Consider the following 550,501-nt stretch of genomic DNA (forward strand, 5'->3'; position numbering starts at 1 on the left):
CCTCTCCCTATAACTAAGGGCACTCATCCTGGCAACACCCTCATAAATCTTCTTTGCATTCTCTCCAGTTTATCAATGTCTTTCCTATAATAGGGTGACCAAAATTTTGCGTAATACTCCCAAGCGCCGCCTCACTAATGACTTATACAACTGTAACATAATGCCCCAACTCCTATAGTCAGTACCCTGATTGACAAAGACTAGTGTGCTAAACACCTTCTTCACCACCTTGTCTTCCTGTGACGATGTTTTCAACAAATTACGTACTTGCAGCTCTAGGTCTTTCTGTTTCTTAAAACTCCCCAGGGCCCTATCATTCACTGTATAAGTCTTACCCTGGTTTGACTTTCCAAAATGCAATACCTCATACTTATCTGTATTGAAATCTAATTGCCAATCCTTGGCCCACCTCCCTAAATGATTAAGATCCCCCTGTAATTTTTGATAACCTTCTTTGCTGTCAGTGATACCTCCTAATTTAGTATCATCTGCAAACTTACTAACCATGTCTTGTACATTCACATCCAAATCATTTATATAAATAACAAGGGTCCCAGCACTAAGCCCGGAGGCACACCACTAGCCTCAGGCTTCCAGTCCAAGAAACAACCTTCGACCATCACCCTCTGCTTCCTACAATCAAGCCAATATTGAATCCAATTAACTAGCTCCCCTGGACCCCATGTGACCTACCTCCCAGACTAGCCTGCCAAGCAGGACCTTGTCAAAGGCCTTGCTATAACCCAAATGGACAACATCTATTGCCCTACCCTCATCCATTCTTTTGGTTACCTCATTGAAAAACTCTAATAGATGGTGCATGGCAGGTCATGTCTGACCAAAGCTGTGCTGACCATCCCTAATAAGACCTTGACTATCCAAATGTTGATAGATCCTGCTCTTCAGATTCCTGTCCAGTAACTTACCCACTGCTGATATTAGGCTCATCAGCCTGTAATTCCTTGGCTTGTCTTTTCTATCCTTCTTAAATAATGTAACATTTCCCTTCACCTTAACAGAAATATACTGTTCCTTTGATAAGGTCCCCCATGCAAAACTTCTTGAGAAGGTGAGAGGGCATGGGATCCAAGGGGCTTTGGCCTTGTGGATCCAGAACTGGCTTGCCTGCAGAAGGCAGAGAGTGGTTGTGGATGGGTCTTTTTCTGCATGGAGGTCGGTCACCAGTGGAGTGCCCCAGGGATCTGTTCTAGGACCCTTGCTGTTTGTCATTTTCATAAATGACCTGGATGAGGAAGTGGAGGGATGGGTAAGTAAGTTCGCTGATGACACGAAGGTTGGTGGTGTTATGGATAGTCTGGAGGGATGTCAGAAGTTGCAGCGTGATATAGATAGGATGCAAGACTGGGCAGAGAAGTGGCAGATGGACTTCAATGTGGATAAATGTGTAGTGCATTTTGCTAGGTCCAACAGGATGAAGGAGTACAATATCAAAGGTAGGAGTCTTAGCAGTGTTGAGGAGCAGAAGGACCTTGGGGTCCAGGTCCATAAGACTCTTAAATCGGTCTTGCAGGTGGAGAATGTGGTCAAGAAGGCGTATGGTGTGCTAGCCTTCGTTAATCGAGGAATTGAGTTTAGGAGTCGGGAGGTAATGCTGCAACTTTATAAGACCCTTGTCAGACCCCACTTGGAGTACTGTGCGCAGTCCTGGTCACCTCACTACAGGAAGGTTGTGGAAGCTATTGAGAGGGTGCAGAGGAGATTTACAAGGATGTTGCCTGGATTGGGTGGCATGCCTTATGAAGATAGGTTGAGGGAGCTAGGTCTCCTCCCTGGAGAGACAAAGGTTGAGAGGCAACCTGATAGATGTTTATAAAATGTTGAGAGGTATAGATAGGGTGGATTCTCAGAGGCTATTTCCCAGGGCTGAAATGGTCGCTATGAGAGGACACAGGTTTAAGGTGCTGGGGAGTAGGTACAGAGGAGATGTCAGGGGTAAGTGTTTCACTCAGAGGGTGGTGAGTGAGTGGAATCGGCTGCCGTCGGTGGTGGTGGAGGCAAACTCGCTGGGGTCTTTTAAGAGACTTCTGGATGAGTACGTGGGATTTAATGGGATTGGGAGTTATAGATAGGCCTGGTAGGTATGAATATGATTGGCGCAACTTGTGGGCCGAAGGGCCTGTTTGTGCTGTAGTGTTCTATGTTCTATGATTCTTGATATCAAACTTTTAAAAGCCTTCCATTTGCTAGTCGTTCCTTTCCCTTCAAACAGACTCATCTAAGCAGCCTCTGCTAGATCTTGCCTAATGCCCCCAAAATTGGCTCCAGTTTAGCACCTTAACCTGTGGACCTGTCCTATCTTCCACTATTTTTTAGTTTTGCTTTGTTATCTAACCCAGTGCTGTATCTGTCTTGAGAGTGTTTGATGGGGACAGTGTAGAGGGAGCTTTACTCTGTATCTAGCCCCATGCTGTACCTGTCGTGGGAGTGTTTGATGGGGGATAGTGTAGAGAGAGCTTTACTCTGTATCTAGCCCCATGCTGTACCTGTCCTGGGAGTGTTTGATGGGGGAGTGTAGAGAGAGCTTTACTCTGTATCTAACCCTGTGCATGATGTGGAGATGCTGGCTTTGGGCTGGGGTAAAACAGCATGGTAGCACAGTGGTTAGCACTGCTGCTTCACAGCTCCAGGGTCTTGGGTTCGATTCCCGGCTCGGGTCACTGTCTGTGTTGAGTTTGCATGTTCTCCTCGTGTCTGTGTGGGTTTCCTCTGGGTACTCTGGTTTCCTCCCACAGTCCAAAGATGTGCAGGTTAGGTTGATTGGCCATGCTAAGACATTGCCCCTTAGTGTCCAGGGATGCATAGGTAAGAGGGATTAGTGGGTATAGGATATGGGGGTAGGGCCTGGGTGGGATTGTGTTCGGTGCAGACTTGATGGGCTGAAGGGCTTCTTTCTGCACTATGATTCTAAGAAGGAAACCCCACAACACCAGTTTAAAGTCCAAACAGGTTTATTTATAGGAAAAGCCGCAAGCTTTCGGGACAGCCTGTCCCATTGTCAGGTGGCTGGGAGTTCTGATCGTAAAAAGGACACAAAGACACAAACTCAATTTACATGCATAATTCTTGGAATGTGAGTCTTTACAGCTAATCAATTCTTAAAGATACAGACAATGTGAGTGGAGAGAGCTTTAAGCACAGGTTAAAGAGATGTGTATTGTCTCCAGACAGGAGAGTTAGTGAGATTTTGCAAATCCAGGCAAGGCATGGGGGTTACAGATAGTGTGACATGAACCCAAGATCCCGCTTGAGGCCGTTCTCATGTGTGCAGAACTTGGCTGTCAGTTTCTGCTCAACGACTCTGCGCTGTCATGTGTCCTGAAGGCCGCCTTGGAGAACGGTTACCCGAAGATCAGAGGTGGAATGCCCGTGACCACTGAAGTGTTCCCCAACAGGAAGAGAACAGATTGTCGAGCGGTGTTCATTCATTCGTTGTCATAACATCTGCATGGTCTCCCTAGTGTACCATGCTTCGGGACATTCTTTCCTGCAGAGTATCAGGTAGACAACATTGTATGAGTTGCAAGAGTATATACCATGTACCTGGTGGATGGTATTCTCACATGAGATGATGGCATCCTTATCGATGATCTGGTACGTCTTACAGAAGTTGCTGTGGCAGGGTTGTGTGGTTCGTAGTCATTGTTCTCCTGAAGACTTGGTAGTTTGCTGCGAACAATGGTCTGTTTGAGATTGCATGACTGTTCGAAGGCAAGAAGTGGGGGTGTGGGGATGGCCTTGGCAAGATGTTCGTCTTCATCAATGAGATGTTGATGGGGGACAGTGTAGAGGGAGCTTTACTCTGTATCTAACCCATTGCTGTACCTGTCCTGGGAGTGTTTGATGGGGGACAGTGTAGAGAGAGCTTTACTCTGTATCTAACCCCGTGCTGTACCTGTTCTGGGAGTATTTGATGGGCACTCGTGTGTTAGTCATTCTGTGTTGGCCGTGGGATTGTTTAACACTTGCAATAGATTTTTGAATTATTCCGTTTCCAGGAATTACATCATCCAAGATGAGTAACTAAAAAAGAAAACAAAAACCTGCCCGAAAAGTTCTTGTGGTCAGGCGTGGGAATTATTCCTCAGTGGAAAGCAGACAAAGTTCAAATTGATATAATTTAGTTCTTTCGGCCGATTACACAAATTTTAGTGAAACAGAATGTGAACTTGTTCAATTAACGAAACCAAGCCTCTGTAAATGTCTTCAGATCACAATATTTGTTCACCCAGAGTTGAATCATGCTGACTGAATTTCAGTGGCGTGTTAAATGTGGCACAGTGCTTAGCACCACTGCCCCGCAGTGCCAGGGATGGTGCCCCATTATTTACACTGCTATTTTCATCTGCAAATACTTAAATTTATCAAATACAATTGTTCTTTTGCAAAACCATGTTGACTTTAATCATGCTATGATTTTCAAAGCACACTGAGGGAAGACTTCTTTAATCATAGATTCCAACACTTTCCCAACAACTGATGTCAGATTAACTAGTTCCCTTTTTTCTCACTCTTGAATAACAGTATTACATCTGCAAACTTCGAACCTGCTGTGTTCTTTATATGGTCCCCGGAAGGGTAGGGGGTTTAAGTTAAATCGGGCAGCATGGTCGGTGCAGGCTTGGAGAGCCGAAGGGCCTGTTCCTGTGCTGTAATTTTCTTTGTTCAGTGACTCACAGATTCTAGAATCCCTACAGTGCAGAAGGAGACCATTTGGCTTCAACAGAGCATCCCACCCATGCCCTTTCCTGCAACCCCATGTATTTACCCTGCTAATCCCTTGACTAATCCTTTGCCTCCTTATCTGAGGAAGAATTTTCTTGCTATGGAGGGAGTGAAGAGAAGGTTTACTAGACTGATTCCAGGGATGGCGGGACTGATGTATGATGAAAGACTGAGTCAGTTAGGATGATATCCTCTGGAGCTCAGAAGGATGAGGTGGGGGGATGGTTTACATAGAAATCTATAAAATTCAAGGAGGACTTGACAGGGTAGATGCATGAAGGATGTTCCTGATGGTGGGGGTGTCCAAGAAGCAGTTAGATGTTGCAAGATGAGTTTGCTGAGCACTTCTTTGATAGCTTTATGTTGTGGAAGTAAGCAGGGATAAATCTATTTTTGACCTAGTATTGTATGATGAGGCAGAGTTAAATTATAAAGCCATAGAATCATAGTGCGATTACAGCACAGTAGGAGGCCATTCTATCCATTGTACATGTACTGGCCCTTTTCAGGAGCAATACAATTCTTCACCTTTTCCCCACAGCCCTGCAAGTTTTTTCTTTTCATTTATTGATCCAATTCCCTTTGAAAGCTATGATTGACCCTACCTCTACCACATAGTTGTAGAGTGCATAGTAGACCCTAACCACTCGTATGGAAAATTCCTCATGCTGCTATTGTTTCTTTTGTTACTTACTTTAAATCTTGCCTTTGACACTCAATCTTTCCACCAATTGCATTACTTTTCCCCCCAAATCAACTTTGAATGATTGATATTGATATCGGTGGTGTGGTAGATTGTGAGGAAGGGTGTCATAGTTTGCAGGGTGACTTAGACAGGTTGCAGAGCTGGGCCGCGAGGTGGCGGATGGAGTTTAATGTGGAGAAGTGTAAGGTAATTCATTTCGGTAGGAGTAACAGATGTGTTCAGTATAGGGCTAACGGGAGGACTTTGAATAGTGTGGAGGAGCAGAGGGATCTAGGTGTATGTGTACATAGATCCCTGAAGGTTGGGAATCAAGTAGATAAGGTAGTTAAGAAGGCATACGGTGTCTTGGCGTTTATTGGTAGGGGGATTGAATTTAGGAGTCGCAGCGTCATGTTACAACTGTACACAATTCTGGTGCGGCCGCACTTGGAGTACTGTGTGCAGTTCTGGTCCCCACATCACAGGAAGGACGTTGAGGCTTTGGAGAGGGTGCAGAGGAGGTTTACCAGGATGTTGCCTGGTATGGAGGGGAGGTCATATGAGGAGAGACTGAGGGATTTGTGGTTGTTTTCGCTGGAAAGAAGGAGGCTAAGAGGGGATCTTATTGAAACATATAAGATGTTATATAATATATAATATATAACATATAAAATGTGTTGTCGTCCATTTTGGCAGAACCAACGGGATGAACGAGTACACTATTAAGGGCAGAAGTCTGAGTAGTGTTGAGGAGCAGAAGGATTTTGGGGTCCGGGTCCACAGGACTCTTAAATCGGCCTCGCAGGTGGAGGAGGTGGTCAAGAAGGCGTATGGTGTACTGGCCTTCATTAATCGAGGGATTGAGTTTAGGAGTCGGGAGGTAATGCTGGAACTTTATAAGACCCTTGTCAGGCCTCATTTGGAGTATTGTGCGCAGTTCTGGTCGCCTCACTATAGGAAAGATGTAGAAGCTATTGAAAGGGTGCAGAGGAGATTTACAAGGATGTTGCCTGGACTGGGAGGCATGCCTTATGAAGTTAGGTTGAGGGAGCTGGGACTCTTTTCCCTGGAGAGACGAAGGTTGAGAGGCGACCTGATAGAAGTTTACAAAATGTTGAGAGGAATAGATAGGGTGGACTCTCAGAGGCTATTTCCCCGGTTTGAAATGGTCGCTACGAGAGGACACAGATTTAAGGTGCGGGGAGGGAGGTTCAGAAGTGATGTTAGGGGTAAGTTTTTCACTCAGAGGGTGGTGAGTGAATGGAATCGGCTGCCGTCAGTGGTGGTGGAGGCGAACTCGCTGGGGTCTTTTAAAAGACTTCTGGATGAGTATATGGGGTTTAATGAGATTGAGGGTTATAGATAGGTCTGTAGGTTGGTAGGTGATGTGGTCGGCGCAACTTGTGGGCCGAAGGGCCTGTTTGTGCTGTAGTGTTCTATGTTCTATGTTCTATGATTAGAGGTTTAGATAGGGTGGATAGTGATAGCCTTTTTCCTCGGATGGAGAATGCTAGCACGAGGGGGCATGGCTTTAAATTAAGGGGTGGTAGTTATAGGACGGATGTCAGGGGTAGGTTCTTTACCCAGAGGGTGGTGAGGGATTGGAATGCCCTGCCTGCTGCGGTTGTAAATGCGCCTAGTTTGGGGGCGTTTAAGAGATCTATGGATAGGTTTATGGACGAAAAGGGATTGGTTTAGATTAGTGGGTCAGTGTTTTTTTTTTAAAAAAAACTGGTTGGCGCAACATCGTGGGCCGAAGGGCCTGTTCTGCGCTGTAATGTTCTATGTTCTATATGCAGACTGAAATCCCTCACAAATATTACATTGGAGCACTCCAGAGATCTTTATTTATTCTCTGCCCTACTGCCTTGAAACTTCACACCAATCACTGACTTGTTCTTTCAGCTTAGTATAGTCTTCATCTCTTACCCCTGCAACCTTTAATACATTTTTCAGCCTCTGAGGAGATGAGTGCTCAAATTGCCAATGCAACCTCAAACACAATGAGCTTTTTATCAACTAAAATCCCATTTCCGGACGCTGATAACACTTCCTTAACCTCTTTACCCAAAAAATTACTTTTCTTAACGGAATGCAATAGTGTCCTGACTATCTAACTTGTAAGTCTACCATTTTTCCAAAAACTGTTGCCTTATCATTTTCCATATGCGGTTTCATGTGTGGTTTCTTCATCGGTGGTCGACTCAGAAGCAAAGGTATCTCACTTGACACAACATCTGTGCTAATGATTCACTCCAGCAATATTGCAAGGGATCACCACTCTTTTCAATAACAACAGGGTATCATCAACCCAAATCTGAAACTTGTGGAACTTTCAAATTCTTTAACCTTATTCCGATTTTCAGCATTTAAAGATTCCGGCTAACATTTTAACCAGTCAGTTCCACACACGATAGACATGCAGTCATTGTCCAATACAACACAATTAAAGGACTCTGCAACCAAAACTTTCATCACAGGAGTAAAGCTTTGCGTTAGTAAGACAATGCCTTCTTTTTGGTCACTTTCCTCTTCCAAAGAACAAACAAAGAACATTACAACACAGGAACAGGCCCCTCGGCCCTCCAAACCTGAGTGACCATGCTGCCCGACTGGACTAAAACCCCCTACCCTTCTGGGGACAATATCCTCCTAGTCCCATCCTATTCATGTATTTGTTAAGACGTCCCTTAAAACTCATTATTGTATCCGCTTCCACTAACTCCCTTGGCTGTGGGTTCCAGGCACTCACCACACTCTGTGTAAAAAACTTGCCTCATACATTTCCTTTAAACATTGCCCCTCGCACCTTAAACCTATGCCCCCTAGTAATTGACTCTTACACCCTGGGAAAAAGCTTCTGACTGTCCATTCTGTCCATGCCCCTCATAATCTTTTAGATTTCTATCAGGACGCCCCTCAGCCTCCATTGTTCCAGTGAGAACAAACCAAGTTTCTCCAACCTCTCCTCATAGCTAATGCCCTCCATACCAGGCAACATCCTGGTAAATCTTTTCTGTACCCTCTCCAAAGCCTCCACATCCTTCTGGTAGTGTTGCAACCAAAAGTGAACACTATATTCCAAGTGCAATCTAACTAAGATTCTATAAAGATAACATAAGAACATAAGAAATAGGAGCAGGAGTAGGCCATCTAGCCCTTCGAGCCTGCCCCGCCATTCAATAAGATCATGGCTGATCTGTCGTGGCTCAGTTCCACTTTCCCGCCCTCTCCCCATAACCCTTAATCCCCTCGCTTATCAAAAACCCATCAACCCGTGTCTTAAAAATATTTAGCGAGGCAGCCTCCACCACTTCAACAGGCAGAGAATTCCAGAGATTCACCACCCTTTGAGTGAAGAAGTTCCTCCTCAACTCTGTTCTAAACCGCCCCCCCTTTATCTTGAGGCTGTGCCCCCTAGTCCTACTGCCCTTTCTGAGCGGGAAGAGTCTCTCCACCTCTATCCTATCCATCCCATTCATCATCTTGTATGTCTCAATGAGATCTCCCCTCATTCTTCTAAACTCTAACGAGTACAAGCCTAGTTTATTCAGCCTCTCCTCATAGCTCAACCCCCTCAACTCTGGTATCAGCCTAGTAAACCTCCTCTGCACTCCCTCCAAGGCCAAAATATCCTTGCGTAAGTGCGGCGTCCAAAACTGCACACAGTACTCCAGCTGCGGCCTCACCAATGCCCTATACAGCTGCAGCAAGACCTCCCTACTTTTATATTCAATCCCCCTCGCTATGAAGGCCAGCATCCCATTCGCCTTCCTGACCACCTGCTGCACCTGCAGGCTGGGTTTTTGCAACTCGTGCACAAGGCCCCCGAGATCCCTCTGCACCGTCGCCTGCTGCAGTTTTTTGCCACGTAAGTAATAGTCCTTCCTACCATTATTCCTACCAAAGTGGACCACTTGCACTTGCCAACATTAAATTCCATTTGCCATTTCCTGGCCCATTCGTCCAGCCTGTCTAGATCCTTCTGCAGACTCTCCACACCCTCCGCGCAATTTGCCGTTCCACCAATCTTGGTGTCATCAGCAAATTTCGACACCATACACTTGGTTCCCTCCTCCAGATCATCTATATAAATGGTAAATAGCTGAGGTCCCAGCACCGACCCCTGGGGCACTCCACTAGTCACCAACCGCCAATCCGAATAGCACCCATTAACCCCCACTCTCTGCCTCCTATTTGACAACCAATCCTCTATCCACGCTAACACCCTACCCCCAACTCCATGCCCCCTTACCTTCTGCAGTAACATCTTGTGAGGTACCTTGTCAAACGCCTTCTGAAAATCAAGAAAGACCACATTCACCGGCTCTCCTCTATCCACCGCCCTAGACGCATCCTCATAGAACTCCAATAAATTTGTCAGACACGACTTCCCCTTAACGAAACCATGCTGCGTCTGCTCTATCAAGCAATTCCCCTCAAGATGCCTCGCTATTTCCTCCTTGATGACGGATTCTAACATTTTACCTACAACAGACGTTAAACTAACCGGCCTATAATTCCCTGCCTTTTGCCTGCCACCCTTCTTAAACAACGGCATAACATTAGCCGTTTTCCAATCTTCCGGCACTTCCCCGGAATCCAGCGACGTTTGGAAAATAACCACCAAACAACCACTATCACCTCCACCATTTCTTTCAGAACCCTCGGATGCATTCCACCCGGTCCTGGGGACTTGTCCACAATCAGTCCCTCCAGTCTGTCGAGCACCGCGTCTCTAGTAACAATAATGTCATTGGGTCCCTCCAGTCCTACCACCTTTCCATCGCTAACACCCGGCAAATTATTCACGTCCTCCTTCGTGAAGACCGAAACAAAAAAGTTATTCAAGACCTCAGCCATTTCCCCATCCCCTACCACTAAGTCCCCCCTCTCATCCTCTAAGGGTCCAACGTTCACCCTAGCCAGCCTCTTCCTTTTTATATATTTATAAAAACTCTTGCTATCCTTTTTTATATTAAGCGCTAGCCCAGCTTCATAGTTTCTCCTACCCTTCTTTATCAACTTCTTTGTCAATCTTTGTTGACATTTAAACCTCTCCCAATCCTCTTCTCGCCCACTACTCTTAGCTACTCTAAACGCCTCCGCTTTTAATTTAACACTTTCCTTCACCTCCTTCGTTATCCACGGCTTATTACCTCTCCTCCTACGGTCCTGTAACATGACTTGCCAATTTTTAAACTTGATGCCCCAGCTGACGAAGGCAAGCATGACTTATACATTCTTGACTACCTTCTCCACCTGCATTGCCACTTTCAGTGACCTGTGTACCTGATCCCTCCCAGATCCTCTGCCTGTCAATACTATTAAGGGTTCTGCCATTTACTGTATATTTCCTATCTATATTAGACCTTCCAAAATGCGTTACTTCACATTTGTCGGGGTTAAACTTCATCTGTCATCTCTCCACCCAAGTCTCCAACTGATCTACATCCTCTGACGGTTCTCATCGCTGTCCACAAATCCACCAATCTTTGTGTCATCCCAAACTTACTAATCAAACCAGTTACATTTTTCTCCAAATCATTTATCTATATTATGGACAGCAAAGGTCCCAGCCCTGATCCCTGAGGAACGCCACTTGTCACAGCCCTCCATTCAGAAACACACACTTCCACTGCTACCCTCTGCCTCCTATGACCGAGCCAGTTCTGTATCCACCTTGCCAGTTCACCTCTGATCCTGTGCGACTTCACCTTCTGCACCAGTCTGCTATGAGGGACCTTGTCGAAGGCCTTACATGTAGACAACATCCACTGCCCTACCTTCATCAATCACCTTCGTCACTTCCTCGAAAAACTTGATTACGTAAGTGAGACATGACCTCCCCTTCACAAAGCCATGTTGCCTCTCACTAATACATCCGCTTATTTCCAAGTGGGAGTAAATCATGTCTCGAAGAATCTTCTCCAATAATTTCCCTACCACTGATGTAAGGCTCACCGATCTGTAATTACCTGGATTATTCTTGCTACCCTTCTTAAACAAAGGAACAACATTGGGTATTCTCCAGTCCTCTGAGACCTCCCCTGTAGCCAGTGAGGATACAAAGATTTCTCTCAAGGCCCCAGCAATTTCCTTTCTTGTCTGTCTCAGTATTCTGGGGTATATCCCATCAGGCCCTGGGGATCTGTCTACCTTAATGTTTCTCAAGAATCCCAATAACTCCTCGTTTTTGATCTCAACATGACTCAAACTATCTACACACTCTTCCCCAGATTCATCATCCACCAAGTCCTTCTCTTTGGTGAATACTGACACAAAGTACTCATTTAATACCTTGCCCATTTCTTCCGGCTCCACGCATAGATTCCCTCCCTTGCCCTTGAGTGAGCCCACCCTCTCCCTGGCTACCCTCTTGCTCTTTATATATGTATAAAAAGCCTTGGGATTTTCTTTAATCCTGCTGGCCAATGACTTTTCGTGACCCCTTTTAGCCCTCCTTACTCCTTGCTGAAGTTTCTTTCTGCTTTCCTTGTATTCCACACTTGCTTCGTGTGTTCTTAGCCTCTTTATTGTGACAAATGCTTTCTTTTTCTCTTTGACTCAGTACAGAATAACTCTCTTTATCCAAGGTTCCCAAAACTTGCCACACTTCTCCTTTATCCTTACAGGAATGTGCCGGTCCTGAATCCCTATCAACTTATGCTTGAAAGCCTCCCACGTGCCAGATGTTGATTTGCCCTCAAACATCTGCCTCCAATTCTTCAGTTCCTGTCTAATATTGTTGTAATTAGCCTTCCCTCAGTTTAGCACCTTAACTTGAGGACTACACTTTTCTTTATCGGTCAGTACCTTAAAGCTTACTGAATTGTAGTCACTGTTCCCAAACTGCTCCCTTACTGAAACATCGACCACCTGGCCAGGCTCATTCTCCAATACCAGGTCCTGTATGGCCCCTTCCCTAGTTGGACTATCTACATACTGTTTCAAGAAGTCCTCCTGGATGCTCCTTTCAAAGTCTGCCCCATCCACAACCCTTCAACTATGTGAATCTGAGTCAATAGAGGGGAAGTTAAGATCTCCCACCACAACAACCCTGTTCCTTTTTCACCTTGCCAAAATCTGCCTACATATCTGTTCCTCCACCTCCTGATGGCTGTTAGGCAGCCTGTAGTAAACCTGTAACATTGTGACTACGCCCTTCCTATTTCTGAGCTGTACCCAGATTGCCTCTCTGTATGAACCCTCCGAGGTGTCCTCCCACAGTACAACTGTGATATTCTCCTTAACCAATAGTGCAACTCCGCCACCCCTTTTACATCCCCCACTATCCCATCTGAACCATCTGTATCCTGGAATGTTAAGCTGCCAATCCTGTCTTTCCCTTAATCAAATCTTTGTAATGGCAACAACATCGTAGTTCCAAGTACTAATCCAAGCTCTTGAGTTCATCTGCCTTATAAAGAACAAAGAACAGAAAACAGCCTGGGAAACAGGCCCTTCGGCCCACTGAGCCCACGCCACCATTTTAACATTACCAGTCCCCCCTCCACCCACGACCCTTATCTATTGTTATGGCATTCCACATTGAGGGAAACTAATTTAGGGACAATTTATTACCTCCAGTCAGCCTAATAGCACATCTCTGGGGTATGGGAGGAAACCGGAGCACCCGGAGAAAACCCACGCAACCACAGGGAGAATGAGCAAACTCCCACAAACACTGGCCCAAATCCATGTGTCTGCACAGCAAACAGTGATAGTCACTGAGCTGTCGTGTTGCCCAGCATCTGGTCCCGTTTAAGCGTACACTAACGACATGAAGCACTAGGCTATTCCCAAACATCCAAGAGTAGCCCTAGTATGACCCATTGCGTGTATGCCCCTTGTTGGACAACAAGGCGGACCGACTTAAAACCTGTGACTTAAAAGAGAAAAACATTAGTATCATACCACATCCTTTACATTACCAGGGACATCCCAATGCTAATGAATCTTATTTAAAACAATCTCCTATATCCTCCCATCTCCAACCCACTTGTGCCTGTCTAAGTAACTCTTCGATAAGGTTCACCATGGTAGGCTTCTGCAGAAAATGCAGATGTATGGGATTGTGGGTAATCTAGGAAGTTGGATCAGGAATTGGCTATCAGATAGGAGACAGAGGGTGGTGGTGGATGGTAAATATTCATCATGGAGTGCAGTTACGAGTGGTGTGCCTCAGGGATCTGTTTTGGGGCCACTGTTGTTTGTAATTTTTATTAATGATCTGGATGAGGGTATAGTTGGGTGGATTAGTAAATTTGCTGATGACACCAAAGTTGGAGGTGTGGTAGATTGTGAGGAAGGGTGTCATAGTCTGCAGGGAGACTTAGATAGGTTGCAGAGCTGGGCCGAGAGGTGGCGGATGGAATTTAATGCGGAGAAGTGTGAGGTAATTCACTTTGGTAGGAGCAACAGATGTGTCGAGTATAGGGCTAACGGGAGGACTTTGAATAGTGTGGATGAACAGAGGGATCTAGGTGTGTGTGTACATAGATCCCTGAAAGTTGGGAATCAAGTAGATAAGGTTGTCAAGAAGGCGTACGGTGTCTTGGCGTTTATTGGTAGGGGGATTGAATTTAGGAGTCGCAGTGTAATGTTGCAACTGTACACTACTCTAGTGCGGCCGCACTTGGAGTACTGTGTGCAGTTCTGGTCCCCGCATTACAAGAAGGATGTGGAGGCGTTGGAGAGGGTGCAGAGGAGGTTTACTAGGATGTTGCCTGGTATGGTGGGGAGGTCCTATGAGGAGAGACTGAGGGATCTAGGGTTGTTTTCGTTGGGAAGAAGGCGGCTAAGAGGGGATCTTATTGAAACATATAAGATGATTAGGGGTTTAGATAGGGTGGATAGTGATAGCCTTTTTCCTCGGATGGAGAAAGCTAGCACGAGGGGGCATGACTTTAAATTAAGGGGGGGTAGCTACAGGACGGATGTCAGGGGTAGGTTCTTTACCCAGCGGGTGGTGAGGGATTGGAATGCCCTGCCTGCTGCAGTTGTAGATGCGTCTAGTTTGGGGGCGTTTAAGAGATCTCTGGATAGGTTTATGGACGAAAAGGGATTGGTATAGGCTAGTGGGTCATTGTTTTTGTAACTGGTCGGCGCAACATCGTGGGCCGAAGGGCCTGTTCTGCGCTGTAATGTTCTATGTTCTATGTTCTATGTTTAAACAACTCCAGCGTGTTTGCCTCCACCACCTTACTTGGCAGAGCATTCCATACCCCCACTACCTTCTGTGTGGAAAATCCTCCCTCTAATATCTGTGTTATACCTCTCCCCCCTCACCCTAAGCCCGTGGCCCCTCGTTATCAGCTACATTTGTCGCATTGAAACGAATGCACTTCAGTTCACCAAATCTCTTTGATTAGCAACAACACCCTGCCTGCTGTGAGTTTTACTGGCCCTACTATCTGGTTCCCCTTCAGTTAATTCACCTTTGCTTTGGCTCCCACCCACTGCCCACTAATTTAAATCCTCCCACGTGACACTAAATTCTTCCGTGTCATGTTATCCTCAAACACTCTATTAGATCATTCCTGACAGTTGAAAGCATAATGAAATTTAGAGTTACACTGAAAACACTGATTTATTCTATAATACCTCAGGCATTATTGAGGTTCATTTTTCTGTTACCATTCTACATATACTTCCGCCTGTTATAGACATTTAAGGGGTTTCTGTCCTTGTAATTTCTGGGTCTCAATCTTCTGCCATACTCCTGTGGCTGCCTTGTGTCTGTACGATCTCACCATACTGTTCACATTGTATCTGCCACAGTCTGTTTTATCACTGACTGACCTATTTTTGTTATAAAAGCAATGGGGATAGAATGTTCCCTAAGTTTTTTTAAGGTCTCTAACATTTGATCATATAAGATATCTTTGTCTGTAAATTTAACTCCTGTTAAAACCAGGAGCTTATCCATCTTTATTACTTCAGCTGAGCTTTATATAGAGTTAAATTCCATCACATACTCTTCATAGAACTATCCTCTGATTTCTGAAAACTATCAAAATTGTACCAAGCTTCATAACACACTTAATAAGTCATCCTTTTGATAAATCTTATCCATAACAGTTAATAAATTATCCAGATCTTCCTCTAAGTCCAAATATTCCAACTCCAATTCAGAAAATACTTTGACTAATTTTACTTCTATGTGGGCACAGTAAGAAATCTCACAACACCAGGCTAAAGTCCAACAGGTTTATTTGGAATCATGAGCCTTTGGAGCACTGCTCCTTCATCACTCACCTGAGTCCAGCATCTCCACATTGTAGCTAAAATTATGTGGTAAAGAAAGAGCCAAGGCCATTCTTTGTTTTCTTTTCCCCAAAGTGATTACCTTAGTCCGCATGATGACTTCACTTCTCCATAGGTCATAAGGTTCAGTGTGAGAATAATGGTGGGTGGTTGTAACCTGACACTTTTACTTTACATTTAGCCATTTTATTGTCTCCTACTCCTTTATTGATTAGAATTTGAGTGAGGTCTTTTTTGCCCCCCCACCTCTTTACTTGGAACCAACAAACCAGTCTCTGCTGCCATTGTTTGAGCCTCTTGGTTGAATATAGACATTGGCTGAAGTGAAACCAATAACTGGGATGTTTCATCATCCGTCTTGAGAAGTACACGTGAACACTTCTCTATATATGGCGCACACATATACAAAGATGACTAACCAGTCAAAGCATTGGGTTTGTTCACATATTCCCATCCATGTGGGAGGAGGAATACATTTATAGCCAACAGCCCTGACATGGTCAAAGTTGATAATGGCAGATCAAGTATCTCAGGAGACTGGATATCCTGGACACCACATACCAGGATTTGACAACATGGAGATGTGGAGAAAGGTCCATAGCAGTAGGGACTGTGCAAGGAAGATTGTTTATATTAGATGGTACACATCTTTCTAGGAGGAGTTGCGAATGGTGCTGAACAAAGAAAATTACAGCACAGGAACAGGCCCTTTCGCCAACCATGCTGCCAGGAACTGAAACTCCTTACCCTTCCAAGGAAGAGTAGGAAATTCCTACCCTTCCTGTATTCCCATCCTATTCACATATTTGTCAAGATGCCCCTTAAAAGTCACCATTGTATCTGCTCCCACTACCTCCCCCAGCAGTGGGTTCTAGGCAGTCACCACCCTCTGTGTAAAACACTTGCCTCATACATCTCCTTTAAACCTGTGCCCCTCGTAATTGACTCTTCCACCCTGGGAAAAAACTTCTGACTATCCACTCTGTCCATGCCCCTCAGAATCTTGTAGACTTCTATCAGGTCACCCCTCAAACTCCATCGTTCCAGTAAGAACAAGCCAAGTTTCTCCAACCTCTCCTCATAGATAATGCTCTTCGTACCAGGCAACATCCTGGTAAATCTTTTCTGTACCCTCCCCAAAGTCTCCACGTTCTCTGGTAGTGTGGCGACCAGAATTGAACACTATATTCCAACCAAGGTTCAATTAAACTGCAACATGACTTGGCAATTTTTAAACTTAATGCCCAGCCAATGAAGGCAAGCATGCCGTATGCCTTCTTGACTGCCTTATCCACCTGCATTGCCACTTTCAGTGACCTGTGTTCCTGTACACCCAGATCCCTCTGCCTGTCACCGGACTACCAAGGTGCATAGACGCCTTGGATTGCACTGCCTGGGCAGTAAAGGTTAGCGAGCCAGTAATCATGTCAGGGAATATAATCCTTCACACCAAACACACCTTGGAACACCAAACACGGGAAAGCTAAAGTCCGTCTTGAACATGAAAAGGTTAAGTGGGAAGCTGTCTTCCTACCTCCAAACAAATCCAAAATAATAATAAGGGACACAGGGAATAACCCAGTAGAAGGGATTTTAGAGATAGGAGAGCTACACAGTTGTGGGGACATAGATATGGACGAAGGAGAGGATAGGATAAAGGATATACCCTTAATAACAGCTGAGGAGACCGTTTTTGTAGATGGTTCACGCAAATATGTGGAAGATCACCCCGGACAGGATGGGCAGTAGTGAATGACAAATCAGAGACAGTAAGTACAGAAAGGATTGAAGGAGGTCTACCCGCGCAAGTGGCAGAACTAGTGGCATTCAGGAACTAGAGTTATCTGAAGGTAAAACAGTAAACATATATGCAGATAATCACTATGCATTCGGAGTCATACATGACTACATGACAGCATGGGGAAGAAGGGGGTTCATTACCACGGGAGGAACCCCCATTAACCACCAACAAAGAATTGAGGCATTGTTGAAAGCTAGCGAGAAACCTCGAGAAGCTGCAGTAATCAAAATTAAAGCGCACCAGAAAGAACCGGGAAGAGATAACCTGGACTGGTTAAATTTCAAAGGGAACCAAACCAGAGACAGGGCAGCACAGTTATCCTTAGGACAGGAGACAATTGGCAAGCTGCCAATAGCAGCAACAGGACAGGAGACGAAATAGATATTCGGGACTTACATGAGGACACCTTGAAAGAGAAAGGAGAGATGGGAGACACAGGGAGCAGTCAAAGGGACTGATAACATTCGGAGACGGGAAGATAACATAATAGCACCAGAGAGCATACAAAACACCCTATTGGAACTACACCATGGACTCTCACATGCAGGAAGAGAGGCCATGATAACTAGTATAGGAAAGGAATGGTGGTGGAAAGGGATGGGAAGAGGTATAGTCCGACACTGTCACTGATGTGTGATGTGAGCGCAATACAACCCTGGTAGACCCATAAAAATTAAAATAGGGCACCAGCTGAGACCAAAGGGACTCTAGGAACATCGGCAAATAGATTTCACAGGGCCACTACCACAATCTCACGGCAAAACTTATTGTCTGGTTATTATAGACAAGTTCACCAGGTGGGTAGAAGCGTTCCCTACTACAAATTGTACTGCTACCACGGTGGCCAGGATATTGGCAGAAGAGGTAGTCCCTAGATGGGGAATACGCCTACAAATCAATTCGGACCGAGGGACGCACTTCACTGGAAAGGTGGTAAAAAGTATGCCAATTAATGGGAATAAAACAAAAATTCCACATCCCTTACCACCCACAGAATTCTGGAATAGTGGAATGTATGAATAGAACACTTAAGAATGCACTAGCTAAAGTCATACAAACATCGGGAATGAGGCTAAGAGCTACCACAAACCGGACAACTGGACTAACCCCTTATGAACTGACGACAGGATGGGCGATACAATTACCAGAAAGGATCAATAACAGGTGGGGCTGATGTTGGTCCTCTAAAAGATAAAATCAGGAGATATATTTTGGAACTAAGCACCCAACTCAAATTGGTAAAAGACAGTCGGGACCAAAGAGACACAGAGAGAGCTTGAAATGCTCATTAACATCCCAACAGCAGGAAATCGCGTCCTAGTGAAAACATTACCTGACAAACCAGGGTTTGCTTCAAAATGGAATGGGCCATATGAAGTTATAATTAGTGGAGACCCCTGTGCCTGTATAGACATAAGAGGGAAAGGTATATGGAATCATTGGAGTCAGCTGAAGTTACACAAAGAAATGCATGAATGAATTAAAGTGACTAAATTGCTTTCCCCAAAACAGGTGAAGACTGCAAGCAAGAGTAACTGGTGCGTTCGGGTTGACAGGATAACTTTTGAAAATTGTATAACAAAGTATTAGGATGATACTTGCTTGTTGCAGACATGTATATAATCGCGTATGTAACTGCACTACTTTGCGTTGTCGCGACTGTAAACGTGACTGGGCTGGAGAATAACCTATTTTATAAGGCTCATGTACATTTACACAGGAATCGAACTGCATGTTACCCATTAGCACAGTCCTATTTGTGGCCACCCCTGGGTGGGCCCCTCATGACTTGTATGGTAGATACATCAGACGCACCCTGTAAGGGACAAATTGGCAAATATAAAAGAGGTATACAGGGGAGATGTCTGGAACTTGTAAATCCCACCGATCCTGGGAGCAGGGAGTTCCAGCAGGTGGGAGGAAGAGCTTACTTGAATAATGCCAACTAACCGCTTTGTTTTACAGGGCAGGGATGGGGATGTGCATACACCTTGGTCGATGAAGGCAAGAACACCATCCACCAGGTACACAGTACTTGCAACTCAGCCAACGTTGCCTACCTGATACACTGCAGGAAAGGATGTTCCGAGGCATGGTACATTGGGGAGACCATGCAGATGCTATGACAACGGATGAATGAACAATGGTGATTGAATCAACAATCATCAGGCAAGAGTGTTCTCCTCCTGTTGGGGAACACTTCAGTGGTCACAGGCATTCAGCCTCTGATCTTCGGGTAAGAGTTCTCCAAGGTGGCCTTGGTGACACACAATAGCGCAGAGTTGCTGAACAGAGACTGACAGCCAAGTTCCCCACACATAAGGATGGCTTCAATCAGGATCTTGGGTTTATTTAGCACTATCTGTAACCCCCCATGAGTTGCCTGGACTTGCAAAATCTCACTAACTGTCCTGAGTGGAGACAATTCGCAGCTCTTTAACCTGTGCTTAATCCTCTCTCCATTCACATTGTCTGTACTTTGAAGGCTTGATTACTTGTAAAGATTCACATTCCAACCATTAATTTGTAAATTGAGTTTGTGTCTTGTTTGTGAACAGAATTCCTACTCGCCTGATGAAGGGGCAGCATGTTGAAAGCTAGTGACTTGTGCTACCAATAAACCTGTTGGACTTTAACCTGGTATTGTGAGACTTCTTACGGAGTAATAGAAAACAGAAGAATGATCAATGGATATTTTTCAGGCTGGAGGAAGGTTTGTAATGGTGTTCCCCAGGGGTTGGTATTGGGACCTGTGCTCTTCCTGGTGTGTTAATGATCTAGATCTTGTACAGGGAACAATTTCAGAGTTTGTGGATGATCTGTAACTTGGAAGTATTGTAAACAATGAGAAGAATGTAGAACTTCAAAAAGCTATAGACAAGTTGGTGGACTGGACAGATAGGTGATAGATGAAGTTCAGTGTGGGAAAGTGTGAGGTGATGCATTTTGATAGGAAGAACAGAAAACAAAGAACAGTACAGCACAGGAACAGGCCCTTTGACCATTCCAAGCTGCACTGATCATGATGCCTGCCTGAACTAAAACTTTATGCACTTATGGAGTTCCCATATCCTTCCATTCCCATCCTATTCATGTACTTGTCTAGTTGCCCCTTAAATGCTGCTATCATATCTGCTCCCACCACCTCCCCGGGCGGAGCGTTCCAGACATTCGCCACCCTCTGTGTAAAAAAAAACCTGCCTCGCACATCTCCCCGAAACTTTTCCCCACACACCTTAAACCTATGTCCCCTAGTATTTGACTTTTCTACCCTAGGAAAGAATATTTGATTATCCATTCATAATCTTCTATCAGGTCACCCCTCAACTCTGTCATTCCAGTGAGAACAAACTGAGTTTATCCAATATGGAGAAACAACATAAAATTAGGAGTAAAATTCCTAAAGGGGTGCAAGAGCAGAGGGAGCTGGGTATATCTGTGCACAGATCAATGAAGGTGGCAGGACAGGTGGAGACAGCAGTTAATAAAGCATATTCTGGGCTTTATTAATAAGGACATGGAGTACAGGAGCAAGGAGATTATGCTGAACTTATACAAGATCTAGTTAAACCTCAGCTGGAGTATTGTGTAGGGTTCTGGGCCACACTATAGGGAGAATGTGAACACCTTGGAGAGAGTATAGAGGAGGTTGACAAGAATGGTTTTAGGAATGAGAAATTTCGGTTATGAAGATAGATTGGAGAGGTTGTGACTGTTCTCTTTGGAGAAAATGATTATGAAAGAAGGAAATGTGAGAAGCTTTTTCCACACAGCGAGTAGTTGGAGTCTGGAATGCGCTGCCTGGAAGTGTGATGGAGGCAAGTTCAACTGAGGCATTGAAGAAGGCATTAGATGATTATTTAAATAGAAACAATGTGCAGGAGTATGGGGAAATGGCAGGGGAATGGTACTAAATCATGATGCTCATTTGAAGAGCTGGCACAGACAAGATGGGCTGAATGGCCTCTTTCTGCACTGTAACAATTGTGATTCTGTGATAGAGCTGAGCCGTTCATAGTTGAAATTGTAAAGCTGTCCAGTTCCATTTTCCCTCATATTAAGATGAAGCCTTGGTGCAGAAACACTGAATGATGCAATAACCCAAATAAAACATGAAACATAAAACGTGCAAAGTCTTAGCATTAGCACAGCTTCTGAATTGAACAGTTTTGATGCATCACCTAAAGATCCCATTGGTTAACTTTTGAATCTGTTTGCAGCCTCCATTTGAAGTTTTAAATCTGAAACCTCAGTTTGAAGAATGACTTCATTCAGTTGAAGATGGCAGTGCCTCACCACCTTGTCAAGTGCAATAAATGCCAGTGATGCCCACATCCCATGAAAACATTAAATCGTCCTCAGCCCCAATCCATTAGATTACCTTTATTTCCCATTGCATGCAAGGCCAATAAATTGCTATCAATGATTATATGATTTTTAGTATGCAGTGAAAGGTATTGTTTCTTGCATGCTATACGAAGCATACTGTACTTGGGGACAGGAGAGGGTGCAGAATATACTGTTATAATCATAGCTAGGGTATAGAGAACGATCAATTTATTATATGGTAGGCCCATTCAAGTCAGGTGGCAGTAGGGAAGTAGCTGTTCTTGAGTCACTTTGAGTACATGACCTCAGGCTTTTGTATTTTTTTCCCCGATGGAAGAAGTTGGAAGAGAGAATGTCAGGGAGTGTGGGGTCCTTGATTATGCTGGCTACTTTTTTTGAGGCAGTGGGAAATGTTGACATAGTAAGTATATGGGAGGCTGGTTTGCGTGATGGACTAGGCTTCGTTCACGCCCCTTCGTAGTTTCTTGTCGTCTTGGACAGAAGCAGATCCATTCCAAACCGTGATACAACCAGAAAGAATGCTTTCTTTGGCGCATCTGTAAAAGTTGGTGAGATTCGTCATATGAACGTCTGGAGTCCTATTCTTCTCTATATATTTTAGACAAGAGCGCCCCAATGTCTTTACTTCGATCAGTTTTCAGTCATGATGAGCTCAAGGTATCTAAGCACAGAATGGTTGCAGCACAGGAGGTCATTTGGCCCATCATGTCTGCGTTGTCTCTCCGAATGAGCAATTCACTTAGTGCCTGCTTTCTCCCCATAATCCAGAAAATTCTTTTCAGGTTTTAAAAGTCATGATTGAACCTACTTCCACTTCACTCTCAGGCACAACATTCGAGACCGTAAACACTCACTATGTAAAAAAAAATGTTTTACGTCCCTGAAGCCGAGTAATCAACTTTGATTGTAATCAACTCATTGTAGCTTTTTCTTTGTCTGTGAAAACTTTGTTTCCTTAATTGATTGTCATCTGCAAATTTAGATATAAAATTTTTATTCCATTGCCAGAGTTATTGAAAAAATATAAAATGCAGAGGCCCCCGTAAGATCCTTAGAGAACAACACTTCACTATCACCAATTACAATAACATTCCCATTATTCACTCTTCATTCTCTGACACTCAACCCCAATTAGCAATCTAGATAAGGTTATCTTCAGTTGGTGTCACTGTTAGTTTTTTCCCAATAAAGTGGAGAGTTGAAGCCCAAGATCAGCTATGATCTTATACGGCGCGAGAGGCCGTATAATCTATTCTTGCTTTTATTTCTTGCATTTTTGTGGATTCAATGAGAATGAGCACAAAGCACTGAAGTACAGATACAGGAATTTTATTTAACATTTTTTGTGTACAAACAAAGGTTACAAATGCCTTAGGATTTCTTCAATTACGCATCCCTTTCATGCCTAACTAATCTTAGAAAGTGACAAAGACCTAAGTCAAGTTATCCAAAACAGAAACTAAAAGCTGTATCCTTTTCCCTCTCTCCTACATAGGTGGAGCCTCTCATGTAGAACATTCTTGTAAAATAAGTAAGTACACAAAACGATGAGTAGATAATCGTAGTAAGCAGTGCTACAGCAGGGCACCAGCTCCAGTGGAACACATTCACAAACTTATAATTATGTCAATTCAACTGACAATCCGAAAATGCAAGGAACAAAAGGCTTCTACACAAGATTTGAATAAGTACTATTTATATAATTTAATCCTGATTATTTTAATAAATAACTAACCCACATCCCTGGACTGTGCAGGTGGCTGAACAATTACAACAATACATGAAGAGCAGATTACAAGGGTTTACAGTCATTTGGTGAAGGGAATTATCACGTTCTGCTTAACTACAGCATTATATTACAATATTTTAACCTACCCTTAATTTTCCCATCCAATTACTTCCTTTAAATTATCATTGGCAACTCTTCCATATGGTGCCTGACAAAATTCCCATTGTTGATTCCTCAGTGTGACTTCACATTAGATCATACTACATCAGTTAAAAAATAACAAAATGAATTTCCAGGTAAGTATTAATACTAAAGCACTGACATTTAGAGACTGAAACTTGCTAATGAGTGCAGTCACTTCAAAGGCATCTGTGTTGACAAGAAATGTTGAGGTTTGAACTGTTAAAAGAAAATCTACTTTCTGCTGCTTTAATTCCAACATTGCTTTCTACCAGTTTTTTTAACACCAGTAACAGTTTAAATGTTGCATCTGCCTTTTTTTTTTAAATACTGTTTAGTGAATTTCTGCACTTGACATGAAAAGATACATCAATATGGGGGGGGAAATATTTTCCATTTTCTTCATATTCATGGGTATGGTCAGAGCAGTGGAGTATGGTGTTGAAATAGAGGATCAGCCATGATTATGTTGACTGGAAGAGCAGAATGAAGGGGCCGAATGGCCTACTCCTGCTACTCTGTTTCTATGCTTTGAAATTTCTACGATTGAAACCAGTTGTATGAAAAATTTATACCAAGCCATGTTTCGTAAGATTCATGTTGTGAAACTTTGTTCTGGAGTTTAGAATAGTGCATGTTACTTTACAGAAGATAATTATGAGTAGCAGTGAGGGATAATTTTTATTATCATTATCTAGAGTGGGGTAAAATGCCAGAGAGGGCATTTAGATGGCCAGCAAATTCTGCTTGTTTTTTTTCGTAATACATTGAATAGTGTTGTGAGTTCCATTTTAAGGGAGACGTGTTAAAGTTGCATAATGGACTAGTTTATATTATATCTTCCTGACCTTAGAATATGGGAGATGCTGAGTTCAACATTTCACCAGATGTGTAGTGAGAGAAAACAGGAAGATTTAATAGTGAGGTTTTGATGAAGGGTTTGCACTCAAAACACTACCATTTTCCTATTTCAGATGCTGGCTGACCTGTTCTCCATTTCTAGCGCTTGAAGAGTTTTTGATAATCTTTAGTGCTATCTAATACTTCCATAGGCTTCTGAAATCCTTTTTTATCCAGCATTTATTTATTTTCCATAATTCTTCCCCTGGAATTTCAGTAACTGGTTCCATCTGAATTGTGTTTTGTGATGACCGAAATGACTTTTGTGTATGGCAACATTCCTCTCTCTCTATTCAGTGAACAGCGTAAAACAGCACAACTCAATGAATAAAGTTGAGAAGAAGAGGCATCATTCCTTGGGTGTTGCTACATATGTCAAACACACTATGTCAAATGTTTATTAGCACCTGCCATTGAAACAAGCACACTATGTCTGTCCTGATGCAAAGGTGTTCAGATTGCTTTAGTTTTTATTAATTAAATACTTAAACTGAATTTAAATAAAACAAAATCACAGCGGTTGGTAAACGTTAGTCTCTTGCAAGAACCACAAGTTTCATCGTATAACTGATGCTGAAAAGGAAATCTGTTCAACATCAATTCGTAAAACATTAGTGTTGAGTAATTGGTTAATACTAAGATATGAGAGACTTCATGAAGCTCAGGAACCTGAAATTCCAGTCAGACAAGGTGCAATTCACTACATTACTGTTCATATCAACAGGATCCCAGTCTGAAGGACTGAGCCACAGAGACCAAACTTCAGCTGATCTTAGCTGAGAGAATTAAACACAATGCTTTCTTGGTCTAAATTGGGTAAAAAAAATCAGCCAGGGTCTCACATCCTGATCATTACTCAATGATTCTTGCTAAAATATAGGAAAATATACTGTGATACTCCAAATTTGAGTCCCTATCAGTATTCAATATCTAGCTTCACATATTGAGAACTGTCACACGGACAAGGAATAAGAAGCTGTGGCACTGTAACCCAGTGACAGTGTTTGTGAGATTGAATTGTAGCAAGAGCTGCTGCTATCAGAGCTGAAGCAGAAAAATGATTCATTAGTGTATTTGTGGTGATGTTCTTGGCACTCAGGAACTGAAGCATTAGTTTCAGGGCCTGACCTTTCTCGGGTTACCTCAAGCTGCAGCGGAAGTTGATTCTCTAACACTGATTAATACCCACTGGTACCCGTGGAAAAGGGAGATTAGTGTTTAAGTGATACAACACTCTCAATAACAGGATTGGTATATAAAAGGTTGGAGGATCACTAGCTTATGTTGATTATGGGTGCTTGAGTACTTTTCTGCTTGGCAGTTGGTGACTAGTGGAGTGCTGCAGCAATCGGTGCTGGGGCCTCAACTGTCCACCATATACATAGACAATCTCGAGGAGGGGACCAAGTGTAGGGTAACAAAGTTTGCGGATGACACAAAGATTAGTGGGAATGCAAATTGCCTGGAGGACACAAAGTCTGTAGAGAGATTTGGATAGGCTAAGTGAGTAGGCAAGGATCTGGCAGATGGAGTATAACGTTGGTAAGTGTGAGGTTATCCACTTTGGAAGAAATAATAGTAAAATGGATTATTATTTAAATGGCAAAAGATTACAACATGTTACTGTGTAGAAGGACCTGGGGGTCCTTGTGCATGAATCGCAAAAACTCAGTCTGCAGGTGCAGCAGGTGATCAAGATGGCAAATGGAATGATGGCCTTTATCATGAGGATGGAATATAAAAGCAGGGAGGTCTTGCTGCAATTGTACACGGTACTGGTGAGGCCGCACCTGGAGTACTGTGTACAATTTTGGTCCCCTTATTAGCTTTGGCGGGGGTGCAGAGAAGGTTCACCAGGTTGATACCAGAGATGAGAGGGTTAACTTATGAGGAGAGATTGAGTAGACTGGGCCTGTACTCATTGGAGTTTAGAAGGTTGAGGGGAGATCTTATAGAGACATACAAGATAATGAATGAGCTAGACGGGGTAGAAGCAGCGAGGTATTTCCATTTAGAATGGAAACAAGAACTAGGGGGCACAGCCTCAAAATACGGGGGAGTCAATTGAGGAGTAACTTCTTCTCCCAGAGGGTAGTGAATCTTTGGAATTCTCTGCCCATTGAAGCAGTGGAGGCTACCTCATTAAATGTGTTTAAGTCACGGGTAGATTTCTGATCAATAAGGGAATTAAAGGTTATGGGGAGCAGGCAGGGAAGTGGAACTGAACCCACTATCAGATCAGCCATGATCTTATTGAATGGTGGAGCAGGCTCGAGGCGCTAGATGGCCTACTCCTGCTCCTATTTCTTATGTTCTTATTGTGTATGGACTTTAGCACCTAAAATAGCCACTGCTGAAAGATGACATTTCTGGAATTTTTGAAATGCTCTTAGGTCAGGGGCTCAGATTAAATAATAATATTTAAAAGGGTTAAGACTCATCTCACTGATTTTCACCTTTACAAGTTAGTCATTTGTTAAGGAAGTATCAAAGCTAGCAGTTCAAACTCAGTAAACTTCATTCATCAGAAACTTTGACAACAAGGACTTTTTAATCTCAGCCCAAAATAACCAGCTCCTGGGAAAAACAAAACAGAAATTAATATAGGGAATTTTATTACATAAACTTTAATTCAACATGCCTGCATGTTAAATTCCATTACTGAAAGGGTTGGAATGTATTAATATGGCAAAACAAACTGTTGGAAAGTGACCCGCTGGGAAGTTGCATTCTAATGATTATCTCCTGCACAAATAGAAGCATGGTCACGTATTACTCATGCAGTTAAACCTGTTGTCTTCTACAGATAAGGAAACTTGTGAAACACACTGAGCTGCAAAAATGGCTGTCAAGTGCATTCCTGTCAAAAAAAAATCAAAAATCTATTACTCAGATCAAGCTTTCTGTATATATATATATAAAAAAAACTCGAGTTGATCAATGTTAGTAACGAATGCACTGGTACAATTATGCAGAACATGTTCTCAGAAGCTTTTCCATTGTCATAGGTCTACTTCGAGTCTGGTAAATGTGTAATTTCCATATTCATTCCCATTCACAATTGCTCTTACAGATAGCAAGTTCCAATAGGAAGCAATAATTGTTTCTATTTGTTGTGGGATTGGTATAATGAATGAAAAAAACTCAGAATTATCCATCTCATTCATACTGGAGTACATCATTAAGATATTTTAATATCTAGCTGTAACATGGTTAGATTATCACTGTTATGCACTGCCCTCTGGTGTATATGAATAGGAGAGCTCAATATAGGTCCATACATAAATTGAACTGTACTCTATTCAAGTTTGCTCTAAAATACACAGTAAGCTTGGTCAGAGACTGTGGATTAAACCAGTGACATATCATGCCCCATAATTAATGAAGCTCTGGCAGAGGTGGGCACTTTATTGTAATGTTGATGGTTGTTTGCTGCTGCATTTTGTACTTGGATGACTACTTCCTATACCTCTGTTGAGAAAAGGATGCTCTGGCGCTTGCTGTCTGGGGTTGGAATAGTCTCCAACTGCAGGAAATAGAGCAGAACTTGCACCTGGAAAGAATAACATGAAACTCTAATGAAATCATCTTAGAGTAAACAACTTGTTAGATGTACATTGTAAACGGTCAAAAACTTTACATGGTGGGTCAGCAAGCCCAAATATTCCAATCATTCTGGTTAGACTCAACCATAATTTTCAAATATGATACATACTTAACTTTATCACAGCTAGAATCAAAGGATAGGAAAGTTTACATAGAGAAAGTTGTCAGGATTCCTGCTCATGTTGGCTAACCGTGTGTGTGAACTTTGTTGAGGCCAGGACTAGGTTATGTCTACCATTTCCTTCAAACTTTCTAATGTTCATCATTCACTCACAAGAATAAAGAATGATCAGTCATAGAATCTCTACAGTGCCATTCGCCCATCACATCTACACCAACAACAATCCCACCAAGGCCCTATTCCCGTCATCCCACATATTTACCCCACTAATCCCTCTAACCTATGCATCCTGGGACACTAAGGGGCAATTTTGGCATGGCCAATGATCCTAAGCTGCACATCTTTGAACAGTGGGAGAAACTGGAGCACCTGGAGGAAACCCACGCAGACACAGGGGAAACTTGCAAACTCCACACAGACAGTGACCCAAGCTGGGAATCGAACCCAGATCCCTGGGGCTGTGAGGCAGCAGTGCTGACCACCGTGCCAACATGCTGTTCATGATCTTACTGAATGACACTTGAGGGGTTGAACAGTTTACTCCTGTGCAATTGAGCTACGATCCTATGAAAAAACTACCTAGAAGGATGTAGAGCCGTAATTCAGCATCAGCTGTTCCTGGATTGAATGAAAGGAGGGAGATATAGATTTAAAAGTCCTTAACTAAAGAATGGTGAGAAATCATGTTGCTGGGTGGAAGCAGGAATGTTTATTCATTGAGCTTCTAGTGCTGTTCATACTGTGAGAGGGAGGGATTGAGTAGAAGTTTAGAGCATATAACAAGCCAGATTCCTGATGGATCCAGTATTTCCCCCCCCCCACTGTTTTTCTCTTTGGAACTTAGCTACACAGCAGCTGACAGACCTTCAAGACATCATTGTTCATGTCTCATATTCAATAACAATCTGTGACTTTCCAATGCTCTACAAGTTTAATGCAACATAAATTCTGTGTGATGTTCATCCAAGTATCAGTGTAATCTGGGCAGAATTCAATGAAATTGCAGAATTTTAAACTGAAATGAGTGTCTTCTGGAACCATTTTACAGGAGAGTAGCCTTAATCTTTTTACTGGTTCAAAAGTCCATTCATCTGAAGCATTAAAATAGCCATACCCCCAGGTCAATATTGCAAATTCCTGCTGATTGTACAGAGATTCTGAGGTGCTCAGGCATGTATAGCTATATGAATCCAGCATTACTCACCTGCAATGACCAGTGGTCAATTGAAGCCAGATCTGCTTTTCCTGCTGTTGCTGCAATAGCTTTCAATTCATCTAGTTCAGCCAATTACAGTACAGTGGAAATATGTGGTGTCAATTGACTAGTGGTGACAGATCCTGAATATCAAGAGCGGCTCAAAGCAGTCAATTAAAGCCAAATAAAACAGAAGACCAGGAACATTAAATCAGTCAGCTGAAGAATGATTCATTCCTGGCAATGAAGAAGAATGCTATGTTCCAGTCATAATTAGATTGCAATCATTATGCTGCTTGATTGTGCTGATTCATGGGAGATTTTATCTTCAGGATTATGCTGATAGTTTCACATGGTAACCAGAGGGAAATTTCCTCTTAGCAAAACTAATGCAGTGTCCAGTGCATTCTGGGCACATTTAGTCAATTGTGCCCATGGTGGTAACTTCCCACCCAGTGGTTCCCTTTTCGGAATTTCTATTCTACTTTCATAACAGAACTCAGAGTGAAGAATTGTATTGGTTACTTTTTTAAATTCAAACGCCGGAATTTTCTGGCTGTTCACGCTGGCAGGGTTCTCTAGTCCCGCTTGGAGCGATGGCAGGGTATGAATGGCCAGAAATTTCTGGCCAAAATATTGGTGGCATTAAATTCATATTGAGAAAGCAGCTTTGCATTTGAACAGCAATTTTTCAGCAATGAAGTAGGGAAAAGGTAAATGCATTTTGTACCTGAAGGGAAAGGGTTAATGAATTTTGTACCTAGAGTATATCACACACATAGCCCTTCATCATAGCTGATCTTCCCAGGCTTATACTGCTCTTAGCATTAATGTAAATTATTTGTTCATGTTTTACATGCTTTAACTCTTGTTTTTGTAACAGCTGATAGTTAAATGTGACTGTTATTTTGTAGACTTTGTAAATCTTACCCGTTTATATTAGTTGGACATTGTTACACAGATGGTAGTTTACGATACCGGCTTTGAACAGGAAGAGTCCTGCTGGGACAGCCACGATCGCACAAGTAACTTCAAAGACAGGGATGCCGGTACTGCTGCAGAAGAGATTTCCTGTGTCCTGACTGTAGGACTGTAATTCTGGGGCTGCATCACTACCCAGGAAGGAAGACCCGAAGGTCTGGCCGGAATTGGAACTTTGAATTGTGGTTACTGCTAGAGCTCATAGTGTATAAGTATCCACTTGTGTTTGTGTTCTATGAGATGTCTGTAGTCCTACTTCTCCCAAAATTCTGGAATACACCCCAGAGTTTTGAAATATAAACCACTGTATTTTGACTCACTAACAGCCTGAGGTATTATTTTACCTACAACAGCAATAAGAACAACCAAGAATGAACATGAAATTACCTGTGACATCACTTCTAGAGACCAGCTATCTGCCATCGTGATGGCCTGTGTAGGGTTTGTAGGTATTTTACTGTCCTTTTCAGAAGGCCTCAGCAAAGTGGGTCCAAAGACAGTGGCCAGGTTATGCAATGACATCTTGTTGATCTGCTCTTTCTCTGCCACCCTGTTGAGTTGAAAATTGCCATGAGGGTTAAATTTATCAATGGAGCAGATGGACAGAAAGAAACATTTATTCTGTTTTATTTTTTATTCTTTAAAGCAGATTCTTTCAGACAATCATCTTCAGTATGCTCTTTTGAAAAAAGTTATTTCCCATGAGCAGAAATTACATGATGTGGGTATGCCAGCATTGGACTGGTGGAAACACAGTAAAAAGTCTGACAACACCAGGTTTTAGTCCAACCAATTTATTTGATAATACTCACAAGCTTTCGAGGGGACTGCCTCTTCGTCAGGTGAATGGAGAGTTCTGGCCTCAGACAGAGCATATAAAGCACAGACAGTTTAGAGATTACTGATTAGAATGCGAATCCTTACACCTAACCTGCTGTTCAAGACCTGAAGTGGCTGATAATGTGAGTGGAAGGAGCACTGATCACAGGTTACAGAGATGTGTATTGTCTCCAGACAGTACAGTAAGTGAGGTTTTGCAAACCCAGGCAAGTCACGGGGGTTACAGATAGTGCGACATGAACCCAAGATCCCTGTTGAGACCGTCCTCATGTGTGCGGAACTTGGCTATCAGTCTCTGTTCAGCAACTCTGCGCTGTCGTGTGTCGTGAAGGCCGCCTTGGAGAATGCTTACCCGCAGGTCAGAGGCTGAATGCCCGTGACCACTGAAGTGTTCGCCAACAGGAAGGGTTTGGAGAATGCTTACCCGAAGGTCAGAGGCTGAATGCCCGTGACCAGGCAGCCTTCACGACACACGACAGCGCAGAGTTGCTGAACAGAGACTGATAGCCAAGTTCCACACACATGAGGACGGTCTCAACAGGGATCTTGGGTTCATGTCGCACTATCTGTAACCCCCGTGACTTGCCTGGGTTTGCAAAACCTCACTTACTGTACTGTCTAGAGACAATACACATCTCTGTAACCTGTGATCAGTGCTCCTTCCACTCACATTGTCAGCCACTTCAGGTCTTGAACAGCAGGTTAGGTGTAAGGATTCGCATTTTAATCAGTAATCTCTAAACTGTCTGTGCTTTATATGCTCTGTCTGAGGCCAGAACTCTCCATTCACCTGACGAAGAGGCAGTCCCCTCGAAAGCTTGTGAGTATTATCAAATAAATCGGTTGGACTAAAACCTGGTGTTGTCAGACTTTTTACAGAAATTACATCACAGGCACAAGATGGAATGGGTCATTTTTTAACTCTGGGACAGACAGGAATTGAAAAGTGAAGTTGAAATGACTGAAGCACTCTCTGCGTGTGCCTTCTGAAGTTAATTCACTGACACCACTGGCTTCACTGAGATCTCTCATCAAGTGCTCATTTACATAAAAATGATATAGCAGTTCAAAAGAATACTTGGGAAACAATTTTTCAATGTATGAGTCACACTTTCCCTTTTATTATCAGTTTGGTTCTGTGGTAGCACTCTTACCTCTGAATCAAAAGGCTGTGAGTTCAAGTCCAACTCCAGGACTTAAGCCCCTAATTTAAACTGATATTTCAGTGCAAAAAGGAGGGACAGCAGCACTGTCTGAGGTAAATGTTTTAGATGAGACTTTAAATCAAGAGCCATCTGCCTGTCAGATGAACATAAAAGATGCCATGGCACTAATAAAAGAGCAGGAAATACTTCTGGTGCCCTTGTTTGGAAACAATTACATTCAGGCAGTGTTGTAGCTGATAAGGAGGCCACAAAACTGTCTCTGTTAGCACCAGCCTTGAAAGACACTTGCCATAAATCTGGAAAATTAGGGAACAGGTGCCAGACTTGGGAAGTTCTTATTAATGCTAAGACTAGCTAATTGGAAGAAGTAACCATTTCAAATATGCATATTTGGATGTCACCGAAGTGAAAAAGAGATATAAAGCAAGGAATATTACAGCAGATACTTCAAAACTGGACAGGACCCAGCTATCCAAGGATAGAAACCTGTGACACAATAAATTCCCTTGTGTTGCAAGTTTGACCCCGAGTATATGCATAACTATTAGTAACAATGATTATTATTGTATAACGGTTATTCACAAGGGCTCGCCTTTGCAACCTCGCCCCTTGCTTGAGGCATGGTGATCAGGTTAAAGCATCCCCAATCAGCTCTCCCCCTCAAAGGGGCAGCATCCTTTAACCATCTGGGTCTATGGCGACATTACCTTTCCATACTTGCATCAAGTCCCTAAGACATGAAAGAGATCATCATCTGTTTAATCAAACATTACCTTCCTGGTTCTTTGAAAAGTGGACCTTCCTGAACCAAAAGATGGCTACTACGTGTCACATGATTGACAAGCTGGCTACAGTTGCAGAATAAAAAGTTCATCCTTGTGGAATCTCACAGGTTTTGTTGTGAAGACACATTAATGTCCAAAGATGTGTAGGTTAGGTTGATTAGCCATTTTAAATGTATGGCGTTAGGGGATAGCGTGAAAGGGAGGGACAGGGTGGGATGCTGTTTTGGAGAGTTGGCTGAATGACCTCATTCATGCTAAAGAACAAAGAAAATTACAGCATAGGAACAGGCCCTTTGGCCCTCCAAGCCTGCACCGACCATGCTACCTTTCCGGGGACCATATCCTTCTATTCCCATCCTGTTCATGTACTTGTCAAGACGCCCCTTAAAAGTCACCATCTTATCCGCTTCCACTACCTCTCCCGGCAATGGATTCCAGGCACCCAGTATTCTCTGTATAAAAGATTTGCCTCGTTCATCTCCTTTAAAACTTACCCTCACACCTTAAACCTATGCCCCCTTGCAATTGACTCTTACACCCTGGAAAAAAGCTTCTGACTATCCACTCTGTCCCTGCCTCTCATAATTTTGTAGACTTCTATCAGGTCTCCTCTCAACCTCTGTCGCTCCAGTGAGAACAAACCAAGTTTCTCCAATCTCTCCTCATAGCTAATGCTCTCCATACCAGGCAACATCCTGGTAAATCTTTTCTGTACCCTCTCCAAAGCCTCCACATCCTTCTGGTAGTGTGGCGACCAGAATTGAACACCATATTCCAAGTGTGGCCTAACTAAAGTTCTACAAAGCTACAACATGACTTGCCAATTTTTAAACTCAATGCCCCGGCTGATGAAGCATGCCGTATGCTTTCTTGACTACCTTCTCCATCTGCATTGCCACTTTCAGTGACTTGTGTACCTGTACAACCAGATCCCTTTGCCTATCAATACTCTTAAGTGTTCTGCCATTTACTGTATATTTCTTATCTGTATTAGACCCCTTGCAAAATGCATTACCTCACATTTGTCCGGATTAAACTCCATCTGCCACCTCTCTGTCCAAGTCTCCAACTGATCTATATCGTGCTGTATTCTCTGATAGTCCTCATCGCTATCTGCAAATCCACCAACCTTTGTGTTGTCCGCAAACTTAATAATCAATCCGGTTACATTTTCTTCCAAATCATTTATACATAAATCAACAAAATGAGGAACGAGCAGACAAACTGTCTCCCCAGCCTGGGCTATAACAAAGGGAGAGCCATCAGCAGATGTGCTAAATGCCACCATTTATCTCCAAAGGTAAACAATGGATTTTGACCAGAGGCACAGAAACTGCTTGCTCGCTTGAACTGACTCATTAATGGACCACATCACATGACCTAAGCTCACAATTCTGTTTGCTGTCTAAACTCCAGTCTGCAAATATCAAAACAGTACTCCAGGCTGACCAATAGTCTACATCAAGTTGAAGCCTCCTCGAACTCTGTTTCTGTGGAAGATCCCTGCTGTTGCATGCTGAGCAGACCAAGTCTCTTGATACTAATCTCATCTCGTTGTATCACCATCAACTCTAAAGGAATTATGCAGAACCCTCTTTAAGTAGCTGAATTGTAGCTCTTTCATGAATGAACCATCGTTGGACCTGATGTTTTGGATTCTGGCAATCGCACAAACTGATATCCGTAGCTGTGGTGCTTTCTCTTTGAGTTATTCATAGTTGTAAAAACTCTTTTTCCTATCTCATTACTGTGTGCCTGTGTGAAGTTGTAATAACTCCCTGGTTTGAATATGTGAATTAACTATACTTCTAATTGTGATGATTTCAGCCAGGCTAATGAAGTTGGCTTGCTAGAGTGTGAACTACCTGAAGAGTCCCACTACCTTAAAAGAGATACTTGATGAGTCCTGGTGCAGTTGACATCTTCTGTGCCCACTGGGCACTTGCAGGGGCTGCGGTGCATTATAGACCCCAATAATCACCTTTTAAGTTGATGTTTTAAGTTTCTTTTGTGCTTTGTTTTTTGGTTCGGGCTGTTCCCTCTTTTCTTGGGGAGCTCTCCCTTTTAATTTGTCCCTCGGTTAATTTGATTTTGTCTAATTTGTTGGTATACAGAAAGAGCTACCTGATGAATCCTAATTGATGGTTAAATCAGGGAGCCTCATGTTCCCTATTTAAAGCAGGTGTGTCAGTCTCCCAGCCTGCATTTAGCAGGCAGCAACTGGAGAGCTGGCTGTGTACAGATGTATGGTGTAAATAAAGTAACTTGGTGATGGGACTTTTACTTCCATGGAATTTTACACTAATTTAACTCTGAATAGAGTTTGCTGTGAGTCACCTTAAAATACCTCACAGAGGGTTTGGAGAAACACACCACCACCTATTTCAGAAATGAACCACCTTTTTGGACACATGGTGAGAAAATGAAGGATTTCAATTGTGCCTCCCTCCCCTGTTTGTGGGCGGCACGGTGGTTAGCACTGTTGCTTACAGCACCAGGGACCAGGATTTGATTCCTGGCTTGGGTCACTGTCTGCACGGTTTCCACACATTTCCTCCAGGTGCTCTGAATTCCTCCCACAGTCTGAAAGATGTGCTGGTTAGGTGGATTGGCCACGCTAAGTTCTCCCTCAGTGTAACTGAACAGGCACCAGATTGTGGTGACTAGGGGATTTTCACAATGATTTCTTTGCAGTGTTTAATGCAAGTCTACTTGTGACACTAATAAATAAAGTTTAAGTTTCTTTCTTACGAAAGCTAATAAACATTGTTGAACCTGATTTTCCTGTGGAATATGTCTAAATGCATTCTTTAAATACGCTGTCTATTATTCCTCTCACAACCAAATACAGTCATTGCTTCAGTTGCTGTTTATAGGACATTTGGTGGCTGCACAGGATTCCGACAGTGCAGAATGAGGAGATTCAGCTCTTCAGGTCTGCACCGACTCACCGATAGAGCTTCTTACCCACCAGGTACAGCACTGGGTAACTATCTGTGTGGAGTTTGCACGTTCTCCCATTATCTGTGTGGGTTTCCTCTGGGTGCTCTGGTTTCCTCCCACAGTCCAAAGATATAAAGGTTAAGTTGATTAGCCACTGCAAACGCGTGGGGTTACATAATAGGATGGAGGGAAAGTCTGAGTTAAAGTTATCGGTAAAAGGGGAGTTGATTAAATTTTTCACCCAGAGGTTCTATGAATGGTAGGATCCTGGAAAGCACTGAAGACCAGAGGCATATCCACAGATCTCTGAAGGTGGTAGGGCAGGAAGATTAGGTGGTTAAAAAGGCTATAATGTGGTTAAGGATACTTGCCTTTATTATTTGAGGTACAGAACAGAAGGAAGATCATGTTGGAACTGGTTGGTTAGGCTACAACTGAAGTAGTGCCTGCAGTTCTGATCACCACATTATAGGAAAGATGTGTTTGCACTAGAGAGGGTGAACAGGAGGTTTACCAGATTGCTGCCAAGGCTGAAGGGTCTAAGCAATGAGGAAAGATTGGATAGGCTGGAACTGTTTTTCTTGGAGCAAAGAAGGTCTGAGAGAAGACCTGATAAAAGTGTGTAAAATTACGAGAGGCAAAGAAAAGGTGGTTAAGAAGGACCATTTTCTGTTAGTAGATGGGTGAATAATCACAGGGCATAGATTTAAGGTGAGAGGTAGAAGACTAAGAAGGGAGTTGAGGGGAAACTCTTTCACTCAAAGGTTGATGGGAGTCTGGAACTCACTGCCTGAAAGGGTGGTTGAGTCAGAAATTTTTGTAACATTTGAGAAGTATTTAGATATTCACTCGCACTGCCATAACCTCCAGGCTTTGGGCCAAGTGCTTAAAAATGGGATTAGTGTAGTCAGATTTTTATTGACTGGCGTGGACACGATGGGCCGAATAGCATCCTTTTGTGTTGCAAATGTCTATGAATCTGGAACTCACTCCCTTAAAGGATGGAAGAGCAGAAACCTTCAGCACCTTTTAAAAAAAAGTTGGATGTGCACTTGAGGTGCCGTAACCTACAAGGCTATGGACTAAGAGCTAGCTCACAAGGACACAACAGTGTCTTCTTCAATGGTCTTCTTCTAGACAATGGTCTTCTTCTAGTCATATTTTTATATTTCTGAAACCTCTGGTTCAGAAATTGCAATGGGAACCCTGACTATTTCCACCCTACCTCCAGGGCGAACAAGGTACCTCACCTATTAATCAGGATGAAGCCAGACAGTATTTTTTTTTCTCTCTGTATGATTAGCCAATGTGTTATACATCTTTACTGGATCATTCTTTTTTCACAAGGGATCAGACAACATCTGTGCATGTATCTAAATATTTGGAATCTTTTAAAATAACTGGAAAAATATTTTTTTTTAGATTTTCTGCCATCTTTGAAGATATTTAGGGCAATTTCCACCAACGTTTCAGGTCATAAACTTCTTCATGGAAAATATGATACAGTCTAAATCACATTGTGAGATCACGATTGGTGATATAAACTTCAATAATAGTTTGGTGACATGTTCTAGGTAAGTCCAGCCAAGTTCAGTCCCATAAGACCATAGGAAATAGGAACAGGAGGAGGCCCTTCAAGCCTATTCCATCATTTAGTAAGATCATGGCTGAACTAACACTCATTAGGTCTACTTTACTGCCTTATCTCCATAACAATTAATTCCTCTGCTGATCAAAAATTATTGATCTCAGCCTTGAAAGCGTTCACAGACTCAGCTTTCACAGCTTCCTGGGGTAAAGAATTCTAAGGAGTCATCACTAAGAAAAGAAATTATTCCTCAAGGCCATATTGAAGGAGCACTGCCTTATTCTGCGACTATGCCCTGGTCCAGCACTCACTCATAAGTGGAAACATCCTCCCAACATTTACCTTGTCTAATCCCCTAAGAATCTTATATTTCACTCATATCACCTCTCATTCTTCTCAATACCAAGGAGTAGACCCAACCAATAATTTAATCTTTCATCATACAGCAGTCCCTCCATGTCTGGGATCTTCCTAGCTAGTAACTCAGTAAATGACAATGTTAAATATCTCGAGTCCAAATTACTGAGATGGTGATCACCTAAAGTGTGTAGCAAAAATATAATTTTCATTAAATTTAACTTCACGTGTAGCATTTTTCTCCATCTACTTTATGATTCAGATCCATTGCTCAATAGAGAAAATCATGCCACAGCACCCGTTGAGTGGTTTTGTGATGGGAGTCATGTCAACTCCTCGTCTGATTATGTGGGAAACACAGAACATTTTTTTTTCAGGCTTCAACCCTTTTTCCAGTAAATTGATGAGGTATTGGTATCCTTCCCTACTCTTGCCCTGACCTGGAGAATTTCATCATTATCCTCCTCCTCTCACTATGACATAAATCCGAATTTTCCTTTCCTTCACTTCTCTGTCTCCACTTCTGGGAATAGGTTATCAACCAATATTCACTATAAGCTCACTGATTCCCATAGTTACCCTGAGTATACTTCTTCATGCCTGGCTTTCCCTAAGGACTCTATTTCATTTCCCCAGTTTCTCTATTTCTGTCAAGTCTATTTGGACAACGCAACCTTACACAGCAGCAATTCCAATGCATCTTCCTTTTCCTTCAACTAAGGATTCCTTCTATATTGTGATTGACAGGGCCCTCTGAATATACCAATTCTATTGCACACAATTCTTTCTCACACTTTCCCCTCTTTTCTAGAGCCATATTAGGGTTCCCCCTGTCATCATCACCAGTCCCATATTCAACAAATCATTGCCATTTCTGCCGCCTCCAGCAAACACATCTTCTTCCCATCCCTTTCGGCATTCCGAGGGACCATTCCCTTTGACACTCTCGGGTCCATTTCTCAGCCACTCCTAATACTCTTTTCCTTCCCTACAACACCCTTCCAAGCAAGTGTAAATGGTGCAATATATGCTCTTTTATCTCTTTCCTTCATGCCCTTCAAGGTTTCTCAGAGTTCCTCAGGGTAGTGTCCTAAACCTAAACTTCTTCAGCTGCTTCTTCAGTGATCTTTCTGAAGTGGAGATGTTTTCTGATGATTGCACAATGATCACAATCATTCGCGACTCCTCGGTTACTGAAACAGTCCATCTCCAAATGCAGCAAGACCTGGACAATGTCCAGGCTTGGGCTGACAAGTGGCAAGTAATATTCATGCCAAACAAGTGCCAGGCAATAGCCATCCCCAGCGAGAGAGAATCTAATCATCACCCCTTTACATTCAATGGCCTTACAACTGCAGAATCCCCCATTATCATCCTCCTTGGGGTAATTAGAAACTGAACTGGACCCAGCCATATAAACATCAATGGATACAAGAAACTCACCTCCTGACTCCCAAAAGCCTCTCCACCATTTATAAGGCACAAGTTGGGAGTGTGATGGGATATTCTTCCTTGCCTGGATGAGTGCATTTCCAAGAAACCTGACACCATCCAGGCTAAAGAGCCTGCTTGTTTGCTACCTCTTCCACATTCATTCCCTCCACCACCAATGCACAGTGGCAGCTGTGTGTACCATCTATAAGATGCACTGCAGGGATTCATCAAGACTCCTTACACAGCACCTTCCAAACCTGCAACCACTACCATCTAGAAGCACAAGGGCAGTAGGTACATGGGAACATCCCCACTAGAGGTTCCCCGCAAAGCCACTCACCATCCTGACCTGGAAATATATCACCATTTTTTCACTGTCACTAGGTCAAAACCTTCAAACTCCATCTCGAACAGTACTGTGGGTGTAACTAACCAATATGCAGTGCAGTAGTTGAAGATCACAGTTCACCATCACCTTCTCAAGGCAACTGGGGATTGGCAATAAATGCTGACTTAGCCTGTGATACCTATGAATGAATTAAAAAAGGTCCCAAAATACTCCTTCCAAATCAAACAGCAATTTATCCATACTTCTTTCTGTTCAATAGACAACATTCATTGCTCATAATGTAGCCTCGCCTATACAGAGGAGACCTGATACAGTTTGGGGGCTTGCTTTGTGAAACATCTCCCTTCAATCTGCAAGTGTGACCCTAAGCTCACAGTTATCTGTCATTTTAATTTTTCACCTTGCTCTCATTCTAACCTGTTTTCATCATTAGGTTGCTATAATATTCCAATGAAGCTCAAGGAACAACACTTTACCTTTTGAAGAGGCATTTTATACCCCTTCTTGACTCAACATTCAGTTCAACAATTTTAAATCATAGCCGTTAACCCATTTTGTTCTGTACTTCTTTGCTGGTTTGTTTTTATACCCCATTTCTCTCGTTTCCTTCACTTTGTTTTATGTCAGAGCTATCCTGCAATTCACATCTCCTCCAGAGACATTTTTTGTTTCTTTACTTCTTCCATTACCATTCTATTTGGCCCTGTAACCTGATCTGTCCTGTCCTCCACTTCATCATTTTGATCTGCTTTCCACCCTCCTCGCTCAAAATCTATTATATTTCTAAAATACAAACAAAGTGCTAAAATATTCAGTGGGTCTGGCAGCATTTATGGAGAAAAGAACATTATTAATATTTCAGGTTTGTAACCTTTTATCGAACTATTAGATTTCTAACATCTCCCTATTTAATGTGAGATCACAGACCTGAATCATCAATTCTGTTTCTCTCTCCACAGATGCTGTCTGACCTGCTAAGTATTTTCAGTCTTTATTTCTTGATTAATCCACACCTCTCTTAAATGAAAAATTATACTGTCCAATACTTTGTCCATTACCGAGGTTAGGCTGACTAGCCTGTAATTACTGGAGTTATCCCTTTCTCCAATTTTAAACAACAGTACAAGATTAGCAGCCCTTTGGCCAAATACCACATCACTCCAGAAAGGATTGGTAAATGATGGTCAGAGTCTCTGCTGTTTCTTTTCTTGCTTCCCTTAGCAGTCTGGGTTGTGTTTTACCCAAGCGTTTTATCCACTTTCAGGAATGCTAAATAATATTGCAAACTCCTTCTCAACAACAATGCCTACTTCATCCCTCTCGCTTTTAAAAAGCGAACTCAAAATATTCATTAAGAGCTAAGCTCATGTTTTCTGTCTCCAAAGACACATTTTGGGCTCTAATTGGTCCTAATCTTTCCATATTATCAGGTTAACCATGAAGGTCTGTGTAGTGAAATAATATGCCAATACTGACTGCCCCAGGTTTACATCTGAATAATGAATATTTGGTGAAAGTACTATAGAGCAGCAAGAGCCCAGAGAACTGTAGGGACATAGTAGGCCAGTAGTTGGTTTGTTCTCATTGGAATGGTGGAGGTTGAGGGGAGACCTGATAGAAGTCTACAAGACTATGAGGGTCATAGACAAAATGGATAGTCAGAAGCTTTTTCCCAGGATGGAAGAGTCAATTACTAGGGGGCACAGGTTTAAGGTGCAAGGGACAAGATTCAAAAAAGACGTAGGAGGCATTTTTTTTTTACACAGAGAGTAGTGGGTGCCTGGAACCCGCTGCTGGGGAGGTAATGGAAGCAGATACGATAGTGAGTTTTAAGGGGTATCTAGACAAATATATGAATAGGATGGGAATGGAAGGATATGATCCCCAGGAGGGTGGGGGCTTTTAGTTCAGTTGGGCAGCATAGTTGGTGCAGGCTTGGAGAGCTGTAATTTTCTTTGTTTTTTGTTCTAGGCCATTCAGGACTCACCCCTGCAGCCTGATCTGCCGTTCAATAAGATTGTGATTGAATTGTATCTTAACATCATTCCCCTGCTCTATATCTTTTTATGCTCTTTTCTAGCACAGCCATTAACTGAGCTGGCATCTACTGTTTTCTGTGGGATACAGTCTACCCTTTGCATGAAGAAGTGTTTTCTACTCTCACGAAAAACTCAATTTTAAGCTTATGTTCTATTGTCCTAGAACTCTCCAGCAGCAGTAAAGATTTCTCTCTATCTGCCCTAGCGATTCATTTCAAAATCCAAAAACATAAATCAAATCACCTCTCAACTTTCTATAGTTTCAGGGAATACAAACCCAGTTTATATAATCTCTCTTTATTATTTAACTCTTGCTGCCTCATTCCAGTGAATGTACGCTCCACTCCACCGAAAACCAATATATCTTTTTTATGATGCAACATCCAGAACTGTGCAGTGCACTCCAGATGTGATCTAATCGGAGCTTTTCAAAGTTATTGTAAAATTTCCTCCCTTTTAAATTCCACCCTATAATTATAGTACAAATACACCTCATTAACTTTCTTACTGTTGTACCTGATCACTGTATTTTAATGATCTGTATGCAAGGAGCTTATAAATAATTAGTACCTTCATTGCTTTTGGGTTTTCACCATTTACATAATACTCATTCCAATTCCGTTTTCTTCAAAAATGGAAAATCATACAATTAAATGCAATGAATTCCATCAGATACAGTTTCATCCATTCACTAATCAACATTATCTCTATAATTTTATACTCCTGACTGCAGTCCTTACCATACTACTAATCTTTGTCTTCTTGACAAACTTGAATGTACAGCTCTCTATTGTCTTATATCTAAAGTCATTGACAAATATGAATACTTGAGGAACCAGCAGAGATTCTTGTCCTTCCAGTTTGAGTGCACAACTGTTAGCCTCATTCTCCATCTACTGCCCAACATAGGGAGCATGAATCTGTATCTTCAGGAGAGAATTAGGGTAGAAATTAACCTACAATTTAGGATAGAAAATGATTAGAGAAACACAGGAAATATTTCCTTCAACATACCTCTTCAAGTGATCCAGCAGGAACAGGAAGGTAACGAGATTAGGATCTGGCAGTGAAAGCAGCAGATTCAGCATACAGCTCTCCTTAGCAACAGGATCGGACAGTGCTGAAAAATGAATAGTAATATAAGTTTCATAATTTCAGATCTCCACTCCAATACTCTACACTAAACCAATTTCACTGATCTTCAATTCATTCCTTGCCTGACAGAAAACAGAGGTTTCAGCAGCTCAAAGTGTTGGTGGGAAGGATGCAATTCCATTGAGGTTTGGAATACTGGTGCTCGACGTTACGGACTGGGAAAACATAGGTCTGAACACAAATCACAGAGAAATTAAGAGCTGGTGTTTCTCTAGGAATAATGTTGCCCCTGGTTTCTGAGCATGAACCTGCCATCAAAGGCACAGGATCAGGCTGAACCAGTTTTGACTGGGAGGAAGCACAGGGTACACTAAAAAAAAAACCTGTTGGTATTCAATATACTGAAATATTGCAGTGCAGTGTAAGAAATTTCTAATCAACTTCTAGAAAATCCAAGTTCCAAAAGTCATTTACAGAAATGACATGGTTGATGTGCACGTAATAAGTAGAGTAAATTGCAGTAAGGAAACTACATCAACATTCACTGAGAAAAAGACATTAAGGAAGAGGATGATCTTGTGCTGTGGCACCGAACCTTTCAGACCAGAAAGTAGTAAGTCTGATCTCATCCAGATTTAAATAGCTAATTTTGGTCAGAACAGCCAGTTTGGGAGGTGGTGGCGACAATGATGGAATTATAACTGGCATTAGAACTTGTTTGGTCCAGATCACTGTCCAAGGATATCAGCTGGATAGTGAGATGAGATGATGTGGACATGCCGGTGTTGGACTGGGGTAAACACAGTAAAAAGTCTGACAACACCAGGTTTTAGTCCGACCGATTTATTTGATAGTACACTCACTAGCTTTCGGGGTTAGTCCCTTCATCAGGTGAATGGAGAGTTCTAGCCTCAGACAGAGCATATAAAGCACAGACAGTTTAGAGATTACTGATTAGAATGCGAATCTTTACACCTAACCTGCTGTTCAAGTCTTAAAGTGGCCGACAATGTGAGTGGAAGGAGCACTGATCACAGGTTAAAGAGATGTGTATTGTCTCCAGACAGTACAGTAAGTGAGGTTTTGCAAATCCAGGCAAGTCACGGGGGTTACAGATAGTGCGACATGAACCCAAGATCCCTGTTGAGACCGTCCTCATGTGTGTGGAACTTGGCTATCAGTCTCTGCTCAGCGACTCTGCGCTGTTGTGTGTCGTGAAGGCCGCCTTGGAGAATGCTTACCCAAAGGTCACAGACCGAATGCTCGTGACCACTGAAGTGTTCGCCAAAAGGAAGGGAACAGTCTTGCCTGGTGATTGTCGAGCGATGTTCATTCATCCGTTGTCGTAGCGTCTGCATGGTCTTCCCAATGTACCATGCTTCGGGACATCCTTTCTTGCAACGTATCAGGTAGACAACGTTGGCTGAGTTGCAAGAGTATTTACCGTGTACCTGATGGATGGTATTCTCACGTGTGATGATGTCATCTGTGTTGATGATCCTGCATGTCTTGCAGAGGTTGCTGTGGTATTGTGGTCACTGTTCTCCTGAAGGCTGAGTAGTTTGCTGTGAACAATGGTCTGTTTGAGGTTGCGTGGTTGTCTGAAAGCAAGAAGTGGGGGTGTGGGGATGGCCTTGGCAAGATGTTCGTCTTCATCAATGATATGTTGAAGACTCCGGAGAAGATGTCGTAGCTTCTCCGCTCCAGGGAAGTACTGGACGACGAAGGGTACTCTGTCCACCATGTCCCGTGTTTGTCTTAGAACATTGAACATTACAGCGCAGAACAGGCCCTTCGGCCCACGATGTTGTGCCGACCAATTAAAAAAGCAATGACCCTCTAACCTAAACCAATCCCTTTCCATCCATAAACCTATCCACGGATCTCTTAAACGCCCCCAAACTAGGCGCATCTACAACTGCAGCAGGCAGGGCATTCCAATCCCTCACCACCCTCTGGGTAAAGAACCTACCTCTGACATCAGTCCTATATCTACCACCCCTTAACTTAAAGCTATGCCCCCTTGTGCTAGCTTTCTCCATCCAAGGAAAAAGGCTATCACTGTCCACCCTATCTCAACCTCTAATCATCTTATATGTTTCAATAAGGTCCTCTCTTAGCCGCTTTCTTTCTAACGAAAACAACCCCAAATCCCTCAGTCTCTCCTCATAGGACCTTCCCTCCATACCAGGCAACATCCTGGTAAACCTCCTCTGCACCCTCTCCAATGCCTCCACATCCTTCCTATAATGTGGGGACCAGAACTGCACACAATACTCCAAGTGCGGACGCACCAGAGTTTTGTACAGTTGCAACATGACGTTGCGGCTCCTAAATTCAATCCCCCTACCAATAAACGTCAAGACACCGTATACCTTCCTAACTACTTGATTCCCAACTTTCAGGGATCTATGTACACATACACCTAGATCCCTCTGTTCATCCACACTATTCAGAGTCCTACTGTTAGCCCTGTACTCTACACATCTGTTATTCCTGCCAAAGTGAATTACCTCACACTTTTCCGAGGTCTTCTGAGGAGATCGGTGCGGTTTTTTGCTGTGGCGCATCGGAACTGTCGATCTATGAGTCGAGCGCCATATCCTGTTCTTATGACGGCAACTTTCAGCGTCTGGAGGTGTCTGTCATGATCTTCCTCATCTGAGCAAATCCTGTGTATACAGAAGGCTTGTCCATAGGGGATGGCTTCTTTAACATGTTTAGGGTGGAAGCTGGAGAAGTGGAGCATTGTGAGATTGTCCGTGGGCTTGCATCCATGAGATGAGCACTGGCCTTGTGTGTGATATCCTCACAGGCTGGGCTAATTTATGAGGAGCTACCTGGGCTGCATATCCCCCTGGACAGAAACTTTGTTCAATAAAGTGAAAAGGCTGGATATCAAAGGCTAATATTAAACCTGGTAAATAGAGTAATAGAGGTTTACAGCATGGAAACAGGCCCTTTGGCCCAATCTGTCCATGCCACCCAGTTTTTTTACCACTCAGCCCGATTTATGACCAGTATATTGTTAAGTTGCCGAACATTAAACTGAAATAGTACACTTTCTGTTTCTGCACCTGCCTTTATTTGTCCAGTAAACATTAATTTTAACAAAAAAAAATCAAAGGATATTGGACTAATTCCTGATTCAGCAGGGACTGTGCATTGCAATGAGAAATTGAGAAATGGCCAGGCCTAAAAAAAAGAACCTGGATGGGGGAGGAGAGATTTCAAAGTCAGAGTGTCTTATTTATACATTTACATTATGAATTCTCAAGTCCACATGTATAAGAGAAACGTAAGCCTGTCATGCTGCAGTTACAGACTTCACTGGTAGCTGGAGTTTCATTTACACGTCAATATTAATATGACCATTAGGAAACATATATTTTTCTTTATTTCTTCATGGGATGTGGGTGTGACTGGTGAAGCCAGCATTTGTTCACTTTTTACCCTTTTAGAGTGCAGTTAATGGAGTCTATCACATGCTATGGGTCTGGAGTCACATGTAGGCCAGACCAGGCAAGGATGATAGATTTCCTTCCTTTCCTTCAAGGAAGTGAACTAGCATTAATCAGATGTGGTTTTTTTTATAAATAATTGACGATTAGAGTCTATTATAAAGAATGTAATAACAAAACATTTTGAAAATATAGAATTTCTACAGTGCAGAAGGGGGTCCATTGAGTCTGCACCAAATCTCTAACATAGTATCTTATCCAGACCCACCATCCCCATAACCCCCAAACATTTGCCATGGCAAATGTGACACAGTGTTTAGCACTTCTGCCTCACAGTGCCAGAGACCCAAGTTCGATTCCAGTCTTGGGTAACTATCTGTGTGGAGTGTGCATGTTCTCCTTCCCTATAGACACACAGTCTGTATCTATGTGCATTTCCTCTGGATGCTCCAGTTTCCTCCCACCAGCCAAAGACGTGCAGGTTAGGTCTATTGGCAATGCTAAATTAGTGTTCTAAAATGTGTAGTTAAGAGGATTTGATAGGTAGGATGCTCATTGGAGAGTTGGTGCAGACTCGATAGGCCAAATGGCTTTCTTCTGCATTAGAGGGATTCTATGACCACCACAAAATAGAAATGTATAAGCAGAGTTAGCATGGCTTCACGAAGGGGAGCTCATGCCTGACAAATTTATTAGAATATTTTCAGGTGGTCATGAGCAGAATAGATAAAGGGAAACCATGTAATATACTTGGATTTCCAAAAGGCATTCGCTAAGGTACCTGTTTAAAGGCTACTTAATAGAACAAGTGTCCATGGAGAAAGACTGCAGAAAGCTACTGCACTAAGGGATTTGGGGGTCCTCATGCATAAATCACAAAAAACTAGCATGTAAATTTAGCAGGTAATAGGAAGGCAAATGGAATGTTGGCCTTTATTTCAAAAGAACTGGAGTATAAAAAGATAACTACTATTAAAACTATACAAGGCACTAGTTAGACCACACCTAACAATCTGTGAACAGTTTTGGTCCCCTCATCTAAGGAAACATATACTGGTATTGGAGATGGTCCAGAGAAGCTTCACTAGGTTGATCCCGGGTACAGAGGAATTTTCTTATGAGGAGAGATTGAGTATAATGGGATTGTACTTATTGGAATTCAGTGGAATGCGAGATGATCTTATTGAGATAAATTGGATTCTCGGGGGCTTGGAAGTGTAGATGTTGAGAGGTTGTTTCTCCTTGTTGGAGAGTCAACAAGGGGCATAATCTAAGAGTTAGTGGTTTCCCAATTAAGATAGTGATGAAGAGGAATTTCTTCTCTCAAGAGGATACTGCATGTGCGGATTTCCTTACTGCAGAACGTTGTAGATACTGAGTTGTTAAGTATGTTCAAGGCTGAAATTGACAGAGTTTTAATCAGTAAGGGAATCGAGGGTTATGGGGATAAGACGGGAAAGTGGAGTTGAGGATTAACGCATCAGATCAATCGTGATCTCATTCAATGGCGGGGCAGACCGAATGGATCAAATGGCCTACTTCTGCTCCTACATCTCATGGTCTAACCCTTCAACTTAGTATTTCTAGAACTTTCTGTTTTAATTTCAGGTTTATAGAATCTGCAATATTTTGCTTTGTTATTCGATATTACTCCCTTATCTCATGGAGCTGCAATATATTAGCATCACAGATGAGCAGTGTGGGCCTTAAAGGGAATCCCTCAGATCATTGGAGTATCTTAGAACAGAGAACATAGAACATTACAGCGCAGAACAGGCCCTTCGGCCCACGATGTTGCGCCGACCAGTTAAAAAAAAACAATGACCCACTAATCTAAACCAATCCCTTTTCGTCCATAAACCTATCCACAGATCTCTTAAACGCCCCCAAACTAGGCGCATTTACAACCTCAGCAGGCAGGGCATTCCATTCCCTCACCACCCTCTGGGTAAAGAACCTACCCCTGACATCCGTCCTATAACTACCCCCCCTTAATTTAAAGCCATGCCCCCTCGTGCTAGCTTTCTCCATCCGAGGAAAAAGGCTATCACTATCCACCCTATCTAAACCTCTAATCATCTTATATGTTTCAATAAGATCCCCTCTCAGCCGCCTTCTTTCCAGCAAAAACAACCCCAAATCCCTCAGTCTCTCCTCATAGGACCTCCCCTCCATACCAGGCAACATTCTGGTAAACCTCCTCTGCACCCTCTCCAAAGCCTCCACATCCTTCCTGTAATGTGGGGACCAGAACTGCACACAGTACTCCAAGTGCGGCCGCACCAGAGTTGTATACAGTTGCAACATGATGCTGCGACTCCTAAATTCAATCCCCCTACCAATAAACGCCAAGACACCGTATGCCTTCTTAACAACCTTATCTACTTGATTCCCAACTTTCAGGGATCTATGTACACATACACCTAGATCCCTCTGTTCATCCACACTATTCCCGTTAGCCCTATACTCAACACATCTGTTATTCCTACCAAAGTGAATCACCTCACACTTCTCCGCATTAAACTCCATCCGCCAACTCTCGGCCCAGCTCTGCAACCTGTCTAAGTCTCCCTGCAAACTATGACACCCTTCCTCACAATCTACCACACCTCCGACTTTGGTGTCATCAGCAAATTTACTAATCCACCCAGCTATACCCTCATCCAGATCATTAATAAAAATTACAAACAGCAGTGGCCCCAAAACAGATCCCTGAGGCACACCACTCGTAACCGAACTCCATGACGAATATTTACCATCAACCACCACCCTCTGTCTCCTATCTGCTAGCCAATTCCTGATCCAATTTCCTAGACTACCCTCAATCCCATACATCTGCATTTTCTGCAGAAGCCTACCATGGACGAAAAGGGATTGGTTTAGGTTAGTGGGTCATTGTTTTGTAACTGGTCGGCGCATCATCGTGGGCCGAAGGGCCTGTTCTGCGCTGTAATGTTCTATGTTCTATGGTGAACCTTGTCAAACACCTTACTAAAATCCATATATACCACGTCAACTGCCTTACCCCCATCCACCTCTTTGGTCACTTTCTCAAAAAAGTCAATAAGGTTAGTAAGGCACAACCTACCCTCCACAAAACCATGCTGACTATCTCCAGTCAATTCATTACTCTCCAAATAACTATAAATCCTATCCCTAATAATTTTTTCTAAAACCTTGCCCACAACAGAAGTAAGACTCACCGGTCTATAATTCCCGGCAAAGTCTCTGTTCCCCTTCTTAAACAATGGGACAACATTCGCTATCCTCCAATCCTCCGGTACTATACCAGAGACCAACGACGACCTGAAGATCAGAGCCAGAGGCTCTGCAATCACCTCTCTTGCCTCCCAGAGAATCCTAGGGTAAATCCCATCCGGACCAGGGGACTTATCTATTTTCAAACCCTCTAGAATATCCAGCACATCCCCCTTATCAACTGCAATACTGTCTATTTTACACCCCTGCAACCCAGTGTCCTCCTCAGCTATATTCATGTCCCCCTGCGTGAACACCGAAGAGAAATATTGGTTCAATGCCTCACCAATCTCTTCCGGTTCCACACACAATTTCCCTCTACTGTCTGTAACTGGCCCTAATCTTGCCCTAACCAACCTTCTGTTCTTGACATACCTATAGAACGCCTTAGCATTCTCCTTAATCCTATCTGCCAAAGTCTTCTCATGTCCTCTTTTAGCCCTTCTTAACTCACTCTTCAACTCCCTCCTAGCCAATCTAAAGCTATCTAATGCACTACCTGAGCCCTCAAGCCTCATCCCAACATAAGCCTCCTTTTTCTTTTTAACCAACGAAACAACTTTTTTGGTGCACCACGGTTCCCTAGCCCTACCAAATCCTCCTTGCCTGACAGGGACATACCTATCACGGACTCGCAGTAGCTGCTCCTTGAAAAAACTCCACATTTCGGACGTTCCCAGTCCCTGTAATCTCCTAGTCCAACCTATGCTTCCTAATTCTCTCCTAATAGCCTCATAATTACCCTTCCCCCAGCTAAAACTACTGACCCGAGGTTCATGCCTATCCCTTTCCATCACTAAGGTGAACGTAACCGAATTGTGGTCACTATCACCAAAATGCACACCAACTTCCAAGTCTAGCACCTGGTCTGGCTCATTTCCCAGCACCAAATCCAATATAGCCTCACCTCTAGTTGGCCTATCTACATACTGAGTCAGAAAACCTTCCTGCACGCTTTGTACAAAAACTGACCCCTCTAACGAGCTAGAGCTATAGCAATTCCAATCAATATTAGTAAAGTTAAAGTCCCCCATAACAATTACCCTATTACTTTCACTCCTAACCAGGATCGTCTCCACAATCCTTTCCTCAACCTCTCTAGAACTTTTAGGAGGTCTATAAAAGACTCCCAACAGGGTGACCTCTTCTCTCCTATTTCTAATCTCCGCCCATACTACCTCAACAAACAAGTCCTCATCAAACTTCCTCTCTGACACTGTGATACAGTCCTTGACCAATAATGCTACCCCTCCCCCCCTTTTACCTCCTTCTCTACTCCGACTAAAGCATTTGAACCCCGGGACCTGCAACATCCATTCCTGCCCCTGCTCTATCCATGTCTCTGAAATGGCCACAACATCAAAGTCCCAGGTACTGATCCACGCTGCAAGTTCATCCACTTTATTGCGAATACTCCTCGCATTAAAGTATACGCATTTCAAACCCTGCTCCGCCCCACCCCCACGATGCCATGCATTGCAGTCCCCATCTATGCCCCCCTCACTTTCACCCCCTCTACTCAGGATCCCACCCCCCCTCCGAATCAGTTTAAACCTCCCTGCATAGCCTTTGCAAATTTACCCCCCAGGATATCTTGCTAGGACTGATGGAGAGTGGAGTGTTGCGAGGCAAGTTTGTGAGTCAAGATGGGATGGGATGGGATAGTGGAAGTGAGCTCTATTAGCAGCTGATGTACAGCTTGTGGTGGTCAGCTCTCAAGTGGCCTGAGCTGTAGTCAGGAATCAGGTTGTTTGACTGCCTTCAGAGACAGGAGGAGATGTTCAGGCTATAGTCATAGGAGGTTTACAGTATGGAAACAGGGCCTTTGGCCAAACTTGTCCATGCCACTCTTATTTAAACCCCTAAACTAATCCCAATTGGCCACGTTTGGCCCATATCCCTCTATACCCATTTTACCATGTAACTGCCTAAACGCTTTTTAAAAGACAAAATTGTACCCACCTCTACTACTACCTCTGGCAGCTTGTTCCAGACACTCACCACCCTCTGTGTGAAAAAAATGTCCCTCTGGATCTTTTGTATCTCTCCTCTCTCACCTTAAACCTACTCCCTTTAGTTTTGGACTCCCCTACCTTTGAGAAAAAATGTTAACTATCTAGCTGATCTATGGCCATCATTATTTTATAGAGCTCTATAAGATCACCCCTCAACCTTCTCTGCTCCAGAGAAAAAAGTCGCAGTCCATTCAGCCTCCCCATACAACTCAAACCATTAAGTCCCAGTAGCATCCTAGTAAATCTCTTCTGCACTTGTTCTAGTTTAATCATATCCTTTCTGTAATAAAGTGACCAGAACTATACACCGTATTCCAAGTGTGGCTTTACCAAGGTCTTACACAACTTTAACAAGATGTCCCAACACCTGTATTCAATGCCTTCTTCACCACCAATGTCCACTTGTGGCTCCACTTTCAAGGAGCTATGAACCTGAACCCCCAGATCTTTTTGTTCTGGGAGTACAGATTCATGGCTTCTTGAAAATGGAGTCACAGGTGGAAAGGGACAAAAGATAACAAACTAGTTTCTAGTGCTAGTGTAAAAAAATCAGTTCTTCCATTCTGATTATGACTTACCAATGCCTTCAGCAAAATTAGGGTACAACTCATCTGTGAAAAGAGGTTCAGGCAACTCTCGGAAATAAAGTTTTAAGGTTCCCGCAATGGCATTCACATCCATTTCGCTCATCATCACGGAGACATCTTTATTATCTGTAATAAGAATTACATTTTCAGATACGTACAAGTCAGTGCTTCCCAGTCACTCTGAGGCTTGAAAATTGATATGGCCCTAGAGTGTGAGCCAGGTGGAAGGACAGAGTTGTGAGAACGGGTATACAGGTGATGGGAGGAGTTGTTTGAATTGTAGGATTTTTAAATAAAAGGCACTGAAAGGGTTAATAATCACACAAGTTTAAAAATCACATAAACTACAAGCTAAACTTCAGTCACACAAGGAAAGCTATGTACAGATGATTGGTTTTGATTAAAGTAAGCCCAGATAAAGATCAAGGACTATCTAACTGAATGATGTGCAACTGCAGTTCATATCTGCCCCTTTGAACAAGGAATAACGAAAAGAGAGGTTGTGATACCATTGGTCAGAGATATAAACATAATTTCTTGATGATATAACATGCACAAGTTTTAATTGGACTTTATACCCTTCTGTATGCATGATGTAACCACAACTATGATTGGATAGTGATGACTCCTACACATCTACTGGTAAATGCTAATGACTTGCAATCGAAGCTGAGCCTTTAATTGCCTTTGTATTTCTGAATTTTTCACTCTGAATCTTAGAATGGAGTGAATGGTCCTATAGGTAAAATTAATTTTGAAACCACTGTGTAACTTTGGCTACTTGAGGAGAATGATAGTTTTTAAATGCAACAAGAAAACCATCATAACAGTCTCTAACAGCCGACTTCCTTTTTAGAGCAGGAATCAGACCTCAAAGATTGGTCAGTTAGGCCATGCTCACCATTAGGGCCACGCTGACCGGGGCGACATGGTGGCAAACTGCTGCCGACAGCACCAGGGACCTGGGTTTGAATCCCAGCTTGGGACACTGAGTGCAGAGTCTGCGTGTTCTCCCTGCATCTGCATGGATTTCCCCCGGGTACTCCGGTTTCCTCCCATAGTCCGAAAGGCGTGCTGGTTAGGTACGTTGGCCGTGTTAAATTCTCAGTGTATCCGAATAGGCACCAGAGTGTGGAGAGTAGGGAATTTTCACAATAATTTAATTATTGTGTTAATGTAAGCCTACCTGTGACACTAATAAACTTTAAAACTTTAAATAAAATGAAAAAATGCACAAGGATTTAAAGGAGCATCACAACTACCAACACTTAGTTGGAGCTCCATGGCAGCCATTGGATCAGAGGTTGTGACCCCAAATATTCAACTCACAATCCCCTCTGTAAGAAAACTGAAAACAGATTAATAATTTGAACATGGATAAATAATCTGAAGCATAGATAAATGAACTGAACACTGGATAAATAACCTAATTAAATGTTCATGGATATATGCATATACGTAGTTGCGGGAGATTCCATTGATAGGAGTCAGAGACATTTTTGTAACTGTCATCGTGAGTCCACATGCCTTCTTGCTACCATCATGGAGAGGGGAGAGGATACAGAACATTCTGGAGCACAGAAAAGGCCCTTTGGCCCTATCGAGTGTGCACTGCAATTATCTACCACTAAACATGCACTAATCCCATTTTGCTGCACTTGTCCCATATCCTTGGATGTTATGATATTTCAAGTGCTTATCCAAATTTTTTTATATGTTGTAAGGTTTCTGGCCTCTACTACCTTTCCAAGCAGTGCATTCCAGATTCTCACTACCCTCTGAGTGAAAAGATTTTTTTCTCAAATCTCCTGCCCCTTACTCTAAAATTCTGCCCCCTCAACCAAAGGCTACAGCATCTCCCTACTCACCATGTCCATACCTCTCAATCTCATACAATGTCTTCTCTGCTCTAAAGAAAACAATCCAAGTGTATCTAGTTTCTTCTTAGGTTCAAATTCTCAATTTGGAGAAACATCCTAGTGAACCTCTTCTGTAGGGCGTTACAGTGACTCAATGGTTAGCACTGCTGCCTCACAGCTCCAGGAACCTGGGTTCAATTCTGGCCTTGGGTGTGGAGGTTGCACATTCTCTCTGTGACTGCATGGGTTTCCTCCGGATGCTCTGGTTTCCTCCCACAGTCCAAAGACGTACAGATTAGCTGGATTGGCCAAGCAAAATTGTCCCTCTATGTTCCAAGAGGTGAAGGTTAGATGGATTAGCCATGGGAAATGTGTGGGGTTAAAGGGATAGGGCAGAGGGGAACAGCTGCGTAAGACATTCTGTCAAAGAGTTGGTGCAAACTTGATGGGCTGAATGGTCTCTCCTGCACCGTAGGGATGCTATGATTCTATGTACTCCCTCCCTCTGGTGTTGTCACATCTTTCCTATAGTGAGGTGACCAAAGCTGCAGACAGTACTCATACAGAAAGGGAATGAGCCAGGAATTGTAGCACACATCGGTACCAGTGGCATAGAAGGGGCAGGAGTTGAGTTCCTATGGTCAGGTTTTCAGCAGCTAGGTAGGAAGTTCCAAAGATAATAACATGGTAATCTCTGAATTACATCTAGTTCCACACAGTAGTGAGGATAGAAATAGGAAGACAGGGAGGATCAATTCAGGGCTTCAGCACAGGAAAGAGAGTTTCATGTTCTTGGGGTATTGGGATCATCTCTGGGGTAGGAGTCACACATTTTAAAAGGGATGATTTGCACTCAACAGGACTAGATCGACGCGGGGAAGTTCATTAGCGTGGCTGGAAGAGTTTGAATTAGCAGGAGGATGTGCATCAGTATATCGGAGAAAAGAGGAACAAGATGCATAAAGTGAGAGTTTCAGATTTAACACAGGGATAAATAGTACCATATTAGATTGGAGGAGACTGAGAAAGAGTAAAAGGCATACAAAGACTGGTTTAGGATGCATGCATGTGAACATACCAAGTATGGTCAAGAAGGTTGGGGAACTACAAACACCAATAGCTATGTGAGAATATGATTTGAGGCAATGGCAGGAATGTGATTTAGAATTGTGGGGTCTGGGTGCTTATTATTCAAGGGTCCAAACTGTTCAGAAAAAGTAGGGAAAGACAAGAGAGAGGTGGTATGGCAAGACTACCATAAAAGGCAGAGGGGAAAGAGAAGCTATCCTCAATGAAGCAAGGACAGAAGCCATATGATTAGGGTAAAGAAAATAAAAAGGTGGTAAAAAGGGATGAAATCTGGTGAGCAGGGAAAGGGAGCAAGGAAATAAATTAAAATGCAGGACCTCAAAGATAGCAATGTCAGGATTACTCCCAGTGCCATGTGCCAGTGAGGTCAGGAATAGGAGCATGGACCAGATGAATACGTGATTGGAGAGATGGTGTGGGAGGGAGGAAATGGGATTCTTAAGGTAGTGAGACTGATTCTGGGGAAAATGGAACCTGTACAAACTGAATAGCTTGTACCCCAACAGGATCAGGACCAATATCCTGACAGGAGCACTCATTAGCATGTGGGATGAATTTAAACTTGAGTGGGCAAGGGGATGGGAACTTGAGTAGGCAGGCACAGGAACAGGAAACTCAGACAGAAATTAAATATAGAAAATTAAAAAGCAGCAGTGGAAGGCAGAAACTATCAGCAAATAGGGTCAAAAGTCACCAAAATGTGTAAAAATGTTAAGAGACAAGACAAACGGCATTGCAATTGAATGCACAGAGCATTTGCAATAAAGCAGTCAAATTAACAGCACAAATAGATATAAACTGGGATGATATGTTTGTGATTGTGGAGACATGGTGGAGGATGGCATTGAACAGGAAATTGGGGATGCATGCTAAGATGATGCTACAGTAACCATGGGTGACTTTAATCTACACAGAGACTGGGCAAACCAAATTAACAATAATACTGTAGTGGATGAATTCCTAATGTGTGAGACATGGCTTATAATATGTTGAGGAACCAACTAGAGAACGTGCTATTCTGAATTTGGTATTGTGCAGTCAGAAGGGGTTAATTGATAATCTCCTTTAGAGAAGAGTGAAGATGACATATTGAATTCATCAGTAAGATGGAAAGTGAAGTTCTCCAATCCAAAACTAAATTCCTAAGATGAAACAAAGGAAACAATGAAGGTATAAGGGGTAAGTTGGCTACAATATATAGGGCAACTTCATTAGAAGGCATGACAGCAGTATCAGAGTGCTATCAGTTAACACTATCTCAGGGGATGCCAGAGGAACTGAAACTCCCGGTTAAATACAAGTCAAAGACACTCTGATTGCCCCATCAATTGGATCTTTAATCAGGGAGTTCATACTCCAATACGCCAACCTCAATGGCCTGATTGAAGTCATTACCACCCCCATCCTCCTTCCCCCCCACACAAAGTCCGAAGAATCCCCGGGGTCCAAGCATCTCACTGGTCTTTTCCTCTGTTTCAGCACTGGGTCTGGATCCTCCAATTCGGCATCCGACATAGGAGGGGTGTATCTAATAGGCGCCTGTCTCTTCCATAGGGAGTGCTAGAGGGCCAGTTCGCCTTCTTCCTCCAGCAGTAGGAGAACAGCCATGGCTTCGTCCACTGTGTTCTCAGTAGGGGTGCCGGAGAGACAGGGCTGGCCCGTCAGGGAAGACTCTCCTCGGTCCTTGGCCCGCTAGGCTGAGTTGGCTCTGGGACGGGTGATAAATTTGAGGTCTGCACCAGGTCTAGGTGCTTTTTTAAGACAGTAGGGTACAGGTCCCATCCTGGACTTGACCATTCCCGCTAGCCACGTGGGACCTTTTTATGAAGTTCCTCACCCAGACTTTTCGCCAGCATCAAAATGTCCTGGTGTCTGTTGTCATGGCCTCTGCAATGGGTCTCCTGGTGCTTTTCCACCATCCTCCCAGGCTCAGCATGGTGTGGATGAGCAGTTCAACTGGTGCTATTCCCGTGGTGGCTGTGTGGGACTGTCCTCTAATCAAACATCCAGTGGAGCACTGACACTACTTATTGACACTACTGGCTGTTTCTTTAACCCAGCTTAAAGCCTGACAGCTGTTTCTGCACGCTCATTTGATGCTGGATGATACGGTGCTGTCCTGATGTGTCAAATCCCATTTAACTTCATGAACCTGGTGTTCTTGGCTGGTGAAAGTCGACCTGTTGTCCAAGATTAACACCTCGGGAATTCCATCTGTTGAAAACGAGGCATGCAGCTTCTCGACTTTTGGTCGTTTGCCAAATTCACCCTGCAGACGTCCAACCGTTTTGAATGGGCATATACTATTATCAAGAACGAGGAACCCATAAATGGGCCTGCAAAACTGACCAGTCCATGGTCTATGTATTGGGGCGTCCCTGGTAAGGCAAATGGATATAGTACGACAATAATGTTTTTTTTCTCTTTTCATTCACAGGTTTTAAGTCGGTCCGCCTTGTGTCCAACGAGGGGCATACACGCGATGGTCGTACTTGGGCTGCTCTTGGTTGTTCGAGATTGGCCTAATGCTTCATGTCGTTAGTGTGTGCCTAAACTGGACCAGATGCTGGGCAACATGACAGCTCAGTGACTATCACTCTTTGCTGTGCAGACACATGGATTTGGGCCGGTGTCTGGAGTTTGCGCATTCTCCCTGTGCTTGCGTGGGTTTTCTCCGGGTGCTCCGGTTTCCTTCCACACCCCAAAGATGTGCTGTTAGGCTGATTGGCAGTAATAAATTGTCCCTAAATTAGTTTCCCTCAATGTGGATGGCCATGAAACATTAGACAGGGGTTGTGGGTGGAGACGGGGACTGGTGGTGTTAAGATGGTGGCGCGGGCTCGTTGGGCTGAAGGGCCTGTTTCCCAGGCTGTTTTTGTTCTTTGTACCTGGCCATTCCCATGATGCAGCAGGGCTGCCAGTGGCACCTTCTACTCTTGTTGGCATTCCTGGCACCAACCCACCAATATGCTATATCTGTGTCTAAGCCTGGCCACCAGACATAACTCCTGGCCAGCATCTTCACCTTGGGCACTCCTGGGTGCCCATAATGTAATTCGGCCAGAATGGTCCGACAGCCCTGACTTGGGACTATGACTTGTGCCTCCCCACTGCAGTATCCCATCTATGGTGATCTATTCTCTTCTGCTCCAATAGGGATAAAATTGTGGTTGGACTGGTCTTTCCATCTCCCCTGTTAGTACCAGGTGTTTTACTTTTGTCCAGAGGTGTATGTTGTGTGTGGCCACCAGGAGGGAATCCAGAAAGTTTAGGGTCATCACCTTTTCTTCTACTCCAGGTACGTGGAGTAGATGGTGGGTGTCTGGTAATGGTAGTAGTCTGCTTAGGGCGTCGGCATTTGCCACCTGAGTTCCCGGCCAGTGGTCCAGCTGATATTAGTGTGCTGCCAGTAATAATGCCCAGTGCTGGATCTGGGCTGATGCTATCGGTGGCACCACTTCTGAGCAAACTCAGCAACAATTTGTGATCAGTGAAGATCACGAACTTCCACCCAGATATCTACTGGTGGAATTTCTTTACTGCAAAAATTGCAGCCAGTCCTTCTTTTTTGATCTAGGCGTACTTCTGTTCAATTATTGCTAGGGTCCTGGAGGCATATGCATTTTGCCATCTATATGCCAGAACTACACCAACGCAGTATGGAGACACGTCACAGTGTGTACAACTCTTTCCTGGGGTCATAATGCACTGACATTTTCTGAGGAGAGCTGTTGTTTGATTTTGTTAAAGATTTTCTTGGTGGGCAGACTATTCCCAAGCTTGCCCCCTTTTTGAGTAGCTGATGTATGGGATCCAAGATGGAGCCCCTACTTTGTATGAATTTCCCATTACACATCACTGGTTCTAAACACGACTGTAACAACCCATGGGGGCTAGGTCACCTTTGTTTGCCCGCACCCGATCCTTCAGAGGATGTAGGCCTGACTTTACAACCCAGAAAGGTTGTGGTACTAAAAACAAACATATTTCTCCCTCTTTAAGCTGAAAACTTCTTAAGGGCTTTCTCCAGGTTCTGCAGGTGTTCTGCCCTTGTTTTCCTGGTGATGAAGACATCGTCCAGGAAAATGGTGACCTGTGGTAACCCTTATAATATGTTCTCCATTATTCTCCGAAATACCCCAAAGGATAATCTTGTATACTGAAAAAAAGCCCTTCAGTGTGTTGATTGTGGAAAATAATTTGTGAACCTTTGTCCAGCTGCAGATATGCGTGACTCGTATCTAGTTTAGAGAATAAGAGTCTTCCTGCCAGCTTTGCATACAGATCCTCAATCTGGGGAATCGGGTATTTATTGAATTGTAAGTAGTGATTTGTTGTTGGTTTAAAATTGCCACAAAGCCAAACCAAGCCGTCCGGCTGAGGATAGGCACCACGAGTGCCACCCATTCTGCAAACTGGGCCGGTTTTATTATGCCTTCACACTCCAGTCTTTTGATTTCCATGTCCATTTCCCTTAATGCGAATGGTACCAGCTGAGTCTTGCAGAATTTTGGGACTGCCTCTGGATCGACATGTAATGTCGTTTTTGCTCCTTTGATTGTTCCTAGCCCTTCTCAAAAAATCTCCGGGAATTTGAGCAAGACTTCGCTCAAGCGACCATTTTCAAACTGAAAAATGTTTATCCAGTCTAGTTGGATCTCCTGCATCCAATTTCATCCCAATAGGCTCAATCCTGAACCTTTCATTACCGTCACTGGCAGCCTAACCAGTTGCTTTCCATAAGCAAAAGGCTCGTGGGTTGTGCCCAATGCTCTGTGGTTACCCTGTATAAGTCCTCAGTCTTGCCAAAGTCTCAGTTAGGGATGAGGGTTGGAGTCCAGTGCGAATTTTGTAGAATACTCTTTCCCCTGCCCAGGGTACAGTTGTGCCTGTGTCGACCTCCATTAATACTGGATGTCCGTCGGATAATTTAATAAGTTTCAATTTGGTCATTGCTACACAAAATAGTTGCTCCTTTTCAATGGTAGGAGGAGCTTCCAGGGTGTGCATTCTCCTGTTCTCCAGCCTACGTGTTGTTTTCCAAAATGTCGGTTTTGGAATTTTGTTTTTCTTCTGACTCCAGACACTGGAAACAGTTGCAATACCTTGTCCGTTGGGATTCTGCAGGGGCTGCTGTGTCTAGTCCTAATTCGTCTTTGTTTAGGAGTGTCTCTGTGGGCAGATCTGGGTTCCCTTGTATCCAAATCCTTCTTGAGGGCGGCTATATAATTGCCTGTCCCACAGTGGTGATCCCTTAACTCAGTTGCACTGGTGTGGGTATCTTTCTCGGGATATTGAGGCCCTGTTAAGAAGATAACATAACATGCATAGGCAGCTGGGATCAAGTGAATCCCTTGAAGAGTATAGGGGGTGTAGGAGTAGAGTTAAGGGAGAAATCAGGAGGGCAAAAAGGGGACACAAAATTGTTTTGGTAGATAAGGCAAAGGAGAATCCAAAGAGCTTCTAGAATCATAGAAGAATCATAGAAACCCTACAGTGCAGAAAGAGGCCATTTGGCCCATCAAGTCTACACCAACCACAATCCCACCCAGGCCCTACCCTTATATCCCTACATATTTACCTGCTAATCCCTCTAACCTACACTCTCAGGACTCTAAGAGGCAATTTAGCATGGCCAATCAACTTAACCCACACATCTTTGGACTGTGGGAGGAAACCCGAGCACCTGGAGGAAACCGATGCAGACACAAAATGTGCAAACTCCACACAGGCAGTGACCCAAGCCAGGAATTGGACCCAGGTCCCTGGTGCTGTGAAGCAGCAGTGCTAATCACTGTGCTACCAGGCCACCCCCCGTATCTACCATATCTACAAATACATAAAGGCCAAAAGAGTAACTAGGGAGAGAGTAGGGCCTCTTAAGGATCAACAAGGTCATCTATGTGCAAATCCACAAAAGATGGGTGAGATCCTAAATGAATATTTCTCATCATTACTTACTGTTGAGGAAAGCATGGATGTTGGAGAACTTGGGGAAATAAATAGTGATGTCTTGCAGAGTGTACATATTACAGAGGAGGTGGTGCTGGAAGTCTTAATGCGCATCAAGATAGATAAATCCCTGGGATCTGCTGAAGTGTATCCCAAGACATTGTGAGAGGCTAGAGATGAAATTACGGGTCTCCTGGCAGAGATATTTGAATTATCGACAGCCACAGGTGAGGTGCCTGAGTGTGCCTTTGCTTAAAAAGGGCTGCATGGAAAAGCCTGGGAATATAGGCCAGTGAGCTTCACACGTGGTGGGTAAATTGTCAGAAGGTACTTTGAGAGACAGAATCTACAGGCATTTAGAGACAAAAGGATTGATTAGGGACAGTCAACGTGGCTTTGAGAGTGGAAAATCATGTCTCACAAATTTGATGGGGTAACCAAGAAGGTAGGTGATGGCAGAGCAGTTGATGCTGTCTACATGGACTTTAATAAGGCCTTTGACAAGGTACCGCATGGTAGGTTGTTGCATCATGGGATTCAGGGTGAGGTAGCCGATTGGATACAAAATTGGCTTGATGACTGAAGACAAAGCATGGTTGTAGAGAGTTGTTTTTCAAACTGAAGGCCTGTGACCAGCAGTATGCCTCAGGGATCAGTGTTAGGTCTACTGTTATTTGTCATTTGCCATGATGTGGATGAGAATTTAGGGGTTAGTAAGTTTGCAGATGACACCAAAATTGGTGTCATAGTGGACAGTGAAGAAGGTTATCGCGGATTGCAAAGGGATCTTGATCAATTGGGCCAGTGGGCTGATGAATGGCAGATGGAGTTTAATTTAGATAAATGCGAGGTGATGCGTTTTGGTATACTGAACCAGAACAGGACTTACTCAGTTAATGGTAGGGCACTGGGGAGAGTTACAGAGCAAAGAGATCTAGGGATACAAGTTCATAACTCATTGAAAGTGAAGTCACAGGTGGACAGGGTGGTGAAGAAGACATTCGGCATGCTTAATTTCATTGGTCAGAACACTGAATACAGGATTGGGACGTCTTGTTGAAGTTGTACAAGACATTGGTAACGCCACACTTGGAATATTGTGTGCAATTCTGGTCACCCTATTATAGAAAGGATATTATTAAACTAGAAAGAGTGTAGAAAAGATTTACTAGGTTGCTGCCGAGACCTGATGGATTTAGTTATAATGAGAGGCTGAATACACTGGGACCATTTTCTCTGGAGCGTAGGAGGCTGAGGGGTGATCTTATAGAGGTCTATAAAATAATGAGGAGCATAGATCAGCTAGATAGTCAACATCTTTTCCAAAAAGTAGGGGAGTCTAAAACTGGATAGCGTAAGTTTAAGGTGAGAGGGGAGAGCTACAAAAGTGTCCAGAAGGGCAATTTTTTCACACACAGGGTGGTGAGTGTCTGGAACAAGCTGCCAGAGGTAATAGTAGAGGCAGGTACAATTTTGTCTTTTAAAAATCATTTAGACAGTTACATGGGTTTGATGTATAGAGGGGTATGGACCAAATGCAGGCAATTGGAACTTGCTTAGGATTTAAAGAAAAGGGCAGCTTGGGCAAGTTGGGCCAAAGGGCCTGTTCTTATGACCTCCATCAGAATACCCTGTAACTCATGTGCTCCGCTTGCCACTTTTTCCAAGGACAAAGCCAGCTGTAATGCTTGTTTGCAGTCCATCTGGACCTCCACCAACAGATGTTTTTGTGTGGTCATATTATTGATTCCACACACTTGGAATATCAATCTGAATTTGCCAGTCTCTGCTAATAACTTTAAGTTTGTCAGGAAACAGTGACTGACTCTCCCATTTCTCGGACTGCTGAGTTAAACAGGTACCTACGCTCGATCAGAGGTGGCTTAGGGTCATAATAGTCTTTTACTAAGTTGGTCAATTCCTGGAAGGTTTTTGTGTCAGGTGTTTCCTAAAAGGTTAAAGTGCAAATAACAGCAAAAGCTGATGGTCCACAAGCAGTCAGCAAAATAACCCATTGCTTTTCATCTGAGAGTATGCCATTGGCTCTGAAGAAATAACTCATCCATTCTACATATTGGGCCCAGTCTTCCACGACAGGGTCAAAAGAATCCAATTTCCTGAATAGGGGCATGTTCGCCCTGCAATGACTTACCTGCAAAGTATAGCGGCTGAGAGCAAACAAGTTCCTTCTGATAGTTCCTTTTTCCTCGCCGCCACTGCAATAAGTCCTCGGAGGCAGAAGTCTCTTCACCAAAATCCCCTTATCTACAAACTCTAACAGCAGTCCACAGAGTCCTAGTTGTTAGCACTCTATTTCTGGGAGTGTCAGAGGAACTGACACTTCCGGTTATGTACCGGGCAAAGACTCCCCGACTGGCCCATCAATTGTATCCTTAATCAGGGACACCTTTTTGCAGGATCCTTAATCAGGGAGGTCATGCTCCAACAGGCCAACCTCAATGGCCTGATTCAAGAAATTAATGGACTGAAAGCTGATAAACCCCCAGAACCTGAAGGTCTACATCCTAAAGGAGGTGGCCATGGAAATAGTGGATGCACTGGTTGTCATCTTCTAAAATTATGTAAATTCTGGAAAGTTCCGGCAGATTAGAGGATGGGAAACGTAAGGAGAGAGGGAGAAAGCAGGGAATTCTAGATTGGTTAGCCTAACATCAGTAGTAGGGAATCTTGATGAAAGCATACATAAATGACAGAATCTGTAATTGTCTCCAATTGTCTCTTTTAGCTTAAACTTTGGCCGATTGAGGAAAGCCGCACTTGAGGGGCCAGGATCTCCAGCTTGAGACTAAGGTATACTGGGCAGCAGGGAGCCCTCCTTTATGTTTTGGAGACTAGGATGACCTACAGCAGGCATCTCAAAAAGCGTCACCAGTGAAGACTTTGCAAGATCCTTCAAATCCCAAACCACAAGCCCACCATGGTGATCCTAGTGATTCATAACTAGCTCCTCGATGGACAAGCATGTCGTTCATATGACTGATACCGACTTCGAAGCAACTGCCCTACTTGGAACTTAGTTATGCTAGGACACTCCAAGGAGGACATCAGAAATGTTTCAAGGATGTCTCAAAGCATCTCCAAGAGGACAAACATCTCCACTGACTCATGTGAATTACTGGCTTGTGACTGACCAACATGGAGAAGTTTTATTCGGGAAAGCACATTGAAAGACTTTGTCAAGAACACGCAGAGGCAAAGTCATGAGTGTTGGAGAGACAAATCTCCCAGCAACTTATCTACCAGACCCTCCAAGCAGCACTTCCTCTGCATGTGGCAGAGTTTGCAGATGTACTTATCAGCCATTTCAGAACTCATCAAATCGGACGGAAAGAAAGTTACCCTTGATCTTGAGGACTACCTAAAAAGATCAGGAGTTGAGGTAGATGATCAGTCATGAGCAGGCTCAAAGGACTGTAACGTTTACTCTGATATTTCCTTTGTTTTCATTATAAGTTGTTGGTGGCAACAAAATCAGATGACCAAAACTTCAGAAGCAATTACAGAATATTCATTCCCAAATGCTGAATCTCCCATTCATTGTAATATTTAGAGCTTTTTAATAGGTCAAAAGTAATCTTCTAAAGTAAAAACACATCAAGACGTACATTGTGTAGCACAATATTAAAAAACTTTAACTTCAAGAGGTCGGGATTGTATGTAGCATCAATATGCAGGCACTGTTCTACAGAGCAGGATGAAATCATTTGTTTTTTCTTACATGCAAGAAGGAATTTCTGATATAATTCCAAAGCCACCTTCAACTGACTGTAAGTGCCATGCGTTATGTACATCACCAAAATGTGAATACTTACTGATATCAAAAGCTGCTTTCAGGGCTTGAATATCTGTTGCAACTCCTGACACTCGATAGATTCCAATCTCCTCCATTCCGCGCCTTTCAATCTCCTCCACACATTGCCGCACTATGTAAGGCACCTTAGATCTTTCCCGCCTGGAAAAGGAAAAAAAATGTCTTAAGCTGAAAAGTGTTCACAGATTTTAGTTCTGAACAAAGAACAAAGAACAAAGAACAACACAGCACGGGAAACAGGCCCTTCGGCCCAACGAGCCCACGCCGCCATCTTAACAATGTGTTTTTCCTCCTCCACGCTTGACCCATGTCTATGCTTATGGTACCCCCCTTGGAAATCATATGTACTACATAGTTGAAAGCTTTTATCCACTGCAAGTTGCATTTATGTAATATTGGAAAAAAAAACCCAAGAAATACATATTTTTCTAAAATTCTTCCCTCCCTATCTTCATCAGACACACTGTTCTCTGAAGTTTCTGCACAGCTAAGGGAATATACCAACTGACTAGCCAATATTTATTCCTCAATTCACACACCTAAAACAGATAGAACATAGAACATTACAGCGCAGAACAGGCCCTTCGGCCCACGATGTTGCGCCGACCAGATTTTTTTAAAAAAAACACTGACCCACTAATCTAAACCAATCCCTTTTCGTCCATAAACCTATCCACAGATCTCTTAAACACCCCCAAACTAGGCGCATTTACAACCGCAGCAGGCAGGGCATTCCAATCCCTCACCACCCTCTGGGTAAAGAACCTACCCCTGACATCCGTCCTATAACTACCCCCCCTTAATTTAAAGCCATGCCCCCTCGTGCTAGCTTTCTCCATCCGAGGAAAAAGGCTATCACTATCCACCCTATCTAAACCTCTAATCATCTTATATGTTTCAATAAGATCCCCTCTTAGCCTCCTTCTTTCCAGCGAAAACAACCCCAAATCCCTCAGTCTCTCCTCATAGGACCTCCCCTCCATACCAGGCAACATCCTGGTAAACCTCCTCTGCACCCTCTCCAAAGCCTCCACATCCTTCCTGTAATGTGGGGACCAGAACTGCACACAGTACTCCAAGTGCGGCCGCACCAGAGTTGTGTACAGTTGTAACATGACGCTGCGACTCCTAAATTCAATCCCCCTACCAATAAACGCCAAGACACCGTATGCCTTCTTAACAACCTTATCTACTTGATTCCCAACTTTCAGGGATCTATGTACACATACACCTAGATCCCTCTGCTCCTCCACACTATTCAAAGTCCTCCCGTTAGCCCTATACTCAACACATCTGTTACTCCTACCGAAATGAATTACCTCACACTTCTCTGCATTAAACTCCATCCGCCACCTCGCGGCCCAGCTCTGCAACCTGTCTAGGTCACCCTGCAAACTATGACACCCTTCCTCACAATCTACCACACCTCCGACTTTGGTGTCATCAGCAAACTTACTAATCCACCCAACTATACCCTCATCCAGATCATTAATAAAAATTACAAACAGCAGTGGCCCCAAAACAGATCCCTGAGGCACACCACTCGTAACCGAACTCCATGACGAATATTCACCATCAACCACCACCCTCTGTCTCCTATCTGCTAGCCAATTCCTGATCCAAGTACCTAGATTACCCCCAATCCCATACATCGAATCATCGATGTTTGTTTGACATTGTTGCACGATAATGTTCCGACATTATTACTATACTTCCAAAGTCCTGAGGACATGCAAGATGCTATATAAATACAAGTTACTTATTTATAGAATGCATTCTGTCAAATAGTTTACTTCATTAGTGGTGGGGTTTTAATTCAAGGCAAGGTTCTTGTGGAAATACACACCCAGGTTTAGAATGAATGAAAATAAACCTGGTGATAATATTTCACAATTTTAGACCCATACAACAGACTTCATTTGACAATGGTCAGTATGGATTAGTGGTCAATACTGGTTTGTGTAGTGGACAACTAACAGTGTGGTTTGAAAGAATATGACCCCATTCTGTCAGATAATTAGAGAATGGATCTTTAATGGTGACAGCATATATAATGCAAGGTCTATCCTGCATGGTTAAGGGAAAATGAAGCATTTAAAACCAAACATCGAGGGAAACATTTCCAAGGACTAAAGGGTCAGGTGGTGATTGGTATCACTATTTAGTGGAATACAGTCATAGAGGTTTCCAGCATGGAAACAGGCCCTTTAGCCCAACTTGTCCATACCGCCCATTTTTTAAAACCTCTAAGCTAGTTCCAAATGTTTGCATTTGGCCCATACTGCCTCCAATAGCCATCGTAACTGTTGAAATGCTTTTTAAAAGACAAAATTGTATCTGCCTCTACTACTATCTCTGACAGCTTGTTCCAGACACTCACCAATTGTTCCTCTGGACCTTCTGCATCTCGCCCCTCTCACCTTAAATCTATGCTGTCTAGTTTTAGGCTCCCCTATCTTTGGGAAAAAATATTGACTGTCTAGCTGATTTGTGCCCTTTGTTATTTTATAGTGATGTGGGGATGCTGGCGTTAGACATCAGCATAGGCCCATAACATTCTGTTTCTTGGCCTTCACAAGAGGGTGAGAAAGATCAGATTTTTCTATAACACCAAAGGCATGATATGGGGATATGCTATACAAATGAAGGATTAGCAGAAAACAGTTTTCATCGAATGAGAAAGGGCAAAAAGCCAGGATTTAATAGGCAAATGTAAGCAAATGAAGGATTAGAAAAATTGATTGATTATGATTGCTGTGATTGACTATAATTTCCAAGTTGTTTGCTTGTAACTTCAGAAACACTTGCAGACGTCTGCAAACTGGTTTCTCTTTGTGTACAAGTCATTAAAGGCCTCGCACTGCATTATGCACAGTGACTAGCTTTGTTTGTGCTCAAGTTGACTAAGGGTGCTTAAGGTTGCTGGTACCCAGAATCTCTGACAATTATGTTTTTGGTTTTTTAATGTTTGATCACTTTTGTTACTTTCTTTACCCTTCCTGACCAATTCTGTTTTTTTACGTAAAACTACTCTACTCTCGAGCCTTGACATTTTCCTTGCTGATTTTGAATTCGTCATTGCCTGAACCTTCTCACCTCTTTCCACCTTTATTAGGTTAAGATTGTAGAAAGACCCAGTTTGTCAGTACATTGGGGCACTGTATCCAAACTCGATCCCTCTTTCTCCAGCACTGACAGCAATGACTGAAGAAAGAAAACTCGACACCATTCTTTCAGCCACACACATAGCCTCCTAATCTGGGTGGAGCTGAGAAACAGGAAAGGTATGACCACATTAATGGTGTTGCATTATAGTCAGTGAGAACTGGACAAGCAAATCTGCAGAGAGATAGCAGACAACTACATAAGAACATAAGAAATAGGAGCAGGAGTAGGCCATCTAGCCCCTCGAGCCTGCCCCGCCATTCAATAAGATCATGGCTGATCTGTCGTGGCTCAGTTCCACTTTCCCGCTTTCTCCCCATAACCCTTAATCCCCTCTCTTATCAAAAACCCATCAACCCGCGTATTAAAAATATTTAGCGAGGCAGCCTCCACCACTTCAACGGGCAGAGAATTCCAGAGATTCACCACCCTTTGAGTGAAGAAATTCCTCCTCAACTCCGTTCTAAACCGCACCCCCTTTATCCTGAGGCTGTGCCCCCTAGTCCTACTGTCCTTTCTGAGCAGGAAGAGCCTCTCCACCTCTATCCTATCCATCCCATTCAACATCTTATACGTCTCAACGAGATCTCCCCTCATTCTTCTAAACTCTAATGAGTACAAGCCTAGTTTATTCAGCCTCTCCTCATAGTTCATACTGCAGGAAACCAAGTTGTGATAGTTGGGGATTTTAACTTTTCACATATTGTTTGGGACTCCCATACTGTTAAAGGTCTAGACGAGTTAGAGTTTGTAAAACGTGTTCAGGAAAATTTTCTAAATCAATATATAGAGGTACCAACTTGAGAGCAGCAATATTAGATCTCCTATTAGGAAATGAGTAAGGACAAGTGATGGACGTGTATGTAGGGGAACACTTTTGTTCCAGTGATCATAACGCCATTAGTTTCAATTTGATCATGGATAAAGATAGATCTGGTCCTTGGGTTGAGGTTCTGAACTGGAAAAAGGCCAAGCTTGAAGAAATGAGAAAAGATCTAAAAAGCATGGATTGGGACAGGCTGTTCTCTGGCAAGGATGTGATCGGTAAGTGGGAGGCCTTCAAAGGAGAAATTTTGAGGGCAGAGTTTGTATGTTCCTGTCAGGATTAAAGGCAAAGTGAGTAAGAGTAAGGAACCTTGGTTCTCGAGGGATATTGGAACTCTGATAAAGAAGAAGAGAGTGATGTAAGACATGTATAGGCAACAGGGAGCAAATAAGATGGCTAAGGAGTATAAAAAGTGCAAGAAACTACTTAAGAAAGAAATCAGGAGGGCTAAAAGAAGACATGAGGTTGTTTTGGCAGTCAAGGTGAAGGATAATCCTAAGAGCTTCTACAGGTATATTAACAGCAAAAGGGTAGTAAGGGATAAAATTGGTCCTCTTGAAGATCACAGTGGCCGGTTATGTATGGTACCAAAAAAAAAGGGGAGATATTAAATGGGTTTTTTGCAGCTGCATTTACTAAGGAAACTGGCATGGAGTCTGTGGAAATAAGGCAAACAAGTAGGGAGGTCATGGAACCTATACAGATTAAAGGGGAGGAGGTGCTTGCTGTCTTGAGGCAAATCAGAGTAGATAAATCCCCAGGACCAGACAGGGTATTCACTCGGACCTTGAAGGAGACTAGTGTTGAAATTGCAGGGACCCTGGCAGATATATTTAAAATGCTGGTATCCACGGGTGAGGTGCCGGATGATTGGAGGATAGCTCATGTTGTTCCGTCGTTTAAAAAAGGATCAAAAAGTAATCTGGGAAATTATAGGCCAGTAGGTTTGACATCAGCAGTAGGTAAATTATTGGAAGGAGTACTAAGAGATAGGATCTACAAATATTTGGATAGACAGGGACTTATTAGGGAGAGTCAACATGGCTTTGTGCGTGGTAGGTCATGTTTAACCAATCTATGAGAGTTTTTTGGGGAGGTTACCAGGAAAGTGGATGAAGGGAAGGCAGTGGATGTTGTCTACATGGACTTCAGTAAGGTCTCTGACAAGGTCTCACAAGGTTCAGTCGCTAAGTATACATGGAGAGGTAGTAAATTGGATTAGACATTGGCTGAATAGAAGAAGAATAATCAGTAATCTCTAAACTGTCTGTGCTTTATATGCTCTGTCTGAGGCCAGAACTCTCCATTCACCTGACGAAGAGGGTAACCCCTCGAAAGCTTGTGAGAATATTATCAAATAAATAGGTTGGACTAAAACCTGGTGTTGTCAGACTTTTTACTGTGTTTACGCCAGTCCAACGCCGGCATACCCACATCATGAATAGAAGAAGCCAGAGAGTGGTAGTGGAAGATTGCTTCTCTGAGTGGAGGCCTGCAACTAGTGGTGTGCCACAGGGATCAGTGCTGGGTCCATTGTTATTTGTCATCTATATCAAAGATCTGGATGATAATGTGGTAAATTGGATCAGCAAATTTGCTGATGATACAAAGATTGGAGGTGCAGTGGACAGTGAGGAAGGTTTTCAAAGTTTGCAGAGGGATTTGGACCAGCTAGAAAAATGGGCTGAAAAATGGCAGATGAAGTTGAATGCAGACAAACTTTGGAAGGACAACCCCAAGGTAGAACATACAAGGTAAATGGTAGGACACTGAAGAGTGCAAGAGAACAGAGGGATCTGGGAATACAGATACATAGTTCCCTAAAAGTGGTGTCACAGGTAGATAGGATCGTAAAGAGTGCTTTTGGTACATTGGCCTTTATAAATCGGAGTATGGAGTATAAGAGTTGGAATGTTATGGTAAGGTTGTAAAAGACTTTGGTGAGGTCGAATTTAGAGTATTGTGTGCAGTTTTGGTCACCTAATTACAGGAAGGATATTAATAAGGTTGAAAGAGTGCAGAGAAGGTTTACAAAGATGTTGCCGGGACTTGAGAAACTGAGTTACAGAGAAAGGTTGAATAGGTTATGACTATTCCCTGGAGTGTAGAGGAATGAGGGAAGATTTGATAGAGTATAAAATTATGGTGGGTACAACAGAGTGAACTCAAGTAGGCTTTTTCCACTGAGGCTAGGAGAGAAAAAAACCAGAGGACACGGGTTAAGCGTGAAGGGGGAGAAGTTCAAAGGGAATATTAGGGGGAGCTTCTTCACACAGAGTGGTGGGAGTGTGGAATGAGCTGCCAGATGAAGTGGTAAATGCAGGCTCACTTTTAACATTTAAGGAAAGCTTGGACAAGTACTTGGATTAGAGGGGTGTGGAGGGATATGGTCCAGGTGCAGGTCAGTGGGACTTGGCAGAAGAATGGTTCGGCACAGCCAAGAAGGGCCAAAAGGCTTGTTTCTGTACTGTAATGTTCTTTGGTTCTAATTTGTTTATCCCCAAGTCAATTGCTGCATGCCTCTGAAATTACAAGTTGTATTTTTAAGTTGGACCATATCTGCTCAAGGGTTCCCAGGATATCATTCCGAGTTGGTTCCTATGTGGACCACTGCAACTAGATGAGCTCTCTGCACTCCTACTTCTTCCCAGCTGTATTAGGATATGAGGTTGGGGTCTCTTAGAGTCAGTCAGAAGCGTGCAGCTTTGAGCTGAAAGTGATAGCTCCGGGTCTAGGGCCGGAGTTATATGATTCTTATTTCATGTTGCAATTAATATAAAACTGCAGAATAGTTATATAAAATCTAATATTAGTCAATTTACTGAAGCATATTGTTACAATTACTATTTACACAGAAATCATGAGCAGAGCTATTGTCACTAGACTAACAACCCTTTGTTTCAATGGCAACCAAGGAGGAAATCAGCTAACAGATGATTTCAGGTGACATAGCTTTAAATTGAGGGGTGGTAATTATAGGACGGATGTCAGAGGTAGGTTCTTTACTCAGAGGGTAGTAAGGGCGTGGAATGCCCTGCCTGCAGCAGTTGTGGACTCGCCAACTTTAAGGGCGTTCAAATGGTCCGCGGATAGGCATGTGGATAACATTGGAATAGTTTAGGTTAGAGGGTCATTAGATTGGTTCCACTGGTCGGCGCAACATCGAGAGCCAAAGGGCCTGTACTATGCTGTAATGCTCTATGATCTAATATTCTGATCACAGCCCCAATAAATTGACATACTAGTACGAGTCTTTGCATGGACTGAAATGTTTGAGCGCATAAACCTGAGATGGTCGTAGAGTCATAGAGGTTTACAGCATGGAAAAACAGGCCCTTCGACCCAACTTGTCCATGCCGCCCTTTTTATTTTGAAACCCCTTAAGCTAATCCCTATTGCCTGCATTTGGCCCATATCCCTCTATACCCATTGTACCCATGTAGCTATCTAAATGCTTTGTAAAAGATAAAATTGTACCCGCCTCTACTACCATCTCTGGCAGCTTGTTCCAGACACTCACCACCCTCTGCATGAAAAAATTACTTCCCTGGACACTTTTGTATCTCTTCCCCTCACCCTAAAATCATCAGTGAGATTGTTTTTTAAACATAGAAAAAACTACAGCACAATAACCGGCCCTTCAGCCCATAAAATTGTGCCGAACATGTCCCTAAGTTAGAGATTACTAGGCTTACCTATAACCCTCTATCTTACTCAGTTCCATGTACTTATCTAAAAGTCTCTTAAAAGACCCTATTGAATCCACTTCCACCACCGCTGCTGGCAGCCCATTTCACACACTCACCACTCTGTGAAAAAACTTACCCCTGACATCTCCTCTGTACCTACTCCCCAGCACCTTAAACCTGTGTCCTCTTGTGGCAACCATTTCAGCCCTGGGAAAAAGCCTCCGACTACCCACTCGATCAATACCTCTCAACATCTTATACACCTTTATCAGGTCACCCTTCATCCTTCATCTCTCCAAGGAGAAAAGGCCAAGCACCCTCAACCTATCCTTATAAGGCATGCTCCCCAATCCAGGCAACATCCTTGTAAATCTCCTCTGCACCCTTTCTGCGGCTTCTACATCCTTCCTGTAATGAGGCAACCAGAACTGAGCACAGTACTCCAAGTGGGGTCAGACCAGGACGCTATACAGCTGCAACATTATCTTGTGATTCCTAAGCTCAATTCCTCGATTGATGAAGGCCAGTACACCATACGCTTTCTTAACCACAGCTTCAGCCTGCGCAGCTGCTTTGAGCGTCCTATGAACCCGGACCCCAAGATCCTTCTGATCTTCCACACTACCAAGAGTCCTACTATTCATATTATATTCTGCCATCCTATTTGACCTGCCAAAATGAACCACTTCACACTTATCTGGGTTGAACTCCATCTGCCACTTCTCTGCCCAGTATTGCATCCTGTCAATGTCTCGCTCTAACTTCTGACATCCTTCCACACGATCCACAACACCTCCAACCTTTGTGTCATCAGCAAACTTACCAATCCAGTCCTCCACTTCTCATCCAGGTCATTTATAAAAATCACAAAGAGTAAGGGTCCCAGAACAGATCCCTGGGGCACTCCACTGGTGACTGACCTCCATGCAGAATATAACCCATCTCTAACCACTCTTTGCCTTCTGTGGGCAAGCCAATTCTGGACTACAAAGCAATGTCCCCTTGGATCCCATGCCCCCTCACTTTCTCAATAAGCCTTGCATGGGGGCCCTTATCAAATGCCTTGTTGAAGTCCATATAAACTACATCTACTGCTCTTCCTTCACGAATGTGATTAGTTACATCCTCAAAAAATTCAATCAGGCTCGTAAGGCATGATGTGCCTTTGACAAATCCATGCTGACTATTCTTAATCATATTATATGGTATTTCAAGATTCTCCCCTTCTGAGCTGCTGCTGGATAAAATGCTTATTCCCTCCTCACGTTCCTCCCTTTCTCTTCTGAACTCTGCCAAGAGGTCATTCTCTGTAGGTGAATTCAAACATTAGATTGTCCAATTACAGATGGCATTGCAGTCTTTCTCTGTTCAATTCTCACCTGACATCCAAACATAAATATACTCTGGCATAGGTCATTAAATGGTAATTAGGAGTAGGAAATTTGGTTGAATTTTCTTCTCCCTAAATTGGGGCACCAAGGTCAATTGTAGCACCCCTGCTCAGAAAGCAGCTAACAGCACAGAGCAAGAATTTAACATACAGCTGTGAGATCTGTAAAGCTTACAATGCATTTATTCATTAAATCATCAGGTATCAGCAGTTTTGTAATTTTGTACAGTAGAGAAATATCAACAGGAGGCAGCTTACTCACTTGGTGACTATTGCAATCTTTACACCAAAGACTCCAGTCTGTTTCCGAGATGGCATTCGTTTCAAGCTGAACTCACGACTGGTGAACTTCATTGATAACTTCACCTCAATCTGGGAAAGAAAAACCATCACTGACATTTGGACAAATTAAGGAAAGTAGCCCTGATTGTAAAGGATGATATGAGGACATTAGTGAGAAAGGATCTTGGCTCAGAAGATGAGGCAGATCGATATAGGTGGAGATCAGGAATAGGAAGACCAGAAAACACTGAGAACAGTTTATAGAGTCCCGAACAGTAGTTATCCCATTGGATAGGGCACTAAAAAAAAATCTTTGAAGCATATAATGGAGGCAACGTAATACTCATAGAGGACTTTATTCTAGATATAGAGCGGACCAAGTATATTGACAAAGATGAGTTCATACAATGTTTTTTGCGACAGTTTCCTAGAATTATAGGGAGTGGGATAGCTTGATCTTGGGATTGGACATAGCTCGGCACAACATTGAGGGCCAAAGGGCCTGTACTGTGCTGTAATGTTCTATGTTTGACCAATTTATTAGAGTTCTTTGAAGGAGTAGCATGTCTGAATCAGTGGGAGTCAGGAAAATGTATTGCTTGGCAAGCCTGCCATGTAAGAAAGTATCTGTGAAGGCACGATCTTCATTGCTGAGGGGTGAGTGGGTGCTGCAGTCACGCCAGCCAATCCAGGAAAGAGGTGCAAGGCAGTCACAGGGACAGAGGTGATTTGTTTAAAAAGCTCACCTTGGTACTCTAGGGCTTTCTTCCAGTTAAAATACAAACACAAAGGCAAACCTACCACCCCCATGCTGCCCACACACACTCTCAATGCCGCAACTATGCCAAGCATACATGATAATGCCTGGCGGTGAACCCAGACACCAATTCCTTTTGTTGAAACAAAACATTGCTTGGGCTCACTGCTGTCAATTTCGCATTATTTATTTATACAAGATTATGAGACTTCAAGGGCTGCAGTGTTTGTTTTTGAGACTTTAAATGGTCTGGATGTTTGACACTTGTATTGCCTTGTAGTAAAATGCCTTTTGTCAACACTGTGGGAAGCTACAAATAATTTACATTGTTTAAAAGATTTAAAGCTTATTTAATACATTCTACTGCCAATATGAGGTTCCCTGGCAGATGCAATCTCTCCTCATATGTCAGTCCTGCCATCCCAGGAATCATCTGGTAAATCTGGTGCAGAAGGTGAAGTTGCATGGGATCAGAGCTGGCAAGGTGGATACAAAACTGATTCGGACAAAAAAGACAAGAGGGTAGCAATGGAAGGACCTTTGCTGTTTGTAATATATATAAATGATTTGGAGGAAAATGTAACTGATTTGATTAGTAAGTTTGTGGACGATACAAATGTTGGTGGATTTGCGGATAATAATGAGGACCATCAGCATCAGATTGCATCGGATAGGATAATATTCACTGGAGTTAAGAAGAATGAGGGGAATCTCACAGAAACCTATAAAATTCTAACAGGACTAGACAGGATAAATGCAAGAAGGATGTTCCAATGGTGAGGGTGTCCAGAACCAAAGAACAGTACATAGAACATAGAACACTACAGCGCAGAACAGGTCCTTCGGCCCACAATGCTGCGCCGACCAGTTACAAAAACAATGACCCACTAGCCTATACCAATCCCTTTTCGTCCATAAACCTATCCATAGATCTCTTAAACGCCCCCAAACTAGGCGCATTTACAACTGCAGCAGGCACGGCATTCCAATCCCTCACCACCCGCTGGGTAAAGAACCTACCCCTGACATCCGTCCTGTAGCTACCCCCCCTTAATTTAAGCCATGCCCCCTCGTGCTAGCTTTCTCCATCCGAGGAAAAAGGCTATCACTATCCACCCTATCTAAACCTCTAATCATCTTATATGTTTCAATAAGATCCCCTCTTAGCCGCCTTCTTTCCAACGAAAACAACCCCAAATCCCTCAGTCTCTCCTCATAGGACCTCCCCACCATACCAGGCAACATCCTAGTAAACCTCCTCTGCACCCTCTCCAAAGCCTCCACATCCTTCTTGTAATGTGGGGACCAGAACTGCACACAGTACTCCAAGTGCGGCCGCACCAGAGTAGTGTACAGTTGCAACATGACGCTGCGACTCCTAAATTCAATCCCCCTACCAATAAACGCCAAGACACCGTACGCCTTCTTAACAACCTTATCTACTTGATTCCCAACTTTCAGGGATCTATGTACACATACACCTAGATCCCTCTGTTCATCCACACTATTCAAAGTCCTCCCGTTAGCCCTATACTCAACACATCTGTTGCTCCTACTAAAGTGAATTACCTCACACTTCTCCGCATTAAATTCCATCCGCCACCTCTCGGCCCAGCTCTGCAACCTATCTAAGTCTCCCTGCAGACTATGACACCCTTTCTCACAATCTACCACACCTCCGACTTTGGTGTCATCAGCAAATTTACTAATCCACCCAACTATACCCTCATCCAGATCATTAATAAAGATTACAAACAACAGTGGCCCCAAAACAGATCCCTGAGGCACACCACTCGTAACCGAACTCCATGATGAATATTTACCATCAACCACCACCCTCTGTCTCCTATCTGATAGCCAATTCCTAATCCAACTTCCTAGATTACCCACAATCCCATACATCTGCATTTTCTGTAGAAGCCTACCATGGTGAACCTTATCGAACGCCTTACTAAAATCCATATATACCACGTCAACTGCCTTGCCCCCATCCACCTCTTTGGTCACCTTCTCAAAAAACTCAATAAGGTTAGTAAGGCACGACCTACCTGCTACAAAACCATGCTGACTATTTCTAATCAATTCATTACACTCCAAATAACTATAAATCCTATCCCTAATAATTTTTTCTAAAACCTTGCCCACAACAGAAGTAAGACTCACCGGTCTATAATTCCCGGCAAAGTCTCTGTTCCCCTTCTTAAACAATGGGACAACATTCGCTATCCTCCAATCCTCCGGGACTACACCAGAGACCAATGACGACCTGAAGATCAGAGCCAGAGGCTCTGCAATCACCTCTCTTGCCTCCCAGAGAATCCTAGGGTAGATCCCATCCGGACCAGGGGACTTATCTATTTTCAGCCCCTCAAGAATATCCAGCACATCCCCCTTATCAACTGCAATACTGTCTATTTTACACCCCTGCAACCCAGTGTCCTCCTCAGCTATATTCATGTCCCCCTGCGTGAACACCGAAGAGAAATATTGGTTCAATGCTTCTCCAATCTCCTCCGGTTCAACACACAACTTCCCTCTGCTGTCTGTAACTGGCCCTAATCTTGCCCTGACCAACCTTCTGTTCCTGACATACCTATAGAACGCTTTAGGATTCTCCTTAATCCTATCAGCCAAAGTCTTCTCATGTCCTCTTTTAGCCCTTCTTAACTCACTCTTCAACTCTAATCTAAAGCTTTCTAGTGCACTACCTGAGCCCTCAAATCTCATCCGAACATAAGCCTCCTTTTTCTTTTTAACCATTGACTCAACTCTTTTAGTGCACCACGGTTCCCTAGATCTACCAATTCCTCCATGCCTGACAGGGACATACCTATCAAGGACTCGCAGTAGCTGCTCCTTGAAAAAACTCCACATTTCAGACGTTCCCAGTCCCTGTAATCTCCTAGTCCAATCTATGCTTCCTAATTCTCTCCTAATAGCCTCATAATTACCCTTACCCCAGCTAAAACTACTGACCCGAGGTTCATGCCTATCCCTTCCCATCACTAAGGTGAACGTAACCGAATTGTGGTCACTATCACCAAAATGCACACCAACTTCCAAGTCTAGCACCTGGTCTGGCTCATTTCCCAGCACCAAATCCAATATAGCCTCACCTCTAGTTGGCCTATCTACATACTGAGTCAAAAAACCTTCCTGCACGCTTTGTAAAAACACTGACCCCTCTAACGAGCTAGAACTATAGCAATTCCAATCAATATTCGTAAAGTTAAAGTCCCCCATAACACTTACCCTATTACTTTCACTCCTAACCAGGATTGTCTCCGCAATCCTTTCCTCAACCTCTCTAGAACTTTTAGGAGGTCTATAAAAGACTCCCAACAGGGTGACCTCTCCTCTCCTATTTCTAATCTCCGCCCATACTACCTCAACTGACAAGTCCTCATCAAACTTCCTCTCCGACACTGTGATACAGTCCTTGACTAGCAATGCTACCCCACCCCCCCTTCTACCTTCTTCTCTACTCCGACTAAAGCATTTGTACCCCGGATAGTACAGCACCGTATAGGCCGTTCGGCCGTCGATGTGCCGAGCTTTGTCCGAAACCAAATTTAAAAAGAGTTGTAGAGATGAGCCAGGTAATTACAGACCATGTCAAATGCTACAGAAACCATTGGAGAAAATTCTGAAGGACAGCATTTATCTCCACTTGAAGAGGCAAGCTTGATTAGGGATAGTCAGCATGGCTTTGTCCAAGGGAGGGCATGCCTAACAAATTGGATTAAATTTTTTGAGGAGTTGACCAGGTGTATAGATGAGGGTAGTGCAGTTGTTTATATGGATTTCAGCAAAACCTTTGACAAGGTCCCATATGGAAGACCTGTAAAGAACGTAAAAAGATAAATGCACATGGAAAGCAAGGTACTTTAAAGTGGATTCAAAATTGGCTCAGTTGTGGAGACAGAGGGTGATGACAGAAGCCAGTATTGAGTGGCGCACTACAGGGATCTGTGCTGGGTCTCCTATTATTCACCATTTATATAAAAGACATAGATGACTATGTGGGGGCTAGGATTAGTAAGTTTGTAGATGTAACAAAGATTGGCTGGCTGGTTAACAGTGAAGTTGAGTATCTTGGATTACAAGATGATAATAGACAGGGTGTCAAACAGAGAGATGTGAGGTGAGACACTTTGGAATGAGTAATTCGACAAGAAAATATACAACGAATGGCATGACACCAGGAAGTTCTCTGGAACAAAGGGGCCTTAGCATGGTAAGCACTGACATTGACTTAACATGTTTATCCATAGATCTCTGAAAACGGAACAGCATATTAATAGGATAGTATAAAAGACATATGGGACACTTCTGTTTATCAATCGAGACATAGATTACAGAAGCAGATAAGTTATGTTGGAGTTGTGTCGAACTTTGCTGAGGCCATAGAAAGAATCGTGTGTGCAGTTCTGGTCACCATGTTATAGGAAGAGTAGGAACATAAAAACATAGGAATTAGGAGTGAGTAGGCAATTCATCCCTTTGAACCTACTCCGGTACTCTATATGATCATGGCTGATCTCCTTCTCATCCTAACTCCCCTTCCTTGCCTTTCCCCCACAGCCCGTTATCCCACTTTTGATCAAATATTTATCAACCCTTTTCCTGAATCCATTGACTGATTCTGCATCCACTGCACTCTGGGGTGGTGAGTTCCATAGATTCACAACCCTCTGTGAGAAGTAGCTTCTCCTCATCTCTCTCTTGGAACTTCCCCCTCCCATACTCTACAACTATGACCTCTTGTCCTAGGTTGTTCTAGAAGGGGGAGCATTTGGTTAACATTTGTAATTTTGTTTGTAATTTTGTTTGTAATTTTTATTAATGATCTGGATGAGGGTATAGTTGGGTGGATTAGTAAATTTGCTGATGACACCAAAGTTGGAGGTGTGGTAGATTGTGAGGAAGGGTGTCATAGTCTGCAGGGAGACTTAGATAGGTTGCAGAGCTGGGCCGAGAGGTGGCGGATGGAATTTAATGCGGAGAAGTGTGAGGTAATTCACTTTGGTAGGAGCAACAGATGTGTCGAGTATAGGGCTAATGGGAGGACTTTGAATAGTGTGGATGAACAGAGGGATCTAGGTGTGTGTGTACATAGATCCCTGAAAGTTGGGAATCAAGTAGATAAGGTTGTCAAGAAGGCGTACGGTGTCTTGGCGTTTATTGGTAGGGGGATTGAATTTAGGAGTCGCAGTGTAATGTTGCAACTGTACACTACTCTAGTGCGGCCGCACTTGGAGTACTGTGTGCAGTTCTGGTCCCCGCATTACAAGAAGGATGTGGAGGCGTTGGAGAGGGTGCAGAGGAGGTTTACTAGGATGTTGCCTGGTATGGTGGGGAGGTCCTATGAGGAGAGACTGAGGGATCTAGGGTTGTTTTCGTTGGAAAGAAGGCGGCTAAGAGGGGATCTTATTGAAACATATAAGATAATTAGAGGTTTAGATAGGGTGGATAGTGATAGCCTTTTTCCTCAGATGGAGAAAGCTAGCACGAGGGGGCATGGCTTTAAATTAAGGGGGGGTAGCTACAGGACGGATGTCAGGGGTAGGTTCTTTACCCAGCGGGTGGTGAGGGATTGGAATGCCCTGCCTGCTGCAGTTGTAAATGCGTCTAGTTTGGGGGCGTTTAAGAGATCTCTGGATAGGTTTATGGACGAAAAGGGATTGGTATAGGCTAGTGGGTCATTGTTTTTGTAACTGGTCGGCGCAACATCGTGGGCCGAAGGGCCTGTTCTGCGCTGTAATGTTCTATGTTCTATTTACTTTATTAATCCTATTGAGTATTTTATATACCTCAATCAGATCTCCCCCATTCTTCTGTACTCCAGCAAATACAAGCCCAAGTTACTCAACAGCTTCTCATATGACAGCTCCTTCAAACTCGGAATCAATCGAGTCAACCTCTTCTGAACCACCTCCAGCGTCAACAAATCCTTCCCCAAAGGTGACCAAAACTGAGCACAATAGTCCAAGGGTGGTCTCACCAACGCCTTATACACTTCTCTATTTTTATACTCTCGACTCTTTGCAACAAATGCCAAGATTCCATTTGTCTTCCGTATAATATTCTTAATCTGTATACCCACTTTCTGAGACTCATGCACAAGAATATCTAGATCCCTCTGCAGAGACGCCTTTTGAATCTGTTTCCCATGTAAATAGTAATTTGCTTTTTAATTTTTCTGGCCAAAATGGATAACCTTGCATTTATCCACATTAAACATCATCAGCCAGATTCTGGCCCATTTTTCTAGCTGTTAATATCCACTTGTAAATTTTTATTTCCTCATCACAGCCTGCTTTCCCACCTATTTTCATGTTATCAGCAAATTTTGCTATGTTACACTCTGCCCTGCTTGTAGATCATTGACGCAGATTCTAGTTAGTTGTGGTCCAAGAACCGATCCCTGTGGGACCCCACTAGTTACAGATCGCCAACTGGGGAAGGATCCATTTATCCCAACCCTCTGCTTTCTACCAGTTAGCCAATCCTCAATCTGAGCCACTACTCTGTCCCCAACCCCTTGGGATCAAATCTTCTGGATCAGTTTCTTGTGTGACACCTTATCAAATGCCTTCTGAAAGTCCAGATGGATCACATCTACCTGGTTGTTACATCTTCAAAGAATTTTAGTAGGTTTGTCAACCAAGACTTGCCCGTCACAAAACCTGCTGACATTGGTGAATTGAGCTCTGCTTTTCCAGATGCTCAGTCACCTCCTCCTTAATGATTAACTCCAGCAATTTTCCCACCACAGAGGTTAAGCTGACTGGTCTATAATTTCTCGCTTTTCACCTCTCCTTTCTTGAATTAGAGTGTGACATTAGCAATTTTCCAGTCCACCGATACCCTCGATTCCAGAAAGGTATTTTGGGATATCATAACTAATGCATCCACTATCTCTGCTGTCACCTCCTTTAACACCCTAGGGTGTAGGCCACTAGGTCCAGGGGACTTGCCTACTTTAAAACCCTTCAGTTTCCCTTGGTTATGGTAATTTCACCAAGTTTCACTGTATGCGATTGGACTGCAGGGGACACAGAGGAGATTCACCAGGATGCTGCCTGGGATGGAACATTTGATTTATGAAGAGAGGTTGAATAGGTTTGGGTTCTTTTTATTGGAGCAGCAACGACTGAGGGGCGACCTGATCGAGGTGTACAAGATTATGAGAGACATGGACAGAATGGATAAGGAGCAGGGTTCCCTTTAGTTACATGAGGGCACATGAGTTCAAGGTGAGGGGGTTTTGGCGGGGGGGGGGATGGTGAGTGGTGAGGGGGTTTGGGGTTGGCGGGGGGTGAGGGGGTAGTGAGGGGAGTTAAAAAAGAGGACCTCTAGGGTTGTAATCTCAGGATTATTTCCTGTGCTATGTTGCCAATGAGGCTAGGAATAGGAAGATAGTGCAACTAAACATGTGGCTAAAGAGTTGGTATAGGAGAGAGGAGTTCAGATATCTTAATCATTGGGGTCTCTTTTGGGACAGATGGGACCTGTACAAGAAGGACGGGATACACCTAAACTAGAGTGGCACCGATATCCTGGCAGGTAGATTTGCTAGAGTTGCTTGGGAGGGTTTAAACTAGTATGAAACTAGAGTGAAAACTCAGTAGGAAACACCAGTAGGTCAGCAGGAGAAATAACTCAGAGCTACAGACTAAGGCCAGTAAGATTAAGAGGAAGTGCGGGCAGGGAGTAGTTGTTGAACATCGTGGGGCTGGTGGTCTGAAGTGCATTTGTTTCAACAGGCAAGACAGATGAACTTAGAGCTTGGATTAGTACTTGGAACAAGTACTCACTATAGGAAAGATGTAGAAGCTATTGAAAGGGTGCAGAGGAGATTTACAAGGATGTTGCCTGGACTGGGAGGCATGCCTTATGAAGTTAGGTTGAGGGAGCTGGGACTCTTTTCCCTGGAGAGACGAAGGTTGAGAGGCGACCTGATAGAAGTTTACAAAATGTTGAGAGGAATAGATAGGGTGGACTCTCAGAGGCTATTTCCCCGGTTTGAAATGGTCGCTACGAGAGGACACAGATTTAAGGTGCGGGGAGGGAGGTTCAGAAGTGATGTTAGGGGTAAGTTTTTCACTCAGAGGGTGGTGAGTGAATGGAATCGGCTGCCGTCAGTGGTGGTGGAGGCGAACTCGCTGGGGTCTTTTAAAAGACTTCTGGATGAGTATATGGGGTTTAATGAGATTGAGGGTTATAGATAGGTCTGTAGGTTGGTAGGTGATGTGGTCGGCGCAACTTGTGGGCCGAAGGGCCTGTTTGTGCTGTAGTGTTCTATGTTCTAAATGGTGTTGTTGCTATTAGAGACTTGTTGGAAGAGGGACAGGATTGGCAGCTCAGCTTCACACCATAATTACCCCTGCCCCAATTATAAACCTTGCCCTGCTGCATGACTTTATCCCTCTCCATTGCAATAATGGAGGACACCGAATTGTGGTCATTATCTCCAAAGTGCTCTCCCACAAACAAATCTAACACTTGGCCTGGTTCATTACCCAGTACCAAGTCCAATGTGGCCCCACCTCTTGTCGGCTTATCCACATATTGTGTCAGGAAACTCTCCTGCGCACACTGTACAAAAAGTGTCCTGTCCGAACTATTTGACCTATAAAGGTTCAATCAATATTTGGAAAGTTAAAGTCACCCATGATAATTACCTTGTGACCTCCACACCTATCCATAATCTACTTTGCCATTTCCTCCTCCATATCTCTTTTACTATTTGGGGGCCTATAGAAAACTCCTAACGTGACCGATCCTTTCCTATTTCTAACTTCAGCCCATATTACCTCAGTAGGCAGATCCCCCCCGAAATGCCTTTCAGCAGCCGTTAAACTATCCTCGATTAACAATGCTACTCCTCCACCTCTTTTACCGCCTTCCCTACTCTTACTGAAACATCTATACCCTGGTACTGCCAGCAACCATTCCTGTGTGTTCTAACCATGTCTCCGTAATGGCCACAATATCATAGTCCCAAGTACCAATTCACGCTCCAAGTTCACACCTTATTTCGGATGCTCCTTGCATAGACACACTTCAACCCACCATCCTGTCTGCCTGTACACTCCTGTGACCTTGATACCCTCCTCAGTACCTCACAACCCTCAACAATGGCTTTCGGATGACAGCTCATTTTCCCATCCCCCTTATCCTCAGATTGGATAAACACGATGTGTTTTCACTGGAACCATGGAGGTTGAGGTGTGACCTGATAGAGGTTTACAAGGTTATGAGTGGCATGGACAGAGTGGATAGTGAGATGCTCTTTCCTAGGGTAGAAAAGTCAAGTACTAGGGGACATAGGTTTAACATGCGTAGGGAAAACTTAGGTAAATGAGGAGATGTGCAAGGCAAGCTTTTTACACAGAGGGTGGTAATGCGCTGCCTGGGGAGGTGGTGGGAGCAGGTACGATAGTGGTATTTGAGGGGCAACTAGATGAATACATGAATAGGATGGGAATGGAAGGATGCGAATTTCGTAACTGCATATGATTTTAGTTTAGTTAGGGCATCATGATTGGCACAGGCTTCGAGGGCCGAAGGGCATGTTCCTGTGCTGTACTTTTCTTTGTTCTTTGTGTACCATTTGCCTTTTTTCAACTGCCTGCTGCACCTGCATGCTTCCCTTCATCGACTGGTGCACAAGGGCACCCAGGTCTTGTTGCACATTCCCCTCTCCTAATTTATAGCCATTCACATAGTAATTCGTCTTCCAGTTTTTGCTACCAAAGTGGATAACCTCACATTTATCCACATTTTACTGCATCTACCATTCACTTGCCCATTCATTCAACTTGTCCAAATCACATTGACAGATCTCTGCATACTTCTCGCAGCTCTCCGGAGATGGCAGGATTGTCATATGAGGAGAAATTGGCTAAACTGGGCCTGTATTCAGAGTTTCGAAGAATGACACATGTTTTCATTGAAACCTACAAAATACTAGAAGGGATACACAGGGAAGATACAAGTGGTATGTTTCCCCAGGCAGTGGACTTGAGAACAAGGGGCACAATTTCAAAATAAGGGAGAAGCCACTTAGGACTGATATGAGAATGGTTTTGATAGACTCAGTGGAGTTTTATGAAAAAGGCCCTTCAGTCAATTATGTCGACCATCAGACATATCTATTCTAATGCCATTTTCCAACAATTTGGTCCATAGCCTTGCGTCCTATGGTATTTCAAGTGATCATCACCCGCCTCTACCACTCTTTCAGGCTGTGAGTTTCAGCTTTTCACCATCCTCTGGGTGAAAAGATTTTCCTCAAGTCCCCTCAAAATTTCCAGACCCTTTACCTTAAAGCTATGACCCCTAGTTATTGACCCCATCACTAAAGGGGCAAAGTTCCTTCCTCTCTACCCTGTCTATATCCCTCATAATTTTGTACTCCTTGATGAGGCCTTCTCTGTTCTAAGGAGAACAAGCCCAGCCTATGAGTCTCTCTTCACAGCTGAAACGCTGGAGCTGGGTAACATCCTGGTGAAACTCCTCTGCAACCTTTCTAGTGCAATCACATTGTTTCTATAGTGTGGTGATGAGAAATGCGCACAGTACTCGAGCTGTGGTCTGACGAGCGCTTCATACAGCTCCATCATTACCCCACCATTCTGATAGTCTATGTCTCGACTAATAAAGGCCATATATGCCTTCTTAACCACCTTATCTACCTGTCCTTCAGGGATCTTTGGACTTGCACCTTATGATCCCTCTGGTCCTCTGTACTTTCTAGCGTACTACCATTCATTGTGTATTTGCTAGTTCTCCCAAAATGCAACACCTCATACTTTTCAGGGTTAAATTCCATTTTGCCCATCTGACCACCTATCTACATTGTCCTGTAATCTAAGGCTTTCCTCCTTGCTTTACTCATCAAAAGGATGGTGAATCTTTGGAATTCTCTAACCCAGAGGGCCGTGAAAACTCATTCGTTGAGTATGCTTAACCTAGAGATTGATTTCTAAATGCCAATGACGCAAAGGGATAGTGTGGGAAAAAAGCATTGAAATGAATGATCATCCATAATCATACTGAACACTAGATCAGGCTCAATGGGCTTAATGGCCTCCTCCTGTTCCTATGGCATGAAAATTGTGCAGGAATAGGCCATGCCTGGTTCCACAATGTAGTCAGTCAGTTCAACAGTGTCAGGTGCAAGTTCTGACAGGATTCAACCTGTTAGGGCCAAGATTAGGGCCAGTTACAGACAGCAGGGGGAAGTTGTGTGTGGAACCGGAGGGGATTGGAGAAGTATTGAACCAATATTTCTCTTCGGTGTTCACGCAGGGGGACATGAATATAGCTGAGGAGGACATTGGGTTGCAGGGGTGTAAAATAGACAGTATTACGGTTGATAAAGGGGATGTGCTGGAAATTCTTGAGGGGCTGAAAATAGATAAGTCCCCTGGTCCGGATGGGATCTACCCTAGGATTCTCTGGGAGGCTAGAGAGGTGATTGCAGAGCCTCTGGCTCTGATCTTCAGGTCGTCATTGGTCTCTGGTGTAGTCCCGGAGGATTGGAGGATAGCGAATGTTGTCCCATTGTTTAAGAAGGGGAACAGAGACTTTGCCGGGAATTATAGACCGGTGAGTCTTACTTCTGTTGTGGGCAAGGTTTTAGAAAAAATTATTAGGGATAGGATTTATAGTTATTTGGAGTGTAATGAATTGATTAGAAATAGTCAGCATGGTTTTGTAGCGGGTAGGTCGTGCCTTACTAACCTTATTGAGTTTTTTGAGAAGGTGACCAAGGAGGTGGATGGGGGCAAGGCAGTTGACGTGGTATACATGGATTTTAGTAAGGCGTTCGATAAGGTTCACCATGGTAGGCTTCTGCAGAAAATGCAGATGTATGGGATTGTGGGTAATCTAGGAAGTTGGATCAGGAATTGGCTATCAGATAGGAGACAGAGGGTGGTGGTGGATGGTAAATATTCATCATGGAGTACAGTTACGAGTGGTGTGCCTCAGGGATCTGTTTTGGGGCCACTGTTGTTTGTAATTTTTATTAATGATCTGGATGAGGGTATAGTTGGGTGGATTAGTAAATTTGCTGATGACACCAAAATTGGAGGTGTGGTAGATTGTGAGGAAGGGTGTCATAGTCTGCAGGGAGACTTAGACAGGTTGCAGAGCTGGGCCGAGAGGTGGCGGATGGAATTTAATGCGGAGAAGTGTGAGGTAATTCACTTTGGTAGGAGCAACAGATGTGTCGAGTATAGGGCTAACGGGAGGACTTTGAATAGTGTGGATGAACAGAGGGATCTAGGTGTGTGTGTACATAGATCCCTGAAAGTTGGGAATCAAGTAGATAAGGTTGTTAAGAAGGCGTACGGTGTCTTGGCGTTTATTGGTAGGGGGATTGAATTTAGGAGTCGCAGTGTAATGTTGCAACTGTACACTACTCTAGTGCGGCCGCACTTGGAGTACTGTGTGCAGTTCTGGTCCCCGCATTACAAGAAGGATGTGGAGGCGTTGGAGAGGGTGCAGAGGAGGTTTACTAGGATGTTGCCTGGTATGGTGGGGAGGTCCTATGAGGAGAGACTGAGGGATTTAGGGTTGTTTTCGTTGGAAAGAAGGCGGCTAAGAGGGGATCTTATTGAAACATATAAGATGATTAGAGGTTTAGATAGGGTGGATAGTGATAGCCTTTTTCCTCGGATGGAGAAAGCTAGCACGAGGGGGCATGGCTTTAAATTAAGGGGGGGTAGCTACAGGACGGATGTCAGGGGTAGGTTCTTTACCCAGCGGGTGGTGAGGGATTGGAATGCCCTGCCTGCTGCGGTTGTAAATGCGTCTAGTTTGGGGGCGTTTAAGAGATCTCTGGATAGGTTTATGGACGAAAAGGGATTGGTATAGGCTAGTGGGTCATTGTTTTTGTAACTGGTCGGCGCAACATCGTGGGCCGAAGGGCCTGTTCTGCGCTGTAATGTTCTATGTTCTATGTTCTACCTTTTATAGCGCTCCTGAAGATCAGGCAGCCTGAGAATTGAGTCATGCCATTTTTAAAGTCATCCCAACTCAGTGAAAATTCAGCCAAATGACATTGTTCTAGAGTTTGCAGGGATGGTGGTGGGGGGGTGGATGGGTCGTCGATATGCATTACTGTTTCAGGGTAGAAAGATATAGAGAAATTAATCGAGCATTCTGCCTCTGATCTTCAGATAAGCATTCTCCAAGGCAGACTTCACGACATATGACAGTGCAGAGTCGCTGATCAGAGACTGATAGCCAAGTTCCGCACACGAGGGCAGCCTCAACCAGGATCTTGGGTTCATGTCACACTATCTGTAACCCCCATGACTTGCCTGGACTTGCAAAATCTCACTAACTGTCCTAGCTGGATACAATACACACTTGTTTAACCTGTGCTTAACCCTCTCTCCACTCATATTATCTGTACCTTTAAGACGTGATTACCTGTAAAGGCTCTCATTCCGACCATTATCTTATAAATTGAGTTTGTGTCTTTATATGTCCTGTTTGTGAACACAACTCCCACTCACCTGACAAAGGAGCAGCGCTCCGAAAGCTAGTGGCTTTTGGTACCAAATAAACCTGTTGGACTTTAACCTGGTGTTGTGATGCTTCTTACTGAGAAATTAATTAACATAGTATATGGATTCTTGGGCTTCTTTAGAAAAGCTGTTATCATTAGCTGATGATTCAAGAACTAGATAATCACAGAATCCTACAGTGCAGAAGGAAGCCATATGGCCCATTGAGTTTGCATCAACCATAGTCCCACCCAGATCCTATCCCCATAACGCCATGCATACACCCTGCTAATCTCCCTGAAACTGAGGAGCAATTTAGCATAGCCAATCCGCCTGACATCTTTGGAGTGTGGGAGGAAACTGGAGCACCTAGAGGAAACCCACGCAGACATGGGGAGAATGTGCAAACTTCACACAGTCAGTGACCCAAACCAGGAAGCGAACCTGGACCTGGGTCCCTGGTGCTATGAGGCAGCAGTACTAACCACTGTGCAAGCAGCATGATGACACAGTTAGCATAGCTGCCTCACAGTGTCAGGAACCCAGGTTTGATTCTGGCCTTGGGGACAGTCTATGTGGAGTTTTCACATTCTGTCCATGTGTATGTGAGAATTTCCTCCAGGTGCTCCAATTTCCTCCCACAGCCCAAAAATGTGCAGGTTAGGTGATTGACAAATTCCCCCTTAGTGTCCAAAGATGGTGCAACAACAATAATCTCGCCTTCAATGTCAACAAAATAAAGGAGATTGTCGTTGACTTCAGAAACCGTAGTGGAGGACATGCCCCTGTCTACATCAATGGGGATGAAGTAGAAAATGGTTGAGAGCTTCAAGTTGTTAGGTATCCAGATCACCAACAACCTGTCCTGGTCCCCCCATGCTACCCAAAAAGCTCACCAACTCCTCTATGTTAAGTTGATCTTTCTGCCTTGCATTAAGTTTTTTTTGTACTTTGCATTAAGCTGATCTTTCTCTACACCCTAGCCGTCATTGTAATATTACATTCTGCACTTTCATTTCCTTCTCCATGAATGGTATGCTTTGTCTGTACAGCGTGCAAAAAAACAATATGGCTCCTGCTCTGCCTAAGACTGTAAGAAACTATAAAAGGTTGTGAATGTAGCCCAGTCCATCACATAAACCAGCCTTCCATCCATTGATTTGAGTCATAGAGGTTTACAACATGGAAACAGGCCTTTCGGCCCAATTTGTGCATGTTGCCCTTCTTTTTTAAACCCCTAATCTGGTCCCAATTGACTGCATTAGGCCTATAACCATCTTACCCATGTAAATACTTTTTAAAAGACAAAATTGTACTCACCTCTACTACTACCTCTAGCAACATTCACTTTTGTATCTCTCCCACTCAACTTAAACCTATGCCCTTTAGTTTTATACGCCCCTACCTTTGGGAAAAGATATTGACTATCTAGCTGATCCATGCCCCTCATTATGTTATAGACTTCTATAAGATCACCCCTCAGCCAATGTCACCAAGGCTCTTTCATAAATACCTTCCAAACCCATGACCCATCTATTGACATCTAGAACAAAGGTGCATGGGAACATAACCACCTGCAAGGTCTCCAATAAGCCATACAGCATTCTTACTTGGAAATACACTAGGCCATTATAGTTCACTCTATATGAACTATAATGGCTCAATTCCTTCAATGGGCCATTCCTTCATTGTCCCTGGGTCAAAATCATGGAACTCCATCCCTAATAGTACTGTGGGTGTACCTACACCACACAGACTCCAGCGGTCAAGAAGTTGGCTCAACATCATCTTCTTAAGGTTAATTAGAAATGGGCAATAAATACTGGCAATAAACAGAATAGCATTCCATTTGTCAAGTGAGATTACTTTTTGAACATTTTCTTTTAATTTATCAGTCTGTTTCTTAACACAACCTCACCACACATGTAAATTTAGATATTAATAGAAAAAAAACATGCATTATCTCAGTGCTAGTACTTACAGCTTAACACAGCAACATACCACATTCATTGCTATGACAGTTCTCTGCCAGTCCTTGTCCTTGTCCTTGTCCTGTAATGCTTGTGGCTCCAGCTGAAAACAAAATGTTTTACTGATTACAAACTAACAGAACAAGTTACAAATATGCATTCAGACTTAAGTTGGCTTTCCAGCTCTGAGTTATTAGCTGCAGAGTTTAGAACATAGAACACTACAGCACAAACAGGCCCTTCGGCCCACAAGTTGCGCCAATCGCATCCATACCTACCAGGCCATAGAACTATCTGTAACTCCCAATCCCATTAGATCCCACGTACTCATCCAGAAGTCTTTTAAAAGACCCAGCAAGTTCGCCTCTACCACCACCGACGGCAGTTGATTCCACTCACTCACCACCCTCTGAGTGAAAAATTTACCCCTGACATCTCCTCTGTACCTACTCCCCAGCACCTTAAACCTGTGTCCTCTCGTAGTAACCATTTCAGCCCTGGGAAATAGCCTCCGAGAATCCACCCTATCTATTCCTCCCAACATTTTATAAACCTCTATCAGGTCACCTCTCAACCTTCGTCTCTCCAGGGAGAAGAGACCTAGGCTCACTCAGCCTATCTTCATAAGGCACGCCTCCCAATCCAGGCAACATCCTTCTAAATCTCCTCTGCACCCTCTCAATAGCTTCCACATCCTTCCTGTAGTGAGGTGACCAGAATTGCGCACAGTACTCCAAGTGGGGTCTGACAAGGGTCTTATAAAGTTGCAGCATTACCTCCCGTCTCCTAAACTCAATCCCTCAATTAATGGAGGCCAGTCCACCATATGCGTTCTTGACCACATCCTCCACCTGCGAGGCCAATTTAAGAGTCCTGTGGACCTGGACCCCAAGATCCTTCTGCTCTCATGATGCAACTGTACACAACTCTGGTGCGGCCGCACTTGGAGTATTGTGTGCAGTTCTGGTCCCCACATTACAGGAAGGATGTAGAGGCTTTGGAGAGGGTGCAGAGGAGGTTTACCAGGATGTTGCCTGGTATGGAGGGGAGATCCTATGAGGAGAGACTGAGAGATTTGGGGTTGTTTTCGCTGGAAAGAAGGCGGCTAAGAGGGGACCTTATTGAAACATATAAGATGATTAGAGGTTTAGACAGGGTAGATAGTGATAGCCTTTTTCCTAGGATGGAGAAAGCTAGCACGAGGGGGCACGACTTTAAATTAAGGGGGGGTAGTTATAGGACTGATGTCAGGGGTAGGTTCTTTACCCAGAGGGTGGTGAGGGACTGGAATGCCCTGCCAGCTGCAGTTGTAAATGCGCCTAGTTTGGGGGCGTTTAAGAGATCTGTGGATAGGTTTATGGACGAAATGGGATTGGTTTAGATTAGTGGGTTAGTGTTTTTTTTAAAAGCTGGTCGGCGCAACGTCGTGGGCCGAAGGGCCTGTTCTGCGCTGTAATGTTCTATGTTCTCCAACACTGCTAAGACTCCTACTCTTGATATTGTATTCCTTCATCCCATTGGTCCTGCCAAAGTGGACCACTACACATTTATCTGCATTGAAGTCCATCTGCCACTTCTCCACCCAGTCTTGCATCCTATCAATGCCACGCTGCAACTTCTAACATCCCTCCAGACTATCCACAACACCACCAACCTTCATATCGTCGGCGAACTTACTAACCCATCCCATAATGACCACTTCCTCATCCAGGTCATTTATGAAAATGACAAATAGCAAGGGTCCAAGAACAGATCCCTGGGGCACTCCACTGGTGACCGACCTCCATGCAGGAAAAGACCCACCCACAACCACTCTCTGCCTTCTCTAGGCAAGCCAGTTCTGGATCCACAAGGCCAAAGGCCCTTGGATCCCACACCCTCTCACCTTCTCAAGAAGTCTTGCATGGGGGACCTTATCAAACGCCTTGCTGAAGTCCATGTAAACCACATCCACTGCTCTTCCTTTGTCAATGTGTTCAGTCACATTTTCAAAAAACTCAACTAGGCTCATAAGGCACGACCTGCCCTTGACAAAGCCGTGCTAACTATTTCTGATCATTCTAAACTTCTCTAAATGCTCATAAATCTTGTCCCTCAGAATCCTCTCCATCAACTTACCAACCATTGAGGTTAGACTCACTGGTCGGTAATTTCCCAGGCTATCCCTGTTCCCTTTCTTGAAAATAGGAACCACATCCGCAATCCTCCGGAACCTCTCCTGTCTCCATCGACGATGCAAAGATCATCGCCAGGGGCTCTGCAATCACTTCCCTCACCTCCCACAGAAACCTGGGGTACATCCCATCTGATCCCGGCGACTTAAATTCTATCAAGATAGATAAAAGTTCCAACACAACCTCTTTCTTAACGTCCACATACTCAATCTTTTCAGTTCGTCGCAAACCTGTCGTACAACCTCCCAGATCACTTTCCACCGTGAATACCGATGCAAAGTACTCATTAAGCACCTCTGCCATTTCTTCCAGTTCCACACAGACTTTTCCCTCTTCACCTTTTATAGGTCCTATCCCTTCTCTTCTCAGCCTTTTAATCTTCATATATTTGTAGAACGCCTTGGGATTCTCCTTAATCTTACCCGCAATGATGTGGAAGAAAATGTGGGGAGCCTGATTACTAAGTTTGCAGATGACACGAAGATTCGTGGAGTTGCTGATAGTGTCAGAGATTACAACAGGATATAGATAGATTGGAGACTTAGGTACAGAAATGGCAGATGGAGTTTAATCCAAACAAATGCAAGATGATGCATTCTGGAGGATAAAATGTAGGTGTGAATTAGACTGTAAATGGCAGAACCATGAGGAATATTTACAGAGGGATTTGAGCATGCAGGTCCACAGTTCCCTAAAAGTGGCAACACATGTACCAAGGTGATTAAGAAAGCATATTGCATGTTTGCCTTCATCATCGGGCATTGCTTACAAGAGCTGGAAATCATGTCGCAGCTACATAAAACCTTGCTAAGGCCGCATTTGGAGGATTGCGTGCAGTTCTGGTCACTACCAGAAGGATGTGGAAGCTTTGGAGAGAGTACAAAAGGTGGTTCACTAGGATGTTGCTTGGTCTCAAAAGGTGTTGGCTATGAAGAGAGATTGAATAAACTAGGATTGTTTTCATTGGGAAGACGGAGACTGCAGGGAAACGTGATAGAGGTCCACAAAATTATGAGAGGCATAGACACCCTTTTTTGAAGGGTGGAAGTGTCAATTACAAGGGGATATAGGTTTAAGGGAGATGTGTAGGGAAGTTTTTGTCGCAGTGAATGGTGGGTGCCTTAAATGCGCTGCCAGAGGTGGTGATGGATGCATGCACATTAGCAACATTTAAGAGGTATCTGAACGGGTACATGACTAGGGAGGAAATAGAAGGATATGGATCGAGTAAGGGAGAAGGTTTTTTGTTTAAGTTTAGTTAGGGCATCATGATTGGCACAGGCTAGGAAGGTCAAAGGACCTGTCCTGTACTCTTCTTTGTTCTTGTGGTTCTTCACCTGTCAAATGGCCTTTTCTATCTTGTGCCAGGTTGGGACTGTGCTGAGAAAGTGGTAGGTGGCATGCTATGGGATGGATTAAAGGCATTTGCGTTGAAGGCAGAATCTCTGTTAAGGAGGTTTTTGAAGTGTTCCTTCCAGTGGGCACTGACTGGGCTCTTTGTTTTTGGGCAGCAGTAGGCTGGGGCCTTGAGTGTTTCGGCCATAGATGGTTTTAATGGTGCTAAAGAAACCTCATGAGCCATGGTTTTTGGCTCACTGCTGCATTTCCTGTGCTTTCTCCACCCACCACTGGTTCTTTAGGTTGCATGTCTTTTGCTGGACCTCAGCCTTCAGCAGTCTGTAGGACTATTTTCTTGCTCTGGAGTTGGGTTGTCATTTCAGGCTCAAGAAAGCCTTGCGCTTGCAATTTATCAGCTCCTGGATCTCCTGGTCATTTTCATCGAATGAGGCTTAGGGTTTCCTGGTTGAGGACCAAGTGCTTTTCTCAAGTGCTGATTATGGAGGGTAGACTCTCTGCATCTCTGGGTATCCCAGAGTTGTGAGGTTGGCAATGAGGCATTGACTGAATAGAGTTACCTTATCAGGATCTTTGAGTGCCTCAGCTTTGATTTTCCTGTGACATTGTTTGTTGCGACTGCTGCTTTGGTACTGTATCAATGTTGAATACAGAGTGGGTTAGACAGTGATTCATTCAGATGGCTCCCAACACTGCGCAGGTGATATGTACACATCCTTATGGTACCTCATTCAGATGATGAGGTACTCAAGCAGGTTCTGGTAATTGAAGCGAAGGTATTGTCATGAGGCTTTGAAAGCAAAGCCTTTAATAACATATTTAAACTGTCAATCAAACTGTAAATTCAGAGCCCTCAGTGGATCATTTAACTTTTGGAAGCCAAGCATTCTTAAAAACCACAAGGGGAAATGCCAACAAAGAGCAAATGAAGCTTTCGAACAGATGGTATTTTTAAATTCTCATGGACACTTTTGAAACTTTTTTTTCATTTTTAAGGTCTGGGGATTTTAATAACATCAAGTCATGACATTTTTATGGACCTATGCACCCTTCAAGATCGTTTATGTCTACTTGATAAATCTGTCTTTCTCATACTGCACACTAACGCATAAAGAACAGTACAGCACAGGAACAGGCCCTTTGGGTCTCCAAGCCTGCGCCGATCATGATTTCTGCAAAGATGCAATGACCTGGGCAAAAGCCATCTAACTAAGGATATTTGGTGATGCACGAGTACTTTGCAATGTCTGGGAGCTGGAATGCATCAATGGTGTGCAAGCATTCTCAAATGAGGTATCTTAATCAAATAGTGATGCTAAGTGCATTTACATATAGAAATAAGCAAAGTGCCATGTACCTCCTCTTGAGTTCATCCTTCTGAACAATAACTAAATGATATATGCCAACTCAAAAAAACTTATCTCATTTCTAAATTGTGACCATTCTGTATGTATATTGTTGCAATGTTTGCTTACACATCAACAGTCAATGCACTTCAATCAAAATCATTATAGGTATAATTCAAGTTTCTGCCAGTTGATGAGGTACTAAGTAAGTGAAGTCCTTCTTTTTCATTTAAGTATGCTTGGAATTTTTGAGGGGTATGAAGCTCACTACATTAAATTTAGCCATGTTCATTACTTACAGAAAGTAATCTCAAAATCCCAGACAACAATTGGGGTGAGGACAGGATCAGGCTTGGCTATGATGCCTCCCATGGTTGGCTAGCCTGCCAGCACTGTTTAGTGTCAGAGGACTGCTGAAGTCCATTGAACCGTATCCCGGTAAGACTCAGCACCTTCAGGAAAGGAAGGGAGAAAATTGGAAAATAATTTTAAAATCTATTCCAAGTGTACTGCAACTGCTGCTAAGATTGAGAGATATTGCCCTGCGCTTAAACCATGGCATATTTTCTACACTTTTAAATCAACAAATGACTATTCATTTGTATATTGAATATTTTTATTCAGTACCAACTTCATAAGAAATTAATACAGAAACTTTTTTACTTAAAAAAGGGATGGTGTAAAAAATTTAGTTTGATTGGTCACAAAATGCTTTGTTTTGTGTGCTTTTTAAAAAGCAAGTTTTTATCGCAATTATCTGGCTATTAGCACCTCTCTGATACCTTGTCCAGGGGCCTAGTCAGTTAGTATCAGTAGGTTCTTGCAAACACAGAGTGTATTATAGTCACCTAATCCTGTCCTTACCCAGCTTACAACATGTGTTGGGGAGTGTTCACTGGTCAGTGCAGTAGTGATGATAATTGCTGGCTTACTTTTACTCAGTTTAGGCTAGGTGGTGTATTCAATTTTACAACCTCAACTGCCACCCTACTGAGACGAACCAATACGGCCTGCAACTCAGAATGAGAACTGCAACTTGTGTGATCTATATAACTCAGTCATACATTGATTCCATCCAGTGAGCCATTAACAGAATTTCAAGTTGTTTCCTAAGTTCAATCTTTCCAAGGGACAAACCAAACTGTGGCTGGTGAAACAAAGAATCAACACTGGGACTTTTCACTTGACAGTTGTACTTCTGAAGTTATATGACAACTGCCTGCAGTAATTTCCTCCAATGTTAATTCACATTCTGCTTCTGCATTTAATTTTTAAAACACCTCAAAGTAAATCTTACACAACTTCTTTTCAAATCAGAAATGTGTTGATTTAAAAGGGTATTTCATCTTATTTAAGAGGTTTCCTATTGTACAATTCTGAACTATAACATAAATTACTGATGCTCCTTCATATGGATGTATCTTTTCAATTAGGTTTTTACAGGGCAAACGAGAAAGGGAGAGAGGGAAGATAAGAAAAAGGGAGGAAAAGAGTAAGAACAATACTTTACCAAGATGCTTATTCACAATGTATATGCAAACTCCACAGCATTTTTAAACATATGAAGATCCCACAAATGATGATGAAATGAAGGAAGAGTTAATATATTTTGACTGGTGTTCTTTGAAGATGGAATATTGGTAAACACTTAGAGATTCCATACTCAATAAAATACTGCCAACGAGCCTACATTCTCAAATCTTTATAAATTGAAACTTCCACCTATGTTGCTTACAATGCCACATATCTATCGTTGAAAAATGTGGACATATGGGGTGGAATTTTTATTCCAGACACTGACTGCAGTGGCAGATGGGAGAGTCAGTGTGATTAATTTGTGCAATTTTTCCTCATTAACTAGGCATCAATGAGGAGCTCATCAAATCTCGGAATGGGCAGGAATTCATCCATCCGGTCCTTACCTCAGGGCACCGGACATCCTGGTACCATATTTAAATAGCACCCACACAGACATTCACTCCCGGCAGACAAGGTGTGTTAGGGTTTTGCTTCTCAATGATGCCCAAAAGGACAAAGCCCTCCACTCTACAGTTCAACGAGGCCTGTCTGGGGTTTCTCCTCCAGGTCAGCCAGGAAAGAGGCCAAGTCTTCTTTCCTCTGAATGTGAGCAGGAGATCCACTCATTTGACCACCTATGCACTCAATGGTTATAAAGCAAGGAATGGTCTTTGTGAGATAGACAATATTGAGGACTGTAATGCTACGAAAGCAATGCTTTGGCACATCTCCTGAGTGCTCAGCAGGACCTATTAAAGGAAGCAGAACATAGGATAAAAGAGCACGAGGAGAGTGCAGACCCAGGATAAAAGAGCGCGAGGAGAGCGGAGACCCAGGATAGAAGAGCGCGAGGAGAGCGGAGACCCAGGATAGAAGAGCGCGAGGAGAGCGGAGACCCAGGATAAAAGAGCGCGAGGAGAGCAGAGACCCAGGATAGAAGAGCGCGAGGAGAGCAGAGACCCAGGATAAAAGGAGCGCGAGGACAGCGGAGACCCAGGATAGAAGAGCGCGAGGAGAGCAGAGACCCAGGATAAAAGGAGCGCGAGGAGAGCGGAGACCCAGGATAGAAAAGCGCGAGGAGAGCAGAGATCCAGGATAGAAGAGCGCGAGGAGAGCAGAGACCCAGGATAGAAGGAGCGCGAGGAGAGCGGAGACCCAGGATAGAAGAGCGCGAGGAGAGCAGAGACCCAGGATAAAAGGAGCGCGAGGAGAGCGGAGACCCAGGATAGAAGAGCGCGAGGAGAGCAGAGATCCAGGATAAAAGGAGCACAAGGAGAGCAGAGATCCAGGATAAAAGAGCAAATATTTCACAGATTAAAAAGCTAAAATCCAGTTAAAAAAACAAACTAAAACATAGAATCATAAAATCACGACAGTACAGGAAGCGGCCATTCGGCCCATCGAGTCTGTGCTGACCACCCAGGCCCTATTTCCATAACACCACACATTTACCTTGCTAATCCCCCTGACACTTCAGTCAATTTGGCACGAACAATCCACCTAGCCCACCCATCTCTGGAGTATGGGGGCGGGAAACCAGAGCACCTGGGGGAAACTAACACTGACATGGGGAGAACATGCAAATTCCACACAGACAATGACCTGAGGCTGAAAATGAACCTGGGTCCCTCGTGCTGTGATGCAGCAGCACTAACCACTGTGCTGCCCCAAAAACAAATTAAAGGGGGATGAAGGACCATGTGATGTGTCATACCTTTTGAATGGACTTACCTTGCATTAAGTTGATCTTTCTCTACACTCTAGCTATAACTGTAACACTACATTCTGCACTCTCTCATTTTCTTCTCTATGAACAGTATGTTTTGTTTGTATAGCATGCAAGAAACAATATTCTTCACTGTAATGTTAATACATGTGACAATAATAAATCAAATCAAAGCCTGCATGATGTGAGAGATGATGGACCACATTGTGGTTCCTAGTGAACACATCCATAGTAAACGCTAGTTGCTTTTTGAGGAACTGCAGCTCACACTTGATGAGCTGGAGTCTGAAATTAGATGTTGCGCCATATCTGAGTTGGGGGGGGGGGGGGGGGGGGGGGGGGGGGTGATGGTTTGCTGGTGGTGGTGGGTGGGTGGCGGGAGGAGGAGGTGAACCATTCCCAAGTCCTAAATTGGAGTCACTGCGATATATAAAGAGGTTACAAGTGGCACTGGGTGTTGGAAATTTTTATTTTCTGGTTCAACACCACATACAGGGAGTTTATAAAGAAGCAGGATTTGTGTTTCCTTTGCTGGACTGCAACTGAGAGGCTCAAACAATCTGGATGCTGTATTTCAGGAAGCAGTTACATCCTTTCGATTAACCGGTATCTTCCATTGAATTGGTATCTGAGGTAACCACTGGAGACGTCAGATCGGACTCCTTGAAAGTTAACTCATAGATAATGAATGGTTTGGATGGGGTACCCAGAGGAGCAGTCAGATCCTGCACGAACATTCTGACAGGGATATCTGCAGACATCTTTAATGTCTTCCTGCCTGTTTCATGACATTCCTGCCTGTTTCAAGAAAATGGCCATCATCCCTGTACCAAAAGAAAAGTCAGGCAGCGTGCCGTAATGACTACTGCCCAATGGCATTATCATCCATCATTATGAAGTGCTTCAAAAGATTAGTTACGGCACACGTTAACTCTGGTCTCCCAGATTGCCTGGATTCACTACATTTGCCTATTGACACAAGAGGGTCACAGCAGATGTCTTCTGCGTGGCCCTACTCTCAATCCTGGAACACCTGGATAACAAGGACTCTTATGTCAGACTACCAGTCAGACTACAGCTCAGCCTGCAACACCATTATCCAACAAAATTCATCTCGGCTCTTTCCTCTGCAACTGGATCCTAGACTTCCGAACCCACAGACTGCAATGAGCAAGCATAGGCAACACCACCACCTACACAATCATTTTCAACACCGCTGCTCCACAAGACTGTCTTCAGCCACCTATTACGCTCCTTATACATTTATGACGGTATAGCCAAATTCCCCTCCAACTTGATTTTCAAGTTTGCTGATGAGATCACTGTAGTGGATCAGATCTCAAACAATGAGTACAGAGAAGAGATAGGGAATCTGGTGAACTGGTGCAACTCTCTCTCAATGTCAACAAAACGAAAGAGATAGTCATTGACTTCAGGAACATGGTGGAGGCATGTTCCTGTCCACATCAATGGTGATGAAGAGGAAATGGTTGAGAGTTTCAGGTTTCTAGGTGTCCACATCACCAGCAACCTGTCCTGGTCCCCCCACACAGACACCAGAGTTAAGAATTATAAGAAAGATGTGGAGGCATTGGAAAGGGTTGCAGAGAGGTTTACCAGGATGTTGCCTGGTATGGTGGGAAGGTCTTATGAGGAAAGGCTGAGGGACTTGAGGTTATTTTCATTAGAGAGGAAGGTTACGAGGTGACCGAATTGAGGCATACAAGATGATCAGAGGATTGGATAGGGTGGACAGTGAGAGCCTTTTTCCTCGGATGGTGATAGCTAACACAAGGGGACATAGCTTTAAATTAAGGGGTGGTAGTCATAGGACGGATGTCAGAGGTAGGTTCTTTACTCAGAAGGTAGTAAAGGAGTAGAATGCCCTGCCTGCAGCAGTTGTGGACTCGCCAACTTTAAGGGCGTTCAAATGGTCAGTGGATAGGCATATGGATACCATTGGAACAGTTTAGGTTAGAGGGTCATTAGGTTGGTTCCACTGGTTGGCGCAACATCGAGGGCCGAAGGGCCTGTACTGCGCTGTAATGTTCTATGTTCTAAGAAAGACCACCAACGCCTCTACTTTCTCAGGCTAAGGAAATTCAGTATGTCCACTAGATTTTCACCTATTTTCACAAATGCACCACAGAAAACATCCTTTCCAGATGTATCATAACTTGGTATGGCTCCTGCTCTCACCAAGACCACAAGATACTACAAAGGGTAGTCCAGTCCATCATGCAAACCAGCCTTTCATCCACTGACTGCGGCTACACTTCTTGTTGCCTTGGAAAAGCAGCCAGCATAATCAAGGACTCCATGCACCCAGGACATTCTCTCTTTCACCTTCTTCTGTTGGAAAATATTACAAAAGTTTGAGAACAAGTACCAACCAACTCAACAGCTTCTTCCCTGTTGCCATCAGATTTTTGAATGGACGTATCAAAAATTCAGTTGATCTTTCATTATACCCTATCTGTAACTGCAACACTATATTCTGATCCTCTTCTTTCCTTTTCCTAATGTACAATATATTTTGTCTGAATAGGGTGCAAGGAACAATAATTTGCACTGTCTATCAATAGAGTGACATGCAGTTTTCAAATCTAAAGGACACTGTAGTGTTTTTTTGTTTGATCTAGAACTCTTCGACATGTCCATCCTAATGCTCCAATTGCTTTCACTGTAACCTCAAGATACAAAGAGGCTAGTGTACCTTACAGAACTCATGTACTACAAGTTGAGTATCCTTTATCTGGGCACCAAACACCCAATAACTATGCTTCTTTTGAAGTTTATTAACCTTTAGTGTAGGAAGTCCAGTTAATTCGTCTGCATGGTTTACCTTGCAACTTTGTGGTGAACATGTCATTTATGCTTCATTGATACATCTTATTTTTCTAGCCACTTTACTTTCTTCAGACTATAGCAACCTAGGTTTAGGCTATTGCAACGTAAATTTATATGCAATGTTTAACAATTAAAATTATCTGAAATCCTAAATGGTTTCAGACAAAGCATACATGACCTGGATATCTACTCAGTTTCTTCCCACTGCAAAGATGGCAATTCCCAACCCTGCATTCCCAAACATTCATGGCATTAGCCTTATCCACGTGCTTAACACTATATGGATTGATATTTTATTCCACCTGACAGTCCATTCCCAATCACATTCAGATCAGATTGTAATCAAAAGCTATTTGAAGGTTTTCATGGTCAGAATGCAATTGAAGAAAACAATGTTACAGTTGTACCATGTAAAATCTGCTTTAAAAAAAAAGCACTTGTTTTTAGAAGACAGATAGACTAACATACTGGACAGTGTATTCTGCCCATTATCCGTAGGAATGACTGAATCATTACGATGTTGTAGGAAACTATGAATCAATAAAACTATGATCTTCTATTCAAGTGCCTAAACGCAACATCATTCCAGTAGTGACATTTCTGTTTCAAACTCACGAATGTTGCTGGTACAGGATCTCCATTGTTGCCAATTGTTGCTAACATCTTCATGGAAGAGTTTGAACAGCACTATGTCAATCAGTTCAACTTTCCCTGGCTTTGACACACTGACAACACTTTCGTCATATAACATGATGAGAGAACTTAATAACTTTCTACACCATCTTAAAAATCAACATTCGAATATTAATTTTACAATGGAGACAGAACAACTCTGCAAGCCATTTCTTGATGTTCTTATCACCAAATCGTACAGCAGCATACCAATGCATTTAGGCTACAGAAAGGCTATTTGTTGTGGCAGCTATCTGAATTACTGATCTTACTATTATCCCCCACTCTCCAATCAGTTTCCTACAGCCAAGACGTGCAGGTTAGGTTGATTGGCTATGCTAAATTGACCCTTAGCATCAGGGGGACTAGCAAGGTAAATATGTGGGGTTAAAGGGATAAGTCATGGGTGGCACTGTTGTCGGTTTAGGCATGATGGGTCGAATGGCCTCCTTCTGCACTGTAGGGATTCAAAAAAAAGCAGAAAGATTTGCATTTATATAGCGCTTTTCATCATTAGCCAACAACTCAAAGCCCTTCACAGCCAACAAAATACATTTTAAATCAAGTGTTGTAACGAAGGGAACGCAACAACTAATTTGTGCTTAGCAACTTGCACAAACAGCAATTTGATAATGAGCAGAAAATCTGTTTCTTTGTGTGACGTTGACTGAGTGATAAATATTGGAAAGGACGCTAGGGATTTCTCTCCTGTTCTTTGAAATAATGACAGGGGATCTGTTACAGCCACCTGGCTAGCTCTCATTCAGAGTAGTGGTTAACAACATTCCAACCAGATATTCCACAAACTCAAGACTGTAACGTTAGTGTTAATGAATTGGGACATATTTTTCTAAAGAGATGGACAAAGAAGGAGGCAGGTTTGGAGAGTGGAAGGTGTTGTAAGTGCTGAATGATTGGAAGTGATTAGAAATCGTCTTATTTGTAAAACTACACAAATGGAACTGGTTAAAGTTACAAAACTAAAAGGAGAAAATTGCAGAAATTTCTGCCTGATAAATTAAAGAAACTTTTATTGATGACTTGCTCAATTTTCTCATTTTCCCCCATCATACTTGCTGACATGGAAACATTTCTTTAGCTTCCCACTAACTCAAGTCCTGGCTGAGAACACTGGCAGATAACCTACAATTTTCATTGTCAGGGAGCCTTGCAGAAAGTGGCACCTCTATTAATAGGTTGCCAGTGTCAATCAAGTGAAGCTATTTCAGATCTCTGCTCTGAACAAAACATGGTAGGAATGTCCAAAATAAAAACAGAAACTATGGGAAATATTCAGCTGCTCTGGTAGCATCTGAGCCGAGAGCAGCAGAATTAATGTTTCAGCTTCCCCTTGCAAGCCAGGGTTTATTTGTGCTCCCCACTGTCCACCGCCCATCACTCAGATCATGCCAATGGCTGAGGGAAGATGGTAGAGTTCCCTCCAGTCTGATTAAATGCACCCCAACTACTAAACTTGTCACGGGGTGAGGGCACAAGATTCCATCCATTGTTACAGTCTGCACATGGTATTATCCTTAAAAGCATAGACTAAGTTGAGGATGTCGATTCTTGAGCGCTGATAGTTTCCTGTAAATTTTCCAAATGGCCAATGTGTGAATCCAGATAGCAAGTGTTGGTAGGCTTTCGATCAGAGAAAGATTCACAGCAAATGTGGCAGACACATACATGCAGCTTCCATCAGGATTGCAGTTCTCGAGTGGTAACCTCGGTAATTACTTTTCTGCTACTCTGACGTTTTTCTAATAGTATAAAGGAAATATATTTAATTCTGAAAATATGAACATCTAGCTAATTCCTCCAATACAATAACATGAATTTTCTGCCATGTAAAACTTGTACCAATAAATCTCAAGCTGATGGTGACTCAATCTCAAGGTCTTTCTTCATGTAATTTGAACTTGCAGCCTCAGAGTTTCAGTGAAAACCCTATTGGTACATCATAAAAGGCTGTCACCATCAGAGACAGATAATTGACATTTAGAAAATAATATTTTATTTCTGTATGACAGTATAAAATGGACTTTCCTTCTCACGTAAGTAAAGCAATATCTTTACTTAAATAATAATATGAATTGTCACAATGCAGTAAAACATAGTTCTAAGGTTCGAGAAAGCTCAAGTATGAAAAATGACATCTCATATGCCCTTACTAATTCTAACTTTCAAAACCATGCTGATTTCTTGGTCACAGGATTCAATGCTGTTAACCACAAGTGACTCACATTTCACCAGAACTCAAAGCAGCCATTACATTTCCACATCAAAAACCAAAAACATAAATATGCAAATTAAAGCTAACATGTTTTCTTTAAAAACATGCTGGTTGCAAAAATACAGTTGGAAATAATTTATAATGATAAAAATTAGAAACTGTGTGGACATTTAAGCTCCCTGTCATTGGCAGTCTCAAATTGAGTTAAAACAAAACACGTTTAAAGTAACAGTGTGAATCTGGGGCATGGATTTTATGCTCCCGCATCAATAGTTTTAAACGATCAGGGACATGTAAAATTCTGCCTACCCAACCTGTGTGAAACTTTATGGGGGGAAGAGAGGTGTCAGGCAGCAAGCTGTCCTTGAGCTTACTGACACCCGTAAGTGGTCAACTGCAAGTAGCTGGTGGGATGCTGGGGAGAGGCAAATGCCATGTGAGAAGGAAACCCAGCAGCAGTTTTGTAGGCTCCCTGGGCCCATTGCAGGCAACTCCCAAAGACCATTGCCACCATTTAACTCTCTCTCCTAGCCTCTTGTGCCTGGTACCCACCACTCCCCTCTCAAAAACCTTGACCCTTACCTTACAGTGGCTCTTTAGTGTGGTGTCAGCGCTCCTGCTCCTGCTGCTACAGAGACTGGCCAACCTGACTGGTTGATAGCTCTCTAAGGTGAAACTTCCTCCTTATCTCAGGTTAGGCTCCTGGTGCCTCATAAAATTAAGCCCTGCATTTCCAATTGACCTAATGGTTTTTTCAAAGAATCACATATTTATGATAGCCTTTAGGACTGAATGCTGGACTTACCTGAATCTGTCCTTTCCCCATGATTTTATCAGTAATTTCAGGATCTTCTTTGGTGAGTTTTGTTTTATTGTAACATTTTTCATAACATAAAATTCTTAGAGTCTGAGATCCTTCCAGTTCTATCTCAAATTCCTGCAAAAAGAAAATGATAATGGTTTAAGCAGAAGTAAAGTTTGGAAGGCGAAGGTGTGTAAATAGCTCCCAACAGTTCTCCGTTCGAAATAACACAATACGCTCACCACAAATTTTATTTTGTATTTATGTGACAATATCAATTTTAACGTCATTTGGGTTGCCTTGTTGCTAGACCATTGATGACATTATTAACAGAGATGAGTCTTGGTTAAAAAATTGAAGTGCTAGTTTCAGCTCCAAGTGACAACAATATAACCAAAGAAATAAACTTCCTTCCTTTGAAACCTTCATTCTTTGTGAACAATTGGAAATCTATTACTCTTCTACACAAAATGTAGAAGGCCGCATAATAATCCAAAGGGTTGATTCAGTGACCAACTGAGTTGTGAAGAACAAGAATATCCCAAGGTTGTTACTTTGTTTCTGCACAATTGGGGTAATGGCAGGTAAGCCACAATTTGCCTTTATGGGGCTTCTGGATCAATGTTTATACTATCCACTTTTCATCTGTGTGTTGAATAGTGAGTAATATGATTAGGCTCAACTCCTGTGATCAAACAGCTATGGCATTCCATGTCAAGACTAACAAATGAATAATAGCCACTTGGCCAAGGTATGGAAAGGTGACTGTCAACTCTACCCCAGTAACAGCTCAACACCTTTTGTTTAGTTTAATGGGACGTCACCGTACTATTTATTGCCCAAATTAATTGGCCTTCTTGAGCCACTGCTCAAGTGGCATAGGTACACTCAGTGCTGTTAGGAAGAGAGTTCCAGAATTTTGACCCAACATAGTTCCAAGTTGGAATGCTGTATGGCTTGGAGGGGAACTTGCAGGTAGTGGTGCTCCCATGTTTCCACTGCTCTTGTCGTTAGGGTGGTAGAGGTTGTGGGTTTGGAAGGTGTTGAAAGGAAGCTTGACGAGTTCCTGCAGTACATCTTGCAAATGGTACACAATGCTGCCACTGTGCATTAGTGGTGAAAGGACTGACTGTTGGTGGTGGATGGGGTGCAAATGGGATGATTTGTCCAGGATAATGTTGAGCATCTTGAATGTTACAGGTCTGCACTCAAGCAAGCAAACAGAGAATATTCCATCACGCCTTGTAGATTGTGGACAGGCTTTGGGGAGTCAGGGGTTGAGTTACTCACTGCAGGATTCCCAGCCTCTGGTCTGCTCTTGAAGCCACAATATTAAAAGTATATTATTTTCTGTAACTGATTTCTCATGACTGTGTGTGTGTGTGTGTGTGTGTGTGTGTGTGTGTGTGTGTGCACCAGTTTATTTGTGTGCATGTGTTTGTGTGAGTGTTGAATGACATTGTGTTTAGACTTACAAGATGAATGCATAAATAAATCCTTATTTAATCCCACGAAAGCCTGCTGCTGCTTTCTAAATTAACCAAACACTTTGGGAGCTAAGAAACACATAAGTCTTCCTTTCCAAAACCAGACTGATTAGGAACAATAAAGAGTTCAAGGGTTTCAGTTGTTACCCAATCCCTCTCTGTAACATGATTATTTAAGGTAATTAAACTAGAATATAAAACAATTAAAAGGAGAATCTCAACCACAATATTAGTAAATATTCAAAATACAACACAAACTCATTAGTGCCAAAAGAAAAAAAGTTTTATGTCAAAACCCTTCACTCTGCACCCAAAATGTCTTTTCTGTTTTATGCGCTGACTGGTCTATAACGTATTGACCAACCTGTGGTGCTTTTTGTCCTCTTTTACTTTTGGCTAATTTTTTTTTGTCCTGTATTTTCCTTTTCTTACTTCTTGAGCTTCCCTACTGCTGTCCTGGTTTATAATGCTGACTGCCACATCACATGGTGCAAACTGGCCATGAGCCAGTACGTGTTCTCCCCTCTTTTTCTCCCTTACTTCCTCTACAGATGGCACGGACACCTTTTTGAGATATGGTTGCAAGTGTGCTGGTTGTTATTTGCTCAAGCACCATTTTTTATATGGGAGCTTAAATTGTCAGTTGGGAAGATACTTGATGAGGGATGTATCACATCTGATTCAGTTTTGTTCACATCCATGTCTTTCAAGCAGGAGGTGTAGACAAACTCACTGAATCTTAGCAGTCAGTTTCTAATGGTCATCTTTTAACCATTGATTATTAATGCTTACTGTTACGAAAGGTATGCAGATTTGGTGTATTGGTCATCTAAGTAGTCCCTTAACGTCCAGGGGTGTGTAGGTTAGGTGATTAGCTATGGTAAATGTGCAGGGGTAATGTATGGGGGGTGGGGGATTGGGTAAGATGCTCTTTCGGAGAGTCAGTGCAGACTCAATGGGCCGAAAGGCCTCCTTCTGCATTGTAGCATTTCATGGGAAGTAAGACTCGGTTCTATTTTAAATTGTCTCTCTTTTTTGAGATAAAGTAGAATGTTCTGAAATAGGGGATAAGCAAAATCATGTTGAACGCTGAAGCAGGCCGATGTGATATAGATGTCTTGCGGGAAAGACGCCCAGGCCATGACGTATAGAAAATCAGTTTTCACACCTGGTCGTCCCGGTGCAAATTCTCAGATTCAGAGACCCAGAGAGGGAGTTTAAAAGCAGACACTGTTGTGTCAAGCAGAGGAGAAAGACTGTTAGCCACCAAGCAGCATGCTAGTGGGAATGGATTCTCTGTTTGAACAGTTGAGGCTTGTGGTGATTTCAGGACCAAGGAGTTACCAGACAGTAGCTTGCTCCTTGAAGTCAGTTTGAGAATAATCAGAAAATTGAGTAAAGGGACTTTTCAGTGTTATACATTCAAATAGTTGATTGATTACTTTAAGAGCTGTGATCACATGATTTAATGGTAATGTCTTTAGGGTGTTTGAGGTGCCAGATTTTAGCTTTAGTTTGTACTCTATGCAGAGAGCATTTCTTTCAATAAACCTTTGTTAGTTTGATTCTGTGTGAGCAAACTACAGCCTTTTCTTTTTGTTTAAAGCCCTCAATCCCTAACATAGTTAGGACATTACAAAAAGAAAACGGGCAATGAATCAGGATGTTTCAATGAACAAATTGAAGAATGACCCTAAGTAGAAGAAAAAAATTGAGGGCCCCCACATTTCAAATATTAGAAAGCTGGGGAAAAACTACAGCACGATTAAAGATTAAAGTGCCAACGAAGGAAGACCAAATAAAAACACTCTGTGTGGTTTTAAAAGAGGATTTTTATTTCCTGATCAGAGAAGGGCGTGATTCCAGACAGTAGCATATTTGAAAATAAATAATGCGTTGCTATATGGCTGGGGCCATAATATAGTTAGGACATTACACAGAGGAAACTGCAAGGCTTGCCCTGATGTAGCAGGAAGAAGGGATCCTGATGAAAGGTGTGATAATACTGTGCCTTTAAGGAATGTGCAAGTTTTCACACATTGACATTAAAATGGAACAACTGGTCTTCTGGACACAAACTCTCAGATTCAGAGACCCTGGAGAGAGAGAGCTTAAAACAGACACTGTTGTGCCAAGCAAAGGAAAAAGACTGTTAGCCACCAAGGAGCATGCTGGTGGGAATGGCTTCTCTATTTGAAGAGTTGAGATTTGTGGTGATTTAAGGCCCAATGAGTTACCAGAGGCTGTTTCCTGCAGTCTGTGGCATTTTATCAGAACTGTTTGTCTACAACCAGTATCCCCTATTGCTACTGAAGCAGCATAATTGATACAATATTTGTTTCAACCTGAACTAGTACAGTATTCTGTTGTTTTAGTGTTCCCCTGAGACTGCAGAGTAGAGCTTGATTGGGATGACTGATAGGTTAGGTCATATGGCTGGGGACAGTTAGGCTTTCACAGAGAATTCTAGCTTAGTTGCTGTTTCAGATGCTGCTTGGAGTTGAGAGAGAGCAGTGTCTCTTTTTACCCCTCTTTGAAATTGGAGATTCCACTGTCTGAGTGTTGCTATTTTGGAAGCTGCAGAGGGAGAGGTATCTTTTTCTAACTCTGAAAACTAGAAGCTGCTGGAGACAAGGTTAACTTCTTAGTTTTGCTGTCTTGGGAATATATCCTTCTCTGAAAACTGCTGTTTGGATTTCTGTCAATAGGTGTTAAAAAACTGGAAATCTAGTATCACTTGAGCATACTTGTTTGTAGTGCTAACTAATTCTGAAGAAAGGTGTATGTCTATGGGATATTACTTTAAATTGAATCAACAGGTAGCTGTTAAGAATTATGCCGTGTCACGTTTACGTCTTGTAATTGGTCAAACTTATGCTAATCTTTTTTATGTTCTACCTGTATTCTTCAATAAACTTTGTTTGATAAAGAGCTTCTACAAATACATAAAGGGCAAAAGAGTAACAAGGGAGAGAGTAGGGCCTCTTAAGGATCAACAAGGTCATCTATGTGTGGATCTACAAGAAAGAGGTGAGATTCTAAATTAATATTTCTCATCAGTAGTTACTGTTGAGAAGAGCATGGATGTTAGGGAACTTGGGGAAATAAATAGTGATGTCTTGAGAAGTGTACATATTACAGGGGAACAGCTGCTGGAAGTCTTAAAGTGCATCAAGGTAGATAAATCTCCAGGATCTGATGAAATGTATCCCAGGACATTGTGGGAGGCTAGGGAGGAAATTGCGGGTTCCCTAGCGGAGATATTTGAATCATCGACAGTCACGGGTAAGGTGCCTGAAGATTAGAGGGTGGCAAATGTTGTGCCTTTGTTTAAAAAGGGCTGCAAGGAAAAGCCTGGGAACTACAGGCCAGTGAGCCTCACATCTGTGATGGGTAAGTTGTTGGAAGTTATTTTGAGAGACAGGTTCTACAGGCATTTAGAGATGAAAGGACAGATTAGGGACAGTCAGCATGGCTTTGTGAGTGGAAAATCATGTCTCACAAATTTGATTGAGTTTTTTGAAGAGGTAACCAAGAAGGTAGATGAGGGCAGTGCAGTTGATGTCATCTACATGGACTTTAGCAAGGTCTTTGACAAGGTACAGTGTAGCCCTGTTGTAACGCGATGGTTGGGGTCCATAAAATATTATCGCGAAAAAAGTGGAGTCGCGCTAAATCAGGATTCAAGAAAATCAGCATTCAAACAGACTGAGATTTAGCAGGGAAGCTTGTAGAGAATAGTGAGAGAATGGCACCAATACTCTTCAGTATTTTCATCAAACAGTAGAGATAAGTGCTAGATTATTCTTGCAGGTTATTTATTATTGGACGGGAAATGGTCCAACAGACATTTCTCAAACTTAAAGGATGATCATTTCATAACCTAGAATCCTGAAGAAAGAAAGGTACTTGGGGAAAAGTAATATTCCTGAAACCTGCGCTGATGCGCTGCAAATCAATTTCTCAATTTGCTGGACAAGACGGATTGTCACATGAGCTAAGTATCTGGCAAGTGTGAATTCAAACCACAACCATTTTCTTTTTTATGGCACTTTTAAGGTGTGGAAACATCCCAGTGTGTTTTATAGAGGCATGATTAGTTAAAGAAAATTGACACCAAGCTGAAGCAGATGATATTATGAAGCTTGTTTGAATCAACAGATTGGTTGACCATTACTAATCCAATGAAAGTCATACCCACACATGTACAGTTTGCAACTGTCATCACGGCCAGTGATTTGAAACTGATACCTCTGATGAATTGTTTCCAACAGCTTGCCTCAATTTTGATTACAATCACAGAATAGATGCGGCATCTCTTGGTCCAGGTAGTCCCAAGTCATTCGTTTTGTCACTTGCCAAGCTGGTAGTTAAAAGCCTTTTTCAAGTGAACATTTGTCACTTAAAACCTTTTTCCGATACATTCCCAGATGTTTTCTCAAGCTCCTTTTATGTCTTCCAGTTTAAGACTTGCCCAGTTTTGCATCAATTGCAACAGTTGCAGGCACTACCTCTAGTCAGCTACCAGGGAGGTTTTGAGACTAGCATGAAATTGACTCATTTCCAGCTCTTTTTTACTCACAGGATCGTGGACATCACTCAGTACATTCCTCCGCAGCACAACTGAGATTGAAAACTTGGCGTCAACCCCACTTCAATCTACTGGTGCTTCAATGTTGATGCTCACACTCACATCCCCAGCGCAGGTTCTTAACTTACATCAGCGTGGTACATCCTGAATCAGTTAACAATTTCTCTTCCCCTGTGTGTCAAACATGTCATTTTATGTTTGACACAAATAATTACTGTGTTCCAATGCATTGAATTTGCTCCACTAGGCATTTTTGTGCTCTGCAGAGCATATTAAACGCGTGACAGATTGGCCGCAGTATTACTTGGTCTGGATGCGTGAGGCAGCAAATGGTAGATATGAGCAAATAAAAGGGTCCAATGATTCGCATTATATCTGAATTCGTGCTAAATTGGGGTTTCACCGTATCGCATGATAGCTTGTTACATAAAGTTAAATCTCATGGGATCCAGGGTGCGGTAGCTAAATGGATACAAAATTGGCTGGACGACAGAAGACAGAGGATAGTTGTAGAGGGTTGTTTTTCAAACTGGAGGCCTGTGACCAGGAGTGTGCCTCAGGTATCAGTGCTGGGTCCACTGTGATTTGTCATTTATATTAATGATTTGGATGAGAATATAGGAGGCACAGTTAGTACGTTTGCACATGACACCAAGATTGGTGGCATAACGGACAGTGAAGAAAGTTATCTCAGATTGCAATAGGATCTTGATCAGTTGGGCCACTAGGCTGACAAATGGCAGATGGAGTTTAATTTAGACAAGTGCGAGGTGATGCATTTTGGTAGATTGAGCCAGGGCAGGACTTACTCAGTTAATGGTAGGGCGTTGGAGAGAGTTACAGAACAAACAGCTCTATGTTCATAGCTCCTTAAAAGTGGAGTCATAGGTGGACAGAGTGGTGAAGAAGGCATTTGGCATGCTTGGTTTCATCAGTCAGAATGTTGAACACAGGAGTTGGGACGTATTGTTGAAGTTGAACAAGACATTGATACGGTCACACTTGGAATACTGTGTACAGTTCTGGTCACCTCACTATAGAAAGGATATTATTAAACTAGAGAGAGTGCAGAAAAGATTTACCAGGATGCTACCAGGACTTGATGGTTTGAGTTATAAGGAGAGGCTGGATAGACTGGGACTTCTTCCGTTGGAGTGTAGAAGGCTGAGGGATGATCTTACAGAGGTCTATAAAATAACGAGGGGCACAGATCAGCTCGATAGATAGGGGAGTCTAAAACTAGCAAGCATAGGTTTAAGGTGAGAGGGGAGAGATACAAAAGTGTCCAGAGGGGCAATTTTTTTCACACAGAGGGTGATGAGTGCCTGGAACAAGCTGCCAGAGGTGGTAGTAGAGGCAGATACAATTTCGTCTTTTAAAAAGCGTTTAGACAGTTACACGGGGTTCAATGGGTATAGAGGGATACGAGCCAAATGCAGGCAATTGGGATTAGCTTAGGGGTTTTAAAAAACAGGCGGCATGGACAAGTTGGGCCAAGGGCCTGTTTCTATGCTGTAAACCTCTGAGTCTATTGGAAAGACAGTCACAACGTAACAGTATTGGGGAACAGTTTACCAGTCTATCTCTGGCCTGCAGAACAGAATAAAACTGTATACATTCCACTGCAGTTAGATGGAATAGTCAGTTAATATGAACATGGGTCCAAGAAGCGCAGCATGAACATGGGGCGGCACGGTGATTAGCACTGCTGCTTCACAGCACCAGAGAACTGGGTTTGACTCCTGATTTGGGTCACTGTCTGTGCGGAGTCTGCACGTTGTCCCCATGTCTGCATGGATTTCCTCCAGGTGCTCAGGTTTCCTCTGACAGTCTGAAAGATGTGCTGGTTAGGTGCATTGGCCATGCTAAATTCTCTGTCAGTGTACCCAAACAGGTGCCGGAGTGTGGCAGCTAAGGGATTTTCACAGTAACTTCATTGCAGTGTTAATGTGAGCCTCCTTGTGACACTAATAAACTTTAAAACTTTAGAAATGAAAACCCACCTCGTTCCAGTTTGGTTCCATTGTATCCCTGTAGACTCTCGTTTTTGCCTTGTTAACAAAGTAGCCAAATGAATCTACTTCTAATGTACAGTACAAATCTGTTTAAAAACAGGAGAAACAAATGTATAGATAATAATTAAGTGAGACAGCTGGAAAAGAAGTGTTGTATGTTAAAATTTTAAAATAGATAGTGTAATAAGCTGCAGAAACAATTTGAAAACAAACATTTGAAAAGAGAGCAAAGCAAGTCATGCCCAACAAATCTCATACATCATCCTCTCTTGTCGTCAATCAGTTAGCGGGGCAGCACGGTAGCACAGTGGTCAGCACTGTTGCTTCACAGCTCCAGAGACCTGGGTTCGATTCCCAGCTCAGAGGGTAGTAAGGGCATGGAATGTCCTGCCTACAGCAGTTGTGGACTCGCCAACTTTAAGGGCGTTCAAACGGTCAGTGGATAGACATATGGATAATATTGGAACAGTTTAGGTTGAGGGTCATTAGATTGGGTCCACTAGTCGGCGCAACATCGAGGGCCGAAGCCTGTACTGCGCTGTAATGTTCTATGCTCTAGGCTCGGGTCACTGTCTGTGTGGAGTTTGCGCGTTCTCCTCATGTCTGCGTGGGTTTCCTGCTGGTGCTCCAGTTTCCTCCCACAGTCCAAAGATGTGTGGGTTAGACTGATTGGCCATGCTAAAATTGCCCCTTAGTGTCCTGAGATGCGTAGGTTAGAGGGATTAGCAGATAAATATGTAGGCATGTGGAGGTAGGGCCTGGATGGAATTGTCGTTGGGTGCAGACTCGATGGGCCGAAGGCCCTCTTTCTGCACTGTAGGGTTCTATGATTCTATAACTCCTTGGGGAAAATAAAAGCTTGTCACCAATTTCAGGAGAAGTTCAGGAATTTCCTTTCAATTCCCTGCAGCAAGTGTACAAACTCCAGAGATAATGGCTGTCCATAACATTATTAGTAGCTACTAATTCAATTTCTCTCTCCACCATGTGTTCAGTGTTCTAAGACCATTGCAAGAGACGACTATACATGACTATTTATATTCACTGAACGTGAAAGTGAAAGTTTAAAAGTGAAAGTTTTGCTTCATATTTTATCTCCATCATTCTTCCAACCCTGGCTGAGAGACCAAACTGCAATTAGTTTGTTGAACAACTGCACACAAAGGAGTTATTTCTTGACTAATAGAATTTTGTCTTAGATCTATTTTGTCAATAACTCAGTGTTTATTTACACATGACAGAGAAGTGTCAAATGTTTGTAGTTTCTGTGATTGATACTTTAAAGCTCTGCTTGATGACACTTACCCGTTGTGGTAACAGCAGTATTTTAAAAAGGCTACGAATGGCTGTTTTGCTACATGAGCCACAGTTGATATAGAGTTCTAAATAAGTATATACTGGATGAATAGTCATTGAAGTGCTAGGTACTGGCATGCAGGGTAAGAGGGGTGATTGGGATGAGTGGGACAGGAATGGATTGGCATGGGCAAGACCTTTTAAATTTATCCTGCAAAGGATTCCCGCAGCAAGATTATGGTTCACAATTCCCCTAGGTACTGTAAATCATGAATCAAGAAGAAACTGGCTCTATTCCACAAAAAATCATGAGGGCAAGTTTATGTCTTGTCCCAAATGAAGCTGGCCAGGTTGAGAATAAAGGTTCCAGGCTCGTAACAATTAGGAAGGCAAGGTACAGCAAACATTAAGAAAACAAATGGCACATTAGCCTTTATTTCCAGGGGTTTGGAGTACAAGAATAAAGAAGTCTTTCTGTAATTGTTCAATGCTTTGGTGAGGCCATACCTGGAAAGCTGTGTCCAGTTTTGGTCGTCATATTTAATGAGGAACAAACTTGCTTTGGAGGTGGTATATCAAAAGTTCATTAGATTGATCCCCTACAGGTAGAGGCTGAATAAATTGGACCGATATTCTCAGGAATGTAGAAGAATGTAAAATGATCTCATTGAAATATTCAAGATTCTAAAGCGGATTGTCATGATAGATACTGAGATCTTGTTCCCCTTGGATAGGGAACTTAGAATAAGGGGGTAAAATCTCGGAATAAAGGAGTATTATTTAGGACTTATATGAGGAGAAATTTCTTCACTCAAAAGGCTGAAGAGCCTCTTTGCTGCTTTCCTTGCCTACAGATGCAACAAATCTCCTGTCATGGTTACTGCACTAGATCAGATGCAGGATTTATTAAAATATCCTCTGACAAGCCTACATGTGTGCTGTGAATGTAGTTTATATGGATTTTAGTAAGGCATTTGATAAGATCCCATATGGCAGATTGGTACAATAACTAAAATCACATGGGATTCCAGGTGCACTAGCTAGATGGATGCAGAACTGGCTTTTGGTGAGAGAAGATAGAGAGTAGTGATGGAAGGGTGTTTTTCAGAATGGAGGTCTGAGGTTAGTGGTGTTAAATGGGATCAGTGCTGTGACCCTCATTGTTTGTAGTATGTATAAATGATCTGGAGGAAAATATAGGGGATCTGATTAGTAAGTTTGCGGATGACACAAAGATTGGTGGAGTTGCTGACAGTGCCAGTGCCGATACAACAGGACATAGATAGATTGGGCACAAAAATAGCAGATGAAGTTTAATCCACACAAATGTAAGGTGATGCATTTTGGAGGATCAAATTTAGGTGCGAATTATATTGTAAATGGCAGAACCCTTAGAAACATTATCATACAGAGCAATCTGGGCATGCATGTCCACAATTCTCTAAAAGTGGCAACACAAGTGGTCGAGGTGATCAAGAAAGCATACGGAATCCAGGGCACTGAGTACAAGAATTGGGAAATCGTGTTGCAGCTATATAAAGCCTTGGTTAGGCCGCATTTGGAGTACTGTGTGCAATTCTGGTCACCACAATACCAGAATGAATTAGGAACACAGGAATTTGGAGCTAGAGTCGGCAATTCAGCCCTTCAGGCCTGCTCTGCCATTCTACGAGATCATGGCTCATCTCTATCTCATCCTAACTCCCCTTTCCTGCTCTTTATCCCACTTTTGATCAAATATTTATCTATCTCTTTCTTGAATCCATTGATTGATTCTGCATCCACTGCACTCTGGGGTAGTGAGTTCCCTAGTTTCACAACACTCAGTGAGAAGTAGCTTCTCCTTATCTCTGTCCCCCTCTTACTTTCCCTCTTACAACCATCACTTCTCGTCCTAGATTGTTCTAGAAGGGGGAACATTTGATTATGTTGAGTATTTTATATACCTCAATCAAATCCTCTCTCATTCTTCTGTACTCCAGCTAGTGCAAGTCTAATCACTCAAGTACTCAATCACTCCTCATACAAACCTGAATCAATCTAGTGAACCTCTTCTGAATCATCTCCAGTGCCACCACATTCTTCCTCAATGAAGGTGACCAAAACTAAGCACAATACTCCAAGTGTGGTCTCACCAATGCCTTATACAATTGTAACACTTCTCTATTTTTATACTCCAGACCCTTTGCAATAAATGCCCAGATTCCATTTGCCTTCCTTATAACATTCTGCACCTGTATACCCACTTTCTGAGACTCATGCACAAGGACATCCAGATCCCTCTGCACAGACACCTTTTGAATCTATTTCCAATTTAAAAAATAATTTGCTCTTTTATTTCTCCAGCCAAAATGGATAACCTCGCATTTATCCAATCTGCCAGATTGTGCTCCATTCCCCGAGCCTGTCAATATCCATTTGTAAACTCTTTATCTCTCATCACAGCCTGCCTTCCTACCCATTTTCGTGTTATCAGCAAATTTTGCTATGTTACACTCTGCCCTGCTTGTAGGTCATTGACGTACATTCTAAATAGTTCTGGTCCATGAACCGATCCCTGTGGGACTCCACCAGTTACAGACTGCCAACAGGGGGAGGATCCATTTATCCCAACCCTCTGCTTTCTACCAGTTAAAAGTCTGACAACACCAGGTTTTAGTCCAACCTATTTATTTGGAGAGGAGTGGAGAGGTTCTACCAGTTAGCCAATCCTCAATCTGAGCCACTACTCTGTCCCCAATCCTTGATTAATCCAATCTTCTGGATTAGTTTCTAGTGTGACACCTTATCAAATGGCTTCTGGAAGTCCAGATAGATCACATCCATAGGATCCCTGTTATCTATCATGCTGGTTACATCCTCAAACAACTTGAGTAGGTTTGTCAACCAAGGCTTGCCCGTCACAAAACCTACTGACATTGGTGAATTGAGCTTTGCTTTTCCAAATGCTCAGTCACCTCCTCCTTAATGATTAACTCCAGCAATTTTCCCATCACAGAGGTTAAGCTGACTGGTCTATAGTCTCTCGCTTTTTGCCTCCTTTCTTGAATAAAGGCGTCACATTATTATGCTTCCAGTCCACTGATACCTTTCAGGAATCTAGGGATTTTTGGAATATCATAACTAACGCATCCACAATCTCTGCTGTCACCTCCTTTAACACCCTAGGGGTAGGCCATTAGGTCCTGAGGACTTATCTACTTTTAAACCCTTCAGTTTACTGAGCATCTTCTCCCTGGTTATAGTAATTTTATCAAGTTCCACTGTATTAACTGCAGTTTTTGGGACAGAATTATTATCTTCTACTGTGAAGACAAAGTATTGGTTTGGAAGGTTTGGACAGCGTGCAAAGAAGGTTCACCAGGATGTTGCCTGGTCTTGAGGGTGTTGGCTATGAAGAGAGGTCAAATAAACTAGGATTATTTTTACTAAAAAGATGGAGGCTGAGGGGAGACCTGATAAGAGGTCTGCAAAATTATGAGAGGCACAGACATGGTGGATGGTCACAGGATGGAAGTGTCAATTACAAGGGGGCACAGGCTCAAGATGAGAGGGGGAAGTTTAATGGAGATGTGCGGGTGAAGTTTTTCATGCAGAGAGTAGTGGGTGCCTGGAATACGCTGCCAGAGGTGGTGGTGGAAGCAGTTTAGATTAGAACATAGAACATTACAGCACAGTACAGGCCCTTTGGCCCTCAATGTTGCGCCGACCAGTGGAACCAATCTAATGACCCTCTAACCTAAACTATTCCAATGTTATCCATATGCCTATCCACAGACCATTTGAACGCCCTTAAAGTTGGCGAGTCCACAACTGCTGCAGGCAGGGCATTCCATGCCCTTACTACCCTCTGAATAAAGAACCTACCTCTGACATCCATCCTATAATTGCCACCCCTTAATTTAAAGCTATGTCCCCTCGTGTTAGCCATCACCATCCGAGGTAAAAGGCTCTCACTGTCCACCCTATCCAATTCTTTGATCATCTTGTATGCCTCAATCAGGTCACCTCTTAACCTTCTTCTCTCCAATGAGAATAACCTCAAGTCCCTCAGCCTTTCCTCATAAGACCTTCCCACCATACCAGGCAACATCCTGGTAAACCTCCTCTGCACCCTTTCCAATGCCTCCACATCTTTCTTATAATGCAGCAACCAGAACTGTACGCAATACTCCAAGTGCAGCCGCACCAGAGTTTTGTACAGTTGTAACATGACCTCACGGCTCCAAAATTCAATCCCTCTACCAATAAAAGCTAACACACCATACGCCTTCTTATCAACCTGGGTGCCAACTTTCAGGGAGTTATGCACATGTACCCCGAGATCTCTCTGCTCATCAACACTACTAAGAGTCCTTCCATTAGCCCGATATTCTGTACTCCTGTTATTCTTACCAAAGTGAATCACCTCACACTTTTCCGTATTAAACTCCATTTGCCACCTCTCAGCCCAGCTCTGCAGCTTATCTATGTCCCTCTGCAAACTGTAACATCCATCCTCGCTGTCTACAACTCCTCCAACTTTGGTGTCGTCAGCAAATTTACTAATCCATCCTTCTACACCCTCATCTAGGTCATTTATGAAAATGACAAACAGCAGTGGCCCCAAAACAGATCCCTGAGGTACACCAGTTGTAACTGAACTCCAGGTTGAATATTTCCCATCAACTACCACCCTCTGTCTTCTATCAGCTAGCCAATTCCTGATCCAAACTGCTAAATCACCCTCAATCCCATGTGTCTGCATTTTCTGCAATAGCACCAAGGGGAACCTTATCAAACGCTTTGCTAAAATCCATATACACCACGTCAACTGCCTTACCCTTATCCACCTCTTTGGTCACCTTTTCAAAAAAGGCATCATGGTCAGCACAGGCTTGGAGAATAGGATGACCTGTTCCTGTGCCATACTTTTCTTTGTTCTTTGTATATAAAGTGTCTAGGCAATTTGTTTGCCAAATGAAAACCATCCTTCTGCTGAGACTGTGATGTTGTACTGAACTGAGTCCAAGCTATCCACGTTAAACATGAACGATTAAATTCCCACACAAGGCTGCCATTGCTTGTTTCCCACTTTTTTTTAAGTTCTCTGTACTTAAAATATATTCTCCTTTCAGATCATTTTTGTCTCATGAGACCATGTCCAATCCCAATTAGCTTCTGAAGCCTTACCCCATTACCAGATCATAGCCCAATCTCCAATCGGTGTGACATATCTCAATTTGGTGTATTCCAGCAGCTTAACTGTACCTTTCATTGTTCTAAATTGTTCAACAACAATCTCCCCTAGTCTAATTTTAACATCTTTAGTGCTGAGTGTATGGGATCTGACAGCATATACGTTTATATCACATGGTTTCCCCAAATTCACAAGTGAATTCCTGTACATGCGAGAATGAGAGAAGTATGAAATCTAGGCAACTGCGAAAACTAAAGGCTAATCTTCCATAAAAGCACTGAATATTTCTCTGTATAATTAAATGTAAAGACAGTCACTAAAATGAACACAGAAAGAATGAAAGAAAAGTATAAAAATATGAGCAGGAATAGGCTATTCGGTCCATCAAGTTTGTTCTGTCATTTAATATGTTTGTGGGTGAGCTTCGATATAATCTTTACCCTCCTGCACAAAGTAAAGAAAGAATTAGAGCAAGGATAACTGAAATAATTACGGAAGGGGCATTAACTATTAAAATTGTGGTACACACGTACACATGAAGGTTATATTAAACTAGTACAGAACATTGGTTCAGATTTAACTGAATTGTTGCATCCAGTTCAAGGCACCATACTTTAGAAGAAATGTGAAGGCATTAGAAAGGGTGCAGAAAAAATTCATGGGATTGGGTCCAGGGTTGAGGAACTTGGCTTACATAGACAGACTAGAGAAATTGGATGTGTTGTCCCTGGAGATGAAAAGCTTGAGAGGACATATGCTAGCGTTGTTAAAAATCAAGGGGCATCTGGTCAAGTAGACTAGTCAGGAAAAACTGCTCCCACTGTTGTAATGAGGGGGCACAGATTTAAAATAACTGGAGAATCGGGAGATAATGCTGCAGCTGTATAAGACTCTGGTCAGACCCCACTTGGAGTACTGCACTCAGTTCTGGTCACCTCATTTCAGGAAGGATGTGGAAGCCACTGAAAGGGTGCAGAGGAGATTTACAAGAATGTTGCCTGGACTGGGGAGCATGCCTTACGAGGATAGGTTGAGAGAGCTCGGTCTTTTCTCCTTGGAGAGACGGAGGATGAGAGGTGACCGGATAGAGGTGTATAAGATGTTGAGGGGTATAGATCGAGTGGATTCTCAGAGGCTATTTCCCAGGGCTGAAATGGCTGCCACATGAGGACACAGGTTTAAGATGCTGGGGAGTAGGTACAGAGGAGATGTCAGGGGTAAGTTTTTCACTCAGAGGGTGGTGGGCGAGTGGAATCGGCTGCTGTCGGTGGTGGAGGCAGATTCGATAGGGTCTTTTAACAGACTTCTGGGTAAGTACATGGAACTTAGTAGGATTGAGGGTTATAGGTAAGCCTAGTAGGCAGAGATATGATCGGTGCAACTTGTGGGCCGAAGGGCCTGTTTGTGCTGTAGTTTTTCTATGTTCCATGTTCTAACTGACAAGAGAAGCAATGGAGACAGAGGAGAAATGTTTTCACACAAGTGGTTAAGATACATTGTCTGAGATTGTGGTGGAGGCAGGGTCCTTCATTAGGCAGCATTTGGAATATTGCGTGCAGTTCTGGTCACCACACTACCAGAAGGACGTGGAAACTTTGGAGAGAGAGCAAGGAAGGTTCACCAGGATGTTGCCTGGTCTTGAGGGTGTTGACTATGAGGAGAGGTTGAATAAACTAGGATTGTTTTCACTGGAAGGATGGAAACTGAGGGGAGACCCGATAGAGGTCCACAAAACTATGGCAAGCATAGACAGTGTGGATAGTAACAGGCTTTTTCCTAGGGTGGAAATGTCAATTACAAAGGGGCACAGGTTCAAAGTGAGAGGGAGGGGAAAGTTTGAGAGAGGAATGCAGGGAAAGTTTTTCATGCAGAGTGGTGGGTGTCTGGAACGCGTTGCCAGAGGAGGTGGTGAAAGCAGGCACATTAGCAACATTTAAGAGGCATCTGGATGGGTACATGAATAGGAAGCAAATAGAGAGATACAGACCACGTAAGGGCAGAAAGCTTTTTTTTTAAGCTTAGTTAGGGCATCATGATTGGCACAGGCTTGGAGGGCTGGTGGGCCTGTTCTTGTATTGTACTTTTCTTTGTTCTTCATTCAAATGTGGCACTGGCATCAATTGACTCTGTCTACAGTTCCCACTAACTTGGAAAAATAGCCAGCATAATTAAGGATCCCGCACACTCCAGACATACTCTCTTCCACATTTGTATCTTTATCGCAATGGAACAAAGTTTGAGGTAACGTACCAACCAACTCAAAAACAGCTTCTTCCCTGCTGCCATCAGACTTTTGAATGGACCTACCTTATATTAAGTTGATCTTTCTCTACACACTAGCTATGACTGCAACACTACACTCTGCATCCCCTCCTTTCCATCTCTATATATGTATGGTATGCCTTGTCTGTATAGCGCGCAAGAAACAATATTTTCGCTGCATACTAATAAATGTGACAATAATAAATCAAAATCAAGTGAAGAGAGATGATCATCAACAGAAAATGAAGAATGTGCAAGGGAGAAGTTTGGGATGGCACTAGCTACATTGCTCATTAGGACAGCCAGTGCACAAATGATGGGCCAAATACCTCCTCCTGTGTTGTAACAATTGTGTGACTCTGAATAATGGTAAACAATGATTATTAGTGAGATAAAAATTGAATATTAGCTTTTCTGACAGTTCAATGAGAAAAGGCACCATCTGGTCTATCATTAAGACATAGGTTTGATTCCTGGTCTCTGCTTTCAGCCAAGGTCACAACTGCAAATGCAACAATTGCACCCCCTCTCTCCCACTCTTATAGCCAGGCCATGAAGGGGTTAGCCATGATGTGAAGTTGCCGGCGTTGGATTGGGTTAGGCACAGCAAGTAGTCTCATAACACCAGGTTAAAATCCAACAGGTTTGTTTGGCAGCACGAGCTTTGGGTGCAGTGCTCCTCCATCAGGCACTCAGATGACGAAGGAGCAACACTCTGAACACTCGTGCTAAAAAACAAACCTGTTGGACTTTAACTTGGTGTTGAGAGACTACATAAAGGGGATAGATATTAAGAGTTTCTACTCCTAAATGTTATCTTGCAGATCTATTGACAAATGGATAGGAGGAGGATATTATCAAACCAGAATTGGTTGTGATCCCCTCTGTAATCAAACTATCTACTTATACTTAAAATTTACACATCAAAAATTATTAAGATATTAGGGCACTGCTGCTAATTGTGTAATTGTACACAAATGAGAATCAACATTTGCAGGCTTGAGTAGAGGGAATGGTGCAAAAGACCTTATAATGTCATGATGCTGCGTTCATCATTGCCGACCTTAAACACCAAAAATTAGATACATGACCATTGAAATTAACTGATGTGATAACTGATACTCAACCACTCTCTCATAGCAACATACTTCATAATTCGTAAAATCTATGTGAGCCCTTCAATAAAATTACCATTTCATAATCTTTTCCAAACACCCATTATTTTCTATTTACTGGCTTTTATAATTTCCAATTGATTCATTTACCAGATGTTCTAAGCAGAATCATGAGTACCCTAAAACTAACAAAGGAAACTCAGAATTCAGAAACTAAAAAGGATTGAACAAGAGCAACAGTAAATGTTTATTGACTTACTCGATATCTGTTTGAATCCAGAAGCTGAGTGGACGATTACGTTCAGGAATCCATATAAACCAGGAGATTCATCATCTGTGAGCAGCAAAGTGACAGCATGGTGAATTATACGGTCAGCAGCAGATAGATGTACCGCTGTCATTTGCTCTCATTATTCATCGTTATTATTACTTGAATATATAAATCAACTTTGTGTGAATGAGCTAGCTGTCTGATCCAATTGATCGTCAAAAGTAATTAGTTCTTTTGACAGTGTGTAATTAAATATAGAGTACGTCAGGATTAAAAAGCCTCCACAGACAGGTATACAACAATCAATCAGAAATGTTAATAAATCTTACATTAAGATCTATTTCAGGCTGTGCGCACTATGCATATGGATAGTAATAATGCATTCTTAAACAAAAGTTCACTTCTGTAAGTTGCAGATTTCACATATTACACCTTAACCATTGCAGAGCCACAGGTCCTACTCATCATGTTGAAAAACACCCACATAGTATGGATAAAGCAAAAGCACTATTTTTGAGGATTCAGTGCTAAAATGTTGGTCTTTCCACAAAATGTTTGTCAATGGAAAACATGCAATAACCTTCAATGTAGTTAGAGAATATTTCAGGGCCTCTCTTTTCTTTTCAGTTGGACAAAATCAAGGGAATTAGGTAGAATCAACATGGTTTTCTGAAAGGGCAATCGAAAGCAATGGAAAGGGATAGGTATATACAGCAGGGCAAGAGTTATAGCTGGGGGAAAGGAAATTATGATGTGATTAGGTGAGATTTAGGATGTGGAAGGAACCTGCAGGGGATAGGCACAATTGAAATGTGGAGCTTGTCCAAATATGTACCTGCCAGACAGGGAGGAAGTGGTTGAGCGAGGGGACCATGGTTTACTAAAGAAGTTGAATCTCTTGTGAAGAGGAAGAAGGAGACTTATGTCAAGATGAGACGTGAAGGCTCAGTTAGAACACTTGAAAGTTATAAGTTGGCCAGGAAGAACCTAAAGAGAGAGCTAAGAAGAGCCAGGAGGGGACATCAGAAGTCTTTGGCAGGTAGGATCAAGGAAAACCTGAAGTTTTCTATAGGTATGTCAGGAATAAAAGAATGGCTAGGGTAAGATTAGGGCCAATAAAGGACAGTAGTGGGAAGTTGTGTGTGGGGTCCGAAGAGATAGGAGAGAGGGCCAATAAAGGACAGTAGTGGGAAGTTGTGTGTGGGGTCCGAAGAGATAGGAGAGACGCTAAATGAATATTTTTTGTCAGTATTCACAGAGGAAAAAGACAATGTTGTCGAGGAGAACACGGGCTATTCGACTAGACGGGATTGAGGTTCATAAGGAGGAGATGTTAGCAATTCTGGAAAGTATGAAAATAGATAAGTCCCCTGAGCCGGATGGGATTTATCCTAGGATTCTCTGGGAGGCTAGGGAGGAGATTGCAGAGCTTTAGCTTTGATCTTTATGTCGTCATTGTCTACAGGAATAGTGCCAGAAGCCTGGAGGATAGCAAATGTTGTCCCCTTGTTCAAGAAGGGGAGTAGAGACAGCCCTGATAATTGTAGACCAGTGAGCCTTACTTCTGTTGTGGGCAGAGTTTTGGAAAGGATTATAAAAATAGGACTTATAATCATCTAGAAAGGAATAATTTGATTAGGGATAATCAACACCGTTTTATGAAGGGTAGGTCGTGCCTCACAAACCTTATTGAGTTTTTTGAGAAGGTGACCAAAGAGGTGGGTGAAGGTAAAGCAGTTGATGTGGTGTATATGGATTTCAATAAAGCATTTGATAAGGTTCCCCTGGGTAAGCTATTGCAGAAGATACGGAGGCATGGGATTGAGGGTGATTTAGCGGTTTGGATCAGAAATTGGCTCGCAGTAAGATGACAGAGGGTGGTGGTTGATGGGAAATGTTCAACTTGGAGTTCAGTTACTAGTTGTGTGTCAAAAGGATCTGTTTTGGGGCCACTGCTGTTTGTCATTTTTATAAATGATCTGGATGAGGGCGTAGAAAGATGGGTTAGTAAATTTGCAAATGACACTAAAGTCCGTGGAGTTGTGGACAGTGTGGAAGGATGTTGCAGATTACAGAGGGACATTGATAAGCTGCAGAGGTGGCAAATGGAGTTTAATGTGGAAAAGTGTGAAGTGATTCACTTTGGGAGGAGTAACAGGAATACAGAGTGCTGGGCTAATGGTAAGATACTTGATAGTGTGGATGAGCAGACAGATCTCGGTGTCGACGTACATAGATCGCTGCAAGTTGGCACCCAGGTTGATATTGGTAGAGGGATTGAGTTTCAGAGCCACGAGGTCATGTTGCAGCTGTACAAAATTTTGGTGCGGCCACACTTGGAGTATTGCGTACAGTTCTGGTTGCCACATTTTAGGAAGGATGTGGAAGCATTGGAGAGGGTGCAGAGGAGATTTACCAGGATATTGCCTGGTATGGTGGGAAGGTCTTATGAGGAAAGGCTGAGGGACTTGAGTCTGTTTTCGTTAGAGAGAAGGTTAAGAGGTGACTTAATAGGGGCATATGAGATGATCAGAGGATTAGATAAGGTGGACAGTGAGTGCCTTTTTCCTTGGATGGAGATGGCTAGCACAAGGAGACATAGCTTTAAATTAGGGATGACAGATATAGGACGGATGTCAGAGGTAGGTTCTTTACTCAGAGGGTAGTAAGGGCGTGGAATGTCCTGCCTGCAACAGTAGTGGACTCGCCAACTTTAAGGGCATTTAAATGATCATTGGATAAACTTATGGATAATATTGGAATAATGTAGGTTAGATGGGCTTTAGATTGGTTTCACAAGTCAGCGCAACATCAAGGGCTGAAGGGACTGTACTGCACTGTAATGTTCTATGCTCTATGTTTAAACAATTTACTGGAAATATGTGAAGGAGTAATAGGTTCTGTAGGTAATGGGGGACCAGTGGATGTGCTTAGATGGGTAGCATAGTGGTTAGCACTGCTGCCTCTCAGCACCAGTGACCTAGGTTCAATTCTGGCCTTGGGTAGAGTTTTCACGTTCTCCCCTTGTCTGTATGGGTTTCCTCCGGGTGCTCCAGTTTGCTCCCACAGTCCAAAGGTGTGCAGGTTAGGTTGACTGGACATGATGAGTTGCTTATTGGTGTCCAGGTTGGGTGTGTTGGCAGATGGATGTGTGGGGTTACAGGAATTGAGCCAGGGAAGTATTGGTGTGGACCTGATAGCCCTAGTCTCCTTCTGCACTGTAGGATTCTATTATTAGGTGTGCAGAAAGACTTTGACAAGCTGCCATATCAAAGGTTATTGTGGAAAATAAAAGCTCATGGTGTAGGATTAACACAGTGGTATGATGAGAAGATTGGCTATCTAACAGGAAACAGGGTGGGCATAAATGGCTCACTTTTTGGTTGGCAAGTATTACGAGTGGTGTGCCTCAACTTTTTACAACTTATATAAATTACTTGGCTGAAGTAATTGCCAAATTGCATCATTTGCTGATGATTTAAAGATAGGTAGAAAATAAGTTGTGAAGAGGACATAAAGAGACTGGCTACACCAGGACATAGATAGGATAAGTGAATGGGCAAAGATCGGACAAATAGAATATGATGTGGAAAAATATGAAACTGTCCATTTTGGCTGGAAGAATAAAATGGTACACTACCTAAACGATAAGATTGCAGAGCTCCGAGACATAGAGGAATCTGGGTGTCCGAGTTCATTAATCACAAAGGCTAGTATACAGGTACAGCAAGTAATTAGGAAAGCTAATAGAATGTTAATGTTGACTGTGAGGGGAATTGAATACAAAAGTAGGGAGGTTATGCTTCACTTATACAAGGCATTGGTGAGAGCACATCCAGGAACAACTTCACTGAAACATAATATCCTGAAGGACCTCAATGGCGTGGATGTAGAGAGGATGTTTCCTCGTGGGACAATAGAATATAGAACACTACAGCACAAACAGGCCCTTCGGCCCACTAGTTGCGCCGATCACTTCTATACCTACTAAGCCATAGACCTATCTATAACCCCCAATCCCATTAGATCCCATATACTCATCCAGAAGTCTTTTAAAAGACCCCAGCGAGTTCGCCTCTACCACCACTGACAGCAGCCGATTCCATTCACTCACCACCCTCTCAGTGAAAAACTTACCCCTAACATCTCCTCTATACTTTCCCTGCACCTTAAATCTGTGTCCTCTCGTAGCAACCATTTCAACCCTGGGAAATAGCCTCTGAGAATCCACCCTATCTATTCCTCTCAACATCTTATAAACCTCTATCAGGTCGCCTCTCCACCTTCATCTCTCCAGAGAGAAGAGTCCCAGCTCCCTCAACCTATCTTTATAAGGCATGCCTCCCAATCCAGGCAACATCCTTGTAAATCTCCTCTGCACCCTCTCAATAGCTTCCACGTCCTTCCTATAGTGAGGCGACCAGAACTGTGCACAGTACTCCAAGTGGGGTCTGACAATCTAGAACTACAGGTCACCGTTCGAAAATGAGGGGGTGCCCACTGTGACGATGTTGTTTTCAAGAAATGTAATTGTGTCATGTTTCTTGTGCAGAAGTTTTTTTAGTAAACTATTCTGTTCACCCAGTGTCGCTTTGCCTTTGGCAAACTTTGGAGGGAAATCTGCCAAAAAAACATCAGAAATAAAGAAAAGAGAACATCATAATCATGAAAACCACAGATGGAAGTCCACAGGGTAGTGTCCTAGGCCTAACATCTTCAGCAAATCTGATCAATGACCTTCCCTTCATCACAATGTCATAAGTGGGAATGTTTGTTGATTGCACAGTGTTTGAGACTCCTCAGATACTGAAACAGTCTTTGCCCACGTGCAGCAAAACCTGGATAGTTTCTGGCTTGGGCTGATTAGTGGCAAGTAGCACAAGTACCAGGGAATGACTAACTCCAACAAGAGAGCATCTAACTATCTCGCCTTGACATTCAGTTTGAAGTTTATTTATTAGTGTCACAAGTAGGCTTACATTAACACTGTAATGAAGTTACTGTGAAAATCCCCTAGTCGCCACATTCCGCTGCCTGTTTGGGTACACTGAGGGAGAATTTAACATGGCCAATGCATCTAACCAGCACATCTTTCGAACTGTGGGAGGAAACCGGAAATTCCAGAGGAAACCCATGCAGACATGGGGAGAATGTGCAGACTTCACTCAGAGCCCCAAGCCAGGATTTGAACCAGGTCCCTGGCACTGTGAGACAACAGTGCTAACCACTCTACCACCATACTGCCCACAATAGAAAATCATATTATTAACATTGTAAAATCCTCTGGATGTTCTTCCTGCCACCTCCCCATCCATCCGAGTTGTGTGAAATTTTATGGGAGGGATGGAGGAAGTGCCTGGCCATTCTTGGGCCTATTGAGGTCCATAGGGCTTTGTCCTGCTACCACCAGTATTTTACCTGTGAAAGATTGAAGTCTACCTTTATCTTTAGAAGCATGATCTTGTGTTGAGCAAAGGTGTGACCTGATTTCTGGGCTGCCTTGGCTGCATGCTCCCAAAGCTCTTTCTTCCCCCACCTTTATTCTTTCCCTGTTCTTTTGAACCTTGTCCCATGAACCCAATCCAAGACTCCCGACTTTTAACTTGTCTCAGCTCCTGTCATACCAGATGTTGGTGGGACGACAGACCTGCTGGCCTATCCAACTGGCCAATAGCTCTCAAGGTGAGACTTCCTCTTGAGATAATATTGGGAGTGTCATCTTAAAACAATTTTACACCACCACAAGTAGCCTTGAGATGAAACATCCCGAGGCCTTGTTCATCACGGACGGGGACTTCAATCAGGCCACGTTCAAGAGCATCCTATTAAGATACCACCAACATGTCTTCATTTCACCAGAGGCCCAAACATTGTGTAGACCACTGCTACACAAATATAAAACATGCCTTCCCACACTTTGGGTAAATCAGGCCAGAAGGTTGTGCTCCTGCTCCCAGCTTACAAGGAAAAATTGAAGCGGGAGAAATCATCAAGAAAGTCGTGCAATGTTGGTCTGAGGAATCGGATGATCCTCTACGGGACTGCTTGGAGTCAGTGACTGGTCAATATTTAAAAACTCAGCGACCAACCTGAATGAGTACGCCACTGCAGTAACTGACTTCATTGGTATGTGTGTAGAAGACAGTGCGCCGAAGAAAATCCATGTGTTTCCCAACTGGAAACCAGTGATGAACATGGATATCCACTGCTTGCTGAAGTCCAGGTCTGAGGTATTCAAGCCAGGCAAACCTGACCTATACAAGAAATCAAGATACGATCTGCGGAGATCCAGCAGAGATGCCAAAACACAGTACCAGACCAAGCTAAAGTCCCAGGCTAGCCACACGGACTCCCGCTGACTATGGCAAGGTCTGCAAGACATAACAGGCTACAAGACAAAGCGTGTAAAATCACTGACACTAAGGGGCAATTTAGCATAGCCAATCAGCCTATCCCACACATCTTTTGTTACTTCATTTATTTTCTTCCCCCACCACCCTTTATTCTGTCTGTGGACTGCTATTAGCAGTCTTTTCCCCTGGTTTCTATGGCAATGACTCAATTTTCATTCCCTCACCCTGCAGTATAAATATCTCCCAATTTCTGTGCCTTTTAGCTTTTGACAAAGGGTCATTTGGACTCGAAACGTCAGATCTTTTCTCTCCTTACAGATGCTGCCAGACCTGCTGAGACTTTCTTGTGTTTTCTTTTCTTCTTTTATGTCCCATTTCCTCATTACAAACGCTGATCTCCACTATAACATTTCTTCCATTTTAGCATCATTGGGTCCTGTCCAGTTGGTACCACTGTACTGTAATGTGGTCTTGTATTGAAGCAACATCACTCTTTTACTTTTAAAAAAGAGATCCAAATCCAGAGTTGTAGCTGAGACTTTTAAATCACTTTTAAAGTGTTTTTTTCAAACAAAAAGTTGGGTGATTTAAATTGTTGAATTTTATTGCAGGTGGGATTTTAAATCTCTTTTAAACATAAAAGGTATGAAGACTTACAGAATTACCGGGGCCACGGGAGGAAGGCAAGGGGGTAACTGTTAGGAAGGGGAAAACTCAGGTGATGGACAGCACCCCGGTGGATGTCCCCCTTCATAATAAGTACTCCTGTCTGAGTACTGCTGTGGGTGGGTGGAGGAATAGCTCGCCTGGGGAAGGCAGCAGTGGCCGGGTCTCTGGAGCTGAGCCTGGCCCAGTTGTTCACAAAAGTAAGGAAAAGAGGAGGAAGGCAGTCTTAATAGCGTACTCCATACTGAGGGGGTCAGACAGGCGTTTTTGCGGATGCAGATGCGAGTCACGGATGGTGGTCTGCCTCCCTGGTGCCGGGGTCCGGGATGTCTCTGGACATGTCCCAGACATCCTGAAAGGGGAGGGTGAGGAGCCGGAGGTCGTGGTACATATAGGTACCGCTGACATAGGCAGGAAGTGGGAAGGGGTCATGAAAAGAGAATGTAGGGAATTAGGTAGACAGCTGAGAAACAGGAACGTGAAGGTAGTAAGCTTGGGATTACTGCCTGCGCTGCAGGAGAGTGAGAGCAGGAATGGAATGAGGTGGAGGATGAATGTGTGGCTGAGAGACTGGAGCAGAGGGCAGGGATTCAGGTTCCTGGATCATTGGGACCTCTTTAGGGGCAAGTGTGACCTGTACAATAAAGACGGGTGGCACTTGAATCCCAGGGGGATCAATATCTTGGCGGGAATGTTGGCTAGGGCTACTAGGGGGGGGCTTTAAACTATGAAGGTTGGAGGGAGGGAATCGAGATGAGGTGACGGAGCGAGGAGGTTAGCTCCCAAGTAGAGAAGGACTGTAGACAGTGTGAGGGGGAAGTTAGACGGGTGATGGAGAAGGGAAGTGCCCAGACCGAAGGTCTGAGGTGTGTCTATTTTAACACCAGGAGCGTAGTGAATAAAGTGGATGAGCTTAGGGCATGTGATGTGGTGGCCATTATGGAGACTTGGATGTCTCAGGGACAGGACTGGGTACTTCAGGTGCCGGGATTCAGATGTTTCAGGAAGGACAGGGAGGGAGGTAAAAGAGGGGGCGGAGTGGCACTGTTGATCAGGGACAGTATCATGGCTGCAAGGAAGATGGATGCTGTGGAGGGACTGTCTACGGAGTCTCTGTGGGTGGAAGTTAGGAACAGCAAGGGGTTGATAACTTTGCTGGGTGTTTTCTATAGGCCACCCAATAGTGACAGGGAAGTTGAGGTGCAGATAGGGAAACAGATCCTAGAAAGATGTAATAATAACAGTTGTCGTGATGGGAGACTAATTTCCCAAACATCGACTGGAATATCCCTAGGGTAAGGGGTTTGGATGGGGAGGAGTTTGTTAGGTGTGTTCAGGAAGGTTTCCTGACACAGTACATGGATAAGCCTACGAGAGGAGAGGCTGTACTTGACCTGGTACTGGCTAATGAACCAAGACAGGTGTCGGTCGGATCTCTCGGTGGGAGAGCATCTCAGGGATAGAATTCTATAATTCTATCTCCTTCACAATAGCATTGGAAAGAGATAGGATCAGGCAGGCTAGGAAGGTGTTCATCTGGGGTAAGAGGAAATATGAAGACGTCAGGCAGAAAATTGGACAAGTAAACTGGAAGGAGGTGTTCTTGGGGAAAAGTACTGAAGGAAGGTGGCGGATTTTCAAGGAATGTTTGTCTGGAGCTCTGCACGACAACGTTCTGATGAGACGGGGAGGTTTCGGTAGGTCGCGGGAACCGTGGTGCTCGAAGGTTGTGATGAACCTAGTCAGGAAGAAAAGGAAAGCGTACAGAAAGTTCAGAGAGCTAGGTGATGTTAAGGATCTAGAGGAGTATACGGGTTGTAGGAAGGAGCTTAAAAAGGAAATTAGGAGAGCCAGAAGGGGTCATGAGAAGGCCTTGGCAGGTAAGATTAAGGAGAGTCCCAAGGCATTCTACAAATATGTAGACAGTAAAAGGATCAGAAGTGACGGGATAGGACCTATAAAAGATGAAGGGGAAAAAGTCTGTGTGGAACCGGAAGAGATGGCAGAGGTGCTTAATGAGTACTTTGCCTCGGTATTCACGGTGGAAAATGATCTGGGAGGTTGTACTGCAGGTTTGTGGCAGACTGAAAAGATTGAGTATGTGGATGTTAAGAAAAAGGATGTGTTGGAATTTTTAAACTCTATCAAGATAGATAAGTCCCTGGCGATGATCTTTGCATCGTTGATGGAGACAGGAAAGGTTCTGGAGGATTGCGGATGTGGTTCCTATTTCCAAGAAAGGGAACAGAGATAGCCTGGGAAATTATCGACTGGTGAGTCTGACCACAGTGGTTGGTAAGTTGATGGACAGGATACTGAGGGATAGGATTTATGAACATTTAGAGAAGTTTAGTATGATCAGAAATAGTTAGCACGGCTTTATCAAGGGCAGGTCGTGCCTTATGAACCTAGTTGAGTTCTTTGAAAATGTGACTGTACACATTGACAAAGGAAGTGCGGTGGGTGTGGGTTACATGGACTTTAGCAAGGCGTTTGATAAGGTCCCCTATGCAAGACTTCTTGAGAAGGTGAAAGGGCTTGGGATCCAAGGGGCTGTTTCCTTGTGGATCCAGAACTGCTTGCCTGCAGAAGGCAGAGAGTGGTTGTGGATGGGTCTTTTTCTGCATGGGGGTCGGTCACCAGTGGAATGCCCCAGGGATCTGTTCTAGGATCCCTACTGTTTGTCATTTTCATAAATGACCTGGATGAAGAAGTGGAGGGATGGGTTAGTAAGTTTGCTGATGGCACAAAGGTTGGTGGTGTTCTGGGTAGTCTGGAGGGATGTCAGAAGTTGCAGCTTGACATAGATAGGATGCAAGACTGGGCGGAGTAGTGGCAGGTGGACTTCAACGCGGAGAAATATGTAGTGGTCCATTTTGGCAGGTCCAGTGGGATGAAGGAGTACAATATCAAGGGTAGGACTCTTAGCAGTGTTGAGGAGCAGAAGGATCTTGAGGTCCAGGTCCATAGGACGCTCAAATCGGCCTCGCAGGTGGGGGATGTGGTCAAGAAGGCACATGGTGTGCTAGCCTTCATTAATCGAGGGATTGAGTTTGGGAGTCAGGAGGTAATGCTGCAACTTTATAAGACCCTTGTCAGACCCCACTTGGAGTACTGTGCGCACTTCTGGTCACCTCACTACAGGAAGGATGTGGAAGCTATTGGGAGGGTGCAGAGGAGATTTACAAGGATGTTGCCTGGATTGGGTGGCATGCCTTATGAAGATAGGCTGAGGAGCTAGGTCTCTTCTCCCTAGACAGACGAAGGTTGAGAGGCGACCTGATAGAGGTTTATAAAATGTTGAGAGATATAGATAGGGTGGATTCTCGGAGGCTATTTCCCAGGGCTGAAATGGTCGCTATGAGAGGACACAGGTTTAAGGTGCTGGGGAGCAGGGACAGAGGAGATGTCAGGGGTAAGTTTTTCACTCAGAGGGTGGTGAGTGAGTGGAATCGGCTGCCGTCGGTCGTGATAGAGGCGAAATTGCTGGGGTCTTTTAAGAGACTTCTGGATGGGATTTAATGGGATTGAGAGTTATAGATAGGCCTGGTAGGTATGGATGTGGTCGGCGCAACTTGTGGGCCGAAGGGCCTGTTTGTGCTGTAGTGTTCTATTTCTATGAATTAGAAGGGAGGGTATTTTCAGTCTGAAAACTTCAATTCTAGTCATGGATGCTTTCAACATTTCAACAGGCATTCCTATCTGCACAAACTGTCTGGCAAGGCAGCTAATGTTGATATCAAAGTGGCTAATGAATTCCCTGCCCATTTGGATAGAGTCATGGAAGAAGATGACTTCTCATCAAAACGTGTCTTTAATGTTGATGAGATGGGACTGTTTTGGAAACATATGCCATGACAACATACATTTTAAAAGAGGAGAAGATGGTGCCAGGATTTAAAGTTGCCAAAGATCACTGATTGTTCTACTTGGTGGAAACGCTGCAGGAGATTTTAAGTTTAAGCCCCTTAGTGACGTACCAGCCGGAAATACCATGGGCATTGAAAGGAGCATCTGTGCATCACTTGATATTTAAATAAGAAAGCCCAGATAACAGGGACAATCTTTCTTGGATGGTTCTCACTTTAAGCAGTATCTGCCTAGGGGGAATAAAGAGAGAAAATCTCACCTTATTGTCAGCCATGATGTCAGTCTCGAAACATAAAGGTGATTTTTCTGCCATTTTACAACCCATGGGTCAGGGAGCAATTGCAACATTCAAGCTTACTACCTACGCTCTACTTGCTTCCAGCACATCAAGGCAACAGATGGTGAGAATGCACCACTAGTCAGGGAGTCTTGGTGTGGCTACAACTGGTCAAGCCCATTGACAATATTGCTGATTCATGGGATGAAATCACATTGTGGCATCTGAACTATGTGGGGCAGAAATTGTGGCCCAAGTGTGTCATTGGCCATCAGCGTAGAAATTATTATCTTGGTGAGGGAGGTTGGCATTGATGAAGTGATGAGGCTGATGTGGTGGAACTGCTTGCATTCTAGACAGGAATTATCCAATGCCGATTTAATGCAGTTGGAGTCAGCTGAAGAGGAAAACTGTACTGAAACACTACATCTTTGAATTTTGTTAACAAAAGAATTATCTAGAACTTTCCAACTCAAGAGGCAAATTATCACAGAAATGATCCAAGCACAGAGCACCATGCCAAAGTGAACAGGAGGATCAATGGTTCAATTAAATACCACAGAAATCTACCGGGAGAAGCAAAAGAAAACCATCCAACAGTCCTTGGATGAATTTAAGTTGGTGACGATTCTGGTCCTTCATCCCGTTAACTGGACCTGGTTGTTGCATGCTGTTTTTGAGTGAAACCAAATCACTCCAACTTCAGTCATTTTGCTCTTTATCAGAAAAAGAAGAGGAGAATCTCAAATCTGAACGTCACTGCATCATCCAGGCAACTCAAAGCAGCACCAGCTGTGTCTTTGGAAGATCCTCCAAATCCAGTGATAAGATAGATAGATGGTGTAACATCCATATCTTCCCCCAAGCCTACATGCCCAGCATCAAGGCTTTAAATCATTCAAAGCCACTTCCACTGAAATGCTTCAGGGATGTCTTAAAGCATTCCCAAAACATTTCCCTAACCTATCGAGTTGGAATGGAAGCAAGTCATCCCCGAACTCAAAGGGCTGCCTTAGAAGAAAGAGAGGCTGGTGAATGTTATCTAATTTAAGTTTTTACAAGATTCCCATCATACTCAGTGATTCATTTAATTTGCAAGTTATTTCAGCGAGGAATACATAATATTGCACATGTATGGTACAGTACATCAACTTGTATATTTTAATTTCTCCGGGTGAGAGATGTTCTGTGGAACCTAACTCTAGCATTAACATTGATTTCATAAGAAGCCATGATTCATATAATGTTGATTCACTTAAAATGGCAATTTTAAGGAATACAATCACCACTTCAAGTGAGGCTGTACCTCACTGGACTTGAAATGTTAACTCTGTCACTCTATTTCCACAAAGTCTGGTTGAGATTTTCCAGAACATTCTGTCTTACAATGTCATTTACAAAATATGGAAATCTTTGATTTAAAACATTTTGTTATTTTGATTGCAGATCTAACCTTTAAATTTTAATTAAAGAGGAAAACGGGCTTCTGTAAATTGTATTCAATGTAAACAGGTGGTGGGCATTAACGGGGGATTCATTTCTGTCCCTATAAATAGGAACTCACAAATTGCGGTTGTTGGTTTAGGAGATGCATATTTGTACCGTATATCTCCATAAATAAATGCTTGAAAAAATCTGTGAAGATTGGTTTTATATAGCCTTCCTGAAAGTAGCATCATGAAATATTTTATATCAACCCTACAGAGCAGGCAGCACCTTGGCTTAAGGTTTCATACAAAAGATGGTAGTCCCTGACAAAGCAGCACCTCCTCAGTACTACACTAAAATGTCAGCCTCAGACTTCTGTGTTTAAATATCTGCAGTGGGACCTCTAGAATATAGGGAGGAGTCTTGTGTAGAGCTTAAGCATTGTATGATCTGGTAGGCTGAATAACCTTTTTCTGTGTTTTAACTTAGTTTGTAAGAGAAAACATGACAGAATGCATTAGGAAACATCTGATTCAAAGCCAGGTTCAGGATATTGCAAAGGCATTTGGTGCTGCTTACCTTCTTTATTGATAGTTAATGGAATGTTGTGGACGGTTTGCAGCTTCACACATGAATTTGTGAGCATCTGTAGTTCAACAGAAGTGAGGGAAAAACTCTTAAAACCTACAACAAAAGAAATATATTTCAGCTGTTGTACTGAAAAGGCATCATTAGCAGTAGGAATTGAAAATAGAAAAACAAGCCTTTATTTTTTGGCAGTGTCCTAATAAATGTTATCAGGGCCGCAAACTTTGGACGTGGAAAGGCCACTTAAGAGAACAATATAATGGGGTCCAAAAGACTATTACATTTTTGGATTGAAAAGAGATGAAGGAGCATTTGGAGAAATAAAATATTTAGTATTGGATCATTTCACCGTATTGAGCATTAAAACAACTGCTGATCCTAACAATTCTTTTGAGAATCAGTTAACAATTTATTTTTAATTTCCCATTTCCTGCTGGAGATGTCAACTGGTGCTGGGGTGTGCTTTTATGCACAACAATATCAATGATAGAGACAGGGATGGAGAGACGAGAGAGAGGAAGAGGGAACAAGGGGAAAGAGAGGGAAAACAGAGAGAAAGAGGCAGAAGAAGAACAAGAGAGGGAGAAGGGGAGAGAAAGAGAGGGAGTGAAGAGAGGGGGAAGGGGCAAGGGAAGAGTGAGAAAGGGTGAAAGAGAGAGATGAGGGAGAAAAACAGGCGAGGGGGAAAAGGAGTGAGATAGGAAGGATGGACAGTAATGGAAAACTGCAGCAGGGCAAAGGAGAGGCAAGAAGGCAAATGGGGAGGGGGGGGTGAGAGAGCAAGGGGGAGTGGGGGCAATGGGGTCGGGGGCGACAGGGCAAGGGGGGCCCCGACAGGACAAATGGGGCAGGGGGAACAGGGCAAGGTTGGGGGGTGGGGGGGGGGGGGGGGGGGGGGGGGGGGGGGGGGAGAACAGCCTGTCTTTCATGATGATTACACTTTCTGGTATCATCCTTGTGGATCTTTCTTCCCCAGAATCTTTATATACTTTTTATAATAGACTAAAACTGACTTTAACCTTCACTTGACATGGTTGAAGAATATGCCTCAGCCTGTATGAACCTGCTTTAGTGTAAATTGACTAGGATGACAAAGTGGTGCGCGAATGCTTCAAACTGGAAATAAAAATGGAATATGATGGAAATATTCAGGTCAGCCAGCAGCTGTGCGGGGGGGAAACAAAGTTACAACAAAATAAAACAACCCCCGGGATTAGCAGGTGTGTGCCTGAAATCAAACATAATAATCTGCTGTTGTATGAGTAATAAACAAGTCAGTTCACATTCCAAGGCAGACATATTCTAAAGCAGTGGTGAAAAAAAATTCTATAACCTTGAGCGTTAACTCTTTATAAACAAATCTAGCATTTAAATTATATTATAAATTTTGAATATTTAACTCTGACAACAGTCTGACAAAAGTGCTTTATTTACAAGCCAATGTGGAATTTACAGTGTTCTATTGTAGACTCTTTCCAACATCTTCTTAGAAAGGAAATGAAATCCCTTACATTTCTTTTGCTGTTCCCGGATGATTTCTCTCCATTCAGCCCTCTCATAATCTGATGATATCAGGAACACATAGCTCTACAAAAAAGGAACAGTCTTTCTGTGTAAAAGTTTCATTAAGGCAGCAAAACTAAAGGTATAATTTATCAACATTATAGAATACAGGCTTAATAGCATTGTTCTGAATTCTTCTCCGTATCGTTTCCTGGTCTATATCAACTTGACTTTGAACATAGAACACTACAGCACGAACAGGCCCTTCGGCCCACAAGTTGCGCCAATCGCATCCATACCTACCAGGCCATAGAACTATCTGTAACTCCCAATCCCATTAAATCCCATATACTCATCCAGAAGTCTTTTAAAAGACACCAGTGAGTTCGCCTCTACCACCACCAATGGCAGCCGATTCCACTCACTCACCACCCTCTGAGTGAAAAACTTACCCCTAACATCTCCTCTGTACCTACTCCCCAGCACCTTAAACCTGTGTCCTCACGTAGTGACCATTTCAGCCCTGGGAAATAGCCTCCGAGAATCCACCCTATCTATTCCTCTCAACATTCTATAAACCTCTATCAGGTTGCCTCTCAACCTTTGTCTCTCCAGGGAGAAGAGACCTAGCTTCATAAGGCATGCCTCCCAAACCAGGCAACATCCTTGTAAATCTCCTCTGCACTCTCTCAATAGCTTCCACATCCTTCCTGTAGTGAGGAGACCAGAACTGCGCACAGTACTCCAAGTGGGGTCTGACAAGGGTCTTATAAAGTTGCAGCATTACCTCCCGACTCCTAAACTCAATCCCTCGATTCATGAAAGCCAGTACACCATACGCCTTCTTGACCACATCCTCCACCTGCGAGGCCGATTTAAGAGTCCTGTGGACCCGGACCCCAAGATCCTTCTGCTCTTCAACACTGCTAAGACTCCTACCCTTGATATTGTACTCCTTCATCCCACTGGACCTGCCAAAATGGACCACTACACATTTATCCGCGTTGAAGTCCACCTGCCACTTCTCCGCCCAGTCTTGCATCATATCTATGTCACGCTGCAACTTCTGACATTCCTCCAGACTATCCACAACACCACCAACCTTTGTATCTTCGGCGAACTTACTAACCCATCCCTCCACTTCCTCATTCAGGTCATTTATGAAAATGACAAACAGTAAGGGTCCTAGAACAGATCCCTGGGGCACTCCACTGGTGACCGACCTCCATGCAGAAAAAGACCCATCCACAACCACTCTCTGCCTTCTGTGGGCAAGTCAGTTCTGTATCCACAAGGCCCCTTGGATCCCATGCCCTCTCACCTTCTCAAGAAGTCTTGCATGGGGGACCTTATCAAATGCCTTGCTGAAGTCCATATAAACCACATCCACCGCTCTTCCTTTGTCAATGTGTTCAGTCACATTTTCAAAGAATTCAACTAGGCTCGTAAGGCACGACCTGCCCTTGACAAAGCCGTGCTGACTACTTGTGATCATTCTAAACTTCTCTAAATGCTCGTAAATCTTGTCCTTCAGAAGCCTCTCCATCAACTTACCAACCACTGAAGTCAGACTCACCAGTCAGTAATTTCCTGGGCTTTCCCTGTTCCCTTTCTTGAAAATAGGAACCACATCTGCAATCCTCCAATCCTCCAGAACCTCTCCCCTCTCCATCGACGATGCAAAGATCATCGCCAGGGGCTCTGCAATCACTTCCCTCACCTCCTGGGATACATCCCATCCAGTCCCGGTAACTTATCTATCTTGATAGAATTTAAAAGTTCCAACACATCCTCTTTCTTAACATCCACATGCTCAATCTTTTCAGTCTGCTGCAAACCTGTAGAACAACCTCCCAGGTCACTTTCCACCGTGAATACCGAGACAAAGTACTCATTAAGCACCTCTGCCATTTCTTCCGGTTTCACACAGACTTTTCCCCCTTCACCTTTTATAGGTCCTATCCCTTCACTTCTCATCCTTTTACTCTTCACATATTTGTAGAACGCCTTCGGGCTCTCCTTAATCTTACCCACCAAGGCCTTCTCATGACCCCTCTGGCTCTCCTAATTTCTTTTTTAAGCTCCTTTCTACAAGCCTTATACTCCTCTAGATCATTAACATCTCCGAGCTCTCTGAACCTTTTGTACGCCTTCCTTTTCTTCCTGACTAGGTTCATCACAACCTTCGTGTACCACGGTTCCTGCGACCTACCAAAACCTCCTTGTCTCAGGACAATTCATGTCCTTTCAATTTCATGTCCTTTGAATTCAATTTAGTTCAAATGTTTTGCAGCGGACACAACATTCAGGAGATTCTAAGACCAGCCTGTCAATCACTTTGAAATGTGATATTTTGAGAAATCAGACTGCAGTGGCTTGATCCACAGAGAAATGGGGTTTATATTGCATCTACAATCTGCTGTGTTTCTGACTCCAATCTGAATCTGCGATTTGAATCTTGGTTGCAGAGACATAGAGATGTCCGATCAGTAACTGGTTTACTGGATGAATGTCACTATTTACAGATATACCAGACTACAAATATTATACAGTCTATGCAATCAGCTTTTGTCTTTGCAATTCCTATTCACGTGACTCTCTCTTACAGCATTATTTGGCGTTTGCTTCTCTAGTCCCACACATTAACTCCTTTAGCCCTGAATACCCGAATACAGCACCATGGTGAAGACTGCTGCTTCTGCCCCCAAAGATGGGCATTAAGCCATCTGTATTCCAGGACCATTTTGCAGATAGTTTGATGGAAAGATAGTGAAATAGGTTAACTACTTAACAACCAGGCTGTGTGTGGAATGTACCATCTTAATTCCCACTGAAAATCATTCAACATTTTTAGGATGCCTTAGCCAATGTGATAACAGGTTAGAAACATCCAAACTTGGTGATCCTCACCTTGCCGTGTCTGTTATGTACTCTGAAAGCCATGTTTGGAGACATCAGCAATAACAGGGATTCTTGTTCCGATAGCTTCTTTTTCAGCCTTTCAATCACTTTACTGCCTTTATTGGCCCTCTGAACAAAAAGCACAAAATTCAGATCAGTACTTTCAGAGCTTCAACATTATAACATGAGGAACATTCCTTTCCAGATTATCAAACAATACAGATGATGAAAAATTCACTGCAACTGAAGCCTACAGATCTCACTTGACTTTAAGAACTTCTAGCCCTTCATTGAGTTTATCATTTAATATCTAATATATTAAAATCATTGAGCTGATGCCTTTATCCCGTGAAATTAGTGGGTAAACATTGCAGCAGTAACTAATGATAATGGTTACTTTTCAACGTACTCTATAGAATGGTGCTGCTAAAGTAATAATGACTCAGGTCGTGTGCTCCAAGTAGTGAGCACTGAAGAGTTTGCTGCTATTGAGGGAACAAAACCACACCTTCCTTGGAGTTAACTACATTCAAATCTGGAAGCTGCAATTTACCAATGGCTCGGGGTGGAGGGGATGACCAATGGCCAGAGAGGCTTCTGAGGGACAAGATTTACGAACATTTGGAGAGGTTTGACATGATCAGGAATAGTCAGCATGGATTTGTCAAGGGCAGGTCGTGCCTTACAAGCCTAGTTGAGTTCTTCGATAATGTGACTGAACACATTGACGAAGGATGTGCCGTGGACGTAGTGTACATGGACTTCAGCAAGGCGTTTGATAAGGTCCCCCATGCAAGACTTCTTGAGAAGGTGAGAGGGCATGGGATCCAAGGGCCTTTGGCCTTGTGGATCCAGAATTGGCTTGCCTGCAGAAGGCAGAGAGTGGTTGTGGATGGGGCTTTTTCTGAATGGAGGTCAGTCACCAGCGGAGTGCCTCAAGGATCTGTTCTGGGACCCTTGTTGTTTGTCATTTTCATAAATGACCTGGATGAGGAAGTGGAGGGATGGGTAAGTAAGTTCGCTGATGACACTAAGGTCGGTGGTGTTGTGGATGGTCTGGAAGGATGGCAAAAGTTGCAGCAGGACATAGATAGGATGCAGGACTGGGCGGAGAAGTGGCAGATGGACTTCAACGCGGATAAATGTGTAGTCATCCATTTTGGCAGAACCAACAAGATGAGCGAGTACACTATCAAGGGCAGAAGTCTTAGTAGTGTTGAAGAGCAGAAGGATCTAGGGGTCCGGGTCCACAGGACTCTTAAATCGGCCTCGCAGGTGGAGGAGGTGGTCAAGAAGGCGTATGGTGTACTGGCCTTCATTAATCGAGGGATTGAGTTTAGGAGTCGGGAGGTAATGCTGCAACTTTATAAGACCCTTGTCAGGCCTCATTTAGAGTATTGTGCGCAGTTCTGGTCGCCTCACTATAGGAAAGACGTAGAAGCTATTGAGAGGGTACAGAGGAGATTTACAAGGATGTTGCCTGGACTGGGAGGCATGCCTTATGAAGTTAGGTTGAGGGAGCTGGGACTCTTTTCCCTGGAGAGACGAAGGTTGAGAGGCGACCTGATAGAAGTTTACAAAATGTTGAGAGGAATAGATAGGGTGGACTCTCGGAGGCTATTTCCCCGGGTTGAAATGGTTGCTACGAGAGGACACAGATTTAAGGTGCAGGGAGGGAAGTTCAGAAGTGATGTTAGGGGTAAGTTTTTCACTCAGAGGGTGGTGAGTGAATGGAATCGGCTGCCGTCAGTGGTGGTGGAGGCGAACTCGCTGGGGTCTTTTAAAAGACTTCTGGATGAGTATATGGGGTTTAATGAGATTGAGGGTTATAGATGGGTCTGTAGGTTGGTAGGTGTTGATGTGATCGGCGCAACTCGTGGGCCGAAGGGCCTGTTTGTGCTGTAGTGTTCTATCTAGATCTGTCAGCATGCAAATTTGAGCTGGCTGTCCCATAGTTAAACTGTCATTTGTGAGGATGTATTCAGGGCTGGTCCTAGCACCCCTGGGATCCCCACCCTGCCAATAAACACCGCCCCGCCCTTCCCAACATCACCTCTGAAACATGGACCAGAAACTGTATCTCTCTCTCTCTCTCTCCACAGATGCTAACAGACCTGTTTTTCCAGCATTTAGTTTTATTTCAGATTTCAAGCTTCCATAGTATTTTGCTTTTATTTAATACAAAGGTACACCATTTCTTCTGAGTAATCATTAATAATGTTACAGGAGATTCAATACTATCATAAAACAATCATGCCATATATTTCACAACACAAATGTGAGGTCTATTTTTACTATCTGCCACTTTTTATGAATCCCCAATTATACCTTAAGTAGGTGAAGAAATAACTTCTTTATCCACATGCTCTACTCAACAGGAATTGCATAGACTCGGAATGGATTGAATCTCCTACTTCCCAAAGGTTTCTGCAGAAATGTGCCTTGATTTTCACCTTTAAGTCCCCCTCTGATACCCTTCCCCTTCCTGAGATGGGGAATAGGAGTCAGCCATTCAGTCCTTCCAGCATAAGCAGGCTGTGTGCCAAAAAAGCAAATCCGTATGTTCCCCAACTGGAAACCATGGATGAACAGAGATATCCACTGCTTGCTGAAGTCCAGGTCTGAGGCATTCAAGACATTGACACTGACCTATACAAGAAAGCCAGATATGCTCTAACGAAATCAAAGATGCCAAAAGACAGTATCGGACAAAGCTAGAGCCCCAGGCTAGCCACAAAGACTCCCACAGACTATGGCAAGGTGTGCAGGACATTACAAGCTACAAGATGAAGGCATGTAAAATCGGTGACTCCAACGCACCCCTCCCTGATGAGCTCAATGCATTCCATGCCTGTTTTGAGCAAAAGGTCAGCAAGAGCATGCTTTCCACGCTTGAATCCCTGGATGAACTTGTATCTGGGGTCACCATAGCAGATGTCAGAGCAGCTTTCTCGAAGGTCAACCCACAGAAAGCGACTGGCCCGGATGGGGTACCCAGAAGGGCACTCAGATCCTGCGTGGATCAGCTGGTGGGAGTATTTGCAGACATCTTCAACTTCCTGATTCACAGACCACAATCATCCTCAACCGGTGCCCCACAAGTCTGTGTTCTCAGCCCCTTATTATACTCCTTATACACCTATGACTGTATGGCCAAATTCCCCTCCAATTTGATTTTCAGGTTTGCTGACAACACCACCGCAGTGGGTCGGACCTCAAACAATGTCGATACAGAGTACAAGAATGAGATAGACAATCTGGTGAACTGGTGTGGCAAGAATGATCTCTCCCTCAATTTCAACAAAATGAAGGAGATTGTCATCAACTTCAGGACGCGTGAAGGAGAACATGCCTCTGTCTACATCAACAGGGACGAAGTAGAAAGGGTCGGGAGCTTCAAGTTCTTAGGTATCTAGATCACCAACGACCTGTCCTGGTTCCCCCATGCCAACACTATAGTTAAGAAAGCCCACTACTTTCTCAGAAGACTAAGGAAATTTGGCTTGTCAGCTACGACTCTCACCAACTTTTACAGATGCACCACAGAAAGTATTCTTTCTGGTTGTATCACAGCTTGGTATGGCTCCTGCTCAGCCCAAGACCATAAGGTTGTGAATGTAGCCCAATCCATCATGCAAACTAGCTTCCCATCCATTGACTTTGTCTACATTTCCTGCTGCCTCAGCAAAGCAGCCAGCATTATTAAGGACCCCACGCACCCCAGACATTCTCTCTTCCACCTTTTTCCGTTAGGAAAAATATACAAAGTCTGAGGTCACGTACCAACCGACTCAAGAATGGCTTCTTCCCTTCTGCTGTCAGACTTTTGAATGGACTTACTTTGCATTAAGTTGATTTTTCTCTACACCCAGCTATGACTGTAATACTACATTCTGCATTCTCTCCTTTCCTTCTCTATAAACCGTATTCTTTAACTGTATTGCACGCAAGAAACAATACTTTTCACTATATGTTAACACATGTGACAATAATAAATCAAATTAAATTGAAAGGAGTAAAAATTAGACATGCTGTAAGAACTTCTGCAAAACAGTTTTGACTGCACATAAACTCGCTGCAGAGAGCACCTGACCTGCAAGAGACACGCTTTACCAGGACAGCAATACAGTGCGGGGTTCAAGGCCTTCACACACCTTCGGGAGCAGAGAGCACTGAACTTGACAGCGGCAGCCACTATTCAGGTAGTATGCTGTGTTTGAAGATAATCCAAGGGTGACATCGCAGGGAAATGGTAAGCTGATTGGTTGGTGAATAACTGATAGTAGGGGACTGTGTTTAAATAGCTGAAGCTAAAAGAAACATTTTATTTATAAGGATAAAGCAGTATATTTATTATCTGTATTTAGATTAGTTATAGTCAAAGGCATTAATTTTAGACATATCAGGAAAGGACAGCCTAGCAGAATGTGTGGCTTGTCACATGTGGGGAGTCCTAGATGACCACATATGTAGGAAGTGCTCCCAGCTGCAGAAGCTGGAGCTCCGGATTTCGGAGCTTGAGCAACGGCTGGAGACACTGTGGTGCATCTGTGAGGCTGAGAGTTACATGGAAATGACATTTAGAGAGGTGATCATATTGCAGCTCAAGGAACCACAGGAAAGAAGGAAATGGGTGATCACCAGGAGGTTCAGAAAGAACAGGCAGATAGTGCCTGAGTGCTCTGAGGTTGGGCTCATTCATCATTCAATTTTGGAAGCTGATGAGGGTGCTGGTACCTCAGAGGAGTGCAATCAGAGACAAGCTTCTGGCACCACAACTGGCTTGTCTGTACCAGGGCAATGAAAAGAAGAACAACAGTAGGATAGGGGATTAGTTAGGAGAGCAGACAGGCGTTTCTGCTGCAGAAGACGCAACTTCAGGATGGTGTGCTGCCTCCCTGGTTCCAGGGTCAAGGGTGTCACTGAATGGCTGCAGGGCATCCTAAAAGAAGAGGGTGATGAGTTAGAGGTCATACTACACATTCGTATCAATGATATTAGTAGAATGAAAGATGAAATTATGTAGATAGGCCAACAAGAGGTGAAGCTACATTGGATTTGGTACTGGGTAATGAACTAGACCAGGTGTTAGACTTGGAGGTAGGTGAGCACTTTGGTGATAGTGACCACAATTCGGTTACATTTACCTTAGGGATGGAAATGGATAGGTATATACCAAAGGGCAGAAGTTATAGCTGGGGGAAAGGTAATTATGAGGCTATTAGGCGACATTTAGGATACATAAGTTGGAGGGAAACTGCAGGGGCTGGGAACAACTGAAATGTGGAGCTTGTTCAAGGAGCAGCTACTGCGAGTCCTTGATAAATATGTTCCTGTCAGGCAGGGAGGAAGTGGTCGAGCGAGGGAACCGTGGTGTACTAAGGAAGTTGAATCTCTGGTGAAGCGGAAGAAGGGGGCTTATGTAAAGATGAGACATGAAGGCTCAGTTAGGGCACTGGATAGTTATAAATTAGCCAGGAAAGAGCTAAAGACAGAGTTAAGAAGAGGACATGAAAAGACTTTGGTGGGTAGGATCAAGGAGAACCCTAAAGCTTTCTATAGGTATGTCAAGAATAAAAGACTGGTTAGGGCAAGGTTAGGGCCAGTCAGAGACAGTAGTGGGAAGTTGTGCGTGGAGCCAGAAAAGATTGGAGTGGCACTAAATGGATAGTTTTCGTCAGTATTCACGCAGGAAAAGGTCAATGTAATCAAGGAGAATACTGAGATACAGGCTTTTAGACTAGACGGGATTGAAGTACATAAGGAGGAGGTGTTAGCAATTCTTGAAACAAAATCCTGGATGGGATTTACCCTAGGATTCTCTGGGAGGCTAGCCTTTTGGGTTGAGAACTGGCTTGGTAAGAGAGAGAGAGTAGTAGTGGAAGGGTCCTTTTCTAGCTGGAGGTCTGTCACTAGTGTTGTGCCGCAGGGCTCAGTACTGGGACCTCTTCTTTTTGTAATATATGTAAATGACTTGGAAGAGGGAGTAAGTGGTGTGATCAGCAAATTTGCAGATGACACTAAGATGGCTGGATTGGCGGGCAGTGAGGAGCAGTGTCTGGCAATACAATGGGATATAGATAGGCTGGTATATTGGGCAGATATATGGCAAATGGAGTTTAATCCTGATAAATGTGAGGTGATGCATTTTGGCTGGAATAATGTAGGGGCGAGTTATATGATAAAGGGTAGACCTATAAAGAGTATAGAAACGCAGCGGGACCTGGGGGTGCAACTGCACAAGTCTTTGAAGGTGACAGTACAAGTGGAGAAGGTTGTGAAGAAAGCTTATGGTATGTTAGCCTTTATAGGAAGGAGTATAGAGTACAAGAGCTAGAGTCTAATGTTGCAGTTGTATAGAATGTTGGTTAGGCCGCATTTGGAGTACTGCGTCCAGTTCTGGTCGCCTTACTACCGGAAAGACATGGAGACCCTGGAGAGAGTGCAGAGGAGGTTTACCAGGATGTTGCCTGGTATGGAAGGACTGGGTTATGAGGAAAGATTGAGCAAATTGGGCCTGTTTTCCCTTGAAAGACGGTGACTGAGGGAGTATCTGATAGAGGTATATAAGATTATGAAGGGTATAAATAGAGTAAATGGTGGTAAGCTTTTTCCTATGTTAGAAACGCACAGTATGAGGGGCCACAGGCTTAGGGTGAGGGGGTGAGGTATAACACTGATGTTAGAGGGAGGTTTTTCACACAGAGGGTAGTGGGGGTATGGAATGCTCTGCCAAGCAAGGTGGTGGAGGCAGGTACGCTGGAGTTGTTTAAGAGTTACTTAGACAGGCACGAGCGGGTTGGAGATGGAGGGATATAGCAGATTGTTCTAAATAAGGTTCAGGAGCCTTGGGACGTCCCTGGTAATGTATAAGGACGTGGAATGATACTAATGTTTTTCTCTTTTAATTCACAGGTTTTAAGTCGATCCGCCTTGTTGTCTAACAAGGGGCACACACGCAGTGGGTCGTACAAGGGCTGCTCTTGGATGTTCGAGAATAGCCTAGTATTTCATGTCATTAGTGTGCGCTTAAACTGGACCAGATGTTGGGCAACACAACAGCTCAGTGACTATCACTGTTCGCTGTGCAGACACGTGGATTTGGGCCAGTGTCTGTGGGAGTTGGCACATTCTCCCCATGCTTGCGTGGGTTTTCTCCGGGAGCTCCAGTTTCCTCCCACACCCCAAAGATGTGCTATTAGGCTGAATGGTAGTAATAAATTGTCGCTAAATTAGTTTTCCCTCAACGTGGAATGCCATAATCATGGGTGGAGGGGGGACTCGTAATGTTAAAATGGTAGCGCGGTCTCGTTGGGCCAAAGGGCCTGACACTAAGATGACACTAAGATGGCTGGATTGGCGGGCAGTGAGGAGCAGTGTCTGGCAATACAATGGGATAATTCAGGTTTTATGTTAGTCCATAGAAATGTATTCCCCGGGCTGTTTTTGTTCTTTATTCTTTGAGTCTGGAAAGGGAAAGAGAGGGGAAGCATTTAGACCATGAGATTGGAGCTGAGTCAGGATGATGGGAGGAAGTATAGGTGCTGAGACTAAAATGAATTAACAACTGATAATGGTGCGTTCAAGCTTTAGTGTATAGCGGAATAATTTCTATGGACTAACATAAAACCTGAATTAGTTTGGACATTATAAGATGGTTTATAAGATGTTGAGAGGAATAGATAGGGTGGATTCTCAGAGGCTATTTCCCAGGGCTGAAATGGTCACTACGAGAGGACACAGATTTAAGGTGCAGGGAAGCAAGTACAGAGGTGATGTTACGGGTAAGTTTTTCACTCAGAGGGTGGTGAGTGAATGGAATCGGCTGCCGTTGGTGGTGGTGGAGGCGAACTCGCTGGGGTCTTTTAAAAGACTTCTGGATGAGTATACGGGATCTAATGGGATTGGGGGTTATAGATAGGTCTATGGCTTAGGAGGTATAGAAGTGATCGGCGCAACTTGTGGGCCGAAGGGCCTGTTTGTGCTGTAGTGTTCTATGTTCTATTATTGAAGTAATAAAGTTCCTTGTATTTTTCAGTGCAAGTTGCTGAGCGTGCAATGACAGCTTTCAGCACAGGGAGATAGCTTTGAGCGTATGTGGTATCGAAGTTGATTCATTTAATTAAGAGTATTGATCTCAAATTGTAATTGAGAACATTGAGTATACATGAAAGCAAAAATGACATCCAAGCTTTTGGGTAAGGTATACCTTATCACCATACTTGCCTTCCTGTTACTTTCAGGAATCTGTGGAAGTACATTCCTCAGTTTTCTACTATTCATTATGTGCTCACTTACCTTCTCAGCCTTCTCCAAATACGTTACCTCACAATTGTCCAAATTGAATTTCAGTTGGCACTTTTCTGCTCACCTCACTAATCCATTGATTTCTTTCTGCTGTTTACAGTTTTTACTTCATTAACAATCCAAACTATTTTTGTATCATCTGCAAATTTCTTAATCATGCCCCCGACACTTAATCACTGATTTATGCCATAAAAGGAAAGGATCCAAAACTGATGTTTGCAAATCCTCACAACCTTCCAGTCACAAAATTACCCTTTTGAGCTTTTAATCTTCTGACTACTTGGTCATGTGGGACCTTGTCAAAGGCCTTCTAAACTCTACACAGATTCCAAACACATCCTGGCTGGAATATTCCAGCTGTTTACACCCGAGGGACCTGCTGGACTCACCAAAAGCGTACCCCACCATGGGTTTCCTGCCAGTGAGGGGTGCATTCAATGGAATCCATGCTGACAAACCTTATGCCTTACTGGATGGTGATTTCTACTGAATTTCATTCCTTTTCCAATAATTTGCTCACCACTGAGGTTAAGGCCTTTAATTCCCTTTCCCTTCCTCCCTTTTTAAATATTGTTTCAATAGGAGCAGTTCCCAGTTGTCTTTCTCCACGCCTTGAGCCGAGAGGATTGAAAAGCAATGGTTCGCGCGTTCATTATTTTGCTTGCGTCTATTAGCAGCCTGAGATATATTTCTCCTGGGATTGGTGATTTATCCACTTTCAAGAATGCTAACCCCCTTAATATTTCCTCCTTCAATTTTTCTTATTCCATCCAATATTTCAAACTCCTTGTCCTTAACTACAATTTCTATATCATTTATCTGAAGATAGACTGCCACAGATTTGAGGTTTATAAGGATGTTTGCTTTAAACTGTTCATTCGCTTACAAGGTAAAGACAGCTGGGTCTCAAGGACGGCGATTCAGATTTCTATGTAGCCCATGTGATTCACATTGGCTTGGAGATGGAAGGGTATCTAAGATACCCTTGAAACTCAAGTTATTCTGCCAGCATCTGGTTCATTGTGAAGAAATGTGGGTGAGAGTTCAAGCTTGGATTTAAAATTTGAATTTTGGACTAGTCTGTTTCTGGTCACAAGGGACAGTGGATGGGGCTTAACTCATCTGCAGCTCAAATCGGAGCCACAAACTGTGCATGCACAAAAAAAAAGTGAAAAATAAACCAGCTCCCTGGCAGAATACTCCTGGTAAGAAGTCTTACAACACCAGGTTAAAGTTCAACAGGTTTATTTGGTAGCAAATGCCACTAGCTTTTGGAGCACTTGCTGCTCCTTCATCAGGTGAGTGGGAGATCTTTTCGCAAACAGATCTTAACTAAAACCCCCTACCCTTCAGGAACCATATCCCTCTATTCCCATCCTATTCATGTATTTGCCAAGACGCCCCTTAGAAGTCACTACCATATCCACTTCCAGCAATGAGTCCCAGACACCCACTACTCTGTGTAAAACATCTGTCTCGTACATTTCCTTTAAATCTTGTCCCTCGCGCCTTTAAACCTATGCCCCATAGTAATTGACTCTTTCACCCTGGGAGAAAGCTTCTGACTAACCACTCTGTCCATGCTCCTCATAATCTTGTAGACTTCTGTCAGGTTGCCCCCTCAATCTCCATCGTTCCAATGAGACCATACCCAATTTCTCCAACCTTTTCTCATAGCTAATGCCCTCCATACCAGGCAAATCTTTTCTGTACCCTCTTCAAAGCCTCCACATCTTTCTGGTAGTGTGGTGACCAGAAGTGAATGCTATATTCCAAGTGTGGTCTAACTAAAGTTCTATAAAGCTGCAACATGTCTTGCCAATTTTTAAACTCAATGCTCTGGCCAATGAAGGCAAGCATGCCATATGCCTTCTTACTACCTTCTCCACTGGTATTGCCGCTTTCAGTGACCTGTGTATGTGTACACCCAGATCTTTCTGCCTGTCAATACTCTTAAGGGTTCTGCCATTTACTGTATATTTCCTATCTGTATTAGACCTTCCAAAATGCATTACCTCACATTTGTACTGTCCTGTTCTTTGTTGTCGGCTGTAGGTCTTCATCTACTGTTTTCAGAATGTCCAGCTATATACTTATTCAGTAAAAATACGTTTTGATTGTGCAAGATATAGAGAGTCTTTGCAATCTGTCACCCCTTGTGGTGAAGGACGGTGGTTATCTGATCATTTATTTGACGATCCATACCATCACTGTAAATGAACGCTTGACGTCTACTGCTTTAGTCATTCCAAATGATCAGCCAATACTAGCTTGGGTCAAGTTTGAATAAAGCCTTTAACTTCCAAATGACTGACGAACGTCTTGTTCATGACTCTTTATTTCTCATAGGAAAACTGAAACTTCATTTCTTTCCTTGTTCCTGGTTTCTTGAATTGTCTGCATTTCATACACTTTCTGTTGCTTTCTTCCTTTAAGGAACTTGTTAAATTCCCAGAACTGCTTGAAGTGACCTGTTTGACATCATTGAAAACATTTCTTGACCGCTGCCATGCTGCTTTTTAGTGTCACAGAGTGGGCACCTCAAGATGGCTGCTTTAGGGTTTCCTGTTCTTTTGCCCATTTTGGCTGGCATTTGAGTGGTTTTGGCTAACATCCTTGGGCTTAACCATATAACCAACTTTCCAAAGCTTTGGTATTACCACCTGATTTTGCTCCCTAGGTTCAGCCTACCTAACATACTAGATTGCTTGGTTGAGTGTTAGGTCTGTAAAAAATCTGACAGCTTTTCTAAGGGTAACAATGCGGCTGCAAGTAAGTTCATCTTTCAAAGCACTTGGCTAGATTATATAGATTTGTAAGAAGCAATTCGACAGATTCCCAGGCTTTTGGGGTGCGCTCAATCAATTGAGATTGTGTGTGGAATAGAATGTGTTTAAAGCAGTTTTGAATCTCAGAGCTCTCTTCTACTGTAGCTCAGGAAGACATTGTCAGGGACTGCCAAAAGGAATGAACTAACCTTGTGCTTTTGCTCTTTGGCATACAAACTTAATTTTTTTCCACAATTCCCAGTGCTGGTCTCTTTGTTGACGTTCGAGGTTTCTGACTGGCCATGGAAGGGGCAGCGATTGCTTGACTGGTGCTGACATTACTATCAATTCTCAATCACCAAGATAAGTCTTCTGATTCCAAAAGAAAAAGAGAAAAAAATGATGTAAAATCTGAACAGGTTTGGCAGCATCTGTAAGGAGAGAAAAGAGCTGACATTTCGAGTCCAGATGATGCTTTGTCAAAGCTAAGTCTTCTGATTGTTCCTTTGAAGAAATCTTCCTCCAATTTTTCCCAGTGAATGTTCTGGCGATGGCATCAAACCATTGTTCGATTGCCACTGTTGCTACCATGTTTTCCTGCTTTATCTTGTGGCCTAATCAACCTGGGAAGGGTTGCCGCCATACAAGTGGCAGGTTGGTTTCTTCAAAACTACTAAATTTCCTCTACACACATGGCAAACTATTAAGTAACCATAGAAAGGCTACAGTGCAGAAACAGGCAATTCAGCCCATTGTATCTGCTCTGGTGAAAAATGCCAGTTTTCCCTGTTTGTCGTCCAGTGCTTTCCCAGAATGGAGAAGCTACAACATCCTCTCCGGAGCCTTCAATATATCACCAGTGAAGACGAACTTGTCTTCAAACAACTGCACAACCTCAAACAGACCATTGTACACAGCAAACTACCCAGCCTTCAGGAGAACAGTGACCACAACACCACACAACCCTGCCACAGCAACCTTTGCAAGGCATACCAGATCATAGACATACCAGATCACCGACATAGATGCCATCATCTCATGTGAGAACACCATCCACCACGTGAGTGGTACATACTCTTGCGATTTGGCCAACATTGTCTACCTGATACGCTGCAGGAAAGGCTGTCCCAAGGCATGGTACATTGATGAGACCATACAGATGCTACGACAACAGATGAATGGACACCGCTCAACAATCACCAGGCAGGAGTCTGCCCTTCCTGTTGGGGAACACTTCAGCAGTCAAGGACATTCAGTCTCTGATCTTCGGGTAAGTGTTCTCCAAGGCGGCCTTCAAGACACACGACAACACAGAATCACCGAGCAGAAACTGATAGCCAAGTTCCGCACTTGAGGACAGCCTTAACCAGGATCTTGTCGGGGCTTGCAAATTCTCACTAACTGTCCTGGTTTGGGACAATTCACACTTCTTTAACCTGTACTTAACCCTCTTTCCACTTGCATTATCTGTATCAGTAAAGACTTGATCACCTGTTAAGACTTGCATTCCAACCATTATCTTGTAATTGAGCTTGTGTCTATATATGGCCTGTTTGTGAACCCAACTCCCACTCACTTTATGAAGGAGCAGCGCTCTGAAAGCTTGTGCTACCAAATAAATCTGTTGGACTTTAATCTGGTGTAGTGAGACTTCTTACTGTGCGAAAACAAAAATAAACTATTCACTTATTTTGATTCTATTTTCTAGCACCAGGTCAACAGAAGAGAGTACACCTCCCTTGTGTATATACTATTCTCTCTTGTAACCAAGTTTGTAAGAACATAAGAAATAGGAGCAGGAGTAGGCCATCTAGCCCTTCGAGGCTGCCCTGCCATTCAATAAGATCATGGCTGATCTGTCGTGGCTCAGTTCCACACGTAGCATGACAAATGATACCACTAGTAGATTACTATCTTGTTGCCACAACTATTAACCTATAATGTTCCAAAATAGCAATACCTGGAAAGTGAGAGATTCCAAACAAAGAGAAGGACATTTTCCAACCTGTTCCAATTTCAGGTTCATCTGATAAGCAACTTCTTGGACAGCTGACCATGAGAGGCTTCACAGTTGAATGAGAAACCTGTTTTTCAAGACCTTCACTTCAACTAAAGCATCAACTCATCTAAGAAACTATAGGCCTGCAATGAAAGAGGCTAAGACAATCATTGATAGTAATTGTATTTTTAACCTCCGTATCGGAATCTACTCTTTGTGTGAGTGATAATGTGGGTGACTTGAATAGGTGACGTCGTTAACCTTCCTTATTTTTAAATTCACAAAAACTGGCTGTTAGAATTAATTAAATTGGAACAATCACTCTAAAGGTAAGAATACACATATCCCTTACATACAAAACATATTGGTCGCAGGCAGTAAGAAAACATAACAAATGTGTGAGACTATTACTTTCTTAATCATTCTCCTTCCTTCACACTGCATAGCTGAATCATCTGCAGTGCTGTAGCTTTGCATCTTGCTGTACTTGCCAAAGGAACCATTAATGAATACTGACTGGAGAGCAAGATGCACTCAGGGGTTCTCCTGCATTATCTGCCCGATTTTCCTCATCATCTGGTGCGAGTGCGTGTGACAGAAAGTTCCTATCACAAGGAAGAGGGTGAAGTTGATCAAAGCCTGATTTCCCCTGAACCCGCTCTACCATTCAATTCAACAAGACCATGACTGATTTTATTATAACCTCAACATCACATTCGTGCTTATCCAATAATCTTTCACCTCCTTGTTAATGAAGAATTTATGTAGCTCTGCCTTAAATGATTCAAAAATTCTGCTTCCACTGCCTTTTGAGTAAGAGAATTCCAGAGAGTCATGACCCAGAGACAAAAAAAATTCTCAGCTCTTGTCTTATATAAGCAACCCCTTATTTTAAAACTGTGGCAGATTCGGTGGCTGTCTGAGTATCATAGAACCCTACAGTGCAGAAAGAGGCCCTTTGGCCCATGGAGTCTGCACCGACCACAACCCCACCCAGGCCCTACCCCACATCCCTGCACATTAACCTACTAATCCCTCTAACCAAAACATCCCAGGACACTAAGGGACAATTTTAGCATGGCCAATCAACCTAACCCGCACATCTTTGGACTGTGGGAGGAAACCGGAGCACCTGGAGGAAACCCACGCAGACACGAGGAGAATGCGTAAACTCCACACAGACAGTGACCCGAGCCAGGAATCGAACCCAGGTCCCTGGAGCTGTGAAGCAGCAGTGCTAACCAGTGTGCTACCGTGCTGCCCTTACACTAGACAAGTAACTTGCTCTAGTGAGAAAGCACAGTGATTATAACGTATAAATGAGGTTCTATTTCCCAGATTTTGTCAGCCATTAAAATTTAATGGTTATGGGCCAGGAATTCCAGGGCTCCAGAAACCTGGCAGCTGAGGTGGTGAAACCTGCCAGGTCTAGCAAGTTAAGTGTTTTTCCAGCACTGGCTGTAAACCAGAAGAAACAGAAGTGCCTGGCTTGTCAAGCAAACCTCCTGCTGTCACTGCTCCCTCCCCAAGATCAACAAGTACTCATCTCCCTCTCCCTCCCCCCACCAGCCTAACATTCCTCACTGCCATATTTTCCACATTCCCCCCCCCCCACAAAACACCCCCTTCCACCAAGGCCCCTCCACCCTAGTTTTTGACCTGGCAGTTGGCTAGCCTCCAGCTGAGGGGAAAATACAATAAATAAAATACTAATGAGGTCCCGCTGTTAAATGCAACGGAATTTTAGTTTTCCTGGTATTTCCGAATTTCTCATTGTCACAGTAAAGTGCTTCTGCTTCCACACTGCAAATATTGGGGTCAGAAAATGAGAAAGAAAGTTGGAGAGAGAGAAGACAAATACGCTTGAAACTTTCTTTTTGTTTTCACATTACCTTTTCTCTCTGAATTTCATTCTTGATCTGAGAGATCTTTATCTTCATGGCGTCCAATTCTTCATCTGGTACCAGTGGAATGGTTGGTGTGGTGTCTGACTCATCCAAATTTTGGAAACTCAGATCAGCTAGAGGAATGTACCACTTACAGTCGTACTGCTGGTTCTTGCTAAGAGAGAAAAATAGCATTAGTGTAACTCCAAGATCACTAATGAGGGAAACACTGAAGATAGCATAAGAATTCACAGATCGGTTACCTGGCTACCTCTCATATCTGGATGGATAACTGCCTACTGTTACTGTGAAATTGCCGGCACTCATTTGCTGACTTAACAGTGCAGAGGTACTCAGTATTATCTTCAGATCAAGAAACAAATGTTCAAAATTCTTCACTGTAACTCTTGGAAGTATTCATGCACTTTTTCAATCCTTGTCTTGCCTACCTTTTACACTTGTTTTGCTGGAATCAGATCTTGAAGTTTGTTCTACAAACTTATTCTCATAATTTCATGCATTGATCAAGTGTCATGCATTGGCAGTACTTGAGATGCTAGATTTCCTTCCCAGGACCTCAAGCTCTCAGACGAAGCTATTGGGAAGATGCTTATCCTAGTACCACAGAGGAGAAATAGGAGGATATATCAGATGAATATGTGGTTGAAGAGATGATGCATGGGGGAGGGTTTCAGATTCCTGGCACATTTGAACCATTTCTGGGAAAGGTGGAGCCAGTACAAACAGAACGGATTATACCTGGATGGGACCGGGACTGATGGCCCCGGTGGGGGCGGGGGGGGGGGTGTTGGTTGGTTGGTATCTGCTAGAATAGTTGGGGAAGTTTTAAATTAAAATGGTAGGGGATGGCACTATGGAGTTATTCAATCTCTCTCTTCAAAATGTCCTGCAGCTGCTCTGAGACATCCTTGACCCGAGCACCAGAACAAAGAATAAAGAACAATACAGCACAGGAACAGGCCTGTTGGCCCTCCAAGCCTGTGCCAATCATGGTGTCCTATCCAGACGAACCGCTTGTATCTCTCTATTCCCTGTCTGTTCATATGTCTACCTAGATAAGTCTTAAATGTCGCTAACGTATTTGCCTCAACCATCTCACTTGGCAGTGCATTCCAGGCCTCCAGCATCCTCTGTGTAAAAAAACTTCCCCTGCACATCTCCACTGAACCTTTCCCCCCTTACCTTGAACTTGTGCCCTGTTGTAAATATCATGTCTGCCCTGGGAAAAAGCTTCCAACTGTTCACTCTATATCCCTCATAATGTTATAAGCTTCTTCAGGTCACCCCTCAGCTTCCATTTTTCCATGGGGAACAATCCCAGTTTATTCAATCTCTCCTCCTATTTCTTATGTTCTTATGGAGTTGCTGGCATTGGACTGGGGTAGGCACAGTAAGTAGTTTCACTGATAGCCAAGTTCAGCACACATGAGGACGGCCTCAATCGAGATCTTGGGTTCATGTCACACTAACTGTAACCCCCACGACTTGCCTGGGCTTGCAAAATCTCACTAACTGTCCTGTCTGGAGACAATACACATCTCTTTAACCTGTGCTTAACCCCCCCTCCACTCACATTGTCTGCACCTGTAAAGATTTGATTACCTGTTAAGACTCACATTCCAACCATTATCTTGTAATTGAGTTTGTGTCTATATATGCCCTGTTTGTGAAACAAATCCTGCACTCACCTGAGAAAGGAATAGCGTTCTGAAAGCTTGTGCTATCAAATAAACCTGCTGGACTTTAATCTGGCGTGGTGAGATTACTTACTTTGATATTCTAGGCGGTAGAGGCTGTGAATTTGGTAGGTGTTTTCCAGTAAGGTTTTGTGCCTTATGTGGGATACACACTACTGCCACTGTGTGATGGTAGTGGATGAGGTAACAATCAAGTGGACTGCTTTGTATTGAATGTTACTGAGCTTCTTGAGCTGTGTTGGATTCCAGAGAATCCTGGTACAGTGAAGCAGATTTTAAAACAACTCCTTCTTAGCTAATTCTCCACCTTACTATTCAGCTATACTAATTAAAAGTGTGATATTATATTTAAATCAGAGGTGTTGGTTCTCAGCTGCAGCTGCACAGCACATGCATGGCCATGCTACAGCTGATGCTGCTACTGTCCTATTGCAGATTCTATGGTTAATCTTATGGCCAGGTTTACGTTTCTGTATTGCAACTTGAGGGATGAATCTGAAAGCCCTTCAAAAGGGTTTACAACTACACTGCTCAATAAATGAATCAACGCTTGTGGCTCGCATTAACCTCAGTAAGAGGATTGTCAAAGCTGCTTCCTTCTCTTATGGTTGCAGTGTGGTTTATAATTCATTTAAACTTGACACTTGTGGTTTGCCTGCACCTCCAGTTGTGTTATACCACATTTCCTCTATTTCAAATACAATGGCAGATGATAGATAGCATTCAGAGTCCTTATACTGCACTGCACAAATTGCTTCTGCTCATATTCTGGTAGGTAGTGTGCTCTGATTTGATTGAGCATTTCCTTTTCTTCCCCTCTGCAGGCATTGTTTTCTGCCAACCAGTTCATCTCAAATCGAACTTTGTGTGACTGGATTACATCAAACAAATCACAAAATATTTAAAGTTTGGACTGTTTGGTCTAAAGATGTAAAAGCACCATGGAACAATGTTGCACAATAGTACAAAAGCATATTATGTTAATATATTTGAATATTAAAGTTAGATAATTCAAAACCGTGGCCCAAATAAATAAATACTCCCCAAAATAAATAAAGAGCCCTCAGTACCAGAATATTGCCTATTGCACAATGTCAATCTGTTTTGTCTATAATGGAAGAGATAGAAAGCAACAGTAAAATGACCCTGCTTGTGGCAAGGGCCCACACCACAGCACGAACATGAATACTGACAGTCCAACCAATCTAATCACCAGACATATGTACTTTAGTTATATACAGAATGAAAAAAAATTGCAATTCTTTTGAGTAATCTCATCTTCCTGCAGGAGAAATTTCCCACTAAAACTAATTAATAGTTCTTCTATGTGCACATTCTCCTCGTGTCCACGTGAGTTTTCCTCTGGATGCTATGGTTTCCTCCCACAGCCCAAGATGTACAGGTTAGGTAAACTGGCCATGCTAAATTGCGCTTTAGTGTCTGAAGATCTGTGGGTTAGGGGGATTAGTCATGGTAAATAAACAGGGTTACAGGGATAGGGCAAAGGGGAGAGCCTGAGCGGGATGGTCTTTCAGCGAGTCAATGCAGACTTGATGGGCTGAATGGCCTCTTTCTGCACTATAGGGATGCTATGAAAATTAGTGATATTAACAACAGAGTCAGACAATGGTTACGCACAGAAGGTGGCAATTTAGTCTGCTGTCTGTTCTGCCTCTCTGCAACTCAATCAGTTTGATTCTTTGGTCTTTTTCCAGTAACTCAGTAAATTGTTTCTCTTAACATAATTATCCAGTTCTCTATTGAAAGCCCTAATAACTATGCTTCCACCACACACTCAGGCAAAGCATTCCAGATCCTAATCACTCACTGAAAAAATGTTTCCTCTTGTCATTTTTGTTTCTTTTGCCATGGTCTGTGTTTTCTGGCTCTCAACCCTTCTGTCTATGGGAACAGTTTTCCATCTACTCCGTCCAGACCATCCATGATCTTGAATACCTATATCAAATTTCCCCTCAACCTCAACAAAGTGTTAGCAGGCTTGAGGGTCAGAATGGTTTATTTCTGCTCCTGTTTCTTATGATCTTCCCAAGCACGATGCCCAGAACAGGACCCAACAGTCAGGATTTTACCACAAACATTGGGACCCTGAAATCAGGCTGAAATAAGATTCCTCAGCCAGCACTTGCCAGCAGCGCAACCGGCTCAACAATTTTACCAGAGCAGCCTCTAAAGTGTCTGCCTCTGGGCATGTTGCTCAATTAAGGCCAGAGGGCAGGTTCCCAATGCTGCCGTTCCAATCATAGCACTGGCAGCCCTGTAGCTTGGGAGTCAAGAAGGCACAAAAATAAGTAGAAACAAAAAGTCTGCAGGCTCAAAGCAGGCAGGTCCCTCAGAACGGCCTACTGGAGCTGGCCTTTCCTGCCCCAGAGGTTTTACTGGATCATGGAGCCACAAGTTCCAAAGGCCTAGGATGGCTACAAGGAAGCTGCCGGAATGAAGAGATTCTCTACCATCAAAACATCAACTTTAATAGGTGGTAAATTTAAATTGACTGTTTGCTCCCATTCAACGGGTAGCCACTCTGCTGCTGGGAAATTTAACCGGTGGTGGATGACGTCCCGTCCCAGGCCACGGAATATCCTACCCTATACTTTATAAGATACTTGTTCGCCCTCAACTAAAGGTTCACCATAACTACCTTGCTTTTATTCTCTATAGGTCTATTTATAAAGCCCAGGATCCTGCTTGCCTTACTGTATTTTTAACCTATTCTTCCATCTTTAATGATTTATGCACATATACACTCAGGTTCCTCTGCTCCTTCACACCCATTTATAATTATACCCTTTATGAGAAGACCATAAGATGTAGGAATAGAATTAGGCCACTCAGCCCATCGAGTCTGCTCTGCCATTCAATCATAGCGGTACAGCACGGTAGCACAGTGGTTAGCACTGCTGCTTCACAGTTCCAGGGACCTGGGTTCGATTCCCAGCTTGGGTCACTGTCTGTGTGGAGTTTGCACATTCTCCTTGTGTCTGCATGGGTTTCCTCTGGGTGCTCCAGTTTTCCCTACAACGCAAAGACGTGCAGGTTAGGTTGATTGGCCATGCTAAAATTGCCCTTAGTGTCCAGAGATGCATATGTTAGAGGGATTAGTGGGTAAATATGTAGGGATATGGGGATAGGGCCCGGGTGGGATTGTGGTCAGTGAAGACTCAATGGACCAAATGGCCTCTTTCTGTACTGTACGGATTCTAAGTTATAGCTGATATTTTTCTCATCCCCATACTACTGCCTTTCCCCCATAACCACTGGTCCCCCTTATTAATCAAGAACCTGTTTATCTCTGTCTTATAGACACTCAATGACTGAGACTCCACAGCCTTCTGCTGCAGAGAGTTCCACAGATTCAGCACTCTCTGGCTGAAGAAATTCCTCCTCATCTCTGTTCTAAAGTATTGACCCTTTAGCCTGAGATTGGGCCCTCTGGTTCTAGTTTTCCTACTATTGGAAGTATCTTCTCCACATCCACTCTATCCAAGCCTCGCAGTACCCTGCAAGTTTCAATAAGATCCCCCCTCATCCTTCTAAACGCCAACGAGCATAAACCAGAGTCCTCAGCCGTTCCTCATACGACAAGCTCTTTATTCCAGGGATCATTCTTGTGAACCTCCTCTGGACTGTTTCCATTCCTTTCTTAGATATGGGGCCCAAAACTCCTCACAGTACTCCAAATGAGGTCTGACCAGAGTCTTATACAGCCTCAGAAGTGCATCCCTACTCTTGTACTCTAGCCTTCTCGACGTGGATGCTAACATTGCATTTGCTTTCCTAGCTGCCAACTGAACCTGCATGTTAACCTTAAGAGAATCTTGAGCAATAATTCCCAAGTCCCTTTCCTAAACATTTTTCCATTCAGAAAATAGTCTATGCCTCTATTCCTCCTTCTAAAGTGGGTATCCCTACATATCCCCATATCCCTACATATTTACCCACTAATTCCTCACATTTTTCCACATTGTATTCCATCTGCACTTCTTTGCCCACTCTCCTAACCTGTCCAAGTCCTTCTGCAGCCTCCTGCTTCCTCAATACTACCTGTCCGTCTCCACATCTTTGCATCATTTGCAAGCCTAGCCTTCAGTTCCTTCCTCCAAATGGTTAACGTTAAGTGTGAAAAGTTGTGGTTCCAGCACAGACCCGAGGCACACCACTAGTCATTGGCTGCCATCCTGAGAAAGACTCCTCTATCCCCACTCTCTGCCTTTTGCCAGTCAGCCAATCCTTTATCCATGCCAGGATCTTACCGACCATAGGCACTTAAGTATTTAAGAGTCTCCTATGTGGCACCTTGTCAAAGGCCTTCTGGAAATGTTATAATGCTGCCCCTAATTCTTCCGACCAAAATGTAATATTTCAGTTCATTGAACTCCATCTGCCATGGGTTTGATCATTCCGCCAGTCTGGTTATGTCCTTTTGAGATCTATTCTAACCTCCTCACAGTGTACAAGCACTTCCAAGTTTTGTGTCATCTGTAAATTCTGAAATTGTGCTCTGTGCACACAGGTGCAGGACATAGGTCAAGAGCAGCAGTTCCAAATATTGATTGCTGTGGAAACCTAGGGAAGATGATGAGGTAATGGCAATGACACTCGATTAAAAATTTAGAGGGCCAGGGTAACACTATAGGGACACAGGTTCAAACCCCATCATAGTAACTGGTGGAACTTAAATTCAATATATTCCAGAATTGAAAGTTAGTCTCAAGTCATGGTAGCCATGATGTGGAGATGCTGGCGTTGGGGTGGGCATAGTAAGAAGTCTCACATCACCAGGTTAAAGTCCAACAAGTTTATTTGGAATCACGAGCTTTTGGGCCCACTCACCTGATGAAGGAGGAGCGCTCCAAAAGCTCATGATTCCAAACAAATCTGTTGGATTTTAACCTTATGTTGTGAAACTTATTAAAGTCATGATGATAGTCATAAAAGCCCTTTCATTGAGGGGTTCACTAATTAGATTCACTAATATCGTTTAGGGAAGGAAATCTGCTGTCTTCACCACACCCATGCCAATGTGATACACTTTTACTTAGAAACACAGAAATTAGAAAGAGTAGGCCATTCAAGCCCATTCCGCCATTCATTTTGATCATGGCTGATCATCAAATTCAATTTCCTGATTCCCTTATCCCTATATCCCTTTAGCCTCAAAAGCTATATCTAAATTCTTCTTGAAGTCAGGGAACATTTCAGCCTCAATTACTTTCTGTGGTGCTTGTACCAATCTACTGCAGAAAAGTCAAAAAAGAATAAACTGAACAGACCACCTGGCATCGACATTAGCACAGGATATGGCAATGACAAACCTAGCCCTGTCAACCCTGAAAAAGGTCTCTTTATTTACATCTGGGTACTTGTGCCAAAATTGAGAGAGCTGCCCACAGACTGGTCAGGCAACAGCCTGATAGTGATACTCACCAAAGAATATCTTACAGCCAATGTCGCAGACACAATCAAGTATGTCCTTTGCCATCAGCAGGACAAAGCCATCAAAGATGGTGGCACTGCGGTATTCCGTCTGGAAGAACTTGCCTGGGATCTTTGCCATTGACTCCAGACCCCATGAAGGCTCATGGCATCAGGTCAAATGTGGGCAAAGGAATCTCCTATTGATTACCCCCTATACTGATGAATCAGTACTCTTCCATGATGAGCACCACTTGGAGGACGCACTGAGAGGGGATAAGGCCACAGAAAGTACTCTCAGTGGTGGATTTCAATGTTCATCACCAAGCATGTCTCAGCAGCATCACTACTGACCAAGTTTGCAGTGTCCTGAAGTTCATTACTGTCAGACTGCACTTAGTGCAGGTTATGTGTGGTTGAAAAAGAGGGAAAAACCTAATTAACCTCACCCTCACCAATCTAATTGTCACAGATGCATCTACCCAAGAGTGTATTAGTAGTAGTGACCACAGAAAAGTCCTTGTAGAGGCAAAATCCCATCTTCATACTGAGCGTACCCTTATATGTTTTGTGTGGCACTACCATCGTGCCAAATGGAATAGATTCAGAATAGATCTAACCGTTCAAAATTGGGCATTCTTGAGATACTATAGGCCGACAGCAACAGTACAATCTTTAAATTTAAAGCCTAGTTTATCACTATCTCTACTACTGCCGTCAAGATGGGGTGGTACGGTGGTGCACTGCTGCCTCACAGCTCCAGAGACTTGGGTTTGATTCTCCACTTGGGTCACTGTCTCGTGGAGTCTGCATGTTCTCCCCATGTGCAGTTTAGGTGCATTGGCCATGTTAAATTGCCCCTTTGTGTCCTGGAATGCATAGGTTAGAGGGATTAGCCGGATAAATATGTGGGGTTATGGGGATAGGGCTCAGGTGGGATTGTTGTCAGTGCAGGCTCGATGAGCCAAATGGCCTCCTTCTGCCCTGCAGGGTCAACAGTGGTTCAATGAAAATGCAGGAACGCATGTCAGGAGCAGCGCCAGGCATATTCAAAACTGAGGTGCCAATCTGGTGAGGCTACAACACAGGACTACTTGTATTCCAAACATCAGAAGCAGTACACGATGGACAGAGTTAAGTGATCCACAACCAATGGAGTAGATCAAACACAAAGAAACAACTCAAGTCACTCTACCACATGGACCCTAACAACATTATATTAGTAGAACTGAAGCTTTCTGCTCCCAGTCAAGCTATTCCTGCAGAAGCACCAAAAATCGGTTCTGCAAAAGGCAGAACAAATCTAACTTAGCCAAGTACTAATGGCCTACTCTTGATCATCAGCAAAGCGATGGAAGGTGACAAAGTGCTATCAAGTGACTCTGACGCGGCAATAATCTGCTCACTGATGCTCAGTTTGGGTTCTAGCAGACACCTTGGCTCCTGACCTTATTACATCCTTAGTCCAAGCAAAGGCAGAAGAGCTGAGTCAAGGGGTGAGGTGAGACTGCCCTTAACATCAAGCCAGCATTTGGCTGAGTGTGTGATCAAGGAGCCTTTGAAAATCTTGTCAATGGAAATTGGCGGAAAACTCTCCACTGGAGCTTGGTTGTGGTTGCAGGTATTTCTCAGAGTACTGGCCCAACCTTGGGCTCTTCATTAATGACCTTCCCAACATCAGAAGGTCAGAAGCGGATATGTTTGAAGATGTAACTAGTAAAGTTGACAAGGGGGAACAAATAGATGTAGTATATTTGGACTTTCAGAAAGCGTTTGAAAGTCCCACACAAGAGATTATGGTCCAAGATTGGGATTGGGGGAAGTGTATTGAGATGGATAGAAAACTGGTTGGTAGAGAGGAAACAAAGAGTAGGAATTAATGAGTGCTTTTCAAATTGGCTGGCAGTAACTAGTGGGGTGCCACAGGGACTGGTGCTGGGACCCCAGCTATAAGAACATAAGAAATAAGAAGCAGGAGCAGGCCATCTAGCCCTTTGAGCCTGCCCCACCATTCAATAAGATCATGGCTGATCTGAAGTGGATCAGTTCCACTTACCCGCTTGCTCCCCGTAACCCTTAATTCACTTATCGATCAGAAATCTATCTACCCATGACTTAAACATATTCAACGAGGTAGCCTCCACTACTTCAATGGACAGAGAATTCCAGAGATTCACCACTCAGAGAAGAAGTTCCTCCTCAACTCTGATCTAAACTGTCCCCTCCACCCTCATTTTGAGGCTGTGCCCTCTAGTTCTGGTTCCTTTCTAAGTGGAAAGGATCTCTTTACCTCTACCCTATCTAGCCCCTCCATTATCTTGTAAGTCTCTATAAGATGCCCAATATCTCTATATATTAATGATATAGATGATGGAACAAAATGTAACATCTCAAAGTTTGCAGATGATACCAAGTTGAGTAGGAGGGTGAACTGTGACGAGGATGCAGAGATTCTTCCGAATGATCTGGACAGGTTGGGTGATTGGGCAGATGCAGTACAATTTGGATAAGTGTGAGGTTATTCACTTTGGAAGCAAACACAAGAAGGCAAATTACTACCAGAATGGCTGTAAATTGGGAAAAGTGACCTGGGTGTCCTTGTGCACCAGTCACTGAGGGTAAGCATGCAGGTGCAGCAGGGGATAAACAAGCAAATGGTATGTTGGTCTTCATTGCGAGAGGTCGAATACAGGAGCAGGGATGCGTTGTTGCAATTGTACAGAGCCTTGGTGAGGCCACACCTAGAGTATTATGTACAGTTTTGGTCTTCTTTTCTGAGGAAGAATGTTCTTGCTCTCAAGGGAGTGTAGCGAAGGTTTACCAGGCTGATTCCGGGGATGGCGGGACTGATGTATGAGGAGAGATTGACTATGTTAAGATTGTTTTCGCTGGAGTTCAGAATGAGGGGGATCTCGTGGAGACTCATGAAATTCTAACAGATCTAGACAGAATAGATGCAGGGAGGATGTTCCTGATGATGGGGGAGTCCAGAACCAGGGGTCACAGCCTGAGGATTCAGGGTAGACCATTTAGAACGGAGGTGAGGAGACATTTTTTCACTCAAAGAGTGGTGAGCTGTGGAATTCATTGCCACTGGAAGTAGTTGATGCCAAATCATTGAATGCATTCAACAGGCAGCTAGATATAGCACTTGGGGCAAATGGGATCAAAGGTTATGGAGAGAAAGCGGGATTAGGCTATTGAGTTGGATGATCAGCCATGGTCATAATGAATGGCGGAGCAGGCTCGAAGGGCCAAATGGCCTCCTCGTGCTCCTATCTTCTATGTTTCTATGTTTACTCATGTTATTGCATGATCAGATATTGCAGCAGATCATGTCCATATGCAGCAAGACCTGGACAACATTCAGATTTGGATTTAGGCAAGTAATATATGCATCACACAGGTGCTAGGCAATGACCAACTGCAAGACAGAATCTAACCACCTGCCCATGATATTCAATGGTATTACCATTGTTAAAACTCCCATAATCAACATCTTGGAAGTTACCATTGATCAGAAACTGAATTTGATCAGCCATATAAATACTGTGGCTAAAGTGCAGGTCAGAGGCTGGAAATTTTAGCAGCAATTCCCCAAAGCCTGTCCACATCCAAAAGACACAAGTCAGAAGTGTGATAAAACAGTCTCCACTTGCCTGGATGAGTGCAGCTCCCACAATGCTGAAGACATTTGATGCCATCCATGCCTAAGCAGCCTATTTGATTCCCATCCACTATCTTCATTCACTTTCTCCAACACCGATGCACAATGGCAAAAGTGTAAATCATTTACAAGATGCACTGCAGCAACATACCAAGTCTCCTTCAAAAATACATTTCAAACCCAAGATCTTTACCATCTAGAAGAATAATCTAGCAGACCTTGGGAACACCACTATCTGAAGTTTCATTCCAAGTCACACACTGTCCTGGCTTGGAACTCTATCACATTCGTTCCCTGCCACTGGGTCAAATTCCTGGAACTCCCTCCCTTACAGCACCGTACCTACATCACATGGACTACAGCGATTAAAAAAGACGGCTCACCACTACCTTCTCACGTAGTGATGGCCAACAAATGCTGGCCTTGCCAGCAACATCAATATGTGAAAGGTAAAAGGATGAGAAGAGAAGGGATAGGACCTATAAAAGGTGAAGGGGGTAAGGTCTGTGTGGAACCAGAAGAAATGGCAGAGGTGCTTAATGAGTACTTTGCCTCAGTATTCACGGTGGAAGCTGATCTGGGAGATTTTGCTACGGATTTGCAGCAGATGGAAAAGATTGAGTTTGTGGATATTAAGGTGGAGGATGTGTTAGAACTTTTGAATTCTATCAAGATTGATAAGTCGCCGGGACCAGATGGGATATACCCCAGGATACTGTGGGAGGCGAGGGAAGTGATTGCAGAGCCCCTGGCGATGATCTTTGCGTCGTCAATGGAGATGGGAGAGGTTCCGGAAGATTGGAGGATTGCGGATGTAGTCCCTATTTTCAAGAAAGGGAACAGAGATAGCCCGGGAAATTACCGACCGGTGAGTCTGACCTCAGTGGTTGGTAAGCTGATGGAGAGGCTTCTGAGGGACAAGATTTACGACCATTTGGAGAGGTTTGACATGATCAGGAATAGTCAGCATGGATTTGTCAAGGGCAGGTCGTGCCTTACAAGCCTAGTTGAGTTCTTCGATAATGTGACTGAACACATTGACGAAGGAAGTGCCGTGGACGTGGTGTACATGGACTTCAGCAAGGTGTTTGATAAGGTCCCCCATGCAAGACTTCTTGAGAAGGTGAGAGGGCATGGGATCCAAGGGCCTTTGGCCTTGTGGATCAAGAACTGGCTTGCCTGCAGAAGGCACAGAGTGGTTGTGGATGGGTCTTTTTCTGAATGGAGGTCAGTCACCAGTGGAGTGCCCCAGGGATCTGTTCTAGGACCCTTGCTGTTTGTCATTTTCATAAATGACCTGGATGAGGAAGTGGAAGGATGGGTAAGTAAGTTCGCTGATGACACGAAGGTCGGTGGTGTTGTGGATGGTCTGGAAGGATGGCAAAAGTTGCAGCAGGGCATAAATAGGATGCAGGACTGGGCGGAGAAGTGGCAGATGGACTTCAACGCGGATAAATGCGTCCATTTTGGCAGAACCAACGGGATGAATGAGTACACTATCAAGGGCAGGAGTCTTGGTAGTGTTGAGGAGCAGAAGGATCTTGGGGTCCGGGTCCACAGGACTCTTAAATCGGCCTCGCAGGTGGAAGAGGTGGTCAAGAAGGCGTATGGTGTACTGGCCTTCATTAATCGAGGGATTGAGTTTAGGAGTCGGGAGGTAATGCTGCAACTTTATAAGACCCTTGTCAGGCCTCATTTGGAGTACTGTGCGCAGTTCTGGTCGCCTCACTATAGGAAAGACGTAGAAGCTATTGAAAGGGTACAGAGGAGATTTACAAGGATATTGCCTGGACTGGGAGGCATGCCTTATGAAGTTAGGTTGAGGGAACTGGGTCTCTTTTCCCTGGAGAGACGTAGGTAGAGAGGCGACCTGACAGAGGTTTATAAAATGTTGAGAGGAATAGATAGGGTGGATTCTCAGAGGCTATTTCCCCGGGTTGAAATGGTCGCTACGAGAGGACACAGGTTTAAGGTGCGGGGAGGAAAGTACAGAAGTGATGTTAGGGGTAAGTTTTTCACTCAGAGGGTGGTGAGTGAATGGAATCGGCTGCTGTCAGTGGTGGTGGAGGCGAACTCGCTGGGGTCTTTTAAAAGACTTCTGGATGAGTATATGGGGTTTTATGGGATTGGGGGTTACAGATAGGTGTTGATGTGATCGGCGCAACTCGTGGGCTGAAGGGCCTGTTTGTGCTGTAGTGTTCTATGTTCTATCAACTTCCCATGAAAAACTAATAAAAAATTCCTTCCAGCTGAAAAACAACCATTCACCACGGCACTCTGTTTCTGTCACTCAGCCAACTTTCTATCCATGGTGTCACAGTCCTCTTTATTTCATGGGTTTCAACTTTGCTTTATTAAATGGCAGTTTATCAAATGTCTTTTGGATGTCCATGTATACAACAATTGCACTAGCCTCAAAAGCCCTCTCCATTGCCTCCATCAAAACAGTTAATCAATTTTGTTAAAAATGATTTGTCCTTAACAGATCCCATGCTGGCTTTTCAGAATTAATCCATATTTGAGCAGCTTGAAGACATTTGATGCCATCCATGCGTAAGCAGCCTAACGGTTTCCCGCTGCTTTCTCAATGGCAACGCCTCTACTGATCAGAGTTCATTTGCCAACCAATCAGCAGTCTTTTCTCATGCAGTATAAACTGTTGTTTCCTTTTGGATTGGTGATTTTGCATCCTATCTTGATGAGTACAAGATGAAAATGTTTTTCTACCACTGAGGTGAAACTGACTGGACCGCTGGTTTAACCTTACACCCCTTTTTTGAACAAAGCTATAACATTTTCAATTCTCCAGTCCTCCGGCATCACCTCCATATCGAAGGAAGAATGGCAGGTAATGGCCAGTGCTTCCATGATTTCTACCCTTATTTCCCTGATGCATCTGATCAGGTCCATGTGATATAATACCTCCACTTTATCAATTTTTGTCAATTTTTCAGTGCCTCAACTATTTTCTCTTTCATTCTAACTTTGGCAGCATCTTCTTCCTTGGTAAGACAAAGTATAGTACGCATGCCCACTGTGTAAATCCATTTTGGTCCCAAATTGGCCCTACTCCTCCTTTTACAATTTAAATGCTCTATTTTATGCTCTATCATTCTCGCAGAAACAAAACATTTTTCAAGATAGTAATATTTTAGCTGAATTGATGAATTACACATCAACAATATAGTTTCATTAATCATCAAAAATTATCCCTGTACTTACCCTGCTATTTGTTTCTTCATCTTTGCACAAAGAAAGAGGTCAGTGAAAAGGAACACATGTCGAAGTTTCCGAGCACCTTCTACAAGTTCGACCAGAAAGCTGTCCTTCACAAGCTGCCGATGCTGCAAAAATTAGAAAGATTATTTTCATTATTTTCCTTTACAATTTTAGAATGAATGCAATGTATGACATTCCCTCTGTGATATTCCAAGATAGACGAGTATTGCAAATATTCTGGTAAAATAATTGTTTTTCCATGAATTTTGAAGAAACTCAGCAGGAGCTGTACTTAAAATTAATGAATCTGTGGGCATAGTTTCTAGGTGAGAAACTAGTCAATTATAATGCAGCCTGTTATAGAGACATAGGCTGAAACTTTAACCGCTTCTCCCACTCACAGAATGGCATTCTCTGTTGGTCTTATGAGCCTCAGGTGGATGAGGTGGTAAAAGACTGGCAATAAAGTCATCACAGCACAGGAAGCCACAATTCAAGCCACTGCGTCTATGCCAGCTCATTGTACAGCATTCAAATTGGTCTAATTTCCCTGCTCTGTCCTTGCAGCCCTTAGGGGTCAGTTAGCTCAGTTGGCTGGATGGACGGTTTGTGATGCACAGCGATGCCAGCAGCTCAAGTTTAATTCCCATACTGGCTAAGATTATTCATGAAGGCCCTGCCTTCTCAACCTTGTCCCTGCCTTAGGCATGGTGATCCTCAGGTTAAATCACTACTAGTTAGCTCTACCACCTTCCCCCCGCAGAGGAAAGAGCAGCCTATGGTCATCTGGGGCTATAGTGACTTTTTCTTGCAGCCCCCAAGGGATGAGAGTGTCTGAAGACAAAAGATCTGAAACATTTTGTGACAAAGGATTTATGTACACATAATAACATAGCACAGCAAATGCAATGCAGAATGAAGGGCTGGAAAATTATGATTGGTCATGAAATGCTCCTAGGCCACTTTATACAGCTTAGTTTCTATTGGTGGGATAAACAAGTAATCATCACATCCCTAAGCATGTCAGAAAGATAAGATAATGCGTGTATGTTTAAGTATAGGCCAGGGATTTAAATCTTGACAATGTAAATATTATAAATAGTATATTGTAAATTGTAACAAAAACTTGCAAACAAATTATCAAAATGGAAAAATAACAGCCCCAATTAGATCATCTAATACATCTTGTGATGATACTGTGCTATTTTGATATATTTTATGTTTAAGATGGGGCTGCTTTAAGAGGCAGTATTTCATTGCAAGAATGGATTTGTCTGGGAAAACATGCAGCTCAAATGCTGAGAATGCAGGATAATAACTGATTTATTTAGGAATGAGTTACTTTCTAGAGATAATGGACCTTATGCTTATTTAGGTTCTCTTGGGATTTTAGATTAGGTATACAGAATCATGGGAGGTTTTGATTAGGTTGATTCATGGGGACAGAGTCATGTGGTTATTGGGAGGAACTAAGCTTGCAGATAAAAAACCGTTTCACTGTAATTTTTAAAACAAAGAGCAGTTGTTGCCTGGGACTGGTGTAAGAAAGAACAAGCTCCAAGACTGATAACCTAAGTCACAAGCAAATGTGCCAGTTTCTCTAATTTGTTTTAAAGAGGGGTTTAAATCTATCAATGAATTATTGCTTGATTGGAACTAACAGTGATAGGTTTGCAGATAAAAATTATACCTCATTATGTTTAAATATTGTTCAGTTGTTAAAAGTTAAGCTAATTCATCTGTTATAGTTAAACTATGTTGTTAAGTAAAATTTGTTTTGATAAAAGCTCCCTTGTTCGCCAGTAGAATTGTGGCTGGAGTGAAGCATGTTATGTTCACATTAATGCCAAAATAGATATTTTGTTGCAGTCTAGTCTGACTTCATAACATACCTCGGGGTTTCTGATCTGGTACCCTAACAGTCTAATCACATAGAAATTAGTGTGCAGATACAGCAAGTGATTAGGAAGGCAAATAGAATGTTGGAATTTATTGCAATGGGTATTGGAATATAATAGTAGGGACGTTTTACTGCAGCTGAGCAGGGTCGTGGTGAGACCACATCTGCAGTACTGTGTGCAGTTTTGCCCCCTTAGGAAAAATGATATAATTGCATTGGGAGCAGTTCACAGAAGGTTCATACAACACATCCCTGGGATGAGGTGCTCATTTTATGAGAAAAGATTAAACCAATTGAGGCTATATTTATTGATTTAGAAGAATTTAGAGAGGTGGTCTGAAACATAAGATCCTGAAGGAATTTGACAGGATAGATACTGAGAGGAAGTTTCCACCTGTGGGAAAGACTGCAACAAGTGTAAGAATAAGAGATATACCCATTTAGGATAGAGATGAGGAGAAATTACTTCTCTCAAAGAGTTGTTGGTATGTGGAATTCTCTTCCTCAGGAAGTAGTGGAAGCTGGATCATTGAACTTATTCAAGGCTGAGTTAGTTTGATTTTTGATAGGCATGGGAGTCAAGGGTTACTGGGACAGTCAGCAAAGTGCAGCTGAGACCACAACCAGATCCGCTGCAATCTGAGTGACTAGTGAAGCAGGCTCAAAGAGCCTAAAGGACCATTCCTGCTCCTATCTTATTTGCATTTTGAGTTATTTTTATTATAAGAGAGCATTTTTGTATATTTGTTGAAACTTAAAGGCAATTTCTAATCAAATTGCCCTAAAGTGTTTTCTCAATGTATGGTTGCTGAACAAAAAGTAAAGTAAAATTTATTTGAGTCACAAGTAAGGCTTACATTAACACTGCAATGAAGTTACCATGAAATTCACCTAGTTGCCACAGTGCGGCGCCTGTTTGGGTCAATGCAACTAACCAGCACATCTTACAGAATGTGGAAGGAAACCCACACAGGTATGGGGAGAATGTGCAAACTCCACACAGACAGTGAGTGACCCAAGCCAGGAATTGAACCCGGGTCCCTAGCGCTGTGAGTTAGCAGTGCTAGCCACTGTGCTGCCCCAAAAGTATCAAAAGTATCTTCAGAATAACATCATGTCAAAAGGGAAATCAGCAAAACTGTGGGAAATATTTGTGTCTGACCACATTCCACACAAGATTAACTGGATGTTGTAATTTTTAATGTTTAATCATATAGTATCAATATAATGATATCAAGCACCTAATATTTTAATATAAGGGTTTAGAATAAAATAGGCATTTAAATCATAAATACAAAGCTAATAAGTTGTCAGTATTTGAATATAAAACTCAAGACTAATTGTGTCAACGAATTGACTAAAACATGAAAGCCCAATGACAGTGTAACTCGAATAGAGTATAGTTACAAAGCCATGCATTGTTTAGAGGAACAGATTATATAATTTTGTATTCAAGAACAGGGAGTTCCAGCTGGGAATTCTGCCAGATGACTGGACCCTCAACCCTGGTGCACTAAAAAAGTTGATTCGTTGGTTAGGAAGTAAAAGGAGGCTTATGTTCGGATGAGGCTTGAGGGCTCAGGTAGTGCATTAGAAAGTTTTAGATTGGCTAGGAGGGAGTTGAAGAGGGAGTTAAGAAGGGCTAAAAGAGGACATGAGATGACTTTGGCTGATAGGATTAAGGAGAACCCTAAGGCGTTTTACAGGTATGTCAAGAACAGAAGGTTGGTTAGGGCAAGATTAGGGCCAGTTACAGACAGTAGAGGGAAGTTGTGTGTGGAACCGGAGGAGATTGGAGAGGCGTTGAACCAATATTTCTCTTCGGTGTTCACACAAGGGGACATGAATGTAGCTGAGGAGGACACTGGGGTGCAGGGGTGTAAAATAGATAGTATTGCCATTGATACGGGGGATGTGCTGGATATTCTAGAGGGTTTGAAAATAGATAAGTCCCCTGGTCCGGATGGGATTTACCCTAGGATTCTCTGGGAGGCAAGAGAGGTGATTGCGGAGCCTCTGGCTCTGATCTTCAGGTCGTCGTTGGTCTCTGGTATAGTACCGGAAGATTGGAGGACAGCAAATGTTGTCCCATTGTTTAAGAAGGGGAGCAGAGACTTCCCTGGGAATTATAGACCAGTGAGTCTTACTTCTGTGGTAGGTAAGGTTTTGGAAAGGATTATTAGAGACAGGATTTATAGTTATTTGGAGAGTAATGAATTGATTAGAGACAGTCAGCATGGTTTTGTAGCGGGTAGGTCGTGCCTTACTAACCTTATCGAGTTCTTTGAGAAAGTGACCAAAGAGGTGGATAGGGGTAAGGCAGTTGACGTGGTGTATATGGATTTTAGTAAGGCGTTTGATAAGGTTCACCATGGTAGGCTTCTGCAGAAAATGCAGATGTATGGGATTGGGGGTGATCTAGGTAATTGGATCAGGAATTGGCTAGCAGATAGGAGACAGAGGGTGGTGGTTGATGGTAAATATTCATCATGGAGTTCAGTTACAAGTGGTGTGCCTCAGGGATCTGTTTTGGGGCCACTGCTGTTTGTAATTTTTATTAATGATCTGGATGAGGGTATAGTTGGGTGGATTAGTAAGTTTGCTGATGACACCAAAGTCGGAGGTGTGGTAGATTGTGAGGAAGGGTGTCATAGTTTGCAGGGTGACTTAGAAAGGTTGCAGAGCTGGGCCGAGAGGTGGCGGATGGAGTTTAATGTGGAGAAGTGTGAGGTAATTCATTTCGGTAGGAATAACAGATGTGTTGAGTATAGGGCTAACGGGAGGACTTTGAATAGTGTGGAGGAGCAGAGGGATCTAGGTGTATGTGTACATAGATCCCTGAAAGTTGGGAATCAAGTAGATAAGGTTGTTAAGAAGGCATACAGTGTCTTGGCGTTTATTGGTAGGGGGATTGAATTTAGGAGTCGCAGCGTCATGATGCAACTGTACACAACTCTGGTGCGGCCGCACTTGGAGTATTGTGTGCAGTTCTGGTCCCCACATTACAGGAAGGATGTAGAGGCTTTGGAGAGGGTGCAGAGGAGGTTTACCAGGATGTTGCCTGGTATGGAGGGGAGATCCCATGAGGAGAGACTGAGAGATTTGGGGTTGTTTTCGCTGGAAAGAAGGCGGCTAAGAGGGGACCTTATTGAAACATATAAGATGATTAGAGGTTTAGACAGGGTGGATAGTGATAGCCTTTTTCCTAGGATGGAGAAAGCTAGCACGAGGGGGCACGACTTTAAATTAAGGGGGGGTAGTTATAGGACTGATGTCAGGGGTAGGTTCTTTACCCAGAGGGTGGTGAGGGACTGGAATGCCCTGCCAGCTGCAGTTGTAAATGCGCCTAGTTTGGGGGCGTTTAAGAGATCTGTGGATAGGTTTATGGACGAAATGGGATTGGTTTAGATTAGTGGGTTAGTGTTGTTTTTTTTAAAAAAGCTGGTCGGCGCAACATCGTGGGCCGAAGGGCCTGTTCTGCGCTGTAATGTTCTATGTTCAACCAGTTTTGACTACCCCACAAAACACTGAATAAGTTAAAATTATAGTTTGGCATTACTAAGCAATCAGGGAGCCATTTTCATTGAGTTTGCTTCAGATAGTTGAATGAACAAATGGCAATCCAATTATTTAAGGTGTCAGATGCAATTAACTTAACACAATCTCAATTAATATTCAACTTGTCAATCTATTCATGACAACATTCTTAAATTGAATTACAATCTGACACCTTAAATAATCCTTTAAATAATTGTATATAAAATGACTGGATTGTATAATTGCGCAAGTTTTTGGCACGGAAGTAAAGATTGCGGAGAAAGCTCAGTAGTGCTATTGAGCCTACCTTGGATATTGCTCCTTCATTGGATAGCTAATGGAGTTAGAATCGTAGAATCATACAGTACAGTTGTGGCCCTTCAGCCCATCATGTTTGTGCAGACACACAATAAACACCCTACCTCACACTTAATCCCACTTGCACTGGAGAGAGCACAGACGGGAATTACCAGGATGCTGCCTGGGATTGAACATTTAAGTTACGAACAGAGGTTGGATAGGCTTGGGTTGTTCTTGTTGCAGCAGAGAAGACTAGGGCGATCTAATCGAGGTGTACAAGATTATGAGAGACATGGACAGAGTGGATAAGGAGCAGCTGTTCCTCTTAGTTGAAGGGTCAGTTACAAGGGGACGTAGGTTCAAGGTGAGGGGCAGGTGGTTAGGGGGATTGTGAGGAAAAACCTTTTTACCCAGAAGGTGGTGATGGTCTGGAATGCGCTGCCTGGGGATTAATGGAGGCAGGTGGCCTCACATCCTTTAAAAATTACCTGAATGAGCACTTGGCACATCATATAATGACATTCAGGGCTTTGGACCAAGTGCTGGCAGATGGGATTAGGTGAGAATTCAGGTGTTTCTAATGTGTCAGTTTGGGTTCAACGGGCTGAAGAGCTTCATGATTCCATGATTAATCCCATTTATCCGCATTTGGCTCATACCCTTAACTAAAAATTTGAGTCAGAGCTCCTGCAATCTTCTCCCTTGCCTCCCATAGCAGCCTGGGACACAATTCATCTGGACCCAAAGATTTTAAACCTGCATTTCCAGTACCTTATTGTTTCTTATGTCAATTTGTTCAGGAATCTCACAGGCTCTCTTGCCTTCATCCTCTTTCTCTTGGATGAAATCGGATGTAAAATATTCATTCAGCACTTTACCAATGTCCTATGACTCCACCCACTGACTATCCCCATGGCCCCTAATTGCTCTCTGGTTATCCTCCTACTTAACATCTTGGGATGTTCCTTTCTTTAACCAGGCAGAGCTTTCTCACATCCCCTTTTTACATAAGAACATAAGAAATAGGAGCAGGAGTAGGCCATCTAGCCCTTCGAGCCTGCCCCGCCATTCAATAAGATCATGGCTGATCTGTCGCTGCTCAGTTCCACTTTCCCGCTTTCTCCCCATAACCCTTAATCCCCTCTCTTATCAAAAACCCATCAACCCGCGTCTTAAAAATATTTAGCGAGGCAGCCTCCACCACTTCAACGGGCAGAGAATTCCAGAGATTCACCACCCTTTGAGTGAAGAAGTTCCTCCTCAACTCCGTTCTAAACCGCCCCCCTTTTATCTTGAGGCTGTGCCCCCTAGTCCTACTGTCTTTTTTGAGCAGGAAGAGTCTCTCCACCTCTATCCTATCCATCCCATTCATCATCTTATAAGTCTCAATGAGATCTCCCCTCATTCTTCTAAACTCTAACGAGTACAAGCCCAGTTTATTCAGCTTCTCCTCATAGCTCAACCCCCTCAACTCTGGTATCAGCCTAGTAAACCTCCTCTGCACTCCCTCCAAGGCCAAAATATCTTTGCGCAGGTGCGGTGCCCAAAACTGCACACAGTACTCCAGCTGCGGCCTCACCAATGCCCTATACAGCTGCAGCAAGACCTCCCTACTTTTATATTCAATCCCCCTCGCTATGAAGGCCAGCATCCCATTCGCCTTCCTGACCACCTGCTGCACCTGCAAGCTGGGTTTTTGTGACTCATGCACAAGGACCCCCAGGTCCCTCTGCACCGTCGCCTGCTGCAGTTTTTCGCCCCCTAAGTAATAGTCCTTCCTACCATTCTTCCTACCAAAGTGGACCACCTCACACTTGCCAACATTAAATTCCATTTGCCATTTCCTGGCCCATTCGCCCAGCCTATCTAGATCCTTCTGCAGACTCTCCACACCCTCCGCACAATTTGCCGTTCCCCCTATCTTGGTGTCATCAGCAAATTTCGACACCCTACACTCGGTTCCCTCCTCCAGATCATCTATATAAATGGTAAAAAGCTGAGGCCCCAGCACCGGCTCCTCCTTACACTTCTGTACTTCACTAATTCTTCTGCTGAGTTGCTCATTTGGCTTCTCATTGTATCCTGAAACCCTCTGGTGGTCATCCATGGTTTTCTGAGCTAGTTACTCCTCATCACCCTAGAGATGTCCAGCTTGTAGCCTCACCATTTCAGTTTTGAACACTGCCCCACCACCCTGCCGCTGTCACCACCACCCACCCCCGCCATTGCTCTTCTGTAGACTTCCCCACTAGTAGCTATTCGCAGTCTACCTTAACCAGATCCTGCCGTATTTTACTAAAATCTGCTCTCCCCCAATCCAAAGCTCCTTTTTTTGCAACTTGTCTTTTTTTCGTCCATAACAAGCTTAAGTTGTATGATGTTGTGGTCGCTATCATTAAAATGCTCCTCCATCTCTACCTCCACCTCAACCACCTCTGCAGTTTCATTCTCCAGAATTAGGTCCAGCACAGCTCCTTCCCTTCTTGGGCATTCTACATATGGGTCTTAAAAGTATCGGGAAAATAAAACTTAATAAGTAATGGGAACAATGCACAGAAATTGATCGGAGACAAAATGTGAGATGAATTTTCATTAGTGCATTAAAGGGATAATCCATTTGTAAAATTATGTTAATTATCAAACACAACGTAAACATTGTGACTCAAATGGGTCAAAGGTAAAGTGTGTGAATTATACACCTTAAAATCTTGTTGCTCTATCAGTATAATTACATTTCATTCAAAGGGTCCAAGTATCTAATCCAAGGGAGCAGTCTTCATGTGCAAGTATCAGCATTCTAGTGGCCAGTAAAGGGGTTTGATGGGTAAGGGTAGGTACATACAATCTAGCCTGGCCCTGATAACTCATTTAACTCTTTACAGATTAGTAACTACATTGATTTGCATAGCCTAGGGGCAATATTGACAGGTGCTTTACCCATGTACTGCACTGTAGGGTTCTATGGTCTATGATTTGGAGGACATACTTTTCAAGAGCTTTGAATAAATTGATTTATAAACTTCCTTTAGAAATCCACAGCATAGAACCAGTCTGAATAACAGCAAAAGGGGTAATATCTGGGAAAATAAAAATTTTTAAGACTTTAATCATACACAGAACATAGTCAACATTTCCGTTCACTCGAGACCCACATCTTAATCTGTTTTTATAATGGTGGAGTTAACAGTTCTGGGTGTGCTGGTCACAACAGCAAAATTTGGGTAGCATGTAATGAAGAGATCTAATTAAAGTCACTTCATAAATTTTACATCCACTTGTCAAGAGATGTCCAAGAGCTAGTATAAAGAATGTGTATTTTCTATTCTATTACATTCTGAAATCTACCTAATATCACGATTACGTTTTAACATTTGTCACTGATGCAATGGTACACAAAAAGTGCAAATTTTTGTTCCAACTAAGTGCACGCAGGTGGCTTTGTTAATGGAGGAACAGCTTTTTTAAACAGGTTTAATCTGTTCAGCATATTCCTATTGTTTACATTTCTAATTCTTGTTAATATTTAGCCATCTCTTTTTGTGCAATTCAATGTAGGCAGCTAAAGAAACACCAGGCCCTGAGAAGGCAGCATCATACATTATTTCAAAGGCATTGTATAAATGCATTAAAATCACATCACAGAAGACCTGGGGTAGAATTTGTGTAAAGACAAAATTGGATGGATGGGATTCCTCCTGGGAACCTTCCCACCCAAACCCAGGTGTAATTTCATGCCTGGGGCAGACAGGACCACCCTTTCACCCATTAAGGTCAACAAGTGGCTACTCAGGGACCTTATCCTGCACAGCTTCAATGTTTAGGCTGGTGGTAGTGCATGAGGGTAGGGTGAAAAAGAGACAATAAAACTTTTCCCCATCTTGGGTGGGAAAGCTGTTGGGGGACTCACTTTAAAGATCCCCTCATAGTTGTTCCCCCCCAATTCCCCCCAGGACGTTGGAGCTCCAGCGCTCCCCCCCACCAAAGAATACCTTAGAATCCTTACAATGCAAAAGGAGACCATTTGGCTCCTTGAGTCTGCACTTACCACAAGGCCACACAGGCTATATTCCCGTAACATCACATATTTATCCCACTAATACCCCTGACACTAGGGTCAATTTAGCACAGCCATTCAACCTACCCCGCACATCTTTGAACTGTGGGAGGAAACCAGAATACTTGGAGGAAACCCACGAAGACACAGGGAGAATGCGCAAACTCCACACACTCAGTGACCTGAAGCTGGAATTGAACCTGGGTCCCTGGTGCTGTGAGGCAGCAGTGCAAACCACTGTGCCAAATTCTGCCCTTGTGATGCTATGACCCCTCCAGGGCATTGCCCAACATCCAACCCCCAGGACTTAGCTTTGCAACAGTCCGCCGCCCACTTATTCCCAGGCAGAGCAGTGCAGTACCATTTGTGGGCACTGCAATGCTTGCCTGGCTGGGTTGGCCAACAGCTCTCATAGGTGGGACTTCCTTCTGAGGGTGGATAACACTCAAATTAATGTTAAATGGCAGTCAGAGTTCAAAAATTGGCAGTTGAGGATTACACACCAATTCTCAGGATGGCGAGCGCTGATTGCTCACCATCCTCAAAATCCTACCCCAAGAAGTAGGTGTGTCAGGAATCACAATCCCATTATGAGTTAACACCTCCCTACTGCACTGTTTATAAATACAGTCAGTATTTCAAATTCTGGTTTCAACAATTCGCTTCACTCAGTCTACTTATAAACTGACAATCCTTAAGTTTAAATCACAGTAATAGAAGAGGGGGCCTTTGCAGGGAGTAACATACCCTTAGGAATTTTTCTTCAATAGAAGGTGGGCCATTTGAGAATACAGAATGTTTGTTGGATCATCTCAAGGATGTTGCCAGTACATTGATATTCTCCATGCTTTGACAACACCAGAGAGAAAACATTGGAAGACCCATTAAACACATTTTTTATTTATTTCCACAGATGTGGGCATCACTGAAACAAGTATTTATTGCCCATCCCCAAGTGCATTTGAAAAGATGGTGGTGAGCCACCTACTGAAATGCTGCAGTTCATGTGGTGTACAGTACAGTCAGGATTTTGACCCAGCAACAATGAAGATACATAGACAACAATTGCTCATCTTTTCAGGTCATCAACCAATTCTACGACTTGCAACACCAAAAATGAAGGAAACAGTAAAAAAGGTGAATCTGTACATGCTGTGATTTTGTAAACTGGGATAATTTAAAGCATGTGCTATATGAATAATGTTCTTAAATCTTCCCAAAGATTAACAGTAGTGATTAGATAAATGGAACTGGTGATTTTGCTTTCACATGTGTATTATTTCCATCTGAAAATTTCCCATTTTACAGTACCATACTTGAGAGATGTGAATATACAGAATATTATCAACTTGTGAAATAAACTGTAAATTAACTAGATATTTTATATATGCTAGTTTTTGTAAACTGAAGAACACAGAAACACTTTCTAGTTCTCAACACCAGAGTTCTTATAAGAAACAAAATAGCTTGCATTTCATTTTTGTAGAAAAAAAATGACATTATTCGTTTCAAGCACAAGAGGACAGAGAAAACTCTGAAGAGATGGTAAGAATTAACTGTGATTCGAACAGTTTTAGCTACTGAAATTTTGACGCTGTATTGGAGACTACTTCTGAGGTCTATTAATTTCATTTCATTCTGCCTTTGACAGATTCCATTGTGCCAAGTTCTATCCTCAGCCTGCCTGCTCTTAGATTGCATCCAGTGCAATAACTACCCATAAAGTTGAAAGATGACCTGGGTGGTTTCAATTTAGCTTCAATTCACAGCTTGAATGGCAATCTACTTACTGTGTTTGGAATGTCAATAGGCAGCACCATTCCTACAAACTCAGATTAGCAGGTCTTGGAAAGTGGTTTCAAAGGATATGAAATGACTGAAATGCTAAAAGCATTCCATTTCTTCCTACGACCATAGTAGGATGTGAGTTAAATGGTTAACATGGTTTGGTAAGGAAATGAGTTACCCGATTAGTAGTAAAACGTTTATTGTGCAGTAGAAACTCCATTCATGCAAGCAAAGAACACAAGTTGTTCATTACAGTAAAAACTGCATGGAGACAGGACAATCAAACTTTAGCTAGGAGTGCAGCAATTGTTCCAAACAGGAAACTCTAAAAGGCAAATTACACTAATTCAAATCAAGTGGAAATCAATCACTTTTCCCTTTCTGATCTCTGCAAAAAATCAGGGGAAATCACTATAATGTTATGTTCAGTTATGCTGGCTGATCACTGAGTTATACCAGAGAATAACCAACAGGGCAGGGAACTGGGTAAGACTCGTGTATCTGGCCTAAGTCTTCAACATTGAGCTTATAGCTAAAGATATTTGTGGAGGACTCTAGGCAGCACAATCAGCCCAGAAGTTTGAATTTCTTGACAATTAAAGTGCATGGTGTGTGTCAGGGCTTCAACAACATCCCAACGTACAGCTCATATTTTGCTGCTCTGAATCTTGGAAGATTTGGGAAACTGAATTCTTATAAGAAGAAAATCTCTTTCAAGAAGAGATCAGTTTTTCCATTAGACAGAAGCTCTTGGAGATAATGTGTAAGCTGGCTAAAACCTGGAAAACTGTTTGATAAGCTTGGAAAATGCTAAACAATCACTTGTTTTTTTACAAGTTGCCAAACCGTGAATGGTGTGTTATTGATAGGTCAGTAAAAAGGGAACTCTGGAAAGCTGCACTATCAGAACTGTCATGATCCAAGGAAGAGAGGGTTGTCGAAGTGTGCTTTGCTAATGATGATCGTTCCCACAAAACCTGAAGGTGAAAGTTGTCAGAGACGACTCCTGATCTACCCTGCATGAATGAGGAATAATACATAAAACTGAATAGCCAAGTAGTGCCACACATCTGTGAGGAGTGAATATGGTTGTGGTTGCATAAGACGCATCTTTGTTATGTTGACTATTTAAAGTGAAATTATCATTTGAAGTATCGGGTAATTCATGTTTAATTTGCATTGGTCCTGATTTGTACAAAGATAAAAGCTATGTTGGGAAAAGCATATCTTCACTAAGTAGATTTTTCTTTTAAAATTTGGAAGGACTTTGCATTATTTGGATACTTGGGCTAGGATACTGAAGGCGGAGAAAAGCCATAAAGATGGGTACCTGGCATAAAAATAGCTGTCCAGCACATTTGGGGTTAAAAGGCATTAAACCTGCACTGACTTCCAGCACAGACACTGACTTTCAAACACAGACAGACAATCACTTAAAATTTAAACCACAGGACAGACGGTTAATTCAATTAAAACAGGGAACAAACACTTCAGGAAGCCAGGCACCTTAAAAGAGATAAAGATAGTCCTTGGATAATGGGGGTCTGATAGGGAGATTAAGAGGATCACAAAGGAACCATGTACTACAAGAATAGAATAAATTAAGTAATTTATAAGAGGAAATGTACCCATTCATGGAACAATGTGATATTGAAACGATAATGGCTGTACCTGTCCATAATAATGAGCTAAGAAATGTTGTACCCATTTGACTATAATGATGTGATAATCGTGTCCGGTCCACCTATTGTGTAAAGGGTGGAAAGGTGGACTGCTTCTTTTGTTTCATCGAGAGAAGGCAGCTGTCCAGTAGTGCAAGGTGCTGGTTGGTGTCTTCTCTCCATGAAGCTTCGTTAAATAAAACTATATTGCTGCTCTTCTAGTCTGACTCCGAAGTGGTAATATTTTCCCACAGCATTTTTGTTTTACAAAAAGTCATAATTTCAACTTTGGACTGGGAACAACAATTTGAATATTGAGTGCTAGATGTCTGTCAGTTGAATAGTAACAAAGGTTTGGACTTTACATTGGAGTTCATAGAATCCCTACAATATAGGAGACAGCCTTTGGTTTATACCAAAATCCCATCCAGGACCTATTCCTGTAACCCTCATTTACTCTGCTAGATTTCAGAATGGTCCCGGGGATTAGCAATCATTGAAACATCCCTTTGTGTCACAGCAAAATATCTTATTTCTTTCATAAATGCTTAACAAAATTACTTATCTCAGGAACTTTTTAAGGCAGCAGATATCTAATCAATGAGAACCAGGCATGTCCACATGAGACAACTTAGGAAAATTTAACAATTTAAATGCTTGTACTGATCCAGGAATCCACAAATTAAATTCTTGTCATAGAACATAGAACATAGAACACTACAGCGCAGAACAGGCCCTTCGGCCCACGATGTTGCGCCGACCAGTTAAAACAAAACAACAATGACCCACTAACCTAAACCAATCCCTTTTCGTCCATAAACCTATCCACAGATCTCTTAAACGCCCCCAAACTAGGCGCATTTACAACTGCAGCAGGCAGGGCATTCCAATCCCTCACCACCCTCTGGGTAAAGAACCTACCCCTGACATCTGTCCTATAACTACCCCCCCTTAGTTTAAAGCCATGCCCCCTCGTGCTAGATTTTTCCATCAGAGGAAAAAGGCTATCACTATCCACCCTATCTAAACCTCTAATCATCTTATATGTTTCAATAAGATCCCCTCTTAGCCTCCTTCTTTCCAGCGAAAACAACCCCAAATCCCTCAGCCTCTCCTCATAGGACCTCCCCTCCATACCAGGCAACATCCTGGTAAACCTCCTCTGCACCCTCTCCAAAGCCTCCACATCCTTCTTGTAATGTGGGGACCAGAACTGCACACAATACTCCAAGTGCGGCCGCACCAGAGTTGTGTACAGTTGCAACATAACGCTACGACTCCTAAATTCAATCCCCCTACCAATAAACGCCAAGACACTGTATACCTTCTTAACAACCTTATCTACTTGATTCCCAACTTTCAGGGATCTATGTACACATACACCTAGATCCCTCTGCTCCTCCACACTATTCAAAGTCTTCCCGTTAGCCCTATACTCAACACATCTGTTATTCCTACCAAAGTGAATTACCTCACATTTCTCCGCATTAAACTCCATCTGCCACCTCTCGGCCCAGCTCTGCAACCTGTCTAAGTCTTCCTGCAAACTATGACACCCTTCCTCACTATCTACCACACCTCCGACTTTGGTGTCATCAGCAAATTTACTGATCCACCCAACTATACCCTCATCCAGATCATTAATAAAAATCACAAACAGCAGTGGCCCCAACACAGATCCCTGAGGCACACCACTTGTAACTGAACTCCACGATGAATATTTACCGTCAACCACTACCCTCTGTCTCCTATCCGCTAGCCAATTCCTAATCCAGTTCCTTAGATCACCCCCAATCCCATACATCTGCATTTTGTGCAGAAGCCTACCATGGTGAACCTTATCAAACGCCTTACTAAAATCCATATACACCACGTCCACTGCCTTACCCCCATCCACCTCTTTGGTCACTTTCTCAAAAAACTCAATAAGGTTAGTAAGGCACGACCTACCCGCCACAAAACCATGCTGACTATCTCCAATCAACTCATTACTCTCCATTACTCATTACTCCATTACTCCAATCAACTCATTACTCATTACTCCATTACTCCAATCAACTCTCCATTACTCCAATCAACTCATTACTCTCATTGTCAGACTTCTATCTATGATATGTGTTGAAGGCAAGACTAGAGGACAGTGGTGAGTGCCTGGTGGGAAGGGGCTTGAGGAGGTTGGAGGAAGGAGGAAGAGAATCCAGGTTAGAGGGTGGGCCATATATTGGCCTAAGGCATGAGTCGGTGTTGGGAGGGAGCCCTGAGTTTGTGGTGGGACTGGCACACAGTCAGGTGTAAGTACATTATCAACAGTCCTAAGGTGGAGGGGATCGTTGGACTGGGCTGGGCTATCAGAGCTTGGTGCTTGACGTTGATGGCTTATGGTAGAGGATGTGCGATCTGAGAAGAACAGTTGGGATGTTGTTATACTGCAAAATTGTAACTTTATCTATGCATTGCGTGATGCACTGTTTACATGACCTATCAGATAGGATCCCACTCTGGACTACAGGGATTCCTCCCAGCAGTCTGTTGAGCTCCTCGTCTTTGCTCATGGTGAGCTGAAGCTGGTTGAGGCTGATAGCATTGTTCTTGTTGTTCTGGGCCACACTGTCCACCCAGCTCCTGGATCTCAGCAATCCAATACTCGCAAATAGCAATCAAGTTGACAGGGACTGTTGGAAGGGAGTTCCAGAACATTGACTGAGTAACCATGAAGGAATAGTGACTTAAAATTTTGTGTGGCCTAAAGAGGAACTAGTAGGTGGTGATGTCTACGTGCGTCTAGGCTCTTGTTCTTCTACATCATAGAGGTGTGGGTTTGGAAGGTACTAACGCAGAGCCTTCAGTTGCTAGCTTTCTTAGTTCCTTACATACCTCTAAATTTAATCCCACTGAGCTACTTACATTGTTGACTATTTCTTCACTGTGCCAACTCCCCAAACTTGGCACAATGCCCATCCCTAGGGGTGGTAAAGGCATTATTTCCTTGAATTCTCAAGTGCTTCCACTTACTAATGGTCATTTTTGAACAATGGTGATATTTTCACAACATTGACAAGAAACGATGGCTTTAGAGTATTTTTGAATGCTTTTAATGATACTCATTCAAGGTATTTTTTTTCCCCAAGTGTAAAGGAACCTTTTTTCACTTGAATGAATACTTGTTCCAAATTACACCATTTGAAGTCAAGGGCAAGATTCTCTGACCTCCTGTGTTTTCTTGGTGGCTCATCATTCACCGGTGGCAGGATTCTCTGGTTCTGTTGCTGAGACTGGGAATTCGCATTGAAGCCAACCCACACTGCAGGAAAACCTACGGCAGGGGGTGCACCACTAGAGTGAACAGCCGGAGAATTATGGTCCAGATCAGCAATAAATGCATATGAACTTTGATGAACGACACCCAGACTCTGCTCCCACTGCCATTTGAAGAAGAGAGTTCCAAAGACTCAAGCCATTCAGAGAAAAAGATTCTCCTTATCTCTGTCTTAAATGGGTGACCCCTTATCTTTAAGCAGTGACCTCTAGTTCTACATTCCTCCACAACAGGAAACATCCCCTCCACATCTACCTTGTCAAGACCATTCAGGGTCTTGTGTTTCAATCAAGCCACCTCTTACTCTTCTAAACTCCAGTGGATACAACCATAACTTCTGCTACCTTTCTTCATAAGACAGCCCACCCATTTTAGGTATTAGTCCAGTAAACCTCTGAATTGCTTTCAATGCATTTACATCCTTCCTTAAAAAAAGAAGTCCAATACTGTACAGTGTACTTTAAACGTAGTCTCACCAATGCCCTGTACAACTGAAGCGCTGTAACCTACAAGGCTACAGACCAAAAGCTGGACAGTAGAATTAATTGGATGGTTTCTCATCAGCTGGTATAGAAAAGAAAGGCCAAATAGTCTCCCGTGCAGTAAATTTCAATGACCCTATGTTAATTACCATATCTCATAAATCCCTCCAGCCTGGCGTCTCCTGACTTAATTATTGCACCAAGTATAAAGTATAAAGGAAAACATTTAACATTGAGAGCCTTAAAAATAGTCATTAAATTTATATTTAGCACTTTGAAACTGTTTCACTTTATTAAGCAAATACAGCTTTTCATTCTTTTGTCATTTAGCACTCTTATTGCCATCATGTTACTTATTCAGAATAACTCCACTGGATGGCAGTGTGTTTCTTATTTCAGCTAGAGCATAGTATATTTTGTACAGTAACTATATCAAACAAACTGGTTGCATTATACTTCTACTCTCACACATCCCAATTCATCTATTATTCCACTGGTCCATTCTTGTTTTTATCTTTCTGGTTCTATTCCACCTCTGATCTGAATTTATCACTCCTTTAACGTCCTATCATACTTTTCATTATACTTATGTTCCATTCTACGATCATTGACTGCGTACTCTGTACTCTCGCACCCTGTCCTACCTCTCATCACACAGCTCACACCTGGACTGTTTGCTCCTTTTTCTCAACAGCAGAGCTCTTTTCTTACCATTCTTTCTCAGAATGTGCACATCGCTGGCTAGGCCAGCATTTTAAAATTACCCTTGTGAAGGTGGCGGTGAACCTTGAACCACTGCAGTCCATGTGGTGTAGGTACATGCACAATGCTGTCATGGAGGGAGTTCCAGGATTTTGACCCAGTGGTAGTGAAGGAATGGCAATGTATTTCCAAATCAGGATAGTGAGTGACTTGAGAGTGGAACCTCCAGATGGTGGTGTTCCCATGTATCTGCTTCCCTTGTCCTAGGTGGTAGAGGTCGTGGGTTTGGAATGTACTGTCTTGGTGACTTCCTGTCACCAACATATGCATCTGTGAGAGGTAATTGAGTGAGCACTCAAGTAGATTTATCCCTCTTAGTTGGTTTCCTCATCACCAGTCTAGCAGTTATGTCCTTTAGGTCTCAGCCAGCTCTGTTAATAGTGGTACTAGCAAACCACTCTTTGTAATGGATAATGAAGTCCCACATCCAAAGTACATTCTGTACTCTTGCTACTCTCATCTACCTTGTCAAGACCCCTCGGATCTTATGTTTCAATCAAATGCTTCCTCCAAGTGGCATTCAACACGGAGGAGTACTGATGAGTAGGTGGTGATCAATCATAAGAACATAAGAACATAAGAAATAGGAGCAGGAGTAGGCCATCTAGCCCTTCGAGCCTGCCCCGCCATTCAATAAGATCATGGCTGATCTGTCGTGGCTCAGTTCCACTTTCCCGCCCTCTCCCCATAACCCTTAATCCCTTCTCTTATCAAAAACCCATCAACCCGCTTCTTAAAAATATTTAGCGAGGCAGCCTCCACCACTTCAACGGGCAGAGAATTCCAGAGATTCACCACCCTTTGAGTGAAGAAGTTCCTCCTCAACTCCGTTCTAAACCGCCTCCCCTTTATCTTGAGGCTGTGCCCCCTAGTCCTACTGTCTTTTTTGAGCGGGAAGAGTCTCTCCACCTCTATCCTATCCATCCCATTCATCATCTTATACGTCTCAATGAGATCTCCCCTCATTCTTCTAAACTCTAACGAGTACAAGCCTAGTTTATTCAGCCTCTCCTCATAGCTCAATCCCCTCAACTCCGGTATCAGCCTAGTAAACCTCCTCTGCACTCCCAGAAGGTTTCCTTATTAATGTTTGACCTGATACCATGAGACATTGTGAGGTGCACCACTGACATTGATAACACCTAGGGCAACTACCTGCAAGCCACCTATCATCACTGCTGTATCTATCCTGTCAGTGGGATAGCATGGTGGCACAGAGGTTCACACAGCTGTCTTACAGTCTTAGGGACCTGGGTCCCATTCCAGACTTGTGACTGACTGCAGAGTTTACACGTTCTCCCCATGTCTGTAAGTTTGCTCTGGTGGAGACCTCTGTGGGATTCCCCAGTCCTCAGTCCACAAGTGTGTCCACAGATGCACTGTTCACCTGGGCAAGCCAATATACCCATTTTGACGTGGACCAGGCCCAGCAGGAAGCTTTCCTGACACTGCCAGCATGCTGAACGTGCATAGGGCAATCACGCTGTGATCCCCAAAACATCAGGCACTGTGGTTCAGGAACAGGACGTGGTTCTGGTGCTTGGACTACTCTGGCAGAACCCTCCAGTACAGTCCCCTGAGAGTCTCCGCATTGCAGTGGCGTGCTGTGCACTCCACTACCTGGCACAGTAGCAGGGAGACTTCCTGGAAGAGGGGAAGAAGGCTGAGCTGGCGGACAGCTCTGGAGGAGGGAGCCCAGGAGGATGTGGAGGAGGAAGAGGAGTGCAAGGATGACAGGCAGCAAGGCTCTGGCAGGGCAGGGCATGGTGACAGGCTTGGGTTGGCCTTGTTAGCTGGACCAGGCAGAGGGTGATGGCAATTCACTATGGGGCACACTGATGCTGCCGTGGTGCAAAACAAATCTGGCTCTGACTTTTTCTCTGACTGCACACTGGTGCCTGGATGGGGGTTGGGGGCACCACTCTCTGCTGCAATGCCCCGGGAAGGGGGGAAAGGAAGGTTTGCAGCCCTCCGGGTCTGCAGGGTGCTGGGGATGCCATGCCAGGTTTGTGAGACATAGTGGGCCTGCAGGGCACCCACTGCTGGTACGATTTGGTATGAATGCTTGGAATCCAACTCCAGTCAGTGGTCTGGAACAGTTGCTGGGATATGGGGATCATGTATTTGGTGGGATCAAGCGATTCAGAGCCCCTCTGGGTCTAGTCAGGGTACAGTCCTCCCTGTGGGAGGCCAATCACAGACGCACAAGTCACAGCATTAGGGTGCAATAACATTTTTTGGTGAAACAACAGTGTAATAACATTAAGTGGTGATAGTTAACTGTGCAATATAACAGTTGTATGCTATTCTAAAGAGTGCCTATTTCCTTAAATCTAACTAATGCAGCCCTTCATCTGTGCCCTCTTGGTGACCTTACAATTTTTTGATCTTTCGTGGCCTACCACTACATCAAGGAGTCGCCTCAGTATGTACTTTGGAAAGAGAGGCGGTCAGCTGTGTTCCGTTCCCCATGGCCTGTGCATGTCCCCTGAAGAGCCGGGAACTGGAGGGCCCTGGCTGACTTTTTGGTGGCACGTACACCTGATCGTCGTGTTGCCCTTGAAATGCACTGGTGTCAGAAAGGCCGAGCAATGGCCACACTCTCCTGAGTAGGCGGCTTGGGAATGGTCTCCAGCCCTTACTCCTCCCCAGGGTGCCAATGGGCTACTGGGTCACTCCATGGGACGGTGAAGCAACTGGACTGAGCTCCAAAAGCCCCAACATCATCTGGTGCTCCCAGTCTGACAACTGCATTCACCCCATGGTGTGCGAGCCCTTGGCAATAGCCCAAGCTCTCGATGCCCATTGCAAGAGCCCTCTAGGACTGGACCAAGCTCTGCAGCCCCCACTATGCTTGGGCCATGCTCTCAAAGCCTGGAGCCATGACCTGTTGTGTCTCCAGAACGCTCCCGAGGCCCTCAACTGTGGCCAGCCAGGACTCAGCCACAGCTTTGTGCGACTCGGTCATGGCTTTCTGGGACTTGGCTGTGCCTTGGACCCTGCCACCCATGTTGACCATTTCCTGACCCAGGCTTTCCATTGTGAACACCCCTTGTACTATTGGCAATGGTATCTCACAATGCCAGCACCATCTCCTGCACCTAAAGGCTGTGGAATTCCTCCCAACAACTTTACAGTTGCTGCAGTGTGGCTGACAATTCCTCTTGCATTCTCCTGCACATCAGATTGACTCAGAAGTCTCACCGCTAACATGTCCCACCGAGGTGATAGTATCTGCACTGGCGGATTGTGTGATTGAAACCTGTGTCAACTGACTGGTGCTGCAGAGTTTGTGATTGGCTGGGGCAGGTGGGGCGGCAAGAGATCTCCCATACAGTGGGAGATCGGGACACTTGTGCAACAGCCCAGCAGCTGCCTTCCTGCCCCATAAGAATTGCATCTAGGCTCTTTTTTTTGTACTAAGCGCCATACTTTTGAGGCCCTTGCAGCTGGCCAAGAAAACCAATGTGATTCTCTCTTGTTTTCTCTCTCGTTCAGCACTTCGAATTTTTTTGTAAGATAGGAATTGTTTTATGACTGGTACAAGTTAAGAGGTTTAATATCTCTGAGTCTAGCTCTTTGTGATGAAGGAAGTGCAGAAAATTGTATTTCATATCTTTCAATATAATCCTGTGGTTCCCCAGTTCATCCTCTTAACTCTACTGCAACATTTTGTTTTTGTTCTATCTTTCCTTATGGTTTTCTGTTCACTCCATTTCACCTTGGCTCAGATGACTTAACTATGCTTCCCACATTTCTCAGCTCTATCCTTGTGTCTGAGTTTGAAACAATTCCCCAGCTTTGCACCTACACATGTGGTATCTAATTTCGCCCCTGCTTTAATGTTTATTTTCAATCAATCCCAAAGTAAAGATTATCTTTCAGTATGGAAATAAAGAAGTTGCAGCTACATTTTAAAGTTGGATCTCAGTCAAGTAATTCCACCCTTCTTGAAACTTTTATCTTCCTGCTGGTTTACCCACTCTTTTACCAGTGAAAGTATTTACTGAAACATGTAACTGCAGATAATTATAGATCCATAAACAGACCAACAAGTAAACAAGAAAATGCCAGCCTGGGCGTGGCAACTTGAATATGTCTAGGAAGGCAAGGAATTTGTTATGAGCCACAGGCACATTGCCAAAAGCACAGAAAGAATAAAGAAAGTATTACATTTATATAGCACTTTTTATGACCACAGGATATCCTAAAGCCTATGAGGTAATATTGAAGTATAGTACTGCTGTTATGTAGGAAATTCAACATCCAGAAACAGTAATGTGATAATGTCTGTTGTGAAAACAAGGAAAAGAGGTCAACATCATTGGATGATACTATTAAAAGTTAGCAGATTAATCTTCAGCCTTTTGAATTTAGTGACTATTGGCAAAATTGCTTCAAAGTAAATCACTTGAATAAGACAGAGGAACGCAGGAGCAAGCTAGTAAAAAGTAAAGAACAATTAATACATGAATGGATAGGGTACTTCCTTCATTCTGAACCAGATAATAATCTTTTACTTAATACTAAGCTTATTTATAGAATAAATGGTCGCTACGAGAGGACACAGATTTAAGGTGCGGGGAGGGAGGTTCAGAAGTGATGTTAGGGGTAAGTTTTTCACTCAGAGGGTGGTGAGTGAATGGAATCGGCTGCCGTCAGTGGTGGTGGAGGCGAACTCGCTGGGGTCTTTTAAAAGACTCCTGGATGAGTATATGGGGTTTAATGAGATTGAGGGTTATAGATAGGTCTGTAGGTTGGTAGGTGATGATGTGATCGGCGCAACTTGTGGGCCGAAGGGCCTGTTTGTGCTGTAGTGTTCTATGTTCTATGTTCTAACGCACATTTTTTGCCTCTGCTCTAACAAACATACAGTGTCCCAGAAATTGCTCTTTACATGCTATCTTTATATATTTAATAATACAATTAATTTACCATGCATTTTGGTCACAGAAGTGGGAAGGCAATTTATCACCTAACTGGGAAGAGACTTCAAGGTGCTCCAGTGGCGAGGGATCTGAGTATCCTTGTTCATGAGTCACAGAAAACCTGCATGCAGGTACAGCAGATAATAGAAAAGTGAATGCAATTTTGCATTCGTAGCTAAAGGAATAGAATATAAAGGTAAGGAAGTATTGTTGCACCTATACAAGGCAGTATCTGGAATATTGTGCACAGTTCTGGTCCCTGTATTGAGGAAAGATGGAGGCTGTTAGAGGAAATTCACTAGATTGATTCCAGAGATGAGGGGTTTGCCATATGAAGAGAGATTGCAGAGTTTAGGACTATACGCTCTGGAATTTAGAAGAGAGAGGGGAGATCAAATTGAGGTATATAAGATAATAAAAGATATGGATAAAGTAGATAAAGCGGATGCTTCCTGCTTGATAGAGCAGACGCAGCACGGTTTCGTTAAAGGGAAGTCGTGTCTGACAAATTTACTGGAGTTCTATGGGGATGTGTCCAGGGCGGTGGATAGAGAAGAGCCGGTGGATGTGGTCTTTCTGGATTTTCAGAAGGCGTTTGACAAGGTACCTCACAAGAGGTTATTGCAGAAGGTAAGGGGGCATGGAGTTGGGGGTAGGGTGTTAGCGTGGATAGAGGACTGGTTGTCAAATAGGAGGCAGAGAGTGGGGGTCAACGGGTGCTATTCGGATTGGCGGATGGTGACTAGTGGAGTGCCCCAGGGGTCGGTGCTGGGGCCTCAGCTATTTACCATTTATATAGATGATCTGGAGGAGGGAACCGAATGTAGGGTGTCGAAATTTGCTGATGACACCAAAATTGGTGGAAAGGCAAATTGTGCGGAGGGTGGGGAGAGTCTACAGAAGGATCTAGATAGGCTGGGCGAATGGGCCAGGAAATGGCAGATGGAATTTAATGTTGGCAAGTGCGAGGTGATCCACTTTGGTAGGAATAATGGTAGGAAGGATTATTACTTACGTGGAGAAAAACTGCAGCAGGCGACGGTGCAGAGGGACCTTGGGGTCCTTGTGCATGAGTCGCAAAAACCCAGCTGGCAGGTGGTCAGGAAGGCGAATGGGATGCTGGCCTTCATAGCGAGGGGGATTGAATATAAAAGTAGGGAGGTCTTGCTGCGGCTGTATAGGGCATTGGTGAGACCGCAGCTGGAGTAGTGTGTGCAGTTTTGGGCGCCGTACTTACGCAAGGATATTTTGGCCTTGGAGGGAGTGCAGAGGAGGTTTACTAGGCTGATGCCGGAGTTGAGGGGGTTGAGCTATGAGGAGAGGCTGAATAAATTAGGCTTGTACTCGTTAGAGTTTAGAAGAATGAGGGGAGATCTCATTGAGACGTATATGATGATGAATGGGATGGATAGGATAGAGGTGGAGAGACTCTTCCTGCTCAGAAAGGATAGTAGGACTAGGGGGCACAGCCTCAAGATAAAGGGGGGGCGGTTTAGAACGGAGTTGAGGAGGAACTTCTTCACTCAAAGGGTGGTGAATCTCTGGAATTCTCTGCCCGTTGAAGTGGTGGAGGCTACCTCGCTAAATATTTTTAAGACGCGGGTTGATGGGTTCTTGATAAGAGAGGGGATTAAGGGTTATGGGGAGAGGGCGGGAATGTGGAACTGAGCCAAGACAGATCAGCCATGATCTTATTGAATGGCGGGGCAGGCTCGAAGGGCTAGTTGGCCTACTCCTGCTCCTATTTCTTATGTTCTTATGTTCTTCTAGGATGAATGACATTCTAGGATGAGAGGTCACAGCCTTAGGATAAGGGGTAGCAAATTTAAAACAGAGTTGAGGAAAAACTACTTCTCCCAAAGGGTTGTAAATCTGTGAAATTCACTACCCCAAAGTGCAGTGGATGCTGGAATAGAGAGTAAATTTAAGGAAGGGTTAGACATATTTTTAATTGGTAATGGGTTGAAAGGCTATGGGGAGAAGACAGGAAAATGGGGTTGAGGAGCATTATCAGCCATGATCGAAAAGCAGAGTGGACTCAATGGATTGACTGGCATCATTCTGCTCCTATATCTTAGGAACCATTCACATAGTGGTGGTGTAACTCCTGGAATAATTGGATACCATAATGGGGAGACTGTAAGGTACTGCTGGACTGGTGAACTAAGTTAGGCTGAAATGGCCGAAAGCATCATTATTCTCTTTTGATCTTGCTTAGCTGATGACATTAACATTTAACCATTCTTATTGCTAACCAATTTTAATTCTATTGCTGAGATTTCTCCTCATATAGTATCTGTCAAAGTGAGAAACAAGAGCTCAAATACATGTACCATCAAATTAGAAACATTCCATGCATCCCCTAGCTACAATTAATTCTAAGAAATCCATAAGCATTACAAAACTTATAATGAAGATTACCATGCAAATAAATGGGGAAATTAGAAGAAATTCTAGCCTGGCTGTTGTAGTCAGTGATGAGTGAATGACATTAGCATTTTTATATTTGCCTACAGCCTTTCCATAGACTTGCACTTAAATTTGCGGTAATTATGAAGCTATGGTGGACCAGTACCCTCTAAAAGGGAACTGAGAATTTTGTGAATGGGACAACAAGATGCTTATCTCCTTAACGCATCAGGTTGAAGAATCCTTCCCGAGGCATTCAGTGACTGAATCAGGTAATATAAGTCAGATTAGCTAATTCAATGTCAAATCAAGTACTGAAATAGAGGAAAAGAAAGATAAATGAGACAGAAAGAAAAAGATATTAGAATTACTTAATTTTTAAAAACTTCTAACAATAATTAAATCTGATGGAATAAAACACTCCAATTGAAAAACTGGTGTTAAAACTTTACATACAATGGAATGAACACATATTAAAACTTTGTCAAAATTAGTGGGTCTCTAATCAGAGTACAGCAACTTCACACAATGGGCAGGAGTTTCCAGCTGCACTCGCCCCGAAAACAGAAAATCCCACCCAAGGTCAATGGACCTTTCCATGGTCCGCTCCTTGCTCGTTACAATTTCCATGGCGACCAAAATGGGAAAATTTGACTCCATGTGTTTCAATGTTAAGTCCCTGGGCAATATGGCAAACTTTCTGGAGGAACCAGCATCTCAAACATGAACTTTCACATTTCCACCTTTAAATGCACATGCTTGGGCACTGCAGGTTGCACTTTAATAAATAAAAACATAAGAAATAGGAGCAGTAGGAGGCCATCTAGCCCCTCGAGCCTGCCCCGCCATTCAATAAGATCATGGCTGATCTTGTAGTGGTTCAGTTTCACTTACCCATCTGCTCCCCATACCCCTTAATTCCCTTATTGATCAGAAATCTATCTACCTGTGACTTAAACATATTCAACAAGGTAGCCTCCACTGTTTCAATGGGCAGAGAATTCCAGAGATTCACTACCCTCTGAGAGAAGAAGTTCCTCCTCAACTCTGCTCTAAACTGACACCCCCTTATTTTGAGGCTGCGTCCTCTTGTTCTTGTTTCCTTTGTGCACAGGCAACCTCTGTTTCCTTCATTGCAAAATCCAGGTCATGATTGACATAGGTTAATAGAACCTGTAGATTAGTCCCTTCAAGAAGAATCAGAGAATGTTTAATGGATGAATTTAAAAGTATAGAGGAGATTAGAGTGAACATTTGTAGCTGAGGAATTAGCACTGGTAGAGTTGTGCTGGAATAAAAGGCCTCACTGTGTGCAATAATTTCTATGACTCAAGGTCTCAGTGCTGCTTTAGTTGAAGTTGTATTGGCTTATAGAACACAGAACATAGAACACTACAGCACAAACAGGCCCTTCGGCCCACAAGTTGCACCGATCACATCTATACCGACCAAGCCATAGAACTATCTGTAATTTCCTATGCCATTAGATCCCATACACTCATCCAGAAGGCTTTTAAAAGACCCCAGCGAGTTCGCCTCTACCACCACCGATGGCAGCCGATTCCACTCACTCACCACCCTCTGAGTGAAAAACATACCCCTAACATCTCCTCTGTACTTGCTTCCCAGCACCTGAAACCTGTGTCCTCTCGTAGCGACCATTTCAGCCCTGGGAAATCCACCCTATCCCTCTCAACATTTTATAAACCTTTATCAGGTCGCCTCTCAACCTTCGTCTCTCCAAGGAGAAGAGACCTAGCTTCCTCAACCTATCTTCATAAGGCATGCCTCCCAATCCAGGCAACATCCTTGTAAATCTCCTCTGCACCCTCTCAATAGCTTCCACATCCTTCCTGTAGTGAGGCAACCAGAACTGCGCACAGTACTCCAAGTGGGGTCTGACAAGGGTCTTATAAAGTTGTAGCATTACCTCCCAACTCCTAAACTCAATCCGATTAATGAAGGCCAGTACACCATACGCCTTCTTGACCAGATCCTCCACCTGCGAGGCCGATTTAAGAGTCCTATGGACCCAGACCCCAAGATCCTTCTGCTCTTCAACCCAGCTAAGACTCCTACCCTTGATATTATACTTCTGAAATATTTTTCAATTTGTTCTTTTTGCTCACATGAAGAAATTAAAATTGTTCTTCAGTTCTAGGGAATACGCTGCTGTTATTATTGCAGCAATTACTGAGCATGAAAATCACTAATCCAAAATACTTCATGGATCCTGCAATTTTAGTTGTATTGAACAGCTCCTTCTCACTATAATCCATCCCAACTTGGTCACCATGATATCATGACCATTCATTTTCAAATGACATAATTTTAACAGCATACAATTAGAGTGATGCTGGCTTATCTTAATCAGAAAATAATTTGAATTTTAAGCAGTCCTATGATGGTAAGACTTATTCTTTATCATTAATTAAGGTTGTTATTCGTGCAAAATAGCAAGGGACATTAGTGACACTTTTTCAGGATCAACAAGATCAAGAACAACATCTATTGACTTTTACAAGTGGAACATTACTGAACAATGGTTCAGCTAACTGTTTTCTGATCCCACTATGGATGAATTATGGACGAAAAGGGATTGGTTTAGGTTAGTGGGTCATTGTTTTGTAACTGGTCGGCGCAACATCGTGGGCCGAAGGGCTTGTTCTGCGCTGTAATGTTCTATGAATTACAAATAATAGAATGTAACTACAATCAAAATAGTTCATCCCAGTGTAGATTCTGTTTCATCAACATATAACGTCAGCAAATGTGAGGTTATCCACTTTGGTAGAAATAATAGTAGGACAGATTATTATTTAAAAGGCCAAAAGCTGCAGCACGCTACAGTGCAGAGGGACCTGGGGGTCCTTGTGCACGAATCGCAAAAACTCAGTCTGCAGGTGCAGCAGGTGATCAAGAAGGTGAATGGAATGTTGGTCTTTATAGCGAGGGAGATAGAATATAAAAGCAGGGAGGTCTTGCTGCAACTGTACTGGTGAGGCCGCAACTGGAGTACTGTGTGCAGTTTTGGTCACCACTTTTGCGAAAGGATATATTGGCCTTGGAGGGAGTACAGAGAAGGTTCACCAGGCTGATACCAGAGATGAGGGGGTTAGCTTATGAAGAGAGATTGAATAGACTAGGCCTGTACTCGTTAGAGTTTAGAAGGCTGAGGGGGGATTTTATAGAGACATAAGATAATGAAGAGGGTACAGGTAGAGAGATTCTTCCCGCTTAGAAAGGAAAACAGAGCTAGAGGGCACAGTCTCAAAATAAGGGGAGAGCAGTTTAGAACAGAGTTGAGGAGGAACTTCTTCACTCAAAGGGTGGTGAATCTCTGGAATTCTCTACCCATTGAAGTGGTGGAGGCTACCTCGTTGAATATATTTAAGTCACGGGTAGACAAATTTCTGATAGACAAGGGAATTAAGGGTTATGGGGAGAAAGCAGGAAAGTGGAACTGATCCACTTCAGATCAGCCATGATCTTACTGAATGGCAGGGCAGGCTCGAGGGGCTAGATGGCCTACTCCTACTCCTATTTCTTATGTTCTTACGTTCCTAGTGACACAAACATAGAACCCAGCCATTGGTACAGACAAGCCAGCATGTGTTGGTGTTCATCCCAAATCTAGATAAACTGGAAGGGTCTAGGCAGGAAGGGCATTGGCTGTAAAGCACCTGCCAAAACAAATAATGGTTTATATGAATGGAAATAAGGGTCCCAAAAGATCTTAAGAAATGGGAGCAGGAGTTGACCAGAACTCTGAGGGAAGAACAAAGGTTACCATCCAGTGGATGAAGATGGCTAAAGAAGAGGTTAAGATGACCAAACTAAGTTCAGTAGTCATACAGGAAAGAAACTTTAAAGTAATTGACCTGATGGTGAGAAAATAATTACAAATCATCCGTCTACAGAAAATAAAGTGGAAGGGCATAAAGCAAGCAAAATATGTAACAGATATAAACTTTACTACCATGGATAGGATGGGGAGAAGGAATAATGATTGAGTTAGTACCAAGTGAACAAATAAAGGACAAAGTGCTAGCAAGTAGACAGAATCAGTAACAGAATTAACATCCATTGACCAGAAACTGAACTGGACTAGCCATATAAATACTGTGGCTACAAAAGCAGGTTAGAGGCTGGGAATCCTGTGGTGAGTAACTCATTTCCTGACTCCCCAAAGCTTGTCCACCATCTACAAAGCACAAGTCAGGAGTGTGATGGAATGCTCGCCATTTGCTTCATGAATGCAGCTCCAACAACACAAGAAGTTCAAATCCATCCAGGACAAAGTCGCCTGTTTGATTAGCATCCATTCCACTACCATGAAGGAGAAAGGAAGCTACTGTAAACAAACTCGTGGCCTTAGCCACATAGAAAGACAAGGGCAGCAGTCTAATGAGGTCACCTCTAATTGCAAGTTCATCTTCAAGCCATACAGCAGCTTATCCTGGAACTATATCATAGTTTCATTCCTGTCGCTGGGTTAAAAATTTTGCTGATCTCACCAGCATTGCCTGCACCCCACAAAATAACTAATTTAAAAAATCAAGCACCAACAGACTAGTGGTGACAGGTGGTCAAAGTGGGCATCTGTGCATACAGCAGAATATAAGGTTATCCAGGTGGAGAGGATTTTGGAGGAGCAACTGAAGAGGAGCCAAGAAGATTCTGGAGTTTGCTGTGTCATACCAATCGGCAATACTAAGCACCTGTTTCCAAAAATGCAGAAAACTGGGAGTGAATGTTAAGGGACCAGTTACAAGCAGCTCCCTCTTGTTAGCAGTGAACAGCTGAGCCCTAAGGTGGGCGAATCAGATACCTGAGGACTCTGCCTTGGCATGATTCACACGGGGGAATTATTGATTGCACTAAATTGATTGCAGTTTTGGGCGCCGCACCTGCGCAAAGATATTTTGGCCTTGGAGGGAGTGCAGAGGAGGTTTACTAGGCTGATACCGGAGTTGAGGGGGTTGAGCTATGAGGAGAGGCTGAATAAACTGGGCTTGTACTCGTTAGAGTTTAGAAGAATGAGGGGAGATCTCATTGAGACGTATAAGATGATGAATGGGATGGATAGGATAGAGGTGGAGAGACTCTTCCCGCTCAAAAAAGACAGTAGGACTAGGGGGCACAGCCTCAAGATAAAAGGGGGGCGGTTTAGAACGGAGTTGAGGAGGAACTTCTTCATTCAAAGGGTGGTGAATCTCTGGAATTCTCTGCCTGTTGAAGTGGTGGAGGCTGCCTCGCTAAATATTTTTAAGATGCGGGTTGATGGGTTTTTGATAAGAGAGGGGATTGAAGGTTATGGGGAGAAAGCGGGAAAGTGGAACTGAGCAGCGACAGATCAGCCATGATCTTATTGAATGGCGGGGCAGGCTCGAAGGGCTAGATGGCCTACTTCTGCTCCTATTTCTTATGTTCTTAAATGTAAGAGAATTGCATCAGAATCTCCCCAAGTTTCAAAAGATGACTAAGTGTGGGTGAATTGTGATCTGGATCGTGCCAACTCATCCGGCAAAATTCTCACCACTTTTCCCATTGGAGATGGCATTTAGTCATTTTTTGGGAGAATTTCACCCATAACTTACAACTGACTTGATTAGGAAAATTGATGAAAATGTGAAAAATTATCAGGGAGGAGAAAAGCTGGAAAAGAAACTTGGCATGTACATGCGACCAAAGATGCAGATAACCCAAATAAGGCAAGAGACAGGTGGCCAATACTTTAACTAGCACATTAACGAAGAAAACCCAAGAACAAAGACAGAAGAGGTAGCTGCAAATCAAGTCATGACACCTACAATGAATATGGAAGAAATAAGCGCCGACAGGAATGAAAAACACAAAGTAGTGGTACTGATGAGACATCAGCCTTCCCAGGTGAATACAGAGTGCAGGTCCTGAACAACTGTGCTAAGAGGAAGTTCCTTCTGGAACTGTGCATGGAGGCACATTAAAAGGAAGATTGCAAAAAAAACCTTCAAGTTATGGGAGAGGTCATGGATCAGAGACTGAGAAAAGTAGTGGAAATTCATGAAGGCCAGACTGAGACAAGTGATGGAAAAATATCAGGAAAGCTAGTGCAACATAAATATTGTATTAATTGATATGGGCAGCAGGATGGCACACAAGTTAGCACTGCTGTCTCAGTGCCAGGGACTCGGGTTGAATTCTGGCCTTGGATGGCTGTCTGGATTGGATGAAGGATCGGCACTGAGCCCCTATCTCTTCCTGATGGTTGTGGATGTTCCTACCGAGTAAGCGAGACAGCAAGCGTCATGTGAATTGATATCTGCAGATGACATTGAGCTATGTAGTGATGATGAAAACATGATTGAATATAGAAACATAGAAGATGGGAGCAGGAGGAGGCCATTTGGCCCTTCAAGCCTGCTCCGCCATTCATTATGATCATGGCTGATCATTCAATTCAATAACCTAATCCTGCTTTCTCCCCATAACCTTTGATCCTATTTTTGGTGATAGTGACCACAATTCGGTTACGTTCACCTTAGTGATGGATAGGGATAGGCATGAACCTCGGGTCAGTAGTTTTAGCTGGGGGGAAGGGTAATTATGAGGCTATTAGGAGAGAATTAGGAAGCATAGGTTGGACTAGGAGATTACAGGGACTGGGAACGTCCGAAATGTGGAATTTTTTCAAGGAACAGCTACTGCGGGTCTGCAATAGGTATGTCCCTGTCAGGCAAGGAGGATTTGGTAGGGCTAGGGAACCATGGTGTACTAAAAAAGTTGATTCGTTGGTGAGGAAGAAAAAGGAGGCTTATGTTCGGATGAGGCTTGAGGGCTCAGGTAGTGCATTAGAAAGCTTTAGATTGGCTAGGAGGGAGTTGAAGAGGGAGTTAAGAAGGGCTAAAAGAGGACATGAGATGACTTTGGCTGACAGGATTAAGGAGAATCCTAAGGCGTTCTATAGGTATGTCAAGAACAGAAGGTTGGTTAGGGCAAGATTAGGGCCAGTTATAGACAGTAGAGGGAAGTTGTGTGTGGAACCGGAAGAGATTGGAGAGGCATTGAACCAATATTTCTCTTCGGTGTTCACGCAGGGGGACATGAATGTAGCTGTGGAGGACACTGGGGTGCAGGGGTGTAAAATAGAAAGTATTGCAGTTGATACCGGGGATGTGCTGGATATTCTAGAGGGTTTGAAAATAGATAAGTCCCCTGGTCCGGATGGGATTTACCCTAGGATTCTCTGGGAGGCTAGAGAGGTGATTGCAGAGCCTCTGGCTCTGATCTTCAGGTCATCATTGGTCTCTGGTATAGTACCGGAAGATTGGAGGACAGCGAATGTTGTCCCATTGTTTAAGAAGGGGAACAGAGACTTCCCCGGGAATTATAGACTGGTGAGTCTTACTTCTGTTGTGGGCAAGGTTTTAGAAAGAATTATTAGGGATAGGGTTTATAGTTATTTGGAGAGTAATGAATTGATTAGAGACAGTCAGCATGGTTTTGTAGCAGGTAGGTCGTGCCTTACTAACCTTATCGAGTTCTTTGAGAAAGTGACCAAAGAGGTGGATAGGGGTAAGGCAGTTGACATGGTATATATGGATTTTAGTAAGGCGTTTGATAAGGTTCACCATGGTGGGCTTCTGCAGAAAATGCAGATGTATGGGATTGGGGGTAATCTAGGTACTTGGATCAGGAATTGGCTGGCAGATAGGAGACAGAGGGTGGTGGTTGATGGTGAATATTCGTCATGGAGTTCGGTTACGAGCGGTGTGCCTCAGGGATCTGTTTTGGGGCCACTGCTGTTTGTAATTTTTATTAATGATCTGGATGAGGGTATAGTTGGGTGGATTAGTAAGTTTGCTGATGACACCAAAGTCGGCGGTGTGGTAGATTGTGAGGAAGGGTGTCATAGTTTGCAGGGTGACTTAGACAGGTTGCAGAGCTGGGCCGCGAGGTGGCGGATGGAGTTTAATGTGGAGAAGTGTGAGGTAATTCATTTCGGTAGGAGTAACAGATGTGTTCAGTATAGGGCTAACGGGAGGACTTTGAATAGTGTGGAGGAGCAGAGGGATCTAGGTGTATGTGTACATAGATCCCTGAAGGTTGGGAATCAAGTAGATAAGGTAGTTAAGAAGGCATACGGTGTCTTGGCGTTTATTGGTAGGGGGATTGAATTTAGGAGTCGCAGCGTCATGTTGCAACTGTACACAACTCTGGTGCGGCCGTACTTGGAGTACTGTGTGCAGTTCTGGTCCCCACATTACAGGAAGGACGTTGAGGCTTTGGAGAGGGTGCAGAGGAGGTTTACCAGGATGTTGCCTGGTATGGAGGGGTGGTCATATGAGGAGAGACTGAGGGATTTGGGGTTGTTTTCGCTGGAAAGAAGGAGGCTAAGAGGGGATCTTATTGAAACATACAAGATGATTAGAGGTTTGGAAAGGGTGGATAGTGATAGCCTTTTTCCTCGGATGGAGAAAGCTAGCACGAGGGGGCATGGCTTTAAATTAAGGGGTGGTAGTTATAGGACGGATGTCAGGGGTAGGTTCTTTACCCAGAGGGTGGTGAGGGATTGGAATGCCCTGCCTGCTGCGGTTGTAAATGCGCCTAGTTTGGGGGCGTTTAAGAGATCTATGGATAGGTTTATGGACGAAAAGGGATTGGTTTAGATTAGTGGGTCAGTGTTTTTTTTTAAAAAAACTGGTCGGCGCAACATTGTGGGCCGAAGGGCCTGTTCTGCGCTGTAATGTTCTATGTTCTATTTGCCCCAAGTACTATATCCAGTCACCTTTTGAATATATTCAACGTTTTGGCATCAACTATTTTCTGTGGTAATGAATTCCACACACTCACCACTCTTTGGGTGAAGAAATGACTCATCTCTGTTCCTAAATAGTCTACCCTGAATCCTCAGACTGTGACCCCTGGTTCTGGACTCCCCCACCATCAGGAATATCCTCCCTGCATCTACCCTGTCTAGTCCTGTTAGAATTTTATAAGTCTCTATGAGATTCCCCCCTCATTCATCTGACCTCCAGTAAAAACAATCCTAACCTAGTCAATCTCTCCTCATACATCAGTTCCGCCATCCCCCAGAATCAGCCTGGTAAACCTTCACTGCACTCCCTCGGGAGCAAGAACATCCTTCCTCAGAAAAGGAGACCAAAACTGCACACAATATTCTGGATATGGCTTACCAAGGTGCTGTATAATTGCAACGTGTCCCCAATCCTGTACTTGAAATCTCTTGCAATGAAGGCCAACGTGCCATTTGCTTGTTTACCGCCTGCTGCACCTGCATGCTTACCTTCAGTGACTGGTACACAAGGACTCCCAGATCCAGCTGCACATTCCCATCTCCCAATTTACAGCCATTCAGGTGTAATCTGCTTCTTGTTTTTGCTTCCAAAGTGAATAACCTCACATTTATCCAAATTATACTGCATCCATTGATTTGCACACTCACCCAACCTGTTCAGATCATTCTGAAGGATCTCTGCATCCTCGTTACAGTTCACCCTATCATCTGATCATCTGCAAACTTTGAGATATTACATTTTGTTCCCTCATCCAAATCACAAACATATATTGTGAATAGTTGGGGTCCCAGCATCGATCCCTGTGGCACCCACTAGTCATTGCCTGCCAAGTGGAAAAGCACCCATTAATTCCTACTCTTTGTTTCGTCTCTGCCAACCAGTTTTCTATCCATCTCAATAGTTTCCCCAATCCCATACGCTTTAATTTTGCATGATAATCTCTTGTGCAGGAGTTTGTCAAACGCTTTCTGAAAGTCCAAATATACCACATCTACTGGATCATCCTTATCAACTCTATTAGCTACATCTTCAAAGAATTCCAACAGATTTGTCAAGCACAATTTCCTCTTCATAAATTCATGTTGACTCTGTCTGATCCTGCACTGCGTGTTAAATGCTCTGCTATAAAGTCCTTGATAATGGATTTGAGAATTCTCCCCACCACCAATGTTAAGCCTACTGGTCTATAATTCCCTTATTGAATATTGGAGTGACATTAGCTACCTCCAACCTGCAAAGACTGTTTCAGAGCCTACAGAATCTTGGAATATGCATTCACTACTTCCTTAAGTACTCTGGGATATAGATTATCAGGCCCTGGGGATTTATCCGTCTTCAATCCTATCAATTTTCCCAGCACAACTGTACCTTTAGGACTTGATTACCTGTAAAGACTTGCATTCCAACCATTATTTTGTAAATTGAGTTTGTGTCTTTATATGCCCTGTTTGTGAATAGAACTCTCACTCACCTGATGAAGGAGCAGCAAGCGCCCCAAAAGCTAATGCCCTTTGCTGCTGTTGGACTCTAACCTGGTGTTGAGATTTCTTACTCAGATTAAAATCACCCATGATCACTGACATTCCCTTATCCCATGCATCTCTAATTTCGTGTTTAATGCGATTCCCAACATCACCACTGCAGTTTAGGGTCTAATGACACCTACTAATGGTTTTTACCCCTTAGTATTTCTCAATCCTACCCATACAGACTCCATGTTGTCAGAACTAATATCTTTTCTCACTATTTTGTTAATTTCCTCTTTAACCAACAGTGCCACTTCACCAACTTTTCCATTATGCCTGTCCTTCCTAAATACTGAATATCGTGGGATATTCAATTCCCACCCCTGGTCACTCTGCAGCCATGTGTCCATAATCCAATTACATGGTACCCGTTTACAACTATCTGCACAATTAGTTCATCCACTTTATTGCAAATGCTCCATGCATTAAGGCACAGAGCCTTTAAACTTTTCTTTACAACACTGTTTGCCTTGCTCCCAAATTTGTTATTGAATTTAAATTCCGCGCCGTCTGCCACGGTGGGATCTGAATTCGGGTTCCCAGGCATTATCCTGGGTCTCTGGGATTACTACTCCAGGGACAAAACCATTATGCCATTGCTTCCCCATTTCCTGATTGTACAATAAATTAAACTTTTGTGTCTTTTGATATGAATTTTAATATCCAAGGGAAATGGATATAATAACCATTTGTGTTAGAAACAGAATATTGATGTTTACAGAACAGGGTAATGCCTGGGAACTGAATTCAAATCCTACTGTGGCAGATGGTGGAATTTAAATTCAATTACAAATTTGGAATTAGAAATCGACTAACGACCATGAAATTATTGTAAAAACCAATCTGATTCACTAATGTCCTTCAGTGAAAGAACTCTGCCGTCCTTGTCTGTTCTGGTCTACATGTGACGCCAGGTCCACAGCAACAGGGTTGCCTCTTACAGGACCAATGGCTGCATGTACTGGTAAGAAGTCTGACAACACCAGGTTCAGACGAAGAGGCAAACCTCGAAAGCTTGAGTTTACTTTCAAATAAATCGGTTGGACTTAAACCTGGTGTTGTCAGACTTCTTACTGTGTTTACCCCAGTCCAATGCCGGCATCTCCACATCATGCATGTACTGGTTACATAAATAAACAAAATTGTAAAGGAATACCCAAAGTCAACTACCAAAATGTAAACAGAATATCACACATGCAAACTAACAGTCAGTTCAGAAACCTGTAAGCATCGAACACATGGTAGAAATTTCTTGCTGAAAGGTACACATCAGTTCAGGTTCAACACAGTCTTAGTGGATTCCACTTATATCTGATATATTTGTTTCATGTTTTTGGCTGAGATCTGCTATGCCTTAAGAATCAAAGTAATGTTACATGCACTTAAACTTTATGAAAGCGATTTAATAAATACAGACTAGATAGCAGTTCTAAAGGATGTGCAGGGGCAGAAAGAACTGAGGGTGCACGTGCATAGAACTTTGAAGGTGGCAGGACATATTAAGAGAGTTGTTAGCAAAGCATATTGGAACTTGGGCTTCATAAATAGAGGCACGGAGTACAAAACTAGTGAAGTTCTGCTAAAACTTTATAATACTCTGGTTAGGTGACAACTAGAGAATTATATAGAACATAGAACAGTACAGGCCCTTCAGCCCTCAATGTTGTGCTGAACTATGTCCGAACCCAAGATCAAGCTATCTCACTCCCTATCATTCTGGTGTGCTCCATGTGCCTATCCAATAACCGCTTGCAAGTCCCTGATGTGTCCAACTCCACTATCACAGCAGACAGTGCATTCCACACCTCAACCACTCTCTGAGTGAAGAATCTACCTAGGACATCCCTCCTATATCTCCCACCATGAACCTTAAAGTTATGCCCCCTAGCAACAGCTACATCCACCCGAGAAAATAGTCTCTGAACATCCACTCCATCTATCTCCCTCAATATCTTATGAACTTCTTAATTCGCCTCTCATCCTCCTCCGCTCTAAAGAGAAAAGCCCCAGCTCCCTTAACCTTTCCTCATAAGACCTAACCTCCAAACCAGGCAGCATCCTGGCAAATCTCCTCTGCACTCTCTCCAATGCTTCCACATCCTTCTTACAGTAAGGTGACCAGAACTGCACACAACGTTCCAAATGTGGTCTCACCAAGGTCCTGTGTAGTTGCAGTGTAACCCCATGGCTCTTAAACTCAAACTCCCCCCGTTAATAAACGCTAACACACTATAAGCCTTTTTCACGGCTCTACCCACTTGAGTGGCAACCTTCAGAGATCTGTGGATATGAATCCCAAGATCTCTCCGTTCCTCCACATTCCTCAGAACCCTGCCGTTGACCCTGTAATCCGCATTCAAATTTGTCCTACCAAAATGAACCATCTCGCACTCCATCTGCCAATTTTCTGCCCAGCTCTGCATCCTATCAATGTCTCTTTGCAGCCTACAACAGCCCTCCACCTCATCCACTACTCCACCAATCTTGGTGTCATCAACAAATTTACTAACCCACCCTTCAGCCCCCTCTTCCAAGTCATCGATAAAAATCACAAATAGCAGAGGACACAGCACTGATCCCTGTGGTACACCGCTGGTAACAGGCCTCCAGTCTGAAAATTTTCCTTCCACCACCACCCTCTGTCTTCTACAAGACAGTAAGAAGTCTCACAACACCAGCTTTAAGTCCAACCAGTTTACCACAAGCTCTCAAACGGTGTTCCTTCATCAGGTGTGTGGAAGGTTCTGATCAGAGAAGGGCATATAAAGACACACACAGTTTACAGAATACTGATTAGAATGCGAGCCTTTACAGCTAACCTGCTATTCAAATCTTAAAGATGCAGACAGTGTGAGTGGAGATAGCATTAGCAACAGTTATGATGATGTGTATTGTCTCCAGACAGGACAGCAAGTTAGATTTTACAAGCCCAGGTGAATAGCAGGTCAGCTGTAAAGACTTGCATTCTAATCAGTATTCTGTAAACTGTGTGCGTTTTTATATGCCCTTCTCTGATCAGAACCTTTCACATACCTGACGAAGGAACACCATTTCCTAAAGTTTGTGGGATTGCTATCAAATAAACTGGCTGGGCTTAAACCTGGCGTTGTGAGACTTCTTACTGTGTTTACCCCAGTCCAACGCCGGCATCTCTACATCGCGTTCTACGAGACAGCCAGTTACTTATCCAATCGGCCAAATTTCCTTCTATCCCACACCTCCTTACTTTCTTCATGAGCCTACCTTGGAGAACCTTATCAAACGTCTTACTAAAATCCATATATACAACATCAACTGCTCTACCTTTGTCCATGTACATGGTTACCTCCTCAAAGAATTCAATCAAATTTGAGAGACAGGACTTACCCCTCATGAAACTGTGCTGACTATTCCGGATTAAGCTGCATCTTTCCAAATGGTCATAAATCCTATCTGTCAGGACCCTTTCCATTAACATACCGACCAAAGGAAAACTAACTGGCCTAAAATTACCAGGGTCATTCCTATTTTCTTTCTTGAAGAGAGGAACAACATTCGCCACTCTCCAGTCCTCTGACACAATCCCTGTGGACAGCGAGGACCCAAAAATCAAAGCTAAAAGGCTCTGCAATCTCATCCCTTGCCTCCCAAAGTATCCTAGGATGTATCCCACCTGGCCCAGGAGACTTATCGAGCCTCAGGTTTTTCAAAATTGCTAATACATCTACCTCCTCCATCCTATCAGCCTGTATTACACTCTCATCCTCACAAACATGGCCCCTCTCCTTAGTGAACACTGAAGGAAAGTATTCATTCAACACCTCACCTATCTCTTCTGACTCCATGCACAAGTTGCCACTACTATCCTTTACTGGGCTAACCTCAAGCTAGTCATTCTTTTATTTCTCACATAAGAGTAAAACTTGAGTCCTTGATCCAACCCGTCAAGGACTTCTTACGCCCCCTCCTAGCTCTCCAAACCCCTTTTTTTAAGCTCATTCCTAGCTACCTTGTAATCCTCAAGTGACCCAACTGAATCTTGTTTTTTCATCCTTACGTACACTTCCATTCTCCTCTTGAGAAGGCATTCAGTCTCCTTTGTGAACCACGGTTCTCTCACTTGGCCATTTTCTCCCTGCCTGATACGGACATACCTATCAAGGTATTTGTTCCTTAAACAAGCTCTACTTTTCGTTTGTGCCCATACCTGACAGTTTCTGTTCCCACCTTATGCTTCCTAATTCTTGCCTAATCACATCACAATTACCCCTGCCCCAATTATAAACTTTGCCCTGCTGTGTGACCCTATCCCTCTCCATTGAGATAATGGATGACACCGAACTGTGGTCACTAACTCCAAAGTGCTCTCCCACAAACAAATCTAACACTTGGCCCAGTTCATTACCCAGTACCAAGTCCAACATGGCCCCACCTCTTGTCAGCTTATCCACATAGTGTGTCAGGAAACCCTCCTGCACATACTGTACAAAAAGTGTCTCATCCGAACTATTCCATAAGTTAGCAGTATGAGCTACAGATTTATTTATGCTTATAGTTTGACAAAGCAACTCACCTCTCCCTTCTTTACAGTCATTGACTGTCTCCTGGGAGTGATTTCTTCATTAATACTGGACAGGAAATTCTGCGAAATACGAAGAGCATCTTGCAGCAAAGGATGATCTGGGTGACTTGCTGGTGTGTGTTTTAACAAATCCTACAGAAACATGAAATAGTAATTTATATTGCAGTTAGGAACAGGATGAAAAAGACAGCAGTTCTGCTCACACATAAGCCAATCCATTGAGATCCAAGGTAGACCTCACTAAAATTACCATCAGAATATTTCCAAACACCCTGAGGGTACCCGAACAGGCGCCGGAATGTGGCAACTAGGGGATTTTCACAGTAACTTCATTGCAGTGCTAATGTAAACCTACCTGTGACACTAATAAAAAACTTAAACTCATTCATATTCACTATTAGCGCTAGATCATTGCCACAGAACAGGGTCTAAAAAGCTGAAGACACGAGTGCCAAAGGTTGAACGAAGATGAGAATTGCCCAAGAAGCCAGAGTAAAAGAATTAGAAAATTCGAAGGAAGGGCTGCAGGGCATGACACAAATTAGGAGGCCATAAAGTGATTTAAATACAAGGATGAAGGTTTTAAGTATGAGGTAGTGGGATAACCAGAATCCAATTAAGTCAACAAGAACAGTGATGTGTGAGTGGGACTTAATGCGCGATAGGATTATCTCAAGTTTAATGAGGGTAGAAAATGGGAAGCTGGCCAAGAGATCAAAGGGGTAACAAAGGCAGAGATGAGTGTTTCAACACCAAATGGACCAAGATAGAGACAGAATGATAGAGATAAAGTAAGGTTCCTGATGACGGAGAGAATATAAGATTGGAAGCTCAGCTCAACTTGGGATCAAAAATGATGCCAAGATTGTAAAGGTCTGGTTCATTCTGAAACAGTGGGGAGAGGACAAAAAATTGTGACAGGAGCTAAAGGTGCAGTCGTGGTCTTCCCAATGCTTAACTCCAGGAAACTGCATGTCATCTGTTATGAATCCTGCTGACGTTATCTGTGAGAATGTCTCAAAACGCAAAGATAACTTGAAACACTGGTTCTTAGTGGTGTATATTGGTTTGAAATAAAGTGAGGAACAATGTACAATCCAATGAGGAACCAGTCCACTCATTTTGTAAACAATAGTAAAGAGTATTTATTAAGGTAAAAGAGAAAAAAAACACAAGAAAGACTAATAACTAAACACACTTTTATCTGAAATAATCTCATATTCAAGTTACACCCACTTTCCCTGAACTCTCAGAGGCACTCCTTTTCCCAAACAACATCCACTTTAGTAACGGCAAAAGTCAAATCCAACTAATAGTTACCACAATACACTTAAGATGATCATGCCTTTTGCTGGCTCAGCAAAGTTACGAACTGCGGCCAAAATTTTATTAAAAAATGGTAGCGTTGTTTGTAGCGAGAAAACTGGTATGCAGATCTTACAACAGTCTGCCAAACAAAATCAATGCAGTGCGTTGCACACCGTCATACGGGGTGGGGGGGCCCGGCCTGAACACACCAGCACAAACCTGCTGCTCAGAGATAGGGACACCATCTTTAAAGTGACTGCACACCAGCGCTTGGTGAATATCCGGGGGGCGGGGGCGGGGGGTGAAATCCTGGGTAAGTGCTCGCTCATGACATGCTAATGTGTTCAAATGAGCTTTCTGTGGTCCTGCGGCATGTTTCACACCACCGGCGCAAATCATGCTCTCCAGATTTTGAGCACATACCACCATTCCTGCAAAATCGCCCCTAGAATCTTTTAGAGGAGAATATCTGCAAATAACCAGGGCTCTAAATGTTGAATAGAACAAGCTTCCATGGGTTTTATTATAGATGGAATTGGTCTCTCTGAAGATTTTGGCCTGTCTGGTGTTGGGTGGAAAACAAACTTTTTTCCCCAACATGCTAGCAGTTATACTATTCATCTGCCTGTAGATTCGGCTGGCTATCTCTCAAATTCCTTGCCTTTCGAAGTTATTTAATCCAGATAAATGCGAGGTGATGCATTTTGGAAGAACTAACGTAGGAGGGATCTATACAATAAATGGCAGGGCCATCAAGAGTGTAGAAACACATAGGGACCTAGGTGTGCAAGTCCACAAATCCCTGAAGGTGGCAGCACAGGTGGAGAAGGTGGTGAAGAAGGCATATGGTATGCTTGCCTTTATAGAACTTTATAGAGTATACAACCTGGAGTCTGATGTTGCAGCTGTATAGAACGCTGGATAGGCCACATTTGGATTACAGCATCCAATTCTGGTCGCCGCACTACCGGAAGGACATGGAGGCTTTGGAGAGAGTGCAGAGGAGGTTTACCAGGATGTTGCCTGGTATGGAGGGTCTTAGCTATGAGGAGAGATTGAATAAACTGGGGTTGTTCTCCCTGGAAAGTCAGAGAATGAGGGGAGACCTAATAGAGGTGTATAAAATTATGAAGGGTATAGATAGGGTGAATAGTGGGAAGCTTTTTCCCAGGTCGGAGGTGATGATCATGAGGAGTCACAGGCTTAAGGTGAGAGGGGCGAGGTATAACTCTGACACCAGAGGAACTTTTTTATGCAGAGGATGGAGGGGGCCTGGAATGCGCTGCCCAAGTAGGGTGGTGGAGGCAGACATGGTGGCATTATTTAAGAATTACCTGGAAAGTCACATGAGCAGCCTGGGAATGGAGGGATACAAACGAATGGTTTAGCTGGACCAATGCGCGACACAGGCTTGGAGGGCCGAAGGGCCTGTTTCCTGTGCTGTACTGTTCTTTGTTCTTACCAATTTTGTATAGCCCCACTGAGCTCTGGTAAACAAAGTTTCTATTATGGCAATTCATTCTTCAATTTCTCTACAGAAGCCTGCTAATCTTGTTACCAGGCAAATTGTATCTGAGTATTCCTCCAGATGCCTGTTAATTTTATTAATGCTTTGTTTTTTTTTCATTTCATTTCAAACTCACTGTTAACCTCATTAACTCCTAATACTCCAAGACTGAATGTTGTACAAACAGTTTGATAACAAAAAGATACTAGAAGGGTAAAGAGAAATGGAAGCTGATCGACTTGTAGATTATGTCAACAGGTTACAGCACATGGATGAAAAAGGAGGCCACAGATAGATCCTTACAGGCATGGCATATAATTGTGTAGAGACAGGAAGAGCAATAATTCTACGGATGCTCTGGCTGAAACAGATTTTGATTTCTGTGGTTCTAGTCAGAATTAGTGGGCAATGCAAGCAGGGATAGTCAGTAAATCGTAGGAAAAATAATGACTGAAAGACAGGAACATGTCAGTAACACGGGGGTAGAGATTTTCAGTCATATGTCTGTTCTCGGTATTTTAGGAAATATATCTGCTAGATTCACAGTGGCATAAGTCAATGCAGCCAGTTTCTGTTAGTGATAATTTTGAACCATGACATAAGCGGAAGCAATACGTGGCTTCTAACATCCCAATGTCTCCTCAAGGGTCTCTACAATTTGGCATGGGCTAGTTAAATGCTACATACATTGTACACTTTTTGACAACATTTGAAATAGTTTCCTTTTGTATAGGAGAGCCTGTAAAGCTTTGTTAGTAAAAGATTATATGGTACAGAACATCAGGCCATTAGACCGTAAGACATAGGAGCAGAAGTAGGCTATTTGGTCCATCAAGTTTGCTCAGCCATTCATAAGAACATAAGAAATAGGAGCAGGAGTAGGCCATCTTGCCCTTCGAGCCTGCCCCGCCATTCAATAAGATCATGGCTGATCTGTCGTGGCTCAGTTCCACTTTCCCGCCCTCTCCCCATAACCCTTAATCCCCTCTCTTATCAAGGACCCATCAACCCGCTTCTTAAAAATATTGAGTGAGGCAGCCTCCACCACTTCAACGGGCAGAGAATTCCAGAGATTCACCACCCTTTGAGTGAAGAAGTTCCTCCTCAACTCCGTTCTAAACTGCCTCCCCTTTATCTTGAGGCTGTGCCCCCTAGTCCTACTGTCTTTTTTGAGCAGGAAGAGTCTCTCCACCTCTATCCTATCCATCCCATTCATCATCTTATACGTCTCAATGAGATCTCCCCTCATTCTTCTAAACTCTAACAAGTACAAGCCCAGTTTATTCAGCCTCTCCTCATAGCTCAATCCCCTCAACTCCGGTATCAGCCTAGTAAACCTCCTCTGCACTCCCTCCAGGGCTAAAATATCCTTGCGCAGGTGCGGCGCCCAAAACTGCACACAGTACTCCAGCTGCGGCCTCACCAATGCCCTATACAGCTGCAGCAAGACCTCCCTACTTTTATATTCAATCCCCCTCGCTATGAAGGCCAGCATCCCATTCGCCTTCCTGACCACCTGCTGCACCTGCAAGCTGGGTTTTTGCGACTCATGCACAAGGACCCCGAGGTCCCTCTGCACCGTCGCCTGCTGCAGTTTTTCGCCACGTAAGTAATAGTCCTTCCTACCATTCTTCCTACCAAAGTGGACCACCTCACACTTGCCAACATTAAATTCCATTTGCCATTTCCTGGCCCATTCGCCCAGCCTATCTAGATCCTTCTGCAGACTCTCCACACCCTCCGCACAATTTGCCTTTCCCCCAATCTTGGTGTCATCAGCAAATTTCGACACCCTGCACTCGGTTCCCTCCTCCAGATCATCTATATAAATGGTAAATAGCTGAGGCCCCAGCACCGACCCCTGGGGCACCCCACTAGTCACCAACCGCCAATCCGAATAGCACCCATTGACCCCCACTCTCTGCCTCCTATTTGACAACCAATCCTCTATCCACGCTAACACCCTACCCCCAACTCCATGTCCCCTTACCTTCTGCAATAACCTCTTGTGAGGTACCTTGTCAAACGCCTTCTGAAAATCCAGAAAGACCACATCCACCGGCTCTCCTCTATCCACTGCCCTAGACACATCCTCATAGAACTCCAGTAAATTTGTCAGACACGACTTCCCTTTAATGAAACCGTGTTGCGTCCGCCCTATCAAGCAATTCCCTTCAAGATGCCTCGCAATTTCCTCCTTAATGACGGATTCTAACATTTTACCTACCACAGACGTTAAACTAACCGGCCTATAATTCCCCGCCTTTTGCCTGGCACCCTTCTTAAACAACGGCGTAACATTAGCCGTTTTCCAATCTTCCGGCACTTCCCCGGAATCCAGCGACGTCTGGAAAATAACCACCAAGGCATCCACTATAACCTCCGCCATTTCTTTCAGAACCCTCGGATGCATTCCATCCGGTCCTGGGGACTTGTCCTCAATGAGATCATGATTTCAATTTCAATTTTCAACTCCAATTTCCTGCCTTATTCCCCATAACCAGAGTCCCTTACTGATTAAAGATCTGTCTATCTCAGCTTTGAACATACTCAACAACCCGGCTGCCACAGCCCTCTGTGGCAAAGAATTCCACAGATTCACTGCCTTCTGAGAAGAAATTCCTCCTCATCTCTATCTTAAATGGGTGAGATTATGCTGTCTGGTCATAGCTTCTCCTACAAGTGGGAACAACCTCTCAGCATCTACCCTGTCAAGTCCCAAGAATCTTACACGTCTCAATAAGGTCACAGGAACATAGGAACAGAAGTAGTCGATTCAACCCCTCGAACACGCTCCACCACTCAATAAAATTATGCTGATCTGTGGTCTAACTCCATGTACCTGCCCGAGGCTATCCTTTGATACCCCTGCTCAATAAAAATTTGTTCATCTCAGACTTAAACCTAACAATTGAACCAACATCCACAACAGTTTCCTGTTCTGCCCAAGACCATAAGAGACTACAAAAGGTCATGAATATAGCCCAATCCATCACACAAATAAGCTTCTCATTCATTGACTCTGTCTACTCTTCCCTCTGCCTCGGAAAAGCAGCCACCATAATTAAGAACCCCATGCACCCCGGACATTCTCTCTATCTTCTTCCATCGGGAAAATGTTACAAAAGTCTGAGGTCACGTATGAATCAACTCAGCAACAGCTTCTTCTCTGCTGCCATCAGACTTTTCAATGGATCTACCTTGTATTAAGTTGATCTTTCTCTACAACCTATGACTGTAACAGTACATTTTGCACTCTCTTGTTTCTTTCCCTATGAACAGTATATCTTGTCTGTGTAGTGCACAAGAAACAAAACTTTTGTCACATGTATACTAATACATGTGACAATAATAAATCAAATCAGTTTAAGGAAGAGTGTTCCAAACCTCCATTACTCTCTGCATGTGTATGTATGTCGAAGTGTTTTCTACTATCTCTCTTGAACAGTTTAGCCCTAATTTTTACATTATAGACCCCTGGTTCCAGAGCTTTCAATTAGTGGGCACAGGAAGAAGTCTCACAACACCAGGTTAAAGTCCAACAGGTTTAATTGGTATTACGAGCTTTTGGAGTGCTGCTCCTTCATCAGGACTTAACTGATGAAGGAGCGGCGCTCTGAAAATGTTTGTGATACCAAATAAACCCGTTGGACTTTAACCTGGTGTTGTGAGACTTCTTAATGTGTCCATTCCAGTCCAATGCCAACATCTCCACATCATTTCAATTAATGGAAACAGTTTATCCTTACCCACCCTGTACTACCCTGTAAATATTTTGTAGACATCTATCAGTTCACCTCTCAACCTCTAGATAGGCCAACTAGAGGTGAGGCTATATTGGATTTGGTGCTGGGAAATGAGCCAGACCAGGTGCTAGACTTGGAAGTTGGGGTGCATTTTGGTGATAGTGACCACAATTCGGTTACGTTCACCTTAGTGATGGATAGGGATAGGCATGAACCTCGGGTCAGTAGTTTTAGCTGGGGGGAAGGGTAATTATGAGGCTATTAGGAGAGAATTAGGAAGCATAGGTTGGACTAGGAGATTACAGGGACTGGGAACGTCCGAAATGTGGAGTTTTTTCAAGGAGCAGCTACTGCGAGTCCGTGATAGGTATGTCCCTGTCAGGCAAGGAGGATTTGGTAGGGCTAGGGGACCGTGGTACACTAAAAAAGTTGATTCGTTGGTTCAAAAGAAAAAGGAGGCTTATGTTCGGATGAGGCTCGAGGGCTCAGGTAGTGCATTAGAAAGCTTTAGATTGGCTAGGAGGGAGTTGAAGAGTGAGTTAAGAAGGGCTAAAAGAGGACATAAGAAGACTTTGGCTAATAGGATTAAGGAGAATCCTAAGGCGTTCTATAGGTATGTCAAGAACAGAAGGTTGGTTAGGGCAAGATTAGGGCCAGTTACAGACAGTAGACGGAAATTGTGTGTGGAACCGGAAGAGATTGGTGAGACATTGAACCAATATTTCTCTTCGGTGTTCATGCAGGGGGACATGAATATAGCTGAGGAGGACACTGGGTTGCAGGGGTGTAAAATAGACAGTATTGCAGTTGAAACCGGGGATGTGCTGGATATTCTAGAGGGTTTGAAAATAGATAAGTCCCCTGGTCCGGATGGGATTTACCCTAGGATTCTCTGGGAGGCAAGAGAGGTGATTGCAGAGCCTCTGGCTCTGATCTTCAGGTCGTCGTTGGTCTCTGGTATAGTACCGGAAGATTGGAGGATAGCGAATGTTGTCCCATTGTTTAAGAAGGGGAGCAGAGACTTCCCCGGGAATTATAGACCGGTGAGTCTTACTTCTGTTGTGGGCAAGGTTTTAGAAAAAATTATTAGGGATAGGATTTATAGTTATTTGGAGAGTAATGAATTGATTGGAGATAGTCAGCATGGTTTTGAAGCGGGTAGGTCGTGCCTTACTAACCTTATTGAGTTTTTTGAGAAAGTGACCAAAGAGGTGGATGGGGGTAAGGCAGTTGACGTGGTATATATGGATTTTAGTAAGGCGTTTGATAAGGTTCACCATGGTAGGCTTCTGCAGAAAATGCAGATGTATGGGATTGAGGGTAGTCTAGGAAATTGGATCAGGAATTGGCTAGCAGATAGGAGACAGAGGGTGGTGGTTGATGGTAAATATTCGTCATGGAGTTCGGTTACGAGTGGTGTGCCTCAGGGATCTGTTGGCCACTGCTGTTTGTAATTTTTATTAATGATCTGGATGAGGGTGTAGCTGGGTGGATTAGTAAATTTGCTGATGACACCAAAGTCGGAGGTGTGGTAGATTGTGAGGAAGGGTGTCATAGTTTGCAGGGAGACTTAGACAGGTTGCAGAACTGGGCCGAGAGGTGGCGGATGGAGTTTAATGCGGAGAAGTGTGAGGTGAATCACTTTGGTAGGAATAACAGATGTGTTGAGTATAGGGCTAACGGGAGGACTTTGAATAGTGTGGATGAACAGAGGGATCTAGGTGTATGTGTACATAGATCCCTGAAAGTTGGGAATCAAGTAGATAAGGTTGTTAAGAAGGCATACGGTTTCTTGGCGTTTATTGGTAGGGGGATTGAATTTAGGAGTCGCAGCGTCATGTTGCAACTGTACACAACTCTGGTGCGGCCGCACTTGGAGTACTGTGTGCAGTTCTGGACCCCACATTGCAGGAAGGATGTGGAGGCTTTGGAGAGGGTGCAGGGGGTTTACCAGGATGTTGCCTGGTATGGAGGGGAGGTCCTATGAGGAGAGACTGAGGGATTTGGGGTTGTTTTCGCTAGAAAGAAGGCGGCTAAGAGGGGATCTTATTGAAACATATAAGATGATTAGAGGTTTAGATAGGGTGGATAGTGATAGCCTTTTTCCTCGGATGGAGAAAGCTAGCACGAGGGGGCATGGCTTTAAATTAAGGAGGGGGGGGTAGTTATAGGACGGATGTCAGGGGTAGGTTCTTTACCCAGAGGGTGGTGAGGGATTGGAATGCCCTGCCTGCTGTGGTTGTAAATGCGCTTAGTTTGGGGGCGTTTAAGAGATCCGTGGATAGGTTTATGGACGAAAAGGGATTGGTTTAGATTAGTGGGTCATTGTTTTTTTGTAACTGGTCAGCGCAACATCGTGGGCCGAAGGGCCTGTTCTGCGCTGTAATGTTCTATGTTCTATAACCTTCTGAATTCAAGTGAATAAAAGTGTAATTTGTCTAATCTCTCCCTGTAACAACCGCTGAAGCCCAGGTATCATTCTTGTAAACCTACAGTGAACTCCTTGCAGGGCCAAAACACCCTTGCTAAGATGTGGTGTCCATATTTGCTCACAGCATGCTGAGCGGGGTCTAACTAGGATTTCGCACAACTGCAGCAGAAAATCTGCATCCCTATACTCTAGCCCTTTAGATACAAAGGCCAGTATTCCATTGGCCTTCTTGACTATTTCCTACATCTGTTCATGGCATTTTAAGGAGCAATGCACCTGAATCCCCAAATCTCTTTGGACAGCCACTGAATTTAACTTTGTCTCTTCTAAAAAAAAATACCCAGATCTATCCTTTTTGGATCAGAAATGGATAACCTCTTATTTTATATTAAAATCTATTTGCCACAACTCAACCCATTCACTCAATCAATTAATATCCTGCTATTGTTTTATGCTGTTCTCAACACTATCTACGATGTTACTCAATTTTGTGTCATCTGCAAATCTGGATATTTGACCTTTTTATACCATTATCTAAGTTGTTAATAAATACTGTAAATAATTGATCCCTGCAGGGCACCAACTGCTTCCCAATTTGAGTTCTTAACCATTACTGTTTCCTGTTGCTCAACCAACATCCTATCGAGATCAACAATCTATCTTCAATTCAATGAGCTTCCACCTTAGCTAACAATCTCTTCTACGTGATTTTATAGAAAGGTTCCTGGAAGTCCATATAAACCACATCCATCAACTTGCCTCTGTCCACCGTCTTTGTCACCTCTTCAAAGGATTCTGTGAGATTTGTCAGGCATGGTGTGCTGTTAATGAATCCATGCTGTCTCTTCACAATTAAACGAATTTTTGAGGTGATCAATTACCCTATCCTTGATTAATGACTCTAACAATTTTCCCAACATAAATGTTAGGCTAACTGCTCTGTAATTCTCTGATTCCCCTCTGTCATCTTCTTAAAAAGAGTGCAGCGACATGAGTCAATTTCCAGTCCAGCGGCACATAAGAACTAGGATCAGGAGTAGGCCAGCTGGCCCCTCGAGTCTGCTCCACCATTCAATAAGATCATGGCTGATCTTTTTGTGGACTCAGCTCCACTTACCCGCCTGCTCACCATAACCCTTGATTCCTTTACTGTTCAAAAATGTATGTATCCTTGCCTTAAAAACATTTAATGTGGTGGCTTCAACTGCTCCACTGGGTAGGGATTTCACAGATTCACAACCCTTTGTGTGAAGAAGTTCCTCTTCAACTCAGTCCTAAATCTGCTTCCCCTTATTTTGAGGCTATGCCCCCTAGTTCTATTTTCACCCACCAGTGGAAACAACTTCCCTGCTTCTATCTTATCTATTCCCTTCATAATCATATATGCTTCTATAAGATCTCCCTTCATTCTTCTGAATTCCAATGAGTATAGCCCCAGTTTACTCAGTCTCTCCTCATAAGCCAAACCTCTCAACTCCAGAATCAACCTAGTGAATCTGCTCTGCACCCCCTCCAGTGCCAGTACATTCTTTCTCAAGTAAGGAGACCAAAACTGTACACAGTAACTCCAGGTGTGGCCTCACCAGCACCTTATACAGCTGCAACATAAACTCGCTGTTTTTAAACTCCATCCCTCTAACAATGAAGGTCAAAATCCCATTTGTGTTCTTAATTACCTGCTGCACCTGCAAACCAACTCCTCGAGATTCCTGCACAAGGACATCCAGTTTCCTCTGCACAGCAGCATGCTGCAATTTTTCATCATTTAAATAATAGTCCATTTTGCTGTTATTCCTACTAAAATGGATGACCTTACATTTACCAACATTGTACTCCATCTGCCAGACCCTCGCTCACTCACTTAGGTTATCTATATCACTTTGCAGGCTTTCAGCGTCCTCTGCACACTTTGCTCTGCCACTCATCTTAGTATCATCTGCGAATTCTGACATGCTACACTTGATCCCCAACTCCAAATCATCTACGTAAATCGCAAACAATCGTGGTCCCAACAATTGCGATTCCTGAGGCACACCACTAGTCACTATCACCAACCAGAAAAACACCCATTTACTCCCATTCGTTGCTTTCTGTCAGTTAACCAATCCTCTAACCATGCTAATACATTACCCGTTACACGATACATCTTTGTCTTATGTAGCAGTCTTTGGTGTGGCACCTTATCAAATGCCTTCACTGTCCACTGCACATGTAATGTTCTCAAAGAATTCCACCAAATTAGTCAAACATGACCTCCCCTTCATGAACCCATGCTACATCTGACCAATGGGAAATTTATATCCAGATGTCTCGCTATTTCTTCCTTGATGATAGATTCAAGTATTTTCCCTACTATAGAAGCTAACGGGTTTAAAGATACCTGCCTTTTGTCTACCTCCTTTTTTAAACAGTGGCGTCATATTTGCTGTTTTCCAATCTGCGGGAACCACCCCAGAGTCCAGCAAATTTTGGTAAATTACCACCAGTGCATTTGCTATCTCTCCTGCCATCTCTTTTAGTACACTAGGATGCATTCCATCAGGGCCAGAAGCCTTTAGTCCCATTAACTTGCCCAACATTACCTCTTTCGTGATAATGATAGTTTCTAAGTTCTCATCTGCCATAGCTTTCTTGTCATCAATTTTTGGCATGTTACTTGTGTCTTCCACTGTGAAGACCGACACAAAATACCTGTTCAATGCCTTAGCCATTTTCTCATTTCCAGTATTATATCCCCCTTTTCATCCTCTAAAAGACCAATGTTTACTTACACCACTCTTTTTCGTTTTATATATTTGTAGAAATGTTTACTGTTTCATATTCTGAGCTAGTTTACTCTCATAATCCATCTTACCTTTCTTTACAGCTATTTTCATGGCTTTCTGCTGACCTTTAAAGATTTCCTAATCGTCTAGGTTCCCACTAATCTTTGCCACTTTGTATGCATTTTCTTTCAATTTGATACCCTCTTTTATTTCCTTAGATCTCCATAGCTGATATCTCTTTCTCTACAGTCCTTCCTGATCACTGGTGTACAGTTTTGCTGAGCACTGTGAAAAGTCACTTTGAAAGTCGTCCACTGTTCCTCAATTGTCCCATCGTAATGATTTTGCTCCCAGTCTATCTTAACCAACTCCTCCCTCAACGCTTTATAGTCTCCTTTGTTTAAGCACAAGACGCTGGCGTTGGATTTTACCTTCTCACGCTCCATGCTTTTAAATTCATGCATACTGTGATCACTTTTTCCAAAAGGATCCCTAACTAAGATCATTAATTATTCCCGTCTCATTATACAGGACCAGATCTAGAATCCCTTGTCGGTTCCATTACATGATGTCCAAGGAAGATATCGCGGATACATTCTACAAACTCTTGTCAAGGCTGCCTTGACCGACCTAGTTTGACCAATTAATGTGTAGATTAAAATCCCCCATGATAATTGCTGTACCATTTTTACATGCATCAGTAATTTTTCTGTTTATTTCTCGTCCCACCACGATGTCATTTTTTGGTGGTCTATAGACTACACCTATCAGTGACATTTCCTCCTTGCTATTTCTAATTTCCACCCAAATGAATTCAACCATTTTTTCCATAGAACGTATATCTTCCACTACCGTCCTGACGTCATCCTTAAATATCAGAGCTACACCACCTCCCTTCCTGTCGGTCCCTCCGAACAGCTTGATACTCCTGGATATTCAACTCCCAGTTGTGACCATCCTGCAACCACGATTCTTGAATCTAGAGAACTCTAAAAGGTTAGGTCACCTATCATTCTTCTCACCTCCAATGTACAGGCTCAACCTATTCAACTTCCCCTCAAGAAAATCTCTCCATACCCAGGATTAACCTAGTGAACCTTCTCTAGATGGCCTCCCCCTAGAAATGGGGAGGCAGTGGCAAAGTAGTATTGTCTCTGGACTAGTAATCCAGGTATCCTGATATAGTCAGGATGGAGGAATTAGCAAGATGTTCTCTTGGTGGCTGGGTCTAGATACTCAGATTGAAGAAAAAGTGATACAATGTCAGTCCTGTACACGAATACAAAATACACCACCACTGTTTCCTTTACATCCTTGGGAGTGGTTCAAAATGCCATTGCACGTAGATGTCGCTAGTTCATTTGAAGGTTACATGTTCTTCATCATAATTGAGCCACATTCAAGGTATGCCAGAAGTTACCTTGAGATCTGCTACATCCGAACAAACTACTGAAAAACTTGACAACATTTCTGCAAGATTAGGTAAACCTGGACTATAATGGTTCACAGTTTACTTCACAAGAGTTTGAGGATTATCTCAAAATAAATGGCATTCAGCATTTAAAATTCACGCCTTACCATTTGACAACCAATGGATTAGCTGAAAGATTCATATAATCCTTGAAACATTATTTCAAACCTTCAAAACAGCAAGGTTCATTATCACATTGTGTGAATATCTTTTTGGCATCTTATAGAGAATACTACTCATGCGACTACCTAAAGTTCACCTGCATTACTCCTCTTAAAGGGAAAGTTGAGAACTACGTTTTGATTTGTTGTTACCTCTAGAAACTTCATAGATGAAAGTGTCTCAGCCACCATATCAGGATGCTCGGTGAGGGTAAGGGCAAAACAGCACTCATTTCAACAAGGTTTGTGTGTAATTATGCCACGAGTGAGAAATGGGTACCAGCCATTTTCTTAGATGGTTCAAACTGAAGATGACCTGGTTCAGCAATGCCACTGTTATCATCTCAAAATGATTTCTCAGAATCATCTGCAGCAGTGCCAACTTTTTTAATCCCTAGTGTTGTGAATACTACTACGGAAGACTTATTTGAATTTGAGTTGCCTGATGATTGTGTCTTTGCTGCTTTGCTACCGGTGAGAACGTTGCAGAATTAGTTCCAAGAGAAGAAGCATGTACTGAAATTCCACATTATACTTCTACAGTCAAGGACAGTCAAATTCCAGAATGTCATATACAACCCAAGAGAAATAGACATCCTCTTGATGTATTTTCTTATTGACAGTATATAATGATTAATGATGCATAGCACTGTGTCTAGGGTATTACGGATCCTATGTATAACATAGTAGTAATTTTTATCACAATCCCAGAAGTAAAAAGGGGTTATATTTTTAGGTGTTTGCATATTGCTTTAAAAGCTGACCATATGATTTAATGATTATGTCATTAGGGTGTTGCATAGGCTGCTGTTTTACTTTCACTTTACTCTGTACAGTCAAGACCTTCTGGAATAAATCTGTTGTTATTAGTTTGAATCCATATATGCAAACCACATCTTTTTTGTTTAAAACCCACAACACCTAACATAGGATATTACAAGTTCCAATTCTCTTAGCAGGATATAGAACATAGAACACTACAGCATAATCAGGCCCTTCGGCCCACAAGTTGCGCCAATCACATCTATACCTACCAAGCCGTAGAACTATCTGTAACTCCCAATCCCATTAGATCCCATATACTCATCCAGAAGTCTTTTAAAAGACCCCCAGTCAGTTTGCCTCTACCACCACTGACAGCAGCCGATTCCACTCACTCACCACCCTCTGAGTGAAAAACTTACCCCTAACATCTCCTCCGTACTTGCTTCCCAGCACCTTAAACCTGTGTCCTCTTGAAGTGACCATTTCAGCCCTGGGAAATAGCCTCCGAGAATCCACCCTATCTATTCCTCCCAACATTTTATAAACCTCTATCAGGTCACCTCTAAACCTTCGTACTCCAGGGAGAAGAGACCTAGCTCCCTCAACCTATCATCATAAGGTATGCCTCCCAATCCAGACAACATTCTTGTAAATCTCCTCTGCACCCTCTCAATAGCCTCCACATCCTTCCTGTAGTGAGGCGACCAGAAATGCACACAGTACTCCAAGTGGGGTCTGACAAGGGTCTTATAAAGTTGCAGTGTTACCTCCCGACTCCTAAACTCAATCCCTCGATTCATGAAAGCCAGTACACCATACGCCTTCTTGACCACATCCTCCACCTGCGAGGCCGATTTGAGCGTCCTATGGACCCGGACCCCAAGATCCTTCTGCTCCTCAACACTGCTAAGGCTCCTACCCTTGATATTGCACTCCTGCATCCCGTTGGTCCTGCCAAAATGGACCATTACACGTTTATCCGCATTGAAGTCCATCTGCCACTTCTCTTCCCAGTCTTGCATCCTATGTCACGCTGCAACTTCTGACATCCCTCCAGACTATCCACAACACCACCAACCTTCATATCATCAGCGAATTTACTAACCCATCCCTCCACTTCCTCATCCAGGTCATTTATGAAAATGACAAACAGCAAAGGTCCTAGAACAGATCCCTGGGGCACTCCACTGGTGACCGACCTCCATGCAGAAAAAGACCCATCCACTACCACTCTCTGCCTTCTGCAGGCAAGCCAGTTCTGGATCCACAAGGCCCCTTGGATCCCATGCCCTCTCACCTTCTCAAGAAGTCTTGCATGGGGGACCTTATCAAACGCCTTGCTGAAGTCCATGTAAACCACATCCACCGCTCTTTCTTTGTCAATGTGTTCAGTCACGTTTTCAAAGAACTCAACTAGGCTCGTAAGGCATGACCTGCCCTTGACAAAGCCGTGCTGACTATTTCTGATCATTCTAAACTTCTCTAAATGCTCATAAATCTTTTCCCTCAGAATCCTCTCCATCAACTTATCAACCACTGAGGACAGAGTCACCGATCGGTAATTTCCCAGGCTATCCATGTTCCCTTTCTTGAAAACAGGAACCACATCTGCAATCCTCTGGAACCTCTCCCGTCTCCATCGGCAATGCAAAGATCATCGCCGGGGCTGTGCAATCGCTTCCCTCACCTCCCACAGTAACCTGGGGTACATCCCATCCGGTCCCGGTGACTTATCTATCTTGATAGAATTTGAAAGTTCCAACACATCCTCTTTCTTAACCTCCATACACACAATCTTTTCAGTCTGCTGCAAACCTGTAGTACAACCTCCCAGATCACTTTCCACCGTGAATACCGAGGTAAAGTACGCATTAAGCACCTCAGCCATTTCTTTCGGTTCCACGCAGACGTTTCCCCCTTCACCTTTTATAGGTCCTATCCCTTCACTTCTCATCCTTTTACTCTTCACATACGGGTCGTATGGTGGCACAGTCATTTGCACTGCTGCCTCAGTGCCAGGGACCCAGTTTCAATTCCAGCCTTAGGTGACTGTGTGTGGAGTTTGCACATTCTCCCCATATCTGTGTAGGTTTCCTTCGGGTGCTCCAGTTTTCTCCCACAGTCTAAAGATGTGCAGGTTAGGTTGACTGGCTATGCTAAATTGATTTTAGTATCAAGGAGATTAGCAGGGTAAATATGTGGGGTTAAGGGAACAGAATATAAGAACATAAGAAATAGGAGCAGGAGTAGGCCAACTAGCCCTTCGAGCCTGCCCCGCCATTCAATAAGATCATGGCTGATCTGTCGTGGCTCAGTTCCACATTCCCGCCCTCTCCCCATAACCCTTAATCCCCTCTCTCATCAAAAACCCATCAACCCACGTCTTAAAAATATTTAGCGAGGCAGCCTCCACCACTTCAACGGGCAGAGAATTCCAGAGATTCACCACCCTTTGAGTGAAGAAGTTCCTCCTCAACTCTGTTCTAAACCGCCCCCCCTTTATCTTGAGGCTATGCCCCCTAGTCCTACTATCCTTTCTGAGCGGGAAGAGTCTCTCCACCTCTATCCTATCCATCCCATTCATCATCTTATACGTCTCAATGAGATCTCCCCTCATTCTTCTAAACTCTAACGAGTACAAGCCTAATCTATTCAGCCTCTCCTCATAGCTCAACCCCCTCAACTCCGGCATCAGCCTAGTAAACCTCCTCTGCACTCCCTCCAAGGCTAAAATATCCTTGAGTAAGTACGGCGCCCAAAACTGCACACAGTACTCCAGCTGCAGCCTCACCAATGCCCTATACAGCCGCAGCAAGACCTCCCTACTTTTATATTCAATCCCCCTCGCTATGAAGGCCAGCATCCCATTCGCCTTCCTGACCACCTGCTGCACCTGCAAGCTGGGTTTTTGCGACTCATGCACAAGGACCCCGAGGTCCCTCTGCACCATCGCCTGCTGCAGTTTTTCTCCACGTAAGTAATAATTCTTCCTACCATCATTCCTACCAAAGTGGATCACCTTGCACTTGCCAGCATTAAATTCCATTTGCCATTTCCTGGCCCATTCGCCCAGCCTATCTAGATCCTTCTGTAGACTCTCCACACCCTCCGCACAATTTGCCTTTCCACCAATTTTGGTGTCATCAGCAAATTTCGACACCCTACACTCGGTTCCCTCCTCCAGATCATCTATATAAATGGTAAATAGCTGAGGCCCCAGCACCGACCCCTGGGGCACTCCACTAGTCACCATCCGCCAATCCGAATAGTATCCATTGACCCCCACTCTCTGCCTCCTATTTGACAACCAGTCCTCTATCCATGCTAACACCCTACCCCCAACTCCATGCCCCCTGACCTTCTGCAATAACCTCTTGTGAGGTACCTTGTCAAACGCCTTCTGAAAATCCAGAAAGACCACATCCACCGGCTCTCCTCTATCCACCGCCCTAGACACATCCTCATAGAACTCCAGTAAATTTGTCAGACACGGCTTCCCTTTAAGGAAACCGTGCTGCGTCTGCTCTATCAAGCAGTTCCCCTCAAGACGCCTCGCTATTTCCTCCTTGATGACGGATTCAACCCGAGTGGGAGTGTGGCCGGTGCAGACTCGATGAGCCAGATGGCCTCCTTCTGCAATATAGGGGATTCTATGATTACCCAGGAAAAGTACCCAGTACAACCAGGTCTCCCAACTACATCCTACCACGGCTAACCATCACCCCCCCCACCCCTGCCAACCCATAGACTACTCACAACCCAACCCTCTTACTACCCCCACTCCTGATTAGCCTCAGCCCCACAACTATGCACTCCCCTCTAACATTCCCTGTTCACTACCCAACCCGACTAAATCCCCCTGACTCCCCCCCACAGCTACTCTCACCACCTCAACTAAACCTACCCCAATGACTCTCCTCCTGATTGCCTGACTACCATTCCCCACCAATGACTCCGAGTACCAATCCACTTCCCGCTTACCTCCCTGCACCCTCCACAAACCCTTCCGAACCCCCCCAGCCCATCCTCCCCAGTTCCTAAACCCATCTTACTCCTCTCCACCCTGACCACCCTAAGGCCACACCCACCAACGTACATATTTATCTTTTCCCTGGCTTATCAAAGTGGCTAGGATATTTAAATATATGTGCTTTATTGCAGATAATGCCATAAAAAGGGGGTGCAGCTTAACCTTTCCCAATGCTGCTGCCCTGAACTGAGGGCCCCAAGGACTCTACTTGCTCAATGCTCACTAAGCCCTGATAAGAGGTTGGGCAAAAAATGTGTAGCGCCTGATTGGGAGCAATTCAGCTGTGATTGCCACTCCTCGGAAGTCCTACTCATTGATAGATTAAGGGAATGTATAAAGCTTTGGTGAATGGATTTCAATGTAAATGTGAGGTCATCCACTTTGGTCCTCAGAAGGAGTGAACTGGGTACTTTGTAAGTCATGAAAAGCTGTAAACAATGGCACTCCGAACAGACGTGGAGATCCAGGTAGTACATAAGATAAGAAATATGAGCAGCTATAGGCTATACAGTCTCTCGGGCCTGCTCCTCAATTCAATATGATCTTACTATAATCTGCTGCCTCAGTTTAATTTTCCTGACCACTCCCCATTCTCCTTAATTCCTGAGAGAGGTAATTGAGCAGAAATAAGAGATGAACCTATAAGGAAGGAATGATTACCAGCATGTGGTGATGAAGCAAGACAAGGAGGTTGTGATAGAGGCTGAAGAAAGATCTCCCAAAGTTACAAGCTTTAAAAAACAGTCATCCTAGATCACTAAAACGTTATGAACTTGCCATCGAAAATAACTAAAAATGCTAATGGAATGCTGGCTTTTATACCTCGAGGACTGGAATACATATACTTCAGCTATACAAAGCCCCAGTTAGACCACACCTGGAGAACTATGAACTATTCTGAGTACCACACCTAAAGAAAGACATACTGGTCTTATGAGTGTTGGACAGGTTTACTAGATTGATGATTATCTCCATGTATTAAATTACAAACAGAGATTGCACAAACTAGGGTTGTATTCCTTGGAATTTAGGAGGCTAAGTGGTGATTTGATTGAAGTTTTCAAAATATTGAGAGGAACAGAAATAGTCATGATCAGAATAGTCAGCATGGTTTTGTCAAGGGCAGGTCATGCCTTACGAGCCTGGTTGAGTTCTTCGAAAATGTGACTGAACACATTGACGAAGGAAGTGCAGTGGACGTGGTGTACATGGACTTCAGCAAGGCGTTTGATAAGGTCCCCCATGCAAGACTTCTTGAGAAGGTGAGAGGCCATGGGATCCAAGGGGCTTTGGCCTTGTGGATCCAGAACTGGTTTGCCTGCAGAAGGCAGAGAGCGGTTGTGGATGGGTCTTTTTCAGCATGGAGGTCAGTCACCAGTGGAGTGCCCCAGGGATCTGTTCTAGGACCCTTGCTGTTTGTCATTTTCATAAATGACCTAGATGAGGAAGTGGAGGGATGGGTTAGTAAGTTCGCTGATGACACGAAGGTCGGTGGTGTTGTGGATGGTCTGGAAGGATGTCAAAAGTTGCAGCAGGACATAAATAGGATGCAGGACTGGGCGGAGAAGTGGCAGATGGACTTCAACACAGATAAATGTGTAGTCATCCATTTTGGCAGAACCAATGGGATGAACGAGTACACTATCAAGGGCAGGAGTCTTAGTAGTGTTGAAGAGCAGAAGGATCTTGGGGTCCGGGTCCACAGGACTCTTAAATCGGCCTCGCAGGTGGAGGATCTGGTCAAGAAGGCATATGGTGTACTGGCCTTCATTAATTGAGGGATTGAGTTTAGGAATTGGGAGGTAATGCTGCAACTTTATAAGACCCTTGTCAGGCCTCATTTGGAGTACTGTGCGCAGTTCTGGTCGCCTCACTATAGGAAGAATGTAGAAGCTATTGAAAGGGTACAGAGGAGATTTACAAGGATGTTGCCTGGACTGGGAGGCATGCCTTATGAAGTTAGGTTGAGGGAGCTGGGACTCTTTTCCCTAGAGAGACGAAGGTTGAAAGGCGACCTGATAGAAGTTTATAAAATGTTGAGTGGAATTGATAGGGTGGATTCTCAGAGGCTATTTCCCAGGGTTGAAATGGTCACTATGAGAGGACACAGATTGAAGGTGCGGGGAGGCAAGTACAGAAGTGGTGTTAGGGGTAAGTTTTTCACTCAGAGGGTAGTGAGTGAATGGAATCGACTGCCGTCAGTGGTGGTGGAGGCGAACTCGCTGGGGTCTTTTAAAAGACTTCTGGATGAGTATATGGAATTTAATGGGATTGGGGGTTATAGATAGGTCTATAGATTGGTAGGTGTTGATGTGATCGGCGCAACTCGTGGGCCGAAGGGCCTGTTTGTGCTGTAGTGTTCTATGTTCTAACAGAAGGGGCAGAAAGAGAGAAACTGTTTCAGCTGTTTGGGGAGTTTAAGACTAGGAGAAAGAATTTAAAAATTAAAGCCAGACCTTTCAGAAGTGAAATTAAGAAGCACTTCTACATACAAAGGGGGGGTAAAAGTTCAGAACTCTCTTCCATAAATGGCAATTGTTGCTGGATCGATTATTCATTTTTAATCTGAGACTGATTGGTTTTTGTGAATTTTACTAGCAAACAATGCCAGTCTATTATTTCTTACTGTCTGCCTAACTCCATGCAGTTACGATGCCTGATCATTGCACTTAGGTACAAAATTGTTTCAATTCATAGTAATACTCTTGCTCTAATGGTTATCACTGACTGGAAATAATATGAATTAATAGCACGGATTGACACAGCAGCAACTTATTGCACAGAATTGCTGTACTTACATGGAGGACAAGTGTGCTTCGGGTGACACGGTCAACAGGCTTATACAGAAGAGCTGGAGGCAGAGAGAATAACAATAAAATAAGCAACATACTCAAAACAGACAACACTTGAGAAAACAATAAACATTTTTCAAATACAATTTCTCAGATCTATTTTACTTAATATTTCCAGTTTTTTCAATATTTGTTTTCCAATTTCAGCCCTTCTGCAATTGGATTACCATTTCATAGGCATTGGTAACTCAAATAAACTTTAAATTTAATAATCATTAAAGTAAGTTTTCCACTTATTTTTCTCAAAAAATTGGAATACCATACCTTCTAGAGAGTTTTTTGTGTTTTGATCTTTTAGGTCTTTTGAACTCCTGACCTTTAAATTCTGAAACATAAGGATATACTTTTAACAGTTACATGGAACAGTATTAGAATATGGGAAGAGAATTGATGTGAGGAAGAAAAATGGTAACCAGGAAAGTTAACAACAATGCGCGAGAAGGTTGGAATAAACACAACATAATACAAAATTTTAAGCAGATTTCTTACACCATTGCCCTCAAAGATACACTTCCAAAAATCAACATAGAATAATACACTTAATGGAGAACTCACACCGAACTTACAACAGGTAACACATATTACAAAGAACAAAGAACAAAGAACAACACAGCACGGGAAACAGGCCCTTCGGCCCAACGAGCCCGCGCCGCCATCCTACTATCTCAGTGACCTATTCATGATTTTAGTCTACGCCTAACGTGCGAGGATCAGGGAGGTCCAATTTAGGGACAATTTTAGTACCCAATCAATCAGCCTAAAAGCACATCTTTGGGGGATGTGGGAGGAAACCGGAGCACCCGGAGGAAACCCACGCAACCACGGGGAGAACGTGCAAACTCCCACAGACACAGGCCCAAATCCATGTGTCCGCACAGCAACAGAGATAGTCTCTGAGCTGTCATGTTGCCCTCGAGATGGTCCAGTTTAAGCACACTAACGACATGAAGCAATAGGCAACTCCCGAAGCAACATCCAAGAGCAGCCCACTACAACCTGCCACCTGCATGCCCCTTGCTGGACTTAAATGCCTGTGGAGACAAAAAAATTCATTATTAAACAGGCAAAGACTAACATTCCTGAGGCAAAACGTATTCCCAAGCCTACAATGTTCAGTAAGGCCTACTATATCCCCCTATATGTAGCCCGCTCATATGGCTGTCTAAGTGACTCTTAAACAACCCTAGCGTGCCTGCTTCCACCACCTTACTCGGCAGTGCATTCCACACCCCCACTACCCTTTGCGTGAAAAACTGCCCTCTAATATTTGTCTTATACCTAGCCCCCCTCACCCTAAGCCCGTGACCCCTCGTTCTATCCATTTCTTGTAGCGGAAAAAGCTTACCACCATTTACTCTATCTATCCCCTTCATAATCTTATAAACCTCTATTAGATCCCCCCTTAGCCGACGTCTCTCAAGGGAAAACAGCCCAAGTTCATCCAATCTTTCCTCGTAAGACAGCCCTTCCATACCAGGCAACATCCTGGTAAATCTCCTCTGCACTCTCTCCAGGATCTCTACATCCTTCCGGTAGTACGGCGACCAGAACTGGACGCAGTACTCCAAGTGAGGCCTAACCAACGTTCTATACAACTGCAACATCAAACTCCTACTCTTATATTCTATACCTCTTCCTATGAAGGCTAACATACCATACGCTTTCCTCATCACATTCTGCACCTGTACCGACACCTTCAGGGACTTATGCACTTGCACCCCCAGGTCTCTCTGCGTATCTATACTCCGGATAGTTCTACCTTTTATCGTATAACTCCCCTCCACATTATTCCGGCCAAAGTGCATCACCTCGCATTTCTCCGGATTAAATTCCATTTGCCATCTATCTGCCCAATCTACCAGCCTGTCTATGTCCTGTTGCATTGCCAGGCACTGCTCCTCAGTACCCGCCAATCCAACCATCTTGGTGTCATCAGCAAATTTGCTGATCACACCACCTACCCCCTCTTCCAAGTCATTAATATATACCACAAATAGAAGAGGTCCAAGTACCGAGCCCTGCGGCACACCACTGGTGACAGGCCTCCAGTTGGAAAAGGAGCCTTCCACTACTACTCGCTGTCTCCTCCTCCCAAGCCAGTTCTCCACCCATCTACATACCTGGCCTTGTATCCCATGAGCCTTCACCTTTTCTATCAGCCTACCATGAGGGACCTTGTCAAACGCCTTACTGAAATCCATATAGACAACATCAACGGCTTGTCCTTCGTCAACCGTTTTTGTCACCTCTTCAAAAAATTCCACTAGATTCGTAAGGCATGACCTCCCTGTAACGAAGCCATGCTGCGTATCCCTGATCAGATTGCAGCGCTCCAGATGTTCATACATCCTATCCTTGAGGATCCTCTCCATTAGCTTGCCTATAACTGAAGTCAAGCTCACCGGCCTATAATTCCCTGGGTTATCCCTCTGACCCTTCTTAAACAACGGTACTACATTTGCAATGCGCCAGTCCTCTGGGACCTCACCTGTGTCCAAAGAAGAGACAAAGATTTGCGTCAGAGGCCCAGCAATTTCATCCCTCACCTCCCTTAACAGCCTGGGATAGATGCCATCAGGCCCTGGAGATTTATCCGTCTTTATACTGTCTAAGAGTCCCAACACTTCTTCCCTCGTGATGACTATATCCCTCAACGGATCCTCAAACTCCTCAAGCACAGCACCAGACATCAGGCCCCTCTCCTGCGTGAATACCGACGCAAAGTATTCATTCAGGATCTCCCCCATTCCCCCAGGCTCCAAGCATAGTTCCCCTCCTCTGTCCCTGAGAGGGCCAATCTTCCCTCTAACCATCCTTTTATTTCTAACATAGGAGTAAAATGCCTTAGGATTTTCTTTAATCCTACCCGCCAAAGCCATTTCATGGCCCCTTTTTGCCTTTCTGATGCCCCTTTTAAGTTCTCTCCTACATTCTCTGTATTCTTCTAACGCTATCTCTGTCCTCAAATGCCTAGATCTAATGTACGCCTCCCTCTTCCTCCTGACCAGGTCCTCAATATCCCTAGTTACCCACGGCTCTCTAATCCTACCCTTCCCATCCTTCCTCTTGACCGGCACGTGCCTTTCCTGCAAAGATTTTAGTTTTCCCTTGAGAGACTCCCACATACCCAGCGTCGGCCTGCCATCAAGCAGCTTACCCCAGTCCGTATCTTTAAGATCCTGCCTAATCCGGTTGTATCTAGCCCTCCCCCAGTTTAACACCCTCCCCTTAGGACAGGCTTCATCTTTATCCATTAATATCTTAAACCAGACAGAGTTGTGGTCACTGTTAGCCACCTGCTCTCCTACTTCAACGTCAACCACCTGCCCAGGCTCATTCCCCAGAACCAAGTCCAGTATAGCCCCCTCCCTGGTCGGGCTATCCACATACTGCTCCAGGGATCCTTCCATTACACACTGTACAAATTCCTCCCCGTCAGCACCCTCTGATCTTGGCACCTTCCAGTCTACCCCAGGGAGATTAAAATCTCCCACTACCACCACCCTATTCTTCCTGCACTTATCTAGAATGTCCCTGCTTATCCCTTCTTCCACAGCCCTCAGGCTGTTGGGCGGTCTGTAGTACACACCCAACATAGTAACATCTCCCTTCCTATTCCTCAACTCCACCCATAGCGACTCGATTCCTATATCCTCTATTCCTCCCTCCCTCTGCACTGCTATGATGCAATCCTTAACTAACAACGCCACTCCCCCACCTCTCTGCGACCCTCCCCTATCACGCCTGAAGCACTTATACCCGGGAACATTCAACTGCCAGTCCTGCCCTTCCTTTAACCAAGTCTCTGTCACCGCCACCACTTCCAACTTCCTTTCGAACATTATTGCCTTCAGTTCATCTGTTTTGCCAGTCACACTCCTAGCATTATTACATAAGTAATAATTCTCTTGAAGAGAAGAAAGCATTGCCATCATTGGCATTCATTGGCATCACTGCCAGGTTTGTACCCATTAACAACTTAGGGGCCAACCATGGCTGCAGGACAGAGTTGTGTTGCCAATTTGGGGCTTTGGTACAGAGGAAGGAGGATAGAGTAATTCTTTCCTTTTGTAATGGTTTGTGAACCAGGTTAACACTTAATTTAATCTAATTACACCTTAAACTAGATTAGGTAACTAAGTAAAACAGAAAAAGCTTAGTTGATTGAATGCATCCACCAACAATTTAAATGAATAAAACAGGTTTGTATAGGGATCACAGTGCAGGTGCAGTGCCCGAAGTGCAGCACTGTGATCCTGGACACCCAGGTCTGCAATGTCTGCAATTCAGGGTTGTTGAGTTGGAGTCAAAGGTGCACACATTGTACCTGTACGATGTGGGAGCTGGCAGAGCCCATTGCGAGCTGCAGTGACCACATCTGCAGCAAGTGTTGGTTGATTGAAGGGCTTCGGCTCAGAATTGATGAGCTGGAATCTGAGTGTCAGACACTGCAGGTATATCTGGGAGCGGGAGTTACCTGGACACTTTGCTTCAGGAGGTGGTCACACCTGGTAGATTAAGTACCTCTAATTCAGTCAGTGATCAGGATGTGACTACAAGTGAGGCGGGTAGAGAGATCCTGAATTCAGGAGCAGAGAAGCCTCAGTTCTTGACTTTGTTCAACAGATATGAGGTATGTGCTCCCTGTCTGTATGAGGAAAAGGGCTGCAGGGAGAATGAGCTAGCCAACCTCTGCACTGTAGCACAGGAGACCATTTAGAAGGGGGGAGCAAAAAGCCAAGTGGTAGTTATGGGGTATTGTTCAATTAGGGAGATTGATATCACCCTCTGTTAGCAGGATTGAGAATCCTGCATAGTATGTTGCCTGCCAGGTGCCCCCTCTGACCGGTTTGAAAGGTTATTGGAGTGGGAGAGGAGGATCCAGTTGTTGTGGTCCATGTTGAGTCGAAGAACATAGGCAAGACTAGGAAAGAGGTCTATATGGCGATTATCAGGCACCAGGAGCTAAATTAAAGAACAGGTCCTCAAGGTTTATAATCTCTGGATTACTATCCGGGCCAAGTGCGAATTGGCATCAGGATGAGAAAATTGGTGAAGTAAACACGTGGCTAAAGGAGTAATGCGGGAAAGAGGGGTTTCATTTCATGGAGCATTGGCATCAGTATCAGAACAGGAGGGATCTGTACCGTTGGGACGGTCTTCACCTGAACCAATCTGGGACCAGTGTTCTCGTGGAAAGGATAAATCGGGTGGTCACAAGGACTTTAAACTAGCAAGTGGGGGGGGAAGGGAAGGGTAATATTACGGGAAGTATAACTTCCCGCCTCACTACAGGAAGGATGTGGAAGCTGCTGAGAGGGTTCAGAGGAGATTTACAAGGATGTTGCCTGGATTGGGAGGCATGCCTTATGAAGATAGGTTGAGGGAGCTAGGTGTCTTCTCCCTGGAGAGACAAAGGTTGAGAGGCGACCTGATAGAGGTTTATAAAATGCTGAGAGGAATAGATAGGGTGGATTCTCAGAGGCTATTTCCCAGGGCTGAAATGATCGCTATGAGAGGACACAGGTTTAAGGTGCTGGGAAGCAAGTGCAGAGGAGATGTTAGGGGTAAGTTTTTCACTCAGAGGGTGGTGAGTGAGTGGAATCGGCTGCCGTCGGTGGTGGTAGAGGCGAACTCGCTGGGGTCTTTTAAAAGACTTCTGGATGAGTCTAGGGGATCTAATGGCATTGGAAGTTACAGATAGTTCTATGGCTTGGTAGGTATAGATGTAATCGGTGCAACTTGTGGGCCGAAGGGCCTGTTTGTGCTGTAGTGTTCTATGTTCTATATAATGGTTAATGGGAAGCAAAGCACCAAGTTAGCATGTGGGGAGGAGGCTTCAGCGACATGAAAAAGTATGAACCAAGTTAAAAGCTTGGAGAACGCAGGAGATGTTATTAATGGAGGTATTAGGATTCAAAAGCACATAAAAACAAGCCAAAGGGCACTTCACCTTGAGACGAAACATCCTGAGGCCTTGTTCATCGCAGCCGGAGAATTCAAACAGGCCAAGCGTGCTACCAATTTACCACCACGTCTTCTGTTCCATGAGGCCCAAACATCCTAGATCACTACCACACAAATATCAAACATGCCTACCACTCTATTGCCCACCCACACTTGGCAAACCAGGCCACAAGGCTGTGCTCCTGCTCCCGGCTTACAAGCAAAAACCAAAACGGGGAAAATCCATCAAAGAAAGTCGTGCAATGTTGGTCTGAGGAATTGGATGATTTCCAGTGTGACTGTTCAGTATTCAGGCTGTGCAACCAGCCTGAACGAACACATTGCGACAGTAACTGACTTCATTAGTAAGTGTGTAGAAGACTGTGTGCCAAAGAAGCATCTTTCCCAAATGGAAACTATGGATGAATAGGGATATCCACTGTTTGCTGAAGTCCAGGTCTGAGGCATTCAAATCAGGCGACACTGACCTATACAAGAAAGCCAGATATAATCTAAGGAGACCCATCAAAGATGACAAAAAACAGTACAGAACCAAGCTAGAGTCCCAAGCTAGCCACATGGATCCCTGCCGACTATGGCAAAGGTCTGCAAGACATAACAGGCTACAAAATTAAGGCACGTAAAATTGCCAGCTTCAGTGCACCCCTTTCTGATGAACTCATTGCATTCTACGCCTGTTTTGAGCAAGAGGTCAACGACAGCACGCCCTCCACCCTGGAAGAACCTGTATCTGGGGTTATCATTGCAGATGTCAGCGCAGCTTTCTCAAAGGTCAACCCATGGAAAGCAATTGGTCTGATGGGATAACCAGACGGGCACTCAGATCCTGCATGGATCAGCTGACGGTATTCGCAGACAACTTCATCGGCTCTTTACAACAATCTGAGATCCCTATCCGCTTCAAAAAGACAACCATCATTCCAGTACCAAAGGAAAGCCAAGGTGACTCCGACATCCATCATTATGGAGTGCTAGTCACAGCACAAATCAATTTCAGCCGGTGTCAGAAGGCACTATGTCAGACTCCTATTTATTGACTATAGCTTTCAACACCATTATTCCCAGGAAACTCATCTCCAAACTCCATGGCCTGGGCCTCTGCTCCTCTCTCTGCCACTGGATCCTGAAGTTACTAACCCACAGACCACAATTGGTAAGGATAGGCAACAACACCTCCTCCACGATAATTCTCAACACCTACAAGGCTGTGTTCTCAGCCCTTATTATACTCCTTGTACACCTATGACTATGTGGCAAATACCCTTCCAAGTTGATTTTCAGGTTTACTGATGACACTACCATAGTGGGTCAGATCTCAAACAATGACGAGACAGAATGCAGTAATTCACGACCGCTTACATCTAGGAGGACAAGGGCAGTAGATAAATGGGAACACCACCACCTGCAAGTTCCCCTCTAAGCCACTCACCCACCTGACATGGAAATGTATCGCCACTCCCTCAATCGCTGGGTCAAAATCCTGGAATTCCCTCCCTAACAGCATTGTGGGTCAACCCACAGAACGTGGACTGCAGCAATTCAAGAAGGCAGCTCACCAGCACCTTTTCAAGGGCAGCTAGGGATGGGCAATAAATGATGGCCAGCCAGCGATGCCCACGTCTCAAGAATGAATAAAAAAAATGAGATAGAGAATCTGGTGAACTGGTGCAGCAATACTAATCTCTCTCAATGTCGACAAAATGAAGGAGATTTTCATCAATTTCAGGAAGCGTAGTAGAGAACATGCCCATTTCTACATCAATGGCGACGGAAGGGTCGAGAGCTTCAAGGTTTAGGCATCCAGATATAAAAAAAACCTGCCCTGGTCCACTACGCTGACACCATAGTTAAGAAAGCCCCCAAAGCCTCTACTTTTTTAGATGACTAAGGAAATTTGACATGTCAACAATGACTCTCACCAACATTTACAGATACACCATAGAAAGCATTCTTTCTGGCTATATCACAGCTTGGTATGGTTCCTGCGCTGCCCAAGACTGCAAGAAACTACAAAAGATCACAAACGTAGCCCAATCCATCATGCAAACCAGCCTCTCATCCATTGACTCTGTCTACACCTCAGCAATGATGTGGGTATGCCGGCGTTGGACTGGCGTAAACACAGTAAAAAGTCTGACAACACCAGGTTTTAGTCCAACCTATTTATTTGATAATATTCTCACAAGCTTTCGAGGGGTTACCCTCTTCGTCAGGTGAATGGAGAGTTCTGGCCTCAGACAGAGCATATAAAGCACAGACAGTTTAGAGATTACTGATTAAAATGCGAATCCCTACACCTAACCTGCTGTTCAAGACCTGAAGTGGCTGACAATGTGAGTGGTAGGAGCACTGATCACAGTTTAAAGAGATGTGTATTGTCTCCAGACAGTACAGTAAGTGAGGTTTTGCAAACCCAGGCAAGTCACGGGGGTTACAGATAGTGCAACATGAACCCAAGATCCCTGTTGAGACCGTCCTCATGTGTGCGGAACTTGGCTATCAGTCTCTGCTCAGCGACTCTGCGCTGTCGTGTGTTGTGAAGGCCGCCTTGGAGAATGCTTACCCGAAGGTCAGAGGCTGAATGCCCGTGACCACTGAAGTGTTCGCCAAGTTCCGCACACATGAGGACGGTCTCAACAGGGATCTTGGGTTCATGTTGCACTATCTGTAACCCCCGTGACTTGCCTGGGTTTGCAAAACCTCACTTACTGTACTGTCTGGAGACAATACACATCTCTTTAAACTGTGATCAGTGCTCCTACCACTCACATTGTCAGCCACTTCAGGTCTTGAACAGCAGGTTAGGTGTAGGGATTCGCATTTTAATCAGTAATCTCTAAACTGTCTGTGCTTTATATGCTCTGTCTGAGGCCAGAACTCTCCATTCACCTGACGAAGAGGGTAACCCCTCGAAAGCTTGTGAGAATATTATCAAATAAATAGGTTGGACTAAAACCTGGTGTTGTCAGACTTTTTACTGTGTTTACACCTCAGCAAAGCAGCCAGCATAATTTTGGACACCATGCACCCCAGAGATTCTCTCTTCCACCTTCTCCTGTCAGGAAATAGACTAAAGTCTAAGGTCATACACCAACCGACTCAAGAACAGCTTCTTCCTTGCTACGATCAGACGTTTGAATGGACCTACCTTGCATTAAATTGATCTTTCTTTGATTTGATTTATTATTGCACATGTATTAACATACAATGAAAAGTATTGTTTCTTGCGCACTATCCAGACAAAACATACCATTCATAGAGAAGGAAACAAGACAGCACAGAATGTCTTGGCAAGGGAGTACAGAAAGATCAACTTAATGCAAGGTAAGTCCATTCAAAAGTCTGACAGCAGCAGGGAAGAAGCTGTTCTTGAGTCGGTTGCTACGTGGTCGCAGACTTTTGTATCTTTTTCCCAAAGGAAGGCGACAGAAGAGAGAATGGTCCTTAATTATGCTGGCTGCTTTGCCAAGGCAGTGGGAAGTATAGATAGAGTCAATGGATGGGAGGCTGGTTTGCCTGATGGATTGGGCTCTACATCCTAGCTACAACTCTAACACTACATTCTGTACTCTCGTGTTTCCTTCTCTATGAACGATATGCTATGTCTGTATAAATGGAAAATGAGGAAATGGCAGACACATTGAACAGGTATTTTGTGTCAGTCTTCACAGTGGAAGACATAAATAACATGCCAAAAATTGATGACAAGGTGGCTACGGCAGGTAAGGATCTAGAAACGATCATTATCACTGTAGTAGTAGTGTTGGGCAAGGTAATGGGGCTAAAGATAGACAAGTGTCAATCTTTAGTGGTAATTTACCAAAATTCATTGGGCTCTGGGGCGGTTCAGGCAGACTGGAAGCAGCAAATGTGACGCCGTTTTTAAAAAAGGAGATAGACAAAAGATGGGTAACTATAGGCCATTAGCTTATAGAATGTAGAACATTACAGCGCAGTACAGGCCCTCCGGCCCTCGATGTTGCACCGACCAGTGGAACCAATCTAATGACCCTCTAACCTAAACTATTCCAATGTTACCCATATGCCTATCCACTGACCATTTGAACGCCCTTAAAATTGGCAATTCCACAACTGCTGCAGGCAGGGCATTCCATGCCCTTACTACCCTCTGAGTAAAGAACCTACCTGACATCCGTCCTATAATTACCACCCCTTAATTTAAAGCTATGTCCCCTCTTGTTAGCCGCCACCATCCGAGGAAAAAGGTTCTCACTATCCACCCTATCTAACCCTCTGATCATCTTGTATGCCGCAATTAGATCACCTCTCAACCTTCTTCTTTCTAACGAAAACCACCTCAACTTAACTTAACTTCTGTATTGGGGAAAATGCCTGAATCCATCATCAAGGGAGAAATAGCAAGACATTTGGATGGGAAATGTCCCATTGGGAACATGCAGCACAGGTTCACGAAAGTCAGGTCATGTTTAACTAATTTACTGGAATTCTTTGAGGACATTACCACCGTAGTGGACAAGGGGGAACCGGTGGATGTGGTGTACCAGGATTTCCAGAAGGCATCCGACAAGATGCCGCACAAAAGACAGCTGCATAAGATAAAGGTGCAAGGCATTACTGGTAATGTATTAGCATGGAAAGAGGATTGATCAACTGACAGAAAGCAAAGAATGGGGGTAAATGGTTGTTTTCTATTTGGCGATCAGTGACTAGTGGTGTGCCTCACGGATCAGTGTTGGGACCGCAATCGTTTCCAATTTACATGGATGATTTGGAGTTGGACCAAATGTATTGTGTCAAAGTTCGCAGATAACACAGCAAAGTGTCCAGAGGAGAAAGTCTGCAAAGAGATAGAGATAGCTTAAGTGAGTGGGGAAGGGTCTGGCAGATGGAGTAAAATGTTGGTAAAAGTGAAGTCATCCATTTTTGGCAGGAATAAAAGCAAAATGGGCTATTAAATAAATGATAAAAAAATTGTAGCATGCTGCTGCGCAGAGGGACCTGGGTGTCCTCGTGCATGAATCACAAAAAGTTGGTTTGCGGGTGCAACAAGTAATTATGAAGGCAAATGAATGCTGTCCTTCATCGCTAGAGGGGTGGAGTTTAAAAACAGCGAGGTTATGGTGCAGCTGTAAAAAGTGCTGGTGAGGCCACACCTGGAGGTCTCCTTACTTGAGAAAGGATATACTGGCACTGGAGGGGGTGCAGAGGAGATTCACTAGGTTGATTCCGGAGTTGAGAGGGTTGACCTATGAGGTGATTCTGAGACTATATTCATTAGAATTGGGGGGGGGATCTTTTGGAAATACATCAAATTATGAAGGGAATAGATAAATGGAAGCAGGTAGGCTGTGGATGAAACTAGAACTAGGGGGTAAAATAAAGGGAAGCAGATTTAGGACTGAGCCGAGGAGAAACCGCTTCACCCAAAGGGTTGTGAATCTGTGAAATTCCCTGCCCAGTGAAACAGTTGAGGTTACCTTGTTGAATGCTTTTAAGGCAAAGATAGACAGAGTTTTGAACAGTAAGGTTTATGCTGAGCAGGCAGGTAAGTGGGACTGAGTCCATGAAAAGATCAGCCATGATCTTATTGAATGGCGGAGCAGGCTCAAGGGGCCAGATGGCCTACTCCTGCTCCTAGTTCTTATGTTTTCACTGTAGGGAAGAAAGTTAACCTGACACTTGAATCCAGGAAGCCCTCACATCCATTAGGTGAAGGTGATAGCATTCTGGTTAGTGGTGAGGGGTGCCTGCATTTCCTGATTTAAGCGGTGATTTCACTTGGTGGATAGAGCCTGAGATACCTGGGTACTCCCAGTTTTGCTTCCTGACTCCCAGAATCTCTGGCTTTGCTTACAGGTCCAAGTCTCAGTCATTCCATGGCCTCAACAACTGGTCTTTTGATGATGGGAGGAGAGCATTGGAGTGTTTTGAGCAGAATGGGATGGAGGAGAAAGAGTAGGGATTTCTTTGGAGAGGCTGGGGGTCAGCATAGATGGTGGTGGTGGAGGGAGGAGCCAGCAGATGATGGGACCAATACTAGTTCAATAAGGGGCATCATGGAGCGTGCCAAGAACAGCACCAGGCAGACCTCGAACTGAGGTGCCAACCTAATGAAGCTAAAACACAGGTTTCTTTGTACTCCAAACAACAGTAGCAGCATGCTATAAGCAGGGCTAAATAATCCCATAGCCAATGGACCAGATTAAAGCTATGAAATCCTGAGCAGGAATTTAATTAGTCCAGCATATAAACACAGTTGCTACAATAGCAGATTAGAGGCTGGGAATTCTGTGACAGGTAACTCAAAATCTGCTCACCATCTATAAAGTAAAAGTTTTCAGCTCCAAGAAGACTCTAGAAGCGCAACATCATCCAGGGCGAAGCCGCCCACTTGATCAGTATCCCATCCACAACTGGCACATGATGGCAGTAGTCTGTACCATCTACAAAATGCACTGCAACAATTTACCAATCCTACTTTTACATCACCTTCTGCCCTGCAATCTCTAGCACCTAGTTAGTGAGAGCAGACTGTGTGCAGCGTTGATCTCCATATTTAATGGAGGATATCCTTGTATAGCAGGCAATACAGCAAAGCTCACTAGGTGGGTTCCTAAGGCGAGAGGGTTGTCCTATGATGGGAGAACGAGTAAATGGGGTCTATATTCTCTGGCGTTTAGAAGAACGAGTATCAGAGAATACCTACAGTGGAGAAGGAGGCCATTCAGCCCATCGAGTCTGCACCAACCACAATCCCACCCATTCCCTATTCTCGTAACCCCTCATATTTATCCTGCAAATCCCCCGACACTAGAGTCAATTTAGCATAGCCAATCAACCTAACCCGCACATCTTTGAACTGTGGGAGGAAACTGGAGCACCCGCAGGAAATCCACGCAGACACAGGGAAAATGTGCAAACAGACAGTGACCCAAGCTGGAATCGAACCCAGGTCCCTGACACTGTGAGGCAGCACTGCTAACCATTATGCCACTGTGCTGCCTAAAGCGGTGATTTCATTGAAACATTCAAGGTTTTCATAGAATCATAGAACCCTACAGGGCAGAAAGAGGCCTTTCAGCCCATTGAGCCATTTTGAAGGAGTTTCACAGGATAGACACAGAGGTTATTTTGCTTGGCTAGGGAATCTAGAACAAGGGGGCACAGTCTCAGGATATGGGACCGAGTATTTATAACTGAGATGAAGAGGGATTTCTTCACTGAGAAGGCTGTCAATCTTTGGAATTCTCTACCCCAGAGGGTTGTGGATGTACTGCCATTGAATATATTTAAGGCTGAAATAGAAAGATGTCTCGTCTCTCAGGGAATCAAACTAAATGGGGCACAGACAAAATCACTTGTGATCATGCTGAATTGCAGAGCAGGTTTGATGGGCCTTATGGTCTGCCCCTGCTCCTGTTTTTTTCTGTTTTCAGAAGAATGAGTGCAGCTGAATGGGATTGCCACCCATAAGTTCCCCTCCAAGTCACACACATTAGTTTTAGATTGCTCTACTTATACTAGCACACAGACTGGATGGTCTCATTTTGTACTTGGATACCTCTTTCACTCAGTCACCGTCTCTTCTCTCAAAGGTACAGTATCAAGTTCATACATCCTGCACTCCTTTCCAATTCCTGTGTGTTTGGGTAACCAATATTTCAATTAATATTTGTCTAATGAATAGCTGTCAATAATATACAGAAACGTACCTCTGATATTTCTGAAAACTGTGTGTTGGCTTGACAGCACTTCTCTGCTGTCTCTACAGCGACTTCATAATTATCTACGAATGCTCTGTACACCCCAAGCTGGCTGGCCTGGAAAATATACAAAATAAATGAATATATAAGGTGGTCACAATTTTGAAGTTCTTTTTATCAGTTAGAACGAAAGAATTTGCACTTATTTAGGACCTCTCAAAGCACTTTGCAGTCAATAATTTCTCAAATAAAAACAGAAAATGCTGGAAATATTCAACAGATCAGACAGCTTCTGGGGAGAAACAGAGCTAACTTTTCAAGTTGATGACTCCTTCTGTTCTAAAGTCATTAATCTCAAAAGTTAACTCTGTTTTTCTCTACAGATGCTTTATTTCCAGCATTTTCTGTTTTTATTGGAGATTTCTGTAGCATTTTGCTTTTGTAATTAATATCTCAGTTGGTAGCACTTTCCGCCAAATCACAAGGTTCCAAGTTCAAGTTCCACAGCATCACACACTGCATGCTACAAGCTAGAATGTCAATATCCAGCCTCATGTATCAGTATTGGAATAAAGTGTAAATAAATGCAAAGGCAAGGACGGTGAAAGGACAAAGAGGGAGACATTTAAAAACACAACCGATATCAACATGTCCACAGAGAAAATGATGGCATTTAAATCTCCAGACAGAACCTAGTTGGTGCTTGTGTAGATCTCATCGTTTTTCTAAATTATGTCTTAAATTCTGTAGCATATTCTTCAATGTTCCAGCTTTTAAATAAATACAAGATTTAGCTCAGCAGAGAAATAACTGTATAAAATTGTATAACCTGTGATCAAAAATCTTATAAGTCGAAAATCAGAATTGATTTAAAAATAAAAGAGGCTCTGGGATTGCACAATGCCTGCTCTTGATTTGATTCAAGTCTGAAAGACGTGCTGGTTAGGTGCATTGGCCGCGCTAAATTCTCCCCCAGTATACCTGAACAGGTGCCGGAGTGTGGTGACTCGGGGATTTTCACAGTAGCTTCATTGCAGTGTAAATGTAAGCCTACTTGTGACACTAACAAATTAAAAAAAAACTTAAGTCCATCAGGATAGAACAGAAAGTGATGAAAATCTAATGACAATTTTTCCTACGAACAGCAGAAAGCTACACCCCAAACATCTCAGCAATTTGAAATGGAGATTTGTACAATGTTTGCTGCGATACATCGCCATCAATTGAAGGAACAGCTATGCATGGTGCCTGAGTTTAAGTGATTTCTTACAGAAGTATGAAGAATCTTGGAGTTCAAATAAAACAAGGTTAATTACACTGGTAGCATTGGGGCATTGTCTTGGACAACTTGCTTTATTGCATCCAAAGTGATTGCTTGTGCCTCTGTGGATACATTCTTGTGGACCTATTGGATTCTGAATTGCCTCAAAATTGTTTCCCATCTCTGACAAGTTCAAATTAAAAGTTAGACGTTGAAAATGAGCAAGACTATGCTGAAGTTGATAAAGCTTTGTCCCAATAACAAATTCTTCAGATTACCCTGCCACACCATTTCAGTTAAGAATCAACCACACTGCTGTGGATCAGAAGTCCCATGCAGGTCAATTCAGGTAAGGATGGCAGATTTATTTTCCTAAGAAACCTTAGTGAACCAGGTATGTTTTTATGACAAACAACGATAGTTTCATGATCACCATTGCTGTGGCTACCTTTTCAATTCCAGATTATTAATTGAATTTAACATCCACCAGGTGCCATTAATCCAGCAGGTGGTCAGTGCAGTGCAATGCAATGCAAATCAAGTCTCAAAGGCCAATTTGGCAAGCTTCGCGACTATTCTATTTGTATTTTATTTTTAAAGATTTTTAAATAAATTAGAATATTTAATAGAAAAAAAACTTAGAAACACACAAGATTATGTTTACACACAGTTCAAATTAGTTTTACAGAACATTCCCCCAAAAGTTTCCTACTTGACTCGATTCACAAATAAAAATCCCTTTAGGGAACAGTTATTATAGATGTTTAATCCATAAATAGTTCCAGTAATATTATCTTAAAGTATCCACTGTTGCTGCAGGGAAAAAATTATCCAGGGCCTCCCTCCCTCTCCCACTCTGCTGTGAAAAATTCTAAAGTCTTTAAAACAAAACCCTGCTTTCAGAAAAAATTCTAGGCTGGCTGAAAACTGCTCCACTTTGCATCTTTTCACAGCTCTCTCCCAGCACAGGCCACACATTGCGGAACTTACGTGGCCACTTCCCAAGATAGCCCTCAACCTCAATTTGAGAATTGTTTTTTTCTCTTTCATCTTTCCCCATTGCCCCTATCCTTCTTTGAAATTTACCTTGCCCAAAATACAAACATCTTTAGCACAGTAGCACAGTAGTTAGCACTGCTGCTTCACAGCTCCAGGGTCCTGGGTTCGATTCCCGGCTTGGGTCACTGTCTGTGTGAAGTTTGCACATTCTCCTTGTGTCTGCGTGGGTTTCCTCCAGGTACTCTGGTTTCCTCCCACAGTCCAAAGATGTGCAAGTTAGGTTGATTGGCCATGCTAAGAAATTGCCCCTTAGTGTCCAGGGATGCGTAGGTCAGAGGGATTAGTGGGCATAATATATGGGGGTAGGGCCTGGGTGGGATTGTGTTCAGTGCAGACTTGATGGGCCGAAGGGCCTCTTTCTGCACTGTAGGGTTCTATGATTCTATGATGTTCTCCTTATGGCCGTCGCTTTTAAGTAAAGTAAAATTTAATAACTTTGCCATATATGACCTTTTCTAAATTGTAAACTTATCTCCCTTTGAAATTCAACAGTGAAAAATCCAAATCTTCACTTCTCTCCTAATGTAATTTCCAACTCATGTTTACTTAGAAATTTTAATTTGGCCATTTTTACTTCAAGTATCTACCTTTTACACCAAGTCCCTTTGATGTCATCAAATTTATAGGCGCTCAGTCTCCCAGGTTGCCAAAATATGAAAATAACAACATTTTTTTCACACCATTTTTCTCTCTACAGATGTTGTCAGGCCTGGTGAGATTTTCCAGAATTTTCTGTTTTTATCCCCAGAACATTAGCCTGGGTTTTTGGATTACAAGTCCACTGACATTAGCACTATGGATCTATGTCCCCCTAAATTGCTCAAATATAGCCTCAATGATTGTTGATAGAGCAAGTGGTCTTTAGTGCTGGTGACATCATGTCTGATGGTCTCAACCATTGGGTCAGCAATAGGAATTGGGGGTTATTCTTTAATAAAGATCACTCCTTTCTCCATTATTAACAGAAAAATAGTCTAATGATCTGGCTGCCTCAGTTCTGTGGTTTTAGGAATTAATTGGATAGAAGAACATTATACTATGAAATCACAGTTATTTCCTGGAAAGTTTTGCTCAATTCTGGATATTCCTTTCAGGAGTTCTTTCGAGTACCAGTGACTGAATGTTGACATAGAATGAGCTAAATTCCTGTCATGCCTTGCCAGTGACTTGAGGGTTCAATATGCCATATTAAATCTTTGCTCAAAGTACCCTGCCATCTCTGCAGTTTGTGCTTTCCTTCATGTCATGTTGTCCTTTTTCGTTCTTCCTGCCAAAGTGTATCACTTCATACTTCCCTGCATTCAATTTTATCTGCCACCCATTCGGAATCCAACGGAACCAACGAGGGAGCGAGCTATCTTAGATCTGGTGTTGTGTAATGAGGCAGGAAGAATTAGGGATCTTGTTGGGAGGGATCCTCTTGGGACGAGCGACCATTGTATGGTTGAGTTTTAATGCAGATGGAGGATGACAAAGTAGGGTCCTGAACCTGTGCCCTCTGTTTGAACAGAGGGGAGTACAATAGGATGAGAGAGAAATTGGCTAATGTAGATTGGGGGCGCAGATTGGTCGGTAGGACTGCTGAGGAACAATGGAGGATCTTTAAGGAGATCTTCTTCGGTGCTCAGCAGAAATATATTCCAATGGCAAAGAAGGAATGTCGAAGAAGGGATAATCAGCCGTGGTTATCGAAGGAAATAAAGGAGAGTACTAAATTAAAAGCTGATGCATTTACAGTGGCTAAAAGTAGTGGGCGAGTAGAAGATTGGGAGAGGTTTAAAAATCAACAAAGAATGACTAAGAAGTTGATAAAGAAAAGGATAGACTATGAACCTAAACTAGCACTAAAGGACAGTAAGAGATTTTACAAATATATAAAGAGGAGGCTGGCTAGAGTGAATGTTGGACCCTTAGAGGATGAGGGGGGGATTTAGTGGTAGGAGATGAGGAAATGAGGCCTTAAATAAGTTTTTTGCCTCGGTCTTCACGGAGGAGGACGCGAATAGTTTGCCGGATATTAAAGATAGAAGGATGGTAGGAGTCGAGGGCCTGAACACGATTACTATCACTAGAGAGGTAGTGCTTGATCGACTAGCAGGACTGATGGTGGACAAGTCCCCAGGACCGGATGGAATGCATCCCAGGGTTCTGAAGGAAATGGCAGAGGTGATAGTGGATGCCTTAGTGATTATTTACCAAACTTCGCTGGATTCCGGGGAAATGCCGGAAGATTGGAAAATGGCTAATGTTACACCGCTGTTGAAAAAAGGTAGCAGGCAAAAGGCAGGGAATTACAGGCCGCTTAGTTTAACGTCTGTTGTTGGAAAAATGCTTGAATCCGTCATCAAAGAAGAAATAGCGAGGCACCTGGAAAGGAATGGTTTGATAGAGCAGACGCAGCATGGATTCGTTAAGGGGAAGTCGTGTTTGACGAATTTATTGGAATTCTATGAGGATGTGACTAGTGCGGTAGACAGAGGGGAACCGGTGGATGTGGTGTTTCTCAATTTTCAAAAGGCGTTTGATAAGCACAAAAGGTTGCTACAGAAGGTTGGGGGCATGGAGTTGGGGGTAAGGTGTTAGCGTGGATAGGGGATTGGTTGTCTAATAGGAGGCAGAGAGTTGGTATCAATGGGTGCTATTCTGATTGGCAGTTGAAGACTAGTGGAGTGCCGCAGGGATCGGTGCTGGGGCTTCAGCTATTTACCATTTATATAGATAATCTGGAGGAGGGGGCTGAGTGTAGGGTGACGAAATTTGCGGATAACACAAAGATGAGTGGAAAGGCAAATTGTGCGGAGGGTGTGGAAAGTCTGCAGAGGGATCTGGATAGGCTGAGCGAGTGGGCAAGGACCTGGCAGATGGAGTACAATGTTAGCAAGTGTAAGGTTATCCACTTTGATAGGAATAACAGTAGGAGGGATTACTATTTAAAGGGCGAAAAGCTGCAGCATGCTACGGTGTAGAGGGACCTGGGGGTCCTTGTGCATGTGTTGCAAAAACCCAGTCTGCAGGTGCAGCAGATGATCAAGAAGGCGAATGGGATGCTGGCCTTCATAGCGAGGGGGATTGAATATAAAAGCAGGGAAGTCTTGCTGCAACTGTACAGGGCATTGGTGAGGCCGCAGCTGGAATAGTGTGTGCAGTTTTGGTCACCGCACTTGCGCAAGGATATTTTGGCCTTGGAGTGAGTGCAGAGGAGGTTCACTATGCTGATACCGGAGATGAGGGGGTTAGACTATGAAGAGAGACTGAATAGACTGGGTCTGTACTCGTTGGAGTTTAGAAGGATGAGGGGGGATCTTATAGAGACGTATAAGATAATGAAAGGGATGGATAGGGTAGAGGTAGAGAGATTCTTCCTGCTCAGAAAGGACAGCAGGACTAGAGGGCACAGCCTCAAAATAAGGTGGGGGGGGGGGGGGGGGGGGGGGGGGGGGGGGCAGTTTAGAACGGTGGTGAATCTCTGGAATTCTCTGCCCGTTGAAGTGGTGGAGGCTACTTCGCTAAATATATTTAAGACACGGGTAGATAGGTTTTTGGCAGACAAGGGAATTAAGGGTTATGGGGAAAAGGCGGGAAAGTGGAACTGAGCCACTTCAGATCAGCCATGATCTTACTGAATGGCAGGGCAGGCTCGAAGGGCTAGATGGCCTACTCCTGCTCCTATTTCTTATGTTCTTATGTTCATTCCACTAGCCATGACCTCTTGCAGTCTACCATCATAATTCACAATTATTGAATTCATAATTCAAGTTTTGTTTCATCTGCAAAGATTGAAACTGCCCTGCACACACATGTTTAGGTCATTAATATAACTCAAAAATGTAAGCCATATGTCCCAAAGACTGGTGGATCATATCAATCAGCATGTCCCTTCCATCTCTGACAATGGGCAAGGTAGAGAAAGTGCCCAACCAGCTTGTGCTTGAAAAACTTTATACATACTGTCCAACATTAGATGTGATGCCACGAATGGACATTTGCTAAATAATTTTCAGTGCGCTAAGAATTATGCTGACAACCAATTTAAGACTGTCAGTTCAGCTTGCAGTGTAGTCTATTTGCATGTACTGGAAGGTACATACCTTAATTAACACACAGGGTTGCAGACAGAAAGAACAGCTATACACGTTGCAACTGTATCAATTAAATAAAACAACTGATGGCCATTTGCTGGTGCATTCCTCAGGGAAATGCCCTGAGCAAAGTCAAGTTCCCTGATTTAAATTTCAAACAATGCTTGGCAGTTAACTGTAAATCACCATCAACTGGTACATTTTCCATTGCAATGCCTCTAATCATAGTCCACTTGCTAACCAATCAGTAATCTCTTCTCACCGTGTATAAATTTGATGTTATCGTTATTCTTGCAAATTATCCTGAAGAATGCAAGACAAAAAGTCTAGCTTTTCAAAACATGCAAGTTCTGTACAACCAAACAACTATTAATTTCTGCAGACTTTCAGAATGTTTGCATTTTAATCTCAGCATTTGAAAAGCATTTTCTGCTGAAGGGGCAGTCTACAAAGATTAAAGCTCACTTTTGTTTAACCAGACAGTAACTGAGTAAATTAATGACTAAAGGGAAATGTAACCCAAACTTATACCTGCTTGTATCTGTCAGACAAATAGATCATACACCTAAACAGTATAGGCGTTTTTTTAGAAGTCAGAGCAGCAAAGTGCCTTTGCCATTAGCTTTTTTTTGTGATTGGAGCATAAACAGTGATGTCATCAAGATATTGCTCAGTAGAAGAGTAACTGCCCCCACTTGATTTTGTGTATATGTACTTTCCAGAAGGGATCACTAGATAGTAATCAGAAGGTAGAGAAGCAGCTGATTTTCTTTTTCCAGACCAATTGGCTCCACAAGCAACTGCAGCATTCCTACCTCTGATCTAAGTTCAGCTCTAAGCTCAAGCTGACAGTGCCACAAAGATGCAATATCAACTTATATCAGTTTATTTCATGGTCTTCACTCTATTTAGAATACAAGATTTAAAATAACATTTTCCTCTTGCACATAGCATTTCTATGGGTCAAAAACATTTTGGCAATTTTGCATCGTAGTGTAAACCTCCAGAACAGCAAACAGAATAGAACTAGGGAAAGGCAATAAATGCTGGCCAGCCAGCAACGCCCATGTCCCACGAGTGAATATACAAAAAAAGGTAATTCTACTAAAGTCAAATAACTAAAATTATTGAATCTTTGCTTAAAGATAACTCATTTTGTTTGAAGAATTTACAGGAAAATGCAGAATAAGAGCCTAGAAATTAATTTAATGTGGCTTTATAAAGGGAAACATTTTGTCCTAAATTTCCAGCTATCAGTGCCCACTCTGAAATAACACAAATAATACATTGTGCAAAGCTAGGTAAAGTTTTACAAAGTATCTTGGAACACACTCCTTCATGACTGTCCGAGGCAAACTAGTCACGCATAGAAGAATGAGGGGAGATCTCATTGAGACGTATAAGATGATGAATGGGATGGATAGGATAGAGGTGGAGAGACTCTTCCCGCTCAAAAAAGACAGTAGGACTAGGGGGCACAGCCTCAAGATAAAGGGGAGGCGGTTTAGAACGGAGTTGAGGAGGAACTTCTTCACTCAAAGGGTGGTGAATCTCTGGAATTCTCTGCCCGTTGAAGTGGTGGAGGCTGCCTCGCTAAATATTTTTAAGAAGCGGGTTGATGGGTTCTTGATAAGAGAGGGGATTAAGGGTTATGGGGAGAGGGCGGGAAAGTGGAACTGAGCCACAACAGATCAGCCATGATCTTATTGAATGGCGGGGCAGGCTCGAAGGGCTAGATGGCCTACTCCTGCTCCTATTTCTTATGTTCTTATACCTAGTTCTAAGAAATATAATATTGATTTCTAGAAGAAATTGTGATCTGTTAAATATATAAGCAGACGAAGCCATATATCCTGAAATCATTAAGAAGATACATTTCCAAGGTAAGTTATCTTTTGTTCATTATCCAGGTATGTTAATATCAAAACAGGTGCTAACATTTCAACTGCAACCATCTCAATTAATCTTTGTTTGTTGGTTCATTGCACCAACACACAATGGAATGCTATGCTGCTTGCCTAGTAAGAGGTCTCACAACACCAGGTTAAAGACCAACAATTTTATTTGATAGTAAACCCACAAGCTTTTGGGGTTTGCCCCTTCGTCAGGTGAGTGGAGTGTTCCGGTCTCAAACAGAGCGTATAAAGGCACACACAGTTTACAGAATACTGATTACAATGCAAGTCTTTACAGCTAATCAATTCTTAAAGGTGCAGACAATATGAGTGGAGATAACATTAAGCATAGGTTAAAGAGATGTGTATTGTCTCCAGACAGGACAGGAAGTGGGATGTCGCACGCCCAGACAAGTCATGGGGGTTACAGATAGTGTGACATGAACCCAAGATCCCAGTTGAGGCCATCTTCATTTGTGCCGAACTTGGCTATTTCTGCTCAGCAACTCTGCACTATCATATATCATGAAGGCCGCCTTCGAGAACATTTACCCGAAGATCAGAGGCCGAATGTCCATGACCACTGAAGCGCTTGCCAACAGTCTTGCCTGATGATTGCCAAGCGGCCACTTCAGTGGTCACAGGCATTCGGCCTCTGATCTTCGGGTAAACACTTAATCTGTTCAAACGATATTCCTCTATCCCTTATTTTAACAACATCCATAACATCATCTGATAGAGGAATTCATAAAAATCAGTAACTTGCAGTTCTGTAACACTGCTTGCATCCACCCATTCTCAGCTGTGCCACAACTGAATCCCTCAAAGAAATGCTCATCATTTGACTACTCTTAAGAATACCCTTCCTAGCCTCCACCCTTCAAATAACATCCAAATGTGTCAGATGTTACAGAATGCAAAGTAAAACCACTATTGTGGTGTACACACATTAGTCCCTGTCTGGGACTACAGTTCAGCGGGTCCAGTCCTGGGCCTGCCTTATAAAAGGTTCAGGAAACACGTTTTAGCTGAAGAAATCACGAGAGGTTCTCAACAATCCCCACATGGGCAGCAATCAACTTCCATGGACCTCATAAGGGTAATCACAATCCTGCCCCCATCACCTCAGTCCAAGGCTTACCCCTCACTCCCATGATGCTGGGGCCTTCTCCGTCTCTTTTTCCATGACCTTATCTCCATCACTAATGGAGGCGTGTAACGCATAGTTGAACGTCTCTTCCACAAAGAGCAACTACCGGGGGCTCGTCCTTGGTGGCAACCTTTGACTGGGTGTCCACTGCCTCTGTCTCCATGTCCAAGCCAGAATCTTAATCGTTCAGTTTTTAAGAGGGTGGAGTTTCCCAACCGCAGGTCAGTATGAAGGGTGACGACAGTGACACATAGGAACAGTTGCGTCCCTGCGATGAAGGTGATTTATCTGCTTCTTTAAGGTCTTCTCCCTGGTCATAAAACACTGATCATATTTTCTCAAGAATAACTCTCGAAATTCACAGAGAGCCGTCACTAAATTTTCTCACATGGACCGTATCTCCCAGTCTGAAGTCTCTATCCAGTCTCTATCATGGCTGGCACCTTTTCTGGCTTCTTGTTTTAACTCTTAAGTTGCTGGCCAAATTTGGGATCGTCAGGCTGAGCCTAGGACAAAGGCGTCAGCCCATCAATATCTCCACCAGGGCTGTTCCCAGCATCATACAAGGCATAGTTAAAAGGTAATGCGCAAACTTTGTTTCTAGAGAACCTGTGGTTTGGTTTCTTCATGCCACTTTTGAATGTCTGGATGGGCCACTCAGCCAGGCTTTTATTACAGATGGTAGCATGCCATGCAGATGTCCTTACTCTATTAGTACTCAACGTCTGAAACTCCCCATTGGTAAATGACTTCTTGCTGTATTTCACAAGAACCTTAGATATATTATGTGTACTAAAAGATTGCCGCAGTTTCTCTGTTGTAAGTACAGACATCCTGCACATGATAATCCAATCAGAATGGGTGTCGATGAGTATTAAAAGCATGGAGCCCATAAATGGCCCTGTGAAGTCTGTATGTATTCGCGCCCAGGGTCTCCCCAGCCATACCCATGGGTTTACCAAGGATGGTGGTGTTGTCTTCTGATTGTCCTGGCAAATCTTGACTGCTTGACCAGGTTTTCAACATCACTGTCTCTGCCAGGCCAGCAGGCATAATTCTGTGACAGCATTTTCATCTTAGAAATTCTAGGGTGGCCACTGTGCAATTCTTGAAATATCGGTCGCTGACCTGAATGCAGGACAACCACCTGTGCTCTCCGTAAGATGAAGACATCTTCTATACTCCTGATATTTAGAGAGAGAAGGTTTCAAATCCTCTATAGAACACATTTGTGGTCTACCACTTCAGACAGCGTGACCTAGTTTCGCCAACATAGGGTCCTTCTGGGTCGAAGCCTGGATTTGCTTGCCAGATACTGACAAAGTGTCCATGAAGTTCAATGAAACGATGACTTCATCTATCTTTGGAGGAGAAGGTAGGTTGATGAGTAGCGGCAGGCAGTTCAAGGCATCCACGTTAGCTATACATCTCCCTGGAAAATGTTCAAAGGTATATTCATAGACACCTAATAGTAGTGTCCAGCATTGGATCCGGTCTGATGCAATGGGACAAATCACCTCTTCCTTGAAGAGGTCCAACAGAGATTTGCTGTAGTGAAATGCCAACTGTAGACATATAGATGAAATGTTTTCATTGCAAACACCATGGCCAAACCTTCTTTTTCGAGTTGAGCATACTTCCTCTCTGGATCTACCAGTGTTTATGATGCATATGTGATTGGACGTTCTGCTCCATCATCCCAACAGTGGGATAATTCTGCTCTTATCCCATAGGGAGAGGCTTTGAAGGTTACATTGAGTTAGTTTAGTTGTTGACAAAAACTGCTGTTTGACACTTGCAAAGGTATCTTGTGGCATTTGTCACAACCCGGAGGAAACACAAGCAGACATGGGGGAAATGTGCAAACTCCACACAGACAGTGGCCCAAGTCGGGAATCGAACCTGGGTCCCTGGCGTTGTGAGGCAGCAGTGCTAACCACTGTGCCACCCCATTTCTTTTCCATTTATTCCATTTGCTAAAGAGAAATGCATATTCTTCATGTATTCAGCCCATTTGTCTTCGCTCATCAAATCTCCGACTGCCCCGAACATAGCCATAGTGCTAACTTGAAATTCTGTTGAATAAATCTACAACATAAACAAACTGTGCACCAGATGCAACCTCGTGTTGCCATGCTAAACATCAAAAAACTTTTTTTTCTTTTCTTGCCATTTTCCCCATTGTCAAAAGGATGTGGCAACTTGAGACCACAATGAAGATAGTTGAATACATTGTTTAAAAGAAGGATTTTCTTTATACAGTTTAACAATAACAGTTTGCATAACAATAATATCTATGAAAACAGGAGCAATCAGCACACAGATCTTGCTTGCAGAACACACTTTCGCAGACTAAAAGATGGCCAATGCCCATACGTGCTCAGAATCTCAACATACGCCAGTATTACAATTACACAGGAGAAAGGTTTATAAGAACAGTGCACTCAGAATGACACCCTGTGACACAAAGTTTAAAAGAGGTAGAGAGAAAACAGAGAATCCAATGCCGGCTCCTCACAGGCTGCGTGTTCGGTTGGAGCAACAGTTAGTTGGATGCACTTAGGAGCATGCAGGAGGTGGAAAGCGTTACAGGGACGTGGTCACACCCAAAATGCAGGCAGGCAGATGGGTGATCACCAGAAAGGGCGGGCAGTCAGTGCAGGAATTACTGTGGTTGTCCCCCTCTCTAACAGCTGTACCATGCTGGATACTGCTGGGGAGGATGGACTATCCATGGCAAACCACAGCAGCAGCCCATGCAAGCGCACCACGGCTGGCTCTGTTGTTCAGCAGTGAGGGTCACAGTGCAGAAGAGCAATAGTCACAGGGGACTCAATAGTCAGGGGCACAGACAGGTGCCTTTGTGGTTGTGGAAGAGAGATTCCAGGATAGTGTGTTGCCTTTTTGGTGCAAGGGTCCAGGATATCACTGAACGGCTGCAGGGCATCCTGAAGAGGGAGGTGATAAGGCACAGGTCATGGTACATGTTGATATCAATGACAAAAGGTAGAAAGAGGAATGAGGTCTTGCACCAAGAATTCAGGGAGTTAGGCAATAAACTTAGGAGCAAGGCCTCTCAGGTTGTAATCTCTGGATTACTCCCAGTGCTGTGAGCTAGTGAGTAAAGAAATAGGAGAATAGTACAGTGGCTTAAGATTTGGTGCAGGAGGGACAGTTTTAGATTCCATGGAACCGTTTTTGGGGAAGGTGGTACCTGTGCAGCAGGACGGTCTATATCTGAACCAGAGTGGGACTAACGTCCTTGCTGGTGGATTTGCTAGTGCTGTTGGAATGAGTTTAAACTAGTTTGGCAGGCAAAGGGGACCCAGACTGTTAGCAGAATAGGGACACACAGTATAACATAAAAAAGCAATCAGGTCAGAAGGAATACAGTGGTAGTAAGTTTTAAGGGAGTAAGACAAGGCTGCAGGACCTCTACTTTAATGCAGGAATATTAAAGATAAAACAGCTGAGTAAAGGGCAAGAACTGACATGTGTAATTATGATATTACAAAGACGTGGTGGAGGGTGGGGTGGAAATAAAAAGGGACAGATACATTGCTCGGTGTTTACTACAGACCCCCAGATAATGAGCGGGAAATTGATGAGCAAATATGTGTGCAATTCGCAGAGGGGTGTAAAAATAATAAGGATAATTACATTAGAACATAGAACATTACAGCGCAGTACAGGCCCTTCGGCCCTCGATGTTGCGCCGACCAGTGGAACCAATATAATGACCCTCTAACCTAAACTATTCCAATGTTATCCGTATGCCTATCCACTGACCATTTGAATGACCTTAAAGTTGGCTATTAGGTGATTTCAACTTTCCTAACAATAATTGGACAGGATTCAACAAGGGAAGGAGCAATGCTGAGCCTAATTTGGGGGAATGAAGCCGAACAGGTGGATGATGTGTTGGGTGGGGGAGCATTTTGGTGATAGCAATCACAACATGGTTCAATTCAAATTAGTTATGGGCAAAGAAATTGACAAGTTGCAGAAAAATGTTCTGGATCAGAGGAGAGTAAATTTTAACAAAATTAGGCAGGATCTGGCCGAGTTAGACCAGAACAAGTTACTTGTGGGGAAATCTACAAAAGAGCAATGGAGGAGGGGGGGTGTTCAAAGATAAAATGGGGAAGGTGCAAGCCCAACCCTCTAGGGTAATAGGAAGGTGTAACCAGAGAACCATGGATGACCACAGACATTCAGGATACAATGAGAAAGAAAAGAGAAGCTTTTGACAAGTATATGGAGACGAAGTTTGCAGAGCATTAGTGCAGTACAGAAAGTGCAGGATGGAGCTTAAGAAATCAATTAGGAGAGCAAAGAGGGGATATGACAAAGCTCTGGCTGGTAAAAGTAAGGAAACTCCTAAGATATTCTTTAAGTACATCAATGAGAAAAGGATAACCAGGGAAAGAGTAGAGCCCTTTAGGGACCAAAGGGGAAATCTGTGGGTGGAGGCAGAGGACATTGGTAGGGTGTCAAACGAATATTTCATATCTATCTTCATCTATGAGAACGAGGAGGTAGAACATAGAAAAACTACAGCACAAACAGGCCCTTCGGCCCACAAGTTGTGCTGATGATACCCCTACCTACTAGGCTTACCTATAACCCTCAATCCTATTAAGTCCCATGTACTCATCCAGAAGTCTCTTAAAAGACCCTATCCAATTTGCCTCCACCACCAATTTGTAACCGACTCCACTCACCCACCACCCTCTGAGTGAAAAACTTACCCCTGACATCTCCTCTGACCTACTCCCCAGCACCTTAAACCTGTGTCCTCTCGTAGCGACTATTTCAGCTCTGGGAAAAAGCCTTTGAGAATCCACCTTATCTATACCTCTCAACATCTTGTACACCTCTATCAGGTCAACTCTCATCCTTCGTCTCTCTCTAAGGAGAAAAGTCCGAGCTCCCTCAACCTATCCTCATAAGGCATGCCACCCAATCCAGGCAAGATCCTTGTAGATCTCCTCTGCACCCTTTCAATAGCTTCCACATCCCTCCCGTATTGAGGCAACCAGAACTGAGCACAGTACTCCAAGTGGGGTCTGACTAGGGTCTTATAAAGCTGCAGCATTATCTCCAGACTCCTAAACTCAATCCCTCAATTGATGAAGGCCAGTACACCACACGCCTTCTTAACCACATCCTCTACTTGCGAGGCCAATTTAAGAGTCCTATGGACCCGGACCCCAAGGTTCTTCTGATCCTCTACACTGCTAAGAGTCTTACCCTTGATATTATACTCCTTCATCCATTTGACCTGTCAAAATGACCACTATACATTTATCCGGGTAATTATGCAACTCGGAGACAGACTGTGAGGCTCTAGAGATAATTATTGCAGAGCGTGACAAGGTATTGGAGGTATCGGTGGGCTTAAAAGTGGACAAATCTCCAGGTCTGGATGAATTGTGCCCCAGGCTATCGTGGGAAGCAAGAGAGGAAATTGTAGAGGCTCTGACCCAAATTTTTAATTTCTCCCTGGCCACTGGTACCAGAGGACTGGAGAACAGCTAATGTGGTCCCACTATTTAAGACAGGTTGTAGAGAACCAGTGAATTTCACGTCTGTGGTTGGGAAACTACTGAAGAAGATTCTGAAGGAGAGAATCTATCTCCATTTGGAGAGGCAAGGATTGATCAGGGATAGTCAGCATGGTTTTATCACTGGGAGGTCATACTTAACAAATTCGACTGAATGTTTTCAGCATGTAACAAAGTGTGTGGATGAGGCTAGAGCAGTTGATGTAGTTTACGTGGATTTCAGCAAAGCCTTTGATAAAGTGGGAGACTTATGAAGAAGGCTACTGCACTTGGGGTACAGGGTGATCTCACAATGTGGATTCATGATTGGCTTAGCAGTAGGTGACAGAGGATGGTGACAAATGGCTGCTTTAATGACTGGAGGTCAGTGACCAGTGGTGTACCACAGAGATTCATGCTGGGCCTTGTTCATCATTTGTACAAATGACATAGATGACTATGGGGGGTAGGATCAGTAAGTTTGCCGATGACACAAAGATTGGCTGGGTGGTTAACAGTGAGGTTGAGTGTCTTAGGTTACAGGAAGATATAGATGACATGGGTGAATAAGTGGCAGATGGAATTTAACCCTGAAAAGTATGAGGTGATGCACTTTGGAAGGGGTAACTTGACAAGGAAGTATATGAGAAAACGTCTAATACTGGGAAGTTCCGAAGAACAAAGGGACCTTGGCATGTATATCTATAGATCTCTGAAGGCAGAAAGGCAGGTAAATAGGGTGATGAAAAAGGCTTTGTCAAACTCGCCTTTATCAATTGGGGTATAGATTACAAAAGCAGAGAGGTCACAATGGAGTTGTAAAGAACTTTGATAAGGCCACAGCTGGAGTAAGTGTGCAGTTCTGGTGGCCACATTATAAGAAGGATGTGAACGCACTGGAGGGGGTGCAGAGGAGACTTAGAACATAGAACATTACAGCGCAGAACAGGCCCTTCAGATGCTGCCTGGGATGGAACATTTAAGTGATGAAGAGAGATTGGATAGGCTTGGGTTGTTTCCTTTGGAGCACAGAAGATTGAGGAGCGACCTGATTGAGCTGTTCCCCATAGTTTAAGGGTCAGTTGTGAGGGGACAGAAGTTAAAAGTGAGGAGTGGGAGGTTTGGGGGGGATTTGAGGAAAAACCTTTTTACTCAGAACATAGAATGTAACAGCGCAGTACAGGCCCTTCGGCCCTCGATGTTGCACCAACCAGCGGAGCCAATCTAATGACCCTCTAACCTAACTATTCCAATATTATCCATATGTCTATCCAATGACCATTTGAATGCCCTTAAAGTTGGCGAGTCCACAACTGCTGCAGGCAGGGCATTCCACACCCTCACTACCCACTGAGTAAAGAGTCTACCTCTGACATCCGTCCTATAACTACCACCCCTTAATTTAAAGCTATGTCCCCTCGTGTTAGCCATCACCATCTGAGGAAAAAGGCTCTCACTGTCCACCCTATCCAATCCTCTGATCATCTTGTATGCCTCAATTAGGTCACCTCTCGACCTCCTTCTCTCTAATGAAAATAACCTCAAGTCCCTCAAGCCTTTCCTCATAAGGCCTTCCCACCATACCAGGCAACATCCTGGTAAACCTCCTCTGCACCCTTTCCAATGCCTCCACATCCTTCTTATAATGCAGCAACCAGAACTGTACGCAATACTCCAAGTGCGGCCGCACCAGAGTTTTGTACAGTTGTAACATGACCTTACGGCTCCAAAATTCAATCCCTCTACCAATAAAAGCTAACACACCATACGCCTTCTTAACAACCTTATCAACCTGGGTGCCAATTTTCAGGGAGCTATGCACATGTACACCGAGATCTCTCTGCTCGTCGACACTACTAAGAGTCCTTCCATTAGCCCTATATTCTGTACTCCTGTTACTCTTACCAAAGTGAATCACCTCACACTTTTCCGTATTAAACTCCATTTGCCACCTCTTGGCCCAGCTCTGCAGCTTATCTATGTCCCTCTGCAAACTGTAACATCCATCCTCACTATCTACAACTCCTCCGACTTTGGTGTCGTCAGCAAATTTACTAATTCATCCTTCTACATCCTCATCTAGGTCATTTATGAAAATGACAAACAGCAGTGGCCCCAAACAGATCCTTGAGGTACACCAGTTGTAACTGAACTCCAGGTTGAATATTTCCCATCAACCACCACCCTCTGTCTTCTATCAGCTAGCCAATTCCTGATCCAAACTGCTAAATCACCCTCAATCCCATGCATCTGCATTTTCTGCAGTAGCCTACCATGGGGAACCTTATCAAACGCTTTGCTAAAATCCATATACACCACGTCAACTGCCTTACCCTTATCCACCTCTTTGGTCACCTTTTCAAAAAACTCGATAAGGTTTGTGAGGCACGATCTACCCTTCACAAAACCGTGTTGACTGTCCCTAATCAATTTATTTCTCTCTAGATGATTATAAATCCTATCCCTTATAATTCTTTCCAAAACTTTGCCCACAACAGAAGTAACGCTCACCGGTCTATAACTCCCAGGGTGGTCTCTACTCCCCTTCTTGAACAAGGGGACAACATTTGCTATCCTCCAATCTTCCGGCACTATACCTGTAGCCAATGACGACATGAAGATCAAATCCAAAGGCTCTGCAATCTCCTCCCTAGCCTCGCAGAGAATCCTAGGGTAAATCCCATCCGGCCCAGGGGACATATCTATTTTCATACTCTCAAGATTGCTAACACCTCCTCCTTACATACCTCAATCCCGTCTAGTCTACAACCTGGTATCGCAGTATTCTCCTCGACCACACTGACTTTTTCCTACGTGAATACGGACAAAAAAATACTCATTCAGTGCCTCTCCGATCTTTTCTGGCTCCACGCATAACTTCCCACTGCTGTCTCTGACTGGCCCTAATCTTGCCCTAACCAATCTTTTATTCTTGACATAAGAAAGCTTTAGGATTCTCCTTGACCCTATCTGCCAAAGTCTTCTCATGTCCTCTTCTAGCTCTTCTTAACTCTCTCTTTAGCTCCTTCCTGGCTAATTTATAACTATCCAGTGCCCTGAGCCTTCACATCTCATCTTTACATAAGCCCCCTTCTTCCTCTTCACCAGCGATTCAACTTCCTTAGTACACCACAATTCCCTCGCTCGACCACTTCCTCCCTGCCTGACAGGTACATATTTATCAAGGGCTCGCAGTAGCTGCTCCTTGAAATAAGCTCCACATTTCAGATGTTCCCAGCCCCTGCAATTTCCTACTCCACCCTACGTATCCTAAATCTCACCTAACAGCCTCAAAATTACCTTTCCCCCAGCTATAACTTCTGCCCTTTGGTATATGCCTATCCCTTTCCATCACAGAGGGTGGTAATGATCTGGAATGCACTTCCTGGGTGGGTGGTGGAAGCAGAATGCCTCACATCCTTTAAAAAGTACCTGGATGAGTACTTGACACGCCATAACATTCAAGGCTATGGGCCAAGTGTTGGCAAGAGGAATTAGGTGGACAGTTCAGAGCATTTCATGTGTCAGTGCAGATTTGATGGGCCTCTTCTGCATTGTAGTATTCTGTGATTTTGTAAATTGTAGACAAGTCAGATTGGCGTCGGTAGCAGGGAAAATTCTAGAGTCCATTATCAAAGAATTTATAGCTGAGCACTTGGCAGGATTGGACATGGAGTTACGAAAATAAAATCATGCTCGACAAATCTACAGGAATTCTCTGACGATGCAACCAGTAGAATTGAGGAAGGGAAGCCAGTGAATGTGGTTTATTTGGGCTTTCAGAGGCTGTCGATAAAGTCCCACATAAGAGGTTAGCATGTGAAATTAAAGCACATGGGATTGGGGGTAGCATTATTAAGATGGATAGAAAACTGGTTGGCTGTCAGGAAACAAAGAGTAGGAACAAACAATCTTTTTCCAAATGGCAGTGACTCGTGAGGTACTGCAGGGATCAGTTTTAGAACGCTAGCTAATCAAAATATATACTAACGATTTAGATGAGGGAACTAAATGCAACATCTTCAAATATGCAGATGACACAAAGCTGGATGGGACAGTGTGCTGTGAAAATGATACAGTGATGTTTCCACGTGATTCGGACAAGTTGAGTGAGCAAATGCATGGCAGATAGTATAGAAATCATAGAAACTCCGCAGTGCAGAAGGAGGTCACTCGGCCCTTCGAGTCTGCACTGACCACAATCCCACCCAGACCCTATCTCCATATCCCTACATATTTACCTGCTAATTCCTCTAATCTATGCATCGCAGGGGCAATGTTAACATAACCAATCAACCTAACCTGCACATCTTTGGACTGTGGGAAACCGCAGCACTCGGAGGAAATCCTCACAGGAGAATGTGCAAACTCCGCACAGACAGCAACTCAAGCCACAAATCAAACCTAGGTCCCCAGAACTGTGAAGTAGCAGTGCTAACCACTGTGCTACCGTGCAGCCCCATTAAATTCAAATTTCACCACTTGCCATGGCGGGATTTGAACCCAGGTCCCTGGAACATGGCCTGGGTGTCTGGATTACTACTGTAATTTAGATAAAAGAGAGATTATCCACAGAGAGGCAGATTATCTAAATGGCTATAAACCGAGAGACCAGAACGTGCATCAAGACCTGGGTGTCCTCGTACACCAGTTTCTGAAGGTAAGCATACAAGTGCAGCAGGTAGTAAATGAGGCAAATGGTATATTGGTCTGCATAGCGAGAGAATTCAAGTAAAAGAGCAAGTATGTCTTGCTCCAATTATACAGGGCCGTGGTGAGGCCACACCTGGAATAGTGTGTGCCATTTTGGTCTCCTTATCTGAAGGTGGGTGTTCTTGCTACGGAGGGAGTGCAAAGAAGATTTACCAGACTGATTCCTGGGGCGGCGGGACTGATGTATGAAAACAGAGAGTTGGTTAGGATTATATCGGCTGGAGCTCAGATGAATGAGGGAGTCTGTAAAACCTGTAAAATTCAAACAGGACAAGAGCGGGTAGATACAGGAATGATCTCCCGGATGATGGGAGAGTTCAGAACCAGGGTAAAGAGTAAAACTTTTAGGACTGAGATGAGAAATTTCTTCACCCAGAGAGTGGTAAGCCTGTGAAAGAAGTTTGAGGCCAAAATATGCAATGTTTTCAAGAAGGAGTTGGAAATAGCTCTTGGGGTGAAAGGGATCAAGGATGTGGGAGGAAGGTGGGATCAGGCTATTGGGTTGGATGATCAGCCATGATCACACAGAATGGTGGAGCAGGTTCAAAGTGCTGAATGGCCTACTCCTACCTCCCATATAAAGATTTGCTCTTCCTTCAATCCCAATCTGCAATAACTCCCACATGCAAGTTTTACTTGCAGCAAGTATATCTGAAAACTAGAACAGAAATGACCAGTTTGATACGAGTTGGTTTCTACAGCATCGTGTAGATCAGAGGAATGGGCTTGCTAACTTCCAAGTCCAGGAAAAGGAAAAACTGTCCAACTTTCAACTAAATGCAATGCCCTGAATAAGCCACAAGAAACTCATGGTTGCCCGGATAAGAGCACAAGAACTAGGAGCAGGAGTAGGCCATCTGGCCTCTCGGGCCTGCTGTGCCATTCAATAAGATCATGGCTGATCTTTTTGTGGACTCAGCTCCACTTACCTGCCCACTCACCATAACCCTTAATTCCTTTACTGTTCAAAAATTTATCTATCCTTGCCTTAAAAACATTCAACGAGGTAGCCTTAGCTGCTTCACTGGGCAGGGAATTCCAAAGATTCACAACCCTTTGTGTGCAGAAGTTCCTCTTCAGCTCAGTCCTAAATCTGCTTCCTCTTATTTTGAGGCTATGCCCCCTAGTTCTAGTTTCACCCACCAGTGAAAACAACTTCCCTGCTCCTATCATATCTATTCCCTTCATAATCATATATGTTTCTAAAAGATCTCCCCTCATTCTTCTGAATTCTAATGAGTATAGCCCAGTCCATTCAGTCTCTCCTCATAAGCCAACCTTCTCAACTTTGAAATCAACCTAGTGAATCTCCTCTGCACCCCCTCCAGTGCCAGTATATTCTTTCTCAAGCAAGGAGACCAAAACTGTACACAGCACTCCAGGTGTGGCCTCACCAAGGTCTTTCTCAGCTGCAACATAATCTCACAGTTTTTAAACTCCATCCCTCTCACAACGAAGGACAAAATTTCATTTGCCTTCTTAATTATCTGCTGCACCCGCAAACCAACTCGAGATCCCTGCACAAGGACACCGAGGTCCCTCTGCACAGCAGCATGCTGCAATTCTTTACCACTTAAATAATAGTCCATTTTGCTGTTATTCCTACCAAAATGGGTGACCTCACATTTGCCAACATTGTACTCCATCTGCCAGACTCTCGCTCACTCACTTAGATTATCTATATGTCTTTGCAGACATTCAGCGTCCTCTACACGGGCAGCACGATAGCACAGTGGTTAGCACTGCTGCTTCACAGCTCCAGGGTCCTGGGTTTGATTCCCGGCTTGGGTCACAGTCTGTGTGGATTTTGCACATTCTCCTCGTGTCTGCGTGTGTTTCCTCCGGGTGCTCTGGTTTCCTCCCACAGTCCAAAGATGTGCGGGTTAGGTTAATTGGCTATGCTAAGAAATTGCCCCTCAGTGTCCAGGGATGTATAGGTTAGAGGGATTAGTGGGTATAATATGTAGGGATATGGGGTAGGGCCTGGGTGGGATCGTGTTCGGTGCAGACTCAATGGGCCGAAGGGCCTCTTTCTGCACTGTAGGGTTCTATGATTCTACATGCTTTGCTCTTCCATGCATCTTAGTGTCATCTGCGAATTTTCACACACTACACTTGGTCCCCAACTGCAAATCATTCATGTAAATCGTAAACAATTGCAGTCCCAACAACTGTGATCCTTGAGGCACACCAGAAAATCCTTGATTGCCAACCAGAAAAACCCATTTACCCCCACTCTTTGCTTTCTGTTAGTTAACTAATCCTCTATCCATGCTAATGCATTATCTGTAACACATCCTTTATCTTATGTAGTAGCCTTTGGTGTGACACTTTGTCAAACACCTTCTGGAAATCCAGATACGCCGCATCCACAGGTTCCCCATTGTCCACTGCACATGTAATGTTCTCAAAGAATTCCACCAAATTAGTCAAACATGACCTTCCCTTCATGAACCCATGCTGTGTCTTACCAATGGGACAATTTATCTCCAGATGTCTCGCTATTTCTTCTTTGATGATAGATTCAAGCATTTTTCTACTACAGAAGTTAAGCTAACCAGTTTATAGTTACCTGCCTTTTGTCTACCTTTTTTTTTAAACAGTGACTTCACATTTGCTGTTTTCCAATCTGTGGGAACCACCCCAGAGTCCAGCAAATTTTGGTAAATTACCACCAGTGCATTTGCTATCTCTCCTGCCATCTCTTTTAGTACCCTGGGATGCATTCCGTCAGGGCCAGAAGCCTTTAGTCCCATTAAAGTTAGGGATCCAACATTACCTCTTTCGTGATAATGACAGTTTCTAAGTTCTCACCTGCCATAGCTTTCTTGTCATCAATTTTTGGCATGTTATTTGTGTTTTCCATTGTGAAGACCGACACAAAACATCTGTTCAATGCCTTAGCCATTTTCTTATTTCCAGTATTATATTCCACTTTTCATCCTCTAAAAGACCAATGTTTATTTTCGCCACTCTTTTTCGTTTTATATATTTGTAGAAATGTTTGCTGTTTTTTGTATTCTGAGCTAATTTACTCTCATAATCCATCTTACCTTTCTTTACAGCAATTTTCATGGTTTTCTGCTGACCTTTAAAGATTTCCTAATCCTCTAGGTTCCCACTTTGTATGCATTTTCTTTCAATTTGATACCCTCCTTTATTTCCTTCGATATTCTTGGCTGATTCTCTCTTTTTCTATAGTCGTTCCTTATCACTGGTATATACTTCTGCTGAGCACTGTGAAAGATCGCTTTGAAAGTCCTCCACTGTTCCTCAATTGTCCCACCATAAAGTTTTTGCTCCCAGTCTACGTTAGCCAACTCCTCCCTCATCCCTTCACCGTCTCTTTTGTTTAAGCATAAGACACTGGTACTGGATTTTACCTTCTCACGTTCCATCTGTATTTTAAATGCAACCATACTGTGATCATTCTTCCAAGAGGATCCCTAACTGTAAGATTATTAGTTATTCCCGTCTCATTACATAGGACCAGATCTAGGATAGCTTGCTCCCTTGTCGGTTCCATTACATACTGTTCAAGGAAGCTATCATGGATACATTCTATGAACTCCTCCTCAAGGTTGCCTTGACCAACCTGGTTTGACCAATTGATATGTAGATTAAAATCCCCCTCGATGATTGCTATACCATTTTTACATATATCAATTATTTCTGTTAATTTCTCACCTCACCATGATGTCATTATTTGGTGGCCTATAGACTATGCCTATCAGTGACTTTTTCTCCTTACTATTTCGAATTTCCACCCAAATGAATGCAACTGTTTTTCCATAGAACCTATATCCTTCTCTCACAACCTCCTTGATATTATCCTTAATATCAGAGCTACACCACCTCCCTTACCTTCCCGTCGGTCCCTCCAAAGAGTTTGATACCCTGGATATTCAACTCCCAGTCGTGACTATCCTGCAACCTCGTCTCTGTAATGGGCACCAAATCATACTCGTTCACAATGATTTGTGCCATCAACTTATTTATCTTGTTTCGAATGCTACGAGCGTTCAGATAAAGTGCCCTTACACTAGTATGCTAAGCTATGCAGGAATCAGTGTTCATTGAATGGTGCAAAATTTCAGACCCAATGCATCAGGATCAGACAGATATCACAGAATTAACAAAGAACAAAGAACAAAGAACAACACAGCACGGGAAACAGGCCCTTCGGCCCAACGAGCCCGCGCCGCCCGTTAACTATGGAGACCAATTTCTGGAAGGTATTGCACTTCTGTTTCTAGGATCAGTCCAAGCTGGGTGGCCTATACAATTTACTGTCTAAAGATAGATTCAGATTGAGATGTTTAAAGTGCGAGCAGAACAATTATTTTATATCTATGGTTTTTGTAATTTCTCATTCAATGGCCAAGCAATTTTCCAGTTACTTCACAACTTCAAGAGCCTGTGTTTAATTTTTTTTCTAACCCGGTGACAACTCTTATAATGTTTACTGAACTTAATACAAGTTCTTCATATAATAAACAGAAAATGTTGGAAATATTCAGTAGGTCTAACAGCATCTGTGGAACAAGAAACATTTCAGGTCTTGTATTTCTGAACTGTGTTCTCTTCCTCCACCTCTTCACGAGAGAGAGGGAAGGAACACTCACCAATGACATTGAGCAGTTGTTAAAAGCGACACTCAAGGCCAGCTTCCTGCTCAGAAGAGAACACTATTAATCCTCCTCATGGATTGTGAGACCACACACTTTAGAAACACATTTCTCTAGGAAAACACTATAGAAATGATCCCTAAGAGAATAATCCTGAAATATAACTTGTTTCTTTCTTCACAGATGCTGCCAGGCCTGCTGAGTATTCCCAGCATGTTATGTTTTTATTTCACATTTACAACATCTGCAGTATTCTGCTTTTGTAGTACTTATTCATCATCTGTTAAAACAATAATCCATCAGTTTGGCTTTCAGGCCCAGGCTCAGCTGAAAAGTTATTGACTCGATGGCTCTGTTTTGAGAATTTAGAAGACAAACAGTGGCAATATTGACAGCTTTTACAGATTTATTAAATATCCAGGGGATTTAGTTGTTTGATTTCAACATCAAGTTCACTGCATGATTCAATTAACAATTTCTTTTTTACTTTTTGGGACAGTGAACTATATTAATGGAAGCATGTGGATACTGTTCTAAGAGCAAAGTTATTTTTTAACAACTCCACCGCTCTCTGAGCATTTCAGGTATTCTATCTCGAAAAGCTTCACTTTTTGCCTGCTAGAAAACTAAGCATTTAAGAACAAAGAAAATTACAGCACGGGAACAGGTCCTTTGACCCTCCAAGCCTACACCGAACATGCTGCCCAACTATAACTAAAATCCCCTACCCTTCCAGGGATCATATCCCTCTATTCCCATCTATTCATGGACTTGTCTAGACGCCCTTTAAAAGTCACTACCGCATCTGCTTCCACTACCTCCTCTGGCGACGATTTCCAGGCACCCACTCTGTAAAAAATTGACTTGTACATCTCCTTTAAACATTATCTCCAAAAACTTCCAGTTTTTAAGAAATAAAATGTCTTTCCTGTGCTCTGAAAGGACAATTTCTCCCTTACAAAAGGTTGTCGAGTCTCTTTTAATTCAGCATGATTAGCACGAGATGGGAAATAATAATATCAAATAAGAAAAAAATTAGTTACACTGAAAATCTTAGATATCCATCTGCCTATATAAAGACCCCAACACTTTATCCTCAGAATGGCAGCTGTGTGATGCTAGCTTAGCTACTGCACACAGCTGTCCTGAATTACAGTGAACTTTGGTCAAACTGTGCTTGACATTCTATGGTAATCATGGATCAAAGGTTTGACACACATGATTAGCACACTAGGTCCACTGGAACTGTAGACAGCTGCAGTTAACAGACGTACAATGTATTTAGGATATTTCCACAACTCTCTATATAGAAATCACGTGCTTAAAGCCTGTTGTTTCAAATTACAATTGCTCAGCATTCATTGTAAACTGATTAAGATCATTCTATAATTCCGAGTTTTAAGTGCACAGTTGATATTCTCGTTTTTCAGGTTCACAGAAGAATCATTAATCATCCATTCAGGAAGGTCATTTTCTATAAATTCTGTTTCATAGTCAACACATGTACTTTGGGAAAATTCATAGAGCAGATGTGATATCACCTACAAAGTAAACTTGGCAAGAGTAAGACGACAGCCTTAAGTTTCAGCTTATATTATTAGTGATGTTTGATAGATTTTTGTTGGGTGGCTACATGGATAAATAGCTACATGAATGAACTTCTCTCATCTCTGGAAAAAAGGGACAGAGAGAAGGGAGCAAGAAAGGAGTGTATAAAAGATAAGGCACTGATATTAATGTCTGCAGAGACTTATCAATAAGGACAAACTATTGAAAGGGTCACAGATTGCTTAAATGCCTGAGATGCTTTACACTTAGAAACCACAGAAATCCTCCAGTGCAGAAGGAGGCCATTAGGCCCATCGAGTCTGCACCGACCACAATCCCACCCAATCCTTATACATTTCCCCGCTACTCCCTCTAACCTACATATCTCAGGACACTAAGGGATAATTTTAGCATGGCCAGTCAGCCTAACACACACATCTTTGGATTGTGGAAGGAAACCGGAGCACCTGGAGGAAACCCACACAGACATGAGGAGAATGTGCAAACTCCACACAGACAGTGACCCAAGCCAGGAATTGAACCCAGGTCCCTGGAGCTGTGAAGCAGCAGTGGTAACCACTGTACTAGCGTGCTGCCAGAATAATCTGAGATAGACTGGGCACTTTTCAGGTCCAAAAATGATGGTTTTATGCTCATTTGTGAGTATGCACAAATGTACCTGTAGGAATCCCAACAAGAATATTGATAAGTGAAGGTAGGCTTGCGGTGGGCAATTGTATATATGCATGGGGTAGGAAGTTAGGAATCATTCCATCAAAAATGCACTCCTCGAGGAAACTGACAAAAATATTAATGAGAGCTGACTCTACAGGGGAACCTACAGCAATACCAAATTTTCGGGCATGTATATAGTGTCATTAAAACTGAACTCAACCACACATGTTGCTAAGTTCATGCATAATATGAAAACAAATTCAGACGATGGTGATGCATCTCAATTATCATCATATAGTGATGCAACTTCATTGAGTGGCACATTTGCGAATAACCACATGTTGTATGGCCACATACACATGACATTGCTATTGATATGCAGGTCATGCAGTCTTCACGAAAGTGAAGGAATCTTTCACTGTGTATGTGAATGTTCAGAACTGGTTAAAGAAACTTGATGTGGAGATGCCGGTGTCGGATGGGATAAACACAGTAAGAAGTCTCGCAACACCAGGTCAAAGTCCAACCAGTTTATTTGACAGTAAACCCACAAGCTTTCGGAAATGCTGTTCCTTCATCAGGTGTGTGGAAAGTTCTGATCAGAGAAGGGCATATAAAGGCACACACAGTTTACAGAATACTGATTAGAATGCGAGTCTTTACAGCTAACCTGCTATTCAAGTCTTAAAGATGCAAACAATGTGAGTGGAGATATCATTAGGCATAGGTTAAGGAGATGTGTATTGTCTCCAGACAGGACAGTAAGTGAGATGTTGCAAGTTCAAGCAAGTCATGGGGGTTACAGATAGTGCGACATGAACCCAAGATCCTGGTTGAGGCCGTCCTCATGTGTGCAGAACTTGGCTATCAGTCTCCGCTCAGCGACTCTGTGCTGTCATGTGTCATGAAGGCCGCCTTGGAGAATGCTTATCCAAAGATCAGACGCCGAATGCCCGTGACCGCTGAAGTGTTCCCCAAAAGGATGGGAACAGTTTTGCCTGGTAATTGTCGAGTGATGTTCACTCATCCATTGTCGTAGTGTCTGCATGATCTCCCCGACGTACCATGCTTCCCGCAGCGTATTAGGTAGACAACATTGGCCGAGTTGCAGGAGTATGTACCATGTACCTGGTGAATGATGTTCTCACATGAGATAACGTCATCCATGTCGATGATCCGGCATGTCTTGCAGAGGTTGCTGTGGTAGGGCTGTGTGGTGTCATGGTCACCATTCTCCTGAAGGCTGGGTAGTTTGCTGCGAACAATGGTCTGTTTGAGGTTGTGTGGTTGTTTGAAGGCAAGTAGTGGAGGTGTGGGGATGGCCCTGGCGAGATCTTCGTCTTCATCAATGACACGTTGAAGACTCCGGAGAAGATGTCGTCGCTTCTCCGCTCCGGGAAGTACTGGACGACGAAGGGTACTCTGTCCACCATGTCCCGTGTTTGTCTTCTGAGAAGGTCAGTGCGGCTTTTCACTGTGGCACGATCGATGAGTCGAGTGCCATATCCTGTTCTTATGAGGGCCGGACAAGAAACTTGTCCAACTATTTGGCTAATTGATGGTGTGCAGAACTAGTATAGATGAGATAGGGCATAATAGGGCAGCATTTTTGTGGATCTTTGGTAGTCATGGAATAAATGGACATAGTGAACTATGGGGACAAATCCTATCATATACACCTCAAGATACTTGTTACTCTTGCACAAGTCTATCAAATAATTCTGTAATTTGTTTTTAAGTATGGTTGCACCTGTGCTTGGCAGCAGGTCTGAAAATGAATTTGGATCCATCATTAAAAATGGTGTGCGTTTTGTCAATATAGTTATACTGTTTTGGCGGCATGTCTCTTTTGTTCATCAATACTCACCATAATTCATTGCATCCCACTACCTGTCTGATCTTGTTTTCCCCATGTCCTCCATTGTTGACATGCTGCAGCTTGAGCAGAACAGTGCAGACTGTGCTTGAAACACCGCATCCCATGTGTCAACACATATACACCTTAGGCACCTTCATACAAACAGTAAGTCGTAAAACAAATAAAACTTCCTTGTTTTAAACTTTCTGAGCATACTTGTCAAAGTACCAACAGTATTGTCTCAAAAAATGAACATCTCAATGGTTTTGAAAATACAGGACCAGTAAAGCCAGACTCCAAACTTGAGTCGATACAGCCTGATCAGTTTGCCCAAGCTTCTGCCTTTGGTGGTCCTGACTGGAAATATACACATTGACAGTCAGTTATTTATTCTACTTTTTGCCTAAATACGCATTTTCTTTCTTCTCAAAATGTTCTTGATAGCCTCATCAGTATCCGAGTTGAAATTAGATCCATTTCAAAGAGTGGTGTTGAGACTTCATCACAACTCATGAGAACTTCAATGATCCATTTTGGCCTCCTGCAGAGGTTGCCAGCATCACAAGATGTCAGTCTTCAGCTGATTTGATTCACTCATGTGATATAAAGAAACAGCTGAAGGCACTAGATACTGCAAAGGCAATGGGGCCTGACAATATTCTGCAACAGTGAAGACTTGTGCTCCAGAACTTACGGTGTCCCTAGCCAAGTTATTCCAGTACAGCTATAACACTGGCATCTACCCAGTAATGTGGACAATTGTCCAAGTATGTTTTGTGCACCAAAAACAGGACAAATCCAATCCAGACTGACGTCACCCCATCAGTCTACACTCGATGTGATAGAAGGGGTCAACAACAACGCTATCAAGCGACACTTATTCTGCAATAACCTGCTCACCGAAGCTCAGTTTGAGTTCTGCCAGGGCCACTCACCTCTTGACCTTATTTATACTTGGGTCAAACAAGGAAAAACAGAGCTGAAATCCAGAGGTATTAATGTTATTTGTACTTTCAATATTGAAGAAAACCATCTTCATTTGACATCTAGGAGTTGGCTGGTCCAAAAGTGGTAGATGAGTCCTTTCTTAGCAAGAAAAGTGCAAGTACAATGAGGCTGGTAAGTAATTGGGGCACTGTTCTCATGGTTTTTACAGGCCTTCCTCCTTGTTATGGGTTGACACTATCCGTAGCTCCTTGTTTGCTCTTGCGCATTTGGCAATTGCACTCCTCCAGGCTGCGCTATCCTGGGCAATGGTCTCCCATGATGCAGTATCAATTGTAAACTCATTGAGGAAGGCTTTCAGAGTATCCTTGAAGTGTTTCTTCTGGCAGCCATGGCAGTATGCTCTGGTTTGCAGTTCACTGTAGAAGGTTCGGTTGTCAGGCATCCTGGTGACATGTTCAGCCCATCGGAAGTTTTTTATTGTAACATTGGAAGATGTAGACTATGCCAGTTCTCCTGAGGGCCTCTGGGTCTGGGACTTTGTCTTGCCACTTGATGTTCAGGAGCTTGCGGAGACAGCAAAGGTAAAAGCGATCGATTTTCTCTGCATGATGTTGCTGGACAGTCCAGATTTCACTCACATAGAGAACAATGGAAAGGACAACTGTTTGGTAGACCCTGAACTTGGTTTTTGGGCTCATCCCTCTATGTTTCCATCCTGAATAGCAAAGTGTTCCAAAGGACTAAATGTGGAGATGCCGGCGTTAGATGGGAATGGGCATAGTAAGAAGTCTCACAGCAGGTTGAAATCCAAAAGATTTATTTGGAATCATGAGCTTTCGAAGCGCTGCTCTTCCATCAGGTGAGTGGAGAGGTAGGTTTCATAAACATTGCAAATATAGACAAAGGCACAATTGCAAGATAATGGTTGGAATGTGAGTCTTCAGGTAATCAAGTCTTTACAAGTACAGACAATGCGAGTGGAGAGAGGGATAATCACAGGTTAAAGGGCTGTGAATTGTCTCAAGCCAGGACAGTTAGTAGGATTTTATAAGCTCTGGCCAAATGGCAGAGATTACATGTAGTGTGACATGAACCCAAGATCCTGGTTGAGGCTGTCCTCATGCATGCAGAACGTGGCTATCAGTTTCTGCTCGGTGATTCTGCGTTGTCATGTGTCTTGAAGGCTGCCTTGGAGAATGCTTATCCGAAGGTCAGAGGCTGAACGCCATTGACGGCTAAAGTGCTCCTGACTGGAAAGGAACATTCCTGCCTGGTGATTGTCGTGAGGTCATAAAGTAGGGCATAAAGCGCGCAGCGCGACTGGCGCCATTTTATGGCCCCAGGTTTTCTAGCGCAATCAGCCTCTCACTGGAAATGGGCGAGAGGCTGAATAATTTATTGAAAATTATGGAAATGTTGCAACGTACAAGTGAGGAATAGACATGGTCCCCATGAATGGGGAGCAGTCGTCTTGGCCTCGCCAGTGGAACCAGAGACCACTGAGGTCCCCTGGGGAGACTGAGGGCAAGGGAAGGGTGACCCTTGGGCAGTCCAGGCTGGCAGTGTCATCCTGACACCTTGGAAGTGCCAGTCTGGGCAATGCCCAGCAGGCAGTGTCAGATGGCAAGGCCAGGTGAGAGGAGGCGGTATGGCCAATGGGGAGAGGGGGCATGCTGCCACTTTGCAGTGATCGGGGGTGGGGGGAGGGGGCATGCTCCCACTTCGCAGTGATTGATGGGAGGAGAGAAGCAGGATCGCAATCGGTGCGGGGAGGGAGCAATTGGTGGGAGAGGGAGCCCACGATCGGACTAAGCAATGGGGAATGCGGTTTGCATCTTAGGCCGTAGGTTTTGCGATTGCAAGCAACGAGGTGCTTCAGGCTGCCTGCAATAGCAGAGGCCTGCCAGCACTCTCTTTGTCTGCAACTGCTAATGCACATGTACATCAGAGAACTGCACAAGTGCAGTATCTCCCTCTGCAGGCTTTCGGGTGTGTTAAACCCTGCCCCAGAGGCTTCTGCAGCGAGCAACAGACTTCCTCAACATTTTGCAGCCAGGGCGCTTATGGGGTGTGTGGGGGTGGGGGTGGGGGTGGGGGTGGTACTACTTTCTCAGTTCCACACCCACCTTGCACTTTGAAATAAAATAGCGAAATTCCAGCCACTGCTGGCTCTTGATTACGCTTTCCTGGAGGAATTTGGGACATGATTTCTGTCTTCTTTGTGCTGATGGTGAGACCAGTATTATCACAGGATGTGGGGAACTTAATGCGCTGTCTACTGCACTGGGGATGGCACAGCGGTTAGCACTGCTGCTTCACAACGCCAGGGACCCGGGTTTAATTCCTGGCTTGGGTCATTCTGTGGAAATGCACATTCTCTGTGTGTGCATGGGTTTTGCCCGGGTGCTCCAGTTTTCTTCCACAGTCCAAAGATGTGCAGATGAGGTGAACTGGCCATGTTAAAATTCTCCCTCAGTGTACCCATACAGGTGCCAGAGCATGATGACTCAGGGATTTTCAGAGTAACTTCATTGTAGTATGAATGTAAGCCTTCTTGTGACTAATAAATAAACTTTAACTTTTCACTTTTAGCATTTAGTACAAAGTCATCAGCAAATAGAAAGTCATGCAGTCTATCAGTGAGGACTTGGTCGTGGCCTGGAGGAATCAAAGTTTGATATCCATTTAGTAATTGATGTCTATGCCTGGGTCTTTTCACCCTGGAAGGTATCAGCGAATATGGCTGAGAACATAATGCTGAAATGAACTAGCGCCAGTCTGCAGTCATACTTCACTCTATAGGCTTACATTAACACTGCAATGAAGTTACTATGAAAATACTCTAGTCATTAGACTCCGGCACCTGTTTGGTTACACAGACAGAATTCAGCACGGCCAATGCGCATAACCAGCATGTCCTTTCAAGAGGAAACCGGAGCATCCAGAGGAAACCCACATAGACATGGGGAGAACATGCAGACTTCGCACATTAACCTAAGCCTGGAGTCAAAGCTGGGTCCCTGGTGCTGTGAGGTAACAGTGCTAACCACTGTGCCAGCATGCCACCCTTGCAAAGGGAGCCATGGTCTCGATGTTATCAGGGACACAGGCCTGCATGCCATCATGAAATCATCTGAATGAATCTACCTGGCCACCTAAACTTACTCAATCTTCCAGAGTCCATCACAGCAGACCATGTCGAAAGCTACAGTTAGGTTGACAAAGGTGGTATATAATCAACATTTTGTTCTTCGCACTCTTGTGCAGTTGGCAAACAGCAAACACCCAAGTCAATAGTTGTTCACCTTTCTTGAAACTGCACTGACTCTCTGGAAGTAATGATGTCGAAGTAGACCGTGCTCAAGATGTAATATGAGCTGGATTAGAAGCGTTCTGGGTAAGGATCTTCCCAGAAATTGGCAGGAGAGATCTTTCTCTGTGGTTGCCACAGGACTGCCTGTTGCCTTTGCATTTGAAGGTGTGAACAATGAAGGTATCTTTAAAATCTTGTTAAAGGATCCCTCAGTCCCAGGTGGACTGGAAGAGCTGGGATGAGCTTTCTGCGCAGCTGCAACCCACTGAATTTACAGACCTCTGCTAGAATTCAATTAGCTCCACAGCTTTCTCTGTTTCAAGCACTGGGTGGAGTGCCTACAGCAGAATAGTGGTGCCCTAGTGCAACCTATTCATAGCTTTGTCATTGATGTGGGATGTCTGTGAGGACATTATTTCTGAGTAGCATGTTCCCAATGAGCACTGAGTAGCCGAGACGAGTTGGCTGGTTAATGGCCAGAGACCAACCTGACAGATTCGTAAAAGTGATTCATGTAACTTTTGCCAGCAAAGGCTTATATTTCATCTGCCTTTTGACTCAGCCATATGTCCTGCATCTCACATAGTCTGCTTTGGTCTGTGCTGAGATCACATACCAACTGACTCAAGAACAGCTTCTTCCCTGATGCCATCACATTTTTGAATGGACCTGGTGTGATAACCCTCATGATCTGCATGGGGAATTACTAACTGATCTCCCAGTTGGGCTTGTTGTATACCAGCTCCCTGGGGATTGGTAATTAGCCAACCAAATGAAACTCATAAATCAAGCCCTGTGCAAGATCCTGAGTGGCTCCATTATCCTTTTAATCCCTGTCAGAACCTGTTATGTTCACCACAGGAGTGTGGTTATTGGTTATTTTCATTTGTTGCAATAGAAGTACAGTTCCTTCACAGCTGTCTTCTGGAGTTATTATCTTGGAAAATTAGGTAAAAGGAATGTTTTGGTAATCCTGCTCATCAGATCCTGGTAAGCCTGTATCATTCAGTTTCACAATGCCATTTTTGGGAAGTTGGAGCATTAAGATGTGAGCATTGAGGACTAGTCACAATATGCTGAGAGAATGAGGTATTTCTTTCAAACAAACGAAAGAGGAGAAGATACTAGGCAAAAAGTTATTCCGTTGACTGTGTGTGGAGCTGCAACATTTAATAGTATAAAAAGTCTGATGTATTTAGAAACATGAGTCCAAAACATTCAATGTGTTCATAGAAATGGTGGCAAATCATTACGATGCTAAACCTTCTGTGATCTTGCAACGGTATAGATTCAATATAACTACTGGCGTTGCAGGGCACCAGTGACAGAATTCCTGACATAACTAAGAAAACTGGCAAAGCATTGCGAAAATGGCAAAACATTACTAGAATTGCTGAGAAACCATTAAGTATACAGCACAAATGATCTAGCAACCCAAAGAAAGCTTTTAACAGAGCCAAACACAGATCTTTTAAAAAGCCATAGAGCTGGCCTTACCTCGTGAGAATGTGGAGAAAGGGGCCCAAGAGTTGCAAGGATCTTTATAGTAACATCCATAGACTGAGGCGAATCCCCAGTTGAACAGACTTGTGAATAACGGCCTTGTGCAAGGGGAAAAAAGAGCAAGCAACGAAACCAGGCGGCCAGCACAACAGCACTGTGCATGCAGCCGGGAGACTGTTTCAAGCAAAGTTACCAAAACAAACAGAGCATGCAACCCCCATATCAAAGGGCAAAGCCATCCCAAAGCTATAATGAATTTAGTCAAGAAGAAAACAAAAGCTTACGAAAGGTTCAGGGAGCTAGGTAATGCTAGAGATCTAGAGGAGCATACAGCCAGTAAGAAGGAAATTAGGAGAGCCAGAAGGGATCATGAGAAGGCGTTGGCAGGTAGGATTAAGGAAAACCCCAAGGCATTCTACAAGTACGTGAAGAGCAAGAAGATAAGACGTGAAAGAATAGGACCTAGCAAGCGTGACGGTGGGAAGGTTTGTACAGAACCAGTAGAAATTGCAGTGGTACTCAATTCATACTTTACTTCAGTATTCACAGTGGAAAAGGATCTTGGTGGTTGTAGTGCAGACTTATAACAGACTGAAAAGCTTAAACATCTAGACATTTAGAAAGAGGATGTGTTGGAGGTTTTGAAAAGCATCAAGTTAGATTAGTCACCGGGACCGGATGGAATGTACCCCCGGTTACTGTGGGAGGCGAGGGAAGAGATTGCTGAGCCTCTGGTAATGATCTTTGCGTCATCAATGGAGACAGGAGTGGTTCCGGAGGATTGCGGATGTGGATCCTTTATTCAAGAAAAGGGCAAGAGATAATCCAGGAAATTATAGATCAGTGAGTCTAACTTCAGTGGTTGGTAAATTGATGGAGAAGATCCTAAGAGACAGGGTTTATGAACATGGAGAGGTATTGTATGATCAAGAATAGTCAGCATGGCTTTGTCAAAGGCAGATCATGCCTTACGAACCTGATTGAATTTTTTGAGAATGTGTCTAAACACATTGACAAAGCAAGAGCAGTAGATGTGGTTTATATGGACATCAGCAAGGCGTTTGATAAGGTGCCCCATGCAAGGCTTATTGAGAAAGTGAGAGGACATGGGATCCAAGGGGACATTGCTCTGTGGATTCAGAACTAGCTTGCCCACAAGAAGGCAAAGGGTGGTTGTCAATGGGTCTTTTTCTGCATGGAGGTCAGTCACCAGTGGAGTGCCCCAGGGATCTGTTCTGGGACCCTTGCTCTTTGTGATTTTTATAAATGACCTGGATGAGGGAGTGGAGGGATGCGTTGGTAAGTTTGCTGATGACACAAAGGTTGTGTTGACACGTGTTGTGGATAGTATGGAGGGATGTCAGAAGTTGCAACGAGACATAGGTAGGATGCAAGACTGGGCAGAGAAGTGGCAGATGGACTTCAATCCAGGTAAGTGTATGGTGATTCATTTTGGCAGGTCAAATAGGATGATGGAATATAATGTTAAGGGTAAGACTCTTAGCAGTGTGGGAGATCAGAAGGAACTTGGGGTCTGGGCTCATAGGACGCTCAAACCAGCTCCGCAGGTAGAGGCTGTGGTTAAGAAGGCGTATGGTGTACGGGCCTTCTTCAATCGAGGGACTGAGTTTAGGAGTCGGGAAATAACGCTGCAGCTTTATAAGACCCTGGTCAGACCCCACTTGGAGTACTGTGCTCAGTTCTGGTTGCCTCATTACAGAAAAGGATGTGGAAGCCATAGAAAGGGTGCAGAGGAGATTTACAAGGATGTTGCCTGGATTGGGTGGTATGCCTTATTAGGATAGGTTGAGAGACAAAGGATAAGGGGTGACCTCATGGAGGTGTACAAGATAATGAGAGGTATTGATTGAGTGGGTTCTCAGAGACTTTTTTGTAGGGCTGAAACGGTTGCCACAGAAGACATAGATTTAGGGTTCTGGGGAGTAGGTACAGAGATGTCAGGGGTAGGTTTTTCACTCAGGGTGGTGGGTGCGTGGAATCAGCTGCTGGCAGTGATGGTGAAGGTGGATTTGATAGGGTCTTTTAAAAGACTTTTGGATAAGTACATGGAACTTAGTAAGATAGAGGGTTATAGGTATGCCTAGTAGGTAGGGACATGTTTGGCGCAACCTGTGGGCTGAAGGGCCTGTTTGTGCTGTAGTTTTTCTATGTTACTAGCGGAACAAGCTGTCCAAATTTTTAAAAGGTGAATGAAAAAACTAGATCGGGAGGGGTGGAGTGAGTTGGAGGTCTGTAGACACTAAACTAGCATGTTTGCTCTTCAATTATAGAACCATAAAAATTGTAATCTGAAAATAGAAAATGCTGGATAAACTCAGCAGGCCTGAGGAACCTAAACACAGACTGGCTAACTGCTTCGAGGAACGCTTTCATTCAATCCTCAAGCATGACCCCAGCCTTCCTGTTCCTTGCCATTTCAACTCACCATCTTGCTCGCATGCCACATGTCCATCCTTGGCCTGCTGCAATGTTTCTGAGAAGTCCAACCCAAACTGAATGAATAACTCCATCTTCTGATTAGCCATCTCGACTGACTCAATATTAACTTTCTCTTTCTTCTTGACCTTTTTTCAGTTGTCCTAAACCCTCACTTCTCCACATGACTATTTGTCAATTGTTCTTTATTCTTCCTTTCACTGAGCACTGACCTTCGATATATTAACACATTCTGCTTTAATGGTCTTTAATGCTACCATTTGACTTGTATGCATGGCATCTTTTGTCAAACTCTCCTTAGCTCCTACCTGTCCCTGTCCTTCTATTCTGCTTCAATATTCTGCAAGTGAAGTTGATTTATGTTCTAGAAAGTCTTATGCACTAATACTGTGCTAAACGGGACAGATTCAGAACAGGTCCAACAGTTTTAAAACTGGACATACACGAGACGACATATTCCTCAATCTACCATTACCATCGATCAAAGGATCAACCATGGTTCAATAAGAAGTTTGGAAGTGTACTGCCAAGTATATCTAACAATGAAGTGCCAAACTCGTGAAACTACACACAGGGTCATGACCATCAAACAGAAGAAACAACATGGTAGGGTTAAGCTATCCTAAGACCAACTGATTAGATCAAAGCTCTACAGTCCTGCCATATCTAGTTGTGAATGGTGGTAGTGAATTAAACAACTGATAGGAGGATCAGAAGGCTCCTTGAACATCCCTATCTTCAAAGATCATGCACCAGCCAAGACAGTGCAGCCTATTGGGATGGCATCCTATTTCACCAGGTCAAGATTTCACTCTTCCTACTACAAATGAATCCTCACGGCAATTGTGTACTAGTAGCAAAATACACTGCAGCAATTTGCCAAGGATTCTTTGACAGCACCTTCCAAACCATCGTCTCTGCTATCTCAAAGGACCAAGGCAGCAGATGCACGGAAACGCCACTATGTTCAAGTTCCTCTCCAAGTCTAAAGATGTGCGGGTTAGGTTGATTGGCCGTGCTAAGAAATTGCCCCTTAGTGTCCAGGGATGTGTAGGTTAGAGGGATTAGTGGGTATGATATGAAGGGCTATGGGGGTAGGGCCTGGATGGGATTGTGTTCGGTGCAGACTCGATGGGCTGAAGGGCATCTTTCTGGCAGCACAGTAGCACAGTGGTTAGTGCTGCTGCTTCACAGCTCCAGGGTCCTGGGTTCGATTCCCGGCTCGGGTCACTGTCTGTGTGGAGTTTGCACGTTCTCCTCGTGTCTGCAAGGGTTTCCTCCGGGTACTCCGGTTTCCTCCCACAGGCAAAAGATGTGCGGGTTAGGTTGATTGGCCATGCTAAGAAATTGCCCCTTAGTGTCCAGGGATGCGTAGGTTAGAGGGATTAGTGGGTATAATATGTAGGGATATGGGGGTAGGGCTTGGGTGGGAATGTGTTCGGTGCAGACTCGATGCGCCGAAGGGCCTCTTTCTACATTGTAGGGTTCTATAGTTCTATGGTTAAGTCACACATCATCCTGACTTGGAAATATTCTTCTTTCTTGGATCAAAATCTTGCAACAGCCTATGTTGCAGCAATGCATCACATGAGTATAGGCATTCAAGAAGGTGGCTCAACATAACATTTTTAAGGGTAATTAGGGATGAACAAATGTTAGCCTTGCCAACGAAGTCCATATTCTATGAATAAATTAAAGACAAAATGCCAGTAGAATCAGTGTATGATACAGCAATACATGTCTGTAATTGCATGGATATTTAGTCCCAAAGATTGAAACTCTGGGTAAATTCCAAATCTTACCTTCCAGGATGTTTTCTGCTACTCTAACCCATGAGCATATGTACTGAAATGCAACAAACTAAAACATAATAAACATTAGTAATAGGCACAGCAGCACCCATCCTTTAGATATTTCTAGAATTGCCTTAACCTCTCTTCTTCACATACACATTAATTAAACATTCCAAGAATTGTTAATAGACAGTAACAGTTTGAGTCCTCTGCATATTCTAATTATACCTAGGAGATGGTAATAGTTTGGTTTACTTAGTTCAATAAATTCTAGTGTCAAGTCGGCAACAGAAGATCATGGAATTATTGAAATAAAATAAGTCATTAACCATGAGTAAGGAATGAAATTATGTACCATTTAACACGACAAGTCAGTGGAAAATGTTTGAGCATTCTTCTTGGTGTCATAGAACCATAGGACATTACAGCACAGAAACAGGTCCTCCTTTTGGCCCTTCTTGTCTGTGCCGAACCATTTTTCTGCCTAGTCCCTCTGTCCTGCACCTGGACCATATCCCTCCACACCCCTCTCATCTATGTACCTGTCCAAGTTTTTCTTAAATGTTAAAAGTGAGCCCGCATTCACCACTTCATCTGGCAGCTCATTCCACACTCTCACCACTCTGTGTGAAGAAGCCCCCCACCCCCCAGTATTCCCGTTAAACTTTTCCCCCTTCACCCATGTCCTCTAGCTTTTTTCTCCCCTAGCCTCAGTGGAAAAAAGCCTGCTTGCATTCACTCTATCTATACCCATGAAAATTTTATCCACCTCTATCAAATCACCCCTCATTCTTCAATGCTCCAGGGAATAAAGTCCTAACCTATTCAACCTTTCTCTGTAACTCAGTTTCTCAAGTCCCAGCAACATCCTTTATAAACCTTCTCTGTACTCTTTCAACCTTATTTATATCATTCTTGTAATGAGGTGACCAAAACTGCACACAATACTCTAAATTCAGCCTTACCAATGTCTTATACAACTTCACCATAACATTCCAACTCTTATACTCAATACTTTGATTTACAAAGGCCAATGTAGCAAAAGCATTCATTACAACCCTATCTACCTGCCACTTTTAGGGAATTATGTATCTGTATTCCCAGATCCCTCTGTTCTCCTGCACTCTTCAGTGTCCTACCATTTACCTTGTATGTTCTACCTTGGTTTGTCCTTCCAAAGTGCAATACCTCACACTTGTCTGCATTAAACTCCATCTGCCATTTTTCTGCCCATTTTTCTAGCTGGTCCAAATCCCTCTGCAAGCTTGAAAACATTCCTCACCGTCCACTACACCGCCAATCTTTGTGTCATCAGCAAATTTGCTGATTCAATTTACCACATTATCATCCAGATCATTGATATAGATGACAAACAACAATGGACCCAGCACTGATCCCTGTAGCACACCACTAGTCACAGGCCTCCACTCAGAGAAGCAATTCTCCACTATCACTCGCTGGCTTTATCCATTGAGCCAATATCTAATCCAATTTACTACCTCTCCATTATACCTACTGACTAAACCTACCTAACTAACCTCCCATGCAGGGGCAACCTCCTCGAAAAACTCTTAATAGATTGGCTAAACGTGGCCTACCACGCACAAAGTCATAGTGACACTCTCTAAGTCCCTGTCTATCCAAGTATTTGTAGATCATATCTCTTAGTACTCCTTCCAATAATTTACCTACTACTGACGTCAAGGTTACCGGCCTATAATTTCCTGGATTATTTTTTGAGCCTTTTTTAAGCAACGGAACAGCATGAGCTATCTTTCAATCATCTGGCACCTCACTCGTGGATACCAACATTTTAAATATATCTGTCAGGGTCCCTGCAATTTCAACACTAGTCTCCTTCAAAGTCTGAGGGAATACTCTGTCTGGTCTGATTTATCTACTCTGATTTGCCTCAAGACAGTAAGCACCTCCTCACCTCTAAAGTGTATAGGTTCCATCACCTTCCTACATGTTTGCCTTATTTCTGTAGACTCCATGCCAGTTTCCTTAGTAAATACAGAAGTAAAAAAACCCATTTAATATCTCCCCATTTCTTTTGGTTCCATACAAAGTCAACCACTCTATCCCTTACTATCCTTTTGCTCTTAATATAGAATGCAGAACCATTAGTTATGTAACTGATCAAGTCACGTTAATTTGATGATTTTTTTTGAGGAGCAAACTAATTAGCTGCTCAGAAAAATCCAGTTAGCATGACCTATTTAGATCTTTAGAATTATTTGATTCAGTCTTGTAACATAAACAGGGCCTAGTTTTAAGGCCGATAAAACTGGATATCCTAAATTAAAGAATTGGGCATATTAAAAATTAAACACAGTCAAACCTCAGGCAGGCCAATTGTACAATACCCAAACCTGTCTGGGCCCGATTCATCAACCTCCCATCCAAGGTCATTGCACCCTGCTGATACTTAGCAGGAGATCATTGCACCCCATTGAAATGCACCAGCCTATTGTTAGAAGCCCAGATTGGGCCAGACTTTCTGTCACCACAAGTTCCTGCAGTTGGCTTAATCTGATAACCGGTTACATGTAAGCAACAGCATGGAGATGGACGCCTGGGGGCGGACCCTGATGTCCTGTCAGGCAGACACCAAGAAACCCACTGGGTATTGGAACACCCTCCTGGGACCTCATTGGCCGGAAGCCAGAGAAGTTTCTGGAAAGGCAAGCAGGCAGAGGATAAAGGAACACATTTTTCACACACTAGGAGTGAAGACTCAATGAAGAAGGTGATCCTTAGCCATTTGAAAGACTGACCAGAGAAGCAAGGAAGGAAGAAGCTGCCATCGAGACTCACCTTCACGACGACAGGCCAGAGGGACTCAGAGAATCAAGCCTGCAGTTTTAACCAAACCATCTTTGCAGGTAGTACATTTAAATCTGGGGTATTCTCTTGTTTTATGTGAATAATTTAAGGTTTACTGGTGTTATTGTTAATAAACTTGTTTATCCTTTACTTGTGTTTGTCCTTTGTCCGTCCTTTGTCCATCTTGCAAATAAGGGCAGTGTTATGGTAAGGTTATATAAGGCATTGGTGAGGCCAAATTTAGAGTACTGTGTACAGGTTTGGTCACCTAGTTACAGGAAGGATGTAAATAAGGCTGAAAGAGTGCAGAGAAGGTTTACAAGGGTGTTGCCGCGGCTTGAAAAGCTAAGTTGCAGAGAGAGATTGAATAGGTTAGGGCTTTATTCCCTGGAGCGTTGAAGAATGAGGGGAGATTTGATAGAGGTGCATAAGATTTTGATGGGTACAGATAGTGAATGCAAGCAGGCTTTTTCCACTGAGGCTAGGGGAGAAAAAAACTAGAGGGCATGGGTTAAGGGTGAGAGGAGAAAAGTTTAAAGGGAATATTAGTGCGGGGCGGGTGTGGCCTTCTTCATACAGAGTGGTGGGAGTATGGAATGAGCTGCCGGATAGAGTGGTAAATGCGGGATCATTTTTAACATTTAAGAAAAACTTGGACAGGTACATGGATAAGAGGGGTGTGGAGAGATATGGTCCAAGTGCTGGTCAGTGGGACTAGGCAAAAAATGGTTCTGCACAGACAAGAAGGGCCAAAAGGCCTGTTTCTGAGCTGTTAATTTTCTATGGTTTCTATGGCACCGGGGTAAAACCTTCAAGTAAGCAAACTGGTCAAAAGTATCTGAGATTTTTAAAATCACAACAGTTTCATATGTAAGGTTAATAAAGATTACTATTTAAGGTTACCAGTTTTTGAAAGAGATCTCCAACACACTGATAGTGACTCCACTGCTGAACTCTGGGAAAAAGGCCATCATAGAATTCTTTGTGGATCTCATAAAGCTCAGGCACTTTGAAGAAGATTGTTTCTATTTGCTGGTTGGTGAGAACGGGCTGAGATGTGGTGGCAGCTGCTTTGAGAGGTTTCATTGGCTGCAAAATAGAGATATAATAAAATGAAGGATTATGTTCAAATACAATTCCTGGATAACAATACTAACAGAAACAATTCTCCAAGTGTAACTGTATCATCATAAATATCACTTTTCAAAAGGTAATTGAGACATAACAGTGATTCCAGATAATTGTTCTGCATGATGTAATGTGACCAAATCTTCTATCCTACAGCTTGCATACATACTACATAAATGCTCCACTCTGGAATGCCTGGGACCCAAGTTATTTCTGGATGTCAAGAATTTTTAGATTTTCTAATGCCTAACCACAAATGTATGAACTGGAAAACACCATAGATATCAATAGTTACCTGAAATATAAAAGCGATAAACATTATAAAACAGTTAAAAATGTTGTTTTACTTTTCCAAACACTTTATGTTTCTGCTCCCAAACTCCTGATCGAAAATGATGGCATGAGTTGGTTGGGGAATGCAGATCCGACTTAGAAATCTGCTTTCAGGCGCCCCAATACACACACAGCCTGAAAAAAAAAATCGCCAGTCCAATTTGCGCTGTTGGTGGGTCTTTGCACACCTGAAACAATCGGAGCTCTGAACTACACATGCGCAGTTAGAAAAAAATTGAAAAAGCATGCCTGTCACATCACGCTTGGGCCAGATAATGCCTCCCCCTAGCCCACACAACATTACAGACCCACCAGCGAAATTCCTTGGTGGTTGTCGCATACTTGCCAATTGCCCTTCCTCTTGTAGAGGTGTACGATAGAAGCATCTTTAAGTTCCTCAGGAATGGATCCTTGCTTCCAAAAGGACTGCAACAATTCATGAGCTTCTCAACAAGTACAGAACCAGTAGCTTTGTAGAACTCTGCAGGTATGGCACTTGTCCCTGGGGCTTTGCCACTGGATAGCTGGCTGACAGCTTTCGTGACTTCAGCTACTACCGGTGGGTCATCCATGGTGCTGTTGATGTCGACCTGGAGAATCCTGTCCATTGCCTCATCGTTAATAGTTGAGATCGGTTGAGGGCGGCTTCAAAGTGTTCAGCCCATCTCTGCAGGATCTGAGCCCTCTCTGTAATGAGTTGTACCATCTGTACTCAGGAGGGGGGAACTCCCGAGAGTTTGAGGGCGTCATAGAACCGTTTCAAGTCGTTTCTGTCAGCGTATCCCTGTATTTCATCTGCCTTGGTGCTCAGCCAGGCATCCTACATATTTTGCAGTTTATTCTGAACTGTCCTGCGAGCGCTGGTAAAAGCTTTTTTCTTGGCAGCTGGTGATGGGTCATTCTGACAGGCCCGATGAAGACAGTGCTTTTCAACAAGTACACCCTGTATCTCATCATTCTCATCGAACCAGTCATGCTCTTGTGGGTGGAAGGCCCGAGCGTATTCAGCGCAGATGTATGGATGGCACCTCTGAAGCATTCCCAGTTGTCCTTAGCACTGCCTGTGAGGTGTAGGTCAGCAAGCTTGATTTCCAAGTCTTCAGCCAGTGCTCCAACACAGTAAAAACCCTCGCAAGAGTCCTGCTAAATTGTCTGGTCACTCATCTGGAGCTGGGCCTGCTTCCAGAATCTGTGTGGCTTCCGCAAACGGACTATTGACATGATTTTTGCTGTGCACCAACTTCAGGAGAAGTGTCAGGAGCAGAATCGCAAGCTCTAAACAACCTCTGTTGACGTCATGAAAGCCTTTGACACTATTCTCCACAGGCCTTGTCGGCTTACAATGTCTAAGTTTGGCTGCCCTCTCAAATTCACTCAGATGGTACGCCAGTTCCATGATGGCAGAGTACTGGATGGCGGAGAATCCTGAGGCATTCCAGTCACCAATGGTGTCAAACAGGGCTGTATGCTCACACCCACACTGTTCAGCATGATGATTACTGCCACGCTGAATGATGCCTTCCAGGACAGCGTTGCTGGAATCAGCTTCAAGTGCACAGTGGATGGGAAGCTTTTCAACCTGAGGAGACTTCAAGCTATTACCAAAGTGAAGGAGGCTGTTCTGAGAGATTTCCTCTTTGCCGATGACTGCACCCTGTATACTGGCTCAGAAAGAAGTCTGACAACACCAGGTTTCAGACTTCTTACTGTGTTTACCCCAGTCCAACGCCAGCATCTCCACATACTGGCTCAGAGCCAGAGATGCAAGTCAGTATGGACACATTTTCCACGGCTTGTGACAACTTTGGACTCACCATCAACATTAAAAAGACCAAAGTCATGCACCGTATGCAGCACCCATAATCACAATCAAAGGGCAGAAACTACAGGCAGTGGACCAGTTCACTTATCTTGGCAGCACCCTCTCCCAAGCAGTGACTATTGATACAGAAGTTAACTGCAGAATAGCAAAGGCAAGTTCTGCTTTCAGTAGACTGCGCTCCACTGTATGGGAATGTTGAGGAATCAGCCCAGCAACAAAACTGAAGATCTACAGCGCCATCGTACTCACTACCCTCCTGTATGCCTGTGAAACATGGACTGCGTATTGAAGGCATGAAAGACAGCTCAATCATTTACACATGAATTGACTTTGCAGAATATTACACATCAGATGGCAAGACAAAGTACCAAACACTGAAGTTCTCTCTAGAGCAAGTCTACCATCAGTCCACACACTGCTGATGAGGAGCGCAGACAAGATGGGCAGGTCATGTCATCCGTATGCCAGAGGAGCCATACCCAAGCAGCTTCTTTTTGGGGAACTCTGCTGGAAGACACTTGCATGGAGGGCAGAAGAAACGTTTCAAAGACACGCTCAAGGCCTCCCTGAAATCGCTTGACATAGAACATAGAACACTACAGCACAAACAGGCCCTTCGGCCCACAAGGTGCACCAATCACATCAATACCTACTAAGCCATAGACCTATCTATAACCCCCAATCCCATTAGATCCCATATACTCATCCAGAAGTCTTTTAAAAGACCCCAGTGAGTTTGCCTCCACCACCACCGATGGCAGCCGATTCCATTCACTCACTACCCTCTGAGTGAAAAACTTACCCCTAACATCTCCTCTGTACTTGCTTCCCAGGACCTTAAATCTGTGTCCTCTCATAGCAACCATTTCAGCCCAGGGAAATAGCCTCTGAGAATCCACCCTATCTATTCCTCTCAACATCTTATAAACCTCTATCAGGTTGCCTCTCAACCTTTGTCTCTCCAGGGAGAAGAGTCCCAGCTCCTCAACCTATCATTGACACGACCACCTGGGAAACGCTGGCACAAAACTGCCCTACCTCCTCATGCACAAGGACTGTCAAGCTTACAAAGCAAGGTGCATTGCTGAAGTACAACTTAAGTGCAAGCTGCGCAAGTCCAGAGCCACCAGCGCAACAACGACAGTGTCTACACAAGTATGTCCAACATGTGCCAGGACTTCCTGTGTCCAAATTGGCCTGATCAGTCATCTTCGGACACACTGCATCCAGCCTCAAAATGACTAATGGTGTGGAAATCCTCATCGACAACGATGGGCGAACAACAGACCCACCTATCCCCCCCACCCTCCCACCCAGAATAGTTGCAGTCCCCTCCCCCCTACAGATCTCAGGCAGAGTGGCAGTAGACCATCCCCCCACATCCCCGATCTCAGGCAGACGATCCACCCTCCCCGCTCCACCCTACAGATGTCGGGCAGACCGATCCCCCTCACTTCAGCCCGGACCCTCCAGCACAAGACCCCACTCGCTGGCTGCCTATTGATATCAATGAGGCACTCATCCAGCACCAACCATCCCTCCCCACTCCCCAGCAGCACACCTGCAAGTGCTCACGTGCCTTCCCCTCAATGCTAACAAGCAAACTGCATGGAACTTGCTGGAATGCTCTGTCAAGCTGCCTGTAGCTGATCTGCCCAAATGAGAGGCAGTTTCATAAACTCCAGAAAGGACAGGCAGGCAGTACAGGACAACATGCATACGACCAGCCCCCTGATTTTCTGAGGATGACCTGGGGAGGCTGCTGGATGCAGCAGAGGCAAGGCTGGACACCTTCTTCCTCCCGGGGAGCTGATGGCCACGTGGCCTGCAAGGCAGTCACCTTCTCAGTCAGTACCAGGGCACTGGACCCCCCGAACTGCAAGGCAATGGCAGGGGAAAAAAAATCAGTGACCTCATCCATGCAGTAAGGGTGAGTGCTGAACCCATTTCGCAAGTTCCCCCATATCTCCCCCAAGTCCTCCTATTCCCAGCACCCTGCATGCTTCCAGCTCCTGACCTCCAAGCACTTCCTTCCTTTCCCCCCACCATGAGCCCCATTGTATTTGCCCTCTAAGGGTCACTACCTGATTCTCTGCATGAGTCATGCCACCATTTACTTCATGGTTCATTCTGTCTCCACAGATGACGACCAAACACAACACCCATGAGAGGGCGAAGACGGGTGGTGAGTCAGACCTCCAGGTCCTCACCCCATTCGAGCTGCGGGCACTGGAGCTCACCAGAGAAGGGGAGACGCAGGCCATCAGCGACAGCATGGTTAGTCTGCCTTCCTGACGTGAGCACCTGTCATTCCTGCACTCACTTTGAGGCAATTTCTTGGGGTGCAAAGGGCAAAGTGTAAATGAGATGTACGAGACATGTTTATTTGCACAGAGAGGATAGTGGTTGCCTGGAACTCACTGACCAGGGAGGTCATGGAAGCAGAAACTATAGGGACGTTTAAGGGGCACCTCTACAGCTATCTGAATGGGATGGGAATAGAGACATATGGCCCACAGAAGGATATGGGCAAACAAATTAGATGGGCCTGGTCATTACAGGGTTGGAGGGCCGGAGGGCCTGTTACCATGATGTAATTATCTGGGTTCTATGTTCAAGGGAGCCATGTGACTCATGTGTTTGGCATCCCAGATTCCTCTCCCTCCCTTGCACTTAACCTCGTGTCCTGTGTTTCAGGGACAGATCCTGATGCCCGGGGCCTTCTGGACTGCAGGTCCCAGCTACATCTTGAGGAGCCTAATGCATCTCTCTACTGTCGCAGGGGTGGTTACATGAGCCTCATTATAGCGGGTCTCCACCTCAGCACAGGCCTCCGCACAGGTATCAGCCATGTCTGAAGTGGATAACCCATATCACCAAGGGGCCAACCCTACAGCCTGAACTCCTGCTCAAGTGCTTGCAGGATGTCCAAGCTCCTTACAATGAAGCTGTCACGCATGCTGCCTGGATGACTGCCGCAGACGTGCATGATGGTCAAACTGTGGTCACACACGATTTGTAGATTCAGGGAGTGGAACTCCCTTCCTCTAAAAAGGTTGTGGATTCTGTAGGGCAACATTGGTGCAGTCGACTGCCCCCTGCAATTCAGCATCCCCACAATTGCAGCAAGCCCCACAGCCCGGGCTTCCTGATGGACCTGCTCCAGGCTGAATTTGATGTACTGCCCAGGCCAGGCATACAGGGCTTCAGTGACCTACTTGACACAGGTGTGCACTGAAGACTGAGAGATGCCACAGACATCTCCATTCAGGCTCTAGAAGGCTTCAGTCGCATAGAAGTTCAGAGTGGCCATCAACCTAGGCATTAGGTCCTGCAACAGGTTGCATAGGTGTCGCACAGCATCCCTTCAGAGTCAGAGATGTCGACATACGGTGTCCGACATCTCCCCGAAGGACACTCATGCACAGAACTGCCGGGGTCTCTGCTCCCTCCTTCTCCTATGCCATTCCCTGCCTCTGATGGTCATCTCTGTCCGGTCCTGCAAGCGGTAAGGCCCGGGCCCACAATTCTTCCTCCAGTTCCTCCTCCTCAGCTCCAGAAGCAACCAAAAGAACAGCAAGGTCGATTGGTTGCATTGCAAAAGCCATCTCATCACTCTGAAGAGGGTTGGGGGAGTTGGAGATGAACAAATGTGGAAGTCACGCAATGCTGCTTGCCCCTAGCACATCGACAATCACAGCCTCCCCCATGCCACCCAATCCCCCCCAGCCACATGCTCCACACAAATCACAGCGCCACCCCTCCCCCCATGCCCCCCAGCCACATATTCCACACAATCACAGCTCCTGGTAAAGTCGAGAGGCTGCAGCAGTGCTATCTGCAAGAGCTTTGTGCACATCCTTCAGCCTGAAGTGAGCAGAGGTGCTAGGACCCAGCAGCACTGCAAGACCCGAGGTCAGTACTGAGACCCAGGTCCGTGCTGCAAGACAAACATTGGAGACCGTGCACAGCCACAGCAGCAGCACCACCACCACCACCCCGGCCCCCCCCCCCACCCCCCCGGAACACCCCCACCTTCCCCACTCCCCCTACCCACTTCTCTGCGCCCCCCCCTCCACATCCCTGCACCCCACCCCACCCCCACACACTCGCAGAGCCGTCACCAACCTGAGATAGAAATCAGCCACAACAACAGGACACCCATGGAGTAGCGGAGAGCCATCAGATGCCATGTTCTTACCTCCTCGACAAGCCTCACTGATGAAGTGCCCGATTCAGACTTTTATTTAGCAGATCCATTACGGCGCGGTTCCGGATTGGAAAACATGGTTGTAAAGGGCGAAATGCTGATAAAATTGGGTGGGTAGTTCATTAATTCAATTGAAATGCATGCCCGTTTGGGCACGAAGCAGATCGCCACCATTCACAGCTTTCGGTAAAGTGGCAATCTGCAAGGGCTTGGGCATGGATCACGTTAATGGTCTCACACTCGACTTTACCACGTTTTTGCACCCGAAAATGGGCGTGATGCAATGGTAAAATCAGGCCCAATATTTTCACTTATGAAGCCAAAAATCCCGTATCTTTTGCTGACTGCTCTCTCAACATATCCTGTCACTTTCACAGATATATGCACATGAATCCCAGGTCCCTTTATTCCTGCTCACTCTTTAGAATTGTATCATTTCTTTGTATTAAATTTCATTTCATTTGTCTGTTCATTCTGCTAGCTTATCCTGTTGTAGTTGATTGCTATCATCTTCACTGTTTTCCACCCCTCCAAGTTTGGTATTGTTACAAATTTTGAAATCATATTTGTTTTTCAAATCAAGGTCATGTATAAATAGATCAAAAAAGCAGCAGCCCTAGCTCTGAACCTTGTTTATCTACCATTCTCCAGTCTCAAAAACAACTACTTAACACGATTCACCGTTTCGTCCTTAGGCCAATTTTTTTTATCCATGCTGATGTCACCCCTCCTATTCCATGAGCCTAAGTTTTCTTACCTAGCCTTTTATGTGGTATTTCATCAAATGCTTTCTTAAAATAAGCACAGACAACACCCACTGCATTTCCTTCATCTCACCTCTCCACTACTAGATCAAAAAATTGATCATGATGAGGGGAAATGAAAAGACATGACAGGGATCGTCAAGCAACATCCATGATCCATCCAGAGTTTCACTGAAGCCTCTGCACCTCCACCATGAAGTCTAGGCCCCAGCAGATGGAGAAGACCCATCGCGTCTGGCCACATCCAGCGTTCTCAACAAACACCAACGATAAGACAATGCAAGACCAGTGGCCTGAGTCTTCCACCAAACCCAGGCCTCAAAGACCATATACAATGTGCTCCATTGAAATCAAAATGCCCAGCCTTCAAATCGGGATTGTGAAAGCATGGCAGCCAGTTCTCAGATTTGGCGGAGAATCCATCCCCAGCACCCCTCAGGAGACCACATGCACAGTAACTTCATTGCAGTGTTAATGTAAGCCTACTTGTGACACTAATAAATAAAATTAAATAGCCTCTAACAGTCAGCAAATCTCAGAGGTTAAAAATAATAGGGTAATAATCATAGGGGATTTCAACTTTCCCAATATTAATCGGGATAAACAGAGTGCGAAAGGCTTAGAGGGGACAGAATTTTTAAAGTACAGGGGAGCTTTCTGAGTCAGCACATAGAATCTCCTAAATAGAGGGGGCGGTACTTGACGTAATTTTAGGGAATTAAGCCAGCAAAGGTGTCAGTGGGGGAGCATTTTGATGATAGTGATGATAAACGAGTTAGATTTAAGTAGTTTTGGAAAAGGACAAAGATGGACAGGAAATAAAAATAACAGGATAAGACAGGGTCTGACTAAAGTGAATTGGGAGAAGCTACTTGCAGGAAAATCCACATCAGAGCAATGGAACCATTCAAAAAGGAAAGAGAGACCAAATAGAGAACTTTGCTAAGGGAAATATAAGATTGGATAAGGGAAAAAAAATGAAAGCTTATGGCAAATACATGAGGCTGAAAATAGTGGATGCCTGAGGGGAGAATAGAAAACGCAGGGAGGCACTTAAAAAAGAAATCAGGAGAGGAAAAATGAAAAAACACTGAGCAAAATAAAGGAAAATCCTAAGGTGCTTTATAATATATTGTGGTAACCAGGGAGAGTAGAGCACATTTGGACCAATGTGGCAACCTGTCTGTGGAGCCAAAAAATGTAGGTGAGGCATTAAATGAGTAATTTGCATCTATGTTCACTTTGGAGAAGGATGATGTAGGTATAGAAAGGGGACAGTGATAGAATTCACCAGATCTGTATCGAGAGGGAGGAGATGTTAGCAGCTTTACTGGGCATAAAAGTGGCCCTTAATATAGTATAGAACACCTTGGGATGATGTTGCTGTGTGAGGCAAGATTGCAGGGACACTGACGCCAAATATGAAATCCACACAGGCCACAGGAGAGGTGCCAGGGGACTGAAGGACAGCTAATGTGGTATCATTATTCAAGGAGGGGAGTAGGGAATAAACAGGTAATTACAGGCCAGTGACTTTAACAACAGGAATCAGGAAAGTATTGGAAAAAAATTTAAGGACAGAATTAATCTCCACTAGGAGAGGCAACAATTAATCTAAGATGGTCAACATGGCTCTGTCAAGGTGAGATCATGTCTAACATCTAACAAATTTGATTGAAAATTTTGAGGAGGTGACTAGGTGTTGTAGATGAGGACAGTGCAGTTGATTTGGTCTACATGGACTTCAATAAGACTTTTGACAAGCAAGAAGAGCCCATATGATCCAGGACAATTTGGAAAATTGGATCAAAAATGGGATTAGTGGCAGGAGTTGATTCAAGTTTTTCTTGTGACTGGAAGCCTTTGTCCAGTGGTGTACCCCAAGGATCAGTGCTGGGTCCCTCGCTGTTTGGAGTGTACATTAAGCTGGAGGAAAAAGTGGTGGGTCTAATTAATAAGTTTGCAAATGCCATGAAAATTGGTGGAGTTGCTGATAGTGCTAGGGAAGGTCAGAGGATACAACAGGTTACAGATAGATTGGAGACTTGGGCACAGAAATGGCAGATGGAGTTTAATGTGGACAAACGTGAGGTGATACAGTTTGGAGGATCAAATTTAGATATGAGTTATACTGTAACATACATAGGGATGTGGGTATGCAGGTCTACAGTTCCTGAAAACTAGCAACACAGATGGCCAAGGTGAAGAAGAAAGCATATGACATGCTTGTCTTCATCAGCCGGGCACTGAGTACAAGAGTTGGAAAAACATGTTGCAGCCATATAAAACCTTGGTTAGGCCACATTTGGAGTATTGTATGCAGTTCTGGTCACCACAATACCAAGACGTGGAAGCTTTGGAAAGAGCGCAAAGATGGCTCACAAGGATGTTGCCAAATCTCAAGATAGAGGCTGAGGAGAGAACTGATAGAGTACTACAAAATTGAGAGGCGTAGACAGGGTGGATAGTCAGACACTTTTTCCCCCAGAATGTAAACATCAGTTACAAGGGGACACACATTCAAGATGAAAGGGGCAAGTTTGAGAGAGATGTGTGGGGGAGGATTTTCCACACGTATGCCTACGGACCAAATAAAGATAGAAGCGAGTAAAGGAAGAAGGTTTTTTTTTAGTTAGGGCATCATGATTGATACAGGTTTGGAGGGCCAAGGGGCCTGTTCCTGTACTGTGCTCCTCTTTGTTCTTAATGATCCAGACAGCAATGTGGGAGGAATGATCAGCAGGTTCACAGATGATGAGGATGAAATTCAGTGGTTATTACTGCTGCCTCACAATGCCAGGGACTTGGGTTCAATTCCAATCTTGGGTGACTGTCTGTGTGGAATTTGTATGTTCTCCCCATGTCTGTGTGGATTTGCTCCAGGTGTTCCAGTTTCCTCCCACACTCCAAAAGACGTGCAGGTAAGGTGGACTGGCCATGCTAAATTGGCCCATAGTATGGGTTAGGGGGTTAGCGGAGTAAATACATGGGGTTACAGGGAGAGGGCCTGATTAGGATGCTCTGTCGGATGGTCAGTGGGTCAAATGGCCTCCTTTTGCACTGTAGGGATTTTGATTCTATTCTATGATTCCATGACTTAAAAATTGGTGTTGTAAATAGGGAAGAGGAAAGCCTTAGATTACAGGGTGATTTATGTGGGCTGGTCTGATGGGTGGAACATGGCAAATGGAATTTAAACGTGAAAAGCTTGGGGTGATGCATGTTGGGAGAACTAACAAGGCAAGGGAATACACGATGAATGGCAAGATGCCAGGAAGTCATAGGACCAGAGGGACCTTGGGGTGTATGTCCATAGGTCCCTGAAGTCAGCAGGATAAGATGATAATGTAGTTAAAAAGGCAAATTGGATACTTGCCCTTATTCACCAAGATATAGAATACCAGTGGCGGTGGTACCTGACTTTATTTGCCAAGATATTGAATACAGGTGGCGGCGGTGGGGGTTGGGGGTCAGGTCTGATGAAGCTGCATAAAATGTACATTAGGCCACAGCTAGAATACTGTGTGCAGTTCTGGTCACCATACTGTAGGAAGGATGTGATTGCACTAGAAAGGTGCAGACGATATTCACCAAGATGTTGCCTGGGCTTGAACATTTCAGCTATGGAGAGAGGCCAGTTAGACTGGGTCTCTTCTCCTCTCAGCACAGAAGAATCGGGGGGACCTGCTAAAGATGTACAGAATTATAAAGGGCATAGATAGGGTAGCTAGGAAGAAACTTTTTCCCTCCATAAAAGAGTCAATAACCAGGAGGCACAGATTAAACATAAGGGGCAGGAGAGTTAGAGGGGATTTGAGGAAAACTTCCCCCCGAGGGTGGTGGGAATCTGGAACTCACTGCCTGAAACGGTAGTCATTGTGGAACCCTCACGGCATTTAAGAATCATTTAGATGAGCACTTGAAGCGGCTTAGCATAAATGACATAGTATAAATGTGAGGTTATCCATTTTGGCCAGAAAACGAAATGGGCAAATTACTATTTAAATGGGAAACAGATTCAAAAGCATCTGTGCAGAGGGACCTTGGTGTCCTTGTGCACGAGTCTCAAGGTGGGTATGTATGTGCAGAATGTTATAAGGAAAGCAAATGGAATCTTGGCATTTAGAACATAGAACATTACAGCGCATTACAGGGTCTAGAGTATAAAAATAGAGAAGTATTGTTACTGTTGTACAAGGCATTGGTGTGACCACACTTGGAGTATTGTGTTCAGTTTTGGTCACCTTCTTTGAGGAAGGATGAGGTGGCACTGGAGGCAGTTCAGAAGAAGTTTACTAGATGGATTCTGGATTTGAAGGGGCATATGAGGAGCGGTTGAGTAACTTGGGCTTGTATTTGCTGGAGTACAGACGGATGAGGGGGGGGATTTCTTTACTGATTTGAAATGGCCTGTTTCCATGTGTAACTTACCTGTATTGTGAATCCCCGGGTAGAAACTCACACAATCATAGGATAGGACAGTATTCCAGGGAGAAATCACTCCTGTTACATGCTTTGTAATTTCCACAACTCCCATTCAGTAGGTTTGGGGGCAAGCACAGGAAGAGCGTATGAGTGCTTTGAAGTAATGTCACAATTGGGTGGGTAGAACTGATGGAGCAAGTGCATGCACTTTTGAATGGGCTTTGTTGTGTACAATGCTTCATTTTACTAGCCCTGTCCTTAATGTTTCTGTTCCTGAATGAATTATAATATTTGTTCTGCAGAAATATACATACCAATAGAAGTGCCTCTAGATGATTCAGGTAAGTTTCCTCACTGGCTAGGATTCCAGACAGAACCCATTTTCTCATCTCAAGGCCCTTTTCCAAATCTGGTTCACTCTGCAGGAAAATAAAAATATATTCTTATTTCAGTGCATATGGAAAGAAAATGCATCTGGTGGCTATAAACAATGGAAACTATCACTGAGTTACTAAAAAATATGATAAAAATATTAAAATACCCTCAGCTGTTACTTTGAATCTGACATTTCTTTTTGTAGGAGTTTTCTACCTGTCTGTTACATGGATGTCTTCAGTTAGCTATCCAGACAGCATTGTTTTTGCTATGCAACCTGAACAAAGTACAACATGCTACAGACATCAAAAGCTGGCCAACAGCATCAGGTTGATGTTATTTTACCAAGTTTTAGTTTCATGCATGTTTTATTAAAGACCAAAATGCTTTATAATTATTATTGTTCTAGAAGTTAATTGGTATTGGCACATATATTTGCTGGTTAAACCTACACAAGCAAACAATATGCACTGACAGGTTTGGAATACACTTCTGAAAACAGAACAAATATAATTAATCTAGTAGATAGAATGAAAGCTAATAACTGGAATGCACCAAGTTACAGATTGTGGAACTTTGTTTAATTTCTTTCGGTTATTCTACAATGGGAAACAGCCAACTGTTTCTGGTTTTGAGCCTACAGGTGATAGATGACCAGATAGCAGAATTTGAGTTCTGACCACACAGCTTGGCAAATGGGCAAAGAGCATCAGGGAATCGACAAGATGAATGAAAAACACAGAAAATGCTGGAGCTATGACATTACCATGGAACTAGTGTGACAAAATGCTACTTCCAAACCAAGCCGTGCCACAATGTATTCCGGAGAGAACTCAAATCACACCACTGGCACCAGCCAGATCTCATCATCACCAGAATACCATCTTCAATTATGTCTTAATCACAGCTCAGGCTGCGATGCTGACCACTCCCAGTGTGTTACAAAATCAGGCTTCCACCAAGGTCGCTATACCACTCCAAAGACAATAATCAGCACTGTCTCCAAGATCCAGTAAATCCATTAACAGAATAGGTGCACCAACGTTATTGCTCTCACAAAGACCAACATCCCCAGCATTGACACGTTGACCACGTTCAAACACCTCAGCTGGGTGGGTCACATTGCCCACATGCCTGACACAAAACTCCTGAAACACGTGTTCTCCTCTGAAATTCGGCAAGACAAACGAGCCCCCAGAGGACAGAGGAAATACTTCAAGGAAGCCCTCAAAGCCTGCTTGAAATAGTGGAACATCCCGATGACAGCTGAGAATCCCTGGCCCAAGGCCACCCAAAGTGGAGGAAAAGCATTTGAGAAGGAGCAAATTGAAGCCACGCATCAACGGTAAAAGCAGATGACAACCCGTGCACTCCACCTACCTACTCCTATAACCACCACCTGCATTTAAGACTTCTAAGGGGCATCTTGACAAGTCCATGAATAGGATGGGAATAAAGGGATATGGTCCCCAGAAGGGCAGGGGATTTTAGTTAAGTTGGGCAGCAGGCTTGGAGGGCCGAAGGGCCTGTTCCTGTGCTGTAATTTTCTTTGTTCTTTTCTAAAGATAAAATAAAGTTTATTGAATAGTCACAAGTAAGCCTTACATTAACACTGCAATGAACTAACTAAGAAATTCCACTAGTCGCCATACTTCGGCACCTGTTCAGGTCAATGCACCTAACCAGCACACCTTTTAGACTGTGGGAGAAAACCAGAGCACCCGGAGCAAACCCAAGCAGATGTGGGGAAAGTGTGCCAACTGTGTACAGTTCTGGTCACCCTATTATACAAAGGATATTATTAAACTAGGAAGAGCGCAGAAAAGATTTTTTACTAGAATGCTACCAGGACTTGATAGTGAGAGGCTGGATAGACTGGGACTCTTTTCCCCTGGAGAAAAGGGGACTTAGGAATGATCTTATAGAGGTCTATAAAATAATGAGGGGCATAGATCAGCTAGACAGTCAACATCTTTCCCCAAAGGTAGGGGAATCTAAAACTAGAGGGCATAGGTTTAAGGTGAGAGGGGAGAGATACAAATGGGTCCAAAGGGGCAATTCATTCACACAGAGTGGTGAGTGTCTAGAACAAGTTACCAGATGTAGCAGTAGAGTCGGGTACAATTTTGTCCTTTAAAAAGCATTTTGTTACATGGGTAAGATGGGTACAGAGGGATATGGTCAAACGCCAGCAATTGGGACTGGCTTAGTGGTTAAAAAAGGGGCGGCATGGACAAGTTGGGCCAAAGGGCTTGTTTCCAAGCTGTAAACATATGATTCTATATCCTTTCTTCATTTTTGATAGGTCTAATTTTTTCCTTAACTATATTTTTGCTCTTTATATACTGATAAAACATCTTTGGGTTTTCATTAATCTTGTTTGCTAATTTTTTTTCATGCTCTCTCTTCGATTTTCTTATTTTTTTTACTTGATCCTTGTACTTTTTATACTCCTCCAGGCTATCTGTAGTGCTGAATTTTTCTGACTTTATTTTTCTGTTTAATCTTCTCCTGTATTCTTCTAGGCAGCCATGGGGATCTAGATTTGGCAGTCCTCTTCTTATTTTTAGAGGGGACATGTTTGCCTTGCACCCCAATGATCTCACTTTCTAGTGCTTCCCACTAGTTTACCACTGATTTATCCTTTAGCAGTCTTGTCCAATCCACCTCAGCCAATCACTTCTCATTTTTGTAAAATTAGCCTTCCCCAATTAAAAACTTTTACATCTGATTTATCTCTGTCCTTTTCCATAACAATATTAAATCTAACTGAATTTTGGTCACCATGCCTGGTTTGGTCATCCACTGTCACTTCACCCACTTGGCCATCTTCAGCTCCCAAGACTAAATCCAAAATTGTGTCTTCTCTTGTTGGCTTGTCATGTATTATTTTAAAAACCTTCCTGGACACAATACATGTATTTTTCACCCTCAATGTCTGCAATCGTCACATCCTTGTAGTGGAGGCATAAACACACAGAAGTTTATGACCCAAAGGCCAGTCCACCATACAAAACGTCTCAGCATACAGCTGTCCTCCATCCAATGGATGTGGCTGAACCAGTGCAAGTATCGTTGGCTAAGCAATGAATGTGTGTTGATGGAATTAGCACACTTCAGGATCTGAGTTGCTGATCTTGCCCTGGCAAGAGATGTGGAAGGTACGTCTTAGGCAGTGAAAGTAGAAATAGAATATAAAACACACAAGTAGAGCACTTGGCCCAACCAGTCCATGCTGGTTAATATGTTCCACTAAAGCCTCTTCCCATCTTTCTTTTCCTAAATCTATCATAACCCTCTATCCCTTCCCCCTTGTCTAGTTTCTCCTTAATGCACCCATGCAAAAATTTCAATCACTTCCTGTGGTAGGGAGTTCCAAATTCTCACCATTCTTTTAACTAAGTTTCTTCTGAATGCCTCTTTGAAGTTCTTGGTGATTAAGAACTTGCACCCATATTATGTTGATGGTGTCTAGTTATGCTCAGAGGCAGCTCGGTAGCACAGTGCTTAGCACTGCTGCTCCACAACGCTAGGGACCGGGTTCGATTCCCAGCTTGGGTCTCTGTGTGTATGGAGTTTGCACACTCTCCCTGTGTCTGCATGGGTTTCCTCTGGGTACCCCAATTTCCTCCCACGTTCTGAAAGGCGTACTGGTTGGGTGCATTGACCCGAACAGGTGCCAGACTGTGATGGCATGGGGAGTTTCACAGTAACTTACATTGCAGTAATGTAAGCCTTACTTGCGACTAATAAATAAACTTTAAAGAGGAAACATTCTCTTCCCATCCACTCCATCACAAACTTTTGTAATTTTAAAGACCTCTATTAGGTCCCCCTTAGCCTTCTTTCATTGCAATAAAAGAAGCCCAGCTTGTCAATCCTTTTGCAAATTGTATTTTTAGTATCATTCTTGTAAATCTTCTCTCACTTTCTGCACTGCCTCCTTATCCTTTGTGTAATATGTCAACCAGAACTGCACACAGTAGACTGGGCATAGTCTAACCAAAGTTCAAGACAGATTTCACATGATTCCCTACTTTTTCAATTCTATCCCTTTAGAAATAAAGCCAAGTATTTGATTTCCTTTTGTATGGTCTTGTTAAGCTGCAGAGCAATCTTTAATGATTAATATCTTGAAAACTTCAATCAAATCACTCTTAGGCTTATAAATTCAAAGGAACACAGCCTTGGTTGTGTAATCTCACTTCATGATTTAATCATTGGAGCAAAGGTATTATTCTGATAAATCTGCATAGCATTCCCTCCTGGGCCAATACCTTCCTAGGGTGTGATATTCAATGCTGTTCTAACTAGAGCTTAGTATAGCTGAAGTGTGACTTCTATCGCCTTATATTCTAATCCTCTAAATATAAAGGCCAACTTCTATTTTTCCTTTTGACTATTTTCTATACTTAGTCATAGCATTTTCACGATTTATGTATTTGGACCCATGGGTCTCTTTGGACATCTTCTCCAGAGTCTTCAACATTGATGAAGATGAACATCTCGCCAGGGCCATCCCCACACCCCCACTTCTTGCCTTCAGACAACCACGCAACCTCAAACAGACCATTGTCCGCAGCAAACTACCCAGCTTTCAGGAGAACAGTGACCACAATACCACACAACTCTGCCACAGCAACCTCTGCAAGACATGCCAGATCATCGACATGGATACCATCATCACACGTGAGAATACCATCCACCAGGTACACGGTAAATACTCATGTAACTCGGCCAACATTGTCTACCTGATACGTTGTAAGAAAGGATGTCCCGAAGCATGGTACATTGGGGAGACCATGCAGACGCTACGACAACGGATGAATGAACATCGCTCGACAATCACCAGGCAAGACTTCAGTGGTCATGGGCATTCAGCCTCTGACCTTCGGGTAAGCATTCTCCAAGGCGGCCTTCACGTCACACGACAGCGCAGAGTCGCTGAGCAGAGACTGATAGCCAAGTTCCACACGCATGAGGACGGTCTCAACAGGGATCTTGGGTTCATGTTGCACTATCTGTAACCCCCGTGATTTGCCTGGGTTTGCAAAACCTCACTTACTGTACTGTCTGGAGACAGTACACATCTCTTTAACCTGTGATCAGTGCTCCTTCCACTCACATTGTTAGCCACTTTAAGACTTGAACCGCAGGTTAGGTGTAAAGATTCGCATTCTAATCAGTAATCTGTAAACTGTGCTTTATATGCTCTGTCTGAGGCCAAAACTCTCCATTCACCTGACGAAGGGGCTAACCCGAAAGCTAGTGAGTTTGCTATCAAATAAATCGGTTGGACTGAAACCTGGTGTTGTCAGACTTTTTACTGTGTTTACCCCAGTCCAACGCCGGCATATCCACATCATCTCTTTGGGGCCCCAGCTATTTATAGCTTTTCATCTTTTAGAAAGTACCCTGCTCTATCCTTTCAAAGTCCAAAGTGGATGACTTCACATCTGCAAACATTTGAAGTTCATTTGCCACAGATTGTCCCATTCACTTAATTTATAAATATCTCTTGGTTGTTGTTAGCAAACTTAGATATGTGGCTTTCCATCCTTTAACCTCCATCTATAATAAAAATGGTGATCAAAGTCTCAACACATTTTCAGGACAATACCAGACACAATCTGCCAATTGAGTCCATGTTCTTTATCCCTACTCTCTATTCAGCAAATGGCTAAACCAAGTTAATAATTTGACTTCAACTGCGTGGGCAATGGGCAACTTTAGCTTATAGGCTTTCTGAAAGACTTTATCAAATGTCTTCTGGAAATCAATGTAAATAGCATCCATAAATAACCCGTCCATTATTTCAGTTTTGTAACAAATTCAATTTAGTGAGGCAGTTTCATTAATGGGAAGTGGGCATCGCTGGCTAGACCAGCATTTATTGCTCATTCCTATTTGCCCTTGAGATGGTGGTGGTGAACTGACTTCCTGAACAGCTGCAATCCGAGGTGTAGGTACTCCCACAGCATTGCTTAAAGTCAAAGTTTTAAAATTAAGGTTTATTTCATTAGTATAAGTAAGGCTTACATTAACACTGCAGTGAAGTTACTGTGAAATTCCCCTAGTCGCCACACTCCGGCGCCTGTTCGGGTCAATGCACCTAACTAGCATGTTTTTGGATTGTGGGAGGAAACCAGGGCACCCGGAGAAAACCCACACAGACCCGAAGAGAACATGCAAACTCCACACAGACAGTGACCCAAGCCGGAAATCAAATCTGGGTCCCTAGCACTGTGAGGCAGCACTGCTAATCACTGTGCCACCAGAATGAGTTCCAGGATTTTGACCTAGCAACAGCAAAGGATATATTTACAAGTCAGAGTGGTGAGTAGCTTTGAGGGGAACCTCCAGGAGGTGGAACTCCCAGGTATCTGCTGCCCTTGTCCTTCTGGATCATAGTAGTCATAGGTTTGGATGGTGCTGCCTAAGGGGCCTTGGTTCCTTAGTTCCTGCATTGCATCTTGTGGGCAGCACAGTGTTTAGCACAGCTGTCTTTACAGCACCAGGGACCCAGGTTCAATTCCAGCCTTGGATGACTGCGTGGAGTTTTCACATTCACCCAGAGTCTGCGTGGGTTTCCTCCGGTGCTCTAGTTTACTCCCAAAGTTCAAAAGATGTGCTGGTTAGGTGCACTGGCCATACTAAATTCTCCCTCAGTGTATCCGAACTGGCATAGAAGTGTGGCAATTTGGGGATTTTCACAGTAACCTAATTGCAGTGTTAACACGATGCTAATAAATAACATGTAGATGATACACACTGCTGCCATTGCTCATTGGTGGGTGGTGGAGGGCTTGAATGTTTCTTGGAAGTGGTAGCAATCAAGTAGGTTGCTTTATCCTGGATGGTAAGGCCGTAAGACAAAGGAGCAGAATTAGGCCACTTGGCCCATCGAGTCTGCTCTGCCATCCAATCATGACTGATATTTTTCTCATTCCCATTCTCCTGCCTTTTCCCCATAACCCCTGATCCCCTTATTAATCAAGAATCTATCTCTATCTTAAAGACACTCAGTGACCTGGCCTCCAACAGCCTTCTGCAGCAAAGAGTTCCACAGATTCACCATTCTCTAGCTGAAAAAGTTCCTCCTCATCGTCCTTTAGCCTGAGGTTGTGCCTTTTGGTTCTAGTTTTTCCTACTAGTGGAAACATCCTCTCCACATCCACTCTATCCAAGCCTCACGATATTCTGTAGGTTTCAATAAGATCTCCCTCACATCCTTCTAAACGCCAATGAGTAATGACCCAGAGTCCTTAGACGTTCCTCATACAACAAGCTCTTCATCCCAGGGATCATTCTTGTGAACCTGCTCTGGACCCTATCCAAGACCAGCACATCATTCCTTAGATACGGGGCCCAAAACTGTTCACAATACTACAAATGGGGTCTGACCAGAGCCTTATACACCCTCAGAAGTACATCCCTGCTCTTGTATTCTAGCCTTCTTGACATGAATGCTAACACTGCATTTGCCTTCTTAACTGCCAACTGAACCCACACGTTAACCTTAGGAGAATCTTGAACAAGGACTCCCAAGTTCTTTTGTGCTTCTGATTTCCTAAGCATTCTCCCATTTAGAAAACAGTCTATGCCTCCATTCCTCCTTCTAAAGTGCATAACCTCACACTTTTCCGCATTATATTCCATCTGCCACTTCTTTGCCCACTCTCCTAACCTGTCCAAATCCTTCTGCAGCCCCCTGCTTCCTTAATACTACCTGTCCCTCTACATATCTTTGTATCATCTGCAAACTTAGCAACAGTACCTTCAGTTCCTTCCTCCAAGTCGTTAACGTATATTGTGAAAAGCTGTGGTCCCAGCACTGACCCCTGAGGTACACTACTGGCCACCAGCTACCATCCTGAAAAAGACCCCTTTATCCCCACTCTCTGCCCTTCTGCCAGTCAGCCAATCCTCTATCCAAGCCAAGATCTTACCCTTAACACCACAGACGCTTATTTAACAGTCTCCTATGCAGCACCATGTCAAAGGTGTTCTGGAAATCTAAATAAATCACATCCATTGGTTCCCTTATCTAACTTCTTTGTTACCTCCTCAAAGAATTCTAACAGATTTGTCTGACATGACCTCCCCTTGACAAAGCCATGCTGACTCAGTCCTACTTTACTTCCAAGTACTCATCTTTAATAATGGACTCTAAAATCTTGCCAATGACTGAAGTCAGGCTAACTGGCCTATGATTTTCCACCTGTGCTGCTTCCCCTTCTTAATCAGCAGCATTACATTAGCTACTTTCCACTCCTCTGGTATCCTCCCTGCTTCCAGAGATTCCTGAAAGATCACCACCAATACCTCCACAGTTTCCTTAGCTATCTCTTTTAGAACCCTGGGGTACAGTCCTTCCAGTCCAGGTGATTTATCCACCTTCGGACCTTTCAGTTTCTCCAGAACCTTCTCCTTAACGATGGCCACTACACTCACCTATGCCCCCTGACTCTCCTGGAGCTCCAGCAACTCACTGGTGTCTTCCACCGTGAAGACTGATGCAAAGTATTCAGTTCTTCTCCCATTGCTTTGTTTCCTATTATTACTTCTCCAGCCTCATTCTTTCTTACCCTTTATATATTGAAAAAACTCTTCCTATCTTCTCTTGTATTACTAGCTAACTTAAACTCATATTTCATCTTTTCCCCCTTTATTGGTTTTTTAGTTGTCCTCTGCTTGCTTTCAAAGACTTCCCAATCCTCTGGCTTCCCACTAATCCTTGCCACTTTGTATGCTTTTTCTTTTGCTTTTCTGTTGTCCCTGACTTCCCTCATCAACCATAGATGCCTTGTCCTTCTCTTCGCATGTTTCCTCCTCCTTGGGATGAATTTCTGTTGTGCCTCTGAATAACTCTCAAAAGTTAGGTGGTTAGGTGCAGTGGCCATACTAAATTCTTCCTCAGTGTACCCAAACAGGCACCAGAGTGTGGCAACTTGGGGATTTTCACAGTAACCTAATTGTTAATTTAAGAGTACTTTCCAGTCCCCTGGAATGACTACTTTTCAGTCCTACTCCAGGTTTGTCCTGTTTCTTGTATACAGGGCATACCCGAACAACTTTCCACATTGTCAGGTCGATGCCCCTGTTGTAGCTGCACTGGACTAGCTCGACTCGGGATGCAGCAAGCTCCGGGTATAGCCTTCACAAATACCCTTTACAAATCCATGCTGATCTCTCTGATCTACTGTAAAATTTCAAGGTATGCAGTCACCCTATACTGAAGCTTCTTGAATGTTGTTGGAGCTGCACTCATCCAGGCAAGTGGAGAGTGTTCTGTCACACTCCTGACTTGTGCCTTGTAGATGGTGAACAGGCTCTGGGAGTCAGGAGGTGAGTTACTCGCTACAGAATTCCTAGCCTTTGACTTGCTTTGGTAGCCACAATATTTATTTGGCTATCCCAGTTCAGTTTCTGGTCAATGGTCACCCCCATGATGCTGATAGTGGGGGATTTAGTGATGGTAGTGTCAACTGAACGTCATGGGTCGATGGTTAGATTCTGTCTTGTTGGAACTGGTCATTGCCTGGCACTTTTGTGCTGCAAATGTAACTTACCACTTGTCAGCCCAAGCCTAGATATCGTCCAGGTCTTATTGGATTTGGACATGAATTACTTCAGTACCTGAGGAGTCACAAATTATACTGAACATTGTGCAGACATCAGTAAACATTCCTATTTTTGATCTTGTGAGGAAGGAAAGTCTGTGATGAAGCAGCTGGAGATGGCTGGGCCTAGGACACTAGCTTGAGGAACTCCTGCGGAGATGTCCTGGAGCTGAGATGTGCTGGGTATGACTCCAATCAACAGCTTTCACCTTATTCCCACTGACTCATTTTGCTAGGGTTCCTTGAAGGCATACTCAGTCAAATGCTGCCTTGATGTCAACGCAGAGATGCACCCCATCTCTGGGATTCAGCTCTTTTGTCCATATTTGAACTAAAGCTATAATGAGGCGAGGAGAGAGTGACCCTGGCGGAACCCAAACTGTCCGTGAACAGGCAATGCATTCCAAACTTTAACAGCTTGTAACATAAAACAATGTTTCCTCATGTTGTTTCTACTTCTTTTGCCAATGATCTTAAACGTATACCTTCTGATTATCGACCCTTCAGACACTGGAAACAGTTTATTTTTATTTATGGTTCTAAATCCTTCATGATTTTAAACACTTCTATCAAATCACTACTTAGCCTTCTCTGCACAAAGAACAGCAAACAATGCAGCTTCTCCTGTCTATCCATGTAACTCTAATCCTTCAGGCCTGGAAATCATGTACTCTCCAGAAAGCCTACACATCCTTCTTCCTCACCTACAGTAGCTAGAATTGGATAGTTCACCTGGGATATAAGTAGTGAGTGTACAGGTTTAGCTTAGCTTTCTGGCCTTTTAGCATGGATCATTTCTCCTCACTCTTACAACATAGGTGTACAGAGGAGAGATTGGGTAAACTGGGGTTGTTCTCCCTGGAAAGACGGAGAATGAGGAGAGACCAAATAGACGTGTACAAAATTATGAAGGGTACAGATAGGGTGAACAGTGGGAAGCTTTTTCCCAGGTCGGAGGTGACGATCACAAGGGGTCACAGGCTCAAGGTGAGAGGGGCGAGGTATAACTCAGATATCAGAGGGACACTTTTTTTTTTACACAGAGTGGTGGGGGCCTGGAATGCATTGCCAGTAGGGTGGTGGAGCACACACGCTGGCATTGTTTAAGACTTACCTGGATAGTCACATGAGCAGACTGGGAATGGAGGGATACAAATGAATGGTCTAGTTGGACCAATGAGCGGCACAGGCTTGGAGGGCCAAAGGGCCCGTTTCCTGTGCTGTACTGTTGTTTGTTCTTTATATTTCACACTTTTTGGTGTTGGAATGTTATCTGCTAAGTGTCTGCTCCTTCCATTAGCTTGTGATGTCTCACTTTGAATTGATCTGATTTATTATTGTCACATGTATTAGTATACAGTGAAAAGTACTGATTCTTGCGCACTATACAAAGCGTTCCTTTCATACAGAAGGAAACGAGAAAGTGCAGAATGTCATGTTACCGTTATAGCTTGCATGCAGAAAGAGATCAACTTAATGCGAGGTAGGTCCATTCAAAAGTCTGATGGCAGTAGGGAAGAAGCTGTTCTTTAGTCAGTTGGTGTGTTGACCTCAGACTTTTGTATCTTTTTCCTGATGGAAGAAGGTGGAAGAGAGAACGTCTGGGATGTGTGGGGTCCTTAATTATGTTGGCTGTTTTGCCGAGGCAGTGGCAATCGTAGACAGAGTCAACGGACGGGAGGTTGGTTTGCGTAATTGGGCTACATTCCCAATCTTCGTGGTTTCTTGCGGTCCGGGGCAGAGCAGGTGCCAATCCAAACTACGATACAACCAGGGAATGCTTTCTATGGTGCATCTGTAAATTTGGTGACAGTCATAGTTGACATGACAAATTTCCTTAGTCTTCTAAGAAAGTAGAGGTGTTGGTGATCTGGATACCTAAAAGCTCCAAGCTTTCAACCATTTCTACTTCGTCCTCGTTGATGTAGACAGGGGCACGTTCTCCACTACGCTTCCGGAAGTCGATGGCAATCTCCTTTGTTTTGTTGACATTGTGGGAGAGATTATTGTTGCTGCACCAGTTCACCAGATACTATATCTCTTTTCTGTACTTTGTCTCATCATTGTTTGAGATCCAACCCATTATGTTGGTGTCGTCAACAAACTTGAAAATGGAGTTGGAAGGGAATTTAGCCACACAGTCATAGATGTATAAGGATTATAGTAGGGGGCTGAAAATACAGCCTTATGGGGCACCAGTGTTAAGGATGATTGTGAAGATGTTATTGCCTATCCTTAATTGTGGTCTGTGGGTTAGGAAGTTCAGGATCCAGTTACAGTGGGAGCAGCAGAGGCCCAAGCCATGGAGTTTGGAGATGAGATTCATAGGAATAATGGTGTTGAAGGCTGAGCTGTAGTCAATAAGGGGAGTGTGACATAGGTGTCTTTGTTATCTAGGTGGTCCAGGGTTGACCGAAAGGCCAGGGATATTGATTCTGCTGTGGACCAGTTGTGGCAGTAGGTGTACTGTTGTGGGCCCATGCAAGTCAGGAGGCTGGAATGGATTCATGCCATGACTAACCTTTCAAAGCACTTCATGATGACAGATGTCAGAGCCAACAGACAGTGAGGTACACAGCTTGGCTTTCCTTTGATACTGGGCTGATGTTTGTTTTCCTGAAGCAGATAGGGATCTCAGCTTGTTGTAAGGGGAGGTTGAAGATGTCTGCGAACACCACCACCAGCTGATTCACACAGGATCTGAGTGCTCGACCGGGTACCCCATCCAGGCCAACTGTTTTCCGTGGGTTGACCTTTAAGAAAGCTGTTCTGACATCTGCAATGGTGACCTCAGATACAGATTCATCCAGAGCTTCCAGGATGGAGGGGGCGCTCACACTGACCTCTTGCTCAAAATGGGTGTAGAATGCAATGAGCTCATCAGGGAGGGGTGCATTGGAGCCAGGCATTTTCTATGCCTTCACTTTGTAGCCTGTTTTGTCTTGCAGACCTTGCCACAGTTGGCAGGGGTCAGTGTGGCTAGCCTGGTATTCTAGCTTGGTCTGGTGCTATCTTTTGGTATCTCTGATAGATTCCCTTAGATCAAGTATGGCCTTCTTGCAGAGGTCAGGGTCGCCTGACTTGAACGGTTCAGACCTACACTTCAGCAAGCAGTGGATATTCCTGCTCATCCATGGTTTCCAGTTGGGAAACATGCAGATTTGCTTCTTTGGCACACAGTCTTCTACACATTTACTAATGAAGTCAGTTACTGTAGTGGCGTGCTCATTCAGGCTGGTCGCAAAGTTTTTAAATACTAACAAATCCACTGGCTCTAAGCAGTCCTGTAGGAGATTACTCAGGCCAACTTAGCACAGCTTTCTTTGATGGATTCTCCCACTTCAGTTTTTGCTTGTAAGCTAGGAGCAAGAACACAGCCTTGTGGTCTGATTTGCCAAAGTGCAGGCGGGTGACAAAGCGGTAGGCATGTTTGATATTTGTGTTGATGTGGAGGTGCCAGCATTGGATTGGGGTAAACACAGTAAGAGGTCTCCTGGTATTGAGACTTCTTACTGATATTTGTGTGGCAGTGATCTAGGATGTTTGGGTCTCTGGTGGAACAGGAGACATGTTGGTGGTAACTCGGTAGTACGCTCGAGCTTGGCCTGATTGAATTCCCTGGTCATGATGAAAAAGGCCTCTAGATGTTTCGTCTCAAGGTTATTTGTGGTAGTGTATATTTCGTCCAGCACAATCTTCACGTCCGCATGGGGCGGGATGTAATCTGCTGTCAAGATAACAGACGTGAACTCCCACTGAAGGTAGTGGGGGCAGCATTTTAGCATTAGGTATTCTAGGTCTGGGGAGCAACAATTTTAGTACAGATTTTTTTTTATTCGTTCACGGGATGCGGGCGTTGCTGGTTGGGCCAATATTTAATGCCCATCCCTAATTGTCCTTGAACTTGCTAGGCCATTTCAGAGGGCAGTTGAAAGTCAACAACATTGCTGATGCTCTGGATTCACATGCAAGCCAGGTGGCAGATTTCCAAACAATGGTTTTATGGTCATCAGTAAATTCTTAATTCCAGACTAAATTGCATGGACCTCCCCTGTATTCATCCTTTCAGTCTGAAAAACAGCTAAGCACCACAACTCTTCGTTTTCTATCCTTTAGCCAATGCCATCCATGCTGCTACAACACCTTTATTCCATGGGCTCCAGTTTTGTTAACAAGCCTAATACATGGTACTTTATGAAATATCTTCTGAAAGTCAATAAATACAACATATTTGTATGCTGCCAAACATTTTCATTATTCATCCTGCCTTAGACCATAGTAAAAAATGCACAAATGACTAAATTTCAATGTAATCAGGTCTTACAATGAGATTTATCGGATTTAAATATTGGTCATATTTACAGGAAATTATCCTTCAAGTTTGCAGCCTCTACTCAAGAACATGTGACATATAAGCTGCAATATCCAAGGAATCTGAGTTGCTCACAAGAATCAAAGAATGCAGGTAGTACAGACACAACGAAGCAGCCTTAGCAAATACAAATGGTTTCATACACTTGCATTCAAATCATATCTCAGGAAGATATTTCACTGGTATACGTTGTCATGGAGATTTTGAAACATCAGAGTACATGTAACCAGGAATACAGCCCTAGTGATGGATACTTTTAATATTTTTTATTCCTTCATGGGATATGGCTTTCATCTGCAAGTTCAGATATTGTTTCCCTTCCCTCATTGTCCCTTGGAAGGTGGTGGTGAGGCACCGTCTCGAATCACAGGAGTTGATTTGGTGTAAGTACACCCAACAGTGCTGCTGGGAAGAAAAGTCCAGGATTTTGATTCCACAACAGTGAAAGGACAGCAATATACTTCTAAGTCAGGATGGTGAGTGGCTTAGAAGGGAGCTTGTAGGCGTTGGTGTTCCCGTTCATCTGCTATCCTTGTCCTTCTATGTGATAGAAGCTGTGGGTTTGGAAAGATGCCTACGTGAGTTGCTACAGTGCATCTTGTAGATGGTACACTGCAGCTACTGTGATGGAGGGAGTGAATATTTAAGTTTCTGGATGGGGTGCTGATCAAGTGGGCTGTTTTGTCCTGAATAAAATGAGATTCTTGAATGTTGTTGGAGTCACATTCATCCAATCAAGGGGAGAATATTTGAACCATCTCCCGCCTTGTGATGCTGTATAAGCTTCGGCAAGTTAGGAGGTGAGTTACTCACCACAGAATTTCCAGCCTCTGACCTGCTCCCGTAACCACAGTATTTGTATGGCTGGTCCAAATCAGTTTTGGGCCAATGGTACACTATAGGCATTGATTTGTGACTTTAAGGGATGTCTTGTCAAATACATGACTAGGATGGGAATAGCGGGATATGGTCCCCGGAAGAGTAGGAGGTTTCAGTTAAGTTGGGCAGCACGGTTGGTGCAGGCTTGGAGGGCCAAAGGGCCTGCTCCTGTGCTGTAATTTTCTTCGTTCTTTGATACTGGGGGATTCAGCAATGGTAATGACATTGAACATGAAGGAGAATTGATTAGATTCTTTATTATTGGAGATCGTCATTGCCTGGCACTTCTGTAGCACATATGTTACTTGTCACTTATCAGCCTGTATGTTGGCCAGATTGTTATCTGGTTAGAGCTCTTATGTTGTTTCACTGCCACTTTAAGACTCTAGTCACATGTATAGTTTGTGATATCAATCGACTGCTTTGTGGGCTTTTGCCTAGTCTAATCTAACCTTTGTACAGTCATTAGCTTATCAATAAACCTGCATTGTTGTTTTCACACATCCCCACATAGAACCATAAAACATTACAGCACAGAGGCAACCTCTTGGCCCTTCTTGTCTGTGCCGAACCATTTTTCTGCCTAGTCCCACAGTCCTGCACCGCGACCATATCCCTCCACACCCGTCTCATCCACGTACCTAAGTTTTTCTTAAATGTTAAAAGTGAGCCCGCTTTCACCACTTCATCTGGCAGCTCATTCCAAACTCCCGCCACTCTGTGTGAAGAAGCCCGCCCCTAATATTCCCTTTAAACTTTTCCCCCTTCACCCTTAACCCATGTCCTCTAGTTTTTTTCTCCCCTAGCCTCAGTGGAAAAAGCTTGCTTCCATTCAGCTCTCTTTTCCACGTTTGAAGCAATGCTGGAATGAAATCAGGAGATAAGTGGCCCCGACAGAACTAAACTGAGCATCAGTTAGCAATTTATCACTGTGTAAGTGCCGCTTGATAGCACACAACACTTCCCATAACTTTGCTGATGATCAAGAGGAGACTAATAGGATGAGAATTGGCTAGGTTGGATTTGTCCTGCATTTTCTTTTATGGGCAAGACAAATCTGGGCAGTTGTCCACAATTCCAGGTAGACACTCCTATGGTAGCTATACAGGAACATCTTAGCGACGGATGTGGCTAGTTCTAGCGCACAAGTCTTCAGTAGTATTGCCGGAATGTTATCAGAACCCATAGACTTGGTACTATCTAGTGTGTTGTTTCTTGACATCAAATGGAGTGAACCGGGGCAGCACAGTGGTTAGTACTGTGGACCTGGGTTCGATTCCAGGCTCGGGTCGCTGTCTGTATGGAGTTCGAATGTTCTCCCCGTGTCTGCGTGGGCTTCCCCAGTGGTCCAGTTTCCTCCTACAGTCTAACCCGAATAGGCGCCAGAACGTGGCGACTAGGAGGAATTTCACAGTAACTTCATTGCAGTGTTAATGTAAGCCTTACTTGTGATTAATAAATAAAGTTTACTTTTTAAATTGGCCGGAGATTGGCTGAAAATCTGACGAAGCGGCCAAGAAGATTATTGGTTCTGCACTTCTGACTGAAGATTATCGAAATACACAAATTACTGGACACTCTGAAAAATGAAGCTTTCAAATATTTTTTTCCCCAACATTGCATTCTGGAGGTGTAGAGTTGCCACCCCTTCAACAAGTGACTCATGCCACTCAAATCATTTTGCAAGATTCCTGTTTATCAAAACAATTTCTTATGGTTATATGTGGATTTGGAGTTGACAGCACATCTTTAATCTTCCTAAGTTTTCAATTATGTTTCATAACTATTTAATAAAATCTATAAAATTAAACTCAAGGTTAAGAGCATAGAAATCCTTAAGGCATTGTGCCAATCTCTTAATATAGCTATTACTGAATTAAGTCATCAATAAATTTAGAAAAACAAATCAAAATTAAAGAGTCCTCTGGGCACAATAATTGATTTCTATCAGAATCATGTTCAAGATCAAATGGATTTTCAGGAGGAAGAATATTACTGAAGAACAAAGAACAAAAACAGCCCGGGAAACAGGCCCTTCGGCCCAACGAGCCCGCGCCGCCATTTTAACATTACCAGTCCCCCCTCCACCCATGACCCTTGATTAGCAGTCATTGTACTATTTAAATAAATTAATCATATTTTAAATTGTGGTTTACAGGCTGCAATTAGAACTTGCATTAGAGGTTTGAGGAATTCCTTAGATGGCATGAATGACACTTCACTAAATCTCAGGAGTTATCAATGTTCAGAAGCAAGTATATGATTTTGTTGCTGTTTATGTTGTTGACCCAAGAGTAACAAATGATTCAGCAGATTTATTTTATTTTGCTCAGTTTATCAGGATAGCATTGCATGAGCAAAGCTGCTACCATCACCTCTTTCTCCAACTGAATACTGATCAAAGTCATCAATGCTTGCCACCATACCGGCAGCTCGCTCAGGCTGAACCCAGAATCTTAATGTTCCAACCATTGCAAAGACTGCCTAGATTCATCTCCACAACTTTTAACCACATGAACCCTTAATCCATCCTGTGATTGAAATTCTCAAATATGTCTACATCATTTCTAGGTTCAATTTCACCACTCTTTCCTCAGCAGTTTTAAACAAACTTCTGATCATTCAGAATTTCATTAACCATAAACTATGAAATAGCAAGTCTCAATGATGCATTACTTCTGAATTTCAAAACTTTCATCTTTATTTACAAATCCCTTCAACTGCAGTCACTGTCTGAGAAATTCCTCAAGTTCTTTGTTTTGGCTTCCATCCCAAAGTTTGTGTCTGTACTTTCTCCTTCTGTTCTCCACCACCATTGTCAGGGCATATAATCATAATATCTAAGGCAAGGGTGGTGGGGACAGAGGAGGAGTTTAACAAGATGATTTGTAATATGAAAAAAAGCCAGGGGCACTTCTCAGAGCTCCTCTCCTTCCTCCGAAAAAAGGTATTAAACATTTAATCTAGCTAAGCACTTGAAAAGTTTCTACATTCCTTCGCTAGACTTGTAGAGCATTAGGTTCATGATGACCAGGCCAAAAGCTATGAAAAAGAACAAAAGAAGCCCCCAGGAGTTGGATGATCAGCCATTCCTGGCCTCCAACAAGTAAGCTAAGCAACACTGAGGTAGGTCCAAATCCATCAACTGCAGATACTGTTGCTGTAATTGAGAGTAAGGTAAATCAATGACTGACAGATTTGCTGGCGTGGAGACCGTCCCAATATCTGTTCAGCCTCGATATCTGATATGGGCATACATGCACACGTGAAGACCACCACTACTGACCATGAAAGCCATATCATCTTCTTTGAACAACTTTGCAAAGAGTTGCTAGTCAACAATAATGCTCTATGTCTTAAAGTTGGTGACTTAGAGGGGGGTTCAAGGAGACAAAAAAATTAAAATTGCGCACATTCCAGAGAGGTCAGAAAATGGTCGCCCTACCACGCTCATGGCATATTTAATTCCTAAACTTGAAGATATGGAAATGCGAAAATTTGTTTTCTGAAACCAATTGTCAACAAAGCACATCGCTCCTTGGGGCCAAAACCTGCCAAAGGAACATGACTTCACACGATATTCAGCAAGATGCACTACTATCAGTAAAAGGAACTGATTTTACAATTCACATGGCAGCAATTTCCCCCACATTATAAAGAAAAGAGGATCTTAATTTATCCTGACTATATGTAATGAAGCAGCAGCTTTCCTCCCATACCAGTTACGGTTTTTACAATATTAAGACACAAAGGAATAATTACACTTAGTCACTTTGCCTAATTTAACATTTAAGAAAAAAATCTGATTTGCATTTCTTCCGACATTTTCAAAGAAGCAATCGTGTATCAAAACATATCTCGCTTCAAAACTGTCCCAAAGGAACTGGAAACATCTACTCAGCTCACTTAATTCCAAGAAATTAATTTCTTGGTTTGTTGTATTATTTTCTAATCAAATGATCTGAGTCCACTAATTCTCTTAAAAATATCTGGAGGGAGAAGATGGAGTTGCAGATCTTAGAAAAGTACGGGAAGAAGCTCTGAAAAGAATACATTTTTAAAATTAATTTACAGGATGTGGTTTTCACTGGCTTGGCCTCCAATTATTATCAATCCCTACTTGCCCTCGAGAAGGAAGTGGTGAACTGTTTTCTAGAACTGCTGCAGTCCCTGAGGTGGAGGTACACCCACAATGCTGTTAAGGAGAGTGTTCCAGGCTTTTGACCCAGTAACAGCGAAGGAAAGGTGATATATTTCCAAGTCAGGATGGTGAGTGACTTGGAGGAGAACCTTCACGTGGTGGTGTTCCCAGGTATCTGCTGCCATTGTCCTTCTAAATGGTAGAGGTTGTGGGTTTGAAACATGTTGTCTAAGAAGCTTTAGTGAATTTGTGCACTGCATCTTGTTGATGGTACTCACTGATACCGCTGTTCGTTGTGGTGGGATTGAATGTGTTTGGATGGAGTAGCAATCAATATTTGGACCTGGATGGTGTCGTGCTTCTTCAGTGTTATTGGAGCTGCATTCATCCAAACAGATTCTCCAAAACCTGATGGACAGGTGACCTACTCGGTGAAGGATTTTTAGCCTCTGACCTGCTCTTGTAGCTATCGTATTTATATGGCTAGTCAGAACACACTGTGCCAGAGTCATAGACTTGAAATATTAACTCTGTTCTCTCTCCACAGATGCTGCCAGACCTGTTGAGTTTACCCTGTACTTTCAATTTTTATTTCAGATTTTCAGCATCAACAGTATTTTGCTTTAACTTGGAGTTTTTGTTGCTGGTTACTGGTGCATGTTTTTTTGTTGTTTGTTTAAACACTATGGGTAACCACTATGGTAATGAATGATAGATGTTATTTATTGCCGCCTTTTAAAGTCTGTTATTTGAATAATTTACAAGAATGATCCCTATCCTCACCAGGCTTCTTTTTTTTCCGCAAAAATAAATAGAAACAGCATCCAAGTTTCCCTTCTGGGATTTGGGATGCCCTCGCATTGAATATCAGCGGAGTACATAACGTATTATCTTCCTATCTTTGTACCACTGAAGTCAGCAGAAAATTGAGGAGCAAATATGCAAGGAGATGCAGAATGCTCTAGGAAAAATAGGGTGGCAATAGTAGGAGATTTTAACTTTCCCAGCATTGATCGGGACAGCCATAGTATTAGAGGATTGGATGGAGAGAAATTTATTGAGTGTGTTCAGGAGGAATTTCTCATTTAGTATGTGGATGACCCACCTACAGAGTGGGCAAAACTTGACCTTCTCTTGGGAAATAAGGAAGGGCAGGTGACAGAAGCGTTAGTGAGGGATCACTTTGGGGCCAGTGACCATAATTCTATTAGTTTTAAGATAGCTGTGGAGAATGAGAGGTCTGGCCCAAAAAGTTAAAATTCTAAATTGGGGCAAGACCAATTTTGATGGTATTAGGCAGAAACTTTCAAAAGTTAATTGGGGGAATCTGTGGCAAGGCAAAGGGATGTCTGGCAAATGGGAGGTTTTCAAAAGTGTGTTAACCAGGGTTCAGGGTAAGCACATTTCTCTTTGAGTAAAGGGAAAGGCTGGCAGAAGTAAGGAACCCTGGATGACTCAGGATATTGAGGCCCTGGTCAAGAAGAAAAAGGAGGCACACGACATGCATAAGCAGCTGGGATCAAGTGAATCCCTTGAAGAGTATAAGGGGTGGAGGAGTAGAGTCAAGAAGAAACCAGGAAGGCAAAAGGGGGACACGAGATTGGAGTCTTCTTCACCTTGGCTGCCAAAACAAAGAGCTTAGGGAGAGAGTAGGGCCTCTTAAGGATCAAGAAGGTCATCTAAATGCGGATCCACAAGAGATCCTAAATGAATATTTCTCATCAGTATTTACTGTTGAGAAAAGCATGGATATTAGGGAACTTGGGGAAATAAATACTGATGTTTTGAGGAGTGGACATATTACAGAGGTGGTGGTGCTGGAAGTCTTAAAGCGCATCTAGGTAGATAAATCCCCGAGACCTGATGAAGTGTATCCCAGGACATTGTGGGAGGCTCGGGAGGTCCCTTAGCAGAGATATTTGAATCATCGATAGCCACAGGTGAGGTGCCTGAAGACTGCAGGGTGGCAAATGTTGTGCCTTTGTTTAAAAGGGGCTACAGGGAAAAGCCTGGGAACTACAAGTCAGCGAGCCTAACATCTGTAGCGGGTAAGTTGGTGGAAGTTATTTTGAGAGACAGGATCTACAGCATTTAGGGACGTAAGGATTCAGTGGGAACAATCAGCATGGCTTTGAGAGTGGAAAATCATGTCTCACAAATTTGATTGAATTTTTTGAAGTGGTAACCAAGAAGGTAGGTGAGAGCTGTGCAGTTGATGTTGTCTACATGGATTTTAGCAAGGCCTTTGACAAGGTATCACATGGTAGGTTTTTTTTTGTTTTTATTCTAATTCAAACCAATCAAGTCCAATTCAGAGTCTCAACAAGTTGAGACATTCCCAATCCAAGCTGACAAGACAGGGCTCTCACCTCCTGTCTTGGGCTTGAGCGACATGATCCAAGCTGATTGGAGTAGGCATAGCTCCTCCTCCAAGGCTTGATCTCATTTGCATCTTAGCCAAAAGGCCGAGGTGCCGCTTTAAAAAATTGCTTCAAATGAAGCTGAAATGTAACCTAATGACTTCAACCAAGTGTAGCATGTTGATAGTACACTTGATCTCAGCCAAAAGGCCTGTTATTGCACAAGGTTAAATCTCACAGGATCCAAGGTGAGGTAGCTAAATGGATACAAAATTGGCTTCTTGACAAAGCCATAGGATAGCTGTTTTCAAACTGGAGGCCTGTGATCAGCGGTGTGCCTCATGGATTACTGTTATTTGTCATTTATATTGGTGATTTGGATGAGAATATAGGAGGCATGGTTAGTACATTTGCAGATGACAGCAAGATTGGTGGCATAGTGGACAGTGAAGAAAGTTATCTCGGATTGCAACAGGATCTTGATCAGTTGGGCCTGTGGGCTGACAAATGGTAGTTGGAGTTTAATTTAGATAAATGTGAGATGATGCATTTTGCTAGACTGAACCAAGGCAGGGCTTACTCAGTTAATAGAACATACATAGAACATAGAACACTACAGCACAAACAGGCCCTTCGGCCCACGAGTTGCGCCGATCACATCAACACCTATCTATAACCCCCAATCCCATAAAACCCCATATACTCATCCAGAAGTCTTTTAAAAGACCCCAGCGAGTTCGCCTCTACCACCACTGACGGCAGCCGATTCCATTCACTCACCACCCTCTGAGTGAAAAACTTACCCCTAACATCACTTCTGTACTTTCCTCCCCGCACCTTAAACCTGTGTCCTCTCGTAGCGACCATTTCAACCCGGGGAAATAGCCTCTGAGAATCCACCCTATCTATTCCTCTCAACATTTTATAAACCTCTATCAGGTCGCCTCTCAACCTACGTCTCTCCAGGGAAAAGAGACCCAGTTCCCTCAACCTAACTTCATAAGGCATGCCTCCCAGTCCAGGCAACATCCTTGTAAATTTCCTCTGCACCCTTTCAATAGCTTCTACGTCTTTCCTATAGTGAGGCGACCAGAACTGCGCACAGTACTCCAAATGAGGCCTGACAAGGGTCTTATAAAGTTGCAGCATTACCTCCCGACTCCTAAGCTCAATCCCTCGATTTATGAAGGCCAGTACACCATACGCCTTCTTGACCACCTCTTCCACCTGCGAGGCCGATTTAAGAGTCCTGTGGACCCGGACCCCAAGATCCTTCTGCTCCTCAACACTACCAAGACTCCTGGTCTTGGTAGTGCATTGGTAGGGCATTGGGGAGAGTTACAGAGCAAAGAGGTCTAGGGATACATGTTCATAGCGCCTTGAAAGTGGAGTCACAGGTGGACAGAGTGATGAAAAAGGCATTCAGCATGCTTATTGAAAAACAATCCTCTACAACCACCCCCCGGCTTCTATCAAGAAGTCAATTTTGTATCCATTTAGCTACCTCACCCTGGATCCCATGAGATTTAATCTTGTGCAACAACCTACTACGTGATACCTTGTCAAAGACTGTGCTAAAATCCATGTAGACAACGTCAACTGCATTGCCCTCATTGGTCAGAGCATTCAATACAGGAGTTGGCACATCTTGTTGAAGTTGTACAAGACATTGGCAAGGCCATACTTAGAATACTATGAACAGCTCTGGTCACCCGATTATAGAAAAGATGTTACTAAACTAGAAAGAGTGCAGAAAAGATTTACTAGGATGCTACGGGGACTTGATGGTTTGAGTTATATGGAGAGACTGGATAGACTAGGACTTTTTTCTCTGGAGTGTAGAAGGCTGAGGGGTGATCTTATAGAGATCTATAAAATAATGAGGGGGATAGATAAGGTAGATAGTCAATATCTTTTCCCAAAAGTAGGGAGTCCAAAAATAGAGGGCAGAGGTTTAAGGTGAGGGGGGGGGAGGGGAAAGATACAAAAGGGTCCACAGGGGCAATTTTTTCCAGATAGAGGCTGATGAGTGCCTGGAACAAGCTGCCAGAGATAGTAGAAGAGGCGGGTACAATTTTGTCTGCTGAAAAGCATTTAGACAATTACATGGGTAAGATGAGTATAGAGGGATATGGATCAAATGCGGGCAATTAGGACTAGCTTAGGGCTTTAATAAAAGGCTGACATGGACAAGTTGGGCTCAAGGGCCTGTTTCTATGTTGGAAATCTCTATGACTCTATGGCTTTATGTGATTGTTTCACATTTTCAACATAGTGTATATGGTGTTGTAAAAAGGGGGAACGAAATTAAAATATTTTAATATGTTTTCTTAAAATTTATACAAACAATATTCATTGCATTCCCTTCTCCAATCTTCTTTGTTACTTCATCAAAAAATTCAATTATATTCTTCAAGTATGATCTCTGCCTTTTACAAATTCACCTAACCATAGGTAAGTAACCAATTTATTTGATAGTAAACTCACAAGCTTTTGAGGTTTCCCTCTTCATCAGGTGGAAGGAGAGTTCTGGCCTCAGACAGAGCATATAACAGCACAGACAGTTTACAGATTACTGATTAGAATGCAAATCTTTACACCTAACCTGCTATTCAAGTCTTAAAGTGGCTAACAATGTGAGTGGAAGTAGCACTGAGCACAGGTTAAAGAGATGTGTATTGTCTCCAGACAGTACAGAAAGTGAGGTTTTGCAAACCCAGGCAAGTCATGGGGGTCACGGATAGCGCGACATGTCCCAAGATCCCTGTTGAGACTGTCCTCATGTGTGCGGAACTTGGCTATCAGTCTCTGCTCAGCGACTCTGCGCTGTCGTGTGTTGTGAAGGCCGCCTTGGAGAATGCTTACCCCAGTCCAACGCTGGCATCTCCACATCATTACAGAAAATTAACTCAAGCCTTTCAAAGTATGTGGTTAATTCATTTGTTCCTTGATTACTTTCTCATTTCTTACCCACTGAATTTTAACTGATCAGTCTCTAATTAGTAAGACTGTCTCAACACTCTCTTCAATAAAGGTATTTTTTTTTTCCATTCTCCAGTCCTCTGGCACTTCCCATGCATCGAGAGAAGATTGGAAGATTATGGAAAGCCGCTTCCAATCTCTGCCCCCACTTCCATTAGCAACCTGATTTGCAAGTTATCCAGACAAAGTGATTTATCCATTCTAAGCACAGCCAGCCATTCTGCCTTTCAATTGCACCCCATTCCTTATCTTTACTTCATTTCCACTTCTGACACTTTGTCAGCATCCTCTTGTTTCGTAAACACCAATACAAAGTACGCATTCAGCATTTTAGCCTTGCCTGCATCTTTAAACAAGTACCATCCTCTTTGTCCCTTGTCGGCCTCGCATCTTATCATCTGCTTATTATTTGCATACCGGTAGAAAACTTTTACATTTTGTTCATAATCTTTTGTGCAAACTGCCACTCAATTCTCATACTCTCTCTTTGCCAGTATTATTTTCCTCTTCATTTCCTATCTTGACTTATTGTATTTGGCTAGGTTCTCCTGACATGAAACATGAACCCACTTTTAAAAAAAAATGATGTTTTTATCTCCTTCATTATCCACAGAGTCTCTTCTCGGTACCCAGCCTGTACCTGAAACATTTCCTTAAGGGGCACCTAATGTTGCGTTTCAGCTTTTCTTGTCAGCCTTTGGTTCTTGTATTGGTAAGTGGGCCTTTGCATAGCCCGTTGAATTTTCTGTCCTGCCCACTGCGATTCCCATGGTGGGTGGGAAAATTCCACGCATTGTCTCCTGACGTGGATCAATGTCATATTTTGTTTTATAAAACTCCTGTGAAATATGTTGAAATGCTTTATTGCATTAAAGGTGCTTTATGCATGGTGATGTTGTTGTAAAGTCCACAGAATATAGGGGCAATTTACTCAGCCTCTTGTTACAGAGATACTCTCCCATCCCAAAGACCAGTTGACTGAATCATTGCTTTACCATTTCCAATGCATGTTTATTCCTCATTAAATATGGAAAGTAAAGTTTCACAAAGTTGCATCAAGACTTCTTTATTCTTGTATTCCAATCCCCTTGCAACAAAGGCCAACATGTCAGTTACCTTCCTAATTGCTTGCTGTATTACATGCTTCTCTAAGAATGCACCAAATCCCTCCAAACATCAATATCCTTTTAAAAATAAATTCTGTTTTTCTGCTCTTTCGACCAAAGTGAATGACCTCACACTTCCCCTCACTGTACTCTAATCTGCCACCTTATTGTTCACTCACTGAACCAGTCTCTTTCTCACTGCAGCTGTTTTGTCACTGTAAACAGACAGGTATTTGCAGAGAGTAACAGTTCAGTGCACTGGAGGGCAAGGAGACATCAAGGTAAAGACTGAGACAGGCAGCCAAAAACAACCTTAGAACACGAGGCTGTCCGATGAGGGGGAGAGGGAATGTAATATGTCGTAGTTGTAGGGGATTCAATAATAATTCAAGAGTGGCATGATAGCACAGTGGTTAACACTTCTGCTTCATAGCGCCAGGAACCCAGGTTTGATTCTGGCCTTGGTGACTGTGTGGAGTTCACATGTTCTCTCTCTCTCTCTCTCTCTCTCTCTCTGCATGATTTCCCTTGGGAATCTTAGGATTGTTTCTTCCCACAATCCAAAGGTGTGCAGGTTAGGTGGATGGCCATGCTAAATTGTCCTCGAGTATCAGGGGACTAGCAGGGCAAATACACGGGGTTACAGGGATAAAGTCTGGGTGGAATTGTTGTCGGTGCAGGCTCCATGGGCCAAAAGGCCTCCTTCGGCACAGGAGCGATTCTATGAATTAAAGAAAAGATAACAACCTTCGGAAGCAAGATCTCGAATCCCACACAGTTTATTGTCTTAATGCTGTCAGAATGAGGAACATCTGGAATCAGCTTGGGAGGCTGTTGGAGAGAGAAGGGACGGTGGATCCATGCTGGGACCAACAACATAGGAAAAAATAAACAAGAGCTCCTATTTGGAGTGTAAGGAACTGGGAGTTAAACTAAAGAACAGGACCACTAGGTACATAATCTCTAGATTATTACCTGAACCATGTGGAAATCGGAATTGGGCTAAGCAGGTTTGAAAGGTGAACATGTGGCTGAAGGAGCGGTTTTGGAAAGAGGATTCCATTTCCTGGACACTGTCACAGGAAGGGAATGAAGTGAAGGGCGGCTCCACCTGAGCCAGTCTGGGACTCGGGGTCCTCACAAAAAGGAGAAATAGAATTGTTCACAAGGATTTAAACTCGTCACTGAGTGTGGACTTGAGTGGAAAAGATGGAATTGATAATTGTTCAGAAATAAAAAATAACAGTTAGAAATTGGGGAAAATGTCCAAAGGGAAATATGGTGTCAAAGAAAACTAGCTAAAACCAGCTAGTTATCCACTTGGCGTGGGCTTTCCCCTGCCTCCGAGACTGGCAGGGTCAGGATGGCCATTGATTGATCACATAAGGCTCTCAGTGGATCCAAGGGATGAGTGGGCTGCCAGGTGCTTCCTCTGTCCCCACGTTTGGGCCACATGGGTAGGCGATAGGCAGGCCAGGTTAGATAGGTTAGAGGAGGGGGGAGGGTGGGGGGTGGGATACTCGACACATAGAATATCGGGATTCCTCCCCATTCCAAATTATTGGGGGAAAAAAACACAAAAAAACCTTCCCAGGCCTCTCCGAGACCTACTTCCAGTTTCTGATTTTAACTTAAACACTCTGCTAAAAAAGTGAGCTAAAAATCAAGCTATCTTACTCTCAGCACTCCGCTCTCGAATCGCTCCCTCTCTGCTGCGCTCCAATGGAACAATGTGCTTTAGGGAAGGAAATCTTCCACTCTTGCCTGGTCTGGCCTACATGTAACTCCAGAGCCATGCAATGTGATTGATTCTCAATTGCCCTCTAAGTGCAACTAGAGATGGGCAATAAATGCTGCCCAGTCAGTGACACCCATGTCCCATGAATGAATCAAAATAAGTAACCACTAGGAGGGCAGAGGAAACGCGGCAAGGACACTCTGAAAACCTCCTTAAGTAAATGCAACACCTCCATCGACACATAGGAATTGGTTGCCTTAGAACGCACAAACTAAAGAAGCATCCACAAAGGTGCTAATCATCTCGAACGTCACCAGATGGAGAAAGCAGAAGTCAAGGATAAACAGTGGAAAGACTGCACAGAATCCAGAGTGTGCCACCCACATCATCAAATACCACCTCACAAACCTGCAGCAGACTCTGCGGCTCCAGGAGTGAACTAATCAGTCTCTACAGAACCCACTTCCCTGGAATGGAAGCAAGTCATCCCCAACAAGAGGGACTGCCAAGGGAGGTGCCAGCCATTGTGTTTGGCTTCAATGTTCTTGAACCAAATAGGTCTGAGTGACAGAGTATAGGTAAGGGGAAAATTGGAAAAAGAGCTCTCAATGTCATACAGTCCAACACTATCCTTTGTGCTTATATCATTGAGTGACAACACTATCAGCTTACATCACATTATTAAAGTTCATCTAAACTTAAAACCTACAGCTATATTGTGCTGCTCCACACTGGAATGATTTCTGAGTTCAAATTTAAGTGGTTTAAAATACAGGCGGAGTTCAATATTAGTAAAAACTAATTAGCTGCAATAACAAATACGTAAGTCATTGCTACCTCAGCACAAGCATTTACAATTTTATAGCACTTTTTTGAAAGGAACTAAATCCTTTAAATTCCAAATAACCTCTCCAGTCTTTTTGATTTAACTGACAAAATTTCTCCATCTTGGACAGTTCCCATTCAGTTCAAGCCTGAAGTTTTAGGATCTAACACATGCTACTTATTAGCAATGAGAAGATCTCAGGGTTAACTGAAAGGGTAACACAGGCAAAAAGCAGATTACAGTTTGATTTGGTATCAGAAAAGCATTTGCATTAACCCAAAAAATATGTTGTAATTCACTTTTTTGCAACTGCATGCTTTTAACAGATGTGGGCAACATTTAATCTATTTCATAATGAAATAGATCAAAAATTAAGCAATAAAATTCAACTAGTTAAAATTCAATTAATTTAAGATAGGCCAATATCATACTTCACTGCATGAAACTCTATGCATCAAGCACCAAACACAAATTTATGTCAAACTCAACCAGGCTGTTTTTAAAAAAATGAAACAGCTTTGCATTAGGAGCAAAATGCACTTTCTTACAGGATAAAGGCATTCAATCATATCCAATCTTAAAACAACTTATCAGGTTCATTTTCAAAGTGTGTAGTTAGGGCCCTGGATCAGAATCCCAAATTACATTAGGAAGTCAACCAAACCCCAACAAATTTTCTATTTTGGCACAACTATGAGGACAGGATGCTTAGAGTATTCTGCTAACAAAGTAAGGATCCTTTATAGTTAAAACAAGCTTTGCTTAATAACATAGTTTAAGTATAACTCTAATAAAATGAAACAGCTTAACTATTAGCAGTTGAACAATAGTTAAAAAAAACAACAGGATACCATTTTAGTTTCTAACTTATCACTTTCAATTCTAAATAAGCAACATTCTCTTCGACTTAAAATTCCATATTAAATAGTAAGTTCGCCGATGACACGAAGGTCGGTGGTGTTGTGGATGGTCTGGAAGGATGTCAAAAGTTGCAGCAGGACATAAATAGGATGCAAGACTGGGCGGAGAAGTGGCAGATGGACTTCAATGCGGATAAATGTGTAGTCGTCCATTTTGGCAGGACCAATGGGATGAACGAGTACACTATCAAGGGCAGGAGTCTTAGTAGTGTTGAAGAGCAGAAGGATCTTGGGGTCCGGGAACACAGGACTCTTAAATCGGCCTCGCAGGTGGAGGATGTGGTCAAGAAGGCGTATGGTGTACTGGCCTTCATTAATCGAGGGATTGAGTTTAGGAATCGGGAGGTAATGCTGCAACTTTATAAGACCCTTGTCAGGCCTCATTTGGAGTACTGTGCGCAGTTCTGGTCACCTCACTATAGGAAGGACGTAGAAGCTATTGAAAGGGTACAGAGGAGATTTACAAGGATGTTGCCTGGACTGGAAGGCATGCCTTATGAAGTTAGGTTGAGGGAGCTGGGACTCTTCTCCCTGGAGAGACGAAGGTTGAGAGGCGACATGATAGAAGTTTATAAAATGTTGAGTGGAATAGATAGGGTGGATTCTCAGAGGCTATTTCCCCAGGCTGAAATGGTCGCTACGAGAGGACACAGATTGAAGGTGCGGGGAGGCAAGTACAGAAGTGATGTTAGGGGTAAGTTTTTCACTCAGAGGGTGGTGAGTGAATGGAATCGGCTGCCGTCAGTGGTGGTGGAGGCGAACTCGCTGGGGTCTTTTAAAAGACTTCTGGATGAGTATATGGGATTTAATGGGAATGGGGGTTATAGATAGGTCTATGGATTGGTAGGCGTTGATGTGGTCGGCGCCACTCGTGGGCCGAATGGCCTGTTTGTGCTGTAGTGTTCTATGTTCTAAATACAGTTAATAACCAGAAACATACTTGCTATAAGAGGCGTACTCAGCCTTAAAGCTTTCAGAGAGAGATTTTGAATTTCAGAGCAGCATGCCGATCTTTAAACAAATCCCAGCCAGAACTGAAAGCTGTTTTTCTGTTGCATTCCTCAATTCTCCCATTAACCACATTATCACACAATCCTGTCAATCAACCTAATCAACCTTCAACTATAAACTAAAATCCATTAGGCCTCTCCTAAAAATATACCACATGGCTGAAATGAGTTATAATCCTGCTTTCCAGACATTTGAACTGTATTCCCACCAGACATCTATCTGTAGCATAAAGCTGAATTTTAAACATTTCCCTTAAACACAAATAAATATCATTAGTATATCAAATATCATTAGTATATCAAGTCAATTCTATCATGAAAGCAGCAACACAAAATAGATTAAATTTCTGATAGTGAAATTAAAATGTAAAAGCAACACAATAAGGACTAATTATTGTATAGTAATATTGGTCTTTTTTGCTGAATAAGGAAAAGCACAAAAGTAAAGGTCATACATCTGAAGGGAAAAGGGCTGTCTGAAACCAACTCATTTTCATCTAAGTGCAAATCCAAAATGACTGCTCTTAAACTTTTTGTATGATTTTTATTGTGTACAACCTGAAAATGAAGCTGCTTTATCTAGTTATACAACAGTATGTAGTATTAATGAGCATTTAATGATTGACCTCAATTGCCTTTGATTTATTATAAAGGACTGTTGTTGAGAAGCTGTCCTACTCACTCATTTATATAACAGCATATTACATTTTAATCTCTTCACATCCTTTTATTCTTCCCTGTGCATTGCATTGGATTTTACTGTTTCATAATACATCAACTCACCGATTTAGTTGATTCCAAGGACCCAGATGATATGGTGTCCCTGCTGCCCCGACTTTTGGAGCTGAGCTGAGGTGATGATGAAGGTGAATCATCTATGTAGGGCATAGTTTCCTGGTTCCGTCTTTGTTCTTCAACTCTATCTGCATCATAAGAGTAGGCTGGCAGTGTGTTGCTGTAGAGTATATCTAGAGAATAGGAAGTACAAACAGGTAAACATCACTGAAGTGGGACATCAAACAACAGTGCATGCTGGGCTCACCAAAACAATGCAAATTTTGCAGAGTGCTCTCTTAAATCTGCAGCATTCACATAGTCCAGTTGACTGCTACTCAGCCGTGGAATTTGAAAAGACAACATCCGAATTATGTGGAGTCATTATCAGAAGGTTTGTTGAAATATTTAAGATTAATTCTGTCCTTTGAACACTTTTTTTCTTGTGCATTGTAACAGTGGCGTAAGGTCACTAGAGCTGAGATTAAAAGAAGAAATTTTGATTGCCACGTTTTATGATCAGTGATGCAGACGCCATCACTGGACCCTGCATGACCAATGGCAACCGCAACTCTATTTAATTTCTGCTGGGGCTTTTGCATTATTAGCAGTGGCCAACACAGCAGTGGCGCTGCTGGGACTGATAAATGGAACAGAAACCCCAATAATCAGGATATTAATTGCCTGATTGCCACAGAATTCAGTCAGCATCCCCCACCCCAAAATGGCCAAGATGAGGTTGCCCCTTGGCTTTTTACTCCAACAAAATTTATTCCTGGGTCATTCTGGCTCGAAACATTGGCTCTATTTTCTCTCCACAGATGCTGTCAGACCTGCTGAGGATTTTCCAGCATTTTCTATTTTTGTTTCAGATTCCAGCAACTGCGGTATTTTGCTTTTATACTGAACAGTAGCTCTTTTGTAGTTAGAGTCACTAGATATAAATTAGGAACAGAAATGCTCTTCTTTAACCTGGGGTTAAGACTAACTGTTGCAGTTCTGCTATACAGCTACAATCAATTAGTTATCACAACCAGAAATCTTCCAACCTGTGTACTTTTAATAACAGTGACATTAGAACATAAATTGGTGCCCAGCATAGTGCCGAGGCCGGTGAAGCTTGCTGGGATGTTTTACTAATAAAAACATAAGAAATAGGAGCAGGGGTAGGCCATCTAGCCCCTCAAGCCTGCCCCGCCATTCAATAAGATCATGGCTGATCTGTTGTGGCTCAGTTCCACATTCCCGCCTTCTCCCCATAACCCTTAATCCCCTCTCTTATCAAAAACCTATCAACCTGCGTCTTAAAAATATTGAGCGAGGCAGCCTCCACCACTTCAACGGGCAGAGAATTCCAGAGATTCACCACCCTTTGAGTGAAGAAGTTCCTCCTCAACTCTGTTCTAAACCGCACCCCCTTTATCTTGAGGCTGTGCCCTCTGGTCCTACTGTCCTTTCTGAGCAGGAAGAGCCTCTCCACCTCTATCCTATCCAACCCATTCAACATCTTATACGGCTCAATGAGATCTCCCCTCATTCTTCTAAACTCTAACGAGTACAAGCCTAGTTTATTCAGCCTCTCCTCATAGCTCAACCCCCTCAACTCCAGTATCAGCCTAGTAAACCTCCTCTGCACTCCCTCCAAGGCCAAAATATCCTTGCGCAAGTGCGGCGACCAAAACTGCACACAGTACTCCAGCTGCGGCCTCACCAGTGCCCTATACAGCTGCAGCAAGACCTCCCTACTTTTATATTCAATCCCCCTCGCTATGAAGGCCAGCATCCCATTTACCTTCCTGACCACCTGCTGCACTTGCAGGCTGGGTTTTTGTGACTCATGCACAAGGACCCCAAGGTCCCTCTGCACCGTCGCATGCAGCAGTTTTTCACCACGTAAGTAATAGTCCTTCCTACCGTTATTCCTACCAAAGTGGACAACCTCACACTTGCCAACATTAAATTCCATTTGCCAGTTCCTGGCCCATTCGCCCAGCCTATCTAGATCCTTCTGCAGGCTCTCCACACCCTCCGCACAATTTGCCGTTCCACCAATCTTGGTGTCATCAGCAAATTTCGACACCATACACTCGGTTCCCTTCTCCAGATCATCTATATAAATGGTGAATAGCTGAGGCCCCAGCACCGACCCCTGGGGCACTCCACTAGTCACCAACCGCCAATCCGAATAGCACCCATTGACCCCCACTCTCTGCCTCCTATTTGACAGCCAATCCTCTATCCACGCTAACACCCTACCCCCAACTCCATGTCCCCTGACCTTCTGTAATAACCTCTTGTGAGGCACCTTGTCAAACGAGTTCTGAAAATCAAGAAACACCACATCCACCGGCTCTCCTCTATCCACCGCCCTACACACATCCTCATAGAACTCCAATAAATTCGTCAGACACGACTTCCCCTTAACAAAACCGTGCTGCGTCTGCTCTACCAAACAATTCTCCTCAAGATGCCTCGCTATTTTCTCCTTGATCACGGATTCTAACATTTTTCCTACAACAGACGTTAAACTAACCGGCCTATAATTCCCCGCCTTTTGCCTGCCACCCTTCTCAAACAACGGCGTAACATTAGCCGTTTTCCAATCTTCCGGCACTTCCCCGGAATCCAGCGACGTTTGGAAAATAATCACCAAGGCATCCACTATCACCTCCGCCATTTCCTTCAGAACCCTTGGATGCATTCCATCCGGTCCTGGGGACTTGTCCACAATCAGTCCCTCCAGTCTGCTGAGCAGACTACATTAATGTAGTAATGTAGTAATGTGCTATTTAAGTGCAAACTATTTAAAACAAAAATGAAATAAAATATTTTAAAATAAAAATGGAAAGTCTAAAAAGTTCAGAATGGACTTCTTTGCTAAAGTTCAATAATTACAAACCAAGCTTTCAATTCCCTATTGCAATAGGTTCCCAAGTAACTAATCAGAATTACACAGGTAGAAATTTGTCTTTTCTAAATTTCTTTCATGGGATGCGGATATCACTGGCAAGACCGGCACTTATCACCCTTACCTAAATGGTCCTCGAACTCAGTGGCTTGCTAGGCCATTTCAGAGGTCAGTTAAGAGTCAACCATATTGCTGTGGGTCTGAAGTCACATGTAGGCCAGACCAGGTAAGGAAGGCAAATTTCCTTCCCTAAAGGACATTAGCAAAACAGACGGCCTATGCGCTAACATCCAACACAAATTTCTACCCTCATACTTTATCAATACAATACTAAAAAAGTGATAGATCCAGAAAAATTGAAGTCAGTCCTACTATGGCCTGGCTGAAATTAGCTAACTCAGCACATTCCAGAAATTGAAGGAATCTCCAGTTCCACACCACATAGGCTACAGATATGTTTATTACTCACAAGTAAGGCTTACATTGAAGTTATTGTGAAATTTCCCTAGTCACCACAGTTCGGCACCTATTCAGGTCAACGCAACTAACCAGCACGTCTTTTAGAATATGGGAGGAAACCGGAGCACCCAGAGGAAACCCACACAGACACAAGAACATGTAAACTTCACACAGACAACCACCCAAGCCAGGAATCTAACCCGGGTCCCTGGCACTGACAGGCAGCAGTGCTAAGCACTGTGCTACTGTAGATATGATCGATTTATATTAATTGGTCATTTTTTCCAGATGACCTGTTAATGACAAATGTCAAAATTGAATTCAGTTTTGCTACAATATGGCAAACTGGTAAATGCCAGGCTCCCCAAATCCCAAAGGGAAACTTGAACAAGCTATTAAAATGATTTGCAATTTATATTTTGTGAGAAGGTATCTGAAGTTAAGAAAAAGAATTTCAAACCACTTGAAGATTTTATCAATTAAATTTATTTTATTTAAGAAAAACGAAAGACACAAGATTACATTTACACAGTTAACAGTACTTCTACAAACATTTCCCAAAAGATTTTGGTTTAATTAACTCAGGGCTAAACATCCCTTTTAGCAACAATCCTCAGATTTTAGTCTATAAAAATTCTAATAACATTACCAGAAATCCGCTGTTGGTATAGGGGAAGGCTTTTCTCTCGCTGTCTCTCTCTCTCTCTTCCGATATTGAATGGCAAAGTTCATACAAAACCTTACAGGCACAAACACTTTTTCTCGGAGGGTGGTGACAGTTGCTTTTCCACAGGTCTGTTTCCAACACACACTGCTTCAGGACCTCAACCACATCTAGCTGCAGTGTTCAATCTCTCTTTAGATATGTTTTTCTCTTTCATCTTACATTCCCTTACAAGTTCTCTTTCTCAGAATTTACAGATCTTTCATGTTACAGTCACTACATTTTAGGTAAAATAGTATCACCCATACTCTCACACAAGTCTGTTTCATGTGACAGTGGGAAAATATTGAAAAATATATTTCATCAGAGTATATATCAACAAGTTTCTTTTCACATATTGCATTTCGTAGTGACTTTTAGAAAACACTGTTAATACTAAGAACTCCAAAACCAGCTCACTAATTCTTTACCAGCAGCAATCCAACAAATAGCATTCTTTCAATGTACAAAAAGACTGGGACCTCAAGAATATGCAGGCATTTAGGGAGCAAATTGATAATTGGAATTTGAACATATTGAGCAACCGCAACATCTCCAATGAGATCTGCACAAACAATTACATTTTCATTGATTATTGAACATCAGCTGCACTATTCCTCCCAATCTTACAATCTGACATTAAGAACATAAGAACAAAAGAAATAGGAGCAGGAATAGGCCAACTAGCCCTTCGAGCCTGCCCCGCCATTCAATAAGATCATGGCTGATCTGTCGTGGCTCAGTTCCACATTCCCGCCCTCTCCCCATAACCCTTAATCCCCTCTCTCATCAAAAACCCATCAACCCGCGTCTTAAAAATATTTAGCAAGGTAGCCTCCACCACTTCAACGGGCAGAGAATTCCAGAGATTCACCACCCTTTGAGTGAAGAAGTTCCTCCTCAACTCCGTTCTAAACCGCCCCCCCTTTATCTTGAGGCTGTGCCCCTTAGTCCTACTGCCCTTTCTGAGCAGGAAGAGTCTCTCCACCTCTATCCTATCCATCCCATTCATCATCTTATACGTCTCAATGAGATCTCCCCTCATTCTTCTAAACTCTAACGAGTACAAGCCTAGTTTATTCAGCCTCTCCTCATAGCTCAACCCCCTCAACTCCGGTATCAGCCTAGTAAACCTCCTCTGCACTCCCTCCAAGGCCAAAATATCCTTGCGTAAGTACGGCGCCCAAAACTGCACACAGTACTCCAGCTGCGGCCTCACCAATTAACTTTTGAAGGGTTTCACAGACTATTCCACAGTCAGTCTAAACATGCAATAAAGATATTAAAAGCAAATTTTCTAACTGAAAATGTTACTGAATACAGATCACATTTCATAACAAGCAGAATTTTCATGAAAAAATTCTAAGTGTCATAACAACATGAAAACGGGAGTCTTCCGTGGTGGTCTTTTCGGCACATCTCGCACTACAATCTTCTCACACTTAGTGCAATGGAAGATTCACCATGCGAATCAGGCCAGCATGGAGGCTCCAGGCACCTGACCCACCCAAAGTGGTTGCAGCTGTACACTTAACAAGGGGGAGCTCCACTTAAATACTAACGATGGACATTTAGCCAGTCATGCCAGGAAGGTGGTACCAGGTACAGCAACTCCATAGTTCGCACAGGGAGAGTTGAATTGGTTGCTGGATACCATGGAGGAGAAGAGGGCCATCTTCTTCCCCAGAAGTGGTTCACAATCCAGGGGTTGGGCCAGTAACGCAGCCTGAGACACACTGTGCACTGGTGTGGAGGACCAGCACCTTTGGCCACCCAGAGTGATTGTCCATTCTGTCCTGGCATTAGTCCCGTGTGTCGAGCCTGGTATGTCCACATTGATCCACTCCCTAACAAATGCAGCCTTCCAGCACCCAACCCCTTACATTTACCTCAACCTCTCTGGTAGCCTGCCAAGTCACAGTCCAAACAGGTTTGCCACCTGATTTCCCCCACTCCTAATACCCACAGCAACCGGTCCCTTCTACCCATCAGGCTTTCAATGCCTTTTTTTAATCCCTGTTGGAGAAGGCAGCCCATAGTCACCTGGAGCGAGGGAAGACCAGAGGTGGAACCTCTCAGCTTCATTCGACAAGCATGCAGTAAAGGTTTCGGGGAGACCGACGAAAGAGTCATGATCGACTGCCAGGTTACATAGATTTCTCCTTTTTAGTATCCCAAGACATAGATTTGGGGGATTAGCGGGGTAAATATATGGGGTTACCGGATAAGTCTGAGTATGCATAGGTGCAGACTCGATGGGCCAAATGGGGATTCTCTGATTCTATGAAACAACCTGATGAGGCCAGGCTGTCAGGAGTGGGCTTCAAGAGCATGGCCCAGTCATACTGGGCCATCATTGAGAAGTTCCAGAGCTTGGCCCAGTCTCAGAGGGCACTTACGGAGGGTATCTGGAACTTGGTCCAGACTCAGACTGCCATTGTTGAGGGCTTGCACACCATGGTGCAGACGCAGATGAGCCTCCAGGATTGCCACAGCTAGATTTTTTTTTAAAAACTGCCAGAGCCAGATGGCGCAGAAGCTTCTGGAGCTCACTCTAGCTGCCCCTCCATCTATGGAGTGTCCAGGGAGCCCACGGGAACCTCAAAGTAGGAGGAAGGGTCATCCACCCAGTCCTGGTCGTCACCAGCTCTTCTGAATCCCCTCTTCCTGACACCAGTGCATCTCTTGAGCAGCAGGTAGAACAATGTAGTAGGGCTACATCTGTGGCACTCAAAAGTTGGCATGACTCTCCAGGTGACGCCCAAAGGCATCATAGGCCATGGGGAGTAGAAAATAGCTGACCGACTCCACCTCTGATTTGCATCCTTGATGTAGCGCTAAGATTAAGAAATTGTAGGGTCGCCAGGTGGGCACAGGTGAAGGCAGTCACTGCAATCAGAGTTAGGGTAGTATGGACTGTAAAGTAATCACTTAAATGTTATTGCACCCCACCGCTGTGACTCCTCTGCCTGTGATCCACCTCTCAATAGGGATGACCAAACCCTGACTGTACTGTACCAGCAAGGCCCTTCGGCCCACCGAGTCTACAATCCCCAGTTCCCAGCACCTGTGCCAGACTCCTGAGGTACTCCAAGCACTCATCCAAAAACACTCACGGCCACAAGGTTACCAGCCCCTTCCACTGATGGGGGACTCACCGGCATGACCTCCTCTACTCCAGTCCCCACTGGCCCCCCAAGAGGTTCCAACAGTGGGAGCCCTGTAGGTGCACAGTAATAGCCTGGGATGGCATCCTCCACACCCACCAGATCCTTGGACTTGGCTCTCCCCAACACCACCTACCCACCCAGGGCATTGGCCCACATGGTAATGCCCTAGACTCTCATTCAGATATGGTCTTGGATGCCAATGTGCAGTCACAGAACAGACAGGAGTCAGACTTGTGTTGCACCAGGGCATCATCACAATGTGCTGCACAGCAAGATGTCCTGCCTGTACCTTGCTAACACAGCCAACCCAACCCATCACCTAGGTCCAACGGCAATAGAAGCCATGGCAGGGTGGGTGAGTTTGCTGTTTAAGGCGCCAGTGGGATTGGTGCTGGTGAATGCCTCCTAACCTTGAGGGCTGTGATGAGGGCTTCCCTTACCTTGCTACTGCCTGTCGTCCATCCTCTGGCTCCTACTCAGCCTCATACTCCAAATTCTTCTGGGTCTCCTCCTCTTTCCCGGGTGCATTGGCCTGGTTCCCCCTCCTCCTCCAGAATGTCTCCCTGTTGCTGCGCCAGGTTGTGGAGTGCACAGTAGAACACCACAATGAGGGGGCCGTACTGAAGGGCACCACCAGATGGGTCCAGACAGCAGAACCGCATTTCCAGGAGCCCAAATCACCACTTGACAGTGGACTGGGTGATAGCATGGGCCTCATTGCAACAGGTCTGGGCCCTCTGTATTGACATCACCATGATGTGGATATGCCGGCGTTGGACTGGGGTAAACACAGTAAAAATTCTGACAACACCAGGTTTAAGTCCAACCGATTTATTTGACAGTAAACTCACAAGCTTTTGAGATTAAGCTCTTCTTCAGGTGAATGGGTGAATTCACCTGAAGAAGAGCTTAACCTCGAAAACTTGTGAGTTTACTATCAAATAAATCGGTTGGACTTAAACCTGGTGTTATCAGGCTTTTTACTGACATCACCAGCCATGACGGCGCAGCAGATAGCACCTCATCCATATGAGCCATCCTGGCAGTCTGAGGTAGTCCTCTAATAAACTAGGAACATCTGAGCTGCGCAAGACGCTGCTATTGTGCATGCTCCCCGAGCTGCTGTGCACGCTCCTGCATGATGCTCATTAAGTGGTCGCACACAATCTGAACGTTACAAGAGTGGAACCTCTGTCCAGGCAATTTAAATGCCATTGTTTGGTTGCTGGAAGATAACAGACCACCTCCTTTAGCTTCACAAAGCAATATTACAGGTTCTAATTTGCAGGGTTACGTGACATAACTCCCACTTTTTTTCCTTGGTTTTGACAAAGGATGTAGGTTTTTGGTAAGATATTTGTGATGACTAATGTTTCATTCATTAATAAATTTATTAGAGGTTTCAAGGTCCTTTGACTTAGCAGATAGATCGTCTCCATCGGCCTGGACTTTGCCTCAGAAGTCACAGAGTCATAGAGGTTTACAGCATGGAAACAGGCCCTTCGGCCAACTCGTCCATGCCGCCCCTTTTTTTAAGCCCCTAAGCTAATCTCAACTGCCCACATTTGGACCATATCCCTCTAAACCCATCGTACCCATGTAACTACCTAAATACTTTTTAAAAGACAAAATTGTACCCGTCTCTACTACTACCTCTGGCAGCTTGTTCCAGACACTCACCACCCTGTGTGTGAAGAAAATTGCCCCTCTGGACACTTTTGTATCTCTCTCCTCTCACCTTAAACCTGTGCTCCACAGCAGACACCATCTCCCTGGCCCTGTACTCAATCCTGGAACACCTAGATAACAAGAACACCTATGTCAGACTCCTATTTATTGACTACAGCTCAGTCTTCAATACCGTTGTTCCCACAAAATTCATTTCCAAATTCTGTGGCTTGGGCCTCGACATCTCCCTCTATGACTGAACCCGAACTTCTAACACTCAGACTATAACCAGTAAGGATAGGCAACACCACCACCTCCATGATCATCCTCAACACTGGTGCCCCCAAGATCGTGTTCTCAGCCCCCTACTATACTCCTTATACGCCTATGACTGAGGCCAAGTTCACCTGCAATTCGATTTTCAAGTTTGCTGACAACACCACCATAGTGGGTCGGATCTTAAACAACGAGGAGCCAAGAGTATGGGAATGAGATAGAGAATCTGGTGAACTGGTGCAACAATAATCTCTCCTTCAATGTCAACAAAACAAAAGAGCTTATCATCGACCTCAAGAAGTGAAAAGGAGAGCATGCCCCTGTCTACAGGGATAGGGACAAAAGTTTTTTTAGGTATCCAGATCACCAACACCCTGTCCTAGTCCCCCCATGCCAAAGAAAGAAAGCCCACCAACACCTCTACTTTCTCAGAATCATAGGAACCCTACAGTGTAAAAAGAGAGGATTCGGCTTATTGAGTTGCACCCACCACAATCCCACCTGGGCCCTACCCCCATATACTGACATATTTACTCACTAATCTCTTTAACCAACAGATCCCAAGACACTAAGGGACAATTTAAAGTGGCCAATCAACCCACCCTGCACATCTTTGGACTGTGGGAGGAAACCGCAGCACCCGGAGGAAACCAGCAGACACGAGGAGAATGTGCAAACTCCAGACAGACAGTGACCCAACCTGGGAGTCGAGCCCAGGTCCCTGGAACTGTGAAGCAGCAGTGTTAACCACTATACTACTGTGCTACCCTAAGATTAAGGAAATTTGGCATGTCAGCTATAACTCTCACCAACTTTTACAGGTGTACCATAGAAAGCATTCTTTCTGGTTGTATCACAGCTTGTTATGGCTCCTGTTCTGCCCAAGACCGCAAGGAACTACAAAAGGTTGTGAATGTAGCCCAATCCATCACGCAAACCAGCCTCCCATCCACTGACTCTGTCTACACTTCCTGCTACCTCGGAAAAGCAGCCAGCATAATTAAGGACCCCACACATCCCGGACATTCTCTCATCCACCTTCGTCCATCAGGAAAAACATAGAAAGGTCTGAGGTCACATGCCAACCAATTCAAGAACAGCTTCTTCCCTGCTGCTGTCAGGCTTTTGAATGGATTTACCTTTCATTAAGTTGATCTTTCTCTACACCCTAGACTGTAACACTACATTCTGCACTCTCTTGTTTCCCTCTCTATGAACAATATGCTTTATCTCTATAGCATGCAAGAAACAATACTTTTCACTTTTCTGGGCCCCTTTTAATTTTATTGGCCTGGTTTTGGCCTTAGGCTCTCGCTCAAGGGCTACGGGTGCTAGCCCACCCTTTACTTCCTCTGGAACATCCCCAGCTTTCCGCAGATTTCTACTGGTTGGTATTGGCCTCTTTTCTTTTACTGGCTAGCACCTAGCTGTCAGCCGGATTGTTCCCAAGAAGAAAATCAATTCTTGATACTGGTAGTTTAGCAACAATTCTGACTGGAACAGGACCTGAACCAAGGGCACACTCTAGGTGAATCTTATGGAGGACTGCAAACACAGATGCTGTTCCAGAAAGGGAAAAACTCCAGAAGCTCCTTGGAAGTTTGTCCAGTTCAGATACAGACCGTCATGCCCTCCAAAGGGTACATTTTGGAGGCAAGCCACTTTGCCTGCTCTGCTGTTCTACCCATTCTTCACAGGACTACTCATCTGAAGCCCTACTCAGCCAACTGGCTTGCTGTACATTCTCCAGCAGTCAGGTCTGGAATTGTCGATTTTGTTGTAATGAGAAGACATCAGCCTCCACAGGTTCTTCTTTTGAGGTGCCTGGGAATTCAAACATCCTTTTTTGTGTTTTTTTCCTCTATAGAATCATAGAATCCCTACAGTGCAGAAGGAGGCCATTCAGCCCATTGAGTCTGCACCGACCACAATCCCACTCAGGCCCTATCCCTGTAACCCCACATTTTTACCCTGTTAATTTCCCTGACAGTTGGGTCAATTTAGCACGGCCAATCCACCTAACCCACGCATCTTTGGACTGTGGGAGGAAACCAGAGCACTTGGTGGAAACCCACGCAGACACAGGAAGAACGTGCAAACTCCACACAGACAGTGACCCGAGGCCAGAATTGAACCCAGGTCACTGGCGCTCTGAGGCAGCAGTGCTGACCACCGTGTTGCCCACACTGTGGAATTCCACACCTTGCGGACTCACGCACAGTAAGTGCCCATCTCCAGCCCTGAAAGCTTCACCCAACAGTTTGCATTTGGACCAGCAATCACTCAGCAACATGTGGATAAGATATGCCTTGGAAATTAGCTTTGTTCCAAGATCACATTCACTAAAAACAAAGCCAGAATCGAAAACACCAGCCCAGTTTGTACTCCCCACTTTGTTCTATGAGGGAGCTTGCCTATCTACACATTGCCTATCTTTCCAGTGCTCATAGGTATGGTTTGAAAAGGGTCTGCCTGAGTTTCCACACCTTTGACAAGATCATAGCTGTCTGGATTTGCTGTGATAGCTGCATCACTAACTGTGAGAAGTCTCTGCTCCTTTAAGTGTAGGTTGGAGGGTAGGTAATTTTTGAATTCTTCCAACACTTCTAGGCCCTCATAGGGGTATGGCATTCTTGAGGATCATATCCTTTAGTGTAATTATATCTGCATAAGCCATTCAAACTCAGTGTAGCTTTGGGGTTGCTTGTGAGCGTTCTAAAATTGTTAGCGGTATGCCTTTGGAACTAACTTAGATGGCAGCTTTGATCTGCTTATAGTCCAGCGATGCATCAGGAAGCAGCACAGAATAGACCCTCTTGGGCTATCCCTGACAGCTCCCCTTGAATTAAAAATGTCCAGATCTTTGAGGGCCATTTTAGGTCTCCTGTTATTTTCTCAAAAGGAATAAAAAATTATTCCACATTACTGTTTTCAAGTATGGAAATTAATCTTGCACACTTGAGGGCATTAGAGAGGGGTTCTGGATTAGAGGGATAAGGGATGTTATTGAATAGACAGCGATTTTCCCTTGCTATTTTCAATTACCTGGTCTCACTCTCTCTCTCCCCACTTCCCCCCACCCCCTTGGAGCTGCTAGCTCCATTTCCAACTTTCAGAGCTGGATTTCTCTTTACCTCTCCTGAGATTCTCATTGTAACCCGAGCTTTCCCTGCTTGAAATTAGCTAGGAGAAAGGATTCAGAGTCATGATTGACCTCTACATTAACTGCTGTAGTGGTAATGTGAGATCCAACTATCCTACCAATGGCTGGATTAGTTTACTTTGTTTGATTTTGCTAGACAATTTTAACTGTGCCTCTCCAGCTACAACTTGTAACTGTTCTGTGCTGAGGGCCACCAAAATCTCCCTGCTGGAATTTCTTTGCTGAAGAAACATCTGGGCAACAAGCGTTGCCATTATCTTAGTGTTAGGGAAAGGAATTTGCTGTGGTAAATTACTTGTGTTTTAAGATTACTTCCAGCCACTGATTTTCCCTCTTAGCTTCCAATTGGCTCTTTGGCTTGTCTCTTAACTTGGACTCTGGTCAAATTCAAATTGGAATTTTCCCAGACTTGAGCTCCCAATTTTTGTTACAGACAGGAGGGGGCTTAATTTAAAAGTCCTGATTTCTCCCCTCATCACCTGTCTTTAAACTGGAAGGTGCTTTTGATATCCTCATTGTAAATGGTAATGGTGTAAATGGTATTTTTCCCAACATTTTCATTTTGGAGTGATGCATTCCCATTAATAAGATGACAACAAACTTGATACCCTGAGGATTAGTTTATTTCACACAGACTTAAAACACATTAGCCACAGTGCATTCCCACCACAAAAAAGGGATAAGGAAAAGAAAACAGTACAGGGTACAGGAAACAAAATAAGAATTATTGAGTCATACGAGTCCAGGGTCCAGAATCCGATCATATGAATTAGGAATATGAATAGGCCACGCGGCCCCGAGTCTGCTCCACCATTCAATAAGACCATAGCTGATCAGATTGTAACCTCAGTTCCATATTTCTGCCGACCGATAACCTTTCACCTCCTTGTTAGTCAAGAAACTAATCTAGCTCTGCCTTAAAAATATTCAAATACTCTGCCTTTTGAGGAAGAGGTCCAGAGAATCACGGCCCTCAGGAAATAAATCTTCTCATCTTTGTTTTAAAAGAACAAACTCTTGTTTTTAGACTACAACACCTAGTTCTAGATTCTACGGCAAAAAAAATCCTCCCCACATCCATCCAAATCAAAAGACTAATAGGGTATTATTTCAGAGAGGTTAGCACGGCAACCAGTTTTTTAGTAGCACTGACTTAATTTTGTAGAAGGCACTGGTACAGAAGTTCTGATGTTCTCATAGAAATGGTGTCCATGAGGGCAAAGCAAAATTTTCTCCTTGATTTGGACAAAGGGTTTATACTCCTTGTCTGAATTCTTCAGATGTTTCATCCCTTACTATACTTAGAGGTTTCAAGGTCCTTTATCTTCATAAACGGACCAGCTCCATTGGCCAAGGATGTGCCTCAAATGTAAAGGGACCTTTGCACATTCTGCAGTCACAGAGGGAATTAGCACCTCAAAGATAACAAGGATGCTGTGGTTTCTGAACTCTAGAAATTCCTAGAGTAAATGCACATTTAAAAAAAATATAAGTAGTAGTCAGGGTAATATAGATGTATATATTTTCTTTTGTGTCTTCTTGGCATGAAAGTATATAATATGCTGTTCAAAAATGTGGGAGCACTACTCAAAATAATAACAAGGAAGAATGGCTTATTATTTTTTATATTGCCATGAAATGCAAACTTAACTTCTCTGGGATGTTTATGGGTGGAGGCCAAATACAATCACAGCATACCATGGTAGAACCATCACTTGCGTGGAGTGAGTCAAGCCATGCATACTCAGCCCACTGTTCTGGGTACTTCAGGGTGCCTGTGTGGCATGAAAACATCAAGCTCAAGACCCAGTACGGTGCCATAAATAGGAGCCCTATAACAGAAGGGAAGGACCCAGAAGGGGAGTCCTATGACAGACAAGGGGGACAGAGAGGGACCACTGGATGAAAACATCTATAAAAGAAACCAATGGATGAGGAGAAAATAAAGAGGCCCCAGACAGTGAAAGAGATGCTGTGCACTGGCTTCGTACAGGTAGGGCTCAAAGATGCCAACGGGACGGCTGAAAAGTCAAAAGATTGTTGACTACGTGCAGCTGATCGTTGGGGAAAAAGGTAACCCCTTAGAGCAGTGGTATTCTGCTTGGCATAGCCAAAGAGCTTAAGTTATGCCTGTGAGTTAGTGTTGGAGTGCATCCTCTGGAAGAAGTGAGGAACTGAGTCTCAGAAGAAGAAATTAAACTGTGACTAACTATTGAGGCAAACCAAGTTGCAGTGACTTAGGTAATTCAGAGACTAGATGTTTAAAACTGAAGCCTTGAAATTCCATATCAGAAAGACAGTTTTAACAAAATTGTGCAACTCTCAGTGGACACAGATGCCTGGATGGGTTGCTCAGAAATGGAATCTGTCGTGGTTCCGTATGTCATTTATTATGCAGTATGGTGCATTTGACCACAGTTTGCTTGCTAACTAATATTTGCCTGATACTAATTCTGAATGTTAGAGTATAAGACAAGTGGTGAGAAAGTCAGGAGGTTCAGGATGGGGAGATCGGAGATCAAGAGGGTTGAGGTTTAAATCTTGAGAGGGGGACAAACTGAGGATGAGAGTTGAACCTGCAGGGCATCCCATACATATGGGGAGAATGCCATGGGAGGTTGGGGAATACCATGCGGGGTGATTAATCCATGCAAAGGGTGGGGCATGCAGAGTCCTAGTCAAGGGTCAGTCTGGATATTTAAAATGCTTATGGAGATGTTAGAAGCGGTTTTATAACTTCTAATTCGGAGTAACTATTAGCATAACTCTGCTGGGACCGTCCAAAGGTAGAATTTAAATCAGATGGTTCCCAGCACAGCATAACTGTCCAGGGGAAGTTAGTGCTTTGGGATATTTCCATACAAGTCCTTAGCTGGGAAATTCCGAGGTGGATTTTCCAGCACTCCAGCAGTAAGATACAGATCAGAAACCCCCAGAGTATGTTATGAAGCCCAACTAGACCACAACAGCTTTTCTATTTTGGCATTGGTGTGAGGATAAGATGTTTCATTCCAGGTGTAATTCTATTGACATTCTAGGAAGCTTTTATCTAAAAAAAAACTAATTAACAATACTATGTTAAATTATGTTTAACTATAATGGATGAATTAGTTTAACTTTACCAATTGAAATAATTAAACACGACAAGATATAATTCTTAACTGCTAACGTATCTTTATGAGTTCCAATTCAAACAATATTCCCCTTAGAGCTGAACATATCTTCAAAATTAGCTAGCTACATACAGGTTTACATACTTGGGATGCCAGTTCTTGAGCTCCCAGAACACTGGACAGAGAGACAGAGAGGGGAAAGCCCATTTTGATTTGATTTGTCACATTTACAAATGTAAAGTAAGAAGTATTTTCTTGCGTGCTATTTAGACAAAGCATACCATTCATAGAGAAGGAAAGGAGAGTGTGCAGGATGTAGCATTACAGACATAGCTAGGGTGTAGAGAAAGATCAACTTAATATAAAGTAGGTCGATTCAAAATTCTGGTGGCAGCATAAAAGAAGCTGTTCGAGTCGGTTGGTACATGTTCTCAGACTTTTGTATCTTTTTCCCGCTGGAAAAAGGTGGAAGAGATTATGTCCAGCATGCATTGGGTCCTTGATTATGTTGGCTGCTTTTTCGAGGCAATGGAAAATGCAGACAGAGTCAATGGATGGGAGGCTGGTTTGCATAACGGACTGGGCTTTGTTCACTACCATTCATAGTTTCTTGCAGTCTTGGACAGAGCAGGAGCCATACCAAGCTGTAATACAAGCGGAAAGGATGCTTTCCATAGTGCATCTGCAAAAGTTGGAGAGAGTCATAACAAACGCCAAATTTTCTTTGCCTGAGAAAGTAGAGTCATTGGTGGGTTTTCATAACTATAGCATCAGCATGGAGGGACCAGGACAAGTTGATGATGATCTGGACAACTGTAAATCTGATGAAACAGCAGCCTCCAGAGAGGAAAAGACACCTCTTGCTTCTTTCAGAACGAAGCAGAAACTGCCTGCTTAATGCCCTATCTTAGCTCCTCCCCTTAAGCACAGCACAGCACAGTAGAGGTCCTTCAGCCCTCAATGTTGTGCCGAGCTATGTCCAAACCCAAGATCAAGCTATCCACTCCCTAAAAGAACATAAGAACATAAGAAATAGGAGCAGGAGTAGGCCAACTAGCCCTTCGAGCCTGCCCCACCATTCAATAAGATCATGGCTGATCTGTCGTGGCTCAGTTCCACATTCCCGCCCTCTCCCCATAACCCTTAATCCCCTCTCTTATCAAAAACCCATCAACCCGCGTCTTAAAAATATTTAGCGAGGTAGCCTCCACCACTTCAACGGGCAGAGATTCACTACCCTTTGAGTGAAGAAGTTCCTCCTCAACTCTGTTCTAAACCGCCCCCCCTTTATCTTGAGGCTGTGCCCCCTAGTCCTACTATCCTTTCTCAGCGGGAAGAGTCTCTCCACCTCTATCCTATCCATCCCATTCATCATCTTATACGTCTCAATGAGATCTCCCCTCATTCTTCTAAACTCGAACGAGTACAAGCCTAATCTATTCAGCCTCTCCTCATAGCTCAACCCCCTCAACTCCAGCATCAGCCTAGTAAACTTCCTCTGCACTCCCTCCAAGGCCAAATCATTCAGGTGTGCTCCATGTGCCTATCCAATAACCGCTTGAAAGTTCCTAAAGTGTCCGACTCCACTATTACAGCAGGCAGTCTATTCCACACCCCAACCACTGTGTAAAGAATCTAACTCGGACATCCCTCCTGTACCTCCCATCACGAACCCCAGTTATGCCCCCTAGTAACAGCTACATCCATCCGAGGAAATAGTCTCTGCACATCCACTCTGTCTATCCCCCTCATCATCTTATAAACTTCCATTAAATCGCCTCTCATCCTCCTTCGCTCTAAAGAGAAAAGCCCCAGCTCCCTTAACCTTCCCTCATAAGGCCTCCAAATCAGGCAGCATCCTGGTAAATCTCCTCTGATTCTATCCAATGCTTCCACATCCTTCTTACAATGAGGTGACCAGGGTGACACAGTAGCACAGCGGTTAGCACTGCTGCTTCACAGCTCCAGGGACCTGGGTTCAACTCCCAGCTCTGGTCACTGTCTGTGTAGAGTTTGCGCGTTCTCCTCATGTCTGTGTGGTTTCCTCCCACAGTCCAAAGGTGTGTGGGTTAGGTTGATTGGCCATTCTAAAACTGCCCCTTACTATCCTGAGGTGCTTAGGTTACAGGGAATAGTGGGTAAAATATGTCGGGATATGGGGGTAGGGCCTGGGAGGGATTGGGGTCAGTGCAGACTCGATGGGCTGAAGGGCATCTTTCTGCACTGTAGGGTTCTATGGTTCTATCTGAATACAATATTCCAAATGTGGTCTCACCAACATCCAGTACAGTTGCAGCATAACCCCACGGCTCTTAAACTCAAAGCCCGTTAATAAACGCTAACACACAATAAGCCTTCTTCACGGTTCTATCTACTTAAGTGGCAATCTTCAGAGACCTGTGGATAAGAACCCCAAGATCTCTGTTCCTCCATATTCCTCAGAACCCTGCCGTTGACCCTGTAATCCGCATTCAACTTCATCCTACCAAAATGAATCACCTCGCACTTATCAGGGTTAAATTCCATCTGCCACTTTTCAGTCCAGCTCTGCATCCTATCAATGTCTCTTTGCAGTCTACAACAGCCCTCCATCTCATCCACTACTCCAATCTTGGTGTCATCAGCAAATTTACTAACCCACCCTTCAGCCCCTCTTCCAAATCTTTGATAAAAATCACAAATAGCAGAGGACCCAGCACTGACCCCTATGGAACACTGCTGGTAACTGGCCTTCAGTCCGAAAATTTTCCTTCCACCACCACCCTGTCTTCTATGAGACACAGTAAGATGTCTGACAACACCAGGTTCAAGTCCAACCGACGTATTTGATAGTAAACTCACAAGCTGGTGTTGTCAGACTTCTTACTGTGTGTTTACCCCAGTCCAACGCTGGCATCTCCACTTCCATGACACAGCCAGTTACTTATCCAATTGGCCAAATTTCCTTCTATCCCACATCTCATCATCTTCATGAGCCTACCATGGGGAACCTTATCAAGCATCTTACTAAAATCCATGTATACGTCATCAACTGCTCTACTTTCGTCCACACACTTAGTTACCTCCTCAAAAGAATTCAATCAAATTTGTGAGGCAGGACTTACCTCTCATGAAACTGTGCTGACCATTCCTGATCAAACTGCATCTTTCCAAATGGAAATAAGTCCTATCTCTCAGGACTCTTTCCATTAACTTACCGACCACTGAATTAAGACTAACTGGCCTATAATTACCAGGGTCATTCCTATTTCCTTCCTTAAAGAGAGGAACAACACTCACCACTCTCCAGTCCTCTAGCACAATTCCCATGGGCAGTGAGGACCCAAAGATCAAAGCTAAAGGCTCTGCAATCTCATCCCTTGCCTCCCAAAATATCCTAGGATGAATCCCATCTGGCCCAGGGGACTTATCCACCCTCAGGTTTTTCAAAATTGCTAATACATCTTCCCTCAGAACATCTACTTCCCCCATCCTATCAGCCTGTTGCACACACACATCCTCAAAAACATGGCCCCTCTCAGTGAACATTGAAGAAAAGTATTCGTTCAACACCTCACCTATCCTGACTCCATGCACAAGTTCCCATTATCTGGCCCTAACCTCACCCTGGTCATTCTTTTATTTCTCACATAAGAGTAAAAAGCCTTGGGGTTTTCCTTGATCTGAACCGCCAAGGACTTCTCATGCCCCCTCCTAGCTCTCCTAAGCCCTTTAACTCATTCCTAGCTATCTTGTAACTCTCAAGCGACGCAACTGAACCTTGTTTTCTCACTCTTACATGCACTTCCTTTTTCCTCTTGACAAGACATTCAACCTCCTTTGTGAACCATGGTTCCCTCGCTCCTCCCTGCCTGCCAGGGATATACCTATCAATGACACGCAGTATTTGTTCCTTAAAAAAGCTCCACTTTTCGTTTGTGCCCATACCTGACAGTTTCTGTTTCCATCTTATGCTTCCTAATTCTTGCCTAATCACATCATAATTACCCGTCCCCATTATAAACCTCGACATGCCATGTGACCCTATCCCTCTCCATTGCAATAATGAAGGACACCGAATTGTGGTCACTATCTCCAAAGTGCTCCACCACAAACAAATCTAACACTTGGCCTGGTTCATTACCCAGTACCAAGTCCAATGTGGCCTCACTTCTTGTTGGCTTATCCACATATTGGGTCAGGAAACTCTCCCGCACACACTGTACAAAAAGTGTTCCATCCGAACTATTCGACCTATAAAGGTTCCAATCAATATTTGGAAAGCTAAAGTCACCCATGATAACTACCCTGTGGCCTCCACACCTATCCATAATCTGCGTTGCCATTTCCTCCTCCACATCTCTATTACTATTTGGGGGCCTATAGAAAACTCCTATCAACATGACCGATCCTTTCCTATTTCTAACTTCAGCCCATATGACCTCAGTAGACAGATCGTCTTCGAAATGCCTTTCAGCAGCCATTAAACTATCCTTGATTAACAATGCAACTCCTCCACCTCTTTTACCGCCTTCCCTACTCTTACTGAAACATCTATACCCCAGAACAGCCAACAACATTTCTGTCCCTGTTCTAACCTTGTCTCTAATGGCCACAACATCACAGTCCCAAGTACCACGCTCCAAGTTCACCTACCTTATTCCTGATGCTCCTTGCATTGAATTAGATTCACTTCAACCCATCATCCTGTCTGCCTGTACACTCCTGCGACCTTGATACCTTCCTCAGTACCTCGCGACCCTCAACACTGGCTTTTGGACTACATCTCATTTTCCCATCCCCCTGACAAATTAGTTTAAACAACCCCGAAGAGCCAATGCAAATTTCCCTCCCAGGATATTGGTGGCCCTCTGGTTCAGGTGCAAACCATCCTGTTTGTACAGGTCCCACCTTCCCCAGAACGTGCTCCAATTATCCAAGTAATTGAAACAGGCCCTCCAACACCATCCCTGCAGCCACATGTTAATATGCATTCTCTCCCTGTTCCTTAACTCACTAGCACGTGGCACCTGCAACAAACCAGAGATGACAACATGCTTTGTCCTGGTTCTCAGCTTCCATCCTAGCTCCCTAAATTCCTGTTTTAAATCCCCATCCCTTTTTCTATCTACGTTATTGATGCCGGTGTGCACTATGACCTGCGACTGATCCCCCTCCCCCTTAAGGATTCTGAAAACACATCCGAGACATCACAGACTCTTGCACCCAGGAGGCAACCGTGAGTCTCTTTTGCTGCTGCAGAACATCCTATCTGTCCCTCTAACCATCGTGTCCTCAATTACTATTGCTCTCCTCCCTTCGCTTCTGAGGCACAGAGACAGACTCAGTGCTGGAGGTCCGGTCACTCTGGCTTACCACTGGCAGGTCATCCCCCTCAACAGTATCCAACATGGAATACTTGTTGCTGAGGGGGAACAACCATAGGGGATCCCTGCACTGGCTGCTTCCTCCTAGCCCCTCTCACTGTCACCCATCTATTTTCATTTCTCGGAGTCTCCAAATCCCTGAAGCTTTTATCTATGATCACCTCTGCCTCCCAAAATGATCCGAAGTTCATCCAGCTCCAGTTCCCTAACATATGACTGTCTGTCAATCAACCTAATCAAAACCCTACTTTGAAACCCCAGGGAAAAAAATGCATTCATTTAGATTAAAACAAATACATTCCTAGCTAAAATCAATCATTAGCTTGCATTCTCAGCATGTAAAGGAGCATTTACTTCAACAAGAGAAAATTAAAATACTGCACTTACTCAAAACTGAAAATAAAAAGAGGATCGTACAAGTACTCAGCAGATCAAGCAGCATCAGTACAGAAAGAAAAAAAAGGATGAAACCAGACAAGATGACACCATGGCATACAAGATGATCAGAGGATTAGATAAGGTGGACAGTGAGAGCCTTTTTCCTCAGATGGTGATGGCTAACACGAGGGGACATAGCTCTAAATTAAGGGGTGATAAATATAGGACAGATGTCAGAGGTAGGTTCTTTACTCAGAGGGTAGTAAAGGCATGGAATGCCCTGCCTGCAGCAGTTGTGGACTCGCCAACTTTAAGGGCATTCAAATGGTCATTGGATAGGCATACAGATAATATTGGAATAGTTTAGGTTAGAGGGTCATTAGATTGATTCCTCTGGTCAGCGCAACATTGAGGGCTGAAGGGCCTGTACTGCACTGTAATGCTTTATGTTTGAACCATTGTAAAAAGAGGCAACTTATTGATTCACATTAAACAAAAACATAAAACAATTTGGTTTCTTTACTTATGTAAATTGTAAGAATGACTTAATCACATTAATAAAGGTTTCATATTTATAGCAAAATTTATCTTCATTGTAATTGGTTATTATTTTGGCATCACCCACATCTTTGTCATCACCACCTGGAAATCTCCCTCCAAGTCACACACTATCCTGATATGGAATTATGTCCCTGATCATTCACTGTCGCTGGGGCAAAATCCTAAATTCTCTCCCTAATAGCACTGTGGGTATACCTACATCACATGGACTGCAATGGTTCAAGAAGACAGCTTGCCACCACATTCTCAAGGGAAATTAGGAATGGGCAATAAATGCAGATCTAGCCAGTGACAGCCACATCCCTTGAACGAACTAAAAAAATTACTTGAGTATTTATAGCCAGCACTATGAATCCTCGCCAATACTACCATTCCCATAGTTTCCATACTCAAAGGGAACCTCTGGCAAAACATTTTCTAACTGCTGTTCTATAAGATGGTTAAGTGCCAACACTAACATATGTCGAAGATGTGTTTAAAAAAAACAAAAATATCCAAGATAGGGATTTGATCAAACTGTTCAACTGCTGATCTTAATGGTTAAATTAACTGACACCAAATAAATCGCCTTTGATTTTAGTAAAATCACGATTTCAGAATTGCTTTGTTGCCCAATTATAGCACAGTACTTTTTCCAAAAAGACAAACATGTTGGAGCAGGTTGCTGCAGTGTTTTCTCTTTTATAGAACTGTGTGTTCTTCATAAATGTGCCTGAGCCAAAGCAAATTTAAAATAAAGGCCCTTTATTGAGTTGTGCAGACAGATGTGGCAACTTTAGTCTCAAGTCTAGTTCTGAGGAATGAAAAGCAGCCAGTCATGACTAATTCACTCTACCAAGTCAGAGAATTTATTTTAACGTGTACGCATAGTGTTTGTTTCCATGGTAAGGCCAGTCACATCCCCAGTAACTTGGGATCTCTACCTAATAAAATGTGTGTACTATTATAACTTCTGTTTGTCAGTTTCGTTAATTATCTAGAAAAGGAATTAAATTAAACCGTTCTTAAATTCACAAATCATTCCAAATTGTGAGTTATTAATTCAGACTAAATCAGAAGTTTGCAGGGCAATTTATCCAAGAATAAATTTAATATAATGTATTCGTTGCTCACAATGCCACTGGGGAGGCAAAATGCAGACTGGGTGAAATGGTTTGAAGGAACATTTCTATTCAGACTGCAATTGTGGCCCTAAGCTTCCAAGTGCCCATAATTCTCTGCCCACTCCCACATTTGACCTTGACCTCCTGTAGTGTTCCAATTAAGTTAAGTTACAAGGAACAGCATTTCATCTTTCAATTACATACTTTATAGCCTTCTTGACTCACTGTGATGGTGGCACAGTGGTTAGCACTGCTGCCTCTCAGCACCAGGGACCCGGGTTTGAATCCTGGCTTGGATCACTGTCTGTGTGGAGTCTGCACATTCTCCCCATGTTTGCATGGGTTTTCTCCCAGTCTGAGAGATGTGCTGGTTAGATGCATTGACCTAAACAAGCACCAGACTATGGCGGCTAGGGGAATTTCACAGTAACTTCATTGCAGTGTTAATGTAAGCCTTACTTGTGACTAATAAATAAACTTTAACTCAACAATTTCAGACCATAATCTTTGCCCCTTTTTTTCAATTAAATCTAACTGAATTTTTGAAGAGGTAGGTGATCAAAGTAGTAAGGAAATCTTTATGGACGTTATTCATACGGACTTCCAAAAGGTTGTTGTCAAAGTCTTTCATGACATTACTAAGTATGCTCAAATTCATAGAATTAAAGTTATTGATCTGATTCAAATTTAACTGAGTGCCACCCACTGTCTGACTATTTTATCTAATCCTTTAAATACCACAGGCCTTTTGATCACAGTATTTAATCTAGGCCTTTCATTAAATAATCTATAATTTACCAATTACATTCTTCACTGCTCCTTGCTTACAGGTTTCAATCAAAACATGATTTACAGTGTACATCTACTGAATGTCACGTTCAGCTATCTGTCAAATCATCCCTGATGAAACTTTAGATTAAAAAGGGTAGTAAATCTCCGGATGAATTATAGAATCAGTAAACAATTACATTGACCAAGGAAGAAAATAAATATGAGGGTATATAAAAGAAATATATATACAGCTTGTAAGAGTATGTAAAAAGAAAGAAAGTAGTAAAAATAATAGCAGATCCCTCAAAGCCTGTGTAAGAAGGCTTTAAGTGTTTTTTTCACTCAAGGAGCTTCAGCTCAGAGTTACTGAGCAGGAGGCTGAGTTCCAGACACTGCAAAATATCAAGAAGGAGGAAGTTACCTGGATGCTTTCTACCAGGAGATAATCGCATCCCTTAGGATAGGGTCTTCTAATTCGATCAATGATCAGGGATAGGAGCATGTGACTATGAATCAGACAAGTAAGGTGTTCTGAGGTCAGGAATACAGCAGCTTCAGCTTTTGCAAGTGTCCCAACAGGTCTTAGATTCCCTCAGCTTGTTTCAATAAGTGAGCGTGCTACACAGTGGATGAACTGACTTATGACGCCATGGAACAGAAAGCCATTCAAGTGGCAGGGAGCAAAAAGGAATGCAGTGGGAGTAGGGAACAGTATAGTGATGGGATTGACACTGATCTTTGCAGCAAATAAAGACTGTGTGTTACCTGCCCAGTGCCAGGGTTCGAGACATCTGCTCAGGACAGGTCAGAAACTTGCAGTCAGAGGGGGTGGACCAAGTCATCATGGCACCAATAACTAGGAAGTAGACTGGTTTTAAACTACATAGTGGGGGCCAGCTTGGAAAGATGTGGCAAATCAAAGCGTAGAGAAAAAGGTATTAATATGGGAAATCATAAACAGAGCATGATAGCAATAGAGAGTACAATTCAAAGAGTAAATCATGAGATCAGGCTAGAGGTTATAAAAATGGTGAAAAGACATAACATTTGGCTCTGTTTCTAAATGCAAGTGGTATTTGAAACAAAACAGATGAACTTCTCATGCAAATGGAAATAAAGTTGATCTGATAATCATTAGAGAGGTTGCCATTGCGAAAATGGCTTCAAGATGGCACAGGTTAGGACTTGAATGTTGAAGGATATTTGGCAGTTACAAAGGACAGGAGATTAGGAAAAGATGGCAAAGTGGTTCTGTTAATTAGCAGATTAGAAGGGGATGACCGAAGTTCTGGAAACCAGGTTGTTGACGTGATTTGGATAGAGATAAGAGAAGGCGGTAGAAGAGGGGGAGGCGTGGCATTGTTAGTCAAGGACTGTATTATGGTGGCAGAAAGGCCGTATGATGCAGACCTGTCTATTGAGGTAGTATGGGCTGAGATTAAAAACAAGAAAGGAGAGGTCACCCTGCTGAGAGTTTTTTTTTTAAATAGGCCTCCAAAAAGTTCCAGAGATGTAGAGGAAAGGATTGCAAAGATGATCCTGGATAGGTGCGAAAATAACAGGGTAGTTGTTATGGGGGACTTTAACTTTACAAATATCGATTGGAAAAGCTATAGTTCAAACACGTTAGAGGGGTCAGTTTTTGTCCAATGTGTGCAGGAAGGTTTCATGACACAGTATGTAGATAGGCCAAGAGGTGAGGCTACATTGGATTTGGTACTGGGTAATGAACTAGACCAGGTGTTAGACTTGGAGGCAGGTGAGCACTTTGGTGATAGTGACCACAATTCGGTTACATTTACCTTAGTAATGGAAACGGATAGGTATATACCAAAGGGCAGAAGTTATAGTGGGGGAAAGGTAATTATGAGGCTATTAGGCGAGATTTAGGATACATAGGTTGGAGTAGGAAACTGCAGGGGCTAGGAACAACTGAAATGTGGAGCTTATTCAAGGAGCAGCTACTGCGAGTCCTTGATAAATATGTACCTGTCAGGCAGAGAGGAAGTGGTCGAGCAAGGGAACCGTGGTGTACTAAGGAAGTTGAATCGCTGGTGAAGAGGAAGAAGGAGGCTTATGTAAAAATGAGACATGAAGGCTCAGTTAGGACACTGGAGAGTTACAAATTAGCCAGGAAGGAGCTAAAGAGAGTGTTTAGACGAGGACATGAGAAGACTTTGGCAGATAGGGTCAAGGAGAACCCTAAAGCTTTCTACAGCTATGTCAAGAATAAAAGATTGGTTAGGGCAAGATTAGGGCCAGTCAGAGACAGTAGTGGGAAGGTGTGCATGGAGCCTGAAGAGATAGGAGAGGCACTAAATGAATATTTTTTGTCAGTATTCACGCAGGAAAAAGTCAATGTAGTTGAGGAGAATACTGAGATATAGGCTTTTAGACTAGACGGGATTGAGGTACATAAGAAGGAGATGTTAGCAATTCTTGAGAGTATGGAAATAGATAAGTCCCCTGGGCCAGATGGGATTTACCCTAGGATTCTCTGGGAGGCTAGGGAGGAGATTGCAGAGCCTTTGGATTTGATCTTCATGTCGTCATTGGCTACAGGTATAGTGCCAGAAGACTGGAGGGTAGCAAATGTTGTCCCCTTGTTCAAGAAGGGGAGTAGAGACCATCCTGAGAATTATAGACTGGTGATCCTTACTTCTGTTGTGGGCAAAGTTTTGGAAAGAATTATAAGGGATAGGATTTATAATCACCTAGAGGGAAATAAATTGATTAGGGATAGTCAACACGGTTTTGTGAAGGGTAGATCGTGCCTCACAAACCTTATCGAGTTTTTTGAAAAGATGACCAAAGAGGTGGATAAGGGTAAGGCAGTTGACGTGGTGTATATTGATTTTAGCAAAGTGTTTGATAAGGTTCCCCATGGTAGGCTACTGCAGAAAATGCAGATGCATGGGATTGAGGGTGATTTAGCAGTTTGGATCAGGAATTGGCTAGCTGATAGAAGACAGAGGGTGGTGGTAGATGGGAAATATTCAACCTGGAGTTCAGTTATAAGTGGTGTACCTCAAGGATCTGTTTTGGGGCCACTGCTGTTTGTCATTTTCATAAATGACCTAGATGAGGATGTAGAAGAATGGGTTCGTAAATTTGCTGACGACACCAAAGTCGGAGGAGTTGTAGACAGTGAGGATGGATGGTACAGTTTGCCAAGGGACATAGATAAGCTGCAGAGCTGGGCTGAGAGGTGGCAAATGGAGCTTAATGCGGAAAAGCGTGAGGTGATTCACTTTGGTAAGAGTAAAAGGAATACAGAATATAAGGCTAATGGAAGGACTCTTGGTAGTGTCAACGAGCAGAGAGATCTCGGGGTACATGTGCATAGATCCCTGAAAGTTGGCACCCAGGTTGATAAGGTTGTTAAGGTGGCATACAGTGTGTTAGCTTTTATTGTTAGAGGGATTGAATTTCGGAGCCGTGAGGTCATTTTGCAACCGTACAAAACTCTGGTGCGGCCGCACTTGGAGTATTGCGTACAGTCTGGTCGCTGCATTATTAGAAGGACGTGGAGGCATTGGAAAGAGTGCAGAGGAGGTTTACCAGGATGATGCCTGGTATGGTGGGAAGATCTTATGAGGAAAGGCTGAGGGACTTGAGGTTATCTTCGTTAGAAAGAAGAAGGTTGAGTGGTGATCTAATTGAGTCATACAAGATAATCAGAGGGTTAAACAGGGTGGATAGTGAGAGCCTTTTTCCTCGGATGGTGATGGCTAACATGAGGGGACATAGCTTTAAACTAAGGGGTGGTAATTATAGGACGGATGTCAGAGGTAGGTTCTTTACTGAGGGTAGTAAGGGCGCAGAATGCCCTGCCTTCAGCAGTTGTGGACACACCAACTTTGAGGGCATTCAAATGGTCAGTGGATAGGCACATGGATAACATTGGAATAGTTTAGGTTAGAGGATCATTAGATTGGTTCCACTGGTCGGCGCAACATCAAGGGCCAAAGGGCCTGTACTGCGCTGTAATGTTCTATGTTCTAAGAAATGATAAAGGCAAGAAATGACTTGTGGGAATGGTGTGCAGGTCCTTTAACAGTAAAGAGAGGATAGGGTTCAAAAAAATAAATAATGGCAGCCCTGTCATGAATGCAAGGTGACAATCACGGAGGATTTTAACAAAATCACAATTGTTATGGTAGAAGGAGGCCATTCATTTCATCCTGCCTGCACCAGCGCGCCAAAATGAACATTATGACTTAGTGCCTTTTGACTGCCTTTACCCCATACCCTCTACTCAAATAATCATCTAAAGCCCTTGAATGCCTCACTTGAACCAGAGTTCACCACACATCCAGGCAGCATATTCCTGTCACGAACCATTCATTGTGCGAAAAAGATTTTTCTCACATCACATTTGCTTCTTTTGCAAATCACTTTCAACATGTGTCTTTTACGAGAAGGAACAATTTATCTTTATCTACTCTGTCCAGCCCCTCATGATTTTGAGCATGCCTATCAGATTTGCTCTTGGCACTCTTCTCTCCGAGAACAGGCCTAAACTCTTCGGATGCTACAGTGGCACAATACTTAGCACAGCTGCATCACATCACCAGAGACTTGGGTTCAACATTTTTGTCGCGGACGACATAATTGTTGGTGGATTTGCAGATAGTGATGAGGACCATCAGAGGATACAGCAGGACATAAATCTGTTGGGCGGAGAGATGACAGACGGTGTTTAATCTGCACAAATGCAAGGTAATGCATTTTGGAAGGCCTAATATAGATAGCAAATATACAGTAAATGGCAGAACCCTTAAAAGTATTGATAGGCAAAGGGATCTGGGTGTACAGATACACAGGGTCACTGAAAGTGGCAATGATAGGGGAGAAGGTAGTCAAGGCGGCATACAGCATACTTGCCTTCATCGACCAGAGCACTGAATTTGAAAATTGGCCAGTCATCTTGCAGCTTTATGGAACCTTAGTTTGGCCACACTTGGAATATGGTGTTCAATTCTGGTCACCACACTACCAGAAGCATGTGGAGGCTTTGGAGAGGGTACAGAAAAGATTTACCAGGATGTTGCCTGGTATGGGGGGCATTAGCTATGAGGAGAGGTTGGAGAAATTTGGTTTGTTGCCGCTGGAGCGACAGAGGCTGAGAGGACACCTGATAGAAGTCTACAAGATTATGAGAGGCATGGGCAGAGTGGATAGTCAGAAGCTTTTTCCCAGGGTGGAAGAGTCAATTACTGAGGGCACAGGTTTAAGGTGCGAGGGGCAAGGTTTAAAGGAGATGTACGGGGCATAGTTTTTACACAGACGGCGGTGGATGCCTGGAACTCGTTGCCGGGGAAGGCAGTGAAAGTGGATATAGTAATGACTTGTCTTGACAAGTACATGAATAGGATGGGAATAGAGGAATATGGGCCCCAGAAGGGTAGGAGGTTTTAGTTAAGTTGGCAGTACAGGCCGAAGGGCCTGTTCCTGTGCTGCCATTTTCTTTGTTTTTTGTTGGGTATCTGTATGGAGTTTGCACATTCTCCCCATGTCTGCATGGTTTTCCCCTGGGTACTCCGGTTTCCTCCTATAGTCCAAAGATGTGTAGATTAGATGGATTAGCCATGGTAAAAGTGTAGGGTCATGGGAATAGGGTGGTGTGGTGTGGCGTGGCGTGACGTGACGTGGCCTGGCCTGAGTAAAATGCTCTTTCGGAGGGTGGGTGCAGATTCAATGGGTCTTCTGCACTGTAGGAATTCAGTGACTCTTATGAAACACAAGCTAGGTCATTCAGCTCTTCACGGCTGCTCCACTATTCATTTTGATCATGGTTGATTTGCAAGTTCAATATCCTGATGCTCCCTTTCTCCCATATCCCTTGATCTCTTTAGCCCCAAGAGCTAGATCTAATTTCTTCTTCAAATCAGACAACATTTTGGCCTCAGTTACATTCTCTGATGGTGAAATCCACACATTTACCACCATCTGGTGAAGAAATTTCTCCTCACCTCTGTTCTAAAAGGTTTAGTCCTTATCCTCAAACAATGACTCCTAGTTCTGGACTCCCCCACCATGACTCTCCAATCTATCCTTATAACTGAAGTTTTGCATCCCTGGAACCAGTCCTGTAAACCTGTTCTACACACAATATTCAAGGCTATGTCCAAGGGCCGGAAAGTAGGATTTGTGTGGGTCTTTTGCTGGTGCAGATTCAATGGCTGAATGGACTGTTCTGTATTGTATGACTCTATGATTCTCTCCAATGTGTTTTTACAGTATAGCAAATATTCCAGCTGAGGTCTAACTGGTATCTGGCATCAGCTCAGCAGAACCTCTTTGCTCCTGTACTCTATGCTCTAATTAATAAAGGCCAGGATACTAGATGCTTTATTAACTGTTCACTTCGCCAGTCATGCCACATTCAAAGGTCTTTGCATATGTAAACCTAGGTCCCTTTGCCCCTGCGCCCTTAAAGAATATTAGCCCTTGTTTTATATTGTCTGTCCATGTTCTTCCTATCACTTCTCCACACTGATCTTCATCAGCCACCAATCTGCTCACTCCACCAACCTGTCAATGTCCTTTTGAAGCTCTACAGTCCTCCTCGCAGCTTATAGAACATAGAACATAGAACATTACAGCGCAGAACAGGCCCTTCGGCCCACGATGTTGCGCCGACCAGTTACAAAAACAATGACCCACTAGCCTATACCAATCCCTTTTCGTCCATAAACCTATCCAGAGATCTCTTAAACGCCCCCAAACTAGACGCATTTACAACTGCAGCAGGCAGGGCATTCCAATCCCTCACCACCCGCTGGGTAAAGAACCTACCCCTGACATCCGTCCTGTAGCTACCCCCCCTTAATTTAAAGCCATGCCCCCTCGTGCTAGCTTTCTCCATCCGAGGAAAAAGGCTATCACTATCCACCCTATCTAAACCTCTAATCATCTTATATGTTTCAATAAGATCCCCTCTTAGCCGCCTTCTTTCCAACGAAAACAACCCTAAATCCCTCAGTCTCTCCTCATAGGACCTCCCCACCATACCAGGCAACATCCTAGTAAACCTCCTCTGCACCCTCTCCAACGCCTCCACATCCTTCTTGTAATGCGGGGACCAGAACTGCACACAGTACTCCAAGTGCGGCCGCACTAGAGTAGTGTACAGTTGCAACATTACACTGCGACTCCTAAATTCAATCCCCCTACCAATAAACGCCAAGACACCGTACGCCTTCTTAACAACCTTATCTACTTGATTCCCAACTTTCAGGGATCTATGTACACACACACCTAGATCCCTCTGTTCATCCACACTATTCAAAGTCCTCCCGTTAGCCCTATACTCGACACATCTGTTGCTCCTACCAAAGTGAATTACCTCACACTTCTCCGCATTAAATTCCATCCGCCACCTCTCGGCCCAGCTCTGCAACCTATCTAAGTCTCCCTGCAGACTATGACACCCTTCCTCACAATCTACCACACCTCCAACTTTGGTGTCATCAGCAAATTTACTAATCCACCCAACTATACCCTCATCCAGATCATTAATAAAAATTACAAACAACAGTGGCCCCAAAACAGATCCCTGAGGCACACCACTCGTAACTGTACTCCATGATGAATATTTACCATCCACCACCACCCTCTGTCTCCTATCTGATAGCCAATTCCTGATCCAACTTCCTAGATTACCCACAATCCCATACATCTGCATTTTCTGCAGAAGCCTACCATGGTGAACCTTATCGAACGCCTTACTAAAATCCATGTATACCACGTCAACTGCCTTGCCCCCATCCACCTCTTTGGTCACCTTCTCAAAAAACTCAATAAGGTTAGTAAGGCACGACCTACCCGCTACAAAACCATGCTGACTATTTCTAATCAATTCATTACACTCCAAATAACTATAAATCCTATCCCTAATAATTTTTTCTAAAACCTTGCCCACAACAGAAGTAAGACTCACCGGTCTATAATTCCCGGCAAAGTCTCTGTTCCCCTTCTTAAACAATGGGACAACATTCGCTATCCTCCAATCCTCCGGGACTACACCAGAGACCAATGACGACCTGAAGATCTGAGCCAGAGGCTCTGCAATCACCTCTCTAGCCTCCCAGAGAATCCTAGGGTAGATCCCATCCGGACCAGGGGACTTATCTATTTTCAGCCCCTCAAGAATTTCCAGCACATCCCCTTTATCAACCGTAATACTGTCTATTTTACACCCCTGCAACCCAATGTCCTCCTCAGCTATATTCATGTCCCCCTGCATGAACACCGAAGAGAAATATTGGTTCAATACTTCTCCAATCTCCTCCGGTTCCACACACAACTTCCCCCTGCTGTCTGTAACTGGCCCTAATCTTGCCCTGACCAACCTTCTGTTCTTGACATACCTATAGAACGCCTTAGGATTCTCCTTAATCCTATCAGCCAAATTCTTCTCATGTCCTCTTTTAGCCCTTCTCAACTCCCTCTTCAACTCCCTCCTAGCCAATCTAAAGCTTTCTAGTGCACTATCTGAGCCCTCCAATCTCATCCGAACATAAGCCTCCTTTTTCTTTTTAACCATCGACTCAACTCTTTTAGTGCACCACGGTTCCCTAGATCTACCAAATCCACCATGCCTGACAGGGACATACCTATCAAGGACTCGCAGTAGCTGCTCCTTGAAAAAACTCCACATTTCAGACGTTCCCAGTCCCTGTAATCCCCTAATCCAATCCATGCTTCCTAATTCACTCCTGATAGCCTCATAATCGCCCTTACCCCAGCTAAAATTGCTGACCCGAGGTTCATGCCTATCTCTTCCCATCACTAAGGTGAACGTAACCGAATTGTGGTCACTATCACCAAAATGCACACCAACTTCCAAGTCTAGCACCTGGTCTGGCTCATTTCCCAGCACCAAATCCAATATAGCCTCACCTCTAGTTGGCCTGTCTACATACTGAGACAAAAAACCTTCCTGCACGCTTTGTACAAACACCTCCAAGTTTCGGATCATCTGCAAAGTCAAATTGTCCACTGCAAGCCAAGAACTAGATCAAAAATATATATATCAGGAAAAGCAAGGAGCCCAATTCCAATCCCTGGGGAACTCCACTACAAACCCTCCTCCAGACCAAAAAATATCCATTGATCGTTACTCTTTGTGTGTTATTATTCAGCCAGTTCTGTATCTATATTTCAAATAACCCTTATTCTATGACCATAAGAAATAGGTAGTCACGATGTGGAGATGCTGGCGTTGGACTGGGGTAAAAATGGAAAGAAGTCTCAACACCAGCTTAAAGTCCAGCAGGTTTATTTGTAGCAAATGTCATAAGCTTTCGGAACAGGCTGTCCCTTCGTCAGGTGGGTGGGAGTTCTGATCACAAATGGGGCACAAAGACACAAACTCAATTTACTTGAATAATGATTGGAATGTGAGTCTTTAAGAGTTGATTAGCTGTTAAGGTACAGACAATGTGAGTGGAGACAGCATTAAGCACAGGTTAAATGGATGTGTATTGTTTCCAGACAGGAAAGTTAGTGAGATTTTGCAAGTCCAGGCAAGTCATGGGGGTTACAGATAGTATGACATGAACCCAAGACCTCGGTTCAGGCCGTCCTCGTGTGCGGAACTTGGCTATCAGTCTCTGCTCAGCGTCTCTGCACTGCTGTGTGTCGTGAAGGCTGCCTTGGAGAATGCTTACCCAAAGATCAGAGGCTTGGTACATTGGGGAGACCATGCAGACACTGCGACAATGGATGAATGAACATCGCTCGACAATCACCAGGCAAGACTGTTCTCTCCTATTGGCAAACACTTCAGTGGTCATGGGCATTCGGCCTCTGATCTTCGGGTAAACGTTCTCCAAGGCAGCCTTCCTGACACACAACAGTGCAGAGTCGCTGAGCAGAGACCAATAGCCAAGTTCCGCACACATGAGGACAGCCTCACCGAGGTCTTGGGTTCATGTCACACTATCTGTAACCCCCACAACTTGCCTGGACTTGCAAAATCTCACTAACTTTCCTATCTGGAAACAATACACATCCTTTTAACTTGGGCTTAATGTTCTCTCCAATCATACTGCCTGTACCTTTAAGACTTGATTAGCTGTTAAGACCTGCGTTCCAATCATTATTCACGTAAACTGAGTTTGTGTCTTTGTGCCCTGTTTGTGATCAGAACTCCCACCCACCTGACAAAGAGACAACCTGTTCTGAAAGCTTGTGGTATTTGCTACAAATAAACCTGCTGGACTTTAAGCTGGTGTGGTGAGACTTCTTGCCATAAGAAATAGGGACAGGAATAGATTCCCTAGTCGCTTAAACTGCAACTTGCTCACAAGTCTGTTGTTTGGCACTGTATCAAATGCCTTCTGAAAATCCACGTACACGATATTAACACTATTACTCCCATCGATCCTTTGTTACCTCTTAAAAAAAAAACACCAGCAAGTTTGTTAGACACACTTTCTCTTTAGAAATCCATGCTGGCTTGTCCACATCAACCCATATTTTTCTATGTTACTATGAATCTTATCCCAACTAATTGCTTCTAGAAGATTCCCACCATCTCTATTTGCTGGGATTATTCGCACAAGCTTTCTTTGAACAAGGCCGCAAAGTTTGCAATTCTACAGTCCTCTGTCACCTGTCCTGATTCGAGGGAAGACTAAAAGATTATGGCCAATGCCCCTGCAATTTCCACTCTCAATTCCTTTGATCTGCTTCTCACACGGTCCCGGTGCCTTGTCAATTTTAAGTATCAATAGTCTATTCAACACTTCCTCCTTATCAATGTTGAACCTTTCTAGTGACATGGTTTCCTCATCTGTCACCATGGCCTGGATAGCATCTACCTCCCTGGAAAAGACAAATTTATTCCCTCAGATAGCTCTCTGCCACCATATATAAATTTCCTTTAATGTACTTAATCTAATTTAATCTCCATATAGACTGATGGATAATCTGATGGACAAAGATGGCCTTGATGAGGAGTTCTTCAAATGTTCTTGGGATGGTTTCTTAGGACAGCATGTTCCAGAGCCAAACAGAGAGCAAACTACTATAGACCTAGTATTGTGCAACTAGATAACGTTATTACCTAGGCACTCTTAAGTAACAAAGACCAAAATATGGCTGAATTTGAAAGAGAGTCCAAGGATTGTATTTAAAACTTAAATATGGGGCATTCTGAGGGCATGAAAACAGAGCTAGCCAAAGAACTGCCAAATGATCAGCTCTGACAAAGCATCATCCAATGATGCTGTCAGACCTGTGGAGATTTTCCAGCATTTTCTGTTTTTGTGGATAGGTCACTCGAGATGTAGCAAGAACAAAGAAAATTAAGCACAGGAACAGGTCCTTCGGCCCTCCAGGCCTGCACCGACCACGCTGCCCCCTGACCTAAAACCCCCTTACTCTCCGGACACCGTATCCTTCTATTGCCATCTTATTCATGTACTTGTCGAGATGCCCCTCAAAAGTCACTATTGTATCTGCTTCCACTACCTCCCCAGGCACCCACTATCCTCTGTGTAAAAAAACTTGCCTTGGACATCTCCTTTAAACCTTGCTCCTTAGATTTTAAACCTGCATCCCATAGTAACTAACTCTTCCTGGGAAAAAGCTTCTGGCTATCCACTCTGTCCATCGTTCTGGTAGTCTGGCAACCAGAATTGAACACTATATTTCAAGCATGACCTAATTAAGATTCTATAAAACTGCTTCACGACTTGCCAATTTTGAAACTCAATGCTCCAGCTGACGAAGGCTAGCATGCCATACGCCTTCTTGACTACGTTCTCCACCTGCATTGCCACTTTCAGTAACCTGTGTACCTGTACACCCCTCTGTCTATTAATGAGATCCCTCTGTCTATTAATGCTCTTAAGGGTTCTGCCATTTACTTATATTTCCTATCTGTATTAGACCTTCCAAAATGATTACTTCACATCTGTCTGGATTAAATTCCATCCGCCATTTCTTAGCCCAAATCTACAACCAACCTGCTGTATCTTCTGACAGCCCTCATCGCTATTTGCAACTCCACCAACCTTTGTGTCGTCCGCAAACTTACTAATCAATCCAGTTACATTTTCCTCCAGATCATTTATATATATTACAAACAGCGAAGATCCCAAGCACTGATCCCTGAAGAATGCCACTTGTCACAGTCCTCTATTCAAAAACAGGCCCTTCCACTGCTACTCTCTGTCTATGACCGAGCCAGTTCTATATCCATCTTGCCAGCTTATCTCTGATCCTGTGTAATTTCACCTTCTCCACCAGTCTGCCATGAAAGACCTTGTCAAAGGCCTTACTGAAGTCCATGTAGACATTATCCACAGCCCCACCCTCATCAATCATCTTCATCACTTCCCCAAAAAACTCAATCAAGTTAGTGAGGCACAACCTCCCTTTCCCAAAATCATGCTACCTCTCACTAATATATCCACTTACTCCCAAGTGGGATTAAATCCTGTCTCAAAGAATCCTCTCCAATAATTTCCCTACCACGTAAGGCTCACCAGCCTGTAATTACTTGGATTATCCTTGCTACCCTTCTTAAACAAAGGAACAACATTGGCTATTCTCCAATCCTCTGTGATAGCCATTTAAGGTGATATATCAAAGTACAGAAAATAAGTAAATTCCATCAAGAAAAAGAAATTCCAAGGAGAGGACACACCAACGAGTTAACCAACATGAAGCTGGGTTACAGGTCTGAAGATTACATAGAATATGAAAAACAGCTGTAGACAGAAAAAGAATAACTATAACAACAATTGTAACTACAATAATGGCAATATTGGCTTTTAAAGCAATGGTGTGACCCAGTGTTAAGCACATTGGGATTTTTGGCCAACTCAATCCAAACCAGATGCAGATCGTAAAGTTTCTGCAAGCCATGACCTGGTCTGCGAACTGTGACTTGCAGCTTTTTGTATTGATCAAATATGGGAAGCTGTTTACTTTGACATAGACCTGACGGCACCAAAGTTTATAGGTTTTACATGCTATCTGAACCATAGTTTGATTTCCAACTACTCCATTGATTGATGCCAGAGAACCTTCTGGGAAAGATGAAACAATTTATAGATAAATGACATGTGCAGTCCTTTGTCTCTAGTGACAACTCTAGAGATTAACCATCAGAAGTAGTATGCCCTACTTTAGAGAGACCATGAGGACAGATTCTACATCGGGAACGGACTTGACACATTCTAACTGGGTAGTGTTTTCAGTTAAGAGTTAAAGCTCAGTAAAAGAGTTAAAGTGTTGCAACTGTTGAGTTTGAGTTGGTACCTAGTGTTAAATAAAGGAAAATTGTTCAGAGAATTAAGAGTCGGTTCCTATTCTTATTTGTCACATTAAACTGGAATGCACAGATGGCGTTTAGTGGCCAAATAATGCAGTAAAGAATGGCTAAAAGATTTATAAAGCAGGAAAAATTAGACTACAAGAGAAAGCTAGCCAGAAATATAAAAACAGACAGTAAGAGTTTTGAGGGGTATTTAAAAATGAAAAGTTAACAAAGTGAGCATTGGTCCTATAGAAAGTTGGGTCTGGGGAATTGAGAACAGAAAACAAGGAAATAGCAGATGAATTGAACAGGTATTTTATATTGGTTTTCACTGTAGAGGATACAAGTAACATCCAGAAATAGCTGTAAATCAAGAAATAGAAAGGAGGCAGGAACTCAAGAAAATTACAGTCATTAGGGGAGCGGTACTGTGAAAAGTCAGCAAAATGAGCTGCAGGCTGACAAGTTCCTGGCTCCTAATGGACTTCATCGTTGGGTCTTAAAAGAAACGGCTAGCAAGATAGTTGATGTGTTGGTTTTACTTTTCCAATACTCCCTAGCTCTGGAAATGATTCCAACAGATTGGAAAATAGCAAATGTAACTTCATAATTCAAAAAGCAAGGGAGACAGAAAGCAGGAAACTACAGCCCACTTGACTTTACACCTGTCATAGATAAAACGTTAGAAGCTATTACTAAATATGTTATAGCAGGGCACTCAGATAAACTGCACTATATTCAACACCATTTGTGATGATTCAGATACTGAAGAAGACTGTGTCCAAATCCAACAAGACCTGGGCAATATCCAGGCTTGAACTGACAAGTTGCAAGCAACATTCACACCATACAAGTGCCAGGCAACAATCATTTCCAACAAAAGAGAACAAAACCATCACCCCTTGATACCCACTGGCTACACCAACGCTGAATAGCATGAACCAGAAGCGGAACTGAACCAGCCATATAAATGCCATGGCTACAGGTCAGAAGCTAGGAATTTTGTGGAGAACAACTCACCTTCTCACACCTGGAAGTCTGTCTACAATCTACAAGGCACAAGTCAGAAGTGTGATAGAATACCCTCCACTTGCCTAGATGCATACAGCTCCAACAACACTCAATAACTTGATTGCATCCAGGACAAAGCAGCCTATTTGATTGGCACCACATCCACAAACATTCACTCTCTCCATCACTGATGTACAGTGGCAGCAGTGTGCAGCATCATAAGATACACCGCAGGAACTCACCAAGGCCCCTTAGGTAGCAGCTTCCAAATTTATGACCAATACCTTCTAGAATGATATAAGAAGTAGATACATGGGAACACCACCATCTGGAAGTTCCCCTCCAAGCCACTCAGCTTCCTGACTTGAAAATATAATCACTGTCCCTTCCTTCACTGTCACTGGGTCAAAGTTCTGGAACTTCCTCTGTAACAGCACTATGGTTGTACCAACACTAATGGACTGTAATGGATAGCAACTCACCACCACCTTCTCAAGGGTAATTGGGGATGAACGATAAATGTTAGTGATACCCACACTCACACAAAAAAAATTCAAGGCAATCAGCCAGAGTCAACATGGTTTCCTGAAAGGGAAGTCATGTTTGATCATTTATTGCAGTTCTTTGAAGGAGTCACATGCTGTAGATAAAGGAGAACCAGAGGACGTACTGTATTTAGATTTCCAGAAAACATTTGAAAAGGAGCCACAAAGGTTATGTGGAAAATAAAAGCTCAGTGTAGAAGATAACATATTGGCATGGATTAAAGATTGGCTAACAGGAAACAGAATAACCATAAATGTGCCATTTTTGAACAGCAAGATGTAATAAGTGGTGTGCGACAAGGATCACTGATGGGGCTTCAACCTTTTACAATGTATGTAAATGACTTGGAGTTATGTTTGCTAAATTTGCTGATAACAAAACACACACAAGAAAGTAAATTGTGAGTAGGACATGAGGAGGCTACAGAAGGATATTTTAGATTAAGTAACTGGGCAAATATCTGGCAAATGGAGTATAATGTGGGCAAATGTGAAACTGTCCATTTTGGCAGGAAGAATAAAAAACATACTAAATGAGAGATTGCAAAATTCTGAGATGCAAAGGGATCTGGGTGTCCTACTGCATGAAATCACAAAATGTTAGCATGCAGGTACACCAAGTAATTAGGAAATCTAAATAAATATTATTATTTATTGCAAGGGAAATTACAGAAATAGGGAGTCTGCTTCAATTATACAGGGCATTGGTGAGACCACATCTGCAGAACTGTGTCCAGTATGGATCTCCTTATTTAAAGAAGAATGGAAGCAATTCAGAAAAGGCTTCCTCAAATAATACCTGGAAATGGGAGTGTTGTCTTAAGAGGATTGCCATAGGGGTCAGTCCTCAAATCTCAACTGTTTACAATCTATATAAATGATCTGCAAGCAGGGACAGAGTATAAACATAGCAAATTTTGGGAATGATACCAAAATTGTGGGAAAGCAGGCAGTAAAGAGGATATAAAAATTTTACACATGGATATAGATAGACTAGGAGTATAATAACTCCACAGAGGCAGAAGTCCCATCTTCAAGTTACTTTATTTACACCATACATCTGTACACAGCCAGCTCTCCAGCTGCTCGCTGCTAAAATGCAGACTGGGAATCTAACACACCAGCTTTAAATAGGGAGCATGAGACTCCCTGATTTAACCATCAATTAGGACTGACCAGGTAGTTCTTTTGACGACCCAACAAGTAAACGAACTCAAATTAACTTAGGAACAAATTAAGGGGGGGCAGCCCCCCAAAATGGAAGGGGGAGACAGCCCCAACAGAAACCAAAGTCCAAAGGAAACTTAAAACATTAAATCAAAATGTGATGATCAGGGTCCAAAACACACACCAGCCCCTGCAGTGCCCAGCGGGCACAGAAGGCACCAACTGCGCCTGTGGACACCACATGCTCCCTCTCAAGGGGCACCTAGCTGCGAACATAGCCACGGTAGAGGGGCAGGCAGCCGGGACGGATGGCCCCGTCGATCGCCCGCTGCCTGGACCTATTGATGGCGCATCTCGCCAGGCCCAGGAGCAGGTTCACAAGGAGGTTGGCATCCCGATACGTCCCTCTCCGCACCAGGTGCCCCTAGATTAGGAGTGTGGGGCTGAAGCGCAAACAAAATATCAGTAAAAGGTGTTTGAGAAAATGAAAAAAGGCGTACAATCTATAACACAGAACGTAGACATGGTCCACAGACTCGAGGCCACAGAAAGGGCAGTCTCGGAAGCCTGTGTACTGGAAAAACCTACGGTTCTACAGCACTGCGGCGGGCAGCGACCTCCACCCCAGGTCCCCGAGGTAATTGGGGGGGGGGGGGGGGGTGCGCTACCTGCGAGCGGAGGCACACCAGACCTTGGCCACCCTCCTCAAGCAGGAGATGCAGAACCTTGGCAAAGATCCAGTGCAGTTGATTGTCCCAGAAGAACCGCATAGGGCAGGTCGTGCCTTACGAGCCTAGTCGAGTTCTTCGAAAATCTGACTGAACACATTGACGAAGGAAGTGCAGTGGACGTGGTGTACATGGACTTCAGCAAGGCGTTTGATAAGGTCCCCCATGCAAGACTTCTTGAGAAGGTGAGAGGGCATGGGATCCAAGGGCCTTTGGCCTTGTGGATCCAGAACTGGCTTGCCTGCAGAAGGCACAGAGTGGTTGTGGATGGGTCTTTTTCGGCATGGAGGTCAGTCACCAGTGGAGTGCCCCAGGGATCTGTTCTAGGACCCTTGTTGTTTGTCATTTTCATAAATGACCTGGATGAGGAAGTGGAGGGATGGGTAAGTAAGCTCGCTGATGAGACGAAGGTCGGTGGTGTTGTGGATGGTCTGGAAGGATGTCAAAAGTTGCAGCAGGACATAAATAGGATGCAAGACTGGGCGGAGAAGTGGCAGATGGACTTCAATGCAGATAAATGTGTAGTCGTCCATTTTGGCAGGACCAATGGGATGAACGAGTACACTATCAAGGGCAGGAGTCTTAGTAGTGTTGAACAGCAGAAGGATCTTGGGGTCCGGGTCCACAGGACTCTTAAATCGGCCTCGCAGGTGGAGGATCTGGTCAAGAAGGCGTATGGTGTACTGGCCTTCATTAATCGAGGGATTGAGTTTAGGAATCGGGAGGTAATGCTGCAACTTTATAAGACCCTTGTCAGGCCTCATTTGGAGTACTGTGCGCAGTTCTGGTCACCTCACTATAGGAAGGACGTAGAAGCTATTGAAAGGGTACAGAGGAGATTTACAAGGATGTTGCCTGGACTGGGAAGCATGCCTTACGAAGTTAGGTTGAGGGAGCTGGGACTCTTTTCCCTGGAGAGACGAAGGTTGAGAGGCGACATGATAGAAGTTTATAAAATGTTGAGTGGAATAGATAGGGTGGATTCTCAGAGGCTATTTCCCCAGGTTGAAATGGTCGCTACGAGAGTACACCGATTGAAGGTGCGGGGAGGCAAGTAGAGAAGTGATGTTAGGGGTAAGTTTTTCACTCAGAGGGTGGTGAGTGAATGGAACCGGCTGCTGTCAGTGGTGGTGGAGGTGAACTTGCTGGGGTCTTTTAAAAGACTTCTGGATGAGTATATGGAATTTAATGGGATTGGGGGTTACAGATAGGTCTATAGATTGGTAGGTGTTGATGTGATTGGCACAACTCGTGGGCCGAAGGGCCTGTTTGTGCTGTAGAGTTCTATGTTCTATAAGGGTCTTCTGCGTATTTGTGACAAAGCCGGGGGAGGGGTCAAAGCGACCAGCCAGTACCACAACATGGAGGCAATCAGCTGGTTTATGATGAGAACTCGTACCCTGTAGGACAGCTTTTAAGGTACCAACCAAATAAACAAACTCAAATTAACTTAGGGTCTTTTGAATACCAGCCAAATAAATTAACTAAATTAACTCAGGGCTTCATATTCTAGCAAGCCAATCTCATTAGCCTGGCTGAAGTCATCACATGGAGAATGGTCCAAAATTTGGCAGATGGAGCTTAATTTGGATAAATGTGAGAGTTTATCCATTTTGGCAGAAAAATAATGAAAATTATCTAAATGGACAGCAGATTCAAAATGTGTCTGGGTAGAGGCTGTTCATGAATCACAGAAAATCAGTATACAGGTGCAGCATGTAATAAAAAAGGCAAATGGGATGCTGGCATTTATTGCAAAAGGACTGGAATATAAAAGTTGAGAAGTGTTGCAATTGCAAAGGGTGTTGGCAAAAATCACATCTGGAGGATTGTGTCGAGTTTTGGTCTCCTTATTGAGGAAGGATGTGGTGGCATTGGAGGCAGTTCAGAGGTTCACCAAATTGATTCTGGGGATGAAAGGGTTGACACATGAGGACAGATTAAATAGTTTGGACTTATACTGGCTGGAGTTTAGAAGGATGAGAGGGGATCTGATCGAGGTACATAAAATTTTAAAGCGATTGAACAGTAAACGTAGACCAAATGTTTCCTCTTATGAGTCGATCTAGAGCAAGAGCTTACAGGTTTAGATTGAGAGGTGGTAGATTTGAAACCGAGATGAGGAGGGACTACATCTTGCAGAGGATGACGAATATGTGGAACTCGCTGCCACGTAGTGCAGTGGAGTCTAAATAGTAACATGGTTTCAAGATGGAGATAGATATATTTCTAATAAAAAGCAAGATAAGGGGAACAGATAGGGAGGTGGATTTGAGACCAGGAAGAGAGCAATTGTGATCTAATCTATCTATAATATTCAGTTATTGAGAGTCAATTAATTTCATCATATTGAAGCATTCAGGTTGGAATTAAGTTAGTCAAACACAACCAAAATTGCAACCAAAAGAAAAAACACTGGCAAGTGTTATTTAGCTAAAAGGCATAGAAAGTGGGAGATATTTATACTGCAGAGGGAAGGAATGAAAGATGAAGCAAAGCCATAGAAACAAAAGGTTTCTGACTGTTAATAGCTATCCACAGAGAGAATAAGGGTGTGAATGGCCAAACGGTGGGGAAGCTGTCAACCGTGTGCCAGATCAAGATGCTGGGAAAGGGGGTGGTGAAATGGAACAGAGGTAGAATGTAGAAAAGGGGGGACGTGGGGAGAGAAAAGGTAAGGGGAGGAGGAATTGGGGAGGAGGAATTGGGGGGGGGGGAGCGTGGGGAGCGAGAAAAATGAAGAACAATCAAGAAATAAAAAGGTAGAGAACAGTAAAAAATTAAACAAAATAAACTGAAAACAGAAAGCCACAGTGGGGTAGAGCAAATCATTTGAAGAAGTTGTTAAATTCAACATTGAGACCAGAAGGCTGTAAAGTGCCAAGCCGGAAGATCGATGCTGTTCCTCTAGTTTGCATTGAGCTTTGCTGGAACATTGCAGCAAGCCAAGGACAGACACGTAAGCATGGGAGCAGGATTGTGTGTTAAAATGGCAAGCAGCTGGAAGGTCAGGGTGCTGATTGCACATAGACCGAAGGCGTTCAGCAAAGTGATCACCCAGTTTACGCTTATTCTCTCTGATATAGAGGAGACCTCAATGAGAACAGCGAATGCAATACACTAAATTGAAAGAGGTGCAAGTGAAACGCTACTTAACCTGGAACGAATGTTTTTGACCTTGGATAGTAAGCATAGAAGAGGTAAAGGGACAGATGTAATTGCATGGGAAGCTGCCATGAGTGATGGGAGAGGTGTTCGTATAGTGGAGAAGTGAACTAGGTTATCCACAGTCTCTGCAGAATGCTGACAGAGGGAGTGAAGGAAAGATGTGTTTGGTGGTGGCATCACGCTGGAGTTGGTGAAAATGGCAGAGGATTATGCTTTGCATGGAGGCTGGCGGGGTGAAATGTGAGAACAAGGATGAATTATATCATTTTTCTGAGAGGAAGGGGAGAGGATAGAACATAGAACACTACAGCACAAACAGGACCTTTGGCCCACAAGTTGCGCCGATCATATCCATGCCTACCAAACCATAGAACTATCTGTAACTCCCAATCCCATTAAATCCCATGTGCTCATCCAGAAGTCTTTTAAAAGACCCCAGCTAGTTCGCCTCTACCACCACCGACAGCAGCCAATTCCACTCACACCACCCTCAGTGAAAAACTTACCCCTGACATCTCCTCTGTACCTGCTCTCCAGCACCTTAAACCTGTGTCCCCTTGTAGCGACCATTTCAGCCCTGGGAAATAGCCTCCAAGAATCCACCCTACCTATACCTCTCAACATTTTATATACCTGGATGAGGGTTGTGGCACGAGAGATGGATTGCACGCTGTTGATGGCCCTGTCAACAATTATAGATGGGAATCCATGGTTGAGGAAAAGGGGCACATATTAGAAGCACCACTTTGGAAAGTGGCATCACTGGAACAAATGCAATGGAGGCAAAGCAGCTGAGAGAAAAGTATGGAGTCATTGCAGAACGTGGGGTGTGAAGAGCTGTAGTCCAAATAACTGTGGCAGTCAGTGGGCTTGTAATGAATATTGGTAGATAGTCTATTGCCAGAAATGGACACAAAGGTCAAGGGAGGGAAGTGTCTGAGATGGACCAGGTGAAAGTGATGGAGGTTGGAAATGGGAAGTGAAGTTCATGAATTTTTTGAGGTTTGGACAAGAGCGTGAAGCGGCATCAAAATAGTCATCGATGTACCGGTAAAGGAGTTGTGAGAGGGGACCTGGGTAGGCCTGGAACAAGGAATGTTTCACAGACATAGCTAGGAATCATGTCGGCACCCATTGCTACTCCTTTGATTTGGAGAAAGCGGGATGAGTTAAAGGAAAAATTGTTTAGAGATAGAACAAGTTCAGCCAGGCAGGGGAGAGTAGTGGTGGATGGGAATTTTCAGTCCTCTTTTCAAGAAAGAAATGAAGAGCTCTCAGGCCGAGCTGGTCGGAGATGAGGTTTTGAGAGATTGTACATCTATGGTGAATTATCCCGGTGGGGGCATTCCAATTGGAGGCAGAATGTTGGAGGCATGTGAAAGGATCTGTGGAACGGGGGGGGGAGGACTCTTGGTCAAAGAAGTGGGCATGGAGGCGAAGGCGATGGAAGAAGAGTTCAACATTATTCAAGCCCAGAATTCATTAAGGTGAGGATGTAAGAGTTGCTTTTATCCAGTGTTTAACTCACTGCCACTTCTCTCCCAGGAATGCCTACCCTGAAGTGCTGCTCTTCTCTCCGACAGGATTTCCTTATGTCTTTCTCCTCATCCTATCAACCTTCACTGCTTTCCATTTCTTTCAGTGTTGGATAAGGTATTTACCAAGACTTGCTTCCATAGCCACATTTTCTTCCTTACTGACTGTCTTCGTCTCCAACTTACCCTACGTGGATGTCAACTCAAATTCCACCCCACATGTAACCTCCAGGATTACGGGTACCTCCAGGATATACAACATTCTTCGAACTGTAGTTCTTGCCGCATCCCAAAAGTTCCATGCTCCATATCCTGAAAGCCACACTCAGTTCCATGCTCCGAAAAGCACCAATAACACCATCTTATTTTCTCTCAAAACTGTCCTGTCCCCAGTTTCATTTCATCCTTTGCATCATTCGACGTCTTAACAAAAAACTTTTCCTGTTTCTTGCAGATGCAAAGGAACGCAAGCTTCAACAACTTATCAACACCACTGCCCATCCCATGCCTTCCACCAGTCCCAATCCCTTGAATTCCATCTCTTCTAGCCCCAGCCCTTGCTGTGTCTTCACCACGTCCTCCGACCTTCCCTCTCTGCCTCAATGAATCCCGCTTTCTCCAAATCAAAGGAGTACCATTGAGGGTACTGACATGGATCTTAGCTACAGTTGTCTTTTTATGGGGTATGTGGAACATTCCTTGTTCCAGGCCTACCTAGGTCCCCTCTCAACTCCTTTACCGTACATCAATGACTATTTTGGTGCCGCTTCATGCGTTCGTCCAGACCTCGGAAAATTCATGAACTTCACTTCCAGTTTCCGCCCCTCCATTGCATTCATTTGGTCCATCTCAGACACTTCCCTTCCCTTCCTTGACCTTTGTCTCCATTTCCAGCAACAGACTTCTACCAATATCCATTACAAGCCCACTGACTGCCACAGCTATCTGGGACTACAGCTCTTCACACTCCACATTCTGTCATGACTCCATCCCTTTCTCTCAGTTCCTTCAGCTCTGTTGCATTTGTTCCAGTAATGCCACTTTCCAAAATGGTGCTTCTAATATGCGCTCCTTTTTTCTCAACCATGGATTCCCATCCACAGTTGTCAACAGGGCCTTCAATTGCGCGCAGTCCTCACCCCCTTCCCGCCCTCTCAGAACAAGGATAGAGTCCCCCTTGTTCTCACATTTCATCCCGCCAACTTCCACAAGCAAAGCATAATCCTCTGTCACTTTCGCCAACTCCAGCATGATGCCACCACCAAACACTACTTCCCTTCACACACTCTGTCAGCATTCACACATAGAACATAGAAAGGTACAGCACAGTACAAGGCCTTCGGCCCTCAATGTTGTGCCGAGCTATGTCCAAACCCAAGATCAAGCTATCCCACTCCCTATCATTCTGGTGTGCTCCACGTGCCTATCGAATAACCGCTTGAAAGTTCCTAAAGTGACCGACTCCACTATCACAGCAGGCAGTCTATTCCACACCCCAACCACACTCTGGGTGAAGAATCTACCCTGGACATCACTCCTATACCTCCCACCATGAACCTTATAGTTATGCCCTCTAGTAACAGCTACATCCACCTGAGGAAATAGTCTCTGCACGTCCACTCTATCTATCCCCCCCATCATCTTAGAAACCTCTATTAAGTCACCTCTCATCCTCCTTCGCTCTAAAGAGAAAAGCCCCCGCTCCCTCAACCTTTCCTCGTAAGACCTACCCTCCAAACCAGGGAGCATCCTGGTAAATCTCCTCTGCACTCTCTTCAATGCTTCCACATCCTCCTTATAGTGAGGCAAACAGAACTGAACACAATATTCCAAATGTGGTCTCACCTTTATTCTCTCTGTGGACAGCTATTAGCAGTCTTTACCCCTGGTTTCTATGGCTATGCTTCATCTTTCATTCCCTCCCCCTGCAATATAAATATCTCCCACTTTCTGTGCCTTTTAGCTGTGACAAAGGGTCACCTGGACTTGAAACGTCAGCTCTGTTCTCTCCTTACAATCAGAGGTTGCTTGTCAGACCTGCTGAGGTTTCCCAGCGTTTTCTCTTTTGGTTTCAGGTTCCAGCATTCACAGTAATTTGCTGTTATTACAAACAGAATTGGACTAGTGCATACTATAGGGCCAGAGAAGGCCAGGAGGGATTTGATGTGAATTTGGTGCAAGTTAGAATACGATCAGTAGTGTTGGGTGACCTCAGGTTTGTAAGTGTAGAAAATTGGAGACCAGTCAGAAGTGTGTTGGAACGGACAACTCTCCACCTATTTTGGACTTGGAACACTCTTCGTAATAATCAGATTGCAAGGGGCTTGCACTTTGCTATTCAAAATGTCTGACTGACAGTCCTACAAGGAATATGTACGTGATCACATTTATCATAGAATGCTGCAGGGTGTAAGTGTTCCAAGTTCACACAAACAGGAAGATAGCGGAAAATGAAAGAAATACGAGGCTGAAATATTAATTTAAACCTCCACCTAATCCAACAGAAAGAGTTCTTTACATCAGTTAGACAATACTTCTGCCCAAGGTCACATTACTGTTTGCTTAGGCCATTTAAACAGAAGCAGTTTTTTTCTCCACCTGCCAAAAGGAATTTTGTAAGACTGAAAATATTGACAATAGAAAGCCCACATGGGGTAAAATTATCTTTGCTCTTCACTTCACCACATTCACATCCATCTCTGTCCAATAAAGTCATATTTGCCTCTTTATACTAACTCAGTCAGCTGAATACCAGTTCTGGTGCTGTGAATTTTTATTATTTGTTTCATGAGTCTCCTTTTCTTTCTCGTAATTGTTCACATCAAAAAATATCACTACCTTCTGGGCATACAATGGCACAAGTAGATGAGAGACTTCATGTTTAGGTGTTTGTAATAATGGTTTAATTGCATTATGATTTACTTTCCTCCTTGTTTTAAAATGTAAAGCAGACTATGTACACATTATAATGATTTCTCCCTTCCTACCACTGTATATCAGGCTAAGTATTTCAGTGACAGAACTTTCCCTACAAAATAAATTGAATTAGTTTAAATTACATCTGTGTTGTAATTATCTACTCACAACTTAGTCAGAGCCAAGTTAGTTTCCAGCTTTGATAAGTATAGGGGCAAAAGAGAGAAGGAACGAGGGAGGGAGGATTTTGGTTTATGCACGGGGTGGGGGTCTAGCAATTTTTAAATTATACGCCACCATTGCACTAGTTTTAGCTGTCTAGCCAGCCCCCCGTTACAAAAATCCAGACATTTCTTTGTAGGGCAATCGGGACCAACAAAATACATTCCAATGTAGCAAAAATACCTTTCTCTTGCATATATGGGACAGCAATACTTCCCAGATATCAAAACAAAGTAATCTATTCCCCTCTCTCCAGAATTCCATGTTTGAATCCCTCCAATCAGGTTTCCACTCCTGCCAAAGTATCAAAACAGCTCTTACCAAAGTCACAAATGGCGCTCTTGTGATAGTGACAATGTCCTCCTTGACTTGTCCATAGCCTCTGAAACAGTTAGCCACACCATTCTCCTCCAGCCCCTCACCACTGCTGTCCAATTGGGTGGGACTGCTCTCCCCGGTCCCATTCTTATCGATCTAATCAGAGTATCACTAACAATGACTTCTCTTCCTGCTTGCACACCGTTATCTCTGGTGTCCTCCAAGGATCTGTCCTTGGCCCTCTCCCATTTCCCAGCTGCAAACTGTCCCCCAGCAGCATCATCCAAAAGCAGAGTGTTTTCACATGAATGCTGACAACACCCTGCTCTAACTCACACCAGCTCATTCAACTCCTTCATAGTTGCTGAACAATCAGACTGCTTATCCAAAATTCTTTACTCTGCGAGCAGAAATTTCTTCCAATTAAATATCAGGAAGACTAAGGCCAGGGTCTTCACTCCTCATTCCAACTCCAATCCCAACTACTGACTCCATTCCTCTCCCTTGCAACTAAGATTAACCCTGTCTGTTTACAACCTTGTTGTCATGTTTAATCCCAAGATGCACTGCTGACCTCATATTCACAACATCAAAGAGACTATTTCCATCTCCTTCACATTGTCCACTTTGCTCCTTGTCTCAGCTCATCCCATACTAAAACCATCACTCATGCCATCGTTATCTAAACTCAATTATTCCAATACACTGAGTTCATAAGATATAGGAGCAGAATTAGGCCATTCGGCTCACTGAGTCTGCTCCGCCATTCAATCATGGCTGATATGCTCCTCATCCTAATTTCCCTGCCTTCTCCCCATAACCATCAATCAAAAATCTGTCCAACTCCTTCTTAAATTTACTCACTGTTCCAGCATCCACAGCACTGTGGGATAGAGAATTCCACAGATTCACAACCACTTCTGGCTGGTCTTCTACATGGCAGAGCAGGCTCGAGGTACCAAGTGGCTTACTCCTGCCCCTAATTCGTATCTTCATATCATAGAATCACAGAATGTACTGCATGGACACAGGTCCTTCAGTCCAAACTGCTCCATGCCGACCAAAACGCCCATCTAAGCTAACCCCATCTGCCTGCATTTGGCCCCTAACCCTCCAAACCTTTCCTGTCCATGTAACTGTCCAAATGTCTTTTAGACATTAATGTCCCTGCCTCAAGGATTTCCTCCAGTAGCTCATTCTACATGCCTACCACCCTCTATGTAAAAATGTTGCTCCTCAGGTTCCCACTAATTCTTTCCCCTCTTAAGTTAAACCTATACCCTCTAGAACATAGAACATTACAGCGCAGAACAGGCCCTTCGGCCCACGATGTTGCGCCGACCACTTTAAAAAACAATAACCCTCTAACCTAAACCAAACCCTTTCCATCCATAAACCTATCCACGGATCTCTTAAACGCCCCCAAACTAGGCGCATCCACAACTGCAGCAGGCAGGGCATTCCAATCCCTCACCACCCTCTGGGTAAAGAACCTACCCCTGACATCCGTCCTATAACTACCACCCCTTAATTTAAAGCTATGCCCCCTCGTGCTAGCTTTCTCCATCTGAGGAAAAAGGCTATCACTGTCCACCCTATCCAAACCTCTGATCATCTTATATGTTTCAATAAGGTCCCCTCGCAGCCACCTTCTTTCTAATGAAAACAACCTCAAATCCCTCAGTCTCTCCTCATAGGACCTTCCCTCCATACCAGGCAACATCCTGGTAAACCTCCTCTGCACCCTCTTCAAAGCCTCCACTTCCTTCCTATAATGTGGGGACCAGAACTGCACACAATACTCCAAGTGCGGACGCACCAGAGTTGTGTACAGTTGCAACATGACGCTGCGGCTCTTAAATTCAATCCCCCTACCAATAAACGCCAAGACACCGTATGCCTTCCTAACAACCCTATCTACTTGATTCCCAACTTTCAGGGATCTATGTACACATACACCTAGATCCCTCTGTTCATCCACACTATTCAGAGTCCTACCGTTAGCCCTATACTCTACACATCCGTTATTCCTGCCAAAGTGAATTACCTCACACTTTTCCACATTAAACTCCATCCTCCACCTCTCGGCCCAGCTCTGCAACTTGTCCAAGTCTCCCTGTAGACTAAGACACCTTTCCTCACTATCTACCACACCTCCGACTTTGGTGTCATCAGCAAATTTACTAATCCACCCAACTACACCCACATCCAGATCATTTATAAAAATTACAAACAGCAGTGGCCCCAAAACAGATCCCTGAGGCACACTACTCGTAACTGAACTCCATGTCGAATACTTACCATCAACCACCACCCTCTGTCTCCTATCCGCCAGCCAATTCCTAACCCAATTTCCTAGATCACCCTCAATCCCATACATCTGCAATTTCTGCAGAAGCCTTCCATGGTGAACCTTATCAAACGCCTTACTAAAGTCCATATATACCACGTCAACTGCCTTACCCCCATCCACCTCTTTGGTCACTTTCTCAAAAAACTCAATAAGGTTAGTAAGGCACGACCTACCCTCCACAAAACCATGCTGACTATCTCCAATCAATTCATTACTCTCCAAATAACTATAAATCCTATCCCTAATAATTTTTTCTAAAACCTTGCCCACAACAGAAGTGAGACTCACCGGTCTATAATTCCCGGGGAAGTCTCTGTTCCCCTTCTTAAACGATGGGACAACATTCGCTAACCTCCAATCTTCTGGCACTATACCGGTGACCAACGACGACCTGAAGATCAGAGCCAGAGGCTCTGCAACCGCCTCCCTTGCCTCCCAGAGAATCCTAGGGTAAATCCCGTCCGGCCCAGGGGACTTATCTATTTTCAAACCCTCAAGAATATCCAGCACATCCTCCTTATCAACTGCAATACTGTCCAGTTTACAACTCTGTAACCCAGTGTTCTCCTCAGCTACATTTATGTCCCCCTGCGTGAACACCAAAGAGAAATATTGGTTCAATGCCTCACCAATCTCTTCCGGTTCCACACAAATTCCCACTGCTGTCTCTAACTGGCCCTAATCTTGTCCTAACCAACCTTTTGTTCTTAACATATCTATAGAACGCCTTAGGATTCTCCTTAATCCTATCAGCCAAAGTCTTCTCATGTCCTCTTTTAGCCCTTCTTAACTCTCTAACTCCCTCCTAGCCAATCTAAAGCTTTCTAGTGCACTACCTGAGCCCTCAAGTCTCATCCGGACATAAGCCTCCTTTTTCTTTTTAACCAGCGAATCAACTTTCCTAGTGCACCACTGTTCCCTAGCTCGACCAATTCCTCCTTGCCTGACAGGGACATACATATCAAGGACTCGCAGTAGCTGCTCCTTGAAAAAACTCCACATTTCGGACATTCCGAGACCCTGTAGTCTCCTAGTCCAAACTATGCTTCCTAATTCTCTCCTAATAGCCTCATAATTACCCTTCCCCCAGCTAAAACTACTGACCCGAGATTCATGCCTATCCCTTTCCATCACTAAGGTGAACGTAACCGAATTGTGGTCACTATCACCAAAATTCACCCCAACTTCCAAGTCTAGCACCTGGTCTGGCTCATTTCCCAGCACCAAATCCAATATAGCCTCACCTCTAGTTGGCCTATCAACATACTGAGTCAAGAAACCCTCCTGCACGCTTTGTACAAAAACTGACCCCTCTAATGAGCGAGAGCTATAGCTATTCCAATCAATATTAGTAAAGTTAAAGTCCCTCATAACAATTACCCTATTACTTTCACTCCTATCCCGGATCATCTCCGCAATCCTTTCCTCAACCTCTCTAGAACTTTTAGGAGGTCTATAAAAGAATCCCAACAGGGTGACCTCTCCTCTCCTATTTCTAACCTCAGCCCATACTACCTCAACAGACAAGTCCTCATCAAACTTCCTCTCTGACACCGTGATACAATCCTTGACTAATAATGCTACCCCTCCCCCCCTTCTACCTCCTTCTCTACTCCTACTGAAGCATTTGAACCCCGGAACCTGCAACAACCCTTCCTGACCCTGCTCTATTCATGTCTCTGAAATGGCCACAACATCAAAGTCCCAGGTACTGATTCTAGTTCTCAATTCCACAACCCTGGGAAAAAGACAAAGACAATCTATAAAATCACCCTTCAGCTTCCTACGTTCCAAAGAAAAATGTCCTTGCCTGTCCAATCTCTCCCTATAACTCGGTCTCTTGAGTCCTGGCAACATCCTTGTAAATCTCTTCTGCACGCTGTCTGGTTTAATAACATCTTTCCTATAGCAAGGCAATACTCAACACAATACTCCAGGTTGTGGCCTCACCAATATCCTGCACAACTGCAACATAACCTTCCAACTTCTAAACTCAATGTCCTGATTGAAGGCCAGCATGCCTATCTACCAGTGACTCCACTTTTAGAGAACTGTGCACCTGAACTCCAAGGTCCCTCTGTTCCACTATACTCTCTAAGGTCCTACCATTCATCGTGAAAGTCCTACCTTGAATTAACTTTCCAAAATGCAACATCTCACACTTTTCTGTATTGAACTCCATTTGCTATTTCTCAGCCCACTTCCACAGTTTATAAAGATCCTGCTACAATTTTTGACAAATTTTCCTCACTGTTTACAATACTACCTATTTTAGTGTCATCTGCAAACTTACTGATAACGTCTTGTACATTCTCATCCAAATCACTGCCATAGATGACAAACAACAATGGGCCCAGCACTGACCCCTGAGGCACACCACTTGTCACAGGCCTCCAATCTGACAAGCATGCTTCTACCATTAATTACCTTCTGCTTCCTACCATCAAACCAATTGTATATAAAATTCGCCAGTTCTCCCTGAATTTTATGTGATCTAACCTTCCAGAGTAGCATACCACATGTAAGGCAAATGTAATTAGAAACATAGAAACCCTACAGTGCAGGAGGCCATTCAGCCCATTGAGTCTGCAGCAACAACAATCCTCAGGACTTATCCCCACAACTCCACACGTTCACTCTGCTAATCCCTCTAACCTACACATTCTGGGACACAAAAGGGCAATTTAGCATGGCCAATCAACGTAACCAGAGATGCTGGAGGAAACACACGCAGACACAGGGAGAACATGCAAATTCCACACAAACAATGACCCAAGCTGGGAATCAAACACAGTCCCTGGAGCTGTGAGACAGCACTGCTAATCACTGTGCCACCATGCTGCCCATTTGCAGGCATTTCTTGCAAGAGGGAGGGCCTATAAAAGCAGGGAAGCCCCACACCAGGAGTTCTGCATGCTATTTTGGTCTCCTTATTTAAAAAGATAAGATTGCTTTAGAAAAGGTTCACTCGACTCATGTCTGGGATGAAGGCTGTCCTATGAAAAACGACTGAATAGATTAGGCCTGTGCACATTGGAGTTTAGAAGAATGAGGCGTGATCTTATTGAAAATACAAGATCCTGATGTTACTTGATAGGGTAGATACCGGGAGTTCACAAAATTGAAAGGGACCATCCAAGTCATCCGACAACATGCTTTGGAGGATTTCTTGGCAAACCATCTATTGATGAGCTTAAGCAGGCCAACCAACGGATGAAAACCAACAAAGCTTGCGGGCTAGATGGTAGACCTGAAGGGATCTACCATGCTGGCGGTTATCAGCTCACATCACAACTCCAGTAGTTCATCCTTCACCTCTGGGGCAAAGAGGTCTTTCCTAGGATCTCAAGAACACGACTATCATTGTTATCCACAAGGGGAATAAATCTAATTGCAAAAAATACAGAGGGTTTCAGTCCTGTCCTTTGCAGCTAAAGTCCTGGCCCACATCCTGCTGAACCACCTACATTGCAAGATGATCCTCCCAGTACCTAGTGTGACTCCCAACCATCCTGGGCTACTACTGGCATAGTCTTTGTGGCTAGGCAAATCTAGGAAAAATGCCAGAAGCAAAACCAAGAATTATTCTTTGCCTTCATCAAACTGAGCAAAGCATTTGATTCTTCAAATTGTGAAGTTTTTGGATTGTCCTTCAATACATTACAAAGAACAAAGAAAATTACAGCACAGGAACAGGCCTTTGTTCTTCTAAGCCCACACCAACCATGCTGCCTAACTGAATTAAAACCCCCTACTCTTCTGGGGACCATATTCCCTCTATTCCCATCCTATTCATATTTGTCAAGACTCCACTTAAAGTCACCATCATATCTGCATCCACTACCTCTCCCGACGGTGAGTCCCAGGCACCCATCAGCCTCTGTTTAAAAGATTTGCCTTGTACATCTCCTATAAACCTTGTCCCACACATATGAAGCCTTTCCACCTTCAGAAAAACCTTCTGACTATCCACTCTGTCCATGCCCCTCAATCTTGTAGATTTCTATCAGGTCGGCCCTCAACCTCCATTGTTCCAGTGAGATCATACCAAGTTTCTCCAACCTCTTCTCATAGCTGATGCCCTCCATACCAGGCAACATCCTGGTAAATCTTTTCTGCACCCTCTCCAAAGCTTCCACATCCTTCTGGTAATGTGACGATCAGAATTGAACATTATATTCTAAGTGCAGCCTAACTAAGGTTCTATAAAGCTGCAACATGACTTGCCAATTTTGAAACTTAATGCCCCAGCTGATGAAGGCAAGCATGCACATGCCTTCTTGACTTCCTGCATTGCCATTTTCAGTGATCTATGTACCTGTATGTCAGATCCCCCTGCCTATCAATAATGGAAAATTGCCAAGGTATGTCTTGTACACAAAAAGCAGGACAAATCCAACCCTGCCAATTATCACCCACTAAGTCTACTCTCGATCATCAGTAAAGTGACGAATCAACGTCTGCTTAGCAATAATTTCACCTGCTTAGCAATAACTTCAGTAAGAAGTCTCACAACACCAGGTTAAAGTCCAACAAGTTTATTTGGTAGCAAAATCCACTAGCTGCTCCTTCATCAGGTGAGTGGGAGTTCTGTTCACAAACAGAGCATTAAAGACACAGACTCAATTTACAAAATAATGGTTGGATTGCAAATCTTTATAGGTGATAAAAAGAACCTACAAAAGATTCGCATTCCAACCATTATTCTGTAAACAGTTTGTGTCTTTACATGCTGTCAGTGACACGCAGTTTGGGTTCCACCAGGGTCACTCAGCTCCTGAACTCATTACAGTCGTGGACGAAAGAACTGAATTCCAGAGGTAAGGAGAGACAGTGACAGCCCTCGACATCAAGGCTGCATTCAATCGAGTGTGGCATCAAGGAGCCCCAGCAAAACTGAAATCAATGGGTATCGGGGGCAAACTCTCCACTGGTTGGAGTCATACCTGCAACATAGGAAGGTGGTTCTGGTTGTGGAGGGTCAGTCATCTCAGGGCCAGGACATTAGTTCAGGAGTCCCTCAGGGTAGTGTCCAAAGCTCAACAATCTTCAGCTGTTTCGTCAATGACCTTCCCTCTTCCATAAGGTCAGAAGTGGGGACGTTTGCCGATGATCGCACAATGTTCAGCATTGTGGAACAGTTAAGCATTTGGAATAATTAAGCATGGAAATAAGAAATCAGTGGTTGAGCATTCCAGACTCCCCAGATACTGAAGCAGTCCATGTTCAAATGCAACAAGATCTGGACAATATCCAGGCTTGGGCTGACAAGTGGCAAATAACATTCGTGCCACACAAATGCCAGGCAATGATCATCATCAATGAGAGATACCCTAACCACCGCCCCTTGGTATTCAATGGTGTAACCATCACTGAATCCCCACTGTCAACATTCTTGGGGGTGCCATTGACTATAAACTCAACCGGGCTCACCACAAACACAGTAGCTACAAGAGCAGGTCAGAAGCTAGGAATACTCACCTCCTGACTTCCCAAAGCCTATCCACCATCTACAAGGTGCAAGTCAGGAGCGTGTTGCAATGCTTCCTACTTGCCTGGATCGGTACAGCTCCAACGCTCAAGAAGCTTGACATCATCCAGGACAAAGCAGCCCACTTGATTGGCACCACATCTACAAACATTCAATCCCTCCACCACCAACTGGGTAGCAGCAATTTGTACAAGAAGCACTGCAGCAATTCACAGCAATCCTTAGACAGCACCTTCTAAAACCACGGCCACTTCCATCTAGCAGGATAAGGGCAGCAGATAAATGGGAACACCACCACCTGCAAGTTCCTCTCCAAGTCACTCACCATTCTGACTTCAAAATATATCCTTCCTTCCCTAATGGCATTGTGGATCAACCCACAGAACATGGACTGCAGCGATTCAAGAAGGCAGCTCACCACAACCTTCTCAAAGACAACTAGAGATAGGCAATGAATACTGGCCAGCCAGCTATGCCCATGTCTCACAAATGAATAAAACAAAACAGCTCTTCAACCTATCCATGCAGCCTGTAAGGAACTGTAACTGGGTGCACTTCCTGCAGATGTAGTTGTCCAAGACTCTGGAAGCATCATGGATTGCCCACATCTCACAAGTGCAGCACTTAATCCCACTGACCAACGTTTCTATTACCAATTAAGTTATTTAAGAAAATTTATTAAACTCTTCCCTTCACTTTTACCTCCTCACAGTGCCATTGTTTGTGTTAGAGGAGAGGGGAGAGAGACACTAATGTAGTGTTTTGGGCTTACCACTCTGAACCAGATCTTCCACTTCCCACTTCTTATTAGATGTTGCTGGGCCGACTTCTCCCAGAATGCTCCAGTGAAGTCCCTCAGCCGCCTCCAGCTGACCACTGAAACTCATCACCGTCCTGAGACTTCTACGTGACAATATGACTTACCGCATCCGGAGTAGCAGAACCGACTGACTCGTTTCATATTAAGACCGGGGTTACACAAGGTTATGCGATTGCCCTCACCTTGTTCATCATTTTCCTGACTGTCATTGCCCACCTGATTTGAGGTAATCTAACTGATATTAGCATCCATATTATTGTCTGGATGGGAAGCTTTTTGACCTTGGTCGCTTCCGGGCAAAAACAGAATTGACCACCATGGACATCACGCCCTTCAGCTTAAGGATGACTACTGTGCAATGGCTCACTCTGTACAGGACATGCAAAGGATGCTCGACCTCTTCAACACCTTGTTTAAGAGATTTGACCTATATTTAAACATGGGCAAGATGAAGGTCCTTCATCAAACTTCTGCTTGTCAGATGAACATCCCCTGCAACATCCATATGAATGGAATGGCTCTGAAATATATGCAGCTCCTCACCTGAGTCAACTGTGCCAGCACTGCCTTCTTCAAGTTGTGATGTGGAGATTCTGGCATTGGACTGGGGTAAACACAGTAAGAAGTCTCACAACACCAAGATAAAGTCTAACAGGTTTATTTGAAAGTTATGGAACATGGGTTTTGATACCAAATAAACCTGTTGAACTTTAACCTGGTGTTGTGAGACTTCTTACTGTTCATCAAGTTGTCCAATATTTGACAACTGGGACCTTTGGAATTTGAAAAGGATTCTGGTTTATAAAGTCATTGTATTAATCACCCTCCTCCACTGCAGTGAAAACTGGACTGTATCAATGCCACAAGATCCTGGAGGGCTTTCAGCAGCAATATCTGTGTCAAATCCTGGGGATCAAACAGAGGACCACTGGACCAACATTAGCATCCTCCATGAAGCTGCATCTACCAGTATCGAAGCCCTGCTCCTGTGGAACAAACTCCCATGGATGGCAATTGCGTTTAGATGCCTGGGAACCTCGGCAGGTTCTCTTCTTTTAGCTATCCGTTGACCAATGCTTTAAGTGCATCCAAAGGAAAAGGTATACAGTCATGCTCAAGACCTGAAACATGGAAACATTAATACCACCAACTTAGAGAAGAAGGCTGCAGATCAGTGTGGCTTCACCTGGTCCATCAGGGCACCAACTGCTTCAAGGCTGAGACGTGACAGTGAGACAGAATGGCAACGACAGAGGAATGAGAGGAAAGCCAACCCAGTGAACTCCACTTCCCCGTGCAACAGCATTCCCCACTGTATCAGAACTTGTTGATCCAAAACTGGGCTCCTCAGATATCTGAAGATTCACCATGCCTGATGGATGTCATCCTCAATTTTGCAGGGCCACCTATGATGACCAGGAGGATGTTTTCACCTGTGAGGAGACTGAAACTAAGGCACATAAGAACTTATTGAATGATGGGACAAGTACGAAGGGCCAAATGACCTAGTCCTGCTTCTATGTTCCTATGTAGTGAAGCGATTAAATTTGGCCACTTTGCTGTAGATATGAAATCAGTTTAGAATGTCTCAAAGAAAATCTATTTTGAAAAAAGTCCAATATTTCACATAAGAAAATCTTCATAACACAGCCCACATCTGTATATCATGGTGTAAAATTATATAGTGCTGTAACAAGAATCTCTGAGCTGCAAAGTTATGGAATGAAGTATGTAGTATTCTAAATTTTATATTTCACATAGTAGGTTTTACACATCATTTTCACAACAAAACAGGACTGTATAACTCTAAAGTAATCATCTTCAATAGCTCCCAAAGCTATGAGATGCAAGTAGAAAAAAGTGAAGGACTATAACCTCAATTGCTAGTGAATCACCCTGCAACAAGATGAAATAGATCATGCTTGACATATCACAGAGGCACAGAGACTCTACAGTGCAGAAAGAGGCCCTTCGGCCCATCGAGTCTGCACCAAACATGATCCCACCCAGGCCCTATCCCCATATCCCTATATATACTGACATGTAAAGTAACTGATCCAATCCACACCTACATTTCACTAACAAGATCACAAAATTGTCACAGCACAGTAGGCCATTCAGCCAGTCACACCTATGCTAGCTCTCCACAAGAGCAAATTAAACATAGAAACTAGGAGTACGCCACTTGGACCTTCAAATTTGGAATATAATCATGGCTAATTCTCTACTGCAATGCCATATTCCTGCCACTCCCTATACCCTTGAAAACATTAAAACCTAAAACATTATCTAACTCTTTCTTGAATACATTCAGTGACTTGGCCACAACAGCCTTCTGTATAGAGAATTCCACAAGTTCATTTTGAATGAAGAAATTTTTCTTCCTCCTCAGCCCTAAATAGTCTACCCCATATCCTGAGACTAGGTTCAAAATTCCCAATCAGGGAAAACATCCTTCCTGCATCTAATCTATCCAACCCTGTTAGAATTTTATACGTTTCAATCAGATCTCCTCTCATCTTTCTAAAATCTAGTGAATACAGACCCAATTGAACCAATCTCTCCTCATAGAATAGTCCCACCAAATCCAGTTTCAGTCTAGTGAACCTCCGCTGTGTTACTTTTGCTTCTGTACTTCCTAAATAAATGCATGGATGTTCAGTTCCCATCTTGGTAACCCTGCAGTTATAGCTCTACAATCGAAACAATATCACAACCATTTATATACATTTGTGCTGTTAATTCATCTACTTATTATGAATGGTCCATGCATTAAGACACAAAGCCTGGTTTTTTTTAAACCTTGTCATAAATAAATAAATTCTACTTCATTCATTAATATTAGGTATTCATTCCATGTAGGTCGAGCATAACAAAGAACCCAGTATTAGAAATTTAAAATTCAGACCTTAGAGTTTGTTTTAATTGGAGGGGTGTTTTACCTCAAAACTCTAAACCTTACAAACACATGACGTGGAATTGCCGGCATTGGACTGGGGTAGGCAGAGTAAGTAGTCTCACGACACCAGGTTAAAGTCCAACAGGTTTATTTGGGTTAGCGTTCTCCAAAACGGCTTTCACGATACACAACGCCAAAATCGCTGAGCAGAAACTGATAGCCAAGTTCCACACACGAGGACGGCCTCAACCAGAATCTTGGGTTCACGTCACACTATCTGTAACCCACATGACTTTGCCTGGGCTTGCAAAATCTCACTAACTGTCCTGTCTGGAGACAATTCACACCTCTTTAACCTATGCTTAACCCTCTCTCCATTCTCATAGTCTGCACCTGTAAAGACTTGATTACCTGTTAAGACTCGCATACCAACCATTATCTTGTAATTGAGTTTGTGTCTATATATGCCCTGTATGATCCCTATATATGCCCTGTACATAGATCCCTGAAAGTTGGGAATCAAGTAGATAGGGTTGTTAGGAAGGCATACGGTGTCTTGGCGTTTATTGGTAGGGGGATTGAATTTAAGAGCCGCAGCGTCATGTTGCAACTGTACACAACTCTGGTGCGGCCGCACTTGGAGTATTGTGTGCAGTTCTGGTCCCCACATTATAGGAAGGAAGTGGAGGCTTTGGAGAGGGTGCAGAGGAGGTTTACCAGGATGTTGCCTGGTATGGAGGGAAGGTCCTATGAGGAGAGACTGAGGGATTTGAGGTTGTTTTCATTAGAAAGAAGGCGGCTGCGAGGGGACCTTATTGAAACATATAAGATGATCAGAGGTTTGGATAGGGTGGACAGTGATAGCCTTTTTCCTCAGATGGAGAAAGCTAGCACGAGGGGGCATAGCTTTAAATTAAGGGGTGGTAGTTATAGGACGGATGTCAGGGGTAGGTTCTTTACCCAGAGGGTGGTGAGGGATTGGAATGCCCTGCCTGCTGCAGTTGTGGATGCGCCTAGTTTGGGGGCGTTTAAGAGATCCGTGGATAGGTTTATGGATGGAAAGGGTTTGGTTTAGGTTAGAGGGTTATTGTTTTTTTAAAGTGGTCGGCGCAACATCGTGGGCCGAAGGGCCTGTTCTGCGCTGTAATGTTCTATGTTTGTTAAACAAATCCTGCACTCACCTAATGAGGGAGCGGCACTCTGAAAGCTCGTGCCACCAAATAAACCGGTTGGATTTTAACCTGGTGTTACAAAGACATGACAGCATTCAGGCTTGGGTTAACAAACAACAAAAAGTATTCACGTCACACAAGTGCCAGGCATTATCTCTTCTGTTGATATTCAGTGACATTACCATTCAGTAGTATTAACATCTTGGGGGTCACTATGCACCAGAAATTGAACTGCAGCTAACCATATAAATATGTGACAACAAGATGAAATGGAGGAGCAGATATGCAAGCAAATCACAGAGATGAGAGAGGAAAGGGTTATCATAGTAGGGGATTTCAACTTTGCCAATGTTAACTAGAATTGCCTTCGTATGAAAGGATCAGATGAGTAAGAATATTTAAAGTGCATCCAACAGAGCTTTTTGCGCAAGTAAACAGTCCTACTAGGGATAGGGCAGTGCTGGACCTATTCCTAAGGAATGAAGCCAGGCAAATGGCCAAAGACTCAGTGGGCAAGCATTTTAGGGATAGTGACCACAAGTTTGGATAGCGAACGTGGTACCGTTGTTTAAAAAGGGTAGGAGGGATAGCCCGGGTAACTATAGGCCAGTGAGTTTAACGTCAGTGGTAGGCAAGTTGATGGAGAGGATTCTTAGGGATAGGATGTATGAGCACTTGAAGCGTTGCGATCTGATTAAGGATACGCAGCATAGCTTTGTAAAGGGGAAGTTTTGCCTTACGAATCTGGTAGAATTCTTTGAGGAGGTGACAAAGACGGTCGACGAAGGACGAGCCATTGATGTCGTCTACATGGATTTCAGTAAGGCGTTTGACAAAGTCCCTCATGGTAGGGTGGTACAGAAGATTAAAGCTCATGGGATACTTGGCCAGGTATCTAGATGGGTAGAGAACTGGCTTGCAGAGAGGAGTCAGAGAGTAGTAGTGGAGGGGTCCTTTTCTAGCTGGAGATCTGTCACTAGTGGTGTGCCGCAGGGCTCAGTACTGGGACCTCTTCTCTTTGTAGTGTATATAAATGATTTGGAAGAGGGAGTAGGTGGTGTTATCAGAAAATTTGCTGATGACACCAAGATGGCTGGATTGGCAGGCAGTGAGGGGCAGTGTCTGGCAATACAATGGGATATTGGTAGGCTGGTATATTGGGCAGATATATGGCAAATGGAGTTTAATCCGGATAAATGTGAGGTGATGCATTTTGGCCGGAATAAGGTAGGGGGGAGTTATACGATAAAGGGGATGGATAGGATAGAGGTGGAGAGACTCTTCCTGCTCAAAAAGGATAGTAGGACTAGGGGGCACAGCCTCAAGATAAAGGGGGGGCGGTTTAGAACAGAGTTGAGGAGGAACTTCTTCACTCAAAGGGTGGTGAATCTCTGGAATTCTCTGCCCGTTCAAGTGGTGGAGGCTACCTCGCTAAATATTTTTAAGATGCGGGTTGATGGGTTTTTGATAAGGGAGGGGATTAAGGGTTACGGGGAGAGGGCGGGAATGTGGAACTGAGCCACGACAGATCAGCCATGATCTTATTGAATGGCGGGGCAGGCTCGAAGGGCTAGTTGGCCTACTCCTGCTCCTATTTCTTATGTTCTTATGTTCTTATGTTCTTATAAGGAGTATAGAATCACAGCGAGACCTGGGGGTGCAAGTGCACAAGTCTTTGAAGGTGGCAGTGCAAGTGGAGAGTGTGGTGAAGAAAGCCTATGGTATGTTAGCCTTTATAGGAAGGGGTATAGAATATAAGGGCTGGAGTCTAATGTTGCATAGAACATAGAACTCTACAGCACAAACAGGCCCTTCGGCCCACTAGTTGTGCCGATCACTTCTATACCTCCTAAGCCATAGACCTATCTATAAACCCCAATCCCATTAAATCCCATATACTCATCCAGAAATCTTTTAAAAGACCCCAGCGAGTTCGCGTCCACCACCACCGACGGCAGCCGATTCCATTCACTCACCACCCTCTGAGTAAAAAACTTACCCCTAACATCTCCTCCGTACTTGCTTCCCTGCACCTTAAATCTGTGTCCTCTCGTAGCAACCATTTCAGCCCTGGGAAATAGCCTCCGAGAATCCACCCTATCTATTCCTCTCAACATCTTATAAACCTCTATCAGATCGCCTCTCAACCTTCGTCTCTCCAGGGAGAAGAGTCCCAGCTCCCTCAACCTATCTTCATAAGGCATGCCTCCCAATCCAGGCAACATCCTTGTAAATCTCCTCTGCACCCTTTCAATAGCTTCCACATCCTTCCTATAGTGAGGCGACCAGAACTGCGCACAGTACTCCAAGTGGGGCCTGACAAGGGTCTTATAAAGTTGCAGCATTACCTCCTGACTCCTAAACTCAATGCCTCAATTAATGAAGGCCAGTACACCATACGCCTTCTTGACCACATCCTCCACCTGCGAGGCCAATTTAAGAGTCCTATGGACCCGGACCCCAAGATCCCTCTGCTCTTCAACACAGCTAAGACTCCTACCCTTGATATTGTATTCCTTCATCCCATTGGTCATGCCAAAATGGACCACTACACATTTATCTGCGTTGAAGTCCATCTGCCACTTCTCCGCCCAGTCTTGCATCCTATCTATGTCACGCTGCAACTTCTGACATCCCTCCAGACCATCCACAACGCCACCAACCTTCGTATCGTCTGCGAACTTGCTATCCCATCCTTCCACTTCCTCATCCAGGTCATTTATGAAAATGACAAACATCAAGGGTCCAAGAACAGATCCCTGGGGCACTCCACTGGTGACCGACCTCCATGCAGAAAAAGACCCATCCACAACCACTTTCTGCCTTCTGCAGGCAAGCCAGTTCTGGATCCACAAGGCCAAAGCCCCTTGGATCCCATGCCCTCTCACCTTCTCAAGAAGTCTTGCATGGGGGACCTTATCAAACACCTTGCTGAAGTCCATGTAAACCACGTCCACCGCTCTTCCTTCATCAATGTGCTCAGTCACATTCTCAAAGAACTCAACTAGGCTTGTAAGGCACGACCTGCCCTTGACAAAACCATGTTAACTATTTCTGATCATTCTAAACTTCTCCAAATGCTCATAAATCTTGTCCCTCAGAAGCCTCTCCATCAACTTACCAACCGCTGAGGTCAGGCTCACCAGTCGGTTATTTCCCAGGCTATCCCTGTTCCCTTTCTTGAAAATAGGAACCACATCTGCAATCCTCCAATCCTCCGGAACCTCTCCCGTCTCCATCGACAACGCAACGATCATCGCCAAGGGCTCTGCAATCACTTCCCTCACCTCCCACAGTAACCTGGGGTACATCCCATCCGGTCCCAGCGACTTGTCTATCTTGATAGAGTTTAAAAGTTCTAACACATCCTCTTCCTTAACATCCACATACTCAATCTTTTCAGACTGCCGCAAACCTGTAGTACAACCTCCCAGATCACTTTCCACCGTGAATACCGAGGCAAAGTACTCATTAAGCACCTCTGCCATTTCTTCCGGTTCCACACAGACTTTTCCCCCTTCACCTTTTATAGGTCCTATCCCTTTTCTTCTCATCCTATTACTTTTTACATATTTGTAGAAGGCCTTGGGATTCTCCTTAATCTTACCTGCCCAAGGCCTTCTCATGACCCCTTCTGGCTCTCCTAATTTCCTTTTTAAGCTCCTTTGCAGTTGTATAGAACGTTGGTTAGGCCACATTTAGAGTACTGTGTCCAGTTCTGGTCGCCTTACTACCGGAAGTACGTGAAGACTCTGGAGAGAGTGCAGAGGAGGTTTATCAGGATGTTGTCTGGTATGGAAGGACTGGGGTATGAGGAAAGATTGAAGAAATTGGGGCTCTTTTCCCTTGAAAGACAGTGACTGAGGGGGGATCTAATAGAGGTACATAAGATTTTGAAGGGTATAGATAGAGTAAACAGAGGTAAGCTATTTCCTATGATAGAGACACATAGGACAAGGGGCCATGGACTTAAAGTGAGGGGGGAGAGGTATAACACAGATATTAGAGGGAGGTTTTTCACACAGAGGGTAGTGGGTGTATGGAATGCTCTGCCAAGTAAGGTGGTGGAGGCAAACACGCTAGAGTCGTTTAAGAGTAACTTAAACAGGCACGAGTGGATTGGAGATGGGTGGATATCGGAGATTGTTTTAAATAAGGGTCATTAGCATTGGCGTGTCCCTGGTAAGGCAAATGGATATGGTACAATAATAACTTTTTCTTTCTTTTCATAAACAGGTTTTAAGTCGGTCCGCGTTGTGTCCAACGAGGGGCACACACGCGATGGGTCATACTTGGGCTGCTCTTGGTTGTTCGAGATTGGCCTAGTGCTTCATGTTGTTAGTGTGCGCTTAAACTGGACCAGATACTGGGCAACACGACAGCTCAGTGACTATCACTGCTAGCTGTGCAGACACATGGATTTGGGCCAGTGTCTGTGGGAGTTTGCGCATTCTCCCCGTGCTTGCGTCGGTTTTCTCAGGGTGCTCCGGTTTCCTCCCACACCCCAAAGATGTGCTATTAGGCTGATTGGCAGTAATAAATTGTCCCTAAATTAGTTTCCCTCAGTGTGGATGGCCATAAAACAATAGATAAGGGTCATGGGTGGAGGGGGGACTAGTAGTGTTAAAATGGCGGTGCGGGCTCGTTGGGCCGAAGGGCCTGTTTCCCGGGCTGTTTTGTTCTTTGTTTCAAAGTAATTATGGAAAGGGATAAGGATAGTCCCGATATCAAGTGTCTGAATTGGGAAGGCTTATTTCAATATCAGACACGATCTGCCAAACATAGACTGGGAGCAGCTGTATAGGGCACTGGTGAGGCCGCAGCTGGAGTACCATGTGCAGTTTTGGTCGCCGCACTTACGCAAGGATATTTTGGCCTTGGAGGGAGTGCAGAGGAGGTTTACTAGGCTGATGCCGGAGTTGAGGGGGTTGAACTATGAGGAGAGGCTGAATAAACTAGGCTTGTACTCGTTAGAGTTTAGAAGAGTGAGGGGAGATCTCATTGAGACATATAAGATGATGAATGGGATGGATAGGATAGAGGTGGAGAGACTCTTCCTGCTCAGAAAGGATAGTAGGACTAGGGGGCACAGCCTCAAGATAAAGGGGGGGCGGTTTAGAACAGAGTTGAGGAGGAACTCTGGTGAATCTCTGCCCACTGAAGTGGTGGAGGCTGCCTCGCTAAATATTTTTAAGACGCGGGTTGATGGGTTTTTGATAAGCGAGGGGATTAAGGGTTATGGGGAGAGGGCGGGAAAGTGGAACTGAGCCACGACAGATCAGCCATCTTATTGAATGGCAGGGCAGGCTCGAAGGGCTAGATGGCCTACTCCTGCTCTTGTTATGTTCTTATGTTAACAGCAACATGTGGTTAAATTTACATTTGGGCAAAAGGGAAATATATGGTAGGTATACAGCACTAGAAATGGGGGGTGGCCCCTCCAGGAGGTAGGGTTGTGTGTGTGTGTGTGTGTGTGTGTGTGTGTGTGTGTGTGTGTGTGTGTGTGTGTGTGTGTGTGTTGCTTAAAAGAAAAATGAGGGGGACAAAGAGGTGCCGTGAAATACCATCAGTAGATATGATTAAGAAAAACCTCAAGGCATTTTATAAGTATATTAAGAGCAAGAAGATCACCAGGGAAAGAGTGAGACCCATTTGAGACCAAAGGAGCAAACTGCACGTGGAGCTAGAGAACCTGGGCGAGATCTTGAATTAATTTTTTTTCAGTGTATTCACTAAGGGGAAATACATTGCAGATTTCAGTTGGGATGGGGAAGCTCTAAAGCACATTAAGATTAATAAGCAGGAGGTATTTGATGTTTTAGCTGACAAACGTGCAAAAATCCATAGGGCCTGATGAGATGTATCCAGGCTGCTTTGGGAGGCAAGGGAGAGGATTGCAGAGATATTTAAATCTTTGCTGGCCACAGGTGAAGTGCCAGATGACTGGAGGATAGCTAATGTGGTTCCTTTATTCAAGAAGCGCAGCAGGGATAAGCCAGATAATTACAAGCCAGGTAGTGTGTCAGTGGTAGGGAAATTATTAGAAAAAATTCTGATGGTCAGAATTAATTGGCACGGATTTGTTGTTGTGACATGTCTAACCTAATTGAGTTTTTTGAAAAGGTAACAAACTATAATGATAAGGTAACAAAATATAATGATGAGGTAGTGCAGTTGATGTGGTTTCCATAGACTTCAGTAAGGCCTTTGACATGGCCTACATGGAAGGCTGGTCCAAAAGGTTGGAGATCATGGGGATCCAAGGCAAGTTGGTAAACTAGATCCAAAATTGGTTTATTAAAGAAGGCAAAGGGAGGGTGGAGGGTTGCTTTTGTGATTGGGAGCCTGTGATCAGTAGTGTACCATAGAGATGCTGCTGGGATCCTTGCTGCTTGTTCTATATAAACAGTTTAAGTGTGAATGTAGATGGTATAATTAGTAAGTTTACAGATGACACAAAAATGTGTGATGTTGTTGACAGTGAGGAGGATAGTCTTAAACTACAGACTGATACTGATCAGCTGATAAATTGGGCACAGCAATGGCAGATGGAATTTAATCCTGATAAATCCTGGGTGAAGAAGAGGAGAATTGCTCCCTTTGGACTTTAGAGTCTAGAGAGAGAAATTCAGCTGCAGCCCTAGAGGAATATAGAAGTGCAAGAAGGAACTTGAGGAAGCAATTAGAGGAGGAAAAAGGGGGCACGGAAAAGGACTTGCGAACAAGATTAGGAAGAATCCTAAAATATTCTATAAATACATTAAGGGGGAGAGTTAACTAGGGAAAGAGGCCCATTAGAGATGAAGAGGGCAATTTAATGAAGCTGCAGGAAACTGAAAAGATTTTAAATAAATATTTTGCTTCGGTCTTCGCTCAGGTAAAGGAAAATTCAGGAAAAACGGACTGTTCAGGAACTTACACAGTTTGACATAGGAAATGAGATGGCATGAGACACTCTGACAGGCTTAAAAATGGACAAATCCCCAGACCCAGATGAATTTCATCCTAGGCTACTGTGGGAAGTGAGGCAGGAAATCAAAGGGATTCTGAGACAAATCTTTTATTCCTCTCTGGCCACAGCGCAAGTGCCATTACTGTGAAGCCTAGGGCAGAACTAAACTCAACTGTAATGTCCAGGAATTGAAGTCAAAACTTCCTTGGTCTTTAGCACTCGGGTCTTAGTGACTTACCGGAAGAATATTGGGCAGTCCATTAAGGAATTAAAATAATAAATGTATACGACCGTGAGATTTCACATTGCAAGACATTATAGTAGTTTTTTTCACAACAGTATATGCAACCATTGCAAATATTTTGGGTTTTGTTCTTGCTTGACAAAGCATTTGTAACAAATATCCCATTCCATGTATATTTATAAAGTCTATGATGAAACCATAATAATTCAGAAATTGGAGAATGCATTTCCAAACAAAACATTTTTTCCAGAGTACAATCCATCTACCACCTGACAAGAGGGATATTTTAGTAGTAAATTTAACAAAACTGCCTGCCATGAACCTCCAACTACAACAACAGCCCCAACTATACAAAATTGCTGAGAGGTACAATAATTGCTTTCAATCCGGTTTCCATAATTCACTCATTTAATTTTCAGTCAGATATTAATGTATAGAGAACATCAAGAAAGGTTTAAGCCCTGGAATACATGGATGTTCAGAATTCACTACATCCTATTAGTACCCAGTTCCTTAAATTGCATTATGTGATGATGTGAGTCAGTGCAGTTAGTTTCCACTTGAATAACCATGACATACAATGAATCACTGTCCGGAACTGGTGCCGAAAACCAGAACATTCTCAGTTTACTGGAAAAAAAACACACAAGTCATTCTCATTTGCACCCTGAGTAAACTCTGACCTCGCACCACAATATAAATAAGCTCCATGTGGCTTGCTTGTTGGTGCCGTTTCGTTTAGAGAAGTACACGCTCGGGTAACTTCAAAGAAATTCAGCTGTTTCCCCACTGAAGAATCAGTCACAGCCGGTTGCAAAACAAGATGCATAATCCCACAAGTGAAACGAGACAGACGCAACAGTAAATTGAGTGAAAAAATAATTCACAACCCACTTTCAGCAAGGGCATACATAATTTCTTGCACACATTCAAAGAAATCACTTGGAATATTTTTTAACTAGTTTTTGTGGCAAGCATGTTTATATACCTAGCACGTCACTTTAGCACGATTAGCAAAAATAGATAAACCCATCAAACCTAATCTGAAAATTCAAAAGAAACTAAACTTATGCATTGCATCTCAACTTCACACACAGATTTTTAAGTGGATATTACTGTGGTGAAACCATTTATTTGTTTGGAAATTCAACCAAGATGATCAGAAAATTATCAAAAAAATTCAAGTTCAATAACTGAATACAAGTGTGGGGTACTGCACTTTGGAAGGACAAACCAAGGTAGAACACATGAAGAGTGCAGTAGAACAGAGGGATCTGGGAATACAGATACATAATTCCCTAAAATTGGCATCACAGGTAGATAGGGTTGTAACAAATGCTTTTGCTACATTGGCCTTTGTAAATCAAAGTATTGAGTATAAGAGTTGGAATGTTACGGTGGGGCCAAATTTAGAGTATTGTGTGCAGTTTTGTTCACCTAATTACAGGAAGGATATTAATAAGGTTGAAAGAGTACAGAGAAGGTTTACAAGGATGTTGCTGGGACTTGAGAAACTGAGTTATCGAGAAAGGCTGAATAGGTTAGGACTTTATTCCCTGGAGCATAGAAGAATGAGGGGAGATTTGATAGAGGTATATAAAATTCTGATGGGTATAGAGTGAATGCAAGCAGGCTTTTTCCACTGAGGCTAGAGGAGAGAAAAACTAGAGGACATGGGTTAAGGGTGAAGGGGAAAAGTTTAAAGGGAATATTAGGGGGAGGGGGGCTTCTTCACAGAGTGGTGGGAGTGTGGAATGAGCTGCCAGATGAAGTGATAAATACAGGCTCACTTTTAACATTTAAGAAAAACATGGACAGGTACATGGATGAGGGGGGTGTGGAGAGACATGGTCCAGGTGCAGGTCAGTGGGACTAGGCAGAAAAATGGTTCGGCACGGCTAACAAGGGCCAAAAGGCCTGTTTCTGTGCTGTAATGTTCTATGGTTTTATGGAATAATCTTTGCTTCAGAAGTGAAATATGAAACAGTTACCCAGACTAGGTTTCTAACTAGAGCTCCTTCCACCCTCAGTTTATCAGTTTAAACCATAGCTTAACTGACTTATTGAGCAAAGGGCAGTACTCAACACACAGATGAAACCTTCAATACAAATCCATAAATTGCAAGTTATGTCCGGTACAATGGTATATTTATATTTTTACAAAAATAAGTGCACAGAACAATGGCAAATGATATTCAATGCAGACAAGCTGCACAAATGGGAAAAGCATAAAGCACATATGTCCACTGGGCAACCATCATAGTCCAACGCCGGCATACCCACATCACAACCATCATACAACAGGCAAGTGGAATATATTCCATACACTCCTGACTTGTAGATAGCGGACAGGCTTAGGGGAGGCAGGAGGAAAGGTTCTCTCTAGAATTCCCAGCCTCCAACCTGCTTTTGTAGCCATAGTATTTATATGGCTATTCCAGTTCAATTTCTGACCAATGGTAATAGCCAGGATGTTGATAGTGGAAGATTTAGTGGTGGCAATGCCATTGAATATCATGGGGAGATGGTTCTCTTGTTGGCAAGGTCATTACCTGAAACTTGTGTGGCACAAGTGGCACTCATCAGCCTAAGCCCAAGTGTTGTCCAGGTCTTGCTGCATGAGCACGGTCTGCTTCAGTATCAGAGGAGTCATGAATGGTACTGAACATTGCGCAATCTGAAGACATCACCATAAGAGAAAGAAGCTCATCCGTGAAACAGATGAAGATGGTTAGGAGTAGGACATTACCCAGAGCAACTCCTGCAGTGATGTCCTGGGCCTGAGATGATTGACCTTCAACAACCACAACTATCTTCCTTTGTGCCACATATGACTCCATCCAATGGCGCTTTCCTCCAGATAGCCACTGACTTCAATTTTGCTAGGGATCCTTAATGCCACGCACGGTCAAATGCTACCCTGACCAAAGGCCATCATTCGCACCTCACAAGTTCCGCTCTTTTATTCATATTTGAACCAAGGTTGAAATGAGGCCAAGAGCCGAGTGGCCCTGGCCAAACCCAAACTGAGTGTCAGTGAACAGGTTCTTATAAAGAAAATCCTACTTTTTAGCAGGATCGACAATACTTTCCAACATTTTACTGATGATCGAAAGTAGACTGGAAGTAGCCGTGACTGTAACACTACATTTTGCACCCTCTCCTTAACTTCTCTATGTACGGTATACTTTGTCTATATAGTGCACAAGCAATACTTTTCAATGTATACGAATACACGAGACAATAATAAAATCAAAGACATCTGTGATCCTAAGGGGCAGCCTATGAGAAGAGATTTGTTGCCCGTCCCTAATTGCCCTCAAGGTAAAAACAGGTTAAACTGTTGGAAAATAGTTTGTGAAGCACTGTTATAGTTTTTTGCTTCACTTCGCATGCAGATATTCCAACAAGGTCATGTTCCTCTATTAGTATGTACTGCTAACTGGGAGGGGGTGGCACAGTGGTATTGTCACTGGATCCAGAGTTAGATTTTGGGGCCCAGGTTCAGATACAGCCAAGAAAGATGATAAAATTTAAATTCAATAAAAATCATGACAGTATTGTTGTTGTAAAAACACATCTGGTTCATTAATGGCCTTTAGGGAAGGAAATCTGCTGTCCTCATCTAGCCTGGCCCACACATGACTTCAGATCCACAATGATGTGGTTGACTCAGATGCCTTCTGAAATGGAAGGCAGTTAGGGATGAGCAATAAATTAATTTAAATGTCAATTAATTTAAAAAATACACAAACTGTGTTGAATGTTGACTTGCTGAGGTCACATTGGTAATTTGTTACAAATAATCTTCTCACCCATTTCAAGTGGCCTAGAAGTATTTGCATTTTGCTGCAGATCATTAAAAGTGTTGAGAATTATATGATTCCTTGTCAGTAAAAACGTTCACACCCTTTTTTCCTTGCTACTCTCACACCTGGAGAGAAATGAGGCAGGTACTGCTGCTGTGTGGAGCAACAAAGCAGCTGCTGCTGCAAAGAACAGGTTTTCTGTTAAGAGAAGGGAGGGGACAGAATTGAAGGGACTTTAGGGGATTTATGGAACAACAAATTGCTGAGGTGAGTCTTTCTGGTGAAAGTTGAATTCTGGCTCAATGGGAAGACTTTTGACAGACATAAAGTTTTGACCAAGCACAGCAAGGAGAAGTGAGCTGACTGGAGAACTTGGGGTGGCTTTGGTCTTTGCTACACATCTGCCAGATCTCATTTTCTTTTGGTGAATAATGAAAGGGATTGTAAGCTGCATCTCATTTGTATTCTTGTGGAAGTATTTTGTTTAGTTTGATGTATTAGTTGCCTGTTAAGTAATGTTTGAGTTAAGTTGATTTTAGTTTGTTTGTTACAGTTAAAATTTTAAAATGTGAAATTTTGTCCTTGGCTTTTCTGCCATCAATTGCTGGAATATTCATCTCTTTTTAAAGGTTATAGTCTCTACAGGATCTTAACAGGATGCTGCGCCAAGGAGGGAGATATAAGGGACAACAATTATGATACAACATATAATAACCCAGCCATCCTAAAATGATGTTTGCCTACCACATTTATTTGTTTTTGTGTTGCAAGCAACAAAGACTAATTATTGTCTATTTCTAATTTTCCTGAGTAGGTGGGTGGGCCATTTCTTTCAATAATGACATTTCTTGTAGTGTTGGGTATGGAATTACATGTTCTTGGCCCCGTGATAATGAAAAATGAAAACAGTGAAAACACCAAATACTTGTGGAATTGTACCTCAGCCTGAGTTGGTGCATTCAGGAGTTAGGGACAAATAAATAGCAATTTTTAAAAAGCGGATTGTTGAAAGATTTTTTCTCTTGCTGATTTTACTTGAAGAAAACAAAACACTGTGATATGTTAATTAAAGTTGACAGATGTCACAGTGGCTGGAATAAAGGCTAGGTCAAGAAGCTTCACTGGCTTCTTAGATCTACAATTCTCAAACCCTGTTTTATTTTCGGTTAACAAATGTGATTTTCTGATTCAGCTTGACGTCGCCTTAAACTGGACAATATAAACCTATCAAGAGAACATTAGAATCAAACATTACATTTTGGATTTGTCAGATTTACAGAAATGCAAATTAGGTTTTCAATCACAGGCAGTAGATTCCCCACTTGTCTGGAGGCTTGTTCTGTGACATATCAATACTGACACAATCCAAGAACATGGTTAGTCTTGGGAGTCTGACTAATTCTTCACTCTAGTCTTCAGCATTGCATAATTAGGAAGTGTATTAATGTTGGTTTTCTTAATTTTAATGAACCTATACATCTTTATTTGTGTGGACTCAAAAAGGATAGAAAGTTATTTATTAGTCTAATGATTTACAGACCTAATAAAATCTATGGCTTAAAAAAATTACAGAAGTAATTTCCCCAGAAGTATGATTTATGCCTGTCAATTATATTTAACTGAATAAATAGTTATTATATCTAACTGATCCCTTGCTTATTTTCTATTTGCAGTAAGGCTGTAAAGTATGTGCATTTCAAAAAATAGGCAATAACGTGAATGAGCTGTGGATTAAACAGATACTGAATGAAATAATGCCACAAATGAACTGAATGCTAAATCTTTGGATTATTAGCAATTCTAGGGAAATTTTAGTGTCTCGAGAGAATCACTTTTTTTAAAAAAGCATTCTCCCATTCTTAAATGGCCAAAGTAAACGTTAATATCACGGTATTAATTCATCCTATTTGCTTTTCTTTTAGATACAGTGGTACTGATCCTTAGCACTTAAAATACAGTGAGTAGAGTTATGTTGCATCAATAGCACATTAAAGTAAAGTTTATTTATTAGTCACAAGACTTACATTAACATTGTAATGAAGTTACAGAAATTCACCTAGCCGCCACACTCTGGCGTCTGTTTGGGACAATGCACCTAACCAACACAGCTTTCAGAATATGGGAGGAAACCGGAGCACCTAGAGGAAACCCACGCAAACATGGGGAGAAGATGCAAACTCCACACGGACAGTGACCAAGCCCGGAATCGAACCAGGATCCCTGGTGCTGTGAAGCAGCAGTGCTAACCGTGCCGCCCTATTAGGCTTTTGTGAATGGCAGTACAGCACATTAAACCCAGCAAGGTGAAGCCAAATAACCTAGAAATGTTAAATGCTTGGTTTGCTTGAATTACCTCAAAAAATTGAGGTAATTCTGGGAAATTTGTTTTCATTCCTCAAGCTTCAGCCTAGATGTAAGAGAGATGCATAATCTGTCCTGGACTTTTTGCCCTGTTCCTGCAGCTACAATAAGCAAATTTTAAGCAAATATAAATGTGTCATGACTGTGTGACGATATAGTGCCTTTAAGAAATGTACTTCATATCCCTATCTGTAAGCCTAGTTCCACCCACACAGACAATTTTCTTGTCAACCACCCCAATCAATTCCTACATTACATTTTGGATTTGTCAGATTTACAGAAATGCAAATTAAGTTTTCAATCACAGGCAGTAGATTCCCCACCTCTGTCTGGAGGCTTGCCCTGTGACACATCACAATTCAAGAACATGGCTAGCCCTGGATTAGATTAACTTGTAGGACCTCATCCTGTTTTCTACCTATATCATTGGTGTCTACGTGCACCACAACAGCTGGGTGTTCATTCTCTTCGTGCAGCCACTCCAAGACATCCTTGGCCCTTGCACCAGGGAGGCATCCACAGAAATGCCTGTCTATTCCCCTTACAGTTGAGTCCCCTTTCACTATTGGGGAATTATATCACTATAGCTCTGCCACTCTTTTTCCCACCCTCCTGTCCAGAGCCAGCACAGTGCCATAAACCTGGCTGCTGTCACCCTCCTCTGGCGAGCCATTTCCCCTAACAGTATGCAAAACGGTCTATCTGTTTCGGAGGGAGATGACTGCAAGAGACCCCTGCACTGCCTTCCTACTCTTGCTCTATGTTGGTCACCCAATCCCCATCTCGCTCAGTAATTTCTATCTGCGGTATGACCAACTTACTGAACATGCTATCCACAACTTCCTCAGCAGTGTGGATGCTCCAAAGTGAATCCATCCACAGCTCCAGAGTCATCAAACAATCTAACTGGAGCTGTTGCTGGACACACTGGAAGAGTCTCTGAATTCCCACATCACACGATCTAGGATCCCCTGCCATAGCTTAACCTTTAAGCTAACTTACAACAACAACTAGAATACTTGGAGAAATAACAGAATAATGAGAAGAACCACTCACGAGTCACTAGCTGCATACCTTAGCTGCTGTGATGCACAGTTCAATTTTTTCCACCTCTCACTTGCCCTCAAGTCTCCCTCGCAGGTTGCCTCTCCGCTCCTCCCAAATATGAGTATCACTTTCCATTAATTCCCACTGAGTTCAAAATTCCTGATACCCTCATTCTGTCTGAAATCTAATTTGAGCTGACTGGTCCTGCACAAGCTTGCTGGATCTTACTATTGCTAATAAATCTTACCAGTACTAATAAACTTTACTAATATGAATAAACTTTACTAATATGAATAAACTTTACTAATATGAATAAACTTTACTAATATGAATAAACTTTACTAATATGAATAAACTTTACTAATATGAATAAACTTTACTAATATGAATAAACCCTTACTTAGAAGGTACTTACTGCACCTTTCTAGTGGTAATAAAGCTTTCTTAATCTGAACTTTTTAAACTCATTTAGAATTTTGAATTCAGTTCTGAAGCAACAGTAGCCACCAACCAATCACCTGAAGATTCTCCTGCAATATCAATGTTCACTTTTTCCCAAATTCAAGACACTACTGGACTTCTTCCGAAAGGTACACGCTGCAGACCTTGCTCCTCTGGATTTATTTATCCACTCCCAAGTCTCTTTGCCTCTCTCTCAGAAAAATATAAAGTATCTGATTTTAATATGTGCAACGTTTTGGAAGATCTAAAATTAACACCTTTGTTAGTTCATCACTGTCTTTTGGAATGTTCTTCAAACTGCCATAGAATGAATGTCTTGAATAGCAAGTTCCTGTAGCTCCTAGCAACTACAGGTGAAAATAGATATATCTTGATACATGGGAGATTAGTCAAGAAGGTTCAGTCGCTAGGTATACATGGAGAGGTAGTAAATTGGATTAGACATTGGCTCAATCGAAGAAGCCAGCGAGTGGTAGTGGAGAATTGCTTCTCTGAGTGGAGGCCTGTGACTAGTAGTCACAGGGATCAGTGCTGAGTCCATTATTGCTTGTCATCTATATCAATAATCTGGATGATAATGTGGTAAATTGGATCAGTAAATTTGCTGATGATACAAAGATTGGAGGTGTAGTGGACAGTGAGGAAGGTTTTCAAAGCTTGCAGAGGGATTTGGATCAGGTAGAGAAATGGGCTGAAAAATGTCAGATGAAGTTTAATGCAGACAAGTGTGAGGTATTGCACTTTGGAAGGACAAACCATGGTAGAACATACAAGGTAAATGGTAGGACACTGAAAAGTGTAGTAGAACAGAGGGATCTGGGAGTACAGATACGTAATTCCCTAAAAGTGGCGTCACAGGTACACAGGGTCATAAAGAGTGCTTTTGGAACACTGGCCTTTATAAATCAAAGTATTGAGTATAAGAGTTGGAATGTTACGGTGAGGTCGTATAAGACATTGGTGAGGCCGAATTTAGAGTATTGTGTGCAGTTTTGGTCACCTAATTATAGGAAGAACATTGATATGGTTGAAAGAGCACAGAGAAGGTTTACAAGGATGTTGCCAGGACTTGAGAATCTGAGTTACAGAGAAAGGTTGAATAGGTTAGGACTTTATTCCCTGGAGCATAGAAGAATTAGGGGAGATTTGATAGAGGGGTATAAAATTACGATGGGTATATTTGGCGGCGCAGGCTCGTGGGACAGAAGGGCCTGTTTTGTTTTGTTCTTTGTTGTATAGATAGAGTAAATGCAAGCAGGCATTTTCCACTGAGGCTGGGAGAGAAAAAAAATCTAGAGGACATGGGTTAAGGGTGAAAAGTTTAAAGGGAGTATTAGGGGGGGCTTCTTCACAGAGTGGTGGGAGCGTAGAATAAGCTGCCAGATGAAGCGGTAAATGCGGGCTCACTTTTAACATTTAAGGAAAAACTCAGACAGGTACATGGACGAGAGGGGTATGGAGGGATATGCTCCAAGTGCAGGTCAGTGGGACTAAGCAGAAAAATGGTTCAGCACAGCCAAGAGCCAAAAGGCCTGTTTCTGTGCTGTAGTGTTCTATGGTGCTAAGAGCAATAATTACTGCCAGGATTCCTGGAATGGCATAACAGAATAAGATGAACAAAGAACAGTACAGCACAGGAACAGGCCCTTTGGCCACCAAGCCTGAACTAAAAATCTTTTGCTTCTAAGTGATCCGTATCCCTGCCTATTCATGTGTCCAACAAGACGCCTCTTAAGCCATGGGACATTGGGCCGCAATTTACCATGTCCACCTAACATGCATACCATTGGACTGTGCGTGGAAACCAGAGCACCCGAAGGAAACTCACGCAGAAATGGGGAGAATGTGCAAACTCCACCTAGACAGTCACCCAAGGCACAAAGGAAGACGGTCTGTAGTCGTTGCAGACCAAGCACCACATCCCCTGGACATCACTGCAGGAGTTCCTGAAGATGGCATCGTAGGCCAAACTATCTAAGCTGCTTCATCACAAGGTTAGAAGTGGTGTAGTGTACTCATAACTCCTTATCTGACTTGCAGCTTCTCAGATACTGAAGCAGTGTATATTTGCAGCAAGGCCTGGATAAAATTCAGGCTTGGGCTAAGTAGCAAGTACACTTGGTGCCACATAAGTGCTAGGCAATAGCCATTTCCAACAAGAGAGAATTTACCTGTCTGCCCTTAGCATTCAATGACATTACCACCACAGCAAACCGGGAACTCCCTTCCTAACAGTTCTGTATGCGTTCTGATGCAAGAGGGACTCAAGAAAGTGGCTCCTCAAAGACAGTTATGGATGGGTAATAAATGCTGGCCTTGCCAACAATGCTCACATTCCATGTGAATGTAAAAAAAATGAGCAGGCTCAAACTGCAAAATAAAACACTGGTTTGGCCTCAACTGGAGTTCCACATCTGCATTTAGCTGCCACATTTTAACAAGGGTATGGCAACAGTAGAGTATAGAAAAGATTCATGAGCATGCTTCCAGGGATGAAGCGTTTTAGTTACATATATAGATTGAAGAAGTTATGGCTGTTCTTGTTGGAGAAGGCAGAGAGGAGATTTGATAGCAATATTCAAAATCATGACTCATCTGGAGAGGAGATGGGGAAAAATTGTTGCTATTAGTAGATGGATCGAGAGCTTAGGAACACAAAACAAGATGGTTAGCAAAAGAAGCATTGGCAAAGAGGAAAAAGATAGTTTTTTTTCAAATGTACAAATGGTTCAGATATGGTTAGTACCTGCAAGTGTGGGGGAGGTAGATTCAAATATGGCTTTCAAAAGGGAATTCGATCACTATCTGAAGAGGAAACATTTACAGGGGTACGGGGAATGGGGGAATGCTCTAGGCTGCTGAGGGAGGCAGGGGAGGAGATTGCAGGGTCTCTGACCCAAATTTTCAATTCCTCTCTGGCCATGGGGGAGGTGCCAGATGACTGGAGAACCGCTAATGTGGCTATTTAAGGGTTGTAGAGAGAACTAGGGGACTGCAGACGAATGAGTCTCAAGTCAGTAGTAGGGAAACTACTAAAGAAACTTCTGAAGGAGAGCACCTATCACCACTTGGGGAGGCAAAGCTTGATCAAGGATAGTCAGCAAGGCTTCAGAGGGAGGTCATGCCTAACAAATTTGATTGAAATTTCTGAGGTGGTGACTAGGTGTGTAGGCGAGGATGGTGCAGTCAATGTAGTTTATATGGATTTCAGTAAAATCTCTGACAACATGGGAGGCTTGTAAAGAAGATAAATTTGCATGGGATACAGGGTAATTTGATCAAGTGCATTCAAAATTAGCTCAGTTGCAGGAGACAGGGTGATGACAAAAGGTGGCTTTAGTGACTGGAAGCCAGTGTCCAGTGGCGTACCACAGGGATCTGTGTTGGGTCCGCTATTATTTATCATTTATATAAATGACATTAATGACTATATGGAGGATAGGATTAGTAAGTTTGCAGATGAACAAGGATTGGACAGGTGGTCCATAGTGAGGTGGAGTGCCTTGGGCTACAAGAGGTATAGATGGAATAGTCAAATGGGCAGATAAGTGACAGATGGAATTTAACCCTGAAAAGTGAGATGATCCACTTTGGAAGGAGTAGTTTGAGAAAAAAAAATTCAATGAATGGTGGGGCACTCGCAAGTTCTGTGGAACAAAAGGATCTTGGTGTATTTGTCCACAGATCTCTGAAAGCGGAAAGGCACATTAGTTGGGTAGTGAAAAAGACACCATGAGACACTTGCCTTTATCAATTACAAAAGCAAGAAAGTCATCTTGGAGTTGTATAGAACTTTAAATGAGGCCACAGCTAGGATACTGTGTGTAGTTCAGGTCACTATATGATCGGAAGGATGTGATTTCACTGGAGCGGGTGCAAAGAAGATTTACCAGGATGTTGCCTGGGATGGAACATTTGAGTTACGAAGAGAGATTGGATAGGCTTGGATTGTTTTTGTTGGAGCAGAGAAGACTGAGGGACAACCTGATCAAGGTGTACAAGATTATGGGAGACATGGACAGGGTGGGTAAGGAACAGCTATTCCCCTTAGTTGAAGGGTCAGTCACGAGGGGACATAGGTTCAAAGTGAGGGGCAGGAAGTTTAGGGGGGGTAAAAATACGAGGAAAAACTTTTTTTTTTACCCACGGAGGTGACGGTATGGAATGCACTGCCTGGGAGGGTGGTGGAGGTGGTTTGCCTCACATCCTTTAAAAAGTAATTGGATGACCACCTAGCACATCATAAAATTCAGGGCTTTGAGCCAAGTATTGGCAGATGAAATTAGGTGGGAGCTCAGGTGTTTCTAATGTATCGGTGCGGACTTGATAGGCCGAAGGGCCCCTTCTGTGCTATATAATTCTGAGTGGCACTAGGTGAACCATTCTTGCAGAGTGCCAGCACAGCCATGACAGCTGAAAGGGTGCTGTGACTATTCTGTGACTTAGTCTTGAAAATAAAATTTCTGATCAAAATTAATGATTTAGATTAGGAAGCATTTAATCCCTCATTAATCTGGTTACAGAGTCATAGAACAATACAGCACTGAAACATGCTCTTTGGCCCAACCGTCCTTGCTGGCCTTTGTGCCCTCCCAGCTAACCCCAAGTGCCCATATCCCTCTAATCATTTCCAATCTATGTACTTATCCAAATGCTTTTAAATTTTGCTACTGTACCCTGCTCAACCATTTTCTCAGGCAGCTCATTCCATGGTAGGCTACTGCAGAAAATGCAGATGCATGGGATTGAGGGTGATTTAGCAGTTTGGATCAGGAATTGGCTAGCTGATAGAAGACAGAGGGTGGTGATTGATGGGAAATATTCAACCTGGAGTTCAGTTACAAGTGGTGTACCTCAAGGATCTGTTTTGGGGGCCACTGCTGTTTGTCATTTTTATAAATGACCTAGATGAGGGTGTAGAAGAATGGATTAGTAGATTTGCTGATGACACCAAAGTCGGAGGGGTTGTAGAAAGTGAGGATGGATGTTACAGCTTGCAGAGGGACATAGATAAGCTGCAGAGCTGGGCTGAGAGGTGGCAAATGGAGTTTAATGCAGAAAAGTGTGAGGTGATTCACTTTGGTAAGAATAACAGGAGTACAGAATATAGGGCTAATGGAAGGACTCTTAGTAGTGTTGACGAGCAGAGAGATCTCGGCGTACATGTGCATAACTCCCTGAAAGTTGGCACCCAGGTTGATAAGGTTGTTAAGAAGGCGTACGGTGTGTTAGCTTTTATTGGTAGAGGGATTGAATTTCGGAACCCTGAGGTCATGTTACAACTGTACAAAACTCTGGTGCGGCCACAGTTGCAGTATTGCGTACAGTTCTGGTCGCCGCGTTATTAGAAGGATGTGGAGGCATTGGAAAGAATGCAGAGGTGGTTTACCAGGATGTTGCCTGGTAAACCACCAGTGTCAGAGAGGAACTTTAATGAGGACTTGTCTGTTGAGGTAGTATGGGCGGAGATTAGAAATAGGAGAGGAGAGGTCACCCTGTTGGGAGTCTTTTATAGACCTCCTAAAAGTTCTAGAGAGGTTGAGGAAAGGATTGCGGAGACGATCCTTGTTAGGAGTGGAATTAATAGGGTAATTGTTATGGGGGACTTTAACTTTACTCATGTTGATTGGAATTGCTATAGCTCTAGCTCGTTAGAGGGGTCAGTTTTTGTTCAAAGTGTGCAGGAAGGTTTTTTGACTCAGTATGTAGATAGGCCAACTAGAGGTGAGGCTATATTGGATTTGGTGCTGGGTAATGAGCCAGACCAGGTGCTAGACTTGGAAGTTGGGGTGCATTTTGGGGATAGTGACCACAATTCGATTACGTTCACCTTAGTGATGGAAAGGGATAGGCATGAACCTCGGGTCAGTAGTTTCAGCTGGGGGAAGGGTAATTATGAGGCTATTAGGAGAGAATTAGGAAGCATTGGTTGGACTAGGAGATTACAGGGACTGGGAACGTCCGAGATGTGGAGATTTTTCAAGGAGCAGCTACTGCGGGTCTGTGATAGGTATATCCCTGTCAGGCAAGGAGGATTTGGTAGGCCCAGGGAACCGTGGTGCACTAAAAAAGTTGATTCGTTGGTTAGGAAGAAAAAGGAGGCTTATGTTCGGATGAGGCTTGAGGGCTCAGGTAGTGCATTAGAAAGTTTTAGATTGGCTAGGAGGGAGTTAAGAAGGGCTAAAAGAGGACATGAGATGACTTTGGCATTAGGATTAAGGAGAACCCTAAGGCGTTTTACAGGTATGTCAAGAACAGAAGGTTGGTTAGGGCAAGATTAGGGCCAGTTACAGACAGCAGAGGGAAGTTGTGTGTGGAACCGGAGGAGATTGGAGAGGCGTTGAACCAATATTTCTCTTCGGTGTTCACGCAGGGGGACATGAATGTAGCTGAGGACACTGGGGTGCAGGGGTGTAAAATAGATAGTATTGCAGTTGATACGGGGGATGTGCTGGATATTTTAGAGGGTTTGAAAATAGATAAGTCCCCTGGTCCGGATGGGATTTACCCTAGGATTCTCTGGGAGGCAAGAGAGGTGATTGCGGAGCCTCTGGCTCTGATCTTCAGGTCGTCGTTGGTCTCTGGTATAGTACCGGAAGATTGGAGGACAGCAAATGTTGTCCCATTGTTTAAGAAGTGGAGCAGAGACTTCCCTGGGAATTATAGACCGGTGAGTCTTACTTCTGTGGTGGGTAAGGTTTTGGAAAGGATTATTAGAGACAGGATTTATAGTTATTTGGAGAGTAATGAATTGATTAGAGACAGTCAGCATGGTTTTGTAGCGGGTAGGTCGTGCCTTACTAACCTTATTGAGTTCTTTGAGAAAGTGACCAAAGAGGTGGATAGGGGTAAGGCAGTTGACGTGGTGTATATGGATTTTAGTAAGGCGTTTGATAAGGTTCACCATGGTAGGCTTCTGCAGAAAATGCAGATGTATGGGATTGGGGGTGATCTAGGTAATTGGATCAGGAATTGGCTAGCAGATAGGAGACAGAGGGTGGTGGTTGATGGTAAATATTCGTCATGGAGTTCGGTTACGAGTGGTGTGCCTCAAGGATCTGTTTTGGGGCCACTGCTGTTTGTAACTTTTATTAATGATCTGGATGAGGGTATAGTTGGGTGGATTAGTAAGTTTGCTGATGACACCAAAGTCGGAGGTGTGGTAGATTGTGAGGAAGGGTGTCATAGTTTGCAGGGTGACTTAGAAAGGTTGCAGAGCTGGGCCGCGAGGTGGCGGATGGAGTTTAATGTGGAGAAGTGTGAGGTAATTCATTTCGGTAGGAATAACAGATGTGTTCAGTATAGGGCTAACGGGAGGACTTTGAATAGTGTGGAGGAGCAGAGGGATCTAGGTGTTTGTGTACATAGATCCCTGAAAGTTGGGAATCAAGTAGATAAGGTTGTTAAGAAGGCATACGGTGTCTTGGCGTTTATTGGTAGGGGGATTGAATTTAGGAGTCGCAGCGTCATGATGCAACTGTACACAACTCTGGTGCGGCCGCACTTGGAGTATTGTGTGCAGTTCTGGTCCCCACATTACAGGAAGGATGTAGAGGCTTTGGAGAGGGTGCAGAGGAGGTTTACCAGGATGTTGCCTGGTATGGAGGGGAGATCCTATGAGGAGAGACTGAGAGATTTGGGGTTGTTTTCGCTGGAAAGAAGGCGGCTAAGAGGGGACCTTATTGAAACATATAAGATGATTAGAGGTTTACATAGGGTGGATAGTGATAGCCTTTTTCCTAGGATGGAGAAAGCTAGCACGAGGGGGCATGGCTTTAAATTAAGGGGGGGTAGTTATAGGACTGATGTCAGGGGTAGGTTCTTTACCCAGAGGGTGGTGAGGGACTGGAATGCCCTGCCAGCTGCAGTTGTAAATGCGCCTAGTTTGGGGGCGTTTAAGAGATCTGTGGATAGGTTTATGGACGAAATGGGATTGGTTTAGATTAGTGGGTTAGTGTTGTTTTTTTAAAAGCTGGTCGGCGCAACATCGTGGGCCGAAGGGCCTGTTCTGCGCTGTAATGTTCTATGTTCTATAGTGGGAAGGTCTTACGAGGAAAGGCTGAGGGACTTGAGATTATTTTCATTAGAGAGAAGGTTACGAGGTGACCTAATTGAGGCATACAAGTTGATCAAAGGGTCGGATAGGGTGGACAGTGAGAAACGTTTTCCTCAGATGGTGATGGCTAACACGAGGGGACATAGCTCTAAATTAAGGGGTGGTAGTTATAGGACGGATGTCAGAGGTAGGTTCTTTACTCAGAGGATAGTAAGGGCATGGAATGCCCTGCCTGCAGCAGTTGTGGACTCGCCAACTTTAAGGGCGTTCAAATGGTCAGTGGACAGGCATATGGATAACATTGGAATAGTTTAGGTTAGAACAAAGAACAACACAGCACGGGAAACAGGCCCTTCGGCCCAACGAGCCCATGCCGCCATCTTAATGTATTTTTCCTACACCTCCCTTGACCCGTGTCTATGCTTATGGTACCCCCACTGGAAACCAGATTCAGGGGAGAATAATTTAGGGACAATTTGTTACACCAACCAGCCTAAGAGCACATCTTTGGGGTGTGGGAGGAAACAGGAGCACCCAGAGGAAACTCACACAACCACAGGGAGAATGCGCAAACTCCCACAGACACTGGCCCAAATCCATGTATCTGCACAGCTAGCAGTGATAGTCACTGAGCTGTTAGAGGATCATTAGATTGGTTCCATTGGTCGGCGCAACATCGAGGGCCAAAGGGCCTGTACTGCGCTGTAATGTTCTATGTTCTAAAGATGCACCACTCTCTAAGTGAAGAAGTTGCCCCTCAGATCTCTTAAATCTTTCCCTTCTCTCTTAAACTGAAGCCCTCTGGTTTTCAATTCCCCTTCCCGGGGAAAAAGATGTGTGTTCATCTCATCAATGCCCCTCATGATTTTATGCACCACAATGAGATCACCCCTCATTCTCCTACATTCCAAGGAATAAAATCCTAGCCTGGCCAACTGCTCCCTACAACTTAGGCCCATTAGCCCTGGCAGCATCCTCGTAAATCTTCTTTGCACTCTTCCCAGTTTATCAATTTGGGTGACCAAAATTATGCACAACATGCAAGTGCGGCCTCATCAATGACTTACATCATTGTAACATAATGCCCCAACTCCTGTACTTAATGCCCTGACAGATGAAGACTTCTGTGCGAAGCCTTCTTCACCACCGTCAACCTGTGACGCTGCTCTTAACAAACTATATACTCTTAGGTCCCTCTTCTTCAACACTCCCCAGGGCCCTACCATTCACTGCATAAGCCATACCATGGTTTGACTTTCCAAAATGCAACACCTCACAGTTATCTGCATTGAAATGCATTTGTCAATCCTTGGCCAACTTCCCTAACAGATTAAGATCTGCATGTACATCTACATGAATGTAGATTTTGCTCAACTCTCTCTGTTCTATCCATGTGCAATGGTTTTAACAATTCATTAATATACTTTTACTTAGGCTGCTGAATGGAAGGATAATAAAGAGGTATAATCATTAGGAACTTTGACTTTTTATAGTCAAAGTCCCATCTTTACGAAAGATAGATTATGAAACTAAACTTGCTCAAAATATAAAAACCGATAGTAAAAGTTTTTACAAATATATAGAAAGGAAGAGAGTGGCTAAAGCGAATGTTGGACCTTGGAGGACGAGAGGGGGGATTTAATAGCAGGAAATGAGGAAATGGCTGAGACTTTAAATAAGTTTTTTGTGTCAGTCTTCACGGTGGAGGACACAAATAGTTTACCGAATATTAATGAACGAGGGTTGGTAGGAGGTGAGGTACTTAATACAATTACTGTTACTAAAGAGGTAGTGCTTGGTAGACTAATGGGACTAAAGGTAGACAAGTCCCCGGGATCAGATCGAATGCATCACAGGGTACTGAAAGAAATGGCAGAAGTAATGGCATATGCGTTAGTAGTTGTTTATCAAAATTCGCTGGACTCTGGGGAAGTGCCGGCTGATTGGAAAACAGCTACTGTTACGCCGCTATTTAAAAGAGGAAGTAGACAAAAGGCAGGGAACTACAGGCCGGTTAGCTTGGGAAAATTTTGGAATCCATCATTAAAGAAGAAATAGCAGGACACTTGGAAAGGAATGGTTCGATCAAGCAGACACAGCATGGATTCATGAAGGGGAAGTCATGTTTGACGAATTCATTGGATTTCTATGAAGGTGTGACTAGTGCGATTGACAGAGGGGAACCAGTGGAGGTGGTGTTTTTAGATTTCCAGAAGGCGTTTGATAAGGTACCTCACAAAAGGTTGCTGCAGAATATTAGAGTACGCGGAGTTGGGGGTAAAGTGTTAGCGTGGATTGAGGATTGGCTGTCTAACAGTAAGGCAGGGAATTATAGGCCGGTTAGTTTAACATCTGTTGTTGGAAAAATGCTTGAATCCGTCATCAAAGAAGAAACAGCGAGGCACCTGGAGAAGAATTGTTTGATAGAGCAGACACAGCACAAATTCGTTAAGAGGAAGTCGTGTTTGACAAATTTATTGGAATTCTATGAGGATGTGACTAGTGTGGTAGACAGAGGGGAACCGGTGGATGTGGTGTTTCTCAATTTTCAAAAGGCGTTTGATAAGGTGCCGCACAAAAGGTTGCTTCAGAAGGTTAGGGGGCATGGAGTTGGGGGTAAGGTGTTAGTGTGGATAGAGGATTGGTTGTCTAATAGGAGGCAGAGGGTTGGTATCAATGGGTGCTATTCTGATTCGTGGTTGGTAACTAGTGGAGTGCCGCAGGGATTGGTGCTGGGGCCTCAGCTATTTACATTTATATAGATGATCTGGAGGAGGGGGCTGAGAGTAGGGTGACGAAATTTGCTGATTACACAAAGGTGAGTGGATAAGCAAATTGTGCGGAGGGTGTGGAAAGTCTGCAGAGGGATCTAGATAGGCTGAGCGAGTGGGCGAAGACCTGGCAGATGGAGTACAATGTTAGCAAGTGTGAGGTTATCCACTTTGGCAGGAATAATAGTAGGAGGGATTACTATTTAAAGGGCGAAAAGCTGCAGCATGCTACGGTGCAGAGGGACCTGGGGGTCCTTGTGCATGAGTCGCAAAAACCCAGTATGCAGGTGCAGCAGGTGATCAAGAAGGCGAATGGGATGCTGGCCTTTATAGCGAGGGGGATAGAATATAAAAGCAGGGAGGTCTTGCTGCAACTGTATAGGGCACTGGTGAGGCCACAGCTGGAGTACTGTGTGCAGTTTTGGTCACCGCACTTGCACAAGGATATTTTGGCCTTAGAGGGAGTGCAGAGGAGGTTCACTAGGCTGATACCGGAGATGAGGGGGTTGGACTATGAAGAGAGACTAAATAGACTGGGTCTGTACTCGTTGGAGTTTAGAAGGATGAGGGGGGATCTTATAGAGACGTATAAGATAATGAAGGCGATAGGGTAGAGGTAGAGAGATTCTTCCCGCTCAGAAAGGACAACAGGACTTGAGGGCACAGCCTCAAGATGGGGGGGGGTGCAGTTTAGAACGGAGTTGAGGAGGAACTTCTTCACTCAAAGGGTGGTGAATCTCTGGAATTCTCTGTCCATTCAAGTGATGGAGACTACCTCATTAAATATATTTAAGACACGGGTAGCTAGGTTTTTGGTAGGCGAGGGAATTAAGGGTTATGGGGAGAAAGCGGGAAAGTGGAACTGAGCCACTTCAGATCAGTCATGATCTTACTGAATGGCAGGGCAGGCTCAAAGGGCTAGATGGCCTACTCCTGCTCCTACTTCTTATGTTCTTATGAAACAGAGTTGGAATAAATGGGTGCTTTTCTGGTTGGCAGTTGGTGACTAGTGGCAGAGATCAGTGCTGGAGCCTCAACTGTTTACGATATACATATGGTAGGAGGAGGGGACTGAGTGTAGGGTAACAGAGTTTGCTGATGACATGAAGATGAGTGGGAAAGTGAATTGCATGGAGGACACAAAGTCTGCAGTGAGATTTGGATAAGATGAGTGAGTGAGCGAAGATCTGGCAGATGGATATAACATGGGCAAATGTGCCGTTATCCATTTTGGAAGAAATAATTGTAAAATGGATTATTTAAATAGTGAAAAATTACAACATGCTACTACGGGTCCTTGTGCATGAATCGCAAAAACTCAGTCCACAGGTGCAGCAGGCGATCAAGAAGGCGAATGGAACGTTGGCCTTTATCATGAGGGGGATGGATATAAAAGCAGGGAGGTCTTGCTGCAACTGTACAAGGCACTGGTGAGGCCGCAACTAGAGTACTGTGTGCAATTTTGGTCCCCTTATTTGCGAAAGGATATATTGGCCTTGGAGGGAGTAGAGAAGGTTCACCAGGTTGATACTGGAGATGAGGGGGTTAGCTTATGAGGAGAGATTGAGTAGATTGGGCCTGTACTCGTTGGAGTTTAGAAGGCTAAGGGGTGATCTTATGGAGACATATAAGATAATGAAGAGGCTAGATAGGGTAGAGGTAGAGAGATTCTTTCCACTTAGAAAGGAAACAAGAACTAGAAGGCACAGCCTCAAAATAAGGGGGAGTCAGTTTACAACAGAGTTGAGGAGGAACAACTTCTCTCAGAAGGTAGTGACTCTCTGGAATTCTCTGTCCATTGAAGCGGTGGAGGCTACCTCGTTGAATATGTTTAAGTCACAGGTAGATAGATTTCTGAGCAATAAGGGAATTAAAGGTTATGGAGAGCAGACGGGTAAGTGGAACTGATCCACTTCAGATCAGCCATGATCTTACTGAATGGTGGGGCAGGCTTGAGGGGCTAGATGGCCTACTACTGCTCCTATTTCTTACGTTATTTCTTTAGCTTCCATAGATTAATGGGTACAAGACAATTTCAGGGAAACCAGAATCAGTTGTTTTCCAGCCATCCAGCAGCACAGACAGGAGCTGAAGTCATGTGGCAAGTATGTTTCCAGCGTCTTGCTGCCAATATATTACTTGCTCCAGATGGAAATGAACAGAGCTGTTGGATAGAGCACATCGGTTTCGCCAACAAATAAATACCTTTATTCTTGTGAAGAACAAATTTCTACAGAGATGAGATTCCTGTAGTTGTTGCTGCAGACAATTCAGGTGGTGTTTTACATACCACTGCACAATTATAAGACAAGACTGGCTCATCTGTCTTCTATGACAGCTGGATTATTTATACTTTTAAAGTCTGAATCTGGTAAATGTCACTTAACAGAATTATTCCTAAAATAAAAGCAAATTACTGTAGATGTTGGCCAATCTGAAACAAAAATAAAATGCTGGAAAAATTCAGCAGGACTGGCAGATCTGTAGAGAGAGAAACAGTGTAAATATTTCAAGGCTTCTTCCGAACCCCTTCAGAATAGTAGAATTATTCATGTTGCTCTTTTCTGTTATTTCTTCTGAGGTTGTGGGTGCTATTGACACAGTATCATTTCATGCCCATTCTGGTTACTTGAGGGGGGTCTTTGGAATCCCTGCAGTCCTTATGCTGATATCATTCCCAGCAGAGAGTTTTAGGATTTTGATCCAGCAAGTGTGCAAATTGGAGGTGATAATATTCTATGGCTAAGTACAGGCAGAATGTACTTATAGGGAAGTTATGTCTTAAATTATTTACCCACGCTGTTAACTTTTTTAAAATTCATTCATGGGATGCAAACATCCTAGTTGCCTTTGAGAAGATGGCAGTAAGTTACTTTCTTACCTCTTCGGTTATGTAGATATACCCATAGTGCTAATAAGGAGAGAGGGAGTTCTAGGTTTGTGATCTCGTGATGATAAAGGAATGGTGACATTGTTCCAAGTCAGGATGATGTGGTTTGGAGGAGAGTTATAAAGCAGTGGTGTTCCTATGCATCAGCAGCCCTTGTTTATCAAAGTGGCAGAGGTTGAAAGCTTGAACAAACTGCCAAAATAGACTTGATGACCTATTGCAATGCATTTTTGTATATGGTACACACTGCTACCATTGTGCATTGCTGGTGGTTGGGTTTGTAGGTTAGAGAGATGAATGAGGAGCAATCAAGGAGACCGTTTTGTTCTAGACAGCGTTGAGCTTCAAGTGTTATCGGAGCTGCGTTCACCCAGACCAGTAGAGTGTACTTTATCTTTGGAGGTGATGGTCAGACTTTGGGTATTCAGGTGGTGAGTTATTCACCACAAACCTTCCAGCCTCTGACCTGCTCTTGAAGCTACAAAATCTATATGGCTGACTCTTAAGTTTCTGGTCAATGGTAACCCTCAGGATATTAATACTGGGGGATTCATCAACGGAAACTCCATTCAATGCCAAGGGCAAATGGTTAGATTTTCTATTTTTGAAGACGACCATTGCCTGGCACTTGAGTGGTGTGCATGTTATTTATCATTTAAGAATCCAAGTCCGAATGACATTCCAGTGTTGTTGCATGCGGACACAGACATGATCAGGGAACATCCCTATTTCTGACCTCAGAAACATAGAAAATAGAAGGAGTTGGCCATTCAGCCCTTCGGGCCTGCTCTACCATTATGATCAGGGTTGAACATCAAATTCAATATCCTGATCCTACCTTGCACCATATCCCTTTAGCCCCAAGAGCTAAACCTAATTTCTGCTTGAAATCACAATGTTTTGGTCTCAATGATTTTCTGTGGTAGTGAATTTCATAGATTATTCACTCGTGAAGAAATTTCTCCTCAACTCAGTCTTAAAAAGTTTACTGCTTATCATCAAACTGTGACCTTCAACTCCTCAAGAATTCTTTCTGAATCTACCATGTCTAATTCAGTTAGAATTTTTAAAGTTTCTATGAAACCCGTTCTCATGCTTCTAAACTCCAATGAATATAATCGTAAGTGGCATGGTAGCACAGTGGTTAGCACTGCTACTTCACAGCTCCAGGGACCTGGGTTTGAATCCCGGCTCGGGTCACTGTCTGTATGGAGTTTGCACATTCTCTCTGTATCTGTGTGGGTTTCCTTCCACAGTCCAAAGATGTGCAGGCTAGTTTGACTGGCCATTCTAAATTGCCATTAGTGTCCTGGGATGCATAAGTTAGAGGGATTAGTGGGTAAATATGAGGGAATATGGGGAGAGAGCCTGGGTGGGTTTGTGACTGGTGCAGAGTCGATGAGCCAAATGGCCTCTTTCTGCATTGTAGGATTCTGTGATTTCTAAGTGACTTAGTCTCTCCTCATATGACAAATTTGCCATCCCAGGAATCAGTCTGGTGAATCTTTGCTGCATTCCCTCTATAGCAAGGATATCTTTCCTCAGATAAGGGTAGCAACTGCACACATTACTCCAGGTGTGGCCTCACCAACACCCTACACAAATACAGTGAAATACCCCTATTCCTATACTCAAATTCTCTCACTATGAAAGCCAACATACCATTTGCCTTCTTTACTGCCTGCACTTTCAGCAACTAATGTATGAGGACACCAAGGTCTGACTATCCAGCTCTCACATTTTATATCCATTCAAGTAATAATCTGCCTTCCTATTTTTGTACTGAAGTGGATAACTTCACATTTATCCACATTATACTACATCTGCCAAGCACATATCCACTCACTCAGCCTGCTGAAGCATCCCTGCATCCGCCTCACAGCTCACCCTCCCACACAACTTTGTATCATTCTCAAATTTGGAGATAATATATTGAGTTCCCTCTTCCAAATCATTAATATATGTTAATAGTTGGGGTCCCAGCACTACCTCACTAGTCACTGCCTGCCAAGTGGAGGAAGACTCTTTGCTTCCTATCTGCTAATCAGTTTCCAGCACGATTCAGACGAAGACCATCCCATCTGAACAGATCCCATCTTCCCCAACATTGGCACCAGTATTGGGGAAGAGAGGACCTGTTCAGATGGGATGGTCCTCAACTGAATTGTGTTGGGACCAGAATCCTGGCAAATCGTATAACTGGGGCTATAGATAGGGCTTTAAACTAAATAGTAGGGGGGAGGGTTCAGGGGAATGGGGAATTACAAAATCAAAGGTAAAGGAGAGGGTATGAGTGCAGGTTAATGTTGAGGACATTCAACTAGTTAAAGGAGTCGAGGGCTCAGGAGAGGTTAGCAGCATTTCAACAAATCGGGTCCAGATAAAGGATAGCATAAAGACAGTTTACCTGAATGCACGTAGCATTCGAAACAAAGTGAATGCGTTGATGGCACAAATCAGTACAAATGGGTATGATCTAGTGGCCATTACAGAAACGTGGTTGCAGGGTGACCTGGGCTGAATATCGGGGATATCAGACATTTCGGAAGGATAGACAGGAAGGAAAAGGAGGCTCTGTTAATAAAAGATAACTTCAGGGCGGTAGTGAGAGACAATATAGGCTCTAAGGAGCAAAATGTGGAATCGTTGTGGGTAGAGATAAGGAATAGTAAGGGAGAAAGTCACTGGTGGGTGTGGTCTATAGGCCCCCAAATAATAAATTTGAGGTGGGGCGGGCTATAAACAAGCAAATAATGGGCGCGTGCAAAAACAGAATGGTGATAATCATGGGGGATTTTAACCTGCATATTGATTGGTTGACTCAAGTCGGACGCAGCGGACTTGAGGAAGGGTTCTTAGAATGCTGTCGGGATAGTTTCCTCGAACAGTACGTTACAGAACCTACGAGGGAGCGAGTTATCTTGGATCTGGTCCTGTGTTATGAGACAGGTAAAATTAAAGATCTTCTTGTGAGGGATCCTCTCGGGATGAGTGATCACAATATGGTTGAATTTCTAATACAGATGGTCAGTGAGAAAGTAGGGTCCCAAACCAGTGTCCTCTGCTTGAACAGAAGAAGTACGATAGGATGAGGGCGGAATTGGCTACTGTAGGCTGGGAGCACAGACTAATTGATAGGACAGCTGAGGAACAGTGGAGGAGTTTTAAGGAGATTTTTTTCAGTACTCAGCAAAAATATATTCTGGTGATAAAGAAGAAATGTAAGAAAAGGGATAACCAGCCATGGATAACTAAGGAAATAAAGGAGAGTATTAAATTAAAAACCAATGCATGCAGAATGGCTAAAACTAGTGGGGAATTAGAAGATTAGGAAAGCTTTAAAAAACAAAGCACAACTAAGAAAGCGATAAAGAAAGGAAAGATAGATTATGAAACAAAATTAACGCAAAATATAAAAACTGATAGTAAAAGTATTTACAAATATATAAAAAGGAAAAGAGTGGCTAAAGTAAATGTTGGACCCTTAGATGATGAGAAGGGGGATTTAATAATGGGAAACAAGGAAATGGCCGAGGCCTTAAACAAGTTTTTTGTGTTGGCCTTCATGGTAGAGAACACATATCTTATCGAACATTAACAGTCGGGGACTGTAGGGGGTGAGGTCCTTAAAACAATTACTATTACTAAAGAGGTAGTGCTTGGTAGGCTAATGGGACTAAAGATAGACAAGTCCCTGGGCATCCCAGGGTACTGAAAGAAATGGCAGAAGTAATAGCAGATGCGATAGAAGTGATTTATCAAAATTCACTGTACGCTGGGGAAGTGCCGGCTGATTGGCAAACAGCTAATGTTTCGCCGCTGTTTAAAAAAAGTAGACAAAAGGCAGGTAACTACAGGCCGGTTTAGCTTAACGTCCATAGTTGGGAAAATGCTGGAATCCATCATTAAAGAAGAAATAGCAGGACACCTGGAAAAGAATGGTTCGATTAAGCAGACGCAGCATGGATTCACGAAGGGAGAGTCGTGTTTGATGAATTTACTGGATTTTTAATGAAGATATAATGAGTGCAGTTGACAGAGGGGAACCAGCAGATTTTAGATTTACAGAAGGCATTCGATAAGATGTCTCACAAAAGGTTGTTGCAGAAGATTAAGGTACACGGAGTTGGGGATAAAGTGTTAGCGTAGATTGACGAATGGCTATCTAACAGGAAGCAGAAAGTTGGAATAAATGGGTGCTTTTCCAGTCGGCGACTAGTGGCGTGCCGCAGGGATCGGTGCTGGGGCCTCAGCTGTTTACCATATACACAGACGATCTGGAGGAGGGGACTGAGTGTAGGGTAACAAAGTTTGCTGACGACACAAAGATGAGTGAGAAAGCAAATTGCGTGGAGGATGCGAAAAGCCTGCAGAGAGATTTGGATAGGCCAAGTGAATGGGCGAGGATCTGGGAGATGGTGAGTATAACATTGGCAAGTGTGAAGTTATCCGCTTTGGAAGGAATAATAGTAAAATGGACTATTATTTAAATGGTGAAAAATTACAACATGCTACTGTGCAGAGGGACCTGGGGGTCCTCGTGCATGAATCGCAAAAACCCAGTCTACAGGTGCAGCAGGCAATCAAGAAGGCGAATGGAATGTTGGCCTTTATCGTGAGGGGATGGAATATAAAAGCAGGGAGGTCTTGCTGCAATTGTACAGGGTACTGGTGAGGCCGCAACTAGAATACTGTGTGCAATTTTGGTCCCCTTATTTGTGAAAGGATATATTGGTCTTGGACGCAGTACAGACAAGGTTCATCAGGTTGATACTGGAGGAGGGGGTTAGCTTATGAGGAGAGATTGTGTAGATTGGGCCTGTACGCGTTGGAGTTTAGAAGGCTGAAGAAACATATAAGATAATAAAGGGGCTAGATAGGATAGAGGCAGAGAGATTCTTTCCGCTTAGAAAGGAAACAAGAACTAAAGGACACAGCCTCAAAATAAGGGGGAGTCAGTTTAGGACAGAGTTGAGGAGGAACTTCTTCTCTCAGAGGGTAGTGAATCTCTGGAACTCTCTGTCCATTGAAGCAGTTGAATATGTTTAAGTCACAGGTAGATAGATTTCTGATCAATAAGGGAATTAGGGTTATGGGGAGCAGGCAGGCAAGTGGAACTGAACCACTTTCAGATCAGCCATGATCTTACTGAATGGTGGGGCAGGCTCGAAGGGCTAGATGGCCTACTCCCGTTCCTATTTCTTATGTTCTTATGTCCCTATCCATCTCAAGACACGACCCACAATTTCATGCGCTTTAACTTTACATAGTAGTCTACTATATGACACCTTGTACATAGCAGAAATTCAGGGAGTTAGGGTGGAAGCTTAGAACTAGAACAAACAGTAGTTAATTCTGGTTTGTTATCCGTGCCACGTGCTAGCGAGGTGAGGATTAGGGAGAGAGAGCAGTTGAATGCATGGCTACAGGGATGGTGTGGGTGGGAGGGAGGAAGGGATTCAGATACTAAGGTAATTGGGGCTCATTCTGGGGTAGAAGGGACCTCTACAAACAGGATGGTCTACACCTGAACCACAGGGTATCAATATCCTGCGCGGGGGTGTGTGTGTGTGTGTGTGTGTGTGTGTGTGTGTGTGTGTGTGTGTGTGTGTGTGTGTGTGTGTGTGTGTGGGGAATTTGCAAATGCTCTTTGGGAGCGTTTAAACTAATTCAGCAGGGGGTGGGAACCTGAATTGTAGCTCCAGTGTACAGAAGGTTGAGAGTAGTGAGGTCATGAGTAAGGTTTCAAGGTTGCAGGAGTGTACCAGCAGGCGGGAAGGTGGTTTGAAGTGTGTCTACTTCAACACCAGGAGCATCCAGAATAAGGTGGGTGAACTTGCAGCAATGGATTGGTGCCTGGGACTTCGATGTTGTGGCCATTTCAGAGACACAGATAGAGCAGGGACAGGAATGCTTTTCCCCAGGGTGAAAGTCAATTACTAGGTGGCACAGGTTTAAGGTGCAAGGGGCAAGGTTTAAAGGAGATGTACGAGGCAAATTTTTTTAGACAGAGTAGTGGGTGCCTGGAACTCGCTGCCAGGGGAGGTAATGGAAGCAGATGTGGTAGTGACTTTTAAGGAGCGACTCTTGACAAATACATGAATAGGATGGGAATAAAGGGATGTGGTCCCCAGAAGGGTAGGGGGTTTTAGTTAAGTCTGGCAGCATGGTTGGTGCAGGCTTGGTGGGCCGCAAGGCCCATTCCTGTGCTGTAATTTTCTTTGTTTTTTAAAGAGGCTTGTTCAACTTTTCTGTGTGAGGGGCTACATTTCAATTTTTTTCACACTCAAAAGGCTCAAAGTTCAAATCAACACACTTAAATACAACATTATATGAAGACAAAAAACAACTAGCTATGCAAAATTAAAGCAATGTCAAAGCAATTAACTATTTTAAATATTGGGTAATTATTGAAGATGACCAACAATCTACCCTGGCTCCTTCACACCGATGCTGTAGTCAAGAAAGCCTACAAATGCCTTTACTTTCTCAGGAGACTAAAGAAATTTGGCATGTCCACTATAACTCTCACCAAGTTTTACAGATGCACCATAGAAAGCATTTTTTCTGGTTGTATCACAGCTTGGTATGGCTCCTGCTCTGTCCAAGACGACAAGAAACTACAAAGGGTCGCGAATAAAGCCCAGTCCATCACACAAACCATTCTCCCATCCATTCACACTGTCTACACTTCCCGTTGCCTCTGAAAAGCAGCCAGCATAATCACAGACCTCCACACAATCTGGACATATTCTCTTCCACCGTTTTGAAAAAGATATAAAAGTCTGAGATCATGTACCAACCAACTCAAAAACAGCTTCTTTCTCCTGCCATCAGATTTTTGAATGGACCTACCTTACATTAAGGTTATCTTTCTCTACACCGTAGCTACATTCAGCACCCTCTCCTTTCCTTCTCTATGAACAATATGCTTTGTCTGTACAGTGTGCAAGAAACAATACTTTTCACGTGTGACAACAATAAATCAATAATAAGTTAACCATTAGGGCATGGGAAGGTTAAATTGTGTTTTCCCAGCTCACTCTCAGGGTACTTATTCACCCACTGTTAGTTGGTGTGTGGGGGTAAATATGAAACCATGACACTAGGAGTGAGCCAGGCTCTCTCTCTCTCTCTCTCACATACTTGCACACTCACTCTCACTCACTCGGTAGCTCCTCCACTCCAACAGAATGCTGCTGATTGGCTCACTAGTGATCCTAGTTCAGTTACTGGCATTTTGAACACAGAGTCTAAAAGCCAAAGAGAGGCCTGGCAGGCTGGGTAGTGGCTTGCGGGTTGGGCAAGCCTGCAGTAAAGACACTATATAAATACAAATTGTTTCTAAAAGACTGTTTCACATAGGCACTTTGAAGCATAACTTGTGTCAGTGGCAGGCTTACTAAGGACTACTGCTTCCCTCAATGGTTGCCAGGGAATCTCCACTGAAAATGCGTGACTAAATGAAAAAGTTTAGTGTCATGATTTGAAGTGGATGAACATAACTCAGCGAAGACTAGAAATAGGTAAAATGTTCAGCATCAATAATCCGTGGACAGGTAATAATGGTAATCAAAATATTTAATGTGAAAAGTATTATATTTTTATATCTAAATTACAAATGTCATTAATGAAAAGACAGATTAAACTTCTTTTGGGATGAGGAAAGAGGTGGTGGTCAACTTTTACTGAGTTTGGAAAACTTGAGGAAAACAATGCCACATTATAAAACCACACCCTGGTTGAAAAGCTCAAACACATACCCTTAATGTAACCTCACACTGCCAACTTAATTTGTAAACATTTGCACTGTACCAGGAATGACAGCTTCCTGTGCACGTTTTTCCAAAATGAGCGTAGCAAATGTAATCCTTTGGAAATAACAGTGCCTCCATAGCTGACAAATACACTGTAGAAAAGATAATTAATGGTCTGCTAGAAAAGGAGTTTTACAGCCACATCTGTTTCTTGAATTATGCAGTTATAACTTTCTTACATTAATCATATACATTTGAGAATACCTGGCCTTGGTCTACTTGGTATTTGTTTCATTCAAACAAAGTATCGAATTCAAATCTTGCCAATGACCATCAGTTCATTTTAATAGGAAAAACACACCACTAGCTATAACTGAACTTTAGATTTTCTTTACTAATAGATCAAATTCTAATATTAATGTTTCACCTAGTTACACAAAATATTTACAATTTGTGTGTTATACATTATGTTTTTGCCAAATAGTTTTCCAACTTGCTTTGGATTCCGACTAACACAAAAGTGAAAAGATTTCCTATGCTAACAAACCGACAAGAGTTAGGAGGTAGAAAAACAGGAACTGCGCAAGGAACCAGCAACATACTAAATGGGACATAGTACCATAGAGATATAACAAGCTGCTGACTTATAACTCAATAGTGTTTTTTTTCCATTTCTGCTCTCAAACCCCTCAGAAAATAGGATGAACAATTTAAAACTTGGTTACCTGGGTCTCCATGGAAACTGTCCTCTTGAATACTCCTCTGAGCAAGGTCAACTTCAGCAGCCCAAATTTGTCCTGATTTCCTGAGACCAACAATCATTGCTTCTTGTACAGTAACTTGGTGCTTATGTCTCTTTTGTGACTGTGGGGTGGGTGGACTGCTACTATCAAATGATTGCTGAGAGTTCTGAGAGGGAGACCGACTTTTTTCTCTAAAAGTACGATAGGTGGTGGGGCTGGGGGAAACATGGCTTGACTGTCCAGAAGAAAAATCATCTTCACTTGAAGTTAAATTTTCATTTGAACTGCAGTCTGGAGTATATCCTCCACCAACATCATCAGCACCAGGTGAGTAGGACCTCCGCGGCCATGTTAGATGTTTCTCATGATCTGTAGTGCTATGGAGTCTCCCACAGTCCCTCAAGACACCACTGGGCTTACCATCACTATCCTGCATCATTCCACCAATATAAATGCTTTCATATGGTTGGAATTCTTGTTGCCAAGGTACCTTGTCTGGTTTGCCTCCATTGACAGTGGCACGGATAAGATTATCCTTCAAGAATCTGGGGTTGAGATCCATGTCATCATACTCAGGGTCATATCCAGAGCTGTTGTCTGTCGACCGACCTCTGTACACAGGCTTTCGGTAGTCCACGGATCCCCCAGTGCCAGGAAAAGAGTGTAATGACCTCTTCCGTTCCATCTGCATGGCCTGACTCCCAATTGTACTGATCTTGTCAGAAACTTCCTTGTCATTAACTTTCACCAACCCTTTCTCATGGTGGTACTCCACATTGACATACAGAGGTTTCTCCATACCTTTCCCATCCCCAGCAGAGTGGGAATTGGTTCTTTTGGTTCTTTCAAAATTGGACCTCAAAGCAGCCACACTTGTGCCAACTGAAGCTTTATCCTTCCTCTCCATCTGCTCACCATCTTGGCCAAAACCTCGCCCTGTATCCCTCTCAGGAGTTGCCATGGCCCTTTTCATAGAGGATGCCCTCTGCCTGGTTGGCGAGTCTTCCACCTCACTCCTGGGGTCCATCAGCCCCTCCTCTCCCTCTGGCTGCCTTTTTGAACTGTCCTCCCCAGGGTGCTGCCTGGTTTTCTCCCCTCCCCCTTCCTCGGGGGCAGGCTGTTGATGCAAGTGGTCCTGAGGTTGCTCACTGTCTTGCTCCCCCAGTACCGAAGACTTCCTGAAGCCCCATCGTTGCTTGTCATAGCTCTTCTTCTCCTTGGCCAGCAGTGTCTGTAGGTAGATCATGCGGAACCGCTCCTTGTTTACCTCCAGCTCCAGTTTGCGAATGCTGCATTTACAGCTCTCCAACTCCTGCTCAATGTCGCCGACGCTCCTCAGCTCCATCTTGGGCGGCTCGGACTCGGGGAACTGAGCCTTCCAGGCTTCCACGAATCCCACCGGCTCCACCATTTTCATCGCACGGGGACGGCCAAACAACGGGGCAGCAAAAGCGAACCATCCACAGCGAAAACAATGAGAGCGGGCCGGGCCGGGCCGTAGAGCGCCGCCTGTGCTCCGCTCGGCTCCCCTCCCCCACGGGCCGCTGGCGCGCGCCGCTGCTGGCCGTTAGGGCGGACGGTTAACCGCGCCTCATGCCCATTCCCTCCGCGGGACAAACAAAGCGCCGCCCCCCTCCCTCGCGGAAAGGCAGCTCTGATTGACACTGCCAACAACCAATCAGAATGACAGTACTCACCTCAACCCCGCCCTCCCTCCGCCCCCTTTTAAAGGGAGCCGCTCGTGGCCTGGCCTTCGGCCTTCCTCTTCGTCAGGCTGACAGAGGGCGACCTACAATGGCAGCCTTTTACTGCCCAGCGTTCACGTGTTAATGTGTCTGTCGTACTCTGCTGCTGGCATCACATCCTCTCCCAATCCTGACATTTTGCCATAAAGGAGTGGGAGTATTTGTATTTCTATAGCGCCATTTGCTCCAAAACGCTTAGCAGCCAATGAAAGAATCAAGGAATCATCATGAATGGACTCTGTCACAAGTGGGCTTACATTAACACTGCAATGAAGTTGCAGTCCCCTAGTCACAACACTCTGGTGCCTGTTCGGGTACACTGAGGATGAATTTAGCACGGCCAAAGCACTTAAACAGCACGCCTTTCGGACTGTGGGAGGAAACCAGAGCACCCGGAGGAAACCCACACAGACATGGGGAGAACTTGCAGACTCCAATCAGACAGTGACCCAACTGTGAGATAGCAGTACTAACTTGTGGGTGAGGTACTTTTAAAGTGGAGTCACTATTGTAATGCAGAAAACACAACTAATTTATAAACAGCAATGAAACAAATGACCAGATAATGCGTGAATTGACATTGAGGTAGAAGATCAGCCATGATCTAGTTGAATGGCAGAGCAGGCTCAAGGGATGAATAACCTACTCCTACTATTTTCTGTGTTCCTAAAACCTGTTTTAAATTGTTGCATGCAGAATAAATTTGGGTTGAACACTGGGGAGAACACCCCTCATTGTGTGAAAGCAAATGGATCAGTGACTCAATTTAACTTGCATCAAAAGGCAGCACCTCTGACAATGCAGCACTCCCACAAAATTCCAGTTGGACTGTCAGCCGATATTATATACTGTGGCCAATCTATTATTCCCCCACCTACCAGGAATCTCTTGGCAGAGGCAAAAAGACAAAACAAACTTAGAAAATTTCTTCCTGATCTTGAAGACATTCAAACAAGTTTCAGGAGACCACTTGTCTGGGAGACAATAACCCACCGACCTTCTGCATGCAGTTATTTTGGCCACACTCAAACTAATCCAATTCCCTTTCAAAAAGGGGATCTGATGGACTAATCAGGACAGAATCTCACTGAATTGTACAATGACTCACCTGAACATTGTCAAATCCCTGGTTGAACTCAAGACCCAAGATTAGTGAGTACTAGCAATTGAGCCATTCCGTGCCCGTTGGGCACCGCTGGGGCTGGTGTGTGTTATAGACCCTTACAACCACATTTTGATTTAATGTTTTAAGTTTCCTTTGGACTTTGGTTTCCGTTCGGGCCGTCCCTCCTTCCTTTTTGGGGGGCTGCCCCTCTTAATTTGTCCCTAAGTTAATTTGAGTTTGTTTTACTTGTTGGGTACATGAAAAGAACTACCAATTGAGCCAAGGTCAAAACCATAAGTGATATTTATTGTTTGGGAATAAATTTTTCATCCAAGGTTATGTCAAAGTATTGAATAACAGTTGTTGGGATGACATGATGTCATTTTGCTACAAAAAAATGACATCATGTAAAAAAAAGTTTGAGGAAGTTTTTTTCATGCAAATGGTTTCTTAATTCAGGGTTTTGACAATGTTCGGGTGAGTCATTGTGCAACTCAGTGAGATTCTGTCCTGATTAGTCCATCAGATCCCATTTTTGAAAGGGAATTGGATTAGTTTGAGTATGGCCAAAATAACTGCATGCAGAAGGTCAGTGGGTTATTGTCTCCCAGACAAGTGGTCTCCTGAAACTTGTTTGAATATCTTCAAGATCAGGAAGAAATTTTCTAAGTTTGCATTGTCTTTTTGCCTCTGCCAAGAGATTCCTGGTAGGTGGGGGAATAATGGATTGGCCACAGATGACATACAGAAGTTACAATACATCACAGGGTTTGATCAATCAACTTGTTAAAAATTTGTCCTCTGTATTTGAAGTGTCCATTACTGGGTTTATTCTCCAGTCTGCAGTCAGTTGGTCTCACCCAAGAGCACTGAGAGCTTCAATTGCTCTTGGCACCTCTGAAGTAAACTGTGGAATTATGAAACTTTTCCTCTGCAAAGTACTTTTGGTCAAAGACAGGGTGGTGCTCAATGGTTAAGTCTGCCAACACTCATGGTCCGGGTTCACACGCAGGACCCCAAAACCCCAATTAAGAGAACCATGAAACTTGGACACACTCAATGCCTTCAAGAGGGAAGGGAGGAAACTGGGGGAAAGGTTTTACAAAAGAGGGAAAATGTTTTCTGTGATCTTAACATTACAACTTTCAGTGACTTTTAACAGCAATCAGCAACTAAAGTATCGCTGCTTTGCTGTGGAGTACGCCATCTGGTGTCATAGCTACAAAATGGCAAACATGTATCTCATGCGTTTTACAGTATCTTCTAAATACAAGATTTTACAATAAAAAGAAGCATATCGTTCAATAATTTTTGGTTTTGATCTTAGCCAAGTGAACTTTGTATCAGTATTTGCAAGATTTCAGCTTTGGGCACATTCAACTAGGAGAGGTGTGCAAGGCGCCGGATACAATAACTTTGGTAAGAATGCAGTGACGTTTTCCCACTCAGGCTGGTTTTTGAAGAAGTCCAACCCTGAAATATTTTCTTATCACTCCCTTTAAAGTGCTCACATGGTGCTTTTAAACATTTGGCAGTGGTTCCTTTAGATTTTCAGATAGATATCTGGGCAGGGATTCAGAATCATAGAATCCCTGTAGTATGGAAGGAAGCCACTGGGCCCATCGAGTACCCACCACAATCCCACCAAGGCCTTATTTCCATAACCCATTCCAGCTAATCCCTCTGACACTAAGGGGCAATTTTAGCATGGCCAATCCACCTCACCTCCACATCTTTTTGGAGTGTAGGAGGAAACCGCAGCACCCGGAGGAAACCCACAACATGCAAACTCCACACAGACAGTGACCCCTCTACCGCGGCTACGTTCACGGCCAGGTGTCCCAGGAGAGGGAGCATGCGGTGTCCGCGGGCACAGTCGACGCCTTCCGTGCCTGTTGGGCACCGCAGGGGCTGAGGTGCATTATAGACCCCGACAATCACATTTTGGTTTGATGTGTCTTAAGTTTCCTTTGTACTTTTGTTTTTGTTCGGGCCGTTCCCCTTCCTTTTGGGAAACTGCCCCTTTTAGTTTGTCCTAATGTAATTTGAGTTTGTATACTTGGTTTGACCCAAAAGATCCCCCCACCCCTCCACAGTGACCCGAGGCCAGAATTGAACCTGGAATTCTGGTGCTGTGAGGCAGCAGTGCTAATCACTGTGCCACCATGCCACCCAATCGATTCTTAGATCATTGGGTTCTTTTTTGGAACAGAGTTTAAGAGGTACAGGTTGCATCTGTACTGGAGGGGAACACATATCTTGGGGGCAGATTTGCTAGTGCTACAAGGGAGGGTTTAAACTAGATTGGCAGGAGGAGGTGGGATCCTCAGCAGCAGGAAAGCAAATGAGGGGCTGAAAGGAGATGCAATACTCGGCAGTGCCAAGCTGAATAGACATGATAAGCAGAAGCATGGCAGGAAGTGGGGAAACCCGTTGGAATAAATTGCATCTATTTCATTGCAAAAGGGCTGACAGGTAAAGCTGATGAACTCAGAGCATGAACTCAGAGTATGTGGGAACTGGGGTATTATAGCCATAACTGAAACATGGCTAAGGGGAGGACAGGACTGGCAGCTTAATGTCCCAGGGTGCAGGTGCTTTCGGTGGGACAGTGGAGGGGGAGTTGCATTCTTAATCAAGGGGAGCATCATGGCAGTAGTCAGATTAAATAATTAAGGGATCATCCAGTGAGGCTTTGTGGGTAGAACTAAGAAATAAGAAGGCAATCGTCGCCTTATTGGGCTGTACAGTAGGCTCCCAAATAGTCAACGAGAATTAGAAGAATAAATATTCAGAGAGATACAGATTGTGGGAGTAATAGGTTATCATAGTTAGCGATTTAAATTTTCCTAATATAGAACATAGAACACTACAGCACAAACAGGCCCTTCGGCCCACAAGTTGTGCCGATCACATCAATACCTACCAATCCATAGACCTATCTATAACCCCCAATCCCATTAAATCCCATATACTCATCCAGAAGTCTTTTAAAAGACCCCAGCGAGTTCGCCTCCACCACCACCGACGGCAGCCGATTCCATTCACTCACCACCCTCTGATTGAAAAACTTACCCCTAACATCACCTCTGTACTTGCTTCCTTGCACTTTAAATCTGTGTCCTCTTGTAGCGACCATTTCAACCTGGGGAAATAGCCTCTGAGAATCCACCCTATCTATTCCTCTCAACATTTTATAAACCTCTATCAGGTCGCCTCTCAACCTTTGTCTCTCCAGGGAGAAGAGTCCCAGCTCCCTCAACCTATCTTCATAAGGCATGCCTCCGAATCCAGGCAACATCCTTGTAAATCTCCTCTGTACCCTTTCAATAGCTTCTACGTCCTTCCTATAGTGAGGCGACCAGAACTGCGCACAGTACTCCAAGTGGGGCCTGACAAGGGTCTTATAAAGTTGCAGCATTACCTCCCGACTCCTAAACTCAATCCCTCGATTAATGAAGGCCAGTACATCACACGCCTTCTTGACCACATCCTCCACCTGCAAGGCCGATTTAAGAGTCCTGTGGACCCGAACCCCAAGATCCTTCTGCTGTTCAACACTGCTAAGACTCCTGCCCTTGATAGTGTACTCGTTCATCCCATTGGTCCTGCCAAAATGGACCACTACCCATTTATCCGCGTTGAAGTCCATCTGCCACTTCTCCGCCCAGTCTTGCATCCTATTTATGTCCTGCTACAACTTCTGACATCCTTCCAGACCATCCACAACACCACCGACCTTCGTGTCATCGGCGAACTTACTAACCCATCTCTCCACTTCCTCATCTAGGTCATTTATGAAAATGACAAACAGCAAGGGTCCTAGAACAGATCCCTGGGGCACTCCACTGGTGACTGACCTCCATGCAGAAAAAGACCCATCCACAACCACTCTCTGCCTTCTACAGGCAAGCCAGTTCTGGATCCACAAGGCCAAAGCCCCTTGGATCCCATGCCCTCTCACCTTCTCAAGAAGTCTTGCATGGGGGACCTTATCAAACGCCTTGCTGAAGTCCATGTACACCACACCCACTGCTCTTCCTTCGTCAATGTGTTCAGTCACATTTTTGAAGAACTCAACTAGGCTCGTAAGGCACGACCTGCCCTTGACAAAACCATGCTGACTATTTCTGATCATGCTAAACCTCTCCAAATGCTCATAAATCTTGTCCCTCAGAAGCCTCTCCATCAGCTTACCAACCACTGAGGTCAGACTCACGAGTCGGTAATTTCCCGGGCTATCTCTGTTCCCTTTCTTGAAAATAGGAATCACATCCGCAATCCTCCAATCCTCCGGAACCTCTCCCGTCTCCATCGACGACGCAAAGATCATCGCCAGGGGCTCTGCAATCTCCTCCCTCACCTCCCACAGTAACCTGGGGTACATCCCATCTGGTCCCGGCAACTTATCTATCTTGATAGAATTCAAAAGTTCTAACACATCCTCTTCCTTAATATCCACATACTCAATCTTTTCCATCTGCTGCAAACCTGTAGCAAAATCTCCCAGATCAGTTTCCACCGTGAATACTGAGGCAAAGTACTCATTAGGCACCTCTGCCATTTCTTCTGGTTAAATATAGACTGGGAGTACCACAGTGTTAAGGGCTTAGATGGAGTGGAGTTTGTTAAGTATGCTCAGGGAAGTTTCTTCAGGTAGTGTGTGGAGGGTCCTACTTGGGGAAGGATAAAACTTGACCTACTCTTGGGTAATGGGGTAGGGCAAGTGACTGAGGCGACAGTGGGGAACCACTTTGGGACCAGTGACAATAGGTCTATTAATTTTAAAGTAGTTATGGAAAGGAACAAAACTGATCTAAAGGTGCAAGTCCTACATTGGGGCGAAGCAAATTTTGGTGAAATTAGGCAGGAGCTTGCAAGGGTTGATTGGAATAGCTTGTTTGGGGGCAAAGGGACTTCTGGTAAGTGGGGGGCCTTCTAAAGTGAAATAGCTAGAGTTCAGGGTCTACATGCCCCTGTTAGGGTGAAGGGCAAGGCCGGCAGGAATAGGGATCCCTGGATAACAAAACATACTGAGGTTTTGACCAGGAAAAGAAGGAGGTATGGCTCAGGTACAAGCAGCAGGAATCAAAGAATTCCCTGGAGGTGTACAGGGGATATAGGAAGATACTCAAGAAGAAACTAGGAGGGCAAAAAGAGGGCATGAGGCAGCTTTGGTTGAGAGGATTAAGGTGAATTCAAAGGGACTTTTAAGTATATTAAAGGAAAAAAGAATAGAGAGAAAATATGACCCTTCAAAGTGGATATGTGTGGAACCGCAGGAGATGGGAGAGGTTCTCAATGAATATTTCTCCTCTGTGTTTACTGTGGAGAAAGACATGAAGACTTGGGAACCTGGGAAAGTTAATGAAGATATACTGGGGACAGTTCACATTACAGTAGAGGAGGTGATGGACAGATTAAAATGTATGAAGGTGGATAAATCTCCTGGCCCTGACCAAATGTATTTAATAACACTGTGAGGTTAGAGAAGAAATTGTACCAAAGCATGGTACATTGGGGGGACCATGCAGACACAATGACAACGGATGAATAAACATCGCTCAACAATCATCAGGCAAGACTGTTCCCTTCCTGTTGGCAAACACTTCAGCAGTCACAGACATTTGGCCTCTGACCTTTGGGTAAGCATTCTCCAAGATGGCCTTCATGACACTCGACAGTGCAGAGTCGCTGAGCAGAGACTGAGAGCCAAGTTCCGCACACATGAGGACGGCCTTAACCAGGAACTTGGGTTCATGTCGCACTATCTGTAACCCCCATGACTTGCCTGGGTTTGCAAAACCTCACTGTACTGTCTGGAAACAATACACATCTCTTCAACCTATGCCTAATGTTCTTTCCGCTCACATTGTCTGCATCTTTAAGACTTGAATAGCAGGTTAGTTGTAAAGACGCGCATTCTAATCAGTATTCTGTAAACTGTCTGTGCTGGTATATGCCCTGTTTGTGATCAGAACTTTCCACTCACCTGACGAAGGATCAGCATTCTGAAAGCTAGTGGCGTTTACTACCAAATAAACTTGTTGGACTTTAACCTTTAAGACTTCTTACTGTGTTTACCCCAGTCCAGTGCCAGCATCTCCACATCATGACTGATGGTGTGCCTCAGTTGTCAGTGCTGGGCCCATTGCTGTTTGTTATCTGTACCAAGGATTTGGATAAGAATGTACAAGGTATGATCAACAAGTTTACAGAAGATGCTAAAATAGGTGGTATTGCAAACAGTGAGAAAGATTATCAAAATTGCAACACGATCTTGATAAGCTGGGGAAGTGGGCCTAGAAATAGCAAATGGAGTCCCATGCAGATAAGTGTGAGGTGTTGCATTCTGGAAAGTCAAATCAAGGTAGGACCTTCACAGTGAATGGTAAGACCTTGGAGTTGAGATGCACGGTTCTCTAAAGGTAGAGTCACAGATAGATAAGGCAATGAAGAAGGTTTTTGGCATCAGTCAGGACATTGAGTTTAGAAGTTGGGAAGTTACATTGCAGTTGTCCAGGACATTGGTGAGGCTGCAACCTGGATTATTGTGCTCAGTTTTGGCCCCCTTGCTATAAGAAAGATGTTATTAAACTGGAGAGTGTGCAGAAGAGATTGACGAGGATGTTGCCAGGACTCAAGGGACTGAGTTATAGGTCGAGATTGGACAGGCAAGGACATTTTTCTTTGGAGCGTAGGAGGCGGAAGAGTTATCTTGTAAAGGAGGTACAGATAGGGTGAATGCACTCAGTCTTTTTTCCAGGATTGTGGAATTGAGAACTAAAGGGCATAGGTTTAAGAGGGGAAAGAATTAGTGGGAACCTGAGGAGCAACATTTTTACACAGACAATGATATGCATGTGAATGAGCTGCCAGAGGGAAGTGGCTGAGGCAGGGACATTAACAACATTTAAAAGGCATTCGGACAGATACATGGATAGGAAAGGCTTAGAGGGATATGGGACAAGTACAGGCAAATGGGGTCAGCATAGGTGGGCTTTTTGGTCAGCATGGAACAGTTTGGGCCAAAGGGCCTGTCTCCGTGCTATACATTTTATGATCAATGATATAACATAAGAACATAAGAAATAGGAGCAGGAGTAGGCCATCCAGCCCCTCGAGCCTGCCCCGCCATTCAATAAGATCATGGCTGATCTGTCGCTGCTCAGTTCCACATTCCTGCCCTCTCCCCATAACCCTTAATCCCCTCTCTTATCAAAAACCCATCAACCCGCGTCTTAAAAATATTTAGCGAGGCAGCCTCCACCACTTCAACAGGCAGAGAATTCCAGAGATTCACCACCCTTTGAGTGAAGAAGTTCCTCCTCAACTCCGTTCTAAACCGCCCCCCCTTTACCTTGAGGCTGTGCCCCCTATCCTACTGCCCTTTCTGAGCGGGAAGTCTCTCCACCTCTATCCTATCCATCCCATTCATCATCTTATACGTCTCAATGAGATCTCCCCTCATTCTTCTAAACTCTAACGAGTACAAGCCTAGTTTATTCAGCCTCTCCTCATAGCTCAACCCCCTCAACTCCGGTATCAGCCTAGTAAACCTCCTCTGCACTCCCTCCAAGGCCAAAATATCCTTGCGTAAGTACGGCGCCCAAAACTGCACACAGTACTCCAGCTGCGGCCTCACCAATGCCCTATACAGCTGCAGCAAGACCTCCCTACTTTTATATTCAATCCCCCTCGCTATGAAGGCCAGCATCCCATTCGCCTTCCTGACCACCTGCTGCACCTGCAAGCTGGGTTTTTGCGACTTGTACACAAGGACCCCAAGGTCCCTCTGCACCGTCGCCTGCTGCAGTTTTTCGCCACGTAAGTAATAATCCTTCCTACCATTATTCCTACCAAAGTGGACCACCTCGCACTTGCCAACATTAAATTCCATTTGCCATTTCCTGGCCCATTCGCCCAGCCTATCTAGATCCTTCTGTAGACTCTCCACACCGTCCGCACAATTTGCCGTTCCACCAATCTTGGTGTCATCAGCAAATTTCGACACCCTACACTCGGTTCCCTCCTCCAGATCATCTATATAAATGGTAAATAGCTGAGGCCCCAGCACCGACCCCTGGGGCACTCCACTAGTCACCATCCGCCAATCCGAATAGCACCCATTGACCCCCACCCTCTGCCTCCTATTTGACAACCAATCCTCTATCCACGCTAACAGCCTACCCCCAACTCCATGTCCCCTGACCTTCTGCAATAACCTCTTGTGAGGTACCTTGTCAAACGCCCTCTGAAAATCCAGAAAGACCACATCCACCGGCTCTCCTCTATCCACCGCCCTACACACATCCTCATAGAACTCCAGTAAATTTGTCAGACACGACTTCCCTTTAACGAAACCGTGCTGCGTCTGCTCTATCAAGCAATTCCTCTCAAGATGCCTCGCTATTTCCTCCTTGATGACGGATTCTAACATTTTACCTACAACAGACGTTAAACTAACCGGCCTATAATTCCCTGCCTTTTGCCTGGCACCCTTCTCAAACAACGGCGTAACATTAGCCGCTTTCCAATCTTCCGGCACTTCCCCGGAATCCAGCGACGTCTGGAAAATAACCACCAAGACATCCACTATCACCTCCGCCATTTCTTTCAGAACCCTCAGATGCATTCCATCCGGTCCTGGCGACTTGTCCACAATCAGCCCCTCCAGTCTGTCGAGCACCGCCTCTCTAGTAACAGTAATGTCATTAAGACCCTCCAGTCCTACCACCTTTCCATCTCTAACACCCAGCAAATTATTCACGTCCTCCTCCGTGAAGACAGAAACAAAAAAGTTATTCAGGACCTCAGCCATATCCCCATCCCCTACCACTAAGTCCCCCTTCTCATCCTCTAAGGGACCAATATTCACCCTAGCCAGCCTCTTCCTTTTTATATATTTATAAAAACTCTTGCTATTCTTTTTTATATTAAGCGCTAGCCCAGCTTCATAGTTTCTCCTACCCTTCTTTATCAACTTCTTTGTCAATCTTTGTTGACATTTAAACCTCTTCCAATCCTCTTCTCGCCTGCTACTCTTAGCTACTCTAAACGCCTCCGCTTTTAATTTAACACTTTCCTTCACCTCCTTCGTTATCCACGGCTTATTACCTCTCCTCCTACTGTCCTTTTTGACCATCAGAATAAATTTCCACTGAGCACCAAGAAAGATCTCCTTAAAGATCCTCCACTGCTCCTCAGCAGACCTACCTTCCAACGCGCTCCCCCAGTCCACATTCGCCAATTCTTCTCTCATCCTACCGTACTCCCCTCTGTTCAAACAAAGGACGCGCGTCCGGGAACCCACTTTCTCCTCCTCCATCTGCACCAGAAACTCCACCATACAATGATCACTCTCCCCAAGAGGCTCCTTCACCTCAAGGTCCCTAATTCTACCCGCCTCATTACATAACACCAGATCCAAGATAGCTCGCTCCCTCATCGGCTCCAACACACACTGTTCCAGGAAACTACCCTGGCAGCATTCCAAGAACTCCTCCTCGAGCCCACCGCGTCCAACATGGGTCGACCAATCTATATGTAGATTGAAATCCCCCATAACTACGGCCGTCCCATTCCTGCACGCCGCACTTATTTGCGCGTTAACAGCCCGCCCCACCTCCAGATCATTATTTGGGGGCCTATAGACAACACCCACCAGCATCTTCCTCCCTTTGCTGTTCCTAATCTCTACCCACAACGATTCCGCTTTCTGCTCCTTGGCTCCAATATCATCCCTTGCTACCACCCTGATGCTATCCTTAATCAGCAGAGCTACGCCCCCCCCTTTTCCCTCCCGCCTATCCTTCCTAAACACTTGATATCCCTGGACATTCAGCTCCCAGTCCCTGTCACCTTGCAGCCACGTCTCTGTAATGGCCACCAGATCATATCCATTTGTGCCGATCTGCGCCACCAGCTCATCCACTTTGCTCCGAATGCTTCGTGCATTCAGATAAAGTGCCTTCATCCCAGCCTTCACCTGGACCCTATTTGCCGTAACGCCACCAACCATACTCACGCCCCCTACTCCCTCTATTATTGGGACATCCTCGGCCTCTTCCCTTACCTGTACCCTCTCCTCAACTTTAGACCCCGTAATGTCACCTACCCTCGCACTCTCTCTCTCTCTCTCTCTCTCTCTCTCCCCCTCTCCCCCCCCCCGCCCCAATTAGTTTAAAGCCCTGTCTACAGTCCTCTTTACTCTATTCGCCAGCCCTCTGGTCCCAGCACGGTTCAGTTTATCCAAATAAAAATACAAATTTTACGCTCTCCTGTGGTGGCTTGGAGCTGTCTAAACTTCTGGACCAAGAAATCGTCTGTGACAAAGCAAGCAGGAACATCCCCACCTCCTAACGTTCCTTTCAGGTCATTCACCATCCTGATTTGTTTTCTGCAGTGTGAAAAAAAAACTGAGAAAACTGTCAAATTTTCCTCTGGGAAGTGCTGTTGGTTAAGGATTGGACTAGGTGCAATGGTTAGTCTGCCATCACTTGCTGTCCACATAAAGGACCCCAAATCCCCAAATTTGTGAAACCAGGCAGGCACGATGAAACTGGACCACAACGTTCAAAGTTCTTCTGCTGTCTCCTCACTGCTGGGCAAAAATCCTGGCACTCCCTCCCTTACAGCACTCTGGGTGTATCTGCACCACCTAGACTGCAGTGGGCTTAACATAGCAACATAGAAGAAGCAGGAGGAAGTCATTTGGCCCTTCGAGCCTGTTCCGTCATTCATTACAATCATGGCTGATCATCCAGCTCAACAACCTAATCCCGCTTTCTCCCCATAATCTGATCCCATTCGCCCCATTTGCTATATCTAGCCGCATCTTGAATACATTCAATGTTTTGGCATCAACTATTTCCCATGGTAATGAATTCCACAGGCTCACCACTCTTTGGGTGAAGAAATATCTCCTCACTTCTGTCCTAAATGTCTACCCCAAGTGCTCAGAAGGTGACCTCTGGTTCTGGACTCCCCCACCATCGGGAATATCTTCCCTGCACCTACCCTGTCTAGTCCTGTTAGAATTTTATAAGTCTCTGTGAGATTCCCCCTCATTTGTCTGAACTCCAGCAAAAACAGTCCTAATCTAGTCAATCTCTCCTCATTCATCAGTCCCGCCATCCCCAGAATCAGCCTAGTAAACCTTTGCTGCACGCTTTCGAGAGCAAGAACATCCTTCCTCAAACATCTTTGTTACTGTATTTAAAACCTCTCACAATGAATGCTAACATACCATTTGATTTCTTTATCACTTGCTGCACCTGCGTGCTTACCTTCAGCAACTGGTGCACAAAGACACCCAGGGCCCGCTGCACACTCCCTCTTCCAATTTACAGCCATTCAGGTTGTAATCTGCCTTTTGGATTTTGCTTCCAAAGTGAATAATCTCACATTTAGCCAAATTATACTGCACCTGCCATTGATTTGCCCATGCAGCCAACCTGTCCAAATCATGCTGATGGATCTCTGCACCCTTGTCACAGTTCGTCCTCCCACCAACTTGATATCTTCTGCAAACTTTGAGATGTTACATTTTGTTCTCTCATCCAAATCATTGGTATATATTGTGAATTACTGGGGTCTCAGCACTGATCCCTGTGGCACCCCACTAGTTACTGCCTGCCAATTTGAAAAGGACCCATTAATTCCTACTCTTTGTTTCCTCTCTGCCAACCAGTTTTTTATCCATCTCAATACACTTCCCCCAACACCATGCACTTTCATCTTGCAAGATAACCTTTTATGCCAAACTTTGTCAAACGCTTTCTGAAAGTCCAAATATACTACATCGCCTGGCTCCCCCCTATCAACTCTATCAGTTACGTCTTCAAAGAATTCCATTAGATTTGTCAAGCATGATTTTCCCCTTCATAAATCAATACTGACTCTGTCTGATCCTACCACTGCTTGCTAAATGCTCTGCTATAAAGTCCTTGATAAGGGATTCAAGAATTTTCCCTACTACCAATATTAAGCCTACTGATCTATAATTCCCTGTTTTCTCTCTACCTCCCTTTTTGAATATTGGGGTGACATTAGCTACCCTCCAATCTGCAGGGACTATTTCAGAGTCTATAGAATCCTGGAAGATGACCACTAATGCATCCACTATTTCTAAAGTCATTTCCTCAAGTACTCTGGGATGTAGATTATCAGGTCCTGGAGATCTATCCGCCTTTAAGCCATCAATTTTCCCAGCACCATTTCCCTACTAATATTTATCTTCCTCAGTTCTTTCCTCTTATCAAATCTTGCATTCTGCAACATTTCTGGTATTTGATTTGTGTCATAGATTCATAAAGGTTTACAGCATGGAAACAGGCCCTTTGGCCCAACTTGTCCATGCCGCCCTTTTTTAAAACCCCTAAGCTAATCCCAATTACCCGCATTTGGCCCATATTCCTCTATACCCATCGTACCATATAACAATCTAAATGCTTTCTAAAAGACAAAATTGTACCCGCCTCTACCACTACCTCTGGCAGCTTGTTCCAGACACTAACCACTATCTGTGTGAAAAAATTGCCCTCTGGGCACTTTTGTATCTCTTCCCCTCTCACCTTAAACCTATGTGTTAGACTCCCTTATCTTTGGGAAAAGATATTGACTATCTAGCTGATCTGTGCTTCTCATTATTTTATAGACCTCTATGAGATCGGCCCTCAGCCTCCTACGCTCCAGAGAAAAAAGTCCCAGCCTATCCAGCTGCTTCTTATAACTCAATCCATCAAGTCCTGGTAGCATCCTAGTAAACTTTCTACTTTAATAATATCCTTTCTACAATAGGGTGACTAGAATTGCACACAGTATTCCAAGTGTTGCTGAATTCGAAACTACTCCCAAGCCTCAGACCTATTATTTTTCTTGGCCAATCTGTATGCTTCTTCCTTGGATTGGATACTATCTATAATTTCCTTTGTAAACCTTGAATTGGCTCTCTTCCCATTTTGCTTTTGTGCCAGACAAGAATAAACAGTTGCTGCAGTTCCCCCATGCGTTCCTTTAAAGTTTGCCATTACCTATGCACTGTCATCCCTTTAAGTAACTCTGCCCAATCTATTAAGATGTGGAGATGCTGGCATTAGAACATAGAACATTCCAGCGCAGAACAGGCCCTTCGGCCCACGATGTTGCGCCAACCAGTTAAAAAACAATGACCGTCTAACCTAAACCAATCCCTTTTCATCCATAAACCTATCCACGGATCTCTTAAACGCCCCCAAACTAGGCACACTTACAACTGCAGCAGGCAGGGCATTCCAATCCCTCACCACCCTCTGGGTAAAGAACTTACCCCTGACATCCATCCTATAACTACCCCCCCTTAATTTAAAGACATGCCCCCTCGTGCTAGCTTTCTCCATCCGAGGGAAAAGGCTATCACTGTCCACCCTATCTAAACCTCTAATCATCATTGGACTGGGGTAAACACAGTAAGAAGTCTCACCAGGTTAAAGTCCAACAAGTTTATTTGGTAGTAAACGCCACTAGCTTTCGGAATGCTGATCCTTTGTCAGGTGAGTGGAAAGTTCTGATCACAAACAGGGCATATAAAGGAACATACAGTTTACAGAATACTGATTAGAATGCGAGCCTTTACAGCTAATCTGCTATTCAAGTCAAAGATGCAGACAACGTGAGTGGAGATAGCATTAAGCATAGGTTAAAGAGATGTGTATTGTCTCCAGACAGGACAGTAAGTGAGATATTGCAAGCTCAGGCAAGTCATGGGGGTTACTGACCTGTCTGGACAGTACCACCACCAGACAACAATTGGGCCTCCCCCACCACCAGAGGTACATCTGACTGGTCTCCTCCTCTCTGTCCTCACCAGAGAACTATCTGCCCCCACCCCCAACCCCCACCCCCTCCCACCACCGATCTGAGTTAGAGAGTGCTGGAAGCTCTGAACTTACAGCTCAGTGACTATCACCGTTTCTGTGCCTGTTTCGGGCACGAATCGGATCGTGGTCATTTTCAGGCCTTGGTAAAGCGGGCACAGATAGCGTTAATGGCTTCATGCCTGACTTTACCATGACAGCTCAGTGACTATCACTGTTTGCTGTGCAGGTACATGGATTTGGGCCGGTGTCTGTGGGAGTTTGCGCATTCTCCCTGTGCTTGCGTGGGTTTTGTCCAGGTGCTCCGGTTTCCTCCCACACCCCAAAAATGTGCTATTAGGCTGATTGGTGAAATAAATTGTCCCTAAATTAGTCTTCCCTCAATGTGGAATGCCATAAGCATAGATAAGGGTCATGGGTGGAGGGGGGACTTGTAATTGGGCCGAAGGGCCTGTTTCCCATGCTGTTTTATTCTTTGTTCTTACCCCCTCAGAAGCTGGAGTGCCCGAAACAGACCTTTGCTGAGCATGTCTCTTTTGCGCCAAATCTGGATGCACAAACATGATGGTAAAGGAGAAATGCTGGTAAAGTTAGGCAGGCAGCCGACTAATTCAATTTAAATGCATGCAAATGCATTTAAATCACTGTTGCACCTGTTTCGGGCACGCATGGGATCATGGTCATTTTCGGGCCTTGGTAAAGCGGGCGCGGATCGTGTTAATAGCCTCATGCCTGACTTTACCATATCTTTGCGCCCGTGGTAAAATCGGGCCCAATAAGACAAGCAATGTCTCTCTTATTTTTCTGTTTTCACTTTCTTATTCCCTATTTTCTTGTCTTCCCTGTCCATTCCCTTGTCTTCACTGTCCAGGACGGCACGGTAGCACAGTGGTTAGCACTGCTGCTTCATAGCTCCAGGGACCTGGGTTCGATTCCCGGCTCGGGTCACTGTCCGTGTGGAGTTTCGCACCTTCTCTTCATGTCTGTGTGGGTTTCCTCCGGGTGCTCCGGTTTCCTCCCACAGTCCAAAGATGTGCGGGTTAGGTTGATTGGCCATGCTAAGAAATTGCCCCTTAGTGTCCAGGGATGCATAGGTTAGAGGGATTAGTGGGTATAATATGTCGGGATATGGGGGTAGGGCCTGGGTGGGATTGTGTTCAGTGCAGACTTGATGGGCCGAAGGGCCTCTTTCTGCACTGTAGGGTTCTATGATTTTTTCCATTTAAATTTCCCTTTCCTATTTCCCTCCAATTATGGACAGGGAGAGGTAGCAACATCAGGTCCCATGTGAGGACGCAGAGATGAACAGAAATAATAGCATCCACACTCTGACTGCTCCTCCCTTCCCTCAATTTCTTTTGCTATTTCAAGGCCAATTCCCCCTTGGTAGGGTTATGGATCTCTGTCAAGTTATCATTTGAACGCAGTGCTGTGACACAGACCAGGTCAGCTGAATTCTTGGTTACGCTACAACTCTTACTGTGCTGGGCGGCAGGTAGCACAGTCGCTTCACAGCTCCAGGTACTCAGGTTTGTCTGTGTGAAGTTTGCACATTCTCCCTATGTCTGCGGAGGTTTCCTCTGGGTGTTCTGGTTTCCTCCCATAGTCCAAAGATATGTGGGTTAGGTCGATTGGCCATGCTAAATTGCTCTTAGTGTCTAGAGATGCGTAGCTTAGAAGTATTAGCGGGTAAATATGTAGGGATACGGGGATAGAGTCTGGGTGGGATTTTGGTCGGTGCAGACTCGATGGGCCAAATGGCCTCTTTTTGCTCTGTAGGGTTTCTATGATTCTATATTAAATAAGATATATTTTAACTTGTTTGGGAACTGGGTTAAAGAACGGAGGATGAATGCGCGGCTGAGGGACTGGAGCAGAGGGCAGGGATTCCGGGTCCTGGATCATTGGGACCTCTTTAGGGGCAGGTGTGACCTGTACAATAAAGACGGGTGGCACTTGAATCCCAGGGGGACCAATATCTTGGCAGGAAAGTTGGCGAGGGCTACTGCGGGGACTTTAAACTAGAAAGGTTGGGGGGAGGGAATCGAGATGAGGTGACTGAGAGCGAGGAGGTTAGCTCCCAAGTAGAGGAGGACTGCAGACAGTATGAGAGGGAGCTTAGACGGGTGATGGAGAAGGGGAGCACCCAGACCAAGGGTCTGAGGTGTGTCTATTTTAATGCCAGGAGTGTAGTGAATAAAGTGGATGAGCTTAGGGTGTGGATTGCTGCTTGGGAATGTTATGTGGTGGCCATTACGGAGACTAGGATGTCTCAGGGACAGGACTGGCTACTTCAGGTGTCGGGATTCAGATGTTTCAGGAAGGATAGGGAGGGAGGCAAACGAGGTGGCGGAGTGGCACTGTTGATCAGGAGCAGTATCATGGCTGTAGAGAAGGTGGATGCTGTGGAGGGACTGTCTACGGAGTCTCTGTGGGTGGAAGTTAGGAACAGCAAGGGGTCGATAACTTTGCTGGGTGTTTTCTATAGGCCACCCAGTAGTGACAGGGAAGTTGAGATGCAGATAGGGAAACAGATCCTAAAGAGATATAGTAATAACAGAGTTGTCGTGATTTTTTTTATATTTTTACTTTTCTGCTGGTAATTGATTCAGGGATGGCAGTTCAGGCTGTAAGCTGCATCTCCTGTGGGATGTATGTAGTGAGGGACTCCCACAGTGTTTCAGGTGATTTTACTTGTGGGAAGTGTGTTAGATTGCAGTTTCTGGAGGAGCGTGTAAAGGAGCTGGAAGGGGAATTAGAGGAGCTCCGTATAATTCGGGAAGTGGAGGAGGACATAGAAAGGAGTTATAAGGAGATAGTCACTCCTAGGAATAAGTCTTGGGTCACTGCCAGGAAGAGGGGCAAAAAGCAGTTGGGGGGACAATCCCCTGGGGCTGTTCCCCTCCAAAATAGGTTTTCGGTCCTGGAGGCTACAGTTGAGGAGAAATCAACTGGGGATAGCCAAAGGGAGCAGGTCTCTGGGGGTGAGCCTATTGGCAAGCCTCAGGTGGTTAGGGGTAAGAGATTGGGCCTCGTGATTGGGGACTCCACAGTTATGGGGACGGATAGGAGAGTTGGAGGTAAGGGTAGGGACTCTGGGCTGGTGTGTTGCCTACCAGGGGCTGGGGTCCAGGATGTATCGGACAGCGTATTCAGGACTCTTAGGGGAGAGGGAGATCAACCCCAAGTTATAGTTCATGTGGGGACACATGACATAGGGAGATTAAGGGAAGGGGATATTAAGCAAAGATTTATGGAGTTGGGGTGGAAACTAAAGGCGAAGTCAGAAAGAGTAGTTATATCTGGACTCTTGCCTGTGCCACGGGATAGTTTAGAGAGGAATAGGGAGAGGGAAAGTTTGAACTCGTGGCTGAGGGGATGGTGCAGGAGGGAGGGGTTCAGGTACTTGAGCAATTGGGGCTCATTCTGGGGAAGGTGGGACCTCTATAAGAGGGATGGTCTACACCTGAACCAGAGGGGAATCAATATCCTGGGGGGTAAATTTGCAAAAGCGATGCAGGAAGGTTTAAACTGATTCGGAGGGGGGGAGGGATAGTGAGGAAAGGGGGTGAAAGTGAGGGGGGCATAGTTGGGGAATGCAAGGCACGGCATAGTGGGGGTGGGGCGGAGCAGGGTTTGAAATGCGTGTACTTTAATGCGAGGAGTATTCGCAATAAAGTGGATGAAGTTGCAGCGTGGTACTTGCAGTACCTGGGACTTTGATGTTGTGGCCATTTCTGAGACATGGATAGAGCAGGGTCAGGAATGGATGTTGCAGGTTCCGGGGTACAAATGCTTTAGTCGGAGTAGAGAAGAAGGTAGAAGGGGGGGTGGGGTAGCATTGCTAGTCAAGGACTGTATCACAGTGTCGGAGAGAAAGTTTGATGAGGACTTGTCAGTTGAGGTAGTATGGGCGGAGATTAGAAATAGGAGAGGAGAGGTCACCCTGTTGGGAGTCTTTTATAGACCTCCTAAAAGTTCTAGAGAGGTTGAGGAAAGGATTGCGGAGACAATCCTGGTTAGGAGTGAAAGTAATAGGGTAATTGTTATGGGGGACTTTAACTTTACGAATATTGATTGGAGTTGCTATAGTTCTAGCTCGCTAGAGGGGTCAGTGTTTGTACAAAGCGTGCAGGAAGGTTTTTTGTCTCAGTATGTAGACAGGCCAACTAGAGGTGAGGCTATATTGGATTTGGTGCTGGGAAATGAGCCAGACCAGGTGCTAGACTTGGAAGTTGGTGTGCATTTTGGTGATAGTGACCACAATTCGGTTACGTTCACCTTAGTGATGGGAAGAGATAGGCATGAACCTCGGGTCAGCAATTTTAGCTGGGGTAAGGGCGATTATGAGGCCATCAGGAGTGAATTAGGAAGCATGGATTGGATTAGGGGATTACAGGGACTGGGAACGTCTGAAATGTGGAGTTTTTTCAAGGAGCAGCTACTGCGAGTCCTTGATAGGTATGTCCCTGTCAGGCACGGTGGATTTGGTAGATCTAGGGAACCGTGGTGCACTAAAAGAGTTGAGTCGATGGTTAAAAAGAAAAAGGAGGCTTATGTTCGGATGAGATTGGAGGGCTCAGATAGTGCACTAGAAAGCTTTAGATTGGCTAGGAGGGAGTTGAAGAGTGAGTTGAGAAGGGCTAAAAGAGGACATGAGAAGACTTTGGCTGATAGGATTAAGGAGAATCCTAAGGCGTTCTATAGGTATGTCAAGAACAGAAGGTTGGTCAGGGCAAGATTAGGGCCAGTTACAGACAGCAGGGGGAAGTTGTGTGTGGAACCGGAGGAGATTGGAGAAGCATTGAACCAATATTTCTCTTCGGTGTTCACGCAGGGGGACATGAATATAGCTGAGGAGGACATTGGGTTGCAGGGGTGTAAAATAGACAGTATTACGGTTGATAAAGGGGATGTGCTGGAAATTCTTGAGGGGCTGAAAATAGATAAGTCCCCTGGTCCGGATGGGATCTACCCTAGGATTCTCTGGGAGGCTAGAGAGGTGATTGCAGAGCCTCTGGCTCAGATCTTCAGGTCGTCATTGGTCTCTGGTGTAGTCCCGGAGGATTGGAGGATAGCGAATGTTGTCCCATTGTTTAAGAAGGGGAACAGAGACTTTGCCGGGAATTATAGACCGGTGAGTCTTACTTCTGTTGTGGGCAAGGTTTTAGAAAAAATTATTAGGGATAGGATTTATAGTTATTTGGAGTGTAATGAATTGATTAGAAATAGTCAGCATGGTTTTGTAGCGGGTAGGTCGTGCCTTACTAACCTTATTGAGTTTTTTGAGAAGGTGACCAAAGAGGTGGATGGGGGCAAGGCAGTTGACGTGGTATACATGGATTTTAGTAAGGCGTTCGATAAGGTTCACCATGGTAGGCTTCTGCAGAAAATTCAGATGTATGGGATTGTGGGTAATCTAGGAAGTTGGATCAGGAATTGGCTATCAGATAGGAGACAGAGGGTGGTGGTGGATGGTAAATATTCATCATGGAGTACAGTTACGAGTGGTGTGCCTCAGGGATCTGTTTTGGGGCCACTGTTGTTTGTAATTTTTATTAATGATCTGGATGAGGGTATAGTTGGGTGGATTAGTAAATTTGCTGATGACACCAAAGTTGGAGGTGTGGTAGATTGTGAGGAAGGGTGTCATAGTCTGCAGGGAGACTTAGATAGGTTGCAGAGCTGGGCCGAGAGGTGGCGGATGGAATTTAATGCGGAGAAGTGTGAGGTAATTCACTTTGGTAGGAGCAACAGATGTGTCGAGTATAGGGCTAACGGGAGGACTTTGAATAGTGTGGATGAACAGAGGGATCTAGGTGTGTGTGTACATAGATCCCTGAAAGTTGGGAATCAAGTAGATAAGGTTGTTAAGAAGGCGTACGGTGTCTTGGCGTTTATTGGTAGGGGGATTGAATTTAGGAGTCGCAGTGTAATGTTGCAACTGTACACTACTCTAGTGCGGCCGCACTTGGAGTACTGTGTGCAGTTCTGGTCCCCGCATTACAAGAAGGATGTGGAGGCGTTGGAGAGGGTGCAGAGGAGGTTTACTAGGATGTTGCCTGGTATGGTGGGGAGGTCTTATGAGGAGAGACTGAGGGATTTAGGGTTGTTTTCGTTGGAAAGAAGGCGGCTAAGAGGGGATCTTATTGAAACATATAAGATGATTAGAGGTTTAGATAGGGTGGATAGTGATAGCCTTTTTCCTCGGATGGAGAAAGCTAGCACGAGGGGGCATGGCTTTAAATTAAGGGGGGGTAGCTACAGGACGGATGTCAGGGGTAGGTTCTTTACCCAGCGGGTGGTGAGGGATTGGAATGCCCTGCCTGCTGCAGTTGTAAATGCGTCTAGTTTGGGGGCGTTTAAGAGATCTCTGGATAGGTTTATGGACGAAAAGGGATTGGTATAGGCTAGTGGGTCATTGTTTTTGTAACTGGTCGGCGCAACATCGTGGGCCGAAGGGCCTGTTCTGCGCTGTAATGTTCTATGTTCTATGTTCTATTAAACATCGACTGGAATATCCCTAGGGTAAGGGGTTTGGATGGGGAGGAGTTCAGGAAGGTTTCCTGACACAGTACATGGATAAGCCTACAAGAAGAGAAGCTGTACTTGACCTGGTGCTGGCTAATGAACCAGGACAGGTGTCAGATCTCTCGGTGGGAGAGCATCTCAGGGATGGCAATCATAATTCTATCTCCTTCACGATAGCATTGGAAAGAGGTAGGATCGGGCAGGGTAGGAAGGTGTTTATCTGGGGTAAGGGGAAATATGAAGACATCAGGCAGAAAATTGGACAAGTAAACTGGAAGGAGGTGTTCTTGGGGAAAAGTACTGAAGGAAGGTGGCGGATTTTCAAGGAATGTTTGTCTGGAGCTCTGCACGACAATGTTCTGATGAGACAGGGAGGTTTTGGTAGGTTGCAGGAACTGTGGTGCACGAAAGTTGTGATGAACCTAGTCAGGAAGAAAAGAAAGGTGTACAAACGGTTCAGAGAGCTAGGAGATGTTAAGGATCGAGAAGAGTTTGTAGAAAGGAGCTTAAAGAAGAAATTAGGAGAGCCAGAAGGGGTCATGAGAAGGCCTTGGCGGGTAATATTAAGGAGAATCCCAAGGCGTTCTACAAATATGTGAAGAGTAAAAGGCTGAGAAGTGAAGGGATAGGACATACAAAAGGTGAAGGGGGAAAAGTCTGTGTGGAACCGGAAGAAATGGCAGAGGTGCTTAATGAGTACTTTGCCTCGGTATTCACGGTGGAAAGTGATCTGGGAGGTTGTACTACAGGTTTGCAGCACACTGAAAAGATTGATATGTGGATATTAAGAAAGAGGATGTGTTGGAACTTTTAAATTCTATCAAGATAGTTAAGTCACCAGGACCAGATGGGATGTACCCCAGGTTTCTGTGGGAGGTGAGGGAAGCGATTGCAGAGCCTCTGGTGATGATCTTTGCATCGTCGATGGAGACGGGAGACGTTCCAGAGGACTGGAGGATTGCAGTTGTGGTTCCTATTTTCAAGAAAGGGAACAGGGATAGTCCGGGAAATTACCGACTGGTGAGTCTGACCTCAGTGGTTGGTAAGTTGATGGAGAGGATCCTGAGGGACAAGATTTATGAGCATTTGGAGAAGTTTAGAATGATCAGGAATAGTCAGCACGGCTTTGTCAAGGGCAGGTCGTGCCTTACGAGCCTAGTTGAATTCTTTGAAAATGTGACTGAACACATTGATGAAGGAAGAGCGGTGGACGTGATTTACATGGACTTCAGCAAGGCATTTGATAAGGTCCCCCATGCAAGACTTCTTGAGAAGGTGAGAGGGCATGGGATCCAAGGGGCTTTGGCCTTGTGGATCCAGAACTGGCTTGCCTGCAGAAGGCAGAGAGTGGTTGTGGATGGGTCTTTTTCTGCATGGAGGTCGGTCACCAGTGGAGTGCCCCAGGGATCTATTCTTGGACCCTTGCTGTCTGTCATTTTCATAAATGACCTGGATGAGGAAGTGGAGGGATGGGTTAGTAAATTCGCCGACGATATGAAGGTTGGTGGTGTTGTGGATAGTCTGGAGGGATGTCAGAAGTTGCAGCGTGACATAGATAGGATGCAAGACTGGGCAGAGAAGTGGCAGATGGACTTCAACGCAGATAAATGTGTAGTGGTCCATTTTGGCAGGACCAACGGGATGCAGGAGTACAATATCAAGAGTAGGAGTCTTAGCTGGGTTGAAGAGCAGAAAGATCTCGGTGTCTGGGTCCATAGGACTCTTAAATCAGCCTCGCAGGTGGAGGATATGGTCAAGAAGGCGTATGATGTACTGGCCTTCATTAATCGAGGGATTGAGTTTAGGAGTTGGGAGGTAATGCTGCAACTTTATAAGACCTTTGTCAGACCCCACTTGGAGTACTGTGCGCAGTTCTGTCGCCTCCCTACAGGAAGGATGTGGAAGCTATTGAGAGGGTGCAGAGGAGATTTACAAGGATGTTGCCTGGATTGGGAGGCATGCCTTATGATGATAGGTTGAGGGAGCTAGGTCTCTTCTCCCTGGAGGGACGAAGGTTGAGAGGCGACCTGATGGAAGTGTATAAAATGTTGAGAGGAATAGGTAGGGTGGATTCTTGGAGGCTATTTCCCAGGGTTGAAATGGTCGCTACGAGAAGACACAGGTTTAAGGTGCTGGGAAGCAAGTACAGAGGAGATGTTGGGGAAAGTCTTGCACTCAGAGGGTGGTGAGTGAGTGGTATCAGCTGCCATCAGTGGTGGTAGAGGCAAACTCACTGGGGTCTTTTAAAAGACTTCTGGATGAGTATGTGGGATCTAATGGCATTGGAAGTTACAGATAGTTCTATGGCTTGGTAGGTATAGATGTGATCGGCGCAACTTGTGGGCCAAAGGGCCTGTTTGTGCTGTAGTGTTCTATGTTCTATGCTTTATGTTTATTTTCACCCCTGCTCTACTATCTGCCCTGGCACTCTGCTTCCCATCCTCCTGCAAGTCTAGTTTAAACCCTCCCCAATAACACTAGCAAACCTCCCTGCAAGTATATTGGTCCCCTTGTAGTTCAGGTATAACCCGTCTTTCTTGTATACGCCCCACCTGCCCCAGAAGAGGTCCCAATGATCTAGACATCTGAAACCCTGCGCTACATCAGTTCCTCAGCCACGTGTTCGTCCACCCGAGCATCCTATTCTTACCTTTACTGGCACGAGGCACAGGTAGAAATCATGAGATTATTACCCTCGGGGTCCTGCTTTTTAACTTCCTACCAAGCTCTCTATACTCATTCTTCAGGACCTCCTCATTCTTCCTTCCCATGTCATTGGTAGCAACGTGTACCATGACATCTGGCTGATCACCCTCGCTGTGCACGCGATCAGAGACATCCTGACCCTGGCACCCGGGAGGCAACAAACCATCCGAGAATCTCTGTCAGGACCACAGAACCTCCTGTCTGTTCCTCTGACTATCAAGTCCCCTATCACAACCGCTCTCCTCTTTTTCCACCCTCCCTTCTGCGCTGCAGAATCGGACTCAGTGCCAGAGATCTGGCAATCGCAGCTTGTCCCAGGTAACGCATCCCCCACAACAGTATCCAAAGCAGTGGAGGGGAATGGTCCCAGAGGAACCTTGCTCTGCCTGCCCTTTCCCCTTCCCATGCCTGATGGTAACCCTGTGCTCTGTGCCTTTAGAACATAGAACATAGAACATTACAGCGCAGAACAGGCCCTTCGGCCCACAGTGTTGCACCGACCAGTTAAAAAACAATGACCCTCTAACCTAAACCAAACCCTTTCCATCCATAAGCCTATCCACGGATCTCTTAAACGCCCCCAAACTAGGCGCATCCACAACTGCAGCAGGCAGGGCATTCCAATCCCTCACCACCCTCTGGGTAAAGAACCTACCCCTGACATCCATCCTATAACTACCACCCCTTAATTTAAAGCTATGCCCCCTCGTGCTAGCTTTCTCCATCCGAGGAAAAAGGCTATCACTGTCCACCCTATCCAAACCTCTGATCATGTTATATGTTTCAATAAGGTCCCCTCGCAGCCGCCTTCTTACTAATGAAAACAACCTCAAATCCCTCAGTCTCTCCCCATAGGACCTCCCCTCCATAACAGGCAACATCCTGGTAAACGTCCTCTGCACCCTCTCCAATGCCTCCACATCCTTCCTATAATGTGGGGACCAGAACTGCACACAATACTCCAAGTGCGGACGCACCATAGTTTTGTACAGTTGCAACATGACGCTGCGGCTCTTAAATTCAATCCCCCTACCAATAAACGCCAAGACACCGTATGCCTTCCTAACAACCCTATCTACTTGATTCCCAACTTTCAGGGATCTATGTACACATACACCTAGATCCCTCTGTTCATCCACTCTATTCAGAGTCCTACCGTTAGCCCTATACTCTACACATCTGTTATTCCTGCCAAAGTGAATTACCTCACACTTTTCCACATTAAACTCCATCCTCCACCTCTCGGCCCAGCTTTGCAACTTGACCAAGTCTCCCTGTAGACTAAGACACCCTTCCTCACTATCTACCACACCTCTGACTTTGGTGTCATCAGCAAATTTACTAATCCACCCAGCTATACCCTCATCCAGATCATTTATAAAAATTATAAACAGCAGTGGCCCCAAAACAGATCCCTGAGGCACACCACTCGTAACTGAACTCCATGTAGAATACTTACCATCAACCACTACCCTCTGTCTCCTATCCGCCAGCCAATTCCTAATCCAATTTCCTAGATCACCCTCAATCCCATACATCTGCAATTTCTGCAGAAGCCTTCCATGGTGAACCTTATCAAACGCCTTACTAAAGTCCAAATACACCACGTCAACTGCCTTACCCCCATCCACCTCTTTGGTCACTTTCTCAAAAAACTCAATAAGGTTAGTAAGGCACGACCTACCCTCCACAAAACCATGCTGACTATCTCTAATCATTTCATTACTCTCCAAATAACTATAAATCCTATCCGTAATAATTTTTTCTAAAACCTTACCCACAACAGAAGTAAGACTCACCGGTCTATAATTCCCGGGGAAGTCTCTGTTCCCCTTCTTAAACGATGGGACAACATTCGCTAACCTCCAATCCTCTGGCACTATACCAGTGACCAATGATGACCTGAAGATCAGAGCCAGAGGCTCTGCAAACTCCTCCCTTGCCTCCCAGAGAATCCTAGGGTAAATCCCGTCCAGCCCAGGGGACTTATCTATTTTCAAACTCTCAAGAATAACTAGCACATCCTCCTTGTCAACTGCAATACTGTCCAGTTTACAACCCTGTAACCCAGTGTCCTCCACAGCTACATTTATGTCCCCCTGCGTGAACACCGAAGAGAAATATTGGTTCAATGCCTCTCCAATCTCTTCCGGTTCCACACATAAATTCCCACTGCTGTCTCTAACTGGCCCTAATCTTGCCCTAACCAACCTTTTGTTCTTAACATATCTATAGAACGCCTTAGGATTCTCCTTAATCCTATCAGCCAAAGTCTTCTCATGTCCTCTTTTAGCCCTTCTTAACTCTCTCTTTAACTCCCTCCTAGCCAATCTAAAGCTTTCTAGTGCACTATCTGAGCCCTCAAGTCTCATCCGGACATAAGCCTCCTTTTTCTTTTTAACCAGCGAATCAATGTTCCTAGTGCACCACGGTTCCCTAGCTCGACCAATACCTCCTTGCCTGACAGGGACATACATATCAAGGACTCGCAGTAGCTGCTCCTTGAAAAAACTCCACATTTCGGATGTTCCGAGACCCTGTAGTCTCCTAGTCCAACCTATGCTTCCTAATTCTCTCCTAATAGCCTCATAATTACCCTTCCCCCAGCTAAAACTACTGACCCGAGGTTCCTGCCTATCCCTTTCCATCACTAAGGTGAACGTAACCGAATTGTGGTCACTATCACCAAAATTCACCCCAACTTCCAAGTCTAGCACCTGGTCTGGCTCATTTCCCAGCACCAAATCCAATATAGCCTCACCTCTCGTTGGCCTATCAACATACTGAGTCAAGAAACCCTCCTGCACGCTTTGTACAAAAACTGACCCCTCTAAGGAGTTAAAGCTATAGCTATTCCAATCAATATTAGTAAAGTTAAAAGTCCCCCATAACAATTACCCTATTACTTTCACTCCTATCCAGGATCATCTCTGCAATCCTTTCCTCAACCTCTCTAGAACTTTTAGGAGGTCTATAAAAGACTCCCAACAGGGTGACCTCTCCTCTCCTATTTCTAACCTCAGCCCATACTACCTCAACAGACAAGTCCTTTGGCGTAACTATCCTTGAAGCTACCATCTATAAACTCCTCATTCTCCCGAATGATCTCTGGAGGTCATCCAGCTCCTGCTCCAGTTCCCTAACGCGGTTTGTTAGGAGCTGCAGCTGGACACACCTCCTGGTGTTGTTGTCAGAGACACCAGAGGTCTCCCTGACTTCCCACATCATGCAAGAGGAGCATTCCAACATCCTGCCTGGCATTCTTTCTACTCTGAAGAAACAAAAAAACTTACCCTCACCTCTGCCTATTCATGCTGAAGCTTGTTTGAGCCAAAGCCGTTCTGCTCCCACTCGCTCCGCCACCCGCCTCAACGCTGCCGGCTGGATAGAGCGGCCTGCTTTTTAAACCTTTCACGCGCTACTGGCTGCATCAGTCACCTGCGCAGTCTTGCGTACCATTCACTGCCTCCCTTGCTCTGACTCTAAAACAATTGACAACATTCTCTAAAACTAGTCAATTCACCCTATCTTCCAATGTTAATACAATCTTTAAAAAAAAAATCCAATTCTGTATCTTTGTCAAAAAATAATATGTTCATCCTTGGGCCATACCCTATCTGTGTAACAAGTTTTGTTCAAATCCATCCGTTAGTTTTTGAGATATATAATTTAAAGAGAAACACTCAAATGGGGGTGGGGGGGCAGGGTCAGACCCTTTGCCCGCCCTTGTTGCAGAGGTAACTATTGAGCAAGATAACTTGACACTCAAGGAAGCAAAGCAGAGCTGGTCACTTCCATCTCTAGATCTCTCATACGAGTAATTTTCCCTGTCATGGTGCTGGCTGTGATGGCACCCATATGATCTGGCATCATGAGAACATTGAGGATGTCTTCTGCCCCTCCCCAGTTCACAGCACATGCTCATCCTGCTATCTGACACGATGAACTAGCTGCTGATGATGTGATCATGGATGTCCTGTTTTCCATCCTACCCAACTTCCCTCACACTAACCTTCCACCTCTGCGTTCCTGCTTTCAGATATCTCAGAATTGCTGCTATGAGAGTCAGAGGAACATAGGAATTATAAGCAGAAGTAGGCAGATACTGCCCTTCAAACCTGCTCATCCATTCAATCAAATCATGGCTGATCTCTCCCTTGTCTCTCATCCACTTCCCCACCTTTTCCTCATATTCCCATATCCCCTTTTTCAACTAGAAACATATTTATCATCTTCTTGAAACCATTCAATGACTCAGATCCCACTGCGCTACCGGGTAGCGAATTCCACAAATTCACCACCCTCTGCGAGAAGTCACTCCTTCTCATCTGAGTTTTAAATCTACCGCCACTCAACCTATATCTGTGACCTAGATTGCCCCATAACAGGAAACGTTTGGTCTACATTTACTTTATCAAGCCTTTTAAAATTTTATGTACTTCGATCAGATCCCCTCTCATCCTTCTAAGCTCCAGCGAGAATAAGTTCAAACTGTTTGATCTCTCCTCATATGTCAACCCTTTCATCCCAGAATCAATCTGGTGAAGTTCCTCTGAACTGCCTCCAATGCCACTACATTCTTTCTTGAATAAGGAGACCAAAACTGGATACAATACTCCAGATGTAGTCTCACCAATACCCTATACAATTGTGATAACACTTCTTTACTTTTATACTCCAGTCCTTTTGCAATAAATACCAACATCCCATTTGTCTTTTTTATTACATGCTATATCTGCATACTGACATACTGCATAGATACCCAGATCCCTTTGTACAGATGCATTTTGAATCTACTTTCCATTTAGACAATAATTTGCTTTTCTACTTTTTCTGCCAAAATGGACAACTCACACTTATCCACATTAAACTCCATCTGCCAAATTTTGGCCCATTCTCCTAGCATATCAATATTCATCTATAAAATCTTTATATCCCCTTCATTGCTTGCTTTCTTATCTATGTTAGTATCATCTGCAGATTTTGCTATGTTACACTCTGTCCCTGCTTGCAAATTATTTATATGGATTGTAAATAGTTGAGGTTCAAGGACTGACCCCTGCGGCACCCTGCTAATTACATTTTGCCATCCAGAGAAGGACCCATTTATCCCAATCCTCTACTTTCTGTCAGTCAGTAAATCCTCAATCCAATCCAGTACTCTACCCCTAGTCCCTTGCGATTCCACCTTCTGAATCAGTTTTTACTGCACACCTTGTCAAATTCCTTCTGAAAGTCCAGATATACTACGTCCACAGGTTCCCCACTATCCACCTTGCTGGTTATGTCCTCAAAAAATTTAAGTAAGTTTGTCACTATGATTTATCCTTCATAAAACTGTGCTGACAATGGTGGATTGAGCTTTGCCTTTCCAAATGCTCAGTCATCTCCTCCTTAATGATTGATTCCAGCAACTTTCCCAACTACAGAAGTCAAGCTAACAGGCTTTTGGTTTCCTATTTTTGCCCCTCTCCCTTTTTGAATAAGGTGTAACACATTAGTGTGTTTCCAATCCACCATGACCTTACCAGAACCCAAGAAATTCTGAGATATCACAACCAATGCATTCACTATCTCTGCTGCCACCTCTTTTAATATCCCAAGGTGGAGACCATTACTCTCCTTTATTTGCCTTTCATCCCATTAGTTTATTTAATACCTTCTCCCTGGTGACAGTTATTGCACCAAATTTCTCTGTGTTAACAACAGTTTTTGGAAAATCAGCATTATTCTCTACCATAAAGACAAAGGCAAAATATTGGTTTAGTGCCTCCGTGTTCCCCATTATGACCTCACCAGTATTGTCCTCTAAAGGGCCAACATTTACTTTACCTATTCCCTTCCCCCTTATATAGGTATAGAAGCTTTTGGTATCTGTGTTTGTTTTCTGCTGGTTTCCTTTCATAGATCATTTAGCTCTTTTGATTCTATTTTCAGCCTTTTGCTGAACCTGAAAGTTCTCACAATCTTCCAGCTTACCATTAGCTTTTGCTATTTGGTGTGCCCTACTTTTTGCCTTTATGTCCTCTTTGACTTCCTTGTCTAGCCATGGAATGTTTTTCTGATAGAAGTCTACAAGATTGAGACGCATGGACAAAGTGGATAGCCAGAAGCTTTTTCCCAGGGTGGAAGAGTCAATTACTAGGAGGCATAGATTTAAGGTGTGAAGGGCAAGTTTTAAAAGAGATGTACGAGGCAAATATTTTACACAGAGGGTGGTGGATGCCTGGAACTCATTGCTGGGGGAGATAGTGGAAGTAGATACGATAGTGACTTTTAAGGGACATCTGGACAAATACATGAGTAGGTTGGGAGTAGAGGGATATGGTCCCCGGAAATGTAAAGGTTTTTAGGTCAAACAGGCAGTATGGTTAGTGCAGGCTTGAAGGTCCGAAGGGCTTGTTCCTGTCCGTAATTTTCTTTGTACTTTGTTCTTTGCTCTTCCTTTTATAATTCCTTTTCCTCTCGGGAATATCATTAATTGAGAAGTATTCAATATTTCCCTGAACATCCGCCATAGTTCCTCGACTGCCCTTCCCCAATTATTTGTGCCCAGTTCATCTGGGCCAACCCTTTACTCAGGCCTGTACAATTACCTCTGCCCCATGCTAAAACTATAATATGGCATTCTGACTTCTTTCGCTCAATCTGAATCTGAAATTCTGGCATGTTGTGATCACGCTTTCCAAAAGGATTTTTAACAACAAGACCATTTATCAACCCTTCTTCATTACATATTACTAAACCTAAAATGGCTTGCTCCCTGATTTGTATCAAAACATATTGCTGTAAGAAACAATCCCTCATATGCTCTATGAAATCTCCCTCGAGGCAATCTTGGCCAATTTGATTGATCCAGTCAATATGCTTAGGTTGAGGGAGCTGGGTCTCTTTTCCCTGGAGAGACGAAGGTTGAGAGGCGACCTGATAGAGGTTTATAAAATGTTGAGAGGAATGGATAGGGTGGATTCTCAGAGGCTATTTCCCCGGGTTGAAATGGTCGCTACGAGAGGACACAGATTTAAGGTGTGGGGAGGAAAGTACAGAAGTGATGTTAGGGGTAAGTTTTTCACTCAGAGGGTGGTGAGTGAGTGGAATCGGCTGCCGTCAGTGGTGGTGGAGGCGAACTCGCTGGGGTCTTTTAAAAGACTTCTGGATGAGTATATGGGGTTTTATGGGATTGGGGGTTATAGATAGGTGTTGATGTGATCGGCGCAACTCGTGGGCCGAAGGGCCTGTTTGTGCTGTAGTGTTCTATGTTCTATGTTCTATGCATTTTAAAATCACCCATAATTACTGTTGTACTATTCTCACAAACCCTCATTATTTCTTTATACTGTGCCCCATTTTGGAAGTATTACACAGGGGCCTGTAAATTACGCCTACCAAGATGTTTTTTTGCTTTGTTCTTCATTTCTACTCAGATCAATTCAACTTAGTACCATTGTCATTTCTTAATACAGCCTTGATGTCATCTTTAACCAATAATGCGACCCCACCCCCTGTTCCATCCTATCTATCCTTCTGGAATATCCTTGGAATTCAACTCCCAGTCCTAGTCCTCCTGTAACCATGGTTCAGTAATTACCACTAAATCATACCCATTTATCTCTATTTGTGCCATTAACTCACTGACCTTATCTAAATACTATGTGCATTTAGGTACAGGTTTTTTAAAATATGCCCTACTTGTTTGTCTTTCCCTTGCAGGATTTTCTTGTGTACTACACTTTTCACATATTTTGACCTTCTTTACTAAACTTTGAAGGTGTTAGACTAGCCCTGTCTGTTCATCCTGTTAACTTCTATCTTCTCACATACTAACCATTTTACTTCTTGTAGTTTTACCCTTCCATCCTCCTCCTCCTCCCCCCAACTGCCATCCTCCCAATTGCTAGCCTTGCAACCATTCGATTTATTCTTTCCACTAGGACACCGGTCCCAGATCAGTGCAGGTGAAGACCGTCCCAACACTACAGATCCCTCCTGTTCCAATACTGATGCCAATGCCCCATGAAATGGAACCCCTCTTTTCCATACCACGCCTTTAGCCATGTGTTTACTTCCCCAATTTTCTCATCCCTATGTCAATTCACACATGGCTCAGGTAGTAATCCAGAGATTATAAACCTTGAGGATCTGTTTTTTAATTTAGTTTCTAGTTCCTGATAATGTCTAAAAAGGTCCTCTCTCCTAGTCTTAAAGTGGACCACAACAGCTGGATTCTTCCCTACCCACTCCAATATCCTTTCAAGCTGGTCAGAGATATCCCTCACTCTGGCACCTTGCAGGCAACATACCATGAGGATCTCTTGATCCTCCTTCCAAAGGATGCTATCAATCCCCCTACTTATAGAATCCCCTACAACTACCACTTGTCCTTTTTCCTTCCCCCTCTTGAATGATCTCCTGAGCTCATCCTCCACACAAGGAGCAAGTACCTCGTGCTGTCGGACAAGCTCAAGAGCTAAGGCTCCTCCGTTCCTGAATTCAGGATCCCTCTACTTGCCTCACTTGCAGTCACACCCTCCTGTCCCTGATCACTGACTGAATTAGACGTACTTAATCTATCGGGTGTGACCACCTCCTGAAGCAAAGTGTTGAGGTAACCCTCCTCATCCTGGATGTGCTGCAGCGTCTGAAACTCGGACTCCACTCATCAGTTCTGAGCCAAAGTTCCTCATGCAACCAACACTTGTTGCAGCTCACAATGGGATCTGTCAGCTCCCACATCATACAGCTACAGCACATCACCTGTCCAGCCATCTCTACATAGTTAATTAATGTACTAATTAGCTTGTTATTTTTTTCAAATTTGGAACAGCTATCACCTATCCGAAAATAACCCTTACAAACTATAAACTACAAAAAAACTACCTCTGAAACTGTAAGTGATAGAACGATTAAATACTTACCCAACATCACTACTTACCAATCAGCCCTTTCCCTTGTGGCCCCCACTACGGCAGCAGGGCCAGACCACAGATAAGATATAAAAGTTATAAAGCAAGGGAAAAGCAGAAAGCACCTCTTTCCCACAGTTTCTGAAAGAATTGTCCCTCACTTGGGTACCTGGGTCATACTTGGGTCAGTAACTAAAGATACTGACTCTCACTGGGATATAGTTCCTGAAGGTGCTGACTCTCACTGGGATATAGTTCCTGAAGGTGCTCACTCTCACTGGGATACAGTTCCTGAAGGTGCTTACTCTCACTGGGATATACTTCCTGAAGGTGCTGACTCTCACTGGGATACAGTTCCTGAAGGTGCTGACTCTCACTGGGATATACTTCCTGAAGGTGCTGACTCTCACTGGGATACAGTTCCTGAAGGTGCTGACTCTCACTGGGATACAGTTCCTGAAGGTGCTGACTCTCACTGGGATACAGTTCCTAAAGGTGCTGACTCTCATGGGGAACAGTTCTCGAAGGAGCTTATTCTCACTGGTGTTATAACACAGTAAGAAGTCTTACAACATCAGGTTAAATTCCAACAGGTTTATTTGGTAGCAAACGCTACTAGCTTTCAGAGCACTGCTCCTTCGGCAGGTGAGTGAGAGTTCTTTTCACACAGAGCATATAAAGACACAAACTCAATCTACAGAATAATGATTGAAATGCGAGTCTTTACAGCTAATCAAGTCTTAAAGGTACAAACAAAGTAAGTGGAGAGAGCATTCAGCACAAGTTAGAGATGTGTATTACATAGAACATAGAACATTACAGCGCAGAACAGGCCCTTCGGCCCACAATATTGCACCGACCAATTAAAAAAGCAATGACCCTCTAACCTAAACCAATCCCTTTCCATCCATAAACCTATCCACGGATCTCTTAAACGCCCCCAAACTAGGCGCATCTACAACTGCAGCAGGCAGGGCATTCCAATCCCTCACCACCCTCTGGGTAAAGAACCTACCTCTGACATCCGTCCTATAACTACCACCCCTTAATTTAAAGCTATGCCCCCTCGTGCTAGCTTTCTCCATCCGAGGAAAAAGGCTATCACTGTCCACCCTTTCTAAACCTCTAATCATCTTGTATGTTTCAATAAGGTCCCCTCTTAGCCGCCTTCTTTCTAACGAAAACAACCTCAAATCCCTCAGTCTCTCCTCATAGGACCTTCCCTCCATACCAGGCAACATCCTGGTAAACCTCCTCTGCACCCTCTCCAATGCCTCCACATCTTTCCTATAATGTGGGGACCAGAACTGCACACAATACTCCAAGTGCGGACGCACCAGAGTTTTGTACAGTTGCAACATGACGTTGCGGCTCCTAAATTCAATCCCCCTACCAATAAACGCCAAGACACCGTATGCCTTCCTAACAACGTTACCTACTTGATTCCCAACTTTCAGGGATCTATGTACACACACACCTAGATCCCTCTGTTCATCAACACTATTCAGAGTCCTACTGTTATCCCTATACTCTACACATCTGTTATTCCTGCCAAAGTGAATTACCTCACACTTTTCCGCATTAAACTCCATCCGCCACCTCTCGGCCCAGCTCTGCAACTTGTCCAAGTCTCTCTGTAAACTATGACACCACTCTTCATATTGTCTCCAGACAGGACAGGTTATAGAGTCCATACAGGACAGGTTATAACACAGGTCAGGAACTTAAAGAGTTTATGATGTCAGCCTAAATGATAAGTTTTATCCTTTGAAATTTGGCATGGGTAAGCATAGGGAGTTTCATTGCGAGTATGATTCAATTGACCTGCTAGTGAGTTTTATCAAATAAAATTTAGTTAAGAACACAGTTAATATATGATAAGACAATTAGCAATAACTTTTAGCAATTATAAACAAGAAAAGAAAACCATGATATATATACCTTAACAGCTAAGAATGCTATTCCAAAACCAACATTCTTACAAATGGTGGCATAGAGGTTAGCACTGCTGCTTCACAGCACCAGGGTTCAATTCCAGCCTCACGTGACTGTGTGGAGTTTGCACATTCTGCCCTTGTCTGCATAGGTTTCCTTCGGATGCTTTGGTTTCCTGCCACAGTCCTCAGATGTGTGGGTAGGTTGATTGGCCATGATAAATTGCCCCTTAATATCAGGGCGATTTGGAGGATAAATATGTGGGATCATGGGGATGGGACCTGGGTGGGATTGTCGTCGGTACAGGCTCAAAGGGCCAAGTGGTCTCCATCTGCACTGTAGATTCTATGAACTTACACCCCAGTTTCAGCACAGAAAATAAGTACGCTCATGTGATGCTGGGTCGTGCAGCTTTCCTACCCCCTCTGTGGTTTATTCCTTTGGATAGTGAGTTGAAAACATTGAGGCTTCCGACGCTGATATTTTCAGCACACTTCAAGAGACAGAGGCACCCCTTGCCTCTAGTTACTAGCTAGCCAGCCACAAAGAGCTTAAATTGCCAATAGCAGAGAGAGAAACAAAATGCTCTTTTCAGTCTGGAGTCTAATAGCTTCTAACGAATTGAAAATAAATCCTTGGATTCCTCTGTGAAGGAACCACCTGACCATAACCTGTCAATCAGTCTTCCCCCAACAATTCAAAAGGGTCATAGAACTTGTAAAATTCCAGGATATTGCATTAGGCCCAACTTTAAGATACAGTTTTTTACTGCAATTATCCTGCTACAGAAACCATGAAAAATACTGGTACAGAGAGTACAGCAACGAACACAAAAGGCCAGGTCCTCTTAAAATAACTGTAGAGAAGCTTAATTAAAATACAGTTCCTGAAGGTGCTGACTCTCATTGGTGTCCCATTTCTGAAGTGATTGACTATCACTGGTGGACTGCTTCTCAACTCCACATGTTGCCTGCCTGGTGCCAGGATGAGGGACATCTCTGACCGGCTTGAAAGACTATTGGAGTGGAAGGGGAAGGATACAGTTGTTATGGTCCATATTGGGAGAAACAACATAGACAAGACTAGGAAAGAGGACCTGTTTGGAGATTATCAGGCACTAGGAGCTAAATTAAAGAACCGGTCCTCAAGGGTTATAACTGGATTATTATCCGAGCCACGTATGAATTGGCATAGGGATGAGAAAATTAGGGAAATAAACACATGGCTAAAGGAATGGCGCAGGAAGCGGGGGTTTCATTTCAGGGGGTATTGGCATCAATATTGGAACAAGAGGCATCTGTCCATTGGGACAGTCTTCACCTGAAACAACCTGGGACCAGTGTTCTGGCGGAAAGGATAAATAGACAAGTTTGGAGGGGGAAGGGTAGATAAAACTTTGGGAAGTATAATAGTTAATGGGAAGCAAAGCAGCAAGTTGGCATGTGGGGAGTACAGTTCAACTACATGGAAAAGTATGAAAAAAGTTAAAAAGGATAACTCAGGAGATGTTATTAATGGAGGCATTAGGATTTAGAAATAAGGTATAAAAACTAGCATAAGAGCATTTTACCTAAATGCTTGTAGCATTCGAAGCAAGGTAAATAAGTTCACGGCACAAATCATCATAAATGAATATGATTTAGCGGCCATTACAGAGACATGTTTGCAGCGTGATCACCACTGGGAGATAAATATCCAGGTGTATCAGACTGTTCGGGAGGACAGACAGGAAAGTAAGGGAGGTGGTGTAGCTCTGATATTTAAGGATGACATTAGGGTGGTAGTGAGAGATGATGAAGGTTCTACGGAGAAAAAGATTGAATCCATTTGGCTGGAAATTAGAAATAGTAAGGAGAAAAACTCACTGATAGGTGTAGTCTATAGGCCACCAAGTAACATCCTGGTGGGGAGAGCAATAAGTCAAAAAAACTGATGCGTAAGTAAAAATGGTACGACAATTATCATGGGGGATTTTCATCTACGTGTTGATTGGTCAAACCACGTCAGTCAAGACAGCCTTGAGGAGAAGAGTTCACAGAATGTATTTGCAATAGTTTCCTCAAACAGTGCATAATGGAACCTCCGGGAAGCAAGCTATCCAAGATCTGGTCTGGTGTAATGAGACAGGAATAATTAATGATCTCACAGTTCGGGATCTTCTTGGAAAGAGTGATCACAGTATGGTTGAATTTAAAATACAACTGGAGCTTGAGAAGGTAAAATCCAATACCGGTGTCTTGTGCTTAAACAAAGGAGACTACAATGGAATGAGGGTTGAGTTGGCTAAGGTAAACTGGGAGCAAAAACTTTATGGTGAGACAATCAAGGAACAGTGGAGGACTGTCAAAGCCATTTTTCACAGTCCTCAGCCAAAGTATATATGTAAGTGATAAGGAAGGACTGTAGAAAAGGGGAAGGTATCAAATTGAAAGGAAATGCATACAAAGTGGCAAAGATTAGTGGGAAATAGAGGATTAGAAAATCTTTAAAGGTCAACAGAAAGCCACAGAAAAAGCTATAAAGAAAAGTCAGGTAGGTTATGAGAGTAAACTAGCTTAGAACATAATAACACCGCAAAAGTTTCTACAAATATATAAAACGAAAGAGTGGCTAAGGTAAACATTGGTCCTTTAGAAGATGAGAAGGGGGATTTAATAACGAAAAATAAGGGAATGGCTGAGACATTGTTTTGTTTCAGTCTTCAAAGTGGAAGACAAAAACAAATGCCAAAAATTGATGACAAGAAGGCTATGGCAAGTGGGGACCTAGAAATTATCATTATCACTAAAAAATTAATGTTGGGCAAGCTAATGGAACTAAAGGAAGACAAGTCTCCTTGTCCTGATGGAATGCATCCACGAGTACTAAAAGAAATGGTGGGTGAATTAGCAAATGTACTCGTGGTAACTTACCAAAATTCGTTGGACTCTAAGGAGATTCCAGCAGATTAGAAAACAGAATATGTGATGCCACTATTTAAGAAAGGAGGTAGACAAAATGTGGGTAACAATAGATCGGGTCACTTCACTTCTGTTGTGGGGCAAATGCTTGAATTTATCATTATGGAAGAAATAATGAGACATCTGGATAGAAATTGTCCAATTGAGAAGATGCAGCATGGGTTCATGAAAGGCAGGTCATGTTTAACTAATTTACTGGAAGCCTTTGAGGCTATTACGAGCGTAGTGCACAACAGGGTGGATGTGGTGTATCTGGATTTCCAGAAGGTATTCGACAAGGTGCCACACAAAAGACTGCTGCATTAGATAAAGGCAAAAGGGGTTACGGATATTATATTAGCATGGACAGAGGATTGGTTAACATAAGAGAAAGCAAAAAGAGGGGATAAATGGTGTTTTTGTGGTTGGTGATCAGTGACTTGTGGTGTGCCTCAGGGATCAGTGTTGGGACCACAATTGTTTACAATTTAATAGACGATTTGGAGTTAGGGATCAAGTGTAGTGTGTTAAAGTTTGCAGCTAACACTCAAATGAGTGCTAGAGTAAAGTGTACAGAGGACACAGAAAGTCTGCAAAGGGATATAGATAGTTCAAGTGAGTGGGCAAGAGTCTGGCAGATGGAATACAATCTTGGTAAATGTGAGGTCATCTATTTTGGTAGGAATAACAACAAAATGGACTATTATTTAAATGGCAAAAAATTGCAGCATGCTGCTGTGCAGAGGGACTTGGATATCCTTGTGCGGGAATCACAAATGTTGGTTTGCAGTTACAGTAGGTGATTAAGAAGGAAAATGGAATTTTGTCCTTCATTGCGAGAAGGATGGATTTAAAAACAGGGAGGTTATGTTGCAGCTGTATAAAGTGCTGTGAGGCCACATCTGGAGTATTGTATACAGTTTTGGCCTCCTTACTTGACAAAGTAAAGGCGGCACGGTAGCACATTGGTTAACTGCTTCACAGCTCCAGGGTCTTGGGTTCGATTCCCAGCTGGGGTCACTGTCTGTGTGGAGTTTGCACATTCTCCTCGTGTCTGCGTGGGTTTCCTCCGGATGCTCCGGTTTCCTCCCACAGTCCAAAGATGTGCGGGTTAGGTTGATTGGCCATGTTAAGAAATTGCCCCTTTAGTGTCCAGGGATGTGTAGTTTAGAGGGATTAGTGGGTATAATATGTAGGGATATGGGGGTAGGGCCTGGGTGGGATTGTGTTCGGTGCAGACTTGATGGGCCGAAGGGCCTCTTTCTGCACTGTAGGGTTTCTATGATTCTAAAGGATATATTGGCACTGGAGGGGGTGAAGAGGAGATTCACTCAGTTGATTCTGGAGTTGAGCGGGTTGGATTAAGAGGAGAGACTAAGTGGACTGGGACTACATTCATTGGAATTCTGAAGAATGAGGGGGGGTCTTATAGAAACACACAAAATTATGAGAGGAATAGATAAGATGGAAGCAGGAAGGTTGTTTCCATTGGCGAGTGAAACTTGAACTAGGGGTCATAGCCTTAAAATAAGGGGATTTAGGTCTGAGTTGAGGAGGAACTTCTTCACCCAAAGGATTGTGAATCTGTGGAATTCCCTGCCCAGTTAAACAGTTGAGGCTACTTCGTTGAATGTTTTTAAGGCAAAGATAATAAATTTTTGTACGGTAAAGGAATTAAAGGTTATAGTGAGCAGATGGGTAAGTGGAGTTGAGTCCACGAAAACAGTGGCCATGATGTTATTGAACGGTGGAGTAAGCTCGAGGGGCCAGATGGCTTATTCCTGCTCCTCGTTCTTATATTCTACCCTCACTGCTGTACAATTACTGAAGGTGCTGATTCTCACTGGGGCACAGTTGTTGAAGCTGCTGCCTTTCACTGGTGTGCAGTTTCTGAAGTGATTGACTCTCACTGGGGGTTTATTTTTGAACTTACCTACTCTCACTGCAGTACAGTCCTGAAAGTGCTGACTCACTTTTGGTACATTTCCTGATGGCGCTGACTCCCGCTGGGATACCTTTCCTGAAGGTGCTGACTCTCACTGGGATACAGTTCCTGAAGGTGTTGACTTTCACTGGGGTATGGTGCTTGAAGGTGCTGACTCTCACTGCGGGACTGTTTTTGAAGCAGCTGATTTTCACTTGGATTCAGTTACTGAATGTGCTGACTCTCATTGGGATAAATTTCTTACAAGTGCCCACTTTGACTGGGTGACTTATGTGTCTGTAACCTCCTAATAGAGTCATAGAGGTCAACTGCACAGAAAAAGGCCTTTTGACCCACCGGTCAAAGAAAAACCACCCAATTATTCTAATCCTTAGAGAAGTGAAAGTAATAACCACTACACCACAGAATCCTTATGTTCTCTTCGCAACACATGTTCCTATCTATCTTTGTGTCACCCACAAGTTAACTACCATGCCTTCACTCTCTTTATCCAAATCAGGGGTCTCCAAACTATCAGGGGTCTCCAAACTGTGGCCCAGCGGGCCACATCCAGATCGGAGTTTGGAGACCGCTGATCTAAATCATTGATTTGAATTCTAAAATGTTGAGGTCCCAACACAGATTCATGTGGGACACCACTCCTTATATCCTGCCAATCAGAAAATGACCCATTTATGCAGATTGGCTGATGTCTGCCAGCCAATCTTCAATGTGTACGATGCCAAGAGTTTATGTTTTCCACAAACTTTGATATAGCACTGTTTCAAATGCCTTCTAGAAATCCAAGTAGATTAAGTCTATGGGCTCTCTTTATCCATGATGCAAGTTATTCCTTCAAAGTACTTTAATAAATTGGTTAAAAATGATTTCTTTTTTTAATTACTTTGTTTTCTTCCTAAGTGCCCTGTTCATCCATCATTCCTGCGCTCACTGACCAACATCAAGATGATTGTTGGAGGTTAACCATCACAATTCCAGTACATTGCAGCGCAAGTTCTTCAGGGTTGCGTTCGAGATTCAATTGTCTTTGTCTACTTCAGCAGTGACCTCCCTCCAGCTTAGATTCAGAATCAGGGATGTTCACTAATGAATTAATGTACAATATTCAGGATATTTGTGACTTCTCATACTGAAATAGAATTCTATCCTGTTCACAAGGCACAATAGAGGAGTGTGTTGAAATACTCTCCATTTGCCTGGATGTGTGACTCCACGAGCATTCAAGAAACTCAATATTGTCCGGGACAAAGCAGCCTGCTTGTTTGGTACTCCATCCATCACCAACAGACAATGGCAGCAGAATGTACCATCCACAAGATGCTTTGTAGCAACCCAAAGAAGCTCCTTTAACAGCACCCTCAAAAGTTGTGATTTTGATTATTTGGAAGGACGAGAGCAACAGGTACAAATGAACATCATTCAGTTTCCCTTTAAGCTACATGCCATCCTGACTTGGAAATTTATCACAATTCGTCACTATAATTCGGTCAAAATCCTGGAACTGCCTCCCTAAGAGCAATGTGCATGTACCTACACCCCAGGATTGCAGCTGTTCAAGAAGGCAGCTCACTTGCACCTCCTCAGGGACAATTAGTGATGGGCAATAAGTGCTGACCTTGCCAGCAATGCCCACATCCATGAAAGAATGAAAAAGGGTTTCAAACTTCTACGAACCACCCTTTTCATTAAGAAGCTTTTCCTAATTTCTCTCCTGAAAGGGCTGACTCTAAATTTTAGGCTATTACCAAGTCATCTGTTCGTAGAATCATAGAATCCCTACAGTACAGAAGGAGGCCATTTGGTCCATCAAATCTGTACCAACCACAATCCTACTCAGGCCCTCTTCTGGTAATGCCACACATTTACCCTGCTAATCCCCCTGACACCAGGGTCAATTTGGCAAAGCCTATCAACCTAATCTGCACATCTTTGGAGTGTGGGAGAAAACTGGAGTACCTGGAAGAAACCCACACAGACGCGGAGAATGTGCAAACTCCACACAATGACCAAAGACTGGAATTGAACCTGGGTCCCTGGTGCAATGAGGCAGCACTGCTAACCACTCTGCCACCGTGCCGCCAACCAATCATTGCCAAACAGGCTGAAATAGTTTGTCTTAATTTACCGTATCAGTTTTCCATGATACCTTGAAAACTTTAATCAAATCAACACTTAATCTTCTAAATTCCAAGAAAACAATGCTACTTTTGTAATCTCTCCTTGTAATGTAACTCTTTGAATCCAGTTATCATGCTGGAAAATCTACACTGCAATCCATCCAAGGTCAATATATTCCTCATTAGGTGCAGTGCCTGAATTGCTCACAGTACTCTGGGTATCATCTGATCAGGACATACTAAAGCTGAAGCATTCTGTTCCTTGAGATGTAAAGATGAACATTCCTTTAGCCTCTTGATTATTTTTAGCACCTGTATCTGTAATTTTAATGACTTGTGCATCTGGACCCCCAAGTCTTTTTGGGTTCGCCATTTAGAAAACACCCTGATTTAGATCAAGTGGATGATCTCAAATTTATTTACTTTGAAATCCATTTGCCACAGTTTTGCCTATTCACTCGATCTATCAATGTCTTTTTGTAATATTAGGCTGCAACCTACTTTGTTTATAATGCCTCCAATGCTTCCTTTGTGTCTTCAGCAAATTGGGACCTTCTGTTCCATAATTAAAATCCTTAATGAATATGAATACTGTAAATAGTTGAGGCCTCAACGCAAATCCTTACAACGCCCAGTATTCACACTGTGCCAATTAAAGCATATTTCCATTATCCCTATTCTCTGTCTCCTGCCTGACCAAGTCAATAATTTTCTTCAACTCCATAAAATTCAACTATAGCTAATTGTCTGTTAAGAGGGACTTTATCAAATTCACATGAATAACATCCATAGACACTAATTTCTGTATCCACTACTTTGATTTGGTGTAGTATTGTCATGTTGCCTGCCGCACAGTCTGTTTTAACCCTTATACGGTGGACAAATAACTACGAGTAGACGTCTTGTTAGTACAACCAATATTTATTTAAACCCACACAATCAATAATCACCCACCCAACCAACAATAAGTTATCTTACAGGAAAATACTAGAATTCAAGTACAACACAAGATCTTGACTTAACTTGTGTGGCTGGCAAGTACCCAAGCAGATATTGGCCTTTATCTGTGTGCTCGTCTTGGTAGTCGTCTGCGTAGTCTGGTCCTTTGGTCTGGTTTGGCATTCTGGCTGTGATCTTTCTTCCTTCTTTCTCGGGTGTGGTGGCTCTCCTCTTGCTGGTGACGTTCACCATTGTTGTAGCTTGTTCGTGGGGTCAGAGAGAGATTTTCCTGGTTGTGCAGCACCCTTTATACCCCATTTGGTTTCACACCCCTTTTTGGCCATTGCCAATCAATTGATCAGGACTTGATCACCCTGATCGATAAGAGTCCAATCAGGTGCTACCACACCGATCTCTGGGTGTATCCCCAGAGGCCATGCCTGTAGGTGTTGGAGGCACATGGGTCACATATCTTCCTCCTAAATAAGGATTCCCAGTGCCCCTATGTCTGGCACAGAACGCAATGTGACCAGAAAGTCTCTTTCATCCTGGAGATGGCCCATATCCTGTGGTATTCACTCATCGGGGTTGCAGCCTGTTTGTCTCTCTGTCTTTAAACTGAAACCTGTCGGTTTAGTTTCTTGCCCAATTGTCCCAGAATGCTTTACAAAACACCATTTTAGCTGGCCCATTTGGCTACATTCCCCCCTTTGATCCGGAACGCGAAGCGTGATAGATCACAAACTCAGGACCAGTATCTGTCAGGAATTCCCCAGTCACTCAACAGTCAAGCAAGGCACAGGTATTGACATGCGCAGTAATAATACATTTCTACAACATATTCCAGAAGCTACAGAGAACACCACTCTAAGAACATAAGAAATAGGAGCAGGAGTAGGCCATCTAGCCCTTCGAGCCTGCCCCGCCATTCAATAAGATCATGGCTGATCTGAAGTGGATCAGTTCCACTTTCCTGCTTTCTCCCCATAACCCTTAATTCCCTTGTCTATCAGAAATCTATCTACCCGTGACTTAAATATATTTAGTGAGGTAGCCTCCACCGCTTCAACGGGCAGAGAATTCCAGAGATTCACCACCCTTTGAGTGAAGAAGTTCCTCCTCAACTCTGACCTAAACTGCCCCCCGCATATCTTGAGGCTGTGTCCTCTAGTCCTGCTATCCTTTCTAAGTGGGAAGAATCTCTCTACCTGTACCCTATCCAACCCCTTCATTATTTTATACGTCTCTATAAGATCCCCCCTCATCCTTCTAAACTCCAACGAGTACAGACCCAGTCTATTTAGTCTCTCTTCATAGTCCAACCCCCTCATCTCCGGTATCAGCCTAGTGAACCTCCTCTGCACTCCCTCCAAGGCCAATATATCCTTCCGCAAGTGCGGTGACCAAAACTGCACACAGTACTCCAGCTGCGGCCTCACCAGTGCCCTGTACAGTTGCAGCAAGACCTCCCTACTTTTATATTCTATCCCCCTCGCTATAAAGGCCAGCATCCCATTAGCCTTCTTGATCACCTGCTGCACCTGCAGACTGGGTTTTTGCGACTCATGCACAAGGACCCCCAGGTCCCTCTGCACCGTAGCATGCTGCAGCTTTTCACCTTTTAAATATAATCCCTCCTAATATTATTTCTGCCAAAGTGGATAACCTCACACTTGCTAACATCTGCCAGGTCCTTGCCCACTCGCTCCCCCTATCCAGATCTCTCTGCAGACTTTCCACACCCTCTACGCAATTTGCTTTTCCACTCATCTTCGTGGCATCAACAAATTTCGTCACCCTACACTCAGCCCCCTCCTCCAGATCGTCTATATAAATGGTAAATAGTTGAGGCCCCAGCACTGATCCCTGCAGCACTCCACTAGTCACCAACCGCCAACCAGAATAGCATCCATTGATACCAACTCTCTGCTTCCTATTAGACAACCAATCCTCTATCCATGCTAACACTTACCCCCAACTCCATGCCCCCTAACCTGCTGAAGCAACTTTTTATGAGGCACCTTATCAAACGCCTTTTGGAAATCTAAAAACACCACATCCGCCGGTTCCCCTCTCTCTACCGCACTAGTCACATCCTCATAGAAATCCAATAAGTTCATCTAACATGACTTCCCCTTAACGAATCCGTGCTGCGTCTGCTCAATCAAACCATTCTTTTCTAGGTGCCTCGCTATTTCCTCTTTGATGACGGATTCTAGCATTTTTCCAACTACAGACTTTAAACTAACCGGCCTATAATTCCCTGCCTTTTGTCAACTACTTTTTTTAAACAGCAGTGTAACGTTAGCCGTTTTCCAATCTTCCGGCACTTTCCTGGAGTCCAGCGAATTTTGATAAATTCTACAAATTCAACTCTACAAATACAAACAACCACATATTCTAAACCCCATTATTACAATAAGCTAGTTGTCCACAAATACAAACAATCAGATATTCCAAACACCATTTTAGGTTCAGAGTTATGCACAGGACAATAATAAAACATTGATAGAGATGCAAGAGGGAAATCACATTTAAATTTGGATTTTGGAGGGTCATGCGCCCAAAAGTGCTGAAGAGGTAGGTTTAACTCTCCAAATTATTCGCTATTTAAAAATGATCCAGAATTGCATAATAAACACCTTTTGTCAGTTACCATTTTAGATTAAACTTCCACAATCACAGCTTAAAATTTATCTCCTTCTAGCATGCACATGCTATGTTCTTGTGACTCAATTAACACAGTGTAACCAAAGCACAAGTTAGAATTAATTCAAATGATTTTAACAAATCAGTTTAACAAATTATAGAGGAAACGCCTCCATCATTCTGTCTACTTTACCAGTTTATTAATGAATAACATGATTTGCACAAATTGTTTATTTGTCCCTCTTTAAGCATTTTAATTCCTGTAACCCCAACTAAGTAAGTACTAGGAAAAATCCTGTCATCTATTGTAAAGTCATTGACTCTCTCCAGAGCCCTTAACTTTCCAGAAAAAAAATTAGCTCCCAACTTATTAGCATTTACATACATTGGACCGAACAAACTTTACATGTGAACAGGAGGATTACCACAGATAACGTTTACTCAGTATAGGAAAGTCACAAAACAAAGATATTACTTTGTAAAATTATCTCACATTCGAATGGTTACATCATAAACTGTTTCAATGCATCACTCTTTGAAACACAAAACCCATATAGACTCTCTCTCCATTACCCTTTATTTGTCAAAAGTAAACTTATTTACCTCTTTAGAATTTAAGCAACTTCCCATTTATAAGTTGGTTATTTTGTGCACTCAATTTATTCTATCAATTAAATGTCACAAACTGTAACACTTAAGCGTAACCAATCACTTTAATTTGAAAGTCAACTGTGAAAAAATTTGAATGAGGCAAACACTTCAAGTCTCAGTTATCACTCGGTTGTGATAAACAATCTTGCTTGTCTTGAAGCTGCTGGGCTTGTTATTCATGAGCCATCTATTTAAAACAAAGCACAAAAGATACATTTGGCTTGGAGCCAAACGAATTAATTTGGTCTCAAAAAAACTGTCAAATTAAAACAAAACAAAAAATAAAATTTACAACCTCCAATGTATGTAATTTTTAATTGCCAAAGTAGGGACAGAAGGTGGTGAAATCTCTGCCGATGTGATGATGTCACAATTTCTTCAAAACAAAGGAAACAGCACATGGTTCCCTCCAAGGTTTAAATCCTTAACAAAATTCAAACTCAGGATTATTCAAAATTCAAATTGGTGATTTCAAACTTCAATTTATGTTCTTTGATTTTGAACTATCAATTTACTTTCCAAAAATTGTGTTCAAAGTAACGTCCCACATATATACATATTATTTATGTAGTTATATTCTATGCCTTTTAAGCACAATCATGGCCATTGATTATACTCAAAAGGCTAAGAAAATTCCAAGAATTTATTTCAATTTAATCCAATCCAATTTCCAATTTGTATTTAAACTCTGTATCAAATCCACTGCTGTAAAATCACAATTAGGGAAGAACATTAAAACATTAAAGCCACCAACAAAACAAAAACATCCACACAACCACTTTACCAAACACACAGACACACATGGAAGCTTCCAACATGCATTCCACATTATCTTTTATTCAAATCCAACATTTGAAACAGGGATGAAAATAAAACATTGAGAGAAAATAAAGAAAATAGATTAAGACAGTTGTCTTCATTCTTCTTTCTTCCAAACTGTAATTACTCAAAAACAGAAGTAAATTCAAGAAATCTTACACTTAAATTTAACAGTTTTAACCCTTCCCAGGTCCCTCTGCACCGTAGCATGCTGCAGCTTTTCACCTTTTAAATAATAATCCCTCCTAATATTATTTCTGCCAAAGTGGATAACCTCACACTTGCCAGGTCCTTGCCCACTCGCTCCCCCTATCCAGATCTCTCTGCAGACTTTCCACACCCTCTACGCAATTTGCTTTTCCACTCATCTTCATGGCATCAGCAAATTTCGTCACCCTACACTCAGCCCCCTCCTCCAGATCATCTATATAAATGGTAAATAGTTGAGACCCCAGCACCGATCCCTGCGGCACTCCACTAGTCACCAACTGCCAACCAGCCTCAGCCCCTTTGACATTAAACCAAAGTGTGAAGCATTGCATTTATTGCCCGCAATAAATACTCCACAAGAACAAACACTTTTAACAACTCCTGCTCTCAGTCTAATGCAACAACAATCACCTACATTCGACAAGCAACCAGACCACACAAACACACTGAAGTACAAAACTACTCATTATCAGCTCAACCTTAGATTTTCTCTAATCAATTTTCCATCTTGCCAATTAATTTGTAATATTTCCCTAGTAAGTTGAGAGAAAATAGTTCCTTTCTCTCAAAATTCTGTATCACACACTGCAAACTCCCTCCTTTAAAAAACAAAGGACCACTTGGATGTGACTATATACAGTGCTAAGATTCTTTAAAACATTCATTCCCACCCAATCAACAATGTCTTCTGGTAATTCCATGCCTTCCTTGCAACTAATAGTCACAGAATTCATCAGACCAGGGGCAAATTCTACTGTGGGATCAGGTGCCTCTGGAAAAGGAAGTGGGGGATCCCCAGTCACTGCCACAACCCAATCTATAAATACTATCTCCCTCAGACTCAACTGTCCCAAACACAGACAACATCCCGATCTGCATTGACAACTGAGATTTTAATTGATTAATCTCCTGCTGGAACTTGGAGTAATCAGAACTCGATTCTTTTCACTAACTCAATATACTTTAAACTGACTCATAGACAATATATTTACCTCATTGTTTTGTTCCTGCTTATCTACTTTTCCACAAAATTACGTATTTTCTTCTCTTAACTTCTCAACTAATTCTCTCATAATTTCTCATTTTCTCTGACTTCTCACTCTGTAACTCTTCTAAACTAATAATCACAATAACTTTATTCAGTTTCAACAAACATTTTCTTTACCTCTGTTTCTCTCATTAAAACATCTCTGACTCATGGATCCCAGATCCAAAAACTCACTGTAATATTCTACCCATTTCTCTAGGCATAGTCCCAGGGGGACAAGCAGTGACTGAAAGAGTACAGTGCTTACTAATGTACCAATCAGTCCCTCTAAGTCAGTTGGTATCAAGGGTATGATGAACACCCCCTCTCTAGTCCAGTTAGGTTTGAGCCTTGCCTCATGGTCGACAATTGAGTTACTCTTCCCCTTGACTAGCCTTACTTCAAAATCTGCCCTAGGGATCCCAGTCCTGTCTCAGTATTAGCACAAGATTCTGCCCATAGGGGCCACTCTTTCTTCTTAATATATTCCCTGATTTTTTTCCCATATGGGACACTTCTCTGTCTCTATACTGTTTCCTGCCATTCTATATTTAATGACAAGGGGTAGGGAGTCGATCGGACTGCGGGTACGGCTTTATGCTATGTTCCAGTCCTAATCCCTCTGGGTTCTAATACAAACCTACAGAGTTTACTCTATCCTCCTTGTTAGTAACAATACATGCACAATAAACACTTTCCCAAAAACAGTTATTTGTCCAATAAGGAGTTTACACCTGTCGGCTCTGAGTTTTAAATAACCCTTCAATTTAGAGTCTGTGGGGTTCGATATCAGAGCAACAAAGTTACTTCTTATCGATGTCCCACGTTGGGCGTCACTGTTGCCTGCCGCACAGTCTGTTTTAACCCTTATACAGTGGACAAATAACTACGAGTAGATGTCTTGTTAGTACAACCAATATTCATTTAAACCCACACGATCAATAATCACCCACCCAACCAACAATAAGTTATCTTACAGGAGAATACTGGAATTCAAGTACAACACAAGATCTTGACTTAACTTTGTGTGACTGGCAAGTACCCAAGCAGATATTGACCTTTATCTGTGTGCTGGTCTTGGTAGTTGTCTGCGTAGTCTGGTCCTTTGGTCTGGTTTGGCATTCTGGCTGTGGTCTTCCTTCCTTCCTTCTCGGGTGTGGTGGCTCTCCTCTTGCTGGCGACGTTCACCATTGTTGTAGCTTGTTCGTGGGGTCAGAGAGAGATATTCCTGGTTGTGCAGCACCCTTTATACCCCATTTGGTTTCACACCCCTTTTTGGCCATTGCCAATCAATCGATCAGAACTTAGAACATAGAACATAGAACACTACAGCACAAACAGGCCCTTCGGCCCACAAGTTGCACCGATCACATCATCACCTACCAACCTATCTATAACCCTCAATCTCATTAAACCCCATATACTCATCCAGGAGTCTTTTAAAAGACCCCAGCGAGTTCACCTCCACCACCACTGACGGCAGCCGATTCCATTCACTCACCACCCTCTGAGTGAAAAACTTACCCCTAACATCACTTCTGAACCTCCCTCCCCGCACCTTAAATCTGTGTCCTCTCGTAGCGACCATTTCAACCCGGGGAAATAGCCTCTGAGAGTCCACCCTATCTATTCCTCTCAACATTTTGTAAACTTCTATCAGGTCGCCTCTCAACCTTCGTCTCTCCAGGGAAAAGAGTCCCAGCTCCCTCAACCTAACTTCATAGGGCATGCCTCCCAGTCCAGGCAACATCCTTGTAAAGCCCATCCTTGATCACCCTGATCGATAACAGTCCAATCAGGTGCTACCACACCGATCTCTGGGTGTGTCCCCAGCGGCCATGCCTGAAGGTGTTGTAGGCACATAGGTCACATACCTTCCTCCTAAATAAGGATTCACGGTGCCTTTACGTCTGGCACACAGCCCAGTGTGACCAGAAAGTCTCTTTCATCCTGGAGATGGCCCATATCCTGTGTATTCACTCATCAGGGTTGCAGCCTGTTTGTCTCTCTGTCTTTAAACTGCAGCCTGTCAGTTTAGTTTCTTGCCCAATTGTCCCAGAGTGCTTTACAAAACACCATTTTAGATGGCCCATTTGGCTACAGTCACATGTATTGTTTCTTGCCCACTATGCAGACAAAACATACTTTTCATAGAGTGCATAAGGGAGAAGGAAAGGAGAGACTGTTACAGTCATCATAGAATCCCTACAGTGCAGAAGGAGGCCATTCAGCTCATTGAGTCTTTATCAACCACAATGCCACTCAGGCCCTATTCCAGTAGCCCTACACATTTACCCTGCTAATCCCACTCACACTAAGGTCAATTTAGCGTGGTCAATTAACCTAACCCACATGGCCTCCTTCTGCAATGTAGGGATTCTATGATCTTTGGGAGGAAACCGGAGCACTCAGAGGAAACCCATGCAGACATGGGGAGGAAGTACAAACTCCATAGTCACCCAAAGCTGGAATTGAACTTGGACCCCGGCGCTGTGAAGCAGCACTGCTAACAACTGTGTCACCATGCTGTCAATCATAGCTAAGGTGTAGAGAAAGATCAGTTTAATATGTTTTTTTATATTTTTTATATTTAATAATTTAGTTTTCCTCGGATGGAGAAAGCTAGCACGAGGGGGCATAGCTTTAAATTAAGGGGGGGTAGTTATAGGACGGATGTCAGGGGTAGGTTCTTTACCAAGAGGGTGGTGAGGGATTGGAATGCCCTGCCTGCTGCAGTTGTAAATGCGCCTAGCTTAGGGGCGTTTAAGAGATCCGTGGATAGGTTTATGGATGATAAGGGATTGGTTTAGGTTAGAGGGTCATTGTTTTTTAACTGGTCGGCGCAACATTGTGGGCCAAAGGGCCTGTTCTGCGCTGTAGTGTTCTATGTTCTATGTGGTAGATTCATTCAAAAGTCTGATGGCAGCAGGGAAGAAGCTGTTCTTGAGTCGGTTGGTACGTGACTTCAGACTTTTGTATATTTTTCCCAATGGAAGAAGGTGGAAGGGAATATGTCGGGAGGGTCCTTGATTATGCTGGCTGCTTTTCCGAGGCAACGGGAAGTGTACACGGAGTTAATGGATGGGAGGCTGGTTTGTGTGATGGAATGGGCTACATTCACAACCCTTTGTAGCTTCTTACGGTCTTGGCCAGAGCAGGAGCCCATACCAAACTATGATACACTGGGAAAGGATGTATTGTCACCTCTTCAAAAAATTCAATCAGATTCTTCAACATGACCTACTCTTTACAAATTCATATGGTTTGGTTTCAAATGCTATTTGATAATGCCCTTTTAAAATGCCATGTGACTTTAAAGGTTTTATATAAATGCAAGTTGATTTTTCTTTATTAATTTTCAGGATGTGGGTGTTACTGGCAAGGTTGGCATTTATTACTCATTCTTCATTGTACTTGTGAAAGTAGTTACAATTATGAGGTTTATAAGATTGTTGAAGAGGTTTTGTGGTGGGTGCAATCCTGCCTCAGAGTTCTGAATTCAAATCCCATGACAGGATTTGATGGCCAAGGAAAGTGTATTCATAATGTGGTGAAACCAGTTTAGTATCAACTTGTAAATCTTTCCAACAAATGCCATTAGTGAGTGGGAGAGATTCCTGATCAGCCATGTGATAGGAAGAAATTGGAGCCTCCACCATTACTATCCATAGCTCCAGGTTTTAATATAAATGTAAAAGTGTATGTTTCCAAAACAACTTCAGCTCCTTGGGGCCAGCTGGTTCAGTTGGTTGGGTGTCTGGCATGAATCAGATTGGAGTCTGCAGTATGTGTTATGTCACCTGTTCTGGTTGGAGTGAATTCAGAACCTGACTCCATTTCCTACCTGTGGTGAAGGTTGTGGCGCTGTGGGCAGATTTGGCAGAAGAAGATAAAAATTGTTATATTTTGGGATCGTGTCTTTAAGGTAGAAATGTGACATGCTCTGAAGTCTACCTGACAGCAAGCCTGATGGTTTGATTGACTGAGATTAAAGATGACCCAGATTATGTTATAGGGACAAAGGTGCAAGTTGTTTGGACTTGGAGATAATGGCAGCAGCCCATGTGGTAACAGTGGACAGACTGAGAGCCCGATTTTACCATTTTGATTTTAAGTGCTGGGCAGACTTGAATCTGGGGGTGTTTCAGATCCGACTTTTAGAGCCGTTCTCCAGCACCCCCATACACATTCTGCCTTAAAAAAAATCAGTGATTCAGAAGCCTGTGGACAGGGATTATTGCGCCTGAAACACTGCTGCTCCGATCAGCCTCCAACTGTACATGCTCACAAAACAAAAACGATGGAATGCTGCTGCCCTATCACATCGCGTCCAGGCCAGATAACTCCTCCCCCCACAGACATTACTGACCCCCTTATTCCCCCAACCACCCACCCACCCACCACCCAGACCGATCGCGGCCCCCTTCACCCTACAGGTAGTCGACGCCCCCCCATTCATCTCAGGCAGAGTGGCAGCGGACCTCCACCTTTCCCCTCATGCATCTCAGGCAGAGAGATCCACCCTCCACCCTACAGACATCAGGCAGGGTGATTTCCCCTCACCCCCCACCCCAGACCCTCCTGCACGATGCCCCCGTCTCCTCTGGTTCCTGATGGCTGTGTGACACCTCCTTTTCTCTGTCCCAATCATTGAGGCACTGATCTACCCCATCCCTCCCCATTAGCACACCTGCAAGTGCTCATGTGCCCTCCCCTCAATGCTAACAAACAAACTGCTGGAAGGAGCGGGGGGAGGGGAATTGCAGGAGGGGCTGATGGCCACACTGGACCGACTGCAAGGCTGTTGGAAGGAGTCCCAAAGCTTTCAGGTGGACCAACTTTTGAATTTCAGTTTCTCTTTTCAACAGAAAAGTGGGCGGAGGAGAGGAGACGTGATGGGCTATGCACCAGTTGCAACAGTCTAATCTGTGCCTCACAGTTCTGCATTGTCAGTTTGTTCAATTGTATGTCAGACAATGGTCTCTACATAGTTGCCTATTTGCACACTGTTACATCTCAAATCACTGGGTGTCCCAACCAAATGGGGAAGATAAAAATGAAAAAGACAATTTATTCCTACTCTCTGTTTCCCGTCTGCAAACCAGTTTTCTATACATTTCAATACACTACCCCCAATCCCATGCATTTTAATTCTACACACTATTCTCTTATGTGGGACTTTGTCGAAAACCATCTGAAAGTCCAAACAAACCACATCCACTGGCTCCCCCTCATCAACTCTATTGGTTGCATCCTTGAAGAATTCCAGTAGACTTGTCAAGTATGATTTCTCTTTTGTAAGTCCATGCTGACTCTATCTGATTCTATCACTGTTTTCCAAGAGCCCTGCCATAAAATTCTTTGACAATGGACTTCTCCTACTACAGATGTGACAACCTGATGACATGGCTACATGATGGGAGTGCAGGAATTATCCCCAGGATCACGGGCAGAGTACAAGTCTTGTATTTGGTTGTTGAGGTCAGGAATAAACTATCATTGTTGGAAGTGCTTGATTTAAAGAAGCCACAACATTCTACACATGATCTCGCAATTTAAATTGATGTTGCGTTCCTACAGTAGTTTTCAGATGCTGATGTCACTTAATAACAATGTGGAGATGCCAGCGTTGGACTGGGGTGGGCACAGTAAAAAGTCTCATAACACCAGGTTAAAGTCCAACAGGTTTATTCGGAATCACAAGATTTTGGAGCGTTGCACTCACCTGATGAAGGAGCAACACTCCAAAAGCTCGTGATTCTAAATAAACCTGTTGGACTTTAACCTGGTGCTGTGAGACTGCTAACTGTCAATTAATAAAACAAGAACATCATTCTAGATGCTATTCTACTTCTGCACATCAACAAAAGCATTGGTGAGACATCGAAGGGTTGTAGGTGTCCTGTGGAGATATTTGTCACTGCCAGGGAAACTGAGAATTTCTGGAAATGTGGTTTGTATATACTGCAGGAATCCTGCAGATGGTGCTGTTTACATCTGATCAGGTCAGATTGGGACAGGCTGAACATATTTGAACTCCACTGACTATAGAAATATAGAAAATAGGAAATTATGAGCAGGAGTAGGCTATTTATTCCTTTGAGCCTGCTCTGCCATTAATTATGATCATGGCTGATTGTCCAACTCAATAGCCTGATTCCACCCCCCCCCCCATACCCTTTGATTCCCTTTACCCCAAGAGAAAGACTAACTCCTTCCTGAAAACATACAAATATTTTGGCCTCAACTGCTTCCTGTGGAAGAGAATTTCATAGGCTTACTACTCTCTGGATGAAGACATTTCTCCTCATCTCAACCTAAAAGGTTTACCCCATATGTGATGTCACAGGTGGATAGGGTCGTAAAGAGTGCTTTTGGTACATTGGCCTTTATAAATTGGAGTATCGAGTATAAAAGTTGGAGTGTTAAGGTAAGGTTATATAAGGCGTTGGTGAGGCCGAATTTAGAGCATTGTGTACAGTTTTGGTCACCTAGTTACAGGAAGGATGTAAATAAGATTGAAAGAGTGCAGAGAAGGTTCACAAGGATGTTGCCGGGACTTGAGAAGCTGAGTTACAGAGAGAGATTGAATAGGTTAGGACTTTATTCCCTGGAGCGTAGAAGAATGAGGGGAGATTTGATAGAGGTGGATAAGATTTTGATGGGTACAGATAATGAATGCAAGCAGGCTTTTTCCACTGAGGCTAGGGGAGAAAAAAAACCAGAGGGCATGGGTTAAGGGTGAAAGGAGAAAAGTTTGAAGGGAATATTAGGGGGGGGATTCTTCACGCAGAGAGTGGTGGGAGTGTGGAATGAGCTGCTAGATAAAGTGGTAGATGTGGGGTCACTTTTAACATTTAAGAAAAGCTTGGACAGGTACATGGATGAGAGGGGTGTGGAGGGATATGGTCCAGGTGCAGGTCAGTGGGACTTGGCAAAAAATGGTTCGGCATGGCTAAAAAGGGCCAAAAGGACTGTTTCTGATCTGTAATGTTCTATGGTTCTATGGTTCTAGACTGTGAGCCTTCCTTCTGGACTCCCTGACCATCAGGAAGATCTTTTCAGCATCTACCCTGTCTAGTCCTGTAGAATTTTATAATTTCTATGAGATTCCCCCTTTTATTCTTCTGAATTCGCACAAATACAATCCTGACCAACTCAATCTCTTCAGCCTGCCATTCAAGGAATCAGTCTGCAAAACCTTTGCTACCCCTTACTCCATAGCAAAAACATCCTTTCTCAGATAAGGAAACAAAAACTGGACACACTAATCCAGATGTGGCCTCGCCAAGGCAATGTATAATTGCAGCAAGGCAGCCTTGCTCCTGTACTCAAATCTACATCGTGGGTCAACATACCATTTGCCTTCTTTACCTCCTGCTACACATGCATGCTTACCTTCAGAGACTGGTGTAAGAGGACAGAAAGGTCTTGTTGCACATTCCCCTCTCTCATAGCTATTTAGATAATAACCTATCTTCTTGTTTTTGCTATCAAAGTGGATAACCTCACATTTATCTGCACAATACTGCATCTGCCATGCATTTGTCCATTCAGTCAGCTTATCCAATCACAATGAAGCAACTCTGCATCCTCCTCACAGCTCACCCTCCCACCCAGCTTTGTGTCACCTGCAAATTTGGAGGTATTACATTTAGTTTCCTCATCTAAATCATTAATATACACTGTGAACAGCTAGGGTCCCAGCACTGATCCTTGCAGTACTCCACTAGTCAGTGCCTACCATTTGGAAAAAGACCTGTTTGTTTCCTGTCTGCCAACCAGTTTTTTTTTCCATCTTAATACACTATCCACAATCTCATGCACTTTAATTTTATACATAATCCCTTATGTGAGACTGTGTTGAAAGCCTTCTAAAAGTTCAAATAAACCACATCCACATCTACTAAACCTCATCAACTCTACTCATTACAGCCTTGAAGAATTCCAGTTGAGTTGTCAAGCATGATTTCCCTTTCATAAATACATGTCAGATTCTGCCACTGTTTTTCCTACTACCACAGACTTGATTCATCTATAATTCCACGTTTCCTATCTACCTCCCTTTTTAAATAGTGGTGTTGCATTAGTTACTCTACAATCTGTAGGAACTGCTCCAGAGTCTGTAGAATCTTGGAAGGTCACCACCAATGCATCTACTATTTTTAGGACCACTTCCTTGAGTACTCTGGATGTAGAATATTAGGAGATTTATCGGACTTAACTCCTATCAATTACCCCAACGCCATTTCTCTACTGATACTGGTTTCTTTCAGTTCCTCCCTGCATTCCCCAACATTTCTGGTATGTTATTTGTGTCCTCTTTGTGAAGATAGTACCAAAGTATATATTCAGCTGGTCAGCCATTTCTTTGTTCTCCATTATAAATTCCCCTGTTTCTGGCTGCAAGGGACCTACATTTGTCTTCACCAATTTTTTTCTCTTCACATACCTATGGAAACTTTTACCGTCAGTTTTTTGTTCCCCACAAGCTTATTCTTCTTACACTCTATTTTTCCCATTATTTCTACTCTGGCTAGCACTTGGCACTGACAGTAATGCTGAGATCACTACCTTTGAGGTCCTACTTTTTACCTTGCTTCCTAACTCCATATATTCTGCTTTTAGAGCTCATCCATTTGTTTACCAATGGTGTTTATGTCACACATTACTCCAACTGAGGTCCACTATTCTCCTGAAAAACTCTAAGTGCTGCTGCCAGTGGGAAAACCAGTGATTCAACCACACTTAGTTTGCAAAATATTCTCCAACAAGAAACATGCTGGCAAGCCCAGGTTCACAGAGGCCTAGTCAAACTGTCATTTTGTGTCAAACCAAGTACTTGAAAGAGGCCTGGTAATTCCTGGAACTTCTGAAATTCACCAAGGACAATCTCTTCCAGTCACAAAATAACCCATTGACCATTATCTTTTGCTTCTTGCACTAAACTAATATTTGAATTTAATTTAAAATGAAATAAAAACAGGAAAGCTGGATAAATTCAGAAGATCTATGGAGAGAGAAACAAAGTTACCATTTCCCTCCTACAGAACTAAAGAGGGATAGAAATGTGGGGGCGATTCTACCAATAGCGCTGAATTGGCAAGAAAACTGGTGTAGATCACAATTGTTTTTTTCAGTGCAACTGCAGACCCAAATCTCCCCACTGTGTGCAATGCAGAGGTCACAAGTGTGAATATCATTAAAAGCTCGGGGGGGGGAGGGGGGGGGGGGTGGTGGTGAGGCCTATTCACGCCAAAGAGCCTGAAATTGGCAGGATGAACAGGAACCTGCGCATGCGCGCATCACTGGGAGATTACTGGAAAGACCTCCCAGCATCCACATCACTGCTATCCAACCCTCACAGACATCGCTAGCCTCATTCCTGGCCCCCACAATGCCCTTCACCCCCCCCCACAGACAACGCTGGCCTCCCTTCCCCACACTGACATCGCTGCCCCCCTCTCCCATACAGACATCGCTGGGCCACAACCCCCATACAGAGATTGCTGCCCCCCTTCCCCCCCACACACAGACATGGCTGCCCGCTCATCCCATGCCTCCATGGATCCGGATAATGCGGATATCCCATCATTCCATCCCTTGAACATATTGACCTCACTGCTGCCCAGCAGAGAACTGCATTGTACTGGCATGCACAGCCCCAGATTGTCAGCATTCCCTCTCTTGAATGGGAGCCCTGAGTATTGCCACAGCCCCCCCACCCCTGTCACAGCAAACTATTGAACGGCGGCCAATCAGCACCCTATGGGATGAATGACGGTAATTGAAAGGAGCTTTCAAAATTTCTCACAAGGATTTGTTACCAACTGGTCCTTGACTGGCCACAGTCACTGCACCTGCACTCCAGGGTGAGCTCTCCTAATAGATACAAAATCAGCTTTTTACAGAGTTATGGAGGGTTGTTTTTTCAAAACCCTGTGACCAGTGGTGTGCCTCAGGGATCAGTGCTGGGCCCACTGTTATTTGTCATTTATATTAATGGTTTGGATGGGAATGTAGGAGACATGGTTAGTAAGTTAGCAAATGACACTAAAATTTGTGGAAAGTTATCTCGGATTGCAACGGGATCTTGATCAATTGGGCCAGTGGGCTGATGAATGGCAGATGGAGTTTACTTTAGACAAATGCGAGGTGATGCATTTTGGCAGATTGAACCAGGGCAGGACTTACTCAGTTAATGGTAGGGCGTTGGTGAGAGTTGCAGAACAGAGAGATCTACGAGTACATGTTCATAGCTCCATGAAAGTGGAGTCACAGGTGGACAGAGTGGTGAAGAAGACACGTTTGGTTTCATTGGTCAGAACATTGAATACAGGAGTTGGGACATCTTGTTGAAGTTGTACAAGACATTGGTGAGGCCGAACTTAGAATATTGTGTGCAATTCTGGTCACCTTATTATAGAAAGGATATTATTAAACTAGAAAGAGTGCAGAAAAGATTTACTAGGATGCTACCGGGACTTGATGGATTGAGTTATAACGAGAGGCTGGATAGACTAGGACTTTTTTCTCTGGAGTGTAGGAGGCTGAGGGGTGATCTTATAGAGGTCTTTAAAATAATGAGGGGCATAGATCAGCTAGATAGTCAATATCTTTTCCAAAGTTAGGGGGGTCTAAAACTAGAGGGCATAGATTTAAGGTGAGACAGGAAAGATACAAAAGTGTCCAGAGGGGCAATTTTTTCACACAGAGGGTGGTGAGTGTCTGGAACAAGCTGCAAGAGATAGTAGTAGAGGCGGATACAATCTTGTCTTTTAAAAAGTATTTAGATAGTTACATGGATATGGGCCAAACTATGAGAAGTTTAGTATGATCAGAAATAGTCAGCACGGCTTTGTCAAGGGCAGGTCGTGCCTTATGAGCCTAGTTGAGTTCTTTGAAAATGTGACTGAACACATTGACGAAGAAAGAGCAGTGGACGTGGTGTACATGGACTTCAGCAAGGCGTTTGATAAGGTACCCCATGCAAGACTTCTTGAGAAGGTGAGAGGGCATGGGATCCAAGGGGCTTTGGCCTTGTGGATCCAGAACTGGCTTGCCTGCAGAAGGCAGAGAGTGGTTGTGGATGGCTCTTTTTCTGCATGGAGGTCGGTCACCAGTGGAGTGCCCCAGGGATCTGTTCTGGGACCCTTGCTGTTTGTCATTTTCAAAAATGATCTGGATGAGGAAGTGGAGGGATGGGTTAGTAAGTTCGCCGATGATACGGATGTTGGTGTTGTGGATGGTCTGGAGGGATGTCAGAAGTTTCAGCGTGACATAGATAGGATGCAAGACTGGGCAGAGAAGTGGCAGATGGACTTCAATGCGGATAACTGTGTAGTGGTCCATTTTGGCAGGACCAATGGGATGCAATATCAAGGGTAGGAGTCTTAGCAGTGTTGAGGAGCAGAAGGATCTTTGGGTCCGGGTCCATAGGACTCTTAAATCAGCCTCGCAGGTAGAGGATGTGGTCAAGAAGGCGTATGGTGTACTGGCCTTCATTAATCAAGGATTGAGTTTAGGAGTCGGGAGGTAATGCTGCAACTTTATAAGACCCTTGTCAGACCCCACTTGGAGTACTGTGTGCAGTTCTGGTCACCTCACTACAGGAAGGATGTGGAAGCTATTGTGAGGGTGCAGAGGAGATTTACAAGGATGTTGCCTGGATTGGGAGGCATGCCTTATGATGATAGGTTGAGGGAGCTAGGTCTCTTCTCCCTGGAGAGACGAGGGTTGAGAGGCGACCTGATAGAGGTTTATGAAATGTTGAGAGGAATAGATAGGGTGGATTCTCGGAGGCTATTTCCCAGGGCTGAAATGGTCAGTACGAGAGGACAGAGGTTTAAGGTGCTGGGAAGCAAGTACAGAGGAGATGTTAGGGGTAAGGTTTTCACTCAGAGGGTGGTGAGTGAATGGAATTGGCAGCCGTCAGTGGTAGAGGCGAACTCGCTGGGGTTTTTTAAAAGTCTTCTGGATGAGTATATGGGATCTAATGGGATTGGGAGTTACAGATAGTTCTATGGCCTGGTAGGTATAGATGTGATCGGTGCAACTTGTGGGCTGAAGGGCCTGTTTGTGCTGTAGTGTTCTATGTTCTATGTTCTAAATGCGGGCAATTGGGATTAGCTTAGGGGTTTTTGAAAAAAAGGGCAGCATGGACAAGTTGGGCCAAAGGGCCTGTTTCCATGCTGTAAACCTCTATAACCCTATGACTTCCCTAATAAGCTCGAACCGTACATAAGCTGCAGGAATGGACACACAGCCGGTCACGTCACAAAGATATCTGCGCACAAACCAGCACCCAGATTCACAGAGACCGACCAGGAACACCTGCCAGAGGATAAGGGTGAGGGGATCTTCACCGGCCAGGGCCCTCCCCAAGGGGTACATCCGCCATGGCATTGTGGGAGGAGGTGCCAGAAACAGTGAATACCAGGACTCTGACACCGCACTCTGCCAGAAGTGTCGTAAAAAAAATACAACCTTCTTCAAGTGGCAAGAGTGAGTGAGCATCCCCCTTGGAACTCCGCATATGTTTGGCATGGATCTCAAACCATGCTTAGACACCTGAAGGGCATGCAACAAGTTACCCTTCCCCCGGCAGCAGAATCTAACCCCTTCTCCTCAACAAGCACCCTTCAGTGGTGACCACTTTCTCCGAAACTGCCCGAGGCACAGGCACACATTGCACACCATGCATTACAATATATTAATGCTTGCTATCCACCTTACATTCCCACAGGAGAAGAACATTCACAACTTACACGTGACTACTTAAACTGGTGGTGGTACGCCTGACCTGTGGCAGCTGACCAGCATCGAAGAGTGTGCCATGGAGCTGGTAGGGGGAGATGGGGCATCCCAAATGGTCACAGACAGCCAGGTTGGCATCCAGCATGCAAGTGAGCAGAAGCGAACCCTGAACCTAAATCCTCCTCGAAGTGCGATGCGGCATAAAATGTTTTATCTCCCTTCCCCTAATGTTTGTTCTTTATTGCAACTCAGGACCTTGCGGTGAAGGATCCTCTTGGGGAGAGTGATCATTGTATGGTGGAGTTTCTGGTGCAGATGGAGGAGGAGAAAGTGGGTTCCCGGACAGGTGTCCTTTGTTTCAACAGAGGGGAGTACGGTAGGATGAGAGAAGAATTGGCGAATGTGGACTGGGGGAGCGCGTTGGAATGTAGGTCTGCTGAGGAACAGTGAAGGATCTTCAAGGAGATCTTTCTTGGTGCTCAGCAGAAATTTATTCCGATGGTTAAAAAGGACCATAGGAGGAGAGGTAATAAGCCATGGATAACGAAGGAGGTGAAGGAAAGTGTTAAATTAAAAGCGGAGGTGTTTAGAGTAGCTAAGAGTAGTGGGCGAGAAGAGGATTGGGAGAGGTTTAAATGTCAACAAAGATTGACAAAGAAGTTGATAAAGAAGGGTAGGAGAAACTATGAAGCTGGGCTAGCGCTTAATATAAAAAAGGATAGCAAGAGTTTTTATAAATATATAAAAAGGAAGAGGCTGGCTAGGGTGAACGTTGGACCTTTAGAGGATGAGAGGGGGGACTTAGTGGTAGGGGATGGGGATATGGCTGAGGTCTTGAATAACTTATTTGTTTCTGTCTTCATGGAGGAAGACGTGAATAATTTGCCGACTGTTAGCGATGGAAAGGTGGTAGGACTGGAGGGTCTCAATGACATTATTGTTACTAGAGAGGCAGTGCTCGACAGACTGGAGGGACTGATTGTGGACAAGTCCCCAGGACCGGATGGAATGCATCCGAGGGTTCTGAAAGAAATGGCGGAGGTGATAGTGGATGCCTTGGTGGTTATTTTCCAGACGTCGCTGGATTCCGGGGAAGTGCCGGAAGATTGGAAAGCGGCTAATGTTACGCCGTTGTTTAAGAAGGGTGCCAGGCAAATGGCAGGGAATTATAGGCCAGTTAGTTTAACGTCTGTTGTAGGTAAAATGTTAGAATCCGTCATCAAGGAGGAAATAGCGAGGCATCTTGAGGGGAATTGCTTGATAGAGCAGACACAGCACGGTTTCGTTAAGGGGAAGTCGTGTCTGACAAATTTATTGGAGTTCTATGAGGATGTGTCTAGGGCGGTGGATAGAGGAGAGCCGGTGGATGTGGTCTTTCTTGATTTTCAGAGGATGTTTGACAAGGTACCTCACAAGAGGTTATTGCAGAAGGTAAGGAGGCATGGAGTTGGGGGTAGGGTGTTAGCGTGGATAGAGGATTGGTTGTCAAATAGGAGGCAGAGAGTGGGGGTTAATGGGTGCTATTCGGATTGGCGGTTGGTGACTAGTGGAGTGCCCCAGGGGTCGGTGCTGGGGCCTCAGCTATTTACCATTTATATAGATGATCTGGAGGAGGGAACTGAGTGTATGGTGTCGAAATTTGCTGATGACACCAAGATTGGTGGAACGGCAAATTGCGCGGAGGGTGTGGAGAGTCTGCAGAAGGATCTAGATAGGCTGAGCGAATGGGCCAGGAAATGGCAAATGGAATTTAATGTTGGCAAGTGCGAGGTGGTCCACTTTGGTAGGAATAATGGTAGGAAGGACTATTACTTACGTGGCGAAAAACTGCAGCAGGCGATGGTGCAGAGGGACCTTGGGGTCCTTGTGGATGAGTCGCAAAAACCCAGCCTGCAGGTGCAGCAGGTGGTCAGGAAGGCGAATGGGATGCTGGCCTTCATAGCGAGGGGGATTGAATATAAAAGTAGGGAGGTCTTGCTGCGGCTGTATAGGGCATTGGTGAGGCCGCAGCTGGAGTACTGTGTGCAGTTTTGGTCGCTGTACTTATGCAAGGATATTTTGGCCTTGGAGGGAGTGCAGAGGAGGTTTACTAGGCTGATACCGGAGTTGAGGGAGTTGAGCTATGAGGAGAGGCTGAATAAACTAGGCTTGTACTCGTTACAGTTTAGAAGAATGAGGGGAGATCTCATTGAGACGTATAAGATGATGAATGGGATGGATAGGATAGAGGTGGAGAGACTCTTCCCGCTCAGAAAGGACAGTAGGACTAGGGGGCACAGTCTCAAGATAAAGGGGGGGGCGGTTTAGAACGGAGTTGAGGAGGAACTTCTTCACTCAAAGGGTGGTGAATCTCTGGAACTCTCTGCCCGTTGAAGTGGTGGAGGCTGCCTCACTAAATATCTTTAAGACGCGGGTTGATGGGTTTTTGATAAGCGAGGGGATTAAGGGTTATGGGGAGAGGGCGGGAATGTGGAACTGAGCCACGACAGATCAGCCATGATCTTATTGAATGGCGGGGCAGGCTCGAAGGGCTGGATGGCCTACTCCTGCTCCTATTTCTTATGTTCTTATGTTCTTTGGGTGTTGGCACCATCCCTGCTGCTCTGGAGCAAACTGCCCATGACCTCCTCCACTTATCCAAAGATCATTCGGCCTCTGACCTTCTGGGAAGCGTTCTCCAAGGCGGCCTTCATAACATACGACAGCACAGAGTCGCTGAGCAGAGACTAATAGCCAAGTTCCGCACACGGTCTCAACCGGGATCTTGGGTTCATGTCGCACTATCTGTAACCCCCATGACTTGCTTGGACGTGCAAAATCTCACTAACTGTCCTGTCTGGAGACAGTACACATCTCTTTAACTTGTGTTTTTTGTTTTCTCCACTTATATTTGGTACCTTTAAAATAGAATCATAGAACTCTACAGTGCAGAAAGAGGCCCTTCGGCCCATCGAGTCTGCACCAACCACAATCCCACCCATATCCCTACATATTTTACCTGCTAATCCCTAAGCATCTCAGGACACTAAGGGTCAATTTTAGCATGGCCAATCAACCTAATCCACACACCTTTGGACCGTGGGAGGAAACCGGAGCACCTGGAGGAAACCCACGCAGACACGAGGAGAACATGCAATCTCCACACAGACAGTGACCTGAGCCAAGAATCGAACCCAGGTCCCTGGAGCTGTGAAGCAGCAATGCTAACCACTGTGCTACCGTGCTGCCCCTTGTTTAGCTGTAGAGACTCGCATTTCAATCATTATTCTGTAAATTGAATTTGTATCTTTATATGCTCTGTTTGTGAAAAGATCTCCCACTCACCTGACAAAGGAGCAGCAAGCACTCTGAAAGCTAGTGGCATTTGCTACCAAATAAACCTGTTGGACTTTAACATGATGTTGTAAGACTGTGTTTACCCCAGTCCAACGCTGGCATCTCCACTGCATAATGAGTACCAAGCTAAACAAGCTAGAGAGCCATTGATAATGCATGGCTCCCAGAGTGACCATGGTTGAAGCTGGAGTCGTCCTCTTCACTATAGCAGCAACTGATTATCTTGTCACTGTAGAATACTAATCTGACGACTGGGAATTAGACCAACTGGATTCAATGATGACAGGAGAAATAGTAAAATGCCTGAAAGCACACTTCAGCTCTTATGACATTCTGGACATTGTGATGAGTGACAATGGCCCTCAGTCCATGAGTGAAGAATTCAGTTGTTTCACAAAACATTGGGAAATTCAATACTATATATCATCTTTGCACTATCCCCAATTGACTGGAAAGGCTGAGGCAGCAGTATAGGGGTGATAGGGGTGCAAGCACAGGCATAGAGAAGCAATTAGAGGAACTGCTCCTTCACAGCAATCAGCCAATCAGGGATCTCACCAGCTGTATTGAGTACAGAATGATCATCAATCACAGAGGTCCACTCACCCTTAGCAAAGGAAATGGAACCACAGCAGTTACTATGGCAACAAGTGCCATGGCACCAACACTGGAGAGGGAATCATCAAGAAATACAACTAATGACAATGCAAAGGCTCCCAATAAGAGATCCGTACGATTTGAAGACTGTGACCAGAATATTATGGCCGTTCAAGCCAGCAGGATTTTTCAACTTGCTACAGTAAACAGAGATTTCTCCGACATTGCTGCAGCGGGTACATGGCATGAATGGCTGGTAAGATTGTATGCAATGCAGATGCAGAGATTTATGAGCTGTGAAAACAACTGTTAATGTAAATAGTGGGTGTACAGTGGGTAAGTTGGGTAACTCAATTACACATGATTGTGCATGCAAATTTGTGTTTTGTTCATTATGAGAAGACGGATGTTTGGGTTTTAAAATGCAGCAATACTAAATATCCCATTTGGTTTGCTGTAGTCACGCGACCTCTGGTGTGTTGGAAGCTCCATAAACTGCCATCTTTACAACCAGTTCAATGAAGATTCTCACTGAGACAGAGACTGAGAAACGTAGTCTTTGAACACAATACATGTTCCTTAATTGTCCTCTTGCTCTTTATGTACTTATAAAACATGTTTGAATTTTCCTTGATTTCACTTGTAAATATATTTTCAAGTTCCCTGTTTACTTTCCTAATTTCCTTTTCAATTTCACTGCTAAACTTTGTGTACTCTTCTATACTTTTTGCAGTATTAAGCTCAGGGTATCTGAAATAAGCTTCCCTTTGTCTTATCTTCCTCTCAATGCATTTTGTCATCCGTGGACTGTGCCACCCTTTTTCTTTGTGGGAACAGGCTTACTCTGAACACCTTCAATTCCCTCCTTGAATGCTACCCATTGCTGTGACACAGATTTACCATCGCATAACTGTTTGCAGTGCAATGTAGAATTCCCTACAGTGCAGAAAGAGGCCATTCGGCTCATCAAATCTGCACCAACTCTCCACCAGAACATCTTATCCAGGCCACATCTCTCACCTTATTCCTGTAACCCTGCGATTTACCATAGCTAACCCAACTAACCTACATATCTTGGGAACTAAGGGGCAATTCAGCAAGTGAGGATCAACCTGTATAGAACACTGTTTCTGGCCTTTACTGGAGTATTATATCTTGTCCTGAACACCACACATTGGGAATGTTGTGAAGACATTGGAAAGTGCTCAGAAAAAGTTCATGAAAATGATTCCATGGATGAAAAGCTTCAGTTATGAAGATAGACTAGAGACATTGGCACTGCTTTCCTTGGAAAAGAGAAAGTTGAGAGGAGATTTTATAGCAACATTCAAAATCATGAGGGGTCTGGAGAGAGTAGATAGGGAGAAACTATTCCCATCAGTGAAAGAACTGAGAACAAAAGGACATAGATTTAAGGTAATTGTTAAAAAATTCCTCCTCATGTCTCCAATGCTTCTGCTGGCACAGTGAGTGGCTAGAATCTGGAACACACTGCCAGAGAGCATGATGGAGGCAGGTTTAATGAGGCTTTCAAGAGAGAATTGCATAATTAGCTGAAAAGGAAATTTTTGCAAGACTTTGGGGAGAAGATGGGCAATACAACTGGGTGAGCTGCGCTTGCAGAGAGCTGGCATAGATATGTTGGGCTAAATGGCCTTGTTCTGAGTTGTAACCATTCTGTGATTCTATGATTATATGAAATATTTATATTGATGTTACATTTGGAGTGATTCAAGAAACACCACCACCTTCTCAAGGGAAATTTGGAGTCGGCAATAAATGTCAGTGTTATTTATATTCATGAATGAATAAAAATTATCTATTAAAGACTGGCGTCAGGAAGCAATTCTTCACCATAGACATATGGAAACCTTCCCTCCAATAAACTGCTGAGCTGAGTAAACTGTGTGCAATGTCAAGTCAGGATAAGCCTTTGCAGTGACACAAGAAGAAAGACCAACCCCAGCAAGAGCCTTCAGCTGATCATTGGTAGATGTTTGTAGTGAGGAATGCAATCAGGCATGGAAAGCGTTAATGTGAGCCCTGTGTGTGTGAAGACAGAACCATTCAATATTTCATCATATGTCCCATCTCACTCTTCTAACTCTGATCACAGGTGCGAATCAGTCAAAGAAAGAGAGAACATCAAAACCAGTTGGAAAGGAACAACAACATTTTTTCTCTAAAGGGTTAGATATTTATTTATTTTCTGATTTAACAAGTGTTGTCTGTGCGAGCCTGGCCCTATCCTGCACTCACCTCACTTTACCCCTGCTGATCAGAGTCTCAGTGGGCAGTCGCCCCAGGGAGTTTTTCACTAAGATAAAATCAAAGGAACCGCACTTTACTAAGTGCTGCTATTCAAGGCTCAAACAAGCAGGCTGGCTTGGAATTCTTACCTGTTGAGCTAAGCATTTGCTGTGAGTGTTTAAACCTGCTGCTACAAGAATCATTGATATTTGTCTGAAGTGTTTGGGTTGGTAAAAGCTTTCGCTGATGGCTGTGGCTCACTGAGCCTATCAGGCAATGCATACTGATCACTCTGACTCTCAGAGCGGATACCATCAATCAGCTTCAAAGCAAACAGCCTTATCTGGATGTACAACAATGGAGAATCTGCAACCGACTGGAAGGAAATGTGTCCAATCATCACATATCAGGAAATGTGACCTTGGCTTAAGCTTTAAAGAGCTATAGCATTTACAACCTACATATCAAAGCTTTGTGAATTCAAGCATTCTCTATTTAACACATTAATGCACTCATCAAGGGTCCTCATTCATTGTGTGGAACACTAAATGGAACAGGAGCCCTTAGAGCTTGTTCTCCATTCAATTAGATATGGTTGATCAGCATCTTAATTTCATTTATTCACCTTTGCTCCAACAAAAACAGACAAACATTAGACGTAAAAGCTCAGTTGCCCCAGTATCATAGTCTTTTACTGAGAATTCCCAGAGTTCACTCTTCGTGTGAAAAATCCTTCTTGATTTCACACTGAGCAGCTTAGCCCTAATTTAATTTACCCTCTTGTTCTGGATGCTTCCACCAGTTGAAATAGTTTCTCTGTATTTATCTTTTCAAATCCTTTTCTCATTTTAAACACTTCAGTTACATCACCTCTCAATCTTTCTAATTCAGTGGAATACAAGCCTACTCGATGAAACTGCCTTTATAAATTAACTCTGAGTAGAAATTCATCTCTGCTGATGGGGCAGAATGGCCTGAGTGGATCAAGAGCTGACTGGGGACTAAAGGTAACATTTGTGACAAATCTCTATCCTATATCTTTCCTGAGGTGCAGTGTCTGAAAGCGAATTCAGTACCTCAGATGGTTCTGACCAAGTCTCTGAACAAATGAAGCATGACTTCCAGTTCCCATAAAGACCATTATTTCATTAAAGACCATATTAAAGACATCATCGAAGAAGAAACAGCGAGGCACCTGGAAAGGAATGGTCTGATAGAACAGACGCAGCACGGATTCGTTAAGGGGAAGTCGTGTTTGATGAATTTATTGGAATTCTATGAGGATGTGACTAGTGTGGTAGACAGAGGGGAACCGGTGGATGTGGTGTTTTTAGATTTCCAAAAGGCGTTTGATAAGGTGCCTCACAAAAGGTTGCTACAGAAGGTTAGGGGGCATGGAGCTCTATCCTCGCTAGGATAGAGGATTGGTTGTCTAATAGGAGGCAGAGAGTTGGTATCAATGGGTGCTATTCTGGTTGGTGACTAGTGGAGTGCCGCAGGGATCGGTGCTGGGGCCTCAGCTATTTACCATTTATATAGATGATCTGGAGGAGGGGGCTGAGTGTAGGGTGTCGAAATTTGCTGATGACACAAAGATAAGTGGAAAAGCAAATTGTGCGGAGGGTGTGGAAAGTCTGCAGAGGGATCTGGATAGGCTGAGTGAGTGGGCGAGGCACTGGCAGATGGAGTACAACGTTAGCAAGTGTGAGGTTATCCACTTTGGCAAAAATAATAGTAGGAGGGATTATTATTTAAAAGGCGAAAAGCTGCAGCATGCTACGGTGCAGAGGGACCTGGGGGTCCTTGTGCACAAGTTGCAAAAAACCAGTCTGCAGGTGCAGCAGGTGATCAAGAAGGTGAATGGGATGCTGGCCTTTATAGCGAGGGGGATAGAATATAAAAGCAGGAAAGTCTTGCTGCAACTGTACAGGGCACTGGTGAGGCCGCAGCTGGAGTACTGTGTGCAGTTTTGGTCGCTGCACTTGAGGAAGGATATATTGGCCTTGGAGGGAGTGCAGAGGAGGTTCACTAGGCTGATACCGGAGATGAGGGGGTTGGACTATGAAGAGAGACTAAATAGACTGGGTCTGTACTTGTTGGAGTTTAGAAGGCTGAGGGGGGATCTTATAGAGACGAATAAGATAATGAAGGGGATGGATAGGGTTGAGGTAGAGAGATTCTTCCCGCTTAGAAAGGATAGCAGAACTAGAGGACACAGCCTCAAGATATGCGGGGTGCAGTTTAGATCGGATTTGAGGAGGAACTTCTTCACTCAAAGGGTGGTGAATCTCTGGAATTCTCTGCCCGTTGAAGTGGTGGAGGCTACCTCGCTAAATATATTTAAGTCACGGGTAGGTAGGTTTTTGATAGACAAGGGAATTAAGGGTTATGGGGAGAGAGCGGGAAAGTGGAACTGATCCACTTCAGATCAGCCATGATCTTACTGAATGGTGGGGCAGGCTCAAAGGGCTAGATGGCCTACTCCTGCTCCTATTTCTTATGTTATTATTTCATATTTTCCAATATACTAAATCAGTGTCAGTAATCTAACTTTGAAGGTTTAAGTCTCTGGCGTCCAATAACCTGATGTGGAGATGCCGGTGTTGGACTCGGGTAAACACAGGGAGAAGTCTCACAACACCAGGTTAAAGTCCAACAGGTTTATTTGGTAGTAAACGCCACTAGCTTTCGGAGTGCTGTTCCTTTGTCAGGTGAGTGGAGAGTTCTGTGTTTGTGATCAGAACTCTCCAAAACTGTTGTTTCTTTTTGGCCTTTACTGTTGTTCCAATAGCTGCTGTGTTGTTGTTGGCCCAGAGATTCATTATCAGGCTGGATATGAGGCTGGGTGTAATCTCCCACAGTCCTCCACCTCACCTGTCACAGCCTCTGTCAGCTGCTTGCTGTGTCTTGCTTACAAGTCACGACCCTGAATCTAACCACCAGTATGTACCCATCAACATGAAAATATCTGCACTGCTGAAGGGTAAAATGCATCATCCTCACGTGGCTAGCTGGCTCTCAGTTTTCTCAAGATCCACATCATTTGAGATGACCTTGATCTGCATGAGAGACGGAGGCATTGAGTGTTTGCTACTTACCATGCCAGATGTCGAGTTCCATGTGTCCAGTGGTGGATACGTTAGCATCATGCCTCGTGTATAAACCAGATGCACCCTCATGCCCATGAACCAATTCTCTCACTCTCCAGTGACAACCACACAGCAACCCTGTGACCCAGCCAGCTTGAAGAGTTATTTATCCATTAATATGTAGATGTGGGATCCTCCTGCTCCTTTTCTTGTGGTTGTGATGTCATTGCTCCTACAAACACAAAGAAGAGCATTGTTCATTTCCTCACAAAGATTAATACAGCACCTATGTTGGTAGCAGCCCATTGGTTAATGATGTGGGTACATGTCCTATTCTCCATCCTCCTACTGCTAAAGGATCATGTGTGGGTTACTAATGACAGACAGGACTCTGACAGGGTCTGCTGCTTCTGGACCTCCTTCCAACCGAAGGGTACTGACAGGGTACTGACCCTTCGGAAGGGTAGGGGATTTTAGTTAAGTCAGGTAGCATGGTCGGCACAGGCTTGGAGGGCCAAAGGGCCTGTTCCTGCGCTGTAATTTTCTTTGTTCTTTGACTGGTGGCCCCTTCTTCCCCACCTAGGGCTTCTCACATTGTCACATGCAAGCACCAAAGAGGAAAGCAGTATGGAGATTTCAGCGTGGCAGAGTGAAAGAAATGATGTACTTGGAGCATTCACTCAGGTTTGATGCATTACCTCAGACCCACTGATCTCTATCAAAGATTGCTCATGATGTGGAGATGCCGGCGTTGGACTGGGGTAAACACAGTAAGAAGTCTCACAACACCAGGTTAAAGTCCAACAGGTTTGTTTGGCCCCACGAGCTTTCGGAGTGCCGCTTCTTCTTCAGTAGAGTGGGAGAGTTGGGTTCACAAACAGGCCATATATAGACACAAACTCAATTACAAGATAATGGTTGGAATGCAAGTCTTAATAGGTGATCAAGTCTTCACAGTTGCAGACAATTAGGGTGGAGAGAGGGTAGTAGTAAAAGGCAGGTACAATCTTGTATTTTGAAAAGCATTAAACAGTTACATGGGTAAGATGGGTATAGAGGGATACTGGCCAAACACAGGCAGCTTAGGGGTTGAAAAAAGGGGTGACATGGACATAAACCTCTGACTCTACAGTGTTACAAATTCTTTTGACCATCAAACGTTTTCCATTTTCTTGCTGCAAGCATGATTGCACCATATTTCACAGTGAGTGGAAACCGTGTAAAAGGCATACGAGTTGTGAACAAAGTTTGAAAAGCTGTCTGGTTTCCTCACAGGATTTAGCTTTAGCATCACAAATTAAATTCAAGAAATGACTGGAACATGGGATGAATACTTGTTCAGACTTGCTTGTGAACCTGAATATTTTCCTGCCGTATTTGTGGCATTATTGAAGCTCTGCTCATGACAACTTTTTGATGTCCAAACCTAAATTTACACTGATTTCCAAGACCGCTGTCTCCAAACACACAGAAGTGTGGGATTGTAGCTAGACAAAACAGAAAGTGCTGTCACTGACCACATCGCTCATGACTTTCTTTGCCAATTTTCCCAGAGCTTGGTAAGGCCTCACACCTCATCTCGATGACCTCGCTTGCTGCTGGCTGCCTGGCTATAGCCTCCCAAGCCCTCCTCAGCCCTGGACTGGGGATTGAGTAGACTCTGTTCTCCTCGATGACGGATTGCTTCTGAGACCCAACCGGCTGGCTGGCTCACCATGGTTTCCCTTATAGCATTTTCTCCAGCATTTTCTCCAGTTCACAAAAAAATTAGTTGACACAGGAGATTTTTACCTTGACTGCTGCCTCTCTCCCTCCTTGTCACTCACCAGTGTTTTCCAGTTGTAAGGGGACTCAGCCAATCAGAGTCTGATGTTGTTTTGCATTGCCTGCTGATAGAACATAGAACAGTACAGGCCCTTCAGTCCTCGACATTGTGCCGAGCTTTGTCTAAAACCAAGATCAAGCTATCCCACTCCCAATCATTCTTGTGTGCTCCATGGGCCTATCCAATAACCGCTTGAAAGTTCCTAAAGTGTCCAACTCCACTATCACAGCAGGCAGTGCATTCCACACCCCAACCACTCTCTGAGTGAAGAATCTACCTCAGAAATGCCTCCTATACCTCCCACCATGAATCTTATAGTTATGCCCCCTAGTAACAACTACATCCACCCGAGGAAATAGTCTCTGAACGTCCACTCTATCAATCCCTCTCATCATCTTATAAACCTCTATTATGTCGCCTCTCATCCTCCTCTGCTCTAAAGAGAAAAGCCCCAGCTCCCTCAACTTTTCCTCATAAGACTTACCCTCCAAACCAGGCGGCATCCTGGCAAATCTCCTCTGCACTCTCTCCAATGCTTCCACATCCTTCTCATGGTGAGATGGCCAGAACTGCACACAATATCCAAATGTGGTCTATACAGTGTAACCCCACGGCTCTTAAACTCAAACCCCCTGTTAATAAACGCTAACACACTATAAGCCTCCTTCACAGCTCTATCCACTTGAGTGGCAACCTTCAGAGATCTGTGGATATGAACCCCAAGATGTCTCTGTTCCTCCACATTCCTCAGAACCCTGCCGTTGACCCTGTAATCTGCATTCATGATTGTCCTACCAAAATGAATCACCTCACACTTACCAGGGTTAAACTCCATCTGCCACTTTTCTGCCCAGCTCTGCATCCTATCAATGTCTCTTTGCAGCCTACAACAGCCCTCCACCTCATCCACTACTCCACCAATCTTGGTGTCATCAGCAAATTTACTGACCCATCCTCCAGCCCCCTCTTCCAAGTCATTGATAAAAATCACAAATAGCAGAGGACCCAGCACTGATCCCTGTGGTACACCGCTGGTAACTGGCCTCCAGTCTGAAAATTTTCCTTCCACCACCACCCTCTGTCTTCTATGAGATACAGTAAGAAGTCTGACAACACCAGGTTTAAGTCCAACTGATTTATTTGGTAGTAAACTCACAAGCTATCGAGATTTCTATGAGATAGCCAATTACTTATCCAATTGGCCAAATTTCCCTCTATCCCACACCTCCTTATCTTCTTCATGAGCCTACCGTGGGGAACCTTATCAAACGCCTTACTAAAATCCATGTATACGACATCAACAGCTCTACCTTCGTCCACACACTTAGTTACCTCCTCAAAGAATTCAATCAGATTTGTGAGGCAAGACTTACCCCCCATGAATCCATGCTGACTATCCTGGACTAAGCTGTATCTTTCCAAATGGTCATAAATCCTATCCCTCAGGACATTTTCCATTAACTTACCAACCACCGAGGTAAGACAAACTGGCCTATAATAACCAGGGTCATTCCTACTTCCTTTCTTGAACAGAGCAACAATATTCGCTACTCTCCAGTCCTCTGGCACTATCCCCATAGACAGTGAGGACCCAAAAATCAAAGCCAAAGGCTCTGCAATCTCATCCCTTGCCTCCCAAAGAATCCTAGGATATATCCCATCTGGCCCAGGGGACTTATCGACCCTCAGGTGTTTCAAAATCGCCAATACATCTTCCCTCAGAACACCTATCTCCTCCAGCCTATCAGCCTGAATCACACACTCATCCTCAAAAACCTTTCCTTATTGAACACTGAAGAAAAGTATTCATTCAACGCCTCTCCTATCTCTTCTGACTCCATGCACAAGTTCTCACTACTATCCTTGACTGGCCCTAACCTCACTCTGGTCATTCTTTTATTTCACACATAAGAGTAAAAAGCTTTGGGGTTTTCCTTTGTCTGACCCACCAAGGACTTCTCATGCCTCCTGCTAGCTCTCCTAAGTCCCTTTTTTTAGCTCATTCCTAGCTACCATGTAACCCTCAAGCAACCAACTGTGCCTTGTTTTTTCATCCTTACATACGCTTCCTTTTCCCTTTTGACAAGACATTCAACCTTTTTTTGTGAACCATGATTCCTTCACTCGGCCATTTCCTCTCTGCCTGACAGGGACACACCTATCAAGGGCACGCAGTATTAGTCCCTTGAACAAACTCCACTTTTCATTTGTGCCTTTACCTGACAGTTTCTGTTGCCATCTTATGCTCCCTAATTCTTGCCTAATTGCATCATAATTATCCCTGCCCAATTATAAACTTTGCCCTGCCGTATGGCCCTATCCCTCTCTATCACAATAATAGAAACATAGACATAGAAACATAGAACATTACAGCACAGTACAGGCCTTTCGGTCCTCAATGTTGTGCCGAGCTATGTCCAATCCCAAGATCAAGCTATCCCCTCCCTATAATTCTGGAGTGCTCCATGTGCCTATCCAATAACCGCTTGAAAGTTCCTATGCAAGACTTCTTGAGAAAGTGAGAGGGCATCGGATCCAAGGGACTGTTACCTTGTGGATCCAGAACTGGTTTGCCCACAGAAGGCAGAGTGTGGTTGTAGATGGGTCTTTTTCTGCATGGAAGTTGGTCACCAGTGGAGTGCCCCAGGGATCTGTTCTGGGACCCTGGCTGTTTGTAATTTTCATAAATGACCTGGATGAGGAAGTGAAGGGATGGGTTGGTAAGTTTGCTGACGACACGAAGGTTTGTGGTGTTGTGGATAGTCTGGAGGGATGTCAGAATCACACAGATAGGATGCAAAGCTGGGCGGAGAAGTGGCAGATGGACTTCAACTCAGATAAATGGAGTGGTCATTTTGACACGACCAATGGGATGAAGGAGTACAATATCAAGTATAGGAGTCTTAGCAGTGTAGAGGATCAGAAGGACCTTGGGGTCCGGGTCCATAGGACTCTTAAATCGGCCTCGCAGGTAGAGGATGTGGTTAAGAAGGCATATGGTGTACTGGCCTTCGTCAATTGAGGGATTGAGTTTAGGAGTCGGGAGATAATGCTGCAACTTTATAAGACCCTCTTGGAGTACTGTGCGCAGTTCTGGTCACCTCATTACAGGAGGGATGTGGAAGCTATTGAGAGGGTGCAGAGGAGATTTACAAGGATGTTGCCTGGATTGGGTGGCATGCCTTATGAAGATAGGTTGAGGGAGCTCGGTCTTTTTTCCTTAGAGAGACAAAGGATGAGAGGTGACCTGATAGAGGTGTATAAGATGTTGAGAGGTATAGATCGGGTGGATTCTCCGAGGCTTTATCCCAGGGCTGAAATAATCGCTACGAGAGGACACAGGTTTAAGGTGCTGGGGAGCAGGTACAGAGGAGATATGAGGGGTAAGTTTTTCACTCAGAGGGTTGTGGGTGAGTGGAATCAGCTACCATCGGTGGTGGTGGAGACAAATTTGTTGGGGTCTTTTAAGAGACTTCTGGATGATTACATGGGGCTTAATAGGATTGAGGGTTATAGGTAAGCCTGGTAGGTAGGGACATCATCAGTGCAACTTGTGGGCCGAAGGGCCTGTTTGTGCTGTAGTTTTTCTATGTTCTATGTTCTACTATCACAGCAGGCAGTCTATTCCACATCCCAACCACTCTCTGAAATGAAAGACACTGAACTGTGGTCACTATCTCCAAAGTGCTCTCCCGCAAACAAATCTTGGCTGGTTCATTACCCAGTACCAAGTGCAATGTGGCCCCACCTCCTGTCGGCCTATCCATATTTGTTTCCTGACACAATTGTGTCAGGAAACCCTCCTGCACACAGTGTACAAGAACTGCCCCATCCAAACTATTCGACCTATAAAGGTTCCAATCAATATCAGGCTGTGATTAGTGTTCACAGATACTGGGCAGGCTGGGGTCCCCCACCCATTGGTCAGGGCCCTGTGCCTGGGCTTGGTGTGTTTCATTGTAAGTCCGTCCCTGCCTTCAGTGCTTCTTCCAATTGATGTCCAGAATAGAGGAATGAGGAGGCGGGAGCTGCAGTAGGCAGTTATCAGCAGGATGTTTCTTTGTTTATCCTGATACCATGAAATATCATGGGGTCCAACGTCAATGTTGAGGACTTGCAGAAGCACCTCTTCCTCACTGTGTACCACAGTGCCTTTATCACCTCTGGCCAATCAGTCCTGTTGATGGTACAAAGTATACTTAGGGAGGAGTCTGGCTGTAAGGTATCAGTTGGTGAGTAACACTTGTTGGGATGTTGCTTGAATAATCTGTGAGACAGATTAGGACTTTATTCCCTGGAGCATAGAAGAATGAGGGGAGATTTGATAGAGGTGTATAAGATTTTGATGGGTATAGATAGAGTGAATGCAAGCAGGCTTTTTCCACTGAGGCTAGGGGAGAAAAAAAACTCAAGGACATGGGTTAAGCGTGAAAGGAGAAAAGTTTAAAGGGAATATTAGGGGGGATTCTTCACGCAGAGAGTGGTGGGAGTGTGGAATGAGCTGCCGGATAAAGTGGTAAATGCAGGGTCACTTTTAACATTTAAGAAAAACTTGGACAGGTACATGGATGAGAGGGGTGTGGAGGGTCCAGGTGCAGGTCAGTGGGACTAGGCAGAAAAATGGTTTGGCACAGACAAGAAGGGCCAAAAGGCCTGTTTCTGAACTGTAAATTTCCTATGGTTCTACAAGTCTCCCAGTGTTGGCAGGATTTCTTGGGATTAAGGAGCTTTTGCCATCCATAGATGCTTTGTGAATGAAATCATAGAAATCATAGAATCCTAGTGCAGAAGGAGGCCATTCAGCCCATCAGGTCTGCACCGACTGTTTCAGCCAGGTCATATCCCCGTAACCCTAAATACTCTGCTAATCCCCCTAACCTACACATCTTGGGATACTAAAGGACAATTGAGCATGGCCAATCAACCTAATCTGCACATCTTTGGATTATGGAAGGAAACTGGAGCACCAGGAGGAAACCCGCGTAGACATGGGGAGAACGTGCAAATACCACACTGTTGCCCAAGGCAGGAATTGAACCTGGGTCCCTGGCACTGTGAAGCAGCAGTGCTAACCAGTGTGCCACCGTGTCACCCAGGTTGTCCTGACAGGTGATCCATCTAGATTTATTCTTATTTGTGTTTTTCATAGCTGAGTGGCTTGCAAGACCATTGCAGAGGGCAATTAAGAGTCCATCACATGTCTGAAGTCACATGTAGGCCAGACCAGGTACACATTTCCTTCCCTAAAGGACTTGTCATTTTCACAACATTTTCACCATTATTGAAACTAGCTTTTTATTCTAGATTTTTTAATTAATTGACTAAATTCCCTAACAGCTATGGTGAGATTTGAACTCATGTTTTCACAGCTTTAGCCCAGGCCCCCAGGCCATTCATCCTGCAACATGACAACTATGCTATCATTCCCTCCAAAAAATTGATACAGTTAAATGTGCGAGAAGGTGAGATCATTCACTCTGGATCTAAGAAAAACAAACTAGAATCTTTTGTAAATAGTCAGAGATGAGCTAAGGAGCAGCTGAGAGATGACCAAGTCACTCAAAAGTAATGAGCGAGTATAAAATGTGAACAAAAAATTGAATGGAATATTGTCCTTTACACTGAGGGATTTGGAACATAAAGGATGGAAGTTAGGCTTTCCAGTTGGATAACGACTTAGATCCAAATCTTCTGAGGAGTGGCAGTCACCATGATCGACACGCTGTTCCTACATCTCTGAGCCACGCCAGAGTTCTGCATTCCTGCCACAGCTCCAATCCTGACCCACATTACTGTGTGTGTCCCTCACACATTCTGCCCAGAGCTCCAATCCCTGCTTTTCCAGAAATCCATTTCAGTGTACCTGAAATCAGATTGAACCATGGGCCGGGGTGCAGGTGAGCATGCCCCCTTTTCATGGCAATATCTCCCATATTTCAGTAAGTGTTCACTAATACACGGAAAAGCTCTGAGATAGTTCAATAATTTTTCAGTGTCTGAGTGAATGCCTGTGTGAATATGTCAGTGAGTAGGGTGGGAGGTGAGTAGGGTGGCAAGTGGGTGAGGGCATAAGTGGTAAGATGGTAGGGTGGTAGTTGGGTAGCGTGGAAAGAGACTGGTGTAGAAAATGAATGAGGTGGCAGGTGGATGGGGTTGCAAGTGAGTAGAATGGTGAGACTGGGTCATGTTGGAAAAGTCAGAGGGCGCGTGAGGTGGTGAAGTCAAGTCAAGTTGGGTCAAGGGGGTCTCAGGGGCTTGACAAGCGAGTTGGGTATCAGTTGAATAGTTAACCATGAGCTGGACTACGATTTTACTTCTACCGTTTCCTTCACGTAAGTCAGAACCACTCGAACTCTAACTCGGAGTTGAAGAGGGAGCAGGAGAATTGCCCATTGGATGGTCAACCTTCCAAACAATTCCCTTGGTAGCATATCAGAGTTACAAAGGGGCTCCAATGTGTTTCTTGGGGGGTAGATTCAGTTTCTGGTCATCTGAAGACTGGAAGATGTGGGCCTTCTCAGAGCCACATGGATATTGAGTTGAGTTTGGGTGTTTTGTCAGTGGAAGGATTTGTTGACTTTAGAACAGATGCAGCATAGATTCACCAGAATAATACTGGGCTCAGAGGGTTTGATTGAGGGCAGGATTGACAAATAGTTTATTTTTCCTTGGGATTGCAAGTAATCTGATCAAGGTACTTAAAATGAGAAAAAATAATTTCATAAGATAGATAGAGAGAATTACTTCCAATAGTGTGAGAGGCTTGAACCTTGAAATTATTTGATTTGATACTGTCACGCATATTGTGATACAGTGAAAAGTATTATTTCTTGCACACTATATAGAGCACATGGGGGGGGAAGGTAAGGAGAGGGTGCAAAATATAATGTTACAATCATAGCTAGGGTGTAGACAAAGATCAACTTCATATAAAATAAGTTCATTCAAAAATCTGATGGCAGCAGAGAAGAAGTTGTCCTTGAGTCGATTGATATGTGATCTCCGACTTCTGTATCTTTCCCCCAACGGAAGAAGGCGGAAGAGAGTATGTCCAGGTACGTGGGGTCCTTCATTATGCTGGCTGCCTTTGAGGCAGCAGGAAGTGTAGACTGAGTCAGTGGATGGGAAGCTGGTTTGCGTGACGGATTGGGCTACGTTCACAACTCTTTGTAGTTTCTTGCGGTCTTGGTTAGAGCAGGAGCCATACCAAGCTTTTTATGGTGCATCTGTAAAAGTTGGTGAGAGTCGTAGAGGACATATCACATTTCCTTAGCCTCCTGAGAAAGTAGAGGTGTTGGTGGGCTTTCAAAACTATGTAGTGTCAGTGTGGAGGGACCAGGATAGATTGTTGGTAATCTGTATACCTGGAAACTTAAAGTTCTCAACCGTGTCCACTTCACCCCTGTTGATGTCCACAGGGACATGTCCTCCATTACGTATCCTGAAGTCAATGACTATCTCCTTCATTTTACTTACATTGAGGGAGAGAAAATTGTCCTTGCACCATTTCATCAGATTCTCTCTCTTTGCTGTCCTCCATCTCATTGCTTGAGATCTGACCCACAACAGTGGTGCCGTCAGCAAACTTGAAATGGGAGTTGGAGCAGAATTTGGCCGTATAGTCAGAAGTGTCTAAGAAGTGTAGTAAGGGGTTGAGGACACAGCTTTGCGGTGCACCACTGTTGAGGATAATTGTGGAGGTGTCATTCCCTATTACTCATTGCAGTCTGTGGGTTAGCAAGTCTAGGATCCAGTTGCAGAGGGAGGAGCCAAGCCCTAGGCCAGGGAGTTTGGAGATGAGTTTTGTTGGATAATGGTGTTGAAAGCTGAGCAGTAGTCAATAAATAAGAGTCTGACGTAAGTGTCTTTGTTATCCATGTGTTCCAGGGTTGAGCACAGTAAGAAGCTTCATGACACCAGGTTAAAATCCAACAGGATTATTTGGAATCACGAACTTTGGAGTGCGGCTCCTTCATCAGACAAGTGGAGCAGCATTGAGTGTTGAGCCAAGGAGATGACAAAGAACAAAAAACAAGGAAAATTACAGCACAGGAACAGGCCCTTCGGCCCTCCAAGCCTGCACTGACCACACTGCTCGACTTAACTAAAACCCCCTACCCTTCCAGGGACCATATCCCTCTATTCTCATCCTATTCATGTATTTGTCAAGACACCCCTTAAAAGTCACTACCTTATCTGCTTCCACTACCTCCCCGGCAACAAGTTTCAGACACCCACCACCCTCTGTGTAAAACATCATACATCTTCTTTAAACCTTGCCCCCCAGTAATTGGCTCTTCCACCCTGGGAAAAAGCTTCTGACTATCCACTCTGTCCATGCCTCTCAATCTTGCAGATTTCTATCAGGTCTCCCCTCAACCTCCGTCATCTCACTGAGAACAAACCAAGTTTCTCCAACCTCTCCTCATAGTGATTGCCCTCCATACCAGGCAACATCCTGGTAAATCTTTTCTCTACCCTCTCCAAAGCCTCCATATCCTTCTGGTAATGCGGCAACCAAAATTGAACACTATATTCCAAGTGCGGCCTAACTGAGGTTCTATAAAGCTGCAATATGACTTGTCAATTTTTAAACTCAATGCCCTGGCCGATGAAGGCAAGCATGCCGTATGCCTTCTTGACTGCCTTCTCCACCTGCATTGCCACTTTCAGTGGCCTGTGTACCAGATCTCTTTGCCTATCAATACTCTTAAGGGTTCTGCTGTTTACTGTATATTTCCTATCTGTATTAGACCTTCCAAAATGCATTACCTCACCATCGTCCTGACTGAACTCCATCTGCCATCTCTCCGTCCAAGTCTCCAACTGATTTGTATCCTGGTGGGTCTCATCGCTATCCGCAAATTCAGCAACCTTTGCATCGTTCGCAAACTTACTAATCAATCCAGTTACATTTTCCTCCAAATCACTTATATATATATTACAAACAGCAAAGGTCCCAGCATTGATCCCTAAGGAACACTACTTGTCACAGCCCTCCATTCAGAAACACACCCTTCCACTGCTAGCTACCTCTATGACCGAACCATTTTTGTATCCACCTTGCCAGCTTCGATCCCATAAGACTTCACCTTCTGCACCAGTCTGCCATGAGGGACCTTGTCAAAGGCCTTACTGAAGTCCATGTAGACAACATCCACAGCCCGACCCTCATCAATCATCTTCGTCACTTCCTCGAAAAACTCAATCATGTTCGTGAGGCACAACCTCCCCTTCACAAAACCATGTTGCCTCTCACTAATACGTCCATTTATTCCCAAGTGGGAATAAATCCTGTTTCAAAGAATCCTCTCCAATAATTTCCCTGTCACTGATGTAAGGCTCGCCAGCCTGTAATTACAGGGATTATTCTTGCTACCCTTCTTAAACAAAGGAACAACATTGGGCAGTCTCCAATCCTCTGGAAACTCCCCTGTAAGAAGTCTCACAACACCAGGTCCAACAGGTTTATTTGGTAGCAAAATCCACTAGCTTTCGGAGCGCTGCCCCTTCGTCAGGTAAGTGGGCGTTCTATTCACAAACAGAGCATGTAAAGACACAAACTCAATTTACAAAATAATGATTGGAATGTGAGTCTTTACAGGTAATCAAGTCTTAAAGGTACAGACAATGTGAGTGGAGAGAGCGTTAAGCACAGGTTAAAGAGATGTGTATTGTCTCCAAACAGGACAGTTAGTGAGATTTTACAAGCCCAGGCAAGTCATTATGGGGGTTTCAGATAGTGTGACATGAACAGTGCAGAAGGCAGAGAGTGGTTGTGGATGGGTCTTTTTCTGCATGGAGGTCAGTCACCAGTGGAGTGCCCCAGGGATCTGTTCTAGGACCCTTGCTGTTTGTCATTTTCATAAATGACCTGGATGAGGAAGTGGAGGGAGGGGTTAGTAAATTCGCCAACGATACGAAGGTTGGTGGTGTTGTGGATAGTCTGGAGGGATGTCAGAAGTTGCAGCGAGACATAGATAGGATGCAAGGCTGGGCGGAGAAGTGGCAGATGGATAATGTGTAGTGGTCCATTTTGGCAGGACCAATGGGATGCAGGAGTACAATATCAAGGGTAGGAGTCTTAGCAGTGTTGAAGAGCAGAAGGATCTTGGGGTCCAGGGCCATAGGACTCTTAAATCGGCCTTGCAGGTGGAGGATGTGGTCAAGAAGGCACATGGTGTATTGGCCTTCATTAATCGAGGGATTGAGTTTAGGAGTCGGGAGGTAATGCTGCAACTTTATAAGACCCTTGTCAGACCCCACTTGGAGTACTGTGCGCAGTTCTGGTCACCCCACTATAGGAAGGATGTGGAAGCTATTGAGAGGGTACAGAGGAGATTTACAAAGATGTTGCCTGGATTGGGAGGCATGCCTTATGAAGATAGGTTGAGGGAGCTGGGACTCTTCTCCCTGGAGAGACGAAGGTTGAGAGGTGAACCTGATAGAGGTTTATAAAATGTTGAGAGGAATAGATAGGTTGGATTCTCGGAGGCTATTTCCCAGGGCTGAAATGGTCGCTACGAGAGGACACAGGTTTAAGGTGCTGGGGAGTAGGTACAGAGGAGATGTTAGGGGTAAGTGTTTCACTCAGAGGGTGGTGAGTGAGTGGAATCGGCTACCATCGGTGGTGGTAGAGGTGAACTCGCTGGGGTCTTTTAAAAGACTTCTGGATGAGTATATGGGATCTAATGGGATTGGGAGTTACAGATAGTTCTATGGCTTGGTAGGTATAGATGTGATTGGCGCAACTAGTGGGCCAAAGGGCCTGTTTGTGCTGTAGTGTTCTATGTTCTATGTTCTAACCCAAGATAACAGTTGAGGCCATCCTCATGTGTGCGGAACTTGGCTATCAGTCTCTGCTCAGCAACTCTGCGCTGTCGTGTGTCATGAAGGGCACCTTGGAGAACGCTTACTTGAAGATCAAAGTCTGAATCGTCATGACTGTGAAGACTGCTGAAGTCTGCCCAGATTTTACCATTAAACTCGTCCCAATTGCCTGCATTAGGCCCATATCCCTCTATACCCATCTTATCCATGTCGCTTTTTAAAAAATAAAATTGTACCCGCCTCTACTACTACCTCTGGCAGCTCATTCCAGACACTCACCACCCACTGAGTGAAAGACTTGCCCCTCTGAACTCCTTTGTATCTCTCCCCTCTCATCTTAAACCTATGTCCTCTAGTTTTAGACTCCACTGCCTTTGGGAAAAGGTCACACATATCTACCTTATCTATTCCTGTCTGTAAGATCACCCCTAAGCCTCTTATGCTCCAGGGAAAAAGAGTCCCAATCTATCCAGCCACTCCGTATTGTTTCCTCAGAAGGAACTCTTCAAATGCAGACAATAAAAATATATCAAAATTTACTCCAACTGATAGGTCAAAGAAAGGGTCTAATGAAGAAATTTCATTACTCCAAAGTTGGGGCCTTACCCTGGCCCAGTCCAAGCTCCCCACAATTCTCAACAGGTTCTTATTTATACTGAGTCAGCTGATCAGTTGACCATCACATCATTCTGTAATTGGTTCCGTGGTTTACTGGATCAGCTGACCCTTACAGCTTCTTACCATTGAACGCATTACATCCAAAACAAAGTCATCACTGGTTACATTCTAACAGTTACAACTCAAACCATCAAGTCCTGGTAGCATCCTAGTAAATCTTTTCTGCACTCTTTCTAGTTTAATAATATCCTTTCTATAATAGGATGACCAGAATTGCACACTGTGTTCCAAGTGTGGCCTTACTAATGTCTTGTACAACTTCAACAAGATGTCCCAACTCCTGTATTCAATGTTCTGACCGATGAAACCAAGCATGCTGAATGCCTTCTTCACCACTCTGTCCACCTGTGACTCCACTTTCAAGGAGCTATGAACCTGTATACCGAGTCTCTTTGTTCTATAAATCTCCCCAAGGCCCAACCATTAACTGAGTAGGTACTGCCCCGATCCGATCTACTAAAATGCATCACCTCACATTATCTAAGTTCAACTCCATCTGCCATTCGTCAGCCCACTGGCCCAATTGATCAAGATCCCGTTGCAATCCTAGATAACCTTATTCACCATCTACTCTATCATCAACCTTGGTGTCATTTGCAAACTTACTAACCATGCTTCAACGAACAAAAAGAATTACAGCACAGGAACGGCCCTTCGGCCCTCCAAGCCTGCACCGACAATCCTCTCTGACTGAACTAAGACCCACCTACCCTTCTGGGGATCCCTTTTCATGAATTAAACTCACTATCGTGTCTACTTCCATTACCCCCCCGGCAGCAAGTTCCAGGCACCCACCACCCTCTGTGTAAAAAATTTGCCTCTTTAAATCTTTAAAATTATCTTCTTTAAACCTTGCCCCTCACACCTTAAACCTATGCCCTCCAGTAATTGACTCTTCCACCCTGGGAAAAGGCCTCCTAAATTCTCATCCAGATCATTAATATAAATAGGAACATAAGAACATATTAATATAAATAACAAATAACAGGGGACCGCTGGTTACAAGTCTCCAGTTTGAAAAACATTCCTTAACAACCACCCTCTGTCTTATGTTGGCAAGCCAATTTAGTATCCAATTGGCTGCCTCACCATGGATCTCATGAGATTTAACCTTATCTAACAACTTACCATTGCAACACCTTGTCAAAGGCCTTGCTAAAGTCCATGTAGACAACATCAACTGCATTTCCCTCATCTTCCTTCTTGGTTACCCCTTCAAAGAACTCTATCAAATTTGTAGACATGATTTTCCACTCACAAAGCCATGCTGACTGTCCCTAATCAATCCTTGCCTCTCTAAATGCCTGTAGATCCTGTCTCTCAGAATACTTTCTAACAACTTACCCACTACGAACAATTTCCCCACTTAAATAGTTTGCACTTAAATCTCCTTATCTAAATATCCTTCACCAAATGTGAGCGATATTTTGTATTCTCCGTGCCATGCTGTGATCCACGGAGAGTCATATCTGCACCCATGTCTGGGAGAAAGTAGGTTGTATCGATCCTTTGAAGACATAACATTTAAGAAATATTTAGCCAGGGCATTCAAGACTATGGACCAAGTGCTGGAAAATGAGATGAGAATAATTGGGTGATTTGTCTTTGACTGGTAGAGGCTCGATGAGCTGAAGGCTTTCTGTGTTTAACTCTATGAATTTATAAATATTTATCAAAGAGTCGCTGTAGTACAGAGGTGGTCATTCGGTCCATCGAGCCTGTACCAATAACAATCCCACCCTGGCCATATCCCTGTATTTACCCTGTTAATCCCCGTGACACTATGTGGCAATTTAGCATGGCCGAACCACCTCACCCACACATCTTTGGAATGTGGGAGGAAACTGGGAGCACTCAGAGGAAACCCACACAGACACGGGGAGAATGTGCAAACTCTACACGCACAGTCAGCCAAGACCAGAATTGAACCTGGGTCCCTGATGCTATGAAGCAGCAGTGCTAACCATTGTGTCACCATAACCACTTTGCCAACGTTGCACCCATTATAAATGCTCTTTACAGAAATACATACTTATCTGAATACACACTTGTTTGAATATCTCATTTAAAATTCCCTATTATTAAATACCATCTTATCTCATTACCCTCAAATTTCAATATCCTCTCAACTGAAAGCACATGTATTTGAATAACCTCTTATTAGAATCTTTCCTCATATAAACATCCCTGCTTGCCTCCTATCGGAATCCTTCATGTTGTTATGTGGCAAAGTGAGAAAGAATTTCAAAATCTTATTCTACAGATGAGGGTGTTGCTTACCCGTTCTCTCACAGATTCAGCATGCCTCAAGTTGCCCAGGTGTAAGATGTAACTCAGACGTGTATACGAGACAAATAGGTGCTGAAGTGGCCAAGAAGTTTCTTTTCATATCTACAGGTGCAATCAGTCTGGACATCTGGCACTGACATAAGCAGGTATCTTTAAAACAACATTCCATTTGTGTGCTGTAATCTGTGGTTTTGCATGTCAAAGCATCTCATCTTTTCAGTGAAATTAAATCCTTATTTAGACCTGATGAGACTGGTATAAATCCTAACTTCTTGCTAATGTATAAACTCAGAGTGTGGGTTCTAATCGGAAGAGGGTTTTTTTTATATAGTGGGTATTGCTGGTTTAAAGCTACACTCAGGGTCACTGATAGAGAAAACTCAGATGAGTCTCAAAAGTTACATTGGCCCCAGGATCATCAGATCTGAAATACAGCGGAGAGCCCTAGTATGAGGAAAATAATACAATCATCAAATATGCTGAGAGGTGTGGATGTTTAAAGTGCTGTTTTGGGATTGTTATTAATATGACTTAGTTTATCTTAAATTGAGTTGAAATGGGTTCTGAGGACATTCAGTTTCAGAATTGTTGCGATCGAACAGCACCCCTTCAAAATCAGATAATTCATGGGATGTGGACTTCACTGGCTAAGTTAGCATTTAGTGTCCATCTTTAATTGAAACAGAATACGGAAATGAGATAGAGAGTCTGATGAACTGATATGGTGACAATCTCTCCCTCAATGTCAACAAAACCAAGCAGATTGTCACAGACTTCAGGAAGTGTAATGGAGAACATTGCCCCTGTCTCCATCAATGGGGATGAAGCAGAAATGGTCAAGAGCTTCAAGTTTCTAGGTGTCCAGATCACCAATAACCTCTCCTGATCCCCCCATGCCAACACTATCGTTGAGAAAGCCCACCAACTTTCTCAGAACAACAAAGAACAAAGAAAAGAACAACACAGGAACAGGCCCTTCAGCCCTCCAAGCCAGTGCCGATCATGATGCCTTAACTAAAGTAAAAAAAAACCTTCTGCCCTTACTCGGTCCACTTCCCTCTATTCCCTCCCCATTTGTGTACTCATCCCGATACCTCTAAGATGTTACTAATGTGCCTGCTTCCACCAGCTCCTCTGACAGCATGTTCCAGGCACCCACCACTCTCTGTGTGAAAAATTTCCCCCGCACACTTCCCTTAAACCTTTCCCCCTCTCACCTTGAACCTGAGCCCCCTTGTAACTGACACTCCCACTCTGGGGAAAAGCCTCTGATTATCCACCCTATGGTGGATCTAATAACCGATGAGAAGACTAAGGAAATTTGGCATGTCATCTACGACTCTCACCAACTTTTACAGATCCGCTACAGAAAGCATTCTTTCTGTTTGTATCACAGCTTGGTATGGGCTCCTGCTCTGCCCAAGACCACAAGAAACTACAAAAGGTTGTGAATGAAGCCCAAACCATCACACAAACCAGCCTCCCATCCACTGACTCTATCTATACTTCCTGCTGCCTCGGAAAAGCAGCCAGCATAATCAAGGACCTCATGCATCCCAGACATTCTCTCTTCCACCTTCTTCCATCTGTTGTTTATACCAAGCAACAAATTAGCATTCCCTTAAGGCACAGAAAAACAACAACTAAAGTGGTCCTACTGTGGCTGACAAGAGAAGCTAAAGATTCTAACAGCTCAAAGGAAGAGGCTTATAAAGTTGCCAAGAAAGGCCTGAGGATTGGGAGAACTTTTAAAATTCAGTAAAGGAAAAGCAAGCAGTTGATAATAAAACAGAAAATGAAAGTAAACTAGTGAGAACAAAGAAAATTACACCACAGGAACAGGCCCTTCGGCCCTCCAAACCCGTGCCGATAATGATGCCCTAACTAAACTAAAAAAAACCCTTCTGGAAGGATAGGCGGTTTTAGTTCAGACAGGCAGCCTGGTTGGTGCAGGCTTGGAAGTCCTGTTCCTGTGCTGTAATTTTCTTTGTTCATACTTGGTCTGTATCCCTCTATTCCCTCCCTATTCATGTACCCATCCAGATGCCTCTTAGATGTTGCTAATGTGCCTGCTTTCACCACCTCCTCTGGCAGCGCGTTCCAGGTACCCACCACTCTCTGCGTGAAAAACTTTCCCCGCACATCTTCCTTAAACTCTCCCCGCCTCACCTTGAATCTGTGTATCAGGTAGAGAACATTGGCTGAGTTGCAAGAGTATATACTGTGTATGTACTGTGTACCTGGTGGATGTACTGTGTACCTGGTGTATGTACTGTGTACCTGGTGGATGTACCGTGTACGTTGTTCTACCTGATACGCTGCAGGAAAGGATGTCCCGAGGCATGGTACATTGGGAAGACCATGCAGACGCTACGACAGCAGATGAATGAACACTACTCGACAATCACCAGGCAAGAGTGTTCCCTTCCTGTTGGGGAACACTTCAGTGGTCACGGGTATTCGGCCTCTGATCTTCAGGTAAGCGTTCTCCAAGGCGGCCTTCACAACACACGACAGTGCAGAGTCGCTGAGCAGAGACTGATGGCCAAGTTCCGCACACATGAGGACGGCCTCAACTGGGATCTTGGGTTCATGTCACACTATCTGTAACCCCATGATATGCCTGGACTTGCAACACGTACTGTCCTGTCTGGAGACAATACACACAGGATTTATGAGCATTTAGAGAAGTTTAGTATGATCAGAAATAGTCAGCACGGCTTTGTCAAGGGCGGGTCGTGCCTTACGAGCCTAGTTGAGTTCTTTGAAAATGTGACTGACCACATTGACGAAGGAAGAGCGGTGGACGTGGTTTACATGGACTTCAGTAAGGCGTTTGATAAGGTCCCCAGTGCAAGACTTCTTGAGAAGGCGAGAGGGCATGGGATCCAAGAGGCTTTGGCCTTATGGATCCAGAACTGGCTTGCCTGCAGAAGGCAGAGAGTGGTTGTGGATGGGTCTTTTTCTGCATGGAGGTCAGTCACCAGTGGAGTGCCCCAGGGATCTGTTCTGGGACCCTTGCTGTTTGTCATTTTCATAAATGACCTGGATGAGGAAGTGGAGGGATGGGTTAGTAAGTTTGCCGATGACACGAAGGTTGGTGGTGTTGTGGATGGTCTGGAGGGATGTCAGAAGTTGCCGCATGGCATAGATAGGATGCAAGACTGGGCGGAGAAGTGGCAGATGGACTTCAAAGCGGATAAATGTGTAGTGGTCCATTTTGGCAGGACCAACGGGATGCAGGAGTACAATATCAAGGGTAGGACTCTTAGCAGTGTTGAGGAGCAGAAGGATCTTGGGGTCCGGGTCCATAGGATGCTCAAATCGGCCTCACAGGTGGAGGATATGGTCAAGAAGGCATATGGTGTACTGGCCTTCATTAATCGAGGGATTGAGTTTAGGAGTCAGGAGGTAATGCTGCGACTTTATAAGACCCTTGTCAGACCCCACTTGGAGTACTGTGCGCACTTCTGGTCACCTCACTACAGGAAGGATGTGGAAGCTATTGAGAGGATGCAGAGGAGATTTACAAGGATGTTGCCTGGATTGGGAGGCATGCCTTATGAAGATAGGTTGAGGGGTCTGGGACTCTTCTCCCTGGAGAGACGAAGGTTGAGAGGTGACCTGATAGAGGTTTATAAAATGTTGAGATGCATAGATAGGGTGAATTCTCGGAGGCTATTTCCCAGGGCTGAAATGGTCACTACGAGATGACACAGGTTTAAGGTGCTGGGAAGCAAGTACAGAGGAGATGTTAGGGGAAAGTTTTTCACTCAGAGGGTGGTGAGTGAGTGGAATCGGCTGCCGTCGGTGGTGGTGGAGGCGAACTCGCTGGGGTCTTTTAAAAGACTTCTGGATGAGTATATGGGATTTAATGGGATTGGGAGTTACAGATAGTTCTATGGCCTGGTAGGTATGGATATGATCGGCGCATCTTGTGGACTGAAGGGCCTGTTTGTGCTGTAGTGTTCTATGTTCTATCTCTTTAACCTACGCTTAATGCTATCACTACTCACATTGTCTGCACCTTTAAGACTTGATTAGCTATAAAGACTCCCATTCTATAAACTGAGTGTATGCCTTTCTATGCCCTATTTATGATCAGAACTCCCCCCTCACCTGACGAAGGGGCAAAGCCCCAAAAGCTAGTGGTGTTTACTACCAAATAAACCTGCTGGACTCTAACCTGATGTTGTGAGACTTCTTACTGTGTTTATCCCAGTCCAAAGGCATATCTCCACTTCTATGACCAAGCCAGTTCTGTATCCATTTAGCCAGCATTTAGTTTTTGTATCTGTCTGCCATATAGGGCTTTCAAAGGCCTTACCTAAGTCCATATACACTACATCCACAGTCCTTCCCTCATCAATTATCTTTGTCACCTCTTCAAAAACTCAATGAAGTTGGTGAGATTTGACCTTCTCTGTACAAAACCATGCTGCCTTTCACTAACTAGTCCATTTTCTTCCAAATGTGCAGATACCCTGTCCCTCAGTATGTTCTCCTTCTCCACCACCTCTGGAAACTCACCTGTGGTCAAAAAGAATGTGAAGCTGTCTGTTACAGCCCCAGCTATTTCTTCCCTTGCCTTCTGCAGTAAGATGAAACATGAAAATAGAATGGAAAGGCTTCAATGGAATGTAAACGCTTCTGAGGTATGTAAAAAGGGAAAGGATCATAGAATCTCTACAGTGCAGAAGGAGGCCATTCATCCCATTAAGCCTGCACCTACAACAATCCTATTCAAGCCCTATCCCCACAACCCCATTTATTTGCCCTTCTAATCCACCTGGGTAATTTACCATGGGCAATCAAGTTAACCTGCACATCTTTGGAAACCAGAGCACCTGGAGAGACCAGATGTTAAAGTTTATTTATTAATAAGGCTTACATTAACACTGCGATGAAGTTACTGTGAAATTCAGTTAGTCGCCACAGTCGGCACCTGTTTGGGTCAATGTATCTAACCAGCACGTCTTTCAGAATGTGGGAGGAAGCTGGAGCACCGGGAGGAAACCCTCACAAGTACAGGGAGAACGTGCAAACTCCACACAGACTGTGAGCCAAACTGAGAATTGAACCTGGGTCCCTGGTGCTGTGAAGCAGCAGTAGCGTTAGTAAAAACAAAAGTGGGCCCATTACAGGCAGAGAATGGAGAATTTATAGTCCGGAGTAAAAAATGGAAGAGCATCTAAACAAATACTTTGCGTTGTCTTCATAGAGGAAAATACAAAAAACCTCGCTGAAATATTGCGGAGCCAACAGACTTGTGGAATTGGGGATCTGAAAGAAATTAGCAATAGTAGCAAAGTACTGGAGGAATTAATGGAGCTGAAAGTTGATAAATGCCTGGATGATCTGCATCTTTGAGTGTTGAATAAGGTGGCTGTAGAGATAATGGATGCATTGGTAATTGATGGGAAATGTAGTATTTCCAAGTTTGTTGATGAGCTGTGGGGATGGATAGATCTCTGGATCTGAAATGGGAAATGGGAGTTGGAGCAGACAGGAGGGGCTGAATGGCCTCCACCGCCTCTCCTTACTGGCTGCTGCTCTGCGCGTGGTCATCACCCATTGGCTGCACCATTGTTTTGGCCTGTCACTATTGGTCAATTCTGACACAGGGTTGATACTGCCATTGGTCAATTAAAGTTGACGTGTCTCCCGGCTCCGCCCTTCCCTCTCTAATTGGATAGCTGTAGCCCCGCCCCCAGATCCTGCAGCATGATTGGTCGCGGGTGTAAGCGCCGCTCGGCCATTGGCCGCCTGAGGTGTCAATCAGGTGGCGGCGGCAGAGCGGCCATGGCGGCTTACCAGAGTTTGCTGCAGGAATACCGGAGAATGCCGACCGTCACCCGAGCCTACACCACCGCCTGTGTGCTGACTACGGCGGCCGTGGTAAGAATCACAGTCCCCGGGGACAGGCCCTCCACCAGGTCATCAGCGGCCTCCTGCCGTGTTCCCAACTCTCCCGGATTGCCCGGGAGTCGTTCCCCCCTCCCCCCGGCACTGCTACAGGATCAGATGGGAGACCTACAGCAACAGCAGGCAACCCTCCCTCATTGCCCAGAGAACTGTCAGGCAATGAGGGGGCGGCATATGTGGTCCATCCTGTAGCAATGCCTCCAGTTAGAGTTGGCAACTATTATGGCATGGGGAAGGAAACAGAAAATTCAGCAGATCAGGCAGCATCTGTGGGCAAAAACTGCTGAAGAGTGAAGTGGGGAGTGTGGCAGCAGATGGCATTGAGTGTGGCTGTTAGGATGCAGTGAGAACACTGGTGTGAAGAATGCTGAATGTCCAGGGGACACACACCTGTTAACATGGGTGGAATCCAAACACGAAGGATGGAATTTCTACTGGAATAAGTTGGAGCCAGGGATGGTTCCTGTGTACATTGTTATGGCTGTTTAGTAAATTTGATAGAAACCTGATTAAACATGAGAAGGGCTGTAGAAGACAATTTATCATGGTGGATTTAAACTGATCCCTGGATCCAGAAGCATTCAGCTATTGTAGTCATATTTCATAACAGTCCAATGAATCTCCTATAGCAGAGTCAAAACCAAACAATGTTATAGGGTGGGGAATGATCAGATGTTCATTTATTCTGTACTTTAGTGGATGTGGAGATGGTGTTTGAGGCAGAATTTTGTGACCGTAAGGCATTATGAATTTCCTACGTAGTGCAACCTCAAATACACCAGGGCAGGTAGAGTTGACAGTACCATTTTCCTTAGTAACCCAGCTGAATATTTAATGATATCAGAAAGTTATTATAATGTTCCTGGTGTCAGCTCAGAAATGTCCAGATTTATTCACTGCAGTTTAATTGAGATTTGAACTGGCAAACTCTGTTCACGGAAAAAGACCATTGTTGAAAAGAATGACGTGTGACCCAGAGTACAAGACAGATGGCTTCAACAAAATGTCTTTTGAGCAAAATTGAAGTGGTTTATTGTCTTGGCACTTTTCAGTTTCCTTATTGTTTAATTAATATAAAATGCAATAGAATTGACAGAACCTAGTAATCTAACCCATGTCTGAGCTTTGCTGCAAAATATTCAACAAGGGCAGAGTATTGAAGAAAGGAAAGAAGGTTGGGGTGGAAGTGAAAGGTTCTATTGGTGTATAATGAAAGGAGAGTGTTGGGCATTGTGCAAAAGCTGAATCAAACTGGTTTGAGTTAGGGAAAAGAAAGGTCACCAGTTACTTGTTGAGAGTTTACAAACTGGACATATACTCACAAGAGGTAAAGATAGTTCTGAATCGAGACTTTGAATGAAATAAAGTTTAGGAAACAAACATTGGATAAATAGGGGAGAAAAGTGAGGAGGTTATTTGATTTATTATTGTCACATCCATTAGGATACAACGAAAAGTATTATGTGTTACATAGACAAATCGTACTGTACATCGGGTACGTGGGGCGAAGGAAAGGAGAGGGTGCAGAAAGTAGTGTTACAGTCATAGCTAGCATGTAAAGAAACAAAAAATGCTGGAAAATCACAGCAGGTCTGACAGCATCTGTGGAGAGAGGTTAGAGCCAACTTTTTGAGACTAGGTGATCCTTCATGTCAAGAAAGATCATCTTAACATAAGATAGGTCCATTCAAAAGATACAAAAGTCTGAGATCATGTGCTAATTTACTCAAGTGACAGCAGGGAAGAAGCTGTTGGTATGTGACCTCAGACTCTTGTATCTTTTTCCCGACAGAAGAAGGTGGAAGAGAGTTTATCGGGGGGGGGGGCGTGGGGTCATTGATTATACTGGTTTCTTTTCTGAGGCAGCGGAAAGTGTAGACAGTCTTTGGATGGGAGACTGGTTTGCGTGATGGACTGGGCTATGTTCACAATCCTTTGTAGTTTCTTGTGGTCTTGGACAGAGCGGGAGCCATACCAAGCCGTGATGCATCCAGAAAGGATGCTTCCTGTGGGCACCTGTAAAAGTTGATGAGAGTCATAGGGAACATGCCGAACTTTCTTAGTCTCCTAAGAAAATAGAGGTATTCGTGGGCTTTCTTAACAAGAGTGCCAGCACAGAGGGACCAGCACAGGTGATTTGGAAACCTAGAAACTTGAAACTCTCCACCATTTTCACTTCATCCCCGTGTATGTACACAGGGGCATGTTCTTCACTACGCTGCCTGAATTTGATGACTATCTCTGACATTGAGGGAGAGATTATTTTCGTCAGAGCATTTTACAAGTTCTCTATCTCTTTCCTATACTCTGTCTTGGAATTGCTTGACATCCGACCCATTACAGTGATGTCATTAACAAACTTGAAAATGGGCTTGTCATAAGTTTATAAGGAGGACACAGCCTTGTGGGGCACCGGTGTTGAGGATAATCGTGGAGGAGTGTTGTTGCCTATCTTTTAATTATTGCAGTCTGTGGGTTAGGAATTCTAGGATCCAATTGCAGAGGGAGGAGCTGAGCCCCAGGCCATGGAATTTGGAGATGATATTTGTAAGGATTGGTGTATGTGCTTGGCTGAGGAGCCGATGGTGTGAAGTTACCATCTGTGAGATTATGACTGAACGCTTCTAAGTCAGAATCCTGTCTAAATCCCGTATTAAAGGCTGAACTATAGTCATTGAATAGGAGTTTGACACAAGTGTTTTCATTATTGAGGTGTTCCAGGGATGAGTGTAGGCCCAGGGAGATGTGTGCTATGGATCTGTTGCGATGAGAGGCAAACTGTAGTGGATCCAAGGAATCTGGGAGGCAGAAATTGACCCGTGCCATGACTAATCTTTCGAAGCACTTCATAATGATCTGTGAAAGAAATAGAAAGTAATAGTTGAAGCATCAATAAGTAGGGTCAGTTTGAGAACATTACATGTTGAGAATCCTCAACATTTAATCCTTCCACCACTAATGAACAGTGACAGTCATATGTGCCATCTACAAAATGCATTGCAGCAATGCATAAAGGTGCCTAAGGTAGCACCTTCCAAACCCATGACCTCTACCATCTAGAAAGACAAGAACATCATACCTGGGAAAGCCACTACCACCCATCCAAGCCACACACCATCTTGACTTGGAAATATATTGCTGCTCCTTCACTGTTACTGGGTCAAAATTCTGGAACTCCATAACAGCATTGTGGGTAAACCTACACCTAAGGAACTGCAGCTTTCAAGAAGGCAGCTTACCACCATCTTCTCAACGGCAATGAGGGATGGGCAATAAATGCTGGCCCAGTCAGAGATGCATATGTCTTGTGAATGAATAAAAGAAGAGAGAAGAACTGTTATGTAGACAGTCGTGACACCACCCCAGAGAGAGCCAGGAGTTAGATAAGTGAGAGAGAGCGTGACTAAGAGCAGAGCCAGGAGGATAAGAGAGAGAATTCAAAAGCCTGGCAATTTTTGAAATGTGACATCAGCACAAGGGGAGAGCTGATTGGTACGTAAAGGGTAAGTTGTTATCTCCACTTTAAAACTATGTCATGGAACAGTAAGCACAGCATTTTTTAAAGAGAACTTCTCTACTAGGAATAAATTTATCATAAGAGTTTTATAACTTAAAGAATGTGTTTTGCACTGTCTACGGTATGTGGGAATTCCTTGACACTCTTTGCAGTTCTGATGACCACATTTGCAGGAAGTGCAAGAAGCTTGAGAGCTGAGTTTCGGAGCTTGAGCTGGAGGTACAGCAGTGCAGCCGCAAGGCGGAGAGGTTTGTGGCTAGCAAGTTTTTTGACCTGGTCACCCCACAGCGTAAGGAAATGCAGTCAGAGAGGGAATGAGTGACCACCAGTCAGAAGAAGAGGGCAGGGCTGTACTCAGGAAATCCACAGAATGCATCTCACTCAAGAACCACATTTGTGTTGGAAAACAGAGTGAGAGTTCCTCTGAGGAGTGCAGCCAAAGCCAAGTTTACAGCACTGTGGGTGGCTCAGCTGTACAAGGAAGGAGGAGTAAGATTGGAATTGGCTTGATAGATAGTAGCAGACAGGTGTTTCTGGAGCAAATGTGACTCCAGGATCATGTGTTACCTCCCTGGCGCCAGGGACAAGGATATCACTAAATGGCTGCAGGGTGTTCTGAAGGAGGAGGGTGAAAGGTCAGAGGTCATAGTTCACATTGATATGAAGGATATGGGTAGAAAGAGGAATGAGGTCCTGCACACGAATTTAGGGTGCTAGGTAGCAGATTGGACCTCCAAGATTGTAATCTCTGGATTACCCCCAGTGCCAGTGAGTATTGGGATAAGAGAATAGAACAGATCCATGCGTGGCTGAAAAGATGGTGCAGGAGGGAAAGCTTTAGATTCCTAGATCACTAGATCTATTTCTGGGGAAGCTGGGATCTGTACAAGTTGGATGGGTTATATCGGAATGGGGGCCAATGTCCTCATAAGGAGGTTTGCCCCTACTGTGGTGAGGTGGGGGTTTTAAACGAATTGGCAGGGGGATGGATTGCAGAGTGGAGGTAGAGTAGGGGATGATGCACAGCCAAATATAAAAAAACAAAATCAGTCTTTAAGCCAGAACAAAGATAGACATATTAAAGCACAGGGGAATGTGACAAGACTGGATTTTAATACAAGGACTCTTGTGAGTAAGGCAGATGAGTTGAGGGTGTTGATTAAAACAAGATGGAATGGAGGTGGGTGATGCTTTAGTAGAAGCTGGACAGTTTGATGATACTGACTTTGATAGGTAATGGGCCTTAATCGAAGTCTGCATTTTTGCGTGACGCAACAGTAATCAACCTGATTAACGGAAGTTTAATAATTAACATGAAGGAAACAAACACAGCTGCCTAACCTGGTTTATATGTAGCAAAACTGGATGGGAGGTAAAATGTGTCCTGTATTGACAGTAAATTATTAAATATAAAGTTAGGATGCAATGGTTAATATAGTGCTATTTTCGTATAATGCGCATCATGTTTTGTGTCAACAAGTGTTGCAAGATTACAATGTTAAGTAAAATCTCTTTTGTACTGATTGGGGGAGAAACTAACACTGGGAGTGTTTTATCCATTCGTGGGACAAGCTGGCTGGCCAGTATTTATTTGGAGTATGATATTATTGCTATCACAGAGACTTGGTTCCTTAGAGTAGAGAAGGCTGAGGGGGTCCTGATCAAGATGTACAAAATTTTGAGAGACGTGGATAGATGGATAGGAAGAAGCTTTTCCTTTTGGTAGAGGGATCAGTAACCGGGGGCACAGAGTTAAGATAATGGGCAGAAGATTTGGAGCAGATTTGAGGAAAAAAACTTTTCACGCAGAGGGTGGTGGAATCTGGGACTCGCTGCCTGAAAGGGTGGTGGAGGCGGGAACTCTCACAACATTTAAGAAGCGTTTAGATGAGCATTTGAAACTCCACAGAATACAAGGCTACAGACAAGAGTGCTAGAAAATGGGATTAGAATAGAACGATGTTTGATGGCTGGGACACACATGATGGGTCAAAGAGTCTTTCTTTGTACTGTAAAACTCTAGTGGAAATAGGCAGTGGAGGATGGACAAAGCTGGAACTGGGCCTGGGCCGGAAGAGAGGGATGGGCATTACATGTGGCCAGGACATGGAGGTATGATGGACTGTCAGTGAGGTTTATACAGAAGTAGAATTTTCAGTTCTAGTAAAATTCAGCTGCTGAATTAAATTTGTCTTGTTTATTAGTGAGGGTGGTATGTTTTTAAAGCACTCCTTCCTGTGGTGTGGCTGCTTCCATTGGAAAAAGAGACTCACAAGCATCAGCCATGACGTAGTCTTGAAGGATTGTCATTGTGTTAATGTACTTACTGCAGCAGCAAATTTACACCTAGTAAGATCCCATAAATCAGAACGTTATAGTGAGTTTAGTGATGATGAGTTTAGTTTGAGTTGAGGATTGAAGGATAAATATTGGCCAGAACACCAGGGAGGTTGAGGGCAGTGGGATTTGGGTGGTCAGTGGGAGGAGAGGGATTTAGGGATCATAGGGGGGTGGGGGAGCAGGGTGGATGGGTTTGGGGTGTCATGGGGCAGCAGGTTTGGGGGGGTTGATGAGGATATGGGAGGCAGGGTTTGGGGTTTAGGGTTTAGTGAGTCAGGCTTGGAAGGTCAGGAGGTCATTGATAATGTGGTGGAGATTGTGGAGTAATGTTTTATGTGCTGTTGTCTATTGTGGGGGTGGCAGGGAGGCTGAGTTAAGATTGGATTCTGAAATTGGATCCACATAGTGCTTGACGTTTGCTTTGGGGAGGGCTGGTGTTCAAGTGTACAATACAGTGATTGGGGCTGTTAATTCTCAATCATTCAGAGAACAACTGCTGTTTGTAACATGAAGAGTCCTATGCATAGGTGATGTGGTATTTCGAGTTTCTCTATTTTAGCTTTTGTTTATGATGAATGCAGTATCTGGGAAGAATATGGTGAACTATGGCTCCAAGGAAGAATTTTCTTTAGCATCTTTTACAACCTCTGGCCATCTGAAAGCTTGATGTGGGTATGCCGGCGTTGGACTGGCGTAAACACAGTAAAAAGTCTGACAACACCAGGTTTTAGTCCAACCTATTTATTTGATAATATACTCGCAAGCTTGCGAGTATATTATCAAATAAATAGGTTGGACTAAAACCTGGTGTTGTCAGACTTTTTACCATCTGAAAGCTTTCCAGCCAATAACAGATTAATGCACATGGTTGTAAATTGCGCACATATTGTTTTGGTGACTCTGATGATTGTCTGAGGCACCAGAGAGATCCAGTGCTCTAGATATTATAGAATCCTTACTTTCACCCAAGACCCCCAAATCATGGGAGGAAATTAGAAGACCAAATACATAAGCAAATTTCTGAGTGCACAAATGGTCAAATGGGTGGATAAGTGGCAGATGGAATTTAACCTGGAAAAGTGTGAGGTTATGCACTTTGGAAGGAGTACTTTGACAAGGAAGTATACTATGAAAGGTCTAACGCTGGGAAGATCTAAAGAACAAAGGGACCTTGACATGTTCGTCCAAAGATCTCTGAAGATGGAAAGGCAGGTTAATAGGGTGGTGAAAAAGGCATATGGCGCACTTGCCTTTACGAATCGGGGGTAGATTACAAAAGCACGGAAGTCATGATGGAGTTGTATAGAACTTTGGTGAGGCCACAGCTGGAATACTGTGTGTAGTTCTAGTCGCCACATCATAGGAAGGACATGAATGTACTGGAGAAAGTGCAGAGGAGATTCACCAGGTTGCTGCCTGGGGTGGAACATTTAAGTTATGAAGAGAAGTTGGATAGGCTTGGGTTGGTTTCGTTGGAGCAGAAAAGACTGAGGGGGTGACCTCATTGAGGTGTTCAAGATTGAGAGACATGGACAGAGTGGATAGAGAGTAGCTGTTCCCCTTAGTTGAAGGGTCAAAGTGAGGAGTAGGATACTCAGTGGCGGATTTGAGGAAAACATTTTTACTCAGGGTGGTGACGGTCTGGAATGCACTGTCTCGCATCTTTTAAAAAGTATCTGAATGAGTACTTGACGTGCCATAATATTCAAGGCTGTGGACCTTGGTTGGAGACTTCAACTGTCTTATTATCAACTGGGATATGAACAGTGCAGGTATACGTATAGAGGGTGCAAAATTCTTGAACTATGTTCAAGAGAACCTTTTCAGCCAACAGGTAACAAGCCCAACAAGAGAAGACACAACGAGATTTAGTCTCAGAAATGAAGCTGTGCACACAGAACAAACAAGAAATGTATGATGTCGAAACTAGTGCATTGATTCAGAGATATGGGCTGGGTTCTTAGTGAATACTTTGTCCCTGTCTTCATTAAGGAGAGGGACATTCGAGTTAAAGGGGAGGAGTGTGAAATATTAGATACAGTACAGGAACAGTCCCTTTGGCCCTCCAGGCTGCACCGATTGTGATGCCTGTCTAAACTAAAACCACATGTACTTACGGACTCCGTATCCTTCATTCCCATCCTATTCCTGTATTTGTCATGTCCTTAAATGCTGCTATCCTACCTGCTCCCACCACCACCTCAAGGCAGTGCGTTCCGGACATTTGCCACACTGTGTAAAAAAAAAACTTAAGTCGCACATCATCCCTCAACTTTCCCCCTTCACCTTGAACCGATGTCACCTAGTACTTGATTTTCCTACCCTAGAAAAGATCATCTGACTATACACTCTGTCCATGCTACTCATAATCTTGTAAACCCCTCAAACTCTTGATCAAGTGAGAACAAACTGAGTTTATCCAAAGTTTCCTCATGGCTAATACCCTCCAGACTAGACAACATCCTGTAAACCTCTTCTATACCCTCTCCAAAGCATCCACATCCTTCTGGTAATGTGGTGACTAGAATTGTACGCAATATTCTAAATGAAGCCTATTTAAGATTCTGTACAGCTGCAGCATGACCTGCCAAATTTTATACTCGGTGCCCTGATCGATTGATGCAAGCATGCCTCATGTCTTCTTGACTACTTTATCCACCTGCGTGGCCACTTTGTGACCGGTGGACACATACGCCCAGATCTCTCTGCCTGTCAGTACTCCTAAGCGTTCTACCATTTACTGTATAATGGTGTGCATACTTGGACGAAGTTTCGGTGGGGAACCAATTTATAGAGCATTTTTATTCATTCATGGGGAATGGGCTTTGCTGGCTAGCCCAGCATTCATTGCCCTTCCCAAATTACTCTTGAGCAGGTGGTGGTGAGCTGCCTACTTGAACCGCTGCAATCCCTAAGGTACACCCAGAGTGCTGTTAGGAAGGGAATTCCGGGATTTTGACCCAGTGACAGTGAAGGAACAGCATTCAGGATGATGTATGGCTTGGAAGGGAAGATGCCGTGTAATCACCTGCAGTGCATTAAGAGCAAGAAGATAACTAAGAGAAAGGTAGGGACTAGGATGTATGTCGAAACTAGTGCATTGATTCAGAGATGTGGGCTGGGTTCTTAGTGAGTACTTTATTCCTGTCTTCATTAAGGAGAGGGACATTCTAGTTAAAGAGGAGGAGTGTGAAATATTATATACAATAAGCATAGTGAGAGAGGAAATATCGGAGGGCCTGATATGAAGGTGATAAATCACCAGGGCCAGATGGATCGTATCCCAGACTGTTGAAGGAAGCCAGGGAGTAAATAGCAGATGCTCTGAGGATCATTTTCCAATCCCCACCAGGTACAAACGAGGTTCCAGAGGATTGGAGGTTTGTGACCCTTGTACCATTATTTAAAAAAGGCCAGAAAACAATAGGCTGGTCAGTCTGACTTCAGTGGTGGGCAAATTAGTGAAAACAATTCTGAGAGACAAGATAAACTGTCACTTAGAAAGGGACGGATTGATCAGGGAGAGTCAGCATGGCTTAGGGGAAGATTGTATCTTAATAAAATGTTTTGAGGAAGTAACGAGGAGGATTGATGAGGGTGGTGCATGGATTTCAGTAAGGCATTTGACAAGGTCCCACATGGCAGACTGGTCAGAAACGTCAGATCTGGATACAGGGGCAGGTTAGAGTCAAAACTGGCTCAGTGACAGGAAATAAAGGTAATGGTCGATGGATGGTTTTGGAAATGGCAGACAGTTTGCAGTGGTGTTTCTCAGGGCTCAGCCTCGGGGCCCTTGCTGCTGGTTGTATATATTAATGAGTTAGACTTAAATGTGGAGGCATGATTGGGAAATTTGCAGATGATACAGAAATTGGCCGTGTACCTGATAGTGAAGAGGATAGCTGTCAACTCCAGAATCATCAATAGTTTGGTTGAGCGAGTGAAAAAGTGACAAATGGAATCCAGAAAAGTGTGAGGAAGGTAAACAAAGCAAGGCTGCACTCACTAAACAGGAAGATATTGAGAGGGACTGAGGAAATGAGAGACCTTGGAGTGCATGTCCACAAGTCCTAGAAGGTGGAAGTTCAGGTGGACAAGGTGGTAAAGAAAGAATATGGAATGCTTCCCTTCATTGGGTGAGGTAGAATCGTGGGCCAAAGGTGCCTGTTCCTGTGCTATGTTCTAGACAGGAAAAACCCATTTCCCCGAGCTGAGGGGTCAGTTACCAGGGGATGTAGATTTAAGGTGATTGGTAGAAGGATCAGAGGGGACATGAGGAAAAACCTTTTTACCCAGAGGGTGTCTGTGATTCATTGCCTGAGTTGGTGGTTGAGATTGAAACACACAACTCATTTAAAAAGTTCCTGGATCTGTGACTGAAGAGTTCCAACCTGTGAGGCTAGAAAATGGGATTAAAATGAGTGGCCTGTTCCATTTTTTGGTTGGTGCAGACACGATGGGCTGAAGGGTCTTTTTCTGTATCGTAACTTTTCTGTGGAAGCTGGGAATTGAATGTGTTGTCCAGGCAATCTTTGGCAATTTTGTACTCTCTCAGTTCTACATTGAACTGTAACTGTTCATGGGAATTGTACAAATTCTTATCTGCAAAAGTAAAACAAACTTTAATTTTTTTTTTTGCAATGTGATGGACCAAATCGCAAGTTCTTATGCTGTACCATTCAGTGAATTTATTGTTCAAAAACAAATGGCAGCTTTGTGACGATTTCTCTCTACACTCCAGTTGTTCTGGTTCACTCCTTAATCTTTTTCAAAACAAAATGATCTGGGCATTGTTGGTGATGTAGACGTGAATTATTCCTTGTTCCCATTGAGGGGGCCATGCAGAGGGAGGAGCCTGTGTTGGGGGGCTGTGTGGGTGAAGGAGACCCCTTTTGGGGGGTTCTGCAAGGGAGGAGCCCGTGTAATTATTAATATCTCTCAGGCACTGTGTTAACCAGCTTGCAGTTTATGGGTTCGCTGAGATATTACAATTGACTGCTCTTGACAGTTATCGTTGTTTATTCTCCAACAAAGAATCTTACCTACAGCCCAAGGCACTGGCTAAGATTGGTTGCCACACCACAAAACATAGATTAAAACCTGGGGTTTTCTAGGGTATCACACCTAACTATGTCAATCATTTTGATAAAAGAATTTAACTAAATCAAACTAACTGAGGGCAAATCAAAAGGGCAGTCCCCAAAAAGAAGGGGAGCCACCCAAAACAAAAGACAAGGTAGAAAAGAAATTTAAAACATCAAACTAAAAGGTGATTAAAGGGGTTGCTAATGCACTCCAGTCCCTGTGGTGCCCAGCGGGCATGGAAGGCAGAGAGTGGGGGTCAACGGGTGCTATTCGGATTGGCAGATGGTGACTAGTGTAGTGCCCCAGGGGTCGGTGCTGGGGCCTCAGCTTTTTACCATTTATATAGATGATCTGGAGGAGGGAACCGAGTGTAGAGTGTCGAAATTTGCTGATGACACCAAGATTGGGGGAACGGCAAATTGTGCGGAGGGTGTGGAGAGTCTGCAGAAGGATCTAGATAGGCTGGGCGAATGGGCCAGGAAATGGCAAATGGAATTTAATGTTGGCAAGTGTGAGGTGGTCCACTTTGGTAGGAAGAATGGTAGGAAGGACTATTACTTACGGGGCGAAAAACTGCAGCAGGCGACGGTGCAGAGGGACCTCGGGGTCCTTGTGCATGAGTCGCAAAAACCCAGCTTGCAGGTGCAGCAGGTGGTCAGGAAGGCGAATGGGATGCTGGCCTTCATAGCGAAGGGGATTGAATATAAAAGTAGGGAGGTCTTGCTGCAGCTGTATAGGGCATTGGTGAGGCCGCAACTGGAGTACTGTGTGCATTTTTGGGCGCCGCACCTGCGCAAAGATATTTTGGCCTTGGAGGGAGTGCAGAGGAGGTTTACTAGGCTGATGCCGGAGTTGAGGGGGTTGAGCTATGAGGAGAGGCTGAATAAACTGGGCTTGTACTCGTTAGAGTTTAGAAGAATGAGAGGAGATCTCATTGAGACGTATAAGATGATGAATGGGATGGATAGGATAGAGGTGGAAAGACTCTTCCCGCTCAAAAAAGACAATAGGACTAGGGGGCACAGCCTCAAGATAAAAGGGGGGCGGTTTAGAACAGAGTTGAGGAGGAACTTCTTCACTCAAAGGGTGGTGAATCTCTGGAATTCTCTGCCCGTTGAAGTGGTGGAGGCTGCCTCGCTAAATATTTTTAAGACGCGGGTTGATGGGTTTTTGATAGGAGAGGGGATTAAGGGTTATGGGGAGAGGGCGGGAAAGTGGAACTGAGCAGCGACAGATCAGCCATGATCTTATTGAATGGCGGGGCAGGCTCGAAGGGCTAGATGGCCTACTCCTGCTCCTATTTCTTATGTTCTTAAGGCCTCAACAGTGCCCCGGACACAGCATGCCCCCTCTCCAGGGACACCCGGCCGCAAATGTAGCAGCGGTATAGGGGCAGGCAGCTGGGTCTGCCAACCTAACCATGTCCTAACTAATGAAAATGAGTCTTTACCTGTTGACCACAATCATCTGCATTGCCCTGATGAAGTACAGCTACATGCTAAGTACCTGAGCTCTGACTATCTCCAGTCTCCTTCCTTACCTGTTGTTTAGTGGGGTGTATTATTGCTTTATTGGTGCTGGTGTTTAAGCTTTACATTTTGCTGAGGCTTCCTCCAGTAATTCTTGTCTTTTCACAGCAACTGGAGTTCATCACACCATTCCAGCTTTATTTCAATCCTGACTTGATAGTCAAGAAATATCAGGTTAGTTTAAAAAATGTTTTACTCAACACATCATGATGCATTACCCGCTGATGTATGTAACTTCTGTACTGTACTAAACCCAGTAATAGTTGTGTAGTTTGCTTCTCGTTTGATGATCTTAACTCATCACTTCAAACAGCTTCCTATCAGTCTGAAAATCTCACCTCAGTGAAAATCTTTAGTGCATTTGGATTTTGTAAAGGTTATTCATCAACATTGTGTGCATGCGTGTATTTAATTTTGTGTTCCTTTTGTTGCAGGTTTGGAGGTTACTAACCAACTTTCTTTTTTTTGGACCCTTGGGATTTAGCTTTTTGTTCAATATGATCTTTTTGTATCCTTTTTGTGTGTTGGACAAACAGGTATCACGTGGGTTTGGGCTTTACACTTACACCCAGACAATGAATTCTGACCTGATGGTGCTGGAGAGACAGGCTGGCTCCCTAAACCCAAATGCAAGCTGACCACACACTGTATCTGGGCCACTGTGTGTGGGAGTGACGGAACGCTCTGACTGCTTTCGTGTTAGAAGTGAGATTGTAAAAAAAAAATTTCCAGAATTTGAATGCTGGCATTCTTGAGTTTTGGAATTTACTGAAATGTTGGGGCTAGCTGGAGAGAGCTTTCAGTACACCTGAAACAGTGTGCTTTTTAAAACTTCCAGTCTCCTGCGCTCTCAACTTCAGCTGTTGACTGCTTGCTAGAGCTAGCTTAAAACTTGGTTGCAAGCTGACTTGTTTTTCAGGCGTTATCCCTGGGCTGGATTTGAATCCTCTGCCTTTCCTTAGGGACTTTGCAGAATCTGTACCCTTCAGCTGTGTGAGGATTTATTGTTGGGCTTTTCTTAACTGAGCCCATTTCTAGACCGGATGAAATAACTTCATTTTGTACAGAGTTCAATCCCATGAAAGACTGCCCCAGGTGAGATCACAAAAGCAACTGGAGACTGAAACCTGTGAGCAGTGTACAGCTGCTCTCCTTACGTGGCTCCTGTGTGTAATAAGATAAGTCTGAGCTGCTGTGGTTTCTGTTCAGCAGCCTGTGTGGGCTGTGTGCCTTCAACACCGCAGTGCTTTCTGGAGACCTTATCACTTAAGAATTTTTAAATGTTCTTTTGAAAACAGTTTTAGAAATGTTCTTGTGTCCTGCCTGGTGCCTATCATTGTGTAGCTGGGAGTAATTTATCAATGGCCACTCACTACCTTTAAACACAATATCCTTTGTAAGCTTTTTCTTTAAGAAAGAGGCTAGTCATTGACATTTAGCTGCAAATACTTAGACACCATCTCCAGCTAATCTGGCACTGCATAGAGTCATCAAAGTGCAGAAGGAAGCCAGTTAGCCCATCTAATCCATGCCAGCTCTGTAAAACAATCTAGTCAATCCCATTCCTCAGTTCTATCCCATTTAGTTACGTTTGTCTAGATTTCCTATAAAGAAGAGTGTCTGTGAAGGAGCAGCTCCATTGGATATCACAGCCAGAGTCAAACAGATGCCACTGCAGCCCAATTTCCTCTCTCTCTCCAGGAACCATTAACTCTTAGCAGGATCCATGAGTGCCCTCTGGTCAGTGCCTGGCTAATGTTGTCATTTTTCAGGTGTGAAATCAGCCAGTGCAATACTGGGAACATCACTGTCGTCAAGTCCAATTTTGTTCTCCCAGTGCACTCCCTTACTGCTATTTTCCAGCAGATCTCTGCTGGAATTGCACACGATTGTTATTCATTCATATGATTTGGATGTCACGGGCCAACATTTATTGTCCATCCCTAATTATCCCTGACAAGGTGATGAACATAGAACACTACAGCACAAACAGGCCCCTCGGCCCACAAGTTGTGCCAATCATATCCCTACCTACCAGGCCTATCTATAACCCTCAATCCCATTAAATCCCATATACTCATCCAGAAATCTCTTAAAAGACCCCAATGAGTTCGCCTCTACCACCACCGACGGCAGCCAATTCCACTCACTCACCACCCTCTGGGTGAAAAACTTACCCCTGAAGGGCAAGGATAGATACATTTTTGAACAGTGATGGTGAGCTGCCTTCTTGAACCACTGTTATGGGCAGGAGTCCCTGAGGTGTAGGTACACCCACACTGCTGTCAGGGAGGGAGTTCCAAGATTGTGACCCTGCTGCAGTGGTGATATATTTCTAAGTCAGGGTAGTGAATGGCTTGGATGGAAGCCTCCAAGTATTTGCTGCCCTTCTCCTTTGAAATGGTAGTGGAAGAGGCTGTCGAAGGAACTTTGAATTTTCAGCACAAAAATGAGACATTTACCCGAACAGGTTTGTGCTACAGATTAAATGCCCTCCAATCTCCTTTTCATCTCATTCCATCACTATATCCTTCTGTTTCTTTTTCCCACATGTATTTATCTTCCCATCAGACGCATCCGTGCCATTCATCTGAGCTTTTTTCTGTGGTCATGGTTCCACTCTCTATGTAAAATTTTTATAATTGGATTTATTAGTGACTATCATATAGTTACGAACCTTAATTTTGAACTTGTCTATCTCTATATAGAATCCGTAGTATCATCTTAGAGCCATAAGATATAGAAACATCTACCCTATTTGTAGAATCCCCACAGTGCAGATGGAGGGCTTTCAGCCCATTGGGTCTGCACCAACTCACCAACCGAGCATCTTACCCAGGCCCTATCCCCGTAACCCCACTAATCCACCTAACCTGCACATCCTGGGACACAAAGGGGAAAGTTAGCATGGCCAACCCACCTAACCTAACATCTTTGGACTGTGGGAGGAAACCGGAGCACTCAGCGGAAACCAGCACACAGTGGGAAAATGTGCAAACTCCACAGTCATCGTGGATGAAATTGAACCCGGGTCCCTGGCGCTGTGAGGCAGCAGTGCTAACCACTGTACTGGCCTATTGAATTCCTTTCATAATTTTCAAGGCCTCTATTAGATCGTCTCTTCTCTTTTTGAGAGAAAAGGGCCATAGCCTGTTCCAGTTGATCAGATATGATTGTTTCACCTCTGTGATGTCTCACTGAACCCATCACAGCCCCCTCACTGCTGGCATAGTTAAATTCTGCTCATGCAGTAAAGTAGCATTTGGAAGCTGTGACCATCTGGTTTTTAGGTCCTTTACCCACTGGGTCATAGAGGCTGCGTTAATATGTCTTTAATATCTTGTGACCTGTGGGCCTGAACCAAAGGGTTGAATAAGATTAACATTCTGGTAGAAAACCTGCGTTTCTATAGCACCTTTCCTAACCAACAGACAGATTACGTTAATCCAATAAAGAACTTTTGAAGTCTAGTCACTATTGTTATGTAAGAAATATGAATAACTCCAGTGTCCAGAATAGTGCCATGGAAACTTTCAAATCCTCCAGAACCAGCGACTGCGGTCTTGGGTTTAAAGATAACATCCCGGACAGTGCAGCACCCACTCTACTACGCTGGGGTGTCAGCCTTGATATTTGTGCCAAAGCCTTGGATTAGGACTTGAAAGTGAGAGTGCTGCTGGCGGAACCTCCCTGCCACAAAGAAAGCTGTTGTATAGAAGGTGTCCTCATGCTCCTCGGAACAGAAGCTGCACAAACTCTGAATAAGCTTCAGCTTTTCTTCCGCTATCATTAGAAGAAGCTTCTGCATGAACTTGCTCAGTCTTTGACCTATAATTAGAAGTTATTTGCATAGGAGGAAACATGTGAATATTTGAGGTTGTGGCCCCTGATTATTTTTTAACTAGTAGGCCTCCTGTGGTGACTGTGTGGGAGGTAGCTAAAGCAGTTCTGTAACCTTCACGTAAAAAGGCTGTGTGAAGGGGAGAAACTGGAAGACAGTGGAATTCAGTCTCCATTTTAAAGTCACAAATCTGTTTAAGTTTATTTGCCCATATTTATAGTGGGAAGTGCCTTTCTAAACTTGTTACCCAGTAATCAGTGGTTTCCTGCAATTGTGATGATAGATGAGATAGAGCAAGCTCAAAAGAGCAGTGTAACCCCATTGATAACCTGTCAACACCATAACCCTAATACCCTGTTAACCTTGTAAACATTAATCACAAGTTAACCCTACTCAAATGTTTACCTTACAACCCTCTGAAATGAATCCTCTGCTAACCCTATAACCACATTAAATTAATAACCTGTTAATGCCATAACCCTAATACCCAGTTAATGATTTTATCAAATTAATAACCTGTTAACCCTACTAAATTAGCGCCCTATGGGTTTACATTCCAGGAGTAATATATTTAACTCATCAAACTATGTTGGATCTTTGTAAGAGCAATCCTAAACTAATCCCAATGCTCTACTCTCTCCCTGTAGCCCTATGTTAATCCCCAAACTAATCCTAGTGCCCCATTCTCTCATTGTCACCCTGTATCAATCCCAAACTAACCCCACTGCCCCACTCATCATTGCTCTGTGTTAATCCCAATGCTGTGGAGATGTTGGTGTTGGACTGGGGTAAACACAGTAAGAAGTCTCACAACACCAGGTTAAAGTCCAACAGGTTTATTTGATGGTAATCCAACAAGCTCTTGGAAACGCTGTGCCTTCGTCAGGTGAGTGGAAGGTTCTGATCAGAACCTTCCTTGTGGGTTTACTATCAGGTAAACTGGTTGGACTTTAACCTGGTGTTGCGAGATGTTTTACTGTGTTAATCCCAATGCTCCATGCTCTCCCCATAGTCCTGTATTAATCCCACTGCCCTGTTCTCTCCTCAGAGCCTGTATCTTCCACTTCAAATGTTTAATTTCTCTTCACTTCATGCAAAATTCCCTGCTTCAGCCTCCCCCTTTGGTAAAGTCTTGACATGAATATTTCAATTGTCTTCACATATGAAGACATTTCTCTTACCCAGTGAAGCCTTTGCTTATTTTCTCTATTCAGAGGATTATGAATGAGGAACACTATTTAGCCCATCTTCATTCAGTTACCCAGGAGAATCTGTCTCCATGCCCTGCCCCCACACACCCAGTTTCAGCATGTTATTTTATCAGTGGATTTTTATGAGATGAGAAATGTGAATGGGCACAAATGAAAAGGGTGATCTGGTGAGTCTTGCACCTCCTGTGTTAAGGGCTTGAGTGTGACGTTCCTGTGGTCCAGTAAGAAGTCCCAGGTTAAAGTCCAACAGCTTTATTTGGTAGCACGAGCTTTTGGAGCGCTGCTCCTTCATCAGCTGCTCCTTCATCACTCCGAAAGCTCGTGCTACCAAATAAACCTGTTGTTCTTTAACCTGGTGTTGTGAGACTTCTTACAGTGCCTACTCCAGTCCAACGCCAGCATCTCCACATCATTACTGTGGTCAAATAGGTTGCTACAACTCATTGTTTAGGCTGATATAGAAAGAAAGTCAAAATACCACCGGCTAGTTCACACGTGGAGTCTCCTTGCAATTGAGTTGATGCTTTCTGGACAGGAAGATAGTTGAAATGAGTTTTTTTTAAAGGCGGCCTGAATGTTCCTTGGAGTGTTAATGCCATCAAATTGGCATTCTGCTACTTATTACCTACTTGGAACTGAAGTCACTTCATTCTCACCTGACCTTCAGACTCAGGCCGGGTGAGAACTGTGGAGTGCAGAGCGTCCCTGAGGTCATGTGACAAGGGCAACTGATTCCTAGTTAAGGAAGTTGGAGCCCCATTGTTTACAGCACTGGCTGCGGTAATGCTGAAATGTCCAGCCCCTTTGAGAAGCCAGGGAGATGGAAGTGTATAAGTTAAATGGGTAGGAATGGTGGGAGGCGTGTAGGATGAGTTGGGTTCTTGGGTGGGGTTGGCCAGTGGGCAGGGTCAGGTGCAATTTATAGCGTAGTTTTAGATAGTTCCTATTGCAAGGATTTGCTCGTGGAAGTTTCAACTTTACAGGCAATTGCCATAGACCCTTGCACGAGGCTTCTCTGTAAAGTGACTGTTTCCATGTGGGTAACTGGGAGGGTTTTGGGTTAAATGTTCACAGTTTTATTGGGGTTGGATCTGATGGTGAATTGCAGTCTGTCTTCTTTTACTCGGTGCCCCAGATACAGATATTGTCGAATGCTTGAAGAAGGATCATTCAGGGGCAGGACGGCTGACTTTCTGCTGATGTTTATTTTTGGTGGGTTTTTAATGACAGTATCCTTTTTGCAATGTGCTGTTATTGTTGATTCCTCATACAGTGCTTCATTATAGCTGCTTTCTATTTCTCAGAAAGGTAACTGCTTCATTTCGAAGCTTTTGAAGATCATTCTGAACATTTTGCTGTGGACTGTGTAATGATGATCTCTCCCGCTTCCCTTCCTAGCCACCAAACTCAATCTGCTTCACATATCCAGAGTTTGTAATAGAAAGGAAGGTTTACATTTATATAGCACCTTTCACACCTCAGGATCTCGCAGAGTGCTTTACATGAATTGATGTACTTTTTGAAGTTTACTTGTTGCAATGCAGGGAAATGATTCAATGCAGTAAAACATATCCAGTATTCTCTCTCTCACTCACCTTGTGCAGCCACACTGAACACCCCACTCAGGGTGACTGAGTAATCAGCACTGAAACACCAACGAGGAACCTCCTTTCTGGGGCTGCTACAGGACTGTACTCTGGGGATAACAGTTCACCTTCCACTTGGCTGCACCTTTGAGCACAAATGGCCCATACACACTGAGCTCGATGGTTAGTTTACTGGAGAGGTGAGTTCAGCTGTGCACATTATCCCAGGAGGGAGAGTGAAGAGCTAAGGAGATGTACAGCTCAGGAATAGTTTGTAAATCAGTCACAGTAAAGCACAGAAAGCTGGTCTGTTGGCTGGATATGAGAGGGGGAGATCAGGATTACAAGGCTCACTTTTTTTTTCTGCCATGATGTGCATTTGTCAAATAGATCTGAATTATCTCGTCTATAATAAAGTTTGTCATTTTCACTTTTTAAATAACAGTTTATGATACAGTGCCTTTAAGAAATTGTTAATATTATGTTTAAACAACAGCTCTGTTTTACACGGTGCTGATTAGTCTGCACCAGGTAGCTCACGTACTGTGAATGCAGGCTAATGATTGATTTTAGCTGGGGAAGTGTTTGTTTTAATCTGAGTGAACCCTGGCATTTCAGTCTCTCTTTTTCCCACATTCTCTTTCCAACTCTCTCTCTCTCTCTCTCTCTTTCCAACTCTCTCTCTCTCTCTCTCTCTTTCCAACTCTCTCTCTCTCTCTCTTTCCAACTCTCTCTCTCTCTTTCCAACTCTCTCTCTCTCTCTCTTTCCAACTCTCTCTCTCTCTCTTTCCAACTCTCTCTCTCTCTTTCCAACTCTCTCTCTTTCCAACTCTCTCTCTCTCTCTTTCCAACTCTCTCTCTCTCTCTCTTTCCAACTCTCTCTCTCTTTCCAACTCTCTCTCTCTCTCTTTCCAACTCTCTCTCTCTCTCTTTCCAACTCTCTCTCTCTCTCTTTCCAACTCTCTCTCTCTCTTTCCAACTCTCTCTCTCTCTCTCTCTCCCTTTCCATCTCTCTCTCTCTCTCTCTCCCTTTCCAACTCTCTCTCTCTCTCTTCCTTTCCAACTCTCTCTCTCTCTCTTCCTTTCCAACTCTCTCTCTCTCTCTCTCTCCCTTTCCAACTCTCTCTCTCTCTTTCCAACTCTCTCTCTCTCTCTCCCTTTCCAACTCTCTCTCTCTCTCTCTCTCTCTTCCTTTCCAACTCTCTCTCTCTCTCTCTCTCCCTTTCCAACTCTCTCTCTCTCTTTCCAACTCTCTCTCTTTCCAACTCTCTCTCTCTCTCTCTTTCCAACTCTCTCTCTCTCTCTCTCTTTCCAACTCTCTCTCTCTCTCTCTCTTTCCAACTCTCTCTCTCTCTCTCTCTCTCTTTCCAACTCTCTCTCTCTCTCTCTTTCCAACTCTCTCTCTCTCTCTCTCTCTTTCCATCTCTCTCTCTCTCTCTCTCTTTCCAACTCTCTCTCTCTCTCTCTCTTTCCAACTCTCTCTCTCTCTCTCTCTTTCCAACTCTCTCTCTCTCTCTTTCCAACTCTCTCTCTCTCTCTCTTTCCAACTCTCTCTCTCTCTCTCTCTCTTTCCAACTCTCTCTCTCTCTCTCTTTCCAACTCTCTCTCTCTCTCTCTTTCCAACTCTCTCTCTCTCTCTCTTTCCAACTCTCTCTCTCTCTCTCTTTCCAACTCTCTCTCTCTCTCTCTCTTTCCAACTCTCTCTCTCTCTCTCTTTCCAACTCTCTCTCTCTCTCTCTTTCCAACTCTCTCTCTCTCTCTCTTTCCAACTCTCTCTCTCTCTCTCTTTCCAACTCTCTCTCTCTCTCTCTCTTTCCAACTCTCATACACATATATATTTCCTAATATGTCAATAAAATCACACCTGGAGTGAAACACATTATTTTCTCACTGTTGGGGTGTAGTTGGGCTTCCTGGCATCTGCTGGGGGTTTCTGCTTGGGTTCCCAAATGGGATGAATCAGGATAACCTTCATCAAATACATTGAATCTGAGGCAGCTCGCTGTATGAGAACCAGTCCAGTAACCCTTGACTCTAATACTCAGCTGTTTGGAATCTTTGCAAGTTTGTTCTTCCTGGGCCAGGCCTTTACCATCATGCTGGTGTACATTTGGAGCAGGAGGAACCCGTTTATAAGAATGAATTTCTTTGGGCTGCTGAACTTCCAGGCTCCATTTTTGCCGTGGGTGCTGATGGGATTCTCACTGCTTCTAGGCAACTCTGTCATCGTTGACTTGTTGGGTAAGATTGAAGTGTTTTCAAGTACCAAGCATTCATCCTTATCCCAGACCAGCTTAATTTAACTAATCATTGTTTATGTCTGATGGTAAATTGGTTCAAGTAGATTCTGCTGAATTGTTTCTGAATGTTTAATATTATAATAAGATCAATCTGCTTAATATCCTGCTCTTAAACTTCAATGTGGCAGAGTGGGGGTGGTGGGGAGTAGGGGCTGTGGGGTGGGGGGAGGGGGAGGATGGGGGGAGGGGGAGGATGGGGGGAGGATGAGGAGTGGGAGGTTAGGGGGAGGCAGGGGAGCAGAAGGGGGTGAACTGGAGAATGTGGGAAGGGGGAACAGGTGGGGATGGGGGGAATGGGAAGGGGGAAGAATTTCAAAGCCCAAGTCAGCAGCAGAGGGGATTGATGTCCTGGTTCATTGGACTGCAGGAATTGAGCCATTGCGTCTCTGTAAATATTAATCTGTTGTGTGTGAGGTTCAGGTGCATCACCTGATCCCAATCCGTCCCCATCTCTACAGTATCAGATCGTTCTGCTACAGGAATCAAGGTTAGATTCTGCCTCTATTCTGTATTCTCTCTCTAAAACAGGGATTGCAGTCGGACATATATATTACTTCCTGGAAGATGTTTTCCCGAATCAACCCGGAGGAGTGAAGTTGTTGGTGACTCCGGGATTTCTGTGAGTCTTCCTATAATTAATCCATTTTTGTTGATACAATGAACAAAATATATTTGGCAAAATGGAACTTCCTGAGTGCTGGGGTAAGCCCCCCTTCACTCCAAGAAGCGTATAATCATTGTTCTAGCTGTTATTTGGCTTCTGGTAATTTTACTTCCTCACCTCTGTCCTGAAGGCCGTTGTCTGATGCTGGACTAGACTTTACTGTCACTTGCTGTATTCTCACATCCAGCTCCAAGCTCTCCCACTTGAACACTGTGCTCACAAACTCTTCAATAATATTTCAGCCAAGACAAACCATGTTTCCCCAAGTATGGGCACATGTTTTGACAGGTGGCTTCCAGACTGCTGTGACTTCCCCTCCTACCCAGCCAAAGCTTTTCAGTTGTGATCTCAGCATTGGCTTCAGGCTCTTGCTGCCTCAGGAGGTTGGTACACGTACCCCAGAACTGACTTCAAACCTGTTGGGGAAGGTGGGACTGGTACAAAGTCGGTTGCACCTGAACTGGAGGGGTGCCAATATCCTGGGTGGGGGTTTGCTAGTACTGCTAGCAAAACTAATGCGTCAGGGAGCTGGGAACCAGAGCAGCAGGCAGAAACTGGGGAAAAGAAAGTGAGACTGAGATAAATATAGTGCAGAGTAAGAGCAGTCAGGGAGGCTGCAGGGCTCAGTGGGACTGTAGATCTGGAGTGTGTTTGCTTCAATGCAAAAAGTGTAACAGGTAAGACAGATGAATTGAGAGCCTGGATTACTGCATGGAATTATGATGTAATAGAACATAGAACATTACAGCGCAGAACAGGCCCTTCGGCCCACGATGTTGCGCCGACCAGTTAAAAAACAATGACACTCTAACCTAAACCAATCCCTTTTCGTCCATAAACCTATCCACGGATCTCTTAAACGCCCTCAAACTAGGCGCATTTACAACTGCAGCAGGCAGGGCATTCCAATCTCTCACCACCCTCTGGGTAAAGAACCTACCCCTGACATCCGTCCTATAACTACCCCCCCTTAATTTAAAGCCATGCCCCCTCGTGCTAGCTTTCTCCATCCGAGGAAAAGGGCTATCACTATCCACCCTATCTAAACCTCTAATCATCTTATATGTTTCAATAAGATCCCCTCTTAGCTGCCTTCTTTCTAGCGAAAACAACCCCAAATCTCTCAGTCTCTCCTCATAGGACCTCCCCTCCATACCAGGCAACATCCTGGTAAACCTCCTCTGCACCCTCTCCAAAGCCTCCACATCCTTCCTATAATGTGGGGACCAGAACTGCATAGTTAAAGGAGGGACAGGACTGGCAGCTCAACACTCCAGATATTGTTGTTTTAGACGAGACAGAAAGGGAAACAAAAGGGGTAGCGGGATTGTGCTCCCTAATCAACTATGTTGAGAGAGGAGACATTGGAGGGATCTGGAATTATAGGAGGAGCTCAGGAATAAGAAGGGTGAATGTTGGGAGTATACTACAGACCTCCCAACAGCCCGCATGATACAGAGGAGCGGTTGTGTAGTCAGATACTGAAACGGTGTGGGGAGAAAAGCACGATGGTTGTGGTGGGTGACTTTAACTTCCCCCATTTTGATTGGGACTCCCTTACACCCAGGGGCTCGGATGGAGAGCAATTTATTAGATGTGTCAGGAGGGCTTTTTAATACAGCATGTTGACAATCCAACCAGGGAGGGGGACATACTAGACTCAGTATTGGAGAATGAGCCAGGCCAGGTGATTGATGTTTCAGTGGGGGAGCATTTTGGGCTCAGTGACCATAATTCCAGAAGATTTCAGATAGTCATAAATAAGGACTAGAATAGCTCTTGGATGTTTAATTGGGCGAGGGCTAATTCCATCCAAATTAGACAGGGAATGTGGAATTGGAGTGACTATTTGAGGGAAAATCCATGTCTCGCATGTGGGAGGCTTTTAAAGGTCGATTGATTGAAGTGTGGCATACCTTAGCAAAAATGAAGGATAGAAATGGCAGGATTCAGGAACGATAGATGACGAGGGAAATTGTAAACTTGGTAAAAAGAAAGCATACGATCTGGGCACCTAAAAGTTAACAAAACCCTTGAGGAGAACAGTGGAAGTAGGAAGGAATTTAAATGTGGAATTTGGACGATTAAAACGGGCTATGAAATGCAAACAAGGTTAAGGAGGAGTCCCAGGCTTTTTATGCATATATTAGGAGCAAGAGGGTAGCAAGAGAAAGAGTAGGCCCACTCAGCATCCCCCCATTGTCTCTGTATGTGGAAACACAGGGTGAGATCTTCAATGAGTACTTTGTATCAGTATTCATCAAGGAAAAGGACATGATGGATATTGAAGTCAGGGATAGATGTGTGAATGCTCTTGAGAACGTCAATATATTGAAGAAGTGTTGAGTATCCTAAATTGCATTAAGGTAGACAAGTCCCCGGGGCCGGGTGGATACCAGGTTACTGTGGGAGGCAAGGGGAGAAATAGTTGGGGCCTTAACAAATATCTTCACATCTTCTTTGACCGTAGACGAGGTTCCAGAGGACTGGAAAATAGCCAATGTCATTCCATCGTTTGAGAAAGGAAGCAGGGATAATCCAGCAAATTATAGGCCGGTGGGCCTGACATCAGCAGTGGGGAACCTTTTGGAAAAGATACTGAGGAACAGGATATATGGACATTTTGAAGAAAATGGACTAGTTAGTGACAGGTTTTGTGCAAGGAAGGTCATGTCTCACCAACTTGACTGAGTTTTTTGAAGAGGTAATGAAGAAAATTGATGAGGGAAGGGCTGTGGATGTAGTTTATATGGACTTTAGTAAGGCCTTTGACAAGGTCCCACATGGCAGACTGGTACAAAAACTAAAATCACATGGGATTTAGGCGCACTGGTCAGATGGATACAGAACAAGGCTTGGAGGGCCAAAGGGCCTGTTCCTGTGCTGTACTTTTCTTTGTTCTTTTAACCCACCAGCTATAATAACCACACATAATGCAGTCAAAATCAACTGATGGACATTGTGTTTCGGTGGTTGTTCCAGCATATTAGCAAGAATTCCTTGTTTGCAGTGATGTGGTTTGAGACTGAATTTGGTTGTACCAACCAGAGACCAGTGTTTGTATCTGTAATGCTGCACTATCAGTCAGGGCTCATTCTCTCATTGCTGTAGCAGTATACAATGTGCATGCACTGTATAAATCTATTTCCTGCTCCTCTCTGAATTCCAGGAAGGCAATATTTGACGTTGCAGAGGATGATCCCAATTACAACATGCTGCCTGAAGATCAGCCTGGGGGATTCAACTGGGGTCAGGGACAAAGACTCGGGGGCCAGAATGAACAGAACCCCGATGCAAGGCACTGATGCTTCATATTCTGGACGTTACTGAACTGAAGAATGTTGATTTTTAAATTTTTATTTTATGTAGAGATTGTGGTCCATTCACGGTTTTTGATTTCCGACTTTGGCAATTAAAATACTAACTGATCAGTTATTGCATCATCATCATGGACAAATTCCAGAATATTTTGTTTTTTTTTGGAACATATCTCATTGTGCTTTGAACATTTTTCTGTTAAGTCTGTTATATTCCAGGTGCCCCTAATGAGAGAATGTTAATATACACGTGCAGTATTTAACACAGATTGAAAACTGTTGTAACTGTGCATGTGATGTGATAATCCCACGTTAGAATATTTCACTAACATTCACTCTCCATGCAGAGTTGGTATTGTCAGGAGAGTGAGGTGGGGAATCTATTGCGACTGCCTGGGCTTTAAACCTAGCTTCAAATCCAGCTCAGAGCTGGAAGTTCACCGTGCCGAGGTAAAAGGGAACAAGCTGTTTGGGACAGAAATGGAAAAGATTTCCCAAGTCATGATTAACCATGTCTTTTTAAAAACTAGTTTATATCTTAAAAAAAACTTCCTACTTTCAAATGTGTGGAAACCCTGGTGATAGTACTAATTTCATAAAGATCATCTTTTCTTTGTTTCATACTTTGTCTGCATGAAATCACAACCTTCACTCCCCACAGATTAAAACAAAGTACAGATCCATTCTGGCATTGGGTTAATAGAACAAAGAACTGAGTCAAGTTCCTGACATACAAAATGGGAGCAGAAGGCTCCTTAAGCCTGCTTCACCATTTGATAAAGTCATGGCTATCTTCTTGAGAGTTCCACATTCACCCTCTTGATTCCCTTGCCAAACAACCTGACTGGTTGCTGTATCTTTATAAATGTAATTACTTCAGCTAATGTTGTGTTATTCTGTCAATCAGTTCTATGTTAATACAGGAGTATTAGCCCACTGCATCACCATGTTGTTTTCTTAGCAGTTCCACCTCTCTCATTCACGGTTCTCTCTGTATGAAAATCAGATATTACAAATAACCTTTACTCCTTTTGATGTATCTCATAATTAATTGTATATTTTCTTTCATGGGATACAGGTGTCACAGGCATGGCCACTATTTATTGCCTATTCAATTTCAACTGAGTAGCTGAGTTACATTACTTTCTACTCCAATCTAGCCTTCTGCCCATAATGGTTTGTGGTAACAGATGTGAAATATAAAGGAGTAATATCTGTTTGAACAATAAACCCCTGTCCTGCATGTGATTACTGACACTTGCAGAATTTGTATGTTTTACATTAGAATGGTGGTGATGAGTATTTTTTTGCTTGTTATACCTATTCTTACATCTGGGTAAAATTCCTCTGATGTTCTGGTGACACGTTAAAGTCTGACAGGTTTATTTGGTAGCAAATGTCACACAGGCCAGCTTGGAGAACGCTTACCTGAAGATTGGAGGCTGAATGCCTGTGACTGCTGAAGTTTTCGCCAATAGGAAGAGAACAGTCTTGCCTGGTGACTGTTGAGCGATGTTCATTCAGCTGCTGTGTCGCAAAATGATTCAGCTATATAAATGCTGAGGAGCCAGGGTTTGGACTCCTGTTGATTAATGCCTGAAGTCTGCCTCCAAAAATGCCTTCCTTCCTTCTTTTCATCCCGATACAACACCGCACAAGATTGGTAATCCAAAAAGTCAGCCTCTTGGTTTATTAGGAATGATGAAAGGATTTGCCTTTGTCTTTTTTTAGTCAACACTGAAATGACATATTTTAGCCAAAGGGATGGGAAGAGACAATCTAGCTTTAATTGCAACGTTCTAAAGAGATTGTGCAGGAATAGAGGTCCTGGGGCTTCATTTTCATAGGCATTTAACGATACTAGGCCAGATTGAGAGCATTAACAAAGCATTTGAGATCTTGGACTTCATAAAGAGTGAAGATGTTTGATCAAAATAATAAAGGAAAACTTGTAATTACTTTAAAAACAATTGTAGCTTCCCCAAACATTTTAAAGTGATTAAAAGTAACTTGAGTTTGCATCAGTTGTAAATTTCCTTGGATAAAGAAGTCCATGTTACCTGATAACCTTTGACTTAGAAGCAGTACCAAAGGGAAAAATCTCAGCCATGTGGCTAGAAGACAGAGTCATGTGAACTGGAGGCAGAAGGCAATCAGTACAGATACAGACAGAAAGGGGAACACAGAATTTGTGAGAGAAGTAAGCAAAACTTTATGAAAAGTTAGGCATTCTCATAGAATCCCTACAAGACAGAAGGAGGTTATTTGGCCCATCAAGTCTATACCAATCACAATCCCACCCAGGCCCTATTCCTGTAATCCTCCTTTCCTCCACCGCTGCCCCTGACACTGGGTCAATTTAGCATGGTCAATCAACCGAATCCACACATCTTTCAAACTGCAGAAGGAAACCAAAGCACCCAGAGGAAACCCACACAGAAACAGGAAAAACGTGCAGACTCCCCACAGTGACCCAAGGCTGCATTTGAACCTAGGTCCCTGGCGCTATAAGGCAGCAGTGCTGACCACAGTGCCACAGTGTTTGGCAGTAAATAACATTTTAGAAGTTCTTGGGGAAGTGATGTGCAAAGTGAGTTAAAAGGGACTGAATCCTGAAGGCAGTGCAAATAATTCAGCTGTGCTAAAGAGTTTTGAGGTTTTAGGTAAGACTTGCAGAGGAAGGAGTGTGTGGAAGAACATTTTTATGCAGCTGATAGTAAGGACCTGGAACTTAGTGCATACAAGGATGATAAGAGTACAACCAAAGATTTCAAATGGAAATTAGATGGACACTCCAGAGAAATAAAGCTGTGGGACTCTGAAGATGGGAACGGGACTGATTTGGATTGCTCTGCAGAGCAGTCAATGGGCGGAATAGCCTTCTACGCCATAAATGTTGCTTAGGCAGAGCAATGTGATTCTCAGTCAACTGGTCCCATTCATAGAAAAGAAGCTTCCACCCTTCTAACAGTTGAGATGCCAATCACCAGTAAACTGGGTTTTGAATTTCAAAGATACAGACCACAATGCATTGCTCAATCCAAGTTCCAGGTTT

General features: G+C 43.8%; 2 protein-coding genes and 1 non-coding gene across 3 annotated transcripts; 1 reads left to right on the plus strand and 2 right to left on the minus strand.

Annotated features, from left to right (window-relative positions):
• Window positions 1–23,161: 23,161 nt before the first annotated feature.
• LOC145356030 (breakpoint cluster region protein) lies at window positions 23,162–430,007 on the minus strand. The gene is made up of 23 exons (XM_080208612.1): window positions 428,387–430,007; window positions 330,059–330,243; window positions 299,258–299,362; window positions 287,165–287,350; window positions 245,016–245,123; window positions 231,619–231,679; window positions 231,301–231,353; window positions 210,310–210,450; window positions 170,297–170,418; window positions 156,263–156,431; window positions 141,306–141,425; window positions 138,404–138,479; window positions 136,884–136,988; window positions 123,699–123,773; window positions 113,576–113,673; window positions 105,498–105,629; window positions 90,849–90,920; window positions 74,542–74,651; window positions 65,211–65,350; window positions 52,469–52,603; window positions 43,076–43,181; window positions 30,948–31,110; window positions 23,162–28,210 (listed from the first exon to the last, which is right to left on the minus strand). The coding sequence occupies exons 1-23, from the start codon at window positions 429,819–429,821 to the stop codon at window positions 28,121–28,123; spliced, it is 3,987 nt and encodes a 1,328-aa protein (XP_080064738.1). The 5' UTR covers window positions 429,822–430,007; the 3' UTR covers window positions 23,162–28,120.
• LOC145356230 (small nucleolar RNA U3) lies at window positions 269,277–269,492 on the minus strand. The gene has a single exon (XR_013889095.1). It is a non-coding gene; the product is annotated as a small nucleolar RNA U3 (small nucleolar RNA).
• A 91,889-nt stretch (window positions 430,008–521,896) lies between the features above and the next one.
• Window positions 521,897–548,733, plus strand: derl3 (derlin 3). The gene is made up of 7 exons (XM_080208611.1): window positions 521,897–522,029; window positions 534,636–534,701; window positions 534,962–535,035; window positions 540,715–540,808; window positions 543,211–543,406; window positions 543,994–544,084; window positions 547,299–548,733. Exons 1-7 carry the CDS (start codon window positions 521,934–521,936, stop codon window positions 547,432–547,434), a joined length of 753 nt encoding a protein of 250 aa, XP_080064737.1. The 5' UTR covers window positions 521,897–521,933; the 3' UTR covers window positions 547,435–548,733.
• The last annotated feature ends 1,768 nt before the right edge of the window (window positions 548,734–550,501 follow it).

The sequence above is a fragment of the Carcharhinus amblyrhynchos genome, chromosome 20 (assembly GCF_965287045.1).
Source record: "Carcharhinus amblyrhynchos chromosome 20, sCarAmb.v2.hapA, whole genome shotgun sequence".
NCBI classification, from domain to species: Eukaryota; Metazoa; Chordata; class Chondrichthyes; order Carcharhiniformes; family Carcharhinidae; genus Carcharhinus; species Carcharhinus amblyrhynchos.

Bases quoted from the DNA above. Each gene is read 5' to 3' on its own strand.
- LOC145356030 (XM_080208612.1), bottom strand. From the start codon at position 429,821: ATGAAAATGGTGGAGCCGGTGGGATTCGTGGAAGCCTGGAAGGCTCAG. The intron at 90,921-105,497 runs GTAAGTCCAGCA...TTTTGTTTTCAG, and splicing joins TGGGGAAAGGACAGATTCAG to CTGGAGCCACAAGCATTACA. The intron at 28,211-30,947 runs GTAATTTCATGT...TATTCTTTCCAG, and splicing joins CTCTAGAAGTGATGTCACAG to GTGCAAGTTCTGCTCTATTT.
- derl3 (XM_080208611.1), top strand. From the start codon at position 521,934: ATGGCGGCTTACCAGAGTTTGCTGCAGGAATACCGGAGAATGCCGACC. The intron at 535,036-540,714 runs GTATCCTTTTTG...TCGGTGCCCCAG, and splicing joins TTGTTCAATATGATCTTTTT to ATACAGATATTGTCGAATGC. The intron at 544,085-547,298 runs GTGAGTCTTCCT...TCTGAATTCCAG, and splicing joins TTGGTGACTCCGGGATTTCT to GAAGGCAATATTTGACGTTG.